This window comes from Hippocampus bargibanti, linkage group LG14, assembly GCF_051943395.1.
Source record: "Hippocampus bargibanti isolate YZ-2025 linkage group LG14, ASM5194339v1, whole genome shotgun sequence".
Classification (NCBI taxonomy): domain Eukaryota; kingdom Metazoa; phylum Chordata; class Actinopteri; order Syngnathiformes; family Syngnathidae; genus Hippocampus; species Hippocampus bargibanti.
This window is the reverse complement of record NC_142747.1, coordinates 20,598,230-21,085,067: the sequence shown is the minus strand read 5'-3', so window position 1 is coordinate 21,085,067 and position 486,838 is coordinate 20,598,230. Positions and strand designations below refer to the sequence as shown.

The 486,838-nt window shown below is 41.0% G+C and overlaps 33 protein-coding genes and 2 long non-coding RNA genes across 69 annotated transcripts; 13 read left to right on the top strand and 22 right to left on the bottom strand.

Moving 5' to 3' along the window:
• Positions 1–3,803: 3,803 nt before the first annotated feature.
• scg2a (secretogranin II a) lies at positions 3,804–7,855 on the top strand. Its single transcript, XM_089013665.1, has 2 exons — positions 3,804–3,955; positions 5,474–7,855. Exon 2 carries the CDS (start codon positions 5,483–5,485, stop codon positions 7,235–7,237), a length of 1,755 nt encoding a protein of 584 aa, XP_088869791.1. The 5' UTR covers positions 3,804–3,955; positions 5,474–5,482; the 3' UTR covers positions 7,238–7,855.
• A 601-nt stretch (positions 7,856–8,456) lies between these two features.
• dhrs12la (dehydrogenase/reductase 12-like a) lies at positions 8,457–15,651 on the top strand. The gene is made up of 10 exons (XM_089013320.1): positions 8,457–8,570; positions 10,180–10,313; positions 10,959–11,041; positions 11,120–11,215; positions 11,296–11,377; positions 11,454–11,515; positions 12,492–12,596; positions 13,427–13,517; positions 13,784–13,921; positions 14,499–15,651. Exons 1-10 carry the CDS (start codon positions 8,515–8,517, stop codon positions 14,612–14,614), a joined length of 963 nt encoding a protein of 320 aa, XP_088869446.1. The 5' UTR covers positions 8,457–8,514; the 3' UTR covers positions 14,615–15,651.
• A 671-nt stretch (positions 15,652–16,322) lies between these two features.
• Positions 16,323–25,305, bottom strand: wdfy1 (WD repeat and FYVE domain containing 1). Its single transcript, XM_089013319.1, has 12 exons — positions 25,094–25,305; positions 24,092–24,159; positions 23,579–23,652; positions 23,018–23,072; positions 22,311–22,461; positions 21,309–21,421; positions 20,798–20,924; positions 20,019–20,124; positions 19,707–19,808; positions 19,059–19,189; positions 18,819–18,927; positions 16,323–17,890 (listed from the first exon to the last, which is right to left on the bottom strand). Exons 1-12 carry the CDS (start codon positions 25,228–25,230, stop codon positions 17,831–17,833), a joined length of 1,233 nt encoding a protein of 410 aa, XP_088869445.1. The 5' UTR covers positions 25,231–25,305; the 3' UTR covers positions 16,323–17,830.
• A 752-nt stretch (positions 25,306–26,057) lies between these two features.
• serpine2 (serpin peptidase inhibitor, clade E (nexin, plasminogen activator inhibitor type 1), member 2) lies at positions 26,058–32,202 on the bottom strand. Of its 3 annotated transcripts, none has more exons than XM_089014149.1 (9): positions 31,960–32,202; positions 30,117–30,383; positions 29,805–30,032; positions 29,250–29,447; positions 28,599–28,797; positions 28,111–28,208; positions 27,363–27,449; positions 26,765–26,848; positions 26,058–26,522 (listed from the first exon to the last, which is right to left on the bottom strand). In XM_089014149.1, exons 2-9 carry the CDS (start codon positions 30,376–30,378, stop codon positions 26,485–26,487), a joined length of 1,194 nt encoding a protein of 397 aa, XP_088870275.1. In that variant the 5' UTR covers positions 30,379–30,383; positions 31,960–32,202; the 3' UTR covers positions 26,058–26,484. The 3 variants fall into 3 exon arrangements, with proteins under 3 accessions (XP_088870275.1, XP_088870276.1, XP_088870274.1); XM_089014150.1 differs by having other exon boundaries at positions 31,964–32,202; XM_089014148.1 differs by having other exon boundaries at positions 31,968–32,202.
• Positions 32,203–32,577: 375 nt separating this feature from the next.
• Positions 32,578–38,598, bottom strand: prss59 (serine protease 59, putative). Its single transcript, XM_089014147.1, has 9 exons — positions 38,387–38,598; positions 37,935–38,116; positions 36,568–36,800; positions 35,739–35,874; positions 35,052–35,166; positions 34,039–34,240; positions 33,585–33,675; positions 33,298–33,500; positions 32,578–33,070 (listed from the first exon to the last, which is right to left on the bottom strand). Exons 1-9 carry the CDS (start codon positions 38,573–38,575, stop codon positions 32,961–32,963), a joined length of 1,461 nt encoding a protein of 486 aa, XP_088870273.1. The 5' UTR covers positions 38,576–38,598; the 3' UTR covers positions 32,578–32,960.
• Positions 38,599–39,112: 514 nt separating this feature from the next.
• psmd2 (proteasome 26S subunit ubiquitin receptor, non-ATPase 2) lies at positions 39,113–49,700 on the top strand. Its single transcript, XM_089013089.1, has 21 exons — positions 39,113–39,280; positions 39,653–39,709; positions 39,804–39,968; positions 40,747–40,868; positions 41,769–41,993; positions 42,075–42,233; positions 43,188–43,332; positions 43,708–43,768; positions 43,902–44,048; positions 44,323–44,429; positions 44,520–44,647; positions 44,724–44,811; positions 45,392–45,554; positions 45,722–45,823; positions 45,904–46,052; positions 46,128–46,211; positions 47,059–47,227; positions 47,908–48,002; positions 48,107–48,233; positions 48,688–48,806; positions 49,170–49,700. The coding sequence occupies exons 1-21, from the start codon at positions 39,158–39,160 to the stop codon at positions 49,350–49,352; spliced, it is 2,718 nt and encodes a 905-aa protein (XP_088869215.1). The 5' UTR covers positions 39,113–39,157; the 3' UTR covers positions 49,353–49,700.
• Positions 49,701–50,192: 492 nt separating this feature from the next.
• LOC148888834 (eukaryotic translation initiation factor 4 gamma 1-like) lies at positions 50,193–68,553 on the top strand. The gene is made up of 25 exons (XM_089014332.1): positions 50,193–50,204; positions 52,436–52,633; positions 53,773–53,860; positions 54,802–55,746; positions 56,431–56,504; positions 56,578–56,743; positions 56,922–57,055; positions 57,679–57,804; positions 57,875–58,285; positions 59,020–59,166; positions 59,252–59,485; positions 60,049–60,153; positions 60,518–60,802; positions 61,665–61,773; positions 61,861–61,948; positions 62,385–62,623; positions 62,960–63,090; positions 63,582–63,754; positions 64,795–64,920; positions 64,995–65,076; positions 65,432–65,533; positions 65,617–65,751; positions 66,526–66,607; positions 67,577–67,717; positions 68,258–68,553. The coding sequence occupies exons 1-25, from the start codon at positions 50,193–50,195 to the stop codon at positions 68,434–68,436; spliced, it is 4,512 nt and encodes a 1,503-aa protein (XP_088870458.1). The 3' UTR covers positions 68,437–68,553.
• Positions 68,554–69,741: 1,188 nt separating this feature from the next.
• alp3 (alkaline phosphatase 3) lies at positions 69,742–76,750 on the top strand. Of its 3 annotated transcripts, none has more exons than XM_089013755.1 (11): positions 69,742–69,907; positions 70,214–70,330; positions 70,823–70,938; positions 71,568–71,793; positions 72,313–72,485; positions 72,548–72,688; positions 72,824–72,893; positions 73,524–73,658; positions 74,339–74,530; positions 75,584–75,700; positions 76,091–76,750. In XM_089013755.1, the coding sequence occupies exons 1-11, from the start codon at positions 69,772–69,774 to the stop codon at positions 76,360–76,362; spliced, it is 1,695 nt and encodes a 564-aa protein (XP_088869881.1). In that variant the 5' UTR covers positions 69,742–69,771; the 3' UTR covers positions 76,363–76,750. The 3 variants fall into 3 exon arrangements, with proteins under 3 accessions (XP_088869881.1, XP_088869882.1, XP_088869880.1); XM_089013756.1 differs by having other exon boundaries at positions 69,747–69,907; positions 71,568–71,742; positions 76,128–76,750; XM_089013754.1 differs by having other exon boundaries at positions 69,747–69,907; positions 76,128–76,750.
• Positions 76,751–76,899: 149 nt separating this feature from the next.
• Positions 76,900–85,870, top strand: fam131ab (family with sequence similarity 131 member Ab). Its single transcript, XM_089013757.1, has 5 exons — positions 76,900–78,257; positions 80,332–80,425; positions 80,890–81,072; positions 82,578–82,709; positions 83,412–85,870. Exons 2-5 carry the CDS (start codon positions 80,356–80,358, stop codon positions 83,906–83,908), a joined length of 882 nt encoding a protein of 293 aa, XP_088869883.1. The 5' UTR covers positions 76,900–78,257; positions 80,332–80,355; the 3' UTR covers positions 83,909–85,870.
• A 125-nt stretch (positions 85,871–85,995) lies between these two features.
• hspb12 (heat shock protein, alpha-crystallin-related, b12) lies at positions 85,996–88,232 on the top strand. The gene is made up of 3 exons (XM_089014187.1): positions 85,996–86,858; positions 87,048–87,175; positions 87,709–88,232. Exons 1-3 carry the CDS (start codon positions 86,504–86,506, stop codon positions 87,898–87,900), a joined length of 675 nt encoding a protein of 224 aa, XP_088870313.1. The 5' UTR covers positions 85,996–86,503; the 3' UTR covers positions 87,901–88,232.
• A 287-nt stretch (positions 88,233–88,519) lies between these two features.
• On the bottom strand, positions 88,520–124,820 carry LOC148888829 (chloride channel protein 2-like). Of its 3 annotated transcripts, XM_089014622.1 has the most exons (25): positions 124,347–124,819; positions 113,364–113,514; positions 109,460–109,591; positions 109,200–109,328; positions 108,598–108,731; positions 107,707–107,784; positions 105,812–105,890; positions 105,435–105,560; positions 105,119–105,203; positions 104,606–104,707; positions 103,974–104,058; positions 102,807–102,962; positions 101,996–102,065; positions 101,206–101,316; positions 100,796–101,009; positions 100,107–100,240; positions 99,602–99,792; positions 99,377–99,488; positions 98,701–98,774; positions 98,158–98,232; positions 96,182–96,214; positions 93,133–93,171; positions 91,541–91,645; positions 91,233–91,319; positions 88,520–91,038 (listed from the first exon to the last, which is right to left on the bottom strand). In XM_089014622.1, the coding sequence occupies exons 1-25, from the start codon at positions 124,395–124,397 to the stop codon at positions 90,844–90,846; spliced, it is 2,748 nt and encodes a 915-aa protein (XP_088870748.1). In that variant the 5' UTR covers positions 124,398–124,819; the 3' UTR covers positions 88,520–90,843. The 3 variants fall into 3 exon arrangements, with proteins under 3 accessions (XP_088870748.1, XP_088870749.1, XP_088870750.1); XM_089014623.1 differs by lacking the exon at positions 96,182–96,214 and having other exon boundaries at positions 124,347–124,820; XM_089014624.1 differs by lacking the exons at positions 96,182–96,214; positions 98,158–98,232 and having other exon boundaries at positions 124,347–124,815.
• LOC148888830 (uncharacterized) lies at positions 109,458–122,520 on the top strand. The gene is made up of 4 exons (XR_016117257.1): positions 109,458–109,597; positions 110,214–110,298; positions 119,409–119,522; positions 122,404–122,520. It is a non-coding gene; the product is annotated as an uncharacterized LOC148888830 (long non-coding RNA).
• LOC148888827 (uncharacterized) lies at positions 124,175–153,096 on the top strand. Of its 7 annotated transcripts, none has more exons than XR_016117253.1 (5): positions 124,175–124,398; positions 130,300–130,384; positions 132,116–132,397; positions 137,694–137,813; positions 141,838–141,948. It is a non-coding gene; the product is annotated as an uncharacterized LOC148888827 (long non-coding RNA). The 7 variants fall into 7 exon arrangements; XR_016117254.1 differs by lacking the exons at positions 137,694–137,813; positions 141,838–141,948 and adding exons at positions 142,645–142,697; positions 152,280–153,096 and having other exon boundaries at positions 124,179–124,398; XR_016117251.1 differs by lacking the exons at positions 137,694–137,813; positions 141,838–141,948 and adding exons at positions 142,645–142,697; positions 145,332–145,469 and having other exon boundaries at positions 124,180–124,398.
• chrd (chordin) lies at positions 129,658–147,523 on the bottom strand. The gene is made up of 21 exons (XM_089014621.1): positions 147,173–147,523; positions 145,551–145,654; positions 145,345–145,471; positions 142,658–142,810; positions 141,984–142,101; positions 141,797–141,887; positions 141,126–141,267; positions 140,512–140,643; positions 140,259–140,341; positions 139,097–139,244; positions 137,020–137,126; positions 136,519–136,798; positions 136,188–136,429; positions 135,995–136,108; positions 135,374–135,565; positions 135,205–135,298; positions 134,134–134,190; positions 133,411–133,514; positions 132,077–132,340; positions 131,353–131,446; positions 129,658–130,750 (listed from the first exon to the last, which is right to left on the bottom strand). The coding sequence occupies exons 1-21, from the start codon at positions 147,321–147,323 to the stop codon at positions 130,686–130,688; spliced, it is 2,862 nt and encodes a 953-aa protein (XP_088870747.1). The 5' UTR covers positions 147,324–147,523; the 3' UTR covers positions 129,658–130,685.
• Positions 153,097–160,987: 7,891 nt separating the features above from the next.
• LOC148888826 (solute carrier family 12 member 9) lies at positions 160,988–191,438 on the top strand. Of its 2 annotated transcripts, XR_016117195.1 has the most exons (14): positions 160,988–161,575; positions 163,731–163,865; positions 164,130–164,267; positions 164,853–165,170; positions 165,522–165,629; positions 165,801–165,912; positions 173,634–173,791; positions 174,399–174,481; positions 174,765–174,889; positions 180,169–180,361; positions 183,407–183,581; positions 184,832–184,978; positions 185,762–187,074; positions 190,757–191,438. XR_016117195.1 is itself a non-coding variant. In XM_089014139.1 (13 exons), the coding sequence occupies exons 1-13, from the start codon at positions 161,356–161,358 to the stop codon at positions 186,697–186,699; spliced, it is 2,850 nt and encodes a 949-aa protein (XP_088870265.1). In that variant the 5' UTR covers positions 160,988–161,355; the 3' UTR covers positions 186,700–188,162. The 2 variants fall into 2 exon arrangements, 1 of the variants encoding a protein (XP_088870265.1); XM_089014139.1 differs by lacking the exon at positions 190,757–191,438 and having other exon boundaries at positions 185,762–188,162.
• Positions 191,439–191,484: 46 nt separating this feature from the next.
• ecel1 (endothelin converting enzyme like 1) lies at positions 191,485–234,084 on the top strand. 7 transcript variants are annotated; one of them, XR_016117095.1, is made up of 22 exons: positions 191,485–191,551; positions 191,882–192,050; positions 194,148–194,262; positions 209,797–209,956; positions 213,657–214,825; positions 215,945–216,013; positions 217,677–217,787; positions 218,904–218,996; positions 220,958–221,082; positions 224,333–224,555; positions 225,107–225,205; positions 225,940–226,014; positions 226,492–226,595; positions 227,872–227,930; positions 228,615–228,666; positions 230,494–230,561; positions 230,667–230,791; positions 231,132–231,197; positions 231,732–231,827; positions 232,372–232,448; positions 233,198–233,348; positions 233,796–234,084. XR_016117095.1 is itself a non-coding variant. In XM_089013068.1 (22 exons), exons 6-22 carry the CDS (start codon positions 213,965–213,967, stop codon positions 233,295–233,297), a joined length of 2,403 nt encoding a protein of 800 aa, XP_088869194.1. In that variant the 5' UTR covers positions 191,485–191,551; positions 191,882–192,050; positions 194,148–194,262; positions 209,797–209,956; positions 213,657–213,817; positions 213,935–213,964; the 3' UTR covers positions 233,298–234,084. The 7 variants fall into 7 exon arrangements, 5 of the variants coding, with proteins under 5 accessions (XP_088869194.1, XP_088869192.1, XP_088869195.1 ...); XR_016117096.1 differs by having other exon boundaries at positions 233,793–234,084; XM_089013068.1 differs by having other exon boundaries at positions 213,657–213,817; positions 213,935–214,825; positions 233,198–234,084.
• A 9,279-nt stretch (positions 234,085–243,363) lies between these two features.
• On the bottom strand, positions 243,364–249,052 carry tekt1 (tektin 1). The gene is made up of 8 exons (XM_089013074.1): positions 249,002–249,052; positions 247,209–247,391; positions 246,964–247,129; positions 246,324–246,446; positions 246,086–246,232; positions 245,320–245,545; positions 244,215–244,411; positions 243,364–243,700 (listed from the first exon to the last, which is right to left on the bottom strand). The coding sequence occupies exons 2-8, from the start codon at positions 247,372–247,374 to the stop codon at positions 243,541–243,543; spliced, it is 1,185 nt and encodes a 394-aa protein (XP_088869200.1). The 5' UTR covers positions 247,375–247,391; positions 249,002–249,052; the 3' UTR covers positions 243,364–243,540.
• A 557-nt stretch (positions 249,053–249,609) lies between these two features.
• Positions 249,610–257,624, bottom strand: inpp5ka (inositol polyphosphate-5-phosphatase Ka). Of its 3 annotated transcripts, none has more exons than XM_089013072.1 (13): positions 257,531–257,624; positions 257,138–257,237; positions 255,901–256,005; positions 255,315–255,423; positions 254,707–254,823; positions 254,412–254,587; positions 253,768–253,879; positions 253,539–253,648; positions 252,634–252,856; positions 251,423–251,560; positions 250,591–250,674; positions 250,392–250,496; positions 249,610–250,001 (listed from the first exon to the last, which is right to left on the bottom strand). In XM_089013072.1, exons 2-13 carry the CDS (start codon positions 257,197–257,199, stop codon positions 249,906–249,908), a joined length of 1,437 nt encoding a protein of 478 aa, XP_088869198.1. In that variant the 5' UTR covers positions 257,200–257,237; positions 257,531–257,624; the 3' UTR covers positions 249,610–249,905. The 3 variants fall into 3 exon arrangements, with proteins under 3 accessions (XP_088869198.1, XP_088869199.1, XP_088869197.1); XM_089013071.1 differs by having other exon boundaries at positions 249,611–250,001; positions 252,634–252,859; XM_089013073.1 differs by lacking the exon at positions 257,531–257,624 and having other exon boundaries at positions 252,634–252,859; positions 255,315–255,416; positions 257,138–257,172.
• Positions 257,625–259,163: 1,539 nt separating this feature from the next.
• Positions 259,164–269,085, bottom strand: LOC148888822 (phosphatidylinositol transfer protein alpha isoform-like). 2 transcript variants are annotated; one of them, XM_089013078.1, is made up of 12 exons: positions 268,856–269,085; positions 267,269–267,299; positions 264,930–265,075; positions 264,358–264,449; positions 263,556–263,563; positions 263,148–263,222; positions 262,814–262,891; positions 262,603–262,680; positions 262,408–262,518; positions 261,916–262,038; positions 261,251–261,301; positions 259,164–261,153 (listed from the first exon to the last, which is right to left on the bottom strand). In XM_089013078.1, exons 1-11 carry the CDS (start codon positions 268,870–268,872, stop codon positions 261,257–261,259), a joined length of 804 nt encoding a protein of 267 aa, XP_088869204.1. In that variant the 5' UTR covers positions 268,873–269,085; the 3' UTR covers positions 259,164–261,153; positions 261,251–261,256. The 2 variants fall into 2 exon arrangements, with proteins under 2 accessions (XP_088869204.1, XP_088869201.1); XM_089013075.1 differs by lacking the exons at positions 263,556–263,563; positions 267,269–267,299; positions 268,856–269,085 and having other exon boundaries at positions 264,930–264,979.
• A 1,155-nt stretch (positions 269,086–270,240) lies between these two features.
• On the bottom strand, positions 270,241–297,609 carry LOC148888821 (large neutral amino acids transporter small subunit 4-like). 2 transcript variants are annotated; one of them, XM_089014444.1, is made up of 16 exons: positions 296,395–297,609; positions 295,347–295,627; positions 292,581–292,826; positions 289,848–290,067; positions 289,715–289,770; positions 289,552–289,628; positions 283,784–283,876; positions 282,458–282,591; positions 281,288–281,499; positions 280,192–280,335; positions 279,908–279,925; positions 278,906–279,032; positions 278,692–278,824; positions 277,607–277,680; positions 276,779–276,902; positions 270,241–275,195 (listed from the first exon to the last, which is right to left on the bottom strand). In XM_089014444.1, the coding sequence occupies exons 3-16, from the start codon at positions 292,738–292,740 to the stop codon at positions 275,034–275,036; spliced, it is 1,734 nt and encodes a 577-aa protein (XP_088870570.1). In that variant the 5' UTR covers positions 292,741–292,826; positions 295,347–295,627; positions 296,395–297,609; the 3' UTR covers positions 270,241–275,033. The 2 variants fall into 2 exon arrangements, with proteins under 2 accessions (XP_088870570.1, XP_088870571.1); XM_089014445.1 differs by lacking the exon at positions 279,908–279,925.
• A 138-nt stretch (positions 297,610–297,747) lies between these two features.
• On the bottom strand, positions 297,748–331,708 carry LOC148888820 (unconventional myosin-Ic-like). Its single transcript, XM_089014446.1, has 33 exons — positions 331,560–331,708; positions 331,329–331,482; positions 318,851–319,006; positions 318,522–318,637; positions 317,728–317,926; positions 317,288–317,368; positions 316,515–316,694; positions 316,343–316,441; positions 315,704–315,814; positions 315,445–315,516; positions 315,232–315,351; positions 314,530–314,603; positions 313,678–313,783; positions 312,677–312,757; positions 312,443–312,534; positions 311,052–311,146; positions 310,187–310,233; positions 310,039–310,119; positions 308,834–308,939; positions 307,863–307,980; positions 306,968–307,081; positions 306,797–306,873; positions 306,228–306,296; positions 304,365–304,449; positions 303,950–304,109; positions 302,957–303,040; positions 302,780–302,873; positions 301,947–302,002; positions 300,774–300,909; positions 300,630–300,700; positions 300,467–300,564; positions 299,297–299,396; positions 297,748–299,170 (listed from the first exon to the last, which is right to left on the bottom strand). Exons 2-33 carry the CDS (start codon positions 331,416–331,418, stop codon positions 299,144–299,146), a joined length of 3,195 nt encoding a protein of 1,064 aa, XP_088870572.1. The 5' UTR covers positions 331,419–331,482; positions 331,560–331,708; the 3' UTR covers positions 297,748–299,143.
• Positions 331,709–334,448: 2,740 nt separating this feature from the next.
• On the bottom strand, positions 334,449–341,615 carry ywhae1 (tyrosine 3-monooxygenase/tryptophan 5-monooxygenase activation protein, epsilon polypeptide 1). 3 transcript variants are annotated; one of them, XM_089012986.1, is made up of 6 exons: positions 341,379–341,615; positions 339,549–339,748; positions 338,842–338,948; positions 337,448–337,654; positions 336,746–336,882; positions 334,449–336,303 (listed from the first exon to the last, which is right to left on the bottom strand). In XM_089012986.1, the coding sequence occupies exons 1-6, from the start codon at positions 341,440–341,442 to the stop codon at positions 336,248–336,250; spliced, it is 771 nt and encodes a 256-aa protein (XP_088869112.1). In that variant the 5' UTR covers positions 341,443–341,615; the 3' UTR covers positions 334,449–336,247. The 3 variants fall into 3 exon arrangements, with proteins under 3 accessions (XP_088869112.1, XP_088869113.1, XP_088869114.1); XM_089012987.1 differs by having other exon boundaries at positions 336,752–336,882; XM_089012988.1 differs by lacking the exon at positions 341,379–341,615 and adding an exon at positions 340,460–340,600.
• Positions 341,616–342,253: 638 nt separating this feature from the next.
• On the bottom strand, positions 342,254–347,630 carry crk (CRK proto-oncogene, adaptor protein). The gene is made up of 3 exons (XM_089012985.1): positions 347,074–347,630; positions 345,739–346,337; positions 342,254–344,766 (listed from the first exon to the last, which is right to left on the bottom strand). The coding sequence occupies exons 1-3, from the start codon at positions 347,294–347,296 to the stop codon at positions 344,629–344,631; spliced, it is 960 nt and encodes a 319-aa protein (XP_088869111.1). The 5' UTR covers positions 347,297–347,630; the 3' UTR covers positions 342,254–344,628.
• Positions 347,631–349,483: 1,853 nt separating this feature from the next.
• lrrc75a (leucine rich repeat containing 75A) lies at positions 349,484–355,707 on the bottom strand. 4 transcript variants are annotated; one of them, XM_089014436.1, is made up of 7 exons: positions 355,401–355,707; positions 355,151–355,313; positions 354,593–354,967; positions 353,451–353,579; positions 353,259–353,371; positions 351,182–351,455; positions 349,484–350,931 (listed from the first exon to the last, which is right to left on the bottom strand). In XM_089014436.1, the coding sequence occupies exons 3-7, from the start codon at positions 354,830–354,832 to the stop codon at positions 350,371–350,373; spliced, it is 1,317 nt and encodes a 438-aa protein (XP_088870562.1). In that variant the 5' UTR covers positions 354,833–354,967; positions 355,151–355,313; positions 355,401–355,707; the 3' UTR covers positions 349,484–350,370. The 4 variants fall into 4 exon arrangements, with proteins under 4 accessions (XP_088870562.1, XP_088870563.1, XP_088870561.1 ...); XM_089014437.1 differs by having other exon boundaries at positions 355,151–355,272; XM_089014435.1 differs by having other exon boundaries at positions 355,151–355,537; positions 355,636–355,664.
• A 1,289-nt stretch (positions 355,708–356,996) lies between these two features.
• poldip2 (polymerase (DNA-directed), delta interacting protein 2) lies at positions 356,997–365,728 on the bottom strand. 2 transcript variants are annotated; one of them, XM_089013298.1, is made up of 11 exons: positions 365,526–365,728; positions 363,538–363,613; positions 362,672–362,769; positions 362,466–362,565; positions 361,265–361,340; positions 360,342–360,449; positions 359,936–360,072; positions 359,573–359,599; positions 359,266–359,391; positions 358,572–358,651; positions 356,997–358,468 (listed from the first exon to the last, which is right to left on the bottom strand). In XM_089013298.1, exons 1-11 carry the CDS (start codon positions 365,699–365,701, stop codon positions 358,354–358,356), a joined length of 1,119 nt encoding a protein of 372 aa, XP_088869424.1. In that variant the 5' UTR covers positions 365,702–365,728; the 3' UTR covers positions 356,997–358,353. The 2 variants fall into 2 exon arrangements, with proteins under 2 accessions (XP_088869424.1, XP_088869425.1); XM_089013299.1 differs by having other exon boundaries at positions 363,538–363,619; positions 365,526–365,725.
• A 634-nt stretch (positions 365,729–366,362) lies between these two features.
• On the top strand, positions 366,363–370,740 carry vma12 (vacuolar ATPase assembly factor VMA12). Its single transcript, XM_089013300.1, has 6 exons — positions 366,363–366,662; positions 367,464–367,537; positions 368,040–368,129; positions 368,487–368,529; positions 369,111–369,223; positions 370,215–370,740. The coding sequence occupies exons 1-6, from the start codon at positions 366,479–366,481 to the stop codon at positions 370,308–370,310; spliced, it is 600 nt and encodes a 199-aa protein (XP_088869426.1). The 5' UTR covers positions 366,363–366,478; the 3' UTR covers positions 370,311–370,740.
• A 1,973-nt stretch (positions 370,741–372,713) lies between these two features.
• On the bottom strand, positions 372,714–375,857 carry sebox (SEBOX homeobox). Its single transcript, XM_089013301.1, has 3 exons — positions 375,755–375,857; positions 374,727–374,932; positions 372,714–374,281 (listed from the first exon to the last, which is right to left on the bottom strand). Exons 1-3 carry the CDS (start codon positions 375,855–375,857, stop codon positions 373,670–373,672), a joined length of 921 nt encoding a protein of 306 aa, XP_088869427.1. The 3' UTR covers positions 372,714–373,669.
• A 398-nt stretch (positions 375,858–376,255) lies between these two features.
• Positions 376,256–387,675, bottom strand: smtnl2 (smoothelin like 2). Its single transcript, XM_089013297.1, has 10 exons — positions 387,530–387,675; positions 386,545–387,283; positions 382,510–382,591; positions 380,847–381,107; positions 380,347–380,415; positions 380,213–380,273; positions 379,797–379,946; positions 379,114–379,237; positions 377,755–377,906; positions 376,256–377,241 (listed from the first exon to the last, which is right to left on the bottom strand). Exons 2-10 carry the CDS (start codon positions 387,088–387,090, stop codon positions 377,115–377,117), a joined length of 1,572 nt encoding a protein of 523 aa, XP_088869423.1. The 5' UTR covers positions 387,091–387,283; positions 387,530–387,675; the 3' UTR covers positions 376,256–377,114.
• A 4,894-nt stretch (positions 387,676–392,569) lies between these two features.
• LOC148888812 (tapasin-related protein-like) lies at positions 392,570–397,543 on the bottom strand. Its single transcript, XM_089013459.1, has 8 exons — positions 397,317–397,543; positions 396,995–397,171; positions 396,626–396,907; positions 395,656–395,985; positions 394,497–394,844; positions 394,312–394,422; positions 394,205–394,224; positions 392,570–393,648 (listed from the first exon to the last, which is right to left on the bottom strand). The coding sequence occupies exons 1-8, from the start codon at positions 397,360–397,362 to the stop codon at positions 393,634–393,636; spliced, it is 1,329 nt and encodes a 442-aa protein (XP_088869585.1). The 5' UTR covers positions 397,363–397,543; the 3' UTR covers positions 392,570–393,633.
• A 159-nt stretch (positions 397,544–397,702) lies between these two features.
• Positions 397,703–404,159, top strand: gemin4 (gem (nuclear organelle) associated protein 4). Its single transcript, XM_089013458.1, has 6 exons — positions 397,703–397,866; positions 398,672–400,654; positions 401,229–401,373; positions 401,807–402,077; positions 402,770–403,393; positions 403,842–404,159. Exons 1-6 carry the CDS (start codon positions 397,857–397,859, stop codon positions 404,061–404,063), a joined length of 3,255 nt encoding a protein of 1,084 aa, XP_088869584.1. The 5' UTR covers positions 397,703–397,856; the 3' UTR covers positions 404,064–404,159.
• Positions 404,160–404,506: 347 nt separating this feature from the next.
• LOC148888810 (ceramide synthase-like) lies at positions 404,507–409,924 on the bottom strand. 4 transcript variants are annotated; one of them, XM_089013463.1, is made up of 5 exons: positions 409,666–409,921; positions 408,365–408,448; positions 407,352–407,577; positions 406,439–406,534; positions 404,507–406,369 (listed from the first exon to the last, which is right to left on the bottom strand). In XM_089013463.1, the coding sequence occupies exons 1-5, from the start codon at positions 409,785–409,787 to the stop codon at positions 406,112–406,114; spliced, it is 786 nt and encodes a 261-aa protein (XP_088869589.1). In that variant the 5' UTR covers positions 409,788–409,921; the 3' UTR covers positions 404,507–406,111. The 4 variants fall into 4 exon arrangements, with proteins under 4 accessions (XP_088869589.1, XP_088869590.1, XP_088869587.1 ...); XM_089013464.1 differs by having other exon boundaries at positions 407,352–407,568; positions 409,666–409,916; XM_089013461.1 differs by having other exon boundaries at positions 404,507–406,534; positions 409,666–409,924.
• Positions 409,925–411,056: 1,132 nt separating this feature from the next.
• Positions 411,057–419,548, bottom strand: LOC148888809 (TLC domain-containing protein 3A-like). Its single transcript, XM_089014116.1, has 5 exons — positions 416,078–419,548; positions 415,275–415,358; positions 413,547–413,766; positions 413,381–413,476; positions 411,057–412,374 (listed from the first exon to the last, which is right to left on the bottom strand). The coding sequence occupies exons 1-5, from the start codon at positions 416,197–416,199 to the stop codon at positions 412,111–412,113; spliced, it is 786 nt and encodes a 261-aa protein (XP_088870242.1). The 5' UTR covers positions 416,200–419,548; the 3' UTR covers positions 411,057–412,110.
• A 498-nt stretch (positions 419,549–420,046) lies between these two features.
• Positions 420,047–442,019, bottom strand: usp2a (ubiquitin specific peptidase 2a). Of its 3 annotated transcripts, none has more exons than XM_089013473.1 (13): positions 441,878–442,019; positions 433,445–434,264; positions 424,921–424,971; positions 424,241–424,364; positions 424,013–424,124; positions 423,516–423,626; positions 423,327–423,391; positions 423,143–423,246; positions 422,249–422,329; positions 422,091–422,169; positions 421,196–421,300; positions 420,380–420,500; positions 420,047–420,303 (listed from the first exon to the last, which is right to left on the bottom strand). In XM_089013473.1, the coding sequence occupies exons 2-13, from the start codon at positions 434,186–434,188 to the stop codon at positions 420,219–420,221; spliced, it is 1,782 nt and encodes a 593-aa protein (XP_088869599.1). In that variant the 5' UTR covers positions 434,189–434,264; positions 441,878–442,019; the 3' UTR covers positions 420,047–420,218. The 3 variants fall into 3 exon arrangements, with proteins under 3 accessions (XP_088869599.1, XP_088869600.1, XP_088869601.1); XM_089013474.1 differs by lacking the exon at positions 441,878–442,019 and adding an exon at positions 440,085–440,415; XM_089013475.1 differs by lacking the exons at positions 433,445–434,264; positions 441,878–442,019 and adding an exon at positions 431,048–431,492.
• A 187-nt stretch (positions 442,020–442,206) lies between these two features.
• On the bottom strand, positions 442,207–450,961 carry tbcela (tubulin folding cofactor E-like a). Its single transcript, XM_089013476.1, has 9 exons — positions 450,890–450,961; positions 449,308–449,487; positions 448,752–448,891; positions 447,440–447,621; positions 446,465–446,721; positions 446,252–446,378; positions 445,546–445,662; positions 443,971–444,082; positions 442,207–443,698 (listed from the first exon to the last, which is right to left on the bottom strand). The coding sequence occupies exons 2-9, from the start codon at positions 449,456–449,458 to the stop codon at positions 443,492–443,494; spliced, it is 1,293 nt and encodes a 430-aa protein (XP_088869602.1). The 5' UTR covers positions 449,459–449,487; positions 450,890–450,961; the 3' UTR covers positions 442,207–443,491.
• A 490-nt stretch (positions 450,962–451,451) lies between these two features.
• On the bottom strand, positions 451,452–472,676 carry LOC148888806 (alpha-2-macroglobulin-like). The gene is made up of 36 exons (XM_089013200.1): positions 472,557–472,676; positions 472,283–472,463; positions 471,342–471,498; positions 470,090–470,142; positions 469,704–469,724; positions 468,906–469,071; positions 468,739–468,823; positions 467,657–467,786; positions 466,960–467,077; positions 465,685–465,794; positions 465,440–465,607; positions 464,449–464,673; positions 463,430–463,493; positions 463,166–463,311; positions 462,930–463,079; positions 462,050–462,193; positions 461,875–461,965; positions 461,636–461,783; positions 460,767–460,992; positions 459,535–459,661; positions 459,311–459,432; positions 458,564–458,615; positions 458,088–458,171; positions 457,807–457,983; positions 457,317–457,392; positions 455,767–455,923; positions 455,605–455,679; positions 455,135–455,297; positions 454,857–455,044; positions 454,355–454,567; positions 453,791–453,915; positions 453,151–453,241; positions 452,997–453,065; positions 452,806–452,911; positions 451,783–451,824; positions 451,452–451,630 (listed from the first exon to the last, which is right to left on the bottom strand). The coding sequence occupies exons 1-36, from the start codon at positions 472,640–472,642 to the stop codon at positions 451,626–451,628; spliced, it is 4,341 nt and encodes a 1,446-aa protein (XP_088869326.1). The 5' UTR covers positions 472,643–472,676; the 3' UTR covers positions 451,452–451,625.
• Between the last annotated feature and the right edge of the window lie 14,162 nt (positions 472,677–486,838).

The window sequence follows — 486,838 nt, the reverse complement described above, 5'->3', positions numbered from 1 at the left end:
TGATCCTGCCAACTTCATTTCCCCAAACAAGCAAAGTGCCGTATTCTCCTCCCAAAGCGTCAGCAAATGAGTCATACGTCCTCACTAATCACTTCTTCCTGTCGCCAGGATGTCTTTTCATTAGAACAACAAAACAACAAGGAAATGAGTGCCGTCGTGCCGTCATAAAAGCCCAAATTCTTCGAATGTTGATTTGAAAAGAGGCCACGTGTTGAGTGGCCCATTTTAAAATCATTGTTCTTTTTCCGACATATTGGTCGGGATATGAGAGAAAATGAATACAGTGATACCTCGGTTTACGAACCCCTTGGCTTACGAACTTTTCAGTTTACCAACGCTACATTTATGAAAATTTTACCTTGGCATACAAACTGTTTTTCGGGATACACACGGAGTTGCCACAATGTGTCATGTGTCGTTTGCCAACAAGCCCGTTCTCCTAACAAGAAAATGGCAGCCGACTTGGTTTTGCCCTCTATTCCCCGCCCCCAGTTTTCGGTTAAAGCCACGTGATTGGTCAAGAACGCAGCAGTGAGGGGAGGTGCTTTAAACATTAAAGAGACAGGCAGACGACAGTGAGAGAGTTTCAACTTTGATAGTTCAAAGGCAGCGTGTAGACTGCAAGGTTAAAATATCCCATCAATCAAGCTCCGCAAATAACCCGCAAAAGCCATCTGTACACTTGATGCAAAAAGCTATCAACGAACCTAAACAGAACACAATAGATGAGGAACTAGATAAAATTATCGCATGGAAAGCACCGACAAGGGATCATTCCTCAAGATGGTGAAAGAAGAAGGCTACGTTCCTCATCAAGTGTTTCAGGCTGATGAAAGCGGACACTCCATTCCATCAACGACCATCACAAAGGTCAATAAAACCACTTTATTATATGGTACTGTTTATTTCCTTCATAATACTATAGCAGATTTGTTATACATAAAATAAGGTATAGTTTGTGTAGTTTTAAGGCTTAAAAATTTAGAAAATGATGTTTTATGGGGACCTGGGAACGGATTATTCTCATTTTAATGGTTTCCTATGGGAAATTAATGTTTGGGACACACACTTTTTGCCTTACGCACTCTGGGAACCAATTCAGTTCGTAAGCCAAGGTCTCCCTGTATTTTTTTTAGTTTGATGCAAGAGTGAGGCATGTACCCTTTTCTTTGTCCTCCTGGTCGGATTTTAAGTGGTGTGACGCTTGGCCAATTTCTTTTGACAAGAGCAAAAATGGATGCGCACACCTTTGAACACACAATAGCACACCCGCACAAAAGTAAAGAGCGTGACATCAACTGCTTCAGACCCATTCACAGCCTCACGCCACCCCTCGCCACCCCCGCCTTGATGGTTCTGCTTGCCAGGTCTCTGAAAACCTGCATTCAGGAGCCAAATTATGGGCTGTCAAACCTGGTGCTAATGAATGGGGAGCAGCTGGCCTGTTGCCAGGGGACAAAAAAAAAAAAAACGCACATCTTGGAGCAGCAAGGAAAGGAGAAATACAAAAAAAATAGAAAATGGGCTGCTTTTTCTGCTGGGAATTTGTGTCAACTAGTATCATAGAATAATCATCATCATCATCATCATCATCATCATCATCATAAATCATTTATAAGCACCTTTCCAAACTCTTAAGCTCACTTTACAGTCACAGGATATGTCTTTTTCTTACGTCAGCAACGGCAGCCACACGCGCCAGCGTTCACTCAACCCGGAAGTAACTCAAATAGATAGCAAGCTAGCTATCTAGCTAATAGATACAGTAATTATAATAATACATTTCATTAATAAGCACCTTTCAAAACTCAAGATCACGAAACAGTCACAGGATACAGTCACTAATAGATAGCTACCTAGCCAGCTAGATAGCTAGCTAGATAGCTAGCAAGCAAGCCAGCTAGACAGCTAAGAGATAGCTAATAGATAGCAAATAGTTAGGTAGCTAGCTAATAGATACAGTAATCAGATAATATATTTCATTTATAAGAACCTTTCAAAACTCAAGATTATTATTATTATTATATTATTATTATTATTATTATTATTATTATTGTTATTTTTATTATTGTTATTATTATTCTTGTTGTTATTATTATTATTCTTGTTATTATTATTATTATTATCTATTAGCTATCTGGCTGGCTAGCTATTTAGCTTTCTATCTATTTGAGTTACTTCCGAGTTTATTGTTTATTTATTGTTATATTTTGATGCATAATTGATATCCAACTGATATGATGGCGGTCATTAGCATCAAGTTGATCAGAAGTCTGAAAGCTTGCTCGCGCTTGTTGTTTATGCCCATTTGCAAGTAGAAATATCCTACGAAAAAAGGGGGCTCTTTTCATCTATTTTTGTCATCCGGCTCTTAAGAGTCTCAAGATAGAATCAACTTGCATAAAAAAAATGAGACGAGCAGGTCATCGGGGAGATAGACGGCGCTTACATCAAAAGCAAGATGGAGGCCAATTTATGAATGAACGAATGTGGAAGATTTGACCTCCTGCCGGAAATACAGCCCACAAATATGCCAGTGCTTACAAGTTAAGGGCTCTCTCTCTCTCTCTCTCTCTCTCTCTCCTTGTTTTTTTTCTCTTCTTTCATGCTCACATAAGCACAATAACACACACACACACACACACACACACACACACACACACACACGCAGACACACACACACACACTGCAGTCTGCAGCGCTCCATCAACCCCCCCCCCCCCCTCCAACCCATCTGATTCTTTGGTGGAGTCGGGACATGAGTCATCGCTGGACTGTCCCACATTATTGCAGCAGAGCTTAAAGGACAACCGACACCACTTTTTTGTTTCCTAACTGACATCAGAAAAACGTCTAAAATAGCCAAAACACGAAGGCTGATATTTTTAGTCAAATGCAAAACACCAATAAAAATGACTTCAAGTGTCCAAAAACTACTTCAAATTGAACCCGGAAGTGGCCAGTTTCAGAAGGTCCCGCCCCCATTTTCGTGACGTCACACCAAGACGTCTTGCCTTGCTCCAGAATCAAAACAATGGCTTCAAATTGGGAGAAGATGCTTTCTTCTTACTCATCCAGTTATGAATAGGATTCAAATAGTTCTGAAGAGGAAAGCATACATGTTTGCCATCGATTAAAGAAGCACTTCCGGGTCATTTTGAGTCATCAGGACTGCAATGTAGCATCCCAGAAAATGCACAAGATGGTGCCCAACCTCCATTGGAAATGGGCTGATTTGTCTGCTGGGAATTTGTGTCAACTAGTATCAAATAGTAGTCTTTGTGCAACACACAGACGGTAGACCGTCTAGAAGCCTTTAGAATGAAAATCTTGTGAGGACTGACCAAAAAGTCCTCACATGTCAAAAATGTCCTCACTATGTATGGTGTAAAAGTATAGTGGACCTCACGAAAATAGTCATACAAACGCACACAGTGTGTGTGCGTGCGTGTGTATAGGTTACTATGTGTGTGTGTGTGTGTGTGTGTGTGTGTGTGTGTGTGTGTGTGTGTGTGTGTGTGTGTGTGTGTGTGTTTATGCATATGTGGTGTAGGGCTATTTTTGTGAGGTCCACTATGCTTTTATACCATATGTAGTGAGGACATTTTTGACAAGTGAGGACATTTTAGTCAGTCCTCACACATTTTTCATTCTAAAGACCTCTAGAGGCAACTTGCGACTTCTTCTGTGTGTGTGTGTGTGTGTGTGTGTGTGTGTGTGTGTGTGTGTGTGTGTGTGTGCGTGAGACGATGCGTTGCGCCTCCAACCTTTCTCTGACGCAGGAGTCACGTGTCTCCTTGTATGAGGAGCTGTCCGCGGTGCTGAAAGCACACAAGTCGCCGAGGACAGCGACGCTCACAGCGCTCAACGACAACAACGCCTTCCACGCCAACTAAGAATTTCTTCTTCGGTCGTGACGTTGCTCACCTCACAGATTTCCTGTCTCACAAACAAAGTGAGTGTGTGTGTGTGTGTGTTTTTTTTTTTCATATTTTCCATTTTCAGGTATGTTTTTAGGGGGGGCGGGCACAGGTGGGGGTGGGGGTTAGCGGTTTGTCTACCTGATGCTCTGATGTCGTCTTTGTTGGCACGCGTGCATGGCTTGTTCAATCCTTTCTTTTAATCAAGAGTCCTTTTGGTCATTTTCTTTGCTTTTTCGGTGCTCGCCAGTTCACACCTGAACAGCTGTGAAAACTTTCGAGTTAGGAAAGCAGTAAAAATATGAAAATAAAATCCTGTATGACACAGGTTGTCGCGAAAAACGCCTCCATTGGTCATCTGTCTTAAGCTGAAAAAAGGATCATTTCCCACAAAGCCAGCATGACTTCTTGAAACGGCAACCATCGCGCGGCTAAGTGTTAGCGTCGATTGGCGTTTAAAAGGCTTTGGCGCATCAATGTGGCTTTTGCGGGAACATTAGTCTTAGCGGATCGCCTTGACAACGGGGCCGTGACTCACGGTGAGCATCAATTTAGCCACTAATGAGATTTGTAGAGGAGAGTCAAATGCCGCCGCAGCAGCCGCTGCAGGATGCGATCGTCGGATAAGAAGCAACAGGCTGGCGGCCATCGTCATCGTATTTACAAAAGGTAACTCTCAAGCAGCAAAAGATGAAGAAAAAAAAAATACAAATAAATCTGACAAATGTTCTCAGATATTCAATGGCAATTTTTCTGCTGGTGTTTCGCGAGGAACATTGACTGCCTGGTATAACGAAAACATCTGCATGCAGTAAGACCTCGGTTTACGAAATCTTTGGTTTACGAACTTTTCGGCTTACGAACGTTAAATTTATGACATTTTTACCTTGGCATACGAACTTTTTCGTACATGCCTCAATGAGTGATGTGTCGTTCGCGAACGAGCGTTCTTCCAACAACAAAATGGCAGCCGACTGTTCGCTATCAACCCAGCTATCAATCCAGCTAAACAGAACACAATTGATGAGGAACTAGGTAAAATTATCGCACCTACAAGGGGTCATTCCTCAAGATGGTGTAAGAAGAAGGCTATGTTCCTCATCAAGGGTTTAATTCTGAGGAAAGCGGCCATTCCATTCCATCAAACCATCAACGACCATCACAAAAGCTAAATAAAACGACTATTATACAGTACAGTTTATTTCTTTCATTATAATACCATAACACATTTATTATACATAAAATAAGGTATATTTTGTGTAGTTTTAAGGCTTAGAAAGTAGAAAATTATGTTTTATGGGGACCTGGGAACGGATTATTCCGATTTTAATGGTTTCCTATGGGAAATTAATTTTTGGGGTCATTTTGAAGTAATTTTGGGACACTAACTGATTTTTATCGGTGTTTTTCATTTGACTGAAAATATCATCCTGCGTGTTTTGGCTATTTTAGATGCTATAAAACGTTTTTCTGTTAGGAAACAAAAGACAAATGGTGTCGGTTGTCCTTTAAAGCTCAGTTCTGATTTGTGTTTCTTGGATTCTCTCTTGTAGGTTTTCACCATGCTGCCATTCCCCCGCAATACCACCAGAGGGAAACCTCCGCTCTTCTTTTTCGCTCAGCTTCTCTTTCTCACTCTGACTCTTGGCTCCGTTGTCGGGGCTTCCCTCCGCCAGCATCGACTGCGGGAGAGCGAAGCCGACACGCCGCCGTCGCCCAACGCTGACATGATCGAAGCCTTGGAGTACATCGAAAGCCTTCGCCAGAGAAGCGATTCGCGGCAGACGCCGCGACTCCTCGCGGGGGATTCCGCTCGCCACTCGGACGACGCTCCGAAGGTGCGCGCCGTGCTGAGACCGCCTCACGACACGGCGCAGGCTAAAAATGAGCAGGAAGACTACGCGGATGAGGAAAGAAGCGAAGACAAGAGCGAAGAGCTTCTCCAGGCTGTACTGAGTACTCTCCAGCAAACAGAAAAAGCCTCCGAGCCGGATTTTGGTCTTCCTGCCTCGACGGGCGGCATCTACCCCAAGGTTGCTAAGCAACAGGGCATTACGCCTCACAAGAAGATGCCAATCATGTTTGAGGACGACGAAGAAGGTGAAGGCGATGAAGAAGAGGACGAGGAGGATGATCTGGAGAGTCCCTACAAACGTACCAACGAGAACCTGGAGGAGAAGTACACTCCTCAAAATCTGGCTACCTTGCAATCGGTCTTTGACGAACTGGATAAGTTCACCGGCGAGACAAACAGGCAGAAACGACAGGATGAAGAGGACGACGCAGAGGACCAGGAAGATCTGCTCAAACTGAGAAACCTTGGCTACGACGACCAAGGTGAGGATCTTACAGACTGGGGTCCTCTAGAAGAGCAAAACCAGGAGGACGAAGACAAAGACTCGGCGGATCAGAACCTCGATTACGTCGACGATGGCGAGTCGGATGAAGACGAGAATGAAAGGTCCGCGGTTCGGAGGTCCAATGATCCAGACCAGGTGGACTACTACCTTTTGAAGGTCTTGGAGAGAACTGAAGAGGAAGAGCAGAAGCGAGCCATAGAAGAAGAGCAGAACGAAAGGGTGGAGAGGCGACTGGCTCAGTACAGAGATAACATCGACCCGCGGCTTATCTATCAGCTCATTCAAATCTCCCAGAAATACCAAATCCCGCCGGAGGATCTCTTGGAGATGCTCAAGACGGGAGAACGGCAAGAGAACGCAGTCCGGAAGACGCCTTCGAAGACCATCTACAAGATTCCGCGCAGTCAATTCTACAGTCGACGCCTTCCGGCTAGAAAGAGCGCACCCAAAAACCTGCAGAGGGAAGCCATCCTCAACATCCTGGGATTGGCTAACACGGACAACCGAGAGCAAACACCCGCCGGGAAGTCGTACAGAAGGCCAGCGGCGCCGCTTCGCCATCCGTCGGGGGACTCGGCTGGCGCGTATCCACGCTTCTTTGCCGGCAAGGCGAAGGCCTCTGACCGCGCGGCGGACGGCCAGCTAGCTACGTATCTGGCGGCCAAGATGCTAGCCCGCCATCCCGGTTATCGCTACGGGAAGGCCGGCCAAAAGGCGACCACGGGCTCGTTCCAGCAAGCCGTGCAGAATTATTGGGATCGAATGGACTCGGATGAAGAAGTGAATGAAAAGAGACGGTCTGGGGAAGGCGAGAGAAGCGAGAGAAGCGAGAGAAGCGAGAGAGGCGAGAGAGGCGGCGCTCAAAGCGTCGATGATGAAGAGGTGATGAAATTGATGGGATACTTTAACCCACAAACTGATGAGGACACTCAAGTCAAACACATCAATGCCGATTAAAACAAGTCAAAAAACACACAAAAAAATATATTTTTTTTACAGGTCCATCTCAAGAAACTGGAATATTGTAGTTATACATGTATAATACCACGCATGCAAAAAAAAAAATCATACAAATATAGATAAATTTGATGAAAAAAAAATACACATGCAAGCCTAATTTTCCATTTTTTGATACATTTTTCCATTTTTTTTCCTGATGTTTTGGCTTTTTGACTGTCATCTACACAAAAGAAAATCGATGATCACCAGGAAATATTTCATTGTCTTTTATGAATTAAGTTTTCCACAATGCTATCATTTCTTGAGATGTACCTGCATAAGCATGTAAATATTGTGCTGGTGGACAACAGAGACAAAAATAATCAATATTTTCAAATATTAAAACAGAAAAAAATGCAATCAACCGTAGTTCCTCTGCAGGTTTACTGAATGTCTTATTTATGAGCAGATATTGCCACACATATTTCAGTTCGTCGCTCAACAACATGTGACGCACCCACGCACACGCACACACCCATTGATTGGTGTTAGACCCCAGGATTCACTTGTATTTCTTGTTCTTTTTTTTTCTTAAAATATGTGACATATTTGAGGATTAATAAAGCATTGACTTAATTTTTTTTCCTTCCTGTGTCTTGTTCTTTTTTTCTTCTCATTGGCAACATATACATTTTTTAATCACCAAATAATTAAACAGCTATTTGAGAAAATATTGATTTATTTATTGAATAGCTAGCAAATAGATAGCTAATACCTAGCGAATAGATAGCTAATACCTAGCAAATAGATAGCTAATAGCTAGCTAGCTATTTTGCTCATACAGTAGCTAGCTAAATAGCTAGATAGCCAACTATCTATATACAGTATATATTAATTTCATCTGTGCTGTAAAAATACTATCATAATAATATAAAACAACTGGACTTATTATTACAACTATGTAAATCAACACGAGATTAAACCTTTGACATCAATTTGATGTGTTGTATTATTTTAAATATATTTTTAAAATGGAATTATTATTATTCTTAGTATTTCTATAATAATAATAATAATAATAATATTATTATTATTATTCAGTATTTATATTTATAATTATATTCATTATATTTATATATATATTCAGTATTATTATGCAGTGCCTTCGGCTACCACTAGTGGGCGGCAGGTATTGTGGACCCAGCAGGCACGTGGTGTTGTTGGTGGTGGTGCAGCACAAAAAGAGGAGCGAAGAGGAGAGAACGTCCTGATGCTTCCAGACCCAAAACGCCAACATGTCTCTGTACCGCAACTTGGCCTGGTTCCTCAAGGGGATCACAGAATTCACCAGGTAGGATTCATGTTCTCATCTTTTCTTTCTATTTTCCCTCAACAGCTTAGTTCATTGAATTTTGAGTCATCACGGACTGTTTGTGGTATTATTTTTGACTCTGCTTCGACATGGTTGGACAGTACAGTCAGAATGCCGGTGACTATTGCTGCTCTGACTACTTCATTTCTCTCAAGTAAGTTCAAGGTGTTTAAAGAACAACCGACGCCTCCGGACAAGTTGCGTCCATCATTTGTAAAATGGCTTCGACTGAGCGTATTTTATGAAGATTCCACCGCATAGAGCTACATTTTACGTTTTAAGACTCGCACTGAATATTCAGGAAGTCTTGTTTTCGAGTTCATGACGATTCCTGACGTGACGTCACGGAGGGAATGCCCCTGACCGAGAAAGAGACACACAATGCATTTTGGGTACTTTGTTTGGTCTGAAAACTTTGTGTTGATCCGTGTTGATGGCGAAATTAGAAGAAAAAACATAAATAAAGCGATGGTGAATCATTGTGTGTTGCACCAAGACTACTATTTGACACTAGTTGACACAAATTCCCAGCAGACAAATCATATAGATAGCTAGATGGCTATACAGCTATATAGCTAACAGGAAGTAAGTCAAATAGATATAAAGCTAGCTAGATAACTAACAGATAGCCAATAGATAGCTATCCAGCTATATAGCTAACGGATAACCACCCAGATAGCTAGCCAGCTAGATAGCTATAGCGTTATTGTTTGTTATTTTGCATCGACGACAATAACAAAATATGCTAATCCAACCGTTTTAAAAAAAGCGGTTTCCGTCGCCATTGCAGACAAGGATGTGATATTTTTGGGAGTTAGAGGTGGAGAAAAAAAGTGATGTTGACTTTGGTTGTCCAGGTTTAGATAAAAAAAAAAAAAATCATAAAAAAACATTTAAAGGATTGGGTGGGCAGGTCTGTGACACGGAAATATGCAAAAATGCCTTTGTCCCATTTCATGTCGCAAAAACGTGTCTGTCCATCCGATTGATGACAGCCTATCATTGCTGTCCAGTGATCCGAGTTTTTGTGAAAAGCTGCTTTTGTGATTGTTTCCCTTTGTTCTGTGTTGTTGCTTGTTTGTTGACAGAGCAACCCGCTCTGTCCCTGCGCTAATAGCTCACTGCATGACACCGCTGAACAGAGCTCGTATTTAGCTTCCATCTCACTTGGCCTTGCACGGCCTTCCTCAACAAAAGCTTCCTCAAAACAATGGCTACCATACACACACTTTCGTGCATACACACACTTTCATGCATACACACACTTTCGTGCATACACACACTTTCATGCATACACACACTTTCATGCATACACACACTTTCATGCATGCACACACACTTTCATGCACATACTGCACTCCGATCTTGTTGCCAGTCACACTGTACCTGTTGTCATATCCGCTGCCAGGCACAATCTATCACTTGTAAAATTGTGAGGAGTTTATTCATTTATTTTCATTATTTTGTATGTATTTATTTAATTAATTATTTCTAATTTCTAAATGTATTTCTAAATTCAGGATTTTGTGTCCTGATGTGTTTTTCGACTGCTCTTTCATGCAGAAATGTCCTTGTCGACTCTCCATAGGAATGCCTTCTTGTCAGCTGCCAAGCACTTTGTGGAGAAGGACCTGGAAGTGTCTTTGGCAGGACGCTCCTTCATGATCACCGGAGCTAACAGTGGCATCGGGAAAGCCACCGCCATGGCTATTGCCAGGCGAGGTACCAGGCATCAGCATTTCTTACATTATTACAAATTAAAAAAACATAAATAAATATGAAAAAAAAAATTCACATTTTCCCAATAAAGGGGGTGTCACCATTCTTTTCATATTATATTTTGAATACTGACCGAAAGAACTGAGCTGATAAAATAGCTAATAAAATAGTTATCATAAATAGACAAATACTAATTATTATTATGAAATAATAATTAGTTGTTTTTGGTAGTGGTATTATTTTAATTAATAATTATTATGATTATTAAATAATGAGAATTATTGTTGTTGGTAGGGTTATTATTATTGTTATGATATATACTGTATATTTTTTATAATTATAAATACATAAATACACAAATAATAATAATAACAATTATTATTATGATTATTATTATTATTATGCTGTAAATGACAAATTTCTTCCATTTAGGACAAATAGTTTTTTTAATCTCATCTTAATCTGTTAGACATGAATCATACAATAACATTATAGCCTTAAATAGCATCAAATCACAATTTTTCAAGCAACATCTATCGGAGCAATAAATATTGTCAAAGGAAATGACATCACTATTTTAAACACGACCTCATTGAATGTAATGTAACTTTTCATGTTTCTTAAGAGATGTTGTTGCGCAATCCACAGGTGGAACCATCCACATGGTGTGCAGGAACAAAGACAAGGCTGAAGAAGCCAGGGCTGAACTTGTCAAGGAGACAGGAAATAAAGTAACGTTTCTAAAAATATTGGATGAAAATAAATAAGGGCATAGAAAAGTTTCACATCCAATCTAAATATCCTCACAGGAGATCTATGTGCACATTCTGGATTTATCCGAGACCAAGAAGGTCTGGGAGTTTGCCGAGGCCTTCAAGAGAAAGTACAAGGCTCTAAATGTTCTGGTGAGAAACCATGTTTTTCACTTCCTCTTGAAATCATCATATCACGTGACTAGCAATTGATTGCGATGAACTATGTGTAGATTAATAACGCGGGATCCATCATGAGTCAGCGGGACGTGAACGCAGAAGGTCTGGAGAAGGGCTTTGCCACCAATGTCCTCGGTGAGTCGCATTGCAAACTTGGAAGGAACCTGAACCGTCAGTGCAGTGGAAAGCTTCATCTTTCCATCTCGTACAGGCATTTATATTCTCACCAAGAGTCTTATTCCCTTACTGGAGAAGAGTGCAGATCCCAGAGTGGTGAGTACAAGACAAGAAAATACATATTGATTTATATAGCACTTGAACAACAGCTGAAGCTGTAACTAAGCGCTTCACATGGGCAACTATCATGTACAGGAAAAAAGGCAGTAACCGAGATAGTAGAAAGAACCAGGGAGTGAAACCAAGATCAAGTCGGAATCATGCTGAGTCAAATGCCAAAGAGTATAAAGAATGCCAAGTGAGTTTTAAAGAGGCGGGTTTTACAAAACGGCAGCGAGGGGGCTTGCCGAACGTTGAGTGGCAGGTCATTCCAGAGAAATAGATCAGCAACAGAGAAGGTTTGATCCCCTCTGAGCCTCCGTTTAGTTTTTGGCACATCTAGTCATGTCTGGTCAGCAGACCTGAGGTGCCTGAGGTGTATCGGGGTGGATGAGTGAGGCCATGTCAAGATTTGAAAACAAATAAGATCTTGAAAAGAACTCTAAAATATATAGGGAGCCAGTGAACGGATACCAGAGTAGGAGTTCCAGTGTATGCTCCCTCTTACGAGTACCAGTTAAGAGCAGCAGCATTCTGGCCCAGTTGGATATGCTTCATGGAGGATTGCCTGACTCCAAAGTAAAGCGAATAACAGTCATTGAGCCAAGTGACAAGGGGATGAATTACTGCGTCAAGGTGCTCAGGAGAAAGGAGACGTTTGAGTTTAGCTAGCTGCCCAAGATGAAAGAAGCTGGATTTAGCAACATCACCAATTTGTCGGTCACGTTTAAAGTCATTGTCCAGTTTGAGACACATGCACAATGTGTGTATGCTAAAACGAGAGTCTGGAAAGGTCACCGTGGTCTACACTGTTCTCAAAAACAGCTTCATGTCTTCATTTATTTGGCTGTATCCAAATAATTGAGGAACAGACTTCCAAATTCAACACATTTCCAAGAACCTCCTTGAAGATCTCTGATCGGGTCATCTGTAAAGTTTACCTTTCATGATGGCTTCATTTTTCTTTGTGCAGGTCACCGTTTCATCCGGTGGGATGTTGGTGCAGAAACTCAGGATAGGGAACCTGCAGTCTGAGAGAGGGCGCTACGATGGTTCCATGGTCTACGCCCAACACAAGGTATGACCAGTATTGGAAGTCCTGTCAATTGATATTCAGAATACGTCTGTGTAAGCTCTCAGTCGTACAGGAGTGGTTCATCGATGAAAAGGTTTCTTCAAAGAGCAATACATTGGGGAGACTAAACAAATTCTCCGAAAAAGACTATCAACATCGCAGGGATAATACTAGTGGGCCTCAATCGGCAGTACATATGCACCTGAAAGCTAACAATCACTCATTTGATGACAATGAGGTTAAAATCTTAGATGAACATAGAACTTTGAAAGGGGAGTAAAAGAAGCAATTTTCATAAAACAGCTAAATCCTTCACTAAACCGATATGGTGGTGTGAGGTTCAATTTGGATCGTTCGTACAACAGCCTGCTTAGGATTAGTAATACTGATGAGGTGATACTGGTGGAAGTGGGGCAATCAGGCCAGTCGTTAGTCAGGAACAAAAGGAACAATCAGTGGAGCCGCAGGGAGTAGTCCTCTGCTCCCCCCAACCTGAGAGCAGGGACCTATCATAGCAGCGTTCGGCACCGCCACGTCTGGACAGTAGGGATACATATATAGGGCCGAAACTACCAGTAAGACTTTAGTTTGCTGAAAAAGCAACTTGGATAAGAAGCGAAACGTCCGACACCTTCAAAGAAGTACAGATGACGGCTGAAGAAACCTTTTCATCGATGATATTCAGAGTGTCAACTATTTCCGTGACCTCAATGAGTCTTGTGAGAGAAATAAAACAGCAATCCCAAGAATGCAGAGCAGTTGTAAAATCATGAAACTGGCGAACACGTGCTAGTTCTTAAAAACTGGTGTATACGTACACGGTATGCTTGTAGAGGCAGCAGGTGGTGATGACGGAGCAGCTTGCAAAGATCCATCCCAGCATCCATTTCTCTGTCATGCATCCCGGTTGGGTGGACACTCCAGGTACACGTTAACGTCTCTATCTTACAATGGAAAAAGTGTTCAAATGATTTCTTTTGATTTACGTCTGTGTAAGCTCTCAGTGGTACAGGAATGGGCCATCGATGAAAAGGTTTCTTCAGCCGTCATCTGCACTGCTTTTCATCTTTTGATTTAGTTGGATTGGATGGCACTTTATTAGTCTCGCAGTGGAGAAATGGACATTTCACAGTTGCAAAGTTATGGAAAGACAAACTTGACCTTCTTTACCTCCCCATGCACTGGATCAGCGGTGGCTAACGCTATGCCTGACTTCCATCGCTCGATGAAGAATAGCCTGCGGAGCCCAGAGCAGGGCGCCGACACTGTGGTGTGGTTGTCCGTGTCGGAGGCCGCCGCTACCAAACCTAGCGGACGCTTCTATCAGGGTAAATGGCAAAACTCTTTTTCATTTATGAGATTTTTTTGTTTTCAACAAGGTTGCTAATGGTCAAGCGTGAATCCTTCGACTGGAGTTTTACAAGTTAGCGTCTGTCACTTGGTTGTTTGTTACTTTGGACTGCCGACCAAAATTTGACTTCCGTGTAAGCTTCTGATAGGCCAGGGAGGAATAATCACTCGAAACATGACACATTTAATGAATGAACACAAAAGGAGAACAGTTTCAAAGAAGAGAAAGAAAGAGAGAGAGAAAGAGAGTGAGAGAGCGAGACAAGGGGGCGGGACCTTCTGAAACTGAAACTTTCTGAGGTCATTTTTTGCAGATTTTGGACACTTGAAGTCATTTTTATTGGTGTTTTTCGTTTGACACGAAAAATCAGCTTGTGTGTTTTGAGTATTTCAGATGCTATCAAACGTTTTTTCTGATGTCAGTTAGGAAATAAAAAAATGGTGTCGCTTGTCCTTTAAACGAACGCCAGCCACCGAACTATTGGAGACATATTGACAGTATATATATATATTTTTTTTAATGTTACTATCAAATGTTTTTGTGTGTTCCGACAGACCGTCGGATGGTGAGCACTCACCTGCCACTGGCCTGGACCCACAGTTGTCCCTTGGAGGAGCAGAAACTCATCTCGGCACTGGATGACTTGGCCAAGATGTTCCAAGCACATTAAGTCCTGAAAGATGGCGCTCACTCGACACTTACATCATAATCCTCATCATAATATTATTTGAAGATAGCCTTCGTCAGCCACATCACATCCAAGTTGCTTTTTAATGATGCAAGAAGTAATATGGTTTGATATTGTGTTGTTGAGTAACAGCTACCAAATGTCTGTGTAAGCTCTCAGTGGTACAGGAGTGGTCCATCGATGAAAAGGTTTCTTTAGCCGTCATCTGTACTTCTTCGTTTGAAGGTGTCGGACGTTTCGCTTCTTAGCCAAGATCCTTCTTCAGTGAACTAAAGTCTTGCTGGTAATTTCGGCCCTATATATATATCCCTAAAAGCTAGCAACCACTCATTTGACGACAATGAGGTTAAAATCTTAGCCAAAGAACATAGATGCTTTGAAAGGGGAGTCAAAGAAGCCATTTTTATCAAACAGATAAATCCTGGGGGTGGGGTGAGGTTCAATTTGGATCGTTCGTACAATAGCCTGCTTAGGCAACATCGGATTAGTAATGCTGATTAGGTGATACCAGAGCAAATAGGGCAATCGGGCCAGTTGTTAGTCAAGACAATAGAAGCAATCAGTGGAGCCGCAGGGAGTAGTCTTCTGCTCCCCCAAACCTGAGAGCAGGGACCAATCATAGTAGAGTCCGGCACTGCCATGTCTGGACAGTAGGGCCAAAACTGCCAGTAAGACTTTAGTTTGCTGACGAAGCTTCTTGGATAAGAAGCGAAACATCCGACACCTTCAAAGAAGTACAGATGACGGCTGAAAGAAACCTTTTCATCGATGAACGCTTGATGCTTTCAATAAGTAAACCTCCCCCACCGTGACTTTTCGCATGTGTCGTGATGTCACTAACAAACGTGCGTCTTGTTTGTCGTCTTGCTGTGTAGCGGTTTAAATTCAAGCTGGCGGTCAAGCGCTTGATTGTATTCATGAATAGTGTCTAGCTAGCATCAAAGCTATATACTGACGTGACTTACATTTGTAAAAGCCTTCTCAAATAAAAGGATAAAAATGGAGGAGTGGGGGAAAGACTGTTTTCTTCGGATTACAAGTCAAAGAACAAAGCACAGTGTCATTATTTAACCAATGGGAATGTAAAGATATAAAGTCAAATTACACTGGCCTGAATTCACTAGCATCGTAAAAATGGTAGGCAATGACAAGCATCTAATTGCTTAACTCATTGACTGCCAGACCATCTGCAATCCAGTGCCAGGGTTTTTGTCATTGTCACTGGAATTCCACGACCCACAGAATATTGACTTTTAGGACGTCATAAACATTCAATGCTGCGCGATAAACCTTAAACTCTCTTCCTTCATCAGGAAAAAAAAAGAGTAAATTCCTCAATGATATAAGTCTCGAGTTATCTGAGCTTGAAATGAGGGTGACTGTCCAAAAATACAATGCAATACATGCATATTGGTTTATTATATAGCGCTTTAACAACAGCTGAATGTGGAACAAAGCGCGAATGTGGAAAAAAAGGAAATGCTGCCCTCTTGTGGAAGGGGGAAAAACACATTGCTGGAGGTTTGACCAGCGCTTTATCCACACCCAAAACCCAAACAAATTTGAAAATGGCGCTCAACGTCATATTTTTAATTCCAGACTAAATTGGTGAATGGCAGTGAATTGCCTAATAATTCTGCACACAAGCGTGTAGATATATATATAGTCAGGATAAACAAACAAACAAGCATTTACACAGATAATAAATACTTTACTGCATATATAAATATACACTACATCCAAAAAAAGTGGAATGTGATCAGGAATATACGGTATTCACTACTTTAGAAGCAAAGAAGGCAAGCATCCAACATAAGCCCAAATCAGCCACTACTTAGAGCGACACAAATTCCAAACCATGAAATCCCTGCACAGTGAAATCCTTGATAACAAACATATGCTGCGCGAGGGGAGGGGGGGATTCAAAATCTGCAACACAATGCATTGTGGGTATTTTGTTTGGTCTGAAAACATCGTGTTGATGGCGAAATTAGCAGGAAAAAACATAAATAACGCAATGGTGAATGGTTGTGTGTTGCACCAAGACTACTATTCGATACTAGTTGACACAAATTCCCAGCAGACAAACCAGCCCATTTCCAACGGAGCTTGGGCGCCATCTTGTGGCTTTGATTAAAAAGTTATTTCTTTCAAATTACAAACACACATTATTCAGTTTATGGAAGAACATTCAGCAGAGTTTCAGCTATTTCTGTCCATTCTTTTGTCAATTTATGGCTTTCCCAAGATGTGTTCCAAATGTCCGCCATGTCCAATTTTGTGGCAAGCAAACCTGTGCTCGTCTGACAAAGTTATCAAAGCCATAAATTGACAAAAAATTGACATAAACAGCGGAAACTCTGGGGAATGCTCTTCCATCAAGTGAATAATGTTTGGTTTGTCATTTGAAATAAATAGATTTTTAATCAAAGCCACAATTGACATTTTCACGCATCTTTTTGGGTCACTCTGTACTTATAAGATCCGACAAATGACTAAATGGTGAGTACAATCAAATAAACCATTGATGCAAAACCTCCTGAGAGTGATTTAAGGCCTTCGGGTGAAAAAAAAAAAAAGGTTATAATTGCTAACTGGGATTAGAAAGTCACTATTTTCACTTGAAATATGAAGCAGGGTGTGTACAGGTGGCGTTTTTATACATATTACCAAGTAAGACAGTTAGTGGACTGCAAAAAAAAAAATATGCGATGGAAGCACGCGTGTCAGTTTTTACAGGTGTGGCAGGTCAGGAACGGACGACGATTACAGTACAAGGACAATAAATGAAATCCAAATAAACTGACCGTTGTCAACATTTGTCAAAAGAAACAAGAAATATTCAACGTAAACACTCTTCCCATAAGGGGGCCATGCACACACACACACACACACACACACACACACACACACACACACTTTGTGCTCTGTGTGGGGGGTGGTCAGGTGCACACACACATATTCACACTGAACTAAAGTCGTGAAATGGATCAATTATAAAACAAAACAAAAAAAAAAGCACATCAGAACTATACAACTGGCATTCACACACACACACACACACACACACACACACACACACACGCACACACACACGCACATGTGCACCTCCCACCAGAAGCTGCAGAGTCCAGGCTTAATGGCGATGATGCGCTGTACAGAGGGGTTTCCATGACACCGGAGGAGTGACTTGACCAATCAGCGTGGGGAGAAGCCTGTTGCTAAGCTACAGCCAACCACCTGCGTCATATCCCAGATCTGTTGAGGCAAACATCTGATGATGAGTTAAATAAAAAAAATAAATGAAATAAAACGACTCTTGAACTTATTCCCTGCCAGACACGTGCCACTGCGGTGCCAGGGTTTTTGTCATGTCACTCAATTTCCAGGATCCACAGAATATTGAGTTTTAGGACTATATAAACATTCGTTTCAGCGTTAAAAACCTTAGACTCTCCTCTTCTGTCATCATAAAAAAAAAAAAGAGTTTTTCTCCCAATTTAAATGAAATGTGATCATAGACAGTATATAAACTGTGCAACTTTAAAGGACAACCGACACCATTTTTTTTGTTTCCTAATGACATCAGAAAAACGTTTTTATAGCATCTAAAATACCCAAAAGAATGCAGGCTGATATTTTTCCTCAAATGCAAAACACTAATAAAAATGAGTTAAAGTGTCCCAAAACTGCCACAAAACGAGCTCAAGAAATGGCGAGATTCAGAAGGCACCGCCCCCTTGTTCGTGACATCACGCCAGGATACTCCTTCACAAACTGCCTTGCTCCAGAATCAAAACATTGGCTTCAGAGAGTTCAGATTGGGAGAAGATGCTTTCTTGTTACTCTTCCAGTTATGAATAGGATTCAAATAGTTCTGAAGAGGAAAGCATACATGTTTGCAATCGATGAAAGAAGTCCTTCCGTATCAATGCGAGCCGTCTGGACTGCAATGTAGCACCCAGAAAATGCACAAGATGGCGCACAAGCTCTGTTGGAAATGGGCTGATTTGTCCGCTGGGATTTTGTGTCAACTAGTATCAAATATAAAAGGTAAAATCTAGCTCTATGCGGTGGAATCTTTGTCAAATGCGCTCAGTAGAAGTCATTTGAAGTGATTTTACAAAGGATGGACGCAACTTGTCCAGAGGTGTCGGTTGTCCTTTAAAAAAACAACGTTTTCAACCTTAACAATGCGATCACTTCCACAGGTGACCATCAGGCCTCTGGATGGGTCCATGTCCACGTGAGCAATGTTGTGTTTCCCCTCATGGAAGGTGGCCAACGGTGTTTGACTGGAAAGCGCACAACAACAACAACAACAACAACAACAAAAAGCCGCTCAGTTCATCCGGTTGGTCGCGAGTTGTCAAAAAGCAACAAAAACGACAATGTTAGGCAAAAAAAGCGACAATATTTGACTCACTCTTCTTCTTTGATGGAGTCAAAACAGGTGTCACACACCCGCACTGGAAACTCAAAGCCCATCAGTGGGAATGTGGAGCGTTTGGAACTACATCGACCGCAAACAGCTTTGCCACATTTCCTGCAATGGTGCTGAAGACGCAGAAAAGACACACGTTCAAGTTCATATTCATGGCAGTGAAATCATCATACAAACAACAAATATAGTATACAGCGATACCTTGGCTTACAAACTTATTCGGTTCCCAGAAAGTGTGTATAAGGCAAAATAGTGTGTATTCCAAACATTAATGTCCCATAGGAAACCATGAAAATGAGAATAATCCGTTCCCAGGTCCCCATAAAACATCATTTTCTACTAAATAAGCCTTAAAACTACACAAAATATACATTGTTTTATGTATAAGAAATGTGCTATGGTGTTGTAATAAAAGAAATAAACTGTACCGAAGACTGGGGGCGGGGAATAGTCGATTGCCATTTCCAGCTCCTTGCGAACGACACATTACTCATTGTGGCGCTCCGAGTGTTTCCCGAAAAATAGTTCGGATGCCAATATTTAACGTTCGTAAGGCGAAAAGTTCGTTAGCCGAGGTACCACTGTATGTCTAATGAAATACTTTGCTGCTGGCAAAATATGAATGAATACCTGTCTGAGCCCCAAGGTTTTATTGTCCCACATCTGCTTGACATTCCAAAAGAAAGGCTGCTCACACTTTTGGCAGGAGTCACTTTCCAACCATTGAGGTGCCTGGAGGCATTTTTTTTTTTTTTTATAAACATATCAAAATCAATAAACATCAAAATCAAGGCTTTTAGGTGCGCCTTATACACCGGAAAATCACCAACACCTCCACAATGAATAAACTTCAGTCGCTTATCATAATTGACAATAAAGCTGACTTTGATAAGGCATTTTTGTTGTTGTTGTTGTTGTGACACATGTAATATGTCTTCCAACCTCTTCTCTGGCGGTGTCCATGTTCCACACTGCTATGCCGCCATCAGCTGAGCACGACACCAACTGCTTGGTCAACTGGAGGTAGCGCAGTGCCTGGACACGCTCACTGGGAGAAATGATAATAATCATAATACATTTTTTTGTTTTTTGTGCAGGTGAGCAGTGGCAGCCATTCTATTGTATAGGTCAAGATTTAACTCACTCACTGCCATTCCCAAATTTATTCGGCAATTGAAAATAGGACGTAGAGCGCCATTTCCGAATTAGTTCAGGTTTTGTTTTTCCTAGCTCAGGTGCCGATAAAGCGCTCGCCAGACCTCTGGTAATGTTTTCTTTTCATTCCACAGGGGGGCAGTATTTCCCCTTTTTTCCATGTTAGCACTTTGTTACACCTTCAGCTGTTATTAAAGTGTTATATAAACCAATATGTGTATACGTATTGCATTGTATTTTGGACATCTGCCCTCATTTCAAGCTCATATAACTCCAAACACATATCATTTAGGAATTAACTCTTTTTATCTGATGAAAGAAGAGAATCTAAGGTTTCTAACATTGCATTGAATGTTTATGTAGTCCTTAAACTGAATATTCTACGGATCCTGGAATTCGAGTGACAATGACAAAAACCCTGGCACATTTTTGCACATCGTCTGGCAGTGAATGAGTTAAAAATCAATTCAGGCCAAATAGCCATCGTTGAGACCTTACCCAGAAGACATTTCAAGCAACGGTTTAAAACATGTCAAGAGTAGAAAGGCAAGATTTTGTGGACTTACTGGTGTCCCTGCAACAGTAAGGTTCGTCCTTTGCGTCCCCCGATGTCCCACATGATGACACTGTGGTCCGAGGCACCTGAAAAGAGCAGTCTTTGGACCGGGTCCCACCACAAGGCTGCCACGCTGCCTGAAAAGATCAACAAGGCCATTGTCATTTTGGACACGTGGATCGAGAAAGATCTACAAAGCAGTCATTGGCTTCCATGAGACACTTAGTGTACTTTTTGCAAGACTAGTTTACAGACAGACAGACAGACAGACAGACAGACAGACAGACAGACAGACAGACAGACAGACAGACAGACAGACAGACAGACAGACAGACAGACAGATAGATAGATAGATAGATAGATAGATAGATAGATAGATAGATAGATAGATAGATAGATAGATAGATAGATAGATAGATAGATAGATAGATAGATAGATAGATAGATAGATAGATAGATAGATAGATAGAGCGATAGATGTGTGTGTGTGTGTTGTTCTTTTTTTGTTTAGAATGAAATACCTTCATGGCCCTTCAGTGTGGTGATAATGGAGTACGTCTGCCTCTCCAGCTTCAGCAGAGTAATCTGCCCCGAGTAATCGCCAACAAAGGCGTGCTGAGTCTCGTGATCGTATCTGAGCAGGGAGTTCAGGTTGCAAAACACTTCCAAGAAATTGGTCATGGAAGTAAATCAATAACAATCATAATAATACATTTCATTCATAAGCGCCTTTCAAATAGCTCAAAGTCACTTTACAGTCACAGGAGAAGTTTTTCTGTGGGTGAGCAGCAGAAGCCACATGCGCCAGCGTTCACTAGCTAATAGCCAGCTAGTTAGTTAGATAGCTAATAAATAGCAAATAGATGGCTAGCTAGGTAGTCCGCTAGATAGTTAGCTAGATAGCTCAAGTGAGCAACATGGTGTGAACATATGACTCTCCGGAAGTAACTCAAATAGATAGAAAGCTATCTAGCTAGCCAACAGCCTAGAGAGCCAGCCAGCGAGATAGTGAATAGATATCTAGCTAGCCAGATAGCTAATAGATAGCAAGCAGCTAGCAAAGAGTAATAACAATAATAATACATTAGCTATCTATTCGCTCGCTATTGGCTATCTATTCGCTAACTATTGGCTATCTATTCGCTAGCTATTCGCTAGCTAGCTTGCTATCTATTTGAGTTACTTCTGGGTTGCGTGAACGCTGGCGCGTGTGGCTGCCGCTTCTCACCTGCAGAAAATGTTATCCTGCTCCTGTAAAGTGACCTTGGGAGTTTTGAAAGGCGCTTAGAAATGAAATGTACTATTATTACATTAATAAGTTAGTAAATAAATAAATATGTAACAAGATAGTTAGATAGATGGAGATAGCTAGCGAGCTAGCTAGATATAGTTAGCTAGCTCAGTAGCTAAAGATAGCTAGCTATCTAGAGATAGAGAGCTAGATAGCCAGATAGATAGATAAATAGCTAAATAAATAAATAGCTAGCTAAATCAATCAATAAATGGTGCCAAATAAGGAATACTGTAGGCAGGAGGCCCATGTGGTGAAATAGTGTCTTCCCAGCATGCTTCCACTCTGGGTGCACATCCAGCTAACGCTCTTATCATGACCGGTGCTCACAACCCACTCGCTCTCCAGAGTAAACACCATATCTGAAACGCGGTTCTGGTGCGCTGCAAAAAAATCAAACATACATATGATCAACATACAAACACATCGTGTCAGATCAAGTCAAGCGGGATGAGTCATTGCTCGGTGATGCAAGAAAATTTCACATTTGATGATTCATTTTCAGGGTTGATTGCAAACAAGTATTGAATCCATTTCTTTTTGTCATGTGGTGTGGGGATAGGAGCACAATTTTTTTATATTTATTAGCTATTGGCTATCTATTCGCTAGCTAGCTTGCTATCTATTCGCTAGCTAGCTTTATACCTATTTGAGTTGCCTCCGGGTTGAGTGAGCGCTGGCGCGTGTTGCTGCGAGCTAACAGATCGTTAGCTAGATAGTCAGCTAAATAGCTAGCTAGATAGTCAGAAATCTAGCTAGCTTGCTAATAGCCAGCCAGCCAGTCTTTGCACATTTTCACCAATTATCCCCGGATGTGAAAAATCTGTTGTTTTTTTTTTTTGTGAATTAAATTGGAATTGATAATCATACCAAAGCGCTTCACAACATAGTCAACATCAAGCAAAATAATTGAAGTGGGTCTTGATTCAAACATCTCACCTGGATATGTTTTCACGTGGTTCATCTTGTTGAAATCTTCTGAAATGAGAAACTCCTTTGGGGCAAAAAATAAAATAAAAAAACAAGTTTCAAACCAAACATCCTCAAAGGCGTTTGGAGGAGATCCATTGAAATTAGCATCCGTTTATAATAATACGAATAATACTACATTTCATTTTAAGCGCCTTTCAAAGCTCTCAAGGACACTTTACAGTCACAGACAAGCAGAGGTATTATAATAAATAAAATACAATCACAAATAGAATACAATAAATAAAATACAATTCGAAATAGAAACAAGAGAAAGAGCTACACAGAAAATGTATTAATTTCAAGTTATTATTAATGATGAATTGTAAATTTTAAATAGGTGGCTTTTGAGGTGGGAAGAGAATCCATGTTACGAATGTTGACAGGAAGTGAGTTCCAGAGAGCAGCTGAAAGCTCTGTCCCCCATCTTGTTGAGACGGGCAGAGATGGTTTATGATGAAAAGAAACAGAGAACAACCACCTAAAACAGACTAAGACTGACACTGCAGTGAGAACATCTGTTCCACTCACCACAACTGCGCCGTTGTCCTGCCCGATGAAGATACGTCGACTGTCATGGTGGTACGACATACACGAGCAAGGAGCTAAAAAAAGGCAAAGAAAGCCATTGAAAGGACGCCATTATCACCCGTCATTTTGTCGTCAACTGTATCAATATTTATTGATTTATTTAGCTAGCTATCCAGCTATCTAGCGAGCTCGAGCTATCTATTTGCTATCTAGCTCCCTGGCCGACTATCTAGCTAGTTAGCTATTAGCTATTTCGCGATATAGCTGGCAGGCTAGCTAACTAGCAGAGTAGTTATTAGCTATCTGTTGGCAAGCTTGCCTTCCATCTATTTGAGTGACTTCCGGGTTGAACGCTGGCGAATGTGGCTGCTGCTAGCGATCTATTTGCTATCCATTTGCTGTTTAGCTTTCTGGTCGGCTGTCTAGCTAGCTAGCAATTAGCTATATAGTGATATAGCTGGATGGCCGGGTAGTTATTAGCTATCCATTGGCCGTCCATGTGGTCTTACTTACAGGATACTGTGTGGTAGATGCTTGGCCAGTACTGACCGCTATCTCTCTTTAGCCACACCCGGATGGTTCTGGAAATGAAATACAGAAAGAAATTACAGTTTACTCCCGGGTTGAGTGAACGCTGGCGCATGTGGCTGCCGCTGCTCACCCAGACAAACTTAGTAAGTTAGATAAAGTGTTTGGACGTTTAAAATAAGTAATTAAGTAGATAGCTAGCTAGCTAGCTAGCTAGGTAGATAGCTAGATAGATAGATAAAACATACAATCAAACTATGCTTTTATTTCTCAAAATATGGCATGATTATTTTACGTCTGATTTTCAAAAGTTTGACTGTTTTAGTGTCCCCACCCAAATGTGATGTTCATGTATGTTCACGGGACACAGCCCGTGGCTGTTTTATTTGTGGGCAGTGGCAAACATTTTTTTTTTCACGCATACGCAACTCAATCAGCTATTTTATTATTTATCGTTTTACTTATGGTTTTATTGTTTTGTGCTTTGTTTTTTTATTGTAAAGTGTCCTTGGGTGTTCTGAAAGGCGTTTGAAATTAAATTTACGTATTTTTATTACGATTACGCAGTTTGAATGGAAACACGAAGGAGACACACAAGCATCGATTCAAGGGATTAATTAGACTGGAACACAAGAAAAATAAAATCGGGTTTTATTGCTAATGTTGGCTGTTGAAAAAAACACTCAAAAGGCGAAAATTAATAATTAAAGCCATCCGTGACTAAAATGGTTTTCGAAAGCACACTCGCTTCGAGCAACTGTACAGTTTGACTGTGTTCATTTATTCAAAATAGTCGCTCAGCTCAACTCAAAAGCAAAAGAATAAACAACATCCCGACTAAAATCGGAGTATTCGCAGTTTTCTATGTGCGTTTCGGTTGCATGTAACTTTTTGGTGTGCAAAGTACCTCCAAAATATTGCAAATACGCAAGCGATTCCAGGCTAACGTGAGCGCTAGCTAGGCTCGACAAAAAAAAAAAAACTCACCTGTCTTCGCTAACGGTGATGACTCCATCTTCTTTCGGGATTAAAAGGGCAACAGTGACAACGTCTGCGTGTCCCTCGATTTTGTTCAAAAGAACCGGCCTGGCGCTTTGAGGCCTCGAATGGATCTCCGCAGCCATGGTTTGTTTGAACTAGCCAGCAACAAGCAATGTTTTCCTGATGCTAATTCTCCTCGCCCAGAACTGGAGGATCAGCTGACTGACACACACTGAGCCGCTGCGGCGATTACCGTAATACCGAAAAGGTGTGAGCCTAGCAAATAGTACAGCGTGACGAACGCTCTCGTACTCACCCGAAGTTAGTGATGAGGGGGTTATTTCGGGGTGACACCATGCACTATTTTACCTTTTAAAGGACAACCGACGCCCCAAAATGGTGTCGGTTGTGCTTTAAAGGTAAATTACCTGTCAACTTGTGCGTTTTTATACGGCGTGTAATTATATTCACGAACAAATTTAAACTGAACGGATGAGATCGAAGTCCGCCCGGCATTCAAAAGTATTCATGACAAGCTAATCGCACATGGCAGGCTCATTCTCATATGTAGAAGGGATTTATTAGTTACGAATGAGAAAACTTCAAAATACGAATAAAAAACAAGTCATACTTTAAGACCCTTGCCAGACTATTTGTCTTACTATTCTAGCAGAGTTACTTCCGGGTTGAGTGAACTAGCTATCGAGTTCGCTATCTATTTGCTAGCTAACTTTCTACCTATTTGAGTCTCTAGCTAACTATCTGCGAGTTATCTCTTGGGTAGCTAGCTAGCTAACTTTCTATCTTTTTGAGCTACTTCCGGGTTGAGTGAACGCTGGTGCACGTGGCTGCCGCTGCTCACCCACAGAAAAACTGATCCTGTGACTGTAAAGTGACCTTGAGAGTTTTGAAAGGCGCTTAAAAATCAAATGTATTATTATTTAAATTATTACAAGCCAGTGTGTTTGATGAGTTGGTGAATGGGTATTTATTGCTGCCAAAATGAAGTCTGAATTCCAACAGAAACGTTCTTTTGTGAAGGAAAACAATTTGATCGTACGACAGGCAACAACGCGCATTGACATCATTTACCAACTGGAGCGATAAGTATTGAAATGGACCAAATAAAACACAAATTAATACTCAACATTTTATGATACTCCAGAGTTAATAAAAATACACATAACAAATCCATAAAACAAATTAAATAGGTTAAAAAACACATAAAAGTTGCAGAAGAAAAAAAAAACCATCATGCATTTTTGTGAACGACTAACAAAGGCAAGTAGACATATCTACAGCTGAAATGTGTTCGTTTGTGTGCGGGCGAGAAAATTCCGATCATTCCACAATAATGATCGGAATTTGCGGGGGGGGGGGCACAGCGGACACTGGCTTCAAGGCTGGTTGATTTGACCCATAAAGAGGAGTGTACCTGGGGGAGATAAACCATATACATGAAATGTATTATTATTATCATCATTATTATCATCATCATTATCATCGTCATTATTATTATTATCATTGTTATCATCATTGTCATCCTTATTATTCTTCTTACTATTACTCTAAATATCCATGACTGGAAAAAATGAAAACGGTCGTAATCTGTATGATTGTCATACAATATTACTCCAGATATGACGATTCGGAAAAGAAGGAAAACCCAATGTGTACCTGTCGGGTTATGGCGAATGAGAAAGAGGAAAGGTCTGTCCACTGAAAGCCAAGGAGGAGACGACCGAGCCATCAAAATTGCAGCTGAAAGAAAGGGGGAAAAAAAGATGAAGAATTACCGTAATTTCCGGTGTGCAAGGTGTAACACAATATAAGACAAATGTCATGAGTGAATGATCAAGGAAGTCGCCATGATTTCAGAACATGAATTCATAGTAACTTTTATGACCATATTTTCCGGTGTATAAGGCGCAACAGAGCATAAGGCGGACCCCCAATGAATGGTGTCTTTTCAAACTTTTTTCCATATAGAAAGGCGCACCGGACAATCTTGTGAGTTTTGAAAGGCGCTTAGAAATAAAATAGATTATTATAATACATAATACATACAAAATATAATACATAATAGATAGCCAGCTACTAGCCGGCTATCTATTAGCTATATAGCTGGCTATCTGTTGGCTAGCTTTCTATCTATTTGAGTTACTTTCGGGTTTTGCGTTTTGAAGAAAATCAAGGCCTTTGGGTGCGCCTTATACACCGGAAAATATGGTAATATTCAATAGAGTATAATAATCAGTTTCAGCAAAACACGGACCGGTAGAAGCTGATGCTTTGGTTCCATCTTCATTCACCACAATTTTGGCTTTCTGGAGGGCTTTGGAGATGTAGACGGGCTCTGAACCTAAAAATGGCACACACAATTTTGATCAAGATAAATCTTGATGGAGATTGCTTTGTTATTAGATACATTTTCGAGTGAAGAGCATCACCAACGCTTATTGTACAGCGATACCTCGGTTTACGAACGCTTTAGCTCACAAACTTCTCGCCTCACGAATATTAAATTGGTGGGCATATAATCTTGGCTAACAAACTAGTTTTCGGCAGACAAACCAAACCGCACGGCACATAAAAAGGTCTATTTTGTGTACTTTCAAGGCTTATTTAGTAGAAAATTATGTTTTCTGGCAACGGATTATTCCCATTTTTAATGGTTTCTTATGGGAAATAAATGTTTGGCAGATAAACTTTTGGCCTTACACAAACTTTCTGGGAAGCAATTGTGTTCGTAAGCTGAGGTATCACTGTATGTGTTCATATTTTAAACCACTGGGTGGCGACAGTGCACTTAAACGTCATCTGTTAATGGAGAGTGGACTATTTGTTTTTTTTCACACTGAATCTCGAAACGGTTGACATTAGTCTGACAAACACACGGCAGGCAGTAAAACCGCCAACATTCCCTTCATATTTTCACGCTTTGCTCATGTCCAACTAAATCCACTTGTCCATAAAATACATCCTGTTCTATTTAGAAATGGATCGAGGCTACTTTGACTCACTCAGGTGCCTGAAGTCCGCTCTGCCTTGGTTGAACATGTCTGTAATACCCAACGCAGACAAGGGGGCCTTTAAATCCACCTCCAAATCCGCAGTAAACCTACAGATGTAAAATCCAAAACATTATTTCACATCTTAAATGAGTCTGTGTAAGCTCTCAGTCGTACAGGAATGGTCCATCGATGAAAAGGTTTCTTCAGCCGTCATCTGGACTACTTTGATGGTGTCGGACGCTTCGCTTCTTATCCAAGAAGCTTCGTCAGCAAACTAAAGTCTTACTGGTAGTTTCCGCATATATATATATATATATATATATATATATATATATATATATATATATATATATATATATACATATATATAGCTTGGATAAGAAGCGAAACATCTGACATCTTGAAAGAAGTACAGATGACGGCTGAAGAAACCTTTTTCATCCATCTTCAATGAGGCAAACCGGAAGTGTGGCAATGATGGATACGCCGCGTTTTACCTGGGAAGGAGAAGGTGCACCTTGCGCACATGCATGAGTTTTTCCCAACTGCGCACGGCGGCCGTGTCGATGTGTGGGATGATGTGGGAGAGCGGCACGTCGTCCTCGGCGGGGAGCACGATCAGCATGCTGGTCTTGTTGCCGTGATAGGGCAACTCGATCACCTTATACGTCACCCCCTGGGGAGTGGCGGCTTCGCCTGGTGAAGAAAATTCAAGGTACGCAATGCATGAAGTACCAGGAAAAAAAAAGATGTATATAAGCGGTTCATGAGACAAAATGTACACTGTAATATTTTGGTACTGTAGATGGAACAGAACATTTAATGTACTGATGTTACTAAAAGTACCATATTTTATAAAGTGCACCAAAAACGCGACCCTGCGCCTTGTACGTTTCTTGTTCCTCATCCAGTTATGAATATGATTCAAATAGTTCTGAAGAGGAAAGCATCAATGTTTGCAATCGATTCAAGAAGTCCTTTTGAGGCATCTGGACTCCAACGTAGCGTCCCAGAAAATGCCCAAGACTCCATGAGTGAATGGCTGACGAGGTCTCGGACTCAAGTCTGCAGTAGATTCAATCTAGTGTGATATTTTACGCACTACCAGAACTGTCATTTAGTTACAAAACAATGAAATCACAATGTACCAATGTTGAAGACAGACAGCTGGGACATCATCGGCACTTGAGATACTTTGCCATCGGCGCCGGTGAAGGGCCTCAACTTGGTGTTTTCAGGCCGGAAGCGATACTTCCACAAGCCTTTGAAGTAGATGGCGTTCATCACCACCAAACGAGACAGGGCAGAATCCAGCATATCTGCTTTGATCACGCTCGGGATGTGACCTGCGTGAAAGACAAAAAAAAAAAAAAAAATCAGCAGTATTACAAAGAGCGCCCGTGCGGAACTGTCGCGGCTCGGAATCGAAGCGGATTGACTATTTTAAGGCTTAATTGGTCGAAAATGATTTTTTACGGGGACCTGGAAACGGATTTTTCTTATTTTTAATGGTTTCCTATGGGAAATTAATGTTTGGAAGACATACTTTTCACCTTACACTCACTTTGTGGGAACCAATTAAGTCTGTAAGCTGAGGTATGACTGTATTTTGTTTTTCTACTTCTTCCTTTCCTCAATTTGCTGCTGCAAAATGTCAATATCTCCGCTGCGAGACTAATAAAGACCAATCCACCAAGACTGACCTTGAGTTTTGCTGTTGATCCAAGCATTGATCTTATTTGCGGCCTTTTGGGTGTCGGTGAAATCGACGCTCCTGCTCTCAGCCTGGAAGTTGGCTTTGTTGATGTCAATAAAGCTCTTTTGGATGGGGAAACCCTTTGGGTAGAACATGCCGTTGGCGATCAGAACGGCATCCGGGTTGGACTTGGCGGTCAAGCTCTTGTGTAGTTTCTTCAACATTCTGGAAGGTCCTGGAAGGCAAATCAAAGAAATGCAAAATGACTTCTTCGTTGTCACAACTTGACTGCGAACATCTTGCCGACTTGATTCCCAACCGTTTCTCTTGTATCGGAGAGCATTGAGGATTTGCCGGCGGCTTTCCCCGTGACCTCCTGGTAGCAACATGCTAAGGACAGAAGCCACTCCATGAGGTGAAAGGACCACATTGTCCAGAGGTTTTGAGCGGACCACTTGTTGAAAGACTTGAAGGCCAAAATCGGATCCCCGTTGGCCAGAAACCGCAACTTGGGAAACGACTCTTGGATGGTACGACAGAGTCACTAGTGCGTACAGAAGCAGCCCAACCAGGTTCTTCATTTTGACTTTCGGAAACACATCAAGTACAGTCAGAATCAGAATCATCTTTATTAGCCAAGTATGTAGAACACACAAGGAATTGATCTCCAGTAGAACACGGTGCACTAGTATCATCGTAAAAAAAAAAAGTTGCAAAGAGGCACTATACAGTTGTATTTGGGCTACTGTTTAGCTAGGTGTCAGAGATGTTCCATCGGACACTGTGGACAAAGGCTCGGACACAGAAAGATTGTCTTTTACTGCCGGCAAGGAACGTAGTCATTCATGACAGACGCCCAAATTCTGCAGCCCTCTGCCAAGCTATTTATTGAGAGTAAATGCAAATTTAAAGGACAACCGACACCATTTTTTTGTTTCCTAACTGACATCAGAAAAACGTTTTATATCATCGAAAATACCCAAAACACGCAGGATGATATTTTTAGTCAAATGAAAAACACCAACAAAAATGACTTAGTGTCCCAAAACTACTTCAAAATGACCTCGGAGATGTCCAGTTTCAGAAGGTCCCGCCCCCTTGTTCGTGACGTCACGACGTCTTGCCTTGCTCGAGAATCAAAACAATGGCTTCAAATTTGGAGAATAAGTTACGCATCCAGTTATGAATATGATTCAAATCGTTCTGAAGAGGAAAGCATAAATGTTTGCAATCGATTAAAGAAGTTCTTTCGTATCAATTCGAGCCGTCTGGACTTCAATGTAGCTCCCAGAAAATGCACAAGATGGCGCACAAGCTCCGTTGGAAATGGGCTGATTTGTCTGCTGAGAATTTGTGTCCACTTTTATGGTGTAACCGCAATTGGTAGTGTTGGTGCAACACACAACGATTCACCATCACATTATTTATGTCGTTTTCCTTCTAATTTCGCCATCAACACGAAGTTTTCAGAGCAAACAAAGTACCCAAAATGCATTGTGTGTCACTTTCTCTGTGAGGGGCGTTCCAAACGTGACGTCACGTCAGGCATCGTCATCAACTCGAATACAAGACTTCTTGAATATTCAGCGTGAGTCTTAAAATGTAAAATATAGCTAGATGCAGTGGAATCTTTGTAAAATACTGTTGAAATCTTCAGCGCTTTCGCGAAGCATTTGGGAGAATAAAGAGTCGAGATGGTCCTCTTGTTTAGATCATACAAGTCGGATATTTATTTGCCGCAGCACAGACGACAGCAGCCGCTGCGCTCATCGTCGTACGAGAAGTCCAACACATATAGATAGACTGACTCAGTATTACAGCGTTACATAAATTGAGGATACAATCTAAGTTTTTTAACAAATACACTCAGCAGAAGCCATTTGAAGTGATTTTACAAATTATGGACACAACTTGTCCGGGGTGTCGGTTGTCCTTTAATATCAGGTGTTAAAGCCACCAATTCCAACCACTTTTACACTGAAAATCGAAGCAAACATGCAACGAATCTCATCGATTCGACAGCACCGCTTCGCAGTTTTGAGTTTTATTTACGATGACAAATTTAACTCACATTGCTAAAACGCAATAAAAGTGAATCCTTCTTCATAGCGACGATAAACGGAGTTTAATCGAGTACCGTTTTGGAAAGTGACGGTACTTACTTACTTACTGTGACAACAGACGAATCGTCGTCTTGCTGCACTACAGGTGAAACTTTTGTCGCCAAAAATGTCGACGTCTCACGGTTGCCCCAAACAATTTTCTGCTTCACAAAAAGATGACGAGTGCATCTAAAATGACATATCACCAAGCGAACTGCAAAACGAAAGTGAGCAACGGTGTTGAAATTCAACGTATAAGGACTCAACTCCACCTCCGCACTGACTGGACACACCAAAGTGGAGGGTGTCATAAATACTGCACGTTAAAGCAGCAATTTCCGTTAATCTTTCAAAATAAATTACATCTTTCAAAGAAAAATCGTGCAAAGCTCTCCCCTGTAAAAACCATCGGCTTTTGGTGGACTATTAGAGGTGTACAGTATTTCATTTATTTTGCGAGTGTGTTATTTTTTTTTAACATGGCTCAAGGAAGTGACGGGCAATTGGCAGCAGTGGATTAAAAAAACGCAAATGACAAGTATGATTTTCTACGACAAATGTCATGTTTCCTGTGAAAACAATGTAAATAACTAAGATATGTCAATAAAACACCCTTTGTGGTGACAAAAAAAATGTTTTAATGGATTAGCGATACATTTGCGATCCCAGCTACACAATATCATGTCACCACAAAAAAAAAAAAAAAAAAAAAAAAAAAAAAAAAGGGTCTGGTCGGAAGTACAGGTGGTCGCAAGTACGGGTGGTCTAAGTGTGGGTCGTCGTAAGTCGAGTCGGTTGTAAGTTGGACGTTGCTTGTACATAACCTGGCATACTTGATAAGACCTAGAAATGAATGGTCAAGCAACACAAATATCATGGACAAGTGTTTGAAGCATAATACGTCCATATGACATCAAAAATAGCTTTAATCATCAGCTCAATGTTGTCGTACAGTTTCAATTATTAAATACGTGTATTTTTGTTTGCAAATATTGAATATATTTTCAAGCAGCGGTTAAAAAGTATGATTGGTGAACGGGCGCTTGGAAGATTGAAAGCATTTATTGCTTCAACCATTGTTGCAGATGTAAGAAGATTTGATCCCTGGCCAGGGTTAGCTGGAGGGGATCCTTGGAGGTGGACGGGTACATGTTAGCACAGTGGGCTGTTCCTGAAATACATATTTTTTCAAAAAGAAAACAAGAAAAAAAACACATATACACAATAAGAAATATGATAGTAGCAGGAAATAGCTATTTGCTATCGATTATCTAGTTGCTATCTGTTGTCCGTCTGTCTGGATGGCTATCTAGCTAGCTAGTTATTAGCTATTTGGCTGACTAGCTATTAGCTATCTGGCTGATTAGCTATTAGCCTATCTATTAGCTATCTACTCACCTTTGATGAAAACAGCCGGAAGGTCATCGGCCACGTCCCGAGTGATGCCAAGTGCATGCCAGGGGTCAATGGATCCATTGGGGAAAACGATTTTATCCGAGTGGATATCGTAGCTGCCGTAATACTCGTTGGTCTCAACCACGGAAGCCGCCAGTTGTTCAGGGGTGATATTGTACAAGTCCCCACACTGTTTCACGTGATACCTTGATGGAAATCGATTATGAAACATTGGAATCATAATCATAATAATGAAACGGAAGGGGGTTGAACATTTGACGTTGACTCACTCCAGAGGGAAGCCGTCAAAGGGCTGGTTCGGGGAATCGGTGCTTTGATAGAATCCAAATTCAGTGCAGGTTTGGTAGAGCCATTGCCTCCCTGGTGACACACAGTTATTATGATGATGATGATGATTATTATTATTATTATTATTACATCACTGCAAACTACATTGTTCCCAAGCGGTTCTAAAGGTGTACTTTATGTTTTCCTCAGTCAGCCATCTGCCTTTCGAGCTTTGGGAACGTTTCAGCATGACATCATTTGATCCGTGTCGTGACTTACTTCTCCGCAGCCGACAAAAACAAGCCAACTCACCAAAGACCCCAAAATAGAAAAAGTCACCAGAATTTGTTTATGCAGCAGTCAAAAAAAAAATGAAAGGATTCATTCTGGTTGTCCCAAAGCCGCATTTACAGCGGCGAAAAGCCTTTTTTTCCCCTGTGGACGAGTCATTCTCACCTCCGCCTGTGGCCGGCCCATCCCAGGATGTATTAGTCATGTCTCTCAGATTGTTGTTAAAGCTGACGTCCAGGCATTTCATTGAAAAGGTGTCCGTCATGAGGCGCGCCACGGCAGCGTATCGGGCATACGGCTCGCCGAGCGACGCGTCCGCCATGACGCCGCACAGCACCTTGATTGTGATGTTGGTGCCCACGACACCCTGGACAAAACAAAACAAACAGTCAAAGGTGAATACGTCTTTTGGCAGGAACTACGACCAGTAAGACTTTAGTTCGCTGAAGAAGCATCTTGGACAAGAAGCGAAACGTCCGACACCTTGAAAGAAGTCCAGATGACGGCTGAAGAAACCTTTTCATCGATGGACCACTCCTGTACGACTGAGAGCTTACACAGACCTTTACATCGATGTGTACTCAATGTTATATATACTGTATCCGCATGTACTCCTTTCAATGAGATTACCATTTCTAAATTTACTATCTACGTACAGTGACAAATTAGCATTAGCAAGTATGCGTAGACCAGTGGCGGGCCGTGCATGTCACTCCTAGGCCTTCAGTAGCTCCAAGTGTGGTGTGATATTACTACACGTCCACTAGAGGTTGCCATTGGCCAGGAAATAACTTGCGCCTTGAAGAAACTGAAGAAATATTGCGATACCTCGGATTACGAACCCCTTGGCTTACAAACTTTTTGGTTTACGAACGTTAATTTTAAATACAGTACAGTTTATTTCTTTCATTATAATACCATATCACATTTATTATACATCAAATAAGGTATATTTTGTATAGTTTTAAGGCTTAGAAAATTTGAAAGTTATGTTTTATGGGGATCTGGGAATGGATTATTCCCATTTTAATGGTTTCCTATGGGAAATTAATTTTTGGGATACACACTTTTCACCTTACACACTCTGTCTGGGAACCAATTAAGTTCGTAAGCCAAGGTATCACTGTATTTATATCGATACTATTGGCTTTAAACACGATGGGTCTCCGATTGCCTACCTCAAAGCCCCTGTTGTCTTCGTTATACTGGACTACATCCATAAAGTTACCAGCAAGTGTTTCCAGGAAGTAGGCAGAATCTGTCTTTGTTTTAATTTCTAGTTTGGAACACAAGCTGCGAGGGACGAAAAAAAAGGGAAGAAAAGTCAAAATCAGGACACGCTTAGAGTAACTACTAATATTTGTAGTTTCCCTACTAACAAATGCAGTCAATTAGACAGAAAAAAAATACAAGATAAGATAAATCTAACTAGCTAGCTGGCTACCTATCTAGCTAGCTTGCTAGCTAATTTGCTATCTATTCGCTATCTAACTAGCGAGCTAGCTATCTATTAGTTATCCACTAGCTAGCTAGCTAACTTTCTATCTATTTGAGTTATTCTGGGTTGAGTGAACGCTGGCGCATGTGGCTGCCGCTGCTCACCTGCTGAAAAACTGATCCTGTGACTGTAAAGTAACATTGACAGTTTTGAAAGGCGTTTAGAAATTAAATTTATTATTATTATTACTATTACTACTACTATTACTACGACTATCACTACTACTACTACTACTACTACTACTACTACTATTGCTATGTATCTCATGTTTGAGATAAAGCGATGCACACCAGTCAAACTGCATCATCTGAAAAATTCTATTAAGGAAACCATAAATAAAGTACTTCAAAGAGTATATGAAGTATACTTGAAGTCTTTGGTGATGTTGTCATAGTTTGCAGGGTCACCGAGTTTCTCTATGAGGTTATCCGAAGCCTTTTTTACCAGCAGAGGACAGTCAGTATTTTCTGAAGCCAGTGAGCGCCCCACAACCTCCAAGTACTCTGGTTCAAACATGGACACAAACAGAGGTGGGAATTAAAAAAAAAATACATTAAAGGACAACCGACGCCTCCGACTAAGTTGTGTCCATAATTTGTCAAATCGCTTCAAATGACTTCTACTGAGCGTATTTGACAAAGATTCCACCGCATATTGCGACATTTTACGTTTTAAGACTCGCGCTGAATATTCAGGAAGTCTTATATTCGAGTTGATGACGATTCCTGACGTGACGTCACGGAAGGAACGCCCCTGACCAAGAAAGCGACACACAATGCATTTTGGGTACTTTGTTTGGTCTGAAAACATCGTGTTGATGGCAAAATTAGAAGGAAAACACATACATAAATAACGCGATGGTGAATGGTTGTGTGTTGCACCAAGACTACTATTTGATACTAGTTGACACAAATTGCCAGCGGACAAATCAGCCCATTTCCAACGGAGCTTGGGCGCCATCTTCTGCATTTTCTGGGACGCTACATTGGAGTCCAGACGCCTCAAAATGATACGGAAGGACTTTTTTCACCGATTGCAAACTTTTATGCTTTCTTCTTCAGAATTATTTGAATCATCTTCATAACTGGATGAGTAACAAGAAAGTATCTTCTCCCAATCTGAACTCTCTGAAGCCATTATTTTGATTCAGAAAGCCAGAAAATAAACATTTTGATTGACATAATGTCGCATTCTACCTGGAAAATTGACCGTGGCGTGAAGTGGTGCACTAGTGGCCACAGAGGCATCCACTAGATGAGGATACTTGAGCCTGAACCACGTGGCTAAAGACCCCGGGTACGACCCCCCGAAGGCCACCCACTTGCGGTTGACCAGTCCTTGAGTCTCAGCCATCACGGTCCGAAAGTGGGCCAGGTCAGCCAAAGCCTGGCGGCTACTGAGGAAGCGCAAGTTCTCCGTGCTCAGGTCACTAAATAGAAAGAACAATCACTTTCTACATGCATCACAATGTAAGATTTTAAGGACAACCGACGCCTCAGCACAGGTTGCGTCCATAATTTGTAAAATGACTTCAAATGACTTCTACTGAGTGCATTTTACAAAGATTCCACCGCATATAGCTACATTTTACTTGCCGAGAAGATATCCTGTGAGTGTAAAGTGTCCTTGAGAGTTTTGAAAGGCGCTTATGAAATGAAATTTATTATTATTATTATTATTAAGACTCACGCTCAATATTCAGGAAGTCTTGTTTTCGAGTTGGTGACGGTTCCTGACGTGACGTCACGTCAGGAACGCCCCTACACAATGCATTTTGGGTACTTTGTTTGGTCTGAAAACATCGTGTCGATGGCGAAATTAGAACGAAAACACATAAATAACACGATAGTGAATCGTTGCGTGGTGCACCAAGACTACTATTTGATACTAGTTGACACAAATTCCCAGCAGACAAATCAACCCATTTCCAACAGAGCTTGGGCGACATCTTGTGCATTTTCGGGGCGCTACATTGGAGTCCAAAATTGATATGGAAGGACTTCTTGAATCGATTGCAAACATTTATGCTTTCCTCTTCAGAACTATTTGAATCATATTCATAACTGGATGAGTAACAAGAAAGCATCTTCTCCCAATTTGAAGCCATTGTTTGGATTCTAGAGCAAGACAAGACGTATTGGCCTGACGTCACGAACAAGGGGACGTGACCTTCTGAAACTCGCCATCTCCGAGGTCACTTTGAAGTAGTTTTGGGACACTTGAAGTCATTTTTATTGGTGTTTTGCATTTGACTAAAAATATCAGCCTGCGTGTTTTTGGCTATTTTAGATGCTATAAAACGTTTTTCTGATGTCAGTTAGGAAACAAAAAAATGCTGTCGGTTGTCCTTTCACTGAACAAGAAAGGCAAGCGATGTCTTAATTTGAGTCATGGGTGACATCTTGTGGCGTGTTAGCTACATTGGATCCGTATTGTAAACCTGCCTCGGGTTTGCAGTCCACATACGTATTATGCAGATTATTTTGTGGTTTTGAACTGTAATTATTATGCCTCTCAATTATTTTGGGAGAGCTTCACATTGATTTCCAATGAAAATACGTACTCTGTTGGGTGACTTTTTCCATAGAAGCGATGTTCTAACATGAAGCAAATGGCTCCCAGTTTCTTTGCATAAGTGAGCCAGGTACCATGTTGCATCCACGCTGGATTGGCTGGACCCTCTCCGCCGATCATAAGAAACACCGGACCACCCATCTTGTAGAAGGTATTATTGACAAAATACCTCTGACACGGAAAAGCAAGGCGCTTTGTTACAGTTTCAGCTGTTGTTAAAGCGCTATATCAATCAATATGTACAGTATTGTATTGTATTGTATTGTATTTTATGAGATAACAGTCTGTCTACTAAAATAAAACTAAACTTCCTACTTTGCATTTGCACACGTCAGAATTAATTATTCACAATCATTTACGACAACTGTACAATTTACAAATGGGTAATGAATAGAATTAAGCGTAAAAAGTGTAACATAATCCGAATACTGTCCTGTATACCTGCTTCCACACTCTGCCGTCAGCTCCATTGAAGTGATCGAGTTTTTGAATGAACCATTGATCGTCGGACACGGGTCCCTGCCAATCATAAAATCTACCAAAACCTTTAAGGCGTCCCTCTCCAACTACAAAGAGAGCAACCAGAAAAGAAAATGTAGCAATATTAAATCTAGCGGTCCGCAAAACCATGTTGACACGAGCAGGAAGGCTGTTCATGTGACTGACAATATGGGGTCATGTGATCTCTTCGACAACTTCCAAACGTTTTATGAACGTGGGAGGATACAAAATCTTTACATAAAAATACGAAATAGACATTTCATTTTATGAATGGTGGTGCTATGAAGTTTCTGTAGGATAAATCCTTAAGTCTGAGCAACGGCATAAAAACTGTATCTATTCAGTTTTAAATTGGAGCATTTTCAAACATTTTCGGACAAACGATGCAAATAAAACCAAAATAACTTGACATAACCGGTTAAACCAAACTTAAAGACTGTATCGAGAAATATTTTTTAAAATATTACTGTACTTTGAAGCATAAATGGTTGTATTTTCATGAACGGGATACTTCCGAGCTTAAGCGTTGGCGTCGAAAGCGAATTTTACGGTTGTACTTGAAATGCGCACGGCAAACTGTAGTATATCGCCCTACCAGAAGGGGCGGTAAAGAAAAAACGTCCTGCAATTTCTGTACGGAAAAGAAAAAACAACACTTCCGTTTTCCGGTTGCTCTTTCAATCGGCAGAACATTTTCGGAAATTTGCAAACATGGAGGAGTCCAAAAACAAAGACAAGAAGCAGGCTGAAAAATCCGATGGAAATGAGAAGAACAAGGAGAAAGACTCGCAACCTTCGGGAAAGGACAAAGAGAAAAAAGAGGAGCAAGAATTGGTGAATATTGCATAGTGATTGTTAAGCCGCCTTATTTTGCCTTGTCACTGCCACTTTGACAACATGGCCCAGCAGGCCTCAGTGACTGTCATTCTAAATGCACATGCATAAATAATACATATGTTGCTATTATTTGCCATGCTTTAAAGTTTGATCGTAACGTTTATCTTGGGCGCTATATCGTTGCGCAGACAAAGCCAGGATTTGTCTTCTGTCGCTGACACTTGCTAGCCGATAAGCTAATTTTAGCATATCATGCTAGCGGTAACCTTACACAGTGATGCAATTTCACGATATGTGTACCACTTATAATTTACAATACCAAAAACATATTTATTGACTTAATTAATGCTGTCTTTGTTTTTGTTTTAGTCAGAAGAAGATAAGCAGTTGCAAGAAGATTTGGAGATGATGGTGGAGCGACTGGGGGTAACTAGTTAATCATTTGAATACTCGAATATTATAAAAAAAAATTGAATAAGACTGGACTTGACCCGTATTTATTGTGTACTTTTCTTTGCAGGAGAAGAACACAGCACTGTACCGTCCAGCTTTGGAAGAACTACGGAGGCAGATTCGCTCTTCAACCACTTCCATGACATCAGTTCCCAAGCCTCTCAAATTTTTGCGGCCACATTACGGCAAGCTTAAAGAGATCTATGAAGTCATGGCTCCTGGAGAAAACAAGGTATGGTAAAAATGCCTTATTTTGTCATTTGTTGCATATAAAAACATGCATGAATGAATACTTTAAAGGACAAACGACGCCCCCGGACAAGTTGTATCCATAATTTGTAAAATCACGTGAGATTACTTCTACTGAGCGTATTTGACAAATATTCCACCGCATATTGCTATATTTTACCTTTTAAGACTCGTGCTGAATATTCAGGAAGTCTTGCGTTTGAGTTGGTGACGATTCCTGACGTGACATCACGTCCAATAAAGCGACACACAATGCATTTTGAGTACTTTGTTTGGTCTGAAAACTTCACGTTGATGGCGAAATTAGAAGGAAAACGCATAAATAACGCGATGGTGAATGTGTTGCACCAAGACTACTATTTGATAGTAGTTGACACAAATTCCCAGCAGACAAATCAGCCCATTTCCAACGGAGCTTGGGCGGCATCTTGTGCATTTTCTGGGAGCGTCCCAGATTGGCGTCGTGACGGCTCGAATTGATCCGGGAGGACTTCTTGAATCGATTGCAAACATTTATGCTTTCCCCTTCAGAGCTATTTGAATTATATTCATAACTGGATGAGTCACAAGAAAGCATTTTCTCCCAATCTGAAGTCATTGTTTTGATTCTGGAGCAAGGCGAGACGTCTATAAAACGTTTTTCTGATGTCAGTTAGGAAACAAAAAAAATGCTGTCAGTTGTCCTTTAAATGTTATGATTCAACAAATGTTTATGGGCCAATGGAATTGATTTTGAATTGCTCATACTATTATCTTTGCAGCGATTTTGTGCAGATGTAGTATCTGTCCTGGCCATGACGATGAGTGGGGAGAGGGAGTGTCTGAAGTATCGCCTGCTGGGCTCCCAGGAAGAGTTGGCTTCCTGGGGACACGAATATGTTCGGTAATTAGTTCTGAATAAAAAATAATATAGTCATTTTTCTAATTGGCTTTCTACGGAAGAGCATTAGGGCCAGGTTGAATGTCGGAGATGTTCGATCGGACACTGTGGACAAAGGCTGGAACCCAGAAAGATTGTCTTTACTGCCGGCAGGAAAAGTAGCCATACATGACAGACGCCTGAATTCTGCAGAACCCAGAAAGATTGTCTTTACTGCCGGCAGGAAAAGTAGCCATACATGACAGACGCCTGAATTCTGCAGAACCCAGAAAGATTGTCTTTACTGCCGGCAGGAAAAGTAGCCATACATGACAGACGCCTGAATTCTGCAGCCCTCTGCCAAGCTATTTATTGAGAGCACGTGCAAATGTATAATTCAATGTTAATAAATTTATAATACCACGCCCCTGGAACGTTCTGAGCGCGAACAGCTGTCAGCAATAAAACATTGTCTTTTCCATGAACTGATACATTTGTAACCTGGCTCATGAGCTCTTCCTGTGAAGGAATTTCAAGTCGTAAATAAGGAGTTTCCCAAGTCCTAAATTCTGTCCAAGGCCAGATCTCCTAGATCAGTGGTCCCCAACCTTTTTTTGCGCCACAGACCGGTTTAAAGTCAGACTATATATAGTATTTTCACAGACCGGCGGCCCAGGGGTTGGGGATCTCTGACCGAGATAGCTCTATAGCTAATAGCTAGCTAGATAGTTAGCCAGTAGATAGCTAATAGATAGCTAGCCACTTAGATAGCTTTTTAACGTTCAAATCTAGCAGATTTGTGTGACTTTTTTCTCAAAATAATACCCCATCTCAAACAATATATGTCTTTCAACCTGGCCCGAATGCTCTTCTTTAGCTTTCAAGTGAAGATAACATGCTGAAAAAAAGCGACAACGTTCACAGGCACCTGGCTGGCGAGGTGGCTAAAGAGTGGCAGGAGGTAGAGGAGAATGATAAAAGCCAGCAGGAGACGTTGCTGAAGCTGGTGCAGGAAATTGTACCTTACAACATGGCACACAACGCTGAACACGAAGCCTGTGACCTGTTGATGGAAATTGAGAGGCTGGACATGCTCGAGGACTACATTGATGAGAATGCTTACGGCAAGGTTTGCCTCTACCTCACAAGGTATCTTCATTTTGGATGTTTTTTTGTTTGTAATTAGGTCCTCCAAAAGTATTTGACACTTTGACTTCCACTGTTCCACAGTTGTGTGAGCTACGTTCCGGAACCTGAAAACTCCGCATTGCTACGCTGCGGCTTGAAGATCTTTCGAAAATTCAACCGCTATCCAGAGGCTCTTCGATTAGCCCTGATGCTCAATGACGTGGAGCTCGTCGAAAACATCTTCACTTCTTGCAAAGACATGTGAGGACGTTATACAGTGATACCTCGGCTTACCAACGCTTTAGCTAACGACTTTTCGCCTTACGAACGAGAATATCATCTTGGCATACGAACTACTTTTCGGGAAGCGCCACAATGAGTAATGTGTCGTATGCGAACGAGCCGGTTCTTGGAGCTCCTAAAATGGCAGCCGGCTTTTTTTCCCCCCTCTATTTCTCACCCCCAGTCTTCGGTTAAAGCCGCACGTGATTGGTCAAGATCCGTGGTAGAGGAGGGAGGGGACACAGAAACAGAAACACACACGTACGCACACACACACACAAAAGGGAGACGACAGAGCTTGAAACAAAAAAAGTGAAACAAAAAACAAAAGTGAAATGGACTGTGAAATTTGGACTTGTTTCAACTTTATTGATAGTTCAAAGGCAAAGTGTAGACTGCAAGGTTAAAATATCCCATCAATCAGGCTCCACAAATAACCCGCACAAGCCATCTGTACAATTTGAAGAGAAAAAACAAGCAAGCGAACCAGCTATTAATGAAGTTTCTAGTGTGTCCGCCTGCATCTGTTGCAATATCTCTAAGATGTACAACCCGGGCTCCAAAAAGACACTTTATGCAAAAAGCTATCCATTCCATCAAGCCACCAACGACCATCACTAAGGTCAATAAAACGATGTTATTATACAGTACAGTTAATTTCTTTAATTACAATACCATAGCACATTTATTATACGTAAAATAAGGTATATTGTGTCTAGTTTTAATGCTTATTTAGTTGAAAATTATGTTTTATGGGGACCTGTGAACGGATTATTCTCATTTTAATGGTTTCCTATGGGGAATGAATTTTTGGAATACACCCTTTTCGCCAAGGTATCGCCTTCTCTTAATATGAACACACATTACATTTGGTCATTGTTGGCAACAGATAAGTGTATTATTTTCACTAACGCCGCTGAATTTTCCCTGAAGAGTTATTCAGAAGCAGATGTCCTTCATGCTTGGTCGCCACGGCATGTTCTTGGAGCTTAATGAAGATGTCGAAGATTACGAGGACCTGACAGAGATCATGTCCAATGTGCAGCTCAACAGCAATTTTTTATCGTTGGCCAGGGAGGTAAGAAAAGAATGCAAAATGACATCATTTCCAAAGGGGACTGTTAAAGGACATCTGGACTCCAATGTAGCGCCCAGAAAATGCACAAGATGGCGCACAAGCTCCATTAGATATGGGCTGATTTGACAACTAGTATCAAATAGTAGTCTTGGTGCAACACACAATGATTCACCGTCGCGTTATTTATGTCGTTTTCCTTCTAATTTCGCCATCAACACGGTGTTTTCAAAATGCATTGTGTGTCGCTTTCTCGGTCAAGGAACATTCCCTCCCCCCGTGATGTCACTTCCGGCATCGTCATCAACTTGAAAACAATACTTCCTGAATATTCAGCGCTATATTATTTAATCAAAAATCTTATCCTGACCTCCACAGTTGGACATCATGGAACCCAAAGTCCCAGATGACATCTATAAAACACACCTGGAAAATAATAGTAAGTTTAAAAATAAACCTGCAAAGTCAGATATTGGATTTGTGAAGCTTGATTACTTTAACTGGATTTATCAAGTGTTTGTGTTTTTTTTGGTACTACACGTCAAATGAATGTTCTTTTTCCTGCGCTCGAGGGTTTGGAGGTAGCGGCTCCCAGGTGGACTCAGCCCGTATGAACCTGGCGTCTTCCTTTGTGAACGGCTTTGTTAACGCCGCCTTTGGACAGGATAAACTTTTAACAGATGACGGCAACAAATGGTTGTACAAGAACAAGGATCACGGTACTGAAAACTGACTTGTGTGTCTGTGTGTGTGTGTGTGTGTGTGTGTGTGTGTGTGTGTGTGTGTGTGTGTGTGTGTGTGTGTGTGTGTGTGTGTGTGACATGCTGGCTGGCCAAAATTGTAATACGCGTTACGGGGCGTAGAATTAAAAAAAAAGGGGGTCGAACGGTTGTGGTAGTATGTACGGGAGGGCGTAACTCGGATGTTACCTGTATTAATAACAACAACCTTTTTTTTTCTGATCATATCTGTGTGTGATTTGACATTTTCAAGGCATGTTGAGCGCTGCGGCGTCACTTGGGATGATCTTGCTGTGGGACGTGGATGGCGGCCTGACCCAAATTGATAAATACCTTTACTCATCGGAGGATTACATTAAGGTCGACTACATAACAAGTATTTGTATTAGTATTTTTCTGATCAATTCAAGATCAATTGTTCATCTTTTTTGTCATCATCTTCTTATATAGTCCGGTGCTCTCCTTGCATGCGGCATCGTCAACTCGGGCGTGAGGAACGAATGTGATCCGGCCTTGGCCCTGCTGTCAGACTACGTCCTCCACAACAGTAATACCATGAGGATAGGTGCCATTTTCGGGTCAGGATAAGTAACCAAAATAAACGGTTGCTGTAAACGTTCAATACATGCTAAATGTTAGCATTTTCCTTTACAGATTGGGTTTAGCCTATGCTGGCTCCAATCGAGAAGATGTCCTGTCATTGCTTCTGCCTGTCATGGGAGACTCCAAATCCAGCATGGAGGTGCGTTTTATCGGATGATTTTTTTTCTTCGCATCCGAGTTACAACCACCCATACTTACAACCGCCAGACCCTTTCTGTTTAATCTATGCTTGGCAACGCGACGCGCAAGCATCCGTCAACGCCTACTACAATTTTGGCCAGCCAGCATGTCACACACTCGCACAGCAATCTACTGCGTGACTACACTCAATACAGTAGTTATACAGTGCTCCTGTAGTACTGTACACTGCTTTTTTCCTTCGGCGTCCGCCTGAGGCCGAGCGTCTGTGTACCGTAAACAGTTTTGTATACATTACAGGTACAGTAATAAAAATCGATAATACGAAATATAAATTGATAAAAATGACACTAAAAGTGATCAAATTTATCAATGAACTGTAACAGTTTGGTATATAATAGTATTCGATAGAAAACGTTGCTTATAAACAACAGATTGACATGGTATACTATCCTGTCGCGTCAACGTCACGTCAGCCATTTTGAATGGCTTTCGACTTACGACCGTTTTGTGGGACCGGAACCCGGTCGTAACTCGGATGTTAGCTCCATTATCATTTATTGGTTTGATTTTCCTTTCAGGTGGTTGGTGTGACAGCATTGGCCTGCGGTATGATCGCTGTGGGGTCATGTAACGGTGACGTGACCTCCACCATCGTGCAGACCATCATGGAGAAGAACGAACAGGAGCTGAAAGACACATATGCTCGCTGGCTCCCTCTCGGGTTAGGACTCAACCACTTGGGTACGAATACGTCCACGATTTAACTTCGAAAACGTTACTTGCACGTTTAAAACTTTGATCGTGAAACCATTTTTTTTATGGTCTTGACAAATCTTAAGAGATGAGTACAAATCGAAGCAAAGTCTTCTCCATTTTGATTCTTCTTTCTTGTCGCGATTCCAACGTAGGAAAAGGAGAGGCCATCGAGACCACATTGGCAGCCCTCCAAGTTGTTCCTGAACCTTTCCGCAGTTTTGCCAACACGTTAGTGGATATCTGTGCTTATGCGGGTACGTTTTTTTATTGACCATTTTCCCCCTTCTATTTGCATATGCAAATAGCCCATTGAGAGAATGTTCTTGTGTTGTAGGTTCGGGCAATGTTTTGAAGGTGCAGCAACTCCTCCACATCTGCAGTGAGCACTATGAGGCCAAGGAGAAGGAAAAAGAAGAGGACAAGGAGAAAAAAGACAAAAAAGATAAAGATAAGAAAGAAACAGCTGACATGGGCTCTCACCAGGTAAATGGCGGAAATATTTTTTTTCCAAAGGTGATGGATGAGATACGTATATGATTAATTTCTTTTTGATCCTAGGGAGTGGCTGTTCTTGGTATTGCGCTCATTGCTATGGGGGAGGAGATCGGCTCTGAAATGGCCTTGAGGACATTTGGACATCTGGTGAGTACTTTGCATTTTTGACTTTTTGTTGCTTTCTCCAACAACGGAAAAGTCTTATTTACACCCAAAATGTATGCATCATTGTATTTTATTTGTTAGTGTATTATTAGTGTATTATATCTGTTTTTTCCTCTATGCTTGTCTGTCCGTGACTGTAAAGTGTCCTTGAGAGTTTTGAAAGGTGCTTGAAAATAAAATGTATTATTATTATTATTATTATTATTATTATTATTACTGTTATTATTATTAATTTATTTTATATTTTATTATTATTTTTGTTATTATTGTTGTTATTGTTAGTATTATTTTATTTATTATTATTATTATTATTATTATTATTATTATTATTAGCTATCTATTAGCTATCTAGCTGGCTAGCTATCTATTAGTTATCTATTAGCTAGCTAACTTTCTATCTTAATTGAATTATTCAGCTATCTAGCTAGCTATCTATTAGCTAGCAAGCTAACTTTCTATCTGAGTTATTCCGCGTTGAGTGAACGCTGGTTGCCGCTGCAAAACTTCATCTTGCGACTGTAAAGTGACCTTGAGAGTTTTGAAAGGCGCTTAGAAATGAAATGTATTATTATTGCTAATATAATTACATATTGGTTTATATAGCGCTTTGACAATAGCTGAAGCTGGAACAAAGCGCTAACATGGAAAGCATGGAAATGCTGCCCGCTTGTGGAAAGTAAAAAAAAAACAACAACCTAGCCAGAGGTATGGCCAGAGCTTTATCGGCACCCCAGCAAGAAAAACCAAAACCTGAACTACATTTAATGTAAGCGCTTTCAAAACTCCAAAAAGTTTTGAAAACGTTTCGTGCTATTTTTTTCCAAATCAGCTACGTTATGGTGAGCCCACTCTGAGGCGAGCGGTCCCTCTAGCCCTGGCTCTCATCTCGGTGTCCAACCCCCGTTTGAACATCTTGGACACCCTCAGCAAGTTTTCCCACGACGCTGACCCTGAGGTTTCGCACAACTCCATCTTCGCCATGGGCATGGTGGGCAGTGGTGAGTGGAGAGATACTACATATATACAGTACACATATATACAGTATACATATATGCACATACTACATATATACAGATGGACCCAACCATTACATTCACATTGGTTTAAAAATATTCCAAGTTAGTTTTTTTTTTACTCATTGATCAGATGATTGGATTGGATGTAACTTTATTCGTCTCGCAATGGAGAAATTGACATTTCACAGCAGCAAAGGTATGAAAGGAGGAGGAAAGAAAAGAAAGAAGTAGAAAAACAAAATACAGGAGCTGCTGGAAAGGCAGCCACTCTCGCGGCGCCATGTTGAAGTTTTTTTTTAATTAAATAAATAATATGACAACACAAAGACACAGTCATTCATTCTTCAGCACTTGCTGTACCCTCTTTGTGACATGAAGCAGTTCTAAATGAAAAAGGAGAGGATCAAAGCGTCCTTTTGACCAGTGGATCCGGACAATCATGGTGAAATGTGCACGTCTGCCCCAAGCTAAATGTTGAAAGCAAACACAAAGCTGTGGCATCCAAAAGAAACGGTGTTACATTGCCTGCCCCCACGTAAATCCGCTTCAATTCCAAGCCGTGACCTTTGCACATTTCTCCCAAATCAAAAACTGTGCTGGCATATTTGTGCTGCCGAAAAGGCAGAGTTTGTTTGTTTGTTTGTAACTGCCATCTTTTCCAGGAACAAATAATGCCCGCTTGGCTGCGATGCTCCGGCAGTTGGCACAGTATCACGCCAAAGACCCAAACAATCTTTTCATGGTTCGGCTTGCCCAGGTCTGTGTTTTTAACGCAACAAAGCAACATTTTGTGGGTGTTTTTTTTTTTTTCCATGACCCACAAAACAAATGGACTTTTTTTGCTATTTGCGCCTCCGACAGGGTCTTACACATTTGGGGAAAGGCACACTGACACTGTGTCCCTACCATAGCGACAGACAACTCATGAGTCAGGTCGCCGTGGCTGGGCTGCTCACAGCGCTCGTCTCTTTCCTCGATGTCAAAAACAGTGAGTTCACATTGACTTTTGCTCTTTGCTTTCACACACACACACACACACACACACACTTAAAGGACAAGCGACACCTTTTTTGTTGTTGTCAGTTGTCCTTTAAGTGACCTTGAGAGTTTTGAAAAGTTCTTAGAAGTGGAATGTATTATTATTATTATTAGCTAGCTAGCTAGCTATTTGTTATCCATTAGCTAGCTAACTTTCTATCTATTTGAATTATTCAGCTATCTAGCTAGCTATCTATTAGTTATTTATTAACTAGCAGGCTAACTTTCTATCTATTTTAGTTATTCCGGGTTGAGTGAACGCTGGTTGCCGCGGCGCACCCACCGCAAAACTTATCTTGTGACTGTAAAGTGACCTTGAGAGTTTTGAAAGGCGCTTAGAAATGAAATGTATTATTATTATTATATTGATCATCAAATTGGCCTTGAAATTGTGTGACTTGCAGTCATCCTGGGGAAGTCTCATTACATCCTTTACGGCCTGGTAGCAGCCATGCAGCCTCGTATGCTCGTCACCTTTGACGAGGAACTCCGACCGCTGCCTGTTTCTGTCCGAGTTGGTCAGGTAAGTTCTGGTACAGACAAATGTCAGGAGTGAACGGTCAACGAAGTCGCCATGATTTCATAACATGAACTTTTATGACAGAGTATAAGGCACACCCCTAATGAATGGAAGACAGGATAGTCTTACTGGTAGTATCGGCCCTATATATATGATGGCTGATGTACTTCATCGATCTACCGCAGCAAAATTGAAATTGGGGATGAAAAGATAAAAACCAAAATATTGCACGCATGCGTAATAGAACTGAAATGACGGCTTTTTTTGGGTGCGCCTTATACGGCGAAAATGAGCGTAATTTTTGTCCCACAATGGACACAAAGCAGGCAGGACACATGACGGACGTTTTGATGCCATCTCCTCTAGGCTGTGGATGTTGTGGGCCAAGCAGGCAAACCCAAGGCCATCACGGGGTTCCAGACCCACACAACACCGGTTCTGCTGGCGCACGGCGAGAGAGCCGAGTTGGCCACCGAGGAGTACTTGCCTGTCACGCCCATCCTGGAGGGATTTGTCATTCTGCGTAAAAACCCCAACTATGAAACTTAAGACTGTCTGTCGAGTATCTCCAGCTTGGTTGTGTTTCAAGGCTGATCCTCTTCCTCACTTGCTGGAAAGAACTAGGGTGCCATGCCAATGACTGGGAATTGGACTGCTTTGACGAGGGAGATGTTCACTTGGACCACAATATTTGGACCTGGCTTCCATTGAAACATCTTGACCATCCATCTTCTGTACATCTTGATTAGCCTTTTGAGAGCAACCAATGTTTTCTTCCCATTCTTTACATCCATCAAATAATTCAACTGTCCATTTCTTTTGACGCGCTTGTTTTTGTTACAGTACTCTATGTGCTTTGTTCGGAAGATAAAACGAGGATCCGCATTGTAACATGAACATTGGTACGTTGTTATTTGCGTCGACACATTTTCCAATCCTCATAAGGATCTTTGGGCTATTGCACATGTTTATGGGATGTAAGCAAGGTGCGCCCTAAACTGCCATTCACAAAAAAGAAAGCCGGAGTATGCAGAGAAAAACCGCACAAGGGGTGTAGATACAGTAAAGTCTCGTTATATTGATATCGGTTATATCGATAGTACTGCTTATTACGATATTTTTTCCGACTCCCGAGAATATCGATATAACGAGACTTTACTGTATATACATACACACACAGACAAGTTTAATAACCTGGCATTGAAGGGACACCTGAGGTCACAGGGAAGAGTAAAGCCGAGATCTGCTGGAAAAGGCACAACTAAAAAGTGAACAAAATCACTTTGTGTGGACACCATTTTGAAGAAAAAAAAGGATAGAAAAGCGCCCTCCTCCCCATTTTGCATTTGGCTCGAAAGAAGCTGGGCAGTCGCTGGTCTCACCGAGGGGATGACTACCAGGGTAGGTGTCATCCAGATTGATGCTCTCTTGCAACCTATCGTGTGTGCCTTTTGACTATATTTAGCCTGCGTAGCTCACGCTCAACAATGCCAACTCCGTAATGTGAGTTGGACTCTCTTACTTTCTTTCACCAGTGGAGAGGCAAGCGAGGCCTCGTCAGTCTGAACACTTTGTACACCCTGACTCGCTTTTTTGCCTTTTGACGAAGAACTGAACTGTTGAGGCCGTTGACAAGGCCAGCGAATATCAATGAAGAACAGGATGTATTGTTGACATTATTGACTGGCTGAACCAACAGAGGTACTTTGAACACACACACATCCACACATGAACACACACACCTTTATTAAAGCCCCCGTTTCAGGTAAAAAGAGTTAATTCTTAAATGATGTTGGTCTGAAGTTATATGAGCTTGAAATGGGGGCAGATGTCCAAAATACAATGCCATACAATATACATATTGGTTTTGTATGGCGCTTTAACAATAGCTGAAGCTTTAACAAAGCGCTAACATAGATAAAAGGGAAATGCTGCCCCTTGTGGAAAGGAAACACCGCCAGAGGTCTGGCCAGTGCTTTATGGGCACCCGAGTAAGAAAAAAAATTCCAGAGCTGTCGTGGCTCAATATGACTTGGCATATAAGGCGCACCGGCCGGCGTATAAGGCGCAGGGTCATCTTTTGAAGGAAATCAAAGCTTTTTGCTGGGCCTTTGACACTGGAAACTATGGCATTGAGACTTTGACCGGGTCCCCTTTGGCTGCTTATCACTGACTGTGCTGCCTGTGATTGGACTTTGACTTGGTTTCAGGGACACCCACGACAAAGAGCCATTTTGGAAATATTGTCTCACATTGTAAGTACGCTACAGTGAGCTATATTCCACCGTCCAAAAACGACTTCAAAATGAGCTCGGAGATGGCGAGTTTCAGAAGGTCCCGCCCCCTTGTTCGTGACGTCACGCCAGGACGTCTTGCCTTGCTGGAGAATCCAAACAATGGCTTCAAAGAGTTCAGATTGGGAGATTGTTGCTTTCTTGTGACTCATCCAGTTATGAAGATGATTCAAATAGTTCTGAAGAGGAAAGCATACATGTTTGCAATTGATTCAAGAAGTCCTTCTGTATCAATTCCAGCCGTCTGGACTCCAATGTCGGTTGTCCTTTAAAATCCTGGTCATTTTGGAATAGTTTTCCGAAGCAACTACTGCCTTCATCTATCTTGCAATGTGAAAGTGGCAAAAGCTGGAGAAGGGGGAGTGACTGTGGGATATGTCAGCAGCACATTTGCTCAGCTCCACGTGGCCGCCCTCGCCTCGCCTCCCTCCTCTCCTCATTTGTGTGACACTCCCTCTTCCTCTTCGGCCAGCTTCCTTTTGCTCTTGCGTTAATGTTTGCAGCTTGCGAGCAAAAAGAGGCTGATTTCGCAAGCCGCTAGCTCATTTGATGATGATATTTGCCTTCTTTTGAAATACGTCTATTCCCATGTCTTTTTTGTTTCATTCTGCTCTTTCCTTTGCTTCCCTTGTGGGCCCCTTAAACTGTCTCTGTGGGCGGGAGTTGCACATTCCAATGGCATAGCTTTAGAAGGCCACTGGCTGGACATCCTTTTTTTCCCTCTCTCTCTCTCTCCCACTCCTCCCTGATCTGTTCATCAAATGAGACAGGGAGAATAAGAGAGACAAAATATAAAAGACAGAGAAAAGGGAGCTAGAGAGAACATAAGAGAGAGGGGGAAAGTAAGAGAGAGAGAAAAACATATTAAGAGAGAGAAAATAGGAGAGCGAGTAAAGTTCCTGGCTGTGCAGTGATGGGAATTACGGCTCTTTTTTAGAGAGCCGGTACTTTTGGCTCGACTAACTTAAAAGATCTGGCTCTTTCGGCTCCCAAATCGCTCTTCGGTTTTAAAATCGAGCTCTATGCGGTGGAATCTTTGTCAAATACGCTCAGTAGATGTCATTTGAAGACATTTTAACAACTTGTCCGGAGGCGTCGGTTGTCTTTTAAGTTAATTTAGAACCAAAAATATACAATACAGATTTGTGTGACTTTATTTATATTCCTGTGTGCGTGTGTCTTCTTCCCCGGATTTTGACCAACCACGAGGTTGCGAAATCGGCTCCTTTAAGCGACTCCCTATTAAGAACCGGCTCCAGTCGTTCACTCCAAAAAGACGTCTCTAAGAGCCGTTTCTTTCGCGAACGTCACATTTGTACTCGTCGCTAGTCTACTTAGTGCAAAGCACGAGCCCAGCCCAACCCTCGTCAAACTGGGACAGTTGAGATTTTTTTTTTGCTAAACACCACACGCCTGCTTTTTTTCTGTGCTTCATGTCAAACGTGGAATTGGCAAGAGCAGCAGCAGCAGCAACGCCACTCCACGGATCAAAATACTCAGCACGGAATAGCGACCAATGGACACGGCACGGTAAAGGTCAGTCATGCCGAACAACCATTTTGTTTTTTCGTAGGTTTGTTTTGGGAGTCAACTTTTCAAAGTATTTGTTTCTGTATACTTAAGTTTGACATTTTAGTCCCGTGACTAAACGTCACTTTATTTCGGAGCATTCTGGCTCATACCAGTTTTCATGGCTGTCTTGCCATGCGTGGAGCGAGTGAGTGAGTGAGAGAGAGGCACAAGGGAGTGTTTGCAAAATGTTTATGTGGCACTTAAAGGACAACCGACACCATTTTTTTTTTTGTTTCCTAACTGACATCAGAAAAAAATGTTTGATAACATCTAAAATAGCCAAAACACGCCGGCTGATATTTTTAGTCAAATGCAAAACGCCAATGAAAATGACTTCAAGTGTCCCAAAACTGCCACAAAATGAGCTCGAAAACTGGTTAGATTCAGATAGTCCCGCCCTCTTGTTCGTGACGTCACGCCAGGATACTCCTTCACAAACTGCCTTGCTCCAGAATCAAAACAATGGCTTCAGATTGGGAGAAGATGCTTTCTTGTTACTCATCCAGTTATCAATATGATTCAAACAGTTTTGAAGAGGAAAGCATAAATGCTTGTGTGTAATGTTAATGTGTTATTAATGTGTAATAATAATAATGCATTTCATTTGTAAGCACCTTTCAAAACTCTCAAGGTCACTTTACAGTCACAGGATCAGTTTTTCTGTGGGTGAGCAGCGGCAGCCACACGCACCAGCATTCACTCAACCCAAAAGTAACTCAAACAGATAGAAAGCTAGCCAGTGAGCTAATAGATAGCTAATAGATAGCTAGATATCTAGATAGATAGCCAGCTACCTTTATAGCTAACCAGTGAGCCAGACAGCTAATAGCTAGCTAGATAGCAGCCAGACAGCCAACAGAAAGCTAATACATATGAAATAGCAAATCACTAGATAGCTAGGTAGCGAGCTAGGTAGCCAGCTAGATATCCAACTATATATCCAGCTAGATAGCTAAATAAAAAGAAGTGAATAGAGGAAAAAGCTATTAGCTAATAAATACGTAGAAAAAGAGGTCTGATTCAGAGCGTTGTACAGTTGGGTTTGGATGACGATGGATTGATTAATCTCGGCTCCAAAACTAGGAATTGTTATCTTTGTCCAGAATGCGATATCAGGACCAACCACAAGATTGATCCAGGCCAGCGGTGAGAACGGCCCAGCTGCTGTTGCTCCAGCAGATGTTCGAGCAGGTGAGTTCAGTGTGCAGACACTCAATCCGTGGAAACGCTAATCATCTCCTTTTTTCCCCACCTTCATATTTGCACTGTACAAAACTACGACTCATTCAGACGAAAAACTTTCTCCACCTTTGAACTCATTCACTGCAATTCCCAAATGTATTCTTAAGTAGGGTGCAGATAAAGCGCTAGTCAGACCTCTGGCGACGTTTTGTTTTTCCTTCCACAAGGGGGCAGCATTTGCCTTTTGTCCATGTTAGTGATTTTAACCTCATTGATTTTACCTCATTAAAATCTTAGCGAAAGAACACAGATGGTTTGAAATGGGAGTAAAAGAAGCCATTTTCATAAAACAGCTAAATCCTTCACTAAACTGATACGGTGGTGGGAGGTTCAATTTGGATCGTTCGTACAACAACCTGCTTAGGCAACATAGGATTAGTCATGCTGATGAGGTGATACCAGAGCAAATAGGGCAATTAGGTCAGTCGTTAAGTCAGGACAATAGGAACAATCAGCGGGGCCGCAGGGAGTAGTCCTCTGCTCCCCCCAACCCGAGAGCAGGGACCAATCATAGTAGAGTCCGGCACCGCCATGTCTGGACAGTAGGGATACATATATATATATATATATATATATATATATATATATATATATATATATATATATATATATATATATATATATATATATATATATATAGGGCCTAAACTACCAGTAAGACTTTAGTTTTCTGACGAAGCTTCTTGGATAAGAAGCGTAACATCCGACGCCTTCAAAGAAGTCCAGATGACGGCTAAAGAAACCTTTTCCTCGATTATTTTTGGTAGTTGGAGATTGTCCACTTCCCAAAGCTCATCAGCACCCAAAAATGGATCTATTGTCCATCAACTGAAAAAAACAACTATTTGATGTTGTTGATTCCAATTCTTTTGCTTTTGATGACCTTCCAGATGACCGAGGAAAACCTTTGCTGCCATCTTTGTCACCGCCTCCTGATGTTCTTCAGGATGACGTCCCCCCGGCAGAGCCAACCTTGTCTGACATGAACGAGGCGCCAACGCCACCATCTTTAAAATCACAAACCGCCGTCAACACGATTTCTATCCTCCCTCCTGCGTCCATTGTTGCCAATACAGACAAAATGTCCAGCGCCACGTCTCCCAGAGAACCAAATCCAGACCCTCCATCTCCACCTGAGGTGCCTGCCTACCCCGCACCCCTTCCCGATCCTACGTCCACCTCTGCAGTTCAGGAAAAAGCAGAAAGGACAACCACAAATCTGGATGGGGTGATTAGAAAGGAGGACAATGTCCATTCGTCGGATGCTTCGTCTTTTACGGACCATTGGAACACACCGTCATCCTCGTCAAATGGTCCGGCTGAAGATGTGCCAAAAAGTCCCTCACCGATGCGATCATCTAGTCACCAGGAGTCTCCTCTAGAGTCTCCCATTGCTCAGCCAGAGGAGCTTTGCCTTTCAAATCATGTCCCACTTCAACCCCACCAAGCACCGGAGACCTTTGCTGTTAGCGCAGAAGATGACAGCCCCATTGCCGAGCCTGATGTTTGTCTGCAGCCCGTCTTTAGAACCTCGAACGCTACCATCAAGTCAGTTTGGACGTCACTCGCTGAATCAACCGCAACGCCGGTTGCAGACTCCGTTTGTAGCATCAGTCCAGAGGTTCCCACTTCAAAAATTACCCAGGTGGCATCTCCCCTGTCCGACGCTGAAGAACCGGTTCCTCCTGTTTCCCAAAACCCCAGTGAGGCTACCATAAAGCCTCAATGTAGCCCAGGAGCAATAGCATCTCCACTGGTGGCGTCAGGCTCAAAGGATGAGAGCATCCAAGAATCTGTGACAAGTCCTCTGCAGACTGTCGAAACGATGTCGCGAGGTGCGTCGTTTCCCTACTATCGACAGCACAGGTGTCCAAGTTAAGGCCCGGGGGGCCGAATCTGGCCCGCCGCATCATTTTATTCGGTCCGCCAAAGTAAATCAAGCATGTTAAGTGTCATTTGTATTTGACAAATTCTATTCAATAAAGTCAGCAGAAACATCATCTGAACAAAAAGGTCCAAAGTAGCTAACTAAATCACGAGTAAAACATGACAAGGCGAAACAAACCTGACAGTGTGAAACAAACAATGACCAGACACTGAATTTTGGTCGCAAACCGAAAGGTGATAGATTCTTGCCAAATTCCGTACCAAAAATGTTAAAATTGTCGTATATAAACCACAATAACAGTCATTTTTTTTGACTTCAGATTTGAAAACTAGTTATTGGTATTAGATTTCTGAAGTACCGTATTTTCCGGTGTATAAGGCGCACCCCCAATGAATGGTGTCTTTTCCAACTTTTTCCATGTATAAGGCGCGCTGAACTAAAAGCTCCTAACTGACGTCGGTTGTCCTTTAAATGAATGGGGAAAAAACCCCAAATATAATCTAGGAATATGTAAAAGTTTTCCACATATCGGGCACAGGGTCATCTTTGGACGAAAATCAAGACTTTTGGGTGCGCCTTATACACTGGATATTTTTCATTTAGTTTCATGACTTTGTCCTTTGTTCTGTAGCGACGCCAAAGACAAAGAGGAAAATGAAGGCTAAAAATGAGAGCGTCGCCGATCTGTCGGATGCATTTGAAGAGGTGGCTTTCTATTCGACTCTTTCAAACACGACATTTCATTCAAGTCCGTGTCATTCAAAATATTTTCTTCCAGGAGAAAGTAGTTGTCCCACCAGAGTCCGAGGTTGTTCCGGGAACTTCAGCAGAAACCCAACCTCCTGCTCCGTCTCAAGCGTTGGAAGACAAGCTCGCGGATGAGAACATTCGACCAATCGCACCTAAGCAGACAACAACTGATAAGGAGTATCAGTACAAAGAAGGTTGTTATTATTATTAGCAGCTACCTACCTAGCTAGCTATTTGCTATATATTAGCTATCTGGCTGGCTAGCTATCTATTAGCAAGCTAACTTTCGATCTATTTGAATTATTTAAAGATAATTGGTAAATCATTGTACTAATTTTTTTTGGTAATGTTTTCCCAATGTGTTCTTTCCAGAAAAATGGAAGCCAATCAATCCGGAGGAGAAGAAAAAGTATGACCGTGCATTTCTTCTGGGATTTCAATTTATCTCAGTCAGCATGAATAAGCCAGAGGGTCTTCCCGCCATCAATGATGTGGTCCTAGACAAGGTATTTATATAACCACGTACACGAATAACACACAACATAGCTTATCGTCGCCATTTAATTTTTATGGGATAAAGAATAAAAAAAATAAAAAAACCCTGAGAACGCCATTCTCAATTTTTTTTCTTGTTTGGGTGTCGATAAAGCGCTGGCCAAAGAAAAGCCGAAAGAAAAAGAAGATTCATTTATGTTGTGTTTGCTGTGTATTTATTTATTTATTTATTTATTTATTTATTTATTTTGAGTGTGTTTATTTATTAGCGAGTGTGACTGCCGCTGCTCACCCACAGATAAAATGTCCTGTTACTGTGAAGTGTCCTTGAGAGTTTTGAAAGGTGCTTATAAATGAAATTTATTATTATTTAAGTATTTACATATTTAATTATTTAATTGTTTTATGATTTTATTATTTTACGCTTTTACGATTTTACTATATTATTATGTTATTATTTTACGATTGTATTATTTGACTATTTTACGATTTTACGATTTCACAATTTTGCGATTTTTCGACTTTACGATTTTATTATTTTACGATTTCACAATTTTTCGACTTTACGATTTTATTATTTTACGATTTCACAATTTTGCGATTTTACGATTTGATGTGACTCTTTTGTGTTCAGGCTAACAAGACGCCTTTGCGCCAAATTGAGCCCAGTCGGACACCTGCAATGACTTGTGGTCCTGATTTCACACCTTCCTTTGCTAACCTTGGCAGGCCAGGCTCAGGAGGAGGCAATCGAGGACCGGTAAATTGCATTCGTTTGTCATCATCGCAGATGACGTAGTGTTTCACTTTCTGTCTTCCTTTATTTAAAGCCTTCCGGTTTGGGTGTCGGTATCGGTGGTCCGCGCCGGTCTCAGCAGATGCAACGGAAAGAACCGAGGAAAATTATCACCAGCGTGTCACTGAATGAAGACGTCAAGCTAAACAAAGCAGAGAAGGCCTGGAAGCCTTCTCTGAAAAAGACAAGGCGTAGTAGCGCCGCAGAAGAAACCGTGGGAAATGATCCGGATCAAGTCAAGACGCAGGAGTTATTTAAAAAGGTGCGCAGTATCCTCAACAAACTGACGCCGCAAAAGTTTCAAGAGCTGATGAAACAAGTTTCCCAACTCACCATCGACACGGAAGAGAGGCTGAAAGGTGTCATCGACCTGACCTTTGAGAAGGCCATCTCCGAGCCGGACTTTTCCGTAGCCTATGCTAACATGTGCCGCTGCGTTATTGGGGTACGTATCAAAAGCGGACGGACTCTTATTCCAAGTGGCGGGCCGTGCATGTTGCATGTCACTTCTAGGCCTTCAGGCAAGCCAAATATGAGCATTTCACAATCACAATCATCTTTATTGCCAAGTATAGACTGTAACTAGCTATCTAGCTAGCTAGCTATTTGTCATCTATTAGCTGACTAACTAGCTAGCTAGCTATTTATTAGTTTAGTATTAGCTAGCTATCGATGAGAAGGTTTCTTCAGCCGTCATCTTACACAGACGTATTAGCTAGCTAGTTAGTTATCTATTAGCTAGCTAGCTAAATTGATCTATTTGAGTTATTACCAATTGAATGGGGTCACCGTTGCTGACTACTTAGCTAGCTATCTATTTCTTATCTATTTGCTATCTATTAGCTGTCTAATAGCTAGCTAGCTATTTATGAGTTTTGTGCGCCTTATAAAAAAAGACAGTGACATTAGCCTTTTTATCTGGGCATGCTAGCAACTCTTCAGCCATTTGCAACTGGACGGGTCAGGACACATATTAGCTATCTAGCTAGCAAGCTATCTATTGGGTATCTTGGCAGCTGGAGAGGTAGCTATTAGCAATATGGCTAGTTAGCTAGCTATTTGAGTCAGGAAACATATTAGCTATTTCGTTAGCCAGCTATCTATTAGCTGGCTATTATTATTATTATGATATAAATCTATCTATTGTATAAATGGCAATACATATTCTGAACTTCTCAGATCAAAGTTGAAGCCACAAATAAGCCGGGGGAAACCGTCAACTTCCGGAAGCTTCTGTTGATTCGATGCCAGAATGAATTTGAGAAGGATAAATATGAAAATGAGATCTTTGAAAAGAAGCAACGTGAGCTGGAGGCGGCAGAAGGGGTATTATTGTACACTTCAAAGTATTTGTATTTTTCACCTTACTATTCACTCTAAAAACATTTTTTTTTTGTACATCACATTTCAGGATGAGAAGCAACGATTAATGGAGGATCTGGAAGAGTCGAAAAACAAGGCGAGGAGACGCTCACTGGGAAATATTAAATTCATCGGTGAGCTTTTCAAGCTAAAGATGCTAACGGAAGTCATCATGCACGAGTGCATCGTCAAGCTACTGAAAAACCACGATGAGGAGTCTCTGGAGTGCCTGTGTCGACTTTTATCCACCATTGGAAAGGATCTCGACTTTGAAAAGTCCAAGGTGCACCACACACTTATAGCAGGGTCTGAAATAACGTCTGCCCGGATGCCCGGGGCCGTGCAACTTTTCGAAAAATTCCAAAATCAGAATAAATTATTCCCGAAATCTTCATTCGGTTTGGAAGTCTCTGAATTTCGCTTCGTTTGGCAATTTGCATACTCGGCACGGCAGCCAATCAGAAGCCTGTTTCGTGCTTCGGACTATACCGTGACTGTAAAGTGTACTTGAGAGTTTTGAAAGGCGCTAGTCTACGTGGTTTGTAGCAGTTTGCTTGTAGCTTTAGCTTTATTGAATAATACAAACGTTTGATTTGAAACAAATCTTTTTTTTTTTTCTTGAAGAAGCTGTCGACCACCCGGGTCGAGACGTTTTGAAAGTTGTACGCCCGACGTAAAAGTTGCACGCCCCGGGCCTCCGGGCAGACGTCATTTCAAACACTGGTTGCAGACACTGCTTCTAGTTGTAGCTTCTGCTTGCTAATTTGGAAAATGTAGCAAACAAAACGATAACACTGACCATTGTTTTTTTTTTTTTTGCGTGTTTTTTTATTTTTTATTTTTTAGCCTCCTATGGACCAGTACTTCAAAGAAATGGACAAAGTAATCAAGGAAAAGAAGACCAGTTCCAGAATTCGCTTTATGTTGCAAGATGTGGTTGACCTTCGACGGGTAAACGCTCATCCCTCCATTTTATGTTTGAGCAACTTTATTATACCCGCTCACAGCTCAACATCGGGCAGTGTTTAACTCATTCGCTCGTGGGTGAGCGCCGGCAGCCACATGCTAGCCAGCTAGCTAGCTAGTTAGACAGCTAATAGATGAGACAGAAAGCTAGCTAGTTCAGCAGAAGAGAATCAAATGGGTTTGGATCGGAGAACCATACACAGGTCTTGAGTATAGCTAGCTAGACAGAAAGCCTGATGAAGTAACTCTTTGTATGATTTTTGCGCAACTCATTTTGACGCTATTTCTTTCAATTTTTGGCCGTCTTAAGTTTTATTCTCCTTGAATTTTTCTCTGGCATCCACGTCAGAGTAATTGGGTTCCCAGACGAGGTGACCAAGGCCCAAAGACGATTGACCAGATCCATAAAGAAGCTGAGCTGGAGGAGCACAGAGAGCAGATGAAAGTCCAACACGCCCTCATCACCAAAAAAGAGTCTTTCGGCAGTCCAGGAAACCGGATGGGCGCAGGAGGATCGGCGAGTCGTGGTGGAAGTCACACTCCTGGTCGTGGCGTTTCGCCACAAGATGACGGCTGGAACACCGTTTCCATATCCAAGAACCGAACTTATGATGGCAAATTGAAATTCCCAAAGGTACTGCCGGCTCTTGGAAAATACACTGGCTTACGAACTTAATTGGTTCCCAGACAGAGTGTGTAAGGTGAAAAGTGTGTATTCCAAAGAAATATTTCCCATAGGAAACCATTAAAATGAGAATAATCCGTTCCCAGGTCCCCATAAAACACAATTTTCTACTAAATAAGCCTTAGAAATACACAAAATATACCTTATTTTATGTATAATAAATGTGCTATGGTATTATCATTAAATAAATAAACTGTACTGTATAACAAAGTCATTTTATTGACCTTTGTAATGGTCATTGATGGCTTGCCACCCTTGTGTTGCATGTCAATCTCAATTCAACCAATCCCATTCCTCCATTTCAAGTTTGCTGTTGTTTGACAGTTAAAACCAGCAGATGACACTCAAACAGATCATCATTTCACAGACCAAAACAAGGATTAAATGTAAGAATGCAGGTGTCTCTTATACCACATTTATTATACATAAAATAAGGTATATTTTGTGTCGTTTTAAGGCTTATTGAGTAAAAATGATGTTTTATGGTGACCTGGAAACAGATTATTCTCATTTTAATGGTTTCCTATGGGAAATTAATCTTTGGAATACACACATTTCACCTTACACACACTTTCCGGGAACCATTTAAGTTCGTATGCCAAGGTATCACTGTATCGCTAATAAAATTAGCATGATATCGAAACACACAATTGAAAAGGTCGAATTTCAAAAGTGAAAATGGCTTCCGCTACATCTAGCCACACTGTCTTATCCAATGTCCATTCACTCATTCTCTCATTTCCAGGTGGGATTTTGGTTTGAATCTGTTGAAACTGTTCATTTTTTATGTTTTTTATTCTTTTTTGTTCAGGCACCTGCTTTTGATCTGCACACTCAGTGTTTGGCTCCAGGAGGCAAAGGTGCTTTGAGCTGGGGGAAGGGCAGTAGCGGTGGTAGCGCCAACAAGCTAATGGATTCCGGTACGTCTTCCTGTTCTATATCTACACAACGTTTTGAGTATGAATCAAAGCATTTATGAGTGCGTTGTTCTTCCCTGGCTGCTGCAGAATTGGGCCGTCCAGCCGCCAACAGGTTCTCGGCTCTGCAACAGTCCTCGTCAGGCGTTTCAGAGTCAGACAGACGGCTTCCTCACAGGTGAGAACACTTGGAACTGTATTGAAAAAAATGCTCACATTGTCAGTACGGCGGATTGAATTGGATTAGATTAGCCTTTATTTAGAATCGGAAGAATCAGTAGCGCTTTCCTTCTTCACCAATGATTGAAAGAGTTGTCCATGTAGCTATCTAGCTGGCTAGCTATCGAGCTAGCTATCTAGCTAGTTATCTATTGGTTATATATTAGCACATTTATTATTCATAAAATAAGGTATATTTTGTGTAGCTTTAAGTCTTATTTAGTAGAAAATGATGTTTTATGGGAACCTTGGAACGGATTATTCTCATTTGAATGGTTTCCTATGGGAAATTAATTTTGGGGATACACACTTTTTGCCTTAAACACTCTGTCTGGGAACCAATTAAATCAAACCTCATTTCCCCCACATGTGCTTTGACTTTGTCCCCTATCCAGAAACGGCGCAAGTCGAGAGCGAGGCGAGCGTTCCGATCGTTCCGATCGGGGACATGACCGACGTGACGACCGTGAGCGAAACAGGCCACAAGTCGCCGCCCGACGCAGCTTCACTCGGGAAAACGAGGACCGAGAAAGAGAGCAACGTCGTTCGGCAGATCCAGTGCGCAAAGTCGCTAATAGGACAGATGACAAAAAAGATGGCGGCAGCAAAGAGAGAACTCGGAGTCAAGAGCGCGGTACCCAAGCAAAGTTTTTACCCTCTTCTTTCTACTCCCGTTTGTCACCAACACCATTTAATAATAATAATAATAATAATAATAATAATACAATACAAACAGCTACTTTGCTAGCTAGATAGCCAGCCTTTCAAAACTCTCAAGGTCACTCTATATAATAATACATTTTATGATACATTGCGTCCATTCGTGCAACTTTCGACCGATTTTTTTTTTTTTTCTGGCCTTTCCACCCGCCCGTCGTCTGCCTAACACGGAAGAAATGGCGTCGCTGCTGCATTTTGGTCAACCTGATCCTATCCTGGTCATGACATTTTACTGTTGTTTTGATAACAGTGAGGAGAGAAAAAGCTTCCAGTCCACTTCCACCTCTTCAAAGCGCCACCGAGCCTGCTTTGACTGTTGAAGAGTTGAGCAAAAAATCCAAAGCCATCATTGAAGAATACCTCCATATCCTTGACATCAAGGTAAGACCAAAAAACAACAACACCTTCTTTCCCCTTTTTTAAAATTTGCATTAGTCACTGCCAAAAAAGCACTTGTGACGGGTTGCCGCTTCACGACATCAAGTACACCGGAAATCAATATTTGTTCATGAGAATAATACATTTCATTTATATTTCTTCTTTGTCAAATTACTCATTATTTATGGTGTATAAGGCCCACCGAAGTATAAGGCGCACATCCCAATGAATGGTGTCTTTTCAAACGTTTTCCATATATAAGGCGCAATGCATTATAAGGCGCACCCCCAATGAATGGTGTATTTTCCATTTTTTTTTCGGCATATAAGGACCAACGTCACCTTTTGAAGAAAATCAAGGTGTTTGGGTGCTTGCATGATGAGTCGAAACGTCTATTTTGAATATAAGATTTTGATCAAATTTGTGAAATGTAAATTTCCGCATGCATTGATAACCAATCATGTTGTTTTTTTTTTCTTTCTGTGTCGCTACAGGAGGCCCTGCAATGCGTGAGCGAGTTGAACTGCCCTCGCCTCTTGTTTGTGTTTGTCCAATTGGGTCTGGAGTCGACGTTGGAGCAGAACGCCGTCACAAGGGACAACCTGGCTCGCCTGCTGCACCGCCTACTTCAGAGCGGCATCCTCCTTCCGGAGCAGTACTTGAAAGGGTCGGTAGCAACTCGCCTCACTTCAGCCATCGCCCCCCTTTATCCCCTCCCGCCATTCATGGACAAAGCCACGCCCTCTTATTAACCAACACAAAAATGGATTCACAAACGTGGCATTCAAAACACAGTAGAATTTTAAAAATGCATGCAAAATGCAAGTGCGTACTTGTGATTACGTACCGTATTTTGCGGTGTGTAAGGCGCATCCAAAAGCCATCATTTTCGCGCCTTATATGAATCAGATTCAGAAAGCTTTTAAAGGACAACCGACACCACTCTTTTGTTTCCATCAGAAAAGCGTTTTATAGCATCTAAAATAGCCAAAACACGCAGGCTGATGTTTTTAGTCTAACGCAAAACATCAATAAAAATGACTTCAAGTCTCCCAAAACTGCCACAAAATGAGCTCGGAAGATTTAGAAAGTCCCGCCCCCTTGTTCGTGACGTCACGCCACGATACTCCTTCACAAACTGCCTTGCGCCAGAATCAAAACAATGGCTTCAGAGACTTCAGATTGGGAGAAGATGCTTTCTTCTTAAATGTTTGGAATCGATGAAAGAAGTCCTTCCGTATCAATTCCAGCCATCTGGACTCCAATGTCGCGTCACGGAAAATGCACAAGATGGCGCCCAAGCTCCGTTGGAAATGGGCTGATGTGTCCGCTGGGAATTTGTGTCAACTAGTATTAAATAGTTCTCTTGGTGCGACACACAACGATTCACTATCGCGTTATGTATGTAGTTTTCCTTCCAATTTCGCCATCAACACGAAGTTTTCAGAGCAAACAAAGTACCCAAAATGCATTGTGTGTGGCTTTCTCGGTCAGGGGCGTTCCTGACGTGATGTCACGTCAGGAATCGTCACTAACTCGAAAACAAGACTTCCTGAATATTCAGTCTTAAAAGGTAAACTCTAGCTCTGTGCGGTGGAATCTTTGTAAAAAAATGTTCAGTAGAAGTGATTTGAAGCGATTTTACAAATGATGGACGCAACTTGTCCGGAGGTGTCGGTTGTCCTTGACGTGATCACGTTTCTGTAGGCTCCATGAAATCCTGGTGTTGGCTGAAGAACTGGCCGTGGATATCCCGCACATGTGGCTCTACCTGTCAGAACTGATCACTCCGATGCTCCGTGAAGGAGGAATCCCAATTGGACACCTGTTCAGGTTGCTCTCATGAAAGATTCCAAAAAACCAAATATGATTTGCGAATGCTATCTCTCTCTTTTGGATTTTTACAGGGAGATTTCAAAGCCTTTGATCCCTCTGGACAAAGCTGGAGAACTGCTTGTCCGTATCCTCACTTTACTCTGCAAAGAGATGGTGAGTTCAGCGCTTTGACGCGGCTAATCATGTACACTGTAGGCTTACAATTTTTGTGTGCAATTGCAACTATATCATCTGTATTTCAATTTTTTTTAACCTGACTTTTATCATTATTCAATAGTTTGATTTATTGTGACCTTTGTATCTGCACCTGGATTTTTACATCCTATTAGATGAGCCTTTATATGTCTCATATTGGACACATTGACATTTCACAGCAGCAAAAACAACATACAGGAGCTGCTGTAAAGGCAGTGTATTATTATTATTATTATTATTATTATTATTCTTATTATTGTGATGGAAATAATCTATTTTTTAATGATCCTTGTAAATGTGGACATCCCACAAGCAGAGCCATGACAAGGTGGGCACAATGTGGCGGGAGGCGGGACTCCAATGGAAAGACTTCCTCCCTGAGGACGTCGATGTCAACAAGTTTGTCACTGAAAAGGTCAGAGGTCACCATGGCTCTTACCTCCTCGACTGATATATTGAAAGATGGAGTCGTAACAAGGCACCATTTGTCTTTTGAAGAATGTGACATTCACCCTGGCTGAAGAACCTGACAAGAGAAAAGCCAAGAAGATGAGTTCTGCCGAGCTGAGTAAACAACTTGAAAGACTCATCCAGGACAAGGCTGACAGCAAAAGAATCATCCACTGGATTGAGGTGCGTATTTTATTGGACTTTTTAGTTTTTCTGTGGGTGAGCAGCGGCAGCCACACGCGCCAGCGTTCACTCAACCCAGAAGTAACTCACATAGATAGAAAGCTGGCTAATAGATAGCTAGATGGCAAATAGATGGCAAAAAGAGCTAGCCAGACAGCAAGCTAGATAGCAAATAGATGGCAAACGGATAGGTAGCTAGCTAGATAGCTAAATAGCAAATAAATAGATAGCTAGGTAGCTAGTCCCCGTACATAAACCACAATAACAGTCATTATTGACTTTTGATTTGATATAATAAAAATAATAATAATACGTTTTTTCTAAGTGCCTTTCAAAACTCTCAAGGTCACTTTACAGTCACAAAATCGGTTATTCTGCGGGTGAGCAGCGGCAGCCATACGCACCAGCGTTCACTTAGCTAACTAGCCAGCTAATAGATAGCAAAGAGCTGCTTCCATTTTCTGTTTTTGTCCTTTAGTTGTCTATTTTATCGTCATAAAAATGATTGTTAACTATGTTAGTCAGGATAAGTGATTCACAGATACAATTCATTGATGTTATCTAGTAATTAAGTATGATTATATATTTGTTAATGACTCTGAAATGTTATATAGCTTATTTTCCGGTGTATAAGGCACACCAAGACGGCTTGATTTTCTTCAAAAGGATGACACTGCGCCTTATATGTGAAGTCTGGCAACGACCGTCAGCGGCCGACAACAATGCTGCTAAAAATATTTAGCATGTTAGCACAGCCATGTTTCTGTCTTGCAGGCCAACCTGGATGAGCAGCAAGCCTCCTCCGACATGTTTGTCAGAGTATTGATGACTTGTATCTGCCAGTCGGCAATCATCTGTGAGTTGCTGACCTTAAGTTCCCTGTTCAAGATGATAAAAATGTAATCATAATCATCATCATAATAATAATTTTTATTTCATCATTTAACACCATCTCGTGGCCCTTCTAAGCGCCTTTCAAAACTCTCAAGGTCACTTTATAGTCACAGGATAAGTTTTTCTTCAAATAGATAGATAGTTTTCCATCTAGCTAGCTTTCTATCTATATAGTAAGCTTTTGTCTATCTCGCAAGCTTTTTGTCTATCTAGCAAACTTTCCGCCTAGCTGGCTTTCTACCTAGCTACGTAGCTAGCTATCTAGCTATACCCAAGATATGTGTATGGTTCTCCGATCCAAACCCATTTGATTCACTTCTGCTGAACTAGCTAGCTTTCTGTCTAACTAGCTTTCTATCTATCTATCTTTCTATCTAGCTAGCTTTATATCCAGCTAGCTTTCTGTCTAGCTAGCTAATTGATCATGTGAAGAGAAAAACAATAAATAAAGTGTCGTACTGTCTAAGAACAAATGCTTGGTCGTCAGGACTACAGAATCATTCAATGCAGTGCAAGAAACCTTAGACGCTCTCCTTGCATCAGAATAAAAAGAGTTAATTCCTAAGCTATATCGGTCTGGAGTTATATGAGCTTGAAATGAGGGTGGCTGTACAACAACAACACAATATTGGTTGATATATCGCTTTAACAACAGCTGAAGCTGGAACAAAGCGCTAGCATGGAAAAAAGGGGAATGCTGCCCCCTTGTGGAAGGTGAAAAATTACCAGAGGCCATGGCCAGCGCTTTATTGGCACCCAAACAAGCCAACCAAAACAAAAATTTCCCACATTCCAAAAATCATCCATGTTAGCTGTATGCATTGTCTGTAGTACAGGTCAAAAACGATTCTGTTCAGCAGCACTATATTTGAGCTGTAATCCACATGTTGCTGATTTTGCTTTTTATTGTACTTTTTTTATTGACCTGCAGGTGACAATCCCTACAAGGTGAATGACGAGATGATCAATCAGAGGGCCAAATTGCTGCAGAAATTCTTGAAGGATGAACAGAAAGAGTTGCAAGCTCTCTATGCCTTACAGGCTCTCATGGTGCACATGGAGCAGCCGGCCAGTGAGTGACTTGATGCTAACAATTACAAGCTAAATTTAGCTTTCTGCACTATCAGGCTATTTAAATGACAAAAGTGTATTTCAGCGCTAGGCCTTCAGTAGTGCTATGTCTGAATCACTCCACAGCTACGAGTGTGATTTACTACACGTCCACTGGAGGGTGCCGTCAGCCAGGAAATATCTTATCATTGGAAGAAACTTAAAGGACAACCGACATCACTTTTTTGTTTTTTAACTGACACCAGAAAAACGTTTTATAGCATCTAAAATACCCAAAACGCGCAGTATGATATTTTTCCACGTCGCCGGCCTGCTCGCGCGTTGCGGTGCCAGGTGTAGAATTACAATTTTAAAAATAGGGTCTGGAGGTCGTGGTCGTAAGTCGGATGTTACCTGTATGTGGTGCAACGCATTATCAGAATGCTTTTGGGCCTTCTCATGTGGAAAACATGAGAAGGCCCAAGGCTTCATGAGAACATGAGAAGGCCCAAGGCTTCATTTGTTTTTAAGCGACAAAAATATCTTCTCCTCCCACCATCAGATCTGCTGCGAATGTTCTTTGACGCACTTTACGATGAAGAAATCATCAAAGACGACGCGTTCTACAAATGGGAATCGTGTAAGGATCCCGCCGAGCAGCAGGGCAAAGGCGTGGCCCTCAAATCCGTCACCGGCTTCTTCACTTGGTTACGCCAGGCCGATGAATCGGACAACAGTTAGAAATGGCGGCACCTTTGGACTGATGGCATTTCAATCGGAGGACTTTGGGGACGATTCAGAGCAGATGAATCGGCAAAGTTTGAAAAAAACGCAATAAAGAAAATATTCAAGCTGGGAGACATTTTTGTATTATTGATTGAGGAATCAATCAATCAATCATGTCATTCCTTTTCTTTTTTGAGTGCAATTGAAATCCATGTGATAAGAATATAGAGTAGATTGTGAGAATGCTGTTTAGCCGAGGCTAACTTCAATATATATATTTTGGACTGCTTGCTTTGAAGTTTTGATTCCAGCAACACGATGCTGACAATATATAGATACATATAGCGGATTTTCCGCTAAATAAGGTGTACCCAAAAGCCTTCATTTTCTTTAAAAATATGACCTGCGACTTATACGCAGAAGTCATGCGTAACCCAGGCTCTACTGTATTAATAATAATAATAATAATACTAACACTACTACTACTACTACTACTACTAATAATAATCATCATATCATATTATAATATAATATTATAATAATATAATAATGGTTATATAATAATAGTAATATAATAATATAATAGTAATATAATAATGATCATAATAATCATAATAAGAATACATTCAATTTCTAAGCGCCATTCAAAACTGTCAAGGTCACTTTACAGTCACAGGATAAGTTTTTCTGTGGGTGAGCAGCGGCAGCCATAAGCGCCAGAATTCAAAAAGCTAGAAAGCTAGCTAATTGAACACAAGATAACTTTTTTTACTTAGCTACCTATTAGCTGTTTAGCTGGCTGGAAGCTGGCTAGCTGGTGGCTATTTATTCGCTATTTATTTGCAATCCATTAGCTAGATAGCTATTAGCTGACTGGCTGTTAGCTGGCTAATTGACCTTGAGAGTTTTGAAAGGCGTTTAGAAATCAAATTTATTATAATTATTAAAGCGCTATATAAGTCAATAAGTATTGTAGTTTGTACAGCCGCCCCCATTTCAATCTCATATAACTCCAGACCCATCTCATGTTGAAATTAACTTTTTTTTCTGATGAAAGAAGACAGTCTAAGGTTTTGAACGCCGCATTGAAAATGTATGTAATCCTAAAAGTCAATACTCTGTGGGTCCTGGAATTTGAGTGACAATGACAAAAACCCTGGCACTGGGGTAGACACTGGCAGTTAATGAGTTAATGACTGGCAGTGAATGAGTTCATCTTGCAATGAAAAGATAACCACTTGTTATCCCAAGACAACACGACGACTGGATTCTTGTGTCATAAATGATTAAAAGTCCCAAGGTTCATTTGTGACATGCTGTTAACAACGATATCACAAGTGATGCGACGCCATGAGCGTTAGTTGTACCTCGACGGACGGCCATCTTGGAGAGTCTTTGACGATCGATCTTTCAGTCATGAAGTCTTCAAAACTATCCGTGTTGCTTCTTTTCTTGCTTGTCGTCTTTGGGACAACTGGAGCCAATGGTAAGACTTCCTTCAAGTTACTCACGATAAAATCTTCACGCTTTCAGTGTAGCCGTCATTCAGGCGGATAATATTTTGATTATCTTAAATTGGTATATGTGTGTGTAATGTTAAGGCTTATTTAGTTGAAAATGATCTTTTATGGGGACCTGGGAACGGATTATTCTCATTTTTATGGTTTCCAATGGTAAATTAATGTTTGGAATACACACGTTTTGCCTTAAACACACTTTCTGGGAACCAATTAAGTTCGTAAGCCAAGGTTTGCGACCGAACGTAATCCGATCTACTCGTCTCTCTTTGCAGTCGAAGAGGAGAACCCAGAATTCTGGAGATCACAAGCAAAGAAGACGTTGCAAACCGCTTTGAACAGGAAGCACAACACCAACGTGGCCAAAAACATTCTGTTTTTCCTCGGAGATGGTAGGTGGCCAAAAGATATCAACCGTGACAGCTATGTTGCGCAAACCATTGTCAGAAGCCATTTTGGGTTATTGATCGAGGTTAGACAGAGTAGAAGTTATCATATTTAAAAGTTTCATGTTGTTATATGTCAGATGCGGACTGGAGTACACAATAAAAGCACAGAAAATCTGGCATCAATCAAGACACCGCCTGTTAACCTGCAGAATTTAGGACTTGGAAAACTCCTTTGTCAAAGAAGTAATTTAGGACTTGAAACTCCCTCACAGGAAGAGCTTATTAGCCAGGTTACAACTCTATCATTTCATGGAAAAGACAACCAATTAAAATATCGCTTAAAGCTGTTTGTGCTTAGAACGTCCAGGGGTGTGGTATTCTAAACAAGAAAACTAATGTATCACTTAAATTTGCATATACTCTCCGTAAATAGCTTGGCAGAATTTGGGCGTCTGTCTTGAATGGCGAAACCTGTCTCGAACATGTTGGCGTTAGGTATGGGAATCACAACCTACACGGCGGCTCGTATCCTCAAGGGACAACTACACAATCAAACAGGAGAGGAGACTGTGATGACCATGGACACCTTCCCTTACGTGGGCTTGGCTAAGGTAATAATCATCATCATAATCATCATCATACATTTCATTTATAAGCGCCTTTCAAAACTCGCAAGGTCACTTTACAGTCACAGGATAAGATTTTCTGCGGGTGAGCAGCGGCAGTCACACGCGCCAGCGTTCACTCAACCCGGAAGTAACTCAAATAGATAGAAAGCTAGCTAATATATACAGTAATAATAATAATACATTTCATTTAGAAGCAAAACTCTCAAGGTCACTTTACAGTCACAGGATGTAGTCGCTAATAGATAGCTACCTAGCCAGCTAGATAGCTAAACGATAGCTAGCTAGAAAGCTAGCAAACCAGATAGACAGCTAATAGATAGCAAATAAATAGTTAGGTAGCTAGCTAATAGTTACAGTAATAACAATAATACATTTCATTGGTAATATTTCAAAACCTCAAGGTCACTTTACAGTCACAGGATACAGTCGCTAATAGATAAACGACCTAGCCAGCTAGATAGCTAAACGATAGCTAGATAGATAGCTTTTGACCCCTGAAATGTGTCTTTCATTTGAACTCACCTGTTACATAAGGTAACACACACACACACAAAGACACTGACTGTCCGTCCGTCCCTTGGATTGAAGGTGCTCCTTGTCCTTTTGCGTAGACGTACAGCGTGGACTTCCAGATTGCAGATAGCGCCGCCACGGCCACGGCTTATCTGTGTGGGGTGAAAACCAACCTGAACACCATCGGCGTCAGCGCGGCAGCTCGAAATGGCGTTTGTAAGAGTCAGAAGGGCAATGAAGTCACCTCCATCTTGAAGTGGGCCAAAGATGCCGGTGAGGACGATTCATGCATAATTGAAGCCAAACCAAACGTTGGACTTTCAGGTGACTGGACAAGATAAAGACAGAAAAACACCTTGGTTCTTATCATGTTTCGATGCCGGACTTATCGCGTGTTTCAAACAGACTCACACACACACACATACACAAGTACACGTTTTTGCCACATGGTGGGGACGAGGTGTGTGATGCTTCTCAGGCTTACTCTTTACCTTTATTTATTTATTTATTTATTAGTTAATGTATTATTTATTACATTAAATTACATTGTGTTTAATTTTATTGTATTGGATTTTATTGTATTGTTTTTTTATTTTATTTTGTTTCATTTATTCATTTGCTTATTTATTTATTTATCCATATATTCATGAATGTATTTATTTATTTGCTTAATCATTGATTTATCCATCCATGACTTAATCTTAGTTTTACTCCCTGGTGCTTTCTGCTATCTTTGTGACTGCTTTATTTGCTGTATATTTATAGTTGTCCATGTTAAGCGGGCTTTGTTCCAGCTTCAGCTCTTTATAAATCAACATGTATTGTATTGTGTTGTATTTTTAGGCAAGTCCGTGGGCATTGTGACAAGCACACGGGTCCAGCACGCGACGCCAGCCACCAGCTACGCCCACAGCGCCAGCAGGAAGTGGTACAGCGACGCCGACATGCCTGCCGGCGCCAAGAGGGACGGATGCACTGACATTGCATCTCAGCTGCTGAATAACACCGATATCCAGGTGAGACTCTGGTTCCAAACGTTGTATTCGCTCACATGCTAAAATGCTAATAATGCTGGCAGGTGATCATCGGTGGTGGGAGAAAGTACATGACCCCCAGGGGTACCAAAGACCCCGAATACCCCATGGATTACTCATCCAGAGGGAAAAGACAAGACAAACGCAACCTCATCAGCGAATGGCTGAACCAGAAGAAGGGCAAGGTACTGAAACATCCATGTCACCGAAAACACATCTTGGATTTCAGTCAAAATATTGCACATTTTGATACTTTTGTCTTTGGAGTAAGTACAAGTATGTGTGCCTGTGCATGCTTCTGTATTGTTTTAATACCACAGGTAGCCCATTACGTATGGAATAAAAGAGACTTTGATGCTGTTGACCCAGAAACCACAGATTACCTGATGGGTAAATTTTGGTCTTTTCAATATTTTATATGATAGTCTCTTGACTTTTAATTCAATGTAATTTTTATTTTTATTGATTTGTATTTTATTTTATTTCATTTTTGTGTTTGTTATCTTATTATTTTATTCTTATTTTATTTTTATGTTTGTTTTTATTTGTATTTGTATTTTATTTTTTTATTTGTATTTGTATTTTATTTTTTTATTTGTATTTTTACCTGTATTTTTTTATTTGTATTTTTACGTGTGTTTTACATGTATTTTTATTTCTATTCACGTTTATTTTTAATTTTTAATTTTTAATTTTTAATTTTTAATTTTTAATTTTTAATTTAATTTAATTTTTGTAGAAATATTTAAGAAGATGATACTATATATCCATATTCTCATTATAAATCAACTTGTAATTTGAAGCAGACAGATCCCAAATGAAGAGTATAAAGACTGAAAGAAAGTCCAATAATAATAATAATAATCAGAACAAATCTAATGAAGGGACGCAAAGTTAAATGATTTTGCATTAATTGTTTTATTTCCTAAGACCTCTAGAAAAAATACATCTGTGAAATTCAGTTACAACGAGACACCATTGTCCGCATTGTCCTGCTGCTCTGCTTCTTTTCTCGCTCAGCTCTATTTGAACCTGGTGATCTGCGATACGAAACGCAGAGGGACCCCAGCATGGACCCATCCATCACGGAGACCACGGAAAAAGCCATCCGCATCCTTCGCAAAAACCCGCGAGGCTTCTTTCTTTTAGTGGAAGGTGAGCACAGGAAGTCCGTGCCCTCCGCAAAGTTTGACTAATGGCATCCCCAAGGAGGCACTTTGCTAAAAATAGCAAGTAGCGTACGTTTGCACCTGCCGGATCAATCCATCTATTGTTCTCATAATGGTCACGAGGGACATTGTTGTAATAATAATAAGAATAATAATACATTTAATTTCTAAGCGCCTTTCAAAACTCGTATGTTTTCCAAAACATCAACATGGCTTTGGACCATGGCAGGGTTTTTGTCATTGTCACTCGAATTCCACGACATGTTGAGTTTTAGGACTACATAAATATTCAATATGGCGTTAGAAACCTTAGTCACTCTTCTTTCATGAGAATAAAAGAGTTAATACCTAAGTTATATTGGTGTGGAGTTATCTGAGCTTGAAATCGGGGCAGATGTACAAAATACAATACATATTGGTTGATAGGGCGCTTTAACAACAGCTCAAGCTGGAACAAAGCGCTAACATGGAAAAAAAGGGAAACTGCTGCCCATATCCAGCGCTTTATCTGCACCCAAGCATGAAAAAATACAACTATTTTCAATTCCCCAATAAATTTGGGAATGGCGGTGAATGAGTTAAGGTAATTTTTTGGTGACATTTGACAATTCCGCGATCAAACCGTGCGAAGCATGAAGTTGACCTTTAACCCTGCCATTCCCTCAGGGGGCCGCATTGACCAGGCCCACCATGACGGCCGAGCGTACATGGCGCTTCACGAGACGGTCGCGTTCGACAATGCCATCGCCAAAGGCTTGGAACTCACCAGCGAGGAGGAAACCCTCACCATCGTAATGGCCGACCATTCACATCCATTTACCTTCAATGGATACCCGTTTCGAGGGCAAAGCATTCTGGGTAATTTTTCACCTTGGAAAGTACATGAGATGAAATGAGAAGGAGTCCTGAAGATGAATTACAGTGATACCTCATCTTACGAACGCTTTAGTTTACGCACTTTTCGCCGTACGAGCATTAAATTCATGAGAATAGAATCTTGGCATACAAACTGGTTTTCGGGAAACACACGGAGCGCCACAATGGCTGGCGGACTAGTTTTCGCCGGAAGAACACCAAACCACACGGTCGAACAGCGCCACGGTGGCTGGCGGATTAGTTTTCCACACTCGCTTTCTTTCAGTGAACTCGTTGCAGACGTGGTTTGTTATCGAGTGGATACTTTTGCTTTTTTGGAACCGGAAAAGTCCCCATCACAGGCTAGTGTTCAGCCGAAGAGGACACAAAAGAAAATTACGGTCGAGCAGAAGAAGGAGATCATCGAAAAACATAAACGAGGTGTGCGTTTGTGTGACTTAGCGTCCCAGTACCAGTATGCTAAGTCGACCGTTGCTATGTGTGGCTAAGGGTGTTTCTGTGTTGTCTAAGCAACGGTCTCAGGCAATAGAAGAGGTTGAAAAACTTCTCTTCATTTGGGTTAACGAAAAGCAGCTAGCATGGGACAGTGTGAGTGAGGCTACTATCGCCGAGAAAGCACAGCAACTTCACTCGGATATCATCAAGAGGCAACTATATTAACGACCATCACAAAGGTCAATAAAACCACTTTATTATACAGTACAGCTTATTTCTTTAATGACAATACAATAGCACATTTATTATACATAAAATAAGGAATATTTTGTGTAGTTTTAAGGCTTTTTTAGTAGAAAATTATGTTTTATGCGGACGTGGGAACAGATTATTCTCATTGTAATGGTTTCCTATGGGAAATAGATGTTTGGCAGACAAACTTTTGACCTCACACACACTTTCTGGGAACCAATTAAGTTCCTATGCTGAGGTATCACTGTATGTATTCTGTGTGGGTAGTAGAGAAAAACCATAAGCGAGAGGAGAGTAACACAAATGTAAGAAAAGTTATACAAGAGACGGCCATTTTGTATTTACCAGGCAAGTCTCCATTATGGGCCAAAGATATGTTGCCGTACACCACGCTGATGTATGGAAACGGACCTGGACACAAAATCATCAATGGCACACGGCCTGACATCCGCAACGTCGATACAAGTAAGACCCCTTCCTTGCCTCAATCAGACTCAGAATCATCGCGGGAAAAGGTGGTGGGCAGGGTGCGGAGGGTCCAATAAGATTTTTATTTTGCGCCGGTCTTGATTGTTACAGTGTGCAAGCTTAGAGCAGGGGCCGGTACAGGCACGGCCACCACTGTCCAATAGGGACATTGGGCCAGAGCTATCAGCACAAATTTAGTTAGCTGACAAAGCTTCTCGGATGAGGAGCGAAACATCCGACACCTTCAAAGAAGTACAGGTGACGGCTGAAGAAACCTTTTCATCAATGGACCATTGCCGCCGATGTTGAATTAGCATTTCCGTACCAACCACCGCTTTTATCCCTTGAAGCTAATCCCAACTGTATCCATTTTGTAATACTTTGAAGTTCTCCATCGCAATTCCGCTGGAATTTCTTTGGGCAGAAACGGAAGAATACGTCCAGTTTTCAGCAGTCCCGACAGACTCTGCGACTCACAGCGGCGAGGACGTGGCCGTGCTGGCCCGCGGACCCATGGCTCACCTCTTCCACGGCGTCCAAGAGCAAAATTACATCGCTCACGCCATGGCCTATGCCGCCTGCGTGGGCGAAGACCTGAGGCACTGTGGAGGGCAAACGACTCCGGCTTTGGGTCATACCACCTTCCCAAATGGGGATAACAGCGCCGGCGAAGCACGGAGCTCGCTCGGTTTGATCACGTGCCTACTGAGTGGAGCACTGCTGGCCCTGAATGTGCTGATGTAACGCTTCAAGTAGCGCATTTAATGGTCATCGGGGTAAAGTGGCTATTGTACTAATCAACACTTGGAATGTCTCCTGGATTGACTTTGCCAAACCAAATATAAGATATGTCACCAACTCCCACTGACGCCACCGCAGAACACTTTGCCCGCTAGAAAAATAAAGCACAGCCATCTGCTGGTCAACTATGGGATAGCAGTTCTAGACAAGTGTCTCGACAGCATTTACAATGTATGTATTTGTTGAAAAAATATGTTTTCTTTTTCCCACCCAGACCAATGTTTCAAATACAGAATACGTCCTCCCCGGATGCCCTTTCTTTCATATCAATCAAATTAAAGGGAGGTTGTTTCTTTGTTTTTCAATGACAATTCACTCACTTCCTAAATTAGATGGTCTGTAGTTATCTGAGCTCGAAATGGGGGGTGGCCATATAAAACCTACATAAACATTCAGTTCAGCGTAAGAAACCTTAGACTCTTTTTCATCAGAAAAAAAGAATTAATTCCTAAATTATATGAGTCTGGGGTTATATGAGCTTGAAATGGGGGTGGCTGTCCAAAAATTACATAACCATTCAATTCAGCCAAAGAAACCTTAGACTCTCTTCTTTCATCAGAAAAAAATGTTAATTCCTAAATTATATGAGTCTGGAGTTATATGATCTTGAAATGGGGGCGGCTGCATACAAACTACATACACATTCAATTCAGCGTAAGAAACCTTAGACTCTCTTCTTCTTCAGAAAAAAAAATAGTTAATTCCTAAATGATGTGGGTCTGGAGTTATATGAGCTTGAAATGGGGGGGGGGCTGTTTCAAACCTACATAAACATTCTATTCAGCGTAAGACATCTTAGACTCACGTCTTTCATCAGACAAAAATGTTAATTCCTAAATTATATGAGTCTGGAGTGATATGAACTTGAAATGGGGGCGGCTGTAAAAACCGGTTGACAGTGAGCAAAACGTCCTATTGTGAAGTCCATAGCCGCCCACTCAGAAGCAGCCCACTTCATTCTCCCCGCGTTTCTCTTCCTCTCTCTCTCTCTCGCTGTTGCTCGCTTAACGCCCACCACGACGCTAAAGATAGCCGCGCGGCGCTGCTCCTTCCACCGTGCCCATTATCTGCTAGCAAAGGACCAATCAAGGGGCTCCTTTGAGGCTTCTTTGACATCCATCGCCCCCAAACAGAATCATGAGGATGCTTCCAAAATGTGACATTTAAAGGACAACCGACACCTCGGACATCATTTGTAAAATGACTTCAAATCACTTCTACTGAGCGCATTTGGAGTTGACAATCGTCTCTTCGTCGTGGTTCTCTCCTCCTCTCCCTCCCTCCCTCCCTCCCTCCCTCGCCAACGAGGTTGGCTGACCTGTAAGGTGACGCCAGCCAATCACATCCCATTGCGCTTCTGACCACCGCGGCAAAACGCTACAAGGAGGCGGACGCCAGATGACAGCTAAACGCGTATAAATAAATGCAACTCGGCTTGGGCGATGCATGCGTGGGACTCGCCTCGCATCCAATCCCGGTGTGGACTAGGGACCCCCAGCGCCAGCGCCAGCCCCTCCAGCCCTTTCAAAATGGTTTTCTCGGCAGCGTGGGAGATCCACGACGTCCCTCCGCCGAGGCGCTGACAAGCAAGAGTCAAGCTAGACCGCCGACGCCAGACCAAGTGACGGGCGACCTCGGTGGCGTCCCGGCGGCCTGACGACGCCGCCGTCGCCGCCGCCGCCGCAAGGGAGCCAGCCAGCCAGCCAGCCAGCCAGCCAACCAGCGCGCGCGCGCGTGGCTCTCCTTCCACGAGGTACGCTTCCTCAACAGGCGTCCTATCGTCTCAAGCTGGTCGACATGCCAAAAAGGGGCAGCATCAGCCCGAAAACGCCGCTGAGCAAGAGTTGCTTTCATTTTGTCTTCTGTCAAACACGCACAGAAGCCTGACTGCCACCTATTATTATTCATATGATTATTAGTATTATTATTAGTGTTATTATTTTGCTGCAACATTTTGGGGTTAGGCGGCAGTGAACCAGGGGAGCTTTTAAGCCCTCACATTCTTAGTTTCAACTCCCGTTTGCTCCGCGGCATTTTTATTAGGATACATTTATTGTTGTATTTGTTTGTTTATTTATTTACTTAGTTATTTGTATATTCATCTTTTCATTTTTTATCCACATATTCATCGATTATTTATTTATTTATTCGTCCATCTATTTATTTATGTATTTACCTATTTATTTATTTCTGTATCAGGGCTGTCAAACTCCTTTGACATGGTGGGCCACATATGGCCTCGGTAGAGACTATATTTTGCTATAAATAAGCAAAATATCATGTCTTTTATTAGTTTTGGCGTAAAGAAGCACAAGAACCTTCAAAACATGATGGACAATCTTTGAATTGGAAAAATGGTGGACAATCTTTGAATTACACCTCATCAAAAATATGAATTCCATGTGGTCTGTGCATTTTTTTCCCACTTTTAAATAATCCTGCGGGCCTGATCAAACCTCGTTGGCGGCCGGTTCCTGCCCGCGGGCCGTATGTTTGACACCCGTCAGAGCTATAACTTCTTTCTTATTCTGTCTAATCTCTATCAACGCCCCTGCCTTATACAGTGGATGGAATGTGTGCCACCCGTTTCAATTATTCTCATGTTAGCATCATCGCCATATTGTTTGCATGTTAGCATGTTAGTTATGCCATATGTCTTTGTGTTATGTTATTTGTTTTATTAACTTTGTTACTTCGCCGTTGAGTGAACGCTGGCGCGTGTGGCTGCCACTGCTCACCCGCAGAAAAAAATATCCTGTCACTGTAAAGTGTCCTTGAGAATTTTGAAAGGCGCTTAGAAATCAAATGTATTATTCTTCCATGAAAGGCGAAACAATATTATTCAGTCATATTGACTTTATGGTTTGATGATGATGATGATGCGTACGCGAGCCAGAGTGAGACGGTGAAGCAGCAACAGCATCTCTTGTCTCCAGTTTCCACGACAACGGGATGTACAGAGAGGAAAAGGGAGCGTGCACGGGGGGGTTACGTGTACGTGTGATAGGGGAGAAAAAAAAACTCATTTACTTCTATTGAAAACCCGAGAAAATTATTACAAATCATCCGAACAATAATGTGGACATTGAAATTGAGAAATGTCGTAATGGCTGAAAAATATGTTTAAAAAAAGAAAATTAGGCAGGAAGTGAAGTGAGGTGAATGTACCGGAAGAAGCTCTTTACATATTTCCTAACAGAACATTTATTGACACAACCATACATTCCATATATTCCAAAATAAGGATTTTAAGCCGGGAAAAAAAATCTGCAGAAAATGCCCGAGATTTTCCAAATACACTACAGATATCAAAGTTTTCCAAATATAAGGCACACAACATTATAAGGCGCTACTGTAGAGGCTACGTCTTCTAAAGGGGGGAAATTGAGTCAGTCGGTGCCTGATGACAGTAGTTGCGTGACCTGTTGGGGCTATTACTTGACATATAAGGCGCAGGATCATCTTTTCAAGGCTTTTGGGTGCGCCTTATACACCAGAAAATACGCTCAGTTGGTTACGAGATGATCAAAATCAATGTTTTTTCTACAGCCATAGTCAATGAGTATTTTCACAAATCCGCGTTGCTTGATTTTAGTCATGATTATTTGAAATTTCACGACCATCATAGACATTTTTGTCTAGTTTTGCAATGACCCCCAAAAATCTCGGTATGATCGCTTGCCATCAAATTGGAAGAGACAAAAGAGCGAAAGTGTGTTTGATTCCCCGTCATGGCAGGCGGCAGTAAATTGCGGAACATTCACACTGAGTTGATTACTTGGAGTCACGCTGTTTTGTTTTTTTTTTTTTTTTTGCCATCCTTCCAGGTGAATTTTGATGACACCACTGAAATGTTACCAAAATCAAGGCGAGCTTTGACCATTCAAGAGATCGCAGCCTTGGCACGATCCTCCCTGCACGGTGAGTTTAGCGGACACAAACAAGCCACGCAGGCAAAACATACAATCTGTCTTGACGTCTGTGTAAGCTCTCAGTCGTACAGGAATGATCCATCGATGAAAAGGTGTCTTCAGCCGTCATGTGTACTTCTTTGAAGGTGTTGGACGTTCCAAGAAGCTTTGTCAGCAAACTAAAATCTTACTGGTAGTTTCGGCCCTATTTATATCCCTACTGTCCAGACGTGGCGGTGCCGGACTCTGCTATGATTGGTCCCTGCTCTCAGGTTGGGGGGAGCTGAGGACGAATCCCTGCGACTCCACTGATTGCTTCTATTGTCCTGACTGACGATGTGCCCTGGTATCACCGCATCAGCATAACTAAGCCTATGTTGCCTAAGCAGTCTATTGTACGAACGTTCTGTCTTGACCTCTCGCACAAACACCATTTTTCGCTTTCACCCCATAATCTTGAATATTTCCTCCCAGGTATTTCCCAGGTAGTGAAGGACCATGTGACAAAGCCTACAGCCATGGCGCAAGGCAGAGTCGCCCACCTCATCGAGTGGAAGGGATGGTGTAAACCACTGGATACGCCAACGGCCCTGGAATCCGACTTTAATTCTTATTCCGATCTCAGCGAGGGAGAGCAGGAAGCTCGATTTGCTGCAGGTAACATCTTGGTTGAGGTTACGCACGTACGTGGCTAGCTTTGCTTCCCCTTTTGAAATATGAAAACAGCTATGACAGAGGTTTTCAAACGGAGGTCTTGAGCAGCGCTACTACAATCGTACCCGAAGCGACAGTCTGTTTGACGTCAGCAGTAAGATTGAAATGACATCTTCTGTCGTTTGAAATTCCAACGGTGACCAAAATAATTCATCTCTGAATCTTCAAACGGAACCATAGCAGAATGATAGATGCTGTTCGACTCTCGAGTATACTGGAACTCCATGAGCATCAATCCACCATGCAAAGTTGCAGAGTGATTTCAATACCAAAATTTGCATATCTATCTCTCCATCTCTCTCTTTCCATTGAGCTATCTATCCAGCTATCCATCGAGCTAACTATCTATGTATGTATTTATGTACAGTATCTATCCATCCATCCACCCAACCAACCCACCCTACCGACCTCCCTCCCTACCTACCTCCCTCCCCACCTATCTATTGATCAATCGACTACATCGCGCGACTTGAAGATTTTCATTTATTCAAACCCACTGCTTTTACTTTGAAAACTGTATGAAAGTGTCCACCGTGAATCCTCAAGCAGACGGAGGCCCCTTGCACTTTCTCCGCATTGTTCCCTTCTTGATTTACAAGCGAAAGTGGGAGAGGGCTGCCGTGCCGATCTGCCGACGCAGCACACGTTTGTACGTTGACAGATTAGCTCCCTCGCTCTCTTTCTTCTGGGCACCGCCGTTCAGGCAGAGCAACAAACACACTCGGCCACGTACCGTACACGCCGTTACATAAATACGCAACGTGAAGGGGATTAACTGTCAAATTGTGTACACGTGTGTGTGCGTTTGTGTGTGTCCGTCCATGAAATTGTCAGTTCTTAGTCCACCTACAGCCAACACTCCTTCAATGGTGTTTTCCATTTCACACCAACATGCTCAGTGACATTTACAGAGTGTGTGCTGCCACCCACAGCGACATCATCATCAGGCGACAAGTGGACCGTTGACAAGAACAGACGACTCGCCAGCTTCTGGTTTTCAGGCTCATCTGCATGACTCACATTTTTAACAGCATCCAAACAATTGTTCAATCCACTCAATTTCAATTTTGGTTGCTGTAGATTGCAAATTTCCTCATGGTGGGACTTTAGCCATCCATCCGTCCATCCATCCATCCATCCATCCATCTTAGCTCTTGTGATTGTTGTGATTGACATTAGCCTATTTATCTGGGCACGCTAGCAACTCTTCAGCCATTTTCAACTGGACGAGTCAGGAAACATATTAGCTATCGAGCTAGCAAGCTATCTATTAGCTTCTCCGCGGTTGACATAACTACGTGCGATTGAAGATCACGTCACTTTGCTCCAGTCGGTCACAAAGAACCGTGTGACAAGAGATGCGGGTGTTTCCATGGCAACGATGCGTTGACTTGTGTGTGTGTGTGTGTGTGTGTGTCAGTGATTGACGTGCCGTTGTGTGTTTGCAGGTGTGGCAGAACAGTTTGCAATTGCAGAGGCTAAACTGAGGGCCTGGTCGTCCATTGATGGCGACGATTCCAACGATGACTCATACGATGAAGATTTTCTGCCCGCTAACGAGCCTGCGACACAGAGCACAGGTACACACACACACACACACACACACACACACACACACACACACACACACACACACACACACACACACACACACACACACACACGCACGCACACACAGTGAGTAAGAAGTGTGTGTATGCAAGTGAAATGAAAATACACACCAAAAATCATTTTGGGTGAATTTGTGCGTACCTCTCTGAAACTTTATCAGACCCTCTAGAAGCCTTAAAAATGAAATGTATTATTATTATTACAGTGATACCTCGGTTTACGAACCTCTTGGATTATGAACTTTTCGGTTTACGAAGGTTAAATTTATGACAATTTTACCTTGGCATACGAACTTTTTTCAGGATACACACAGAGCTGCCTCAATGAGTGAACAAGTCCGTTCTTCTCACAACAAAATGGCAGTCGACTGTTTTGGTCCTCTATTCCATAATACATACATAAAATAAGGTATAATTTATGTAGTTTTAAGTCTTAGAAAAGTAGACAATTATGTTTTATGGGGACCTGGGAACGGATTATTCTCATTTTAATGGTTTCCTATGGGAAATTTTTTTTGGGGGATACACACTTCGCCTTACACACTGTCTGGGAACCAATTAAGTTCGTAAGCCAAGGTATCACTGTATTATTATTGAAAAGCACCCCCCCCCCTGTGCACACTTCCCCCGCCATTTTTTGCTACTGCTTCCAGTGTGTTTGTTTGGTTCCAGATGTGCCCTGGTATCCTCCCTACTTAAAGGACTTGATCCACAGCCATCTTTGTCAACATCTGGGCGGGCCGTGTTGCGACGGAGGGGGCAGCGGCGAGCCGTCGCCCACCGACACGCTGGGCTCCAGCCTGTCCAGCGTGGACGAACAGCACCCGCTTCTCCGCGGCGGCGTCGCCAAGCTAGCCGCGAAAATCGTATCGGCGCTGCAGGGAGGAGAAGGCCTTCTGCTGGGCCGGCAGACCAGTAGGGACTGCGCTTTCCGAACCCTGGCAGGCGGGCAGGAGTCTCCGGTGTCCGACTCGGAGACGTTTCCGTCCCCGGGGGAGGACGCCGACGCCCCTCGCCAGGACTACCGGGCCACTTTGGGCCAGGCGGAGGCTAACGAGGAAGAATTTCCGCCGGGTTACGAGCTTGGCAGGAGGATGTCAGATGTGACGTCTTCGGGTGTGGTTTCGCTTGATGAGGACGAGGACGGAGACACGCTAGAGCAACAGTGACTCCTCCATTTTGTCCCTGGTACCTCCTTGATGTCATGGCGTCAAATTTTGACCCAAAAGTCATCGGATGTCAAAGTTGTCTTCTTTTCCAAGCGTCCAAACAATCTTTTTTTCCCTTTGCTTGTCAACTTGAGCCGTCGACTTGTTACAATAATAATAATAATAATAATACATTTAATTTCTAAGCGCCTTTCAAGGACACTTTACAGTCACAGGAGAAGTTTTTCTGTGGATGAGCAGCGGCAGCCACATTTGCCAGCGTTCACTCAACCCGGAAGTAACTCAAATAGATAGAAAACTAGCTAGCTAGCTAAGATAGCCAAAAGATAGCCAGCTCGATAGCTAGCCAGCCAACTAGAAAGATATACAGCTAGCCAGCTACATAGGTACCTAGCCACACAGCTAAACAGTGAGGTAGATGTATAGCTAACAGATAGCTAGGTAGCCAGCTAGTCAGGTAGATGTCAAATAGATCGGGGTGGGGCAGGGGCTGTAGGGGGCGATCCGTCGCAGAATATCCCGATTTATAATAATAATTAGCTATCTGTTAGCTAGCTAGCATTCTATCAAATAGCCCCCCCCCCAAATAAGATAAGCAAGTCCACAAGTCAATGGTTTTTTTCTTAGCATGTCTTTTGCAAGCGCTAACATTGATGGTTTGTCATCTCAGACGCTCTTTATAGCCCAGACCCCGCCTCCAAATTTCCCAGCCCCGCCCACTTTTCAATACACAAACAATAGCATCCTTTTTAGCATGGCTTGCTACGAATGCCAAATGACTTCCTGTCACTAACGTTTATGAGCATATGCTGGAATGTGTTTTTTTTATTGGCGACAGGATATTTGATGAATTGAAAAAAAACAAAGATTTATCCTAATGATTAGGACAGAAATGATTTTGATTGTACAACTTTTCTATCGATCGCTCATCAATTGTTCATATGAGCTGAAATGTTTTGAATGACAGCGGCTGGAATTCTGTCAATTTCTGCATGGAAGACGCAACAACTTTTGGGATCTCTTAACTCATTCACTGCCATTGCCCAATTTATTCGGGAATTGAAAATTGTGACGTGGAACCATTCCCCAATTTTAAAATATATAAAGGGCTGGTCAGACCTCTGTTTCTCCTTCCTTGTTTTGTAACACAACAACAAAGTCTAACTTTTCTAACGCTGAATTGAATGTTAATGTAGTTTTTGTATAACTGCCCCCCATTTCAAGCTCAGATAACTCCAGACCCGTATAATTTAGGAATTAACCCATTGTTTCTGATGCAAAAAGAGAGTCTGAGGTTTCTTACGCTACATTGAATGTTGATGTAGTCCTAAAAGTCCATATCCTGCAATTCGAGTGACAATGACAAAAACCCTGGCAATGGAGTGAACACATTTTTACGCGTCTGGCAGTGAATGAGTTAAAAATAACACACGCATGCGCGCATGCGACAACAAATACTGTACATGTCGAATGTTTCTGAAGTGACTGCCGGCTGGTGGAGTCAAATGGGCCGAAAAAAGACTTGAATATTTTTGTATCTGTCGTCTGGCTTTTATCTCTTGTGCCAGTGGATTCTACGGTTACATGCACGACGCTTTCATGTGGCTGGACATTATTTCTCCTTATCTTCGTTTGGACTGTGTAATGTCGTTTACTTGCTTTTTGAGAGTTTTTCGACTTTTACAGTTTTATGGTGCCGACTGTCGCAAGTTAACTCATTCACTGCCATTTGTTCGCTTTTAGTTTTTCTTGCGAAGGGGGAGGAGGGTGCGTTTCAAGCTTCGGTCAGACCTCTGGCAATGTTTTTTCTTTTCCACGAATACAACAAACACAAAAGACACAGACGGTCATTCACTTTTGCACACTCTTTGTTGTATGAAGCCATTGTGAAAGAGGATCTAAATGTCCTTTTCACCAACCGAACAGAAACGAAGGCAATGCAGGTACTTATGTGCTGATCAAAGGTCAACGATTTGATTTTCTGCTATTGTAAAGTAAGTACTGTAAAGTCCACCGTTTTTAATAATAATAATAATAATAATAATAATAATAATAATAATAATAATTACATTTAATTTATAAGCGCCTTTCAAAACTCTCAAGGTCACTTTACTGTCACAGGATAAGTTTTTCTGTAGGTGAGCAGCGGCAGCCACACGCGCCAGCATTCACTCAACCCAGAAGTTAATGGATAGAAAGCTGGTAGATAGCTAATAGATAGCCAACAGATAGATAGCTAGAAAGCTAGCCACCTAGATAGCTCTATAGCTAATAGCCAGATAGCTAGATAGTTAGTTAAGCTAATACACTGAATGTCACTATTAAATACAGATATATATTATATTAAATACAAATACAGCCGCCGCCCTACCTTTAAACCCCCCCCCCCCCCCCCTCTAACTCCCCTGTTTGATCGGGATTTTGGCTAACAGATGTTCTGACCCTTCCTTCCACCGGGCTATTTCTGGCCGCATGCCAAAGGTATCACCTCCAGCCCGCCCAAATCCTATCTGGGTTTCAATTGAAGGAGGTCCCGGTTCCTTATCAGCTAGTCCGTTCCATTCTTAACTCAAGTGGTCTGTCCGGTATCCATCTATGGGTAAAGGAAGAAGGCAAGAGAACCGGGCGGTGGCCCATGATGCGTTAGGGTCTTACACAGAAGACACCCCAGTGAGGGATCTGGTTTGTGGAGAGCATCATTGGGAAGAACCTGTGTTTGGCGCCATGGAATCATTGACTTCGTCCAGTCGTCGTTCCTCTTCGTCTTATCGCTCCTCAGCCCGCTATAGTTCCTCCAGTAGTTTTCGATCTGGGGACTCGCTGGATGCTCTTCTAGAACCTTTTCTAGACCCTGCAAATTCATCTGAGCTGTTTTGTGATGAGGACCAGGGGGGGCTCACTTGCCAGGCTTCGTTTGGCAGACAAGACCGATCTTCCTCTGGACCAAGTGGTAAGTCACCTGAAGCTCACACCTGTCGTAGAAAAAGTTCCAATCAGGCACATAGCAGGTCATAACCCCAAAATAAGCCTTAAAAGAACCCAAAAGAAATCAATATTCAGGCAATAGTTTGGACACTGCTGGTCTGTGCCCAATGTATGTATACTTTTGTGTACCTGCTGTCTTCTTAACGTGTTGCAGGTCCAGTGGGTGGAGGTGTGCAACGTGTAGGAGATAGCTACTACATGTCCGCCGACGTCAGCCAGTTTGAGCCGCATGATGTTGTGGTGATGGCTTACAACCATCATGTCGTCATTCACGCTCAAAAGGTGTGTGTTTGTATGACTAGTCTTGTGAGGACCACTAACATTTTATAGCATATGTAATGAGGACATTTTTGACAAGTGAGGACCTTCTGGCCGCTCCTCACAAGTTTTTCATTCCAAAGGCTTCTAGAAGGTCTACGCATCTGTTAAAGTTTCAGAAAGGTCCACACAAATTCACCCAAAATGATTATTGGTGTGTATTTTCATTTCACCTGGATACACACACTTTTTACTCACTGTGTGTGTTTATGTGTGTGTTTATGCGCGTGGTTAATGAGAGGAAAAAGTTCAGACCACAAAAAGTCAAACGATATTTTAACCAACTTCACTACAGGGGTGAGGACTTTGAATCTACCCATTCAGAAACCTCACACTTTCACTCATTTTTATTGGTGTGTTGCATTTGACTAAAAAAATCAGCTTGCGTGTTTTGGCTATGTTAGATGCTATAAAACGTTTTTCTGATGTTAATTAAGGAAACAAAAAAGTGGTGTCGGTTGTCCTTTAAATGAAGCCCTGCAATTTGCTTCTTGCAGGTGATGGATGACGGCAGCGTGAGTGACACGTTCACCCACAAGTCTGAATTCCCAAAGGACATGAATCCTCTTTCGGTCCGCGGGACCTTTCGCCACGACGGCGTTTTGACTGTGAGCGTCCGTCAGACCAACTGGACGGATGGCCGCCATCTTCGGGCAAATCCGACATATCGCAGTGAAGCTCATCTATGACCGCACACTGAAAAGTTTGGCTTCCATCGCAGCTTTTGTTGTTTTGGTCAGACGATCACAATCTTGGTGATTCTTCTTCATTTTTGCTTTTGATCCAATCGCTCATGATATACTCAGCACATGAAAAATATGCTAATGAATGCATTTGTCCATTTATTATACATCTTTGTAAAATCTTTCCATATTTGATTGCCTTGATTAAACAAACGTGCTTAGCAATGCTTTAGTCACTGCATCTTAATTTGTCCAAATAACAACAATAATAATGACAATAACAATAATCATAATCATCATCATCATCATCATCGTCATAATCCATTTCATTTCTAAGCACCTTTCAAAACTTTCAAGGTCACTTTACAGTCACAGGACAAGTTTTTCTGCAGGTGAGCAGCGGCAGCCACATGCTCCAGCGTTCACACAACCCGGAATAACTCAAGTAGATAGACAGCTAGCTTGAGTTACTTCCGGGTTGAGTGAATGCTGACGCGTGTGGCTGCCACTGCTCACCCAGAAAAAAAACATATCCTGTGACTGTGAAGTGACCTTGAGAGTTTTGAAAGGCGCTTATAAATTAAATGTATATTATTATTATTATTAAAAAACATTGACATAAGAATGACATGTTAAAATCTCATTTATTCATCCCTGATATAGAAAACAGTGATGCATTTTTCATGGTGAAAAATATGATCAAGTTGAGCCACCAAAGAACCCTAATCAGTGGATTCAAAATAGCCCGAAAAAATGTCCGGTTTTCAATGACGGTCCACTCAATTTGAGAAAGAACTCGACGATAGCACGATTAGCACACGTGAGAGTGTCAACTCGCAACCACGCGGCGTGAATAACCGCAAGATCTCGGGGAAGGTTTGCTGAAAGCAAACAAGTGGACAAAAGTCTTGGGATGGACGTCGGTAGAGTCATCGTGGGACTGCTTTACTTCCAAATACGTATACATTAATGTTCTGCACTTTGAGTTTTCTTGACAAAAATAAGCTTCTTTTTGCGTCATCAATCAAACGGGGTTAGTTGAGATGAACAACTGTTATTGCACAATTTGATTATCGACATATGAGAAAGAACAACAACAAAAAAAACACACAAAATAACCCAGAAAAACAATGATGACCCCAAACTGACGAATTCATGTTCTGCGCCATCACCGACCAAATTACCGTATTTTCTGGAATATAAGGCGCACCTTCAATGAATGACATACAGTGATACTGCAGCTCACGAGCTTAATTGGTTCCCAGAAAGTGTGTCTAAGGCGAAAAGTTCGTCTTCCGAACATTCATTTACCATAAGAAACCATTAAAATGAGAATAATCCGTTCCCAGGTCCCCATAAAACCAAATTTTCTACAAAACTAGTCTTAAAACCACACAAAATAGACCTTATTTTATGTATAATAAATATGCTATTGTATTCTAATGAAAGCTTTTGAAAAAAATCTTTTTTTAGGCAGGCCTTATATAGTGCAGAAAATACAGTAGTACCATAGTTGTTAAATGTTTAGCAGCAAGGATGGCAAAGCAACGTATCTTTGCTCGGGGAAATCCAAAACATAGCGTCTCATCCTGCGGAAATCAGCATGGCCGCCAAGAAGACAAGAAGCTCTGGCGTAACGCCGATGATGTATTTCCAACAGATCACATGAAATATTAAATACACTTGACGTCCTGTCAATCCATGGAAACAACGCGGGCTCAAATTTCGCCCTGTCAACTTTTACTGCCGATAACCCGAAGAATACTTTTCGCGGTCCTCATTGCCACCTTTCAAATGATGACTTCTTGATTTCATGTCCTTGCTAGCTTGGGTTCATTGATCTCATCCTACTATGATTGGTTCCTCAGGTCATGCGTGAGGCTTAGGATTCTTGTATTGTATAGCTATGTGGATTCTGGCAGCTAATACGGCGATCAAAAACGGGATTGGCTCGTTGAATCCTGAAAACTAGCGTCCAAGCGCCATCCATTAGCTTCCTATCCTTCCATTAGCGTCCTCTCAAGCTTCTCTGATTGGCCAGGGCTATATTTAGATGAGCAAAAAAACAGAGAGAGCGTCGCCGCGGCCATGTGTCTCTCGGCGGTTACTCACGTCATGAAGTGGCTACAGTCCATCGGGCTTGCGTTGTGCATCGTCTTCAAGTGGTGAAGACACAAAAGATTCACCTTTCCAGTGCGAAAAATAGTGCCGTTACAAAACAAAGAAAAGAGTGTCTGTGGAAGCTCTCAGTCGCACAGGAACGGTCCAGGTTTCTTCAGCCGTCATCTGTACTTCTTTGAAGGTGTCGGACGTTTTGCTTCGTATCCAAGAAGCTTCGTCAGCAAACTAAAGTCTTAATGGTACTTTCGGCCCTATATATATATATCCCTACTGTCCGGGCGTGGCGGTGCCGGACTCTGCTATGATTGGTCGGTCCACGCTCTCAGGTTGGGGTGAGCAGAGGACTAATCCCTGTGGCTCCACTGATTACTTCTATTGTCCTGACTGACGACTGGCCTGATTGCCCAATTTGCCCTAGTGTCACCTCATCAGCATAACTACAAAAAATAGTGCCTAGTCAAATCTCATCCACGAGACAATTGAAAAATCAAAATAACAAACAGGTGTGGGTCGTCTTACAGTACGCACAGTGAAAAACAAGGAACGGTTGACGACGATCTGGACAAAACGATTCAAGAAACATGAAGTACGCCAAAAGAATATCCCTTTTCAAAAGATTTTGCCACGTTGGGAACGGGATTTCGATGCGTTTTGCTGTGGCGCGGAGTGTCTGCAATGGAAATGGCAAGTCTTCTGGTGGGGCAAAAACTCGACGACAGGACAGTGAAGGACTGTGAAAAGAAGTATGTGGAGAACTCTTTCCGCTTTTGAAATCTGGCTCCCGAGCCCTGAGGAGTTTTGTCCATGGCGTTTCGAAACAGCGCGTCCTCACTGGGATTTTTCGTCTGACTCGGACGGCGTACGTTGGCCAGGTAACGACGTGCTCTTTTGGCGATCCCACAGATGGTGGAGCTCGGTGGCTTCGTTTTCACTGCTACTGGTAGCGCTGTCCCGGAAGCTGGCCAGGGGGGGGCGCACCTTCACGCCCTTCACCGTCACCGAGCCTTCGATTGCTTTGCGGAGCTGGACGGAGACAAAACAAGGTGATTGGGATACCCGTCCGTCATGGCAATTTTGAGGTACAAAGCCGGCAGTTAGTGACGGCAGGGCAGTGGTGGGCCGTCAAAGCCTGCAAGACCTTCTCTGCTGGCCTAAAAATATCTGAATCACAGACTAATGTCAATTAGATTTCGTCCAATGTGATCCGATGTTTTTACCTCTTTAAGGGAAACGACCCCAATGAGACGTCCAATGCTGGTGACGTAGGCGTGGTCAAGACCCAGCAGGGAGAAGATGGTGTGTGTCTGGAAGGAAGACGCAGCAGAGTTGAGAAACACTCTGAATAGACACAGGAGTTTGTATTTTCAGCACTGTATTTTCTGGTAGATAAGGCGCACCCAAACGCCTTCATTTCAGGCGCATTTTATAATCCGAAATGTCCCATTTTGCAGAAAATAGCTTTTTTTTTTGCTGTTGCGATTGGAGTTATTGCTGGGAAACCTCACAGCCGTCTTTCCAGTCTGACCTTATGAAGCGACGTGCGTTCCACGAGCTGGAAGGGGGCGGGGTCGATCTTGCAGTTGTTAAAATTGACCTGCTCGTCCAGTTGCATCTCTTCCCACTCTGCAATCTGAAAAATGCACACCACATCATTAAATAAATATACATAAAATCAATAAAATACATTAAATGAATAAAATAAATAAAATACATTAATTAAATTAATTACATACATTAAATACATTTAAATACATTAAATAGACAAATAAACAAATAAATAAACAAACCAAAAAAATAGATAAATAAAATAAATAAATAAATACATTAATTAAATTAATTCAATACATTAAATAAATTAAATAGACAAATAAATAAATAAATACATAAACAAACAAATACATAAATACACAAATAAATACAAAAATAAATAAATTAATAAATACATTAATTAAATACATTAAATGAATTAAATAGACAAATAATAAATAAATAAATAAATAAATAAATAAATAAATATAGCGATATTTTACGTTTTAATAAAAATAAATCTTCAGACAGTTCGGAAGTCTTGTTTTCGAGTTGATGACACTTTAACTATTTTTGCCCAGTTTCGAGCTCATTTTGTGGCAGATTTGGGACACTTTTCACTATTCTTATTGTTTTTTTTGCATTTGACTAGAAATATAAGCCCGCGTGTTTTGCATATTTTAGATGCTATAAAACGTGTTTCTGATGTCTGTTAGGAAACCAAAAATTGGTGTCGGTTGTCCTTTAAAGACACATTTTGATTCAAAGCTTGGAGTAAAAGCACTCTTGAAAAAAAGGCTGGGAGGAGATGTGTCGCGTTATGTGTGTCGTCAGTCGCCAAACACGCGGAAGGAAGGATGAGAAATGATTGGATGGCGACGTTGAAATACTCTGCTTCATACTTCATCTGATATCCATTTGCTATCTAATCAGTGGCCTGGGACGTGCACTCAAGTGGTCTCTAAATCGTATGCGCTGCCAGGGACGAGGAAAGGGGATGATGAATCAGCAGATGTGAGGAATGTGCAGGAGGAATTCAAAATGGGTGCCGATATGATGAGTGATGTGGATGGGGGAAAAAAATGACAATGTTTTCTGAACCGCCAGGGGAAGATTATTAACTCATTCACTGCCAGACCATCTGCAAAAACCTGTCCACTCCAGTGCCAGGGTTTTTGTCATTGTCACTCCAATTCCAGGACTCATAAAATATTGAGTTTTAGGACTACATAAACATTCAATGCAGCGTTAGAAACCGTAGACTCTCTTTTTTCATCAGAAAAAAAGAGTTCATTCCTAAATTATATGGGTCTGGAGTTATATGAGCTTGAAATGAGGGTAGCTGTCCAAAATAGAGTGCTAGTCGTACCCTGACATCCCCAAATTTATTCGGGAATTGAAAAGCATGACGTGGAGCGCCAGACCCGAATTTGTTCGGGTTTTGTTTTTTTTTTTCTTGCGAGGGGTGCCGATAAAGCGCTGGTCAGACCTCTGGCAATGTATTTTTCCTTCCACGAAGGGGCTATATAAATCAATATGTATTGTATTGTATTGAATTGTATTGAGCGGTAAGTGCACCAATCGGCTTACCTCTCTGATGGTCATATCATCTTCCACATCGTCGTCGTCCTGTGGATGTAAAATTCACACACACACACACACACACACACACACACACACAATTTCTGAATCTGCCCAGTTCAAGAGCTCATTTTGTGGCAGTGTGACGTCACGTCAGGAATCGTCATCAACTCGAAAACAAGACTTCCTGAATATTCAGCGTGAGTCTTAAAAGGTCAAATCTAGCTCAATGCAGTGGAGTCTTTGTAAATGCGCTCAGTAGAAGTCCTTTTTCAGTGATTTTACAAATTATGGACACAACGGAGGCATCGGTTGTCCCTTCAAGGAAGCGTATTGTCATTATGACATGTATGAATGAATGAACTCTCGCCAGCTAATATTTATGCTTTCACACCGCAGTGTTTCTCTCATTGACCCAATAGCGACACATGGCCGCCCATGCGTCACATCATGAGCCTTTGCGATGGACACGGATGGAATGAGTGACTAAAAAAAAAAAGCAACTACAGTGCATTTTAGGAGCGAGGGAGGACATGATGTGACCAGATGCGATTTTGTGAGCAGATGATCATTAGAATGATGGATTGTCACCACCTGCACAACCTCTGGCTGATATATTCCCATTCGACGTTGTTGACATGATGGAAAAGCAACCCAAAAACAACAACACGGAAAATGCATCGTGGGTTCAGTCACGTGGGCGTTTATTTGCCCGGGAATATAATGCGTGTGTTAAGGAAAAGGCAAAAGTAAGCGTAACCCCCGAGCGAGCCTGTTGCCAACCTGAGCTCATTTATCCTCATCGCTGCAGTGGACGACCGACCTGTTGGTAACCTTAGCAACTGCAGCCGTGGGGGGTTCGGAAAGAGGTGCTTCGTGCGAGCGGAGGGAAGTTGCGTCTGGAGTTGATGAAAGCAAGCACGGATACATTTCACAAGAGCGGAAGCTGTTGCAGCTCCAGATGGAGTTGAAATTCAGAAAGTCAGAAAGGATGACAGGATGGAGGAGTCCGACGTCGGCAGCTGTCACCATGCTAACACCAACTGTCATGCCATCGCAATACAAGAATACGTCAAGGCAATTTATCGATCCATTAATGTCCCAACCCTCATCTATGGTCACGAGCTACGGGTTGTGACCAAAAGAACGAGATTCCCGGATACAAACGGCCGAAACACAACTCAGTGATACCGTTTACGAACCACTTGGCTTACGAAGTTTTTGGTTTGCCAACGTTTACATTTATGAACATTTTACCTTGTCATACAAACTTTTTTTTTGTACACGGAGCTGCCTCAATGAGTGACGTGTCTTTCACAAACGAGCCCGTTCTTCTCACAACAAAATGGCAGCCGAAACAAAACGCAATTGATGAGGAACAAGATAAAATGATGGCAGAGAAAGCACCGACAAGGGATCATTGCTCAAGATGGTGAAAGAAGAAGGTTACGTTCCTCATCAAGTGTTTCATGCTGAGGAAAGCGGACACTCCATTCCATCAAGCCATCAACTACCATTGGTAGTTTTTAGATGCTATAAAACGTTTTTCTGATGTCAGTTAGGAAACAAAAAATGGTGTTGGTTGTCCTTTAAAGCTAAGTTATAAAAAAAGATGTATATTGCCTTGAGATTTGCTCCTAAAGACGGCATAAGAAATGAAAAAAAAAAACAGAAACAGCCGCAACCAAACAAACAGAAAAAAAACCCTTGAGCCCACAAGTCATCATCAATAACGCATAACAGCATTATGAAAACTCAAGAAGAGGGAGGGAAAAAAATAAGAAAACGGAGACTGAGAGGCTGGGCGTCATCATTTCTCTGAAACAGACTACTGACATTATTTACTCGCCATCAATATTTCACGAAGGAGGTGGGCTAGAAGGTGTCCAGGCTTTGAAAAGTCAGAAGACGGACCAAGAATGTGATGCGAGGACACGGGGCTGAAAAAAAATGCTAACTCCTCACACAGGAAGGCGAGACCTGAAATGTTGAACTTAAAAACAAAGACTACAGCGATACCTCGGTTTACGAACCCCTTGGCTTACGAACTTTTCGGTTTATGAACGTTACATTTATGAAAATTTGACCTTGGCATACCAACTATTTTTCGGGATACACACGGAGCTGCCACAATGAGTCATGTGTCGTTCGCAAACGAGCCCGTTCTTCTAACAACAAAATGGCAGCCGATTGTTTTTGTCCTCTATTCCCCATCCCCAGTCTTTGGTTGAAGCCATGTGATTGGTCAAGAACGCAGCAGTGAGGGGGGGTGGTTTAAACATTAAAGAGACAGGCAGACGACAGAGAGAGAGAGAGTGAGAAAAAAAACAACGAAAGGGAGACGACAGAGCTTGAAACAAAAGTGAAATGGTGAGAAAAGGGATAGAAAACAGTGAAATTTAGACTTGTTTCAACTTTGATAGTTTAAAAGCAGAGTGTAGACTGGAAGGTTAAAATATCCCATCTATCAGGCTCCACAACTAACCCGCACAAGCCACCTGTACACTTGATGCAAAAAGCTAAACAGAACACAATTGATGAGGAACAAGGTAAAATGATGGCAGAGAAAGCACCTACAAGGGATCATTCCTCAAGAGGGTGAAAGAAGAAGGCTACCCTCATCAAGTGTTTAATGCTGATGAAAGCGGCCACTCCATTCCTTCAAGCCATTAACGACCATCACAATGGTCAATTAAAATGACTTTATTGTACAGTTTATTTCTTTAATTAATTATAATACCATAGCACATTTATTATACATAAAATAAGGTCTATGTTGTGTAGTTTTAAGGCTTAGAAAGTCGAAAATTCTGTTTTATGGGGACCTGGGAACGGATTATTCTCATTTTAATGGTTTCCTATGGGAAATGAATTTTTGGGATACACACTTTTCACCTTATACACCAATTTTCGCCTTATACACCAATTAAGTTCGTAAGCCAAGGTATCACTGTAACAGCGTGCAGTCCGATATGCGTCGCCATGATGTCGGAAGTTGAGATTTGTTGAAAACGTGTTCACATTTTAAGGTTTGGAGGAAATTGTGAATTGGTCTCACCCCAAAGAATCCCCTTAGGCTCGGTGGTGGCTCCTGGTGGAGTGAACGGCATTACATATACAGCCATTGACTTTGCTGACATGATCATGTGATAATCAATCAAGAATTTCGTCCGTGGAAGCTCTCAGTCGTACAGGAGCGGCCCAGCGAGGAAAAGGTGGCCATCTGTACTTCTTTGAAGGTGTTGGACGTTTCGCACCTCATCCTAAGGGCTTCGTCAGCAAACTAATTTTGTGCTGGTAGCTCTGGCCCGATATCTCTAATAAATAGTGGTGGCCCTGTAGCGGACCTCTGCTCTGATAGGTCCTTGCTCTAAGATTGTGGGAGCAATGGCCCACTCCCTGAAGCCAATCTGATTACCTCTATTGGTTTATCCCTGGCTCTGATTTCACCTTCACAAACCCTTCACTAAATCACCATGTTTTAAGGTTTAATTTAGACCGTGCTTACAACGGACTTCTTGGGCCGGTACCACGTAGTCTTAGTCATGCTAATGACGTGAAAGCTTTGCCAGGGATAGAACAGTAGAGGTAATCAGATTGGCTAATGAGGTGAAACCAGAGCCAGGGATAGACAAAGAGAGGTAATAAGATTGGAGAGGTAACCAGATTGGCTAATAAGATGAAACCAGGGCCAGGGATAGAACAATAGAGGTCATCAGATTGGCGAATGAGGTGAAACCAGAGCCAGGGATAGAACAATAGAGGTAATCAGACTGGCTTCAGGGAGTGGGCCGCTGCTCCCCCAACCTTAGAGCAAGGACCTATCAGAGCAGAGGTCTGGTACGGCCACCTTTGTCCATTAGGGATATAGGACCAGGGTTACCAGCGCAACTCTAGTCCGTTGACGAAGCTGTTTGGATGAGGAGCGAAACGTCCGACACCTTCAAAGAAGTACAGATGACGGCTGAAGGAACCTTTTCCTCGATGAATCAAGATTGTTTTAAATTTATCACATATTATAGCAAAGCAGATGCTTATGGGATCTTTATTTTAATTTATTTGTTTTCAATTTACAATCAGACGCTTAAATCACCGATTGCCGTTCAATAAGGCAAACGTAGCAATTGATCCTTTGACAGCAGGCTATGTCCATTTTGCTCATGCGTTGTCCTTTTTCACTGTTGCGCAAACACGCCATTTGATGAAAAATATGATTGTCCAATTGTGATACAGGATGCTACATGCTACATGCTACATGCGCAGGAGAACTCAATTCGATTGACGATTGAATCCAATCTGACGATGGGTCACTCCAGAAAACCGCCAAGTCTGGGAGGTTGTCACTGATTGGACACCTCGGGTGACTCAAATGGATGAAAAGAAGAACAGCATGCTAGCTTTGAACAGTCTCAAACTTGTCAAACGTTAGCGCACCTGTTTTTCAGAATAAAGCCAAATGGAAGTTATTGGCGACATTTTGGAAGACGTCGATGTAGTTTTCTGTACAGCCGCCCCCATTTCAAGCTCAGATAACTCCAAACCCACATAACTTAGGAATTAACTCTGCATTGAATGTTGATGTAGTCCTAAAACTCAATATTTTGTGGGTGCTGGAATTTGAATGACAATGACAAAAACCCTGGCACTGGATTGGACACATTTTTTGCACATGGTCTGGCAGTGAATGTTTTTTTTCCCGATTCACTTCCAGGAAGTGATAAATATAAATATGACCATTGCAGTGGTCAAATGTTCTCCATAACCTCCCATGACCTTTGGACCAATAAAAGTTTTGTAAAATGATGGAAGCAAACAAGCGCTCGAAATGAGAGGTCAGCCAGCAAGCAAGCAAGCAGTTTGCAGGTTTCACAAGAAGAGACTGTTCAAAAAGTTGTTGACGCAATGACTTATGGGTCGGCCATTGCTGTGAGCAATTAGCCCTGGGAATGGAATGACTAGCATGATACATTGTGATTGGCTGATGGAATCTAGTAGCCGGCGGAAATCCTGCCATTTTGGGGCCTGATCTCTTACCACAACGGATATCCGGACTCGTTTTGACGGCCTCCTGCTGTCAGGAGACACGGGGCTCTCCGCATTGTTGTTTTTCTTCCACCAAACAACGACAAACAGACAACATAAAAAAAAAAACTCTTGACAGCTGAAAAAATAAAATCCTGTGATGGCGAAAGTGTTTTCTTGCAATTAGACTACAAAATACCAGTGTCTGAAAGTCATGAGAAAAAGCCGCCCGGCCATGAAGTTGCCTGCCCCATTTTTCACAACTTGAAACATGACGTTATTTCAAACACTGAAAATACCCTCAATTAGCTTCATTTCGCTCTCTTGGTTACAATACTCACTATAAAATTGACAAATCTTGTCTTGTACCGGCGTTGGATAAGAGATCAATGTGGTTGATTGGATTTTTTTGCGCCTGTGTGGGTGGTACTGTACCGTCGAGCGTGAAACCTGTATGTGAGAGTGCGAATCATGTGCGAATAGCAAGTCGTGGGCCACTGTGGGTGTGTGAGATGCTGTTTGGGTGCTTTCAAGGACTTCAAGGATTTGTCTCACCTCAATGAGTTCTGCATCTGGACTGGCACAAAACAAGTTCTTCAGACTGGAGTTGCTCGAATGATCCTGTGAGCCTAGGAGACAAAAATGGCCGTCACTCAATCAAATGAAGTCCAAAGCTCCGCAAATCTTAAAGGACAAGCGACGTCGAGACTCCAATGTAGCGCCCAGAAAATGCACAAGATGGCGCACAAGCTCCGTTGGAAATGGGCTGATTTCAGGAAAGGAAAGGAAGAAGTAGAAAAATAAAATACAAGAGCTGCTGTAAAGGCCAAAAGAAAACAACAACAAAAAAATAATATGACAACACAAAGACACAGTCATTCAATCTTAAACACTTTCTGCACCCTCTTTGTTGTATGAAGAAGTTTTAGATGAGAGAAAAGAGGATCGAAGTGTCCTTTTCACCAGTGGATCAGGGACATCATGGTGAAATGTGCTACATCTGCTACAGGCTAAATATTGAAAGCAAACACGAAGCCGTAGCATCCATTGACGAAAAGAGATTGTCTCATATCTCCTGTGCCCACGTAAATCCGCTTCAATTCCAAGCCGCGGCATACAGATACTGTACTAATAATACAAATCTTTGCACTCTGTGGCAAATTTTTACAATTTCTCATTTTTTAAAGATTGACCGTGATTGAGACATCAATAAAGTAAGAGTAGAACACACCAATGGGGATCTCCGTGGGTCGGTCCACCACGGACGGTCTCTTCAGAGCGGGTTTCAAGGGCTTCTGAGGAACTGGATGAGTCGGACTGAATGACGATTCTTCAGTGGAGATCTGAAAACGTACACTAAGTGAAATATTTGGACTACCGCATGCCTCCATCCAGACAAAGGTCTGCTAAGAAATCCTGAAACCAATGGAGGTGAAAGTTCACGGAAACATCTGACCTGGAAGCGGACCTCCTGACTCGCTCTCCGGTGGTCATCTTCCACGTCAGATGTGGAAACAACAGATAGGCGCTTCTTCTCTGCCGTTGCCCGCTCTCGGATGAATTCCAGCCGGCGAGGGCGCCCGAGCTGAAGGGATAGCAGCGACTGGAGCTGAGCACGCTCGATGGAGCCCAACAGAATCATGGATGCTGAGAGAAAAGTACAGCAGGGGGGAAAATAGCAAGACTTCTCCATATTATTTTCCATAATGGATTATTATTATATTATTTATTTATTATTTGCTAGCTAATTGCTTTCTATGAGCTATCTGGCTAGCTATTTGCTATTTAGCCAGCTATTCACTATCTAACTGACCGGCTATCTAGCTAGGTTTCTGTTGGCTATCTGTTAGCTAGCTAGCTAGCTAGCTTTCTATCTATTTGAGTTACTTCCGGGTTGAGTGAACGCCTCAGACACCACATAGTTTTTTTTCTTTGCAGGAGAAGTTTTGTGTGCGTCTCACCAGCTGATTCCACCAAGGCGAGAGTTTTCAGGTGACCCGTCAGCAAGACATTATGAAGGTCTCGGTAGCAGCAATTGAGCGTGATGTAGCGCACATCCCTCACCATGATGTCCTCCACCCGAATATTGTACTTCCTAACAAGAGAATTAGGAGGAACATTCGCCATCATGCTAGTTCCCAGTCAAGTAAATACAATGAAAAGAAAAATACAGACACTCCCCAACTTACGAACGAGATACATTCCCAACGGTCGTTCGTAAAGTGAATTTGTTCGTAAGTTGCTTCAGTGCGATATTTTGTATGGAATGTATGTTTAATTTCGTGATCAACAAATTTTTTTTCAGACGAAAAAAGTACCCAAAATTCATTGTGTGTGGCTTTCTCGGTCAGGGGCGTTCCCTCTGTGACGTCACGTCAGGCATCGTCATCAACTCGAAAAGGAGACTTGCTGAATATTCAGCGCGAGTCTTAAAACGTAAACTATGGCTTTAATATGCGGTGGAATCTTTGTAAAATACGCTCAGTAGAAGTCATTTGAAGTGATTTGACAAATTATGAAAAACCAAATCACTTATTTTGAAGTCTTTCTTTTGAAGACTTTACGATGATGCTTAGTGACACCTCGTTCGACTTCTCTGCAAAATGGTCCCGAAGAGAGCATCTTGAATTTCCCTTCACTAATGACTTACTCGTGGTGTCCCCATCCCAGCTCTGGGAGATAAGGCAACTTCTTGATCCGGATGATGGAATCGTAGAGGGAAGGCTGCAGGGATTGCGCCACGGCGTTGGCCAGGATCACCGCGATCATCACGGGCAGGATGTGGGAGATCTGACCAGTCAGCTCAAACACAATCACTGCAGTGGAAACTGTATGGGTGACCGCTCCCGATAATGCTGCTGCGCCTGGACATGAGCAACGAGGAACAAGAACTAGCATCGCTTGAGATGAAAATACAGCGATACCTCGGTTTACGAACTTTTCGCTTTAAGAACGTTAAACGATGAAAAATAACATCCTTTTCTCACCAGTGAGCAGAGGATAATTTCAAAAGAGGTGTAGCAGCATGTGACACAAGGAGGTTAGCATCTTCTTGCTTACCAACAACAGCATAACCTCCTGGTACGATGGGGTAGATGGTACCATCTGTGTTGATGCCATCTGGGAACCAAGCCGCCATGCTTTCTCCCACCAGACGACCAAATGCCGCTCCTAAATGACACCATTTTAATGAAGCCATTCATTATATCGCAGAAATGTTTTTTCTTTTGTATTTTCGGCGTCTGGCATTTTTGAAGAAGTATAAACTCAATAGGAGTTTATTCTTGATCAGAACAGATGGGGATTATATTGGTACTGTTTCGGCGTCTCATCAGTTGAAGGTGAACAATCACAAAAGGTTGAGAGAAGGCCTAGCTAGCTATCTATTAGCTAGATAGCTTTCTATTCGAGTTACTTCCGAGTTGAGTGAAGGACTGCCTCGCTATCGGTTAGCTATATATTGACTAGATAGATTTCTATCAAAGTTACTTAGCTATCTACTAGCTCTCTATTAGCTAGCTAGCTTTCTATCTGAGTTATTTCCGGTTTCAGTGAAGGCCTGTCTACCTATCGGTTAGCTATCTATTAGTTAGCTAGCTTTCTATCCGAGTTACTTAGCTATCTATTAGCTGTCTATTAGCTAGCTAGCTTTCTATCTGAGTTACTTGCGGGTTGAGTGAAGGCCTGGCTAGCTATCGGTTAGCTATCTATTAGCTAGCTAGCTTTCTATCCGAGTTACTTAGCTATCTATTAGCTGTCTGTTAGCTAGCTAGCTTTCTACTGACGGCAGTAAAAGACAATCTTAATGTGTTCAAGCCTTTGTCCGCATGACATTGATATAGTGCCTTACCTATTACAAATACCGGCATGAAGGCCCCGCAGGGTACTGGAATAGTTGTGGCCAGCGCAGACATCCAGAACTTTGAAAGACAATTTTTACACTTTAGAAAGGTCAATGTAAACTGTTAGAACTAGTTATATACACATCATAAAAACATCCCATGTTATTTCATTTCTACTCATTCTTATCAGTTAGTAAGTCCATGTATGTACGTAGTTTAGTTATTTCTATATGTGAGCATACATGTTAGCTTATGTACTTAGTATGCAAATTCAGTAGAATAAGATGCTACAGCGCAACGGAGTCAGGACCAATAGGCGCAGCAGCAAAATATTGTTTAACAACACAGTTCTTTAAACTATTAAAAACAGGTTTTATTTTTTTGTTTCATTCTGCAGTATGTACAGTTTTGCATTGTGAAAAAACGATTTTTTTTTACTACATTGTACTTTGCGTATTTCTGCTATCGCGGGCTATTTTTTGGAACGTATCTCCCGTGATAAACGAGGGTTCACTGGATTATGATGATGATGATGATGATTATTATTATTATTATTATTATTGTTATTATGAACAGTTAAAAAGTGCTTTTAAAAAGGTGTTTTAGATATTTGGAACAGATTAAAAAAAATACATTGATTATATTGGAAAGTGATGTTTTGGTTTTCGAACAAGTTGGGTTTCGACGGGTTTCTGGAGCGGATTATGGTCAAAAACCAAGGTACCGATGTATATATACAGTATATATTTCAATCACCCTAGTTTTCATTGAGTTTTAACACACACACACACATGAAAACCAATGTTGAGTGTCACTTACCTTCATGACAATGAAGATCACCAGCGTGACAAAGACATTGACCTGTGGATGTTGCCAGGCCAGCGAGTGTCCAATGTAGTCAAACTCTTCAGCAATGCCCTGTTTGGCCCAAGTGCGATTGTCAAGCAAGGTCACCAGCGATTCCTTCTGGGTGAGCTGCGGGCAACAGCAGATGGCGTTATGACCAACCGGATATGGGTTGTCATGGTCATCACATCAAGGATATGAGACATCTGTACTGAATATAGATGATGCAAGTACAGTGATACCTTGGCTTACGAACTTAATTGGTTCCCAGACAGAGTGTTAGGCGAAAAGTGTGTATCCCAAAAAATAATTTCCCATTGGAAACCATTAAAATGGGAATAATCCGTTCCCAGGTCCCCTTAAAACATCATTTTCTACTTTTCTAAACCTTAAAACTACATAAAATATACCTTATTTTATGTATAATAGGTGTGCGATGGTATTATAGTTAAAGAAATAAACTGTACAGTATAGTAGAGTCGTTTTATTTACCTTTGTGATGGTCGTTGATGGCTTGATGGAATGGAGTGGCCGGTTTCATAAGCATGAAACACTTGATGAGGAACGTAGCCTTCTTCTTTCACCATCTTGAGGTATGATCCCTTGTAGGTGCTTTCTCTGCCATAATTTTACCTAGTTCCTCATCAATTGTGTTCTGTTTAGCTGGGTTGATAGCTTTTTGCATCACGTTTGTGGAGCCTGATTGATGGGATATTTTAACCTTGCAATCTACACTTTGCTTTCGAACAGTTATCAAAGTTGAAACGAGTCTAAATTTCACTGTTTTCTATCCATTTTCTCACTCTCTCTGTCGTCTCTCTGTTGACTGCCTGTCTCTTTCATGCTTAAACCACCTCCCCTCGCTGCTGCGTTCTTGACCAATCACGTAGCTTTAACCGAAGACTGGGGGCGGGGAATAGAGGACAAAAATGAGTCGGCTGCCATTTTTCTTGTTAGGAAAACTGGCTCGTTCGCGAACAACATCACTCATTGTGGCGCTCCGTGTGTATCCCGAAAAATAGTTCGTATGCCAAGGTAAAATTGTCAGCAATTTAACGTTCTTAAAGCGAAAAGTTCGTAAGCCAAGGGGTTCGTAAAGCGAGGTATCACTGTAGCTAAAATGGAGGACCTTGTCAGTACCTTGCCAGCCATGAACTGTCCAAAGCCAGGCGGAAACGTTAACGTAGAAATGAGTAAAGTCACCAGCGCTGGATACAGAAGACGTCTGAGAAAAAGAGATTAGCCAGAGGCGGTAAAACACAATTCATTCAGCACAAGATCAAATGTCTATTTCATAAATCCATCGGATTAAAAATTAGCTAATAATAATAATAATAATCATCATCATCATCATCATCATCATCATCATCATCATCATTAATCTGTATGTATTGCATTGTATTTTGGACAGCCACCCTCATTTCAAGCTCAGATAACTCCAGACCCATTTAATTTAGCAATATATTTTTTCTGATTAAAGAAAAAATGCTAAGGTTTATTTACGCTGCAATGAATGTTTATGTAGTCCTAAAATTCAATAATCTGTGTATTTCCAGAGGTCTGGCCAGCGCTTTATTGGCACCCAAGCAAGAATTAACTTTTTTTTTCTGATGAAAAATAGAGAATCTAAGGTTTCTAACGGCGTATTGGATGTTGATGTAGTCCTATAACTGAATATTTTGTGGATCCTGGAATTTGAATGACAATGACAAAAACCCTGGCAGAAAGAAAGTGTCTTGTACTTTGACATGATCCTCGTGTGTGACGCTCACTTTTTCATGAGGAATCTGTTGATGGCTTTTTGATTGCGGATGAACTGGACAATCAGACGGTTCAGGTACACAAATAAAGCTCCACCAAAACCGCTGGCAATGCTGCAATGACAGATGGAAGATGCATGACAGATGATTGACAAGTGCTCTTATCATGAATAATACCTTTGGTGAGGGGGAAAACAAAATATTGAAAAAAAACTGCATTGCAACCAGTAAACACAGTGCAGGAAAAACAAAGTTACAGACTGTATTCAAGTTAAATTTACCCAAATAATGTTAGAAACAATCATAGCGAATCATAGCCCTCAAATTCAGCCCTTTCATAATCTCCTCGTGTGTATTTGTACGTCTGTATCGAGTGAAGGCATTGTCCATTGCGTCTTATAATGCGGTGCATCCAATGTATGACCAAAAAAAAAGACAAAGTAGGCCATTTGTAATCCGGTGCACTTTAAAAGTGGCTAAAATACGATATTGACATCTTGAATTTGGTGAGCCAGCCACACTCACCCAATGACAGCAAAAGCAGGCAACTCCTGGAGGTCAAATGGGAAGTCCAGCCGGAAGCGGGTTTTAAAAAGGGCTGTAATTGTCTCTGAAAATCAAAAAGAAAGACAGAAATCAATATAAATACAACATAAATACATATAGCTAACAGATAGCCAGCTGGATACATAGCTAATAGATAGCGCGCTGGCTAGCTGGATAGATAGCTAATAGACAGCCAGTCAGCCAGTAGATAGCTAATAACCATTATGCGGAATTACCCGTTGACAAAATATTTTCCGGCGTATAAAGCCTTGATTTTCCGTCATTTGCGTCTTACCTTCGTCTTTGTTCCAAACGGCAAGCACTCTGAAGATGAAGGCGCTGAAAGTAGCAGCAAAGAAACCTCTCCAATAGTTTCTCACCGCAAAGAATGTCGATGTGACTTCAATACTGAACAACACACCTGAACACAACGCAGACATGAGAGTATAGACATATATACAATAATACTTCAGCTCACAAACTTAATTGGTTCTCAGAAAGTGTGTGTAAGTCAAAACGTTTGTCTGCTAAACATGTATTTCCCATAAGAAACCATTAAAATGACAATAATCCGTTCCGGGGTCCGGGGTGTTTTCGAATTATGTTTAGCAATTTTTCCATTTCATCTTTATGGGTTTTTATGATCTACGACGTGATTGGCAAGCAACTCACCTCCGATTGGCGCTGCAAAACAACATCCGACTCCAACTGCGCAGGCTGCTGCGAGCATCTCAATGTTCCTTGACTCGTTCTGAATCATACGCATACATGACACAAATATGGAAAATATGATGCACAAGATGATAAATTCCTCATGATGCTTCGCAATGACCAATCATGAATCGCTGGGCGGTGCACAAAACACAAAAGAGCGACAAAAGACAAAAGTCTACGACTGGCCTGATTGCCCCATTTGCACCGGTATCACCTCATCAGCATAACTAAACCTATGTTGCCTAAGATGTCGGTTGTAGGAACAATCTAAATTGAACCTCACCCCACCATGGCGATTTAGTGAAGGATTTTGCTGTTTTATGAAAATAGCTTCTTTTACTCCCCTTTCAATCTATGTGAAAAATATACATTTTTAAAAAGTATATAGGAGAAAAAATATATATTTGAATGTACTAAAGGTGATAGGACGATTTGATGACAAAATAGGTGTAAAACTTTGCATGTTTTCTCCTCTCATTGTTTGATGTAACTTTCTGCAGCAAAGGCGTCAGAGGCCAGCATCTCATTTTTGTCATTATTCGAGTGCAAAACAATTGCTTAGAATCCAGCCAGCAAGGATCCGAAAGGCCATCCATCTGAAGTACCCAAAGCTAACAGGTCATTCATCAATGAATCAAAATGAAATGGAATTGTATTTTTTTTTTAATCCCACTGCAAAGATTTGTTTTCTTGCGAGATTGCCTTTCAGCGAGCAGAAATTCACCGTCTTTGCATTTGGAGGACACACCAGACAGCAGCGCCTTCAAATACTAGAGGTGAGTTGGTCAGAGAAACTTTCCCAATTTTCTCCCAGCTATATTCGCTAAGCTGAGCCGGGGGTAAAAAAAAAAACATTCAAACGTGATAACCTGTAACCTAAAAACATCAGAAACTGTCCACTGTTGTAACCAATGTCCCCAAAAGGACTAAATTTCAGTCCTATACATTCTTTTCATCATTTAGTTAGTCACTAACTAAATGATCCCAATTATATGGGTTAGAACAGGGGTCGGGAACCTATGGCTCGCGAGCCATATATGGCTCTTTTGATGCTCAAAGATAAAACTAAATAAATATTCTCGCTTTTTTGCCGTTCATTTCCCGTTGTGGCTGCAGTTGGCAGAAAGCGCAGGTTTGATTGGATGATACTGGCCGTCAGTTGAAACAGGTAAACGCCCCTATAAATCAGCCCGACGGTAAAAAAAAAAAAAAAAAAAAAAAAAAAAAAAAAAAAAAGACGAGTACGCTCCAGCTTGAATGCATCCGAGGATTCGCGATTCTAATTAGCAATGAAACAATACCATCGATGAAACAGTTGAATGTCAGTGATATTTTAACAAGCCCCATGTTAACGTTAGCATCGACATACTTCTGCGAGAAGTGGATTGCAGATAGCAAGTGTGGAAGTTTATGAGCCGTGTGCAGGCTAGCTAGCTAGCAGTAACTTCGCCTCTGGACCGACAAATTGAACTTCATTCCGATCGTTTTCCTGGATTTTTACCAAACACGAGGAACGGAAAACCATCCATGTTAACGGTGAGTACTATCACAAAGTTATTTTAAATAATACATTTTGTTGAAAAGTGGCCGCGCGTGCGCGCGTTTGCGTGCGCGCGAGTGTGTGTGTGTGTGTGTGTGTGTGCGCGCGCGCGCGCTCGCGTGTGTGTGGCTCTCACTGAAAAACATTTCTATATATTTTACTTTTATGGCTCTCTTAGTCAAAAAGGTTCCCGACCCCTGGGTTAGAACATTGAAGACTATGACAATAAAAAGTGCTCTAAAAATAATATCTTATAACTGCAATTGTGTAAAAATATATAAAGATATGAGCGAGTATAAAATTGACAAGATACCTCATAAATTCCTCCGAAAAGAGACATGAACTTGCTGAGGAGCGCTGCACACAAACTGGCAATGTGAACAAATGGACCCTGCAGACGAAAAAGAGCAGTGATTAAAAAAAAAGATAGCTTGATAGATAGCTAGAAGGATACCAAGATAGCTAGCTGGATAGATAGCTAGATAGCTAGCTAGCTGGATAGATTGCTGTCTGGATAGCTAGATAGATAGTGAGATAGATAGCTAGATATCGAGATAGCTAGCTAGATAGATTCGATAGTTAGCTAACAACGAGCTGATAGAGGTAGATTTGACAGCTAGCTAGATAAATTCCATAGCTATCTAACTGGCAAGATAGATAGCTCAATATCGAGATAGATAGCTAGCTTGTTAGCTAGATAGATTTGATAGTTAGCTAACTAGCTAGCGAGCATAAAAGTATTTATAAAACACTTTTCACCATTCCCAGTTGCTCAAAAATCTAAAATAATGTTGTTTTCGTCATGCATTTGTTGAGATGATAAACAACATCTGCCTCCCCATAATAGCAAAGTTCCCTTTGCCTCCCACTGGGCTTAAAAAGCCTCTCTCGTGTAAAGCTAACTTTTTCTTTGGACTGGAACCCGAGCATATTGGCCTGCGGTGCGCCACTTGTTCATCATTTGTAATTCATGCTACAGGGAGATTGGAAAGTAGGCTACATATCCAGGGTAATGCTGCACATCGCAAACAAAAAAGATGACAAAAGTTTGAAAAGTTGCAATTTGCCAACACGTGGAGGTGAATGAATTGTAACAAAAGCAGTGGAGAAACGTACATTTCACGGCAGCAAAGTTATGAAGAGGAAAGGAAAGGAAGAAGTAGAAAACTACTCTGCGTTTGACCACTGGATGTGTTGGTGTTACCTCCTTGCCCAACGGCATTCCGCTGCCCAGGGCGCAAGTTAGCCCGATGACTTTTGCCACAAAGGTTTTGAAAGTGAGGTACTCCTTCAGAACTACTCCTCGCAAGATGGTCTTCATTTCTGGAATACCTGAACCTGAAGTGCGGAGACAAGGTGGACAACACATAAGAGTAAGACCTCCTCTGGACTGTGAGGTCAACACATTAACTACTGGACTACCGGCCCGCCCTATTAGGAGATATAAAAATCAAGGAGAGTCCATATATTTCCCCAAAATACAGTGATACCTTGGCTTACAAACTTAATTGGTTCCCAGACAGAGTGTGTAAGGTATCCCAAAAAGTAATTTCCCACAGAAAACCATTAAAATGAGAATAATCCGTTCCCAGGTCAACATAAAACATAACTTTCTATTTTCTAAGCTTTAAAACTGCACAAAATATACGTTGTTTTATGTATAATAAATGTGCTATGGTATTATAATTAAAACATAACGATATAACTTGTATAATAACAAAAAGTGAAAAACAATTTTAAAAAACCATGCGGAACTGAAAACTGCGCTAGCATGTACATTTGTCGATTCTTGTCTTGTCATCTTACCAACAGCCTGTGGAGCGAGTATCTGAGTGAAGCCAGCTGAGAAGGTGATGAGGACGACAGGATACGTGACCCAGGCCAGATATTGCAGGAAAACATTGCTGTCCAGACCACCGTACATCCACTTCTGTGCTGTGGAAACACACCCGCAAATCTAACTAAGGCCACCGCTAAACGCCGTCGTCACGTATTGGAAAAGAAAAAGTATTCATTGTACTGCATCGGTAAAGCTTTTCACGGACGATCCGTTGAAGGCGTCTCACCCTGAAGGCAGATGGCAATGCAGAAGTCCACCACCCAGCTGACCAGCGCCATGAGGAGTCCCAGCAGGATGAGAAAGATCCAGTCCTCCCCGACCCGAGAGATGAAGAACTTCTGGCAGCGAACAGTGCAAACTAAAGGTAAGACAAGAACAGAGCAATACTTAGGCTTCAAGGACAACCGACACAATTTGATTGTTTTTGTATCAGGCTGATATTTTTAGTCACCAACAAAAATGAGTTGAAATGTCCCAAAAGTGCCACAAAATGAGCTCAAAACTGGGGAGATTCAGAAAGTCCCGCCCCCTTGTTCGTGACGTCACACTATGATAATCCTTCACAAACTGCCTTGCTCCAGAATCAAAACAATGGCTTCAGAGAGTTCACATTCGGAGAAGATGCTTTCTTGTTACTCATCCACTTATGAATATGATTCAAATAGTTCTGAAGAGGAAAGCATACATGTTTGCAATCCATTCAAGAAGTCCTTGCGTATCATTTTGAGGCGTCTGGACTCCAACGTAGCTCCCCGAAAATGCACAAGATGGCGCGCAAGCTCCGTTGGAAATGAACTGATTTGTCTGCTGGGAATTTGTGTCAACTAGTATCAAATAGTAGTCTTGATGCAACACACAACGATTCACCATCGCATTATTTATGTGTTTTTCTTCTAATTTCGCCATCAACACGGATCAACACCAAGTTTTCCGACCAAACAAAGTACCCAAAATGGATGGTGTGTCACTTTCTCGGTCAGGGGCGTTCCCTCCGTGACATCACGTCAGGCATCGTCATCAACTCGAAAACAAGACTTCCTGAATCTTCAGCGCAAGTCTTAAAAGGTAAAATATCGCTATATGCGGTGGAATCTTTGTAAAATACGCTCAGTAGAAGTCATTTGAAGCGATTTTACAAATTATGGACACAACTCGTCCAGAGGCGTCGGTTGTCCTTGAACTGAGCAACCTTGCGAGCAAATAATCCGACTGTTGAAACCTTCCTCTGTGGTCTATGTAAGAAACAAGATTGCAAGAATTTAGAGAAACCTCTGGATGTAAAATTAATAGATTAATACAATTGAAATTGAAAATTAAAAGATTAATAATGAGGGAGCAACCAGGCGGTTTTAATGGGGAGTTGGTAGTTGAAGGGACAATTCTGCGTTTACCAGAGATAATGTCCTGTGCTGGCGCTTCGAGAACATATGGATACCCTAACCCTGGAGGATAGACAAACCAAAGATCTTAGTTATCACAATCAGGTACAGTCTGTGAATTCTCTGATTGCATCAGCCTGACAGACGTCAGTCGTACAGGAGTGGTCCATCGATGAAAAGGTTTCTTCAGCCGTCATCTGGACTTCTTTCAAGGTGTCGGACGTTTCGCTTCTTATCCAAGAAACTTCGTCAGCAAACTAAAGTCTTACTGGTAGTTTAGGCCTTGTATATATCCCTACTGTCCAGACATGGCGGTGCCGGACACTGCTATGATTGGTCTGTCCATGTCTGGACAGTAGGGATATATATATATATATATATATATATATATATATATATATATATATATATATATATATATATATATATATATATATATATATATATATATATATATATATATATATATAGGGCCGAAACTACCAGTAAGACTTTAGTTTGCTGACGAAGTTTCTTGGATAAGACGCGAAATGTCCAACACCTTCAAAGAAGTACAGCTGACGGCTGAAGAAACCTTTTCATCCATCAGCCTGCCATGCATGTTTTTGGGAATGTGGAAGGAAACCGGAGTACCCGAAGAACACCCACGCAGGTCCACGGAGAACATGTAAACTCAAGTAGGCCAGAGTAGCATATCAGATAGCGTAAAAACGTCACTTTTGTCTAACTATCTGCAATAACAATGTTTTCATGGCTAGCTTTTCCTAAATCAATAGCGACTGATCATATAAACCAGGGTTACTGTCGCCAATAAACCGGTAATTGATGAGAGGCTTGGGTGTGTCATCGTAATGATCTCAGCAGGGTCATTGTTTTTTAATTATCGTACAAAAAACAGTTTTTTTTTCTCCTTTGTCTGGAGTAGAAGGAAGCAAGGCGGTAGATGAAGTCTCCAAAAGTGTTGTTTTTCAACATTTGTACCACAGGGAAGACATTTATAAGTTCTTGGGAAAGCGTCTCTACTCTACAGGTTTATTGGAAATAGTGTAAAATCTGCAATAATGTATACAAGAATGCTTGCTTAAATTACAACAAGGACATCCGAAGTCTTCTAAGTGGGAACATGATGTTTCAGCTTGCAACTGGTACAGCCAGTCATCCATTATTCCAGCGACTTCATCTGATCTTTGGGAAGTTGCTAGGGGACACACTGAACTCGTCGCCTACCTCATTTCATTTCAAAACATTCCCACATTTCAATAAGTAATAAGTAATGTCTTTGCTGAATGTGTGTTTGATCGCATCTGGACTGAACTGATTGCCAAATGGTGGAATGTTGGACCCTTATTGATCACTTTTCAGACTGAATTTATTTCTTTATTTATATAGATAGCAGTGTGTGTGCGATCTCGTTTCTGTATGGTTGTGGGGACACAAAACTGTTTACACAACCACGTCCTGGGAACCATTTGACGTATAGGGACCAAAAAAAAAAAAAAAACTGGTGTGTGTGTGTGTGTGCGCGCGTGTGTCTACCCACTGGGATGTCACTGTGCAGACTCCTCACATCTGAGGGATATTTTCTCATGATTGTGCAGATTTAGGTTATATGACAAGTGACATAGAAAGAGTGCTTGAGGGGCATTATTAACAAGGCCGAGTAAAGGGAAGAAAAAAACAAACAAAGAGGAAATGACGATTTAAGATGGAGCAACTGTTGGTCGTTAGGTGCCTGACTCATGGTCTCCATAGCAACATCCGGCGCCGGTCTGAGATTCGGATGACATCACACCTGATGTGAAAACACTTCTTGTGGATAAATGCATATATCCTGAGAATCAATTAAAAGGCAGCAGGGGGCAAAGGGGGGAGAAAAGGAAACCTGTCAAGATGATGTGTGTGTGTGTGTGTGTGTGTGTGTGTGTGTGTGTGTGTGTGTGTGTGTGTGTGTGTGTGTGTGTGTGTGTGTGTGTGTGTGTGTGTGTGTGTGTGTGTGTATCATAAGTTCCCGCATGCACTTCCGGTCAACTATATATATATAATAGCACATAAAAAAAAATAATTCAGAGGCAACGCCACCTCACCCACAATAACACTCAGGCATCATAGTGTAATGGCTCCCCCTGCTGGATAATATGGATTATAAATAAAAGGCATGTGTTTTCTTTATCCTTTTTTAAAACTTTTTTACTACGTCAAAATCAAGGCGGGGAGGGAAAAATCAGCTAGACATTACATTGAATATATAGAAAATCTCTCTCTCTCGCTTTCCCCCCTCACTCCCCCTTTTATTATTAACAACATAACAATTACTGACTTTTTTATTTTGAAAGCGTATCAAAACACTTGGTTTTGATATCATGAAACAAGACAACATTTAAAATTCGACCCTTTCCAGCTGAAATTAATCCAGTGCTTGAATTGTACCTTTTTGTTTGCAGTTGCCTATGTGTAGGTGAACAAAAAAATCTTACCAAATTAGCCCGCAGGCTATCATACGTTAGCACAACTGAGTTAGCGCAATAGTGTTTGCTTGTGTTAGGGACGGACTGTCCCTAAAAGCGCATTCATTCATGTTGACGTGTGCTCGTATTTCTTAATGAGAACCAGTAAGTTTGGGCTTGGGGGGTCATTCACTTTGTTGTGAATCCGCCACAAAAACATTTCCCACATGCCCCCTGCAGTGTCGCCATGTTGACATTATCAACATCAAGGTTTGCAAAGCCTTTAATCCCGAGTCCTCACACTTACTGCGACACTTGGCGCAGCGTCCTTTGTCATATTCCAGTAGGTCGAAGGTTCTGCTTCGCTCGACGACCGACGGCCTGTGCCCGCTTTCCCGCAGTCGAGCGGCTTCTTCCTTAGCGTACACCCCCAGTTCCTGGGTGTAGCGCCCATACATCTGGAAAAAGTCCGAAAAATGTCAATTAGACAATTAGAAAACAAAACATTGGCCTGCGCTTTATCGGCATCCAAGCATGAAAGAACAAAACCCGAACAAATTCGGGAATCACGCTCAAAGTCATATTTTCAATTGGCGAATAAATTCGTGAATGGCAGTGAATGAGTTAAAAAGACAAAAAAACAGCCCAAAAAATTCCAAATCCATTCTTCAGCAATGCAAGAAACAGGAAGTAGCAAGTTGAGCCTCGTGGAACCAAGACCACCCGTCCTTCCTTTATGAGGAAGAAGGGCACAGGTCAAAACAACAAAACCAAGGATGTCCAGACAGGTTAAAGGTCACAGAGTCTGATTTCATTTGTTGAGGTTTGATAAACAGACTTATTTCATGTGTAAACAGCACAAAGGACAACTGACATCATTTTTTTTTTTTTGTTTCCTAACTGACATCAGAAAAATGTTTTATAGCATCTAAAATAGCCAAAACTGATATTTTTAGTAAATGCAAAACACCAATAAAAATGACTTCAAGTGTCCCAAAAGTGCCACAAAATGAGCTCGGAACTGAGCAGATTGAGAAAGTTCCGCCCCCTTGTGTGACGTCACGCCAGAATACTCCTTCACAAACTGCCTTGCTCCAGAATCAAAACAATGGCTTCAGATTGGGAGAAGATGCTTTCTTGTTACTCATCCAGTTATCAATATAATTCAAATAGTTCTGAAGAGGAAAGCATGAATGTTTGCAATCGATTCAAGAAGTCCTTCCGTATCAGTTCCAGCCGTCTGGACTCTGTTGTAGCGCCCAGAAAATGCACAAGATGGCGTTACAAGCTCTGTCGTAAATGGGCTGATTTGTCCGCTGGGAATTTGTGTCAACTAGTATCAAATAGTAGTCTTGTGCAACACACAACGATTCACCATCGCGTTATGTCGTTTTCCTTGTAATTTCGCTGTCAATATGGTGTTTTCAGACGAAAATGCCAAAATGCATTGTGTGTGGCTTTCTCGGTCAGGAGCGTTCCTGACGTGACGTAACGTCAGGCATCGTCACCAACTCGAAAACAAGACTTCCTGAATGTTCAGCGCGAGTCTTAAAAGGTAAAATATAGCTTTAATATGCGGTGGAATCTTTGTCAAATACGCTCAGTAGAAGTCATTTGAAGTGATTTTACAAATCATGGACGCAACTTGTCCGGAGACGTCGGTTGTCCTTTAAGTAAGTTACATATCTGCGATGTATTGTTTTATTTTTAAATGGCCACAAAAGAAAGTGCAAGTGCAGCCCGTTAGTCTCTTTACAACGGCGTTTGCATTTTGTTCTTTTTCGCACCCTTGTATGTGCTTTCTCTGCGATAATTTTACCTAGTTCCTCATCAATTGTGTTTTGTCTAGCTGGGTTGATCTAGTGTACAGATGGCTTGTGCGGGTTATTAGTTGAGCCTGATACTATGGCTTACGAACTTAAGTGGTTCCCAGTGTGTAAGGCGAAAAGTGTGTATCCCAAAAATGAAGTTCCCATAGGAAACCATTAAAATGAGAATAATCCGTTCCCAGGTGCAGTCTACACTCTGCCTTTGAACTTGCAAAGATTTGACAAATTCTGGACCTAACAGTTTGTTAGTCTCTTTACGATGCCGTTTGCGTGTTGTTCTTTTTCGGGTAATATTTATCAAGTCATAGAAAAGTCTTCTCCAACCACATCTGAACTTCATCTGGCATCTCTGCCATGAGATCCCTCTCTCAGCAGGAGAGGAAAACAATCATATCAAAGCACAACAAATTGGATTATTGTGTAGACTCTGAAATCCTCAAGTGAGCCTGATCTCTCTTGGCTTTGTTGATCCAACATGAACATGATGTCCTCCACATTAACCGAACCGTTGCCCTTGAAGCAAGGAGAAGGGAAGGGAAACGTAGCTTTGTTCTTTCACCATCTTGAGGAATGATGCCTTGTAGGTGCTTTCTCTGCCATCATTTTACCTAGTTCCTCATCAATTGTGTTCTGTTTAGCTGGGTTGGTAGCTTTGTACATCAAGTGTATAGATGGCTTGTGCAGGTTATTTGTGCAGCCTGATACCTTGGCTTACGAACTTAAGTGGTTCCCAGACAGTGTGTTTAAGGCGAAACGTGTGTATCCCAAAAATTAATTTCCCATAGGAAACAATTAAAATGAGAATAATCCGTTCCCAGGTCCCCATAAAACATCATTTTCTAATTTTGTAAGCCTTAAAACTACACAAATTATACCATATTTTATGTATAATAAATGTGCTATGGTATTATAATTAATGAAATAAACTGTACTGTATAATAAAGTCGTTTTATTGACCTTTGTGTTGGTCGTTGATGGCTTGATGGAATGGAGTGGCCGCTTTCATCAGCATTAAACACTTGATGAGGAACAAACGTAGCCTTCTTCTTTCACCATCTTGAGGTATGATCCCTTGGAGGTGCTTTCTCTGCCATGATTTTACCTAGTTCCTCGTCAATTGTGTTCTGTTTAGCTGGGTTGATAGTTTTTTTGCATCAAGTGTACAGATGGCTTGTGCGGGTTATTTGTGCATCCTGATTCATATCGATTGGCTGGCTATCTAGCTAGTAATGTATTAGCTATCTAGCTAGCTGTCTAGCTATTAGCTGATTAGCTAGATAGCTAGCTAGCTATCTAACTTGTCTTGTGACTGTAAAGTGACCTTGAGAGTTTTGAAGGGCGCTTGTAAATGAAATGTATTATTATGATCATTATTATTATTATTATTATTAGCTATCTCTTAGCTAGCTAGCATTCTATCTTTTTCAGTTACTTCAGAGTTGAGTGAACGCTGGCGGGTATGGCTGCCGCTGCTCACCCACAGAAAAACTCGTCCTGTGACTATAAAGTGACCTTGTTTTGAGTTTTGAAAGTTTCTTATAAATAAAATGTATTATTATTCTTGTTAATAAAGCTGACTTTGACTTGAAGTAACTTAGGCCTACTTTGGAAACAAGTTGTGAAACCTACCCAGAAAAAAAAAAAAACAAAACATCAACTTATTTAACTGATCAAGATTGCATCATATTTTGGAAACAGATTGAAAACACAAAATCTGCTTGTTATTGAAGCTTGAAAAAGCGAGCAGCGGAGGGATGTAGCATCAATAAAGATTTTTCAATGCCCCCTTTGGGACACCCTGGGAGGCTCATCGGGGAAGTCTTATGTGCTTGTGCCAGACTGCCATGCCAACTTTCAAAGGCCTTACCCGGAAGAGCTGGACAAACGTTTCCAATAAAAGTAGACTGATGAATGACAAAAAAAGGAAGAAGCTTAAGAAGCCACGTGAGGCGCTTGAGCAAAGCAGCAGGAACAACAAATTCAGACGCACCCTGATGCAGTAATCGTCAATAATCGTCATAAGAATAAGAATAATACATTTCATTTCTAAGCGCCTTTCAAAACTCTCAAGGTCACTTTACAGTCACAGGATAAGTTTTTTTTTCTGTTGGTGAGCAGCGGCAGCCAAACGTGCCAGCATTCACTCAACACGGAATAACTCAAATAGATAGAAAGCGAGCTAGATAGCTATTGGGGTGTTTCTGTGTTGTCTAAGCAACAATCTCAGGCAATAAAAGAGGTTGAAAAACTGTTGATTTGGATTAATGAAAAGCAGCTAGCAGGGGACAGTGTGAGTGAGGGTATTATCAGCGAGAAGGCACGGCAACTTCACTCGGATATTATCAAGAGGCAACTACATCAACGACCATCAATCAAAAGACCTTATTATACGGTGCAGTTCATTTCTTTCAATACAATACAATAGCACGTTCATTATACATAGAAGAAGGTATGTTGTGTGTAGTTTTAAGGCTTATTTAGTCGAAAATTATATTTTATGATAACCTGGGAACTGATTATTCTCATTTTAATGACTTCCTATGGGAATTTTTTTAGGGATACACACTTTTCGCCTTACACACTCACGTCTGGGAACCAATTACGTTCGTAAGCCAAGGTCTCGCTGGATTTGTTTCTTGATGTCGATATTGGCGAGTGCTCCAGATCGATACCAGTACGACTACTCAGTAGCAGTGGCGGACCGTCAAGGCCTGCAAAGCCTTCTCTGCTACCCTAAAAATATGTGAATCGTGGACTGATGTAAATTGCGATGACAAAAATAAGTGAAACATAAATAATAAAACAAACGCAAAACAACACAATGCAGTCCCAGCGATCAAAGACGCGAGACGGACGGGGGAGAGACAATTTGCACACAATGACTTCCAGTGTGTCTCGCACGTGCTTGATCAGGATGTGGGACGGCAGCGCCATGGCACTGCCCTACACTGGCCCCAACACACTCTGGAGCCTGGGGACGCGCTATCTGGAAAACGCATCACTCACATCATATCAGACTGCAAAAACACAGCTGCGACAATAACAAGGCCAAAGATGGCGGATAAGAACTTGAAACGGGGGGGTGTCCAAAGCATTAAAAAACACCATTTAAAGGACAACTGACACCATTTTTTTGTTTCCTAACTGACATCAGAAAAACGTTTTAGAGCATCTAAAATACCCAAAAACATGCAGGCTGATATTTTTAGTCAAATGCAAAACACCAAGAAAAATGGATGAAAAGGTTTCTTCAGCGGTCATCTGGACTTCTTTGAAGGTGTCGGACGTTTCGCTTCTTATCCAAGAAGCAAACTAAAGTCTTACTGGTACTTTCGGCCCCATCTATATCCCTACTGTCCAGACGTGGCGGTGCCAGACTCTGCTGTGATTGGTTATGTTGGTTTTTATGGTTATGGTTATTAGTTATGCTGATGAGGTGATACCAGGGCAAATTGGGCAATCAGGCCAGTCGTCAGTCAGGACAATAGAAGCAATCAGTGGAGCCGCAGGGATTAGTCCTCTGCTACTCTCAACCTGAGAGCAGGGACCGATCATAGCAGACAAAGTTTTTCAGACCAAACAAAGTACCCAAAATGCAGTTTATGTCTTCGTAGAAGACGATTGCAAAAGTCAAACCAGGATTCAAAATGGCGGTCCGGTTTGAACACATCATCAGAGGAACCGCCCACCTCGCTGGCATCCGCCAGAAACTCCTTGCAGGACGTCAAATAATCACAATTGCCCCCATCGCCGCCACAGAAAATGCAATTTTAAATAGATGGGTAGTAAGGCCAACGTGACATAACGTCAGGCATCGTCACCAACTCGAAAACAAGACTTCCTGAATATTCTTAAAAGGTAAAATCTAGCTATATGCGGTGGAATCTGTAAAATACGCTCAGTCGAAGTCATTTGAAGTGATTTTACAAATTATGGACGCAACTTGTCCTTTAAGATTTGGCGCTATTTGCACTAATCTGCTTAAGTCTTCCTGTTGCTTGATTTTTTTTCAAAATCTATGAAGATGTACACACATAGCTGGGCAAGATCATATGATTCCAGGAGAAACAGCCTTGAGCAAATAAATAGTATCGCATGAGCTTGACTAATATGTGGCGATAAAAATAGAAAAAAAGCGGCTCTGATGACTGTCTTCTTTGTGTTTAAATTGATGGGATTTTTCACAAGTGTCAAAAAGTAGACACATTTTCCAGCACAAAGTCAGTTGAGGGGGAAAAAATGGCAGCGCTTAAAAATAGGTAGCGAGTCAGACTAAAAAAAACAACACACAAATATACACTATACTGTACATTGTAAACAATATACTCCATGTGAAATCGGGCGTGTTTGGATGAACAAAAACTATCATTTGTGCTTAACTGGCCTTTTCCCATCAAGTGATAGAACGCCTCATTGTCCTGCCTGTTTAGCAGGTGTGCAAAAAAAAGAAAAAATAAATGTGAGAAGCCTCTCATATATCCACAATCTCTCCTTTCTTCTCATCCACTGAGGAACTTTTTTAGGGTGGCGCTTCAAAATGTTTCTCTCGGAATAATGTCGGTCTTTGGATTCAGCCAATCCTCCATCAAGAGACTCCAGTTGATCCAAAATGCTGCTCTTCGACTCGACTGGCACTGGTAAGAGCCAGATTTTTTTTCTCTCCAAAGATTACAGATCACATCCGATTCACGACCAGCTCGATTTACGACCACCTGTACTTATGACGTCCAGACCCTATTTTTTTTTTTTTTTTTTTTTAATTCCATGCCCTGCACCGCAACGCGCTAGCAGGCCGGCAACGGGTACGACAATTTTGGCCAGCCGGCATGTCACACACTCGCACAGCATTCGACCGAGTGATGGCACCAGAGGGGGAGGAGTTTGCGTGTCATTTAGCCTCCGAGTCTCTACATTTTGAACGGATTTCAACTTACGACCATTTTGACTTACGACGGTTTGGTCGGAACGGAACTCGGTCGTAAGTCAGATGTTACCTTATTTGATTTATGTTCCCATATTTAACTCATTCACTCCTAGACAATGTGCAAAAATGTGCAAAATAAATACATATCATGAATCAATGAATAAATATTAAAAAAAGAGTAATGACAGACTAACATGAGTCAAAATTTCCAAAGGCAAGTCAACAATAAATGCCCTTGAGTCACTTGAAGAAAAATGACTCAGCACACGCGTGTGCGCACGTACGCACATACATGCACACACTCACTGTATTAATGATTAATTTTTCATTGTTCTTAGCTACATATTTTCATTTGAGTTGTTTAGTTTCACAGTGCAGAGATCAGGGCTTTTTTTTCTTCAAGTCTGAGTTTAAAATGATCATTAAAGGACAACCGACACCATTTTTTTGTTTCCTAACTGACATCAGAAAAACGTTTTATAACAACTAAAATACTATATTTATATAAACTATATAAATAAAGAAACGATAGATATATAAACTATAAAATAATATTTTTAGTCAAATGCAACACACCAATAAAAATGAATTAGTGTCCCAAAACGACTTCAAAATGACCCAGAAAATGGAGAGTTGCAGAAGGTCCCGCCCCCTTGTCCGTGGCGTCACGCCAGGACGTCTTGCCTTGCTCGAGAATCAAAACAATGGCTTCAAATTTGGAGAATAAGTTACGCATCCAGTTATGAATATGATTCAAATAGTTCTGAAGAGGAAAGCATAAATGTTTGCAATCGATGTTAAAAATCTGTGTCATCTTGAGGCGTCTCGACTCCAATCGTTGAAAATGGGCTGATTTGTCTGCTGGGAATTTGTATCAACTAGTATCAAATAGTAGTCTTGGTGCAACACACAACAATTGCCCTATTTGAACTGATATCACCTCATCAAAATCCTATGTTGCCTAAGCAGGCTATTGTACGAACGATCCAAATTGAACCTCACCCCACCATGTCGGTTGAGTGAAGGATTTATCTGTTTGATGAAAATGGCTTCTTTGACTCCCCTTTCAAAGCATCTGTTCTTTGGCTAAGATTTTAACCTCATTGTCGTCAAATGAGTGGTTGCTAGCTTTTAGGTGCATATGTACGACTATTTATTCGATTGTACCACATTGTCACAACCAACCGGCGAGTGAGAATGCTAACGGCGTAAGCAAGTGGTGTCCAAAGTCCAGCTGATGGGCTATTCGCTGTTATTTTTTTTGTTGTTGTTGTAGTTTTTAGTTCGCTATGAAAATAACTCTGGCGCACAATTAAACCATCCAATTATCCTAGTCTGCAGTGTCCATTTTAGTTTTTTGTAAACAAACAGGAAGTGGGACCGTTTAAGAATGTTGTTACAGTAATGAAGGTTATGATTTTCATCGACAAAACAATCGTCCACTACACATTTGTATTTTTTTTACGCGCTGTTGATATATTATATTAATGATTGACAAGGAAATACGATTCCCAGTCAAATATGATGTCAAAGTGCTTCAAGGCCAGAACGTTTTTTTTTTATCGCATGCTGAACAACATATACGTATCAACAACAAAACCAAGGACGACTGTTGATTTAACTATGACTTAGCTCGCTAGCTATCTAGCTGACTGGCTCACTATCTCGATTGCTATCTATTAGCTATATAGTTATCTAGCTGGCTAGCTATCTAGCTAGCTATCTATCTGCTATCTCGGTGGCTGGCTAGCTATCTCGCTAGCTATCTATTAGCTATCGATGACTGAACGCTGGCGCGTGTGGCTGTCGCTGCTCACCTGCAGAAAAAATATCCTGTGACTGTAAAGTGTCCTTGAGAGTTTTGAAAGGTGCTTATAAATCAAATGTATTATTATTATTATTATTATTATTATTAGCCAGCTAGCTTGCTTTCTATCCTTTCCATCTATTCTTTAACCGTCATTGTCGCTTTTTTTCCCCTCATAGTGTCCGATTTGTAAAATACCAATACGGGATTAGTTTCACACAAATCAAGGGTTGGCCAGTTCATTTCTACAGTCATACCTTGGTTTACGAACTTAATTGGTTCCCAGACAGAGTGTGTAAGGCGAAAAGTGTGTATCCCAAAAATAAACTCCCCATAGGAAACCATTAAAATGAGAATAATCCATTCCCAGGTCCCCATAAAACATAATTTTCTACTTTCTAATTTAGGCCAGTCATCAGTCAGGACAATAGAAGTAATCAGTGGAGCCGCAGGGATTGACCCGACATGCAATACAAAGTCAACTTTCAGTCATCAACAAAATCTCAATACCAAGGTCTCAGTAGGCAGCAATTCTCCCTGTCGAAGTACAGTGGATTCTTTGACTAAACTGCCCACCACAACACATCTACAACTGTCACTTTCATACAAAGAAACAATGTAACTACCACCCACAGGGAGCTGATGTCAGGCCAACAGAGCGCTATCAAGCCCATTTCGACTATCAGAAGCTATTCTGGCAGCAAAGTTATGATGATTATTTGCTATTAATGACATTTCTCGTGTGTCTGTTTGCATCTGTTGCTGCTGCAAAATCACAACTTCCAAGATGTGCAACCCAGAGCTCCTTGAGACACTTGGTGCAAAAAACTATCAACCCAGAGAAACACAACACAATTAATGAGGAACTGGGTAAAATGATCGCAGAGAAAGCACGGCAACTTCACTCGGATATCGTCAAGAGGCAACCTTTATTGATGATTTCAAGGCTAGCCACGGATGGTTCGACAACTTTAAGCGTCGTACAGGGATTCATAGTGTCGATCGTCATGGTGAGGCAGCCAGTTCTGGAGCAAAAAACTGTTCTGGGCGGAGCGTGAGACCCCAACCAGGAAGACGGAGTGAGCGTCCGAGTGCTGAATCAGCAGGTAGCACATTGCGTAATCGCTCTCACACATACACACGGATACACAGATTAAATGACACACACTGTGTGTGTGTGTGTGTTTTTTTTCAAGGGGCTTTCTTTCACCAATGGAAGTTGTTGGTGAAAAAAGGACAGAAAGAAAGAGTGGCCATCAAAGTATCACGATCACAGTGGTGTGTCTTTAGTTAGCTTCTGTTGCTGTCGCCGCCCGCCCCCCCCCAAAAAAAAACACAAAACAAGCTTGACGGAGATTTTGTCAGGAAGAAAAGCTCTCTCGGGGCATTGAAATGCAAGCGCACGCATGCACACAGTGGATTGAACTCAAACCACACACACACCAACCATCATTGTGAGGGACCAATCGCTTTCATTTAACAGCACATGGTGTTAAACATAAGGCCCGGGGGCCAAATCTGGCCTGCCAACTCATTTTATGTGCCTCCAGCGGCCCGCGGGTCAATTGAGTTTGAGACCCCTGCTTCATAGTCACAGACAAGCATAGGTACTATAATAAATAAAATACAATCACAAATAGAATACAATTATAAATAGGAACAAGAGATAAAGCTACACCCAAAAAATGCCATTTTAAATAGGTGGCTTTTGAGATGGCATTTGAAATGTAGCGTACAGGCAAATACTTATCAATACTGTAGCTGTGCAGTCAAATCCAGATGTTTTGCCTTTTTTTGCTTGCTACCTGCATGGTTACTCGAGTTGTGTTTATTATTATACTGAAGACTCGCGTGTCAAATGGAACTGTGGACACAATGGCCAGTGAGAAAGTTCTGCAGCACCATTTTTGTTGTTCTTTTAGCTTCATTTTGCATATTCATTTTCATCAGTAGCGACATGCATGTTGACGCCGGTACCGAACCGCATGCAAGTACTTCATTTTTATTTCGCTTCTTTAAAGGACAACCGACGTCTCCGGACAAGTTGTGTCCATAATTTGTCAAATGGCTTCAAATGACTTCTACTGAGCGTATTTGACAAAGATTCCACCGCATAGAGCGTTATTTTACGTTTTAAGACTCCCGCTGAGTATTCCGGAAGTCTTGTTTTTGAGTTGGTGACGAGTCCTCACTCTACGTCATTGAAGGAACGGGCTGATTAATTCCTTACAGGAGCTTTGTTGCCATTTTCTGCCTTTTTTGGTATGCCTTAAAATGACACGGAATAAATTATTTCATCGATTGCAAACATGTATGCTTTCCTCTTCAGAACTATTTGAATCATATTCATAACTGGGTGACCAGCAAGGCAAGACGTCTTAGGGTGACACCACGAACAAGGGGGCGGGACCTTCTGAAACTGGCCAATTCCTGGTTCATTTTTTTGCAGATTTTGGACACTTGAAGTCATTTTTATTTGACTAAAAATATCATACTGCGTGTTTTGGGTACTTTAGATGCTATAAAACGTTTTTATGATGTCAGTTAGGAAACAAAAAAGTGATGTCGGTTGTCCTTTAAATGAGCTTGAAAACATTTTAATATCGACGGTGACGTCACACGCTGGAGTGGAGGCGAAATTCGGCTTAAGTTGAAAATGTGCGCCGGAAGTGACATTCGCGTGCATGGCAGCCGGACGAGATCAGCGTGAAGGTGAAGGAAGTACCTTACCAGAGTTTGTTCATATTGCAGGGCTCTCTGGTCGTTGCCGTCCCCAGCCATGGTGAGTTGACCTCCGGGTAGCCTCGTGTGAAAGCTCGGCGTTTTTTGGAATGGCAGAAAAAAAGCGGGCGAATGGCGGTGCCGGCAGCGATTAGTGCATTGGAGCGGCTGTCGCTTGTTTTGAGGACTTTGAAAAAAGCGAACTCCAAGTCGGCGATTCCTCTTGATTACAAGCACGTTTCTTCATTTTATAGTCTCAAGTCCCGCGCCGGGGGAAGAGTCACTTGTGAGGCGGACTTTAACTCTTCGAGGTGGCTTTCTTTTTGACACTCCCACTTGCAGCCGAAGCCAAAATACCACAATTCATGCTGCTCGCTTCATTTCTTCTTTTTTGACGAAACAATATGAAAGTTCAATCAATGCGAGCCTGTGCTATGATTATTAATTTAGCATCATTACTAGTTGAAGAGGAATTTGCAACTTTGACACGATCTAGGGATGTGATAATTCATCACGCATTTTCTAATACCATATTAAAGGACAACTGACACCTCGGAGAAGTTGTGTCCATAATTTGTAAAATCACTTCATATGACTTCTACTGGGCGCATTTGACAAAGATTCCAGCGCACATAGCTAGATTTGTACTTTTAAGACTCGCGCTGAATATTCAGGAAGTCTGTTTTTCGAGCTGATGACGATTCCTGACGTGACGTCACGTCTGGAACGCCCCTAACCGAGAAATCGACACACAATGCATTTTGGGTACTTTGTTTGGTCTGAAAACTTCAAAAACACTTCTATCTATTTGAGTTAATTCCGGATTGATTGAACGCTGGCGTGTGTGGCTGCCACTGCTCACCCACAAAAAAACAAATCTTGTGACTGTAAAGAGACCTTGAGAGTTTTGAAAGGCGCTTATAAATCAAATGTATTATTATTTATTAACGGTTGCCCAAATTCATAAAGGCCTGCCGAGAGGAAAGGTTTCGAAGCGTGGCTTTCCATGAGCAAAATAATAATAAACCCCGAGAGACAACCAAGACCAAGACAATCGTTTCTGTCATGGTGCTGAAACCAACTTCATTCTAAAATCTCAAAGGCATGATTTGTTTGACCTCCGTGTCATCGCGAGTGACTGAATGAAGTGTTTGATGTTGTTTTTCCTCGCGATCAAAGAAAAGAAAGAAAGAAAAATATTATAGTAAGTATCCACTCATCGCAATCAACAGGAGTGTCAATGTGCAATTGAAAATATTGGAAATACTGTACACACAAAGTTATTTTCCACTTGGACAAAATGTCTTGTGTGGAGAAGGTTAATGATTGAACAACTCTGCTTTGTGTGAATGTAACACCCTTTGGATAGTATTTCATCCCCGTTATTGAGCTTTGCGCTTTTGAACGTTACACAAACGCTTGCTTTCTCCAAAGCAATCAAGGCAACGTAGTCGAAAATGAGCGTGGAGCATCGTGGAACATTTAGTGACTGTTTCTGCCTCAGAGCTCTACTTCACCTCTGACATTTTTCTGAAAAATTTACTCTGTTGGGTTTATATAGAATTTATATATATATATTTCCCAAAATCAACTATATATATATATATATATATATATATATATATATATATATATATATATATATATATATATATATATATATATAGGTTATTGTGAGTGAGGTGAAGCTGGGAGGCAACAATTTTTTCAAGGAGTATGGCGATGAATGGAAGATGGGCAATTGGACGTATGTTTTGTGTGTGTGTGTGTGTATGTGTGAAAATGTGTATATATATATATATATATATATATATACATATAGAAACAGCAGTGCAACGTTTGGAAAATATTTCTCAATTCTCGAACAAACACAAACATCCAATCTTGTAGCTCGAAATTTCAAAAAGCCATCTGAAAGCCATCTCTTTTATTTTTCTGTACCGCTTGTCCTCATTTGTGTCCTGGCTAAGCGGGAGCCCGTCTCGGCTGAGTGAGGAAGACGCAGGGTCAATTTGAAAAGTTTCCATGACTATTCATGATCAATCCGTTTATCTTCATGATGATCTCGGGGCTAAGTGGAGCCTATGAAAACTGTCTTGCGGCAATGGAAGGGGGACCCATTGAGCTGGTTGGCAGCCAATCATAGTTTTGACCACCCTTGAAAATCAAGCGTTGGCCTACTGAACATTAAAACGGGCTTGTGACTCGTTGTCTGTTAACTTTTTTCTGTATGGATCGTATTGTATTTTGGACAGCCGCCTTCATTTCACGCTCATAGAACTCCAGACCCATATAACTTAGGAATTAACCATTTTTTCCTGATGAAATAAGTGAGTCTAACGCGGTTTTGAATGTTTGTGCAGTCCTAAAACTCAATATTCCTTCAGCCTCGGAATTCAAGTGGCAATGACAAAAACCCTGGCACTGGAGTGGACACATTTTTGCACATCGTCTGGCAGTGAATGAGTTCAGTAACTTTGTAGTACTTGTCTTTCGAAATATGTACTTTTCATCACGGTCATAGGTTCAATGTGAACCAATTACAGTAATACCTTGGCTTACAAACTTAATTGGTTCCCGACTGAGTGTGTAAAGTAAAAAGTGTGTATGCCATTCTCAGGTCCCCATAAAACATAATTTGCTACTTTCTAATTTTCTAAGCCTGAAAACGACACAAAATATACCTTATTTTATGTATAATAAATGTGTTATGGTATTATAATGAAAGAAATAAACTGTACTGTATAATAAAGTCGTTTTATTGACCTTTGTGATGGTCGTTGATGGCTTGATGGAATGGAGCATTAAACACTTGATAAGGAACATAGCCTTCTTCTTTCCCCATCTTGAGGAATGATCCCTTGTAGGTGCTTTCTCTGCCATAATTTTACCTTGTTCCTCATCAATTGTGTTCTGTTTGGCTGGGTTGATAGCTTTTTACATCAAGTGTACGGATGGCTTGTGCGGGTTATTTGTGGAGCTTGATGGGATATTTTAACCTTGCAGTCTACACTCTGCCTTTGAACTATCAAAGTTGAAACGAGTCCAAATTTCACTGTTTTCTATCCATTTTCTCACTCTCTCCCTGTCGTCTGCCTGCCTCTTTAAGGTTTAACGCCCCCCCCCGACTGCTGCGTTGTTGACCAATCATGAGGCTTTAACCGAAGACTGGGGGCAGGGAATAGAGGGCAAAAACAAGTTGGCTGCCATTTTCTTGTTAGGAGAACGGGCTCGTTGGCGAACGACACATCACTCATTGTGGCACCTTCATGTGTATCCCGAAAAATAGTTTGTATGCCAAGGTAAAATTTTCATAAATGTAACGTCGTAAACCGAAAAGTTTGTAAGCCAAGGGGTTCGTAAAGCAAGGTATCACTGTAGTATTTGTCACCATCAGGTTCATACTCAAATAGCCACTTCCAGGTATGTTGACCTCGTGAACAACTTGAGTGTCAACCTTCTTCTATTCTGGCCCACCGCAAACACAATGTTTAGGAATAAACAAACTCTGAGACATGCGGGAGGGAGGAACCCAAAATCCTGTCCGGAAAAGACCTCTCATGTCATGGGCTTGACTTTACAGAGTCACACTCGGGTTGCAGGTGTGATTGTTGAAGGTTGGAAAAGGTGCCTGGTTTAGAATTAATTTGGTGACGGCCGTTTGTCAACACCAATTGTTCCTTACCGGCATATCCTTGACCCCGATGCCATCATGCCGGTTGCATGGGTGGCGTGTCGCGTGCTTTGTCTGTACTTAACGTCCTACCTTACTTTTTGTCTGTTGTGTCATACTGTTATCAAGTGGCCCAGGCCGTTCATCCGCAGTGGAGAAATTGACATTTCACAGCAGAAAAGTGATGGAAGGAAAGGAAGAAGTAGAAAAACAAACTCTAGGAGCTGCTGTAAAGGCAGCCACTCTTGCGGCGCCATTTTGAAGTCAAAAGAACCCAAAAAACAAATTCAATCTTAAGCACTTTCTGCACCTGCTTTGTTGTATGAAGCAGTTCTAGATGAAAGAGGAGAGGATCAACGCATCCTTTTCACCAGTGGATCGGGGGCATCACGGTGAAATGTGCACGTCTACTACAAGCCAAATGATGAAAGCAAACACCAAGCATTTGACTAAAAATATCATCCTGCGTGTTGTGGCTATTTTAGATGCTCTCAAACGTTTTTCTGATGTCAGTTAGGAAAAAAACAAAAAAATGGTGTCGGTTGTCCTTTAAACGTGGCATGTGACTGACTTTGGATCAATTCCATGAGACCATCCTGCCAGTAGGCAAAAATACAAAAACAATTGTGTCTCATCACTTTGGCACGAGGCCCAACCGTGTGAGGCATGACCCCAAAAAGCCTGGGAGGTTTTTTCCTAATATCATATTCAAATAAAATAGATCACCCAGTCATCAAATAAATGCTGTTTAATGCTGATTAAAAAACAAATCAATGAGAAGCGTGGCGCCCTAATTGGGACCCTTCCAGACCGCTCGCGGGTCCTCAACTACGAACTGTGAGGTCAGGAAGTAACGTTAAAAAGCCACTTTTTTTTTTTTTCAGCGTCTATGAAATTTCCTGCACACTCACCGTCCTGATCTCGGACGTTCAGGAGGGCCTTCCGAATGCAAAATCACGTCACCTGGTGTCCTCCATCTTCTGCAAATGTTGTCAGTTGAAGAAGAAACTTGTATCCGTTGTGCGTCATCACGTGCACGGATTTCAGTCTAATAACCGAATGCTGATATTGATGCTTCGCTTGGTGATCACAAAAGGGCGGGATCTAAATCTGATTGGTTGCTTGCAGTTGAATAATTGTCCAAGGGGGATTTTGTCTGAGTGAAAATGTCAAAAAAGACAAGCAAGTGAGCACACACACACATTTATTATTATGATGATGATTGTTATTATTATTATTATTATTATTGTCGTTCTTATTGTTGTTATGATGATTATTGTTATTGTTATTATTATGATCATTATTATGATTATCTATCTTTCTATATAGCTAGGTAGCTAGCTATATAGATAGCTGTCAAATCTGTGTCTATCAGCTAGCGAGTTAGTTAGCTCGCTATTGAATCTATCTATCAACAATTTGCTTTTAGCTAGCTATCTATCTATCTTTTATCTTTTAGCTAGCTATCTAGCTAGCTAGCTATCTAACATTTATCTTTTAGCTAGCTATCTAACTAGCTAACTAGCTTTTAGCTATCTGTTTTTGTCACACCATTATATGTGGCGATAGATAGACAGATATGATTTAGTTTTTTATGGCACATATTTCAGCACACAAAATGAAATCTTTGAGCACCAAAAACACCGCTTTAGAAGTTCCCATTATCTGTTTTATTTGTGCTCCACACCAATTCAATAAATACAAAAACAAACCAGCTTCATGTTCTTCATTTTAAAACAAAAACAAAAAAAACAAATCTGACAATATTCCAAAGAGTCAGTTGGCAAAACAGGAACAAGTGAAACAGAGCAAAAGTGATATCAAAAAGATGCTCAAGACAGGAAGTGAAACAAGAACCAAACAAAAGCATTTCGCAGCCTCTCAATTTGATCTCTCCAATAAAAAAATAGAAAAATATTGACATTTTTTTACTTGTGTGGAAATACACTCTAAAGGGACAATCATCTTTTTTTTGGGGTGGTGTGACCCACTAAAATGCCCCCAAAACAAACACTGTCTCTGTTTCACATTTATCCAAAAATTGAACTTGGCCTTGCTGCCCAGAATGGACAGCTGTTAAATGCATAAGATGGCGCCCAAGCTCCGTTGGAAATGGGCTGATTTGTCTCCTGGGAATTGGTGTCAACTAGTATCAAATAGTAGTCTTGGTGCAACACACAACAATTCACCATCACGTTATATATGTAGTTTTCCTTCTAATTTCGCCATCAACATGAAGTTTTTAGACCAAAGTACCCCAAATGCATTTTGTGTCGCTTTCTCCGTCAGGGGCGTTCCTGACGTGATGTCACCAAGGGAATGGTCATCAACTCGAAAACAGGACTTCCTGGATATTCAGTGCGAGTCTTAAAAGGTAAAATACAGCTATATGCCATCAAATCTTTGTAAAATACGTTCAGTAGAAGTCATTTGAAGCCATTTTACAAATCATGGACGCAAGTTGTCGGGTGGTGTCGGTTGTCCTTGAAGCTAGCAAAAATCTGCAAGACTCAAAGCAGAATGCTGCACGTTTGTCGCGTGTGTTCCTTTACAATCTTAAAGCTGACGACAAGGTGGGGAATGAGGGATGAAGGGGCTTTGATTGGCCCAGTGTGCAGTCCTGGGTTTGGATGAAGTGTGGGTAAAGTCGTCATTTGGCTTTTTTGCGGGTGAGGTCAGTGTCTCTGATTGGGCCGTTTGTCTCGAGCCTTCACGGCGACTTCATCTTGGCCTCTCAAATCTGCAGGAAACAAAATGGAGGGATCGATGTGGAAGGTTTCACTCAACCCGGAAGTAACTGAAATAGCTAGAAAGCTAGCTAGCTAATAGATACCTAGCTATCTTGCTAGCTAGAGATGGCATTTACTGAATTTAAAACCGTATTTACTAATTCTTAGCTAGCTAGTTAGTCAAGCCAGAAGTAACTGAAATAGCCAGAAAGCTATCTGCTAGCAAATAGATAGCTAACAGACAGCTAATCTATCTTGCTAGCTAGAAATGGCATTTACTGAATTTAAAACCGCATTTACTAATTCTTAGCTAGCTAGTTAATCAACCCGGAAGTAACTCAAATAGATCGAAAGCTAGCTAGCTAGCCAATGGATAGCCAACAGATACCCAGCTAGCCAGCCAGCTAATAGATAGCTACCTAGAAAGCTAGCTAGCCAGATACCTCAGCTTACCAACTTAATTGGTTCCCAGAAAGTGTGTGTAAGGCAAAAAGTTTGTCTTCCAAACATTTATTTGCCACAAGAAACCATTAAAATGAGAATAATCTGTTCCCAGGTCCCCATAAAACATAATTATAGCCAACTTTAGCAGCGTGAAGTGGGGGTTACGCACCGTTGCATTCAGGACAGCACGAGCCTTCTTTGCGGGTGATGTCGGAGCAGGTCAGCACTGGACATTGCTTGCGCTGACATTTGGTTACACCATGCTGAGGGAAGTACAGTACAGATTCATCTTTTGAAAGGTGCTTAAAATGTCATTTATTATTATTATTATTATTATTATTGTTGGTGGTGTTGGTGTTATTATTAGTATTATTATTATTATTATTATTATTATTATTATTGTGTATTAGTAGTATGTGATTGTGATTATTTATATATTAGTTTTTTTCATTTATTTATGTATGTATTTATTTATATATTTAATAATTTAGCCATTTATTTACTTAGCTATTTATGTATGTGATTCTGAATTTATTTATTTATTCGTTTGTTCATTTATTTATGTATGCATGTGTGCATGTATGAATTATTATTATTATTATTATTAAAAATAATGACTGTTATTGTGGTTTCCATGGGACCATTTGAAATTTCCATTCAGACTTTAGCAAGCATGATGGAATTTCACAAGCTTGATTTGCTTTCATGGGCCGAATAAAATGAGGTGCCGGGCCATATTTGGCCCCCGGGCCTTATCTTTGACACCGGCGCTTTAGTAGTATCAGGGGTGTCACCAGGGCTGTCTTTATGCCTCAAAATGGTTAATTTCATCATGTTAATAGTTCATTTGATCATGTTTGCCCATCACACGGCTTCATTTTGACACTACTTACATCACACCAACAATTGATGCACTTCATCTCTCCCACCAGGGGCACCCACGGATGCCAGTTGTCGCTGTTGTGGTAATAGTTTTTGCCAAATTTGCAATGTCTGGGCCCATCCGCTTGCATCATGTCGGTGTGTTCCAAGTGACCGGGTGGTTTTTCCTCTTCTGGACATTCTTTACAGCAGTCGGACGGATTTCGTCGCACGGGATGACTGCATGTCACCGCCGGACACGTCACCTTCTCGCAGTGCACTTCGCCTGTTGAGCCCTGTCGCAGGTGACCGCCATTAACAACAACAACAAAAAAAAAGATCCCAAAAATTTGGTAATGATACATTAAAGTACAAACGACACATGTTGCGTCCATAATTTGTAAAATGACTTCACATGACTTCGACTGAGCGCATTTTTGACAAAGAAGTCTTGTTTTCGAGTTGATGACGATGCCCTAAGTGACGTCACGAAGGGAACGCCCCTGACCGAGAAAGCGACACACCGCGTTGATGGCGAAATTAGAAGAAAAATGACATCAATAATGCGATGGTGAATCGTTGTGTATTGGACCAAGACTACTATCATGAAAGAATTAGGGAAAGAAAAAGAGAATTCACCATCAGTACAAAGAACCGGAGTTTCGAATGGAAGCACATCATTATTATCATTATTATTATTATTATTATTATTATTATTATTATTATTAGTAGTAGTAGGAAGAGAGATTATTATTATTATTATTATTATTATTATTATTGTTATTATTGTCATTATTATTATTGTTACTTGCAATAAAGATGATTCTGATTATTATTATTATTATTATTATTAGCAGTAGTAGTATTATTAGCATTATTATTAGTAGTAGTAGTATGATGATGATTATTATTATTTTTATTACTATTAGTAGTAGTAGTAGGAGGATTATTATTATTATTATTATTATTATTAATATTATTATTAGTAGTAGTATTAGTATTGGTATTATTATTATTATTAGTAGTATGATTATTATTATTAGTAGTAGTAGTCGTAGTAGGAGGAGGATTGTTATTATTATTATTATTATTATTATTGTTATTATTATTATTATTATTATTATTATCATTTTCCCCATTTTCAAACATTTTTGAAAAACGCTCCAGGGAGCCACTGGGGGGCGGTAAAGAGCCACACTTGGCTCTTGAGCTGCATTATTCCCCAAACCCCGTCCTTCCGTCTTCTACTTAGCATACACGAGACATTTCTTCCGAGCTGTTTCTTGACAGCTAACGCAAGTCAAATGAGCCATGAGGGGGGGGCTTGCAAAACTAAATCCAGATGTGAGAGGCGTTCCGTGTGTACCTTGCAAGTGCAGACGGCACATTTAATGTAACCAAAGGGAGGTACAAAAGGATGCCATGTGGTTCCTGGAGCATGCATCTTCTGGTCTCCCTCGAAATAACAACCTAAGAGAAACGTCTGTGTAAGCTCTCAGTGGTACAGGAGTGGTCCATCGATGAAAAGGTTTCTTCAGCCGTCATCTGTACTTCTTTCAAGGTGTTGGACGTTTCGCTTCTCATCCAAGAAGCTTCGTCAGCAAACTAAAGTCTTACCGGTAGTTTCGGCCCTATATATATATATATATCCCTACTGTCCAGACGTGGCGGCACCGGACTATGCTCTGATAGGTCCCTGCTCTCAGGTTGGGGGGAGCAGAGGACTACTCCCCGCGGCTCCACTGATTACTTGTATTGTCCTGACTGACGACTGGCCTGATTCTTTGACTCCCCTTTCAAAGCATCTATTTTCTTTGGCTAAGATTTTAACCTCATTGTCGTCAAATGAGTGGTTGCTAGCTTTTCGGTGCATATGTACTGCCGATTGAGGCCCATTAGTATTATCCCTTCAAAGAAGTACACGGCTGAAGAAACCTTTTCATCAACCTAATAGAAAGATATTCCATTGTTACTTTGACGGCAGCTGGCAGGGAAATAAACTCCAATGATTTGTAGTTTATCCTCGCAAACGGACGCACGATACAAACAAATTCCAGATGCCAGGAAGTACAAAAAAAAAACCACCCACCTTCAGGATTCTCTTCGACTTTTTCAAGAGCTTTGGTGTCCTTTGCATCCTTCCTCTCTGGATGGCAAAAAAATAATTTGGAATATGACAAATGATGACATACCAACAGCGGGATGCACATTACAGACGCTCTCCAATTTACGAACGAGATTCAGGAGGTCTTGTTTTCGAGTTGATGACGATGCCTGACATGACATAAGTAACCTGTATTGGTTTGTACTTATTTCATAAAATATATGCTCTATAGAGATATGTGCATGCACAACTGGAGATAATACTACATATGTTACTACAAAAATTGTCAAATGAACCACTGTTCATAACTCAAATGTTCGTAAGTAGGGGAGTGTCTGTACCAGTAAAGTTAATTATGCAACATTTGAAGGCAAATAGGTTAATTCATTCACTGCCATTCACAAATTTATTCGGGAATTGAAAATATGACGGACAGCCTTATTTTATTACATAAAATAAGGCATAGTTTGTGTAGTTTTAAGATTTATTTCGTAGAAAATTATGTTTTATGGGGACCTGGGAACGGATTATTCTCATTTTAATGGTTTCCTATGGGAAATGATTTTTTGGGATACACACTTTTCACCTTACACACTCTGTCTGGGAACCAATTGAGTTCATAAGCCAAGGTATCACTGTGTTGGTCAGTGTGCGTGGCCTTGCTAAAGACTTCTGTTTTTAGCGCTCTGTCTAGTCGAGTTTGTTGTCTTTAATGTCCTCGCGAGTCAATTTAATGTTGATGTCTACTTAGTTGAGGTGATCTGTGAAGGATTGAATTTCTTGTTTTTTAATTATGACAATAGTGTCGTCCACATATCTAAACCAGTGCCTAGGTTTTGTCCCCGGGAAGGATGTGAGGGCTTGTTTCTCCATCTCTTCCATGTACCGATTATCCACTACGGGTGAAACTGGTGAGCCCATTGAAAGAAGTACAGATGACGGCTAAAGAAAACTTTTCATCGATGGACCACTCCTGTACGACTGAGAGCTTCCACAGACAGTTAGCATGCCTTGATGATCTCATTCTGGTCTAACGTCAGGACACAAAGTTCTCACCATCGCAGATTGGGCAGCATTGATCATCAGGCTGAACAGTTTGCGAACATGTCAACAGTGGACAGATGACGGGATCGCAGATCACAGTTCGTTTCTACAGTCGGAGAAAAACGGGATTCCTACAGTTAGGATCACTCTTGAAAATAACGTCAGCTTTGTTTTGATTTACCTGGCAGCTACAAGAGAAACATTTATCATAGTTGGGAGTCCAGCGGGCTCCGTGAGCATGGTACTGGTTCTCAAAGGAGCAGGTATGAGGGTCTTTCTTCAGCATTTCGGGATCTTTGACAAAAAAGTCGTCAAACTCGGCCTCATCCACGTCCTCTTTCGTTCCAAATTCGCAGTTGTTGGGCGCGTGGACCTGGACAACATGACAAGATTGGAAAAAGAACATTTGAAAGAGACGATAGTCAGATGTTGGAACGTCACTGTTCACTCGATGAAAAGGTTTCTTCAGCCGTCATCTGTACTTCTTTGAAGGTGGCAGGGCAAATAGGGCAATAGGCCAGTTTTTGTCTTGGACCAGTTTGATATTCAAACAGATGGACTCATATTTTGTTTTAACTTTCCATCCATCCATCCATTTTATGATCCACGGATCGGGTCGAACTTGCGTTGGACGCTATCCCAGCTGTCGTTAGGCAGTAGGCATTCAAAACATACCCCAGGACAACTATTCATAGTCCACGTCAAGCTCTTTTGAAACGTATTATGACTGAAACAGATGCTAACTATATCAGACTAACCACGAGCTGGCCAACGTGTAACAAGGCGACGTTTCTTAACATACCCTTCCACGTATTTCTCCTCTTGGGTTCAGCTTGGTGCTGACCTGGATGAAGGCGGTTCCTTGATCCAAGTGTTGTAATAGTTCCGCACTGATGTCCTTTAACACTCCCTGAGCCTGGAAGAGACGAAGGACGGGTTGAAACAGACATGGACCGTGTGGGTCTATGGTCTTGACAGTAGTTCTAGCGATGTACCTGTGAGCCGTAGAACCCGGTCAGCAATCTCTTGTGGTTGACATTGCTGTCATCCAGCTCCCCGATCTCAGCGAGGCCGTGCAGGTGGGCGTTGACGGTGAGGTCGTCAGCCTTGCTGAGGCCGGCCACAACAATCTCATAATGAAGGTGACAAAATTTGTCTACCGATACCCAGGCGTGGCCGGAAGCGCCGGTTCGTATCGGGGGCGACACAAAATGGCCGGCAAGAGGGGTTGGCAACTCTAGAAGACCAAGTCGACAATCGAATGAGTTGTCAGGATGGTTTGGACAATGTAGAATTGCTCCGATCCTGTCGATCAATCGTCCTCACCATGCCTCGGAGCCTCTAGACCGCTATAGGGCAGTGCTTTGATCTGACCCCGTAGTTCGCCGTCTTGGTTTTGACCCGTCGCCACGTTAATGAAGAGTTCGTTCTGCAGCAACATGTGAATGCTTCGGGCTTCCAAGCGACTCCAGCTGCCCGTTGCCCTTCCGGTGACCTTATTGTACTCCGGCGTTAAGTCGTAAAGGACTGAGCGCTTGTTTCGCCGCCGCGGTTTCAATTCAATGGTGAGGCCGATCATGTCTCCGGTAAGACCTGCAACTTGAACCTGAGAATGGGGAACAGATAGGGAATTCAGACGGCAGATAGTAGTAGTACGAGACCTGTTGTGGCTCAGGATGACTTTGCGTATCAGGTGCACTGACCAATAGCCACCATCTTTTGAAGCAAATCAAGGCTTTTGACTACGCTTTATACACCGGGAAATACAGTACATGAAAAATGCATCAAATGAAAAGTCACATTTTCTAAATCCAAACAGATCCATACCTGATAATCCAATGTGCCATTATCATGAAGGTTAAAGATGGCGGAGCCCGTGCCTCCTGTCTTCCCAGGAGTTAGCGCATCCCCACTGGACAGCACGCTTTGGATAGCTGAACCACACACAAGTGACGTTCATCAAAATCTACATGCAACATCTCTAGGTGGTCTAGAGTGCTGCTGCTCGCTTCTTGACTGGTACTCATAAGAGGGAGCATACACTGTAACTCATACTCGGGCTTCCCTTCAAGGGCTCCCTATACATTTTAGAGTTCTTTTCAAGATTTCAAGATCGTACTATAGACTGCTTAGGCAACATAGGCTTAGTTATGCGGATGAGGGGATACCAGGGCAAATTGGGCAATCAAGCCAGTCGTCAGTTAGGACAATAGACGCAATTAGTCCTCTGCTCTGCCCAACCTCAGTGCAGTTTCGGGCCCTATATATATATATATATATATATATATATATATATAGGGCCCGAAACTACCAGTACGACTTTAGTTTTCTGACGAAGCTTCCTGGCTAAGAAGCAACACGTCCGACACCTTCAAAGAAGTACAGATAACGGCTGAAGAAACCTTTTTATCGTTTCAAGATTGTATTATTTTTTTCAAATCTTTAAATGGCCGAGCTCCTCCTGACCTCGCCGAGCTCATCCACCCCTACACACCTTACAGCCTCAAGTCTGCTGACCAGACATGAATAGATGTGCCAAAAACTAAACGGAGGCTCAGAGGGGATCGAACCTTCTCTGTTGCTGGTCCCACTCTCTGGAATGACCTGCCACTCAACATTTGGTAAGCCCCCTCGCTGCCGATTTGTAAAACCCGCCTCTTTAAAACTCACTTGTACTATTTGGCATTTGACTCAGCATGATTCAGACTTGATCTTAGTTTTACTTTCTGGTGCTTTCTACTATCGTTGTGACTGCTTTATTTCCTGTATATGATAGTTGTCCATGTTAAGCGCTTTGTTATTGTATTGTATTGTATTGTATTGTATTGTGTGACAAAATCGGACCTCACAGATCCATATGACCAAAGAATCTGCAGTCGCACTGTGTGGCGCCTTCACGAAAACACACCCAAGGTAAAGTTGCGGTATGAGGTCATCTTTGCCGAATGCAGTAGGCTTAAAAGGATTCGGGAGGAATTACAAGTAGAGGTGGGCGGGGGAGGGCAGAAGGGAGGATCGAAATGATGAAGAAAAGAGAGCGGAGGTGAGAGTCAAAAAGCTCGTGTATGGCGGGTTGAAATTCTTCACACGTGACATCATAGCGCCAACAGTAACAACCGGCGAGGACTGTCAGGTCCATCGGACTGTGACCTTAAAGGACAACCGACGCCTCGGACAAGTTGTGTCCATAATTTGTAAAATCACCAAGACGACTAGTTGACACTAGTTGACACAAATTCCCAGCAGACAAATCAGCCCATTTCCAACGGAGCTTGGGCGCCATTTTGTGCATTTTCTAGGACGCGACATTGGAGTCCTGACGGCTCAAATTGATACGGGAGGACTCCTTTAATCGATGGCAAACATTTATGCTTTCCTCTTCAGAACTATTGGAATCATCTTCATAACTGGATGAGTAACAAGAAAGCATCTTCTCGGAATCTGAAGCCATTGTCATGATTCTAGAGCAAGGCAAGACGTCCTGGCGTGACGTCACGAACAAGGGGGCGGGACCTTCTGAAACTCGCCATTTCCGGGCTCATTTTGAAGTCGTTTTGGGAAACTTTAACGCATTTTTATTGGTGTTTTGCATTAGACAAAAAATATCAGCCTGCGTGTTTTGGCTATTTTAGATGCTCTAAAACGTTTTTCTGATGTCAGAAAACCAAAAAACGGTGTCGGTTGGCCTTTAAGGCGTGTAAGCCAACTTTCGCCGTGTGCGTGTGAAAACTAACACGCAAGCACGGCGCCAACGTGAAAACTCCACAGATTCTTCCTGCGAAATGTGAGCGAGCGATGCTACGCAGAAAGGCAAAAGCGCACACTTGAGATGCGGGACAATGACGTGAGACATTTCCCAGAGCCGTGTCCAATCTCAACAAGGCACGCGTTGGCTTGTACTTACTGTCACAGGACTTTCTGCCGGTAATGAATCCTGAGATCTGCTGGGAACGGTGACCTTCCGTTGCCACGGCGATCTTGAGCTGCCCGCGAGAGAGCCAAAAGAGTTCGCGGCTATTCAGGTCTGTCAGCACCTCTGCGAAATCTGGATCCTGCGCACATTGTGGACCGGTCAAGCAGAAAGTCAAATTGTCCTTCCTGAATATCCAACCGCAACCATCAAACCCAGAAGGAACACATCAAATAGCAACCGGCTGTTTACATCCTCAAAGGACAACCGACACCATTTGTCTTTTGTTTGTTTCCTAACTGGCATCAGAAAAAATGTTTTAGAGCATCGAAAATAGCCAAAACGCGCACGATGATATTTTTAGTCAAATGCAAAACACCATTTAGTTAGTTAGCTGGGTAGCTAGTTAGTTAGCTAGTTGGTAGTTGGTTAGTTGGTTATATTGTTAGTTGGTTGATTGGTCAGTTAGTTAGTTGGTAGTTAGTTAACTTGTTCGTCGGATTGTTGGTTAGTCAGTTAGTTAGTTGGTTACTTGGTTGGTTAGTTAGTTGATTGAGTAGTTAGTTAGCTGGTTAGTTGGTCTGTTGTTTAGTTTGTTAGTTAGTTAGTTAGTTAGTTGACTATGTGGTTAGTTGGGTTAGTTAGTTAGCTTGATAGTCGGATCATTGGTTAGTTTTTAGTTGGTTAATTGGTTAGCGAGGCAGTTAGCGAGGCAATTAGTTCATTCGTTGGTTAGCTGGCTAGTTTGTTAATTAGTTAGCTAGTTAGTTATTTGGTTAGTTAGTCAGTTAATTAGTCAGTCAGTTATCTAGTTAGTTAGTTAGTTGGTTATTTGGTTAGTTAATTGGTTTTGTGGAGGGGATGAAAGATTCTAATGGCTTCCCCTGAGAGGAAAGTGTAACTATGTTGTTTTGGGATGCCTTAGCTACTCTGCTTGAGTCACAATGAGTCAGCTGGACTTCAAGGACGTGCAAAAGCCTTTTTGTTGACATGGAGAGTGGAGTATCCACATTGATTTTGTTTTACAGTTTACTGCGAACAGTGCAGAAATCTGAAAAAGATGATGACATGAAGTCGTTGGCAATGAAAGCGCTCTTGCAGTTTATTTTTTTTTTTTTTTGTGGGGTTTATTTGTCATAACTTGATAATTACTCACATGAGATGTGATATTGGCCTGGATCTCTCTCAGGACATGTTGCCGATAAAGCAGTTGCACTCGAATGGGAAGCACAAGGGGTTCTGTAGACCAAAATGAACACATAAATCAAGAAAGAAAGAAAGAAACATACATAAATAAATAAATAAATAGCTAAATAAATGTATTCAACAAAATATTCTGTTTTTTGCCACCGCCAACATAAACTCTCCAGTCAACACTTTATCATCATCATACTACATTTCATGTCTACCTTTGTCTTTGACAAGGCCTTGAAGAATGAGGATGAAGTGAAGGTTGTTCTCCGTGTCACTGAGAGTCAACATGGCGATGCCTCCCATGCCCGCGTTCTCTTCCTCTGATGTCAGCGTTGAGCTGAACGTCTCTGTCGGCGATGAATGACAAACACAAACCCACTATTTAGAGTCGCTTACGGACCTTCGGATACTTTAGAAACATTATTATTGAGTGCAGAATCATCAACACTGAAAAGCTGTCTTTTTTGCTAGCTAGCTAGCTTTCTATCTATTTTCGAGTGGAACGCTGGCGCGTGTGACTGCCGCTGCTCACCCACAGAAAAAGTGACCTGAAAGTGACCTTGAAAGTTTTGAAAGGCGCTTCTAAATGAAATGGATTATTATTATTATTATTATTATTATTATTATTATTATATTTAGGGGAAAAAAATCCGGGCTGATTTGGGCAAATTCCTGTGTGAGAGTCTATCCAATTTAATTAATAATAATCCATGTCATTTGTAAATGCCCTTCAAAACTCTCAAGGTCACTTTACAGTCACAGGATATTTTTTTCTGTGGGTGAGCAGCGGCAGCCACACGCATTGCGGCGCCATCCCAGTGAGGCTCACCTGCGAACAGAGCCCTGTGTTTGATGACCTTCCCTTCCACTTGCTCGGCTCTCCTGCTTGACGTGCTCATGCTGACGTGCAACTGCTCATTCTGCAGCTGCCGCAGAAACGGCTTGCCAACGTTTTTCCACACACCGCAGATCTGTGCCAAGCAAAACAAAACAAAAATGGAATAAATATGGAATTATTAATAATAATAATACATTTGATTTCTAAGCGCCTTTCATAACTGTCACGGTCACTTTACAGTCACAGGATCAGTTTTTCTCAGTTCTTTTTTTATGTATTTATTTATTTCTGTATTTATTTATTTTTTGTGTATTTATTTATTTAGTTTATTTCTTTATGTACTTATTTATTTTGTTTATTTATTTGTTATATCCTACATTCATTTCTCTATTTATGTATGTATTTCTGTATTTCTTTATTTAGTTTTTTATTTATTTTGGTTTTTATTTATTTATTTTATTTAGTTTTTTATTTAATTGTAATTTATTTATTTACTGTATGTATTTATTTAGCCATGTATTATTTAGCTATGTATGTATGTAATTGTGAATTTATTTATTTGTTTATTTATTTGTTATATCATTCATTCATTTCTGTGTTTATTTATTTATTTGTTCATTCATTCATTCATTGCGAATCATGATGATGTCCTTTTTTCTGACCATGTCTGAGTGTCCCTTGGGGACTTTGTACTGAAAAGCAGCAGCGGCGCCGTCTGAACTCAGGAAGCGGATTTGAGTGGGACGAGCCATTCTGGAAGAACAATTGAAGGATGATGTCAGTGCAATGGCGGCCATGTTTGACTTCAACCTTCTTCTTGCGCTCGTTCAACGCAAGCAACGGTTTTACTTTTGGTACGTGATGGAGAAAGCCAGGCTGGATCGGGTCAACGACAAGCGAGCTCGGCCAACGGCGCTGGAGCTCGGCAGCCACGATTCGCTCACTCCTGTCAACAGCGCGACAAATTCTGCACGGAAAGTGAGTCATTTAGTCGACAACTTCATTTTTCTTCCCTTGAAATGAATGATGTCAGTTTTTCAAGGACAACCGACACCATTTTTTTTCTTTCCTAACTGACATCAGACAAACGCTTTATAGCATCCAAAACACGCAGGCTGATATTTTAAATCAAATGCAAAACACCAATCAAAGTGTCCCAAAACTGCTACAAAATGAGCTGGGGAGATTCAGAAAGTCCCGCCCCCTTGTTTGTGACGTCACGCCAATTTCAGACCAAACAAAGTACCCAAAATGCATTGTGGGTGGCTTTCTCGGTCAGGGGCGTTCCCTCCGTGACGTCACTTAGGGCATCGTCATCAATTCAAAAACAAGACTTCATGAATATTCAGCGGCAGTCTTAAAATGTAAAATAGAGCTTTAATATGCGCTGGAATCTTATTAAAATATGCTCAGTAGAAGTGATTTCACAAATGATGGACACAACTTGTCCGGAGGTGTCGCTTGTCCTTTAAGTGTTTTTTGTGTGTGTGTTTTTTTTTTTTTTTTTTAGGTGGTCAACTCACCAGTGCGGCTCTCTTCCGGGCCCATGTCCTCCGAACTCAGGTAGGATCTATCGTTATAAGATTTGTGCAGGTCGTCCTCCTTCCCTTTTCCCTCTTCATGGAAAAACTCAAAGCTGTCCGGAATGGGATTGCTTCGTTTCTTGTCTTCCTCACCTGCACGTACAATAATCATCATCATCATCATCATCATCATCATCATAATAATTTGATGGACTCTCACAAGGGAATTTGCCAAAATCAGTCCTGATTTTTCTCCCCTAAATATAATAATAATTCTATCTTCCATCTTGGATGAGAAGCAAAAGGTCCGACACCTTCAAATTTGTACAGATGACGGCTGAAAGAAAGCTTTCATCGATACATTCTGGAATGGTGCTCTGTCATATTTTCAATTCCTGAATGGCACTTGATGTTATTTCTCTTGTGGGAATGCGAACGTTCTCTTTTGTCCAAAGAACGTTCGCAAAGCACATCCTGGCTACACGTCGTTGGCCAAAGTCTGGCGGACAGATGTGACAATGGTGTCAGCTGTTTGCCTTTGTTCCTGCATTAGCGCTTGACGATGAAATATGTGAACGTAAACAGCCAAAGAGGAAAGCGTGGCGAGTGAGAAAGAAGAAAAGCAAGATGGCTTCAAACACAAATCAAGACAGCAGAAACCATTTGAGTAAAAAAAAAAAAAACTAACTAATAAATACATCAATAAATCATTGTTGAGTTCACGCACTTTGGCAAAAAGGATGGAAAAGGGCAACATTCAATCCTGGTGCTAATGTGCTAATTCCGTAGCAATATTTGGGCATCAAATGGGAGTTGAGAACTTTGTGAAAGATTCCGACACTCCATTAAAAAGTCTTTTACGGCTTACAGACAACATGGTTGCTCTCTTGTTCAATTCTTACTTGGTTCACTTTTGAGATCCTAATGCAAGATTACGTTGGACGGGCTGCCAAAATATGTCAGACATTTTCAATTAAATGATAGAGAACAAATGAATGGATGACAGATGGATGGATGAATGGACAGATGGACACGTGGATGAATGGATGGACGGAGGGATGGATGACAGATGAACATATGAATGGATAGATAAACAAATGGACGGACGGATGGAGTGATGGATGGAAGAATGAATGGAGGGATGGATGAATGAATGGAGGTATGGATGGATGACAGATGGATGAATGAATGGAGGGACGGATGGACAAATGGATGGATGGTGATTTTTTTTTTTTTGCTAGGGAAAATATATGACAAAATAAATTCTTGCACCCACGTGATCAAATACCAAATGATTGACACTTAGAGAACCTATAGTTCATTTTCTGCGATATAAACATACATTTGTTATTATTATTATTATTATTATTATTATTTTATTTAGTAACTGGACGGCCGCACTGCTTTCCCTCTTTGGTGTCTTATTTGCATACACACTTGTCAAAGGCCCACGAGGCACACACGCTTGGCTTCTGGGTCGTGTCACCCTCAAGTTCCTCCCTTCCAACCGACTAATACTCAATATTCAGGTGCACCCGCTACACATACACACACAAGCGCACTCACACACACACACATAAACACACGTAGTGAGTAAAAAGTGTGTGTATCCAAGTGAAATGAAAATACACACATAAAAATCATTGGTGAATTTGTGAGGACCTTTCTGAAACTTTAACAGATGGATATATCGACCCTCTCGAAGCCTTTAGAATGAAAAACTTGTGAGGAGCGACCAAAAGGTCCTCACGTGTCAAAAATGTCCTCATTCACGTATGGTATCAAATGTTAGCGGTCCTCACAAGACGAGTCATACAAACAACACACACACACACACAATGTTTCCATCACTTGCACAAACACACAAGGTCCCTTTGTGCCAAAGCTAAGACAAATACGCTCAACCTTTTTGGTACAACATAACCATAATACACATGCCGTCTTGACCCTATCCTGAGTTTGACAGGAGACACGCACCCATGCACGCATACGCACACACACACACACACACACACACACACACACACACACACACACACACACACACACACACAGCTCTGCGTTGCAAACCCCACCCCCAATGTAGGCTGCAAAGCTCTACCTTTTTCCTTTCCATTCCATTACCAAACATAAAAAAACCACATTGTAGTTATGGTTTCTTAATAATAATAATAATAATACTATAATAATTTTATAATAATAATAATGTTATATATATATATATACATATATACGTATATACATATATATATGTATGTGTATATATATATATATATATATATATATATCAAATTATTATTATGAGTATTATTATTATTAGTAGTAGTATTATAATAAAAATGATAATAATAATTATTTATATTTTATATTATTAGTATAATAATAAAAATAATAATTATTATACTAATACTACTCATAATACTAATATAAAATATAAATTATTATTATTATCATTATTACACTAATAATAATAATCATAATAACAATAATAGTAATAATAATATAATAATAATAATAATAATAATTATTATTATTATTATTATAGTAATAGTACTCATAATACTCATAATACTAACAATATAAAATATAAATTATTATTAATATTATACTAATAACAATAATCCTAATCATAATAATACTAATAATAATAATACTTTTTTTTTTAAATTGACAGCCACACGGATTACCTTTTGGACAGGTTTTGCAGCAGTGTCCCGGCAACAAGACGGGATGGTCACAATCTGGATCGGGACAGTCCTGCTTTATGTTCTTGCAGTTGACTTTGCCAAATACTTTTCCGCGACGACTCTTTTGCTGCATGACATCAAATTATTATTATGATGATGATTACAAAACGGAGTGATGACGGAAATAAAAATCATTGAAAACTTACAGGGTCACAGTGGCACTGAACACAATGCATGACGCCAAAAGGGTCCCCCAAATCTGGGTGCCATGAGTCCTCCAGAGAATAGAACCGACCCCCAAATGAGCATCCTGTAAACAAAATATTTAAAGGACAACTGACACCATTTTTTTGTTTCCAAACGGACATCAGAAAAACGTTTTATAGCATCTAAAATAGCCAAAACACGCAGGCTGATATTTTAGTCAAATGCAAAAACACCAATCAAAATGACTTAGTGTCCCAAAACTGCCACAAAATGAGCTCGAAACTGGTGAGATTCAGACGGTCCCGCCCCCTTGTTCGTGACGTCACACCAAGATACTCCTTCACAAACTGCCTTGCTCCAGAATCAAAACAATGGCTTCAGAGAGTTCAGATTCAGAAAAAGGTCCTTTCTTGTTACTCAGTTATTAATATGATTCAAATAGTTGTGAAGAGGAAAGCATAAATGTTTGCAATCGATTAAAGAAGTCCTCCTGTATCAATTCAATTGATTATGAGTTTCCATTGACGATCAATTATACACATCGAGGTGCTCTGTTGACGACCTCATAAAAAGTAGGCATGTGACCAAATTTTTCATGAATAATTCATCACACCTTTTCTAATAGCATATTAAAGTGCATTTAAATAGCTTTCAGGTGATGGATAGATTATGACAAATAATGCGAAATATGAGGGGATTTTCTGAGTGTAATGACACCGTTAAAACAATGAAAATCTGTGAGTGAGTTCTTTATTACACTTTAAACGATCATAACTTTCTTAATTTCTGGCAGATCCCAACGAGTAAGTTACCATTGGAAAGCTTTTAAAATTCTAAACAAAAACAGAAAATATAAGAAAACATTCAAAATATTAATGAGCAAATACCAACGATCGAATACAAGCAGATTTTCGTCAGAAATCCAAAATGGTTGTCACTGAATATTAGCAAAGAAAATTGCCAACTCTAGAAATATATATGCCAATGCGTCTTTTTGCTTGACACTTAGCAGTTATGGAGGAAAATATGTATTGTACCACTTCTATAAGTTATAAAATTACAACTTACTCACCTTTATAAACTAGTGTTAGCAAAAAGAGCGTAAAGTTCAATAACATTGTTTTCTCGTTGTATTGGGATATTTCAAGAACCAGCATGGAAATAAAATTGCGAGCTCTAAAAATATATATGCCAATGCTTCTTTTTGCTTGAAACTTGGCAGTTATGGAGGAAAATATATATTCTACCACATTGTATGAGTTATAAAAACACAACTTACTCACCTTTATAAACTGTAGTGTTAGCATAAAGAGCGTAAAGTTCAATATCATTTTTTCTCGTTTCTCGTTGCCGTATTGGGACATTTCAAGAACCAGCATGGAAGGAAACGTGTGGAATACGTCATTATAAACTGCATAGCGTGCAAAATCCCACGAAAAACCGTGACGTACTTCACAAAAATGCAATGATATACGACTGCGAGTACAGAGTGGATGTCTTGACGTTCCGCAGAAAACGCACTTCGATCTCCACAAACTATTTTTAGTCCCAAAATAATTATCTCGCGGTGGTGATAATTCATGTCTTGACCGAAAAAGCTGTCGCGGAGCTGTTTACCGACCTGACAATCCTTTCGAAGGCAGCGGTTCTCTCTCGGACTGGATGGGCAGCGAGTGAGACTTGAGGCGTGAGGCGCTTTCCACGCACGCACAAACGCAGGCGAGCAGGCACAACGCCGCGCGGAGCGCACGTGGAATCGGCATCGCCGTCATCCGTTTGCTTGTTTCTGCCGGTGGAGAATCTTCACCGCCCCCCAGCCCACCCACAAAAAAAGTGATACTAATTTCAATGTCCGCAATCGCAGATCCGAAATCGTCTTAATGGCCCAGCGTCGTTCTTCTTTTGAGCAACAAGTGACAAGTTGGGTGCAGTGCAGACCGCAACAATCCTCCTCCGAGGCGCAGTCTTGCTCACTTTTATAGCTTTGCTGACAGTTAGAAGGAGTTGGAGGGGGGGGGGGGGTAATAGGTGGGATGGATGATGGGGGTGGCTCAAAGCTGGATTACCAATTGGAGACCCTCATCACACCCTCTTCCCACCACCACCGCCACTAGGGGCCCCTAGAAGACTAAAACTTCTACCTTGAATGGCCTATTTTGGTCATTTGGTCCTCCATCCATCCAACCAGCCATCCATCTATCATTTATCTAGCTTTCTCGATAGCTAGTCAAATCTATATCTATCAGCTAGCGAGTTAGTTAGCTCGCTATCTATCTATCTATCTATCTATCTATCTATCTATCTATCTATCTATCTATCTATCTATCTATCTATCTATCTATCTATCTATCTATCTATCTATCTATCTATCTATCTATCTATCTATCTATCTATCTATCCTTTAATCAATGGCAAACATTAATGCTTTCCTCTTCCGAACTATTTGAATCATATTCATAACTGGATGAGTAACAAGAAAGGATCTTCTCCCAATCTGAACTCGCTGAAGTTTTGATTCTGGAGCAAGGCAGTTTGTGAAGGAGTATCCATGCGTGACGTCACGAACGAGGGGGCGGGACTTTTTGAATCCCCCCACTTTTGAGCTCATTTTATTGGTGTTTTTGCATTGGACTAAAAATCTCATCCTGCGTGTTTTGGGTATTTTAGATGCTATCAAACGTTTTTCTGATGTCAGTTAGGAAACAAAAAAATGGTGTCGGTTGTCCTTTAAAGTCGAATGACTCAACGAATACATCAATGAAACAATGCAATAGAATTGGTAGAGGATGAAATATAGCTTGTAGAGGATTGTGGAAAATGCATGAGTGTTTTTTATTATTTTTTTTAGTTGGCTGAGCCTCTCAGACCTTAAGTGACTTAACAGAAACAAATGAAAATATTTGGAAGAGCTCGAGACAACGCCATTCGATGTGGATTGGCTTTTTCTTCTTTGTTTTGTTTCTTTTGGCTATCCCGCTGAGTTCAAAACTGGACGCTTGCACTTAAAATCACAACCACCGTGCATGATGTCATTCAATCGAATGAGCCAGCGTACATGCCAAAAACTATTTCAAGTAGAATTTATCTTCAGGGCATTTTCAGACACGGGGAAAAATACATTGGCATCAAAACCCCAAATGCGTATTTCAAATAAATTACTGTATATACGACATGTATGGTACATACACACACAAAAAGCAGCGTGAGGCATCACATCAACGCACATTAAATAGGGATGTGACAACATTTTTCATTAATAATTCTTCATACATTTTCGAATACCATATTAAAGTGCATTTAAATAGCTTTCAAATGATGTATAGATTATTGTTCTATGACAAATAATCAGGAAATAATTGTAATTTTCGAAATATGAGGGGATTTTCTGCGTGTAATGACAGTTAAAACAATGAAAATCTGTGAGCGAGTTCTTTATTACACTTTAAACTATCATAACTTTCTTAATTTCTGGCAGATCCCAACGAGTAAGTTACCATTGGAAAGCTTTTGAAATTCTAAACAATAACAGACAACACCAGAAAATATTGAAAATAAAAATGAGCAAATATCAACGATCGAATGCAGGCAGATTTTCGTCAGAAATCCAAAATGGCTGTCACTGAATACTAGCAAAGAAAATTGCGAGCTCTAGAAATATATATGCTAATGCTTCTTTCTGCTTGAAACTTGGCAGTTATGGAGAAAAATATATATTGCACCACTTCTATGAGTTGTAAAAATACAACTTACTCGCCTTTATAAACAGTTGTGTTGGCAAAAAGAGCGTAAATTTCAATAAATTCCCCCCCCCCCCCCCCCCCATTTCTCGTTGTCATATTGGGAAATTTGAAGAACCAACATGGAGGGAAACGTGTAATATGGAAGCATAAACTGCATCGCTTGGAAAATCCCACGAAAAAGATTACGTACTCCCCACGAATGCAATGATATACGACTGCGAGTACAGAATACGCTCGTTTCACTGGACAGAAACAATCGCGGTGGAATATAACTCACTGTAACGTACAAACTACATTCAACTAAAATCAATAAACGGCTTGTCTGTGAGAAGTGAGTGCATTAACCATAAGACTTTAACACCCCCACCCCCTTCCATCCCCTCCCACCGTGCACATTATGGACTGTGGGAAATATTTCCACAAGTAACACTTTCTTCGGGTGTCAACGTGTCACGTCCAATCGGTTTTGGGTTTTACCCCCCCTCCCAAGGTGTTATTTAAATACATATGTCACAGAACGTCTCCTGTGGGAGCCACTTCCCACGAGGTGTGGGGATTCACGCCGCAAGCCCACCGCCCCCCTCATCTCTAACAATGAGAGTCGATGATGGCCTGTTAGCACTTCATCATCGAGTACTAAGTGAAGCTTTTTACCTTGCAGTCGGTCATTCATTAGGGTCAATGGCGTTCCGAATTGTCCATTGGAGAGTTGACCAAAAAACAACAAAAAAATCGCTGGGACAATTTTGTGTATTGGACTGAATCCAGTCCATGTTTTCAAAGTAGTTTAACATGTGGAGGGAAGGAACTTTAAACCCTTCAAGTTAACTCGTTCTCGTTTCGTAGAAAACTACGATATACTGTACTGCAATGCAGTGTTTTGCAACCTTTTTTTGAACCAGGGCACGTTTTTTTTTTTTACATCAGATTTGTTTTGCGTTACACCGCTAACTATCTCGCAGGAACGAGGCAATCAGTGACGTGTTGCCACACGGACGAATATTAAATTACCCTCCCAGTCTTTCAGCACGGACGCCGGACAATGACATAATATTGGGAGAAAATGAGTCAGAAATATTTGTAAAATGTAACATTTTTAAAAAGGGGCATTGGATAGTTTCTCACGGCACAGTGGTTGAAAATCACTGTTGTAATGTGTTATTTTTTGTTGAAAAAACAACAACAACCAAAATGGCAAACTCTGAAGTACATTACATATTTTTCTCGGCAACAGTAGTGCTATCAAAATAACACGTGATTTAGTCATATACGTATCTAACCATATTTATGAATTTGGGGTTGTGTTCAGCAAGGAGTTATCGATCTGTCTGTCTGGCTAGCTAGCTACCTAATTAGCTAGGAGGCTAGCTAGCTACTGTATTTATCTATTTATCGATCTACCAATCTATTGATTGATCTATCGATCGATCTATCAATCGATCTTGATAGATCGATCGATCTATTGACCCACCCATCTATCTAATCCATCTGTCTTCCAGTCTGTGTATTTCTTTCCTAATGAATGATTCATTCCTTCTTCGCAACATTGAGCACCAACAAGAGATTTCCACTCGGAAATGCGTGCGTGTCCATTGAAAGCCCGTTATTTGACGCGCGTGCGTGAGGAAGCTGGCGGTGGTCACACATCCTCCGTAATGGTGCGTCGTGGTTCCATGGGATGGATACACACTCTCAATCACGGCGCTGTGTATTTGCCACCGTCTGACAGGCGCTCGCAGAGCCATTAATACGAATTGTTTAACGATATCACCGCACGACCACCACCGCCGCCATTGACAAGTCACTCCCCCCCCCCCCCACAAAACTTCTCTGCCTGACAACGCAGCGCCCACTTGGGACCGCATGCTGTTTGGTGCTCGGTTTGGGAGGCGTGAATATTAAAGGCAGGGAGTCCTAATCGCCTAGCAGATGTGCGAACACCCCCCCCAAGCCCCCCATCGCACCACTTGCCCCCCTAGCCACTGCGCTCAAGCTAGCCTCCACTCGCAAAATACTAGTCACATCGATTGATAACACTGTCCATGGGTCGTTCGCGAACGAGCCGGTTCTTATAGTCGGATCTCTGAAGTGAACGAAGAGAGTCGCCTCCTAACAAGGAGCCGGAAATCGGAGCCGACTCGCCCCCTCTGATTTTCAGCCATTTTTAATTTTAGATGACAAAGGATTCATAAAATATACTTATGATCTCAACCCAAACTATGCTAATTCCAAGCAGGAAATAGCCCAATTGTTGGGCTATAAAAGGCTTCTGATTCTAATTTTGATTCTGAAAACACTTTCTCACTTTCTCAAAGAATCATCGCAATCATATAATATATGACAAAGAACGTGCTGGAGTCCAAGAATGATTCAAAAAAGTAACCACAAGGAAAGTGAAAGTTAGTGGATGCTTTCTGTGCACACATATAAATAAAAATATTGACATAGTGTATTTCTTACACGAGTAATTCGTTTTTTTTTTACATAATTTTACATGATTTTTGGTAGTGAATTAATTTAAGCAAAAAAAAAAAAAAAAAAAGAAAAAAAGAGAAAAGCCATTCGGGAGCCAAAAGAGCCGTTTCTATTTAGTGAGACGAGCCAAAAGAACCAGCTCTCTGAAAGGAGATGGACTTCCCATCACTACTGTGCATTACGGTAGTCTACCGCCGGCGAGCGGCGTAGGCTAGCTACAAAATAAAAGCGATTTTAATAAGTGCATGCACTGCTGAGGTTTAAATTTAAATAAACAAATATAAAATAAGCGGTTTGTTTGTATTATCGGTAATCCAGGAAATAAATAGAAGTCTCAAACAGTGCCAAGAAGCGTTCTCTTAGTTTTTACACGCTTTCATTTTGAAGGTGGCATTTTGAATGACTTTACGACTCAGGTTTGGATCAAATCGCCTCATTATGTCGACTCACCCGGTTAATTGTTTTTAAAATTCGAGATGAAAGCCATTAAAATCAATGCTTTCCCCACAACAGGAGCGGCAGATGTCAATTTTAACCACATCATTGATGTGGCAGGGAACAAAATGACGCAGCACAAGAACAAGAGACTCACGTCGTCTTGCAGCCACTGTTATGCATGCATGACGTCAATAATGATGTTAATAAGAAAGCGCACCGATCACTTGTCAAGCTAATTTTTGCACTCTTTCTTCGGCGGAAAGAAGCCAAAGGACTTTTCCTCTCAATATGCACAATGAAGACGTCATGCAGACTCCATGTTTATTCATATAGATGCCATCGATTTTAGAGACAGTCTCAAATATGACGTCAGAAAAAATGAACGTTTGTATATTTGAAAACGTGGCTAACCTCCTATCACTGTTTTTGTTCTAATTGTGTTCAAATATAGTTTTAAACTGTGATTATTTGTTTGGAAATTGGGGTAAATGTATATATATATATTTCAGATACAGTGATACCTTGGCTCACGAACTTAATTGGTTCCCAGACTGTGTAAGGCAAAAAATGTGTATCCCAAAAATGAATTTCCCATAGGAAACCATTAAAATGAGAATAATCCGTTCCCAGGTCCCCATAAAACAATTTTCTACTAAATAAATATTAAAACTACACAAAATAGACCTTATTGTATGTATAATAAATGTTCTATGGTATTATAATGAAAGAAATAAACTGTACTGTATAATAAAGTGGTTGTATTGACCTTTGTGATGGTCGTCGATGGCTTGATGGAATGGAGTGGCCGCTTTCATCAGCATTAAACACTTGATGAGGAACCTAGCCTTCTTCTTTCACCATCTTGAGCAACGATCCCTTGTAGGTGCTTTCTCTGCCATAATTTTACCTTGTTCCTCATTAATTGTGTTCTATTTAGCTTGGTTGATAGCTTTTTGCATCAAGTGTACAGATGGCTTGTGCTGGTTGTTTGTGGAGCCTGATTGAGGGGATATTTTAACCTTGCAGTCTACACTCTGCCTTTAAACTATCAAAGTTGAAACTCTCTCACTGTCGTCTGCCTGTCTCTTTAATATTTAAACCACCCCCCCTCACTGCTGCGTTCTTGACCAATCACGTGGCTTTAACCGAAGACTGGGGGCGGGGAATAGAGGACAAAAACAGTCGGCTGCCATTTTGTTGTTAGAAGAACGGGCTCGTTCACGAACGACACGTCACTCGTTGAACGAAAAAAGTTCGTATGCCAAGGTAAAACTTTCATAAATGTAACGTTCGTAAACCGAAAAGTTTGTAAGCCAAGGGGTTTGTAAACCGAGGTATCACTGTATATAGCAATCTTATTGATTAAAAACTAACGAAAATAAAATGTATACTAATTTACCAAATAAAAGGCATAATAAACTTATACCGGCCCCAACATTAAGTATGGCCGCCTTAAAACACATGCACAGTGCGTCAGGTTGGTCTCATTTGCGTTCACCCGAGTGAAATTGCTTCCACACACACTTTGAGGCACATTTCCGAAATTCACTTCACCAAAATTGGTCACCGCACACGCACACGCACATTTTAGTAAACTAAGCATGAAACGTCAACACGGAGTCATTCTGATGAATGGCACTCGAGGCGACAGTCTAATAAGAGCCATTTTGACTCAGCGGCCATTATCCAGTCAAGTGGTGTGTGTGTGTGTGTGAGAATGTGTGTGTACAAAATTGACGATTGGCCAAAATCAACTCTTATTATTATTTTTCAGCACCGTTTGATTCAAACCAAACGTTTGTTCATCATCTTGTAACGCTGACATTGAATTTGAATTGGAAACAAAAAACACAGACGCTATCACTTCTGGGCTGAGTGAACGCTGGCGTGTGTGGCTGCCACTGCTCACCCACAGAAAAAGTGATCCTGTGACTGTAAAGTGACCTTGAGAGTTTTGAAAGGCGCTTCGAAATGAAATGCATTATTATTATTATTATTATTATTATTATTATTATTATTATTATTATTATTATTATTATAAGACACTTATAATATAATCTTATACTCCCTGGGGCTTTTTACTATCTTTGTCACTGCTTTATTTTTCCTGTATATGATTGCTGTCCATGTCAAGTGCTTTGTTACAGCCTCAAGCGTTGTTAAAACGCTATCAAAATCAATATGTATTGTATTGCATTGCATTTCATTGCATTCCATGTATTGTATTGTATTGTAAAAATGTACTTTTCTAGGAAGGTTAAACACCTAAAAGGACGATTTTGATACAAGAACAACCCCAACTGTCTTTTTGTGTGTTTTGGAGTCCTGATGGCTCGAATTGATACGGAAGGACTTCTTGAATGGATTGCAAACATGTATGCTTTCCTCTTCAGAACTATTTGAATCATATTCATCACTGGATGAGTAACAACAAAGCATCTTTTCCGAATCTGAAGCCATTGTTTTGATTTTGTAGCAAGGCAAGACGTCCTGGCCTGACTTCACGAACTGGGGGCGGGACCTTTTGAAACTGGCCACTTCCGGTTTCACATTGAAGTACTTTTTAGACACTTGAAGTCATTCTTATTGGTGTTTTGAATTTGACTAAAAATATCATCCTGTGTGTTTTGGCTATTTTAGATGCTATAAAAGGTTTTTTTTTATGTCAGTTAGGAAACAAACAAAAAAATGGTGTCGGTGTCCTTTAAATGCCTTTTTCCTTTCAGGGAGTCTTGCCTTAAAAACTGCTGGGAAATCCTCCCTCAGATCATTTCTTTTGACCGACACCTGCTGTCTTGACTTCATGCATGCTGTTTTTTCTTTCACCCTTCGCCCCCCTTCACTGTTCGCTTGTGTTCCGCGCTCCCTTTTGAAGTTTACAGGAGTCCTGCGGCTTCCAAAGGGGTCAAGAAAGGCCAAGCTACTGTCTGATCGAATGGCAGAGCGTGGGATAAACGTGTGCTACCACCTGTCCTTTGCTACTCCGAGTTGACGCCGCCGGCGTCACTGTACTTCCACCTTTCTTTCTCACCCCTGGATTGCTTACACGAGATTTCTGTCTGTTTACATACCGGCAATGTAGAAACGGCGTGGCGAAATCACACACTTGTGGTAGTAGAAGTGTTTGAAATAACGTCTGCCCGGAGGCCCGGGGCGTACAACTTTGACGTCGCAAAAGCTACAAGCCGAGTGGACTCTTCTTTCTAAACGCTTTTTAAAACTTTCAAGTACACTTTACAGTCACGGTATAGTCCCAAGCACGAAACAGGGCTATACCGTGACTGTAAAGTCTACTTGAAAGGTGCTTAGAAAGAGCAGTCCACGTAGCTTTTAGCAGACAACGCAACGCAAACATTGCATTGTGCACCATGACGACAAACGACAACTGGAACAAAATCTTTGTGGTAGGTACTTCCTTAATAAAAAAAAAAAATCCTTTATACTTCGCAACAATGTTTTTTTTTTTTTTTGTTTTTTGCAATCAGTCGTCTTATTGTGTTTCAAGTTGTGAAAAATGGGAAAAGCAAAAGGCAACTTTTCAGAGTTGTCTGCCCTGGTGTCCGCTAACTTTTTGTCATGAGTTTCCGACACTGGGTAGTAGACCTCAGTCCCTAATTGTACAGCGATGCGTTGCGAGTGGAAGGACCTCTACTATCTGACAACCGTCTCAAAAAGACAAATTAGGACATTAAAATCCCACTCTTTGATGACGCTTCACATACATTAAGGAGTCTTTCGAGAGCAGGTCCAGAGGAGTTGGGGGGGGGGGTATTTGATTGAGGGAAAGAACTGAGTCCTGTGGAGAGAGTCAATTATAGCTCTGGGGGTCACACAGAGAATGGAAGGAGGCATCCGAAAGTCCTTCAAGATGGAACATTTGCCTTTCAAATAGCGCCCGTAGATCAAACCTTCTGAGGATTTGTTGGTCTGTCAGTGGGGGTCTTCATTGTAGCTTTGGATTGCCTTCTTCTGACTCCGTTTCCTGTCCTGTGTGTCCTACAGAGTTATCTGGAGCAAGATGATTCAGAATCAGTCTACAAAGCAAAGTTTGATCCTGACGACTCCTCAAACGTCTGTCTAACTTCTCGTATTGACTGATGGACCTGATTGAATCCACAGGACCCTTTATAGTCCCTGTGAGTCCTTGCTGTGGAAATCATTGAGAAGAAGGGAGGAAGCCAACGGTAATCGTAGCCAACCCTGACCGAGGTCCAGAGTTGACAACTCTCCTGAAAGATTAAAACAGGTAAGCAGAGTGACGAGGTATTACAGGGTTATGGTAGCTCAGAGCAGCACCTTCAAAGTTAACAAACAGCCCGATGGTTTTGAGTTGAGGTGAGCTAGTCTTGGCCCATCATCAACGGTAACAAAAAAATGACAAGCCCTGTCTTTCAAGCAATCGGCATTCTTGACCATTGACTGGCTTCCTATACATTTGAAAGTTCTATTTGATATTCGCTGACACAAGTTCCCAGCAGACAAATCAACCCATTTCCAACGGAGCTTTGTCGCCATCTTCTGCATTTTCCGGGACGCTACATTGGAGTCCAGACGGCTCGAATTGATACGGAAGGACTTCTTTAATCAATGGCAAACATTTATGCTTTCCTCTTCAGAACTATTTGAATCATATTCATAACTGGATGAGTCACAAGAAAGCATCTTCTCCCAATCTGAAGCCATTGTTTTGATTCTCCAGTAAGGCAAGATGTCCTGGCGTGACGTCACGAACAAGGGGGCGGGACCTTCTGAAAGCCGCCATTTCCGACATCATTTTGAAGTCGTTTTGGACTACTTCAAAACACTACTTTGGAACACTGTAAGTTATTTTTATCGGTGTTTTGCATTTGACTAAAAATATCATCCTGCGTGTTTTGGCTATTTTAGATGCTACAAAACGTTTTTCTGATGTCAGTTAGGAAACAAAAAAGTGGTGTCGGTTGTCCTTCAAATGGCCTTGCTCATCCTGCCATCTCCGAGCTCAATCCACCTCTATTTTGAAAGAGATGTTTTGTCACTTTATAATACTGTCTATCAACTCGGCGTGTGGCCTCGTTCGCACCACCATTTGGTTTATGACAACACCCCTGGTGACCACCACCCTGTTATTAACTGCTCCCATCCACTTTGTCGTTTGCCTTTTGTGCCGAAAATGAGTTTTACACACACACACACACACACACACACACACACACACACACACACACACACACACACACACACACACACACACACACACACACACACACACACACACACACACACACACACACACACACTCTCAACCCGGATCACCATTAGACCAATTTGCCAAGTAAAATCTGCTGTTCGGTCAACAAGCATCATACACTGCACTGGTTCCACAACGGTTGGAAGAAGTTGCTTGCTATGCATCGATGTTTGAGCAATCTGCATATGCTAACGCTAATTACAAAATGAATGTCAGTGGTCTGCCGCCAGTTATTAATGACCGCCCCTTTGTTCAGTAAATATAACCAGACTGTGTGAAAATAAGACACAAAGTCATGAACTTTGTAGCAAAACGGGGTCGTATTATGGAGGCTCAAAAAGCTCATCCTGCCAGTCGCTAAAGTACCCCAAGGATAACAACAACAGGATAGCTGATGCCCCCCAGTGTCCGGCTGTGGATTTCATCGCTAGGCTTTCAGTCATGTTGTGTTTTTATTTTTCTACTTCTTTCTTTCCTTTCCTCTTCCTTTCATAACTTTTCTGCCATGTTACTTCCGGGTAGTGTAAACACTGGCGCGAATGGCTGCCACTGCTCTCCCGCACAAAAAAAAAAAAAAATCCAGCAAAAGGCTAGCTATTCGCTAGCTATTGGCTATCTAATCGCTAGCTAGTGACTATCTATTTGCTAGCTATTGGCTATCTATTTGCTAGCTATTGACTATCTATTCGCTAGCTAATATCGTATTGATGTATTCCACACGTTTCCCTTCATGCTGGTTCTTGAAATTTCCAAATACAACAACGAGAAACGGAGGGGAAATGGATGGCAGTTTACGCTGTTTTTGCTAACACTACAGTTTTTAAAGGTGAATAAGTTGTATTTTTATAACTCACAGAAGTGGTAGAATATATATTTTTCTCCATAACTGCCAAGTTTCAAGCAAAAAGAAGCATTAGCATCTATATTTCCAGAGCTGGCAATTTTCTTTCCTAGTATTCAGTGACAGCAATTTTTGGATTTTTGACGAAAATCTGCCTGCAGTCGATCGTTGATATTTGATCATTTATATTTTGAATCTTTATTTGTGTTTTCTGTTCTTGTTTAGAATTTCACAAGCTTTCCAATGGTACCTTACTGGTTAAAATCTGCCAAGAATTAAGAAAGTTATGATAATTTAAACTGTAATAAAGAACCTCGGTAACAGATTTTCATATTTTAACTGTAATTACAAGCAGAAAATCCCTCATATTTCCAAAATTAAAAATTCCAGTATTTCCTTATTATTTGTTGTAGAACAATAATCTATACATCATTTGAAAGCTATTTAAATGCACTTTAATATGGCATTAGAAAATATCTGATGAATTATTATTGATTTTTTGGCCACATCCTTACATAATGTCGTGGTGACAATGGAACATGTTGACCGTTCACATTCACATCCAGATCAGGTTTGAAGTCGTGTGCCTGAGCAAAAAAAACAGAGTGCTCCGTTGCCTTCTCGTGTTGTGTAGTTCTACACTGTCCTCAGCTGGTGATATCTTGAAACTGCAAGCAGAGTCACTTGGATTTCATAGCAACAGTTTCCAAACAGCAAAAAATAACCCGTGTTTTGGATGTTTTAGATGCTATAAAACGTTTTTCTGATGTTAGTTAGGAAACAAACAAAAAAATGGTGTCGGTTGTCCTTTAAAGATGACCTCGTTTTTTCTTATGTCAACAGTGAACAGTCAACGGGATTTTTTTTTGGCTCACATCTGATATTTGTCATCTGAGTTTTTCCTTGAAATGAAGAAGTTAAAAAAAAAAAACGTTTAAAAACAAAACAACATTTCTATTGACTGCGTGAAAGCGTGACTGTCTTTATCCAATTATGCTCTTCAGAAGACAAGGCCTCAGGCTTCCGTGAACAACTCCTCATCCTTTTGTGATGAAGACGTCCACCTCGATGCAGATGCTGTGTTGTTGAGAGATATAAGTAAAAACAAAAAAAGGACAAAAAACACTCTTCTTTAAAAGACCAAAAGCACAGCGACAGCAGCCCGGCAGGAAATAAGACAAAATCCCCACGTTGTGCTAAAGACGCTGTGTCCCAAATGACTGTTGTGGCTACATTATGTACAATGATAAAAAAAAAAAGTGACATAATAGCCCAGCTTTTGAAAAGGCACTTACTGCTCGGTGTTGCTGCGGAAACAGCCCTTACCATCCAGAAGCACAGCCGGCAAGATTATGTGTTGTAAAATTGACAACCTAAAAATATAACCTAAATGTATGAAATGATTGCATTTCTCCCATAATGCCACGTTATTGACTTCCATCTGTGCATGTAAAAAAAAGGCCAACCGACACCATTTTTTGTTTCCTAACTGACGTCAGAAAAACGTTTTATAGCATATAAAATACCCATAACACGCAGTCTGATATTTTTAGTTAAATGCAAAACACAAATAAAAATGAATTAAAGTGTCCCAAAACTACTTCAAAATGACCCCGGAAGTGGCCAGTTTCAGAAGGTCCCGCCCCTTGTTCGTGACGTCACACCAAGACGTGTTGCCATGCTCTAGAATCAAAACAATGGCTTCAGATTCGGAGAAGGTGCTTTCTTCTTACTCATCCAGTTATAAATATGATTCAAATAGTTTTGAAGAGGAAAGCATAAATGTTTGCAATCGATTAAATAAATCCAGTCCTTCCGGATTATTTTGAGGCGTCACGACTTCAATGTAGCTTCAATGAACTTCAATGAACAAGATGGCGCCCAAACTCCTTTGGGAATGGGCTGATTTGTCTGCTGGGAATTTGTGTCAACTAGTATCAAATAGTAGTCTTGGTGCATCACACAACGATTCACCATTACGTTATTAATGTGTTTTCCTTCTAATTTCGCCATCAACACGAAGTTTTCAGACTAAACAAAGTATCCAAAATGCATTGTGTGTCGCTTTCTCGGTCAGGGGCGTTCCAGTTGTGACGTCACCTCTGGAATCGTCACCAACTCGAAAACAAGACTTCCTGAATATTCAGCGCGAGTCTTAAAACGTAAAATGTAGCTATATGCGGTGGAATCTTTGTCAAATACGCTCAGTAGAAGTCATTTCAAGTGATTTTACAAATTATGGAAACAACAACGGTCGGTTGTCCTTTAAATAGTATCACATTGACTCCTAAAAATGGTGGACCATAGGGCATCTGCCCTCAAAACCAGATGGCCAGTCCTACTGAGCCGATATGTTCTGAATTCAGGAAAATATGTGTGGTTATTGGAGGTGTGCATTTATTCAAAACAATAATGTTTGTGTTTCAATTGCAAGGTTTCTTTGCGAAATACAAAGACTTGTTGTCAGATTGGAATATACGATTTTATTGTAATCACTTGGCTGGAAACGTATTCGTCAAACTTGATGGATATAACACAAGAATACCAGAAATTGTATTTTCTTTACTTTGCTGTAATTTATTTCACTTGTCATTCACTCTAATTGAATGTATGTTAAGTATACAACAAAACAAGAGTTCATTTTTCCCTGCAATAGTCACGATCACGTGAAATGTTTATCTCGTGTTGTTAATCTTTTTAATTTGAAGAGCAAGACCGGAAGTGCATGTTACTAATACTATAGTCTCAGGTTAATTCATCACATGATAACCCACAAGCCGATTTGCAGACAAGTGGACCAACATGCGATTCTAGAATGGATGCCTACTCAACTTTTAAAACTTTTTGGAACATTCTTTCAGCATTGCAAACCATTACATTTTTCGCCTCTTTCAAACATCTATTTCCGGCGTGGCAATGTTGTTAGTTAGCCACGAAACAGGTTTTCGAGTCTCCGGCTGGGACATGTCACACTGATTAACTTTCATAATTGCAACTTTATAGACGTGCTTTTTCATCCAAATCAATAATCAGGATAATCACAAGAAAAAAAAAAGACTTGAAGCGAGTCGAGTTTCAAGATGTCAGAACGGACCCCACTCCTTCACTACCGGCTCTCCACCAGCGTCAATGAATCCGAGCTGCGGGCACCGACGCCCGGCCAGGTGCGGGAGGAGCACCCGGCGGTCCCCCGGCACCGGTTCTCTCATTCGAGTCAACCGAAAAAACTGTCCACTTTCTTCGGTGTGGTCATTCCAACTTTGCTGTCAATGTTCAGCGTGGTCGTGTTTCTGAGAATCGGTGAGTTTTGATGCGAGTGTCAATCAAGTCATATTTATGATTTAAAGGACAACCGACATTACGTTTTTGTGACACCAGAAAAACACTTTATAGCATCTAAAATACCCAAAACACGCAGTATGATATTTTTAGTCAAATGCAAAACACCAATAAAAATGACTTCAAGTGTCCAAAATCTGCAAAAAAAGTGAACCCGGAAGTAGCCAGTTTCAGAAGGTCCCGCCCCCTTGTTCGTGGCGTCATCCCAAGACGTCTTGCCTTGCTGGAGAATCAAAACAATGGCTTCAGAATCGGAGAAGATGCTTTCTTGTTACTCATCCAGTTATGAATATTAATCAGCTGATTAATTCCTTACACTGAGCTTTGTCGCCATCTTCTGCCTCTTTTTGGTGCTACAAAAAGTTTTCAGACCAAACAAAGTACAGCAAAATGCATTGACGTGATAGAAGGACTGCTACATTGTGTCCTTTTTTCGGTCGGGGGCGTTCCTTCAGTGACGTAACGTACGGACTCGTCACCAACTCCAAAACAAAACTTCCTGAATATTCAGCGTGAGTCTTAAAAGGTAAAATATAGCTATATACGGGGGAATCTTTGTAAAATATGCTCAGTAGAAGTCATTTGAAGCCATTTTACAAATTATGGACACAACTTGTCCGGAGACGTCGGTTGTCCTTTAAAAAGGCTCGCTGCACCGCAAACGTCGTTTATTTCCTATCTTGGCTGGTTTTTTTTTGTATTTCATTTAAAAATGTTTTAGTCAGACACCCAAAACTTTCTTGAGGTTATTAGTTTATCATTTTTTTAACATAAAGGTGTAAAGAATTGGTAATATGACGTCAAGCGGCATTCCCGAATTTATTCGGGTTTTGTTTTGTTTTCTCCTTTTCTTTTTCTTCCAGCCACCCCTCAAATCTGCTGTCGAGTGCTTGCACGCACACCCGCGCAAACCCGCGCACGCTTACACAGTCGCATTTGTGTTGGACGCACGACTTAAGGCTATTCCCTCATGCTAACATGCTCATGGACTCAACGTCAGTGAACAATGGTTTCATTGTTGGACTGCGAGAGAATACAATGTTTCCATTTTGAAGATTAGGCTTGTTTGGCTCCATCTACTGTGTGTGTCTATTCATTCTAGCTTGCTAGCTAATTGATAGCTAATAGCTAGCCAGATAGACAGCTAATCAGCCAGATCGCAAATAGAGAGCCAGCCAGATAGCTGGCTAGCTATATATTAGCTATGTAGCTGGCCAGCCATTAGCCATCAAGATAACTATCTATTAGCAATCTGGCTAGCTCTTTGCCTAGCTCGCTATCTAGCTATCTATCTATTAGCTATCTAGCTAGCTAGCTATTAGCTATCTATTTTATAATCTGGAGTACCTTATATTTAGAAAACATGTATATTTATACATTATGTCTTTTTCAGTCATTGAACATGCGCCTTATAGTTCTTATACATATGGAAAAGGGTTAAAAAGACACCATTCGTTGGGGGTGCGCCTTATACTCTTGTGCGCCTTATATGTCGGAAAATACAGTGTTATTGTGATTATTACTATTGTTATTAAACCTGTTTTTGTCTTTTCCCTTGACTTTATTCTTATTTCTTTTTTAGCAATCCCGCTATCTATCTATCCTGCTTGCTATCTAGCTGGCTACCTAGCTATTCTATAGCTATTTGCTATTCATCAGCTATCTATTCGCTATCTGTTAGCTATCTGTCTTACTATCTGGCTAAATATCTATTAGTTGGCTGGCTAGCTATTTAGCTTGCTAGCTATTCGCTACATGGCTGCCTGGCTATCTTTCTAGATAGCTAGCTAGCTAGGCATTAGCTATCGATTTGACTCTATTATCTATTAGCTGGCTAGCTGTGTGGCTATTTGGCTAGCTGACTGGCTGGATTGCTGGCTACCCATTAGCTGTCTATTAGCTGGCTAGCTGCGTGGCTATTTAGCTGACTGGCTATGTATTAGCTAACTATTTTCTAGCGAACTGTGTGACTATTTGGCTGGCTGGCTGGCTGGATGGATAGCTGGGTATTAGCTAGTTAGCTAGCTTTCCATCTATTTGAGTTATTTTCGGGTTGAGTGTACCCGCAACATACTTCAACATACTGTAATGGCCATTTCCTCCCCCCCCCATGTAGGTTTTTTAGTGGGCCAGTCCGGACTGTACCAAGGCATCGGCATGTTTATTGTGGCCTACTTCATCATCTGCATGACTGTGCTGTCCATATGCGCCATTTCTACCAATGGCGCGCTAGATGCCGGAGGGGCTTATTGTATCCTTTTGCGCTCAATTATACAATATACAGGTGACCGCCCTCATTGCGTGTCCATTTTTATTGATGTCAAACTGTTAAGCAATGTCCTTTTATGTAGCGGGTTTAAAGGACAACCGACACCCTGGACAAGTTGCCTCCATAATTTGTAAAATTACTTCAAATGACTTCTACTGAGTGAAAAGTACAATGTTGCTTTTAGCGCTGTCAAGAAGCAACATATTTAAAAATGGATTTTGCCATTTTCCTTCAAAATTCCTTCAGACATGATCAGCAGGGCTCTGGGCCCAGAATTTGGTGGCAGTATCGGGATTATGTTCTTCTTGGCTAACGTGTGTGCCAGTGCGCTTTATGTGTTGGGTTTAGTTGAAGCCATTGTTGCCACCTTCGGAGTCCCAGAGGGTAAGTTTCTACATCGTCAAATTCTGTTCATTCAAAAAAAAAAAAAAATGTCACAAGATATGTTTTTCTGTGGGTGAGCAGCGGCAGCCACAAGCGGCAGCTTTCATTCAACCCAGAAGTAACTCAAATAGATAGAAAGATAGCTAATAGATATCTAATCGAGAGCTAGCACGATAGCTATATAGCTAATAGATCGCCAGCTAGATAGCTAATAGCTAATAGCTAGCTAGCTAGATAGACAGCTATATAAATTGGGATTTATTCTATTGTATTGTTTTGTATTGATGAATATCGTGGCCAAAAATTGAGAAAAACAATCTGTATCCGTTTCTCACACAACGTCCGTTTCGACACACAACTCAAAGTGACATAATAAACCAGAAAATCAACCAAAAAACAACAAAACAAGCAAGTCAGACCTCTGGCAATGTTTTTTTTTTAATGTAATGGTATGCTATGTAAATACAATGTATTATTATCATTATTATAATTATTATTAGCTATCTATTAGCTAGCCGTCTAGCTTTCTAGCTCATTGATTCATGCTTACCTCTTGTTGTTTTTTTTTTCATCATCTTTCCGTAGATGGCGCCCTCGCCGCAACGTCCTACCAAGTTCTGCTGTCAGGCTACTGGTGGTCTCTTCTTTACGCCACGGCCATCGCTTTGCTCTGTTTACTGGTGTGCATGGTGGGCGCTCACATCTACGCCAAAGCTACCTTCCTCATCTTCGTGGTGGTCATGATGGTGCTGGCCACCATCTTCGTCAGCTTTTTTGCTGTCCGTCCTCGCACCATCGTGCTGCCCAGTTTCCACGACTCCAACCCGATGGCAAATGCTACGGGCGCCACCACGGCTAACTTTACTGGCTTCAAGTTGGAAACCCTTCTCGGGAACCTGCGGGGTAAGGCACACCATGAGTCAATTCATCATCATCATCATCATCATCATAATAATAATAATACATTTCATTTCTGCGCGACTTTCAAAACTCTCAAGGTCACTTTACAGGAACTGGATACGTTTTTCCTGTGGGTGAGCAGCGGCAGCCACACGCGTCAGCGTTCACTCAACCTGGAATAACTCAAATAAATAAAAAAAACTAGCTAGATAGCTAATAGATAGTCACCCAGCCAGCCATCTAGCCACTAGATAGCGAATAGATAGTCATCTAACTAGCTATCTAAGTAATAGATAGGCAGCGAAATGTAATGTATTATTATTAATTTCAATGACATTTTCTCTCTTCCCACAGCTGACTACACCGTGGATTACACGACTGGAAAGCTGATGAGCTTTGCCACTGTGTTCGCTGTGATGTTTAATGGTTGCACTGGCATCATGGCGGGCTCCAATATGTCAGGTATTATGACAACTACTTGTTACTATTTCTAAAAAATGTCCACTACAGGAAAGTCAAAATAGGATGAGTGAAATCCTGAACGGAAAAAAATGAAGACATTTTGAATATTCAATAAAAATACAAATACAACATGTCTGTGATAAACATACTGAAAGCCACTTGACCCCTAAGGTGACCTCAAGAATCCGGGCTACTCCATTCCACGCGGTACCATAACTGCTGTCATTTTCACCTTCGTCATCTACAACCTGCTCAGCGTTCTTGTAGCCTGCTCCTGTGATCGGTCAGTAACACTTCCTTATGACTTTCCACACAATTTCAAAAGAAAGGATTTTAGGATTACATGTAAAGCGCTGGTCAGACCTTTGGCAATGTTTTTTTCCCCTTCCACGAAGGGGCAGCATCTGCCCCCATTTCAGGGTCATATAACTCCAGACCCATATAATTTAGGAATTAACTCTTTTTGTTCTGATGAAAGATGAGAGTCCAAGATTTCTTACACCGCATTGAACATTTATGTCATCCAAAAGCCGATTTTCGGAAAATATATCATCCCAGTATGAAAAGTTTGATTGACCACTTCTTTCTAAACTCACAACCTCCTTTTACACAAAGTACTTTAAGTGACAGCAAGTCTTGTGTAAGGCTTATTTTATGATATTTATTGTGTCTTAGGTTGGCCAGATTGTTAATCATTTGCCAGTTGGTATTACTTAACAAGACAACAATACCTATCAAAAAAAATATAAAAAATACAACCTGTCAACGTGCAATGTTAAATGCCACCAGATGAAATTATGGGAGCATCTAATTTGTTTGTTCTGGTGCGCCCAAAAAAACCCAAAAAAAACCCAAAAAACTATTTGGAACTCTGTCGATGAAAAGGTTTGAAAAGGGGGGAGCAGAGGACTAATCCCTGCGGCTCCACTGATTGCTTCTATTGTCCTGACTGATGACTGGCCTGATTGACCAATTTGCCCTGGTATCCGGCACCGCCATGTCTGGACAGTAGGTATATATATATATATATATATATATATATATATACAGATGACGGCTGAAGAAACCTTTTCATCGATGGACCATTCCTGTACGACTGAGCCATAAACGAACTGATCATAAAGTCCATCTCTGTTAATATGTACGTGTGCTAATTTCACAGAAGCACGATTGCCCAGAGGGAATTTCCTTCTACCTTCTACTGTTTATCTAGTGTCTACGTGTCACATATCTGTCGAATGAAGTGGTACTGCAGAAACCCTTGTGTCATTTTTTTCTTTACTGAACAGATGGCGACATTTTCATTGAGCAAAGTTCACTTTTTTTATGTTGCGACGACTTACCGTGTGATCGTTTCACGTGTGCATTGAATGGCATTTCACGCACACAATGGTTTGTTGTGCGTAGTCCAAAACAAAGTCATGGGTTCATATTTGACACTTATCTTTGGAAGAATTCACTCATTGTCCTCTGACACAAGAATATCTTATAGCAGGAAGGATTTGTCAGAGGTAAATCCAAGCCACATTTTACAACCGGTGAAAATTTGTCTGCTTCATTGTCGCCATTCCGACAGTTGACGTAGGAAATCAGGCGATGCTTAAAGGACAACCGACGCCTCACATCACACTCACAATCTCGATAATCACGATCACAATCACCATAATCATAATCCCAATCAAGATAATCACGATCATCACGATCACGATAATCACAATCACGATAATCACGATGAACACGATCGCAATCACGATAATCACGATAATCACGATCCCAATCCCGATAATGATCACAATCACGATAATCACAATAACGATCACAATCATGATAAACACGATCACAATCACGATAATCACGATCATAATCACGATAATCACTATAATCACTATCCAAATAATCACGATAATAATAATAATAATAATAATAATAATAATAATAATACATTTCATTTTAAGCACCTTTCAAAGCTCTCAAGGACACTTTACAGTCACAGACAAGCATAGGTACTATAATCAATAAAATACAATCACAAATAGAATACAATCAATAAAATATAATTATAAATAGAAAGAAGAGAAAGAGCTAGACAGAAAATGCTATTGAAAATAGGCCATTTCTGAATTCTCGGTCTGTTACAATAGAAATGAATACAATCCCATCAATAGAAGAACTGCGGGGACGTCACTGCAATTGCACGAGGTGTCCAATTGGTGGCAGTCTTGCTTTCTTGCATGCAACCATCTGCTCTGCTTCACTCAGCGGGAACATTTTAGCCACAAATGCCCAAAAGTCTCACTTCTAAATTGCGTTTCTGCATCAAATCCTTTGCAAAGTCAATTGTGAAGTCAAGTGAATATGACGGCTCTTTGATAATCACTATCGGAGATGATTGTTGTGCATAACAATGATACACTAGCTCGCCAGTATTTGTGGGTAGGGACAATATCAAAGCTTCATACTGTCGCAGCTTTAAAGATTAAAAATGGCAGCACTCACCGCCACCACCGATAAAGACGCTCAATCTGCTTGCGCCGTATTATTATCTCAACCTTCTATTAATCTTTAAACTCCACGAATAGAAGTTGTGTGTTTTTTTTTGACTGGGAAAAGTTTAGACAACTTTAGACTTTGTCCCTTCAAGCATCCATTTTGTAATTGTAGCCTGTTTATCGTGACAATCGTGATTGTGATCGTGATTATCGTGATTGTGATTATCATGATTGTAATCGTTATTATCGCGATTGGGATCGTGATTATTGCAATTGTGATCGTGATTATTGTGATTATCGTGATTGTGATCATATTTATTGTGAGTATCGAGATCATGATTGTGATTATCGTGATTGTAATTATCATGATTATCTTGATTGTGATCGTAATTATCATGATTATCTTGATTTTGATCGTGATTATTGTGATTATCGTGATCATAGGGTAAATTAATCTGAACTACATATCAGTCCTTTGATGCTTTCTTGTGACTCATCCACTTATGAATATGATTGAAATAGTTCTGAAGAGGAAAGCGTCAATGTTTGCCATCAATTAAAGAAGTCCCTCCGTATCAATTTGAGGCGTGTGGACTCCAACGCAGCACCCATAAAATGCACAAGATGGCGCACAAGCTCCGTTGGAAATGGGCTGATTTGTCCCCTCGGAATTTGTGTCAACTCACACCTTCTTTATGCGTGTTACCGCAATTGGCTACGACACACAATGATTGACCTTCGCATTATTTATGTAGTTTTCCTTCTAATTTCGCCATCAACACAGTTAGTTGTCAAATCTAAAGTCAAGAATAATGGCTGTTATTGTGGTTTACTTCCAAAAATATGAAATTTTAGCTAGGATTTGAGCAAGCATCATAGAATTTCACAAGTTTGATTTGCTTTCGCGGGCCGAAAAAAATGATATAGCGGGCCGGATTTGGCCCTCGGGCCTTGACTTGCACACCTACGATCTAATCACTTTACTATCCCCTCATCGACATCAATACTTGTAGTCAATGTAGTTCATCGGGAACAAAATGAAGCTAATTTACGACGCTGTCCAGTTGGTTGCCAGGTCACTGAAATCGAATGTTCTCATATGTAGTCATTTTTGGAGATAATCACAAGTGATATGCCAGAATGGTGAAAGCGACAGTGATGGCGGCCATGGAGACTTAACCAATATGAGATATAGAAAATCTATTAACCTCCTGCGACCGGCTAGCCAGCCATGACAGATTGCTATGTCCCCTTTTATGAAGTGCGCAAATGTGTGTGTGTCCGTCCACAGGAGTGCCCAAGCAATAAAAGCAAAAGACAAAGTTGCATCTGTTATAATTTTGTTGTTGTTGTATATGTATTATTAACTTCCACTATTAGTCGTAATTACTGTGATACATTGGCTTACAAACTTAATTGGTTCCCAGACAGAGTGTAAGGCGAAAAGTGTGTATCCCAAAAAATAATTTCCCATAGGAAACCATTAAAATGAGAATAATCCGTTCCCAGCTCCCCATAAAACATACTTTTCTGATTAAGATGATGAAACCCCATACATTGCGGGTGCGCCTTATACACCGGACAACATGGTAGCTAGTTCGAACATTGTCGGCATATTTTAGTATCGTAGGCCTTCAACAAACCACTGAGTCAAGTACATGAAAACAAAAAGCGCTTGCCCTGAAATGAAACCCCTTCCTGGTGGGATTTAGTGTTTGTATTTAACCCTACTTTGGCATGACCTTGTAAGTACTAAAAGCGTAGAGCTGAGGTACACCGGGAGGAGGAAAAAAAAGATAAAATAGTAGCAGAGCATAAAAGAGACGCAAGGGGAGGATTGTAGAAGGCAGAGAGAGAGAGAGACGGAGGCAAAGTGAAAGATAAATGCTCTCAAGGGAGTTGACTGTGGTTAAAGATTATTAAATGGAATCAATAACTAACAAGGCCTCCGCGCGGGTATACACGCACACACACACACACACACTTACGCACACTGGGAAGCGCACACGTTTTTATATTCAACCCATGTTGTGGTTTAAAGGACAACCGACATCATTTTTTTGGTTTCCTAACTGACATCAGAAAAAACGTTTTAGAGCATCCGAAATAACCAAAAGACACAGACTGATATTTTTTATTCAGCCTGCGTGTTTTTGGGTATTTTAGATGCTAAAAAAACGTTTTTAGGATGTCAGTTAGGAAACAAAAAAAATAGTGTCGGTTGTCCTTTAATACGTTTGAGATTTTGATCATACGTTCACGACAAAGATCATTCAAAGTGTGGATAATACAATGCAAGCCACGCTCAATCTTGTGCAATCCCGGTGGTCTCGGCTCCTACGGGCAAGACCATCCATCCATCCATCAGAAAAAGGAACGTAACGATTGAGAAACCCGGAGTTTAATGAACATGGAGATGAAGGCTTGACATTCTTCTAGCGAAGCTCACTCAAAGGCTCATTATGTGAACAATTGTGTCTGCACAGAATGAAAAGGATGCTCCTGTAAATCAATAGCGCTTTTTTTCTGCAAAATGTCTCTCTTTTTTTTTTTAAATCCATGAGCGCAGTATTATTCTAGTAAGAGTCAATAAGGACAGCCCCGCATGTCACTTTAAAACACAAAAACAACCTTTTTTTAAATAGTCAACACATTTTATTTGTAATGTGTAATTTCTATTATTTCTATTTTTCTATTACAATTGGAAAACTTTTTTTTCATTTGTTGAAGGTGCGCCTTATACAAATATGGAAACGGTTTGAAAATACACCATTCATTGGGGGTGCGCCTTATACTCCAGCGCGCCTTATATTTGGAAAACTATTATAGATTGATATCTTATATTTGGAAAACTTCTTTCATTCTAGCTAGTTTGCTTGCTATGTAGCTCGCTATCTATCTAGCTAGCTAGTTATCTATTAGCTTGCTATCGATTTGCTGTCTATTAGCTATCTAGCTGGCTATCTGGTTGGCTATCGACCTGGCTATCTAGCAGGCTATCGAGCTGGCTATCTGTTTTCTGTCTATTAGCTATCTGGCTAACTAGCTTGCTATATAGCTCGCAATCTATCTATCTAGCTTTTATTTATTTTTTATATATTTGATAATCGCACATATTTATATTCGCTAGCGATTGGTTAGCTATTCGCTAGCTATTGGATAGCTATTCGCTGGCTATTGGCTATCTATTCGCTAGATATTCACTAGATAATATCTATTCACTAGCTATTAGCTATCTTTTCGCTAGCTAGCTAGCTATCTATTTGAGTTACTTCGGGGTAGAGTGAACGCTGGCGCGTGTGGCTGCCGCTACTCACCCACAGAAAAAACTTAAGCTGCGACTGTAAAGTGTCCCTGAGAGTATTGAAAGGTGCTTAGAAATGAAATGCATTATTATGATGATATTTTTATTTGTATTTTTTATATTTGCCTTTTAGAGCCCTTGAATAAAAATAGCATCTTCAATTCTTCGAGTAGAGTGAAGAAGACCAAATAAGAGCCATGATGGTGGCAAGTCTTAAAATCAGTGGAGCTTCAAGTTGACGTGATGAGCGTCTTAATTAACGCAGCAAGCAGGCAAGAAAGAATCAGCTCGGGATGGAACGGACAACTGCTTTGTTCGGGAAAATTCTGAAAGCATCGCCAGAAAACGATAATTTCGGGGAGAAAAAAAAACATGCTTATGAGCAGGAGATCATGTTGGAAGGAAATGGCGGATGGATTGATGAAAAGGTTTCTTCAGCCGTCATCTGTACTTCTTTCAAGGTGTTGGACGTTTCGCTTCGCATCCAAGAAGCTTCGTCAACAAACTGAAGTCTTACTGGTAGTTTGGGCCCGACGTGGCGGTGCCAGACTCTGCTATGATGGGTCCCTGCCCTCAGGTTGGGGGGAGCAGAGGACTACTCCCTGCAGCTACACTGATTACTTCTATTGTCCTGACTGACGACTGGCCTGATTGCCCAATTTGCCCTGGTATCCGGCCGCTACGACTGGACAGTAGGGATATATATAGGGCCGAAACTACCAGTAAGACTTTAGTTTGCTGACGAAGCTTCTTGGATAAGAAGCGAAACGTCCGACACTTTCAAAGAAGTACAGACGACGGCTGAAGAAACCTTTTCATCGATGGACCATTCCTGTACGACTGAGAGCTTACACAGACGTCCTGACTGATTACTTCTATTGTCTGCTCGAGTATGGGGTCTACGACTGACCTGATGGACCCATTTGCTGTGGTATCACCTCATCAGCATAACTAAGCCTATGTTGCCTAAGAAGTCGGTTGTAGGAACCAAATTGAACCTCACCCCACCATGGCGATTTAGTGAAGGGTTTTGCTGTTTTATGAAAATAGCTCCTTTTATTTCCCTTTCAAACCATGTATTTTCTTTCGCTAAGGTGGATGGATTGTGTTTGGCACTGTGGCAATTTGTGGGTGGAACAAATGACCCACCATGAGAAAAATTTTTATGAATATCGGAATACAGGTACGTACGTGTGTGTATGTGTGTGTGTGTGTGTGTGTGTGTGCGTGTGTGTGTGTTTGCACTTGTCGCCATGCATGTTTTTGAAACCCCACAAGAGATTGAAAGGGATCAGGAGAGAGTGCAGAAGCGCTTCACCCTGTAATTCGGCTCTCCGACTGCGTTGGATTGGAAGGAGCTAGTGGGGAGCTAGCGGTAATCATGCTGCACCCTGCTGCTTTTTTTTCATCTGTGATCTCACTGCCTCCATGTTGGCAGCGGCATTTTGTGTGTTTATACGCACAAACGCAAGTCGCACTCACGCAATCTGACTCACAGTCGTTCGAGGAGCTCGTCATTAGCCACCGGAGCAGAACAAACAGCATTTTTCTCTCTGTAGATTTTCATTCCAAAAAAAAAAAAAAAAAAAACTCGGACAAGAACGGAAAGAGGATTAGGGCCACTGAAGAAAACAAAATATGGTTGGCAAGATTCGGACTTTATTCTCTGAATTCTGACTCGAAAGTCAGAATTCTTACTTTAAAGTCAGAATTCAGAGAATAAAGTCACTTTATTCCCCTCTCCCGGCAAATTGGCATTTTTGTGTTTGTTTTGTTTGTTTAAGTCATCATAAGTGCCTGGGTCTTTGCAATTTTTTTTTTTGATGATGATACTAGTGCAGCGTGTTCGACCGGAAACAAATTCTTTGTGTGTTCTATCTACTTGGCAATAAAGATGATTCTGATTCTGATTTCAGCTGTGCTGTATGTCATGCATATTAGCATATTTGACAATAAAGTTGACTTTGACTCATTCTCAGACTTTAGTCAGAATTATGACTAATTCAAAATTGTGAGAATTTAAAGTCAGAATTATGAGAATAAAGTTAGAATTGTCAGAATAAAGTCAGAATTGTGAGAATAACGTCACAATTCTGACCTATTCTCATATATTTGAAAAAGAAATATTCAAATATGCGAAATGTGCAATTGAGGTTTTTCTGTGACATACTTCTATGATTGACAGCGATTTGTTTTTTTTTTTCCTGCCAGGGTTCTGCTTCAAAAAGATTACAGTTTTCTGAGAGACATCAACGTTTGGAACCCCTTTGTCACTATCGGAGTTTACTCCTCCACCCTTTCAGCAGCCATGAGCAATCTCATCGGAGCCTCACGCATTCTCTACGCGTTGGCTAGAGATGACTTATTCGGTGCGTAGCATATTTCACTTTTCTCCATGGTTGAAAATAGAGTGTAGTACTCGACAAAATATACTTTCCTATAAGGTGTTTTTTTTGACATAGAACTTGTGAAAGCTATATTGAAATAAATTGTATTGTATTGTATTGTATTCCCTTTAGCCTGGTTCCATTGAGTGGATGCAGATCGCACCTGCAGCCATTCTAGTCTACGTAATATGTATAATGTGCTGTGCCCTTGATAGAGAATAAGAAGTTATATCATATTTTCATGCTGTTGTATGCTTAGTCAACATGTGTGACTCGAATACACAATTGAAGCACAGACAACTTGGGGTCAATTTGCATATACTCTCAATAAATACTTTGGCAGAGGGCTACAGAATTCAGGCGTCTGTCATGAATGGCTGCGTCTCCTGCCGGCAGTAAAAGACAATCTTTCTGGGTTTGAGTCTTTGTCCACAGTGTCCGATCGAACATCTCTGACAGTCCTATATATGAACCCGCTTTTAAACTAAGCTATTCATTGAAAGAGCGCCTTATATCCCAAAGCGCCTTTTATTGTGAAAAACGAGTCAATGGAGAAACTCTTAACATTATTTTGCTTTTCTTTCTGTAGGTAAAGTGTTGTCTCCCGCTAAGATGACATCCAACAGTGGCAACCCTTGGGTCTCGGTGCTTATTTCCTGGTTCCTTGTCCAAGTAAGTTAACGACAATTATCTTAGCAAATAGCTTAGCATAGCATTATCTTATAACCCAAAAAATAAACATAATAAGTCACATGAACTAGTGGACTTGCAGTCAATCACACCCCACTTTTTTCAGTCTGGATTAATTCAGACATAGCGCTACTGAAGGCCTAGCTATGAAAATGTTGGGCCTTCAGTTATCAAATGCAATTTTTTTTATATGACTTCACGGAATTTCAATTCATCCTTTTAATTTAATTTTTTCCCCTTCCTCCTTTCCCCTAATTTTTTATAGTTGGTGCTGTTTTCTGGAAAGCTAAACACCATTGCCAGTATTGTGACCATTTTCTTTCTGCTGGTTTACGCCGCCGTGGACTTGGCATGCCTCGCCCTGGAATGGGCCTCTGCACCCAATTTCAGGTTAAACAACCATCCACACATTCACAACAGCTCCACACTTATAATGCACCACTTTCAAGTGATACCTCGCCTTACGAACACTTTACCTCACTTTTGGCTAACAAACTAGTTTTTGGCGGAAGAACACCAATCCACACGGTCGAACCGCACTACCCGTAGCTGGCGGACTAGTTTTTGTCACCCACTCTCTTTGGGTGCAGACGTGGTTTGTTATCGAGTGGGGTACATTTGCTATTATGGGACTGAAAACGACCCCACCACAGGCTAGTGTTAAGCCGAAGCTGACACAAAAGAAAATGGCGGTCGAGCAGAAGAAGGAGATCATCAAAAAACACCAACAAGGTGTGCGTTTGTGTGACTTAGCGTCCCAGTACCAGTATGCTAAGTCCACTATTGCTACATGTGGCTAAGGGTGTTTCTGTGTTGTCTAAGCAATGGTCTCGGGCAATAGAAGAAGTTGAATTGGATTAATGAAAAGCAGCTAGCCTGGGACAGTGTGAGTGAGGGTATTATCAGTGAGAAAGCACGGCAACTTCACACGGATATCATCCAGAGGCAACTACGTCAACGACTTTATCATACAGTACAGTTTATTTCTTTAATTACAATACAATAGCACATTTATTATACATAAAATAAGGTCTATTTTGAACAATATAGGCGTCATGAACAAGGGGGCGGGACCTTCTGAAACTCGGCATCTCCGAGGTCATTTTGAAGTAGTTTTGGGACACTTGAACTCATTTTTCTTGGTGTTTTGCATTTGGCTAAACATATCAGCCTGCGTGGTTTGGCTATTTTCGATGCTATCAAACGTTTTTCTGATGTCAGTTAGGGAACAAACAAAAAAGTGGTGTCGGTTGTCCTTTAAGTTGGTAAGCTGAGGTATGACCGTATGCCGTCGTACCTTCACAACAGGTCACATTTGGATGATAAAGACAATGCATAAAACTCCTCAAGATATATTATTCGGTTGGACATTTTCCCTTCCCCGTTGTAATCAAGCTGCCTTCCGCTTTCTCTTTTGTCGCCGGCCGCCATTGTTTATGTATGAAAGGGGGGTTGCTTGTATTCCAGCTGGATGCTACTATGGCAACAGTGTACTAATTAAAAGACATAAACCTGGTCCCCGCTTATGGCCCCCATATTGGAGAGAGACCGGCCATAAAAAGTGTTTGTGTCTAAAAGGTGCGGCGTGCCAATTGGTTGTTCAAGCGGACGCAAAGAGATTTCAATGTAGAATGTTTGTGTTTGTATTTGTATTCCTCGGACGCCAGCAATGATTGTGATTTATAAAATGTCTTCCTGAAGCTGTAGTTCACACGTGAGGATAGGACTTTGTTGGGGTGTCTTTAGCACAATGATTACATTGTGACACTGCTGGCATTTGGTATTTGAATCACTTTTTTTATGAGGCATTTCATATTTCCGCTTGCCCGTTATTACACATGCGCAAATGCAGTCACAGGGACTGCATAGCTGTCAACCTATTTTGTTGATTTTTCCACCTTTTTAAATGCGTACGGTATACCAAAAAGTTTGGATTGGATTTGCCTTTATTAGACTTGCAGTGGAGAAATTTCACAGCAGAGTTGACATCATGACCGTAATGACTATACACAAGTCGCATCAGATTTTAAAGGACAACCGACACCATTTTTTGACATCAGAAAAACGTTTGATAGCATCTAAAATACCCAAAACATGCAGGCTGATATTTTTAGTTGGCTTTCAAACTTAATTGGTTCCCAGAAAGTGTGTGTAAGGTGAAAAGTGTCTATCCCAAACATTAATTTCCCATAGGAAACCATTAAAATGAGAATAATCCGTTCCCAGGTCCCCATAAAACATCATTTTCTACTAAATAAGTAGTCCTTGTGTATCATTTTAGGGCGTCTGGACTCCAATGTAGCGCCCAGAAAATGCACAAGATGGCACCCAAGCTCCGTTGGAAATGGGCTGATTTGTCTGCTGAGAATTTGTGTCAACTACTATCAAATAGTAGTCTTGGTGCAGCACACGATTCATCATGGCGTTGTTTGTGTTTTCCTTCTAATTTCACCATCAACACGAAGGATGAACACGAAGTTTTCAGACCTAACAAAGTACCCAAAATGCATTGTGTGTCGCTTTCTCGGTCAGGAGCGTTCCTGACGTGATGTCACGGGGAGCTAGCATCCCCACACGTGATAAAGCGCCGCGTCTGTTAGCCACAGTTTTTTTTGTATCTCCTATTTATTCTGCTTCTTTCTTTGTGCCCAGTTTCTCTCTTTCTTTCACGTCTCTTTCTAGGTGACAAGAATTAAAAGCCATTTAGTCACATCTTTCCCCGAGAGAGCCACTCTGTAATTAGCATAACTAATTTAGCGGAAATATTTTCCTTTTCCCTTAAATTTGGCATTGTTGAAGGGTAGGCTTGAACTGATGATGTAGCGGAAGAAAAAGCAACTTGTTAAATGTGTGTCTGTGTGCAAGTGTGTTTTTGCCGAGGGAGCGTAAAGCCATGCAATTCAGAAAATGACTTTGTGTGAAGTCATGCTGGAGGGTTTTTTTGTTTCTTTTTTTTTTTTTTGGTTCCTGATCGTCGATGTGTGAGTTAAGCTGCCTGAGACTCGTATGGCGTGTGTGTGTTTGTATGGCTAGTCTTGTGAGGACCACTAACATTTTTTTCCATACGTAGTGAGGACATTTTTGACAAGTGAGGACCTTTTGGCCGGTCCTCACAAGTGTTTCATTCTAAAGGCTTCTAGAGGGTCTATATAAGCATCTGTTAAAGTTTCAGAGAGGTCCTCACAAATGCACCCAAAATGATTTTTGGTGTGGATACACACACACCTTTTACTCACTGTGTGTGTGTTTATGTGCGTATGTGTGCGTGTGTTGTCTTGTTCCTCATCCAGTTATGAATATGATTCAAGTAGTTCTGAAGAGGAAAGCATAAATGTTTGCAATCGATTAAAGGAGTCCTTCCGTATCAATTCCAGCCGTCTGGACTCCAATGTAGCGTCACGGAAAATGCACAAGATGGCTCCGTTGGAAATTTGCTGATTTGTCTGCTGGGAATTTGTGTCAACTAGTTGTCTTGGTGCAACACACAACGATTCACCATCGCGTTATATATGTGTTTGCCTTCTCATTTCACCATCAACACGAAGTTTTCAGACCAGGGGCGTTCCCTCCGTGACGTCACGTCAGGATTCGTCATCAATTCAAAAACAAGACTTCCTGAATATTCAGCGCGAGTTTTAAAAGGTAAAATATAGCTTTAATATGCGGTGGAATATTTGTCAAATATGCTGAGTAGAAGTCATTTTACAAATTATGGACACAACTTGTCCGGAGGTGTCGGTTGTCCTTTAAATGTTGCTGAAGGTCATTCAGTACCTTGTTTTTGCTGCCCTCACTTCTCATACGCTAATATTCTTTGCGTGTGTGCTTTTCCATACCTATGACGTCGATTTTTGGCAAATGTCCAAGTCTAAACCGCCCGTTTCAATTTTCAAATTGGCTCGGCCTGTCTTAGGATACTTTTGTGCGTGTCAGCAAAGTGACGTCAGCTGCTGGACAACCCGAGACAGGTCAGAGAGAGGTGATTGCATAGAGACGCCATTGTTGCTCATAATGATACAGAAAGACGACAAGTTGTGTCCATCATTTGTAAAATGACTTCTACTGAGTGTATTTTACAAAGATTCCACCACATAGAGCAAGATTTTACATTTCAGGACTCGCACTGAATATTCAGGAAGTCTTGCTTTTGAGTTGGTGACGATTCCTGACGTGATGTCACGGAGCGAACGCCCCTGACCGAGAAAGCCACACACAATGCATTTTGGGTACTTTGTTTGGTCTGAAAACCTCATGTTGATGCCGAAATTAGAAGGAAAACGCATAAATAACACGATAGTGAATCTTTGTGTGTTGCACCAACATTATTATTTGATACTAGTTGACACAAATTCCCAGCAGAAAAATCAGCCCATTTCCAAGGGAGCTTGGGCGCCATCTTGTGCATTTTCAGGGCGCTACAATGGAGTCCTGACGGCTCGAATTGATACGGAAGGACTTCTTTAATCGATTGCAAACATTTATGCTTTCCTCTTCAGAACTATTTGAATCATCTTCATAACTGGATGGGTAACAAGAAAACATACTCCCAATCTGAACTCTCTGACGCCGTTGTTTTGATTCTGGAGCGAGGCAAGACGTTCCGGCGTGACATTACAAACAAGGAGGCGGGACCTTCTGAAACTCTGCATCTCCGAGGTCATTTTGAAGTCGTTTTGGGACACTTGAAGTCATTTTTGTTGATGTTTTGCATTTGACTAAAAAATATCAGCCTGCGTGTTTTGGCTATTTTAGATGCTATAAAACCTTTTTATGATGTCAGTTAGGAAACAAAAAAAACATGGTACTATCATTCTATAAGCATACCAGTATCCTAACTTCCACCAGTGACTCTGCCCTCTGTATCCCCTGCCCCCAACCACTTCTATCCTTGTCCACAGCTTTGTCACCTCCTGTCTAAACTACCACAACACAGTAAGAGCTTCAAATAGGTCCAGAACTCCACTGCACGTCATAACATAGAAATCAATCAACGTCACAGGCTCACGGTCAAACTCCAAATTCAATCAGAACTTTATATTCTCCAAGCACTCACAAAATGGCACTCCAGACTTTACCTGCTTTACGTGAGGCAGAGTGTAGACTGCAAGGTTAAAATATGCCATCAATCAGGCTCCACAAATAACTCGCACAAGCCATCTGTACACTTGATGCAAAAAGCTATCAACCCAGCTAAACAGAACACAATTGATGAGGAACTAGATAAAATGATCGCAGAGAAAGCACCTCCAAGGGATCATTCCACAAGATGGTGAAGAAAAAAGGCTACGTTCCTCATCAAGTGTTTCATGCTGATGAAAGTGGCCACTCCATTCCATCAAGCCATCAATGACCATCACAAAGGTCAATAAAACGACTTTATTATACAGTACAGTTTATTTCTTTGATTATAATACCATAGCACATTTATTATACATAAAATAAGGTATATGTTGTGTAGTTTAAGGCTTAGAAAATTATCTGGGAAGGGATTATTCTCATTTTAATGGTTTCTTATGGGAAATACATTTTTGGGATACACACTGTTTGCCTTACATACAGTGTCTGGGAACCAATTAAGTTCGTAAGCCAAGGTATCACTGTATTTGGAAAATGCTAGCCTCATCCTGATTCAATCAAGCCACATTCTTTTCCTTTTGTTTCCTTTCCAGGCCGACTTTTCGTTATTTCACCTGGCATACGTGCGCGCTGGGCATCGTGGGCTGCGCCGTCATGATGTTTCTCATCAACGCCATCTACGCCTCGGCCAGTATCGCCTTTATGCTGCTGCTGCTTCTGCTCATTCACTACCTCAGTCCAACCTCCAGCTGGGGCTACATCAGCCAGGCTCTCATTTTCCATCAGGTTTGAAACACACACACACACACACACACACACACACACACACACACACACACACACACACAGCGTTGCCTCGTCATTATTACAGCAACTAACCCCCCCCCCCCCCCCCCAAATGTGTTCTTGCCAAGCAATCTCTTGAAAATGTTTATAGGGCCAGATAAACACAGACGATTGCCTCTCCAAGCCAAGTCTATGCATCAGACAATAACACATATCAAACGCTGTCCGTCCAAAATTCATACTCATTCATTGTTATGCAACCATCTATCATTTTTATATTACACACATACACGCTGCATATTATTTTTTTACCTACACCCCCTCAAGCCCTTGGTTTACGAACTTAATTGGTTCCCATAAAGTGTGTGTAAGGTGAAAAGTGTGTATTCCAAACATTAATTTTACATTGGAAACCATTAAAATGAGAATAATCCGTTCCCAGGTCCCCATAAAACATCATTTTCGACTAAATAAGCCTCAAAGGACAACCGACGCCATTTTTTTGTTTCCTAACTGACATCATAAAAACTTTTTATAGCATCTAAAATACCCAAAACACGCAGGCTGATATTTTTAGTCAAATGCAAAACACCAATAAAAATGACTCAAAGCGTCCAAAAACGACTTCAAAATGAAACCGGAAATGGGCCAATTTCAGAAGGTCCCGCCCCCGTGTTCGTGACATCACGCCAAGGCGTCTTGCCTTTCTCGAGAATCAAAACAATGGCTTCAGATTGGGAGAAGATGCTTTCTTCTTACTCATCCAGTTATGAATAGGATTGAAATAGTTCTGAAGAGGAAAGCATACATGTTTGCAATTGATTAAAGGAGTCCTCCCATATCAATTTGAGCTAAAAACAGTTGGTTGCCATTTCCAGCTCCTTGTTAGGAAATCTAAGATTATATTCTCGCGAATTCGACGTTCGTAAAGCCAAAAGTTTGTTGGCTAAAGCGTTCGTAATCCGAGGTATCACAGTACCGATTGTGCATAACTTGATATACTACAATTGGTTAGCGTCCTCTATCGTTGCTCACTTTGTTGCGCTCAAGGTGAGGCGGCAGCGTTTGCCAGTAAGGCCGGTTGCCAAGGCGATTGGAGGTGGTCGGGTTGGCCAGCAGTTTGTCAAGAGGCAGAATATTATTACAAGCACTCAACTTATTGCACTATTCCTTCCTTTCTCCCCCTCCCCCCTGTTTTCTTCGCTTCACACATATGCCTTCTCCCCCTTTTTTCACTCGCCCCGAGCATTTTAACGTTTTAAATGATTGCAAGCCACTAAAGGCGACTTTGGCAGCGCGCCAAAGTCAACAAGCTGCCATTTTACTTAGTGCATCTTTTTTAATACTTTAACTTTACATGCTTGTTCTTTCCATTTCCACACAGAAACGACATTTTGAATGAGGAAAAAGTATTGGAATAAAAAAGTTTGTTACATTTTCAAAACGTCAGTGTAAGCTCTCAGTCATACAGGAGACCTTCACAGATCACCTCAACTCGGTAGACATCAACATTAAATTGACTCGCGAGGACATTAAAGAGAACCAAACTAGCCTTTTTGGATTGTAAAGTCATTATAAAAGTGGACAGAACGCTAAAAACCGAAGTCTTTAGGAAGGCCAATACTTTTCGATTCTAACCACCCTTTACAACACAAACTAGGAGTTATCAGAACCTTCCAGCATGGGGTCAAAGGTAAAAAAAAAGGAGTCAAAACATATCAAGAGAGCACTCACAAACTGCGGGTACCCTCAGTGGTCTTTTAACAAATGTCAAAAGGAAAGAATAGGGAATGAAACCAAAACATTCTGAAGATACAAAAAGGAGAGGAGTAGCAGTACCTTACATTGCAGGAGTTTTTGAAAAACTAAAAAGAGTCCTTTGGCAACACAAAATTGCCATTGTGGGCTGAGGTTTCAATTTGGATCGTTCATACAACATACTTCTTAGGCAACATAGGCTTAGTTATGCCGATGAGGCGATACCAAATCAAATGGGGCAATCGGGGCAGTCGTCAGTCAGGACAATAGAAGCAATCAGTGGAGCCGCAGGGATTTGTCCTCTGCTCCCCCCCTACCTGAGAGCAGGGACCAATCATAGCAGAGTCCGGCACCGCCGCGTTTGGACAGTAGGGATATATATAGGGCCCAAACTACCAGCAAAAGATTTTAGTTCACTGCCGAAGCATCTTGGATGAGAAGCGAAACGTCCGACACCTTCAAAGAAGTACAGATGACGGCTGAAGAAACCTTTTCATCGATGGACCACTCCTGTGACGCAGTTACAACAATGAAAAACAGTCCAGGTTGAAGCCAGATAGCATTGCAGCAAAAAAAAAATGGAGGCAGAAGCACTCACAACAAAAACACAGCAGAAGATAACAAGATGCTGACAACAGTGTCAAGGAAAGACTTTGCGACCAAAAATAAAATGGCGCGTTGACGCTGATGGTATCAAGAAAAAGAAATAGACGGAGACGGAATCTAAGCATGGAGAAGGGATGAGTGATTGAGGAAAAGGACGTGATGGATGAGAGTGAAGGGACAGAAATGATGATAGCCTGATGGATGAGAAGACGGAAGAAAATGGGAGGCTAAAGAAGATAGATGGTGAGATGAGCGGAGGCGGCGTCTATGCACCTCCGAGAAGATGGCAAGTTGGTGCCAACGTGGCAACGTGGAATGGCCAAGATTGTCATGAAACTTCAAATGGGCAGACAAGCAAGCGTTGGGCAATAATCCTGAACGACGCATTATTCAGTCGCTTGGAGATAGAGCCACAATCTCTTTTTCACTCTCTTTATTGATAAATGGATGGATGGAAGGATGGATGGATGGATGACTGATGGATGGATGAATGGGTGGATTTTTATGGATGGAAGGATGGATGGAATGGGTGCATGGAAGGATAAATGGATGGATGGATGGATGGATGGATGGATGTATAGAAGGACGGGCGGATGGATGAATAGATGGACAGATGAATAGATAAATGGATAGACAGATATTTGTTTGTAATGTAACTTTGCTTTTCCTTGTTACTTGTAGGTCCGCAAGTATTTGCTAATGCTGGATGTAAGGAAGGATCACGTCAAGTTTTGGAGGCCTCAAGTTCTGCTGATGGTCTCCAACCCTCGAAGCAGCGTCGGCCTCATTACCTTCATCAACGACATTAAAAAAAGTGGCCTGTACGTGCTGGGCCACGTTCAACTTGGAGATCTCAGTAAGAACGCTGACATTTGGCGATCATCTCCAAATTCCCAGAATTCAATTCCTAAACATGCTCCTCCCCTTTCATGGAGGAATCTGCATTTTCTGTTATGCGGACTTGGCCACAATTTAGACTCCATTAACTCACATTGGCAAATTTATTCAGGAATTGAAGATATGACGTAACGCGCCATTGCCAAATTTGTTCGGGTGTCATTTTTTTTCTTGCTGGAGTGTCGATAAAGTGCTGGCCAGACCTCTGGCAATGTTTTTTTTCTTTTCTACAAGGGGGCAGCATTTGCCTTTTTTCCATATTAGTGCTTTGTTACAGCTTCAACTGTTGTTAAAGCGCTATATCAACCAATATGGATGTATTGCGTTGTATTCTGGACAGCCGCCCTCATTTCTAGCTCATATAACTCCAGACCCATATAACTTTGGAATCAACTCTCTTTTTTTTCTATTGAAAGACGAGAGTCGAAAGTTTCTTACACTGCGTTGAATATTGTAGTCCTAAAACTCAATTTCGTGGGTCCTGGAACTTGAGTGACAATGATGTTGGTTCCACTGCGCTCCGTGAAATGTATTATTATTATTATTATTAGCATTCTTGCTAGCTGGCTAAATGTTAGCTATCTATCCAGCTAGCTAGCTATCTATTAGCTAGCTGGCTGGCTATCTGTTATCTATCTTTCCAGCTAGCTAGCTATTTAGCTATCTATTAGCTTGCTGGCTGGTTTTACGGCTATCTATTGGCTAGCTAGCTAGGTGGCTATCTAGCGTTCTATTTGAGTTAATTCCGGGTTAAGTGAAGGCCTCGCTAGCTATCTGTTAGCTATCTATTAGCAAGCTAGCTTTCTATCCGAGTTACTTAGCTATCAAATTTGCTGTCTATTAGCGCGCAAAAAAAAGGTAAACGCCCCCTTTTAAATAAGCCCGATGAGTAACAAAAAAAGACGAGTATCGTACACTTCAGGTTGAAATGAGCGAAGGATTCGGCTTTGTGGAGAGAAAAGGTTGTGCCTCGGTGATAATTTGCAATGAAACAATACCATGGATCAGTGACACCCCCACGCTAACGTTAGCATCCATAAACTTCTGTGAGAGACAGCAGAAAGCAAGCGCGCAAGCTAATGAGCAGTGTGCAGGCTAGCGAGCACTAACTTGGCCTATGAACCCGGCAAGTTGACTTTCATTCCGATCGTTTGGCAGGATTTTTACCAGTCATGAGGACTAAAGTATATGTTTGTCTTCATCTCACAGGCACATTGCCCTCTGACCCTCTCCAATCCCAGTATGCCTCTTGGTTGTCCCTAGTGGACCATCTCAACATCAAGGCCTTCGTCAACCTGACGCTGGCCGATTCGGTGCGTCATGGAATCCAACACCTTCTGTTCATCTCTGGATTAGGTGAGTGTCACACACATTCATAAATTTGGCAATGCCGATGAGACAAATGGCTTCACTTCTTGACATAATGATCTTGTCAATCAGATTTTTCAATCAGTCAATCATTCCAAAGCCCTTATTTTTTTCCCCCAAAGGGACAATTTAAAAGACACGAAGAGCAGCTTCATTAAAAAAAAAGGGGAGGACAAAACAACCACGTAAAACTGTCCACAAAGATACATGACGAGTATTCCTACCAAAGATGGGGACACTGTATTAAAAATAAATATTTTAAACTGCAAATTAAAATAATCTCTATCCAATCCATGAAACTCAGAATAGAGACCCCAGTTTGAAGTACGAATGGGAATGAAAGTCATCAACAAAAATTTAACACAGACACTGATACCTTTGCTTACGAACTTAATTGGTTCCCAGATAGAGTGTATAAGGCGAAAAGTGTGTATCCCAAACATTAATTTCCCATAGGAAACCATGAAAATGAGAATAATCCGTTCCCAGGTCCCCATAAAAAAATATTTTCTACTAAAAAAACCTTAAAACTACACACAATATACCTTATTTCATGTATAATAAATGTGATATGGTATTGTAATTCAAGAAATAAACTGTACTGGATAATAAAGTCATTGTATTTACCTTTGTGATGGTCGTCGATGGCTTTATGGGATGGATAGCTTTTTGGAGTGGACATTGTCTGGCAGCGAATGAGTTAAAAACATCTGTGAATTAAATCATTTCATCCCTCTATGGATTTATTTGATTTCCATCTCTGCGTTCCAGGTGGGATGCGTCCCAACACTCTTGTCCTGGGTTTTTACGACGACAGCCTCCCAAAGGACGCTCTGTCCACAAATCACGCCGCAGAAGCGACGTGCCTCCCTCATGATCACGAACGGCGCCAAAATCCCTTCCATTTTGCTTCTCTTCGGTCCACTGAGCGGTCTGGAGATCATGTTCTCCACGACGGCAAGGTTTTGGGTCCCCAGGAGTACGTCGCTATCATCGCAGACGCCATGAAGATGCAAAAAAACGTGGTTCTGGCCCGTCACTTTAACAGTTTTGAGCGAGCGCAGGCTCTGTCAACCACCTCTTCTTCTCCAGGGAAGAGTTTGATCTTCGTAGACGTCTGGCCGGTCAACCTTCTGCGTCCGGATAGCACGAGCTACGTGGATACCTGCTCTCTGTTCTTGCTACAGCTAGCTTGCATTCTCAACATGGTCCGAGCCTGGCGCAAAGCTACGCTACGTCTCTTCCTTTGCGTGGAGGACGGACGTAGCGTGAGAAGCTTGGAGCAGAAGCTCAGAGAGTTGCTGAAAGAATTACGAATTAAAGCTCAAATCTACCCCGTGGCTTGGGATCGGCAGGTAGCGCTACACTGGCAGCGCCAGGGCCAATCGGGCGAGGGGAAATTATCGCAGGCCACGGACGTAAACCAAGACGAGAAGAATCTGGAAGGAGATGATGACGATGAAGACCTTACAAACACCTTACGAAGCAACACAGCGCGTTTGGCCGATGACTACCTGTCAGCTGTCAATCACCTGATCCGAAACCAAACCCAGCCAGCACCTGCTGTGCGCTTCCTGTATTTGCCCCGCCCACCGGCCGACATCCGTCTCTACGATTCTTACTTGCGCCAGCTGGAGTTGCTGACTCGAGACTTTGGTCCCACTTTGCTTATTCACGGAATGACGCCTGTCATCACCACTGATATCTGAACACTTCCTGTCACATGACATAAGGCGGGACATCCGTGCCTTGTGTAGCCTTATTGCTAGCCTAGATTTGACTTGTCACTCAAAAGGATAAACGACCCTTAAAATCCGAGCAACAATATGGAACAAACCTTATTTTAGGTTTGGTTTTGACTTTCTGAAGATACAAAAAGGAGAGGAGGAGCAGTACCTTACACTGATGAAAAGGTTTCTTCAGCCGTCATCTGTACTTCTTTGAAGGTGTCGGACGTTTTCCTTCTTATCCAAGAAGCTTCGTCAGCAAACTAAAGTCTTACTAGTAGTTTTCGGCCTGTAAATCCGCTTCAATTCCAAGCCGCGGCAGTTCAACATACGCATCGACAATCTTGGGATCTTAAGGTGTGTACTCGGATATAGTTTTCATTGCTGTTTTTCCTGGAGATAAAAAGTACTGATGATTCGAAGGGTGGAACATAGACAAGATATTAATAAGGAAGTCAAAAGTAAACAATGAATATATCTCCTGAATATCAAGTCTGGCCCACCAGCATGAAAGCTAGATGGCAATATGGACTCTCAACAAGATGGCCAGCCCACCCTCCTCTCTCGTATCATTTCATTCCACACGTGTGAGAGCTTTCCACTGGCCAATCCAGTCAAGAGTTGAATTTCAAGTATCCTCTGGCTTCCCTTGTGGCCTCTTTTTTATTTCCATTTTCAGACATGAGGTAGAGATGGGAACTTTCTTACCGTGATCATCCCATTTGCCTTGGGATCAAAAAAGTGACCAGCATGTTAACGATCTCACATGTGGAATGTAGTTTCAACTTGGACACGAAGTCTTGAGTGCTCATTTTCACTGTCGCTACACTCGAGAGAGATGATTTTCATTTGATCGGAATAGGAAGCTTTTTTTTAAAGGACAACCGACACCTCCGGACAAGTTGCGTCCATAATTTGTCAAATCACTTCAAATGACTTCGACTGAGCGTATTTGACAAAGATTCCAGCGCATAGAGCTAGATTTTACGAGGAATATTCAGGAAGTCTTGTTTCCGAATTGATGACGATGCCTGACGTGACGTCACGGAGGGAACGCCCCTGACCGAGAAAGCCACACACGATGCATTTTGGGTACTTTTTTTTCATCTGAAAACTTCGTGTTGATTGTGAAATTAGAAGGAAAACGACATAAATAACGCCATGGACTACTATTTGATACTAGTTGACACAAATTCCCAGCGGACAAATCAGCCCATTTTCCACATAGCTTGTGCGCCATCTTGTGAATTTTCTGGGCGCTACATTGGAGTCCAAAGGGCTCGAATTGATACGGAAGGACTTCTTTGTCATCATGTCCCTGTCTTGTTAATAAAACGTGTATGTGTGTGTGTATCTGCGTGTGCACCCTGTCCCCGCTGTGTCGCTAAAACGTGTTTGTGTGTGCACTTCATGTCCCCGTCTTGTGAATAAAACGTGTCGCTGTGTGTGTGTGTGTGACAGCGGCAAAGGGAGACAAGACGAAGACTTAGTGTGTTTTTGCCTGTAGGCAAACCATTTTTTTTTTCGCCCTGTCACGTCCGCCGTCCTGATCAGAGGAAACGCGTCACTCCCCCCATGTATCATAGCCCTTAAAACGCCTGCCGCGCAAAGGATTCACATGCTCACTTATCACTTGACTTTTTAATTTCATCTTCACATCCACTTAATTTTACACGACGTGCACTTTTCCTGAGTCATCTGGTGGATTTGGTTTTTCCCAAATCCACCAGAGAGGGACGGAAGTCAATCTGGTCACGCTGACACAACACATTCTATTCCCAGTTAAGAATTTTGGAAGCCAAACAGACCCTTGGCGATAGCTTTTAGCCGTAACGCCGTTAAATTATGCAGAAATGGTGTCAGTTGGCAAAACGGTGATGACATATTTAAAGGATAACCGACGCCTGCGGACAAGTTGTGTCTGTAATTTGTAAATTTGCTTTGAATGACTTCTACTGAGCGTATTTTACAAAGATTCCACCGCATATCGCTACATTTTACCTTGTAAGACTCTTGTTTTCCAGTTGATGACAATTCCTGACGTGACGTCACAGAAGGAACGCCCCTGACCGAGAAAGCGACACACAATGCATTTTGGGTACTTTGTTTGCTCTGAAAACTTCGTGTTGATGGCGAAATTGGAAGGAAAACACATAAATAAGGCGCTGGTGAATCGTTGTGTGTTGCACCAAAACTACTATTTGATACTAGTTGACACAAATTCCCAGCAGACAAATCAGCTCATTTCCAACGGAGCTTGGGTGCCATCTTGTGCATTTTCTGGGAGCTACAACAGAGTCCAGATGCCTCAAAATGAGACGGAAGGACTCCTTTCATCAAATGCAAACATTTATGCTTTCCTCTTCAGAACTATTTGAATTATATTGATAACTGGATGAGTAACAAGAAAGCATCTTCTCCCAATCTGAAGCCATTGTTTTGATTCTAGAGCAAGGCAAGACGTCCTGGCGTGATGTCACGAACAAGGGGGCGGGACCTTCTGAAACTCGCCATCTCCGAGGTCACTTTGAAGTAGTTTTGGGACACTTTCCGTCCTTTTTATTGGTGTTTTGCATTTGACTAAAAATGTCAGCCTGCATGTTTTTGGGTATTTTAGAAGATGCTATCAAACGTTTTTCTGATGTCAGTTAGGAACGAAAGAAAATGGTGTCGGTTGTCCTTTAAAACTACACTAAGGCGAAAAGTTCGTAAGATAAAGCGTTAGGTATCACTGTATATGAATTAAGGCTTGGTATTGGGGAAAAGGAGAAAAAAAAAAGATTGAAGCGCACGAGAATATGGCTTTTGTTGAGTGATGACGGCAGTTTGAATGACATTTGTAAGGAAGCGACATTTCCCAACGGATGACAATCAAATCACAGCAACAAGGAGCATCACGCCAGCTTGGACGTTTATGAGCATACTGTAACTTTTAATGTTCTTCATAGAGCTTTTAAAGCTGCCGGATTTCTCCGCCACCATCAACGTTTAACTTTGACATACTGCTCAGATTGAAACGTTTTTGAGCATGTTTGAATAGGAATGCTTTGAGCTTTCAAGACGCATCTGGAAAAGTGGCTTTTTTTTTTTTTTTTTTTTTGCTACTCTAACTTTACAATATGCACATTTTTATAATGATATCCTTAATACAGTGATACATTGGCTTACAAACGTAATTGGTTCCCAGAGTGTGTAAGGCAAAAGGTGTGTATCCCAAAAAATAATTTCCCATAGAAAACCATTAAAATGATGATAATCCGTTCTCCCAGGTCCCATAAAACATAATTTTCTACTAAATTAGCCTTAAAACTATACAAAATATACCTTATTTTTTTGTATAATAAATGTGCTATTTTATTGTAATGAAATAAATAAACTGTACTGTCTAATAAATCATTTTATTGGTGTTTAGCATTTGACTACAAATATCAGCCTGCGTATTTTCGATGCTATAAAAGTTTTTCCTGATGGCAGTTAGGAAACAAAAAAATGGTGTCACTTGTCCTTTAATGCACTGCTAAGCATGTTGCCACTGGTCATCAAATCAACATGATGGCTGCATTTTGTCCATTTCCTCTGAGTGGCCGAGTGGTGCATTTTACACAGTCAACTAATTACCGCCGTATAAACACACAAAAACAAAGACTCGTTACAATTTGCCTGGATAATTTCGCACTTGTCCATTTTCGTGCCTGAACTGCGTGTGGACAAGCAATTTGTCTGTACAAAGCGATGGTCGGACCTCTCTTTCCAAAAAAAAGAGAGAAGAGGGTGCAGGAAAAAGGTAGAGTTGGTGCAATTTAATCTTCCTGACTGAATATATGTGATTACATCTGGGACAGGGTGGGGGGCGGCGTTGTGGGGGGTAGCAGTAGGTGACAGCCAGTGAAATAAGAGGTGGGATGATAATGATTTGCAGTCGGACTGAAGCGGAGCGGGAATGAGATCCGCTGTTGTTCTTCATTTGGGTCAGCGCTCTGATTGCTGCATATCAAATCAGACCCAGAACGAGAGCTTGTTTTTTTGTTTTTCTTTATAGGGTTGAAGCGGGCTTATAAGGAACATTATCCACAGGAGTGGTCCATCGATGAAAAGGTTTCTTCAGCCGTCATCTGTATTTCTTTGAAGGTGTCGCTTCTTATCCAAGAAGCTTCGTCAGCAAACTAAAGTCTGACTGGTAGTTTCGGCCCTATATATATTTATATCCCTACTGTCCAGGCGTGCTATGATTGATCCCTGCTCTCAGGTTGGGGGAGCAGAGGACTACTCCCTGCGGCTCCACTGATTACTTCTATTGTCCTGACTAACGACTGGCCTGATTGCCCTATTTGCTCTGGTATCACCTCATCAACATAACTAAGCCTATGTTGCCTAAGCAGGCTGTTGTACGAACGATCCAAATTGAGCCTCACCCCACCATGTCGGTTTAGTGAAGGATTTTGCTGTTTCATGAAAATAGCCTTTCAAAGCATCTATTTTCTTTGGCTAAGATTTTAACCTCATAGTCGTCAAATGAGTAGTTGCTAGCTTTTAGGTGCAAATGTACTGCCGATTGAGGCCCACTAGTATCCCTGCGATGTTGATAGTCTTTTTTTTTGAGAATTTGTTTAGTCTCCCCAATGTATTGCTCTTTACAATTTTCATTCTTACAATGTATTGAATAAACGACATGACTTTGTTTTTCATTTGCCAGCCTATCCTTTTGATATATAGGGCCGAAACTACCAGTAAGACTTTAGTTTGCTGACGAAGCTTCTTGGATAAGAAGCGAAACGTCCGACACCTTCAAAGAAGCACAGATGATGGCTGAAGAAACCTTTTTCATCAATGTAAGGTACAGCTACTCCTCTTCTTTTTGTATCTTCAGATTTTTTTGCTTTCATTCTCTATTCTTTCCTTTTGACATGTTTTTGTTTTTCATTTGGCAGCCTATCTTTTGGATGCACTAATTTTTGCCTTAAAGTGTTCATCGGTTTGAAATAAGTTGGAATTTTGTGTTGCCAAAGACTCTTTGTAGTTTTTTCAGAAACTCCTGCAATGTAAGGTACTGCTACTCCTCTCCTTTTTGTATCTTCGGAATTTTTGCTTTCATTCCCGATTCTTTCCTTTTGACATTTGTTAAAAGACCACTGATTTTTGAATTTTTTGGATGAAATTGACCTAGGTGACCGTGTGATCTGCGACGAGGAGTTTTAAGGAGAGAAGGAAATAAAAGACGACATCCTCATTCCAAGTAAACATCTGCCCAAGTTGCGCACGCAAATCCTGACAGCGAGCTGGTTGAGCTTTGCGTGCAAACAAATGGATTTCCACTCGCACACAAACACTCTCAGGTGAGCTTTGAAACGTTGGGATTGAATCGGGCGAAGCAAGCCACGCTTCGGGAGAAGAAAAGTTCAAGTGGAAATGGGATTTTCTATTTTAATTAGGCAAGACGCTGGCGTGATACAAGACCCGACGAGCTTTTTTTTCCCCTTTCCTGGACGTTCTTTTGTGCATTTGCTGAAGCATCACCCCGAAACTATAAAGCCAAGAATATAGAACGCAAATTGTGGAAGGAGGAATACAGTTAAGGAAAAAGTAAAATGATATTTTCACCCCAGGGTTGAGGACTTTGAATGTAGCCATTCTGAAACCTCACTCCTGCTATTATCTCAGTTTCAAGTCCACTTTTTATTGTTTTTTTAAAAGAAGTTGAATTGGGAAATGGGTTGACATTTAGTGTTCAAATGTAACACTAGTTCGTCTCTAAACTTATTAGCAACAGTGGTCCTCACTCCTCTGGAGTTATCCGGACCTCACAAAACCATTGAAACAGGAATGTGTGTGTGCCAAATTTTTCACACGGTGAGTCCCCACAATGTTGAAAAAACGTGTGTGTGTGTGTGTGTGTGCGCGTACGTGTGTGTGCGTGTGTGGAAAAAGTGTGTGCACGCACGCCAAATGTGTGTGTGTGTTGCGTTTGTTTGTGCGCGTGCATATGTGTGTGTGCCGAATCTTTCACACAGCAAGTCCCCACTATATCACAAACGTGTGTGTGTGTGTGTGTGTGTGTGTGTGTGTGTGTGTGTGTTAACGTATAAATGAGAGGCAGCCACAGTTGAAGTACGACAACGGGAGGTTGAAGAGAAAAACAAAAGAAAAGCAAAAGAAAACAAGAGGCGTACAAAAAGCTGAAGCTCCCTTCAGATTGAATTTGTTGAGGCGTGGCACTGACACACATCACAAACAGCGATGGCTGCGCGTGGAGCCACTCTGAGTCTTTCCGACCATTGCACAAAGTGGAAAAAGATGGAATTTCCCTTACAGATATCGCAGCCTGGTGTGCGTGTGCATGTGCATATGTGTGTGTGTGATAAGCATATTTGTGTGTACATCAGCATTCGTGCAGTCCTGTGAGTGCGATTAGATAGTATTTACTCTGTGCTGCAATGTGTGATTAAGTGTGCTTTCAAGCAATGCTTTCACGCTACACTGCGTCGCTCACTGCAAGAACAAAACTCACATGGGTGAAGAAAAAAATATATATATATATATATATATATATATATATATATATATATATACAGTGATGAAAATGTTTCTTCAGCCGTCATCTGTACTTCTTTGAAGGTTTCGGACGTTTCGCTTCTTATCCAAGAACTTTTGTCAGCAAACTAAAGTCTTACTGGTAGTTTCGGCCCTATATAGTTATTTCCCACTGTCCATAGGCTTAGTTATGCTGATGAGGTTATACCAGGGCAAATTGGGCAATCAGGCCAGTCGCCAGTCAGGCAGTCGTCAGTCTCCTCTGCTCCCCCCCAACCTGAGAGCAGGGACCAATCATAGCAGAGTCCGGCACCGCCACGTCTGGACAGTAGGGATATATATAGGGCCGATACTACCGGTAAGACTTTAGTTTGCTGACGAAGCTTCTTGGATAAGAAGCGACACCTTCAAAGAAATACAGATGACGGCTGAAGAAACCTTTTCATCGATGGACGATTCCTGTACGACTGAGAGCTTACACAGACGTAGTTCGGAAGCTTTAGCTTATTAAATGTATGTTTCGACGGAGGAACCAAAGCACACGGTCGAAAAGCGCCACTAGTTTTCCACACCCAATTTGAGTGCAGACATGGTTTGTTATGCGTATTCGATCCATTTTCTGTACCCGCAGTCTGTGCAAGTCCATGTGAACAGATGCTTATTTTTATTTGTGACACATTTAATGTTTATGGAGCACAAAAACAAGCACCAAGTATGTGGCAATGCCTCCATTGTAACGTTTTGTTGGCGCTGATGCAACAAAATGCAGCTTATGAAAACATAAAACACATTCCTATAAAATACTGACAATCGTTTACGATTAAATGCGGGATGAGGATAAAATGTTGTCGCCAATCTTTGTGACGCGGTGGCCGACTTCATCGTCTTGTTTTCGCCGCCAGGAAGGAAGAACCGCTTCATGACTTCATGAAACCCCACAAGAAGAACCTCCCAGAAAGACGGACTGGCTAACCTTTGTTGATTCCATCTTGCAATAGCGGCTGTGTCTCGCCAAAGGTAAAAATAATACATTTCATTTATAAGCACCTTTCAAAACCCTCAAGGATACTTTACAGTCACATTCTTTTTTTTTTTTTTTTTTTTTTGTGCGGGTGAGCAGCGGCAGCCATTCGCGCCAGCGTTCACTCTACCCGGAAGTAAGACAGCAGCAAAGTTATGAAAGGAAGTGGAATGATTGGTTGAATAAACAACATTAATAAATGAATAAATACAGTAAATACATGAATGAAAAACAAGCATAAATGAAAAGGTTCCTTCAGCCGTCATCTGTACTTCTTTGAAGGTGTCGGATGTTTCGCTTCTTATCCAAGATGCTTCGTCAGTGAACTAAAGATAGCTAGCTAGGTACATACATAGCTAATAGATAGCAACACGAGCATGCATTCACTCAACCCGGAATGACTCAAATAGATCGAAAGTTAGCTTGCTAACTAATAGCTAATAGATAGCAAATAGTTTTCAATTAGATCGCTAGCTAGCGAGAAATGATAAAATGTGATTAAGCAGGGACTGTCTGACTATACAGCAGAATGCCTTTTTTTGTTTTTAAAAGAACTCTGACATATGAAAATATGACATATCACGATAGCTAGCTAGCTAGCTAGCTAGATTTTTAAGGCATTATTTTATCTGTCTTAATGTTTTTCATGACACAAAAAGACTCGTGAAGAAATTTATAAGTGGGAATGATTAATTTGATACAAAAAAAAATCATGGAGTCATAACTGGGTCACAGCAATTAGTCCAAGAAATGGCCGTCATCCTTTTATGCTCATTTTATTCAGCAAATTTGAGAGATTTTTTTATTTTATTTTATTGTGGAACAACTATTGCATCATCCATCCTTGGCTTTGCTTTATTTTTCTTTTTTCTTTTTGTGCCTCATCAATCAGGTCCAATTCATTCATTGTCCTCTGGGTCGCTCCCCGCTGGCTTTTTGTGTTTTTTTTTTTTTTTTTTCATCGGGGGAAAGGATATGAGTTGCAGTGATTTCTTGATTGCTCCAGTGGCTGTGAGAGGCCTATAAATCTATCATCAAATGTCTTATTAAACACGCACACACACACACACACACACACACACACACACACACACACACACACACACACACACACACACACACACACACACACACACACACACACACACACACTGGATAAGCATTTAAGTTGGCCTTTCAGAGGTAACCGCTAACACCCACAAGCAGAGGGGAAGGCTTAAAGGACAACCGACACCATTTTTTTGTTTCCTAACTGACCTCAGAAAAACGTTTTATAATGTAGCGTCCCAGAGAATGCAGAAGATGGCGCCCAAGCTCCGTTGGAAATGGTCTGATGTGTAATAATAGTTTCATTTATTATAATAATAATAATAATAATAAATTTCATTTCGAAGTGCCTTTCAAAACTCTCAAGGTCACTATACAGCATACGCTTTTCTGCGGGTGAGCAGCGGCAGCTACACGTGCCAGCGTTCGCTCAACCTGGAAGTAACTCAAATACATAGAACGCTAGCTAGATAGCTAATAGATAATAGATGGCTAGCCTGCTAGCTAGATAGTGAATAGCTAGCTAGCTAACCAGTCAGATAGCTAGCCAGCCAGATAGCTAATAGATAGCCATTAGCTAGCAAATAAAGATACAAAATATAATAAATATATTTTTAATATTTTAATTTTATATAATAAAAATAAAATAAAAAAATGAATAAAACAGTGTCTAAAATAACGGCCGCGTTTCAATGCTCTGATCTTACCATGAAATGGCCATCCTTTTTCCTTCATTTCTAAACACTAGCTAACTAGCTTTAGTTGTTCAAAATGGAGGTTCGAATAGTAATCACTGAATTTACAAAAAATTATGTGTGCGCTCATTTTTCTTCATATTTCTCCACACGAGCTGTCCTGTGCTGATATCATGCAACTTTTCCATGATGCGAACACAAAATGATGAGCAAAAACAAATGAAATAGTCTTCATCCTTGTGGTTATTTTATCAAATTCGTTTTTTTTTTTCTGGTGATGTCCGCCTTGGCTGTGAGGGAAGATACAAAAAAAAAGAAGAAGGGCCATATGCTTTTCCTGATAAGCGCAAGTTCTTCTCTCAGGAATAAGCCATCACAAATCAGTCATGTGTCTTTCACACCCCCAAACGCAGGCTTTTGCATTGACCAATACAACTTTTGCACTGAAAGTAGCCAAAACAAATATGCTCCAACAACCGTCATGGCGGAGATAAACTGCACACCTCCACGCCAGAGAAATCACACTAAAACAGCAAAAGTGAGGGTCGATAAAGAATATACAGTCATACCTTGGCTTACGAACTTAATTGGTTCCCAGACAGGGTGTGTAAGGCAAACAGTGTGTATCCCAAAAATTAATTTCCCATCGGAAACCATTGAAATGAGAATGATCCGTTCCCAGGTCGCCATAAAACATAATTTTCTACTTTTCTAAGCCTTAAAACCACACAGAATATACCTTATTGTATGTATAATAAATGTGCTATAGTATTATGATTAAAGAAATAAACTGTACTGTACAATAAAGTCATTTTATTTACCTTTGTGATGGTCGTTGATGGAATGGAGAGGCCGCTTTCATCAGCATTAAACACTTGATGAGGAACGTAACCTTCTTCTTCCACCATCTTGACGAATCATTCCTTGTAAGCTTTGGCAGCTCTATCATCAGAACTGGCTGCCTCACCATGACGAATGACACGATGAATCCCCGTACGATGCTTAAAGTTTTCGAACCATCCGTGCCTAGCCTTGAAATCATCAATGCATGACGAACTTCCAGGTCTCCTCTTGACGATATCCGAGTGAAGTTGCCGTGCTTTCTCTGCGATAATTTTACCTAGTTCCTCATCAATTGTGTTTTGTTTAGCTGGCTTGATAGTTTTTTTGCATCAAGTGTACAGATGGCTTGTGCGGGTTGTTTGCGGAGCCTGATTGATTGGCTATTTTAACCTTGCAGTCTACACTCTGCCTTTGAACTATCAAAGTTGAAACTCTCTCACCTGTCTAAACCGCATCCCCTCACTGCTGCGTTCTTGACCAATCACGTGGCTTTAACCGAAGCCTAAGGGCGGGGAATACACATTCCCCGCCCAAAACAGTCGGCTCCCATTTTGTTGTTAGAAGAACGGGCTCGTTCGCGAACGACAAATCACCCATTGAGGTAGCTCCGTGTACGAAAAAAGTTCGTATGCCAAGGCAAAATGTATGTTGATAAATGTAACGTTCGTAAACCGAAAAGTACGTCAACCAAGGAGTTGGTAAACCGAGGTATCACTCACTGTATATTTTCTCCATCGCCTGCTCGTTGGTCAAAAACTTCAGTTGATGCTGCGAAAACGTTTGACAGACGTAATGTGAATAGCAGACATGCTAATATGAAGGGAATTAGATGTTGATCTGCTCTTATCAAGGCAAGTCTGCTAGCAACGGTGTTAAACAGATGGAAATCATATTCCAGACGTGCACGTAGACGTACACGTACTGCCCATATGTCAAAGCTATTAAGACACATACAACCGTGAGAAACCTTTTTTGTTAGGCCAGTTCAGAGACTTTGGCTTTGGTAGCCTAAAGCGCTAACCGTAAAAAAAAAAAAATGCACTTTGCCAAACGAACCGAAATTCAGACATTTCCAAACCGAATGATTTCTAAATCGAAATAATGTATTCTGATTTCCAAATCTTCCTTCAAACGTTTGATTTATTAAATAAAGCAAACGTTTGATTGGAAACAAAAGACTTTATCAACATGGCAGCGATAATACTAGTGGGGCTCAATCGGCAGTACATATGCACCTAAAAAGCTAGCAACCAATCATTTGACGACAATGAGGTTAAAATCTTAGCCAAAGAAAATAGATGCTTTGAAAGGGGAGTCAAAGAAGCCAGCAATATGAAATGTAAAAATGGAGAAATGGACAAACACAAAGACCAAAAAACAAACAAACAAACAAAACAACAACCCGAGGCGGAAAAAAGAGATTGCACGTTCCCCAAAAAAAGAATGGAGGCGCTCACAGTGTGTGGCCCTTCCTCCCTGGAGGAAGCTCAGTCACTGAAGGCTCAGCCATTTATCCTGTCCCATTACTGCCGACACTACTGTGAAATTGTCCAATAAATCAGTGTCTTTGAGCGGCACAGCTCCCCCTACTGACCGAGCCACCTGTCGTACGCCATGTCAATTTCCACTCTGGCTCGCCCGATCCGATTTCGAGCGACCTCCAGAGCAAAGAAGCAACTTACTTTGGCGTTGAGCTGACATGACGTCGCCTGATGATTTGGCGTAATGGGAAATAGCCGCTGACGGTGTTACGTCACGTGTACACTGTGAAGCAAAACTAAAATAGACAGTGAGACCTCATCTCACGAATATATTTGGTAGCCAGAAAGTGTGTATGTCAGGCATAAAGTTCGTTTTCCAAACATTTTTTTCCCATAAGAAACCATTAAAATGAAAATAATCCGTTCCAAGGCTCACATAATTTTCGACGAAATAAGCCTTGAAACTACACAAAATATACCTTATTTTATGTATAATAAATGTGCTATAGTATTGTAAATAAAGAAATAAACTGTACCCAGAAAGTGCGTAAGGTGAAAAATGTGTATTCCAAACATTAATTTCCCATTAGAAACCATTCAAATGAGAATAATCTGTTCCCGGTTCTTCATAAAACATAATTTTCTATGAAATAAAGCTTAAAACTACACAAAATATACCTTATTTAATGTACAATAAATGTGCTATTGGATTGCAAATAATACTTACATCTGTACATAGTACACCTGTACTTTTAAGGATATATATAGGGCCGAAACTACCAGTAAAACTTTAGTTTTCTGCCAAAGCTTCTTGGATAAGAAGCGAAACAACTTCAAAAAAGTACAGATGATGGCTGAAGAAACCTTTTCATCGATGTACTTACATGATAAAGTCGTTTTGTTGACCTTTGTGATGGTCGTTGATGGACTTGCCTCTTGATGATATCCGAGTAAAGTTGCCGTGCTTTCTCGGCAATAATACCCTCACCCACACTGTCCCCTGCTAGCTGCTTTTCATTAATCCAAATCAACAGAAGTTTTTCAACCTCAAGACCCAGTTCTATTTTTCATTTCACACTCTCTTACCGGCTTTAATTGTACAAGCACTAACGTCCATAAACCAACAGAAATGAGACATTTTAATGAACAGATCCATTTGTAACCTGGCAAATGAGGTCTTCCTGCAAAGGGGTTTACCAGGTCCTAAATTCCTCCCAAGGGCCAGATCTCCTACCTAAGTTGGAAAATGTCCACAAAGATGGACTCGGATTTGACACAAGAAAAGTTGAATTGCGGCAACTTTGTTTGCCGTCAACTCCTCGGAAGTCTTGAACAAATGCTAACTTCCCTTTTCTGTCCTTCAGACTTTTTCCCTTGCGATCTTTTGGTATTCCACAAACCTTTTAATGGCTGTTTGGTCCAAATCAGTCACACTTGCGCACGCCGACACACTTCTCCCCAGTCTTCCCATCCCTAATATACTTTCTTCTCTTCCTCTCTTTTTCTTCACACTACATTCTTTCCACATAATTCCTTCCTACTTTTTTTTTTCCTCGGTGTCCAGAAACTGGTTGCTTCACCATCTCGCGTGGTGTCCTGAGTAACAAGCTACTATTTCCTTTCTTATCCATCCTTCACCTCTATTTACTCTTTGAATCCATCCAATCGGATGCTTCTTGTAATCCCCCTTTGGCTTCTTCACCGACTCTTCTACCGCTGACTTTCAACCCCTCCCGACGTCCTCTTATTCATTTTCCTTCCATTGCTTCTCTGTTTCTTCTGGTCTCCACCGTAACCCGAATGCTGTCATCCACCCCCACATTTCCACCTTCCCTGTCTGGAAATCACCCCCGTTGTCCCTTTGCCAAATGAGATTTGGAGGCCAGGATCGGTGTTCTTCCCACTCAGACTGAAGTCAGTGACTGTAACCTGGCTAATGAGCTCTTCCTGTGCAGGATGTTCAAGTTGTAAATAAGTGCGGTGATAAAGGAGTATCCCAAGTCCTAAATTGTGTGCAATCCGCTATTTTATTATTTATCATTTTACTTATGGTTTTATTGTTGTGTGCTTTGTTTTTATTGTAAAGTGTCCTTGGGTCTTTTGGAAGGCGCTTGAACCACAATAACAGTCATTATTTTTTACTTTAAATTACTCCTGTGACGAAGGAGTTTTCCAAGTCCTAAATTCTCTCCAAGGCCAGATTTTCCAGGTTTGGTTATACAGTAAAGTCTCGTTATATCGATATCGGATATATCGATAGTCCCGGTTATATCGATATTTTTTCGGACTCCCTTGAATATCGATATAACGAGACTTTACTGTATTTCCAGGTTATGAATAATGTCAGTACAAAACCACCAGCAGGTGGCGTTTATTTTTTTTCTCAAGACAATAATATTTAAAGCCTGTAAAGTCAGCAATTGCAGGAGCCATGATCTTAGATTTTTTTACCATCCTAAATTTTGAACACATAAATGATGAAATACTGTACGCACACACACACACACACACACACACACACACACACACACACACACGCGCACACGCACACGCACACACACACCTCAACTCAGGGTAGTGATAAAGAGCTACTTAAGGGCTTCTGAGATTTCCTTCTCGAGCAATTGTTTACGGGCTGCGAGCACACACACCAGTTGTGCCGGCCCCCTTTGTGTATTCTTAGCAAACAAAGCCAAGCGTGGAGTAAACAGAGCCCTGCAAAGAGATACACCCGCCTTGCTGATTTTTATGTACTCAACGCGTGTTCTGCTACATGTGTTCGCTTTAACAAGAGGAATTTGGAACATGGTTTGATCGCCATGTTTTTACGCCCGAATGCCGTGATGAACAGCACTAACAACTGTAAAACAACAGAACATAGACATTTAATGGGTTGTCCGTTTCATGAACTGATACATTTGTGACCTCTGCCTGTCAAGGAGTTTACCAAGTCCTAAGTTAGTCCAAGGCCAGATCTCCAACATGAAGATGACAGTTTAACAGGCTGTGTCTTTTCACCTCAGATTGACCCCAGATTTTCTGTGCTTCCATTGTGGGCCTTGTGACAGACGTGCAACCTCTGTAGCCCTCTGCCAAGCTATTTTTTTGAGAGTATATGCAAAGTGAAGTGAAACATTAGTAAAAAACATTTTTCTTGATTTCAATACCATGTCCCATGGAACAAGCACCAACAACAATAAACCAACAGAAATTAGACATTTTAATAGGTTGTCTTTCCATGAATTGATGGATTTGTAACCTGGCTAATGAGCACTTCCTGTGAAAGAGTTGACCAAGTCCTAAATCTAGATTTCCTACTGTCATGAACATGACAGTTTAACAGGCTGCGTCTGTTAACTTCAGATTGACCCCAGATTTTCTGTGCTTCCATTGTGGGCCTTGTGTTCGGCGGCCAATTCACCTTGAAACTGCAACTGTGAACCACTTCCCCCTCGGTTGCGTTTGATATCACTTTGTCTGTTTCTGTGACACGGTATTTTGTTCGCTCCTGTGAGAAAAATACCAAGTACATTAGAGTGTAATAAGGCCATCTAGTGTCTCACAGCTACGAGGAAAATGAACGGCTTGTGCAGGGTGGCCTTTCAAGTCATTACTCAAAAGGAGACATTGAGAAAGTGAAAGAAATGTATGTGGTGCATTAGGGTGGTATACTTTCAGCGTCACATCATGTGGACAGTGTATTACCGAACAAAAACGTACACAACATGCATTATGTGAGCTGATAAGAGCTAAAAAACAGACGCAATTAGCTAAATTTGGCTATCAGTGGCAGGAAATAATTGAGTGCATATGTATCAGGCATTTGTCATTGGATTGGATCGGATTAGCCTTTAATAGTCTCGCAGTGGAGAAATTTACATTCGACAGCAGCAAGTTATGGAAGGAAGAGGAAAGGAAAGGAAGAAGTAGAAAAATGAAATACAGGAGCTGCTGTGAAGGCAGCCACTCTCGCAAAAAGAACAAAAATAAAAGAAATAAAATGACAACACAAAGATACATTCATTCAATCTAAGGCAATTTCTGCACCCTCTTTGTTGCATGAAGCAGTTCTAGATGAAACAGAATCAAAATGTCCTTTTCGCCAGTGGATCAGGAACGTCATGGTGGAATGCGCACGTCTGCTACACGCTAAATGTTGAACTTAAAAACGAAGCTCTAGCGTCCATTGATGTCAAGAGATTGTCTCAAATCTTCTGTCCCACGTCAATCCGCTTCAATTCCAAGCCGCGACAGTTCCGCATACTGCACCACCTTTCCGCTGAAGAAAACGGGGCTGTGAAAATACTGCCCAGGTTAGACGCAAAAAAAGCACAATGGCCCCAGAGCTAGTCTATTACATTGCGAAAAAAATGTATATACAGGTAACATCCGACTTACGACCACCCGTACTTACGACCACGACCTCCAGACCCTATTTTTACAATTGTAATTCTACGCCTGGCACCGCAACGCGCTAGCAGGCCGGCAACGCGGAACTCGGTCGTAAGTCGGATGTTACCTGTATATATATAGTTTTTTTTAATTTTTTATATCAATGACGGTTGTGGTGAATGAAATATTTTTGGGTATTGATTGTGGGGCACTGTGGCGATACATAATGTCATGAAAATGAAATATTCATGCACTTGCCTTTGGCCCACCTACCTTTTATGAAAACACACCTTAATGCCTCTCCTCCCACCACCATGAATCCCCGAATGATTTGAAATGATTTACGGCGGGCTCCACCCTCCACACTCACAGCCACCGCTGGAACAACTCTCCGATATTAAAATGCCACCCCCCCCCCCATCTCCTTCCTCGCAGTAGCCTTAAGTGGCCTGGTGAGCCAGCCTAAACCACCCATAAAGCTCTTTTAGTACGGGTTGGCTTTCCAACTCGCTTAAAGGACAACCGAAGCCTCCGGACAAGTTGTGTCCATAATTTGTAAAATCACTTCAAATGACTTCTACTGAGCGTATTTGACAAAGATTCCACCGCATATTGCTATATTGTACCTTTTAAGACTCACGCTCAATATTCAGGAAGTCTTTTTTTCGAGTTGGTGACGGTTCCTGACGTGACGTCACGTCAGGAACGCCCCTGACTGAGAAAGTGTCACACAATGCATTTTGGGTACTTTGTTTGGTCTGAAAACTTCGTGTTGATGGCGAAATTAGAAGGAAAACACATAAATAACGCCATGGTGAGTCGTGTATTGCACCAAGACTACTATTTGACACTAGTTGACACAAATTCCCAGCGGACAAATCAGCCCATTTCCAACAGAGCTTGGGCGCCATCTTGTGCATTTTCTGGGCGCTACATTGAAGTCCATACCCCTCAAAATGGTGTTTTGCATTTGATGAAAAATACGTCTGTGTAAGCTCTCAGTGGTACAGGAGTGGTCCATCGATGAAAAGGTTTCTTCAGCCGTCATCGTCTCCGTCACCAACACCTTCTTTGACGTTTCGCTTCTTATCCAAGAAGCTTCGTCAGCAAACTAAAGTCTTACTGGTAGTTTCGGCCCTATATCTATATATCCCTACTGTCCAGACATGGCGGTGCCGGACACTGCTATGATAGGTCCCTGCTTTCAGGTTGGGGGGAGCAGATGACTACTCCCTGCGGCTCCACTGATTGTTCCTATTGTCCTGACTGCCCATAGGACTAATAATGCTGATGAGGTTATACCGGAGGTAGTGGGGCAATCAGGCCAGTCGTCCGACACCTTCAAAGAAATGCAGATGACGGCTGAAGAAACCTTTTCATTGTTTGACTAAAAATATCAGCCTGCGTGTTTTTAGATGCTATCAAACGTTTTTCTGAAATAATTGTGTCGGTTGTCCTTTAACTGTCTGATAGTCCATCGTGCTTTTCTTTTTTAGCATCGTCCCGACTGACTCCGCCCATTTAATGATACAGATATATTTGTGTCCTTTGCTGGCAAATGCACATTAAGATGTAGGTCGCGATGAGGCTAAGTGCTTTAGCGCACACACACACACACACACACACACACACACACACACACACACACACACACACACACACACACACACACACACACACACACACACACACACAAATGGGGACAGTGGCAGAGATGTAAGTGATGGTGGCTAGCGACCAAAGGATCCATATAGATGACATCACCCTCAGAAATAAAAAAGAAAGTGGCCTTAGCAAGCGAGCAGCTCGGAATGTCAATGTAAAAGGACGCCACGACGCACGACTGAATTTCCATCTTGACCAAGTCATCCCCCCTTTTGGCCGCCATTCGGCAACGTCATAACTCTTTGAATTCCGTGGCTTTCATCATTGGCTCTTGACATTTGTCCTTTTTCTTACCCTTTTCTCAAACGCTGTCGCACTGAACGGCCCACGTCAATCTTTTAACTCATTCACGACACAATCTTGAGTTTTATCATCATAATCATAATAATAATACATTTCATTTCTAAGCGCCTTTCAAAACTCTCAAGGTCACTTTACAGTCACAGGATCAGTTTTTCTGTGGGTGAGCAGCGGCAGTCACACATGCGCCACCGTCCACTCAACCCGGAATAACTCAAAAACATAAAATGCTAGCTACCAAGCTAGCCAATAGATAGCTAGACAACTAATAGATAGCTATCTAGCTAGCTAGATAACGGATGTTTCCTGACTCAAATAGATGGGTAGCTAGCTATATAGCTAACAGATAGCATATGAGGAACGTAGCCTTCTTGTTTCACCATCTTGAGGAATGATTCCTTGTGGGTGCTTTCTCTGCCATAATTTTACCTTGTTCCTCATCAATTGTGTTCTGTTTAGCTGGGTTGAAAACAAAACAAAATGGTGACCTCCATTGTGAAAGAACCGAGGATGCCAATCACTCCTAAAATGAAATTCAAAGTGGATTTAGCCGATGCCAGAAAAAAGTCCGAGTGCACCTTCGAGTTGCGTTTTTTTTTTTGTAGATTACCAAAGTTGCGAGGTGTGTTTGTTCTCCCTTCTCCATCCTCCTTCATCTGGCCAACGTCCCCCTGGCGTGGCCGCTCGGCTCCTTCCATCCATCCATCTTGTTCCTTCCAAGCGTATCTGCTCGCCTCCACGCGTCTTTCCCTCTGCGGCTCTTTGAGCGACAACTCTTTGAGGGCTCCGCTGATGTAAATACTGTCATGGGGGTTTGTGACACCAAAGACCAAAGACGTTAAAAGATGGCCGTGGAGGCTGGAAATGAATGAACGTTATAATTAGTTTTATGGAAGAAAAACAAACTCCTTGGTCTGTGAGCATAACAGGAAATAGAAATTCCACTGAGATGTTTTTTTCCACCTTTTGTTGTACTTAAAATCACTCATTTGTTATTGTGAAAGTTTAATTGCATGTGTGCGAGAATGCACGGCAGAATGCGTTAGCTGTTTTGTGTGTGTGTGTGTGTGTGTGTGTGTGTGTGTGTGTGTGTGTGTGTGTGTGTACACACAAGCATAAACAATATTCAAACATCCTCAGAGGAGACTTTTCGGTAGTAGCAGTTAATTAAGCAATTATTGATCATAGCATCTCATAGTCATGCCGGTCGGTGTGTTGTAAAGAGGATTTTCAATTTCTCATCAGTTTAAGATTTTCCAAGAACAGGATAGAAATACCGTGATACCTTGGCTTACAAACTGAATTGCTTCCCAGACACAGTGTGTAAGGCAAAAAGTGTGTTTCCCAAAAATTTATTTCTCATAAAACATAATTTTCTAAGCCTTAAAAGTACACAAAATATAACCTATTTTATGTATAATAAATGTGCTATGGTATTATAATGAAAGAAATAAGCTGTACTGTCTAATAAAGTGGTTTCATTGACCTTTGTTGATGGTTTGATGGAATGGAGTGGTCGCTTTCATTAGCATTCAACACTTGAGGACAAACATTTTTGTCATAACATATGTAGTATTCTCTCCAGTTGTACATTTCTTTATAGAGCATATATTTTATTAAATGTTTATTTTTCGGTACAAACCAATACAGGTTACTTAGAAAAGCCTTAAACATACATCTTAAACATACTTGTATCCACCTTAAACACATAATCCATACAAAATATAATCACTGAAGCAACTTACAAACACATTCACATTACGAACGCCTGTTTGGATTGTATCTCGTTCGTAAGTTGGGGAGCCACTGACCCATAGTTTCCGCTGTATAAGGCGCATCTGTGTATAGTGCGCAGGGTCATCTATTATACAGCGGAAAATCCGGTCATTCAAATGTTGAATTGATCATGTAATGTTTCCACTTTGTGGTAGCAGTTCACGGAAGGCAGTTTTAGTTCTCTGATGAGAATCGTCAAAGTAAAGATGTTGACTTTCCCCTGATAGCAACTCCATCCGACACCTTTAGGCGATAAAGGAGAATTTGACAACGCGCAGGATGTATTTTGGGGTAAACACAGAGACCCTAAGGACCTGCTCCGGGTCCTTTTTCAACAGCTCCAAGAATCCTGTTTGCACTGCGCACGTAATAAGAATAACAAATGGCGAGTAAACCAAGCGATGACATGAGGAAATTGAGCCGCCATTCGCGAGACAAGGACGTTAAAACTCAAGCACTCTGAATCAAATGACATTTTACAGAAAACTTCCCATTTGTCAAAATACGTACTACTATTTAAATAAATGAGACAATAGAGTGTGCGAGTACGCTGTTGTGAGATTTTGACACCTTGTAAATGCTATTGGTTAAGCGAGCGTGTAGATAAATAAGGATGTGCACTAAACTGGAGACAGCGAGTAAATGGAAATTCTGCCAGTTTTTGGGATGACGCACTTTTTGAAGCAGGAAAGGAAAAATGCAATTGGAGATGCTCAAATTGTTGGGTTAAATCTTGTTCTTTTCTTCTGGTTCAGTTCTTCATTTGTGTAGTCTAAATATTCAATCAACAGGAAGCAAGGCGATATACAAAAAAGAATATTTATTTCTCAGGCAGCTAAAGAATGGTGGCACCAGACGGGGGGGACTTTTGAATGGATTTCGACTTACGACCGTTTGGTCGGAACAGAACTCAGTCATTAAGTCGGTCGGATGTTACGTGTACTTCTTTTCAAACACAAAAAGTTGACTTGTTAAAAACAACAGAAGAAAAGTGTACTTGGATCATTAACGTTACCCCGATGTGAGAGGTAATGGTGGAAGAATGCCAACGGATCTTCCCATTAGTCTTTATGAGCAGGAGAGGGAAAATGTGGACGGGCGAGATCGAGGGCAAGGGTCAGGCTCACGCGGTGAGCAAAACAAAAGACCCCCAAAAAATGCATGCTGTCCAGCTTCCCTGAGACAAGCTATCTCCATCCATCATACGTCCACCTACTGGCGCATATCAGCTGCAGGCGAATTCATCCCTTTCGATTTCAACCACTCGTGTCCAAGCTGCTCTAACATCATGCTGACACACGCTTAGCGGCGACAGCATTCGCCACACCTGCACACATCCAGTCAATCTAAAAAGTACAAATAGATTGTTTCTTCCGCCAATGTGAAAGGATCCATTTGTTATCCTGAGATGTGTTGCCAAAGACAACGATATCAGATAGATAGTTTGATAGAAAGATAGCTTGATAGCTAGACAGAAAGATAGCTAGCTAGCTTTATAGAAAGATGGCTTGATAGCTAGATAGAAAGATGGCTAGCTAGCTAGTTAGAAAGATAGCTAGATAGCTAGATAGAAAGTTAGCTAGCTAGCTAAATAGAAAGGTAACTAACTAGATAGGTAGATACAGTAGCTAGCTCGGTAGATAAAGTAGCGAGCTAGATAGGTTGAAAGTTAACTACCTGGCTAGATAGATGTAGCTAGCTCGGTAGAGACAGCAGCTAGCTCGGTAGACACAGCTGCTAGCTCGGTAGATATAGTAGCTAGCTCGGTAGATACATATGGACATAGATATGTATATGAATATATTTTGATATACAGATTCAATACACTATATACATATATAAATTGATAAAAAAAATCAATAAATAAAATAATAAATACATTGATGCTCATGATCGGCGTCCCTGACTGAACGGGTTCTTTCCCTCGCTTCTGGACTCCTGAGGGGCACTGGTTATAATTCTGAAAGTGTTTTGGGGGGGGGGGGGGGATAAAATTGTGCCGAGTGTTCTGCTTCTGTGCAGGTGGACACCTGAATCCAAATGAAATGCTTCACTAGGCCGGATTATAGGCCAATGTGCCTCGTTGCTCTCACTGTTACCTGGTAGCAAGTTGACTTCTGGGGAAAAGGGGACAAAATGGCTCCAAGATCAAGGGAAATTGTCTTAGGGTGCAATCGAACAACCCTTGTAAAGACCGAGGTCATTCAAAAAATATATACAGTGATATATGGTTTATGGTTTACGAACTTTTCAGTTTACGAACGTTAAATTTATGAAAATTTTACCTTGGCATACAAACTATTTTTCGGGATACACACGGAGCGCTACACTGAGTGATGTGTCGTTCGCGAACGAGCCCGTTCTACTTACAAGAAAATGGCAGCCCACTTGTTTTTGTCCTCTATTCCCCGCCCCCAGTCTTCGGTTAAAGCCACGTGTTTAAAAATTGAAAGAGACAGGCAGACGACAGAGAGAAACTGAGAAAATGGATAGAAAACAGTGACATTTGGACATGTTTCAACTTTGATAGATCAAAAGCAGAGTGTAGACTGCAAGGTTAAAATATCCCATCAATCAGGCTACACAAATAACCCGCACAAGCCATCTGTACACTTGATGCAAAAATCTATCAACAAACCTAAACAGAACACAATAGATGAGGAACAATGTAAAATGATGGCAGAGAAAGCACCTCCAAGGGATCATTCCTCAAGATGGTGAAAGAAGAAGGCTACGTTCCTCATCAAGTTTTTAATGCTGATGAAAGTGGCCACTCCATTCCATCAAGCCATTAACGACCATCACAAAGGTCAATAAAATGACTTTATTATACAGTACAGTTTATTTCTTTAATTATAATACCAAAGGACATTTATTATACATAAAATAAGGTATATTTTGTGCAGTTTTAAGGCTTATTTAGTAGAAAATGATGATTTATGGTGACCTGCGATCGGATTATTCTCATTTCAATGGTTTCCTATGGGAAATTAATTTTTGGGATACACACTTTTCGCCTTACACACTCTGTCTGGGAACCAATTAAGTTTGTAAGCCAATGTATGACTGTATAAGGCAAACCGCTCTATAAGGCGGGGTTACACACTACTTTTTTTACAGGAGGGAAATGGAGTCAATGGCTGCACATAAGGCGCACCTGCGTATGAGGTGCACTGTCATCTTTTGAAGCAAATAAAGGCTTTTGGGTTCGCCTTATACAACGGAAAATATGGTACCTCAAATCTCTGTTTCTCTCTCTCTCTCTCCTCACATCCTTCCTCCTTTGTCCCTCCCTCTCCCCCCTCTCCCACTCTCTCCCCCTTCATACTAGTTGAGAGGCTTTGGTCTGCAGCAGCGCCAGTCAGCGGCGCACACCGCGGCGCACACCGCTAATCCCCGGAAGAAAACGGGATCGACGAACATCGGAACGGATCTCAATCAGACACTTTTCGGTTCCTTGCCATCAGCGCTATTGATTGGCTCTCCCACAGGTGAGATTGCGGCGTACTCTTGCGCGTCACAGTTGAGGAAGGGCTATCGTGCATGCTGACAGGTGGTCTTGAAATTTGAACTTGGGATATTATAGAGCAATTAGAAATTGCCACTTGGGACACAAACGGTTGGAGTTAAGCTTCGTTGAACGCTGCACATTCCTGCTTTTGAGTGGACAAGTAGACACTTGAATGTTGTTGTTATTGTTGGTCAGGTATAGTGATACCTTGGCTTACGAACTTAATTGGTTCCCAGACAGAGTGTGTAAGGCGAAAAGTGTGTATCCCAAAAAATAATTTCTCATAGGAAACCATTAAAATGAGTATAATCCGTACCCAGGTCCCCATAAAATATAATTGTATAATTTTCTAGGCCTTAAAACTACACAAAATATACCTTATTCTATATATAATGTGCTATGGCATTATAATTAAAGAAATAAACTGTACAGTATAATAAAGTGGTTTTATTGACGTTTTTGATGGTCGTTGATGGCTTGATGGAATGGAGTGGCCGCGTTCATCAGCATTAAACACTTGATGAGGAACGTAGCCCTTCATTTTTTTTAAAATATGTTTTATCCATGCTTGATGCTTTAAAAGACACTTAGTCTATACACAGTGTACAAAAGTTGATTTGCTGTAGCCACCAATTTTACTGGAAATATTTTGAAACAGTCAATGGCAAACAGCAGTGACTCATTATACAAATAATGTCATCCCTCATATTACACAGACATGAATCATATCTCAGTCAAAATACGGGTACACTAAAAATCTACACACACCTTTGCAGCCTTTTCTAATGAAGGCAGTTTTGGTGTGCAGCATCTTGTGTTATGCAAATGACCATTGCTGTCCTTCACTGCATGGAGTGCAAAATGGACACGAAAAAAATTGGCGCAGCTCTTTTGGGCCCTCAATAAAAATGTTAATCAGTCAAAAAAAAAATAACTTCAAGTGCTTAAAGTAGACTTGTCAATTTGCATGTGGATCTGCGTGTGTGTGTGTTTGTATGACTAGTATTGTGAGGACTACTAACATTTTATACCATACGTAGTGAGGACATTTTTGACAAGTGAGGACCTCACAAGTTTTTTCATTCTTCTAGAGGGTCTATATATGCATCTGTTAAAGTTTCAGAGAGGTCCTCACAAATTCACCCAAAATAATTTTTGGGGGTGTATTTTCATTTCACTTGGATACACACTCTTTTTACTCACTATGTGTGTTTATATGTGTGTACGTGGTTAATGAGAGGAAAAAGTTCATACCATAAAAAGTAAAACGATATTTTAACCAAATTCACTACAGGGGTGTTTGTGTGCCATTCAGAAACGTTTCAAGTCCACTTTTTATTTTTTTGTTTTTAAAGAAGTTGAAGTGGGAAATGGGCTGACATTTGGTCTTCAAATGGAACATTAGTTCTTCTCTAAACGTGTGTGTGGAGTGTGCGTTGTGTGTGTGTGTGTGTGTGTGTGTGTGTGTGTGTGTGTGTGTGTGTGTGTGTGTGTGTGTGTGTGTGTGTGTGTGTGTGTGTGTGTGTGTGTGCGCGTGCTTATGCTTGAGCATAAGTTCCCCTCAGATATCAGTGGCTGTCATGTTCAGTAAATAGCCATTCATCACACAAAGCATTCACTGATGGAAGCCACAAGATCCAATCCATTATCCATACCCTGGTTTTGTGTGTGTGTGTGTGTGTGTGTGTGTTTGTGTGTTTGTGTTTTGTCATAATTTATTGTCGCGTTTAAGGAATGTTGGCGCAAGGGAGTGTACATGCGTTTCAAAAGCAGAGGAGAGTCGTTGCAATCATACATTTCAATCATGTCATCCAAGAGCTTGTGTATTAGAATAAGTGGAGGGAATATGTGCTCATCCATTAAGTACAGGAAACCAATGGTGGGCCGTGCATGTCACCCTTAGGCCTTCAGTAGTGCTATGTCTGAATCAAACCGCTGAGACTGTCAAAAACGAAAAAGTGTTGTGATTTACGACACGTCCTGTACTGTAATAGAAGGTACAGTTAGCAGTGTCTGAAACTCATGACAAAAAGTTAGCGGACACCCGGGCAGACAACTCTGAAAAGTTGCCTACTCGGCCATAAAGTTGCCTGCCCCGTTTTTCATTGTTGTTGAAAAGTATAAAGGTATGGTAAATATCGTATCGTATGGTAAATACGAACGTTCATTTGGCAATTTGCATACTCAGCACGGCAGCCAATCAGAAGCCTATTTCGTGCTTCGGACTATGCCGTGACTGTAAAGTGTACTTGAGAGTTTTGAAAGGCGCTTAGAAAGAGGAGTCCACGTGGCTTGTAGCGGTTTGCTTGTAGCTTTTGCTTTATTGAATAAAACTAACGTTTGATTTGAAAAAACTCTATTTTTTTTCTTGAAGAAGTTGTCGGCCACTGAGCCGAGACGTTTTGAAAGTTGCACGCCCGACGTAAACGTTGCAAACGTGAACTGCAAACGTTCCGGGCAGACGTTATTTCAAACACTGCAGTTAGCCAGGAAATAACTTGAAATAGTGTCATAAAACTGTTCGAGTTTTACCATCAACATGTGGGTTCATGATATGGGATCAAAAGCGCGCTAACGGTACTGTGTGCTAGCTCTGGTCAGTATGCGCTTATCACTAGTGCCTAGTGATCAGCGCAGTTTTCGCAATCATAGCTTGCAAGAACAGGGGTACCAAAAACTGGTACCCCTTTTGGGTTGCCAACTCGAAATCCGATTGGTTAAAGCAACAGTTTGATCAACATTTGATGCGACAGGGCCTGCAGAACTGATTGTGAAGGCGTCGAGGTTAATTTCTGACTCTGGTAACAGATGATGACTGAAATGAGAAATTAAAAAAAAACACATCTGGAAGCAGTGCAACAGGAATGAAATGAAGCTGAAAGACAAATTGGAATTATTTCATAATAATTCATGGACAAAATGTAATTAACATCAATCTGATATTTTTAGGCCCGCAGAGAAGGCTTTGCAGGCCTTGACGGTCCACCACTGTATGAAACTGATACAATGATACGGATTGTTCTCCTCACAGACTGAGAACGTGTACCAAAGTAGAGGTTTTGATAGATGAAAATTTGAATGGACGCTGACACGTCCCTGAAACACTTCATGGTTGAATTTCCACAATTCTTCCCCCAATTTTCTGCCATTCTGGATGCCCAATTCGCCGTGAAGTACACGGCACTTTGTCCCATGATTATCACGATCAGTATCAGTGTCTCTGGCTGAAGGAGATTCTCATTTCTGTCTTGAGGGGTGGGAGTATCTGTCTCGCCAGTGGTGTGAGGAGTGAGAGATGGGCCAAGACGATTGATATTGCGTCGCTAGAAGTATGCAGACCGGGTTAAGTTATTTATATGGAATTGGAAAGATAGCTTTGCTCAAGGTGGATTTAGTATCAACGAGGAGAATTTCAGATGACGGCTGAAGAAACCTTCTCATCGATCTCATTATAAAAGTTTCTGCTTTTGTTTCCTCTCTTCTGAGCACTAAAACTGATCTTATCTCCTGTTTTTTTCCATCCAAAGCGGGTGAGTCATCATAACTTCCCTTCGACAAAAGCGATTAACTCAACAAGTTTTAAGAAAAGTAGGGGAGAATATGTGTGAAAACTGTGCCAAAAGTTTTCCATTCCGGGACTGTTCAATATTTCTGTCACGCCTCATTTTTACTTTCATCAGCAGGTGACCTGAAAGCGCTTGGCGAGGAGAAGAACAAATGGAAAAGGAGCCAGGAGAAAGAGGATGAGCGAGACAGAGAGCAAGACCCGGGAGATTCCTCGGGCAGAATGGAAGTCGTCCTTCTGCCGCTTTGACGATTTGAAAGGAACAAAGGCGACAAAGTCCGCATCCTCCGTGTTTAGCCCTGTGTGGCCTCTTACTAGTTATCTCCGTCAGGAGTCGCGGTCTTAATCTGAAACACCAAATAAATCCCCTTTTAATCCCTTCCTCCCTCGTAGCTTTCCGCTAATTGGCAAAGCCCAATTGTCATGGAGAAGACGTACTCACTCACGGCGCACTACGACGAATTCCAGGAAGTGAAATACGGCGGACGCTACAGCAGCGACATCCTTAGTAACGGCATGACCCTCCACTTGGGCGGCAGTCTGGACCGTCACATGACGCGAGGGCGGGGTGGCACCTGGTCAAATGCTCGTAACAAAGACGCCGGCGGCGCTAGCAATGGCGTCGGCGGGTTCCCGCGATGGAGCCGGAGGGAGATTTGCCTCCTTTCGGCTTTGGTCTTCGCGGCGGGCATGTGTGTGATTATGGGAAGCATGCTAACGTTGAAATATATTTCGCTGGAGGCCCAGCAGGACCCGCAGTGCAGGCAGGACTGCCAGCGGAGACGCGTACTCTTACGGGCAGCGCGTTTCGTCCAGGCTAACGTAGACCCTACCATCCAACCCTGCCAGGATTTTTACTCCTTTGCCTGCGGCGGTTGGTTGAGGCGTCACGCCATCCCAGAGGACAAGCTCAGTTACGGAATCATTACGGCCATCGGGGAACACAATGAAGAAAAACTCCAGCGTATCCTCCTGGAGCCCGTTCGGAGGCGTGAACCTGACTCTGCGGAGCGTAAAGTCAAGGAGTTTTACAGATCTTGCGTCAACATCCAGGAGATCGACCAATTGGGGTCCGGCCCCATGATGGAGGTGATTGACAGCTGCGGAGGGTGGGATCAGGCCGGGGTCCCTCCGGGGGCTGCCGGCTGGGAGAAAGAGGGTGTCCTTCAAAGACCAGATTTCAACGAACTGCTTTATAGGACGCAGGGCGTGTACAGCACTGCTGTCTTCTTCTCGCTCACCGTCAACGTGGATGACAAAAACTCGTCTCAGAATGCAATCCGGGTGAGGAACGTGTCCACGCGGACCCGCATTTGTGTGTTTGAAGAGTAATTCAGGGTCAACAACAAAAAACGGGCTTCAACTCTAATTAGGCCCCGTTTCTTAGTGTTTTGCCCGAATGAAATGGAACTTTGGTTATAACTAGTTTGTTACATTGAAAATATCGCATCGGAACACTTGAGTCAATTTTTATTTCAAATTGTCCTTTTCCATTGTGGCCTTTTTGACTTTATCAGCACAGTAACTTGTTCTGTCAATCAAAGTTAGTGAGATTGGACGTCTGAGTGTGGTCGCCAGCGTTACTATTTGTTAGCATCAATGCTGGACGGTTACGTGCAATTGTGCTGCAGGCCTCAGAAGGCCTTCCAATGACGATCCAAACAATTTTCAGCCTCCCTGAGTCCATCTGAAGCTAAATCCTCTCCTGCAGACATGCCGTCCGTCTCATGGCCCTCAAGTGACTCAGCCTTCGTGATAAGCTAAGTCGCAACGCTTGAATTGATAGCGCGAGTGCTGCCGCTCATTTCCATGGAAAGGAACATCCAATCACTTAACTGGCTGCAAGTCATGTGATTTGATTGACGGACCAAGTCGTTGTATGGCGTAATGAAAAAGGCCATTGAAGAGAACGACATTAGTAAATGAAAATGGACTTGTCATGAATAAATCAATCAAGAAATTGATCAAATCTTGGAAAATCCATCAATCCACCCATCCTTTCATTTTCTCATATATATATATACCGTGATTGTAAAGTGTCCTTGAGAGTTTTGAAAGGTGCTTAGAAATGAAATTTATTATTATTATTATAAAATTGGTGAAAATAAAACATATTACAGTTTGTTTTTTATAGTACATATTTTACAAATTACCTGCTCTGTTATTACGTATTTATCCATTTATGCTGTAAAATAGTTAAAAAGTGCTTTAAAAAATTGTTTTCTAGACTTGGAACGGATAAAAAAAAATGACATTGATTATCATGGAAAGTGCTGTTTTGGTTTTTGAAAATTTGGTTTTCGGAAATTATGATTAAAAAAAAACAAGTATCCATTGGAAGATGATATATTAGCTTGTCATATTAGCTTGTAATATTGTTTTGTGTGTTTGCAATACATGTAGATCGATCAAGAGGGACTCACGCTGCCTGAGAGAAGTCTTTACTTGAGTCAAGATGAGGACAGCGTCAAGGTTTTATTGATTAGGACCCTGCGCCATTTACTTCCGCCACTTTTCCTTCCATGTCTTGCTTCCCATTGGCAGTGTTTGAAATAACGTCTGCCCGGAGGCCCGGGGCGTACAACTTTTACGTCGGGCGTGCAACTTTCAAAACGTCTCGGCCTGGGTAGCTGACAACTTCGTCAAGAAATAAAATAAAAGATATATATACATATTTTTTCAATTCAAACGTTTGTTTTAGTCAATAAAGCAAAAGCTATGGAAGATGATATATTAGCTTGTCATATTAGCTTGTAATATTGTTTTGTGTGTTTGCAATACATGTAGATCGATCAAGAGGGACTCACGCTGCCTGAGAGAAGTCTTTACTTGAGTCAAGATGAGGACAGCGTCAAGGTTTTATTGATTAGGACCCTGCGCCATTTACTTCCGCCACTTTTCCTTCCATGTCTTGCTTCCCATTGGCAGTGTTTGAAATAACGTCTGCCCGGAGGCCCGGGGCGTACAACTTTTACGTCAGGCGTGCAACTTTCAAAACAAGCAAACCGCTACAAGCCATGTGGACTCCTCTTTCTAAGCGCCTTTCAAAACTCTCAAGTACACTTTACCGTCACGGCGCTTAGAAATGAAATGTATTATATATTTATATAACATGATAATCACAAAGTTGCCATCTTGCTTTTTATTTATCTAGCTGTCCAGCTGTATATCTATCTATCTAGCTATCTGGCTTTCTAGCTAGCTAGCTACCTAGCTATCTATCTAGCTGACTATCTATTAGCGGTGAGTCCATGTGGTTTCTAGCAGACAACGCAACGCAAACATTGCATTGAGCACCATGACGACAAACTGGAGCAAAATCTTCAGTAAGGGATATTTACCATAGATTTTAGTAATAAATAAATAAATATATAGCCTATAGCATATAGCATAAATTAAGCAAATTTGCTAGGTACTTCCTTAATTTCAAAAAAATCCTTTATACTTGGGGGGAAAAAAGTTTTTTTTTGCGATTAGTCGTCTCATTGTGTTTCAAGTTGTGAAAAATGGGGCCGGCAACTTTATGGCTGGACAGACAACTTTTCAGAGTTGTCTGCCCGGGTCTTCGTTAACTTTTTGTCATGAGTTTCAGACACTGCTAACAATACCTTCTAGTACAGTACAGGACATGTCATAAATCACCCCACTGTTTTTTTAACAGTCTCAGCTGCGGATTGATTCAGACATAGCACTACTGAAGGCCTAAGGGTGACATGCACGGCCTGCCATTGGTTTCATGTACTTCAAGGCAACTTTATGGTCGCGCAGGCAACTTTTCTGATTTTGTCTACCCTGGTGTCCGCTAACTTTTTGTCATGTGTTTCAGACACTGCCATTGGACATCGTCCTATTTTCCAGCGCCATTTACGCTTATTTTTTTTTTTGCCTTCCTTGACCTTTGACCTATTTGTCTTTTCTTCCCTGATTTTTTTCACCCCCATTTGTTCTATTCACTTGATTGGCTCATCTGCATGAATCCCTCCTGCTTTTGTCCCCCTCCGGTGTCCCACTGTGCTTTTGTCATCAGTTGCACCTCTGGCCGCATGTCAAGCCAGCACCAGCTGTTATTGATTACCCCTCGATGCCCCCCTCCCTTCTCTTCTCGATCAATACTGAAGTCATTGTGCCTTTTCAGATCTTGGCGGCATACAAGGCCCTGATGGAGCGCTTGCTAAGCATGCTGGGAGCTCACAACGCCACACAAAAGTCCAAGGAGATTATACAACTGGAGACTCGTCTCGCCAATGTGAGCTGACTTTGTGTCATAATAATCATAATAATAATAATAATAATAATAATAATAATACATTTCATTTCTAAGCGCCTTTCAAAAGTCTCAAGGACACTTTACAGTCACTGGATAAAGTTTTTCTGTGGGTGAGCAGCGGCAGCCACGCGCGCCAGCGTTCACTCAGCCCGGAAGCAACTCAAGTAGATAGAAAGTTAGCTAGATAATAGCTAGCTAGATAGCTAGCTATCTATATAGCTAATAGATAATAATTTATTTTGCTGAATGAGCAAACGTTTACTGAGAATCTCAATGATGTACCACATGATCGTACTAAATTAGTCACATTTATCAAACCATATTTTTTTAGGAATAAACATGATGTTATCGATGAAAATGTTTCTTCAGCCGTCATCTGGACTTCTTTGGATGTTTCGGATGTTTCGCCTCTTATCTAAGAAGCTTCGTCAGCAAACTAAAGTCTTACTGGTAGTTTCGGTGTATATATATATATATATATATATATATATATATATATATATATATATATATATATATATATATATATATATATATATATATATATATATATATATGTCCAGACATCACGGTGGCGAACTCTGCTCTGATAGGTCCCTGCTCTCAGATTAGGAGGAGCAGAGGACTACTCCCTGCGGCTCCACTGATTGTTCCTATTGTCCTGATTAACGACTGGCCTGATTGCCCTATTTACTCTGGTATCACCTCATCAGCATTACTAATCCGATATTGCCTAAGAAGGCTGTTGTACGAACGATCCAAACCTGATTAGGCAACATAGGATTAGTAATGCTGATGAGGTGATACCAGAGCAAATAGGGCAATCAGGCCAGTCGTCAGGGATATATCTATATATATAGGGCCGAAACTACCAGTAAGACTTTATTTCGCTGACGAAGCTTCTTGGATAAGAAGCGAAACGTCCGACACCTTCAAACAAAGAAGTACAGATGACGGCTGAAGAAACCTTTTCATCGATGGACCACTCCTGTACGACTGAGAGCTTACACAGAAACATTATGTTATCAAAGCACTCCTAGTGTAGTCAAAGCATATGTTTGCGCGTGCGCAACGTTCACTAAAATCTCTTTCCAGATCACCATGTCAGAATATGATGACCAAAGAAAGGACGTCAGCACGATGTATAACCGCATTACACTCAGGCAGCTGCAGCGAACTGCTCCTGGTGTGAGTACTGTACACACACACACACACACACACACACACACACACACACACACACACACACACACACACACACACACACACACACACACACACACACACACACACACACACAAAACCCAAGCGAATCACAAAAAATGTCCGCCCTGCAGGACTTAAGATTGAGCTTTGAATGCAAGAAGGAGGAAAGAATATAAGCGGACATTGACGGGTGTTAGACATGATGGCAGGAGGAGGAGGAAAGGTAAATTGGATTTCCAGCGAGGAGAAGGAGGATGATGATGAGGAGGAGGAGGCACTACCCCCACCCGAAGCAGTGAGCACGCTGACAGAAGATCCTCAAGATGTTCTGTGGTTAGAAAGGACAGACACATGCGGGGGAAATTAAAGATAAAAAAAAAATTCTACCCTAACTAAAGAGATTACTACCAGACGATGTGCAAAAAAATGTGTCCACTCCAGTGCCAGGGTTTTTGTCATTGTCACTCAAATTGCAGGACCTACAAAATATTGACTTTTAGGACTACATAAACATTCAATGCGGCGTAAGAAATCTTAGACTCTCTTCTTTCATCCGAAAAAAAAGTTTTTCCTAAATGATATGGGTCTGGAGTTATATGAGTTTGAAATAAGGGTAATGTAGCGCCCAGAAAATGCACAAGATGGCGCCCAAGCTCCGTTGGAAATGGGCTGATTTGTCTCAACTAGTATCAAATAGTAGTCTTGGTGCAACACACAACCATTCACCATCAGGTTATTTATGTGTTTTCCTTCTAATTTCTCCATCAACACGAAGTTTTCCGACCAAACAAAGTACCCAAAATGCAATTGGATCTGGGGGGGGGGGGGCGGGGTTGATTAATTTAGAATGCAAATTTTGTTGACATGATGCGAAATTAAGAGGATTTACTCACTGATTCGTCAAAACGAATTAGCGCAAGGCAGCTGCTCTGAAGCGCTTGATCTTTTCTTTTTGTTTTGGTTTGGTCTTTGCTTGAAACTCTTTCCACCCAGAAGCGACTCTCAAACCAGAGTCAGTCATTTGTCAAACAAGCTAACACCGTCTCATTCATTTCATCAAATCTTCCAATCAAAATGTCATTTTTAGTTGATTTAAAACTACAGTCATACCTCAGTTTACGAACACTTTAATTTACGAACTTTTTGCCTTACGAACATTAAATTTGCCAGAATATAATCTTGGCATACGAACTCGTTTTCATCGGACGAACCAAACCACACAGCGCCACGGTAGCTGGCGGGCTAGTTTTTGTCACTCCCCCTTTCAGTGCAGATGTGGTTTACTATCGAGTGGAGTACTTTTACTATAATAATAATAATAATAATTAAAAAAATATAATAAAAATAATAGCCAGCTAGCCAATCGATAGCCAGCAGCCAGCCAGCCAGCTAGCTAATAGATAGCTACCTAGATAGCTCGTACCACGCTCAGTCGACCATTGATACCATCCATTGACAACTACCATAACAAAGATAAATAAAATGACTTTATTATACAGTACAGTTTATTTATTTAATTACAGTACCACATTTATTATACATAAGGTCTAATTTGTGTAGTTTTAGGGCTTATTTAGTGGAAAAGTATGTTTTATGTGGACCTGGGAACGGATTATTCTCATTTTTAATGGTTTCTTATAGGAAATAAATATTTGGCAAACGAACTTTTGCCTTACACGCATTTTCTGGGAACTACTTGTGTTCGTAAGTTGAGGTATCACTGTATTAAGTCATTGGTGTTACTCCCTGGTGCTTTCTGCTATCTTTGTGACTGCTTTATTTTTCCTGTATATCCATGTTAAGCGCTTTTTTACCGCCTCAGCTATTGTTAAAGTGCTATATAAATCAATATGTATTATATTAAAAGTATTACATTGATCAAAGTCAATCAAATAATTCAATTGTGATAGAAATAAAATTTTATGCTCATCTTTCAATCGCAGCTTCACTGGAAACGATTACTGGATAAAATCTTCCAGGACAACTTTTCAGAAGACAAGGAGATCGTGGTGCTCGCCACGGATTACATCCAAAAAGTGTCCGACATCATTAAGACCACATCAAAAAGGTAACGACTGAGTGGAGAAACAAAAAGAAACTTTTGATTCTCCTTTCATCATAAAAAAGAGAGGTAATTCCTAAGTTATATGGGTCTGGAATTATATGAGTTTGAAATGAGGGTGGATGTCCAAAATACAATGCAATACATACATATTGGTTTATATAGCTCTTTATATCTTTATGCATCTTTCCCTACATTACATCACAAAAGGTTGAGTGAAGGCCGAGCTAGCTATCTGTTCGCTATCTATTAGCTAGCTAGCTTTCGACTCGAGTTACTTAGCTATCAGCTGTTTATTAGCTAGTTAGCTTTCTATCTGAGTTACTTCCGGGTTCAGTGAAGATCTAGCTAGCTAGCTAGCTTTCTACCCGAGTTACTTAGCTATCTATTAGCTATCTATTAGCTATCTAGCTTTCTAGCTGAGTTACTTCCGGGTTGAGTGAAGGCCTAGCTAGATATCTGTTTGCTATCTATTAGCTAGCTAGCTTTCTAGCCGAGTTACTTCCGGGTTGAGTGAACACTGGCCCATGTGGCTGCCGCTGCTCACCCACAAAAAAAAACTTATCCTGTGACGGTAAAGTGATAAGTTATAAATGAAATGTATTATTATTATTATTATTAGTATTATTATTATAATAAAAACAACTGGAGCTGGAACAAAGCGCGAACATGGAAAGAGGGGAAATGCTGCCCCCTTGTGGATAAGAAAAAAAAAACTTTGCCAGAGGCCACGGCCAGCGCTTTATCTGCACCCAAGCACGAATAAACAAAACCCGAAGAAATTGGGGAATGGCGCTCTGTCCTCTTTTCAATTCCCGAATCAATTGGTTGAATGGCAGTGAATGAGTTAAGCACGTCGATGCGCAGCCGTTCCAGTTTGAATTACCTTCTAGTTCAACATCAGCTGATTATTAATTATTGATCGAGCCACACTGTTCCCACACTCGCACACACGCAGACATTGTTTTTTCCCCCTTTTTTGCTGTTGACAAGCGCCGGGCCTGCACCACGTCAACGTGTCCGTTGGAGCCACTGACAGTTTGCCAATAGTCACGACGCTCCACATAACAAACAGCTCGAGCTGCAGCGCATGACTGACTTGACTTGACTGCTGGCTTTATTACTTCTTTGTCACCAATGGGAAAACAATGGCTTGATGTCATACATGTCATACACTACACCCACATACAGAGATGCATGTAGCAGCCACGGACAGTAAACTCCAGCTCCAGTATGGCCTACGGCGTATCCCATGAAACAAACATAATAACATAAAAAGCGACTCATTTTGTGATATTTGCTGCACAGTATTATCTTCCTCGATATTTATATATATATATATATATTTATATTTATATATCGACCCTCATTCCTTCATTTTCCCTCACAGTTTAACCCTTTCGATACCATCATCTATAGCTTTCTATCTGTGTATTTAATAGTGACATTCAGTGTATTAGGTAACTAACTATCTCTAGCTAGCTAGCTATTAGCTATCGAGCTATCAAGGCGGCTAGCTATCTAGCTATCTGTTGATGATCTATTAGCTGCTAAGAAGACGAAGTTTTCGCCTTACACACACTTTCTGGGAACCAATTAAGTTCATAAGCTGAGGTATCTGGCGAGCTAGCTATCTAGGTAGCTATCGATTAGCTAGCTGGCTGGCCGGCTAGCCGGGTATCTGTTGGCTATCGATTGGCTAGCTAGCTAGATGTCGATCTATTTGAGTTACTTCCGGGTTGAGTGAACGTTGGCGCGTGTAGCTGCCGATGCTCACCCACAGAGGAAGTTCTTGTTCTTGTTCTTGTTCTTCTTATTATTATTATAATAACAACTAGACTTGGTCCGACACAGATAGCAACGTACACATATAACGAGTTAACATCAATGAGACGATATAATATGGTGTAGCACTGAGCCATGAAATAGCAAAGGCATTAAAAATGGCCCACATTTGGCATTCCAACTTGAGTCCCTCCCGCCCTTGAGAGTGACGACGAACAGAAGGAGCAGACGGAGGCAGGAGACAACGGTGAGTGGGGGGACAAATGGGGGGGGTGAGCAATTCTGCTGTTGTCATTATGCTTTCTCCTTCATTGGAGGTTTGCTCATCTGGCTAATGGGATCGGCTGCAGTCACCGGGAGTGGGCCGAGGAGAGCGAAAGGGACGACATGAACGTTGGTGGAGGGGAACAGATGGCTTGAGTTTGGGTTTGAGACTTGTGCAAAAACGTGCCAGGGTTTTTGTCATTGTCACTCAAATTACAGGACCCGTGTAATATTCAAGAACAAACTGACGCCTCCGGGCAAGTTGCGTCCATAATTTGTAAAATGACTTCAAATGACTTTTACTGAGCGTATCTCACAAAGATTCCACCGCATAGAGCGAGATTTGACCTTTTAAGGCTCACGATGAATATACAGGAAGTCTTCTTTTTGAGTTGGTGACGATTCCTTACGTGACGTCACGTCAGAAACGCCCCTGAAGAAGAATGAGAAGAAGGGGGAGAAGAAGGAGGAGGAGAAGAAGAACAAGAATAGTTGTATTAAGTTCATCCTGTCTGTCATACTTGATATCTAATTTTAAATAATAATTAATAATAATAATAATAATAATAATAATAACACATTTCATTTCTAAGCGCCTTTCAAAACTCTCAAGGTCACTTTACAGTTACGGGATCAGTGTTTTTCTGTGGGTGAGCAGTGGCAGCCACACGCGCCAGCGTTCACTCAACCCCAAAGTAACTGAAATAGATAGAAATCTAGCTAGCTAGCTAAGGGAGTTATTTAGCTTCCGAGTCTCTAGTCAACATTTTGAATGGATTTTGACTTGCGACTATTTTGACTTACTGTACAACGGAAAATATGGTAGTTGAATGGTTTTCTCATGTTTCTGTCAGATCACACTCTGCACTGTTGTATTGTATTGTATTGTATTGTATTGCAAATGTATGAACACTTTTAGCCTGAAATGCCGTGCTATTGTAAGTTTGGAGTATAGGAGGCTCTCAATCCCATCCATTACCCTTCAGGGTCATTAGCTTTGTTAATGGGAGGACAGTGTCTTTTCGTCTCCTAACGAGGCTCATTAAAATCCATTCAGCTAATGAGCGCTCATTCCTTCACTAATTAAGGCCCAATGCTTGATGTGTACATTCTGCTTTTTACTCCATTACGGACAACGTCCAACTAAGGACGCAGGTCACAAAAAAAGGTGATCTGTTTCCTGTTTCCTGTTTCCTGTTTCCTGTAGGGTTCTTCACAACTACATGCTGTGGCGCATCGTGGCGGCGCTGAGTGAACATCTGTCGACGGCCTTCCGAAGCACCATCCATGAGTTTTCCCGGGAGATTGACGGCACCGAGCAGCAGCTGGAGCTGGGCAGACTCTGCCTCACCCAGGCCAACAAACACTTTGGCATGGCCCTGGGTGCACTCTTTGTCCAGCAGCATTTCTCCTCACAGAGTAAGGCAAAGGTACGAACGTACGAAAGTGACTTCATATGAACAAGGAATGGATACTCGTTGTGGCATGTGTTTTTTTTTTTTTTTTTTTTTTTTGGTTGGTAAGATGCAAAATGTCCTTTTCACCAGTGGATCAGGGACGTCATGGCAAAAACTGTGCATGTCTGCTACAAGCTAAATGTTGAAAGCAAACATGAAGCTGTAGCACCCATTGACAAACTGAGCTTGTCTTACATCTAACCATGTAAATCCGCTTCAATTCCCAGCAGCGACCGTTGTGAATAAATTGTATTGAGTTTTGATTTATATTGTACACAAAAGGAACATTTGTTTCCCCTTTTTCTCCCAGTGGAGACCTCCGTTCTCCTGAGTCACATCCTCCCTCTTCTTGATGAACCTTTTATCAGGTCTTTCCATCATCACAAAGAAACCCAAGTTGACTGTTTGGGCATCTGCTAAATGCATTATGTTCCCGTCCTACGCCTAAACCTGAACAGGAAAGAAACTAAGTGCAAAAAAAACGGTTTTCAAAGAACTTGTAATGTAATGTGATCACCCTCCAGGTGCAGGAATTGGTGGAGGATATCAAGCATTCCTTGGACCTGCGACTGCAGGAGCTCGACTGGATGGATGAAGCCACAAAGGACGCCGCCAGAGCAAAGGTCTGTGTAAGCTCTCAGTCGTACAGGAGTGGTCCATCGATGAAAAGGTTTCTTCAGCCGTCATCCGTACTTCTTTCAAGGTGTCGGACGTTTCGCTTCTTATACAAGAAGCTTCTTCAGCAAACTAAAGTCTTACTGGTAGTTTCGGCCCTATATATATATCCCTACTGTCCCTATCATAGCAGAGTCCGGCACCGCCATGTCTGGACAGTTGGGATATATATATAGGGCCGAAACTACCAGCAAATTTTTAGTTTGCTGATAAAGCCTTTTGGATAAGAAGCGAAACGTCCGACACCTTGAAAGAAGTACAGATGACGGCTGAAGAAACCTTTTCATCGACGCCAGAGCAAAGGTTTCAAACGTCATTTTCTCCATCTCACGCTATGCAAGATGGCGTCGGATTTGGATTTGTTTAGTTTTCCACTTCTCTTTCATTGTCGGCTTTGACTGATTGCTAGGTGCAACACTGATAGAATACCACGTCAAGGACTTGACTTTGAGCATACGGGATCTCTCAGCGCTGCTGGTTTCGGGTCTGAGAAGTTGTAATCCTTTTCTAAGGTCTTTCCCATTATAAAGAGCTTCCCTTGTAATCCTATTTTACTTGCTTTGCTTGATTAGTTGACGCCAGTGCCCGACTCCACATGCAAATGTAAGATGAGGGCAAATGGATTTGTTTTTCTACTTTCCTTCCGTCCCTCATAATCCTCTCCGACGGCTCTTTTTCTCAGCTGAAGTACATGATGGTCATGACGGGATATCCAGACTTCCTAGTCAAACCTGAGCTCATAGATCGGGAATATGGGGTGAGTCATGAATTTTCGTTTTCTCAGCTTTGCTTTGCGCACTTGAAAAAAGATTTTTCTTCAGGAGTTCCCATCCGGAGAAACTTTGTCTGTGTAAGGTCTCAGTCGTACAGGAGTGATCCATCGATGAGAAGGTTTCTTCAACCGTCATCTGTACTTCTTTCAAGGTGTCGGACGTTTCGCTTCCTATCCAAGAGGCTTCGTCAGCGAACGAAAATTTTTGCTGGTAGTTTTGGCCCTATATATATATCCCTACTATCCAGATGTGGCGGTGCTAGACTCTGCTATGATAGGTCCCTGCGCTCAGGTTGGGGGGAGCAGAGGACTATTCCATGAGGCTACACTGATTAATTCCATTGTTCCGACTGATTACTTCTATTGTCCTGCCTGACTATGGGGTCTACGACTGGCCTGATTCCCCCATTTGCATTGGTATCACCTCATCAGCATAACTAAGCCTATGTTTTTTTCTTCCAGTTTGATGTGGATGAAAAAACCTATTTCAAGAACATCCTCAACACCATCAAATTCAACATTAAAATGTCGATCAAGAAGATTCACGAAGAAGTTGACAAGACAGTGTGAGTTTCCACCTTTCGAAAATGGTTTTATTGTTCTATTTGCTATCTAACTGGCTACCTGGCTGGCTGTCTATCTGATATCCTTTTGCTATCTATTAGCTAGCTACCTTGCTGGCTATTTGCTATCCAGTTGCTATTTAATTGCTATCTAGCTAGATACCTAGCTGGCTATCTATTTGCTATCTAATTGCTATCTAGCCAGCTGCCTAGCTCACTCTCTATTTGCTATCCATTTGCTATCTATTTTCTATCTATTAGCTAGCTACCTGGCTGGCTATCTATTTACGAACCATTTGCTATATATATGCTGTCTAGCTAGCTACCTAGCTGGCTATCCATTTGCTAACTATTTGCCATCTATTAGCTAGCTACCTGGCTGGCTATCTATTTGCTATCCAATTTTTATCTATTAGCTGTCTGGCTAGCCAGCTATATGGCTATCTAGCTAGCTATCTAGCTGGCTATCTATTACTACATAGCTATCTAACTGTCTAAATGAAATTATTATGATTATTATCTATTAGCTATAGAACTAGCTAGCTAGCTATTGGTTAGCAAACTTTCTATCTATTATTATTATTTTGATGCTTACAAAGCCTACACAGAGCCACCAGTCTTTTTTTCTTGAACAAGGGCATCGCTCACTTTCAGAGTTAGTCATTTGTTGGCAATCGATTGGTCTGGCTTCAAGTGGATTAGCGTCGAGGAACCGTCCTTGTTTTCAAGTGCAGAGAGCGGCGACTGTTGGATTGCAGCCACAGAACGCTTCTCACCGTGGCCCTTTTTTCCAGAGAATATTTTGCCATGATTGTTACAGTGATATCTCAGTTTACCAACTTAATTGTGTGTGTGTTAGGCCAAAAGTTAGTCTGCCAAACATTTATTTCCCATAAGAAACCATTAAAATGAGAATAATCCGTTCTCAGCTCGCCATAAAACAACACAAAATATACCTTATTTTAAGGTAACGTATTGTAATTAAAGAAATATACTGTACTATATAATATATTTTTTTAACTTGCAGTTGAATTCATTAACTGTACATTAACTGTAATTGGTTCACAGAAAGTGTGTGTAAGGCGAAAAGTGTGTCTTCCAAACATTAATTTCCCATAGGAAACCATAAAAATGAGAATAATCCGTTCCTAGGTCCCCATAAATCATAATTTGCTACTATGCTCGCGAATTTAATGTTTGAAAAGTTTGTGAGCTAAAGCATTCGTATTCCTTCTGTAGATGTGTGTGTCGCTAACTTGGTTTTGGTTGGTCTCCACAGATGGATTCTCCCTCCCCAGGCGCTAAATGCCTACTACCTTCCTAACAAGAACCAAATAGGTGAGTGATTTACCTCACATACTTTGTTAATCGTGTTTATTTATTAATGGAAATGCGCCCACGGATTTATTCGAGAAAAAATATGACGTAGAGCGGTATTCCCAAATGTGTTCGAGTTTTGTTTTTTCATGCTTGCGTGCCAATAAAGCGCTGGCCGTGGCCTCTGGCAATGTTTTTTTCTTTTCCACAAGGGGCAGCATTTCCCTTGTGCATTTCCATGTTAGCGCTTTGTTCCAGCTTCAGCTGTTGTTAAAGCGCTATATAAACCAATATGTATGAATTATATTGTATTTTGAACAACCACCCTCATTTCAAGCTCAGATAACTCCAGACCCATATAACTTAGGAATTAACTATTTTTTTCTGATGAAAGAAGGAAGTCTAAGGTTTCTTACACTAATTTGAATGTTTATGTCGTTTTTGTACTGTCGCCCCCATTTCAAGCTCAGATAACTCCAGATCCACATAACTTAGGAATTAACTTTTTTTTCTGAGAAGAGAAGTAGATCTAAGCTTTCTTACGCAGCATTGAATGTTTACGTCGTCCTAAAACTCAATATTCTGTGGGTCCTGGAGTTGTAGTGAAAATGACAAAAACCCTGGCACTGGCAAGGACACCTTTTTTGCACACGATCTGGCAGTGAATGAGTTAATCATGTTGTGTGTGTGTATATTGTTTTTCAGTTTTCCCCGCAGGCATCCTTCAACCCACTTTGTACAATCCCGAATTCCCACAGTAAGTGTCTCTGTCCTCCTGTGTGTCCTTCATCCCACAGGTATGACAACAGTGCCTCAAAAATTAAGGTGGTGACATCTCCATTATTCTTCCCAAAAGACGCCCCCCCCCCCCCCACCTACCTCCCATTCCCCTGATTTGATCCATTTAATGAGTGACAAAGAGCTCAATTAGCGAACAATGGCTCTCGGAATGGAACGGGTTTTTATTGCTCGTTCCCCTTTCCGAGTTGAAGTGAATTGCACAGAAATTGACAGATGAGAGGATTCCTCTTTGTCTCCTCTGTCTTTGCTCATCTTTGCGTCAACGCCAGTATTTTATTTGTCTGTGTAAGCTCTCAGTGGTACAGAAGTGGTCCATCGATGAAAAGGTTTCTTCATCCGTCATCTGTACTTCTTTCAAGGTGTCGGACGTTTCGCTTCTTATCCAAAAGGCTTCGTCAGCGAACTAAAGTCTTACTGGTAGTTTCGGCCCTTATATTTCCCTACTGCCCTCACTACGTATGGTATAAAATGTTAGTGGTCCTCACAAGACTAGGCATACAAACAACACACACCCACACACGAAACGGAAACTCAGATAACTCCAGACCCATATAACTTTGGAATTAACTCTTTTTTATGATGAAAATGTAAGGTTTCTAACACTGTATTGAATGTTGATGTAGTCCTAAAACTCAAATTCTGTGGTTCCTGGAATTGGAGTGACAATGACAAAAACCTTGGCACTGTAGAGGACACATTTTTTGCGCATGGTCTGGCAGTGAACGAGTTCGAAAAAATGGTTTTGTGAAACTTTTTCTTAGCTTTGACATATGGTCGTATGCTTGTTTCTAAGTTGCCTCCATGTTACGTTTTCATGTAGTTCAAGCGCAGAGGAAGAAGAAAAAAAACCCTATTTGGAGCTTAATAGAGCAATAAAGCATTACAAAGCAAAGCGACGGAGCAGAGACGGCAGCTAAAATGTCATTAACTTCTTCAATTAGAACAATGACATCCTCGTCAAGCTACAACTTCATTTGCAAACCCTTCTGGCGTGCATTCAAGTCAGCGAGATTTAGTTTATTATTATATTGTATTTTTCTTTACTGGGTGTGCTTTTGAAAAGCGATGCAAATTAATGTTGGATACGATAGAACAAATTAACTCATTCATCACCAGACGTGAAAAAAAAAAAATCTGTCAAGCACCTTTCACTCTGAAGCTCACTTTACAGTCACAGGTTAAGTTTTTTTGATGGTTAGCAGCAGCAGCCAGACGCGCCAGCGTTCACTCAACCCGGAAGTAACTCAAATAGAGAGAAAGCACCTACAAGGGGGTGAAAGAAGAAGGTTACGTTCCTCATCAAGTGTTTAATGCTGATGAGACCGGCCACTCCAATCCATCAAGCCATCAACGGCCATCACAAAGGTCAATAAAACTACTTTATTATACAGTACAGTTTATTTATTTAATTATAATACTATAGCACATTTATTATACATAAGATAAGGTATATTTTGTGTAGTTTTAAGGCTTAGAAAAGTAGAAAATGATGTTTTATGGTGGACCTGGGAACGGATTATCCTCATTTTAATGGTTTTCTATGGGAAATTAATTTTTGGGATACACACTTTTGGCCTTACACACGCTGTCTGGGAACCAATTAAGTTCGCAAGCCAAGGTATGACTGTATAAGCAATAACATCATCACAAAGATCGTAGAAAGCACCAGGGAGTCACATCCAACAACTATTGATCACTGAAAAGTATTACAATCAATGCCATTGTCTAAATTGTTTATCGGATGGAGGCAAAAATACTTTAGTGTTTCTTTACCGCCCGCCAGGTCTTTGAACTATGGGGGAATAGGAGCGATCATTGGCCATGAACTCACTCATGGATACGACGACTGGGGTAAGAATATTTTTCTCAACGCGCAGTATTCAAGAAAGGAGGTGCGACGGAAGCCAAATGTATGATTCTCACATGCCTATTCAACATCCATCCCCATAACCGCAGGTGGACAGTATGATCGCCATGGCAACCTGCAACAGTGGTGGACTGAGGAGAGCTACAGGAAGTTCCAGAAGAAGGCTGAATGTATCGTGAAGCTCTACGATAATTTCACAGTTTACAATCAGAGGGTGAGTGATACATCGGTTTACAAACCCTCTTTGCTTACGAACGTTTCGGTTTACGAATGTTACATGTGTGAAAATATTACCTTGGCATATGAACTTTTGTTCGGGATACACACGGAGCTGCCACAATGAGTGATGTGTCGTTCGCCAACGAGCCCGTTCTTCAAACAACAAAATGGCAGCCGACTGTTTCTGTCCTCTATTCCCTGCCCCCAGTCTTCGGTTAAAGCTACGTGATTGGTCAACAACGCAGCAGTGAGGGGGGAGGGGGTTACAGGTGAAGAGAGAGTGAAGCCGTTCTCCGAAAAGAAAATGGCTGCCGACTTTCTTTCTCTGTTTGTAGGTTAACGGCCGTCTGACACTTGGAGAGAACATAGCAGATATGGGAGGACTCAAGCTGTCATACTATGTGAGCGACCACACTCATTCTGATGAAATCGTCATACAAATGCATCAACGTTGACTGAGCAGATGCAATTTATGCTACATTTATATGAAATGAATGAATGAAAAAATGCAGAGGAATAGTTGATTCACCAGATCATAAAATCTGTTCCTGATCTCAACCAAACCTTCAGGTTTTGGTGGGCTTCAGACAATTTTTACATTTCAAATTGGGGCTATAACACAATTTTGTACTGTGATTAACAGCGGTCATGTGATTAAAATGGCTGCCGCTACTCACCCGCACAAAAAAAAAATCATGTGACTGTATTATTATTATTAGCTAGATAGCTAACTTTCTATCTATTTGAGTTACTTCTGGGTTGAGTGAAGGCTGGCGCATGTGGCTGCCACTGCTCACCCACAGAAAAAGTTATCCTGTGACTGTTAAGTGACCGTGAGAGTTTTGAAATCAAATGTATTATTATTATTAATATTAATTTCCTGATACGTATATCGAAACATCTGCATTATTTTGATTGACATTTCCTCTCTCCAGGCATATCAAAAGTGGGTGAGGGAACACGGCCCAGAGAGGCCCCTCCCGGGCCTGAAATACACACATGAGCAACTGTTCTTCATTGCCTTTGCGCAGGTACAAATACTTTTCTTATTTTCATCTTTCATATTTTTATCTTTGTTTGTTTCAAAGGTACACATGAACCGTATACTCGCAGTTGAACTCATATTCATTGTACAGTGTGATGCCTCAGCTTACGAATTTAATTGGTTCCCAGAAAGTGTGTTTAAGACAAAGTTTGCCTGCCGAACATTTATTTCCAATCAGAAACCATTAAAAATGGAATAATCCGTTCCCAGGTCCCCATAAAACATCATTTTCTACTAAATAAGCCTTAAAACTACACAAAATAGAACCTTATTTTAGGTATAATAAATGTGCTATTGTATTGCAATTAAAGAAATAAACTGTACTATATAACAAAGTTGTTTTATTGACCTGAAAGAAAGTGGGTGTGGAAAACTAATCCGCCAGCCACCGTGGCGCTGCGTGGTTTGCTTTGTCCGCCTCAAAACTATATGCTGGCAAATGCAATGTTCGTGAGGCAAAAAGTTTGTGAGCTAAAGCGTTCGTAAGCCGAGGTATCACTGTCTTTCATTTGCCTCTTTCTTGATTTCAGAACTGGTGTATGAAAAGAAGATCGCAGTCGACCTATTTGCAGTTGTTAACGGATAAACACGCACCGGAACACTACAGGTAAATTACATACACCAAATACCCGCAAACAAATTCTTTGAAAGACATAAATATCTTGCATATGAGCATATTGTATAGTGATACTTTAGCTTACGAACTTAATTGGTTCCCAGACAGAGTGTGGCAAAAAGTGTGTATCCCAAAAATTAATTTCCCATAGGAAACCATTAAAATAAGAATAATCCGTTCCCAGGTCCCCATAAAACATCATTTTCTAGTAAATAAGCCTTAAAGCTACTCAAAATATACGTTATTTAGGTATAATAAATGTGCTATGGTATTGTAATTCAAGAAATAAACTATACTGTATAATAAAGTCGTTTTATTTATCTTTGTGATGGTCGTTGATGGCTTGATGGAATGGAGTGGCCGGTTTCCTGAGCATTAAATACTTGATGAGGAACGTAACCTTCTTCTTGTACCATCTTGAGGAATGATCCCTTGTAGGTGCTTTCTCTGCCATAATTTTACCTTGTTCCTCATCAATTGTGTTCTGTTTTAGCTGGATTGGTAGCCTTTTCGCATCAAGTGTACAGATTGCTTGTGTGGGTTATTTGTGGAGCCTGATTGATGGGATATTTTAACCTTGCTGTCTACACTCTGCCTTTGAACTAAAATGTTCATAAATTTAACGTTTGTAAACTGAAAAGTTTGTAAGCCAAGGGGTTCGTAAACCGAGGTATGACTGTATATCTTTTCCCAATGTACTAATCTAGTTTTCTTTTTTTTTTTTTTTTGGTACTATTTAGAGTGATCGGCAGCGTTTCCCAGTTCAATGAGTTTTCCCGCGTTTTCCATTGTGGGAAGGGAACTCCCATGAACCCTGTGGATAAATGTTCTGTCTGGTGACCTCACCGGAAATGATCATCACAAGCAGATGTCATACATGTACATGATCATGTAAGTCAATCATTTCACACTCATTAGAGCAAACGCAGTGAATGGGGATCATCACGCAATCCATAATTTGAAAAGAAGCATAATTTTCAGTCAGCCACATATCACAAATATATACAGTAAAGTCTCGTTATATCGATATTCTCGGGAGTCAGGAAAAATATCGATTAAAAAATCATCTATTTTTGTATTTGTTTGTGCTTGTGTTTGTGTAATGGCCAAACTCGAGCACGGCAGCCAATCAGAAGCCTGTTTCGTGCTTCGGACTATACCGTGACTGTAAAGTGTACTTGAGAGTTTTGAAAGACGCTTAGAAAGAGGAATCTACATGGCTTGTCGTGGTTTGCTTGTAGATTTTGCTTTATTGAATTAAACAAACGTTTGATTTGAAATGTTTGCTTTTGTTTGTTTGTTTGTTTGTTTGTTTGTTTGTTTGTTTGTTTTAAGAAGAAGTTGTCGTCCATCGAGACGTTTTGAAAGTTGTACGCCCGACGTAAAAGTTGTACGCCCCGGGCCTCCGGGCAGACGTAATTTCAAACACTGTTTATAGCATGTATGGTATCATTTGAATGGTGCTCCGGCCATTTTAATGGTCTACCGAGGCCATATGTGGCCCAACATGTGAAATAAGTTTGACACCCCTTGCTGTACAGTGTACGTGGATCATTCATGACCGACTGTGTAGCGACAATATTACTTCACATGTGATTGCGATGGCTTTTCCTATCCATGGTTGCTGTTCGGTGTTTGAATTAAAAACAAAATTCAAACAAATACTTGTACCGGGTGTGTGTTTGTGTGGCTTTATGGTCATTATCAGTGTGTTAACAGCGTTTGTGTGCTCCCAAGCTAATGGTGGGACTTCGCTATCGGGCCGACTGGATTTACCGAGTGAATCTCTTTGTGACTGGGCCTACCGTATATTTATTCATACAGTGACACCTTGGCTTACAAACTTAATTGCTTCCCGGACAGAGTGTGTAAGGTGAAAAGTGTGTATTCCAAACATTAATTTTCCATAGGAAACCATTAAAATGAGAATAATCCGTTCCCAGGTCCCCGTAAAAACGTAATTTTCTACTAAATAAGTTTAATGTTTCTGTCAATAATTCCACGTTCAAAAAAAACAACAAGAACAAAAAAACCCTGATGTTCAGTTTTTATTAGCAGAGAACTTTGCAGTTGAGAGCAGATGTATCACACTCATTGATTTTTCCGTGTGATCCAACTGCAACTGTTAACTTTTATTTTGAAAAAAATAACTGGTAGCAAATGTGACAGATTTGTGACTTTATGGTTTAAATGTGGCAACGTGATGAACGTTTTGTTGTCATTTTTCGACGTCAGATTATGGAAGGGGAACGAGCTTGTCCAAATTTTGAAATCTTGCAAAAATCTGTCCTTTAATTATTTGGAGAGAGCTTCTGTTGAATAAATCCAAAATGTCTGGTGCTTTTAATCACCAAGTCCAATCTAACACAAAAACCAAGAAATGCAGTAAACTTCCACTTGATTGGTTATTGATTGATTTAGTAAATTTACTGTGGGTGCAGTTTTTCATCCATGCATACATTCTCTGTGCCATTTATTCTTATTCTGGGGCAGCAAGGGTGCTTGATTCCGATCCCTGGAAACTGATGTCAAATGACCATGTATAGTATGTATAGTAAGGCGTTTTTAGCCGAAAAAACGACCATGTATAGTAAGCCGTTTTTAGCCGAAAAAACGACCATGTATAGTAAGGCGTTTTTAGCCGAAAAAAACGACCATGTATAGTAAGGCGTTTTTAGCCGAAAAAAACCACCATGTATAGTAAGGCGTTTTTAGCCGAAAAAAACGACCATGTATAGTAAGGCGTTTTTAGCCGAAAAAAACGACCATGTATAGTAAGGCGTTTTTTGCCGAAAAAAGACCATGTATAGTAAGGCGTTTTTAGCTGAAAAAAGACCATGTATAGTAAGGCGTTTTTAGCCGAAAAAACGACCATGTATAGTAAGGCGTTTTTAGCCGAAAAAAACGACCATGTATAGTAAGGCGTTTTTATCCGAAAAAAACGACCATGTATAGTAAGCCGTTTTTAGCCGAAAAAAACGACCATGTATAGTAAGGCGTTTTTAGCCGAAAAAAACGACCATGTATAGTAAGGCGTTTTTAGCCGAAAAAACGACCATGTATAGTAAGCCGTTTTTAGCCGAAAAAACGACCATGTATAGTAAGGCGTTTTTAGCCGAAAAAAACGACCATGTATAGTAAGGCGTTTTTAGCCGAAAAAAACGACCATGTATAGTAAGGCGTTTTTAGCCGAAAAAAACGACCATGTATAGTAAGGCGTTTTTAGCCGAAAAAAACGACCATGTATAGTAAGGCGGTTTTTAGCCGAAAAAAGACCATGTATAGTAAGGCGTTTTTGGCCGAAAAAAACGACCATGTATAGTAAGGCGGTTTTAGCCAAAAAAACGACCATGTATAGTAAGGCGTTTTTAGCCGAAAAAACGACCATGTATAGTAAAGCATTTTTGGCCGAAAAAAACGACCATGTATAGTTAGGCGTTTTTAGTCCAAATAAACGACCATGTATAGTAAGGCGTTTTTTAGCCGAAAAAAACGACCATGTATAGTAAGGCGTTTTTAGCCGAAAAAAACGACCATGTATAGTAAGGCGTTTTTAGCCGAAAAAAACGACCATGTATAGTAAGGCATTTTTAGCCGAAAAAAACGACCATGTATAGTAAGGCATTTTTAGCCAAAAAAAACGACCATGTATAGTAAGGCATTTTTAGCCGAAAAAAACGACCATGTATAGTAAGGCGTTTTTAGCCGAAAAAAACGACCATGTATAGTAAGGCGTTTTTAGTCCAAATAAAACGACCATGTATAGTAAGGCGTTTTTTATCCGAAAAAAGACCATGTATAGTAAGGCGTTTTTAGCCGAAAAAAACGACCATGTATAGTAAGGCGTTTTTAGTCCAAATAAACGACCATGTATAGTAAGGCGTTTTTTAGCCGAAAAACACATCCATGTATAGTAAGGCGTTTTTGCCCGAAAAAAACGACCATGTATAGTAAGGCGTTTTTCGCCCGAAAAAGACGACCATGTATAGTAAGGCGTTTTTAGCCGAAAAAAACGACCATGTATAGTAAGGCGTTTTTAGCCGAAAAAAACGACCATGTATAGTAAGGCGTTTTTAGCCGAAAAAACGACCATGTATAGTAAGGCGTTTTTGGCCGAAAAAAACGACCATGTATAGTAAGGCGTTTTTAGTCCAAATAAACGACCATGTATAGTAAGGCGTTTTTAGCCGAAAAAAACCACCATGTATAGTAAGGCGTTTTTAGCCGAAAAAAACGACCATGTATAGTAAGGCGTTTTTGGCCGAAAAAAACGACCATGTATAGCAAGGCGTTTTTAGCCGAAAAAACGACCATGTATAGTAAGGCATTTTTGGCCGAAAAAAACGACCATGTATAGCAAGGCGTTTTTAGGCGAAAAAAACGACCATGTATAGCAAGGCGTTTTTAGCCGAAAAAACGACCATGTATAGTAAGGCGTTTTTAGTCCAAATAAACGACCATGTATAGTAAGGCGTTTTTTAGCCGAAAAAAGACCATGTATAGTAAGGCGTTTTTAGTCCAAATAAACGACCATGTATAGTAAGGCGTTTTTTAGCCGAAAAAAGACCATGTATAGTAAGGCGTTTTTAGTCCAAATAAACGACCATGTTAGTAAGGCATTTTTAGCCAAAAAAACGACAATGTATAGTAAGGCGTTTTTAGTCCAAATAAACGACCTTGTATATACTAAGGTGTTCTCAAGGCTTGTGAATGGGTCTGTAGCTCAGTGGTAGAGTGTATGCTTTGCATGTATGAGGTACTGGGTTCAATCCCCACCTTCTCTATTATTGTGTGTGGGACTATCCAAGGCTTTTTTTTATTCTTGTTGAAAAACGACCATGTATAGTAAGGCGTTTTTAGTCCAAATAAACGACCATGTTAGTAAGGCATTTTTAGCCAAAAAACGACCATGTATAGTTAGCCGTTTTAGTCCAAATAAACGACCATGTATAGTAAGGTGTTTTTAGCCCAAAAAACGACCATGTATAGCAAGGCGTTTTTAGCCGAAAAAACGACCATGTATAGTAAGGCGTTTTTAGCCGAAAAAAATGACCATGTATAGTATGGCGTTTTTATCCGAAAAAACGACCATGTATAGTAAGGCATTTTTGGCCGAAAAAAACGACCATGTATAGTAAGGCATTTTTAGCCCCAAAAACGACCATGTTAAGCAAGGCGTTTTTAGCCAAAAAAATGACCATGTATAGTAAGGCGTTTTTAGCCGAAAAAACGACCATGTATAGTAAGGCGTTTTTAGCCGAAAAAAACGACCATGTATAGCAAGGCGTTTTTAGCCGAAAAAACGACCATGTATAGTAAGGCATTTTTGGCCGAAAAAAACGACCATGTATAGCAAGGCGTTTTTAGCCGAAAAAAACGACCATGTATAGCAAGGCGTTTTTAGCCGAAAAAACGACCATGTATAGTAAGGCGTTTTTAGCCGAAAAAAACGACCATGTATAGTAAGGCGTTTTTATTCGAAAAAACGACCATGTATAGTAAGGCATTTTTGGCCGAAAAAAACGACCATGTATAGTAAGGCATTTTTAGCCCAAAAAACGACCATGTATAGCAAGGCGTTTTTAGCCGAAAAAACGACCATGTATAGTAAGGCGTTTTTAGCCGAAAAAAACGACCATGTATAGCAAGGCGTTTTTAGCCGAAAAAAACGACCATGTATAGTAAGGCGTTTTTGGCCGAAAAAAACGACCATGTATAGTAAGGCGTTTTTAGTCCAAATAAACGACCATGTATAGTAAGGCGTTTTTAGCCGAAAAAAACCACCATGTATAGTAAGGCGTTTTTAGCCGAAAAAACGACCATGTATAGTAAGGCGTTTTTGGCCGAAAAAAACGACCATGTATAGCAAGGCGTTTTTAGCCGAAAAAACGACCATGTATAGTAAGGCATTTTTGGCCGAAAAAAACGACCATGTATAGTAAGGCGTTTTTATTCGAAAAAACGACCATGTATAGTAAGGCATTTTTGGCCGAAAAAAACCACCATGTATAGTAAGGCGTTTTTAGCCGAAAAAACGACCATGTATAGTAAGGCGTTTTTGGCCGAAAAAAACGACCATGTATAGCAAGGCGTTTTTAGCCGAAAAAACGACCATGTATAGTAAGGCATTTTTGGCCGAAAAAAACGACCATGTATAGCAAGGCGTTTTTAGCCGAAAAAAACGACCATGTATAGCAAGGCGTTTTTGGCCGAAAAAAACCACCATGTATAGTAAGGCGTTTTTAGTCCAAATAAACGACCATGTATAGTAAGGCGTTTTTAGCCGAAAAAAACCACCATGTATAGTAAGGCGTTTTTAGCCGAAAAAAACGACCATGTATAGTAAGGCGTTTTTGGCCGAAAAAAACGACCATGTATAGCAAGGCGTTTTTAGCCGAAAAAACGACCATGTATAGTAAGGCATTTTTGGCCGAAAAAAACGACCATGTATAGCAAGGCGTTTTTAGCCGAAAAAAACGACCATGTATAGCAAGGCGTTTTTAGCCGAAAAAACGACCATGTATAGTAAGGCGTTTTTAGTCCAAATAAACGACCATGTATAGTAAGGCGTTTTTAGCCGAAAAAAACCACCATGTATAGTAAGGCGTTTTTAGCCGAAAAAACGACCATGTATAGTAAGGCGTTTTTGGACGAAAAAACGACCATGTATAGTAAGGCGTTTTTAGTCCAAATAAACGACCTTGTATATACTAAGGTGTTTTCAAGGCTTGTGAATGGGTCTGTAGCTCAGTGGTAGAGTGTATGCTTTGCATGTATGAGGTCCTGGGTTCAATCCCCACCTTCTCTATTTTTGTGTGTGGGACTATCCAAGGCTTTTTCTATTCTTGTTGAAAAACGACCATGTATAGCAAGGCGTTTTTAGCCGAAAAAAACGACCATGTATAGTAAGGCGTTTTTAGCAGAAAAAAACGACCATGTATAGTAAGGCGTTTTTAGCCGAAAAAAACGACCATGTATAGTAAGGCGTTTTTAGCCGAAAAAAACGACCATGTATAGTAAGGCGTTTTTATCCGAAAAAACGACCATGTATAGTAAGGCGTTTTTATCCGAAAAAACGACCATGTATAGTAAGGCGTTTTTATCCGAAAAAAACGACCATGTATAGTAAGGCATTTTTGGCCGAAAAAAACGACCATGTATAGTAAGGCGTTTTTGGCCGAAAAAACGACCATGTATAGTAAGGCATTTTTAGCCGAAAAAAACGACCATGTATAGTAAGGCGTTTTTAGTCCAAATAAACGACCATGTATAGTAAGGCATTTTTAGCCGAAAAAACGACCATGTATAGTAAGGCGTTTTTAGGCGCAAAAAAACGACCATGTATAGTAAGGCGTTTTTATCCGAAAAAAACCACCATGTATAGTAAGGCGTTTTTAGGCAGAAAAAAACGACCATGTATAGTAAGGCGTTTTTAGCCGAAAAAAAACGAGCATGTATAGTAAGGCATTTTTAGCCGAAAAAACGACCATGTATAGTAAGGCGTTTTTAGCAGAAAAAAACGACCATGTATAGTAAGGCGTTTTTAGCCGAAAAAAACGACCATGTATAGTAAGGCGTTTTTAGCCGAAAAAAACGACCATGTATAGTAAGGCGTTTTTAGCCGAAAAAAACGACCATGTATAGTAAGGCGTTTTTATCCGAAAAAAACGACCATGTATAGTAAGGCGTTTTTATCCGAAAAAACGACCATGTATAGTAAGGCATTTTTGGCCGAAAAAAACGACCATGTATAGTAAGGCGTTTTTAGCAGAAAAAAACGACCATGTATAGTAAGGCGTTTTTAGCCGAAAAAAACGACCATGTATAGTAAGGCGTTTTTAGCCGAAAAAAACGACCATGTATAGTAAGGCGTTTTTATCCGAAAAAAACGACCATGTATAGTAAGGCGTTTTTATCCGAAAAAACGACCATGTATAGTAAGGCGTTTTTATCCGAAAAAACGACCATGTATAGTAAGGCATTTTTGGCCGAAAAAAAACGACCATGTATAGTAAGGCGTTTTTGGCCGAAAAAAACGACCATGTATAGTAAGGCATTTTTAGCCGAAAAAACGACCATGTATAGTAAGGCGTTTTTAGTCCAAATAAACGACCATGTATAGTAAGGCATTTTTAGCCGAAAAAAACGACCATGTATAGTAAGGCGTTTTTAGGCGCAAAAAAACGACCATGTATAGTAAGGCGTTTTTATCCGAAAAAAACCACCATGTATAGTAAGGCGTTTTTAGGCAGAAAAAAACGACCATGTATAGTAAGGCGTTTTTAGCCGAAAAAAAACGAGCATGTATAGTAAGGCATTTTTAGCCGAAAAAACGACCATGTATAGTAAGGCGTTTTTAGCCGAAAAAAACGACCATGTATAGTAAGGCGTTTTTAGCCGAAAAAAACGACCATGTATAGTAAGGCGTTTTTCGCCGGAAAAAAACGACCATGTATAGTAAGGCATTTTTAGCCGAAAAAACGACCATGGATAGTAGTTTTTAGCCGGGAAAAAAACGACCATGTATAGTAAGGCATTTTTAGCCGAAAAAAACGACCATGTATAGTAAGGCGTTTTTATGCGCAAAAAAACGACCATGTATAGTTAGGCGTTTTTAGTCCAAATAAATGACCATGTATAGTTAGGCGTTTTTAGCCAAAAAAACGACCATGTATAGTAAGGCGTTTTTAGCCGAAAAAAAACGACCATGTATAGTAAGGCATTTTTAGCCGAAAAAACGACCATGTATAGTAAGGCGTTTTTAGGCGCAAAAAAACGACCATGTATAGTAAGGCGTTTTTAACCGAAAAAAACGACCATGTATCGTAAGGCGTTTTTAGGCCAAAAAAAAACCGACCATGTATAGTAAGGCATTTTTAGCCGAAAAAATGACCATGTATAGTAAGGCGTTTTTAGCCGGAAAAAAATGACCATGTATAGTAAGGCGTTTTTAGGCGAAAAAAAACGACCATGTATAGTTAGGCGTTTTTAGTCCAAATAAATGACCATGTATAGTAAGGCATTTTTAGCCGAAAAAACGACCATGTATAGTAAGGCGTTTTTAGGCGGAAAAAAACGACCATGTATAGTAAGGCGTTTTTAGCCGAAAAAAAACGACCGTGTATAGTAAGGCATTTTTAGCCGAAAAAACGACCATGTATAGTAAGGCGTTTTTAGCCGAAAAAAACGACCATGTAAGTAAGGCGTTTTTAGCCGAAAAAAACGACCATGTATAGTAAGGCGTTTTTCGCCGGAAAAAAACGACCATGTATAGTAAGGCGTTTTTAGCCGAAAAAAACGACCATGTATAGTAAGGCATTTTTAGCCGAAAAAACGACCATGTATAGTAAGGCGTTTTTAGCCAAAAAAACGACCATGTATAGTAAGGCGTTTTTAGGCGAAAAAAAAAAAACGACCATGTATAGTAAGGCATTTTTAGCCGAAAAAATGACCATGTATAGTAAGGCGTTTTTAGCCGGAAAAAAACGACCATGTGTAGTAAGGCGTTTTTAGCCGAAAACAACGACCATGTATAGTAAGGCGTTTTTAGGTGGAAAAAAACGACCATGTATAGTAAGGCGTTTTTAGGCGGAAAAAAACGGCTATGTATAGTAAGGTGTTTTTAGCCGAAAAAAAACGACCATGTATATAAGGCGTTTTTAGCCGAAAAAACGACCATGTATATAAGTAAGGCGTTTTTTGCCTAAAAAAACGACCATGTATAGTAAGACGTTTTGTGCCCAAAAAATGACCATGTATAGTAAGGCGTTTTTAGCCGAAAAAAACGACCATGTATAGTAAGGCGTTTTTAGGCGGAAAAAAACGGCTATGTATAGTAAGGTGTTTTTAGCCGAAAAAAAACGACCATGTATATAAGGCGTTTTTAGCCGAAAAAACGACCATGTATAGTAAGGCGTTTTTAGACGAAAAAAAACGACCATGTATAGTAAGGCATTTTTAGCCGAAAAAACGACCATGTATAGTAAGGCGTTTTTAGGCGCAAAAAAACGACCATGTATAGTAAGGCGTTTTTGGCCGAAAAAAACATCCATGTATAGTAAGGCATTTTTGGCCGAAAAAAACGACGATGTATAGTAAGGCGTTTTTAGATGAAAAAACGTCCATGTATAGTAAGGCGTTTTTAGCCGAAAAAAACTACCATGTATAGTAAGGCATTTTTAGCCGAAAATAACGACCATTTATAGTAAGTCGTTTTTAGACGAAAAAACGTCCATGTATAGTAAGGAATATTTAGCCGAAAAAAATGACCATGTATAGTAAGGCATTTTTAGACGAAAAAATGACCATGTATAGTAAGGCATTTTTAGCCGAAAATAGCGTCGTGTGTAGTAAGGCATTTTTGTCCAAAAAAAACGTCCATGTATAGTAAGGCGGTTTTAGCCCAAAAAAGACGACGATGTATAGTAAGGTTTTTTTTAGCCCAGAAAACGACCATGTATCGTCAGGCTTTTTTAGCCGGGAATAAAGACCATGGACAGTAAGGCGTTTTTAGCTGAAAAAACGTCCATGACCAAAATATAGTTTTGATACTACCACACTGTACAAAGCTAACAATGACAAACTCCCACTTTATTGTGAGGCAACGTCACTCGAAAAAACAATTACGACTCAAATTGTCATCCGTTTAAATCGAAATTGTTTCATTGCTGGAAATACATGTACCGTTCGTCGCTTTTGTTGGACAACGGCGCTCTCTGGTGGTGGTAGCGAAAACAACCGAGTCAACTCGTTTCATGGCTGGAAATACCGCATACCTGTCAACCTCCACAACTACATGCCCTGAAAAACTGTCGTATTTTCCCTTCCAAAATACAAAATAATCGTACACCATATTTGTTTTTTTCAAACGTGTTTATTTATGTACATGTTATATTGTACATGTGTTTCGTGATATCATTCTGTACATATTCATAATAAATGATGAAATTACCTGATGACTGATGCAATGGGAAATGCCTACGCGGCCGACGCTTACGCGCAGTAGCATCAAATCGCTAGCTTCGTTTGCAACGAGAAAAAAAAAACGATACCGAGATAGAGGCTCGCGATATAGAACTTTGGACTAGAAGTTGTGTATGACGATGGGCTTCCTGAGTTGGCTGCAGATGACCTCATCGACGTAAAGGAGTCCGGCCTTGATCTCAATGTTGAGTTTGAGCTCCAGTTGGCAACGGACCAGACCTCGTTGCTGCTCTTCGGACTGTTCCACCGTTTCATGCAACCTGACGACGGATGAAATTAGGAAGGAGTTACAAATAAAGCGATCGGGGAACATCGTGGTAATACAGGGCTAGCATATTTAAAGGACAACCGACACCATTTTTTTGTTTCATAACTGACATCAGAAAAACATTTGATAGCATCTAAAATGGCCAAAACACGCAGGCTGAATGAGTTCAAGTGTCAAAACTGCCAGAAAATGAGCTCGGAACTATCATGTATCGAAAGCATCATGATTTTATTTAGTGAAAAAAAAAAATAGCGACATTTAAAAAAAATCTATTGTTTGGTTATTATGTTTTTTAATGATTATTAATTCTAGCTATATGGGTAGCTAGCTGGCTATCTATTAGCTATATAGCTAGACATAGCTATAACATATAACATAGCTAGCTAGCTATTTGAGTCAGGAAACATATTAGCGATGTATTCGCTAGCTGATGGCTGGGAGTATATCCAAGGGTGACATGCACGGCCCGCCGTGGCATTTAAGTGATGTGGTGTGATGACACGTACTTGGTGATTTGCGAGGCGAGCTGTCCGACCTCGGTGAGAAGCTGCGATTGCGCTGGATCATGGCATTGCTCCTTTGGAGGTCTGTGCTGACGCAAGTCCAACCTTGCCCGAGCCAAACTCAGGAAATGTTCATTCTCGGTGACCGCCACCAGGAGATCGGCTCGGTTTTTCTGCTGACTGGAAAACTCCGATAGAACCTAGCACCCCAACAACAGGGCGGTCAAAACGAAATATTGGTTGGAAGGATTTGTTTTACAGTCATAATAAGAGTAATACATTTGATTTCAAAGCGCCTTTCAAAACTCTCAAGGTCACAGGATAAGTTTTTCTGTGGTGAGTAGCGACAGCCACAGGCGCCAGCGTTCACTCAATCCGGAAGTAACTCAAATATGTAGATAGAAAGCTAGATAGCTAGCTAATAGCTAGACAGATAGCTATTCAGCTAATCGATTACTAGCTAAATACCCAGCTCTAATAGCTAGAGCTCGAAAGCTAGCTAGATTGCTAATAGATAGCTAGTGAGATATTTAATAATAATAATAATAATAATAATAATAATAATAATAATAATAATAATTTTATTTTAAGCGCCTTTCAAAGCTCTCAAGGACACTTTACAGTCACGGCATAGGTACTATAATAAATAGAATACAATCACAAATAGAATAAAATCAAATAAAATACAGTTAGAAATAGAAACAAGAAGAGAGCTACACATAAAATGCTAACAGATAGCTATCCATATAGCCAGCTAATTTTATTTTATCTATTTTTTTTTGTATGTTATTGTTATGTCATAATCATTTGTCCATACAAAGGAAACAAGTAACTAATATGTGGCCTGCCCAAATAGAATTTTCACACGCTTGGTTTTGAGAATCTATTTGCTGTCTATTAGCTAGCTGGCTAGATAGCTATTAGAGCTGGATATTTAGCTAGCAATCGATTAGCTGGATAGCTATCTGTCTAGCTAGCTAGCTTTCTATCTATTTGAGTTATTCCGGGTTGAGTGAAAGCTGGTACGTGTGGCTACCGCTGCTCACCCACAGAAAAAAACTTATCCTGTGACTGTAAAGTGACCTTAAACGAAAACATGAAACCTTGCCTTGGTGAGTTGGTCCTCCATTCGGCTTTTGACGGTCTTGAGCTGCTTGATATTGAATTGAAAGGCTGCTGATGTCACCTGGAATTGCTTTTTCATATCAGAGGCAGTTTGGGCCAGCAGAGATTCCACTAGGGCCTTCAGGGACACTGAGTTTTTCTTCTGCTGCTCCGCCTTCGCGATGTTGAAATCGGAGTGGTTACCCCACTGTATCGGTGTCACCGATGAACTGAAAGAGGAAGACATTCGATTTCAACTTGTCAAGGGAATTTAGATGTACAGGTAACGTCCGACTTACGACCAGTTCGACTTACGACCAGCTCGACTTACGACCACCCGTACTTATGACCACGACTTCCAGACCCTATTTTTAAAATTTTAATTCTATGCCTGGCACCGCAACGTGTTAGCAGGCCGGCAACGCGTACGACAATTTTGGCCAGCCAGCTAGCATCTCACGCTCGCACAGCAATCGACCGCGTGATGGCACGAGAGAGGGGGAGTTAGCAAGTCATTTAGCCTCCGAGTCTCTATTCAACATTTTGAATGGATTTCAACTTACGACCATTTTAACTTATGACCGTTTGGTCGGAACGGAACTCCGTCGTAAGTCGGATGTTACCTGTACACATATATAATATCAGCCTGCGTGTTTTGGCTATTTTAGATGCTATAAAACGTTTTTCTGATGTCAGTTAGGAAACACAAAAATGGTGTCGCTTGTCCTTTAATGCCGCTAACCCCCCAAAAAAACAAGATGGCCGATCACCTGGAAGTAACTGCCTTGCCATTTAAAGTTTGCTCCGTTTTGTTGAGGGAATGTGGGGTCATTGAAGCGCAGGACGAATCTAAGTTTTGCGCCTCGTATTTCTCCTTGAGATCCTGTTCAAGTTGGAATTTCGCCGATTGATTTAGTCTGGAGGGGGGAGCATAAAAAAATAGATGGTATCATTTCCTGAATAAAAAAATGGACTGACAGCTATGTTATCATCCAACTCCTGCCTTACCGGATTTGTTCAGTGATCTGCTTGACGACGCGCTCCATGAGAGCCATGACTCCTTTGGTCAGCTCAGCTTCCCTGAACAACTCCATGAATACTTCATCGTTCACCTTCTCGGGGGGCTTGTTTCTGCATTCCACAGTTCAAAAAAGAGCTAGAAGTACTTGCTATACTTCATATCATTCACTTTTGACATGTACTAGCACTATTTGTATCCATTTGCTATCTAGCACATGTAGCTGGCTATTTATTAGCTATATGGCTATCAAGCTAGCTATGAAGCTGGCTATTTATTAGCTATATGGCTGTCTAGCTAGTTAGCTAACTGTCCAGCAGGCTATCTATTAGCTATATGTTAGCTAGCTGGCTATTATTATTATTATTATTATTTTTTTTATTATTATTATTCAGCAGTGAGTGACCATGGACTGTACTGTGTGTGTGTACTAGTTTTATCTGCTCATTCATCGAACCCTTCTTCCAATGACTGTACCTACTAAGTGCAGACTAGACTGAGGGGTGGACCTCTGTGGCGGAGGATCCACCAAACCCCTGAGACCGCCTCACCGAATCCCTCGGGTTCGATCCAACCCAGGTTAAGAACCACTGGTGTACACAGACGTGATGTGATGTGGGTTAGATTCACCTTTCTTCTATACAGAGAAGAGTGACTTGGAGAGGTTCCTTGCAGGACTCTGCGGCTTTGGTCACTCTGTTCTGTAGTGCGATAAGTTGCTCTGTCTCCAAAATGTTTTCCTCCAACTTCAGCTCCAGTTCCTTCTTGACAAAGTCAATGTCCTGGACGCGTTGATCTGTACAGCAGCAATCAGTGCCTCATAAAGCAAGCGTAACAGTTTGTCCGTGTGACTCCTGTGACTGTGAAGTGCTTACCAAGCCTCTCGGTGTCATCATCCTCCAGGCGCTTGCAAGATTTGCTACAATCCTCGATCAATCTGGTGCATTCTCCTCGGAAGAGCTTGGAGTGGTTCCGTATGACATTAATATTCTCCAAAGTTGATCCATCGATCAGGTGGATATTCTTTCCTCGGGTAGACATCTTGAAAGAGCGTGTCACTAATTATATCAATAACAACAAATCAGTGTTAGTCAGTGTCCGGTTGGTCACTTGCCGGAATGAAGTGAGCAATTGATTCCTTCTTGTAATTTAGCGCATATTCACAATAGTCTTGGAAAATTGAAATGGTATTGATCCTGGTTAATAGTTTCAGCTAACAATAACATTCCTATTTCAATATTGCGTGAATTTGCTATCTATTTGCTGTCTATTAGCTGTCGAGCTGGCTATCTAGCTATTTGACTGCTATCTAGTTGGCTATCTAGCTGGCTACCTAGCTAGCTATCTAGTATGACATGCTTTTATGGGTCGAATAAAACGATGTGGCGGGTCTTGACTGTAACATAAGTGCCTTATACAGATTCAGAAACATTTTCTAGGTACGCTACAGTTCGCTAAATTCCACCGCCATTGTTTCTGTGCAGTGAACCGAGCGCACTCTGTACTCGCAGTCGTATATCATTGCATTTTTGTGAAGTACTTAACGGTTTTTGGTGGGATTTTCCAAGCTATGCTAAGCTATGCTTTCCAAGCTAAGTTTCCCTCCATGCTGGTTCTTGAAATTTCCCAATACGACAACGAGAAACGGGTGGAAAAAATGGATTGAAGTTTACGCACTTTTTGCTAACATTACAGTTTATAAAGGTGAATAAGTTGTATTTTTATAACTCATACAAGTGGTAGAAGATATATTTTTCTCCATAACAACCAAGTTTCAATAAAAAAAAAAAGCATTAGCGTATATATTTTTAGAGTTCGCAATTTTCTTTCCTAGTATTCGGTGACAGCCATTTTGGATTTCTGACGAAAATCTGCCTACATTCGATCGTTGATATTTGCTCATTTATGTTTTGAATCTTTTCTTGGGTTTTCTGCTCTTGTTTATAATTTCAAAATCTTTCCAATGGTACCTTACTCGTTAAGATCTGCCCAAAAATAAGAAAGCTATGACTATACAGTTCCATTTTGGCTCGTTAAGATCTGCCCAAAAATAAGAAAGCTATGATCGTTTAAACTGTAATAAGAACTCGGTCACAGATTTTCATTGTTTTAACTGTGTAATTACAGACAGAAAATCCAATCATAGTTCGAAAATTAAAAATTCCATTATTTCCTTATTATTTGTCATAGAACAATAATCTATACTTCATTTGAAAGCTATTTAAATGAAATGAAAAATTTAGTATGGTATTGGAAAAAGTGTGATGAATTATTATTGACATTTTTTGTCACATCGCTACATTTTCGTCGTCTTTCTCGCTTGCTGATCACTCGATAATGGTGTGTTGCAGTGCCCCATGTAAACCAGACATGACTAAGATACTCGAGGACTTTATCATGAATATATTTGCAAATACGCCCATTTATATTCTTTCTTCTCACACTTGTGGCTACGAAGACATAAAAAAATAATGCGTTAATGGCGATTTACTTGAAACGCTGGACACATTTTGTCCGATTTACAAGGTTACCTCAACCTCAACGCAACTTTTGTTTTCGGCTAAAAGCTAAGCTTCGCTGTTTGTTTGCTCGATTTTTAAGACTAACTGCGAGTTTTAAAAATGTTATTGTTACATATAATAGAACATAATTTAGTTATAATTCATACCTTGGCCCCTCTTGGTTGCAGGGAAAGAAATTACGCGTACGCCTTCGCCGAAGCCGCTGAAATGAATGTGGTTACTATGGCAACCGATAACAAACGTCAAAAGACATTTGTAATAAGACTTTTCAATCTTTCTTTTTTAATTTACATTATATTTATAAGCGCCTTTATAGCAAGGAGACTTTACAGTCAAATGATAAGAATTTTCTCTGCGGGTGAGCAGTGGCAGCCAATGATGCATGCACAACAAAATAGTCGATATCCAATAAGAGAAAACACAAAAGATGGTGACATTGGTATTATTATTATATTATTATGATTATTAACTGTATTTTCAAAGATTGAAATGTTTGGTCTTTGTTGGATAGCACATTATTAATAATAATACATATTTCAATGCGAGAGATACAACAAAACACAAGTTTGGCTGTCTGGGTTTGAGCAAGCAATAAAATGCATTCATATTTTTTTAACTATATAAAAAATGTCTTAATTACAGTGTAAGACCATGAAAAACACCATTTTGGTCAAATAGTCATCTGAGTGATACATGATAAAAGGTACGAAATAAGACATATTTGACCTTTTTCGAACCAACTTATATTATTCTTAAAAAAACATATGTGCAATATCCTTTTTTTAACCAGCAGTTGAATTCATCTTAACCTATTTACGCCAAGCATTAACGTATTTGTATAAACAGTTGTATATACATTTATAAATAGGATAGTCCGGTGTGCCTTATATGTGGAAAAAGTATGAAAATACAGCATTCATTGGGGGTGCGCCTTATACACTGGAAAATGCGTTACTTTTTTTAAAAAAAAAAAAAGCTTATTTGATACAAAATGTATTGAAAGTATCTTCAAAGTGTATTTGTTGGGATGTGGTCAACCAGATTGATGAGTCAGTCGTGAATGTTCTCAGCTGCAACGATTCGATCGAGAATATTGATCTTGTCGTGCAGTAAGCCCTCCTCCATGGCCACTTTGGATTGATGGACCTGCGAAAGAAAGAGAGAGAGAGAGAGAGAGAGAGAGAGAAACTTATTATAACGGGAACCCTGCCGCACACCAAATATACATTCACTCAACCCGGAAGTACCTCAAATAGAAAGAAAGCTAGCTAACTAGCCAATAGACAGCTAATGGCTAGATAGATAGATAGCAAGCCAGCTAGATAGCCAATCAATAGATAGCAGGCCAGGGAGCTAGATAGCAAATATATATAGCAAATAGCTAGCTAGCATCAAAAAAGGAACTTCAGCTCTTGTCTTTTGCGAAGTCCGTACAAGCGTCACTGGAAGAAGGCTGAACCTCCGTGCGAAAGATCTTGCGCTACTTTGAAACACACAAACTATACATAATAGGCATGTCGGTGGCATCGCACTCACCCTGAACGGTTCACTGATTCCAATCATACATTGCAGTGTATTACAGTAGTACGCCAGCAGGCACTCTCCTCCTCGCACTGGAATCTCCTCTTTACTCACATACACCTAAAAAAACAACAGCCCGCGCCCCCCAACAATGACCACATGCAACTATTTGTATCAAAATGGCCATTTAATTCCATTCGCTGGTATTTCCCACCTTGATGACGTCTTCATGGATGAACACTTGATCATCTTTAACCCAAGCGTATGTGATGTAATCCGACACGCTGGTAAACCCAACCTGCATTTCACCATTGCAAAATCAAGATGCGGTTCAAGTGAAAGACGGTACAGTGATAACCCAGTTTACCAACTTAATTGGTTCCCAGAAAGTGTGTGTAAGACGAAAAGTGTGTATTACAAACATTAAATTTCCATAAGAAACCATTAAAATTAGAATAATCCGTTCCAAGGTCCCCATAAAACATAATTGTCTCCTCTAAATAAGCCTTAGAACAAAATATACCTTATATTATATATAATAAATGTGCTATTGTATTGTCATTAAAGAAATAAACTGTACCGTATAATAAAGTCATTTTATTGACCTCTGTGATGGTCTTTGATTGTTTGATCGAATGGAATGGCAAAAGGTGGGAGGGAGAGTCACATTCCATAAGGACTGCAGGAAGGAGGGTAGCATATCTTTCAGAGGCTTATTCCCAGGGAACACTAGCCTGTGGTGGGGTCTTTTTCTGTCCCATAATAGCAAAAGTACTCTATTCGATAACAAACCACGCCTGCACTCAAAGAAAGTGGGTGTGGAAAACTAGCCTGGCAGCTACAATGGCGCTGTTCGGCCGTGTGGTTTGGTGTTCTTCCGCTGAAAACTAGTCCGCCAGCCATTGTGGCGCTCCGTGTGTTTCCCGAAAACTAGTTTGTACGCTAAGATTATATTCTCGCAAATTTAATGTTCGTAAGGTGAAAAGTTGGTTAGCTAAAGCGTTAGTAAGCCGAGGTATCACTGTATAATCGTTTGAAAAGCTAACCTTATACAATCCAATCCAGTCCCACGTACTGGAAGGGAACGGCTGCAGGACTCTGTAAAGCAACGTGGCGTCCATGTCGGAGCTCCATTCACCTTCGGCCTGCAGGTGCACCAGTGGAGTCGTGTACATCTTCTTCAGCTGAAGGAGCAACGTGAAAAGGCGATACTTAGTGGCATAGCAGCACTGTTTTTGATTGGGAGGAATGTCGGTGACATTTGACTATCGTCGCTGGACAGCTCTGGGGCCATTGTGCTTTTTTGCAGCTGTTAGTGGGCAGCATTTTCACGGTCCCGCTTTGTTCAGTGAGAAGGCCAGTAAAAATGGACCTGTCGCAGCTTGGAATTGAAGCGGATTTAAGTGGGACGAACGCAAGTTAAATATCCAGAACACAGTTGATTCGATCCTGTAGATGCTCCACCCAATTTTAGGACTTCGGTGAATATAAGCTAACGACTAGCAAAACCGCAATCTCATATCTCCCTCCGTGCACTGTTATATTAAAGGACAACAGACACCATTTTTTTGTTTCCTAACTGACATCAGAAAAACGTTTTATAGCATCTAAAATACCCAAAACACGCAGGCTGATATTTCTAGTCAAATGCAAAACACCAATAAAAATGAGTTAAAGTGTCCCAAAACTGCCACAAAATGAGCTCGGAACTGGGCAGTCTCAGAAGGTCCCACCCCCTTGTTTGTGACGTCACGCCAGGACGTCTTGCCTTGCTCTAGAATCAAAACAATGGCTTCAGATTGGGAGAAGATGCTTTCTTGTTATTCGTCCAGTTATGAATATGATTCAAATAGTTCTGAAGCGGAAAGCATAAATGTTTGCAATCGATTAAAGAAGTCCTTCCGTATCAAGTCGAGCCGTCAATGACAGCAATGTAGCGTACCAGCCCAAGCTCCGTTGGAAATGGGCTGATTTGTCTGCTAGGAATTTGTGTCAACTACTATGAAATAGTAGTGTCGCTTTCTCGGTCAGGGGCGTTCCCTCTGTGACGTCACATCAGGTATCGTCACCAACTCGAAAACGAGACTTCCTGAATATTCAGCGCGAGTCTTAAAAGGTAAAATATAGCTATGTGCGGTGGAATCTTTGTCAAATACGCTCAGTAGAAGTCATTTTACAAATTATGGACGCAACTTGTCTGGAGGTGTCGGTTGTCCTTTAAAGTTCGGTGGATTGACAGCATTGTAAGGGAAGTTACCTTCAGTGTAAAAATACCCATGACAGGTTTGTGGTCACTTGCGTTGTACTCCATGTCGCTAGTGTACAAATCTTGTCTGATATCCAACGGGTATTCTTCAGCTTCCAATGGCGCTTTGACGTTGTGTCCATCTGGTGCGTCGCCGTGTTTATCTTGGATTGAAGCCGCCACAGATCGGAGCCGCCACAGAATCCGGTCCGTCCAAGCGGGTTTGCGCTTCTTACTGCTGATACGTAGCGGACAAAGAAACAGAGTACAGAAAACAAGACCTGGTGATGAAGATACTCTTCATTTCTACTAGAACATTCCACTTTTAAGATGAATGAAAGACCCACAACGGAATCATGTTAATGCTGTCAAGGAAGAAAAGTTCTGTCGCTCATTCACACATAAGAAGGTTTTATTTTGGCGGGTCCTGTGAGTTACTACTACTACTACGCACTCTGGTGTGTAACTGGCAACATATTGTTTTACTGGAAGACCACTAAACTGTCCTGCCTGTTGCTAAACATTGTTGGCATGCTGTAGATAAATAGTGTCAAAGTCAAGGCCCAGGGGCCAAATCTGGTCCGCCACCTCATTTTATTCGGCCCGCAAAAGCAAATCTAGCATGCTTAAAGGACAACCGACACCATTTTTTGGTTTCCTAACTGACATCAGAAAAACGTTTGATAGCATCTAAAATAGCCAAAACACGCAGGCTGATATTTTGAGTCAAATGCAAAACACCAATAAAAATGACTTCAAGTGTCCCAAAATGACTTCAAAATGACCCCGTAAATGGCAAGTAGAGCCTGCGAAGGTGACAAAGAGGAGCAGATCATATCGCCACATTAGTATTGTAGGATTACAAATGCAGGACATATTTTTAATTTTATGATTAAAAATGACTTTTTGTCTTCTACCTGCTGTCGTACGTGTCGGTGTTGACGTCAAACTTGTACGTGGGCTGAAAGTCCAGGGGCCCTTCCTCAAATTCTTGCAGAAATTTCTCTTTTGCCTTCATCGCGATCAGCTGAAAGGATCAATCATACAAAACATTCCGTCACGTACCAAAAACTCAGATTTAGGCTCAACTAACAAAGTAAGCGTTAGTTAGTCGGGTGGAAATTTGCATAAATTGATTTATCCAACCTGGTCTTTGTTCCACAGCAACTTGTAGTTTTGATTGCTGATGCACGTTTGAACAAAGTCCAATCCGTGATCCTGGATTCGAAAGTTGAGATCGCCCAACCAGAAGACGAGCCTTGAAGGTAAAAGGCAGCGGAATAAGAGACAAAAAGAACATTTCAGGGCACACAAGAAGAAATGCTCAAATCAAATCAATCTTGTGTTCTTCCATCACGGTTTGGTTCGGTGCCAAAAAAAATCATTGGCACACTGCAAGAATCAAAACAAGGGTGCGGAAAATCTTACTGGACCCTCCGCACCCTGCCCACCACCTTTTCCAGTGATGTTTTATAGGGAATAGCTTGATAACATGGACAGGGAAAAGGGGGGAAAATCCATGTATTCCAATGTAATCCAATGTATTTTAAAGTCAGGCACAAGTATAAGCAAAAAGCCTGCAAAGCCTTCTCTGCAGGCCTAAAAATATCTGAATCATGGACTGATGTTAAAATGGCACCATTTGAAATTTGGGTTCAGACTTTAGCAAGTACGATGGAATTTCCCAAGTTTGATTTAGCTTTCGCGGGCCGAATAAAATGTGGTAGCGGGCCAGGTTTGGCCCTCGGGCCTTGACTTGGACACCGGTAGTTTTTCGGAGGTTTACTCACCTGTGATCCAGAATTTTGCCAGCCTTTTCGCAGTTGAAATTCTGTGTGTTCAAAATGTGCTCAAATTCCACCACTCGCTCGTTAGCGCGTTGCATATGTGCAAGCAGGTGGCAATTGAGGAAACACATCATGTGACCATAGAGAGAAAGACGAATGGACACGCCTCCTTTGTTACCCTTGGGACACACACACACACAACAAAACGCTGAAGGAACCTTCTCATCCACTTCTAGCTTAGGATGTTTTTTTATTGTCATTTTTTGCATTTATATTTACAACGCTGATAACACTTTACCCAATATCCGAAGATGCCGGTGCGCGTGTATGTGGTCTGGACGTCACGAATGAACGGGAGATGCTCCAGTTTGGAGAAAAGCAGCAACAGCAGGCCTTGCATTCTGATCGAGGACACCTAAAATAATAAAAAATAATAATAAGTTTCATTTCTAAGTGTCTTTCAAAACTCTCAAGGTCACTTTACAGTCAGACGATAAGTTTTTCTGTGGGTAAGCAGCGGCAGCCACACGTGCCAGCGTCCACTCAACCCCGAAGTAACTTAAATAGATAGAAAGCTAGCTTACTAGCTAATGGATCACAAATAAATAGCTAATAGATCGCCAGATAGCCAACAGCTAGCCAGCTAGCTTGGTAGCTAATGGATCGCAAATAAATAGCCAATATATAGCCAGATAGTCCAGAGCTAGCCAGCTAGACAGCTTTCAGCCAGTCAGCTAATAGCTAGCTTGTTAGCTAATGGATAGCAAATAAATAGTGAATACATAGCCGGATAGCCAACAGCTAGCCAGCTTACAGCCAGCCAGCGAGACAGCTTGAATATAAACATCCAGTCGCTGTAGCACAGAAGTCCACAAAAACTATGAGTACAGCGTTTTTTTTGTGTACCTTCACGTATTGTCTTGGTGCCAAGGCGGTGATCAGCACAGAAGTCCAAGGGTCACCCGCTACAACATCTGACATGAATCGCAAGGGGCCGGAGAACACCTCCTGCAGGCTTACATCAACATGAATCATTGTGCGCATCCTCACACTCACAATCAAAAGCATCTTTAGTGTATCAGCAATTTGGGAATGGCAGTAAATTACTTAGAAAAATACGTAAACTGCATTTATACTTGACATATTTCAGACAGAGACTTCAGCAGTACATCGATGTATATTTCTTATTTGGGTGTCCGATCAAGCGCTGGCCATGGCCTCCGGCCATGTTTCTTCCCTCCCACAAGGGGGCAGCATGTCCCTTTTTTCCAAGTTAGTGCTCTGTTCCTGCTTCAGGTGTTGTGAAAGCACTATATAAACCAATATCTATGTATTGCATTGTATTTTGGACAGCCACCCTCATTTCAAGCTCATATAACTCCAGACCCATATCATTTAGGAATTAACATTTTTTTGCTCCAATTTAAAGTGGACATTTAGTGCCTCGTGTAGAAACTGATGGAATCCATTTCCATTCACGATGCCATCTTACCCAATGACGTAGAGGTCTGCATCCACTGGAGAATGGAAATGGAGAAGTGAGCTCAGGTCATCTGGGGGGTCAGCTGTCGCTACATTCCATGTCACAATGTGCAGCCTGAGGGGGGAAAAAGATTACTTCAAAGGAAGTGTGTCAATTTCAGCGTGGCAAGGAAAGAAAAGAATTCAGTGAACAATCGATAAAAATGACGACTCTAGCAGACTGCTCCTAACACATACTCACCAGTAAATATTAGCTATCTGTTAGCTATCTGGCTAGCTAGCTGGCTATCTAAGCGAATAGCTAGCTATCTTAGTTTTTTTTTATATATATTTTTAATTTTTATTATTATTATTATTATTATATATATATATATTATTATTATTATTATTATAAATGCAGTCTAGTGATGCTTTTCCATCAAAATACTAAGTTACCTAAAATCATGGAGTCATGGATTGTTAATTCTAATGGGATGCATCCATTGCCTAATCCGAATGACACTTTGACATCTCTGAGACGAATAACCGTAAGCATTGATTAGCTTGGCGATAATATTGGTGTGGATGTGAGCAGTGTCAGCTGTTTTCTTGGAAGAGCGCCACCAGAAAAATTCTGAAAGCAAGCATTGTGCACTATTTTGTATTTTGTCAACAGCATTCAGACATTTTTGTGCCTTTTGTAGAGTCAAATAAGCAAACAAAGGGCCACTGGTTCATGTGCCTTAAAAGCCTCCATTGTTTGCCCGTTTAATCTCATTCGTGACTCCTTCAGATTTAGAAGTGTTTGTCAACATTTAAAGTTCAACTCCCATTCAGTGTTTGAAATAACGTCTGCCCAGATTATTTTCAAATCGAACGTGTGTTTTATTCAATAAAGCAAAAGCTACAAGCAAACCGCTACAAGCCACGTGGACTCCTCTTTCTAAGCGCCTTTCAAAACTCTCAAGTACACTTTACAGTCACGGTATAGTCCGTGTATCGAGTGTATAGAGTATAGAGTAGCGTATAGTTCGTTTAGCAATTTGCATACTTAGCACGGCAGCCAATGAGAAGCCTGTTTCGTGCTTGGGACTATACCGTGACTGTAAAGTGTACTTGAGAGTTTTGAAAGGTGTACAGGTGACGGCTGAAGAAACCTTTTCATCGATGGATGAAACCATCCTGTACCACTGAGAGCTTACACAGACGAGGGATCACTGTACATCTTACTTCTAGCACAAATGAAAATAGGAAGAGTTTTTTTTTACCTAAATTTGTCTCTTTCGTCGTCTCCTCTTGGCAAACCCCGATTCCACTCCATCGATGTCATATCTGAAAGTTACCTTTTGAAGCTCAGCATTACAGCAACTGGAAAAGAAAAACATAAAACAGCACCACACAATTCAAATAGGTTCGATGTAGAATTTATACAATAGGCAATATTGCATATGATTTACGGATAATAAACGAATACGATGATAATGATTTAATGTTAAAGATGTAAACATAGCGTTCGGAAAAAAAACAGAGAAGGCTACATGCATCAAACGGTTTCACCGCATTTCAGTTCACGATCAAAAGCAACGAGAGCAAGCTTTGGGAAGATAATTCAGGTCATTTTAACATTCGATGATGACAAAAAAACAATCTTAACATAATACCTGAGGATGTCTTGAAGCGTTTGTTTTCATAGTAAGCCATCAAGTACGTATTGACAGTACAAGCACTTCTACTCGAGTTCAATGGGACCTCCCCTATTGCGGAAGAAGTTTCATTACCTTCAAAATAAAAGTATGTGAGTAGTGAAACTTCGGCGGCCAATTTCTTTGTTTTTACGATGCACGTGATCTGGCGGTGAGCACGACAGCTTTACAGTGCAAAGGTTGTGAGTTCGAATCCTGTTTCTGCCTCCCTTTGTGGAGTTTGCATGTTCTCGTGGGTTTTCTCCGGGTGCTCCGATTATCTCCCACAATTCAAAAACATGCACGGCAGGGCTGATTGAAAGACTCTAAATGTCTACTGCGGTCAAGCCAGCCTCCACTACGCGAAATTGAAGTGAAGAGAGCCGCCACATCGGTTGACAACACTGTGCATTACGGTAGTCTGCCGCCAGCGAGCGGAGTAGGCCGCCTTCGAAATAAAAGCGTATATAATAAGTGCATGCACTGCAGTGGTTTGGATTGAAATAAACAAATGTAAAATAAGCGGTTTCTGGGCTGCCGAGTAACGATGAAGTTCACTCAAGATGAATAACAACTCTCATAACAGTGCCAACAAGCGTTCTCAAGTGGTTACGAGAATACATTAGTTGAGACGCTTTCATTTTGAAAGTGGCCAAGGAAGATCGCCAGCGACAGATTACCGTAATGCAGTCTTGAAAATATCAATGGTGGCCCACTGAAAGGACAACCGACACCATTTTTTTTTTGTTTCCTAACTGTCAGAAAAACGTTTTATAGCATCTAAAATACCAAAAACATGCAGGCTGATATGTTTATTCAAATGCAAAACACAAATAAAAATGACTTCAAGTGTCCCAAAACTACTTCGGAAATGGCGTTTCAGAAGGTCCCGCCCCCTTTTCGTGACGTCTCGTCACGACGTCCTGCCTTGTTCTAGAAACAAAACAATGGCTTCAGATTGGGAGAAGATGCTTTCTTGTTACTCATCCAGTTATGAAGATGATTCAAATAGTTCTGGAGAGGAAAGCATAAATGTTTGCCATCGATTCAAGAAGTCCTTCCGTCTCATTTTGAGGCGTCAGGACTCCAATGCAGCGTCCCAGAAAATGCACAAGATGGCGCACAATCTCCGTTGGAAATGGGCTTATTTGTCGGCTGGGAGTTTGTGTCAACTAGTATCAAATAGTAGTTTTGGTGCAACACACAACGATTCACCATGGCGTTATTTATGCGTTTTCCTTCTAATTTCGCCATCAACACGGATCAATATGATGTTTTCAGACCAAACATGGAGGCGTCGGTTGTGCATCAGCAGCAAGAGATATTTACGATAAATTAAGCAAGGGAGCATTTGTGGTAGGTACATCCTTAATTCAAAAAAAATCCTTAATACTTTGCAACTTTTTTTTTTTTTTTTTGCGATTAGTCGTCTTATTGTGTTTTAAATTGTGAAAAATGGGGCAGGCAACTTTATGGCCGGGCAGGCAACTTTTCAGAGTTGTCTGCCGTGGTGTCCGCTAACTGTTTCTCATGAGTTTCAGACACTGCCATATGCAAGATGCGTTCCTTGAAATGTCCATGTAAGGTTCAATCACCGACAGGAGCCATCAAGTAAACCTAATCCACAAAAAAATATATTTTCTTTGTACAAAATATCATGTGGTCATTTTCCCGACAAGTTTTTCTTGAGCAAGTGAAGCGAAAGAAGATGAAAAGGAATGACAAGTGTGTGTACATTTGACAGACAGTGATACCTTGGCTTACGAACTAAATTGGTTCCCAGACAGAGTGTGTAAGGCGAAAAGTGTGTATCCCAAAAATTAATTTCCCATAGGAAACCATTAAAATGAGAATAATCCGTTCCCAGGTCCCCATAAAACATACTTTTCTAGTAAATAAGCCTTAAAAGTACACAAAATAGACCTTATTTTATGTATAATAAATGTGCTATGGTATTATAATTAAATAAACTGTATTGTATCATAACGTTGTTTTATTTAACTTTGTGATGGTTGTTGATGGCTTGATGGAACGGAGTGGCCGCTTTCATCAGCATTAAACACTTGATGAGGAACATAACCTTCTTCCACCATCTTGAGGAATGATCCCATTGTCTGCAATAATTTTACCTAGTTCCTCATCAATTGTGTTCAATTTAGCTGGGTTGATAGCTTTTTGCATCAAGTGTACAGATGGCTTGTGCGGGTTATTTGTGGAGCCTGATTGATGGGATATTTTAACCTTCCAGTCTACACTCTGCTTTTGAACTACAACAGTTGAAACGAGTCGAAATTGCACTGTTTTCTATCCATTTTGTCACTCTCTCTCTGTCGTCTGCCTGTCTCTTTAATGTTTAACCACCCCCCCCCCCTCACTGCTGCATTCTTGACCAATCATGTGGCTTTAACTGAAGACTGGGGGCGGCGAATAGAGGACAAAAACAGTCGGCCACCATTTCCTTGTTCGGAGAACGGGCTCGTTTGCAAACGACACATCACTCATTGTGACAGCTATGTGTGTATCCAGAAAAATAGTTTGTATGCCAAGGTAAAATTTTCTAAATGTAACGTTCGTAAACCAGAAAGTTGGTAAGCCAAGGGGTTTCGTAAACCGAGGTATCACTGTACATACACTGGGAGACACCCAAAAATGGATTACATGAAATCTGATACCATTTTATCCAACGGACAAGAATATGTTATGAAATCTTTACAAACTCGAGTGATTATGACATTAGCACCTGCAATAAAACTAAAATAAAATAAAAGTTCCAGTGTACAAAACATCAGTTAGCTCACCAAGCCATGACATCAACATTTTCCTCCACCTCTAAAATGATCCTAAGAAAATGGAAATACAGTATTTAATATCAAGGAGTTTTAAAAGAACCTATAAACTGGGGGTGCTGATACAGCGCTGGCCATGGCTTCTGGCAATGTTTGTTTTCTTTTCCACAAGGGGGCAGCATTTCCCTTTTTTTCCATGTTTGCGCTTTGTTCCAGCTTCAGCTGTTGTTAAAGCACGATGTAAACCCATATGTATGTAGTATTACATTGTATTCTTCTGCCCCCATTTCAAGCTCAGATAACCCCAGACCCGTATAATTTAGGAATTAACTGTTTTTCTCATGAAAGAAGATAGTCTAAAGTTTCTAACGCTGTACAGAATGTTTATGTAGTCCTAAAACTCAATCGTCTGTGGGTCCTGGAATTCAAGTGACAGTGACAAAAACCGAAAAGTCAATATTCTGTGGGTACTAGAATTCAAATGGCAATAACCCTGGCACTGCAGTGGAGACATTTTTGCACATCGTCTGGCAATGAATGAGTTAGAAGAGGAAAAAAAAAGTTCGCCAACTTTTGGAGACGATACAACAATAAAATAGGAAGGTATCAATCGATCGGAATTCAGACATGACTAATCGCTGACAGGATAACTGCTGTATGTTGCTTTATGGCGGTAAAGTAATCTAGTAGCCCCCCCCCCCAACAAAAAAACAGCTTTAGAATGTATGATAATCTGCTTCTATAAAGGAAGTGTAGCCTTCTCGGATCAGAAAGTGGAGTGAGTGCTTGATCCAACGTTTTCATGAAGATCGGCATCTGAAAAGCACATATTTGATTAGTAGTAGTCCATACATTTCAATGTGAAATATATGGATGTTTTTCGTAGACAACCCGGATGTAGAAAATGGCTTACCGCCTTTCATTCATCAATGGACATGCCTTGAGGTTCACCATTTAGCCTCATCTGTGGAAGAGGCAGATTGTCATCATGCATCAAAAAACTCAAACACTTTTCGAGGAGGTTCCAGAGGACAAAACATGCCTTCATTCCTCCCACATTCCAAAAACGTGCATGGCAGGCTTTCTATCTATTTGAGTTATTAGCTAGCTAGCTTTATATCGATTTGAGTTATTATACAGCTAGCTAGCGGTCTATCTATTTGAGTTATTAGCTAGCTAGCTTTATATCGATTTGCGTTATTAGCCTGCTCGCTAGCTTTTTGTCGATTTGAGTTATTAGCTAGCTAGCTTTATATCGATCTGAGTTATTATACAGCTAGCTAGCGGTCTATCTATTTGAGTTATTCTCTACCTTGCTAGCTTTTTTCCTATTTGAGTTCTTTCCGGGTTGAGCGAACACTGGCGCGTGTGGCTGCCGCTGCTCGCTCACTGAAAAACTTGTCCTGTGACTGTAAAGTGATCTTGAGAGTTTTGAAAGTCACTTAGAAATCAAATGTATTATTATTATTATTCGTGTTCTCCTCAAGTTTAGTTAGCCAAAGAGCTTTACGATGGCTAGCTAAATTGCTAATGCTTTCGATGCTAACATGACCAGTCAGTAAACAAGTGTTCAGTCACCTCATCCAACTCTTTTTTGGTCTCTTCCTCCATTTTACGGATGTCATCCATGGAAAGATCAATCCATTTGTCAATTGAGCAGAAGAGCTGTCTGTGAAAGTGGGTGAAAATGCGTCTCTCCGCCTGCACAAAAAAAGTACAGCGATACCTCAGTTTACGAACGCTTTGGCTCACAAACTTTTCGAACATTAAATTTGCGAGAATATAATCTTGGGATACCAACTAGTTTTTGGCAGACGAACAAAACCACACAGCACCACGGTGGCTGGTGAACTAGTTTTCCACACCCACTTTGAGTGCAGACGTGGTTTGCTATCAAGTGGAGTACTTTTGCTATTATGGGACCGAAAAAGACCCCGCCACAGGCTAGTGTTACGCCAAAGAGGACACAAAAAAATGACGGTTGAGCACCGAAAAACACAAATGAGGTGTGCGTTTGTTTTACTTATGGCTTTTAATAACAATAATACTTTCCATACAGGGTTGACAAACCTTTAGAATGAGGTTTTCCACCATTGACTGCAGACCTCTCCACTGAAAGTCGATGGACACGAGTTTGTAGGCGCACATATGTGGACAGTTGGGGTCGTTGAGAATATCTTTCTGCAATCACCAAAAATTATGATTGACACATTTAAAAGTGTTTTTTTTTTTTTTTTTTTTGGGGGGGGGGGTAAAAATGTCCACCTTCCATTCGGGTCCCAGAGGCCCCCTTCCAGTTTTTGTCGACTTAAATATCGCAGGATCTTGATCTTCTTTGTACTCCTGAACAGAGTATTGATGCACACGTGTCATGGCATATGATATGCAGGATATGCCAAGCAAAGCAATAAATACATCATTTTCGCTCCACATGAAATCTGTGTCGCCCCAAGTTGATTTTTTTTTCCTTTCTTACCTTGTCACCGATGGATTTTCGGTCAGCGATGTCGATGTGTATAACCTGATTGTCATCCCATTTCTCCAGTCCGTGTACCTGTGATGTGGCATTTCAAATTAAACCATACTGTGGCTGTTGTTTTGCATAATACATGGACATACAAATACATTCACATATTGTATTATAGGGGTGTCAAAACTTTTGCAAAAGGGCTCAGATTTAGTGCGTTAAAAATGTACGGGGCGAGTAACCCTGGCGGATTTTCTTTACATGTGTCGCCATTTTAGAAAATTGGGGAGGGCTCAATCAATCAATGACTCAAATACTAATTGGCTGCTCCTGATAAACTTACATTGTTGCTTTCTCCCATGTCCGGCTTGTGCCAAGTCTCAACCTTAATTTCAAATTTGGACTTCATGTATGTGTTCTGGAAATAAAAGACATATAGCATAATATCAGTCATATTCCAACGCACTCTATGAATTTGTACAGTTTAACCCAAGCGTCCCGAGATCGGCTAGTAGCGTTATGACATTTGGTTTTGTCCACAAACAGCACTGGTTTTGATTCGGAAGGAATTTGGGTGCCGTTTGACGCTCATCGTTGGACACATCGACTTTACTTCCATCCCTTTGCTGCTGTGAAATGTCAATTTCTACACTGCAAGACTAAGAAAGGCTAATCCAATCCAATCTGTCGCCATGTTCTCATCAAAATGTCTTTCATTCAAAGAACAAACCCGAATGAAGCCATTACTTACCGTGAGAACTTTATCAGGGTTGTCCACCAGAGAGAGATAAAATGCAGAGTAGAGACTTGAAGTTAATACATGTACAGTGATACCTCAGTTTATGAAACCCTTGGCTTACGAACTTTTAGGTTACAAACATTAAATTTATGAAGATTTTACCTTGGCATACAAACTATTTTTCGGGATACACACGGAGCTGCCACAATGAGTCACGTGTCGTAGAAAATGTCATAGAAAACAGTGACATTTCGACTCGTTTCAACTTTGATGGTTCAAAGGCAGAGTGCAGACTGCAAGGTTAAAATATCCCATCAATCAGGCTCCACAAACAACCCGCACAAGCCATCTGTACACTTGATGCACAAAGCCAAACAGAACACAATTGATGAGGAACAAGGTAAAATGATGGCAGAGAAAGCACCTACAAGGGATCATTCCTCAAGATGGTAAAAGAAGAAGGTTACGTTCCTCATCAAGTGTGTAATGCTGATGAAACCGGCCTCTCCATTCCATCAAGCCATCAACGACCATCACAAAGGTCAATAAAACCACTATTATACAATGCAGTTTATTTCTTTAATTATAATACCACAGCATATTTATGATACATAAAATAAGGTATATTTTGTGGAGTTTTAAGGCTCAGAAAATTAGAAAGTAGAAAATTGTTTTATGGGAACGGATTATTCTCATTTTAATGGTTTCCTATGGGAGATTAATTTTTGGGATAGACACTTTTTGCCTTACACATGCTGTCTGGGAACCAATTGAGTTCGTAAGTCAAGGTATCACTGTATTTGTTGGCACTCACTGGTTCTGCAGTAAGGATATGCATTCCAGGCCCTCTCGTGGACCTCAAGAGATCCCTTTGGAGCAAGCCGTCGCATGATGGATGGCACTTTACTGTCCAGAAAAAAATAGGATGATAATGAGTCCGTACGTACTACATATTCTACGGGGGTGACTGCTGACAGTAGTTGCAAGACCTGTTGTAAGCCCCTTTCAAAACTCTCAAGGTCACGTTACAGTCACAGGGTATGTTTTTTTTTTGTGGGTGAGCAGCGGCAGCCACACGCGCCAGCGTTCACTCAACCAGGAAGTAACTTGGCTCGAAAACTAGCTAACAGCGAGGCCTTCACTCAAACCGCAAGTAACTCAGATAGAAAGCTAGCTAGCTAATAGACAGCTAATTCGATAACTAAGAAACTCGGATAGAAAGCTAGCTAGCTAATAGATAGCGAACATTTTTTTTTTTGGATGAAAAGTATAAGGCGCAGGGTCATCTTTGGAAGAAAATCATAGCTTTTGGGGTGGGCCTTATACATGGATACTTGCAACTTGCCTGAGGGCAATAAATGTTCGGGTAGTGGCGTGCAACGTAACCTTTTGAGGTGGTAGATCTTGTGGGTAAATTGTCCCTTCTCCCCATTTTCTTCATAGGGCTCATTGACCACCACTTCCACACCTTCTCCTCCACCGGTCTCGTTCTTGCTAGCTTCTGCTACCGTATACAATTGCCCCACTTGATACTGCAAGAGAAGAGATTATCATTGACACTATGGAAGTCACATTTTCTTTTCAACGTTTGACTTCATATTCAATTTATACAGAGGTGTAACTTGTACATCATGGTTGTCCGAATCCTTGTCTCGTCAAAATTACGACTTCAATATGATTCAAATAGTTCCGAAGAGGAAAGCATAAATGTTTGCAATCGATTAAAGGAGTCCTCCCATATCAATTTGAGACGTCAATGACACCAATGTAGCGTCCCAGAAAATGCAGAAGATGGCGCCCAAGCTCCGTTGGAAATGGGCTGATTTGTCTGCTGTGAATTAGTGTCAACTAGTATCAAATAGTAGTCTTGGTGCAACACACAACAAATTCACCATCGCATTATTTGTGTTTTCCTTCTAATTTCGCCATCAACACGAAGTTTTCAGACCAAAAAAGTACACAAAATGCATTGTGTATCACTTTCTCGGTCAGGGGCGTTCCTGACGTCACGTCACATCAGGCATCATCATCAACTTAAAAACAAGACTTTACAGTCACAGGATGAGTTTTTCTGTGGGTGAGCAGCAGCAGCCACACGCGCCAGCGTTCACTCAACCCGCAATAATTCAAAAAGATAGAAAGCTAGCTAGCTTGCTAATAGAATGCTAGATAGCTAGATAATAGATACCTAGCTAACTAGATAGCTAATATGTTTCCTGACTCAAATAGCTAGCTAGTTATATTGCTAATAGCTAGCTCTCTAGCTAGCCAGATAGCCAATAGACAGAAAGCTAGCTAGCTAGCTAATAGACTGATATCTCATTTTGCCATCAAATTCAGGCCCGGTCTACTTATTCCTCGAAAAAGCAACGCCTTGAGCTATTTGGGAAAGGTGACTGGCTCCCGTTGATGATCAATCGTCGTCATTCCCCGCAAATAAAGAGGAGTTGTCTAAGCAAAAACATCGGAATGTCACGAAACGCGTGCAACCAGAATGTTTCCTTTACTCCATCAAAGACGTAATCCAAGCCTTTGTGAAATTTCGGTGCGACTGGTTTTTTTTCGGCAATTACCGAACAGGTTGATCTTGATAGGCTTGCTTGGTCTCAACATGTTGACCCAGTATGCTCTTCTTCGGTTACACTGATACCTTGGATTACGCACTTAATTGGTTCCCAGACACAGTGTCCAAGGCCAAAAGTGTGTATCCCAAAAATTGATCTCCCATAGGAAACCATTAAAATGAGAATAATCAGTTCCCAGGTCCCCAAAAAACATCATTTACTACTTTGTAATTTTCTAAGCCTTAAAACTACACACAATATTCCTTATTTTATGTAGAATAAATGTGGTATGGTGTTATAATTAAAGAAATAAACTGTACGGTATAATAAAGTGGTTTTATTGACCTTTGTGATGGTCGTTGATGGCTTGATGGAATGGAGTGGCCGCTTTCATCAGCATGAAGCACTCGATGAGGAACGTAGCCGTCTTCTTTCACCATCTCGAGGAATGATCCCTTGTAGGTGCTTTCTCTGCCATCATTTTACCTTGTTCCTCATCAATTGTGGTATGTTTAGCTGGGTTGATAGCTTTTTGCATGAAGTGTACAGATGGCTTGTGCGGGTTATTTGTGGAGCCTGATTGATAGGATATTTTAACCTTGCAGTCTAGACTCTACTTTTGAACTTTGACTCAGCGCCAGTCTTAAAACGTGAAATATAGCGATATGCGGTGGAATCTTTGTAAAATACACTCAATAGAAGTCATTTCAAGTGATTTTACAAATTATGGACACAACTTGTCTGGAGGTGTCGGTTGTCCTTAAAGGCCCACTTGCATTGATGAATTGTCTTCATCAAAATCTTTGAAAAAAATACAAATGAAAAATCCAAACAATGAAAAAGACATCAACTATTGTTCCAAACACTAACGTTGACTGTGATTTACATTCGACCTTGAAAAACTCTGCGACCAATCGTCAACGAGAAAAACATACAGGACAACACCCCATCACTTTGCACACCGTATGACTCATTTACGGAAAGAAAAAAAGGTTGGGACATTTTTTTTTACATCCTGAAATACTTCTTTGGGTGTTGAGTCCAGAAATATTGTTACTTTTATTACTCATATTTTTACAAACTATTTTTGCATCATAATTGACTGCAACAACATCAAACTAGGTCATCTTTGATCTATTAAGTATGTGAGAAAATAGTTACCTCATCCACTGACACAGGCAGGACGATTCGGCTAGAAGGAAGAAAAACAAAGCACAAACATCAGACATAATAATAATAATAATAATTATTATTATTATTATTATCCATTTCATTTCTAAGCACCTTTCAAAACTCTCAAGGTCACTTTACAGTCACGGGATGTGTTTTTCTGTGGGTGAGCAGCGGCAGCTATACGCGCCAGCGTTCACTCAACCCGGAAGTAACTCAGATAGATAGAAGCTAGCTAGCTAATAGATAGCCAAGACATACCTAGCTAGATAGCTAGTCAGTTAGATAGTGAATAGCTAGCCAGATAGCTAATAGATAGCAAATAGCTAGCAAATTCTAAAATATAGATATAGATTAGTGGCTGTCCTGAATGTTTATGTAGTCCTAAAACTCAATATTCTGCGGGTCCTGGAATTCAAGTGACATTGACAAAAACCCTGGCAATGGAGTGGACACATTTTTGGCACATCGTCTGGCAGTGAATTAGTTAATTTGGTCCATTTTTTCCTTGAAAAGTCTATCTTGAAAATGGCTTTAACAGTAAATCTGTAACCAAATCCATTTCTTTTCGGCTCGCTACCGGTAAACTGTGCTAGCTCTGGCCAGTATGCACTTATCACTCGCGATTCGTGATACTATGATTGGCTAGTGACTAGCCAATTTGGAATTATTTAATAAGAATTCATGGACAAAATATAATTCACATCAGTCCGTGATTCTGATATTTTTAGGCCAGCAGAGAAGGCTGAGCAGGCCCTGACGGCCAGCCACTGCCTAAGTGTAATAATTGAACGTGTCTGCCCTTTGGACTGCTGTCAGGTGACAGCTAACTGGACGCCAAGTCAACCAACAATGATTTTATCATGCAACTATGCAATTTACGCGACACAAAGCAAAAGCACCCCAGTATAATAATAATAATAATAATATAATAATAATACATGTCATTTCTAAGCGCCTTTCAAAACTGTCAAGGTCTCAAGGCGAAGGTACATCCAGCAAAGCTAAATCAAGCAAAGCTACATGGGGCAAGCTACACGGGGCGAGCTACAACCAGATAGCGACATCCAGCGAGCTGCATCGAGCTAAATCTAAAAAAATAAGGTACATTTGGTCGTAAATTGCTTCAGTGCGATATTTTTTATGGAAATTAGGTTTTAATTAAACACTGAATGCAGAAGTATTTACTGGATACTAAGCCTGTTCATAACGCAAAGTGTGTTTTGTGTGATTGTCTAAATTTGAGTCGATGGAATCAAAAATTAGCTTAGTAGTGAAGTTTTCTACTTCCGGTTTCGATTGCGTCGCTGTGTCACGTGGTCGAGGAACCGGCGGAAGTGTTCGGCTCTTCAACTTTGGCTCACTTGCTAACAACCATTTCATTTTAAAAGAGACCTTTTTCATTTTTTTAATTATCTTTTTTAAATTGGACTTGTTAAACGTATTGGAAAAATCCACAATATAAGCAAGCAAATGACTACATTTTGCGAAACGAGGAAAAAACAAATTTGGCGAACCCGAACTATTTCACATTAGACGTTTCCTGACAGATAAAATGACAACATAAAAATGACTCACAATTCTCGAATCAACATGTCGACGGCGTCTTTATCCGAACCAAAAGATGTCCTCTACTGTTAAAGCACCGAGCAACTTGTTCAAAGTGTGACGATTCACCGTCTGAACTTCCCCTGACACTGCTTTCTTTCGGGCAGGTTTGCAAAAAAAAAGAAATGACACGAAAGGGAGGAGCAGGAAAACACTTGCCACTCAGTTTCAGGTAACGACGTCGCCGTGTGCATTCACGTGTCCCGGCCGGAAAGAAAAAAAAGTCAAGATCTCTTGATGACACACACACACGCGCGCGCGCGCACACACACACACACACACACACACACACACACACACACACACACACACACACACACACACAGACTTACAAACGCACACAATTACACACACACACACGCGCGCGCACACACACAGACACACGCGCACTCGTGTTTTAGAGGTAGGAACTGAATTGGTGGTGTGTAACGTGAAAAGTGTGTATCCCAAAAATTAATTTCCCATAGGAAACCATTAAAATGAGAATAATATGTTCCCAGGTCCCCATAAAACCTTTTTTTGCCAAATAAGCCTTAAAACTACTCAAAATATACCTTGTTTCATGTACAATAAATGCGCGATGGTATTATCATTAAAGAAATAAACTGTACTGTATAATAAAGTCGTTTTATTCACCTTTGTGATGGTCATTGATGGGCTTGATACAATGGAGTGGTTGGTTTCATCAGCATGAAACACTTGATGAGGAACGTAGCCTTCTTCTTTCACCATCTTGAGGAATGATCCCATGTAGGTGCTTTCTCTGCCATAATTTTACCTTGTTCCTCATCAACTGTGTTCTGTTTAGCTGGGATGATAGCTTTTTGCATCAAGTGTACAGATGGCTTGTGCGGGTTATTTGTGGAGCCTGATTGATGGGATATTTTAACCTTGCAGTCTACACTCTGCCTTTGAACTAACAAGTCCAAAATTAACTGTTTTGTATCCATTTTCTCACTCTCTGTTGTCTGCCTGTCTCATTAATGTTTAAACCAGTGCTGCGTTCTTGACCAATCACGTGGCTTTAACCGACAACTCGGGGCGGGGAATAGAGGACCAAAACAAGCCGGCTGCCATTTTCTTGTTAGGAGATCGGGCTCATTCGCAAACGACACCTCACTCATTGTGTATCCCGAAAAATAGTTTGTATGCCAAGGTAAAATGTTCATAAATTCAATGTTCGTAAACCAAAAAGTTTGTAAGCCAAGGGGTTCGTAAACCGAGGTATCACTGTGCTAATCAGGTTTAGCGGGATTATGGGCGGACATTTTGGTGAAGTCCAATCGTAATCATCAAATATTTCAACAATGGCAGACCGAATGAGCGTTTCTACCATTTGAATAACGCACATTCCATACAAATGACGCTTTTTATTCTTTTCCATCAAGTTAAAACGTGATTTCAAATGACAATGTCTGGATGGGATAGAAGAATAACATAAAATATACAATGTAAAAAAGAGAATCAAAACCTCCAAATCACTAAGAAGTTCAAATGAAAAGAAAATCATTCGTTAAAATGTTCATGTCGGGGGGAATTAAAAAAAAAAGGATTACCGTATTTCCCGCTGTATAAGGCGCACCCAAAAGCCTTCATTTTCTTCAAAAGATGACAGTGCGCCTTATAAGTGTAGTAATATCGAGCCACTCCAGTGCACCTTATACAGGTAACATCCGACTTACGACCAGCTCGACTTACGACAACCCGTACTTACAACCATGACCTCCAGACTTTATTTTTTTAAATTTAAATTCTACGCTTTGCTCCGCAACGCGTAGGACACTTTTGGCCAGCCAGCCAGCCAGCATCTCACTCGCACAGCAATCGACCATGTGATGGCACCAGAGGGGGGGGGGGTTTGCATGTCATTTAGCCTCCGAGTCTCTATTCAACATTTTGAATGGATTTCAACTTACGACCATTTCGACTCACGGCCGTTTGCTCGGAACGGAACTTGGTCGTAAGTCGGATGTTACTGGTAATGATGGACAATATGAAATTTGAACCGATATTGATTCATTTAGCTTATTCCATTCAAAATTTTGAATGTATTTCGACTTACGACCCCCTGGTCGGAACGGGACTCGTTTTCAACTTACGACCATTTCGACTTACGACCGTTTGGTCGGAACGGAACTCGGGGGTAAGTCGGACGTTACCTGTGTATGGAAAAGGTTTGACAATACACCATTCATTGGGGGTGCGCCTTATACACCGGTGAGCCTTATACACCGGAAAATACGCAAATATTGATCATCACAGACATGACATGAAGCACCTGAAGGGAATCTATATGGCACCTTGATTGACAATCAGCGTACAGTTTATCAATACATCAAATCCGTCAGTCAGACTGGAAACAACCAACTCAAGCAGTCATTCTTTCAGTTCCCTTTGGAAAAGCAAAAAAAGGGTGTAACCCGTGGAATATCGCGCCACATGAATAGGTATGCGACAGTTAACTTGAGACACACCGGTCGCACCGCATTTTTTTTGTGCACGGTACAAAAGCTTGTTTGTGGATCAAAAGCTGAGCAGACTATGAAACAGAATAAGACACGTGAACCAATTCAGCTAGCTAGCTGAATAGATAGCTAACAGATAGCATCATTGTGGATGGCGATGGCGCCTTATTTGTTATTTTGGACTTCTCTACCCGATTTATCCAGATTCCAGAATAATTTCCATTGTCTCATTCTCGTTAAACGTCACACCCGTGCAAAACCAGCATAGAATTCATACATATTTCCATGTCGAATATCATATTTTTCAGTCATTTTCCATCCATTTATGAAATGTGAAAGTCTTCCAACACGCCGCGATGGACATTTTTGAGCTGAGAGACAAGTCTCGTCTTGTGTCCTGCATATGAACAATATGTAACAAGCATGCTATGAAACCTCTAGTCTTGATGGGCGTTAACATAAAAAAAAGGACCGTAATTTCTGGAATATAAGGCGCACTTTCACAAAAAAACCTTTTCCATACATAAGGTGCACCGCATTATAAGGGGCACTTCAATGAAATACATTTTTTAAACGTTGTCCATACATCAACAATATTTTCTTTTAGTTGCGCCTTATAGTGCAGAAACTACAGTATATCTTTCTGTTGCCATATTTTTTTCATTCGACATTCTTTGGCGACATGCACCAACAAAAAGTATTTGGAAATACACAACAAAGGTCCGTTCAGGAGGTTTGAGGGGGGGGGGGGGGCGTCTAAAGTGCAGCGAGATAGATAGATCGCGAGCTAGCTAGATCGATTTAATGATTGCTAGATAGCTGGATGGAGGGATGAATAGATGGGGTTTGGATGGACGGATGGATCAATGGATGGATGGAGAGATAGATAGAGTAGATAGATAGATAGATAGATAGATAGATAGATAGATAGATAGATAGATCGTGAGCTGGCTAGATTACTAGCTAGCTAGATATATCACTAGCAAGCTGGATAGATGCTAGAAAGCGAGATAGATCGCTAGCTAGCTAGATAGTTCGCTAGCTAGCTAGATCGCTAGCTAGCAAAATTGCTAGGGAGATTGCTAGCTAGCAATCTAGATTACTAGCTAGATTGATTGATTGATAGATAGCTGGATGGCTCAACGGCTGGACGGAGAGATTACTGGAGCTAGGTTGGTTGGATGGATAGTTGCATGGATGAACATAAAAGATGGAAGGCAGAGAGTTGCACTTCCATCATTTGCACTTAACAACGAGGCACTCTTATGAAGCGCCCCTGTGAGTTGACGCCAGGCTGAACACAATCGCTTTGTTTCGCCAATCGAAAATATTTGTCACTATTCTCAACCAATACGTCAATTCTGACGTTTTTGCACAGAGGATGAAGGGGAATGCATTGTTATGGCCTTTAAAGGACACCCGACACCATTTTTTTGTGTCCTAACTGACATCAGAAAAACGTTTGATAGCATCTAAAATAGCCAAATGATGATATTTTTAGTCAAATGCAAAACACCTTCAAGTGTCCTAAAACTGCCACAAAATGAGCTTGAAACAAGATTCATAAAGTCCTGTCCCCTAAAGGATACTCCTTCACAAACTGCCTTGCTCCAGAATCAAAACAATGGCTTCAGAGAGTTCAGATTCGGGAAAAATATGCTTTCTTGTTTACTCATCCAGTCATGAATATGATTCAAATAGTTCTGAAGAGGAAAGCATCAATGTTTGGAATCCTCCCGTATCAATTCTAGCCGTCTGGACTCCAATGTAGCGCCCAGAAAATGCACAAGATGGCGCCCAAGCTCCGTAGGAAATGGGCTGATTTGTCCGCTGGGAATTTGTGTCAACTAGTATCAAATAGTAGTCTTGGTGCGACACACAACGATTCACCGTCGCGTTATTTATGTAGTTTAGTTTATCGTCATCAACTCGAAAACAGGATTTCCTGGTTCTTCAACGCGAGTCTTAAAACGTAAAATATTGCAATATGCCAAATACGCTCAGTAGAAATCATTTGAAGTGATTTTACAAATTATGGACACAACGTGTCGGTTGTCCTTTAAGGATTTCTGGTAGCAGTAAGCGCTCTACCTAAAAAGTTACCAAAATAAAATCCAAATTCTAAATGTATGTTGACCGACAGTGCGCTTGCCTGGCATCTCACAGAGGAACTTATTGCTACTTCCAGCTAAGCTACGCCAACAAATGACGTAGTGGTACTTAGCATTCACGCCGTGCCGCTAACCCTGTAGCATCCATTTTCACTTTTACATTCTCTTAACTCATTCAATGCCATTCATAAATGTATTCGGGAATTGAAAATAAATTTGTTTGGGGTTCTTTTTTGTGCTTGGGTGTCGATAAAGCGCTGGCCAGACCTCTGGTGATGTTTTTTTTTTCCTTCCATAAGGGGCAGCATTTCTGAACACATTGTCGCTAACAGGCAGCAAAATCATTTTCATACATAGCGTGACGTCATATATTCCCACCCATGGATTGGCTACCAATTTTGCTCTCTTTTTTTGTCTAATGCCCTCGAGGTGATTAGCAAGAAAAGATTACAGGTAACATCCGACTCGACTTACAACCATCCATACTTACGACCACAAACACCAGACCCCTACCGATTTTTAAATGAACTGTCAACATTTCGGTATATAATACTATTCAAAAGAAACCGTTGCTTGAAAACAACAGATTGACATCGTGTGTATGTATGTAAATGTCATGTCTGCCATTTTGAATGGATTTCTACTTACGACCGTTTGACTTATGACCGTTTTGTCGGAACGGAACCCGGTCGTAACTTGGATGTTACCGGTATATGTACAGTATATGGGTAACATCCGACTTACGACCGGATCAACTTACGACCACGACCTCCCCAGACCCTATTTTTAACATTTTAATTCTACGCCCGGCATCACAACGCGCTAGCACGCCGGCAACGTGTACAACAATTTTGGCTAGCCAGCTAGCATCTCACTCTCGCACAGCAATTGACCGTGTGATGGAACCAGAGGGGAGGAGTTTGCCAGTCATTTAGCCTCCGAGTATCTATTCAACATTTTGAATGGATTTCAACTTACGACCATTTCGACTTCGGTCGGAAAGGAACTCGGTCATAAGTCGGATGTTACTGGTAATGATGCACGATATGTAATTTGAACCGATATTGATATTGAGTAATTAAAACTTTGTGTATACTTCGACTTACAACCATTTCAACTTACGACCGTTTGGTCAGAACGGGACTCTGTCGTATATCGGATGTTACCTGTACTTGATCCATGACATCACTTGACACAGCGATCGCACGAAAAAAACAAACAAACAAACAAACAAACAAACAAACAAACAAACAAACAAACAAACTCCGCAGTCTCTCAAACCAAAGTCCACATCCTGGTTCTGGATTTGCGTGGCGGCTTAAAAAGTCTCATTTCATCTTCTGTTCCAAATCTTTTTCCATTTGAGTGCGCTGTTCTATTTAGCATCTCATTTCATGGAAGAACAGCAAAAATATCGATGATAATAATAACGGTGTAGCATCAGCGCTTGTGCAGGAAATACAGTCGGAGTTCTCATAAGAGTCATGTGACCTCTTGGATTCCGGTCTTCGTCTCTTTTTTCCTCCGTGTAGTTCGTCAAGTTTCTGGACGTCATGGTGTTTTATCAGGTTTTTAAACAAAGGCTTCGATCTTGTTGCCGTTTTCCATCTTGACGAAGATCTTGGGGTCGTCGTCGCGCTCGTCCCTGAGACGCCGGAGGTGTCGGCTGTGGTAGAGCAGGTAGACGGGAAGGCAAAATCCCAGCATGCTCAGCGATAAAAGACCCACGTTCACCTGGAGATGCGGAAAGTGGCCATTGTTACACCGTTTGAGGAGTCAAAAGAAACCGTCCGCCATTTTGTATTTGAATACATACATACGAAAGAAGTCCAAGATGGCGGCCGACTAGGTAGCCGTCAGCAAGTGCTCTCACGAGTCTTGCTTTTTTCTTGTTGTTTTTATTCTTTTTTTGTCACTTTGAGTCATTGTGTGTCATGTGGAACGGATACGGATTGTTTTTCAGCAATTTTTGGCCACGACATTCATCAAGGAGGAACGGTTACGCCTTTTCGGCAGCAGAAATATGCCAGCATTGTTTTTGATTGGGAGAAATGTCAGTGCCTTTTATAATAATAATAATAATAATAATAATAATAATAATAATAATAATAATAATAATAATAATAATAATAATTGACTAATGACTAATGAATAATGAATAACGAATAGATAAATAGATAAACAGATAACACAATTGATAATTGATAAATGATAAATAAATAAATAATAAATAATACATAATAATTAATAATAATTAATAATAATAATTAATAATAATAATAATACATGTCACCCCTAAAGTGCCTTTCACAACTCTCAAGGTTACTTTACAGTCACAGGATACGTTTTTTGTGGGTGAGCAGCGGCCGCCACACGCGCCAGCGTTCACTCAAACCCGGAATAACTCAAATAAATAGAAAGCTAACTCGTTAGCTAATAGCTAGCTAGCCAGATCGCTAATAGACAGCAAATAGATAGCTAGCTGGGTACCCAGCTAGATAGCCAGCTAGATTACCAGGTAAATAGCTAATAGGCAGGAAACAGATAGCTAGCTAGGTAGCCAGATAGGTAGCCAGCTAGATAGCTAGCTAAATAGCCAGCTAGCCAGCCAGATAGCTAATAGACAGCAAATAGATTGCAAGTAGATTGCTAACTAGGTAGCCAGCAAGGTAGCCAGCTAGATAGCCAACTAGATAGCTACATAGCCAGCTCGACAGCTAATATAAAGCAAATCGATAGCAAATTCACGCAATATCCATGGAATATAGTTCAACTTTTTTTGACTGTCATGGCCGGACAGCTCTGGGGCAATTGTGATTTTTGTTGCGCCTGTCATGGGCAGCATTTTCACAGCCTCGTTTGGTTCAGCGGAAAGGTCAGTCGCGGCTTGGAAGTGAAGCGGATTTACGTGGGACAGGAGATGTGAGACAATCTCTTTTCGTCAATGGATGCTACCGCTTTGTGTTTGTTTTCAACATTTAGCTTGTAGCAGACGTCCACATTTCACCATGACGTCCCGGATCCATTGGTGAAAAGGACGCCTTGATCCTCTCCTCTTTCATGTAGAACTGCTTCATGCAACAAAGAGGGTGCGGAAAGTGCTTACGATTGACTGTGTGTGTCTTTGTGTTGTGTCACATTATTTGTTATTGTTGTTGTTGTTGTTTTGACTTTAAGATGGCGCCGCAAAAGTGGCTGCCTTTACAGCAGCTCCTGTAGTTTGTTTTTCGACACTTTTCTGCTGTGAAATGTCAATTTCTCCACTGCAAGACTAATAAAGGTGAATCCAATCCAATTTTGTTCCGAGGCTTGCTTACCCACAAAGGGTCTCCCTCCAGGGGTCCCACCATGGCCATGAATAGAGGCTGCTGGAGCAAAGCGAACAGAGCGCTGATCAAAGACTGCATGCCTGTCAGGCTGCCAAACTGAGACGACGGGTACCTGGACGAGAAGAACATTATTATTATTAATATTATTAATATTACTTTTAATTTTTATTTGTTATTTATTTATTTTTATTTTTCTATTGCTTTTACTATTATTATTATCATTATTAATTATTTATTTATTTTTATTTCATTATTATTATTAATTTATTAAAGAACATTATTATAATAATTATTATTGCTATTATTACAACAATAATAATAATAATAATAATAATAATAATAATAATAATAATAATAATTTCATTTATAAGCGCCTTTCGTATAATTGTTAAACAGTGAATGGGATCAAATGTTTCACCCAGAAGACCAAAGTTGATCATGAACAAATATACGCTTTCAATTTCTGTTTGATTTGCTTTCGCGGGCCGAATAAAATGATGTAGCGAACCAGCTTTGGCCCCCGGGCCTTGGCTTGGACACCATGTTCTTAGATATCACCTGTATTTTTTGTGTTGTGTCACATTATTAGTTATTTAGTTTTTGTTGTTGTTTTTGACTTCAAGATGGCGCCGCGAAAGCGGCTGCCTTTACAGCAGCTCCTGTATTTTGTTTTTTTTCTACTTCTTCCTGTTCTTTTCTCTTCCTTTCATCACTTTGCTGCTGCGATATACCAATTTCTCCACATTGCGCGACTAATAAAGGCTAATCTAATCCAATCCAATATGCATCACAACAATGACGGTATCACACACTTACACAGCAGCGTAGAGGCCGCCAACCGCAGAGTGGATGAAGCCTCGTACGATTGTATGCAGGATGAACGACAAAATCTGAGGAGAATAAAAAAATCTGTCACTAAACAGTGCATACCTGTCAATCTGGGATAATAGCTGCCCTTATAAATGCCCGTATAAAAGTTGTAGTATGTCGTATATGTGCAGCGTGTTCTACCGGAAACAAATTCCTTGTGTGTTCTACATACTTGGCAATAAAGATGATTCTGATTTTATATTATTTGAAAAAAAGCGCAAGCACAGGTGGAAACGCAGACAGCTAGCTTACCGCGCATGCTCACATTATGCTCCAACCGTACGCAGCGGTAAAAAAATATAGGTAACATCCGACTTACGACCGAGTTCCGTTCCGACCAAACGGTCGTAAGTCAAAATGGTCGTAAGTCGAAATCCATTCAAAGCGTTGAATAGAAACTCTTTTTCATGTGATCGCTGTGTCAAGTGATGTCATGGATCAAGTACAGGTAACATCTGATTTACCCCTGAGTTCCGTTCCGACCAAACGGGCGAAATGGGCGTAAGTCGAGATGGTCGTAAGTCGAAATACATTCAAAATTTTGAATAGAATGAGCTAAATGAAGCAATAACAATATTGGTTCGAATTACTCATGTACAAAAATACACTATATCAAATATTTTGATTTGTTTCATGTGCTATTTGCTTATCTATGTATTTATTTGTTTATTCGGTTATTTGTGTGTTTATATTTTTTATTTTCTAGGTTGAGTAAACGCTGGCACGAATGGCTGCCGCTGCTCACCCGTAGAAAAAAAAATGTTTTATCCCGCGAATGTAGAGTGTCCTTGAGAGTTTTGAAAGGCGCTTGGAAATAGAATGTATGATTATAAAAGGTCACCGCTCTCAAAGGAATATTATTCAATATGTATTCATGCCACTAGATGGCGCCAAATCACCATGAAAGATTCTCTCGAGCTTTGGATTTCAACACAATATACACGGACACAGACGGTCACATCTGGGCAAGATGGAGGACAAAAAAAGGAAGTAGATTTTCGACGTTCACTCTCCTGTTTGCGTGTGTCTACCTGAAGTGGGAGGCTGGGAATGATGCAGGTGACACCAAAGCACACCAGGAGTAAATTAGTGAAGATGAAGGCTCGGGTGGAGTTGATTATCTTCTGAATCTTTTTGTCCGGCCGACGAGGCTGTCCAGGTTCCCTGTGGGGAAGGATTTTGCAACGTTTTGATATCATGTTTCTTATTGGTGACAAGGAGGTTACATTTTCGATGATATCTCACCTGGCCGTGTATTTGTCATTTTCATCCTCGCAGTCTTTCAGTCTCCAGTCCATGACGTAGCCAATTACGGGGGAAGTAGCCAGACACAATAGCTGCAGGACGCCAAAGATGGACGTGTATGTGCTTACTGGAAGACAAACAACGATGACACTCAAGTTATAAATATCTGGCTATCTATTAACTATTTATTTGCTATCTGTTAGCTAGCTAGCAAGCTAGCTATTAGCTGTCTAGGTGAGTGGCTGTAAACTGGCTAGCTGGCTATCTATTAACTATTTGCTATCTATGAGCTAGCTAGATAGCTATTAGCTGTCTAGCTGACTGGCTGTAAACTGTCTAGCTGGCTAGCTGTTGGCTATCTGGCTATCTATTAACTATTTAATGGCTATCTATTAACTATTTGTTTGCTATCTATTATCTAGCTAGATAGCTATTAGCTGTCTAGCTGACTGGCTGTAAACTGGCTCGCTGGCTATCTATTAACAATTTATTTGCAATCTATTATCTAGCTAGCTAATAGCTATCTAGCTGTAAACTGTCTAGCTGGGTAGCTGTTGTCTATTAGCTATTTATTTGCTATCCATTAGCTAGCTAGCTAGCTTTCTATCTATTTGAGTTTGCTTGGGGTTGAGTGAACACTGGCGCGTGTGGCTGCCGTTGCTCACCCACAGAAAAACTTATCCTTAGAAATGAAATGTATTGTTCTTCTTATTATTATTATTATTATTATTATTATTATTATTATTATTATTATTATTATTATTGTTGTTGTTGTTGTTATTATTATTATAAAGGAAGCTGAAAGATAATTTGCAATTATTTAATAAGAATTCAAAGACAAAGTATAATTCACATTAGTCAGTGATTCAGATTTTAGGCCAGCGGAGAAGGCCTTGCAGGCCCTGACGGCCCACCACTGTGAAAAGCACTGGTGTTAGTATGATGATGATGATGATGATTATTATTATGATGATGATTATTTGGGCATCTGGAGTTTCTTACCCACTTGCATCCGTTCCACTGCAACAGCAACAGGAAGGCAGCATGACAAGAAAACAAAAAAAAAAAGAAAAGCGCAAGAGACGGAAGAAACAAGGAGGCGTGTTAACCAGAAGCAACAGATTAGCTTAGCCTAGCGACAGAGAAGATTTGGAGACGCTAGCATGCCAGCATCGACTTGATCAAGAGGTTAAAGGCAAGCATCCAATGCAAGAAATGAGTAGTTAAGACGCTAAAAGGAAGCACATCAAGCCGTGTGAAAAGAAGAGAACGGCTCGCACACCCACCCGTGCTGAGCTCTCCTTCCGTCAAAGACTCCAAAATGGTGTTCATGGCGCCCATGTAGAAGATAAGGCGAAGTTGGGTGACGCACATGGTGATGAGGCTGAGGAGGAAGATGGGGCTCAACACGCTCCTCATGAATGTTTGGGCTGCACAGGAAATGGAGGAAGATCCAGAGAGAAAGATCACATCTCAAGTCCTTTATCAACTAACATCAAATAAGACAATAGCTGACTATTGTGCACAAAGTCGCCCTTAAAGGAACAACCGACACCATTTTTTTCTTTCCTAACTGACATCAGAAAAACGTTTGATAGCATCTCAAATAGCCAAAACACGCAGGATGATATTTTTAGTCAAATAAAAATAACTTTAAGTGTCCAAAAACTGCCACAAAGTGAGCTTCGAACTGATGAGATTCATAAAGTCCCGCCCCCTTGTTTGTGACATCACGCCAGGATACTCCTTCACAAACTGCCTCGCTCCAGAATCAAAACAATGGCTTCAGATTGGGAGAAGGTACTTTCTTGTTCCTCATCCAGTTATGAATAGGATTCAAATAGTTCTGAAGAGGAAAGCATACATGTTTGCAATCAATTAAAGACGTCCTTCCGTGTCATTTTGAGACGTCAGGACTCCAATGTAGCGTCCCAGAAAATGCACAAGATGGCGGCCAAGCTCCGTTGGAAATGGGCTGATTTGTCCGCTGGGAATTTGTGTCAACTAGTATCAAATAGTAGTCTTAGTGCAACACACGATTCACCATCGCATTATTTATGTCATTTTCCTTCTAATTTCGCCATCAGCGCGGTGTTTTCAGATGAAAGAAAAAGTACCCAAAATGCATTGTGTGTTCGTATGCCAAGGTAAAGTTCGTATGCCAAGGTAAAATGTTCCTAAATGTAACGTTTGTAAACCGAAACGTTGGTAAGCCAAGCGAGTTCGTAAACCGATGTATCACTGTATGTCAAATATGGCGCGGGTCATGTAGCAATATGCGCTAACCGTAATAGCCTTGCGCAAGTGCTATAATGAATAATGTGCTAACAAAGTGGCGCCAGTGTCTGTCAATGGCGACAACCTGCCCGATTGTGGATTTACCTTCTTCTTGGGACTTGCAGGTCACCTGCAGGTCAACGGCGGACAAGCACATCTTGCTAGCGTCTTGGGAGGCGATGTTTTTGGAAGGCTGATGTTGCTGCGTAGCCGAGTTGCTAACGCTCAGGCGGCGCCCCACGGTGGTCACCTGCCGGTAAAACTGCTTTCCGGTGATCTTGTGGTCAAATCCCAGCCAGCTGAATTTGATCTTCACTCTGTCAACAGGGGACAAGAGAAGGATGTTAACTCATTCACTGCAAATTCCGGAATTGAAACTATGTTTTATCTCCCATGTCCAGCAGACCCAATTTTGAGTTTAGATAAGTCCAGACACATATAACTTAGGAATTAACGTTTTTTTTTTGTCTTTTCAAATAAAAGAAGAGAGGTGAAGTTTTCTAACGCTGCTTTGAATGTTTATGTAGTCCTAAAAGTCAATATTCTACGGGTCCTGGAATTCAAGTGACAATGACAAAAACCCTGGCACTGGAGTGGAAACATTTTATAGTAATAATAATAATAATAATAATAATAATAATAATAATAATAATAATAATAATAATAATAATAATAATAATATATTTCATTTCTAAGTGCCTTTAAAAACTCTCAAAGTCACTTTACAGTCACAGCATCAGTTTTTCTGCAGGTGAGCAGCGGCAGCCACACGCGCCAGCGTTCACTCAACCCGGAAGTAACTCAAACAGATAGAAAGTTAGCTAGCTAGCTAATAGATAACTCATAGATAGTTAGCTAGATAGTTGAATAACTCAAATAGATAGAAAGCTAGCTAGCTAATAGATGGTTAGCCAGATAGCTAACTAGATAGCCAGCTAGCTAATAGATAGCAAATAGAAAGCAAATAGCATATGAGCAAAATTGATCAGAAAGGCAGTTTAAGAAAAATAAATAAAACGCGCCTGCATTCACTCAACCCGGAAGTAACTCAAATAGATAGACAGCTATGGGTAAAAGTGGGATTGATGAAATGTGCAGATATGTTGGATGTACGGGCTTGGCTCTGCCGTGCACTGTCGATTGTTGACAAATTGGTCTGGCATGATTCTGCTCAGAGCGATTTGGATGTGAGCAGACGCTGGACGCCACCATTCCTCTCATAAAATGTCTCTCACATATCAACCTTTGAGTGTGTGTGTGTGTCAAGTTTCGTACGTGAAGTCCATGTCCTCCGGGCCAGGGAAAGGTTCCAGAGGCCAGTTGACGAAGCAGTTGAGGAAGACCAGGCAAGCGCAACCGGCCCAAACTAGCAAGATGGAGATAAAGGTGGCGCCCAGGTCGTAGAGTACCTAAAAAGAGGGACAAGGACGGACATTGGGGTGTGAGTGATTAACCCTTTCAGGGACAGAGGGGTCGGTTGTCAGGTTGTCAGGTTATCAGGTTACAGGGGAATCTTTAAAAAAAAACACACACACACAATCAAGAACTATTTTATGGTATACGGTGATACCTTGGCTTACAAACTTAATTGGTTCCCAGACAGTGTGTGTAAGGCAAAAAGTGTGTATCCCAAAAATTAATTTCCCATAGGAAACTGTTAAAATGATAATGATCCGTTCCCAGGTCCCCATAAAACATAATTTTCTAATTTTCTAAGCCTTAAAACTACACAAAATATATCTTATTTTATGTATAATAAATGTGCTATGATATTATAATTAAAGAAATAAAATGTACTGTATAATAAAGTGGCTTTATTGACCTTTGTGATGGTTGTTAATGGCTTGAAAGAATGGAGTGGCCGCTTTCATCAGCATTTAAACACTTGATGAGGAACGTAACTTTCTTCTTTCACCATCTTGAGGAATGATCCCTTGTACGTGCTTTCTCTGCCATAATTTTATCTAGTTCCTCATCAATGGTGTTCTGTTTAGCTGGGTTGATAGCTTTTTGCATCAAGTGTACAGATGGCTTGTGCGGGTTGTTTGTGGAGCCTGATTGATGGGATATTTTAACCTTGCAGTCTACACTCTGCCTTTGAACTATCAAAGTTGAAACTCTCGCTGTCGTCTGCCTGTCTCTTTAATGTTTAAACCACCTTGCCTCACTGCTGCCTTCTTGACCAATCACGTGGCTTTAACCGAAGACCGGGGGCGGGGAATAGAGGACCAAAACAAGTCGGCTGCCATTTTGTTGTTAGAAGAACGGGCTCGTTCGCGAACGACACGTCACTCTATTGCGTAATGCCAGCCTCTACTGTCGTGCTTCATAATATGATGGATCTTATATTTGGAAGACTTTTATATATTGATTTGATATATTATATATGGAAAACGTTTTTCGTTCATTGAAGGTGCGCCTTATAGTCTGGTGTGCCTTACATATGGAAAAAGTGTGAAAATACACCATTCACTGGGGGTGCGCCTTACAGACCGGAAAATACAGTACACTGAAGAAAAATGGGGTATAAGCATAAAATGGAGTACATTCAACACATTATTATTTTTTTCAATGTATTTTGGGTGCGACAACAATAGTTACCTTAATGCCCGGGAAAGTAACAGCAGAGGAGGCGTACGATCCGATCATCAGCGCGATGAAAGTCGATCTGAGGTCGCCAAACATGTTGGGAAGCTGACAAATAAGAGGGAACAACAGAGCATAGCATTAAATAGAAGACGTGGGGTTGTGGGGTGCATTGAATATTTGTGTAGTCCTAAAACTCAATATTCTGTGTCCTGGAATTTCAGTAACAATGACAAAAACCCTGGCACTGGAGTTGATACAAAACTAAAGAACCAATAATATCACAACACAATACAGTCATTCCCAAAGGCTAAACTACTGGTGTCAATGTCCCAGAAGAAAGGAGAGGGGGACATTGTTGGGACACCGGTGTCCAATTCAAGGCCCGGGGGCCAAATCTGGCCCGCCGCATCAATTTATTCGGCCCACCAAAGCAAACTTGTGAAAATTCCATCCTCATCCATCGAGCTAGCTAGGTAGCAATTGAGCTAGCGAGTGAGCTGCAACAAATAACCCGCACAAGCCATCTGTACAATTTGAACGTGAATGGCTGCCGCTGCTCACCTGTACAAAAAAATATGTGACGGTAAAGTGTCCTTGAGAGTTTTGAAAGGCGCTTATAAATGAAATGTATTATTATTATTATTATTATTATTATTATTATTATTATTGATAGTTTTTTTTTGCACACGGCTGGCAGTGAATGAGTTAAATGTGAGCGCGTCCCTCTGAAATCATCTGGTCGTGTTTTTCAGAAGACGTTCTCCGGCCTTGCATGGCTGCTCTTTCGGCACACGCTGTTCTTCACGAAAATATGCGTGACTGTAAACAGCCTTCTTCAATCGAGCAATAACAAAGACGTCCAACGGTTGCGACACATTCCCGCCGTAGCATCCAAGGCGGGGCGACAGGCGGGGTGACAGGCAGGGCGACAGGCAGGGCGACAGGCAGGGCGACAGGCAGCTACAAGTCCAGAATCTACGAGTGTCATCAGATAAAACGTACAACTACATTATTTTGTCTTCACTTTTAAAACTAAGTGCGCCTTATAGCCATCTGGCTAGCTAGCTATGTAGCTGTCTATTTATTAGCTATGTGCTATCTAGCTAGTTCGCTAACTGTCTAGCTGGCTATCTATTAGCTATCTGTTAGCTAGGTATCTAGCTTTCTATCTATTTGAGTTACTTCTGGGTTGAGTGGATGCTGGCGCAAGTGGCTGCCGCTGCTCACCCAGGTAAAAACCGATCCTGCAACTGTAAAGTGACCTTGAGAGTTTTGAAAGGCGCTTAGAAATGAAATGTATTATTATAATTAAGTATTTTTTTTGGTGGAGAGACCCGAATGGCAACAAACCTCTGAGGACATCGCTCCACACATTACTTTGACAATACGTTTCTCCAGTGGCGGGTTGTGTAGGCCTTCAGTAGTGCTATGTCTGAATCAATTATTAGCGAGTGTAGTGTAATTCACTACAGTCCACTAGAAGGTGTTGTTGGCTAGAAAATAACGTGACTTGAACAAACTTGAGTCATGAAACGGTTCAAATTTGTGTGGAGTCATAATCACCTCATAAGAAAAATGCAATATTATTTGCTATTTTTTGCTCGCTTCGAAGCAGTCCAATCTTCTTAATGGTGTCCATCTATTCTTGAAAAGTCCGTCTTCTCCTTCTTCAGCCATTTTGGGTTGACACAACCACTAAATAAAAATATTTGCTCGTGCAGCTTGCTGCAGATACAGTATGCTAGCTCTGGCCAGTATGCGATTATCACTCACGGCTAGTGATACTACGATTGGCTAGTGACTAGCCAATCATGTGACTGGCTAACCATAGCTTGCGAAAATATTGCCAGCACATTTGAACAAGCCTTGGGTTGCCAACTCAAACTCTGATTGGTGAAAGCAACAATTTCATCGACATTGATTTTTATGCGACAGGGCCTGCAGCACTAATTGTGAAGGCGTCCAGGTCGATTTCGGACCCTGGTAACAAATGATGGCTGAAATGTGATTGGTTAAAAGGACAAAATATAATAAAATAAAACATAATTGACATTAGTCTGTGATTCAGATATTTTAGGCCAGCAGCGAAGGCCTTGCAGGCCCTGACGGTTGACAGGAATAAATTAATAGAGAAATAAATAGTATTGGTGTCGGGATGGTTATTTTGTTTCCGAATACCTGTGTGGTGAGGTGAGCTGTTTTACGACAGCCCATGTCCATCTGCTACCGCCGCTACCGCCGCTAACCAAACGCAACCATCGAACCGTGATCCTATCTGCGCGTGACCTTTTGGGGGGAACTAATATAGACCTTCCATGGCTTGACCAAACACCGAGTCCTTCAATGTGTACACTTCCACTCTCTGCTTGGATACGCTGACCACAGAGCTAACAAAAGAGTTATTCAGGGAAGGTGGGAGGGGGGGGGGCTACTTATCGACGCCGTCGCCATTTGGATACGACGTTGACATTTTGCGACGTATTTGTCCTGAAAATGATCTGCTGACCAGGTGTCGATCTATTCGCTTGGTGTGTTTCCTCGCCAGTTCTCGAGACGGTCGCAGTACAGACGCGCCCCAACTTACGGACGAGATGTGTTCGTAAGTTGAATTTGTTCGTAAGTTGCTTCAATGCAATATTTGGTATGGAATGTATGTTGAAGGCTTTAGAAGTAGGTTTCTACTGGACCCTCCGCACCCTGGCCACTGCCTTTTCCAGCTACCTTCACTCAACCCAGAGGTAACTCAGATAGAAAGCTAGCTAGCTAATAGACAGCTAACTCGATAGCTAAGTAATTCGGAGAGAAAGTTAGCTACCTAATAGATAGCAAACAGATAGCTGGCTAGGCCTTCACTCAACCCAGAAGTAACTCGGATAGAAAGCTAGCTAGCTCCACAAACTCAGTTACGATAGGAGATACGATTTTGGAAACAGCGGTTTTGGTTTCATTTCTTTTATGTCGCGTAAATGAGATGTGGTGGCAAAATGTGCTTTGTCATACATCACAAGAAGTATCGTCGAAGCTGGTCTGGACACACAAACAAACCTTCTTCTTCTTCTTCTTTTTTTTGTGTGGCTTCACTCGTGATTTGTCTTTGCACGATTAATTAAACGACTGCCGGTAGCAAAAAGACTTCCTGGTAAAAAAATTAACTTATGTCGAACTGTCCAGGCATGGCGGTAGGGAGATATATATATATATATATATATATATATATATATATATATATATATATATATATATATATATATATATATATATATATATATATATATATATAGGGCCGATACTACCGGTAAGACTTTAGTTAGCTGAAGAAACATCTTGGATAAGAAACAAAATGTCCGACACCTTGAAAGAAGTCCAGATGACGGCTGAAGAAACCTTTTCATCGATGGACCACTCCTGTACGACTGAGAGCTTACACAGACGTATCGCTTAAAAGATGTTGAAATCAATTCGCACCTCCGCACTGCGTTTAAATCGTACAAAATGGTGGTGTAAAAGTGGCAAAAAGGCTTTGCACGTTTGCCGACATCAGCACGTTTCGCAACCTCGCTCAAGAGTGACCGTGTGCTGACGTCCGGTTGACCAAAAATGCAGGAGGTTGTCTCAAAAAATTAAAAAAGGAAATGAGGAGCAAGACCTTTCCATGAGAGAATCGAAAAAAGGAAGAAGGATTGCTGCGGCAAGTGGAAATTCTAGCGCTTGCCAATGCGTTATTGAGAACCAGCTCGGACCGGTCGGGACTTGACGCAGAGCATCCGTCTGCTTTGCTCCCGTCGTAAAGTGCAGCCAAGTGTGTTGGAAGTATCAGCAAACAACAGCTGACGCGGCGCCGCGGCCGATTGGCTTCCACCCCGACATCACTTTCGGGGCGCTATTTGCCGACGGTTCTGCGCGCATACCAAAGTCGCACTGGTCCACCGAAAGTGCAGTGTCTGAAATAGCGTCTGCCCGGATGCCCGGGGCGGGCAACTTTTTCCTTCGGGCGTACAACCTACAAAACGTTTCCGATCTGGGTGGCCGACAACTTCTTCAAGAAAAATAAAAAAACAGGAATAAACGATAGATTTTTTTTTTTTTTCCAAATCAAACGTTTGCTTTATTAAAGGACAACCGACACTATTTTTTTTGTTTGTTTCCTAACTGACATCAGAAAAACGTTTTATAGCATCTATGACATTTGTGTCAACTAGTATCAAATAGTAGTCTTGGTGCAACACATAACGATTCACCATGGTGTTATTTATGCGTTTTCCTTCTAATTTCGCCATCAACACAAAACACAAAGTTTTCAGACAAAAAAAGGACCCAAATTGTATTCTCGGTCAGGGGTGTTCCCTCCGTGACGTCACGTCAGGAATCGTCGTCAACTTGAAAACGAGACTTCCTGAATAAATTCAGCGCGAGTCTTAAAAGGTAAAATCTAGCATCTTTGTCAAATACGCTCACTAGAAGTCATTTGAAGTGATTTGACAAATTATGGACACAACTTGTCCGGATGCGTCGGTTGTCCTTTAAATAAAGCAAACGTTGGAACGTAGATTTCGAAATCAGAATACATAATTCCCATTTCAAAATCATTCGGTTTGGAAATTTCCTAATAATAATAATAATCCATTTCATTTATAAGCGCCTTTCAAAACTCTCAAGGAGTGATGGACATTTAGCAATATGGTGGACTGTTACTGTTACTGTTAGCAGATGAAATAGTCATGAGCTGTCTTTTTCTGGCCACCAGCGCGTGCAAAGGGAGCAGCGGTGAATAATAGATGACGTGCTTCTTTCTCTCGACTCGGGCTCTCACGTGGCCTCTCTTGTGATGCAGCACTTTTATCTCACCGATGGATACAAGCCGACCGCCCGCGTTGGCTTTTCTGAGCCACTTCAAATCCTTCCATGTGATTCTTTATCCACAAGACAAGTCAGAGTGAATGTGGAAGCGACACAGCGCGCAGTCATTAGGCTTGTTGCGACATTACACCAAAATAACATCTGGATTTGCCCAAATAAAAAAAAAAACAAACATTCAATTCATAATCAAGCATGTGTATTTAAAAATAATGGGGGGGGGGGTAACATACAGTGGTACCTTGCCTTACGAACGTAATTGGTTCCCAGACAGCGTGTGTAAGGTGAAAAGTGTGTATCCCAAAATTAATTTCCCATAGGAAACCATTAAAATGAGAATAATCCGTTCCCAGGTCCCCATAAAACATCATTTTCTACTAAATAAGCCGTAGATCTACACAAAATATACCTTACTTTATGTATAATAAATGTGCTATGGTATTATTATTAAAGAAATAAACTGTACAGTATAATAAAGTCGTTTTATTGACCTTTGTGATGGTCGTTGATGGCTTGATGGAATGGAGTGTCCGGTTTCATCAGCATTAAACATTTGATGAGGAACGTAGCCTTCTTCTTTCACCATCTTGAGGAATGATCCCTTGTAGGTGCTTTCTCTGCCATCATTTTACCTTGTTCCTCATCTATTGTGTTCTGTTTAGGTTCGTTGATAGATTTTTGCATCAAGTGTAGGGATGGCTTGTGCGGGTTATTTGTGTAGCCTGATTGATGGGATATTTTAACCTTGCAGTCTACACTCTGCTTTTGAACTATCAAAGTTGAAACCTAAAGTCCTAAAACTCAATATTCTGCGGGTCCTGAAAGTTGAGTGACAATGACAAAAACCCTGGCTCTGGAATGGACACGTTTTTTTTTGCACATGGTCTGCTATTGAAGGAGTTAAGAAATCATAACAATGCTCTTACCGTCAGAGAAGTGAAAGTCATACACATGCCACCGAATCCATTCATGGCCAAGGCAAAGAAGATCAAGATGGACAGATCTAGAGGACAAAGTAGATGAAGGCGCAAGTGTCAAAGGTCAAATATGACGGACGAGGGTTGACATCAGGGCTTGGACTGTACGTACTGTTGGGATCGCTAGCTCCATAAGCGATGAGGAGGCAGGAGAAGGCAAAGCATCCACTGGAAAAAACAAAGTCACCCCGTGTCAAAACACATAAAATAGACGCATCCCGACAAGGCGACGTCTCGGTTCTCACCTGCCCAGAAGTCGCAGTTTCCGCGGGCCGTATTTGTCCATGACGATGCCCATAGGTAGAGTGATGGCGGACAGCAGGAAGGAACCCACGGTGAAGGCCAGGTTCAGCATCTCATCCTGGTCCTTGCAGATCTGCCAGCCGTTCATCTCCAGGTACTCCTCGCCGTCGGATAACTCCACGTCCGACGTGTTGGAGAGGCTGAAGTTGGAGTTGTTGCTCTCTGGATGAAATGATCAGAAATGGAGGAGATGTTGTAGAGGTCATTTTTGGAAAGTAAAAAATAATAGTCATTATAATAAATACAATAGATGATTTGAAAGGGGAGTAAAAGAAGCCATTTTCGTAAAACAGCTAAATCCTTCACTAGGGTGAGGTTCAATTTGGATCGTTCGTACAACATTAGTAATACTGATGAGGTGATACCGGAGGAAGTGGGGCAAACAGGCCAGTCGTTAGTAGGACTATAGGAACAATCAGTGGAGCTGTAGGGAGTAGTCCTCTGCTCCCCCCAACCTGAGAGCAGGGACCAATCATAGCACAGTCCGGCACCGCCATGTCTGGACAGTAGGGATATATATATATATAGGGCCTAAACTACCAGTAAGACTTTAGTTTGCTGATGAAGTTTCTTGGATTATTATGATGATGATGATGATTATTATTATTATTATTAATTTCTATCAGCTAGTTAGTTAGCTTTCTATATATTTGAGTTACTTCCTGGTTGAGTGAACGCTGGCGCGTGTGGCTGCCGCTGCTCACCCACAGAAAAACTGATCCAGTGACTGTAAAGTGACCTTGAGAATTTTGTGTTATATAAAAAAAATCACGCTAGTCGGTTTGTCTTCACATAGACAATCACGATTCATTGAATTATTCTTGAAATCAGTGGTGGGCTGTGGATTTTATCACTAGGCCTTCAGTAGTGCTATGTCTGAATCCAATGTATGTCTGAATCAAATATAAATATATAAATATAAACCAGCGGAGAAGGCTTTGCAGGTCTTGACGGTCTGCCACTGATTTGAATACTTTGGATTTCTTTCAAGTGATCAACATACAATATTGATTATTCATTCTGATAGGACCTTTGTTCCCCTTTTGACCTTTCCCCCCGTTGCCTTAAATGAACCGTTTTGCCTTTGACAAAATAATGAGGTCAGGAAGAAGCAGCGCTGTTTATCTCTCCTTGGCACTCTAGTCATTGTCATTTTTGAGATCAACCTCTCTTTCGCTGTCCTCCTTCCATTTTGGCTAAAAGCTAGCTACCTTATACACGTTCCCCAAAGTCCCAGAGAGACACAAAGGGAAGTGAGAGTCACTTGTGTATCACGTTGCCATCGAAACTGTTTGTGCCTTGCCAGGTCTACCTGCACATTTCATTCAGTCACATTTGCACAACACGCATACCTGTCAACCCGCGTGAAAGTAGAAAAACAAAATACGTGGGCTGCTGGAAAGGCAGCCACTCGCACGGCGCCGTCTTGAAGTCAAAAGAACAAAAAAAAAAAACTAAATAAATAATATGACAACACAAAGACACAGAGAGTCATTCTTAAGCACTCTCTGTACCCTCTTTGTTACATGAAGCATTTCTAGATTGGATTGGATTGGATATGCCTTTATTAGTCTCACAGTGGAGAAATTTACATTTCACAGCAGCAAAGTGATGAAAGGAATGATGAAGATGAAGAGAGATTTGAATCCTATTCATAACTGGATGTGTAACAAGAAAGCATCTTCTCCCAATCTGAAGCCATTGTTTTGATTCTTCAGCAAGGCAAGACGTCTTGGCGTGACGTCACGAACAAGGGGGCGGGACTTTCTGAAAATGCCCAATTCGCAGCTCCATTTTTTTTGGGCAGATTTTGGACACATTAAGTCATTTTGATTGGTGTTTTGCATTTGACTAAAAATATCATACTGTGTGTTTTGGGTATTTTAGATGCTATCAAACGTTTTTCTGATGTCAGTTAAGAAACAAAAAAGTGACGACTTCCTCCACTCGCACTCCAAAGTGTGTGTAACCAAGTCAACCCCCGCCCCCGCTTCCCCCCAGTCCCTCATGGTGTTAAAAGTACAAACTGCTGAGTCCTTGTGTTTTGTTTTCCTTGACAGTTTGAGTGCAAGCAGACTGAGGTCAACGGGTTTTGTTGTTTCGACGTCAGGCCTCCCAAGCTCTGTTGATGCAGTCCAGTAGGGCAGATGAACAAAAATAGAGCGCACGTGTTGACTGTTGATTCCGCTACTGGCAAGAAGGAGAAGGAGAGCGGGAAGGAGGGAAGGCCAGCGCTTGACCATTTTGGGAGCTTGTTGATTCGGGATGTGTTGTTAACCAACTGTTTGTTAAAGGACAACCGACACCTCCGGACAAGTTGCGTCCATAATTTGTAAAAATGACTTCTATTGCGCGTATTTTACAAAGATTCCACCGCATATAGCTATATGTTACGTTTTGAGACACTGGCTACCCAGCTTGCTACATAGCTAGCTATCTGGCTTGCTATCTGGCTAGCTACCTAGCTTGCTACCTAACTGGCTATCTATTTTCTATCTATTTGCTTTCGATTAGCTATCTATCTGACTAGCTGGCTACCCAGCTTGCAAAAAACAAAACTGTCTCACACACATCTCCCGTGAATCCGCTTCAATTCCAAACCACGACCAATTGAGAATTTTTTGTTTGTGATATGAAAACAATCCATAAAGTTGAGTACTGTAAATGAATCTTACCAGGTGCTTTGCACAGGTAGGAATAGAAGCCTTCTGATTTGAGCATGATGAGCAGGGATCCCCAACCCAGAAGCACAGCAGAGAAAAGCAAATTCTCGATGACCGCCGTCACCGCCATCCACCAGCGGCGGCTGAAAGCCGTGGCCAAGGTTGGAGCCATCTCGACGGAGACGTGGAGGGCGCTGGGGGGAACGGGGGAATGCCTCACTCGTGACACTGGAAAGATGGAAGGTAGGCTACAGGCACCTGGATGAGGAGGGGAAAAAAAGGAAAAGGGAAATTAAAATTACCGTATTTTCTGAAATATAGCACGCACCTAAAAGCTTTGAGATTTTTTTTCTCCAAAAGATACCTCATAATCCGGTGCGCCTTATGTATGGAAAACTAGCTATCTGGTTATGGAGCTATCTAACTAGCTAGCTATATAGCTGGCTATCTATTAGCTAGCTAGATAGCTTTCTAACTATTTGAGTTATTCTGGGTTGAGTGACAGTAAAGTGACCTTGAGAGTTTTGAATGTAATGTGGTGAGCCTTATGTATGGAAAAGGTTTTAACATATGTCATTCGTTAAAGATGTGCCTTTAAATTGGGGTAAAAATATTCATTGAATATTGTATAACAATGATGGTGCACACACAGCTTGTAGTGGATATTATAATAATAATAATAATAATAATAATAATAATAATACACTACATTTTAAGCGCCTTTCAAAGCTCTCAAGGACACTTTACATCAAAAACAAGCATATTTTACCTTCAAAAAACTTCAAAAGAGTCATTTTTAAAAGGTTGTTGGACAGTATCGTATATTTGGAGAAAATGGCAGTGACTCATCCGGGTGCTTTTGTTCCTTCCTAAAGCCGCGACTCAAAAAAAAAACAGCTGAGCGCAGTGGGCGGGCCAACCGTTGAAAATCGCCCCGCCCTTGAGACATCTGATTGGTGCGTGGGGAAAATAGATCTTCGACTATTGGCTACTTATGACATCGGAAACGGAGCAGCTGCACGTGAGGATGCTGCATTCAGAGTACAAATCGTTCTGAGAGTCACCATTCCCAGAAGTGCTTTTAACTTATGCATAAAAACAAAGATCATCGATATTACTCAATATCTCAAACAACCCAGTGTAATTGGCTTAAAAAAAAACTGTTAATTTTCAAGTTGAGTGACAACTGACATTTGATTGATTCGTCGCCATCAGAAATCATCATTTCAAACCGGAAGCTATTTCAACTCGGGCCTGTTTTGTGGCATTTTAGAGACTCGATTGGTGAATTTGGAAAAAGCCATATTGTTGTGAACGCAGCACCAGCTCTATCCGGTTCGAACCAGCACGGCGCGAGATTGTTTTTCAAAGGGGCTTGAAAATGGATATCACGTCCTCATTTGAATGGCATGTACACAACACAAACACGTGAACAAACACAAAGCGGGTGGACGTCGTGTGCGTCTAAACGAGATGAAAATGACAAAAATAACGCGCCATTTTAAACCATATCAAATGTGTACATACAATAGTATACAATAGTCGACGGACACATTTGTACACCTACAACACATTCCCTATTTTGTTGTTTGTTTTTGTTTTGTATACACGTAACTTTATTAGTCAGCACATAGGTAGCACCGCCCTCTGTGCCAAACATGTTTTTAAGATGTGTTGAAACAAATCGAATCAAGTCAACACCTCGTCATCGTCATCATCACAAGGACGATAAAAAAAAGAAGTCAGAACGCCAAAAACTGGTCTCAACTGGACTGCCCATCAACCACAACACACACGTGCACGCACGCGCACCCACAAACAGACAATCGCACAATATTTGCGTCTTCAAGCGCCCAGTTAAAATACTGTCTTGGGTATCTGTTGATCCAGCATATCAATGTTCCGGTAACAAAATAAAAGTCCGTTTTTCCGTTTAATTACAGCTATAGAACACTGTCATCATCATCATCATCATCATCATCACAAGGACGATAAAAAAGACAAAGTCAGAACGCCAAAACTGGTCTCAACTGGACTGCCCATCAACCAGAAACACGCGCGCGCACGCACACAAACACTCGCACAATACTTGCTTGTCAAGTGCCCAGTTAAAATATTGTCTTGGGTATCTGTTGATCCAGCATATCAATGTTCCGGTTAGAAAATAAAAGTCAGTTTCTCCGTTTAATTACAACTAAATACTCGATAGTATATCAAATTAAATATCGTTTATATTGACGTGTTAAACAAAAAATGACACACACACACACATAAGCATATCGGATGACGCTAGTACATATCACGATAAGTTTCCATTTTTGCAACCTTTATCTTTTATTTTGGTACAAATATTACTATTATACGGAACTGAACGATGTCATCTTTTGTATTGCGATCTCCGGTACACGACGAAGTAACGCTGAGATGTTTGGAACAATTGTAAAGAAAAAGTAGTTGTTGTCGAACGACAAAGGTGGTCAACGTGAATAAACCGGATTCTTATTCTACGTTTTATGATTTAACATGTTCGACTGTGAGAAAATAATGACGATGTAAATGGCGAACAAAACTCAATCATCATGTAAATAATAGCGTCCATCGCCACATAACAAACAATACGAAGCTCGATGTCATGTAAAATATCCGTCAGGTTTTTAGATCATAATTGAGAGGAAATGGAGGAGAAAATAGCAAAACTCCGTTTCAGCCTCTTTTCGCGACAGAAGCAGTGAGCGTGAGTCAGAGCATCCTCGGCTCGGCTCAGCGACGGCGGCCCACCTGAGTGACAAAAGACCCCGCAGCGTTCAGTCCAATCCGCCTTTTGACGTCCAAACGTCCGTCAAGGCTTTCGACGTCAAAGTTGTCTCGTAGCGCGTTCGCGTTGCTTCTTTTCGTGAGTTTCTTTCTCCATTCCATGATCGTTGTCGACATTATATAGCGGGCTGCAGCGTCAATGCACAAACAACGTCGCCTTCTCATTGGTGGAAGCTGGTGCCAAGGGGCGGGGGGCGAATTTCAGCCAATCAGAGAGCGCCGTTGCTGAACGTGCTGGCGCGTTGCTAGAATAAGACGTTTTAGTCAACACCACTTGAGAGCTTATAAAAGCGTTTTTAAACAATTATTCCAGCATACAAACCGCACGTTATTATAACCAAATCATTTTAAGTTTTTTGAGGGTTGAGGGGACATTAGAGACGAGTAACATTACATGTTTCGATTATTGGATGTTCGAAATGACGTTACAGTATTCGTATTAGGAGTTACCTAGCGTTACATTTACAGAATAAAAATATTGTTTTAAAGTATTTTAATAATAATCATTTTAAAGTAATATATATGTCAAAATAAATGATAAATAATCATTTTAATACTTTTATTTTTATAATCAAGCCAGCCTAAAATGGTTAAAAATCAGAGAAACAGATATTGCACTCGTTTCGTTATTTTCACCAAAACTGGAATTATGACGCCATTAAAACGTGAAATAATAAAACAAAGTTACACTCTTCAAAGCAGCCTTTCCGCCAAATACCAAATCAAATGAATATCGATCTGATTATAAATATAAAATCGATATACGAGCACTTCTACAAGACATACACGTGCACACTGACACGCACGTAAACATAGCACTCGAACGAACCTGGCTATCAATGACAGAAATCGCTTCGTTTTCTCCAAAACATTGGTTGTGACGTCATTAAACGCAATTCGAAGCAGTCATTTTTAGGTTAACTGGATTTAAACGCATTTTTTTAATCACATCGGGAATGTAAAATAGACACACGAGCACTTGCACGTGCACGCGTGGTATAAACGGACTCACGTTTGACTCGAAATGTCACACCAAAGTTGAACTTCTAAGAAGGATGTGAACGGCGATGACTTTGGCCAGTCTGGAGAAACTCGCGTGGGGCGACACCTAGCGGTTATTTTCATTGTAGCACTTCAAAAAATGGGATCGGGAAGCAGGTGGGCGGGCTTTCCTGGTCTTTTTCTGCTGAATTCTGGAAAAGAAGATCGTTAACGATCGAACTAACTGTCGCTGAAAGATTAACGGACTCAATATTTCATCTTCCGATAAAAGAAAAAAATATATATTTCTAATTGAAATAGTAGAAATATTGAAAGCCGCATTTTATTTTGACATCTGTCATTTCACGTGTTGTAAATATAATGGCTGTAATAAAATCACAAGACTGTGTTAGAAATGGAGAGGTAGAGCTAGAATTCTTTGTGGGGAGACAACGAGAGACGTCATTTGAGTGGAACGTGGAATACTTCGGCCATGATTTACACTCAATTTTACGCAAGAGGATTAGGGACACTGAAGAAGAAAAAAAAAAAATTGGCAAGATTCAGTTTTTTTTTCTCACAATTTTGACTTTAAAGTGAAAATTCTGACTTTCTTCTCAGAATATTGACTTTATGCTCAGAATTCTGACATTAAAGTGAGAATTTTGCCTGTTTGTCCGACTTTATTTTCAGAATTCTGACTTTATGCTCAGTATTCTGACTGCAAAGTGAGATTTCTTATTTTATTCTCAGAATTCTGACTTTAAAGTGAGAATGCTCACTTAAAAGTCAGAAGTCTCACTTTAAAATGATGATTAAAATGAATACTTTGAGTTCACGAAAGCGGGATATTTTTTGGCATGTGGTATTTATTCAACGCGTCTTTAGTATCGTATGCTTCATAGTGTGCTGTCATCAATATACATTGGTTTGGATCATACAGAAAATAATACACAAAAATGTGTACAGTGATACCTTGGCTTACGAACTTAATTGCTTCCCAGACAGAATGTGTCAGGCGAAAAGTGTGTATCCCAAAAATTAATTTCCCATAGGAAACCATTAAAATGAGAATAATCCGTTCCCAAATCCCCATAAAACAGATTTTTCTCCTTTCTAGCCATAATTTTCTCCTTTCTAGCCTTAAAACTACACAATATTTTTTTTAGTATTTAAAAAAACATTAGGATTTGGTATCAATAAAGCTATTACAAGTGACTTTTTGTCAAGCAATGAAACAACAATTAAATATTACTCTGTCAGACTTAACAAACCGGGTGGCATGAATCTCTTTATCTCGCTAAACTACAAGGCACATTCAACATTTGTCCGTGTTTTGTCTCCCAAAATGTTTAATATCCTTAAATTTACCTTGGACGTCCCATTTATGTATTAATATTTATTATTATTAGCATTTATAGCGGAACATAAACTGTACAAGTGTCTCACTTTGCAAATCAAATAAAATCAGATCCAAACAAAAAATGATACAATGGATCATGGTTCTTTGGCTTTTCAGGGAAGCAGCAACCTTGGCATATTTGGAGTGATAATAAGAATCATAATAATCATAATAATCCTTGGGGAAACATTTTGAGGACTTTCTCAAACTGAGCAGAAAGTCTAAATCTTCTCACAAGTAATCCGATTTTGGCAGGTTTTCACATTTTATGTTTATTGCTTTACATTATGTTAATAGTTTTGTGAAGCTAATTCCTAAGTGATATGGATCTAGAGTTATCGGAGCTTGAAATGGGGGGCGGCTGTACAAAATACGATAAAATACATATGGATTTATATAGCGCTTTTAACAACAGCTAATGCTGTAACAACAGCGCTAACGTGGACATAAAGGCAAATGCTGCCCCCTGGTGGAAGGGACAAACATTGCCAGAGGTTTGACCAGTGCTTTATCAGCACCACCCTAAAAAAAAAAAATAACACATTCGGGAACGGCGCTCCATAATGGCGTCTTAAAACCTAAAATATAATGAGTTCAGATTCGGTTGTCTTTTATCGTGAACTGATGTGAATTATATTGGATTCAGACATAGCACTACTGAAGGCCTAGTGATAAAATCCACAGCCCGCCACTGATTTAAAGGACAACCGACGACTCCTTTGCGTCCATAATTTGTAAAATCACTTTAACTCATTTTTATTGGTGTTTTGCATTTGACTAAAATTATCATACTGCGTGCTTTGGCTATTTTAGATGCTCTAAAACGTTTTTCTGATGTCAGGAAACAAAAAAAAATGGTGTCGGTTGTCCTTTAAAGCTTTAACATGTCTGATTCGACTTGATCGTCTTCCCTTTAACCATTTGTCCACATGCCATCAGATTCTTGAATTAATTTAAAAAAAGCACAGATAAGAGAGAAATTAAAGCAGGAAAAAAATACATCAAAATACATAAAAGATTAAGCTCTCGATTTCTCCGCAATGACCAACTTCTAGCGATCATTGTTTCTTTGATCACGTCCCCCCCGAAAAAAATAACAATAAAAATCACAAATAAGCACAAATAAGAATATCAATTCTCCCTTAGTGATAAAAATTACAATATTCCAACCCCCAAAATACAACATATAAAACATAAATATATCGATTAGTATGGCTGGATCATCACAGGTGAATGCCACCATCATATCGCGATAAGCTGGCACCTGATTGGCTAAAGCTAGAGCTAGGCTTGAGGTCAAAGAGTGCATCACGTGTGTGTGTGTGTGTGTGTGGGGGGGGGGGGGGGGGTGTAGTAAGGCAACAGAGAATCTGCATCATCATCTGGAGTTCAGTCTTGGAGCCGTCTGAAAGACAAAAGTCACATGATGGGCACAAATCAGAATTTTATATATATATATATATATATATATATATATATATATATATATATATATATATATATATTTTTTTTTTTTTAAAGAGAAACTCACCACAGATAGGTGTCCATTCTTGGCCTTTGCCACCAATAGCTCTGACCCAGGTATGAAGTCAATGAAGCCTTCTTTACCTTGACTCACAGTGAATGTTATACTGGAGAGGAAGCACAATGATCATTTTAGTGAACATTCCATTGGTTAAGAATAAATCTGAAGACAATATCTACTGCGAAATATAATTTGTCACCTCTGGACAGGAGATATATATATATATATATATATATATATATATATATATATATATATATATATATATATATATATATATATATATATATATATATATATATATATATATATACAGTCAAGTCTCGTTATATCGATATTCTCGGGAGTCTGAAAAAATATCGATATAACCGGGACTATCGATATATCCGATATTGATATAACGAGACTTTACTGTATTTACTGTTTCTCCAAATCACGTTATTTCCTGGTCAATGGCACCCTCTAGTGGACGTGGAGTAACTTCACATCCCACTCGCAGCTCATTGAGTCAAACGTAGCACTACTGAATAATAATAATAATAATAATAATAATAATAATAATAATAATAATAATAATAATAATAATACATTTCATTTATAAGCGCCTTTCAAAACTCTCATGGTCACTTTAAAGTCACAGGATATGTTTTTTTTCTGTGGGTGAGCAGTGGTAGCCACACGCGCCAGCGTTCACTCAACCTGGAAGTAACTCAAATAGATAGAAAGCTAGCTAGCTAATACATAGCTAATATATAACTAATAGATAGCTAGCTAGATAGCCAGCCAGCTAATAGATAGCCAGGCAGATAGCTAGCTTGGTAGATAGCTGATAGATAGACAGCCAGCTAGCTAGATAGATAGCTAATAGACAGAAAAATAGATAGCTATCTCGGTAGCCAGCTAGATAGCCAGCTAGGATAGCTATAAAGCTAGCATACACATGATGTCATGAGAACCATTCAACTACAGGTAAGATCTGATTTATGACCGACTCGACTTACGACCACCGGCACTTACTAACCAATCATAGTTTGCGAAAACGCTGACGACGTTGCGAGCACCTTCGAGAAGGCCTTGGGTGGGTTAAAGGAACGGTACTACTGAAGGCCTAGGAGTGACGTACACGGACGGCCCCGCCGCTGCTGCCCAATGCAAATAGTTGCGCAAATTCCGTACCTGCCCTGGTTGATGTTGACGCTGTTGACTTTGTCAGCACATATGGCCATCTTGGTCAAGGTCTCAATCACGTGCTCACTTTGGAGAACAACATCTCCCTGTGGAATTTAAACCCAAATAGGAATATGTCATGTTTAGCCCAGCGCTAGCTCGCGCACGCTACCTTCTGTTTGTTGTCGTCACTGGGCACGTGCAGAACAAACAGGCCATCGCTGAGGGAGCTGACGGAGATCCCTACGCAGGAAAGTTTCAATGTGAACAAGCGGCCGGCCAAAGATAACCGATCATTTGACAGCTGACCTCTGACCTTTCAGTGCGTCGTAATCAATGCGTTGCTTGATTTTGGCATCTTCCACAATAATAGCACAGTTGGTGGTCAGGAGGAGCTGGCGTGGACGGGCCTTGTAGCCTTTCCTGTCGTATTTGGTGACGGGAACGGCGTACTGGAGAGAGGAGGGGCGGACTTCAAGGACAACCGACACCATTTTTTGGTTTACGAACTGATATCAGAAAAATGTTTTAGAGCATCAAAAATAGCCAAAACACGCAGGCTGATATTTTTAGTCAAATGCAAAACGCCAACAAAAATGACTTCAAGTGTCCCAAAACTACTTCAAAATGACGGCGGAGATGCCGAGTTTCAGAAGGTCCCGCCCCCTTGTCCGTGATGTCACGCCAGGATACTCCTTCACAAACTGCCTTGCTCCAGAATCAAAACAATGGCTTCAGAGAGTTCAGATTCGGAAAAAGATGCTTTCTTGTTCCTCAACCAGTTATGAATATGATTCAAATAGTTCTGAAGAGGAAAGCATACATGTTTGCAATCGATTAAAGGAGTCCTCCCATATCAATTCCAGCCGTCAATGACAGCAATGTAGCGTCCCAGAAAATGCACAAGATGGCGCCCAAGCTGCATTGGAAATGGGCTGATTTGTCTGCTGGGAATTTGTGTCAGCTTAATAATAATAACAATAATAATACATTTCATTTGTAAGCGCCTTTCAAAACTCTGAAGATCCCTTTACAATCACAGGATCAGTTTTTCTGCGGGTGAGCAGCGGCAACCACATGCTACACCTACTATGCGTGTTATCGCAATTGGCTGCGACACACGATTGATTCACCATTGCGTTATTTATGTTTTTTCCTTCTAATTTCGCCATCAACACGGTGTTTTCTGATGAAAAAAAATACCCAAAATGCATTGTGTGTGGCATTCTCGGTCAGGGGCGTTCCGGATGTGACATCACGTCAGGAATCGTCACCAACTCGAAAACAAGACCTCCTGAATATTCAGCGTGAGTCTTGAAAGGTAAAATATAGCTTTAATATGCGCTGGAATCTTTGTCAAATACGCTCAGTAGAAGTCATTTGAAGTCATTTTACAAATTATGGACGCAACTTGTCCGGTGGTGTCGGTTGTCCTTAAAAAAAATGAAGTCACTCGCGAGGTGACTGGACTTGGACTTGGACTACTAACCTTCAACTTTTCATTTCCAAAACTCTGCAGGACCTTGGGGTTTATGTTCTCACCATCTGAGCAGAATTGACGAGTCAGCACTTGACGCGCGTAATACATTTGAAACTTAATAATAATAATAATAATACATTTGATTTCTATGCGCCTTTCAAAAAACTCTCAAGGTCACTTTACAGTCACAGGATAAGTTTTTCTGTGGGTGAGCGGCGGCAGCCACACGTGCCAGGGTTCACTCAACCCCGAAGTAACTCAAATAGGTAGAAAGCTAGATGGATATCAAATAAATAGATAATAGATAGCCAGATAGCCAACAGCTAGACACCTTACAGCCAGCCAGCTAGACAGCTAATAGCAAGCCAGCTAGCTAATGGATAGCTCATAAATAGCTAATAGATAGCCAGATAGCCAACAGCTAGCCATTTTAATGCCAGCCAGCTAGATAGCTAACAGCTAGCTAGTTAGCTAATAGATAGCTAATAAATAGCTAATAGATAGCCAGATAGCCAACAGCTAGCCGGCCAACAGTCAGCCAGACAGCTAATAGCTAGCGAGTTAGATAGCGAATAGCTAGCCACTCAAATAGCCAAAAATATATGTGCAGAGAGCGCACGCACATATGTGCCTGTGCGAGTTATTTGTGGAGTTTGATTGATTGGATATTTTAACCTTGCAGTCTACACTCTGCCTTTGAACTATCAAAGTTGAAACGAGTCCAAATCTCACTTTTTTCTATCCATTTTCTCACCTTTTGGCCACCGGGGGGCGTTATCAAAAATACACAATAGATGTAATGATGATGATAATAATAATAATAATAATTACATGACACCTACCCAATCGAGTACTGACAAATAACTTGGGTACGCTTTGTGGGTAGTTGTCTTTCTTGTCCTTAAAGATGTCACTAGCGATTAGCTTCTGCTCCATCTAGCCATGCAGGAATGGAAAAATAAATGGGTGGATGAAATATTGGCGAACACGGAGTGGACAGCTGACTCAATAAGCAGCACCTGGTGTTTCCATTCCGGGCTGATCTTCTTGCAGTAGATCCACACCATGTTCTGCATGCAGAGTTTGCGCAAATGTTCCGAAGCCTAAAAAGACACATAGTGGTGTCAAAGGTCAAAAAAAAAAAAAAAAAAAAAAACTTGCAACATTTAACCCATTCGCTGCCATTCCCGATATTTATTCGGGAATTGAAAAGTGTGATGTGCAGCGCCATTCCCGAATTTGTTGGGTTTTTTTTTTTCTTGCTTGGGTGCTGATAAAGCGCTAGTCAGACCGCTGGCAATGTTAAATCCCTTCCACGAGGGGGCAGCATTTGCTTTTTGTCCATGTAAACACTGTGTTACAGCCACAGCTGTTATTAAATCAATATGTACGTCTTATATTGTATTTTGTACAGCCACCCCCATTTCAAGATCAGATAACTCCAGACCCATGTAACTGAGGAATTAACTCTTTTTTTTTTGTTTATGAAAGAAGAGTGATAGAGATTAGACAGAATAAGAAGTTATCATATTTAAAAGTTTCATGCTGTTATATGCTTAGTCAACACTTGTGACTTAATACACAATTGAAGCACAGAGAAGCTGGGGTCAATCTGAGGTCAACAGACACAGCAAGTTAAACTGTCATCTTCATCTAGGAGATCTGGCCTGGCACAGAATTTAGGACTTGGGATACTTGGGATTTACCACCGAAGCAATTTAGGACTTGAAACTCCTTCACAGGAAGAGCTCATTAGCCAGGTTACAAATTTATCAGCTCATGGAAAAGACGATGTTTTATTGCTTCCAGCTGTTGGTGCTCAGAACGTCCAGAGGCGTGATATTATAATCAAGAAAACTATGTTTTACTAATGTATCACTTTAATTTGCATGTACTCTCAATAAATAGCTTGAATTCAGACGTATGTCATGGATGACTACGTTTCCTGCCGGCAGTAAAAGACAATCTTTCTGGTTCTGAGAGTCTATATAGGTTTGTGATGCAATTCCTACCTCTTTAAGAGCTGCTGGTGGCGTTGGCCATCTTTTATCCAGAACGTTCTTTGGCAGGTTCCTGCGCAAGTTCATGAGGAAGGAGTAGCGCACGTAATCCAGGAAGTACTCGTTCTCCGGACAGCGTTCCTTGTGGTGGTAAATGAAGCCTTTGACGAATCTGTGTGGGATGAAACAAAATGGCAATACAGTTACGGTTCCCATTTGATTTGAGCATCGGCACGGCTAACGCTAGCTCAAAACTCACATTTTAAAGTGGCATTTCAGAAACGAATAAGGACTAAGCTATAACAGCTCGTAAGTCGAAAAACTGCAAGTTGGGGAAGTCGGTTGTACAGTAAGTGAAGGTGGCGCTGTACAAATATTTGCTTTGGCTTGAGGAAGTACTTTCTAGTGTGTGTGTGTGTGTGTGTACCTGCGAATGGTGTCAGCAGCTTGCCGTCTGCGTTTGGCCCTGCGCCGGGCTAAGATACCCCTCCACCACGCCTGGATGGCAATAGCTGATAAAACGCCATTTTTTTGAACAGGGGTTCAATCAATAATTCATGTGCAAATTCCATCAAGTGTCGATGGACTCTTCCTTACCTGAAGTTCGAAGTTTCTGGTACTTGGACCTCTGGCTGTAGCCCCTCCATCCTGCCTGCAACATGATTGCTGTGGGAAGGAAGATGGCAAAAAAAGAGGACAGATTCCTTTTGAGATGGAGTACCGTATTTTCTGGTGTATGAGGTGCAGTGGAGTTTAAGGCACAGCCCCAATCAGTGGTTTATTGTCAATTTTTTTCCCCCATATATAAGGTGCAACGGACTATAAGGCGCGCCTTCAATGAATGAAAAAACAATTAAAAATATAATATATATCTCTATATATCTACATCTAAATGTATATCTATATCTCTATCAATACATCTACATCTATATTTCTATATATCTATATTTTTATATACAGTATATCTATATATCTATATCATCTCTATCTATAGCCCTATCTCTATATCTATATCCCGAAATATATGTATATATTTATATAGAGTATATGTATATGCATATATCTCTCTATATGTATATTTCTATCTATCTCTATCTCTACATGTCTATATATCTACTGTAAATATTTATATATCTATCTATATATCTCTATATGTATATGCAGTGTATAGGAAAATCTTTCAAGACCATCAATATTGCGCTTACCAAGACTATGTTTCCTGGTCTCCAGAGCCTCTTCCGTGGCAAATAAGGTCTTGGGGAAACGGATGAAAATTTTGGATCTGCAACATGGCAAAGTATATTCATATTCATAATGAGACCAATCTGAGCATTTTGTTTTTCCTCGTCTGCAAACGCTGCGTCTTTAATAATGACCTGCCCAGCTTGTAGTCTTCAGGTTTGTATCCCAAATGCTTGACCAACATGGCAACTCCGTCAGAGAGTTTGCCCTTCCAGTTTGGCCAAGTCTCTGGGCACAGGGACTTGTATCTAAAATCAACAGCACAAATTATGCAATGTCAAATTGTTATACTGTATATGTACATACCAGTGATACCACAACAGAGAAGCTTTCATTTAACAGACAGGATGATTTCTAAGTCAATATGTGTGAATTCCCCCGACCCCTGCCCGTCTCAGCATGATGTGGGGACAGAGCTTTCAGCTGCTCCGCCCCCGAACTCACTTCCTCGCAACATTGGTAACATCGATTCTCTTCCCACCTTCAAATCCCATCTCAAAAGCCACCTATTTATAATTGCATTTTCTAGTTAGCTAGTTAGCATTAGCTAGTTAGCTAACTGTCTAGCTGGTTATCTATTAGCTAGCTAGCTTTTGTATCTATTTGAGTTGCTTCCGGGTTGAGTGTATGCTGGCGCGTGTGGCTGCCGCTGCTCACCCGCAGAAAAACCGATCCTGTGACTGTAAAGTGACCTTGAGAGTTTTGAAAGGCGCTTACAAATTAAATGTATTATTATTATTATTATTATTATTATTAGCTATTAGCTATCTATTAGCGGTCTAGCTGGCTGGCGAGCTATCTAGCTCGCTATCTTTTAGCTATCTATTATTAGTCTGGCTGGTTGGCTAGCTATCTAGCTAGCTATCTATTAGCTATCTATTAGTGGTCTGGTTGGCTGGCTAGCTATCTGTAAAGTGACCTTGAGAGTTTTGAAAGGCGCTTAGAAATGAAATGGATTCTTCTTCTTCTTATTATTATTATTATTATTATTATTATTATTATAAAGGGAAAAAAACAACATTCCAAGTGTCGATGGACTCTTCCTTACCTGAAGTTCGAAGTTTCTGGTACTTGGACCTCTGGCTGTAGCCCCTCCATCCTGCCTGCAACATGATTGCTGTGGGAAGGAAGATGGCAAAAAAAGAGGACAGATTCCTTTTGAGATGGAGTACCGTATTTTCGGGTGTATGAGGTGCAGTGGAGTTTAAGGCACAGCCCCAATCAATGGTTTATTGTCATTTTTTTTTTCCCCATATATAAGGTGCAACGGACTATAAGGCGCGCCTTCAATGAATGAAAAAACAATTAAAAATATAATATATATATCTATATCTACATCTAAATGTATATCTATATCTCTATCAATACATCTATATCTATATTTCTATATATCTATATCTATCTATATTTTTATATACAGTATATCTATATCATCTCTATCTATATCCCGAAATATATGTATATATTTATATAGAGTATATCTATATGCATATATCTCTCTATATGTATATTTCTGTCTATATATCTACTGTAAATATCTATATATCTATCTATATATCTCTATATGTATATGCAGTGTATAGAAAAATCTTTCAAGACCATCAATATTGCGCTTACCAAGACTATGTTTCCTGGTCTCCAGAGCCTCTTCCGTGGCAAATAAGGTCTTGGGGAAACGGATGAAAATTTTGGATCTGCAACATGGCAAAGTATATTCATATTCATAATGAGACCAATCTGAGCATTTTGTTTTTCCTCGTCTGCAAACGCTGCGTCTTTAATAATGACCTGCCCAGCTTGTAGTCTTCAGGTTTGTATCCCAAATGCTTGACCAACATGGCAACTCCGTCAGAGAGTTTGCCCTTCCAGTTTGGCCAAGTCTCTGGGCACAGGGACTTGTATCTAAAATCAACAGCACAAATTATGCAATGTCAAATTGTTATACTGTATATGTACATACCAGTGATACCACAACAGAGAAGCTTTCATTTAACAGACAGGATGATTTCTAAGTCAATATGTGTGAATTCCCCCGACCCCTGCCCGTCTCAGCATGATGTGGGGACAGAGCTTTCAGCTGCTCCGCCCCCGAACTCACTTCCTCGCAACATTGGTAACATCGATTCTCTTCCCACCTTCAAATCCCATCTCAAAAGCCACCTATTTATAATTGCATTTTCTAGTTAGCTAGTTAGCATTAGCTAGTTAGCTAACTGTCTAGCTGGTTATCTATTAGCTAGCTAGCTTTTGTATCTATTTGAGTTGCTTCCGGGTTGAGTGTATGCTGGCGCGTGTGGCTGCCGCTGCTCACCCGCAGAAAAACCGATCCTGTGACTGTAAAGTGACCTTGAGAGTTTTGAAAGGCGCTTACAAATTAAATGTATTATTATTATTATTATTATTATTATTATTATTAGCTATTAGCTATCTATTAGCGGTCTAGCTGGCTGGCGAGCTATCTAGCTCGCTATCTTTTAGCTATCTATTATTGGTCTGGCTGGTTGGCTAGCTATCTAGATAGCTATCTACTAGCTATCTATTAGTGGTCTGGTTGGCTGGCTAGCTATCTGTAAAGTGACCTTGAGAGTTTTGAAAGGCGCTTAGAAATGAAATGGATTCTTCTTCTTCTTATTATTATTATTATTATTATTATTATTATAAAAGGGAAAAAAACAACATTCACCTTTGCAGGAAGACCTCATAGCGTCGTCTATAAGCAAAGCCGGCTCGCCTCACCCTTAGATTTTCCATTAATCCCAGATATTTGACCTGATGACGGATCAAAACATCGTCAAAGCGACCTGAGAACAAGAAGAGGGGGGAGGGGGGGGGGTTGAGTTAGGTCACAAGAGCCTGAGAAAAATGCAAAACCCGCCGGAAAAGAATGAACAATCAAAAATCAGCAGGAGGAGTAACAAAGGGAAACTGTCGAGTAACAAAAGGACAAGTGTAAAGGGCTAACAAAAGATATCACAGTATACTAACGACCATATGGGGAGTTGACTGCGCGGCCGGTGACATAGTCAACAACACAGTGTTGTGCTTTGGAATGACCATCAAAAGGATTAAAAATAAAAATACAACAACAACAACTACAGCAACAAAAACAACAACAACAAAACTACAACCAAAAAGCTACAACCAAAAACAAAAGTCAAAAACAAACTAAAAAATACGACACAATACGATATGACAAGATACGACACGACACGATACGGCATGATATGGCACAATACTACACTATAAGCCACAATACGACACTATAAGCCATGATACGTCACGAAACGGCCCAATACGACACAATACGATAAAACATGACACGATATGATACTCTAAGCCACGATACGGCACGATACGACATGACACGATATGACACGATACTACACTATAAGCCACAATACGACAAGGCACGATACAGCACAACACCACACTATAAGCCACAATACAACCACATACGACAAGATACGTCACGATACGGTAAGATACGACAAGAAACGGCATGACACGCCACGACACGCCAAGATACAACAAGATATGACACGATATGACACAGTCCGACACGACATGATAAAATAAGATACGATAAATGAGCTTGTTGACCCCCAAAATGTCCCATGAAAATCAAAAAATGAACTAAAAGATCCCATTTCCTACTTGCTTGCTTGGAGTCATTGGGCTTGATGCAGCGAACATACGACGGTTCCTTGGACATGAGGATCTCCATGAGTTTGGCCAGACTGGCCTTGAACTGGGTCGCTGCCTGGAAAGGCAAAGGAAAACAAACAACGGATCAGGACGGCAGATCCAATCCAGTGTGAAATGTGACCAGAGATGAAAATGGATGCTGGATGAGGAGGAGGGATGACAATTGGTGACGGACAAGGGGAGATGCTTCCGTGACGGAACACTGTTCAAGAAGCTGTGTGGGTGTAAAGCCATTCCACAGTGAGTGGGAGCCAGCAAACTGCCCACTCAATACCGAGGGAAACCTTTGTGCTTGTTTTGCGCTGGTGTGAAAAAGTATGACAATGAGTTTTGTAATAATAATGCATTTCAGCCAGAGACCGTGACACCGGCGCTGCAAGAAGGAGAGGTACCGCCACTCGTTCTTCCCGACTGCTGTCAGGCTTCTTAATAATCACATGTGAATTAAAAAAACAAAATAAAAACAAACCTGACGCTTGTACAGCCACCTTATGTTGACTCGATACAGTTTCATATATTAAATATGCTTTTTTTATACGTGCACTATGTACAGTTCTTGATGAAACATTTTTTGCACAGTTCTTGTAGTAGACGTGTACATTCCACCATGATGTCCCTGATCCACTGCTTTCATCTAGAACTGCTTCATGTCACAAAGAGGGTACAAAAAGTGCTGAAGAATGAATGACTTCCTGTGTTTTTGTGTTGTCATATTATTTGTTGTTATTATTATTATTATTATTATTATTATTATTATTATTATTATTATTATTATTATTATCACTTATTCCTTTCCTTTTCCTTCCATCACTTTGGAGTAGCTGGAAAAGGTTATTATTATTATTATTATTATTATTATTATTATTATTATTTATTATCAAATAGATAGAAAACTAGTTAGCTAGCTAATAGCCAGCCAACTAGATAACAAGCTAGCTAGCTAATAGATAGCTAATAGATAGCTAGCTAGATAACAAGCTCAACCCGGAAGTAACTCAAATAAATCGAAAGCTAGCTAGCTTGCTAGCTAATAGCCAGCTACAATATTTGGCTATTTGGCCTTCATTTTCATGTTTTTTTTTGTTTGTTTTGTTTTGGTAGAGGGAAACTTCATAGGAAATTTCTGACAAATTAGCATGGATGTGATTTCTCACCGTGTCTGGACGTTTCTTGTCACTCAGCTCGTCCCTGTCGAAGCACTGGTTGAGGATCTTGTTCTCCGACATGCACATCACCTTCAAACGCAAATGCAATTAGAATTCACCAAATCAGACGCAAAGCAGTGAATTAAAATAGTCTCACCTCTTTCAAGTTCCTGAAGAGCAAATCGTTGTTCTTGTCCAGAAAACCTAAAGACAGAATTCAAACTATGATTGACTAGTCACATGATATGCTAGTCACTCGCCAATCATAGTGTCACTAGCCGCTAGGTGATAAGAGCATACTGGCCAGAGCTAGCACACTTCATGTGTAGTGAGCTGCATAAGCAAATATATTTTTGTGTTGATTTAATAGTGGTTTTGTCAACCCACAATGGCTAAAGGAGGAGAAAAAAATGGATTTGGTTGCAGATTTACTGTTCAAGCCATTTTCAAGACGGACTTTTCAAGAAAAAAATGGACAGCTCTGAAGCTCGCAAAAATAGCAAATAATATTGCAATTTTATGAGGTTATCATAAATCCACACGTTCATAGTAAGGTAGCCAGCTAATAGATAGCAAATGGAGAGCAAATAGCTAGCTAGCTAGACAGTATTTACTAAGTTTCTCCAAATTACAAGTTATTTTCTGGCCAACGACACCCTCTAGTGGACGTCTAGTAATATCACACCCACACTCGCAGCAGCGGATTGATTCAGACGTAGCACTACTGAAGGCCTAGGAGTGACATGCACGGCCTGCCACTGCTCACCTATTTAAATCGCATTTTCAGTGTAGATTAATATTTATAATTTTCAGCTGTGGTTTTATTGCTCTTGTCTTTGTGACTGTAAAATGTCCTTGAGAGTTCTGAAAGGAGCTTATAAATATATTACTATTACTATTATTATTATTATTATTATTATTATTATTATTATTATTATTATTATTGTTATTATTATTATTATTATTATTATTATGAAAATGGTGTTGGTTGTCCTTTAAATGTTTGTGAACTTTGCACGTACCATTAACATTGTAGTTGACTTCGCCGGCGTAATGCAGCAGTCGGAATTCATCACGACCCATTATCTTCCGCGTCTTGCCATCAGCGAGTTTATGCCTGCGAGGGAAATACATACATAGGTCCATCAACGTACATTCAACAAAATAAATGCCTTAAAGAACAACCGACACCATTTTTTTGTTTCCTAACTGACATTAGAAAAATGTTATTATAGCATCTAAAATACCCAAAACACGCAGGCTGGTATTTTTAGTCAAACGCAAAACACCAATAAAAATGAACTTAAAATGTGCTAAAACTGCAAAAAAATGAGCTGCAAATGGGGGATTTTCAGAAAGTCCCGCCCCCTTGTTGGTGACGTCACGCCAGGCTACTTCTTCACAAACTGCCTTGCTCCAGAATCAAAACAATGGCTTCAGAGAGTTCAGATTGGGAGAAGATGCTTTCTTGTGACTCATCCAGTGATGAATATGATTCAAATAGTTCTGAGCATAAATGTTTGCAATCGATTAAAGAAGTCCTCCCATGTCAATTCGAGCCGTCAGGACTCCAATGTAGCGTCCCAGAAAATGCACAAGATGGCGCCCAAGCTCTGTTGGAACTGGGCTGATTTGTCTGCTGGGAATTTCTGTCAACTAGTAACCAATAGTAGTTTTGGTGCAACACACAACGATTCACCAGCGCGTTATTTATGTGTTCTAATTTCGCCATCAACACGAAGCTTTCAGACCAAACAAAGTACCCAAAATGCATTGTGTGTCGCTTTCTCGGTCAGGGGCCTTCCTGACGTGATGTCATCAACTCGAAAACAAGACTTCCTGAATATTCAGCGCCAGTCTTAAAAGGTAAAATGGAATCTTTGTAAAATACACTCAGTAGAAGTGATTTGAAGTGATTTTATAAATTATGGACACAACTTGTCCAGAGGTGTCGGTTGTCGTTTAACTGCCGGCAGGGGACGAAGCCAATCATGACCGACGGCCAACTTCTGCAGCCCTCTGCAAGCTATTTATTGAGAGTACAGGTAACATCCGACTTACGACCGAACTCCGTTTCGACCCCAGGTCGTAAGTCGAAATGATGGTAAGTCGAAATGGTCCTAAGTCGAAATACATTCAAAATTTTTAATAGAATAAGCTAAATGACGCTCAAACTTTCAGCAGTTTCCGGCGGATCGCGGAAAAGCCCGAACTACTCTCGACGACGACTTTGGAAGGCACCGAAATAAATGCAAGGTGAGCATCTATTAGCGACTGTATCTATCAGCTAGTGAGCTAGCATTCTATCTATTTGAGTTACTTCCGGGTTGAGTGAACGCTGGGGCATGTGACTGTAGTGAAGCGTAAATATGGAAAAAGCGCGGAGAGTCCAGATTGTAGGAGTAGAACTGACGTGACAAAATGTGGATGACCTCCCACGGTGTTCTCCAGCTTCTCTAGGAAGGTGAAGTCGCTCGCATCTCCCGGTCTTAGACATTCTTCATCCTGGAGTGGGATCGGGAAAGCAAAAAAAAAGGGATCAAAAAGCAATCCCATAAAAGTGAAAGGGAAATAATTACCCTTGAATCTTGATCAAAAACAAAACATAACCTTGAAAGAGGTCATGAAGCAGCTGTGAATTCCTCACCAGAATGGATATGATGCCTTTAAATTTCTCCTCCACCAGGTCACAGATGATTTTGTTGTTAAAGTACTGCACCGGTTCCCACTAAAAACAAGAAAATACATTGTTGAGAGATTATTGTAAAAAATAAATGTCGTTCATCCAACGTAAATGCAGGCAGAGAAAGCAACTTATGCCAGGTCAGGTGACAATTACAGTGGGACCTCAGTTTACGAACACCTTGCCTTACTAACTTTTCGGTTTACGAACGTTATATTTATGAAAATGTAACCTTGGCATACGCACTACTTCTCGGGATACACGCGGAGGAAGAACACCAAACCACAAGACCGAACTGCGTCACAGCCGGCCTACCTTTCCAAACCCCCTTTCTCTGAGTGCACACGTCGTTCGTCTTCAAGGATTTATCACAGATACTTTTGCTGTTATGGGACCGAAAAAGACCCCACCATAGGCTCGTGTTCAGCCGAAGAAGACACAAAACAAAATTACAGTCGAGGAGAAGAAGGAGATCATTGAGAAACACAAACGAGGTGTGCATTTTTCTGACTTAACGGCCCAGTAGCAATATGCTAAGTCCACCATTGCTACCATCCTTCGCAACAAAGAAGCTATTAAAGGTGTTTCCGTGCTGTCAAAGCAACGGTCTCGGGCAATAGAAGAGGTTGAAAAACGTCTGTTAATTTGGATTAACGAAAAGCAGCTAGCCGGCGACAGCGTGAATAAAGCAATTATATCCGAGAAAGCACGGCAAATCCACTCTGATATCGTCATGCGGCAACCTGGAAGTGTGCCGATTTATGGATGATTTTAAAGCTAGCAACGGATGGTTCGAGAACTTTAAGTGCCGTACCGGGATTCACTGCGTTACTCGTCATGGTGAGTTCGGACAGTAAAGCTGCCGAAGCCTACAAGGGATCATTCCTCGATTTGAATGACGAAATGTGTGTGTGTGTGTGTGTGTGTGTGTGTGTGTGCGCTTTTATGAGTAAAATGGGACTGACCGTGATGCCCTCGGCTTCGTATTCCTCCTGCTCTGACTTGAGGGTAAGCTCGATGAAAAGCTGCTGTAATTTTTCATTACAGTAGTTGATGCAGAATTGCTCAAAGCTGCAAACACAACAGCGCCATCAACTCAAAGGGTGAAAGGTCATTTCATTATTATTATTTTTTTTTAAGCAGTGAAAGTATGCACATTCAACTACGTCTGTTAATGTCCAGAACTGGTATTTGATATAGTGTGACGTATATAGGTTACAGTGGTGATGAACGTCATTCACAGTAGGTTAAAAGTTATCATTTAAAGGACAACCGACACCATTTTTTTGTTTGCTGACATCAGAAAGACGTTTTATAGCATCTAAAATACCCAAAACACACAGATATTTTTAGTCAAATGCAAAACACCTATAAAAATGACTTAGTGTCCCAAAACTGCCACAAAATGAGCTCAAAACTGGGGAGATTCAGAAGGTCCCGCCCCCTTGTTCGTGACGTCACACCAGGATACTCCTTCACAAACTGCCTTGCTCCAGAATCAAAACAATAGCTTCAGAGAGTTCAGATTGGGAGAAGATGCTTTCTTGTTACTCATCCAGTTATGAATATGATTCAAATAGTTCTGAAGAGGAAAGCATACATGTTTGCAATCGTTTCAAGAAGTCCTTCCGTTTCATTTTGAGGCGTCTGGACAGAAATGTAGCTCCCCGAAAATGCACAAGATGGCGCCCAAGCTGCATTGGGCTGATTTGTCTGCTGAGAACTTGTGTCAACTAGTATCAAATAGTAGTCTTGTGCTCCGTATCATTGGCTATTAACGTTGTCTTTTTGAGACAGGTGCTATTTTTTGTTATTACCTGTTGTGCTGGAAGACTTCAAAGCCATAAATGTCCAGTAGCCCGATGACAGAATAGTGCTTATAAGAGTCATCCTGTGAAAAACACAACGGGCAAGTTGATTCCAAGAGCATATTTCGCATCCAAGACAATTTCAAGTGCTTGAAACAAAACGTTAAAAAACATGACAGGGACTGTTAGACATCCCTCCCCTCCCCCCCCCCAAAAAAATACTAACCGAATGTAAAATAAACAGCTCCAGACACACATACACATACACACACACACACACACACACACACACACACACACACACACACACACACACACACACACACACACACACACACACACACACACACACACACACATATATATATATATATATATATATATATATATATATGTGTGTGTGTGTGTGTGTGTATGGACATATACGTATATAAACGTATATACGAATATACACATATATACACATATATACACGTATATTTACGTGCATATATATGTAATGTATATACAGTATGCTTAGAAATGACATTATTATTCTATATTTTTTTATACTAATGCTTTTGTGTTGGCTTTCAAATAATGTCCACAAGGTGGCGCTGTGGTCATATAAAAAAATTAAAAAATAAATAACAATAAAAAAATGAAATAAATCGGCAGTGCTCAGTCAAGCGACAATAGCGCGAGTGCAATTTCAGGGTGTTTTGTGCTCACCGTGTAAGCCAGTGATGTGTTGATTTTATTGACGAGCCAAGTGAAAGTGCGTCCATACACTGCTTTGGACAAAGCATCCCGAGCTGAGGAGGCTTGTTCTAGGTTGAGAGGGCTGATCAGCTGTTGAGGGAAAAAAAGGTATATGCATATATATGTATTTACACAAAAAAAGGACATTAGAAATGTCTACGCTGAGTGTGCATCTAATCCTACCTCCTCTCCCTTGGCGCTAATCTTCTTGTGCGTGAGTGCCTCCGTCAGCACGGCCCCGTTGACCCCTAACAACTGCAGAGATGAAGAACAACATGAGCAGGTGCAACAGCGAGTCACTCACATTGAATGTCTTTATTCAATGTATCTGGAAGAAAATCAAGTGCGCCTTATACATTGGAAAATATTGGCTCAGATAAAACGCATTTCGATCTCTTTCTCCGAGTGTCAACAAAGTGGCCTCCGGCAACGTTTGACTTACCCTGGCCAAGTATTTGATTTGCGTGTCGGAAGCGATGCAGGCAATGCCGTCCTCGCCGCCATACTGAACATTCCCCAAGTGAAGAACGCTGGCGATGATGTTCAATAACTCCTGCACGGATCATTATATATATATATATATATTATAATTGGGTAGTTTCAAAATAAAATAAATTGAAGATATGTCATGTGGAATTGTACTCCGCCTGAAAAGAAGGAAGTACAACCGCCCCGCCCCTCGAGATTGGAATGTAAACAGATTTATGTTTCCCGCAGTGGAAGACATACTTTATCTTCTTCAACGTTTTTGTTTTTAAGGGGTGACTTTTGGGTCTGGAAACAAGCCCAGAAGCATCAACCTGTCATCGGAACTTTCACGCTGAGTACAAGTTCGCACGCCGTACCAAAAAAAAAAAAATAACAATAATAATAAAAAGTCATATAATTTCTGCGTGACATATTTGAGAGAACACTCAGTAACCAAAGCAGTCGAGTAGATTTCTAAAGCAACTTGACATTACAAATTACAATAGTTGAAGAAATACATACAAATCAGAATCAGAATACCTTTATTCTGATTCTGATTCTGAAAGGCCTGAATAATAAGAATAAGAAGTGTGCGTGCATGCATGTTGGTGACCTCCACTTCGTCCTGGTTGAAGCCAACGACGCTCAAGGCCTTCCTCACCACCTTCCAATCGCTGCGGTCATTGATGGAGCTCACTTTCGGACAGTTACCCTAAGAGCAAACGCACAAACACAATTACAAACAAACACACACACACACACACACAATGACACCGATGACTTACTTTGACCAGATAGTGGTAGTGCTGAGGATTCCTCTCCAATCCGAGTCGTCGAAGCAGATCTTCCTCAGCGCCTTCGATCAGCTGATAGAAAATGTGAAAGTTCCTCTCGCCGTGGTTCTGGTGGACCACGCGCGACTTCTCCAGCAGGTAATTAATGATGTGACCTCCCACCGGGGCACCCTGGCGACCAGACAAAGGCCAGCGACGCGATTGCCACATGCGGGTCAGGGTTAATAATATTATTATTAATATATAGCTAGCTTGATAGATAGCTAGCTAGCCAGCCACTCAGTTAGATAGCTAATACACAAAAAATAGCTAGCTAGCTAGATAGCCAGCTAGTTAGTTAGATCACTAAGAGACAGCAAATAGCTAGCAAGCTAGATAGCCAGCTAGTTAGGTAGCTAATAGACAGAAAATAGCTAGCTAGCTAGATAGCCAGTGAGTTAATTAGATAGCTAATAGATAGCAAATAGCTAGCAAGCTAGATAGCCAGCGAGTTAGGTTGCTAATAGACAGAAAATAGCTTGCTAGACTATCTATTTGCCATCTAGTAGCTATCTATTAGCTGTCTAGCTGGCTCGCTGGCTATCGTTGAGCTATCTAGCTAGCTATCGTTTAGCTATATAGCTGGCTAGGTAGCTATCTATTAGCGACTGTATCCTGTGACTGTAAAGTGACCTTGAGAGTTTTGAAAGGTGCTTCTAAATAAAATGTATTATTATTATTACTGTATCTACTAGCTAGCTAGCTAGCCAGGACGTCCTTCTCACCTTGAAGTCGAACTGGATATCCATGTATTTGCCAAAGCGACTGGAATTGTCATTTCGCAACGTCTTGGCGTTGCCGAAGGCCTGCAGGAAGTGATAACATGCATCAAGAAGGTGTATGTTGACACAAATTCCCAGCAGAGAAATCAGCCCATTTCCAACGGCGCTTGGGCGCCATCTTGTGCATTTTCTGGTACGCTACATCGGAGTCCAGACGGCTCGAATTGATACGGAAGGACTTCTTTAATCGATGGCAAACATGTATGCTTTCCTCTTCAGAACTATTTCAATCATATTCATAACCGGATGAGTAACAAGAAAGGATCTTCTCAGAATCTGCATCCTGCGTGTTTTGGCTATTTTAGATGCTATAAAAGTTTTTTCTGATGTCAGTTAGGAAACAAAAAAAATGGTGTCGGTTGTCCTTTAAAGCAAAAACAAACCTCGAGCACCGGGTTGGACTGCAGGAGGCGGTCTTTGACGCTCTGCACCTGCTCGCTGGCTGGACAGGTGACGGCGTAATACTGCAGGATCTTTTTGGACGCTTCCGTCTTCCCAGCGCCGCTTTCGCCAGAGATTAAAATGCACTGATCTTTCCGCTCCGTCCTCATAGAACGGTACGAGTTATCGGCCACTGCGTAGCTAGACAAGCGAAAAGGGAGAAATGTCCGTGAAAAATAAAAATCTAACAAAAAATGGCGGCAACTACAGTCATACCTTGGCTTACGAACTTAATTGGTTCCCAAACAGAGTGTGTAAGGCAAAAAGTGTGTATCCCAAAAAATAATTTCCCATAGGAAACCATTAAAATGAGAATATTCCGTTCCCAGGTCCCCATAAAACATAATTTTATAATTTTCTAAGCCTTAAAACTACACAAAATACACCTCATTTTATGTATAACAAATGTGCTATGGTATTATAATTAAAGAAATAAACTGTACTGTATCATAAAGTCGTTTTATTTACCTTTGTGAGGGGACATATTTTTACACACATCTGGCAGTGATTGAGTTAAAAATCAGGACCAATAACATTTTCTTGAGCCACAAAGTGCCTGTAAGATCAAAATATCGAATTGATATTGGCGCGAAATTGAGGAATACAATAGGAATTGAGGAATACTATTTTTTGATAAGTCTTGGATAAATATGACAGTACAGTTCAAGCGCTATATCAATCAATATGTATTGTATTGTATTGTTTGTATTGGTTTGTATTTGTATTGTATTCTTACATGTGTGGTGAGACCTCATAGAAGTTAACCCCGCGGTATCGCTCCATGTGGTTCTTGGTGTAAATCTCCAGGTCTTTATACGGGTTCACCGACACGAGCACAGAGCCAATGTAAGTCTGAAAGACAAATGCACAGTCACCATTTTGTTTCGATACAGGACTTGATTGAGGAGGTTCATCAATAATAAAAATAAAAAAAACAATAATATTAAATATATATATATAATAATAATTTCATTTATCAGTGCCTTTCAAAACTCTGAAGGTCACTTTACAGTCTAACTTTTTTGAAGAAGTGATCAGTTCTCCCCTTCAGTGCTTTCTACTTACGTAGATGAGATTCTCTTTGAAGCGTTTGCGAAGGTTCTCGATGAAAGCCGCCTCGCTGGTGAAGTTCTCCAGCAGGACAAAGTCCTGCACACCCACCCGGTCTCTTGCCGTCAGGGCCGACTCCATCATAGCCCGCACCCCGTCGATTCCCACCACCTGGTAGAGGACGGACAACGGATTAGCACACTATCCAATAGCTAGTAGGATACCGTTGCTGGCTACCTAGATAGCTAGCTATTTATTTGCTATCTCTTAGCTGTCTAACTAGCTAGCTATCTACTATCTATTTGCTATCTCTTAGCCGTCTAACTAGCTAGCTAGCTATTAGCTAGCTAGCTAACTTGATCTATTTGATTTATTCCTGGTTGAATGGGGTCACCGTTGCTGGCTAGCCAATCATCACTTATGGTACGGAAATTCCACGAGAGGAGGGATAATAATAATACCAAAAATAATAATAATAATAACAATAATTAGTATTTATAATAATGATTTCTAAGCGCCTTTCAAAACTCCCAAGGTCACTTTACAGTCACAGGATCAGTTTTTTTTCTGAGCAGCAGCAGCCACACACGCCAGCGTTCACTCAACCCGGAATAACTCAAATAGATAGAAAGTTAGCTAGCTAGCTAATAGATAACTAATAGCTAGCTAGCTAGTTCGATAGCTAATATATAGCAAATAGATAACTAGCCAACCCACTTGCAGCATTTTTAGTTAAGAACTAAAAATGGAGTCCAAATCAATGTAGAGAGAAAGAACTCACATGTTGAAGATGATCAGGACGTCTTTCCGAGAGGCCATATTTTAAAATGGAAGCTTGTGTTTGACTCATAATTTGACTAAAGCGATTCAGATCCATCTTTAGCTTGTAGCTAGCGCCGCCAAAGTGAACAAGACGTGTGGGCGCACATTAGAGGGACGCCAGGTGTTGTTTGTGCTAAGCAGACGGCGTCCCGAAGGAAGCGGCAGATTAAAAAAAAAAAGGAAATGGTTACCAGAGGAGGGACCTTTTTAATTAGAAGCGTTTAGGTTGGGACTCAAACTCCGGCCCTCGAGGGCCGCGATCCTACATGTTTTCCAAGTCTCCCTGTTGCAACACACCTGTTGTAACAGCCTCAGGTGCGTTGCAACAGGGAGACTTGGAAAACATGTAGGATCGCGCCCTCGAGGACCGGAGTTTGACACCCCTGCTTTAGAAGATGAATAAAAGAACGTATACATAAATGTATCTTCAGAAGCTGCTTGATTTGTCATATTTTTTAGATGTTTCATAGGTTTGAAATCCCATTGAATTATTTTTTGATAATATTAAATGACAAATATGAAAACAAAGGACATGTTCGCTATAATAATAATAAGAAGATGAAGATGAAGAAGATGAAGAAGAAAAATAGCTCAATAATTAAATTAAAATTAAAATTAAACAATAAATAAATAAAAATAAATAAAAGTAAAAGTAAAAGTAAAAGTAAAAGCAAAAGTACAAAAAAGTAATAATAATAAATAATAATAATAATAATAATAATAATAAATTTGATTTCTAAGCGCCTTTCAAACCTCTCAAGGTCATTCTACAGTCAGACTTTTTTATCTGCGGGTGAGCGGCGGCAGCCGCACACACCAGCGTTCACTCAACCATGGAAACACTCAAATAAATAGAAAGCTAAAAAATAGCTAATAGCTAGCTCCAAACTGGTTTCACAGCACTTGGTCTGATGTCATCTTCAGTCTTGCATGAGTGCAAGTCATGTTCGAGGCTCAGAGGTGGACTAACTGCTTGTTTGTCTCTCCGTGGGATCCCTTTGCGCTCTGACGACCTTTTGTTTTTCAACCTTTCTGCAGCTGTGTGCGTGAGAAAGATGGAAAGAGAGAAAGAGAGAGAGAGAGAGACACAGTGAGACAGAGAGAAAGAGAGACAGCTAGCTAATAGATAACTAATAGATAGCCAGCTAGATAGCTAATAGATAACTCAGATAATTAGTTAGATAGTTGAATAACTCAAATAGGTAGAAAGTTAGCTAGCTAGCTAATAGCTAGCTAAGATAGCTAATAGATAACTCATAGTCAGCTAGATAATTGAATAACTCAAATAGGGAGAAATTTAGCTAGCTATCCAGCCAGATAGCTAATAGATAGTAAATAGCTAGTTGGCTAGGTAGCCAGCTAGCCAGCCAGCTCGTTTGCTATCTCAAGTGAGCAAGATGATGTCAACAAAGCGGGAACCGAACTCCACACCAAAGGTGATTTGTATGACCAACTCGAGCGTTTGCGGGAAATGTGCGGGTGTGTCTTACAATGTGCTTGCTGTTTTTTTGTTTTTTTGCTGACTTTGCAGAGGAGCTTTGTTTTTTTTTATAGCAGTGAAAACAAGTTTGTATTCCCACCTCGGGGCAAAAAGTGAGTATGCGGCTACGTTTGCCTCTGTTGTTTACACACAACTGACACGGTTATCAAAGCACGGCGTGACATTGAACCAAACCATTTTAGCCGTTAGCGGGGCGCTATGATTCATAATTAATCATGTTTATTTATAGGAAAAGACAACGTGGATATTTGATTTATTTATTAGCTATCCAGCTATTTAGCTGGCTATCTTGCTAGCTAGCTATTTGCTACTGTATCTATCTCCCTGTACAGCTATCTATCTAGCTATCTATTAGCTATATAGCTATCTGGCTGGCTGGCTAGCTATCTAGCTGCCTAGCTATTAGCTATCTATTGGCTAGCGAGCTAGCTTTCTATGCATTTGAGTTACTTCCGGGTTGAGTGAAAGCTGGCGCGTGTGGCTGTCGCTGCTCACCCACAGAGAAACGTATCCTTTGACTGCAAAGTGACCTTGAGAGTTTTTGAAAGGGGCTTATCAATGAAATGTATTCTGATTATTATGATTATTATTATTATGGTTTGACCTTCACACTATATATAGCTAATAGATAGGTAGCTAGATAGCTGTACAGGGAGATAGATACAGTAGCAAATAGCTAGCTAGCAAGATAGCCAGCTAAATAGCTGGATAAATAAAACAAATATCAATGTTGTCTTTTCCTATAAATAAATATAATTAATTATGAATCATAGCGCCCCGCTAACGGCTAAAATGGCTTGGTTCAATGTCACGCCGTGCTTTCGAGCTATATAGCTAGCTCGAAAAACAGTTATTCACAGTGAATCACAACAAACTTGCCATTTGTTTTTTTTACCGTATTTTCCGATGTATAAGGCGCACCCCCAATCAATGGTGTATTTTCAAACTTGGATGAGTAACAAGAAAGCTTCTTCTCTGAATCTGAAGCCATTTTTTAGATTCTAGAGCAAGGCAAGACGTCCTGGCGTGACGTCACGAACAAGGGGGCGGGACCTTCTGAAACTCGCCATTTCCGGTTTCATTTGGAAGTCGTTTTGGGACACTTGAAGTCATTTTTATTGTGTGTTTTGCATTTGAGTAAAAATATCAGCCTGCGTCTTTTGGCTATTTTAGATGCTCTAAAACGTTCTTCTGATGTCAGTTAGGAAAGAAAAAAAATGGTGTCGGTTGTCCTTTAAACATACATTCCAGACAAAATATAGCAATTTGAAGCAACTTACAAACAAATTCACCTTACGACCATTCGGAATATATCTCGTTCATAAGTTGGGGAGTGTCTGTACGAGCCAATTTCACACACGGATATCCACGTCACAAAAAATGGAAAAGAACGCAAAGCCTGGATCACCTCCAGCACACAAAGCTTACCAAAGGTCTGTACTTGATTGTTCCTGCTCGAGAGGGAACGCTGTGAACTTAACGCTGTGCGTTATCTGCCGTGCAGCTGGAAGTTTCAGCAAGGCGTCACGGCCGCTCTTCCACGCCACGTTTGTTTTTAGAAGTGCTCCCCTTCGTGGTGAGAAACAGCTGCCATGGCTTCTCCCCTTACTGCTTCAGATAGACTCCGTCTTGCTTATTCGGCCATTTTCCTTTCCCTCCCTCCTCTTCCCAAAGGAAATCGTCCCTGTGTTGGGTGACACCTAACGCCATTCCACTCCCTTTTGCCCTCAGTTTGCGCAATCGTTCCCCCACCCGAGTCAACCTCAGCTCTCTCTCTCTCTCTCTCTCTCTCTCTCTCTCAACTTGGCCATCATACGGCAAGATGGAACGTTTTCCCATCTGGCCCTTAAAGGACAATCGACGTCACTTTTTTGTTTCTTAACTGACATCAGAAAAACGTTTTACAGCATCTAAAATAGCCAAAACACGCAGTATGATATTTCTAGTCCAATGCAAAACACCAATAAAAATGACTTCAAGTGTCCCAAAACTGCCACAAATGAAACCGGAAGTGGCCAGTTTCAGAAGGTCCCGCCCCCTTGTTCGTGATGTCACGCCAACACGTCTTGCCTTGCTGGAGAATCAAAACAATGGCTTCAGATTCGAAGAAGATGCTTTCTTGTTACACGTCCAGTTATGAATATGATTCAAATAGTTCCGAAGAGGAAAGTATACATGTTTGCAATCCATTAAAGAATTTATTTCGTGCCATTTTGAGGCAACATTGGGGGGAACTGTCTCACCCAAAAAAAGAAGCACAAAATGGCGACCTCCTGTGGCCACCTCCGTTTCCACAGGCTGATAAATTCCTTCCGTGGAGCTTGGTCGCCCTCTTCTGGCGGCTTTTTGGTGGCAACACGAGGTCGATAAAAAATAACCCAACATTTTCAGACCAAACAAGTACAGCAAAATACATTGACGTGATGGAAGGACTGCTACAATGTGTCTTTTTTCGGTCAGGGGCGTTCCTGTAGTGACGTCACGTCAGGTATCGTCACCAACTCAAAAACAAGACTTCCAGAATATTCAGCGCGAGTCTTAAAAGGTCAAATATAGCTTAAAAATGCAGTGGAATCTTTGTAAAATACGCTCAGTAGAAGTCATTTGAAGCCATTTTACAAATTATGGACAAAACTTGTCCGGAGGTGTCGGTTGTCCTTTAAAGGACAAGCGACACCGTTTTTTTTTTGTTTCCTAACTGACTTAATTTAATGTGTAGTGTAATTTGTCATATCAATGTCATCAAATACTGACAATTACATTTGTAATTATAGTTTCCATTTAATTTGTAATTTAATGTGTATTTCATATTGTGATTTAATGTTTAATTTAATTTTAGATGTCCTTTTACATTTCATTTTAAATTTTACTTTAAATTTTATTTTACATTTTTTATTACATTTGTAATTTATAATAATAATAAGATATAATATAATAATATTAATAATAATATAATAATAAGAATAACGTCACGAACAAGGGGGCGGGACTTTCTGAATCTCCCCTCGTTCCAAGCTCATTTTGAAGTAGTTTTGGGACACTTAACTCATTTTTATTGGTGTTTTTCATTTGACTAAAAATATCATCCTGCGTGTTTTGGCTATTTTAGATGCTATCAAACGTTTTTTTTTTTTTCTGATGTCAGTTAGGAAAGAAACAAATGGTGTCGGTTGTCCTTTAACTGGACGCAATCTTTTCAAATTAGACCAGAGTGGAATCACGAAGACGAACAAGACCTTTGGTATTTGGTCACGCAGGAAGTGGCTACGCCGTTGGGTCCCAGACGGACATGACATCATGGCTTCTTGTGCAACAAGGCCCTTCTGCCTCACGAATTTGGAACCCTCAACCTACTCTAGAAGCAAAAATGGGGAAAAAAAAACCCTCAAATCCCACATGTGCCCTTGACTGTGGGAAAATGGCAAGTGGGGATTTTCTGTGCTCTCACACAAAAGTTTGTTCCCAGTCATCTTGAAAAATGTCAACATTGACTTTCCGTTTGCTACCGACCATACGGTGAAGAAGGTCACATTTGGGAATGCTTCACAAAGTGCACACATAGAAATGCACCCAAAAAGCTGGCTCATTTGACCACAATGAGGTTGAAATTTTAGTCAAAGAAAATAGATGCTTTGAAAGGGGAAGCTATTTTCATCAAACAGCAAAACCCTTCACTAAATCATCATGGTGGGGTGAGGTTCAATTTGGATCTATCTATTCGCTATCTGGCTGACTATCTATTAGTTATCTGTTAGCTAGCTAGCTAACTTTCTACCTATTTGCGTTATTCAACTATCTAGCGAACTATCTATGAGTTATCTATTAGCTATTAGCTAGCTACCTAGCTAACTTTCTACCTATTTGAGTTAGTCAACTATCTAGCTAACTATCTATGAGTTATCTATTCACTATCTGGCTGACTATTAGTTATCTATTAGCTAGCTAGCTAGCTAACTTTCTACCTATTTGAGTTATTCAACTATCTAGCTAACTATCTATGATTTATCTAATAGCTAGCTAGCTAACTTTCCAACTATTTGAGTTACTTCTGGGTTGAGTGAACACTGGCGGGCGTGGCTGCCGCTGCTCACCGACAAAAAAAAAAAAATTTCCTGTGACTGTAAAGTGACCTTGAGAGTTTTGAAAGGCGCTTATAAATGAAATGTATTATTATAAATTATTACATAAGCAGAAGGCCCAAGTTTGTTTGTTTTTTCATTAGCATGTAGCTAATGCTAGATGATGATTTGATTGCGTAAAAAGGCATTATCCCCTGGAAATGTTTGTTGGTATAACAATCACCTTCCTTGCATTGGATTAATAAAGTCCAAAAATGTGGGGAGGACCCATGGGGGAGGAGTTGGGGGTGTCCCCCCTCGCCTACGTAAAACTGTCAAACGTGAGATATGCGAGAAGCCAGCAAGACGAGACTGCGGCAAAAACTGCGTCGGCGTCTAAAGTGCACCCATCAACTATTTTGACATCCAACTCTGCGGATACTTCCAACAAACCAAACACACTCAAGCTAAGCTAAATGTGGATGTTAGCCAGACGCTCACTTTCAGTCCATGAGCATCTCCAGCTGTCAGCATTCCTCGCTCACTGTCTCCCCCACCTTCATTGTCAGACATTATCTCTTTCACAGCTAAATGTCCTCCATACGATGTGATATTTGTAGAGACAGTGAGACCTCGGTTTACGAACCCCTTGGCTTACGAACTTTTCGGTTTGCGAACGTTACATTTATGAACATTTTATCTTGGCATACGAACTATTTTCATACACGGAGCTGCCTCAATGAGTGATGTGACGTTCGCGAACTAGCCCAAAATGGCAGAATTGATGAGGAACTAGTTAAAATTATGGCAGAGAAAGCACCTACAAGGGATCATTCCTCAAGATGGTGAAAGAAGAAGGCTACGTTCCTCGTCAAGTGTTTCATGCTGATGAAAGCGGCCACTCCATTCCATCAAGCCATCAACGACCATCACAAAGGTCAATAAAAACACTTTATTATACAGTAGGTCTATTTTGTGTAGTTTTAAGGCTTAGAAAATAGATAATTATGTTTTCTGAGGACCTGGGAACGGATTATTCTCATTTTAATGGTTTCCTATGGGAAATTAATTTTTGGGATACACATTTTTCACCTTACACACTCTATCTGGGAACCAATTAAGTTCATAAACCAAGATATCACTGTATATATATATATATATATATATATATATATATATATATATATATATATATATATATATATATATATATATATATATATATGTTACAATGTTGTAACTCTGGCGCGTGTGGCTGCCGCTGCTCACCCGCAGAAAAACTTATCCTGAGACTATAAAGCGACCTTGAGCGTCACTTTATACACACACACACACACAAATCAGGCTTAACTAGTCAATGGGCAGGTAGCAACTTGTTGAGAGAGATCTAAAAACATGGAACATGTTGCTACTCGATAACAAATCTTCTTCTTCCTGTGCAACCAAATCCATTTCTCTGCCCTCGTCTTTATTTTTTCATCATCTGTCTTGTTCCTTTGCTCTGTCCGTCTCCTTACATGTTGTTTCTTCGCTATTCTTGAAAAGTACGACATTCAATCATCCATCCAGACGCCCCAAAAATAGAAACAGCAAACGTTTTTTAAAGGGCAACACAAATAGAATCCATGAACTATTTTACTGCCAAGCGATGTGCAAAAAAATGTGTCCACTCCAATGCCAGGGTTATTGTCATTTTCACTCCCAATTGCAGGATCTGCAGAATATTGAGTTTTATGACTACATAAACATTCAACGCAGCGTAAAAAAAAAATCTGAGAATCTTTTCTTTCATCTGAAAAAAAATAGTAAATTCCTAAGTTATATGGGTCTGGAGTTATCTCAACTTGAAATGGGGGTGGAGGTTAAAAAAAAAAAAGGCAGATGCTGCCCCCTTGTGCCAGAGGTCTGAACAGTGCTTTATCGAGCGCAAGCTAGATAGACACCAACAGTGACCCCATTCAACCAGGAATAACTCAAATAGATCAAATTAGCTAGCTAGCTAACAGATGACTAATAGCTAGCAAATAGATACTCTTTTTTCTGATGAAAGAAGAGAGTCTAAGGTTTGTAACGCTGCGTTGAATGTTTAAATAGTCCTAAATTTTATTCATCAAATGTACTCCCGTTCATTTCAATTTTAAAGGACAACCGACACCATTTTTTCGTTTCGTAACTGACATCAGAAAAACGTTTTATAGCATCTAAAATACCCACAAATTGCAGGCTGATATGTTTAGTCAAATGCAAAACACTAATAAAAATGACTTCAAGTCCCCAAAAACTACTTCAAATTGAAGCCCGAAGTTCAGAAGGTCCCGCCCCCTTGTTCGTGACGTCACGCCAGGACGTCTTGCCTTGCTCAAGAATCAAAACAACGGCTTCAGATTCAGAGAAGTTTTGGTGCAACACACAATGATTCACCATCGCATTATTTATGTGTTTTCCTTCTAATCTCGCCATCAACACGATGTTTTCAGAGCAAACAAAGTACCCAAAATGCATTGTGTGTCGCTTTCTCGGTCAGGGGCGTTCCCTCCGTGACGTCACGTCAGGATTGGTCACCAACTCGAAAACAAGACTTCCTGAATAAATTCAGCGCGAGTCTTCGAACGTAAAATCTAGCTATATGCGCTGGAATCTTATTAAAATACGCTGAGTAGAAGTCATTTGAAGCGATTTGACAAATTATGGACACAACTTGTCTGGAGGTGTCGGTTGTACTTTAAACAGACATATTTCTTTCAATTTGATTGGTCGTATAATGTAACACTGCTTGATCTTCTTAGCTTCTCTCCTGCCAAATTCAAGGACACACCTGTTCAAAGTTTTCCCACTATCAAAGGCCCCTGAAAGGACTCAGTTAAAGGTTAACAAAAAGGTACGCAGTGAGTTCTTATAGCCTTCATAAGGACATTATCCTGTGATTGTAAAGTGACCTTGAGAGTTTTGAAAGGTGCTTCTAAATGACATTTATTATTATTATTATTATTATATTATTAAAAAAAACATATACAAGTGCGTAATTCGACTTTATTATACAGTATAGTTCATTTCTTTAAGTATAATACCATAGCAAATTTATTATACATAAAATAAGGTATATTTTGTGTTTTAAGGCTTAGAAAGTAGAAAAATTATCTTTTACGGGCACCTGGGAACAGATTATTCTCATTTGAATGGTTTCCTATGGGAAATGAATTTTTGGGATACACACTTTTGGCCTTACACACTCTGTCTGGGAACCAATTAAGTTCGTAAGCCAAGGTATCGCTGTATACTTTTACACCTAAGAAGTACAGTTGACGGCTGAAGAAACCTTTTCGTCGATGGACCACTCCTGTACGACTGAGAGTTTACGCAGACGTACCAGTGTATACTTTTCTTGTCATGGGTTCATGCCGAATTAAAACGGTTCCATTTCTTTAGATTTATATACAAATGCGTAATTCGACTTTGAATGCGCTGATCACGAACTTTGTACGGAGTTCAAATGCTGTAACACCGACGGCGTTCGACACAACGTTTCCACCCTTTGGCCGATCAATCGACAGCCGACACACGCCAACAAGACGACACAAAATGCCAAAATCACGCCAAATAACTTCGTCAAAGTCACCAAAGCGAAGTGGCAACCCGCGAAGCAGGAAACGTCGATCCAAGTTCACGTTGAACGCAACTTTAAACTCGCTCGTTGGAAGAATGTGTTCCGCCACGCGTGGGTCGTGGGTCGGACGTACCTTAAACAAGTCGCCGTGTGTCGTCAAAACCAAGTCGAGTTCTTGTCGGCTTCCTCGAATCACTATCGCTGACAAAGTGGATCCGAGTTCGGCGTGACGGGGTGGCTTCGCTTCGGTGCCTGGTGTGCGTCAGTGCCGCCGGCGGCTTCCTCCGTCCGGACCCTCCCACTGCTCCCACACCCATGGCCATTCCCACCCAACCACCAACCACCAAACCACCAACCCTCCGTTCCACGCGAGGGACTCCGCGACAGCGCCATATTCAATTCTGATAAGTTCTGCTATGATGAAAGCAAAACATGGCGATTAGGTCAGAACTTCCCCTAAAAAGACTCCATGGGAGTGGTGGGGAAAGTAGTCCCGTCCTTCCCCTTCAACGAAGGGCTACAAATCCAAAACCAAACCAGGAAATTCGGATAGAACTCATCACGTCGACTGAAGCGTGAAAGATGCGTTTATTTTGAGCAAAGTCGGCGTCGTGTCGTCATTGCTTCAATAATAATATTAATAAATGTAATTTCTAAGCACCTTTCAAAACTCTCAAGGTCACTTTACAGTCACAGGATCAGTTTTTCTGTGGGTCGGTAGCGGCAGCCACACGCGCCAGCGTTCACTCAACCCGGAAGTCACTTAAATTGATGGAAAGCTAGCGAGCGAGCTAATAGATAACTAATAGATAGCTAGCTAGCTAGTTAGACAGCTAATAGATAGCAAATAGCTAGCCAGGTAGCCAGCAACGGTGACGACCCCATTCAACCTGGAATAACTCAACTAGAACAAGTTAGCTAGCTAATATCTAACTCATAGATACCTAGCTACCTAGCTAGTAATAATAATAATCAATTTCATTTATAAGCACCTTTCAAAACTCTCAAGGTCACTTTAGTCACAGGATCTGTTTTTCTGTGGGTGAGTAGCGGCCGCCACACGCGCCAGCGTTCACTCAACCCGGAAGTAACTTAAATTGATGGAAAGCTAGCTAGCCAGCTAATAGTTAGCTAATAGCCAATAGATAGATTGTTAGAAGAACGGGCTAGTTCGCCAACGACATATCACTCATTGTGGCAGGTCAGTGTACGAAAAAGCTTTGTATGCCAAGGTAAAATGTGCATAAATGTAACGTTTGTAAAGCGAAAAGTTCGTAAGCCAAGGGGTTCATAAACCGAGGTAACACTGTATGGTGTTAAACTTCATGACATTATTATTTTTTCCAACAATGTGATTGTGATTCCAGCTCAAGTTCAGCATTCAAAATGTAAGCCGATGATGTCACCGCTGTGAAGGTGACCTCAATTGATCAGATGTCAATCAATACACTGCTGGATTGTAATACACTGACATCGCCAGAGGGGGGAGTGATTGATCAGGCATGAAATCACTGAAGAGGAAAAAGGGTGGGGGTGTTTGAGGCAATCGAGTGAAATGTCTTTGTCGTTTCCTCCCATCCGAGTTCTAGCACATTCCACAGCTCGCCAATTGTCTCACATGAACACGCTTCATGAAGCACGCATTCCTACAGTGTACATACATTGAAAAAGAATCCTTCCACAGGGGGGGAGTGATATGAAAAATGCCCTCCCCTCATTCTTTGGATACTGTAAATAGATGGGAGGCATCAGCTGTGCTTTTTTTTTTCCCCCAGCGCTGTCCTCCCAAGTACAATACAATGCAATGCAATGCAATACGTAGCAAATGTGCTAAGGTAATACCATATTTTTACCTGTGTTAACTCCAAAATGTATCTTCTACTACTTCTATTACTTCTACTACTACACTTCCGGGTTGAGTGAACGCTGAAATTTAATCTAATCTAATCTAATTATTTCTGTTATGATTATTATCATTATTATCATCATCAGCACCATCATCATTATCATTATCATTTTTATCATCATCATTATCATTTTTATCATCATCATGATCATTATCATTATTATCATCATTATCATCGGCATTATCATTGTCCTTATCATTATCATTATTATAATTATTATCATTATCATCGTCATTATCATTGTCATTATCATCATCATTATTATAATTATCATCATTATCATCATTACTATCATTATTATAATCATTATTATTATCATCATTATTATCATCATTATCATTGTCATTATCATAGTATCATCATTACTATCATCAATATCATTATTATAATCATTATTATCATCATTGTCGTTATCATCCTCATGATTATCATCATTATCATTATCAGTATCATCATCAGTATGATTATGATTATGATGATGATAAAAAGTGATCTGCCCAAAAAGTCTTTTGCCAGGAACTCGTCGGCCGTCACGTTCATTTTCCATTGAAGGAAGCGAAAGAACGACAGCAAAACTCACGCCGGCTGCCAACTGACTGACCTTGCATTTGTGGCACAAGCTTTCTCCGTTTTTCCCGGGAGAAAGAATAATTTCCCCCGTGGGGATGAGCTGGATCCTGAGTTCCATCATGGCTGGCGCCTCGTTTTGACTTCTATGTTACCGATGCGATCAAAGCGACATTGTTGGGGGACGCCTGAAAAAAAAAACAGAATTAAAATATCTTAATTCAAGACCAATTGGAGTAGAAATGACGACAAAATGGCGCCTTACCTTGCGAACAGCATAAAGTGGGCCTTCAGTTGGCCTGCACGCGGACGATGTGAGCACTTGGGCTTGAGGGAGCAATCGGGAGGATGTGCTTGGCGCTCGCTTAGCTTTGACGACGATGTCAGGAAGAAAAGTTGCCGCAGTCAAAAGAAGACGTTGCAGGAATTCAGCGTGAGAGGTGGCAGGAAAAAATAGCAGGCCACAATAGGGGTGGGTGGTTCATCCCATTTCCTCTTGGCTGCTTTCGGCTAATTCATGGGTGTGCTTAATGTGCGTACACACAACCACAACCACACACAATCACACAAACACTAAAAAAAATATACACACACAGTCAAACACACACACACTGTCACACACACAATCACACAAATACATATACACACAATCACAAACACATATACAGTACCTATACATAAATACACACACACACACACACACAATGACACATGCACACACAATCACAATTACACAATCACAATCTCTCTCTCTCACACACACAATCACACAAATACATATACAGTACCGATACATATATACAAACACAATCACATGCACACACAAAAATCACACATGCACACACAAAATCACACAAATATGTATACATATACACACAATCTCACATGCACACACAAAAATCACACGTGCACACACAAAATCAGTCATATACAAAATCATTCACGCACACACAAAATCGCGCGCTCTTTGCATGTGTGTCAAATAAAGGAGCGGCACTGATAGCGGTGTACTTCCTGAGCCTGACAATAAATCTTTGCCGTCAGTGATCTGAGCGAGCGTCTCCTTTCAGGGGCGGAGTCGTCCGTTGACAGGAAATGTATAAATAAAAAAAAATGTATGATTATTATAATGTAGACAAATGGTGGCTTTGAAATAAACAGCAGGCAACTTGAACTTCCCGAGTGGTCTGCAGGACACGTCCACCCACAATCCAAAAGCCTCATTGATATCTATTACCTTTCTGGCCGGCTAGCTAGCTATATATTATCTCTCTGGCTAGCTAGCTATCTATTAGTTATCCATTTGCTATCTGGCGAGCTAACTATCTAGCCGGCTATCTATTAGCTAGCTAACTTTCTATCTATTTGAGTTATTTCGGGTTGAGCGAACGCTGGCGCATGTGGCTGCCGCTGCTCACCCACAGAAAAACTTATCCTGTGACTGTAAAATGACCTTGAGAGTTTTGAAAGGAGACCCTGCGAAGTTTCCAGTGCGCCACGTCTATTTCCACATGTCGAAATGCGTTACACAACTGCAAACGGCATGACGCGAGAGGAAATAACACTTGGACACATCCTTCGACCTCTGACCCTGACTGGAGGCATTCCCGACAGCTTGGCATCAACAGGAAACTTGTGGCCTTGACACACACACACACACACGCTTACCTTGAAGCAATTGTGTGTCAGTGCCCATGTCTATTTTTAATATTTATTTTCATTGTTGGACAAATAAAGGTTTTCGGATTCTGATAATAATCTAGCTATAGCACACTAGCTATCTTTTAGTTATTTAGCTATCTAGGTGTTGGCTATCTAGCTTTCTATCTGTGTATTTTAGTGACATTCAGTGTATTAGCTAACTAGCTATATAGCTATCTAGGTGGCTAGCTATCTATTAGCTGTGTACTAGCTGGCTAGCTAGCTTTCTATTTACTTCCAGGGTGAGTGAACGCTGGCGCATGTGGCTGCCGCTGCTTACCCACAGAAAAACTTATCCTGTAAAGTGACCTTGAGAGTTTTGAAAGCTGCTTATAAATTACATGTATTATTATTATTTGGTAGGCAGGTCAAAGGTCGCTGATGATCCGCAGTAATGTTTTTTTGTAATCAGATGTCCACCTACGCGTCGCGCTCTCGAGGCAGAGAAAATCTCACCAATGTCACCCAAAAATAACCGTGGCTATTTTTATGAGGCGTATCAGCGGCACAGGAAGTTGAAAATATTTCACTGACGTTTTGGTTTTTTTTTCTTTGTGACACTTGACAAGCTTTTGTGAATTTCCACAGGAAGTCAACGAAGGCCTGCGGGGACGTCGATTAGATCACGTCGAGCCTTCAACAAAGCAAAAAATTGGAATCAAGGTTTTGGTTGCTTATTAATGTTGTGGTTTGATAAAAGACGAACTCACCGTCCAGCTCGCATACGAGTCCAGTTGTGGTGATGAGGTGAACCTTGCTGCCCTCTTCAGGATTCATGTGGATCGTCTCGCCTCTCCAAAAAGGGGGTGTGCGCACTTACGCAATCACATTGATTTGCTTTCATGATTTGTGCACATTAGAGATCACGTTAACTCATCCGTTGCTATTCCATTCTATTAGCTATTGATCTGTCTACCTAGCTAGCTATCTATTAGCTGTATAGCTATCGAGCTATCTATCTAGTTATCTATCAGCGAGCTAGCTTTCTATCTATTTGAGTTACTTCCGGATTGAGTGAATACTGGCACGTGTATTTTCCTTCTAATTTCGCCATCAACACGAAGTTTTCAGACAAAACAAAGTACCCAAAATGCATTGTGTCGCTTTCTCGGTCAGGGGCGTTCCCGACGTGATGTCACGTGAGGACTCGTCACCAACTCAAAAACAAGACTTCCGGAATATTCATCACGAGCCTTAAAACGTAAAATATAGCTATATACCGTGGAATGTGTGTAAAATGCACTCAGTAGAAGTGATTTTACAAATTATGGACGCAACTTGTCCAGAGGTGTCGGTTGTCCTTTAATGTCACCCACTTGAAAATTCACTGACGCCTTTAAAAACTGGACAGAATTGTTTCTTGTCTTTTGAATTTTGACTGTTTAATGTTAATTCCATGCTGTGTTTCAGTAAGAACAAAACAAGCTTCCCTGTCTGTGGCTGCAGTCAGATATCCAGCGGTACGAATTAGCTCCGAGTTACACATGATGCAGCAAAAAAAAAGAAGCAAAAGATCCTGCGTGGAAACACGCTCTCAAAACAAAAAAAGATTTAGTACAAAGTTGGGGGGGGCGGGAAGCTGCAGAAAAGAATACCAGCTAGCGCACGCTAACAACCGTCTTTTTAGGCTCTTTGTAAAAAAAGCAGGGCCGAAGTGATAGTGATACCTTGGCTTACGAATTTAATTGGTTCCCAGAGTGTGTAAGGCAAAATGTGTGTATCCCAAAAATTAATTTCCCATGGGAATTCATTAAAATGAGAATAATCCGTTCCCAGGTCCCCATAAAACAATTTTCTAAGTCTTAAAACTACACAAAATATACCTTATTTTATGTATAATAAATGTGCTATTGTATTATAATTAAAGAAACACACTGTACTGTGTAATAAAGTCGTGTTATTGACCTTTGTGATGGTCGTTGATGGCTTGATGGAATGGAGTGGCCGGTTTTATCAGCATTAAACACTTGATGAGGAACGTAACCTTCTTTCTTTTACCATCTTGAGGAATGATCCCTTGGAGGTGCTTTCGCTGCCATAATTTTACCTTGTTCCTCATCAATTGTGTTCGGTTTAGCTGGGTTGATAGCTTTCTGCATCAAGTGTATGGATGGCTTGTGCTGGTTATTTGTGGAGCCAGATTGATGGGATATTTTAACCTTGCAGTCTACACTCTGCCTTTGAACTATCAATAAAGCTGAAACGAGTCAATTTTTTTTAGTTATTTGTCTGCCTCTAATGTTTAAACCACCTCCCCTCACTGCTGCGTTTTTGACCAATCACGTGGCTTTAACCGAAGACTGGGGGAGGGGAATAGAGGAAAAAAACAGTCTGCTGCCATTTTCTTGTTAGGAGAACGGGCTCGTTTGCGAATGACACATGACTCATTGTGGCGCTCCGTGTGTATCCCGAAAAATAGTTTGTATGCCAAGGTAAAATGTTCACAAATTTAACGAAAAGTTCATTAATCCAAGGGGTTCGTAAACCGAGGTATCACTGTAGTTCTCTTTTTTCCCCCATACGCTTGAAGTGAAAATGCAACGTTCAGGTGTAATGTGCACTTGTTACAGTATCGAGCACAAAGTCGAGTCCAAAGAAACCGACATCAAACAGAAGAAGAAAAAAAGACTGCCATGTAAGAGCACTTCTTTGCCCCCCAACGTGGATATCGCAAAAGTTGCCAACGTCCTCCGAATACAAACATAAAAAAGACACTTGCAAGCCCTCCAAAGGTGCCCATTAAAAGGTTAACATTGATTCACTAAAACAAAACAAAAAAAAGATAAAATACCTCCCATTAACTAATAGTCAACATTTTCAGTAATAAAAGTTAATTTCTGTAATTACATTAAGAAAGATTCTCAATACATCCAGCAACTGATAACAAATATTGAGGAAAAGAAAGAAGAAAACGTGTACCAGGGATAAAATCAAATCGAATAAAACCCAAGGGGGGTGGGGGTGGGGGGGGGATTTGCGTCTCTAAAATTAGATTTCCAGACTGAATAAAGTTGTAGTAGTGTAAAAACAAACAAACCTGCGGCGGCCATGTTGGGTCCAGGGAGGAGCAGAGGCTGAAATAGGAAGGGGAAAAGGGGGCGGGGCCAGAGGCTGAAAAAAAAGAGTAGGAAGGGGAAAGGAGACGGGGTCAGAGGTCAAAGGAGTGCGTGTTGCTTGAGTTTTGAAGGGGGTGGGGGAGCAGGGGTCAGGGGGTCACAAGTTGTTGGCTGAGAGTGGTCAAAGTCTCCCCGTCTAAGTCTGTGCTTCGTCCTCCACATCCTGCAGCGCTTCTGTGGGCTGTTCTTCTCCTTCAAAATAAAACGCCAGTCGTGTCAGTGAAAATGGAGGGCATCGGCCATAATAATAAAATAATATAATCATAATAAAATAAGAATATAATAAAATAATGAAATACTACTAATAATAAAAATAATAATTTAAAACAGATTCGTATCTTACAGAAAGTGTATTGTCGGTTTTCAAATACCTGACATGCTTCGGCATCTACCAAATAATAAAAATAATAATAAAATAACGATAAAATAATAATACATTTCATTTATAATAATAATAGTCATAATAATCATACCTTTCATTTTTATGCGTATATCATGTATATATATATTTAATCCCAAGAGGTAAGAATGGAGCAATGTGTTTGGCATTTGGGTGTCGCATGGACAACTTGATGATCATTTCTTCAATCAAAATGGAAAGAATGCCAAAATGGCCCCACAAGATGCGTTTCACCTTCACCCTGCATATCCGAAGTCCATAATGTCAGGTTGTCGCGGAGCAACTGCATGATAAGTGTGGAGTCTTTGTAGCTTTCTTCACTCAGCGTGTCCAGTTCTGCAATCGCGTCATCAAACGCGGCTTTTGCCAACCTACAGCAAAAAAAAAAAAAAAAAAAATACATAATAGTTACCGTATTATGCGCACCCCAAAAGCCTTGATTTTCTTCACAGGATATATGACGTTTTGGTTCGAACTTTAGCAAGCATGATGACATTTCACAAGTTAGATTCTTTCGCGGACCGAAAAAAATGATGTGGCGGGCCAGATCTGGCCCCCGGGCTTTGACTTTGACACCAGTTGTACGGGATGAGCCACATAGCTGAATAGAAAGGAGCTAGCTCGCTGGAACGCTACCTCAATCGCTAGCTAACAAGCACGATGGAATTTACCAAGTTTGATTTGGTTTCGTGGGCCGAAAAAAAATTATGTGACGGGCCAGATCTGGCCCCCGGGCCTTAACTTTGACAACTTGCCATGGGTGAGAACATGAAAGCGAATCTCTTTTGTCCCTGGTTTTTAAGGATGATTTGTCCAAATTTGTCCCTGATTTGTCCCAGTTTTTTAAGATGACAACATGAAAGCGAATGTCTTTTGTCCCTGGTTTCCTCATCACAAAACTCCGTATTCAAAACGCGGAAGAGCCGAAAGAAGAACCTGCAAGCGCGATCCGGCGAGTTGAGGATCTCGTAGTAGAAGACGGAGAAGTTGAGCGCCAGACCGAGGCGAATGGGGTGAGTTGACGGCAGCTCGCTGGTGGCCAGATCCGTTGCGTCTTTGTAGGCCACCAGGCTTTTCTCCGCCGCTTCTTTTCTGCCGTTGCCTGTGGCGAACTCCGCCAGGTACCTGTGGTAGTCGCCCTTCCTGAAATTGGACCAAAACAAAAACTACATGTGGTGATTGATGTCGTCAATATGGCCGTCCTTTTTACCATATCGTACAGTTGATGTTATAAATACAGCAATACATTGGCTTATGAACTTAATTGCTTCCCAGAGTGTGTGTGTAAAGCAAAAAGTGTGTATTCCAAATATTAATTTCCCATAGGAAAACATTAAAATGAGAATAATCTGTTCGCGGGTCCCCATAAAACATTATTTTCTAATTTTTAAGCCTTAAAACCACACAAAATATACCTTATTTTTTGGATAATAAATGTGCAATGGTATTATAATTAAAGAAATAAACTGTACTGCATAATAAAGTCGTTTTATTTACCTTTGTGATGGTTTGCACTCCCCAACGCTTGATTCTTTTTGAACAGTTAAAGGACAACCGACACCACTTTTGTTTCCTAACTGACATCAGAAAAATGGTTTATAGCATCTAAAATACCCAAAACACGCAGGATGATATTTTTAGTCAAATGCAAAACACCAATAAAAATGACTTCAAGTCTCCAAAAACTACTTCAAATTGAACCCCGAAGTTCAGAAGGTCCCGCCCCCTTGTTCGTGACGTCACGTCAAGACGTCTTGCCTTGCTCGAGAATCAAAACAATGGCTTCAGATTGGGAGAAGATGCTTTCTTGTTACTCATCCAGTGATGAATATGATTCAAACAGTTCTGAAGAAGAAAGCATAAAAGTTTGCAATCGATTCAAGAAGTCCTCCCGTATCAATTCGAGCTGTCAGGACTTCAATGTAGCGTCCCCGAAAATGCACAAGATGGGGCCCAAGCTCTGTTGGAAATGGGTTGATTTGTCTGCTGGGAATTTGTGTCAACTAGTATCAAATAGTAGTCTTGGTGCAACACACAACGATTCACCATGGCGTTATTGATGTGTTTTCCTTCTAATTTTTCAGAGCAAACAAAGTACCGCAAAATGCATTGTGGGGCGTTCCCTCCGTGACATCACGTCAGGAATCGTCACCAAGTCAAAAACAAGACTTCCTGAATATTCAGCGCGAGTCTTAAAACGTAAAACACAGCGATATGCCGTGAAATCTCTGTAAAATGCGCTCAGTAGAAGTCATTTGAAGCCATTTTACAAATTATGGACACAACTTTGTCCGGAGGCGGTCGGTTGTCATTTAAGAGCGCGCACGCACATTTTGTTGTAGAAGACTTTGGACTCTCCGGCAACAGCAGAAGGGAGGAGGTGCTTTTCCAGTGCTTCCAAAATGTCACCGCAGATTGAATTCAGCTCATCTTCAACCTGCCACAAACACACACACACGCACACACACACACAAACACCAGACAAATGCTACAGTCAACTTTTTACCTGTGCCGACCATAAACTTTCAATGGTATGTTTATTTGTTTTGGTTCTAATTTTATTATTCTCAAAATGTACCGGAAATGTCTAATTCGGGGTGCTCACACTTTTTTAGCACTTTTGAAATGACTAAGTCAAAATGATCGAGCCATTATATTTCTTAACAAATCTATTGAGGATTCTTGCAATTTATGTCGATGTCCAATCGCAGATGTTGCACAACACAATTCTGTATATTTTTGGCCATTATGTGAGGTAACTCTGATAATGATTTTTTCTGACTAATCTGCGTTAGCTGGATATCTATTAGCTATCTATCTATTAGCTAGCTAGCTTTCTATCCATTTGAGTTACTTCCAGGTTGAGCGAACGTTGGCGCGTGTGGCTGCCACAGCTCACCCACTAAAAAAAAAAACTTGACTGTAAAGTGACCTTGAGAGTTTTGAAATGCGCTTAAAAATGAAATGTATTATTATTATTATTATATAAACCAATGTGGATTTATGGAATATGTATTTGCATTGTATTTTGTTTTACCGTTTTCCTGTAATCCCGGACCAGCTTCAATTTCTGTTCTTCGCCTTCGCTTTCGTCTCGCTGTTCAATGCTGCTGATTATCCTCCAGGAAGCTCTGCGAGCGCCGATCACATTCTTGTAAGCCACCGATAGTAGATTTCTCTCCTCCACGGTGAGCTCCAAATCCATGCCCGCCACATTCTTCATAAACGACACCATCTCTGTGGACCAGAATCATTTCAATGATTAAGAATCCCTTGTGCATCGCATCGCGTCTCAAAACTCATTTATCACTGGAGTAATTTACGACTTGAAACTCCTTCACAGGAAGAGCTCACTAAACCAGGTTACAAGTTTATCACTTCATGAAAAAGACAATGTTTTATTGCTTACAGCTGTTGGTGCGTGGTGTTCTCATCAAGAAAACTATGTTTTATTAATGTATCACTTAAAGGACAACCAACACCATTTTTATGTTTCCTAACTGACATCAGAAAAACGTTTCATAGCAACTAAAATAGCCAAACCACGCACGCTGATATTTTTAGTCAAATGCAAAATACCAATAAAAATAAGTTAAAGTGTCCCAAAACTACTTCAAAATGACCCCAGAAATGGTGAGTTTCAGAAGGTCCCGCCCCCTTGTTTGTGACGTCACGCCAGGACGTCTTTCCATTGGAAAGCTTTTGAATTCTAAACAGGAACAGAAACCGCAAGAAAAGATTCAAAATATAAATGAGCAAATATCAACAATCGAATGCAGGCACATTTTCATCAGAAATACAAAATGGCTGACACTGAATACTAGGAAAGAAAATTGCGAGCTCTAGAAATATATATGCCAATGCTTCTTTTTGCTTGAAACTTGGGAGTTATGGAGAAAAATATATATTCTACCACTTCTATGAGTTATAAAAATACAATTTACTCACCTTTATAAACCGTAGTGTAAGCAAAAAGACGGTAAACTTCAATTCATTTTTCCCCCGTTTCTCGTTGTCGTATTCGGTAATTTCAAGAACCAGCATGGATTAGATTGGATTGGATTTGCCTTGACAAATAAAAAGACTAACCAGAGAAGACTAACCAGAGACCAGTTGAAGAACAATGGCATGAAGCTAACCACATTCCATCAAGGTCTCCGTGTCATCAGTCATCAATTGCTCGCTCGCAAAGCTCCAAAATCCCGCGAGTGAGTCATGGTACATTCATTCAACGTTACTAAGCAACCGAGAACTGCCGCACAAGGCGGGGTGTCTAAAAACAGCCCCTGCGAGACCACTAATGGCATGACGGTCTCAACGAGAAGTGCATAAGATCGAAAAAGGGAGGAAGAAGGGAGTCGTTTTCGTCCATCGAGCTCGACCGGTTCTGTCGTCAGCCCCATCCAGTCAACAGTTGTCCTCCCACTCGTTAGACGAACTTGCTTTGAAAACTAAAAGCCCCCTTCGCGGGAGCGATAAAGAAGTTTCACAAAGCCACCGGTATCGTTTATAAAAAGATAAGTTGGATTCTGAGGCGCGATGGGGCAATGGAGGTATAACTCCTGACAGCTCACGCTCGACTCATCCGCCATTTTGTTGTAGCATCTTCGCTAACGCTAGCCACTGGATGCTAATTATCAAATGTAGCCTTTTAAGTTTGACAGCTGCGATCGATTGCTTTAGACTACAGTAGGCCCGAGGATAATGTTCTAATCACAGCGGCGTGCCTGTCCCCAAGTAGCATAACGACACGTAAAATTAGCAAGCCCCCCCCAAACAAAGCTTCACTCTGTTAGCATTAGTTAACTAGCAGCGGGGCGGGGAAGTACGCCAGCGGTGAGCATGTCCCACTCCCAAGTGTGCTTACCGTCATATCGCTCGGCCTGTTCAGCGAGTTTTGCCTGGTACACGTATTCTTCGCGCTCGGCCATTGTGAATAGAAGCGCTCGTGAGGATCAGTCACAAAAATGACAAATGGGTTTTCCGGGATGGGGGGAGCACGATAATGTGTCTGGCTTGGTTGGTTTTATCAGCGGTTCGTAGAAAGCTAGTGGGTCGATTCGAAACGGCGTTCCGCCCAACCGGCAGCAGAGAATGGGCTAAAAATGGCGGCCAGTCTCATCCGGGTAATCACACACGCGCACCCGATTCGTCAGCTCTGTGACGTAGTTTACGCAGGCTTTGACTTTAAACTGGAGATAATGTGTAATTGTGATACGTGTCTTCCCACAAATATATTTTCAGAAATATGCTAAGCGGGAAATCACGCGAGTTTATCTCCAAGTGGATTTCATGTAATTGCAGAGGGGACCCTCCCCCAACCCCGATCATCCCCTTGGTGGCGATACTTCTCTTGGAGAGCCCCATTAATCTTTGATTATTTTTCTGGCGGGACTTCCGTTTCGTTTTAAATTTGTTGACCTTTATTTTAAGTAGGTAAAAAAAACTCCCTAAGAATTACAATTTCTGTTGTAAGAGTGACTAATAGGCACTCCCCTACATTGTTTGTATTCCCCTATATATATTTTAATGTGTATCAATCTTACATCACGAAATTCCCTATGTTATCATATCCACTTCAAAAACAAGGCCCAGGGGCCAAATCTGGCCCACCACGTCATTTTATTCGGCCCGCGAAAGCAAACATTCAGTGAGTTGTTCGCATACCACTAAAGGATCCCACGTACTACTAGTGTATTAGTAGCATACTGCCATTCACAGCTTGAGCAAAAACAAGAAGGATTTGTCTGTCATGAATGTGACTTTATTTATCATCATTTTAATGAACACATCACATGCTACAGAAAAAAAAAATCATTACAATTGTCTGAAAGGAATATAGTGTTCGAACCAAATGACACAATCGCTATCAACAATTCCCGCTGGCTTTTTGCCACCCCTCACTTTGCATGAAAGGAACACTGGCTTTTTTTTGGTATGATTACCGGTATTTAAAATATTGGATTTTTTAAAATTCATTTCAGTAACTAAGCAACTGCTGCCTGCAGTTACCCAGACTACATGTTGGAAATCAGCTAGAAAAATCAGTTTTGATCATCTTAAAAAATGTTTTCCATGTCACAATCGTTTATTATTATTATTAATTAATTGTTTGAAATTAGGTCATGGAATGGTCATATTTTTTTTATTTGTATTTTTTTTTTGGGGGGGGTGTGAATGAATAAGTGTCTCATTACAAACTTAGCGTGAAAGCAATCTAAAGTAACCTGTGTGAATATTTCATGTTTTCTGTGGGTGACTAGCGGCAGCCACATGCGCCAGCGTTCACTCAACCCGGAAGTAACTCAAAAAGATAGAAAGCTAGCTAGCTAGCTAATAGAATGCTAGATAGCTAATATGTTTACTGGCTCAATTAGCTAGCTAGCCAGCCATCTAGCCAATAGATAACCAACTAGATAGCTAATAGCTAGCTAGCTAGTAATAATAATCCATTTCATTTATAAGTGCCTTTCAAAACTATCAAGGTCACTTTACAGTCACAGGATCAGTTTTTCTGTGGGTGAGTAGTGGCAGCCACACGCGCCAGCGTTCATTCACCCGGAAGTAACTCAAAAAGATAGAAAGCTAGCTAGATAGCTAATATAATAAGCACTAGAAAAATAGCCTCAGAAGGAAAAACAATTCTAAAGAATACAATAAGGAAATTGGTGCAAGATGGCAAAAATTATATTAATAATTGTCCATTAGGATTTCGACTTACGACCATTTCAACTTACGACCGCTTGGTCGGGACGGAACTCGGTCGTAAATCGGATGTTACCTGTATATATTCTTGCTTGTAAATTCCATTCAATCTCAGTTATCTAGCTAGCTACAAAGCTATCTGTTGGCTATCCATTAGCTATTTTTAAGCTATCTATTAGCTGTCCGGGCTGGCTGGCTATCTGGTTAATACTGTCACTTTAATAGGCATTCGAAAATCAAAGTCAGTGCAAGCGCAGGCGTAAGCCTGGGCTGAAAAAAAAAAATCTATTTTTATATTAATTAATAGTTGTTCACCTTCATGAACATTCAGCCAAGTAGTGAAGTTGTGTGGAGAGTGATGTCCTGAGGAGCGAGAGCTGATCAAATGTGACAAAATCCACGGACAAGCCTTCCCAAACCGTCTTTCATTTTGTACCGAGGAGAGTGTCTGTCAAAGATACAGTGATACCTTGGCTTACGAACTTAATTGGTTCCCAGACACAGTGTGTAAGGCGAAAAGTGTGGATCCCAAAAATTTATTTCCCATAGGAAACCATTAAAATGAGAATAATCCGTTCCCAGGTCCCCGTAAAACATAATTTTCTACTTTCTAAGCCTTAAAACTACACAACATAGACCTTATTTTATGTGTAATAAATGTATAATAAAGTGGTTTTATTGACCTTTGTGATGGTTGTTGATGGTTCGTTGGAATGGAGTCAGCATGAAACACTCGAGGAACGTAACCTTTCACCATTTTGAGGAATGATCCCTTGTCTGTGCTTTCTCTGCCATAATTTTGCCTAGTTCCTCATCAATTGTGTTCTGTTTAGCTCGGTTGATAACTTTTGGCATCAAGTGTAGAGATGGCTTGTGCGGGTTGTTTGTGGAGCCTGATTGATGGGATATTTTAACCTTGAAGTCTACGCTCTGCCTTTGAACTATCAAAGTTGAAACAAGTCTAAATTTCACTGTTTTCTATCCATTTTCTCACTAGCTCTCTGTCATCTGCCTGTCTCTTTAATGTTTAACTCCCCCCACTGCTGCGTTCTTGACCAATCACATGGCTTAAACCGAAGACTGAGGGCAGGGTATAGAGGACAAAAACAGTCGGCAGCCATTTTCTTGTTCGGAAACGGGCTCGTTCGCGAAAGACACGTCACTCATTGTGGCAGCTCCGTGTGTATCCCGAAAAATAGTTTGTATACCAAGGTAAAATCTTCATAAATTTAACGTTCGTAAACCGAAAAGTTCGTAAGCCAAGCCAAACCTAGCTATCACTGTACGCGGTTAGGCCGGGAGTTGTGACAAACTTTACTTACTGCAGATAGGATAGACTGTGAGGTGGTGACCAGGATCCGCAAGGAGGCAATGGGGGTTCTGAACGCTAATGTCCCGTTTTGCACCCACTCTCAGCTGAGTTCATCCTCCGCGTTGTGTTGGTCCAACAGTTTGACGTGCGTGAAGGGAAAATGGCCGCGTTTACCTTTACATTCACCTTCCCACTGGCCGTTCACGTTGATTTTAGTCACTTTCACCATGTCGCCCACCTGCGGAGGAAAGACCAATTGCGAGCATTAGCAAAATAAGGAAAAACCAAGTGAACGATGAGCAAACTGACTGCATTTCTAAAACTGTATAAAACATCAACTGTAAAGTGTACTTGAGAGCTTTGAAAGGCACTTAAAATATAATGTATTATTATTATTATTAAAAATAGTGTCTGTGAGACCCACGTTTGAAGCTAACACCAAGAGAAGGAAACGTGAGCTAATAATTGACAATCCCTCCCGCGCTGAGTCACTTATCGGAAAAAGCACAAAAGGCGAACTTGCCCAAGGTGAAGTCGAGAGAATTGAACAAAAGAGGGAGCGGTACCATTAGCTTGCACAATGGGAACCGTTCTGGGTAACTTCTCTTTGGAAAATGCATTCAAACGGTTCTGAAATAATAATAATAAATTTCAAGCGCCCTTCAAAACTCTCAAGGTCACTTTACAGTCACAGGATCAGTTTTTCTGTGGGTGAGCAGCGGCAGACACACGCGCCAGCGTTCACTCAACCTGGAAGTAATTCGAATAGATAGCAAGCTAGCTAGCGAATAGATAGCTAATAGCGAGCAAATAGATAGCTAATAATAATAGTAACATTTCAAATGAATAAGTACAGCGGCCCTTGAGGACCGACATCGGACACCCCTGGCTTAGCGGATCGTTGCTAAAGCTGTCTACGATCACCAGTTTGCGTTCGTACTGCGTATATATAGCTGGCTATCTATCCAGCTGGCTGGCTATCTATTAGCTAGCTGGCTATCTGTTGGCTATCTAATAGCGAGCTATCTAGCTAGCTTAGAAACTTAGAAAGTAGAAAATGATGTTTTATGGCGACCTGGGAACGGATTATTCTTATTTTAATGGTTTCCTATGGGCAATTATTTTTTGGGATCCACACTTTGTACACTCTATCTGGGAACCAATTAAGTTCGTAAGGCAACGTATCACTGTAATTGCACATTTACATTACCTCCAAAGCCAAGGCAGTCTTGTCATATGCATTGGGCACCCTCTTCTGTATAACCCTGGCAAAGACGGGTCCATTCTGCAGATTGGGGAGGGGGGTCGGTTGTGCGTACTGGCTGGGATCGCCCATGAGCGGCGCTCCGGGCTGGGCTGTCGATCCATCAGAGTTCCCGAACATCCCAAGTCCTCCCGGCGGGCAACCGGCGGGTACAGCGGAAACAAGCGCTGAATTGGGAGACGGCGGACGGTACTTCTCCACGTACGGCACCGGGATCATCCCTGCTCGGCCTTCACAATTCACAGCATTCCACCATTGCTCTTCAGGCTTTTCCAGAACGCGCAGGATGTCCCCCTTGCGGAATGGGAGATCCTCGTCGTCGTTGCCGGGGAAATCAAAAAGCGCTCGGACGTATTCGTCCTCCAGGCGAGGTGGAGCGGCGCCGCCTGGGACCAGTTTGTTGAGAAACGACGCGTGTTTGGACTTGTTGATGGGTTCGATGAGGGTCGTCGTGTCCAAGTAGTGGATTTTGTAGAACTCCAGCAAAGCAGCGAGCGCGTCAAATTCCTGATCGCCAATTCGAAACCTTGGATGTGACAAACATGCTGGAATAGGAACGTGGTACGCTTTTTAATGAGAGAAAGTCAATGAGAAAATACCATACAGTCAGTCAAATGGAAGTCTGCGATAGGCTCATTAGTCAGCAGATTATCATAATAATCATACATACATTAAAAGACAACCGACACCATTTTTTTGTTTCCTAACTGACACAGAAAAACATTTTATAGCATGTAAAATACCCAAAAATGCACAAGATGGCGCCCAAGCTCCGTTGGAAATGGGCTGATTTGTCTGCTAGGAATTTGTGTCAACTAGTATCAAATAGTAGTCTTGGTGCAACGATTCACCATCGCGTGAAGAAGGTTACGTTCCTCATCAAGTGTTTAATGCTGAGGAAACCGGCCACTCCATTCCATCAAGCCATCAACCGACCATCACAAAGGTCAATAAAACGACTTTATTTTACAGTACAGTTGATTTCTTTAATTATAATACCATAGCAAATTTATTATAAATAAAATAAGGTATATTTTGTGTAGTTTTAAGGCTTAGAAAATTAGAAAGTTATGTTTTATGGGGACCTGGGAACGGATTATTCTCATGTTAATGCTTTCGTATGGGAAATTAATTTTTGGGATACACACTTTTCACCTTACACACTGTCTGAGAACCAATTAAATTCCCTGTAATACATATGTCTACACACACGGTTTGCAAGTCACGCAGGCGGTGCTTTCTTCATGAAAAAAAAACAAAGATTCCCGCATCTGATCTTACCTGAACCGGATTGTCGATTGTTGCTGCTGATGCTGTTGATGATATAATGCGACACTTTGGAATTCTCCGACACCGAAAGCACGTAGTCGCCTGGACTGGTGATGGAGTCTCGAACCAGGAACATCCCGTGCCTCTGCCCCTGCAACAGCGACACAGCCTCTTGCCTGCTCAGGCGACCCCAGAACCAACTGCCGCGGTCCTCCGCGTCAAAATTGCCGGCCATGATCGGCACTCCGAAGCCCAGGCTTCGTCGGGGCCTTCGTTGCTCTCCCTCCCAAAATCCGCACGGCAAGCCTTCAACTCATACAAAACTTTAGCGCCTCGAGCACGTTTAGTAAACAGACGACAATCCGCAGATGGCCGTTTGCGCATCAATTCACTGCCACAAAACCTCTGCTGCTGATAACTAAAATATTATGGGGTGTCTTAAAAGATTATAGATTTGTTCAACTGTTGGGGGTAGCACAAGGTAAAAGGTCAGAATTCCATATAGACTACAAGGGACGATAACAACTAAGTTCAACAACTGAAATGGCGGATAAGGGGAAAACAAAAAAAGGGACCCTCTTACCGGATGTGACGTCGCGATTCGTGCCGCATCAGTGGCTAGTGATGGGAATTCCGGGTCTTTTCAAAGAGCGGGTTCTTTTGGCTCGGCTCACTAATATGAGATTATTTTCTTAGTGTTTCTTAGGTGTTCAATTACCTGATATGTTTCGGCGTAACATGACCCATTGTGGGACGAATAAAGGTTTTCTGATTCAGAATCTGTTGTATATTAGATATCAAATAGACCGGAAGAACTTAATACAACTATAGATCCGGCTCTTTTGGCTCCCATATGGCTCCTCAGGTTGTTTGTTTTTGTTTTGCTGTTGCTTAAATTAACGACCAAAATCATGTGAAATTATGTGAAAAACGAATTACTCATATAAAAAAATACACTATCAAATATTTTTTATTGATATGGCTTTATTTATATGTGCACGTTAGTGATGGAAATTCCGGCTCTTTTCTTTTGGCTCGCCTCACTAAAAAGATCCGTCTCATTTTGCTCCCGAATGGCTCCTCAGTTTTTTTTCTTAAATTATTTAATGACCAAAAATCATGTAAAATTATGTGAAAAAAAAGAATTCCTCATGTAAAAAATACACTACAGTATATCATGGCTTGATTTATATGTGCATAGAGAGCATTCACTAACTTTCACTTTCCCTGTGATGATCAGCTGTCACCAATTTGTTTTTCATATTAATAATGCTATCATACCAACTAGTAAAAAATATCATAATTGAATAATAATAACAGCATAACATTTGTACACCTGTCTACCCTAACCCCCCCCCCCCCCCCTTCTCCTCACTGGGGCGGTGTGTCTGTAATTCTCCCCTCCCTCCTCTACCACGGATATCGACCAATCACGTGTGGTTTTAACCAAAGACTGGGGGCGGGGAATAAAGGACAAAAAAAGGCGGCTTCCGTTACCGGCTACTTGTTGGGAGATACGGCTCTAAGAACCGGCTCGTTCGTGAACGACACATCACTACAACTAGCAAGCTCACATTGAATAAAATACAGTGATACCTTGGCTTACGAACTTAATTGGTACCCAGACACAGTGTGTAAGACAAACAGTGTTTATCCCGAAAATTAATTTCCCATAGGAGACCATTAAAATGAGAATAATCCGTTCCCAGGGCCTATAAATCATATTTTTGTGATTTCTAAGCCTTAAAACTACACAAAATATACCTGTATCATAAATGTGCTAAGGTATTATAAAGAAATAAACTGTACAGTATAACAAAGTGGTTTTATTGACCCTTGTGATGGTCGTTGATGGCTTGATGGAATGGAGTGGCCGGTTTCATCAGCATGAAACACTCGATGAGGAACGTAGCCTTCTTCTTTCACCATCTCGAGGAATTCCCTTGTAGGTGCTTTCTCTGCGATAATTTTACCTAGTTCCTCATCAACTGTGTTCTGTTTAGCTGGGTTGATAGCTTTTTGCATCAAGTGTACAGATGGCTTGTGCGGGTTATTTGTGGAGCCTGATTGATGGGATATTTTAACCTTGCAGTCTCCACTCTGCTTTTGAACTATCAAAGTTGAAACGAACCCAAATGTCACTCACTGCTGCGTTCTTGACCAATCACGTGGCTTTAACCGAAGACTAGGGGCGGGGAAAGGAGGACAAAAAAAAGTTGGCTGCCATTTTGTTTTTCATCATTCATCCGTGTGTATCGTGAAATATAGTTCGTATGCCAAGGTAAAATTTTCATAAATGTAACGTTCGTAAGCCAAAAAGTTCATAAACCAAGGGGTTTGTAAACCGAGGTATGACTAATTGAAATCTTCAAATTGCCCATAGATGTTAATGCAATGTGCCTTGTGAATGACTGACAAGACATTTTGTGTTTTCCTCTCATAGTACGGATTTATTGTGAAGATCCATTCAGTAATAATTTAATATATGTATCATAATACAGAGCATCCTTTCCACAAGCTGTGGAATGCAGCACAAAAATCAAAGCTTAGTCCGAGTAGTGTGAAAAAAAGTGCTGTATCGTGTGGATGATCCAAATGGAAGTCATACATAATCATACATTTCATTTCTAAGCGCCTTTCAAAACTCTCAAGGTCACTTTACAGTCACAGGATAAGTGTTTTTCTGTGTGTGAGCAGCGACAGCCACACGCGCCAGCGTTCACTCAACCCAGAATAACTGAAATAGATAGAAAGCCAGCTATCAAGCCAACTATCTATGAATTAGCTATTAGCTAGCTAGCTAATAGATGACTAATAGATAGCTAGCTGGATAGCTAGTTAGACAGCTAATAGATAGCAAATATATAGCTAGCTATGTAGCCAGCAACGGTGACCCCGTTCAACCGGGAATAACTCAAATAGTTCAAGTTAGCTAGCTGGCTAATAGATGACTAATAGCTAGCTAGCTGGATAGCTAGTTAGACAGCTAATAGATAGCAAATATATAGCTAGCTATGTAGCCAGCAACGGTGACCCCGTTCAACCGGGAATAACTCAAATAGATCAAGTTAGCTATCTAGCTAATCGATGACTATTAACATCCGCTACTTACGATAGTAGTCTCCCGCATACACGAGCATGAGGTCTGGCACAGCCACCTCTGTCCATTCGGGTTACCAGCACAACTTTAGTTGGCTGACGAAGCTCTTCGGATGAGGAGCGAAACCTTCAGAGAAGTACAGATGACGGTGGAAGAAACCTTTTCCTCCTCGATGGACCTACTTCAGAGACGCTCGAACGGAGCAGCCATCAGGTCAAATCTTCCGACGGGTCCAAATCCTCCTCTGCTCCGATTGGCTGGGCGGCCGCCGAGGAGTGCCGCGATTGGCTGGAACAAGACAACGGCGAGGAGCGACTCTGCGTGTCGTCCTCATCCTGCGCCATCAGCGCTAATCGGCCCGCCGTCTCTTTCCTGTCCCGCGTCGTCGTCACCCTCCTGACTTTCCTCTGCTCCTCAACGGTCCACATGCTTTCTTCTTCATCGTCCTTGCCTCGCACCTCCCGATCAAAGTCCAACAGCTCCTCCATCATCTCCTCAATCTCCAGCTCAGCGTTGAGTTCTTCGTCCACCACCTCGGAGCGCAGGTCTCCCATGCTTTCGGTCCGGTCCGTCTCGTCGTCTTCGCCGATGATTTTGCGCCTTTCGGGGGGCTCGCTGGCTTGACTCTCGCCGAACTCCAAGATGGTGGGCAGGTTGCCTTGTTTTGGACAGCGCTTCCTCAGGCTGACCAGGAAAGGTTGAGGCAGGGAGAAGATGTCCACGTTGTTTCCCAGGTCGATCCATGTCACACTTGGGAAGCTATTCGGATCCTAGAAAGGAAAGGGAAACGGCGACTGAGTGCCGAATTAGGACCGAGCCACTTGTAAAATAAGTAGGGGGGGGCTTTGTACAGCGATACCGTGGCTTACGAACTTAATTGCTTCCCAGACAGAGTGTCTAAGGCCAAAAGTGTGTAGCCCAAAAAATAATTTCCCATAGGAAACCAAATAAAATGACAAAATGACAAATTAATATCACGTTAACGCTTGAAAAAGAAACAAAAGGAAAAAAAAACCAAACCTTCAAGGCATCCGTTAGCTCCTTCAGAATGGTCCTGGTCAGACGGTTTCCGTTCACGGCCAACGTCTCCAGGTGAGGCAAGGCGGCCAGAGTGGGCAGCAGCAGGAGAAAGGCCTCATCGGTCAAGTCGGTGAAGCCGAGCTCCAAGCTGACCACGGCCGAAGCGTGACGCTGGAGATGCGCGCAGAGACGCTCCGTGTCGTTAGCTACCAGAGGAATGCCGGACAGATCCAGCGCACCGCCGGATGGAGGCGTGGACAGCACCGCCTTCAAACTACAAAACGCACACATACAGAACAGATAGCAAATAGATAGATAGCTAACTAGCCATATAGCTAATAAATAGCCAGCTACGTAGCTAGACAGAGAGCTAATAGATACCAAATGGATACCAAATAGATAGCCAGCTCAGTAGCTAGCTAATAGATAGCAAATAGATGGGAAAAAAGATAGCAAATAGCTAGCTATGGAGGTAGCTAGCAAGATAGCAAATACATAGCAAATGGATAGCAAATAATAGCGAGCTAACTAGGTAGATAGCCATATAGCTTAATCAATAGCCCGCTACATAGCTCGCCAGATAGCTAATAGATAGCAAATAGATAGCCAGCTAGATCGCTAGCTAATAGATAGCATATAGATAGCAAATGGATGGCAAATAGATAGCCATATAGCTAATAAATAGCCAGCTACATAGCTAGCCAGATAGCTAATTGATAGCAAATAGATAGCAAATGGATAGCCAGCTAGGTAGCTAGCTAATAGACAGCAAATGGATAGCAAATAGCTAGCTAGCAAGGTAGCTGGCAAGATAGCAAATAGATAGGCAGCTAGGTAGCTAGCTATAAAACAACAGATCCATCCATCCGCCATCGATGACTCGACGCAATCTGATGCTCTTTTTTTGTCAAATCGACATCGCTCGTTACATTTGTCGACCGTATTGATTTCAAAACGCACGTATTTGCTCATTCGACGTCGCGTTGCCATGACAACGGCGACACTTTTCATATGAAAGCGTTTTGTAATGGCGGCATGTTTTTGCCTCACGCTCGCTTACACCTGCGACGCCTGCGGAATTAATTAAAAGCTGCTTCACAGGGCAGAATAATTTGACATCATCTTTGCGCCCTTTAAAAAAAAAAAAAACAACAACAACATCTACTAATATGATGGCTGTCATCACTGCTATTTGCTCACACTCGGATGAATGTGTGAGGAAGAAAAATACAGCTTACAAACTTCATTGGTTCCCACACAGTGTGTGTAAGGTGAAAAGTTAGTCTTCCAAACATATATTTCCCACAAGAAACCATTCAAATGAGAATAATCCGTTCCCAGGTCCCCATAAAACATAATTGTCTATTAAATAAGCCTTAAAACTACACACAATAGACCTTATTTGATGTATAATAAATGGTATCATAATAAAAGAAATAAACTGTACTATATAATAAAGTTGTTTTAATATTATTTTTGTTATTATTTTTATTTTATTATATTTTCTTTTCATATATTATATATTTTATACAGCTGCGTGTTTGGTTTCAACATTTAGCTTGTAATAGACTTGCACATTCCACCATGACGTCCCCGATCCACTGCTGAAAAGGACGCTGTTATTGGATTGGATTGGATATGCCTTTATTAGTCTCACAGTGGAGAAATTTACATTTACATTATCCTCTCCTCTTTCATCTACAACTGCTTCGTGTCACAAAGAGGGTACAGAAAGTGCTGAAGAATGAATGACTTATTAGTTACCTATTCACTAGCTAGCTAGCTTTCTATCTATTTGAGTTACATCCGGGTTGAGTGAACGCCGGCGAACGTGGCTGCCGCTGCCCACCCACATAAAAATTGATCCTGTGACTGTAAAGTGACCTTGAGAGTTTTGAAAGGCGCTTAAAAATGAAATGTATTATTATTATTATTATGTCTGAATCAATTCACAGCTGTTAATGTGATGTGATATGACACCACGTCCACCAGAGGGTGCCGTTATCCAGGAAATAACTTGGAAAAATGATGAGAACGGCAAATTGTCCTGAAAATAATCGGTACTTGAAGTACTCACCATGCTTGGGGTTTGCGTTTGAGCAGTCCTTGTCTCCTCCACTGAGAGTGAGGGCTGAGGTGATAGGTCAGCTGACGACAAACCTTCTCCATGGCCCCCAGAGAGTCGCCCTCCTATCGGATGTCCAGAGGCACAACTGAACGAATGAAGTCGGGGGTGGAGGGGGGGGGGGGGTCATCTGCCGCAACTTACCGTCTTTGGGCAGTGGACGTATCGCGCAAGGCTGATGATCAGGTCATGCGTGATGGGGTCCACAAGGTTCCGAAAACTAGCGTAGCGGTATAAGACATCGTCCAGAGATGTTGATTCCATACCCAGGTCCTAAAAACACATACACGCCACACCGACATGAAAAATCACAAAGTTGCCATCTTGCTTTTTATTTATCTAGCTTTCCAGTCTAACAGTTGTCCTTTAACTGTGTAATTACAGGCAGAAAATCCCCTCGTATTTCCAAAATTAAAAAAAAAAAATCCAGTATTTGCTTATTATTTGTCATACAACAATAATCTATACATCATTTGAAAGTGATTTAAAGGACGACCGACATCAGAAAAACGTTTTATAGCATCTAAAATACCCAAAACACGCAGTATGATAAAAAATGCAAAATCTGCAAAAAAATGAACCCGGAAGTGGCGATTTTCAGAAAGTCCCGCCCCCAGTTCATGACGTCACGCCAAGATGTCTTGCATTGCTGGAGAATCAAAATAATGGCTTCAGATTGGGAGAAGATGCTTTCTTGTTACACATCCAGTTATGAATATGATTCAAATAGTTCTGAAGAGGAAAGCATACATTTTTGCAATTGATTAAATAATTTATTCTGTGCCATTTTGAGGCAACATTGAGGGGAAATGTCTCACCCAAAAAGAGGCAGAAAATGGCGACAAAGCCGTGTAAGGAATTAATCAGCCCGTTTCCACCGGCTGATAAATTCCTTCCACGGAGTTTGGACGCCCTCTTCTGGCGGCTTTTTGGTGCAACACGAGGTTTTCAGACCAAACAAGTACAGCAAAATACATTGACGTGATGGAAGGACTGCTACAATGTGTCCTTTTTTTCGGTCAGGGGCGTTCCTTCAGTGATGTCACGTCCGGACTCGTCACCAACTCACAAACAAGACTTCCGGAATATTCAGCGCGAGTGTTAAAAGGTAAAATATAGCTATATGCGCTGGAATCTTTGTAAAATACGCTCAGTAGAAGTCATTTGAAGTGATTTTTACAAATTATAGACGCAATTTATCTGAAGCCGTCGGTTGTCCTTTAAATATGCTATTAGAAAATGAGTGGTGAATTATTATTGCCATTTTTGTCACATCCCTCCATTACCTGCCGTAACGTCCTGAGCATCTCCGTGGCCTGGTCGTGTTTGCCCTGCTTGGCCATCAACATCATCTCCTGGATCATTCCGATTCTCCGCTGGTAAGGCGGCGGCGGGTTGGCCCCGCGGCTCAGCCTGTCGCCCGACCTCAGCATCAGGGACGCAAACAGGTCCCCCCGCTCCTTGGCGGGGGTCCGCTTCCAGCCGGCTCCTCCGGCATCGCGGCCCTTGGTCTGTTTGCCCCCCATGGCGCAGATGCGCTGTGATCAAAACAAGCCCGATCCCGGCGGGTAGTCGTTCATGCCGAGGGAGCCATCCGAGCGCCTGCTGATGATCACATTGTTACAGTCCGGACACTTGAAGGGAGCCCGCCGGGATTTAATCTGGATGACAAAGGCACTGGATTAGAAAACAAGAAGAAAGCAGAAGCAGGGCAGGGGATGGGAGGGGAGGGAAAGACTTCATGCAGATCAAGTGGGGAAGAGGTCGGAGGATGCTGCCTGCCAGCACGGCCACTCAAAACGTAGTCTGTCGCCTGTCCCAAACACAACTTCGCCTTGATTTACCTCCGGGAACGACGTGTTGTTGTTGCTTCTGCTGCCGTGTTTTCATTTCAGTCACCCTAACAAGCGATGCGGTGGTGCAGGGAAGCAGTCAGGGCATAGCGGCAATGTTTCCGTCCGCGGTTCTAAAAAGACGATTTGGTCACCAGTGTTCCACTTCCGGAGTCTGTCGTAGAGTCGCCCGCCGTAGAACGTTGTATCAGCGTGACAACAACCGAGCTGAGCGTCTGTTCAAGGATAAGCAGAAGAGTACCTGCCCGCCTTCTCGCTTTTGCTTGGTTTGGGACTGAATTATGGATGATAACCACTGGGCTCGTAGTGAGTGACAGAAGCACGCCCCCAACCGCCTCCAGCCAGAAGGCAGAAAGCAGCGACAAGTTTCCAACGACTCTTCACAACAAAATGGCGATATCTGGACTCCAAACAATCTTGACTCAATATTGCATACGCTGTCGTGTGGTTGACGAATAAAATCAAAGTGAGTCCACCTGTTTGGTTAACGTGTCTAACTTTTATTTGACTTGCCAATTCGTGTCCGTTTCGCCTCAGTCACTCTTTCGTCTTCGACGCCCAGCTGACGTCATCACCCAGCGACTCTAGTCTGATTGTAAACGACGACACCGCAGACGCGGTTCAAAACGGTCACAAAGACTGCCAGGCGATGACTCGTATAATTGACATTATCTTTCAGAAACAACGTACGCAAAATTGACGCTTCGTCACAATCACGACGTGTTTCTCCGCCGGAGGGCGATGTCTTCTTTCTTTCTATCATGTGATTCTTCAGGATTAATCCCTCGTTTCTCGCGGTTAATTGGGACCGAGACCACCCGTGGTAGGTGAATATCCGCGAAGTAGATCCACGTGATAAGACAGAATAAAGGTGCTTGACAGGGTCAGGGAAACTCTTGTGTTGTGTTAAAAGCAAACAAAACTATTTGTAGAACGCATGAATGAAGAAGCACATAAATTAGGTATTTTCCAAAACATATTTATTTGGCCTTAATTACATTCTTATTTACAGTATTAAAACAGTAGGGAGGTCCAATTAAATATCAAAACAATTATGGAAGAGCACCAAGAGTCAATTTTGGCGAATTGTTCCAATTCTCCTTCAGCCTCAAACGGTTCGCCTGAATGTGAGACATCATTTGCAGTCGACAATAAGCAGACATGTCATGTGAATTTCTTTTTACAGGGGTTAACATACAGTGATACCTCGGTTTACGAACCCCTTGGCTTAGGAACTTTTCCGTTTACAACCGTTAAATTTATGAAAAGTTTACCTTGGTATACAAACTATTTTTCAGGATACACGGAGCGCCGCAATGAGTGATGTGTCGTTTGCGAACGAGCCCCTTCTCCTAACAAGAAAACTGCAGCCGACGCATTTTTGTCCTCTATTTCCCGCCCCCCATTCTTCGGTTAAAGCCACGTGATTGGTCAAGAACGCAGCAGTGAGGGAGTGGGATGGGGTAAACATTAGAGACAGGGAGACGACAGAGAGAGAGAGAGTGAGAAAATGGGTAGAAAACAGTGAAATTTGGACTTGTTTCAACTTTGATAGTTTAAAGGCAGAGTATAGACTGCAAGGTTAAAATATCCCATCAATCAGGCTCCACAAACAACTCGCACAAGCCATCTGTATGCTTGATGCAACAAGTTATCCAACCCAGGTAAACAGAACACAATTGATGAGGAACAAGGTCAAATGATGGCAGAGAAAGCACCTCCAAGGGATCATTCCTCAAGATGGTGAAAGAAGAAGGCTACGTTCCTCATCAAGTCTTTAAATGCTGATGAAAGCAGCCACTCCATTCCTTCAAGCCATTAACAACCATCACAAAGGTCAATTAAAAAGACTTTATTGTACAGTTTATTTCTTTATAATACCATAACACATTTATTACACATAAAATAAGGTATGTTTTGTGTAGTTTTAAGTCTTAGAAAAGTAGACAATTATGTTTTATGGGGACCGGGGAACGGATTATTTTATTGGTTTCCTATGGGAAATTAATTTTTGGGACACACACTTTTCGCCTTACACACTCCGTTTGGGAACCAATTAAGTTCCTAAGCCAAGGTCCCACTGTATATATATATTTATATAGGGCCAAAACTACCAGCAAAAAATGTTAGTTCTCTGACGAAGCCTCTTGGATGAGAAGCGAAACGTCCGACACCTTCAAAAAAGTACAGATGACGGCTGAAGAAACCTCATCAATAACCTTGCCATTCATAATTCATATTTTGTATCCACTCAAACAGCAGAACGGGATATGTGTGCAATTGGAAGATCTAGGAAACGCTAGCAAGTCCCCTTCCTTAACTCGCACCGTTTTTTTTTCAATACTGAAGGCAGACGTTAGAGTTAGATAGCTAATAGACAGCAAATAGATAGCTAGCTAGATAGCCAGCTAGTTAGTTAGCTATCTGACTGATTGGCTGGTTATCTAGCTAGCTAGCTATTTATTCGCTAGCTGTCTTAACTAGCTATTAGCTAGCTAGCTTCCGGGTTGAGTGAACGTTGCCGCGTGTGGCTGCCACTGCTCACCCACAGAAAAAAAATATAATCATAATACATTTGATTTATAAGCGCCTTTCAAAACTCTCAAGGACACTTTCCAGTCCCAGGATAAGTTTTTTGGGGGTGAGCAGCTGTAGCCACACGCGCCAGGGGCTTTGTGAATATTTTAAACCATTTAAAACACATTTCTATTATTTTCATGTATTTACATTCATTTATTTTTCTGATATACTTAATATTTTTTTTACACGTTTGTAATTTCTGTCAAAATATTTCACTTTTTGTCTGAAATGCGGTATTTTTTATTGTTGGAGTTCAGGATGGGTCGGGATGTAGTCATTTTTTTGGGGTCCCAAAACTTTATTATACCGTACCTGTCTATTTTTATAATGTGCTATTTGCATATTTTTCCATCAAGTATTTTGTTATGATTATAAATGTATCTAATCAACAATTTAGTCTCATATATATGATAATGTATTGATCATCCTTTCAATCTATTAGCTAGCGAGCTAGCTATTGGAGTCAGGAAACAATTAGCTATCAAGCTAGCTAGCTAAAATGTCTCCTGTGACCTTGAGAGTTTTTGAAAGGCGCTGAGAAATGAAATTTATTATGATGATTATTATTATTATTATTATTGGGTGCGGGTTTCAGGGGGGGGGGTGACTTGCAGTTAGAATGTGTAGCCTGCCGGGGGCGCTTTATCATCTTTGTTGCTCTCTAAGGAGAAAGGAGGAATGCGAACATCAAAATGGGAGCCATCAGTCCTCTCGATGCGAAATGTTCCCCTGAACATTCAAAAAACAAAAAAAAGGAAAGCCAGGGTGTTAATCACACTGAAAATTGTGAAATGAAAAGAAAAGTACAGAAAGGTAGAGAAGAAAACCTCACCACATGTGACCGCTAGGGGCTTGGAGAGAGACATGGCTGCTGTATTGAAATGCTGGCTGCTCTTTGGACAACACCGGCTCCTTTTATCGCACCAAAACAAGCCCAGAATGACACACACACACACACACACCAAAAATATTGTAAGCAGCCATTTGAAACACAAATAAAATAATAATAATAATAATACATTTGATTTATAAGCGCCTTTCAAAACTCTCAAGGTCACTTTACAGTCACAGGAGTCCAGCGTTCACTCAACCCGGAACAACTCAGATAGAAAGCTAGCTAGATAGCTAATAGATAGCTAATCTTGTTATCTAGCTGGCTATCTAGCTATTGTATCTATTAGCTATCTATTCACATCTATTCATTAGGTATTAGTGACTTTTTTGCTAGCTAATAGTTATCTATTCGCTAGCTAATAGCTATCTACTCGCTAGCTATTAGCTATCTATTCGCTAGCTAATAGCTATCTATTCACTCGCTAGCTTGCTTTCTATTTGAATTACTTCCGGGTCGAGTGAACGCTGGCGCGTGTGGCTGCCGCTGCTCACCCACAGAAAAACTTATCCTGTGACTGTAAAGTGACCTTGAGAGTTTTGAAATGCGCTTTGAAATGAAATGTAATATAATAAATAATATCATAATACCACTTGTCAATCAAGAGTGTGTGAGTGAGTTGAGTGGCACTGACCCTGCCGACCACGCCGCGACCTCGCACCGTCTCCAGCGTTCCGGACAGGCTGAAAATCCTCCAATGTCTTTCTCTCAGCTGAACCACCTCATTGCCCATATTCTCCAAACGGATGCAGTATCGCCACTTGACAGGAGGACAAGGAATTATGGAACAATGGATGACATTAACTCATTCATTGCCAAACATGCAAAAATGTGTCCACTGCAGGGCCAGGGTTTTTGTCATTTTCACTCAAATTGCAGTACTGGCGGAATATTGAGTTTTAGGACCACATAAACATTCAATTCATTGTTCCACTACTCACCCAGTATACGTGAGAATTCTGACCTTCCTAAATAGAGACAGAGAGAATCACAGTTAATCATAATAATAATAATAATCTAGCTAACTACCTCACTGGCTATCTAGCTAACTACCTAACTGGCTAGCTACCTAGCTGGCTATCCTGGTGGCTACCTAGTTGGGTATCTTGCTGGCTACCTAGCTGGCTACCTACAGTAGTTAGTATCTATTATGGTAGATTTGCTATCTATTAGCTATCTGGCCTGCTGGCTCACTATTTCGCTGGCTACCTAGCAGGCTATCTAGGTAGCTATCTAGCTGGCTACCGACAGTAGCTAGCAATGTATTTACTATACGTATTTGAGTGTAAGGTGCGTTTATTTACCCGCATGCCCATGTAGAAAGGAATGACGGTGACCCGGATGTTCTCCGTGGTCTCCCTGTGGACGTCCGAGAGTTCCAACCAAGGGTGATTCTTTTCCTGCCAGGCTTTCAGGGTGTCCCTGGCAACGAACGGAGGAGCTACCGTGGAGCAGAGAAGGACAAGATAAGTAAGGAAGAGAAGTCCAAGATGGCGCCCCGAGAGTGGCTGCCTTTACAGCAGCTCCCGTATTTCATTTTTCTACTTCTTCTTTTCCTTTCCTCTTCCTGTCATCACTTTTCTGCTGTGAAATGTACATTTTTCTACTGCGAGGCTAATAAAGGGCTAATCCAATCCAACCCAAGAACGGTAACAAAGTGACATTCTTGTCAAACGGAGGGTGACAACAGACTGGTCGGCGAATGCTTACATTTGGCAGGGTTGTGCATGAGGAAGCGTTCAAACAGCTCATGTTGGATGGGGATCTGCTCAGCGGAGTTGTACGGCAGGATGTCTTCGTGGCTCACGTAGTCCAGGCCTGATGAAAAAGGAGAGACTAATTTAAAATATGCGACGGTGGATGACTGCAACTTGAAAAGTGACGGCTACTTAGATGGCTTCGGGAAGATTTTATTTGTATTCTTTTTTGTACTTTTCTTATTTTTGTTTTTGTCTTATTTTTTATTTTATTTGTATCTTTTTATTTTGTATTTATTTTTTTTATTTACATTTTTTAATTTAAATGGTTTCATTAAAATGTGTTAAATAAAATTTGTTAATTAAAATGTGTTAATTAAAATGGCTAAAATGGTTAATTAAAATGGGTTAATTATTTTTTTTTATTTGAAATTCTTTCTAATTTAATTGTTATTAATTTAAATTGTTATTACTTTAAATTGTTATTACTTAATTAGGTAATCTTTATTTTGACCTTTATTTTTAGCTTTATGGCCATGTGACTTTAGTTTGGGCGTGGTGTTTGTGTAATTTTTTTATTTGTTCTTTATTTAAATAGTTTTTATTGTTTTTATTTATTTGTTATTTTCTATTGTCTATTTTTCATTTGGCATTTTTTCATTTATTATTTTGTATTTTTAGCTTTATGGCTGTGGGAGTTTAGAGTGGGTGTGGCTATCTAGGACAACATAAACATTCAACATTTATTTATTTATTACACGCAGTTGTGGATGTGTATAGTATTATAGTCTTATTATGCTTGTCTGTGACTGTAAAGTGTCCTTGAGAGCTTTGAAAGGCGCTTAAAATAAAATGAATTATTATTATTATTATTTATTCATATGCGGTAGCGCTCAGAAGTGAGATGGCTGAAAGACGGATCAGGCGCACGCATACCTGGGATGGCGTAAAGCGCTCTGCTGTCATCGTGGTTGGCCAGAAACGTCACCGCCTCCGTTTGTGATCTTTGAGACTGTCAAATGCATTTAGAACATTTAGAAAGAAAAAAGTTTCAATCGGGAAATTGGTCAATTTCACTTTTTTCAAAAGGCAAAGTACACCTGAAATTCACAGCCTTTTAAAATGATAACCTAAGTCAAATTATTTTTTGTTTTTTGCCTTTAAACACCTCCCATGCTGAAATTGTCTACATCCTCCATTAAAAAAACAACAACATTCCATTCTAGACTTGAAAGGAAATTATTACGGCATAAAAAATGATCAGAATGTGTTTTTTTCTTATTTTAACTCATTCACTGCCTGACGATGTGCAAAACATGTGTCCACTCCAGTGCCAGGGTTTTTATCATTTTCACTCAAATTGCAGAACCCACAGAATATTCTGTGGGTTATATCCGGTGTTCTACCGGAAACAAATTCCTTGTGTGTCCTACATACTTGGCAATAAAGATGATTCTGATTCTGATTCTGATATTGACTTTTAGGAGGACATAAACATTCAATACAGCGTTAGAAACCTTATAGACTCTTTGAAGTCTGGAGTTATCTGAGCTGGAAATGGGGGCAGCTGTCCAAACTACAATGCCATGTTTAGGACGACAAATATCCCATCCTTAAGGCTCCACAAATAACCCGCACAAGCCATCTGTATACTTGATGCAAAAAAACTATCAACCCAGCTAAACAGAACACAATTGATGAGGAACAAGGTAAAATGATGGCAGAGAAAGCACCTACAAGGGATCGTTCCTCAAGATGATGAAAGAAGAAGGCTACGTTCCTCATCAAGTGTTTTATGCTGATGAAAGCGGCCACTCCATTCCATGAAGCCATTAACGACCATCACAAAGGTCAATAAAACCACTTTATAATACAGTACAGTTTATTTCTTTAATTATAATACCATAGCATATTTAATATACATTAAATGAGGTATATTTTGTGTTTTTTTTAAGGCTTAGAGAGTAGACAATTAGGTTTTATGGGGACCTGGGAACGGATTATTCTCATTTTAATGGATTCCTATGGGAAATTATTTTTTGGGATACAAACTTTTCGCCTTACACACTGTCTGGGAACCAATTAAGTTCGTAAGCCAAGGTACCACTGTAGAACGGTGCTAAATACACAAACTTACAATGTGAGGGCAATCTCGAGTATCAATCAAAACTTGGTAGTAAGTGTGAGTCTTCCCCTTCACTTCTTTGGAGCCGTGGGCACCGGGGGGCTCCGACTTGCTGGGGAGGGGATAAAAAAATTCCAAAGATATGAACGTTGGGCCTGCATAGGATCAAAATAGCGGCGAAAAATGCAGCGACTCTGGAAAGAGGGAGGGGCTTTTACCTCTCAGACATGGGCGGCGTGATATCTCGATCGTACAGTCTGGCGTGCCACGGAAACAAGACGATACCTCGATAGCCAAAGACGCTGTGGAGAAAGAGCTGAGAAAAGGAAATGAGATCAAACGGCTACATGCTAACGTGTTGAAAATGGATTGACAGTGATACCTCAGCTTAGGAACGCTTTAGCTTCCCAATTGTTCGCTTTACGGACATTAAATTCGCGAGAATTATAATCTTGGCATACAAACTACTTTTCGGGAAACACATAGAGCGCCACAGTGGCGGGCTGACTCGTTTTCCATACACACTTTTTTTTTCTCTTTGATTGCAGACGTGGTTTGTTATCAAGTGGAGTACTTTTGCTATTATGGGACCGAAAAAGACCCTACCTAGATAGCTATACAATCAATAGATAGCTAGCTAGTTAGCTAGCTAGCGAGATAGCTAATAGATAGCAAATAAATAAACAGAGGCAAATAAATCAAGTAATGCATGTTTATTTCTTTAATTACAATACAATAGCAAATTCATTACACATATAAGGTACATTTTGTGTCGTTTTAAGGCTTATTTAGTGGAAAATTATGTTTTATGTGGACCTGGGAACGGATTTTTTTCATTTTTACTGGTTTCTTATGGTAAATACATGTTTGGCAGACGAACATTTGGCCTTACACACACTTTCTGGGAACCAATTAAGTTTGTAAGCTGAAGGTATCACTGTACTTGAAAGATTGGAAGGTCACAAGGTTAAATGAAATGGTGAAAACTCAAAACAGATCATGACGAAGCGAGAATGTGTTGGCCGTCATCCGACCTGCGACCTTTCCAAAAGTCTGGCAGTCCAACACGAATGTTTTTATTTACCTGCCCCGTCTCGTATTTGCCGTGCTGCTTCAGAGCTTCAAACACTCCCACCGTCTCCAAAATCTTCCCCTCGGGCCTGTTCCTGCCAAAGAGAGGCAACGTCAATATCATCTGCTTGGAGTTGACAACAAACACATTTTTAGCCTTCGTAAAGAACATTTTGTGCTGTGAGAATTTATTTCATAATAATAATAATAATAATAATAATAATAATAAGAAGAAGAAGAAGAACAAGAAGAAGAAAAGAAGAAAAAGAAGTTAATATTACTATTATTATTTTAATTATTATTATTATTATTATATTCCTATTATTATTATTATTACTATTATTATTATTATTACTACTCCTATTATTGCTATTATTACTATTATTACTATTATTACTATTATTACCATCATCATCATCATTATTATTATTATTATTATTATTATTATTATTATTATTATTATTATTATTATTATTATGACAGTCCAGTGGCAGTATTTGAACACTCTTGTGATGTTCTTAAGCAAAATAATAATAATAAATAAAGAAAATCAACAATAATAGTGCTATTGTGACATAGTTGCCGCTCGCCCCACGCCGAAACTAAAAAACAACGTTGCCACGCCAACAATCTGTTTTGTGTCCATGGCCGTTCTTTTCTGTTATTTTGCTGTTCATCACATTCCACTAACATGTAGATTTTTATGTGTTTATCATCAAAAAAAGATCCTTTTTATAGAAATAATCTACATATTCGTAATCTCAATGGTAACTTTTGACAAGATTGAGGTTTGAACACCTTTCACTTGTCAGACGTGATCAATTCCGTTAGATTTGCAATGCATAAACATGCAGATTTTTACTTATGGTGGTACGGGGACGACAGCTGGTCACAAACATGTCTGCTAATGCTAATCTTTACAACGGAGATCGAGTGGGGGATTAATTTGTTGTCGCGCTGTCTATTGGTTTCATATTAGTTTCAGATATATCCTCGGATAATACAGATGTATTTAAAAAAAATTGGGTCTGGAGGTCGTGGTCGTAAGTATGGGTGGTCGTAAGTCCAGCCGGTCGGCTGGCTATTAGCTATCTACCCTGCTAGCTATCTGGCTGGCTATCTATTAGTTAGCTGGTTAGCTTTCTATCTATTTGAGTTATTCCGGGTTGAGTGAATGCTGGCACAGAAAAACTAATCCTGTGACTGTAAAGTGAAAGAGTTTTGAAAGGCGCTTAGAAATGAAATGTATTATTATTATTCTTATTATTATTATTATTATTATTATCGCGAATTTAATGTTCGTAAGCCTAAAAGTTGGTTAGCCAAAGCGTTCGTAAGCCGAGGTATCACTGTATTTATTTAATTAGTGACATTCAGTGTGTATTAGCTAACTTTCTATTAGCGATTTTCCAGGTGCTACGTTGCAGTCCAGAAAGCTCGAATTGATACGGAAGGACTTCTTTAATCGATTGCAAACATTTATGCTTTCCTCTTCAGAACTATTTGAAGCATATTCATAACTGGATGAATAACAAGAAAGCATCTTCTCCGAATCTGAACTCTCTGAAGCCATTGTTTTGATTCTGGAGCAAGGTAGTGTGTGACCAATAGTGACGTCACGAACAAGGGGGCGGGACTTTCTGAATCTGCCCAGTTCCGAGCTAATTTTGTGGCAGTTTTGGGACACTTGAAATCATTTATATATATATATACATATTTTTTTTGAGGAAAACAGTCGTCAAAGTGCCATGAACGACAAGGCAATGCCCAGAAATCCGCTCGACAAATGCCATTGAACGCAACACGTGACAGCTACGCCACCGCTTTTAAGCACACGGGAGACACATGCTGAAATGTATAATTGTGTTTAAAACGAGTGCGCCGCGTACAAATGTTGGCGCGTGACCTTTTTTTTTCCCATCTTCAGGAAGGAACTCGCGGCTAGCTTGGTCTTTAGCTTGTTAGCTGTGACAGGATGAGGACATTGGCGATGTGTCTTACCGTGACGACATGAACCTCTTCTGTTGAACGACATTGTACATTCCGCAGGTTCGGCATTCTCGCGGTGATCTATTTAATTCGAATTTACTGTCAACCACGCTTAATAATCTATGCGCGTGTTTATTGTATTTACTGAAAGTACTCAGCAGACCTCTACGTAACGCACAGGCCGCCATCTTTGTTGGTGGTGGCACGCTTCGACGCACGGACGACGCACTTACTTACGTACGTGCAAGGGTACCGATGCTGCCTTCAGGGACAAAGAAAATAGTACGAACCGAAGAATATCATTATTACGAACGTCCTCTGAAGATGGAGGACACTGATTCACTGTTGCGAGGGAAAAGCCGAGAGGAAAAGAAGACGAACGTCCTTTACACTGATTGTTTTGTCAGTCTGCTGTAAACGACTCACATCTGTGGTTAGCTTACTTACTTGTTCAGATGACTTTTGATCATTATTTTTTTAGGAATACTTCTGATTTGTTTGCATCTTTTGAATATAATTTATTTTAATTTCTGACAATGCGACATATCCCAAATCAAGTCAAAGTAATGCCAACAGAAACGGCTTGCTTTGTATTTTATTTCATTTGACGACGTGTTGTGGGCTGCTTTTTGAAAATACAGGGGAACCCAAAGGCCTCAAAAACAATCACGTGGAATAACACGTGGAGCAAATGAAATTAATTCGAAACAATATACGAACGTTAATTTCTTCCCATATAATGTAACGAAACATTATAATCTGGCGTTTTTTTTTCTTCTCTTTGAATGTCATTTAAAATTCAGTTTACACAAGTGATCATGTGATTCATACGTCAGGTGGTCACGGGGGTAAAAACATGGCCGACTGCGAGGAATTGGATTGATCTCATGAACTACTTTCTAACATATTATTTTTTGGGGACATTCTCTTGATAATTAACTATATTGGTACCGTTACATGAAATTATGGCTTCGGCGTTCGTGGTCGGGGATCAGTTCAGAAACAAGGTGACAGAACTGTTGGAAGTGACTGACTCGCCTCTTCCGGAAGAGCTGAAAACGCAACTGGGGGCGCTCGTTGAAAAGAAAGGACAAATAACTTTAACCTTTCGCACAGCGAGACAACTAAAGAAGTACCTTCAGGATGAAGGTACGGAAATGGGATGTCTAAGCAAGCATATTGCTATTTAACTCAACAAGAATATTCGCGCGTTTTACAAGAAATGAAGCTAAAAATCTGCACCCAGATTTACATATATTAGCGATGTGACAAAAATGTGCAATAATAATTCATCACACATTTTCTAATATCATATTAAAGTGCGTTTAAATAGCGTTGAAATGATGTATAGATTATTGTTCTATGACAAATAATAAGGAAATAAAGGAATTTTTAATTTTCGAACTATGAGTGGATTTTCTGCCTGTAATTACACAGTTAAAACAATGAAAATCTGTGACCGAATTCTTTATTACAGTTTAATCGATCATAACTTTCTTAATTTTTGGCAGATCGTAACGAGTAAGGTACCATTGGCAAGTTTTTGAAATTCTAAACAAGAAAAGATTCGAAATATAAATGAGCAAATATCAGCGATCGACTGCAAGCAGATTTTCGTCAGAAATCCAAAATGGCCGTCACTAAATCCTAGGAAAGAAAATTGCGAGCTCTAGAAATGTATATGCTAATGCTTCTTTTTGTTTGAAACTTGGCAGTTATAGAGAAAAATATATATTCTACCACTTTTATGAGTTAGGAAAATACAACATACTCACCTTTATAAAGTGTAGTGTTGGCAAAAAGAGCGTACACTTCAATCAATTTTTTACCCTGTTTCTCGTTGTCGTCAAGGGAAATTTCAAGAACCAACATGGAGGGAAACGTGTAATATGTCATCATAAACTGCATAGATTTAATAAGATTGTGGATTTAATATTGTTTATTTTCTAGGACATCCTTTCTATTTGCATGATTTGTTGGAGGATAGTTCACTGGACCTGCCGGAGTTTGTGAAACCCCCGAGGGTAAGTCTCTACAGTATACAGCTAACACCCGACTTACGATCAACTCGATTTACGACCACCCGTACTTACAACCACGACCTCCAGACCCTATTTTAAAAATTTTAATTCTACGCATAGCACCGCAACGCGTTAGCAGGCCGGCAACGTGTACGACAATTTTGGCCAGCCAGCCAGCATCTCACTCGCACAGCAATCGACTGTGTGATGGCACCAGAGGGGGGGAGTTTGCGAGTTATTTAGCCTCCGAGTCTCCATTCAACATTTTGAATGGATTTCGACTTGCGACCATTTTGACTTACGACCGTTTGGTCGCAACGGAACTCGGTCGTAAATCGGACGTTACCTGTGTGTGTGTGTGTGTGTGTGTGTGTGTGTGTGTGTGTGTGTGTGTGTGTGTGTGTGTGTGTGTGTGTGTGTGTGTGTGTGTGTGTGTGTGTGTGTGTGTGCAAAATGAGCTAGTGGAATATGGAAAATGGATGTGATGACTTTTCTGTAATGGCAGAACCCTGAACTGGTCGCCCGTTTGGAAATCATTAAAGCCAGACTAGCAAACGAGGAATACAACAAGATGACACGAAATGTAAACAATCAGGTAAATATTTTTTTTCATCAAATATTGGTAAGCAATTGATATTTTCCCACCCATTTTGTTTCCTGGTCGCGTTTTGCTTACAAGTATTTCATATTAGTATTAAAAAGTATCATTGGAATGAGTTGAGATATTGAAATAATGTTTAGTCCCATAGTCATGTGGTTAAATGATATTTTGAAGGCAACTACGATCATTTGTTATTGTTGACATTACTATAAAATTGTTTTGTTTTGTTTACAAAAAAAAAAAAGACAATCATCACAATGTGGTTGAAACACGCTGTGTTATAGTCTTAACTCCATCATTTTTTCCCCCTTAGAATTCTTACAGATTGATTTTATTTCTACTCTTTTCCAGGAAATGAACCGTACTGGAACACTGGCAGATTTGGGACAGCAAGGTTAATTTGTTGAACGGTTTCCATATCACTCCAAAGGGGACGCATGATGTCAAAATTCTATCTCTGTGACTCCTTTATTTTCCTGTATATGTTGGTTGTCCATGTGAAGCGCTTTGTTCAAGCTACAGCTATTGTTAAAGTGCTATATTGTAAATTAAATGTTTTATTATTATTATTATTATTATCTATTTGCTATCTGGCTAGCTAGCTAGTTATGTAGCAGGGTATTTATTAGCTATATGGATAGATAGATAGATAGATAGATAGATAGATAGATAGATAGATAGATAGATAGATAGATAGATAGATAGATAGATAGATAGATAGATAGATAGATAGATAGATAGATAGATAGATAGATAGATAGATAGATAGATAGATAGATAGATAGTGTAAATTAAAAAAAGGAACTGCACACATTCTGCATCAGGTAGCTGTGCTATTTATAGAAAATATACAATTTAAATACTGTACAGATATAAGCATGTATGCAACTGCAATTCGAATACAGATTAAAGCTTATATGCAAAACATCAAAGAAAATTATTTACACTGTCTATGTTTTTTGTGTGTTTCTGAAGTACGATCAGCCAAAGCGGTGGCCGTCACTCTTTTCAACTTCCTGGTGACCATCGTTGCTACGTTTGCCTGCTCCTACATGGGCAGTCAATATCTATTCACTGAAACAACAGCGGTAAGATACATATTTCATAGGACTGAAGTACAGTGATACCTTGGCTTACAAACTTAATTGATTCCCAGACAGAGTGTGTCAGGCGAAAAGTGTGTATCCCAAAAATCAATTTCCCGTAGGAAACCATTAAAATGAGAATAATCTGTCCCCAGGTCCCCATAAAAAAATATTTTTCTACTTTTTAAGACTTACAACTAAACAAAATATACCTTATTTTATGTATAATAAATGTGCTATGGTATTATAATTAAATAAATAAACTCTACTGTATAATAAAGTCGTTTTATTGACCTTTGTGATGGTCATTGATGGCTTGATGGATGGAGTGGTCGGTTTCATCAGCATTAAACACTTGAGGAACGTAGCCTTCTTCTTTCACCATCTTGAGGAATGATCCCTTGTAGGTGCTTTCTCTGCCATAATTTTACCTTGTTCCTCATCAATTGTGTTCTGTTTAGCTGGGTTGATAGCTTTTTGCATCAAGTGTACAGATGGCTTGTGCGAGTTATTTGTGGAGCCTGATTGATGGGAATTTTAACCTTGCAGTCTAAACTGTCTTTGAACTATCAAAGTTGAAACAAGTCCACATTTCAGTGTTTCCTATCCATTTCTCACTCTCTCTCTCTCTCTCTCTCTCTCTCACTGTCGTCTGCCTGTCGCTTTAATATTTAAAACACCTCCCCTCATTGCTGCGTTCTTGACCAATCACGTGGCTTTAACCGAAGACTGGGGGCGGGGAATAGAGGACAAATATGAGTCGGCTGCCATTTTCTTGTTCGGAGAACGGGCTTGTTTGCGAACGACACATCACTTATTGTGGCCCGTCGTGTGTATCCCGAAAAATAGTTCGTATGGCAAGGTACCATTTTCATAAATTTAACGTTCGTAAACCGAGAAGTTCGTAACCCAAGGGGTTCGTAAACCAAGGTATCACTATATTGAAAAATATGTTTATTTTTATCGTGTTTTTTTTTCTTTTCTTTTTTTCTAGCGAGTAATATCTGCTATGATTGCAACATCTGTGGTGGGGCTAGCGGAGCTGTATGTTCTGGTCCGGACTATGGAAGGGGAACTCGGGGAACCTTAGCGCAAGGAGTAAAGGAACGAATCCAACGGGCGGGAAAGAAAAAAAATATATAATTTCATCTACACATACTGTGTTAGCATTATTGGACTAACAGAGCCTTCAACATATGAACGTTTCACTTTCTTGCAAAGTGGGATGGAATAGTTTTTTTTTTTATTCGGTGGATGGGGGGGTTGTGAATGGTTTATCAGATCAGAAAACCTTTATTCGTCCCACAATGAGGAAATTTGCAAAATAATAAGTTTAATAAGTGCAGAATCAGTTCTTAAGGTCGTTTTTGGGCATTTTTTTTACATATCTTGAAATACAGTAAACAGCCTCTTATTTCCCATGTAAAGGGGTCAAGTCCTGCGGCGAAGAGGAAAAAAAAAGCATTTCATCAAATTTCCTGACTAAAAAAAATGTTAATAAATGAATGAAGTAGTTCCCATGAATTCTCATTTAACTCATTCACTGCCAGACGATGTGCAAAAAGTGTCCATTCCAGTGCCAGGGTTTTTGTCATTGTCATTCAAATTCCAGGACCCACAGGATAGTGAGTTTTAGGACTACGTAAACATACAATGCAGCGTAAGAAACCTTAAGACTCTCTTATTCCATCAGAAAAAAACAAGTTAATTCCTAAGTTATATGGGTCTGGAGTTATGGGAGCTTGAAATGTAATCTCTCTCAAGTCAAATGTCACCAAAACACATCCAAAAAGATTAGCGTCCACCATCGCTTATTAAAAAAAAAAAAAAAAAACAATTCAAACAAGACTGAGCTGATCAGTCATTTCTGATCCCTTCTTGAGATATAAATTCATATTTTTGTTGCCTTAGTTTTCTATTCTTTTTTTTCTATGCGGCCTCTTGTTTGGTCATATCGCATAAATGGGAGGATTAAAAGATGTAACTACATCTGGAGGGGAGGAAAAAAAAGTATTTTCCTGAATTCTGAGATTTGACACCCGGATTAAAGGTTTATTGAAAGATTATTTGGTATTAAAGATGATTGTGATATGCAGAGATCACTATCCAACGCACGACTGTCTTGTCCATCCGTCATGTTTGGCGGATGTATTAAACTTCTCATGTAATATTTCAAAACTTAAATCCACGTAAAATTGCAGGACCTGTAAGCTGATAGACCCCAAAGCTTTAGCTTTAATTTTCATTCGTTTATTCCGCCGGTCTACTGTACGTAACCCCCCCCGATAAGATTTACAGAGTAGCGATTTTAAAAAAACAACTATTTCCTTTCACAAGGCAGCATTTTAATCAGGATGTTTTTCAAAATAAATCTCAGAAAGCCACAGTAGACATTAACCCGGCCGGCATAGTTTACCTTAGTCGTAGCGCTTGTCCGCTGTGAGGAGATGAGCTTCAATTTATAGCCTGTAAGCTAGCAAGCTAACGAGCGTGGTCATCTGCAGCTGGGTTATATGAAAAATGAAGAATAAGAATACAAATTAAAAAACTTTAAAGGACAACCGACACCATTTTTTTTGGTTTCCTAAATGACATCACAAAAACGTTTTATAGCATCGAAAATAGCCAAAACACGCAGGCGCATATTTTAGCTAGTTAATATCTAGCTATCTAGACAGCTAGCTAACTAACTAGCTGGCTATCTAGCTAGCTACTATTTGCTGTCCATTAGCTATCTAACTAACTAGCTGGCTAATACACAGCAAATAGATTGTATTTGCTGTCTATTAGCTATCTAACTCTAACTTCTGCCTTCAGTATTGCTTTCTCGGTCAGGGGTGTTCCCTCCGTGACGTCATGTAAGGCATCGTCATCAACTTGAAAACAAGACTTCCTGAATATTCAGCGCGAGTCTTAAAACATAAAGTATGGCTATATGCGCTGGAATCTTGGAATCTGTCAAATGCGCTCAGTAGACGTCATTTGAAGTAATGTTACAAATTACGGACGCAACTTGTCCGAAGGTGTCGGTTGTCCTTTAAATTGTCTCACAATAGAGATATTTCCAATTTACAGCAGCAAAGAAAAAAAGTAGATGTCCAACCTTTCTTAATGATGTCCATTTTTTCTTGAAAAGTCCGTCTTGAAAATGGCTTTAACAGTAAATCAGCAACCAAATCCATTTCTTCTCCCCCTTCAGTGATCGTGAGTTGACAAAACCGCTTTGAAATCAACCAAAAACGTATTTTCTAATGCATCTCGCGACAGATACATTGTGCTTGCTAACTCTGGATAGTATGCTATTGTCACCAGCGGCAAGTGAAACTATGATTGACTGGTATCTAGCCAATCATAGTTTGCAAACGCTCTGACGTCAGGCCTGCGCGCCACCAACTCGAAATTGATTGGTTAAAGCAGACGCTACCGGGCTACACAACTGATTGTGAAGGAATCCAGGTAGATTTTTGACCCTGGTAACAAATGATTGCTGAAATCCGATTGGTTCAATATTTAAATACGAAAACACACGCCGGGAAGCAGGGCAACAGTACAAAAGTCACGAAAAGAACATGAAAGACAATTTGGAATTATTTAATACGAATTTATGGACAAAATATACATCACAACATGGGGTTTGATTCACTTCTGTTTCTTGGAAAAATGTGTTGGAGCAATTTGAAAGTCACCCAAAGCCACTCATGGAATTTTGTTGAATTTTGCAGGATGACGTATTTACAGTTGAATTTTACAGCATTTCATGCCCACTTTAAAGTCCATCGAGTAACTTGACATTTGCAGGCCTATTCTTGTACAAATGAAACAAAAAGACATAAAAAAAGACAATTGGAATGTTTGTTCACACAGGGGCAGAGAAACAACACGAGACATCAAGTGAGAGGTTATTTTAGTGAAGTTTGTCGATAAAAATGTTTCTTCAGCCGTCATCTGTACTACTTTGGTGTCGGCATTTTGCTCCTCATCCAAAGAGCTTCGTCAGCGAACTAAAGTTGTGCTGGTCGCTCCGGCCCTATACATGGACAGAGGTGGCGGTAGCAGACCTCAGCTCTGATAGGTCCCTGCTCTAAGCAGCAGACTACTCCCTGAAGCTAATCGGATGACAGTGATACCTCGGTTTATGAACCCCTTGGTTTACGAACATTTATTATACATAACAATGTATGTTTTGTGTAGTTTTAAGGCTTAGAAAATTAGAAAATTATGTTTCATGAGGACCTAGGAACGGATTATTCTTATTTTAATGGTTTCCTATGGGAAATATTTTTTTGGGATACACACCTTTCGCCTTACATACTGTCTGGGAACCAATTAAGTTCGTAAACCAAGGTATCACTGTACTTCTTTTGTTCTGTCTGATTACTTGTCATGTTCTCAAATGGAATTTGTGTATTTTGACACATCCGAGGGAAATAAATTGAGCAGTTGACATGATCAGAACTCCAGGAAGTTGGTCACAATCGCAGCATTGTAGATGAGGTCTGAAATGTAACCCATGGAGGTCTGCGGTCCCATTGGTGTGTGATGATGATGTCCTTGGCTCTGATTGACCTCCCAGTACGCTGGCTGAGAGTGAGAGAACGGAACCACTTGGTCGATAGAAACGTGGTCGCCGTATAGAGTCTGATGACCACCAGACTTAACCAGACCCTGAGTCTTAAAGTTCCTGAAGGACTGGTTGGACGCAGAAAGTTGTCGCTGCCTGGTGATGGGATGTGAAAACGGACCAGAAAGGAAAGTCGGGAGGGTGGATGCCAGTTGCGAGTCCGAGCGCCTCGGAGAACCGAGGGCGGGCTGTTGCGATGACGTCGTCGAATGGTTGTTGTTGTTGTACAGTTGAATCCAGTCAGTGTAGAATTGTGGGATGTCTTCACAGGTTGGATTTTGTTCCGGTCTCAGTATGTCGGCCATGCTCGGACAAGGAAAAGCGGAAGTCAAAAGTCCAGAGTTTGGTTCTGTGAACCTCCGACTTGCCACAAAGTGTTTGGTGGACTTGGGCAGTCTCCCGGTCTTGATACTCCGGGCTCTTCGGTTTTGAAACCACACCTGTGCAACAGTTTGATTTTCAGTCTCAATGGCATAGATCACCGGTGTCAAAGATAAGGCCCGCGGGCCACCATATTATTTTATTCGGCCCGTGAAAGCAAATTGAACTTGTGAAATTCCATCATGCTTGCTAAAATCCCAACTAAAATTTCAAATTCTCCAATGAAACCACAATAACAGTCATGATTTTAGACATCAAATTTGAAAACGAGTTATTCATCAATGCTGCTGTGGTCCCATTGTGGGACGATTAAAGGACAACGGACACCATTTTTTTGGGGGACCTGGGAACGGATTATTCTCATTTTAATGATTTCCTATGGGAAATTATTTTTTGGGATACACACCTTTCACCTTAGACACTCTGTCTGGGAACCAATTAAGTTTGTCAGCCAAGCTATCGCTGTATTGGCTAAATCACTGCACTATTTCAAAAGACACTCACCTGAATCTTACTCTCGGGCAGGTGCGTGTGAACGGCCAGTCTTTCCCTGAGGGTGATGTCCGGGTAGGGAGTGACGGCAAAGGCTTGCTCCAGCTCAGACAGCTGAGCACGACTAAAAATAGTCCGCTTCCTTTTTCTCGGACCTTCACTCACAAAAGCACTTTGGTGCTGCTCCGCGGACGATGGGGCACTCGCATTGTTCGCACCTTACAGCGGAAATGGGAAATGAAAAATCATCAATGAGTTCTTTCGGATAATTGTCCAAGTATTGTCAGATTGACTTTATTGACATGATCATTTTTTTATGATATATTTTCAGTGTCTGAAAGTCATGACAAAAAGTTAGTGGACACCAGGGCAGATAACTCTGAAAATCGATGAAAAGGTTTCTTCAGCCGTCATCTGTACTTCTTTGAAGGTGTCGGATGTTTCGCTTCTTATCCAAGAAGCTTCGTCAGAAAACTAAAGTCTTACTGGTAGTTTTGGCCCTATATATATATATATTATATCCCTACTGTCCAGACGTGGCGGTGCCGGACTCTGACTGGCCTGATTGCCCAATTTGCCCTGGTCCAGGGCAAATTGGGCAAACTTTAGTTTGCTGACGAAGCTTCTTGGATGAGAAGCGAAACGTCCGACACCTTGAAAGAAGTACAGATGACGGCTGAAGAAACCTTTTCATCGATGGACCACTCCTGTACGACTGAGAGCTTACACAGACGTATAAGTCTGAAAAGTTGCCTGCCCCATTGCCTGTCCCATTTTGTGTTTGTCCATACACTCTGTCATTTCCCACAATGCAATGCTCGCATTGCGTCGTCTGCTACAAGCTACGTGAACTCCTCTTTCCACGATGCTTTTAATAATGTACTTTCAATTTCTAAGCGCCTTACAAAACTCTCAAGTACACTTTACAGTCACGGGATAATGTACGTTTATCTTTTGTAGCGTCCTCACACACAGATGGATGATCAAATTAATCATACATATCCAAACAATTGCTTTCCAAACGCGTTTTTCTGGCTTACCTTTCCCGCGTTCCAGTTCCCCAAATACCCCTGTCAAAGCCGCGGCATCGGTCTGTTGATCGGGCTTGACGAATGAGAAATCGGCGTCCAAGAACAAAGCCATTTTCACAGTTGATGCGTATGTGATTTGACAGAGACGACAGGGGCGGGTTGGGGGGGAAACCACCTCTTATAACCCACGCAGACCACACCCCTCAATACGCAGGAAAATCCAGGTATTAAAAACAACACTGACTTTAATCTCAAATGACGGAGAATCAAATCAGGCTGTTTTTTTTGCAAGACTTCAATCAAATATACCATCATTCAGTACGATACAGTACAGTGATACCTCGGTTTTCGACCATAATCCGTTTCAGAAACCTGTTCAAAAACCGAAACAGCACTTTCCATTCAAAGCAATGTAAAAAAATCTTAATCCGTTCAAAGTCTAGAAAACAACTTTTTAACTATTTCATCGCATAAACCAGATAAAAACTTAATAATAGAGCAGGTCATGTGTAAAATTCTACAAACTTTTATTTTCACCAATTTTTAACATCAACATTAAAGGACAACCGACGTCACTTTTTTGGTTCTTAACTGACATCAGAAAAATGCTTTATAGCATCTAAAATACCCAAAACAGGCAGGCTGATAATTTTATTCAAATGCCAAACACCAATAAAAATGACTTAATGTGTCCAAAATCTGCAAGCAAAAAATTGAGCTGCGAATTGGGCATTTTCAGAAAGTCCCGCCCCCAGTTCGTGACGTCACGCAAAGACGTCTTGCATTGCTGGAGAATCCAAACAAAGGCTTCAGATTCGGAGAAGATGCTTTCTTGTTACACAACCAGTTATGAATACGATTCAAATAGTTCTGAGGAGGAAAGCATACAGTTTGCAATCGATTAAAGAATTTATTTTGTGCCAATTTGAGGCAACATTGGGCACAAAAAAAGAGGCACAAAATGGCGACCTCCTGTGGCCACCTCCGTTTCCACAGGCTGATAAATTCCTTATATGGAGCTTGGGCACCCTCTTCTGGCGGCTTTTAGGTGCAACACAAGGTTGTCAGACCAAACAAGTACAGCAAAATACATTGACGTGATGGAAGGACTGCTACAATGTGTCTTTTTTCGGTCAGGGGCGTTCCTGTAGTGACGTCACGTACGGACCCGTCACCAACTCAAAAACAAGACTTCCTGAATATTCAGCGCGAGTCTTAAAAGGTCAAATATAGCTACATGCGGTGGAATCTTTGTAAAATACGCTGAGTAGAAGTCATTTGAAGCCATTTTACAAATTATGGACACAACTTGTCCAGATTTTTTTTTTTCATTTATAAGGGCCTTTCAAAACTCTCAACTCATTTTATCTCACTCAAATTTGCGCAGGTGGTTGTAGAGGGACTGCACGTAGGTGAAGACGCACATGGGATCGGGTTTCCGACCCATGATCATCATGTCGTCCACTTCGATGAGCCGGTCGCAGCCGGCCTTCAGTCTGAAGATAAAAGGTAGAGAGAAAAAAAAATGGAGTCATTTTTTTTGCGGACAACATTGTGATTACGATTTCCACTCGAGGGCCGTTATGAATTTGGTTGACGTGGGATAATTTGATATTTTGCTTCAGACTTTAGCAAGCAACGTGGAATCTTACAAGTTGGATTTGCTTTCGTGGGCCGAATAAAATGATGTGACGGGCCACATTTGGCCCCTGGGGCCTTGACTTGGACACCAGTGTCATACACCAACCTCACCTTGATTTAATGATCGAATACATTAGGCGTCATGGTTGTTTTCTTTTAGATTTACATGAAAATAAACCATTTATACATCAAAAGAAACCATGTCAAAATTACCATATTTTCTGGTGTATAAGGTGCACCGGAGTATACGGTGCACCCAAAATGAACGGTATAATTTAAAACATTTTCCATATATAAGGCGCACCGGACTATAAGGCGAACGGCAGTGAATGAGTGAGAAAATATGGTGGTTTTGTGTTGCCACTCACTCTGCGGTCCCAAAAGCCAGTTGGAAGTTCTGCTTGCGATTGGTCGGTGATAAGGATTCGTAGTCAAACTCGCTGGGAAAGAAGGAGTGGACCAGAGCGCAGAAAGCCATGCCGTCACTCCAACTGGATGAGAAGTTCTGGATTTCGATGTTCTGTAGAACAAGGCGGGGGAGATAAAGGAAGCATGGTAAGGATGTGGCAAGCACATGGCCCAAAAAAATGGCCTTTACAGCAGCACTTGTATTTTGTTTTTTTTTTTCTACTTCTTCCTTTCCATTCATCACTTTGCTGCTGTGAAATGTCAATTTCTCCACTGCGCGACTCATCAAGGCTAATCCAATCCAATCGTGTCCCTTCCGAGATAGCTCCTTAGCTAATAGCTAGCTAGCTAGATAGTTCGTTAGCTAATACATATATAGAAAGCTAGCTAGCCAGCTAGTAGATACCTAGTAGATAGCCAACAGATAGATAGCTATATAGCGCGGACGTTAAGTGGTCGGCGACGTGTCTCAAGCGCACATGACGTCTTTGCTGGAGTGAAATGGAACATGTCGGATCATCAGACGAACGATCGAGTTTTTCCTCCGAGCGAGTCGGGCCTACGTCGAATTTAACGATAACGAAAGCCACATGGAGCTGCTGGCACGGGTTGCAATGTGTTCAAACACTTTGTCGTGACCTACAAAAAAATGTTTCCAACTCTGTTCCCACAGAAACACTCATTTATAAAAATAAACAAAGCGCATTCGCTTGCATACTGCGCAGATGAAATTAGCACGTTAGCGCCACGTTTATTGGGTTGTTGAACATTTAAAGGACAACCGACACCTCCGGACAAGTTGCATCCATAATTTGTAAAATGGCTTCAAATGACTTCTACTGAGCGCATTTGAAAAAGATTCCACCGCATAGAGCGAGATTATACTTTTTAAGACTCGCGCTGAATATCGTAATTAATGTAATTAATATTGGATGTAAAAATCCACACAAAACAGTCACATAATAGGTAACATCAGCAGCTATCTAGCTAGCTATCTGCCTATCTACTAGCTACTCAAATAAATAGAAAGCTATCTGGCTAGCTAATAGATAGTTAATAGCTAGCCAGCTAGATTATTTACGATTATTAATTATTATTATTATTATTATTATTATTGAGTGGACATTACCTGGTAGCCTGGTACCTGGTTATTATGATTATAATTATAATTATGATTATGATTATGATGATGATTATGATTATTATGATTATTATTATTATTATTATTATTATTATTATGATTATTATTATTATTATTATTATGATTATTATTATTATGATGATTATTATGATGATGATGATGATTGAGTGAACATTACCTGGTAGCCGAGGGTTTTGGAGCGACACCACTCAAGAAGGATCTGTTTGATGCTGCTGGCGCTGGAAACTCCAAAACTTTGGGAGCGCTTCAGTTTGGCTTTGGACTCCATCAATTTGGGCCGACTGCACGCATAATAAAGCAACCACTGTGAGTAAATCGACAATCGTTTTCAACACCTTCACTAGCAGATTTTCCGCACTAGATGGCGCACCTAAAAGCCTTTATTTTCTTATATGTAGTTGGAAAACTTTTACATGTATATATATACAGTGATACCTCGGTTTACGAACCCCTTGGCTTACGAACTTTTCAGTTTACGAACTTTAATTTATGAAAATTTTACCTTGGCATAAAAACTATTTTTCGGGATATACACGGAGCGCCACAATGAGTGGTCAATAAAACCACTTTATTATACAGTACAGTTTATTTCTTTAATTATATTACCATAGCACATTTATTATACATAAAATAAGGTATATTTTGTGTAGTTTTAAGGATTAGAAAGTAGAAAATTATGTTTTATGGGGACCTGGGAACGGATTATTCTCATTTTAATGGTTTCCTATAGGAAATTACTTTTTGGGATACACACTTTTCACCTTAAGCACTCTGTCTAGGAACCGATTAAGTTCGTAAGCCAAGGAAGGTATCATTGTCTATTGAAAGCAGAATCTTTACCTGTTACCGACGTCTGCGTCCAAGCTCTCAAAGACCGAGCGGCGAGCCTGAGCTCCAATATTTCTGGGTAACGTTTGTGACCTGGTCAGTTCTCGCCTCTTTTCTCCTCCGTGGCCAAAAGATCGCTCGTTGCTTTCATGGTGGTCAACTCTGCAGGTGGCGCACAGTCTTACAAACTTAGCGGCAAATTTTTGAGATGACTTCCAGGTTCATTTTTTTGCAGATTCTGGACACTTGAAGTCATTTTTATTGGTGTTTTGCATTGGACTAGAAATATCATACTGCGTGTTTTGGGTATTTTACATGCTCTAAAATGTTTTTCTGATGTCAGTTAGGAAACAAAAAAATGGTGTCGGTTGTCCTTTTAAGGTTGACTTCCCCTTTCAAATTCAAACATGACTCAAATTGTTTCTCACCTGTCATGTTGAGGTAAATCTGCATAAGTCACCATTTTAGCGGAGGGCGAAAGCGTCTTTTCTGCAAAGACAATCACAACCGTCAATCGTAACCGCGGTCTCAGCGTGAGGGTCTATTCGGCTTGGAACCTCACCTTGAAGGCGCGACGTTCCCGGAGCTCTGACGGCGTTCTGACTGGCGTTCCACGTCTTTATGCATGACGCTAAAAGAAAATCAACGTTTAGTCTGGAATTTCACAAAGGCGATTTGAAAGACAGTGATACCTTGGCTTACGAACTTAATTGGTTCCCAGACAGTGTGTAAGGCGAAAAGTGTGTATCCCAAAAATTAATTTCCCATAGGAAACCATTAAAATGAGAATAATCCGTTCCCAGGTCCCCATAAAACATAATTTTCTACTAAATAAGCCTTACAACTACACAATCTATACCTTATTTTCTGTATAATAAATGTGCTATGGTATTGTAATGAAAGAAATAAAGTGGTTCGTTCGTGAATGACATCACTCATCGCGTTATTCTCACGAATTTAACGTTCGTAAGGCGAACCGTTCGTTAGCTAAAGCGTTCGCAAACGTTCGTTAGCTAAAGCCGAGGTATCACTGTACTTGGGTCATGTTTGTGGCAGATTCACCTGGTTGAACGTGAGATTCTGCGCTCGATTGATGCTGGATGGGGTTGGTAGTTGATTGATTGGGAGGGAAGGTTTCTGAGACTGGAAGGAAAGTTGAGGAAGCGCAACTACTGGGAGACTCGGGGCGGCAAGTCTTGACTTCTGCTGTTTTGGTGGTGGCCGTGATGGGGTAGTGGGCCATCCGCACGGCCACTGGCGCCGCATGTTCGTATGGGAAACCTCTGGGTGGAGACATTTTTCCATGTAGCAGCAAGGAATGCTCTGATTGGAGGAAATTATAAGAAACAAGAAGGAAAGAGATTAAGGCAACGCGACTGAATATTAACGATATGGCAGGTGGCTCGAGTGGATGGAGGGCTAGCTAGCTAGCTAGCTAGCTAATAGAACGCTAGATAGCAAATAGATAGCTAGCTAACGAGATGGCTGATATGTTTCCTGACTCAAATAGCTGGCTGGCTATATTGCTGATAGCTAGCTGGATAGCTAATACTGGAAGGTCCAAAACTCCAACAGCTAAGTATTCAGGTTTTCTTGACTAAATGTCAACTGATAAAGTTAATTTATCGATGCAATCTTCAAGTCAAGTAAGGAAAGTAGCTATCTATCTATCTATCTATCTGTTAGCTTAGCTGGCTATCTGTTAGCTATGTGGCTACCTAGCTAGCTAATTGAGTCGGGAAACATTGGCTATATGGCTAGCTATTGGCTATTAGCTATCTATTAGCTGGATAGCTAGGTTTCTATCTTTTTGAGTTATTCCGGGTTGAGCTAACGCTCGCGCGTGTGGCTGCCGCTGCTCACCCACGGAAAAACTTAATCCTGTGACTGCAAAGTGACCTTGAGAGTTTTGAAAGGCGCTTAGAAACGAAATGGATTGTTAGTATTATTATTATTAAACTGTTTGAAAATTTCCTATCCAAAGTCCTGTGGAACTGCTGCGGCTTGGAATTGAAGCGGATTTACAGTACATGGGACAGGAGATGTGAGACAATCTCTTTTTGTCAATGGATGCTACAGCTTCGTGTTTGCTTGATCAATGGCTATGGGATCGAAATTAGAAGGAAAACATAAATAACGCGACGGCCAATCGCACCAAGACTACTAATTGATACTAGTAGACACAAATTCCCAGCAGACTTTCCGGGGTCATTTTGAAGTAGTTTTGGGACACTTTAAGTCATTTTTTTTGCATTTGACTAAAAATGTCAGCTTGCGCGTTTTGGGTGTTTTAGGTGCGATAAAACGTTTTTCTGATGTCAGTTAGGAAACAAAAAAATGGTGTCGGTTGTCCTTTAAAGTCCACTCACGTTTTTATGTTAGTTTGTTTGAAGCTCTCTCTCTATCAAACACAGGAAAGAAGTCGCAGAGCATTGACAGTGATGACATCACCGTGAAATCGTCTGGAATTAATGTGCCAGACTTGACAAATCTCTCCCAGAACCACAAAAAACATTACTCAACATTTTTTTTATTTTATAACAGGCCGGCACTCAACATCAGCCATTAAAGCAAGCGAGCCTTAGGATTAAAATGTCCTTTTTTTCCCCCCCTCGTCTTTTCTTTTAAAAGTCGTTCAAGTTAATGGACTTGACGTCAGTTTTGTGCTGGAGCTTCGACTTTGAGAACACGTTGTACTGGCGTGATGAGAAACACTCGCGGGTACCTGTTGATGTAGTGTGTCCGTTCTCCAGGGACGCGTTTGTCGAGGTCTGGTCAACCTCGATTGCTTCTTCTCGCTCCACACTCTGGAACGCACATACGGGAGGGATCATGATAAAAATGTCAACGCAGAGAGATGCAAATTTCAAAATAAAATATGTTGAATAAATATAGTTTTACCCACCCCCAATAAAAAAAAATAAAAAATACAGTGATACCTCAGCTTACGAACTTAATTGGTCCCCAAAAAGTGTGTGTAAGGTGAAAACTTTGGCTACCAAACATTTATTTCCCATAAGAAACCATTAAAATGAGAATAATCCGTTCCCAGGTCCCCATAAAACATCATTTTCTACTAAATAGGCCTTAAAGGACAACCGACACCATTTTTTTGTTCCTAACTGACATCAGAAAAATGTTTTATCGCATCTAAAATACCCAAAACATGCAAGCTGATATTTTTAGTCAAATGCAAAACACCAATAAAAATGTTTCCCAAAACTACTTCAAAATGACCTCGGAGATGCCGAGTTTCAGAAGGTCCCGCCCTCTTGTTCGTGGCGTCACACCAGGACGTCTTCAATCAATCAAAACATTGGCTTCAGATTGGGAGAAGATGCTTTCATGTTACTCATCAAGTTATGAATGTGATTCAAATAGTTCTGAAGAGGAAAGCATAAATGTTTGCAATCGATTAAAGGAGTCCTTCCGTCTCATTTTGAGGTGTCTGGACTCCAATATCGCGCCCAGAAAATGCACAAGATGGCGCCCAAGCTCTGTTGGAAATGGGCTGATTTGTCTGCTGGGAATTTGTATCAAATCGTAGTCTTGGTGCAACACACAATGATTCACCATCGCGTTCTTTATGTGTTTTTGCCATCAACACGGATCAACACAAAGTTTTCAGACCCAAAAAAGTACCCAAAATGTATTGTGTGTAGCAAACAAATGGTCCTCTGTTGAATTTTCCACTGCAGTTGTGGCTACAAGTACACGTTATCTCCAACATATGGCAACAATAGAGCGTAAGTCCCCCTATCTCGGCTATCTTGGCAGCCCACCTTCCTCCTTGCAGCCTTCACTCTGTGAATCTCAGTTCCCGGCAGTGATGCAGTCAGCATGAGGCGGAGTTTGACATGAGAGGTCAGGAAACTATGACAAATGCGGACCCTCACGGATACGGGAAAAGACCTGCGGTAGCATTAGCAACCTCATGGAGTTGAACCGTGATTTAGCCTGAAGTTGAACCCTGATTCAGCCTGATGGAGTCAATCCAATCAAAACATATCTTTGAACAACTGTCCGATAGTCGATGGTATAAACTTGTGGAAAAGTTAAAACTGGGTTAGCTTAGCTTATCCATTTTTCTGATCCACTCATGCAAACTTCGCACAGGAAAGCCAGAATCGAACCCTACACCTCAGCACAGTGAGTGAAAAGCATTAACTCATTCACTGCCAGACATGTGCAAAAGTTTTTGTCCTTATCACTTGAATTCCAGGACAAACAGAATACAGTAAAACCTCGGTTTACGAACCTCTTGGTTTACAAACGTTTTGGTTTACGAATGTTAAACTTATGAAAATTTTACCTTGACATACGAACTTTTGTTGTACACGGAGCTGCCTCAATGAGTGATGTGTCGTTCGCGAATGAGCCCGTTCTTCTAACAAGAAAATAGCAGCCGACTGTTTTTTTCCTCTAATTCAAGCCATCAACGACCATAACAAAGGTAAATAAAGTGACTTTATTATACAGTACTGTTTATTTCTTTAATGATAATACTGTAGCACATTTATTATACATAAAATAAGGTATATTTTGTGTAATTTTAAGGCTTTGGAAATTTGAAAATGATGTTTTATGGGGACCTGGGAACGGATTATTCTCATTTTAATGGTTTCCTATGGGAAATGAATTTTCGGGATACATACTTTTCGCCTTACACACTGTCTGGCAACCAATTAAGTTCGTAAGCCCAGGTATCACTGTCTATTGATTTTGTCTAGCACGAGTGGTGCCAGTGGACATTCAAGGTGTCCCACCGGCAGCTTAGTTATTAACTTGTTTCCACCGCTATCATGACGGGAACACAGCCTATTGTCTGGAAGTCATTAAGAGAGCCAAGGGTAGCCAGGGAGTAGCCACATACCTCTGTTACCCCCCCCCCTTGTATACACACACACACATCCACACTTTTCTCAGCTGTCTTTCAATTTGATGCTAACTTTTCACAAGTCTATTCTGGAGTAGACGCTCAAAATTAGCTGTACAGTACGTGCGTGTTCCTGTTCTGTCTTATACATTGGTGTATGCTGTACTACATTAGCTCATCAGGGACTTACATGCAAGTACTGAAAGGGACAATCTCAGAGAAGAGGGGGAGGGGAGACCTCTGTAACAGAATCAATGAGTTTTGGCCCAGGTCAGCTGTCAGTCATATGGCCAGTCTCGACATGGCGATAAGTGTGTATCCCAAATATTAATTTCCCATAGGAAACCATTAAAATGAGAATAATCCGTTCCCAGGTCCCCATAAAACATCATTTTCTACTAAATAAGCCTTAAAACTACACAAAATATACCCCATTTTATCTATAATAAATGTGCTACGGCATTATAATTAAAGAAATAAACTGTAGTATATAATAAAGTCATTTTATTGGCCTTTGTGATGGTCCAGAATTCTTCATCACCAGAACGTCATCCTTTCATCACATCACCCCCGTCCTCTAAGAGCTCCACTGGCTCCCGGGAAAAAATAGAATCAACTTTCAAATTCTTCTTGAAACATTTAAAGCTATCCATAACCTTGCCCCCCCCCCTATCTGACCTTCTTCAAATTTCTATTCCCTCTCAGATCCTCTTCCTCCCTCCGCCGGATGGATAATAGCTGCCCCCAAGCTTCTCTTCTCAAGATGTCATCAGCTCTTATCTAACACACGATGCAAGTCTTGTACTGACCCATAAATCAATAGCATTGATAGTCTATGATTGAGACGTGGAGAGTCTCCTTTGACCTGTGTAGGCCAATCTTGAGTTTTCATCGGTCAGTTGACATACCGCAAAATATCAGCCTGCGTGTTTTGGGTATTTTAGATGCTAAAAAACGTTTTTCTGATGTCAGTTAGTAAACAAAAAAATTGGTGTCGGTTGTCCTTTAATTCATGTGAGTGAGGGGGGGATAAGAGCCTGTTTTTGGAAACTGTCAGCGCTCGAAGGCCTACAGACCTGTCTGAACAGTCAAGTGAATTGCGTGTACGTCATCCACGTCAGCTTCTTCCGGACAGGAAGTTCAAGAGTGGCAATTGTGAGTTAAAAAAAAAACCTTCCACCAATCAAACGGAGCATTTCAACGACATTCGCCAAACCAGATTCCCGGTGCCACTTTTGAGTGACAGCTGGGGGGGGGGGGGATCACCTGCAGAGTCACGGAAACAAAGGTGCGTTTGTTTTTGGTTGGCTTTGGTCGTGTGATTTCACAGCAGATAACATTCCTCCATGTCGCCACCAAAAGGCTACATTGAGAAGAAATAACATGAATGACATTTATTTATGCACCTTGTATCACCTGGCCGTCAGGGCCTGCTACGCCTTCTCTGCTGGCCTAAAAAAATATCTTAATCACAGACTTGATGTTAATTATATGTTGTCCATAAATTCTGATTAAATAATTCCATATTGTGTTTCAGCTTCCTTTTAGAGCTTAACGAGTAAGGTACCAGATAAATAGATAAAAGCTTTCCAAATATAAGGCGCACCACATTATAAGGCGTCGCGCCTAATTCGAGGCTGGGGGTACGCACTACTTCTATGGGGGGGAAAATTGAGTCGTCAGTGGCTGCTGACAGTAGTTGCGAGACCTGTTGTGGCTCAATATGACTTCACACCTGCATATAAGGCGCATAGTCATTGGAAGAAATTGAAGGCTTTTGGATGCGTCTTATACACCGGAAAATACAGTACTTGGTGGTGACCAGAACGTGTGGACAGTTTTCCAGATAAAACTGGTCGAAATACAAACGGGACGGTCACTTACGTTGGTTTTGCTGGAGACCGCAAACGTGGCTCGACTGGAGAAGCGACCAGGGGACGGACTGCTACTCGAAAGAGGACCTGTCACCACGGCGGAAACTCGTGAAGCGACCGGGGGACTGCCGGAGCCGGGCGACAATGAAGGGTCGGTGGTCGCAGCGTCGATGTGACCGTTGACAGTCGCAGAGGGAGACCCAGTCTGCCCGTGAGTCCCTTCCAGACTCTCCCGAAGATTCTCTTGGATGTCACCGCAGTGGTTCTTGCCGCAAGGACCGCTCATTCCACTGAGGAGTTCCACCTGTCGGCTTAGCGCTTGCAGCTGAGTCCGGAGCCCTCGGTTCTCCTGCTGGAGCTGAGTCACAGCTCGCTCAAGAGTCCCGCTCAGGCTGACCGCGTCTTCCAGACGATGTTCCAGGTCTAGTTTAAAGGCACTGACATCCAGGCGGATCTCCCCGATGGCCTCCCTCAGAGTGGACTCGTGACGGGTCAAGGCCTCGCACACCGTCTCCCCATCTGGACTGGAGGCGGCGGGACGACACAAGTCTCCCATCTCGTCCGAGGTTGTTGTTTCCAAAGCGTTAGCGGCGGCAACTTTCAGTGCTACCGTCTAGCTTCGTTTTTCGGAAAGGCACTGACGGACACAAGGTGCAAGATGAGGGCAAAGACCCAAAGTCTGATCTGGTTAATGTCTCCCTCAGCGCTCTTCTCTGCAGGACTCTGCTTTCCAGGTGCCGATCTGTCCTCTGTAAGAATCCCAGACAGAAACAAGAAGAAAAACCTGATCTGTGTTGCAAACACTTCCTGGCGATTGACACGCGGTTCGCATTAGGGTTCCTTCCATTCAGAGGTTCCCATCACCACCGTTTTTTTAGCAAGGCAATTCCTAAACAACGCAACATGTGGTTCCTTACAGAGTCACATCAAGTCTTGGTGCGTTTCATAAAATACTGCCATGAGGTCATCCAGACCAACAGCTGCAGTCAACTTACCTCAGCCTCATTCTGTGTTACACATCACAGCTGTGTGGTATTGCCAGTGTGTGTCTGTGTGAGTGTGTGTGTGTGTGGGTGTGTGGGTGCACGGCCGGCTCTGGTTTGTTTAAACGCTCGGGCTGAGCTCTGCTTTTGTCTGGAGGAGGGAGAAGAAGGGGTGGGAAAAAGGAGGAGAAGGAGGAGGAGGAGGATGGAGGGTCATAAATGTAAGGGAGTGGGCGAAAGAGGTGTGTGTGTGTGTGTGTGTGTGTGTGTGTGTGTGTGTGTGTGTGTGTGTGTGTGTGTGTGTGTGTTTTATCACTTCTATGTAAACTATTGGAAATACGTTCCTCCTCTCTGCGCCTCTGTTGTCTTCTAATTGTCAAATTCTCCCTCCTGACATCTTCTTTCTTTGATTCTCTTTTATGAGGAAATACTGTTACACCTGCTGTGCTTTTGTTGGGCTTTAAAAAAACAGACAATAAAAAAGGAGTCATGGTTCTATAAGAGGGAAACTTGTCGTGGGCTCTTTACCGACGATATCTGTCGAAAACAAACAAACAGTATCTAATAGTTTCCGGTGTATAAGGCGCAACCCCAAATAATGGTGTCATTTCAATTTTTTTCCCATATATAAGGTGCACCAGGCGAGAAGACGCTCCTTTAATGAATGACAAAAGTTTTCCAAATATAAGGCGCACCAGATGATAAGGCGCACCTTAAATGAACGAAAAAGGTTATCCAAATATAATGCATAAATATATACGTATAAGGTTTCCAAATATAAGGTGCACCCTCAATGAATGGTGTATTTTCAAAATTTTCCATATATAAGGCACAGCGGAATATAAGGCGCACCTTCAATGAATGACAAACGTTTTCTCTCACTTCTTTTTATTTATCGAGCTATCCAGCTAGCCGTCTATCTAGCTGGCTACCTAGCTAGCAAGCTATTTGCTATCTCACAAAACAGTCAAATAATAGGTGACATCTGCAGCTATCTAGTTGGCTAGCTTTTAGCTATCTGTCTAGCTAGCTAGCTATTAGCTCTCTATTATTGATACCTGACGATTATGTTGTGGCAACTGTCTAGCTTTTAGCTATCTGGCTAGCTAGCTAGCTATTAGCTATCTATTATTGATAGCTGACGCTTATGTTGTGTCTGTTAGCTACTCAAATAAATAGAAAGCTAGCCGGCTAGCTAGTGTATGGTTAGTGGCTGGCTGGTCAGATGGCTGATGGAAAGCTAGCTAGCTAGCTTTCTATCAATTTGAGTAATTCTGGGTTGAGTGAACGCTGGCGCGTGTGTCTGCCGCTGCTCACCCACAGAAAAAGTGACCTTGAGAGTTTTGAAAGGCGCTTAGAAATGAAATGTATTATTATTAATAAAAAATGCCCGCATTCATTCCCCCTCTGTGAATTGAAAGCACCGTCCGTCCCTGTCAATGTAATGGGGTCAAAAGGTCAGCGTAAACTTCTCCCCCCCCCCTCCCTCTCGCTTGCTTGCACGTCTGTTTTGTGTCCGCCATTCTGCCATCATTATCGCTCCATCCACTCGCCCCGACGGCGTTTTTGTTCAGATAAACAGCGCACGTGTACTCAAGTGAGGAAAAAGCTTTCGCTGCCTTGACTTTAAATCACCGAGAGTGCATCGTGCCGTTGGGTTATACGACGTCTATGTTTAGCTTAACGTACACGACTGCGTGTTTCTGTTTAATGACCCGTTCTTTTCCATTTCAGTGACATTTGATGTCAAAATGAGATAGATGGCCGCTCAACCCCCCCCCCCCAACCTAACCCCACCCAAGCCCTCCTTGTAACTGGACCCCAACAGAGCAAACATTCCACACACCAGATAGCCTTTATATGTGTGTAGTAAAATGAGTGCGTATGTCGAAAAGAGTAAGAAAGCTTTGGGATGAAGAAACAGTCTGGCAAGCGGATTTACTGGAATAAATCAGCTTGATTTCACACACACACACCCCCCCGCCACACACACACACACACACATTCCTGTTTCAATGGTTTTGTGAGGTCCAGATAAGGAGTGAGGACCACCGTTGCTGATAAGTTTAGAGAAGAACGAGTGTTCAGTTTGAACACTAAATGTCAGCCCATTTCCCACTTCAACTTCTTTAAAAACAAAGAAACAAAAAGTGGACTTGAAAGTGAAATAACAGCAGGAGTGCGGTTTCTCGAATGGCTACATTCAAAGTCCTCACTTCTGTGGTGAATTTGATTAAAATATCTTTTTACTTCTGTGGTATGGACTCTTTCCTCTCATTAACCACACACACATAAACACACACAGTGAGTACAAAGTGTGTGTATCCAAGTGAATTGAAAATACACACCAAAAAATAATTTTGGGTGAATTTGTGAGGACCTCTCTGAAACTTTAACAGATGCATATATAGACTGTCTAGATGGCTTGTACAAGTAACCTGTATTGGTTTGTACTGAAATATAAACATTGAATTAAATATATGCTCATGTACAACTGGAGGCAATACTACATAGGTTGATAAAAAATGTTTGTATGTACCGTTGTTCGTAACTCAAATGTTCATAAGTAGGGGAGCGTTTGTATACACTGTATCCTGTGTTCGACAAACAAAAAGTCTTTTTTTTTTTTCAGACGAGTGAATCATTGTCAAAACAATCCAAAATTCAACTGGGATGGCGAGAGGCATTTTTGACAACATCTTGGGATTTGATTTCATCCCCCGCTGATTCATTCGTAGTACCTGCTGACTCTTTGTTACTGGAAAGAAGGTTTTCTCCCGGTGGGCCTGCAGTAGTCCTAGTCTCAAGCGCCTCAAGGGATAGAAGCAGTTTCATTTTACAAATCAACTCCAAACTCATTTTGATAGCTCAGTGAGTCACGATCCAGTCTCAGCGTGAGTCACAAACGTGCTTTGTGAGAGTATCGCATCAATGTTGACATAACCTTAACGTACTGTATTTGAAACGGGACGACAACAACAACAAAAAAACTCATGAAAAGTATCTATTTTTCAATGAATCCATATGAACGTTGTTTCTTTTGGAGATACGTTTCATATCGTGTACTTTGCAATTCACATGAGAGAGTCTCACTCGCCGCTAGTCATAAGGGCATACTGGCCAGAGCTAGCACACTGTATCATAGCGAACGGCATCAGAAAATATTTTGCGTTGATTTAATCGCGGTTTTGTCAACACAGAATGGCTGAAGGAGGAGAAGAAATAGATTTGGTGGCAGATTTACCGCTAAAGGACACCCGACACCTCCGGACAAGTTGCGTCCATCATTTGTCAAATTGATTGAGATGACTTCTACTGAGCGTATTTTGCAAAGATTCCACCGCATATAGCTATATTTCACGTTTTAAGACTCGCGCTGTATATTCAGGAAGTCTTGTATTCGAGTTGGTGACGATTCCTTACGTGACGTCACGAAGGGAATGCCCCTGATCGAGAAAGCGACACACAATGCATTTTGGGTACTTTTTTTCTGTCTGAAAACACCGTGTTGATGGCGAAATTAGAAGGAAAACTACATAAATAATGTGATGGCGAATCGTTGTGTGTCGCGCCGATTGCGGTAACACGCATAAAGACGTCTTGGTGTGACGTCACGAACAAGGGGGCGGGACCTTCTGAAACTGGCCATTTCCGGTTTCATTTTGAAGTCGTTTTGGGAAACTTGAAGTCATTTTTCTTGGTGTTTTGCATTTGACTAAAAATATTAGCCTGCGTGTTTTGGCTATTTTAGATGCATTAAAACCTTTTTCTGATGTCGGTTGTCCTTTAAAACGTCGTCAACAGAGATCCCGCTGACCTTATTTTCATCGCTTAAATCGGACATGATTCACACTGTCAAACACTATTTAGATTATTTGGCTGGTCTCCACGTGGAATGTTTGTCCTTGTGATAAGTGTGTATCCGAACGCGTTTGCGTGAGTTTAAAGGCATCTCAGAAAGAGTGGGTTTAATCACCATGACGTACGTTGTTCCCCGCGGGACATACCGTACCGCTTTTTAATGTTTACGGTCTGTAAGGAGCACTCACAAGTGTGTGTTTTCATTTGCCGCACTCTAAAAGCAGTTGAGGTATTTCGTCAACTCTCACCTCTTCTGTGCGCACCAGCATTTTTTTTTTCATCACTAATAGTGAGAACAGCAGCTTGGATGGTTTTGAAGACATTTTTTTTAGTGTTGTACAAGATGGTTCCTCCTACATTTTTCTATAGATTTACAACATCATCGAGATAGGCAGCTGCAAAACCGGAACCGTCTTGGAGAATATTGGTCATTAGTTTAAAGGACAACCGACACCATTTTTTTGTTTCCTAACTGACATCAGAAAACGTTTTATAGCATCGAAAATAGCCAAAACACGCAGGATGATATTTTTAGTCAAATGAAAAACACTAAAATAAAAATGACTTAAAGTGTCCCAAAAATTGCCACAAAATGAGCTCGGAAACTGGGAAGATTCATAAAGTCCCGCCTCTTAAAGGATACTCCTTCACAAACTGCCTTGCTCCAGAATCAAAACAATGGCTTCAGAGTTCAGATTCGGAAACGATGCTTTCTTGTTACTCATCCAGTTATGAATATGATTCAAATAGTTCTGAATATGATTCAAATTCAAATGTAAGAAAAATAATAATAAGAATAATAGTGAAATACGTAATAATACTAGTGAAATAATAATAGCGAAATAATAATACGTAGTGAAATAAGAAGATGAATAAGAATAAGAAAGAAAAAAAAAATAATAATACTAGTGAAATAATAATAATAATAAGAAGCAGAAAAATAAGAATAAGAATAATAGTGAAATAATAATAATAATAATGAAGTAATAGTGAAATAATAAGTGAAATAAGATGAATGAGAATAAGAAGAATAAGTAAAAATAAGAAGAACAATAAGAATAATAGTGAAATAATAATAATAATAATAATAGTGAAATAATAATAATAGTGAAATAATAATAATAATAACAATGCATTTCATTTATAAGCGTCTTTACTCACAAGCGGTCAGGAAGATGAACGAATAATAACTTGAGGGGAAACTAATAATAATAATAATAGATTTCATTTATGAGTGCCTTTCAAAACTTTCAAGGTCACTTCACAGTCACAGGGAATAATTACAGTCTGATCGTCAACATCAAAAGCCTCGAAAGGTTGTACATTTTGAAATTCAAGCAACGTGTTTAAATTATTTCATCCTCAATTTTTTTGTGTGTTCAATGGAATATGGTGCAGGGGCACCCCCTAGTGGTTGGGCATAAAAATCAATTTCAGTTGTGCTCAAGGTTTTAATAATAAGAATCCATTTCATTTCGAAGCACCTTTCAAAACTCTCAAGGTCACTTTACAGTCACAGGATACGGTTTTTTTTTCTGCGGGTGAGCAATAAAAACCAAACTTTCCAGTTGTGTTTGTTTTCAAACATAGCCTTGGCTGCATTTTCTATTTCACATTTATACAAAATACAATACAGTACATATTGATTTAGATTGCGATTTAACAACAGCTGATTTATGTGCAGTACATTTGAATTACATCCATATGAAATCACATTTTAAAATCTTCCTATTTTAGGTGCAGTCTTAATTTTCAAATTGCATACAATTATTAAATAACAATATAAATTAAAAAAAATACACGCTGTTTTTGCAATAAAACGTTTTTCTGATGTCAGTTAGGAAACAAAAAAATGGTGTCGGTTGTCCTTTATATGCGGGGGGAAAAATGCTCTACCTGCTTCTGCGTGTTGTTCTTCTCACGATTTGCAAGGTAGTGGTGGAGGTGATGGACCCCAAAAAACGCAGGCGGGAGGGACAATTGACAAATTCTATTAACTAAAGTCGGCAGGAACCAAAATCTCAAACAACAAAGTCATCAGAACTAAAAGGTCCAAAGTAGCAAACAAAACCAGGAGTATAACAGGACGAGATGAAACAAACCTGACAGGGTCAAACACTGAACGGTCATGCCGGAAGTCCTTTGAACTGCCACTCATTAAAACGACCAACACCCGTGCAGCTACCGGCGGGGCCCTCCCGGGCCATCCGTTGGCCGCAAACCCAAACGTGACACTTCTCTGTCATGAGGTACAATCAGTATGGCCTTTTCTGCACAGAACATGAGACAGAAATGTAGTCTTGACATTAAAAAAATTGCTGTTATTGTACGCTCAGAAGTATAGAGTGATACCTCGGTTTACGAACACCTTGGCTTATGAACTTTTCGGTTTACGAACGTTAATGAAAATATGAACATTTAACCTTGGCATATGAACTATTTTTCGGGATACACACGGAGCGCCACAATGTGATGTCGTTTGTGAACGAGCCGAGTTTGTGAACAAGAAAATGGCAGCCGATTTGTTTTTGTTTTCTCTATTCCCCACCATCAATGACCATCACAAAGGTCAATAAAACCACTTTATTATACAGTACAGTTTATTTCTTTATTTCTTTAGCACATTTATTATACATAAAATAAGGTCTATTTTGTGTAGTTTTAAGGCTTAGAAAATTATAAAATTATGTTTTATGGGGACCTGGGAACGGATTATTCTCATTTTAATGGTTTCCTATGGGAAATTTAATTTTTGGGATACACACTGTCAGGGAACCAATTAAGTTCGTAAGGCAAGGTATCACTGTCTTCAGAAACGAGTCTTACCTGCAATGAGTATTTTTGAGCTGCGAAGAAATAAAACCGTTACTGCATTTAATGCCTTTCGGGCCAATTTTGGTGACTTGAAACTGGACAAGATGATTGACACTCACCTTGGTGGAGGTAACTTCGCATCAAATAGACAGACAGCAGTAGGACCAAAACGCTGCAAACGGCGACCAAAACGCTGCAAACGGCGAGCACGAAGAACCAGCCGGTCGGTTCTGAAGGACAAAATAGAGTCATGATGATGTTCTTCAAAGTCGATGATGATGATGATTCTTCAAATGCGACTCACCTTCAACGGTAAGAACGAAACGTTTCTCAATGGGCATTCGCAGAGACGGATGGGACACTGTGCAAATAAACTGATGTCCTGAGCGCGCCAGGGACGCTTGGAGGTAGAAGAAACCCGACAGCGAGTAGGTCTTGTCCATGTTGTTTTTGTGACTGGAGAGCAGGACATTGTCCAGCGCTTTCGGGAGAGAAGAGCCGACCCTCCGGCCCGAAGATGCTACGTCCTGCTCGTACCAAGCAATGTGCACATCCAGCGGGTAGTAGTTTTCTGCCTTGCAAACTACCTTCTTCATCTCACCAGCTTGCAATGTCAGCGTTGGACCGACACTGAGGGACACCTGGGGGGACTCTATGGTATTTGCAATGGAGTGTTGATCAAAGTTTTGCAGGGACTAGAGTTACAGCACCTTGACACCGACAAGCTAACTAGCCGATAGCTAGCCTGCTCCAAAAACAAATCCAACTCCAGGTAGCATCCGAGTTACAACCAACGCGCAAGCAGCCGGCAACGCGTACTACAATTTTGGCCAGCCAGCATGTCACACACTCGCACAGCAATCTACTGCGTGACCACACTCAATACAGTGCAGATACCATCCCGGCGAAATCTCCTGTAGTACTCTACACTGCTTTTTTCCTTTGGCGTCCGCCTGAGTCCGAGTGTGTGTGTCGGTCGACCTCCTCAGGCCATTAGCAGGGAGAAGGATTTTTCAACAGAGCGAATGCATGAGAAGCCGTGCGTATTTGGGTCAGCAGAACGTAAGTATAACATTTATAAATGAACTGTACAGTAAACAGTTTTGTATACATTACAGGTATACAGTAATAAAAATTGAGAATATGAAATATAAAATGATAAAAATGATACAAAAATTATCAAATTTATAAATGAACTGTAAACAGTTTGGTATATAATAGTATTCAATAGAAAACGTTGCTTAAAAACAACAGATTGACATTGTATACTATCCTGTCGTGTAAGCATCACGTCGGCCATTTTGAATGGATTTCGACTTACGACCGTTTGACTTGCGACCGTTTGACTTACGATCGTTTTGTCGGACCGGAACCCAGTCGTAACTCGAATGTGAGCCGTATTTGAATATTCCAACCCGCCACACAATGTGAATGTAGCCATTTTGCGTTTGATGGTTCCTCACCTTGAATTTGTAGACTTATTTCAAGGCTGCAAGACAGTGGAAACACTGAGGCGGCGCATGCGTATGTGCCAGCGTGTTTGACTTCAGTAAAGGGGAGGGTGTAAGAAAGGTCACCACCCGCGAGGGTCCTCAGGTCAACTCCCCTCCCCTCACTTTCCCCAGAGAGGCTGTTGTGACTGAAGAGTTTGCGTCGCTCGCCCTGGTACTGCTGGTACCACTGCACGCTCAGATTTGGTCGCTTGTGATCAATAGCAAACTGGCAGTGGAGCTTTTTCTGGAAACCAAGGCCGATTGTCACGCTTGGAGTTTGTGTTTTCAAGATCATTATCGCTGTAATCACAGATGTGAAATGTCAGTAGGTTAAGAACACAGCCTCTTATCAGTGTCTGAAACTCATGACAAAAAGTCAGCGGGCACCAGGGCAGACATCTCTGAAAAGTTGCCTGCCCCATTGTTCACAACTTGAAACACAATAGATGAAAAGGTTTCCTCAGCCGTCATCTGTACTTCTTTGAAGGTGTCGGACGTTTCACTTCTTATCCAAGATGCTTCTACCAGTCTTACTGGTAGTATCGGCCCTATTTATATATCCCTACTGTCCCTACTGTGTATATATCCGGCACCGCCATGTCTGGACAGTAGGGATATATATGTATATAGGGCTGATACTACCAGTAAGACTTTAGTTGGCTGAAGCAAATGAATATTCGCTTGCTGAATATTTTGCTTCAGTTGTCGTTCGTTGTCATGGCGCACAATGCAATGTTTGCGTTGCGTCGTCTGCTAAAAGCCACGTGAACTGCTCTTTCTAAGCGCCTTTCAAAACTTTCAAGTACACTTTACAGTCACGGTATAGTCCGAAGCACGAAACAGGCTTCTGATTGACTGCCGTGCCGAGTATGCAAATTGCCAAATGAATGTGGAATGATCATCTGTAACATCCCAATTGGGTGTCAACTTGGACTGATACCTGTTGTAATGAGGGTCTGTCTGTCCTCAACAGCAGGCCAATTGCTGATATCCGGGTGTCCGGGTCCAGAAGGATGGGGGTCACATGGATATCTGAGGACTCCAGAGACAGCGAACAAGCCCTCCGTGTGTGTCAGGGTGACGGTGAACCAACAGTTGTACTTGTAAGATGTCTGTCTCGGCCAGTTCACATCTACATAATTGGTGTTGGATCTATGAATGCCACAATTCAAAAGATCCGCTTCCACGTCCTTCACATAGTTCCGGAGGTCTAATTTGGACACTTAAGAGAGAGAGAGAGCACAATAACTGAGTCAAGTGTTGCCTTTCAGTTTGGATGATCGACACGCCAAAAAGATTCATTACTCACCAATGATAAAGAAAGTGACGGCGTGAGGGTTCACGGGACTGTCTCCAACTTCACCAAATTGCAGGATGCTCGATCTTTTCAGGAGCTGAACGTCACGCTTACCTTCTTTATTGACTTGCACAATGAAGTCATTGAAAACGCAGGGAAGCCATGTCAAAAGATGAGCACGCTGGATGCCTGACAAAAAGAAAAGAAGCAGTTTTTCATGAAAAACGGATTCATAGAGTGATGGCGACAGAGCTTCGTGTAGTAGTTTGGGTCTCCCACTTTGTCTTATAAAGACAATTCACAGCACGAAAACTAAAAATGTTGACTGACTTACCCACACATAGAAATAAGAATAAGGTTAATAACTTTCGCAAATGCATGATCTTGAGGTAAAACGTGTCCGACGAGCTTATCGAGCACCAAGCATCGGTCCACTTTCATTTTCATTTTCAAGGGAAAAAAGCGCGATGCAAAAATAATATATTTTAGTTAAAAGAACATCAGGGCGGAGTTTTAAACGAACATTTGGCTTGGTTATTGTGTCGTATTCGAAACTATTTTATTTTAAACAACACGTTTAAAATGAAAACATACGACTGACGCAGTACCTTGGGTGTAGTACTTGAACCAGTCATAAGGTGGTGCTGTAGGCGTTTCTTTCGTAGCACATGGAATCACTTCCTGTCAGGGTTTTGTTGACCACAGCGAGCGGAAGCTTCTTTTTCGTCGCATGTTTTAAAATGTTGACGTTTTGGCGTCTTGTTTGTCAATAGGTACAGGCGCGGTTTATTTGCTAACAAATACTTTGAACTACAATTGTGTTTTCACGCATTTTTACTGCAAATCAAAGCCGTTTTCAACATCCTACAAGATCATGGATAAAGGTAAAAATAGCATGTTTTTAAAGACCGGCATGGGTAGAAGTAATGATTCACTTGCGTAACTTTTTTCTCCATTATTCCATTTTCCAAAGCGCTTTGTCCTAACTTTTTGGTAAAAAAAAAAAACATTAAATTGTATTCAATACAGTCAAATATTGCTCACGTGCAAAAATAAGCAGAAATTTCGAAAATGAAGAAAACAGATACTTTGCCTGTCCTGTCTCCTGGATACTGGGCTGATTGGATTGATTGGATTAGCCTTTATTATTTTCACAGTGGAGATAATTTACATTTCACGGCAGCAAAGTGATGAGGAAAGGAAAGAAGTCGTTGCTTGTTTTGATTGTAGAGCAAGGCAAGACGTCCTGGCGTGATGTCACGAACAAGGGGGCGGGACCTTCTGAAATTCGCCATTTCCGGGGTCAATTTGAAGTACAGTAAAGTCTCGTTATATCGATATCGGTTATATCGATAGTACCGCTTATTACGATACTATGTCTATGAACGCAAGGAGAAAATTACATGCGCGCAGGGTCGGATACATCGATAGTCTCGTTATATCGATATTTTTCGGACTCCTGAGGATATCGATATAACGAGACTTTACTGTACTGTTTTGGGACACTTGAAGTCATTTTTATTGGTGGTGTGCATTTGACTAAAAATATCATCCTGCGTGTTTTGGGTATTTTGGATGCTAGAAAACGTTTTTCTGATGTCCGTTAGGAAAAAAAAAAATGGTGTCGGTTGTCCTTTCAGGAGTTTGATTGAAATAAGACTGCCCAAATTTCTTCCCCTCCCACTTCAGACTGGGCCATTCTTCAGGGATCTTTCCTCCTGGCTGACAAGTTATGTCTGCCCTCGTCTTTGAGCTCGCTCCAAAAATGTGAGTGGCACAAGGTGGGCAATCCAGTCCTGGCCGCCATGAAAGAAATCTGTCACCAGGAGGATGTTGGCGCTCTTTCCAAAGACAAGGACGCCTCCTCCTGGTGGAAACGGTTAGTTTGTGCGCTGTGGTTGAAGTTGTTGAGCAATGAGCATGGGGAAGACATCGAGGAGGCATGGAAGGAGAGCCCCGTTTTCCATCTCCAGAACTCCCTACCAGAAGTCAACTACACGGTCCTGATCGAGCTGCTCAAATCCTTGTCCGCCGCAGATACATTCGCTTATTTTCTACTCCATCTTCCTGAGCCTCAGATGTGTTCCCAACTGGAAAAGTTGTCGGACCATCTGAAGAGCAACCCCGCGGATCACGACGATGTCCACTTCTTTCTTGAGTTGTGGTGGCATCTGTGGAAAGGAGAGCGGTTTTCAGAGGCGCAGGATAGTCTTGCCGTGTTGTTTGCTAACCGGGTTGCTTATCTCACATCTCAGTCTGCTAGTTCGACTCATCACGCTGCTAAACGTCCGAAACTCGAACCACAGACGTTCCCAGACAACCGGGAGGTCCTCGATATTCTCCTGAACACGCTCACAGATCTGAAAGACTCCATATCCACACCGGAGCACTGCTATCAGGCGCTCTCCAACTGTCTCGATGCCCTTTTCACGACTTTCCTCACGAAGAAATCGGTCATCCTTCCGATCCAAGACAAAATGGTCTTCCTGTCCGAAGCCGTGAGCGTCATAGAGAAGAACGGTGGCAAGCTGAGTTCGGAATTGATAGAACAAGTTCAGCGAGATCTCAAAGCCTCTCACGCGCCGACGCAGTTTCGCTTGAGGCGATTGAGTTTTGACCACGTCTTCAAACGTGTGTCGGAGCTCATTCAGTTGTGGCAAAAGCGCAACTTGCTCAACGTCTGTAGCAACTCTCCAGTCAGTTACGCCACGTTCAAGCTACAGCAAAGCGTACGCAGGATGCTATCGACGCTTAAAGAAGCCGACGTGAGAGGCGAGGAAGAAGCTGACAAGAGTCAAGTTTGCGGTTTTTTGGCTTCCATGGCTTTCCCCGTGATCCAGTGTTCCCCTGACGTTGGTCTGAGAGTCGCCATGACAATCATCGGTCACCGCTTGGACGACTTTGGCCAAGTCACTGTGTTGTACGCCGGTGAAGAGAGTTGGGTGACCGATGACCAACAATGGCTGGACTTCCTGGAAAAGCACCAGACGGCCTTCCACCGGTGCGACGCGGTGATCCGACTGGCCTCCACGCTCACCGGGCGACTCCTCAGCAAGAACGTCGACGTGAGCCGAAGCAGGAAGCTACTCAAAATTCTTACGACCGTCTTCACCGCGTTGTCCTTGGACGACAAGAACCGGGTATTGCTCGCCGTTCTGAAATCATCTAACGAGGGTTTCTTCGGATACCCGGGCGGCTCGGTTCTGAGGGCCAGTTTTGAACAGGAGCTCAACATGGCTTTCAACTGCATTATCCAAGGAGGGGGCGGAGCCTCAGCGGCGGAGGGCAACCTGAGCATGGCCGCGTCTCTCGTCGCCAGGGTGGCCTTCCAGAACCCTCGGGCGACTTTAAGATCCTGCTGCCATTCCGCCGTTTTCAATAAAGGAGCTTTTTCTCTCATGAGTCGCATCTTAGGACAGTTGCCCGGACTCCGAGGTTGGACGGAAAGCCAAGGGGAAGGCGGGGTCAGAAGGAATCGGACACGCCTACTCTGCAGGTGCCTACAGGAAGTCGTTAGCGCCAGGGTGCTCTCGGACAATGAAAAGGAGCAGTTTCTTCAGTTTACGGTTCTGTTGATGGTGCCGGCGGCGACGACTGAAGGCGGAAGAGAGAGCCTTCTGTCGCCTCTGGAGCTTGTCAATACCTTCGTCCTGCCTCATCTGGCACCTTCTGGTGAGTTTTCGTCTCTCCATCGATAATAATAATACATTTGATTTTTAAGCGCCTTTCAAAACTCTCAAGGTCACTTTACAGTCACAAGTGAGCAGCGGCAGCGTTCACTCAACACCGAAGTAACTTAAATAGATAGCAACCTAGCTAGCTAGCGAATATATAGCTAATAGCTAGCGAATAGGTAGCCATTAGCCAGCGAATAGATAGCCATTGGCCAGCGACTATATAGCTATTAGTACTTGAGGCGTGAAACAAAATAGCAGACCAAACAATGAACACCCCTAAAGATCATGTAAACAAAACAAACACCATAATAATAATAATAATCATTTCATTTCTAAGCGCCTTTCAAAACTCCACTAAACAGCTTTGCGCGAGTGGCGAAGGAAAACCATAAAATGGCCGCCAGCCGATTACTGACGCAGACAAAATGGCCGTTTGCTACCATGAGAAATGGAATGAAAGCAAAATATACAGAGCAAGTCCAAAGCCAGAGTTCCAAGCCTGAACCTTTGGAAGCAAACGTGGACTGCCTGGATGAAAAAAACTGACCCCCTTGTTGTCTTCTGTCCAGGCAACGAGTCGGTTGACCTCAAGCTATGCCTTCAACTTCTTCATGCCGCCTTGTGTGCCGAGAACCAGGAAGTGGACTGGGTCCTGGAATGCTCCCCCTTTCCTTTGCTTTTTGTCTTGGCTCAGATGCACGACCAGGCCCTCAGGTTGGAGTTTATTATTGTCTTTTTTTGTATTGTATTCCGAAATTGAAGCCCCGCCGTAGTAGCATAATGTAAAGCTTGCTAGCTATTAGCTACGTCCTTGAGAGTTTTGAAAGTTGCTTATAAATACAATGTATTCATATTAGTAGTAGTAGTAGCTATCTATTAGCTAGCTAGCTTTCTATCTATTTGAGTTACTATTTGAGTGAACGCTGGTGTATGTGGCTGCCGCTGCTCACCCACAGAAAAACTGATCCTGTGACTGTAAAGTGACCTTAAGAGATTTGAAAGGCGCTCCTAAATGAAATGGATTATTATTATTATTTGTCTTTACTACTGTCAAAGTATATAAAAATATTTGAGTCGCTGACTGACCTGAAGTGTCCAGTGACCCCGATCCCCGGACCCTCAGCGTTTGTTTTGTCTTGCCCAAAAGGTGTTGGGAGGAACCACCCGAGGGCGGCGTTCCCCGTTGGTCCATGGAAAGCAAGGAGCTTCTGACCTCCGCGCTGATCACCCTGGCACAGGTTGTGGGTGCCCAGGTGGAAGCTGCCCCAAGTCACTGGTCCAGAGCTCTCTTCTGGCTACGCGACAAGTTGAAGGCCCTCGACTGGACCGTTTACTTCCATCTGAAACCCGTGTGGGGTCAACACTTCAAAAATGAAGTTCCTTCATCTCTCTTGGCAGTTTGTGAACTTCCGGAGCAGGTGCCAGTTTGGTTGGAGAGGCTCAAGTTGCTTGGATGGTGTATTTTCAAACTTTTTCTCGATATAAAGGCACACCGGACCACAGTGATACGTCGGTTCACGAAACCCTTGCGTTACGAACATTTCTTTTTTATGAACGTTAAATTTATGAAAATGTTACCTTAGCATACAAACTATTTTTCGGGATACACACGGAGCGCCACAATGTGTCGTTCTCAAGAGAGTGATAAAATGGATAGAAAACAGTGACATTTGGACTAGTTCAAAGGCAGAGTGTAGACTGCAAGGTTAAAATATCCCAATGAGTGATGTGTCGTTGGCAAACGAATCTGTTCTTCAACAACAAAATGGCAGCCGACTGTGCAGTCTGTTACCAGACTGCTATGGTTGGTCCCTGCTCTCAAGTTGGGGGGAGCAGAGGACTACTCACTGCGGCTACACTAATTACTTCTATTGTCCTGACTGATTACTTCTATGGGGTCTGAGTATGGGGTCTACGACTGACCTGATTGCCCCATTTGCTCTGGTATCACCTCATCAGCATAACTAAGCCTATGTTGCCTAAGAAGTCTGTTGTAGGAACGATCCAAATTGAACCTCACCTCACCATGGCGATTTAGTGAAGGGTTTTTGCTGTTTTATGAAAATAGCTTCTTTTACCATCTATTTTCTGTCTCTTTGGTGTCTTTTAGGAGTGGACGGGCGTGAACCTCCCGCAATACGGCGAGGGGACTGGCCTCTTGGCCTGGATGGAGTGCTGCGCCTTGTCCGACTCCCTTGGCTCCACCATGATGTCCCATCTGGCTCTGGACCAGCGCCAGTCGGAGCACGTCAGCATGTTCAGCAAAGGCCTCCTGGTGGCGCTAACGCAAACGCTGCCTTGGTGCTCCGTCCCCCAATGGAGCCGATTGCTGGGCACCTTAAAATGGCTGATCACCTCCGGTCGCCTCCGTGTGCCTTTTTCGCTGGAGTACGTCGACTTCTTGCCTCTTCTGGACTTGAGGAAGTTTTCCTACCAACTTTGCTTGTCGGTCCTCCTGCTCCGAGTCCTGCAGCTGCTCTGCGGCTCCAGTTGTCGCCATTGGTTGACAGGAGACGGCTGGGCTCACGTTGCCAGATTGTACGCCCACGCCGTCAGGGAGTTGCTGAACTCGCTGAGGGATAAATCGACCCCAACGACAGAAAAAGCCTCGAAAATGTCCCAAGATGGCTTGCGAGATTTCAAGGAGGTCACGCAGACGACGGTGGAAGAACTTCCCAGTCAGGAGGTTCTTTTCGTTCTCAGTCAGATCTTCTGTCACGTTCAACACGTCCAGGTAAGAAGCATTCTTGTCGGCCATCTTCTAATTTACCTACCAGTACGTTCAAATATTATTCAACTGCTTTTAATAATAATAAGAAGAAGAAGAACATGAAGAACTAGAACAAGAACAAGAACATGAAGAAGAGGAAGAACAAGAAGAATAGATAGCGAGTAGCTATCTAGATAGCTAGTAGCTAGCCAGCCAGCTAGATAGCTCTATAGCTAATAGCTAGCTAGCTAGATTAGTGACATGTATTGGGTGTCAAGTGTGTTGAACACAGCTTCTCCATTTTGTTTATAGCGTTTTGCATTTGGTTGCATGTTGGTCGGTCTAAAGAAACCTTTTCCTCGATGGACCACTCCCGCATGACTGATGAGCCTACACAGACGTTCACACTGATTGGTTTAAATTTTTTGACTGATGATATGGATTGATTGCTCTTCTTTTTGTGTCCCATAAGGTGATGATGCCGTGTGGCCAGAGTGAACCTCTGTTCCTGGCCAGCCTGGAGCTCCTCAGTTCTTACCAGGCCATCCTGGGCGCTTACCCAGAAAGCAGCAGCCCACTGGAACACCAAAACAACCAGCACTTCTTCAACACCATCACTGACAACCTGGACAACCAGGAGATGAAGTCCGTTCTGCAGCAGAAGATCGCTCAGCTCACGTTAGCTCCTGCGTGATGCCCTTCCCTTGAAGGGCTCTCACGTTTTGCCACGCCTTGGACAAATGTTTTCTTACGGGTTTTGAGTTTGGGTGAAATAAATAATAATAATACATTTGATTTCTAATTTTTTTGTGGGTGAGCAGCGGCAGCCACACGCACCACTCAACCCGGAAGTCAAATAGAAAGCAAGAATTGAAAAGCAGGCTAAAATGTTAGCATTTTAGCCTGCGGAAATGAACATCAAAAACAAAAATTAAAATAAAAACAGGCTAGCATGCTTTGGCCACATACTGACTTGATAAATGAGCATGGAATTTCACACGTTTGATTGGTTTTCTCGGGCCGAATAAAATGATGCGGCGGGCCAGATTTGGGCCGCGGGCCTTGACTCTGACACAAGTGAGCTAGAATGAGCTTAAAAAATGGACAAAATTCACACATGAAGGCAATCATCTTTTTATTCACGTACAATATTTCCTCAGCCAAAGCACCCATTCTACATGAACAAAATCTCATGACACACCACCCAAAAAAAAAAAAAAAAAAACAATTTGATATAGAAAAACACTTGTGTAGGTATTCTGTGGGTTACACATAAAGGTCTCCCAGATCCAACAAATCCTACACATGACCATAAAATATGGTAGAAAACGTTCGGTTTGACATCTGTCATTTAAAGGACAACCGACACAATTTTTTTTTGTTTCCTAACTGATATCAGAAAACTGTTTGATAGCATCTAAAATAGCTAAATGATATTTTTAGTCAAATGCAAAACACCAATAAAAATGACAAAGTGTCAAGACGTCTTTATGCGTGTTACAGCAATTGGCTGCGACACACAACGATTCATTCATTGTTCTAAAATCAAAACAATGGCTTCAGATTACGAGAAGATGCTTTCTTGTTACTCATCCAGTTATGAAGATGATTCAAATAGTTCTGAAGAGGAAAGCATACATGTTTGCCATTGATTAAAGGAGTCCTCCCATATCATTTCGAGCTGTCAATCACAGCAATGTAGCACCCATAAAATGCAGAAGATGGCACCCAAGCTCCGTTGGAAATGGGCTGATTTGTCTGCTGGGAATTTGTGTCAACTAGTATCAAATAGTAGCCTTGGTGCAACACACAACGATTCGCCATGGCGTTATTTATGTAGTTTTCCTTCTAATTTCGCCATCAACACGAAGTTTCAGACCAAACAAAGTACCCAAAATGCATTGTGTGTCGCTTTCTTGGTCAGGGGCGTTCCCTCTGTGACGTCACGTCAGGTATTGTCATCAACTCGAAAACAAGACTTCCTAAATATTCAGCGCAAGTCTTAAAAGGTAAAATATAGCTATATGCGCTGGAATCTTCCTAAAATACGCTCAGTAGAAGTCATTCGAAGCCATTTTACAAATGATGGACACAACTTGTCCGGAGAAGTCGGTTGTCCTTTAAACCCATCAAATAATCAAGCTGCTCTTGAAATTCTGTCATGGTGGACAAATCAGTCAATTATCCCATTTCAGTCTCACGTTGGCATTGTTGGATGAATTTCCAGTAATGTTTGAATAGTCACAAAAGTCACGCTGAAATGTCACTCTGGAATTCCCACTATAGTATACAGTGATACCTTGGCTTACGAACTTAATTGGTTCCCAGACACAGTGTGCAAGGCGAAAAGTGTTTATCCAAAAATTAATTTCCCATAGGAAACCATTAAAATGACAATAATCCGTTCCCAGGTCCCAATATAAAACACAATTTTCTACTTGATAATTTTCTAAGCCTCAAAAATACACAAAATATACCTTATTTTATGTATAATAAATGTGCTATGATATTATAATTAGGGGTAAATGGGGCATAAGGGGAATAGAGGACAAAAATGAGTCGGCTGCCATTTTCTTGTTAGATGAACAGGCTCATTCGAACGACACATTGTGGCGCTCCGTGTGTACCCCAAAAAATAGTTTGTATGCCAAGGTAAAATTTGCATAAATTTAACGTTTGTAAATCGAAAAGTTCGTAAGCCGAGGTGTCACTGTAATTCCATTTTAGCGAAGGTCGTTTGTGTTAATCTTTCTTCTGTCGGAACAATCGTTGCGCTTTCTTCAACTGAAGGTAAAACCAGTAAACTTGAGGTAAAAGGATAGCCAGATTGCCCACATTACAGTGCCAGGGCAAGTGCGAGGGCACTCTGTGCAGCGGAATATCGAAATCCTGTCCGTATTTCCAGTACATGTACGGGAAAATCAAAATCCGGCACAGGACGAAGGTGATCAGGACTAAGACGCTGTTGAATTTGTGCAGGTTGGAGTTCTCGAGGCCAACCTGAACGCCAGATGGCAAGTTAGCAAAACGCCCGATTGAGAGACTCAACGGGATCGGCGAGTCGAGTACCTGGACGATGATCTTGGAAATGGCGACAAAAGCCACGCTCAGTTCGGTGATGAATAAACAGCCCACGAAAAAATCACCCAGTCCCCTCCTGTAGAACTGAAATCATCATCATCAATTTCATTTCGAAGCACCTTTCAAAACTCTCAAGGTCACCTTACAGTCACAGGATCGGTTTGACTGCGGGTGAGCAGCGGCAGCCACATGCGCCAGCGTTCACTCAACCCACACGTAATTCAAATAGATAGAAAGCTAACTAGCTAGCTAATAGCTAAGTAGCTAGCCAGCTAGATAGCTAATAGCTAGCTAGAACAGTTAGATAACTCAAATAGATAGAAAGCTAGTTAGCTAGCGAACAGATAGTTAATATATAGCAAATAGTTAGCAAATGGATAGCGATCAAGGTAGCTAGCTAGATAGCTAATAGATAGCCAGCTAGACAGTTAGATAAGTAGCTAGATAGCTGGTGCGTGTGGCTGCCGCTGCTCGCCCACAGCAAAACTTCTTCCGTGACTGTAAAGTGACCTTGAGAGTTTTGAAAGGCGCTTATAAATGAAATGTATTCTTATTATTATTATGAAAAGTGAGCCAAATTGGAAAATGGACGGGGCACGCTTGAACTATATTGCCAAAGTATACTAAAGTGATTGAAATAAACTAAAGTACTCCTGTCTCCCATAACTCCTCCCCCTTCTCCTCACAGCTACGTGTGTCTGTAATTCTCCCCTCCCTCCTCTACCACAGATATCGACCAATCACGTGCGGCTTTAACCGAAGACCGGGGAATAGAGGACGGCTCCCATTTCCGGCTCTCTTGGTTGACTTCAGAGATCCGGCTCTGAGGACCGGCTCGTTCGCGAATGACACTATCACTCGTCAATGGCCCAGATGCATCCCTGCCTGAAATAACGCTTACCATGCCAACGGGTAGGAGGATACCAAGCACTCCCAGGTGATGAAGCACCGTCAACCAATAGCGGGAGAGGAAAGCCTTCAGGGTCATGAGAGAGTGCTTGTCGTACAGGTTGTTCCCTTTCAGCCTCTGAGTATGGTAGTGGCTCATGTAGGTGGCATAGAGGTCGATGGCCGAATACGGATATCCAAAGGCCAGAAATTCGCTGAGCGCCCAATGACTGCGGACGCTCACAACAATTGACAAGAGTGACCGTCCACTTCGCAAAATCCAGGAGAGAATCGCATACGTTAAAATGACCGTATTTTCCAGTGTATAAGGTGCGCCTTATACGCAGGTGAGCCTTATACGTGAAGTCAAATATTTCATTTGTAGGTTGTTTTTCTTGCCTTAAACTGCTGTTGTTATCAATTTTGCTCATATGCTACCTCGCTATTTGCTTTCTATTAGCTATTTGGCTAACTGGGTGGCTATCTTGCTAGCTATCCATTAGCTGTCTGTCTATCTGGCTAGCTGTCTGGCAGCTAGCTTTCTATCTATTTGAGTTACTTCCGGATTGAGTGAACGCTGGCGCGTGTGTGGCTGCCGCTGGCCACCCGCAGAAAAACATCTAACAGTGACTGTAAAGTGATCTTGAGAGTTTTGCCTTACATGTGAATAAACTTTTAAAATACACAATTTGTAGGGGGTGCGTCTTATACACCGGTGCGCCTTATATTCAGATTTTTTTTTTACTCTCTTTTATATTTAGAAAACTTTTTTTTTTCATTCATTGAAGCTGCGCCTTTTAGTCCGGTGCGCCTTATATGTGGAAAAACTTTTGAAAATAGACCATTCATTGGGGGGGGGGGGGGGTGCCTTAGACTCCACTCTGCGGGGAATGAGTTAACATTTGGGTGCGCCTTATACACCGGAAAATACAGTAATTTATTTATTTCTGTTCTTCCTATTAAAAATAAAATATAGAATATTGACATAAATTGACCTAGTTGGGTGATTGATCCCTTGAAATGTACCTGTCAGTCATGATGCGCTTGCATGACGTGGCGGTGATCACTCCAGTGGCAGTCGCCAAGGAAGCGTGGATAGCATCAAGGAGCCTGAAAAAAACAAAATAAAAAATAAAAATTAAATGAATGAAAATCTGCCTGTTAACCATTTCAACGTGGGCGGGCCGCGCATGTCACTCCTAGGCCTTCAGTAGTCCTACTTCTGAATCAATCCACAGCTGCGACTGTGGTGTGATTTACTACATGTCCACTAGAGGGTGCCATTGGCCAGGAAATAATTTTAAATTTAAGAAATACTGTCATTTAGCTTATTTTTTTTACTATGAATGTGTGGATTCATGACAACCTCATAAAAATAGTAAGGGTCAACAAGTAGGGATGTGACAACATTTTTCAATCATAATTCAGCACACATTTTCTAATAGCATATTAAAATGCATTTAAATAGCTATAAAATGATGTATTTACTATTGTTCTATGACAAATAAGGAAATAATGGAATTCTTATTTTTCGAAATATGAGGGTATTTTCTGCCCTGACAGTTAAAACAATGAAAATCTCTGACAGAGTTCTTTATTACAGTTTACACGATCATAACTTTCTTAATTTCTGGCAGATCCCAACGAGTAAGGTACCATTGGAAAGCTTTTGAAATTCTAAACAAGAGCAAGAAAAGATTCAAACTATAAATGTGCAAATATCAACGGTCGAATGCAAGCAGATTTTCGTCAGAAATCCAAAATGGCTGTCACTGAATAAATACTAGGAAAGAACATTGCGAGCTCTAGAAATATATATGCTAATGCTTCTTTTTGCTTGAAACTTGGCAGTTACGGAGAAAAATATATATTGTACCACTTCTATGAGTTATAAAAATACAACTTACTCAGCTTTATAACCTGTAGTGTTAGCAAAAAGAGCGTAAACTTCAATCCATTTTCCCCCCCGTTTCTCGTTGTCGTATTCGGTAATTTCAAGAACCAGGATGAAGGGTAACGTGCGTAATAAGTCATCATAAACTGCACATCTTGGAAAATCCCACGAAAAATGATTACGTACGACACAAAAATGCTTCACTGGCAAAAATGGCTCACTGGACAGAAACAATCGCGGTGGAATATAGCGAACTGTAGCGTACCTACAACAATAGTTGAGCACCATGTGCAATGCGGCTACCTCGAGTGAACCTTGTCCGTCCCGACTAACACGAGCCAAATGTTGACTTTGCGTTGCCACGTTCGCGTGGAAAAAAAAACCAACCGGCTCACGAGTGAAAGTGATCCAAATCAAGTTATTAGCGACTGACCTTTCGCTGACAATCAAGACATCGGCGTCGCTCCAACGCGTGAACTTCCACCTGAATACTTTTCTGAAGCCGACGTACAATCCAGCAAACGTCACCACCCCGCAAGCTAAAGTTTTAAGCATGATAAGCGCCTGGCTCGACTTTACAACACCAACAAAAGCGATTTTAGATGAGCAAAATAGCAAAAGATTCGCTGGTTTGGTTGTTCACGACTGAAATTGGGGGGCGTAACTTGCGAACGGAAAGGAAATAGAGGACGGCAATGTGCGTCGATGCGTGTTTTCAAAATAAAAGCGTTTACGAAATAATATTACTTCAAAATAAATGTCATGTTTGGGAGATCAGTGTTGAACCTGACAACTAATACATTTGAACCGTATTTTCTAGGTTTTTTTTTTAAATCCTTTCAAATAATGTTACAACTTTTATACAGGAAACAAAATTGTGAAGCGCTCTTACAAGGATCATTTTGGCTCAAATCCAGTTCGTCTCAACTGCTGCGCGGTAAGCTAGCTGTCTGCATTTCCGGCAGTGTTAGCACTTTTTTTTTTATCATTTGAAATAATATACGGTGTACCACAACTTTTATACGGGCAGCTATTGGCCAGGTTGACAGGTATCAATTGCTAAACTTAAATCTGGAAATAATAATAATAATCATAATAATTACATGATCAGAATCAGAATCAGAATCATCTTTATTGCCAAGTATGTAGGACACACAAGGAATTTGTTTCCGGTAGAATGATGGTACATAAGGCGCATTTCAGAACAATCCTGAAAGGAATGATGGAATCTGAAATATATATTTTTGCTTGTAAATTTCATTCAATCTCAGTTATCTAGCTAGCTACCTAGCTATCTATTTGCTATCTATTAGCTGGCTGGCTGGCTGGCTATCTGGCTAGCTGTCGAATGGCTATCTAATAGCTATCTATTAGCTGTCTATCTAGCTGGCTATCTATTAGCTATCTAAGCTATCTAATTTAAACACAACTTTAATTTAATACAACTATTAGCTATCTAGCTAGCTAGCTAGCTTTCTATCTATTTTAGTGACTTCCGGGTTGAGTGAAGGCTGGCGTGTATGGCTGCCGCTGCTCAACCACAGAAATACTTATCCTGTGACTGTAAAATGACCTTGAGAGTTTTGAAAGGCGCTTAGAAATTAAATGTATTATTATTATTATTATTATTATATTTTAAGCACCTTTCAAAGCTCTCAAGGACTCTTTACAGTCACAGACAAGCATAGGTACTATAATGAATAAAATACATTTATAAATAGAAACAAGAGAAAGAGCTACACAGAAAATGCAATGTGCTTTAAATCGGAGATGCTAACTTTTAAATTCGACATTGTGACTACTAATCAGTAAACTTTACTGAGACAGTGAAGCGTATATATTTATTTATGTTTTGACACAGAATCATGAAGTCTTTTTTTTTAATGAAACAAATGAAAGAAACATTTTTTTTTCAGAAAAGTGCACTCTGCTGGCTGTAACAGAAAGGCAGTGGAACAGTGCTTAAAAAGGTGTACAGTAATGTAAACTTGTTCATTTCGGAGGTGGAAACTGTTTTTTTTTTTTTTTAGAATAGCTGCACTTACACCCTCTTTCGGGTCTCAAACAACACTACGTTAAAGGACAACCGACACCATTTTTTTTGTTTCCTAGCTGACATCAGAAATACATTTTATAGCATCTAAAACTACCCAAAATATTTTTAGTCAAATGCAAAACACCAATAAAAATGACTTAAAAAGTGTCCCAAAACTGCCTCAAAAAGAGCTCAAAACTGGGGAGATTCAGAAAGCCCCGCCCCCTTGTTCGTGACGTCATGCCAGGATACTAATTCATAAACTGCCTTGCTCCAGAATCAAAACAACGGCTTCAGAGAGTTCAGATTCGGGAAAGATCCTTTCTTGTGACGCATCCAATAATGAATATGATTCAAATAGTTCTGAAGAGGAAAGCATACATGTTTGAAATCGTTTAAAGAAGTCCTTCCGTATTATTTTGAGGTGTCTGGACTCCAAAGTAGCATCCCAGAAAATGCACAAGATGGCACCCAAGCTCCATTGGAAATGGGTTGATTTGTCTGCTGGGAATTTGTGTCAACTAGTATCAAATAGTAGTCTTGGTGCAACACACAACGATTCACCGTCGCGTTATGTATGGGTTTTCCTTCCAATTTCACCATCAACACGAAGTTTTCAGACCAAACAAAGTACCCAAAATGCATTGTGTGTCGCTTTCTCGGTCAGGGGTGTTCCTTCAGTGACGTAGGGTGAGGAGTCGTCACCAACTCGAAAATAAGACTTCCTACGTCTTAAAATGTAAGGTATAGCTTTAATATGCGGTGGAATCTTTGTCAAATGCGCTCAGTAGAAGTCATTTTACAAATTATGGACGCAACTTGTCCGGAGGTGTCGGTTGTCCTTTAATTCAATTTTTGATATTTATGATAAAGTCTCTTAGCTTTCTTTAGCAGGAGGTAAAACCAGTAGATCTGCGGTATGAGGATGCTCAGGTTGCCCGCGTTGCAGTGCCAAGGCAAATGGAAGGCCACTTTGTGCAGTGGAAGTTGAACTTGCCGCCCGTACATCCAATACATGAAGGGAAAGATCAAGATCCGACATATGAAGAAGGTCAAGAGGACAAACACGCCATTGATGGCGTGCACCCTGCTGTTGTCCAAGCCCAGCTAGATAGAGAGAGGAAGAATCAGACACATACAAACAAACAAAAATGCAGTCACGCCACCTAAAAATATCGTCGTCACTGGATAAAAATAATTTGCCGTTCCTTTAGTATACTGGAATATATTTGGAATTAACTCATTCACTGCCAGATGATGTGTAAAAAATGTGTCCACTGTAGCGCCAGGGTTGTTGTCATTTTTACTCAAATTGCAGGACCCGCAGAATATTCTGTTTTAGGACTATGTAAACATTCAATGCAGCGTAAGAAACCTTAGACTCTCTTCTTTCATTAGAAAAAAAGAGTTAATTCCTAAGTGATATGGGTCTGGAGTTATATGAGCTTGAAATGGGGCTGTACAAAATACAATACATTTTGATTTACATGTATATAGCGCTTTAATAATAATAATAATAATAATAATAATAATAATAATAATAATAATACATTTCATTTCTAAGCGCCTTTCAAAGGTCTCAAGGTCACTTTACAGTCACAGGATATTTTTTCTGAGGGTGAGCAGCGGCAGCCACACGCGCCAGCCTTCACTCAACCCGGAAGTAAGTCAAATAGATTTCACAACGATTCACCATTGCGTTGTTTATGTCTTCTAATTTCGCCATCAACATGGATCAACACAATGTTTTCAGACCAAACAAAGTACCCAAAATGCATTGTGTGTGGCTTTTCTCGGTCAGGGGCGTTCCTGATGTGACGTCACGTCAGGAATCGTCACCGACTCAAAAAAAAGACTTGTTGAATATTCAGCGCGGGTCTTAAAAGGTAAAATAACGCTAGCTAGCTAGCTATATGCGGTGGAATCTTTGTCAAATGCGCTCAGTAGAAGTCATTTGACAAATTCTGGACACAAGGAGGCGTCGGTTGTCCTTTAAAGTCGTAATCACGTCCACTTTCTTTGGATTGCCATGAACCACTTTGCTCTTTTGCTGTTGCAGTGGAATCACATTTTATCGTCACATAAACCCCAACGTTGACTTTGTGCTAAATACCTGGATGAGGATCTTTCCGAAACACAGAAAAGGTGTGCTGAATTCTGTGATAAAAAAGCACCCGATGAAAAAATCGCCTAATCCTCTTCGGAGAAACTGAAAGGCACATATAAGTAACATGAATTTTCAAAAATGACACGAAGACACCAGGATTTGCGTTTCTTACCAAAGCGATGGGCAGGAAAACTAGAACCAGGACCAAGTGATGGAGGACAAGCAACCAGTCCTTGCAGAAGAAAGCCTTGATTGTCCGCTCAGAGTGGCGCTTGTACAGGCTGCTCGCAGTTCTGAGCCTCTGAATGTGGAAGTGGCTCAGGTACATGGCCACCAGGTCAGTGGTCATATAGGACGAGCCAAACAATACAAACTCATTGACCAACCAGTGACTGTGAAAGGTGAGAAGAAGAAAAGAATTTTGTTACAAAACACAAAAGTGCAAAGTACAGCACTGACACCTCGGTTTACGAACCCCTTGGCTTACAAACGTTACATTTATGAACATTTTACCTTGGCATACAAACTATTTTTCGGGATACACACGGAGCTGCCACAATGAGCGATGTGTCGTTCGCGAACGAGCCCGTTCATCTAACAAGAAAATGGCAGCCCACTCATTTTTGTCCACTATTGCCCGCCCACAGCCTTCGGTTAAAGCCACGTGATTGGTCAAGAACGCAGCAGTGAGGGGGAGGTGGTTTAAACATTAAAGAGACAGGCAGACGACAGAGAGAGAGTAAGAAAATGGATAGAAAACAGTGACGTTTGGACTCGTTTCAATTTTGATAGTTCAAAGGCAGAGTGTAGACTGAAAGGTTAAAATATTCCATCAACCAGGCTCCACAAATAACCCGCACAAGCCATCTGTACACTTGATGCAAAAAGCTATCAACCCAGTTAAACAGAACACAATTGATGAGGAACAAGGTAAAATGATGGCAGAGAAAGCACCTACAAGGGATCATTGCTCAAGATGGTGAAAGAAGGCTACGTTCCTCATCAAGTGTTTCATGCTGACTCCTTTCCAACGAACCATCAACGACCATCACAAAGGTCAATAAAACCACTTTATTATATAGTACAGTTTATTTCTTTAATTATAATACCAGAGCACATATATTATGCATACGATACGGTATATTTTGTGTCGTTTTAAGGCTTAGAAAATTAGAAAATTGTGTTTTATGGGGACCTGGGAACGGATTATTCTCATTTTAATGGTTTTCTATCGGAAATTAATTTTCAGAATACACACTTTTCACCTTACACACTCTATCTGGGAACCAATTAAGTTCATAAGCCAAGGTATCACTGTATACCGGTGCTCTCTACTATCTTTGTGACTGCTTTATTTCCTGTATATGTTAATAATAATACATTTCATTTATAAGCGCCTTTCAAAATTCCTAACATCACTTTACAGTCACAGGATCAGCTTTTCTGTGAGCAGCGGCAGCCACACAGTTCCATCTTTATGAAATGAACATTTATGTTAGAAAGACGGTGAGCGAAAAGTCACTAAAGCTTTTGTTCCCTTCAAAATACAACCACGCTAGTTGTTTATGAAGAACCAGAGAAGCAGGTTCAACCAGTAGAGTACTCGTTTAACTTGAATACAAATACAAGAGAAGCGTGTTTTTATTTTTACTTTTTTTTCCATCTTATTGAGCTGGTTATGAAATTTGCTATAAAATCAACTTGAATGGAACGGCCATTTTGTCAACTTGAATGAATTAGCCACTTAACACGATCTTTATTTCGACAACCAATTTATTCTAATATATTGACAACAAATACTACAAACCTCTCTTGCATTATTGAAAAAAAAAAAACACGTGCCATTGTATTCATCAGAACTTGTATTTTAACCTTGCAACTATACACACTCATCTCTTACCTATCAGTCATAACATTCTTGCAAGATGACACGACTGTGATTCCAGTTGCAGTCGAAATGCTAGCATGGATGGCAGAAACAAGCCTGGAACAAACAAATAAAAAGAAAAATACATCTTTGACGAAAGATGATTGACGAATAGAGGAGGGGGGGGGGCGGTCCTTTGCCCTCGACATGCGACATGTTGGGGTTACGAACAACGCTGAGGTATTTTCTGGGACGCTACGTTGCAGTCCAGATGCCTCAAAATGGCACGGAATAAATTCTTTAATCAATTGCAAACATGTATGCTTTCCTCTTCAGAACTATTTGAATCATATTCATAACTCGATGTGTAACAAAGAAAGCATATTCTCCGAATCTGAAGCCATTGTTTTGATTCTCCAGCAATGCAAGACGTCTTGGCGTGACGTCACGAACTGGGGGCGGGACTTTCTGAAAATGCCCAAGTCGCAGCTCAATTTTTTTTGGCAGATTTTGGACACTTGAAGTCATTTTTATTGGTGTTTTGCATTTGACTAAAAATATCATACTGCGTGTTTTGGGTATTTTAGATGCTATCAAACGTTTTTCTGATGTCAGTTAGGAAACAAAAAAGTGACGTCTGTTGTCCTTTAATTGGGGTACGATGTGAAAGTATTCTATTACAAACTGCAAACTGGCGAGCAATTGTTACTTTATTTTGATATGATCATATCTAAAATCAGGAAATCGATTTCAGACCATTAGTGCTTCAACGGAAACGCGAGGAAACTTGAAGCGGCACCTGTTTCAAAGAAGTTAAACTACAAACAATAACGAACCTTTCGCTCACGGTCACGACGTCTGCGTCGTCCCAGTGTGGGAACATAAACTTGAGTATTTTTCCAAGCCCGTAGAAGAGGCCAGGAAAGACCACGGCACCACTAACTAAGGAAGTTAACATGATGCGTTCGCCATTCGCGTCGTCCTGACAGTTGAATCGCGCTCAGCACAGGGAAGAGGTGACGCCGTCACGAGAGCCCGCCTCCAGCAGGTAAACGGTTGTGGATTTACGTCGCCAGTCCGCCATATTGGATGTGGCGATCGACCCGGAAAATACAGTACTGTCTTGTATTTTGCCTATCATGAGTGACAAATGTGATACCACTGTCTTAAATTAGATATTCGAAAGAGTCCACCCATCCATCCTAACTTCCGCTTCATCCGCTTAAAGGACAACCGACACCATTTTTTTTGTTTCCTGACATTAGAAAAACGTTTTATAGCATCTAAAATATCCAAAACACGCAGGATGATATTTTTAGGCGAATGCAAATCAATCAATTCGAGCTGTCTGGACTCCAATGTAGCTCCCCAGAAAATGCACAAGATGGCGCCCAAGATATGTTGGAAATGGGCTGATTTGTCTGCTGGGAATTTGTGTCAACTAGTATCAAATTGTGGTCTTGGTGCAACACACAACAATTCACCATCGCGTTATTTGTGTTTTCCTTCTAATTTCGCCATCAACACAAAGTTTTCAGACCAAACAAAGTACCCAAAATGCATTGCGTGTCGCTTTCTCGGTCAGGGGCGTTCCTTCAGTGACGTCATGTACGGACTCGTCACCAACTCGAAAACAAATTACAAATTAGCGTCGGTTGTCCTTTAAAGCGTCACAGGGGTTGCTGGAGCCAATCCCAGCCGTCTTTGAGCAATCATTGAGGTGAACAGGTTGCCAATCAATCAAAATGAAATGCGCTTGACACTGTGTCCCAACTAGATGAGAGGTTGTCACCAAAATAAAAGCGATGCAGATCATCTAAAAGACAAATTGATGGCGAAAAGCAATAGTTTAGTGGAATTTTATTCATATATATAATCCATGTACCATATTTACTCTTTTTTTTTGACTGCCACCGTTAAAAAGTGTCTCATTACAATATCCTTTAAGCATAAATATTTTTTTTCTCCTATTTCTTGAAACCTGGTAACTAAAACCAAATGACAACAGTTATGGGTCACCTTTCAGCACCATTGAATTGTACATTCTCTATATTGCATCATCATCATATAAAAATATACAGATGTGTTTTTTTTTCTTCATCTTCATGAAACATTCTTGTTGTTCGATGGCATGAAATGGGAGAAGACCTCATATGGACTGATGAGGACTTAAGCATTATTTTTATCATATCATCACAATCATAGCATAATTAGCTTTGCGATGTTCGCATACCTCCCGGGGGTCTAATTCGGCTCGCGAACTGCAGTTCGTACTCAATTTTTGATTAATATCGGTAATCGCTATTGAAAATTCATAACTAGAGTCCTCGTCAAATCATGAGTTCGCTAATTAATTAAGAGCCTAAGACGTGCTCCCAGCATCATCGTTTTAGCGCCTTGGAATCATAGCATAACTGTCATAGCGCTAGGGCTAAAACGATGATGCAATGAGCTCAGAATGGATTTGATTGACTTAGTCACGATGAAAGTTGTCTTACCGTCATAAAAGTTGTTGGGCGGCAAATTTGAATGCTCCAATCATGGAGACTGAGTTGTTCGACGTATAGCTTTGACGTCTTTGAGTTTTCCAGATTCCGATCAGAACGTCGATTTCAATCACAGTCCAGCGATTATCCAAAGCTTTACAATGAAAATTCTACGCACTACAGTCTGAACAATTGTGGTATGAATAGACGCTCGATTGCGACCGTTGACAGTAATTAAGTCTTGGTAAGTTGTGGTAGTTGGAGTTAGCTAGTTAGTCTACTATGATCCTGAATGGAACCTTCCATCATAGCATAATTGTCTTAAGTGCCTTGGTAAGACAACTATGCTATAAGCCTGAAGATCGTGCCTTTCAAGGAAGCTGGAAATATTGTTGTCTTAGGCAATCAATTTGCCCCTAATTAGTCATTAGTGGCGGGTATCGAGTTCGACGTTCATTTCATTGGAACACTTAAGCCGCATCATATACAAAACTACATCACAATCGATCAATTATTCCTTAAATAGAAGTATAAACTGGCTCAGCTAATTATGCTACGATAGTGACGATATGAATGAATCCATGTCAAATGCTACCTTCCTTCCTTCCTTCCTTCATTCATTCATGACTCTTTAAAAACACTGATAGCAAGCATTTTGGGAGGCGCAGCTCAATTAAAAATGTAAAACTATATCTTGCTCACAGTGCCACGGGCATCACAGCCATTTCTTGAGCAAAAAAGTGACGCTGACAAAAAAAGGAGTGTTTGGGGTGCATTGAAAAGTGACCGATGGGCTGCAAGCGTCTTTTGTCATCTTCATCGTAGTCACAAAGTGAGGAAGGTTGAGCTCAAATTCAAAATGGCTGTCACGATAATGCGCTAAAATGATTTCGCAATCTCAAAAAAAAAAAAAAAAAACAAAAATGACAACGAAAACAAATTCTCAAAAAGCAGAAAGTAGTCAAAAAAAACAAAACTGCAAGTCGATGAAAAGGTTTCTACAGCCGTACTTCTTTGAAGGCGTTGGACCTTTCGCTTATCCAAGAGGATTCGTCAGCTAACTAAAATTTGATGGTAGTTTTGACTCTATATATATATATATATATACACACACGCACGTTATAACATATATTATATTATATATCACTACTGTCGTGTCCATACGTGGCGATTCCATAGTCTAATTTGATAGGACCCTGCTAAGACAGCAAAACCCTTCACTAAATCACCATGGTGGGGGGGTTTAATTTGGATCAATGAAAAGGTTTCTTCAGCCATCATCTGTACTTGGATTTGCCTTTATTAGCCTCGCAGTAAAAATTAATTTGGATTGTTCTTACAACAGACTTCTTAGGCAACATAGGCTTAGTTATGCTGATGAGGTGATACCAAAGCAAATGGGGCAATCAGGCCAGTCGTAGACCCCATAATCAGGCAGGGCAATAGAAGTAATCAGTGTAGCCTCAGGGAGTAGTCCTCTGCTCCCCCCAACCTGAGAGCAGGGACCTATCATAGCAGAGGTCTGGTACCGCCACCTCTGGACATTAGGCCTAGCAGCAAAATTTTAGTTAGCTGACAAAGCCTCTTGGATAAGAAGCGAAACATCCGACACCTTCAAAGAAGTACAGATGACGACGGCTGAAGAAACATTTTCATCGATGAATTCCTGAGTGTCCATCCAGCACAACTTTCAAGATTTAATACATGACCTACTTGTTATTTGAAAACTCATGGAGGATTGCATAAAAAGAATCCAAATTAAACCTCACCCCACCATGGTGATTTAGTGAAGGGTTTTGCCGTTTTAGCAGGGACCTATCATGGGAGCGCCATGTCTGGACAGTAGGGATATATATATATATATATATATATATATATATATATATATATATATATATATATATATATATATAAAAAGACCAAAATAACCAGCAAAAGATTTTAGTTTGCTGACAAAGCCTTTTGGATAAGAAGCGAAACGTCCAACACCTTCAAATTTGTACAGATGACTGCTTAACTTACACGGACGTAAAACTGAATAAAGTCATCTGAATGGAATCGAGGCAACCAAGAAAACCAGAAGGCGCAGTCAGGACTTGAGTTGGCGGTGCATAGAAGAGACATAGGAGATGTGGATGTGGATCGATTCCATGGGGAAGTCAATGGGATTATTGCCCTGGATTTGTCTAACACGCATGTACACACGTGTACACACACACGGCTCTACCCTGGATGAAAAACGTCAAGTGTGTATAGACAAAAAGGGCAAAAACAGGGCTGTTGATTCAGTTTCCGCATGTGTGTGTGTGTGTGTGTGTGTGTGTGTGTGTGTGTGTGTGAGAGGCCTCTTCCTGCCACCATCTTTGCTTGAGACTTCGAAGCTTCGTCCATCTTTGTGGACCTTGTTTCCTTCCTTCCTTTTTGGGGTACAAGGTCCTCCAAAGCTTGTTTTCCATCCCGCCGTCTTGTTTTGCTGCAGCTTGTCCAGGTTTCACATGCGCGAGGAGGAAGCCAATTCGTAGAACAAGACGTAGCCGTCGCTGCTACGCACTTGGCTGGAGGACATTGGCGTTACTCTGCGGAGGTGACAAAAAGGGACGCCATTTTTTTTTTTTTTTTTGCTGTGCGGACACATGGACAATCAAATCGCACCTGGAGTCATTGAAGGTGTACCACTCCCCAGATGTAGGGTTGCGACAGTAGGCTGTGTAGTGACCCCCCATGGTGGTGCCTGAGTGGTTGGAAACTGCATACAGGTTGTACACCGCGTTGACTGCCACACAACAGAAAACATCATCAAAAGGCTTTTTTCTGCATCAACGTTCCAAATCAAGAAAGATCAAAGTACATTTCAAGGACAACCGACACCTCCATAGTTTATAAAATCACTTCAAATGACTTCTACTGAGCCAATTTGACAAAGATTGCACCGCATGAAGCTCCATTTTACGTTTTAAGACGTGTGCTTAAATTCAGGAAGTCTTGTTTTTGAGTTGATGACGATACCCGAAGTGACGTCACGGAGGGAACGCCCCTGACCGAGAAAGCGACACACAATGCATTTTGGGTACTTTTTTTCATCTGAAAACACCGTGTTGATGGCGAAATTAGAAGGAAAACGACATAAATAATGCGATGGTGAATCGTGTGTTGCACCAAGACTACTATTTGATACTAGTTGACACAAATTCCCAGCGGACAAATCAGCCCATTTCCAACGGAGCTTGGGCGCCATCTTGTGCATTTTCTGGGACGCTACCGGTTAGAGTGAACGCTGGAGCGAATGGCTGCCGCTGCTGACCCGCACAAAAAAAATCCAGTGACTGTAAAGTGTCCTTGAGAGTTTTGAAAGGCGCTTGGAAATTAAATGTATTATTATTATTACATCGGAGTCCAGACGGCTCAAATTGATTCGGAAGGACTTCTTTAATCGATGGCAAACATTTATGCTTTCCTCTTCTTACTTACTGCTGTTTTCGGAGGCAAATTCTCGCAAGTCAAGATCCTTCAAGGGGAAGTTGACAAACGTGGACAGTTTGCTGGTTCTTCTGGCTTCCGAGAAGCGCTTGAGGTCTGTACAAGGACGACGAGTCAAGGAGCAGTTTTTTTCTCTCGCTTCATTTGAACAGCACTTTGGGACGACAAGTACACAGATGCAAACATATCTTGGAACTCAGGGGCATCAACGTCATTTTTGGGACCACGGGCCTTGACTTTGAATCCCTTATATTGTAAGGGATTAGCTAGCTAGCTGAATAGAATGAGAGCTGGCTAGTTCGATTTCGAGCTCCATTGCTAGCTAGCTAGCTCAAATGCCAGCTAGCTATCTAGCTCAAATGCCAGCAAACTATCTAGCTCAAATACCAGCTAGCTAGCTAACTTGATTGCTAGGTAGCTCGATAGCAAAGCATGGAATTTCACAAATTAGATTAGTTTTGGATGGCCAAATAAAATGATGTGGCGGGACAGATTTAGCTCACGGGCCTTGACTTTGACACCTAATCCCTTATATTGTACGGGATTAGCTAGCTAGCTGAATAGAATGAAAGCTAGGTAGCTAGGTACCTAGCTCGATTGCTAGCTTGCAATTGGATTTGCTTTCGCGGACCAATAAAAATGATGTGGTGGGCCAGATTTGGCCCCCGGGCCTTGACTTTGACACCTATGTTGTTGATATTGATCTTAATTCTGATCATGTTATCAGGTGCTTATCAACCTGTGATCAAACAAAAAGTGCTAGCGTCGATGCTAGTCAGTACACTTTTACAGTTGCCCCTGCTGGAATTACAATCCAAAGAAATGATGTTTGAATTGTGTACAGATTGAAGTGTAACAAAAAGTGTTTTTCTATCAGAAAAGATACGCAAAACTAAGATCTTGGGGAACTTCTGGACTGTGAACTTCTTGGTGCATCTTCGTCGAGCTTTGCACTTGTAGCACGTCTGTCGAGAAAAATTTCAGTACAAGTGTCAAGGCCATTGATTATCAATGTGGAAGTAGTTGGTGTGTACTGAAACGTACTGGCTTCTCGTCTCCATCCAGGACATCTTCTTTGGTGAAGAGCCGCATGCAGTCCATGAGGCTCACCTCACCGTAGCCCTTCTGTGCGGAAACATCGACATCAACATCAACATAGTTTTCAAAATGACTTGAAACCTTGAATGGTGGATTTTGGGAGGGTTGATAAAGTCAACCGGATGACCAGTATCTTGTAAGGTTCATTTTAGTGAGCTATTCCATGACATTGATGCAGTGGTGGACCGTTAGGACCTGCAAGGCCTTCTCTGCTGGCCTAAAAATATCTGAATCAGACTAATGTGAATCACATTTCAGCCATCATTTGTTGACATTTCAGCCATTATTTGTTATCAGGGTCAGAAATCAACCTGGACGCCTTCACAATCAGTTCTGCAGGCCCTGCAGGCTAAAAATATGAAGATGAAAGTTGAACGAATTCGAGTTGGCAACCCAAGGTCTGCTGGAAAGCGCTGAAAATGTCCGTTTTCACAAACTACGATTGACTCCACACATGATTGGCTAGTAACAAGCCAATCATAGTATCACTAGCCACTAGTGATTAGTGCATACTGGCCAGAGCTAGCACACTGTATTGGTAGCGTTCTACGTAAGCAAACAACATGGCTGAAGGAGAAAAAAAAGACATGGATTTGGTTGCAGATTTACTGTTAAAGTCATTTTCAAGATGGACTTTTCAAGAAAAGATGGACATCATTAAGAGAGGTTAGGTAGCTTTGAAGCTAGCAAAAATAGCAAATAATATTGCCATTTCATGAGCTGATCATAAATCTATATGTTCATAATAAAAATGTGAACAGTTTCATGACAATCCACTAGTTATTTCCTGTCCAATGGCACCCTCTAGTGGACGCGTACTAGTATCACAAGTGTTCAAACCTTGGCAATGGGAAGGGACAGATCCCAGAAAGGGTCAAAGACAGTTGAGCAGAAACCACAATGGCTGCAGGTCAGGGAGCTCTTGAGCTGCCCGACAAACAAGTCTGAAAGACAAAATATTTCACACGTCACGTCGAGACGGCGCTGCTGAGATTATTTTTTTTGTGCTCTTCAAGTAGCTCACCGACGATTTTACTGTCTTCCCTCTCCAGGTATTTCGTCCACATTTTCTTCCCTTTCTCCTCGTCTCTGATAATCAACATCATGTTAATGTCACACTGTACGCCAAAGAGACAAGTTGCATGATATTTTGACCCCACAACTAATGACCGTATTTGACGGTGTACGTATAAGGTGCAATTTAAAGGCTTACGGCAAGTGATCAAAATCTTCTACGGTGCCTCTTGGCCTGACCGTGACTCTGTTGACTTCGTTGTGGAGTCCGTCGAGGAGGAAGCGAAGGAACTCTTGAGCGTCCTGTTGGCTGGAGAAGACACCAAATAATGAACTGCTATGAACTTTAAGAAAAATTAGCCTGCGGAAAAAAATACAGTGAGACCTTGGCTTATAAACTTAATTGGTTCCCAGACAGAGTGTGCAAGGCGAAAAGTGTGTATCCCAAAAAATAAATTCTTATAGGAAACCATTAAAATGAGAATAATCCGTTCCCAGGTCCCCATAAAACATCATTTTCTACTTTTCTAAGCCTTAAAACTGCACAAAATATACCTTAGGTTATGTATAATATATGTGCTATGGTATTATAATTAAAGAAATAAACTGTACTGTATAATAAAGCGGTTTTATTTACCTTTGTGATGGTCATTGAAGAAACTATGAGTAAGAAAAGAAAAAAAAAACGAGCCTTACTTGTATCCCACAAATCTTGGAGCGTATCTCTGGATCTGCGTTTTGAATTCCGATGGACTGACAGCTTCGCTGCTGCTTGATGACCACATGGTTTGTATCAGCTTGGCAAACTCTACAACCAACAGACACATACATAAAATGGATTCCACGTTTTTTTTAAATGACATATGGAGAGATTCCGGAGGTTCATTGAATCCGCGCCGCGGGGGTGGGGGCTCAGTCACTTACCTTCCATGAGGGCTGTGTTAGTGCGGCTGTTGTTGTTAAGGTCTCTACGGTGCGAGTTGTGCAGGCAGTAGTCTCGCAAGCTGTGCGTGTTGCTCAGACACTGCAGGATACTATTCATGAAACACTAGAAACAAACCAAAAAAAGCATTTTTCTTTAACATGTTCATTCTTCATTCACTGCCAGACGATGTGCAAAAATGAGTCCAGTCCAGTGCCAGGGTTTTTGTCATTTTCACTCCAATTGCAGTACACACACAATATTGATTTTTTAGGACTACATAAACATTCAACGCAGCGTTAGAACGCTTCCACTCTCTTCCTTCATCAAAAAAAAGTTAATTCCTAAGTGATATGGATGTGGAGTTATCTGAGCTTGAAATGGGGGCAGCTGTACAGAATATAGTACATACATATTGGTTTGTATAGCGCTTTAACAACAGCTGAAGCTACAACAAAGCGCTAACATAGACAACAGGCAAACGCTGCCCCTTTGTGGAAATGCCAGAGGTAAGATCAGCGCTTTATCGGCACCCACAGCAAGAAAAAACAAATTCAGGAATGGCGAAAGGTTTCTGAAGGAAGCGTAGCAGTAGTTCCTGTCGCGTATATGATGCTGCTGGAGTCACGCGATGTCACGATGTGCATTTTGGCAAAAGCGTATCGCGTATACGTGTACTCACAGTGTTTCCCAGATTTTTCAGTCCCACCAGTCCCTGCGCGCTCTTTGAGTTCTGCAAGACAAATACAACAGAGGTGAGATCAAACCTTGAAGGCAGATAACGTGAGTTTTGCTAAGTTTATCCTTTCGTTTGTGTAAGCTCTCAGTCGTACAGGAGTGGTCCATCGATGAAAAGGTTTCTTCAGCTGTCATCTGTACTTCTTTCAAGGTGTCGGACGTTTCGCTTCTTATCCATTACATTTTATGATTACATTTCATTTATAAGCGCCTTTGATGACATGAAGCAGTTCTAGATGAAAGACTTTGAACAACATTACCTGTTTTTGAACACCATTGCTAAACTTCTATCTATACGAGTTCCTTCCGGGTTGAGTGAACGCTGGCGCTTTTGGCTGCCGCTGCTCACCCACAGGAAAAGTGACCTTGAGAGTTTTGAAAGGCGCTTATGAATGAAATGTATTATCATTATCATTATTATTATTATTATTATTATTATTATCCAGTTGCCTCAATTCATTTTTACACTTGACACGATTTAGGCTTTTTTTTTTCCTTCCCCTCGAATAAAATGGACACATCAGCTGACATCATTGTCTTACGATGCTTTCACATCCTTGACAAATGCAGAATTGTCCGAATTGCAGAGACTTGGTCACCTGATGCCGTTCAATCCCATTACATAAGTGCAATGGTTATATAATTGAATGGCTAGAAGAACTAACACATAGTAGGGGGGGGGGGGTGAGGAATGTGCCCTGTTCTAAACGTGCAGAGCTGGAACCGAAACGCTGCATTCTTATTTGTCACGCGATAGGACAACCGACACCATTTTTTTGTTTCCTAACTGACATCAGAAAAACGTTTTATAGCATCTAAGATACCCAAAAGACGCAGGCTGATATTTTTAGTCAAATGCAAAACACCAATAAAAATGAGTAAAAGTGTCCCAAAACTACTTCAAAATAACCCCGGAAATGGAGAGTTTCAGAAGGTCCCGCCCCCTTGTTCGTGACGTCACGCCAATACGTCTTTGCCTTGCTGGAGAATCAAAACAATGGCTTCACATTCGGAGAAGATGCTTTCTTGTTACGCATCCAGTTATGAAGATGTGTGTATGTAGCAACACTGTACTTTTTTTTTAATAGAATGCAGTGATAGATGACATAACAGCTGAGAGTAGATTTTGTGTGTGTGTGTGTGTGTGTGTGTGTGTGTGTGTGTGTGTGTGTGTGTGTGTGTGTGTGTGTGTGTGTGTGTGTGTGTGTGTGTGTGTGTGTGTGTGTGAGACTTCTGAATGGGAATGGCTAGCTCGTGCTCTGATCACAGCCACTAGCAGGAGCGTCCTGACTGCTAATTCTGTTATGCAAATACTGCAGTCATTCTCGGACGTAAGCATGCGTGTGCGTGTTTGTATGTGTGTGTGTGCGTGTGTGTGCGTGCTAAGGATTAAACCCACACATACACACACGCGTACGGTTGTGTCAGCGAGTAGTGTTCTTAGCAACATGCTAAAACAAAAACCTTGAATTGTACCCCCGTCATGCAAATACAAACATTTTGTATTATCATATGACCACTCAGATGGTTAACATTTACAGCTTGCGTGCTTCTTTATATGTTTGCATACTGGCCAGAGCTAGCACACTGTATCGGTAGCAAGCGACATAAGGAAATATATTGTTGTCGATTTAATAGCGGTTTTGTCAACTCACAATGGCTGAAGGAGGAGAAGAAATGGATTTGGTTGCAGATTTACTGTTAAAGCTATTTTCAAGACGGACTTTTCAAGAACAGGTGGACATCATTAATCTTGGGAAGCTCAGAAGCTAACAAAAATAGCAAATAATATTGCCATTTTGTGGGGTTATCATGAACCCAAATGTTCATAGTAAAAATTCAAAGTTTAATGACAGTATGTCTGGACAGTAGGGATATATATAAGGCCGAAACTACCGGTAAGACTTTAGTTTGCTGATGAAGCATCTAATGACCAATGGAGCGACTGGTATTGGTTCGCAGCCGACAGGGTCGGGGACCACCCACTGCATGGAACGAAAGAGAAGTGCTAAGCCGTCACAAGAGCAATCACATGACCTCAAATTCCAGGAGTTCCATGCGAGCAGTACGACGTATACACTAAAACAGTAGCCTGTGGGGAAACCGACCGTGGTATAAATGCTTCATTCATAAATGCCAATGAAGCACCCCGGGCGACTGCTTTGGATACTGACCATACAATGTGGCTTACGAGCTTTTCTGTTTACGAACGTTACATTTATGAACATTTTACCTTGGCATACAAACTATTTTTCGGGCTACACACGAAGCGTCACAATAAGTGATGTGTCGTTGGCGAACGAGCCCGTTCTCCAAAAAAGAAAATGGCACTTTTTTGTGTTCCTTCCCTCCCCTCACATACTTTGGTCAAGTTAACCTTTTTTAATCAACAAATCGCTTTGCTGCTCGAGCCAGCAATTTCTGTTGAGATCAAAGATACCTCAAAGGAATCCGGATAGACAAAACACGACTGTTGATGGCAACTGCGACAGGAAAGGCAATTTCAAGGCTGTTAAAGCAACGTTCTGAAATTTCATTAGAAAATCATCAAATGACTGAGTAAATTCCAATCACGTACAGCGATACCTTGGCTTACGAACTTAATTGGTTCCCAGACAGAGTGTGTAAGGTGAAAAGTGTGTATCCCAAAAATTAATCTCCCATAGGAAACCATTAAAATGAGAATAATCTGTTCCCAGGTCCCCATAAAACATCATTTTCTACTTTCTAATTTTCCAAGCCTTACTTAAAACTACACAAAATATACCTTATTTTATGTATAATAAATGTGCCATGGTATTATAATTAAAGAAATAAACTGTACCGTATAATAAAGTCATTTTATTGACCTTTGTGATGGTCATTGATGGCTTGATGGAATGGAGTGGCCACTTTCATCAGCATTAAACACTTGATGAGGAACGTAACCTTCTTCTATCACCACCTTGAGGAATGATCCCTTGGAGGTGCTTTCTCTGCGATAATTTTACCTAGTTCCTCATCAATTGTGTTCAGTTTAGCTGGGTTGATAGCTTTTTGCATCAAGTGTACAGATGGCTTGTGCGGGTTATTTGTGGAGCCTGATTGATGGGATATTTTAACCTTGCAGTCTACACTCTGCCTTTGAACTATCATAAGTTGAAATGAGTCCAAATTTCAATGTTTTCTAGCCATTATTATCCACTATGCAGACCGTGAGTTTTGAAAGCCGCTTATGAATGAAATGTATTATTATGATTTTTTTATAGTGCTAATTTATTTAAATAATCGTGTTAATACAATATTCCTTCGATCATTTTTGTAGCATCCACTGAAAAAGTGTGAGGAGAAAACCAATTGGTGGTTTGTTGCATCATGAAGCGACCTCTCGCAGAACGCCTGCGTCCACCTGGCGCCTTTGTGACCACCAAGAACAGATTGGCCGGCAAACCAGCATGAGACAAAGCAACGGAACAGCCTGTTCTTACTTGCCGGAGGGGGGGGGGGGGCATTGTCAACAATATCACTCTGTCCCTGTCACGCTGCTCACAGTATGTTGCTATGCTAAGCCCCCCCCCCATGCGTAACAGTAACACTTCATCTGATTTGACGCGCGTGTATGTGGGTAGGTGCACGTATGAATGAGTGACAAGATGAATGGTCGCAAGAACACTTCCCAGCAAGTGTCCTTTTCTTGCCCTCGAGAAAAAAAATGCCAGAGGGCATCACATTCAAAGACAAATAATAATAATAATAATCCATTTCATTTATAAGCGCCTTTCAAAACTCTCAAACAGAATCAGAAAACCTTTATTCGTCCCACAACGGGGAAATTTGCAAGGTCACTTTGCAGCCACAGGATTAGTGTTTCTGTGGGTGAGCAGCGGCAGCCACACGCGCCAGCGTTCACTCACCCCGGATGTAACTCAAATAGAAAAAAAAGCTAGCTAGGTAATAGATAGCTAATAGCTAGCTTGCTAGAAAGCTAGCTAGCCAATAGATATACAGATAGATAGCTCGCTAGCCAGCCAGAAAGAAGCTAGATAGTCAGCTATATAGCTAGCGAGCCAGCTATATAGCTATAGGAATTTGTCTCGGGTAGAACACGCTGCGCGAGTAATTATATTTATTTTTAATGTGTTAAAAATGAAGTAAAACATAAACAGCGAAAATACAGATTTATGAATGAACATCAAACACAATGTCGGACGATGTCATTGTCTCCAGTGCTGTGTCCCAGGGGGCTCGCTGCACATGTTCAGGGACAAACATACACAGTACATTGCACATGTCTCAGATAGACAACCTCTCACACACACACACACACACAAACACAAGATAGGGACAACAGAGCACGTTCCACTGCCACGCTGGTTGTGGACAAGGGGAGGGAGGAATGGAGGACATGAAGGCGGCGAGAGGAGGGTGGAGGGGAGCAGGTGGATGGTGACAACAAAACATCAAGCGTGCCAACCAAAGGGAAATTAGCGTCTGTGGCTCCAGAGTCCACGCTAATATGATTTCACATGACATAACGAGCAAGCGGCACGTGACACTTTGAACACAACACTGCGGCGAGGTCATCGCATGATTGCCATTTGACTGTGCTCACTGTTATGATGATTATTTTGACAAGTCATATACAGTGATACCTCGGTTTACGAACCCCTTGGCTTACAAACTTTTCGGTTTATGAACGCTAAATTTATGACAATTTTACCTTGGCATACGAACTTTTTCGTACACGGAGCTGCCTCAATGAGTGATGTGTCGTTCGCGAATGAGCCTGTTCTTCCAACAACAAAATGGCAGCCGACTGTTTTTGTCCTCTATTCCCCGCCCCCAGTCTTTGGTTAAAGCCATATGATTGGTCAAGAACGCAGCAGTGATGGGAGGTGGTTTAAATATTAAAGAGACAGGCAGACAACAGTGAGTTTCAATTTTGATAGTTCAAAGGCAGAGTGTAGACTGCAAGGTTAAAATATCCCATCAATCAGGCTCCACAAACAACCCGCACAAGCCATCTGTACACTTGATGCAAAAAGCTAAACCCAAAACACAATTGGTGAGGAACTAGATAAAATTATCACAAAGAAAGCACCTACAAGGGATCGTTCCCCAAGATGGTGCGGCCACTCCATTCCATCAAGCCATCAACGACCATCACAAAGGTCAATAAAATGACTTTATTATATAGTACAATTTATTTCTTTAATTATAATACCATATGATATTTATCCTACATAAAACAAGGTATATTTTGTGTAGTTTTAAGGCTTAGAAAATAAGAAAGTAAAAAATAGTCATAATAATTTCACTACCGTATTTTTGGGTGTATAAGGCACACCGGAATACAAGGCCCACCCCCAATGAATATTTTCAAACTTTGTTGCATATATAAGGCAACCCGGACTATTAGGCGCACCTTCAATCAATGAAAATGGGTTTCCAAATATGATATATAAATAGATGAGCATTTGCCAAATATAAAGCACTTTATAAGGCACAACAGTAGAGGCTGGGGTTACACACTACTTCTTAACAATATACCAAGATCATGAAGGAATCGCTGTTTTGATTGGATTTCTTTCTCTGTATGGCCAGCCAATGCACAGCAACCAAAGAGCCTCACAGATAAGAGCAGTACTGCACTGTATTGTCTGAGAGTAGCAGTTGTAGTTAGTGGATTCAACTGCTGAGGCTTAAACGTGATTACATAAGCCACTAGTGACGGGCTGCTGCTGCTACCAGTGCAGGCCTCCCGTTGCCTCCTGGCACCGAGCGTACAGCAAAGCTTATGTGAGCGGCTTACCTCTGCGAATGACTCCCCTTTTAACGTTTACCTGACACCATTTTTGGCAGAAAATACACAACGCGCAAGCAATCTCGACAACGTGACTTTGATGAATTAACAAGGATGTCATGACCGAACCTCGCCGATAACAACCAGACGCAAGTAAATCGACGAGTGCGATTTATGAACCTCATCGTGTCGGCTTTGAACGAGATAAACCAGTTCATTTACGAAATATTAAGGCTATTTACATGGACGAAACGGTCGCGCGACGTCACAATAGTATCTTCTCCCTTACCTTGGCTTGGTTAATGAGGAGACCCACGAAGGCTGAGACCAATACCGAGCCCGACACGCTGCTTTTTCTTCGCATCTCTTGCTTAAGAAAAGGGAAAGCGGGTGCCGGGGGTTCTTCGGGAACGGTCACCGTGTACGTGTGCCTCATGCTCGGCATGCTGAGGGAAGAATGGAGCCGGCTCACCGACGCGAGAGAGCGAATGCCGGTTTCTCTTAGAACGCTATCCTGTAGGCGACCTGCCGTGTTCTGTCGCCGTTGTCGTGGGTGACACGCTTCTCTGTCATTCGTTATGTCCTCTGGACAATAGCAACGCAAGGAGCGGGACAAGGAGAAGGCTAATAGAAATAAATAGACTATAGCAAGGCGGCGGTGGCCTGTCGTATCACGGAAACGGACCACTATCTATGAAGATGAAATTCATTCCGTTTGACAGCACGCACGCTCGATCCACCCCCTTTAAACGTCCTCGAAAATGGGACTGCCTCCCAAAATACGTCAGCGCCCGCCTTCAGCCAAGCCGTTGACGTCAGAGAGCGCTTTGCAGAACGCTGGTGTAAAGACCACAGCGGGAGAGGGGATGGGGGCTCATTAGGCTGTGGTCCAAGAAGACCACGAGGATCTAGAAAATCTAGAATGATCATGGCAGCCACCTACACTTAATCAACCCTGTGCACCATGACGCATTAGCGACAGAATCAGAAATCTGTATTTTGGTAGCTGAGGCAGTATTATTTAATTGCTCTTTTCCTCCAAGTTGGTCAAGTTGTTTTTTAAATCAAAGAATCCACAGCCATTGTTTCATGAAATACAATGCACACTTAATCCAGATCCTTGCTGAACACATGCATCAACCAAGCGGGAAGAAAACCTGGATGGATGGATGGATGGATGGATGGATGGATGGATAGATAGAATCAATGAATAAATTGTAAATTACAATGACTGAGAAACACTGTCACCAAGTGGCGTTTATAGGTACTGCAGTAATATGTGCAATTAATTCTTCATTCAATGTTTTGCTACTTTTGTCAAAGACAAAAAGACACCTTTTCGACACTTTTTAAGCCTGTTGCAATAGTATTTTGGATTCCCTATTTTTACTCGCATTCTTTTAAATGATGATGAGCCACATTTGCTGTAAGGGTGACGATGAATTTGAACTGAATGTGGGTTCTTGAAAAATTACAGATGCCACATAATATATTTTAGATAATAAAAATACAAAACAGCAAAACATGCAGAGTACAACATGCACACAATTCCGTGACCATAAGCTTTTCAATTAAGCACGGTAGGAGAGGAAAGCAGTGACCTGACGTCAATTTCTCAAAAGAATCGGTCGGGCAAAGATATGTCCTCTCTTCTATTCTTCACATTTTTATAAATTTGTTACAGTAATACCTTGGCTTACGAACTTAATTGGTTCCCAGAGTGTGTGAGGCAAAAAGTGTGTATCCCAAAAATTGATTTCCCATAGGGAACCATTAAAATGAGAATAATCCGTACCCAGGTCCCCATAAAACATCATTTTCTACTTTCTAAGCCTTAAAACTACACAAAATATACCTTATTTTATGTATAATAAATGTGATATGGTATTATAATTAAAGAAATAAACAGTACTGTATAATAAAGTCGCTTTATTTACCTTTATGATGGTCGACGGCTTGATGGAATGGCGTGGCCGCTTTCATTAGCATTAAACAGGAACGTAGCCACCTTTCACCATCTTGAGGAAGGATCCCTTGTAGGTGCTTTCTCTGTGATCATTTTACCTTGTTCCTCATCAATTGTGTTCTGTTTAGCTGTGTTGATAGCTTTTTGCATCAAGTGTACAGATGGCTTGTGCTGGTTGTTTGTGGAGCCTGATTGATGGGATATTTTAACCTTGCAGTCTACACTCTGCCTTTGAACTATCAAAGTTGAAACTCTCACTGCCGTCTGCGTGTCTCTTTAATGTTTAACCCCCCTCTCTGCTGCGTTCTTGACCAATCATGTGGATTTAACCGAAGACTGGGGGCTGGGAATAGAGGACAAAAACAGCCGGCTGCCATTTTGTTGTTAGAAGAATGGGCTCGATCGCGAACGACACATCACTCATTGAGGCAGCTCCCTGTACAAAAAAAGTTTGCATGCCAAGGTAAAATTGTCATAAATGTAACGTTCGTAAATCGAAAAGTTCGTAAGCCCAGGGCTTCGTAAACCGAGGTATCACCGTACTTAGCTTTAATTGATTTTGTCATGCAATCATGGGATCCGTATGCAGGGTGTATATATATATATAGTATACGGCACCGCATAGCTGCGTTATACATCTTGAGGCACTATACAGCACTGTACGTGTATTAACAACGGCTCATTTCACTTCAGTGTGTGCAAGAAAGAGGCTGGTCTTACCGTGGAGTCCCTGGAGGGCGGATAGACTCCACTCGTGCTTGCCTCCCTGGCCGAGGAATTGTGTGATCTGTTGCCGCCGCTACCGGAACTCCACGAAGAGGCTTCCTGAGTGGTACTCCGCGGCACGCCTGAGGAGTTAGCGCCATACGTATTAGCCACCTCGCTGGTCCGAGTGCGACAGCTCCTCGAGGCGCTGGAGGAGGAAGACGGGCTGGAGGAGGACGAGGAGGAGGCGTCATTGAGGCCCAGAGCCGCCAAGTCCCTGGTTAAGTCACTCTGGGATGTCGATTTTCGTCGATTAGACGACATTCTGGAGGCCACCGGTGAACAGGAGAGGTAGCTGGACTGCGCTGACGGGGACGAGTAAGAAGTGTACGTTGCGTAGGCTGACCCCCCACTGAGTCCAGAACCTGCATAGCTCTTGACAGGGGTTCGACTGAGGCTTTCACTACGGCGGTTGCTGCTACTTCCGAGGATGTCCGTCCGTGGTATGACCCGGCCCCGGTCCGGGTCCAGGGAAGTGCTATAGTTGCGGCTTCGGAGCGCCGAGCTGCTTTGATAGCTGAGAGAGCTGTAACCTGAGGAAGAGGTAGAGGTAGAGGAGGCCGGGGACTTGTAAGAGGACAACCTGCTCCGCTCACTGTAGGAGCTAAGACTTGGGGTTAAGGGGGAACTGTAGGAGCTGTAGTGGCTGCTGTAGGATGAGCCAGCGTAGCGCTTGGCACTGGACGAGACGTGGGACATGCTGCTGCCGGCGCCGCTGATGCTGCTGCTGGGTTCTCAGCCACGGGGAAAGAGGGCCTGCGGAAGACGGCATCGACTGCATGTGGAGACCGGCAAAGAGACAAAAGGGAGTCTTAGTTCATCGATTCCGCTTCAATCCAAGATGCAACATTCGAGTTACGAACAGCGGTACATACGAACATATGTAGTCTTCTCTCCAGTTGTACATATCTTTATAGTTTATTTTTCAGTACAAACCAACATAGGTTACTTATATAAGCCTTAAACATATGAATATAAACCTTAAATATACATTCCATACAAAATATAGCACTGAAGCAACTTACGAACAAATTCACCTTACGAACGACTGTTTGGAACATGTCGTTCGTAAGTTGGAGTGTCTGTAGAAACGCCACAGAAAAAAAGGACCTATTTTAGCTTATCAATCACATAGATGTTAAGTTTCAGAAATCATAAATCGCGAGATTTTCATACTGGCGACTCTGGTGCGTGTTGAAATAATATGAGCGTTACAAATGCGTAAATTAGAAGTAAATAAAATACACAAATGCTTTCATTGTTTATTTATACATTTATTTCGTATATATATATTTTACATTTTCTTTTGTTTCACCTTACAAATGAACTGTCTGTATTGTGTCAATAGTTGCTTTATAAAGTAAGTATTGCGGTACAAAATCGGGAGTCTCCCGTCCTAATCGTGAGACTTAACGTATGCAATCATGTTAAAACCGTTGAAAACGTTGAATTGAATTGCCAAGTGGATACTTACATACATTGTTGTCACTTTTATTCCAAACAATCTCAATATTTCACTTCAGCCGTGCCATTCTTACACATTTACGTACAAATGAGTTAGGGGAGCCCGAAGCACGTCACTGTTGTTCACCCCCAAACACCCCCTATAATGGCGTCACTTTGAAACGTTTTACTGACTTCAATCTATCCGATTTCCACCGAACAAACTAGCGTCTTCATACGACGACAACATGACCAAAGTCCTCTCATTTTTTTGACAGGGGGGCTAGTGTCATTTTCGTGTTGAACTGCACTTGGTGACGGTTTCGTGTTGACCGCCACCATTTAATGTCATCGTTTGTTTATGTGCTCTTAATCGCTCCAAATACACTTTCTCAATCGAAACAAATATTTTCAGATGTAGTCATTAAGAGCGAGAATACACGTAATTTGTACTTCGTGCAGATTAAAACTGTAAATTGGAGTAAAAGGGTCGCGTGTGGTGACGCGTGAAGACAATTTTTGAGCTGGATGGAGACGAATGTGCCAGACGCAAAGAAACGAAAGACAACGTTCAAACCATCATGAACGCGTTGACTTGATCAAAAAATAACAATAATAAAAATAATGACACTTTTTTTGCTGCACTAAACACGAGAATCGGTAATATCAGACCACCTAATTTGATTTATCGGTCTTTATTTTTACGGTTCGTGTAAATATGTTAAAATCGAGTTACGTGGTGTATGCCATTTCGATTCCAAATATATGATTAAAACACACATAATGAAAATTCTGATTGTATTGAGTCAGGCTGTTATTTTCTTGGACCAAACTTTGCCCAAATCAAATTTTAGATCGAATAATATTAACAACGAAACGAGTTCGGCGCTGTTTGTCTGAATGTTTGAAAAAACACTATATTTAGCCTGTATTTACTTGAACCTATTACCGTATGTATGTCTCATAAAATCTACCGTTATACTCAGAAACTGTTATAAAGAAACGTTTTGAGATTGATTTGAGTTGGTTCGATCGTCATGTGGGAGGGGCTGTGCAGCAAACGAGTGTGTTTTATTTAGCACGATAAGGACCGAGATTAATTTTGTCACCATTAAAAATTGGTATAGGACAATTATTTGGATAATTAACAAGTCAGTTGTCAGTTGGAGGGTAGCAACTGCCATCCTGACAAAATCCCTTGCCGCTTCACCCTACTCAACTTGCCTATCCATCCATCACCGGACGTATACAGTAATCCCTCGTTTATCACTGATAATGCGGACCGGGACCACCCGCGATAGACAAAAAAAAAACCGCGATGTAGCAAAACCTACACGAATTGGTAAATGTACACGTGTATGAGTACAAATAAATATTTATAAGGCCAAATTTCATGCAAACACAGGAGATGATATGCATAAAGGAGCAGAGTAAATGTTTGTAGTACAGTCACATCTCAAAAGCCACCTATTTAAAAGAGCATTTTCTGTGTAGCTCTCTGTTGTTTGTATTTCTAATTGTATTTTATTTATTGCATTCTATTTGTGATTGTATTTTATTTATTATAGTACCTATGCTTGTCTGTGACTGTAAAGGCGCTTAAAATGGAATGTATTATTATTATTATTATTAAATATAACATAAATGTATGATTAGAGGGAATCCATCGTTGTTTTAAGGTCAGTCCAGCCACTATTCTGACCCAAAGTAGGCCCTTGCGTGCAGCAGCATTTAAATAAATAAAGTGTCTGGAGTTGCTCCACCGTTTCGAATTCAGTGTATGAGGCTCCTATTTCTTCTATATTTGCCTCAACGCGTCTTAGTCCGGAATACTGTCTCATTTCTTGCAATTTATTCGGCCCGCCAAAGCGAATCAAACTTGTGAAATTCCATGCTCATCCATCGAGTTAGCTAGGAAGCAATTGAGCTAGCGAGTGAGCTCCAACAAATAACCCGCACAAGCCATCTGTACAATTTGAACAGAAAAGACAAGCAAGGGAAGCAGCTATTCATGAAGTTTCTAGTGCGTCTGCCTGCATCTGTTGCTGTTGCAATCTCACAACTTCTAAGATGTACAACCCAGAGCTCCTTGAGACACGTTATGCTAAAAGCTATCAACCCAGAGAAACAGAACACAATTGATGAGGAACTAGGTAAAATTATCGCCGAGAAAGCACGACAACTTCACTCGGATATCATCAAATGTATGTATATGTATGTATGATTATGTATGTGTAAGTGTATGTATGTGTGCGTGTACGTATGTGTATGTGTGTGTGTACGTATGTGTATGTATGTATGTATGTATGTATGTATGTATTTATGTATGACGTATGATGATGTATGTTGTGAATTTCTCCACTGTGAGACTAATAAAGGCATATCCAATCCAATCCAATCCAATCCAATCCAATCCAATCCAATGACTCTTGAGAGTTTTGAAAGGCACTTATAAATGAAATGTAATATTATTATGATATTGCCTAGTCTCTGAGAACACTTGTGGTACTTCATCCCAGAGCAAATTCCGATCGTGCTGAAGTCTTCCTCTCAACTCCGCGTTCTTTCTTTGGCTTTCACTTCATCAATAATTCAGAAATGAACGAGGCGAGCAGGTGGCATTTTGGTGAGAAGCCAACATTTACTGCTGGCCAAAAACACAAATGCAGAGCAGGCTGCGCATGCATGCTATTGTGTCGATCACTGCTTGAAAGGTTCCCTAACAACAAGTACTTGGAAACAGTCAAAGACTTTGCTATGCGTTAGTGGAGTGGCCCAGTTTTCGGACAAGATTTTGCAGAGGAGAATATTCTTTGGTTGCCAACATCACAACCCTTTTTCCAAAAAGGCTTTCCGCTTAATGAAGACAAAAATCAAGACACAACAACAAGCAGTTATTTAAAGGACAACCGACGTCACTTTTTTGTTTTTTAACTGACATCAGAAAAACGTTTTATAGCATCTAAAATATTTCTATATCTATAAAATGTTTAGTCAAATGCAAAACACCAATAAAAATGACTTGAAGTGTGCTGAAACTGCAAAAAAAAAAATGAAACCGGAAGTGACCAGTTTCAGAAGGTCCCGCTCCCTTGATCGTGACGTCACGTCAAGACGTCTTGCCTTGCTGGAGAATCAAAACAATGGCTTCAGATTCGGAGAAGATGCTTTCTTCTTACTCATCCAGTTATGAAGATGATTCAAATAGTTCTGAAGAGGAAAGCATACATGTTTGCCAATCTATTAAAGAATTTACTCCGTGCCATTTTGAGGTGTCTGGGGGCGGGAAATGTAGCACCAAAAAGAGGCAGAAAATGGCGACAAAGCTCCGTGTAAGGAATTAATCAGCCCGTTTCCACAGGCTGACTAATTCCTCACACGGAGCTTTGTCGCCCTCTTCTGCCTCTTTTTGGTGCTACACGAAGATTTCAGACCAAACTAAGTACAACAAAATGCATTGACCCGATGGAAGGATTGCTACAATGCGTCCTTTTAACGCTTTTTACGCTATAAAACGTTTTTCTGATCTGTCAGCAAGGATACAAAAAATGGTGTCGGTTGTCCTTTAAATTATAATGCTTTATTATTATTTTTCCAGCAAAACAAATAGTCTTTAAAAGGGACAGAAGCTTGACTCTGAGTTTATATATTGTATTTTGCAGTGTATTGTATTGTGTTCCTTTTTATTTTGCTTTTTTAAAAAGTATTTATTTATTATTCATGTTATTATTAGTATAATTATTGTTATTATTATGATTATTATTATTTATTTATTTAATTTTGCTTTTCTACTTCATTCTTTCCTATCCTATTTTTTTCCCTCGTATTTGACTCAATATGACTTCACTTATAAGGCGCAGCGGCGTATAAGTCATAAGGTCATCTTTGGAAGAAAATCTCAGCTTTTGAGTGCGCCTTATACACCAGAAAATCCGGTATAGAAGATAAATGATATAGTAATCGTGATGCAAAAAACAAAACCATCTGTGAGCTGTGCAGGGTTTGCCTCTGACGCCTTTCTATATATATATTCCAAAATGTAAGCAGATAGGACGTTGTTGTGTTGCTGAGGTCACTCGGACGCACGCCTCTCTTTGCTTGCAAACTACTTCACATTCATTTTGGCTTTGCTTTTTGACAACTCGATCTCAAGAGCCACAGGTGGACCTGATGCGGCGATTTCACTCAAACAAAGTGGCTGCCTTTACAGCAGCTCCCGTATTTTGTTTTTCGACTTCCTTCTTTCCTTTCCTCTTACTTTCATCACTTTGCAGCGGTGACATGTCAATTTCTCCACTGCGAGATGAATAAAGGCTAATCCAATAAAAAGAAAAGAAAAGAAAATTAATCATAATCATAAAATTAAAAATAATTGGATTGGATTTTCATTCATTAGTCTCGCAGTGGAGAAATTTACATTTCATACATTTACATTACATTTTTTATTATTATTATTATTATTAATAATAATAGTAATAATAATTGGATTAGATTCAATTTGCATTTATTAGTCTTGCAGTGGAGAAATTTACATTTCATCCATTTACATTACATTTATTAATAATAATAATAACAAGAATAATAATAATAATAATAATAATAATAATAATAATAATAGGATTGGATTTGCATTTATTAGTCTCACAGTGGAGAAATTCACATTTCATACAGTTACATTATATTTAATAATAATAATGATAATAATAATAATACATTTCATTTATTAGCGCCTTTCAAATCTCTCAAGGTCACTTTACAGTCACGGGAAAAGTTTTTCTGTGGCGTTCACTAAACCCAGAGGTAACTCAAATAGATAGAAAGCTAGCTCACAAGCTGATAGATAGCGAAAATCTAGCTGGCTAGCTAGCCAGCTCGATGTATTTACACTCAACTCATATAATCAAATCATGCAACAAAAAAATACATAAATTATGCAGCTCAGGTTATGATAACGGATCGGTCCCCATCTGGGAAAACGTAACTAGACATGGTATGAGCTGCCCCCCTTAGTTAGCGGTCTCTTGTCGGGTAGAACCAAAAAAATGGAACTTTCTGATCATAGTCAAAATCAATTATGACCATTCTTCGTCCGTTCGAAAATGGAAGTAAAAGCGGGCAAGCAAAAGATGAAGTTACAGTACGAGGTGCTCACCTTTGTTCTCAACGATCGTACGTGGCCTGCTGCTTGGGAGACTTGCGGCCCCAGAATGCCAAAGGATTGCATGAGCACAGCCGTCCAGAATGCCACAGATCAAGTTACACAGCCGGTAAATATAGCGGCAGACACCTATGACCTCGGCGAGGGGGGCAACCGACTCTCGGAAACATTCCAATTTGCTTTGAAAGAACCCGCTTTACGCCTTGTTTCCGTCAACAAACAACTCCAAATTCACGAATAACTCGTTTTCAATTTTCAAGTCGCAAATAATTCCTGTTATTGTGGTCGACGTACGATCATTTGAAATTTGGATTCGGACTTTTGGTAAGCGTCATGAAATTTCACAAGTTTGTTTTGCTTTGGCGGGCCGAATAAAATGATGGTAGTGGGCCAGATTTGGCTCCCTGGGCCATGACTTTGACACCAGTGATCTACAGCATGATCAGTGTCAGGTGTGCTGCCACCCATTCATATTGGTGAAACAGTATCGTTTGACGTCACATCAATCTATGTGACTTCTTTCTACGACCGCATCACGCGTGGATATGGAGAACACTTTCGGAAACTTTGACTGTTATCATCGAGTAGTATTTTAAGTAAGCCACATGTGAAATAGGTACGCTACAGTGAGCTATAATCCACCACGATTGTTTCTGTCCAGTGAACCGAGCGCACTCTGTACTCGCAGTCGTATATCATTGCATTTTTGTGAAGTACATAGAGGTTTTTGGTGGGATTTTCCAAGCTATGCAGCTTATGATGACATATTACACACGTTTCCCTCCATGCTGGTTCTTGAAATTTCCCAATTCGACAATGAGAAACAGGGGGAAAATGGATAGACGTTTGCGCTCTTTTTCTAACACTATAGTATATAAAGGTGAGTAAGTTGTATTTTTATAACGCGTAGAAGTGGTAGAATATGTATTTCTCTCCGAAACTGCCAAGTTTCAAGCAAAAAGAAGCATTAGCATATATATTTCGAGAGCTCGCAATTTTCTTTCCTAGTATTTAGTGACAGCCATTTTTGATTTTTGACGAAAATCTGCCTGCATTCGATCGTTGATATTTGCTCATGTATATTTTAAATCTTTTCTTGTGTTTTCTGTTCTTGCTTAGAATTTCAAAAGTTTTCCAATGGTACCTTACTCGTTAAGATCTGCCGAAAATTAAGAAAGTTATGATAGTTTAAACGTAATAAAGAACTCGGTGACAGATTTTCATTGTTTTAACTGTAATTACAGGCAGAAAATCCCCTCAGATTTCAAAAATTAAAAATTCCATTATTTCCTTATTATTTGTCATAGAACAATAATCTATACATCATTTGAAAGCCATGTAAATGAAGTTTAAGATGATATGAGATAATGTGTGATGAATTATGACTGAAAAATGTCACATCGCTACTCTTTCGGAAACTACGACTGTTATCATCGAGTAGTATATTAAGTAAGCCACACATGAAATACGATCAAGATTTTTCATATCTAATCTTGATTAAACTTTATCGGAAGCAAACACAAAATATTTTTGAGCGTATAAAAAGCATTGGTAAACAAAAACAAAGTGATATTGGACAGCTAGCGCCGCATCGATCATTGGTAGAACTTTTGGACTTCTGGCGATTCCCCTTTTCGTATTTCACGCCAAACGATTACACGTGACGTCAGAGACGATACAAATTCATTTCAAACTCAAACGACAACGTTTCCACGATTTGTTTTTTACCGATCGCTTTTGGACGCCAGTTCCTTGGCGGTGTGTGATAGCAACCGTATCTTACTCACCCAGCAGTAGGAGATGCAACCGAAGCAGTTTAAACGCCTCCCCAAAGAAAAGTGCCTTGCTCACCGGGTCGTGACGCTTTCTTCCCGGTTATATAAGTTGCAGTTGGACGTAAAAAGCCGCAGTCGTGGACGTTTTCTCAACCCTCTGCTGGAATTCAGTTCGTTTGTTCGATGCAGTCTTGAGTTTGAGTCAGCGAGTAACGGTGCGTTGTCTTTAAATGTTACGTCACTCCGGCAGCTCAGCTCGATTTTGATTGGTTAACATTTCCGAGGGAACGTCACGAGTTACGGCGTTGGACGGCATCTGACGACGTCGTCATGACAATGAACGTAAACATCACACTTTTGGGCATCCGACGGTAAAAACTTGGGCAAAACAAACATGCGGATCGAATCTCTAAGGATGGACGACACTGATTTGCCGTGGCGACCCCTTTGAAGGGAAAAGCCGAAAGGAAAAGAAGAAGATTTCTTTCGGAAGAAAAAAAAGCTACGTTCAAGGGTCCCGGGGAAAGCGGAGTATTATCCGTAAACGTTTTGGTGTTGATTTATTGATGATTCCTTCGAATGAATACACGACGTGAGTTGCAGATGAGCCGGTTTTGCTACGACGTGAAAGAGGGTGAAAATCTTACGGAGTGAAATGTTTGAATACAAGTTGTTGCGAAATAAAATGCTGAGGTATAAATTGACATTGAAATTAAGGACAACCGACATCATTTTTTTGTTTCTTAACTGACATCAGAAAAACATTTTATAGCATCTAAAATACCCAAAACATGCAGGCTGATATTTGTAGTCAAATTAAAAACACAAATAAAAATGAGTTAAAGTGTCCCAAAACTACTTTAACCCCAGAAATTGCCCGTTTCAGAAGGTCCCACCCCCTTGTTTGTGACGTCCCGCCACGACGTCTTGCCTGATTTGTCTGCTAGGAATGTGTGTCAACTAGTATCCAATAGTAGTCTTGGTGCAACACTCAACGATTCACCATTGCGTTATTTATGTAGTTTTCCTTCTAATTTTGCCATCAACACGAAGTTTTCAGTTGAAAAAAAAGGACCCAAAATTGTGTGTGGCTTTCTCGGTCAGGGGCGTTCCCTCCGTGACGTCACGTCATGAATCGTCATCAACTTGAAAAGAAGACTTCCTGAATATTCAGCGCGAGTCTTCAAAGGTAAAATATAGCGATATGCGGTGGAATCTACGCTCAGTAGAAGTCATTTGAAGTGATCTTACAAATTATGGACGCAACTTGTTCGGAGGTGTCGGTTGTCCTTTAAAGGCAAGGCGAAGACATCCTGGCGTGACATCACGAACAAAGGGGCGGGACCTTCTGAAAGTCGGCATCTGCGAGGTCATTTTGAAGTAGTTTTGGGACACTTGAACTCATTTTGATTGTTGTTTTGCATTTGACTCAAAATATCAGCCCGCGTGTTTTAGATGCTATAAAATGTTTTTCTGATGTCAGTTAGGAAACAAAAAAATGGTGTCGCTTGTCCTTTAAGCTTTCCTCAATTCGCCAGTCGTGGATGTCCTCAACTTTTCCAATGCCGCTTGAAGCCATGGCTAAATTCTTCCAAAAGACTTTTTGAGTCCGGAAAGCAAAGGCCTTCACTTGGTCTTGGGAACGACAAGTATCTCATCGCCATCTTGGATATTGTAAGAGTGAAGAGCTCGCGTGTTGTACTTGAGCTCATCGGGGCCGAAAGCGCTGCTCTTGTCGATATAATAAAGCCTCATGCCGCTAGCGGCTAGCTGCACCACCGACGTCAGCTGCTTCTTCAGCTCGGCCACCGTCTGGTCTAAACGGATGTTGAGCTGGAGGAAAAAAAAAAAAAAAAACACATTGTTGCGTTCATTTTGGATGTTCAACTTTAACTGTACAGTAATCCCACACGCGCCAGCGTTCACTCAACCCGGAAGTAACTCAAATAGATAGAAAGCTAGCTAGCTAGCTAACTAATAGATAGCCAATAGCCAGCGAGCTAGCTAGCTAGCCAGCCAGCGGGCTAGATAGCTATATAGCTAGCCAGATAGCTAATGACAATTTTTTTTCTCCATCGAAACAAATCAAGTTGCAAGCGACAGACCTGTTGCACTTTTTCTTCGCAGTGAACTTCAACTTGAGCATGGCAACGCGGTCGGAGATCGATCTCAGCCAGAGGTTCCAACTTCCCGTACTTGTTTACCAGACAATGATATCTTCAACAACAACAACAAAGACACATCATCAACGGCCATTTTGGGTTTCGATGAGGTTTTGAGGATTCAGTCCACTTTAATAATACTACTACTAATAATAATAATACATTTCATTTATAAGCGCCTTACTCTCAAGCCAGCTAGGTAGCTAGACAACAGTGATAGCTCGGGTTACGAATCCCTTGGTTTACGAACTTTTCGGTTTATGAACGTTACATTTATGAAAATTTGACCTTGGCATAAGAACTTTTTTCGTACACGTAGAAAACTGACATTTGGACTTGTTTCAACTTTGATAGTTCAAAGACAGAGTGTAGACTGCAAGGTTAAAATATGCCATCAATCAGGCTCCACAAATAACCCGCACAAGCCATCTGTACACTTGATGCAAAAAGCTATCAACCTAGCTAAACAAAACACAATTGATGAGGAACAAGGTAAAATCATGGCAGAGAAAGCACCTACAAGGGATCATTCCTCAAAATGGTGAAGAAAGAAGGCTACGTTCCTCATCAAGTGTTTCATGCTGATGAAACCGGCCACTCGATTCTATCAAGCCATCAACGGCCATCACAAAGGGCAATAAAACCACTTTATTATACAGTACAGTTTATTTCTTGAATATAATACCAGAACATATTTATTATACATAAAATACGGTATATTTTGTGTCGTTTTAAGGCTTAGAAAATTAGAAAATTATGTTTTATGGGGACCTCGGAATGGATTATTCTCATTTTAATGGTTTCCAATGGGAAATTAATTTTTGCGATACACACTGTTCGCCTTACACGCTCCGTCTGGGAACCAATTAAGTTCGTAAGCCAATGTATCACTGTAGATAGCAAATGTATCGCAAATAGACAGCTAGCTTGATAGCAAATGGATAGCTAGCTAGATAGCATTTTTTCTAGCATAGTTATATCCTCTTTGGCCCTTTTTGAGCCCATCAAATCCACGACGGCGTTTGAATCACTCTTACATGAAGATGACAGTTTAACAGGCTATGTCTGTTCACCTCAGATTGACCCCAGATTTTCTGTGCTTCCATTGTGGGCCTTTTAAGCATGAAACGTTCATATATGATAACTTCTATTCTGTCTATTCTCTATCACTCAGTTTATTATATATGTTTTTTTTTAATGGAAGCATATCTACTTTGCTGTTTGTTGTTGTTTTTTTTTACTCACCAGTTTAAGGCAAACATTCAACTCCACTGAAATACTCTCTTCTCGCAATAAAGATGCTGTCCATGCTTTCTACCTCTCTGTCATTCTGAGCTTTCAGATAGTTAGCTAACGGTCTAGCTGGCTATCTATTAGCTAGCTTTCTATCTTTTTGAATTACTTCTGGGTTGAGTGAACGCCAGCGCATGTGGCTGCCGCTGCTCACCCGCAAAAAAAAAACGGATCCTGTGACTGTAAAGTGACCTTGATGGCAGAACGGTGAGGAAGTGCGCCAACCTGTGAGGCAGCTCCTCCTCCGGAGAGTAAAAGTAGTAACGGATAAAGAACCTCTCAGCATCTTCGCGCTCACTTTCAGTGACAACGCTTCCGTTCAGAAGCGAGATCGAGGGAAGCCTAAAAAGACAATCGAGGAGAAGCCATCGGATAGTCATACGCGTTAAAGGACAACCCACACCATTTTTTTGTTTCCTAACTGACATCAGAAAAAGGTTTTATAGCCTCTAAAATAGCCAAAATACGCAGGTTGATATTTTTAGTCAAATGCAAAACAACAATAAATATGACTTCAAATGTCCCAAAATTGGGCGGGATTCAGAAGGTCCCGCCCCCTTGTTCGTGATGACAGCTAGATAGCTTGCGAGCCAGCTCGATAGCTAATATTACTGCTGGTGAAGAATGTATTGATTTTTTTTCCCCATTTGTCGATCGACTATTGACTAATTCCACATGTTGCGCAGTTTTGCAATATCCTTTTTTTTCCAACATGGCTGACCGAAATATGCACGCAACATCTTGAACAAAAATGCTAATTATGCGCCACGATCGCTCGCTCTTATCCAAGAATATTCAGTTTGCCAAGCTGACTGATCATCATGGATATGTACAGGAAGTGTCTCCAACATGCGGTGTTAAAAGAATAAAAGCATCTCCCGAAAAAAAAAAAAAAAGAAAAAGAAAGGTATTTGTTTTGAATCAAACTCACTGCGCTATCATCAGGCTACGTCGCTCCTCATTTGTGTACGTCTGCAGTAAAGGGATTCCTTGTAGTCGTACTTCTTCCAGTTTCGGAAAGAAGTTCAGCTTCTCAATGTCTTCCCATCGATTAAGACCTGGTCACGTTGAAAGGACGGTCGCGGCTTGGGTGTCAGCGAATGATTCTGACGGCCTCATTTTGATCACGCAAAGCGCCACCAACCTGAGTTATGGAGGTTGATGCTGCGAAGGTTTGGGAAGAGCCCTTGCAGGACCTCTTTGCCGTCCTGGATGGAGGCCAAATGGTTGTTGGCCATGACCAGAGTGTCCAGGCCGGGGAACATGGAGCCAAACTTGCGGACTTCGGCCCAGTCGTGCAGGCTGTTGTCGGTGATGTGCAGCAGGCGCAGATTGGGGCAGGCCGCGCTAGAAGCTCGCACGCCGCTGTACTCGTTAAGGCACACGAACAACTCCTCCAGCCTGCAAGATTACTTTCGTTACTCTGGGAGGGACTTCCTGGGGCTGCTGAAGGTGTAATAATAATAATAATAATAATAATAATAATAATAATATCTTGCACATTGTTTCAGTTGTTCCTAGCTAGCTAGCTAGCAAATAGATAGTGAATAGCTAGAGAATAGATCGCTATCAGCTAGCGAATAGATAGCTATTAACTTGCGAATAGATATAATAATAATAATAATAATAATAATAATAATAAAGTTCATTTATAAGCACCTTTCAAAACTCTCAAGGACACTTTACAGTCACAGGATATTTTTTCTGTGGGTGAGCAGCGTCATCCTCACGCGCCAGAGTTCACTCAACCCGGAAGTAACTCAAATAGATAGAAAGCTAGCTAGATAGCTAATTGGTAGCCACTAGATAGCTAATATATAGCCAGCTAGATAGCTAGCCAGCCAGCTCGACAGCTAATATATAGCTATTAGATAGCCAGTAGATAGCGAGCCAAATAGCCAGCTAGGTAGCTAATAGATAGCTAGATAGATAGCCAGATGGCCATCCAGCCAGCGAACAGATAGCAAGTAGATAGCTCGGTAGCTAGCTAGATAACTTGAAGTGAGTTCATGACCCAAACGTGAGTACAACTCGCGGTGCTTTTGTATCTTTAGCAAGTTGTGGCTCATGTTTGTGTGCTCGTTAGCGACATTAGCCCGCTAGCATCAGGTGACCTTACTCTGGAATCTGACGGGCGAGCAGCATGACCGTGTCCCAGGAAACTTGGGTGTTGTTGAGGACGAGACGTCGGACCCGAGAAAACGCGAGGGCGCAGCGGGGCTCCAGCGTGGTCCCTCCCAGCGGGTTGGAGCTCAGATTCAGGAAATCCAGATTGGGAATGTTGGACACGATTTTACCGATCTGAAAAAAAAAAAAAAAAAAAAAATAATAATAATAGGTTGATTAGGCATCAAGCGACTTGCATCACCCCTTCTGATCGTTTGCGGGTTACAGTGATACGTTGGCTTACCAACTTAATTGCTTCCCAGACAGAGTGTGTAAGGCGAAAAGTGTGTATCCCAAAAATTAATTTCCCATAGGAAACCATTAAAATGAGAATAATTCGTTCCTGGGTCCCCATAAAACATAATTTTCTCCTAAATAAGACTGAGAACTACACAAAATATACCTTATTTTATGTATAATAAATGTGTTATGTTATTATAATTAAAGAAAGAAATTGTACTGTATAATAAAGTGGTTTTATGGACCTTGGTGATGGTCGTTGATGGCTTGATGGAATGGAGTGGCCGGTTTCGTCAGCATTAAACACTTGATGAGGAATGTAGCCGCCTTCTTTCGCCATCTTGAGGTATGATCCCTTGAAGGTGCTTTCTCTGCCATAATTTTACCTTGTTCCTCATCAATTGTGTTCTGATTAGCTGGGTTGATAGCTTTTTGCATCAAGTGTACAGATGGCTTGTGCGGGTTATTTGTGGAGCCTGATTGATGGAATATTTTAACCTTGCAGTCCACACTTTGCCTTTGAACTATCAAAGTCCAAATTTCACTGTTTTCTATCCATGTTCCCACTCTCTCTCTCTGTTGTCTGCCTATCTCTTTAATGTTTAAACCCCATCCCGCTTCACTGCTGCGTTCTTGACCAATCACGTGGCTTTGACTGAAGACGGGGCGGGGAATAGAGGACAAAAAAAAAGTCGGCTGCCATTTTCTTTTTTGGAGAACGGCCTCACTCTCTCTTTGTCTGTAAACACCCCCCTCGCTGCTACGTTCTTGACCAATCACGTGGCTTTAACCGACGACTGGGGGTGGGGAATAGAGGACAAAAACAAGCCGGCTGCCATTTTTTTTTGCCATTGTGGCAGCTCCGTGTGTATCCCGAAAAATAGTTTGTATGCCAAGATAAAATTTTCATCAATTTAACGTTGGTAAAGCGAAAAGTTCGTAAGCCAAGGGGTTCGCAAACCGAGGTGTCACTGTATGTGCAAATAAGGAAAGTGAGAATAAATGAACAAACCCAGAGACAGCACCTCATGCCAGTCCTGCAGCTTGTTATGGGAGAGGTCCAGCTCCATGACGTGCGCACAAAAAGCCGCAATTTCACTCTGGTCACCTGCCTTGCTGATTCCGCATCCGTTCAAAACCAGGACGCTGGGCAAGTTCAGGCGCTCTGCGAGAAAAAAAAAAAACAAATTCATTAAATTTGTGAGCATTAAAAAATAATGATTACATGTACTTTTAATTGACTTAACTCATTGACTGCCAGACGATGTGCAAAAATGTGTCCACGCCAGTGCCAGGGTTTTTGTCATTGTCACTCCAATTCCAGGACCAACAGAATATTATAGTTTTAGGACTACATAAACATTCCACGCAGCGTAAGAAACCTTAGATTATCTTCTTTTAATTGAAAAAAAAAAGACTTAATTCCTAAGTTATATGGGTCTGGAGTTATATGAGCTTGAAATGGGGGCAGAAGAACACACTTCGATAGAATAGATACATCCAGGTCGATAGAGGTATCTCTGTATTTTTTTTTCGGCTAGCAGAGGCAAACATGATTGTATCCAAATTGATGGGGCTGACCTTTCATGGGGGAGCCTTGAGGACAAGCGTTGGGCACTACCACCAGCACCCCCACGCCGAGCCCCCGACGACACGGAAAGTTCTCCGGGCTGTACTTTTCATTGATCACCTCCACAAAGCTTCGGCCGACCTGGCACGCTGGTGACTCCATGGCTCTGTCCTTTGGTCCAGTTTTTGTCCCTGTTTTGAGGTAGATTAGAGCGATGACACAACAGATACAGACGGACGCTCCCCTACTTACAAACACTAAAGTTACGAACAACGGTACATTTTTTTTGTTGTAACATATGTAGTATTCTCTACAGTTGTACATGTAATAGAGCATATATTTTATTAAATGTTTATTTTTCAGTACAAACCAAAACAGGTTACTTTTATAAGTCTTAAAGGACAACCAACACCACCCCCAGACATGTTGTGTCCATAATTTGTAAAATCACTTCAAATGACTTCTACTGAGCGTATTTGACAAAAATTCCACTGCATATAGCGAGATTTTACGTTTTAAGACTCACACTGAATATTCAGGAAGTCTTGTTTTTGAGTTGATGACGTGACGTGACAGAGGGAACGCCCCTGACCGAGAAAGCGACACACAATGCATTTTGGGTACTTTGTTTCGTCTGAAAACTTTGTGTTGATGGCGAAATTAGAAGGAAAACTACATAAATAACACGATGGTGAATCGTTGCGTGTTGCATCAAGACTACGATTTGATACTAGTTGACACAAATTCCCAGCAGACAAATCAGCCCATTTCCAACGGAGCTTGGGTGCCATCTTGTGCATTTTCTGACACCACAAACAAGGGGGCGGGACCTTCTGAAACTGGCCACCTCCGGTTTCAATTTAAAGTAGTTCATAGACACTTTAAGTCATTTTTATTGGTGTTTTAATCAATCATAGTTAATCAATATGTAAAGGTGTAGGGTTTGATTCCTAGCCTTTCTGCGTGTAGTTTGTATGTACCCCTCGTGTTCATCGGTTGTTCCGATGTACAGTACTCCAAATTTTCCCAAGTGGTGAACGTGAGCGTGGATGCTAGTTTGTGCATGTCTGCCCTGTGATTGGATGCCAGCCAGCCACCCTTGTGAGGATAAACTGATTCGAAAAATGGATGGAGGATGGCAGCCAGGGATGCACCTGATTGATTCACTTAGATGGGAAGATCAGACAACAACAACAAAAAAGTTGTCATTTCAGGAACGTCAAAGCAAATGTCTTCATTACTGTTATGGCCGAAATAAGTCACATGACTTTGACGATATTTCAATGCTATAACAGTCACTAAACGGGATGCAGGGCAGAATTTGGCATCGATTGACACGAAGCTCGCTTTTTAAAACAGATTCCATCTTCTTCTCAGCATCACAGTTGCGAAAGTAGGACGACACGTTGAACCAATAGTTGAAAACGTGTTTAAAAGGTGAATTTACGGTCAAATATTAATTTTGACCCCCCACCCCATCAACAGCTGCTCAGTCCGACATCGAAACGTGTAGGAACAACACTAGCAATAATTTGCTAATGACACCGAGGTCATCATGTTTTAATCGATCGGTGACAAGAGTCACTTACAAACCTTTAACAAGCACTTTCAACGTCCCTTGATGAAAACATCTCAGCTGTCGTTTGCTCTTCCCAGTATCCCGGACATGACGTCATGTGTTGTCTTTCACGCTTTGGTTTTAAGATTCGAGGAAAAAAGTCGTGTGTGCCCGATTAAATAACTAACTAACTATTTATTAATAATTGATAAATATCTGAAAGTTATTTTATCTTTTAGTCGCATAAATGATGGAGTCTTAAAAAGATTCTAGCATCTGTCAATTTCCACATGACGACAGATACGTTGGGTGTGGAATGGGGGGGAAGGTTAATGGTTTCATTTGTAGATATTTCGACCCCATAACTGTAAATTAATATGTAAACTCCCAAAATTCAAATGTTAATTAATACAATGTCTTTTGTTCAATCACCTATCTGTGGCGTATTAACCACAAAGTTGTTTGTAGGTTGTCTGGATGCAGACTTCCGGTACCTTGTATTGCCATTCATTTACGCATTAGTGATGTGTCGTTCGCGAACGAGCAGAATTGCACTATGTCAATTTAGATGTAAAAAACACAAACAATGAAGAAAACTGATGTCAAATTGACAGATTTATTTCAAACAGGAAGACACTATAATTTTCATTGATTTTAAGCAAAGTGTCGTTTTTTTATTTTAATCAAGCAGATATGGAGTTAGAAAATGTGTACCAAAAATGCAAGCTTATTTAGTAGTGAATAAGTGATGAATTCAACACCGGCTGTGCTTCAAGCTGCAAATAAAAGAAAACAGCAAATCAGATGGTCACCATTTTGTTTGCACGCTCACTTTGATCGTCTGCAAGGATACTGAATCAATTTGAGAGATATTCATGAATAAGTTGAAATGAATTAATAAAAAAAAAAATATATATATATCTGTTACCTGTCTTACAAACAAAGTTGTAATTGGTCTCAGACTGGTCACCTAAAAATAAAAAAAAGAGGGAAAACGTTTTTAAAAAAGAGCATCCATTTAAAGGACAACCGACATCACTTTTTTGTTTCCTGACATCAGAAAAACGTTTTATAACAAAACATGCAGTATGATATTTTTAGTCAAATGCAAAACAGCAATAAAAATGACTTCAAGTGTCCAAAATCTGCAAAAAAAATTGAGCATTTTCAGAAAGTCTCGCCCCCAGTTCGTGACATCACGTCAATATGTCTTGCATTGCTGGAGAATGAAAACAATGGCTTCAGATTCGGAGAATATGCTTTCTTGTTACTCATCCAGTTATGAATATGATTCAAATAGTTCTGAAGAGGAAAGCATACATGTTTGCCAATCTATTAAAGAATTTACTCCGTGCCATGTTGAGGCAAAATTGTATCACCAAAAAAGAGGCAGAAAATGGCGACCAAGCTCCATGTGAGGAATTAATCAGCCAGTTTCCACAGGCTGATAAATTCCTTATATGGAGCTTTGTCGCCCTCTTCTGCCTTTTTTGGTGCAACATGAGGTTTTCAGACCAAACAAGCATTGACGTGATGGAAAGACTGCTACAATGTGTCCTTTTTTTGGTCACGGGCGTTCCTAAGGCGAAAAGTGTGTATCCCAAAAACTAATTTCCCATAGGAAACCATCAAAATAAGAATAATCCGTTCCCAGGTCCCAGTAAAACATAATTTTCTACTTTCTAGATCACTGTATATTATTATTATTATTATTATTATTATTATTATTATTATTATTATTATTATTATTATTATTATTATTATTATTATTATTAGTCTTAGTATTATTTAGTATTAGTATTATTTCATATTAGTATGAGAATTAGTATTATTTCGTATTAGTATTATTTCTTATTATTATTATTATTATTATTATTATTATTAACAGTCGGTCAGGGCACACATTCAATTTTTTTTGTTGACAAAACCAAGTAGTGAATGTGCGATTTACTTGTCTGGTAATAGTCGTAGATCTTGACCACGGCTGGTTTGAGGCCCTGAACTGGGATTTCCTGTATCAGCTCCAAATCGTGGAAAATGGGGATATCTTTTGGCAGCTGTTCGGAGCGAGAGAGAGAACGGCAAGATGAAATCTCAAAATAATTTCAAAATCATCATTAATGCCTGCCACTTATGACTCACAGACTCCAAATACACCAACACACGATCGGCCTTCTGTTCAACGCGATCAACCAGAAGAGCCTCTTTGAGCTGTGAGGTGGAAGAGGAAGATGGATGGCCATGTGATTGACACGCGAGTACGACTTCGTTTTGCGCTAACTTGCTAAGAACTTACTTTCTGGAATGACATTTGGTCTACTTGAAAGCCAGACAGCAAATTTATTTCCAGGATCACCATGTTGGTACTACTTTCCTCCCCACTGAATCTGTGGTGTTAAAAAAAAGATAGTTCAAAGTGACAGGAAAGGTGAATTGGACTCCTTTAACACAAATGTATCTTAAATTTGGATTACGGGTGTCAAAGGCAAGGCCCGGGGACGAAATCTGGCCCGCGACATCATTTTATTCGGCCCACGAAAGCAACAGTCCCAAGCAAAATTTCAAATTGTCTCACGTCAACCACAAACGTCATTATCTCGATTAGCTATCTGGCTAGCTAGCTATTAGCTATCTATTATTGATAGCTGATGTTGATTATGTTGTGGATCATTTTTCATTCATCTATTAGCTAGCTTTCTATCAGAGTTACTTCCGGGTTGAGTGAAGGCCTTGCTAGCGAGCTAGCTTTCTATCTGAGTTACTTAGCTATCTATTAGCCGTCTATTAGCTAACTACCTCTCTATCAGAGTTACTTCCGGGTTGAGTGAAGACCTTGCTAGTTATCTGCACATCGTCTGCCAGTGAATGGGTTAATTTGTTATGCGCTCCAGATGTAATATTTGGAAGGAATTGATAAAAAAAATTGGTTTTCTTACTGAGATTTCAGCCTCAAATTGAGTTTGGATCTGCCAGATGTTCTGCTGCAGTTGGCCACAGCCTGCACACTGACACTCAGGGTAGACGCCTCAGTGGGTGTAGGGATGTTGTACAGAAGAGTCATCTGAGATACAAGAAACAACACAAAAAAAGCTCACTAAAATACTTATAAAAAAATAAATGCTGCTTAGGCCTTCTCTGCTGGCCTAAAAATATCTGAATCATAGACGGCTGTCTCGCTGACTCACTGTTGGCTATCTATTAGCTATTTATTTGCTATCCATTAGTTAGCTTTCTATCTATTTGAGTTACTTTGGGGTTGAGTGAACGCTGGCGCGTGTGGCTGCCGCTTCTCACCCATAAAAAAACTTTATCCTGTGACTGTAAAGTGACATTGAGATTTTTGAAAGGCGCTTATAAATGAAATGTATTGTTATTATTATTATTATTATTTGGTATTGAAGCCATCATTTGTTACCAGGGTCAGAAATCAACCTGGACGCCTTCACAATCGATTCTGCAGGCCCTGTCGCATCAACTAAGTATCAATGAAAGTGACTGACCTGCACTGAAGCACACGCCGACCCCTTGGCCTCCACGATGTACTTCCCCGTGACATCCTTGAGCACCTCTTCCTGGTAGAGTAGTTTGTTATTCTGGTTGATGTCAAATGTCGTTTGGCCACTGGGAGATGAGACGCTCACTGAGCTGGAACCCGCGGGACTGAATACCAGAGTAGAGTAAAGAGACAAAGCCTGAAGGGCCAGCACTGTGTCCTGGAACAAATTCATAAAAAGCAGAAAAATTGTCACGTCGAGTTGGACAGTGGCATGATTTTTCACAACATTGAGGTAACTCACTGACAACAACAACAACAACAACAACTGATAGAGAATAGACATCATTCATGCTGTTGTATGCTTAGTTGGCTGAACACAAGGTCCACAATGGAAGCACAGAAACATCTGGGGTCAATATGAGATGAACGGACAAAGTGGTAATAACGCCGTTCACGCATTGCTTTCGAGGTAACCAAAATGTCGTCAAGGATCTCAAGGACCTTACCTGAGTGGAAGCGTAGCCTCCATATGAGTTCTGCTGGCTTGTTAGCCATCTGACAATGCTGGAGGCGTAACCCAAGTCTTCGACGGTGGGAGAGCTCCCAAGTTTGGCGAGGAGCACGTAAGAAGCGATCTCCACGGACAGAGATTGCGACGTCTCCGTTGACTTCTGCTTCCAGGAAATCAAACCATCTGGGAAGACGATCAATACATTGAAAAATGTGGATTGACAGGGGAAAATGGCGTCTTGATTTGCTCATTTTAAAAGGACAAATTGACAACCTTTTTGTATTTTGATGCTGTCCAAATGCTTCAGAAGTCCAGAGCGGGTCTCCTCATCTCCAGCTAAAGTAAAGACGTAAGCAAGCAGCGCTGTTGTGTAGGTGTTGCTATGGTCGTTGACAAACCCCTTCAAGCAAGACAGGCTCTGGGTCACTGTGGCGTCCTGTAACAGATTGGAGTACAGAGGGTGGGGGAGGGGATTATAAAACTGCATTAGGTAGATTATAAATATGAGGCATGAGAATCAAGAGCGACTGATTGATTCAGAGTTAGCACTACTGAAGGCCTAGGAGTGACATGCACTGCCCACCACGTCATCTGGCAAGGGTCGAAATACAGAAGTAGAAGGTCACCAATGAATGATCCAGAGCATTTTACTACTCGTAATAATTTCGTTGGGTGTGAGGAGAGGGTGACAGTTTCAAATTCTTTGCAAGGTGTATTTTGGCCAAATGTTGAAATGGACTCACATTAGCAGATTTTCCCATCTCCAAAAAGGCAGCAGTGATGTAAGCGCTGAGAGTCACTTCGTCAGAAACGCCACCCTGCAACAGAGGCAATATCACTTCATGTACAACATCCAGGGATGAAATATTGCAGGGGGGGAGGGGGGGGGAGCAAAAAACAAATACCTTCATTCTGTTATTGAAAAGCTTTCCCGAAATTTGGAAACAACCATTTTCTTTTTGCTTGCTTTGCAGCCAAGACTCCGACTCTTCAATATTGGCAGGGTCAATATAAATAAAAGACTTGGCTTTGGCAAACGATCTCACCACAAAAGCCGTCAACCTGAAAGGGATGGCAAGGCAAAGAAAAAAAAAATTAAAGGACAACCGACGTCTCCGGACAAGTTGTGTCCAGCATTTTTAAAATGGCTTCAAATGACTTCGACTAAGCGTATTTTAATAAGATTCCACCGCATATAGCTATATTTTACGTTTTAAGATTCGCGCTGAATATTCCGGAAGTCTTGTTTTTGAGTTGGTGACGAGTCCGTACGTGACGTCACTGAAGGAACGCCCATGACCGAAAAAAAAGGACACATTGTAGCGGTCCTTCCATCACGTCAATGCATTTTGCTGTACTTTGTTTGGTCTGAAAACTTGGTGTAGCACCAAAAAGAGCCAGAAGAGGGCGACAAAGCTCCGTGTAAGGAATTTATCAGCCAGTGATTAATTCCTTACACGGAGCTTTGTCGCCATTTTACCAAAAAGAGCCAGAAGAGGGCGACAAAGCTCCGTGTAAGGAATTTATCAGCCAGTGATTAATTCCTTACACGGAGCTTTGTCGCCATTTTCTGCCTCTTTTTGGTGCTACATTTCCCGCCCCCAGATACCTCAAAATGGCACGGAGTAAATTCTTTAATCGATTGCAAACATGTATGCTTTCCTCTTCAGAACTATTTGAATCATATTCATAACTGGATGAGTAACAAGAAAGCCTCTTCTACCAATCTGAAGCCATTGTTTTGATTCTCCAGCAAGGTAAGACGTCTTGGGGTGACGAACAAGGGGGAGGGACCCTTTGAAACTGGCCACTTCCAGGTTCATTTTTTTTTGTTGCAGTTTCAGCACACTTGAAGTCATTTTTATTGGTGTTTTGCATTTGAATAAAAATATCATACTGCGTGTTTTGGGTATTTTAGATGCTATAAAAGTTTTTCTGACGTCAGTTAGGAAACAAAAAAGTGATGTTCAGATTCTGATATCGTAAAGTCTCGTTATATCGATAGCGGTTATATTGATAGTACTGCTTATTACGATACTACGTATTTTCATTTCCCGGCAAATTTCGAGTCTTTCATGCATAATTAGTTCTGGTTAGTACGATACCTGGTTATTACAATAATCCGCTTACTACGGTGCCCTTTTCATTTCCCGCCGGCCATTTTGCTCTGCTTATATCGATACAAAAGCAGCTTAAAGGATAACCAATATCACTTTTTTGTTTCCTAATAAAGAACTCGGTGACAGATTTTCATTGTTTTAACTGTGTAATTACGGGCAGGAAATCCCCTCATATGTCCAAAATTAAAAATTCCATTATTTCCTTATTATTTGTCATACAACAATCATCTATACATCATTTGAAAGCTATTTAAATGCACTTTAATATGCTATGAGAAAATGTGTGATACATTATTATTGAAAATTGTTGTCACATCACCGGTTTATGTTCTCACCAAGTATTCTCAACGCCGGTCCCAAAAGTGCTGTAGCCACCACTGGTATGCTGATAGTTAAGTTGTCTCTGATAGCCTGGGAAAGAAATACATGCTTAAAAATAGCCCTTAGGACACCGGTGTCAAAGCAAAGGCCCGAGGGCCAAACCTGGCCCGTCACATCATTTTATTCGGCCCGCCAAAGCCAATAAAATTTGTGAAATTACACGATTCTTGTTAAAGTCTGAACTCAAATTTCGAATTGTCCCATGTAAACCACCATAATAAAAATATTATTGTTATTATTAGATTAGATTTGCCTTTATTAGTCTCGCAGTAGAGAAATTTACATTTCACAGCATTATTATTATTATTATTATTAGCTATCTGGCTAGCTAGTTACCTATGTAGCTGGCTAATTATTAGCTATTTGGCTATCTAGCTAACTCCAATCGCCAGTGAACAACATGATCAACAAAACAGTAACTCATTAAACCGACGTGTGACTTACCATTCGTCAGGAAATTGATGGTCTTTTCTTCGATGGCTGGAGTTAGCTGCTGTGTGTCTTTAAGGTACTGCGCGATATAAATATTTGGGGCAAACAGTGCCATGTTCTGCTCTCCGCAACCATGGGGCATCTGCAACAGGTCATCAATGTTCTTCAAAGCCCGGCCCAAAATGTCACCTGTGTTGATTTAAAATGAAAAACACAAAAATTTGTCATTAATATTACATGATTTGATAAATACTTTTTAATTGTTTCGTTAAAAACAAACAAAAAAAGGTTACCCAGGACGGATACTAGACCACGTGCTGATCCATCAATGGCATTCTCTGGGAGCTTCAATTCAATTTCCTCCTTCTGACTGTTTCCTGTTGTGCAAAAAGGTATGCATTTATGCTTTCCTCTTCAGAACTATTTGAATCATCTTCATAACTGGATGAGTAACAAGAAAGCATCTTCTCCGAATCGGAAGCCATTGTTTTGATACTAGAGCAAGGTAAGACGTCCTGGCGTGATGTCACGAACAAGGGGGCGGGACCTTCTGAAACATGCCATTTTCAGGGTCATTTTGAAGTAGTTTTGGGACACTTTAACTCATTTTTTTGGTGTTTTGCATTTGACTAAAAATATCAGCTTTTGGCTATTTTAGAAGTTGCCATCAAACGTTTTTCCGATGTCAGTTAGGAAACAAAAACTGGTGTCAGATGTCCTTTAAGAACAAGATCATATTCACATTGAAGACAAAATTCTGTAAACCAACCTTTAGGACAGAGCAGAAGGTTGTGGGTTTTTGTCACTTCCGTTCCCTCAGCCTAAATGGAAAACCACAAACAAGTTTTAGAGAATTTGAAGCTCGGAAGAAAGTTTTAAATACAGTCATACCTCAGCTTACGAACGCTTTTGCTCGCAAACATTAAATTCGCAAGCATCTAGTCTTAGCTAACAAACTAGTTTTTCGGCGAACGAACCAAACCACACAGCGCCACGGTGGCTGGCGGACTAGAGTCCATCGCCCCGTTTGAGTGCAGATGTGGTTTGTTATCGAGTGGAGTACTTTTGCTATGATGGGACTGAAAAAGACCCCACCAAACTTCTGTTGATTTGGATTAACGAAAAGCAGCTAGCGGGGGACAGTGTGAGTGAGAGTATTATCGCCGAGAAAGCTTCACTCTGATATCAAGAGGCAACTACATCAACGACAGTCACAAAGGTCAATAAATCGACTTTATTATACAATACTGGTTATTTCTTTCATTACAATACAATATCACATTTATTATACATAAAATAAGGTATATTTTGCGTAGTTTTAAGGCTTATTTAGTAGAAAATGATGTTTTATGGGTACCAGGGAACGGATTATTCTAATTTTGAATGGTTTCTTATGGGAAATAAATGTTTGGGATACATACTTTTCGCCTTACACACACTTTCTGGGAAGCAATTAAGTTCGTAAACCAAGGTATCACTGTATCGAATCGGAAAAGACAAATAAAATGGGACCAACCTTAACAATGAGAGGTCGTGTGACCGTGTCTTTACGACCTCTTTCTGGCACGCTCACAATTTCATTGTCGCAAGAAGCATGAGATGGAATTGCTTCAGCCGTCACAGTCACATTGACAGACCCTAAAAATGAAATAAATTAAATCAAATAAATAAAGGATATAAAAATATGTCTGCACACTCAAAATCAGAGTTTGCCTAAAATCTTGCGTATCACACCCGTACCTAATGTAGAGGGAGTCAAGGTCCATCTGAGGGTTTTGCGCTCATTGCCACATAGGCAGCCGTTATACTCGTCACCTGAAAGTGGGCTGAGGGTATAATCTTCAGAGGGGGTTGGCGTCACACTGACCTATCATCGCAAACACAAAAAAAGTCAAAGTCAGCTTTATTGTCAAATATGCTAATATGAATGACATGAAAGGCACTTATAATGACTTGAACAAACATAATAAACACGAAAACGCCAATTTGCCGGGAGAGGACAGCTGTAAATATCAAACATATACGTACTGGATTCATTAACTCATTCACTGCCATTCACAAATGTATTCGGGAATTAAAAATATGCCATGGAGCGCCATTCCTGAATTTGTTTGGGTTTTTGTTTTTTTATGCTTGGGTGCTGATAATGCGCTGGACTCTGGCGATGTTTTTGCTTTTCCACAAGTGGGTAGCATTTCCCTTTTTTCCATGTTATTAGCTTAATATGATTTCACATATAAGGCGCACCTGTGTATAAGGCGGACCGCCCCAATGAATGGTGCATTTTCAAACTTTTTCCATATATAAGGCGCACCAGACTATAAGGCGCACCTTCAATGAGTGAAAACATGGTTTCCACATATAATATAAATCTATATAAGTTTCCAAATGTAAGGCACACCACATTATAAGGCGCTACAGTAGAAACTGGAGGTTACGCACTGGGTGAAAATTGAGTCAGTAGTTGCGTATAAGGCGCAGGGTTATTTTATTTTATTTATTTTATTTTATTTTATTTTGGCAATAAAGATGATTCTGATTCTGATTCTGATTTTAGGTACGCCTTATACACGGGAAAATACAGTACATGATTCGGATTTGTGTTTTTAGACATTTTGATCTTCTCGTGTGCCGTATTTTCCCATGTATAAGGTGCACCGGAGTATAAGACGTACTCCCAATGAAGGCTTATAAGGCGCAGGGGCAACTTTTGGAGAAAATCAAGGCTTTTGGGTGCGCCTTATACACCGGAAAATACGGTAACTAGTTCTCAAAATTGAAATCAACTATAATGACTTATTGTGGTTTACATGGGACAATTCGAAATTCGGGTTCAGATCATGGGCCGAATAAAATGAAGTGGCGGGCCAGATTTGGCCCCCCGGGCCTTGTCTTGAACACCCGTGTTCTCGGATTAAAAAGAAATGGACTCATATCTCAATTTCCAATGAGAACAAATAGCTCTTGGTTACCATGATGCACTTGGAGAGGAAGTTGAAGACTGTAGCTTTCAGCTCAAAGTTTTCCCCGCGTTTGATGGAGTAGGGCAGAGTGAGCTCAAGGAAGAAAGGCTGGAAGACTGTTAAGTTCTGACGAGGAGCCAAGCCAAAACCCTGAGGGGACAAGCAGAACGTCTCCGTCTCCCACGTGGTGATGGTGTCCGGGGCAGTCAGCGCCACATCCTTCATGCCGGAATTCCTGAGAGAGGAGACAAAAAAAAAAACAATTCATTGTGATGAAGTCCAAAAGTGGTGACAGGTAAACAAAATAAACATCATTCGCTCTACCAAATAATAAATAATAAATACTGCACTCGATAACAAACCACATCTGCACTCAAAGGAAGTGGGTGTGGAAAACTAGTCCGCCAGCCACAGTGGCGCTCTGTGTGGTTTGGTTCATCCGCTGAAAACTAGTTTGTTAGCTAAGATTATATTCTCGCAAATGTAATGTTCGCTCACAAGGCGAAAAGTTCGTGAGCTGAAGCATTTGTTAGCAGAGGTATCACTGTATATGTTTGTATCTATCTGAAACTCGCAATTTACGGGGTCATTTTGAAGTAGTTTTGACACACACTAACTCATTTTTTATTGGAGTTTTGACGAAAAATATCCGCCTGCATGTTTTGGCTATTTTAGATGCTATAAAACGTTTTTCTGATGTCAGTTAGAAAACAAAAAAAATGGCGTCGGTTGTCCTTAAAATTTGTCTGACATGAAACCTGTCAGTGATGAAAAAAAAAAAAAAGTGAGTGAAATCTATAAAAAGCATCTTATTTGATCATGAAAAGTATGAAACATGTCGCCGGTTAGTTAAACGATCATTTGTGACGCAGACTTACCCGACTTCCACCAGGTCCCACAACCAAGTCTCAGGAAAGAAATTGCGGATTGTGTGAACCGGGGCCATAGCACCCATACCACCTGCGGCAGAGCCAACGGCAGAAGGAACCGCCATCGCATCGACGGTTTCATATCTTAGCGCAATTCCTAGAAAAATCCAATGATTCCTTGTTAAAACGTCGTTTTTTTTTTTTTTTTTTTTTTTGCATGAAAAATCCAGTGCGCCACTCTCACTCACCGTAAGGACGATTATGGTATTCTCTTCCTAAATAATGAAGGCAAGTGGGCACTCTGATATTCAAATTTGTTGCCATCTTCAGTCCGTTATTCTATGACAAAGGGATGGAAAAAAAATACAGCTAAAAAAACACAAGGATGCTAATTTGCTATGTGCAGAATTGTGCTAAAATTACCTGGAAAACTGTTAAAGGATCATCAATATCGCGGCCGGGATACGGCATCATCGACCTTTTGGGTCTGACTTGTAAACATTCCACTGGATCCTCAACTTTGTATGGAATATAAGTTGATTTGATGACAGGTAACAATCCGAATATCTGGCGGAAAGACAAAAAAATAATTCAGAATAATACATTTACAGGTAATTTATAAGCACCTTTCAAAACTCTCAAGGTCACTTTACAGTCACAGGATGTTTTTTTTTCCTGTGGTTGAGCAGCGGCAGCCACGCGTGCCAGCGTTCACTCAACCCGGAATACGTGTATATATAATAAATAGATAAAAAGCTAGCTAGCGAGCCGATATAGAGTCAGCTAGCAAGCCAATATATAGTCAGCTAGCAAGCCGATATGTAGTCAGCTAGCTAGCCAATATGTAGTCAGCTATCTGGCCGATATGTAGTCAGCTATCTGGCCGATATATAGTCAGCTAGCGAGCCGATATATAGTCTGCTAGCGAGCCCATATATAGTCAGCTAGCGGGCCAATATATAGTCAGCAGGCTAATTTCTAGCTTTCTAATAGCTATCTAGATAGCAAGCTAGCTTTCAAATAGCTATCTATTGAGCTTTCTAATAGCTATCTATCAAGCTAGCTATTAGCTAGAAAGCTGGCTTTCTAATAGCCATCTATCAAGCTAGCTATTAGCTAGCAATCTAGCTTTCTAATAGCCATCTATATAGCTAGCTATTAGCTAGCAAGCTACCTTTCTAATAGCTATCTATCTACCTAGCTATTAGCTAGCAAGCTACCTTTCTATCTATTTGAGTTACTTCCGGGTTTTTATTATTATTATTATTATTATTATTATTATTATTAAGACAAGTGAAGTTACCTTTTCGGCATTTAAGGTCTTTCCAGGTTCTTTGATGAGGACACTCTGGTCAACAATGCTAAGCCCGCATAGAGAATTTGGCTGTGTTGTCAACTGCAAGGTGGTTTCTTCACCCGGGACGGCTGAATCTGGACAAAACTCCACAGAGATCTGACGCACGGCAAACAAACAAAAAAAAAAAAAACACACCCGCTCAGCATCTGGACATTGTCGGCGCTTCAATTGACATCACTTACTTTGTTGCCAAAGCATTTTTGCGTCGTGTAGTGGGCACTGTGGGCAATCACTGTGGCGCTTGGAAGCACAGCGTATGCGACCACCTGCACCTCTGGGGCCATTTCGGCCGTCACTTTCAACTGGAAAGTCACCTCTCCCTCATTCACTAAAAAGTAAAAAGAAAAAGCAGATTAGATTAGGAGAGAAATTAAACATTTTTTAGAAAAGGCAACAAAAATGGAGCAAGAGTACATTCAAACTAATTGTGCGTAAACAAAGCGCACCTGATTTATCCGCAATGGCGATTTGTTTGGCTCTTTGCAAAACAATGGCTCCTCTGGCAAGGACCTGGATTATTTCAGAGGACAAGAACGTGTGACAGAAATGCAGTTGTAGTGACAAAAACAGGCGGAAAGACAAAAAAGAATGTCAACCACAATGATAGAAATACAGTGATACCTTGGTTTACGAACTTAATTGGTTCCCAGACAGAGTGTGTAAGGCGAAAAGTGTGTATCCCAAAAATTAATTTCCCAATGCAAACCATTAAAAGGGACCTTATTTTATGTACAATAAATTTGCTGTGGTATTATAATTAAAGAAATAAACTGTACTGTATAATAAAGTGGTTTTATTTAACTTTGTGATGGTCGTTGATGGCTTGATGGAATGGAGTGGCCAGTTTGTTGTGTTGTGGCAAGTTTTAAATTGGACCAGATACAGTGATAACTCATTTTACGAACTTTATTGGTTCCCAGAAAGTGTGTAAGGCGAAAAGTGTGTATCCCAAAAATTAATTTCCCAATGCAAACCATTAAAATGAGAATAATCCGTTCCCAGGTCCCCATAAAATATAATGTTCTACTAAATAAGCCTTAAAACTACACAACATATACCTCATTTTATGCATAGTAAATGGCCGATTGTAATTAAAGAAATAAACTGTACTGTATAATTTAATCCACTGAGTGAAGAATTTAGTGGAAAATGAAAAAAAAAATATGGGGGGGGGGGTCGAAACATGCGCTAGTAGCAAAATTTATCCTATGATTGGCAATCTATTAGCTATTTAGTAGCTATCCATTAGCTATCTGCTATCTCTTAGCTATTTATTCGCTATACAATAGCTAGCTAGCCTTCTATCTATTTGAGTTACATTCGGGTTGAGTAAACGCTGGCGCGTGTGGCTGCCGCTGCTCACCCACAAAAAAACTTATTCTATGACTGTAAAGTGACCTGAAGAGTTTTGAAAGGTGCATATAAATGACATGTATTATTATTATAAAAAAAAAATTCCACTCACCAGATAAATCAGATCGGCCGACCCCATAGACTCTCCGACGATAGCGTATTGAATGGTGACGTCTTCATCTTTGTCGCAAGGAATCGCTTTGTCCTTCTTGTTGACCAGCAGGTAGCTGACCGTCTTTGTCTCAAGAGAAGGTTTCTGGACTGGAGAAATGGTGTGCTCCCCATTCTCGTAGTACGGGGTTCTATAACCATATTCCAGGTTTGGTGTGGCGCTAACCTAATTTGGATCAAACGGAACAGATTGGTTGAAGGATGACGATGTCATCATGGCATTGGGCCTGTGGTTCGTTTCTATGAGGACTAAAGTAGCCTTCGATTCGGCACGGCTGTGGTCCGATTTAGCAGCAAAAGAAGCAAAGTCCTAAATCGAGTGGGTTTACACCCCACCTTGAATGATTGGCAGACACAACTCGGGTTGAGCATCGGGAAGGACTGTCACGCTTGAAACTTGAGTCGACTGATTGAAGAACATTTTTTTCCAATCAAGTGTATTGAACATTTGCTAGAATGATTTATTATAGAATTCGAGAAGAAGAAAAGTAGCAATATACTAGATTCATGAATATTCAGGTATCATTTGTTTCCAGGGTCAGAAATCGACCTGGACACCTTCAAAATCAGTTCTGCAGGCCCTGGAGCAAAAACCAAATCAATGGCGATCACATTTTATTGCTTACAGCTAGTCGCGCTTAGAAGGCCCAGGGGCTTGGTATTCTAATCAAGAAAACTATGTTTTACTAATGTATCACTTAAATTTGCATTTACTCTCAATAAATAGCTTGGCAGAGGGCTGCAGAATTCAGGCGTCTGTCATGAATGGCTGCGTCTCCTGCCGGCAGTAAAGACAATCTTTCTGGGTTCGAGTCTTTGTCCACAGTGCCCGATCCAACATCTCTGACAACATTATCCACCCGAAAATACGGTACAGAGTGCTAAAAACTTCTTTTCTGACACCGGCAATTCCACTGAATCTCGTGACTTACGTAGAGGTGAATGTCGTTGTGATGGTCGACGGTGCTTAGTGAGAAGGTGGCAAAGCCTTGAAGGTCCGTGGTGAGGTTCTGTCGGAGTTGTGCCGACCACCGGTTACCCTCCAGCAGATACAGGTCCCTGCCAGCAATGGGCGTCTTGTTGAAGTGAACTGCTTTCACCTTGACGAAAGGATAAATGAGTCGATGATGATGGTCATCAGCATAAGGTTCGATTCCTCATGGTGTTTCGCACTTACTTTGCCTTGCACGACTGCCGCAGTCTGGTAAATCTTGGGAATCTCCTCAAAGGACAGTTTCCCGATGACATAGGAAATTTGTATTCTTTTGTTGTTCACATGTGTAATACCTGCCCAATGTTACACAAGAATTTATTCCGGCGACAATAACCATCATTATTTCGGCCTTTGATAGAAATGGACAATCCAAAGACTGTATTTTCCGGTATATAAGGCACACCTCCAATGAATGGTAGATTATCAAACCCTTTTCCATATATAAGGCACAGCTTCAATGAATGAAAAACATTTTTTCAAAGATATCAATCAGTGGTGGATCGTCAAGGCCTGCAAAGCCTTCTCTGCTAGCCTAAAAATATATGAATCACAGACTGATGTTAATTATATTTTCTCCATGAATTCTTATTCAATAATTCCAACTTGTCTTTCCGCATCCTTTCATTACTTTTTCCCCTGTCGCACTGCAGACGACGTGTTATAGTATTTATGCATTTAACCAATCACATTTCAGCCATTATTTGTTACCAAGGTCAGAAATCGACCTGGACGCCTTCACAATCAGTTCTGCAGGCCCAGTCGGCAACCCAAAAGTGGCACCAGTACCTTTCTGAAGGTGCTGGACAACGTCAAGAGTTTTCGCAAACGATGATTAACTAGTCACGAGCCAATCGTAGTATCACGAGCCACTGGTGATAAGCGCATACTGGAAAGAGCTAGCACACTTTATCAGTAGCGAGCGGCATAAATATATAAATATATTGTGTTGATTTAATAGCAGATTTGTCAACCTCCAGTGGCTGAAGGACAAGAAATGCATTTTGGTTGCAGATTTACTGTCAATGATTTTTCAAGACGGACTTTTTAAAAAAAGTTGGAGATCATTAAAGGTCGATCACTTATTTCCTGGCTCATGGTAGCCTCCAGTGGACTTGTAAATCACACCACCCTTTTTTTCAGTCTGGGTTGATTCAGACTGTCTGAATTGTGTTACGTCTGAGACATAGCACGACAGAAGGCCTAGCGATGCAATCCACGGCCTGCCGCTGATAATATATAAAAGTTTTCCAAATATAAGGCACACCATGACTTCTACAAGGGAAGGGGGTGGAGCCAGTGGCTGTTGACAGTGATTGTGAGACCTGGTATGGCTCAGTATGAATTTACATATTTGGCACAACTCGTATAAGGCGCAGGGTCATCTTTTGAAGAAAATCAAGGCTTTCGGGTGCGCCTTATACATCGGAAAATACCGATATTTAAAAGGGAAATACTTACCCGTCCCCTCTTCTTTCATTTCAGCGTTGACTTTGAGTACATCTTGTACTGCCTTCTGATCAATTTTGGTGAATGTGGATAACTTTGGTAGAAAGGTGGCACAGCCATTCTTATTTGTCTAGTGAGGAGAATACAAACTGTTATCATTCAGGGTTATTTCTTAATTTAGTCATGGTCAGCCACATTTAAAGGACAACCGACACTGCTGGGAATTGGTGTCAACTAGTATCAAATAGTAGTCTTGGTGCAACACACAACGATTCACCATTGCGTTATTTATGTGTTTTGCTTCTAATTTCACCATGAACACGAAGTTTTCAGACCAAATAAAGTACCCAAAATGCATTGTGTGTCGCTTTCTCGGTCAGGGGCGGTCCTGACGTGACGTCACGCCAGGAATCGTCATCAACTCGAAAACAAGACTTCCTGAATATACAGCGCCAGTCTTAAAAGGTAAAATATAGCTATGTGCGGTGGAATCTTTGTAAAATACGCTCATTAGAAGTCATTTGAAGTGATTTTACAAATTACGGACACAATTCGTTGGTGGCGTCGGTCGTCCTTTAGAATTATGCGTTTTTAAAAATTTCCCTCAAATCTTCGTCACTTTGTGAAACACTCTTACCAAATCTAAATGTACACATTTTTGCATCCAAAGTGCCGCTTACATTTTTTTTTTTGTTGTTGCAAAGTTTACCTGTTTTGACTCCTCGTAGCAAGGGGGAGTCACAAGAGATTCTTCGGTGTCAGAGTTGTGAAGATACGAGTAAAGTGGGCGACACACCTTAAGTGTGGCAGTGCCAGGCACAGGCTGTCCATAGGTGTACCTAGTCATTAAAATGAATAATAATATTAATAATAATAATAATAATAATAGAGTGATACCTTGGCTTACGAACTTAATTGTTTCCCAGACACAGTGTGTAAGGCGAAAAGTGTGTATCCCAAAAATTAATTTCCCATAGGAAACCATTAAAATGAGAATAATCTGTTCTCAGGTCCTCATAAAACACAATTGTCTAATTCTATAAGCCTTAAAACTACAAAAAAAATACCTTATTGTATGTATAATAAATGTGATATATTATAATTAAAGACATGAACTGTACTATATAATAAAGTCATTTTATTTACCTTTGTGATGGTTGTTGATGGCTTGATGGAATGCAGTGGCCGGTTTCCTCAGTATGAAAGACTTAATGAGGAACGTAGCCTTCTTCTTTCACCATCTTGAGGAATGATCCCTTCGAGGTGCTTTCTCTGCCATAATTTTACCTTGTTCCTCATCAATTGTGTTCCGTTTATCTGGGTTGGTAGCTTTTTGCATCAAGTGTACAGATGGCTTGTGCGAGTTGTTTGTGGAGCCTGATTGATGGGATATTTTAACCTTTCAGTCTACACTCTGCCTTTGAAGTATCAAAGTTGAAACGAGTCCAAATGTCAATCTTTTCTATCCATTTTGTCACTCTCTCTCTTTCTCTCGTCTGCCTGTCTCTTTAATGTTTAAACCACCTCCCCTCACTGCTGCGTTCTTGACCAATCACGTGGCTTTAACCGAAGACTGGGGGTGGGGAATAGAGGACCCAAACAAGCCGGCTGCCATTTTGTTGTTAGAAGGACAGGCTCATTCGCCAACGACACGTCACTCATTGAGGCAGCTCTGTATGTATCCCGAAAAATAGTTTGTATGCCAAGGTAAAATGTTCATAAATTTAACTTTCGTAAACTGAAAAATTCGTACGCCAAGGGGTTGGTAAACCGAGGTATCACTGTACTCACTTTGAGCAGACTTCAATGGCGACGTCATCTTCCACAATAACCACTTCATCCGGTCCGTTTATTTTCGTATCGAATTTTGGCAAAACTGCAAGAGTTGATTTGATCAGTCCACGTTCAACCAAAGACAAAAGGGAAAAAAACTTTTTTCTTCTTTTTTTTTTACATACCGTATTTCTCTACTTTGAAATTGTGGTATATTTTCTCTCCGTCAACTGACGCACTGAGTTCATAGGAACCTTCTCGAGCCTCGGAGTTCAATGAGTAGGACAGCTGCAGTATGGCCTTGCTGGAAGTTTGGTTCAACCACTGCCCGATCCGGGTGTTGCTGGGATTCTAGTTAGATATTTCAAAGAATAAGAAAAAAAAACAAAGTCCAAAAAAAGGACCCACAGAATATTGAGTTTTAGGACTACATAAACATTCAATGAACCACAAGAACCCTTACACTCTCTTCTTTCAACAGAAAAAAAAAACGGTTAATTCCTAAGTTACATGAGTCTGGAGTTATCCGAGCTTGACATGGAGGCAGCTGTCCAAAATATAACACAATACATACAGATTGGTTTATATAATAATAATAATCCATTTAATCTCTAAGCAACCCGAAAGTAACTCAAACAGATAGAAATTTAGCTCACAAGCTAATAGATAGCTAATAGCTAGATAGATAGCTAGCCAGCTAGATAGCAAATAGAGAGCCGGCAAGCCAGCTCGATAGCTAATCGCTAGACACATAGCCTGCCAACCAGATAGCCAGCTAGGTAGCCATCTAGCTAGCTCGATAGCTAGCCAATTAGATAGCAAATAGAGAGCCAGCTAGCTAGCTCAATCGCTAATGGCTAGCCAGCTAGATAGCAAATAGAGAGCTAGATAGCAAGGTCGATAGCTAATAGCTAGATAGATAGCCAACTCGATAGCAAATAGAGAGCTAGTAGTTAGCTCTCTATTTGGGATAGAATGCTTACCTGAATTTCAATGATGTCATACTGCAAAAAAACAAAAACATTGGATCATGTTAAATGTTTGTATCAAACTATAGCTAAGACAAAAAAATGCACATGCAATGACATAATGGGTTAAAAAAAGTGGACTGAATTATGCCATGTATTCATCTTATTTCAGCATTTCAGTATTGACACTAAACGCATGGCAGTTTTATTCTATTGGATTTCTTACAGTAGTTAAAAAAAATAGAGTTACGACCTATTCACACATCGGGTTTACATCAACCGAATTTTAAACTGTTATTCGAAGTCCAGCGATGCAAAGTCCAGGCCCAATTCATACAATGTAACATTTGCTATGACACAAGCGGAGGGGGGGGGGGGGGGGGTGGTTTCCAAACACTCACCATTTGAACAGCAGGTCTGAACTTTGTGTCCAGCGAAACGACCCTGAAGTGCACTGAGAGGAGCATAGAGAGATATGAACGTTAAACAAAAAAAAATCATCACATTAAAAAAAAAAAAAAACAGCAGTCAGTGGCAAAATAACCTCCAGCATTTTAAAGGACAACCGACATCACTTTTTTGACATCAGAAAAACGCTTGATAGCATCTAAAATAGCCAAAACACGCAGTATGATATTTTTCATCAAATGCAAAACACCAATCAAAATGACCTAAAGTGTCCGAAATCTGCAAAAAAAAAAATGAACGCGGTAGCCTGGCACTGGAGCGGACACATTTTTGGACATTGTCTAGCAGTGAATGAGATAACAAGGATTGAGTCACTGCAAGCAATTAAAAATTCTCGGAAAATTAATTTCCCCCAAAGTGTCCAATTAAAGAACAGGAAGACAAAGGGAAAAATATATATTTGACCAAATTAAAACTTGATGACCTCAATGGATTTTTTTGTACTGTCGATATGCGATGACCCAACATTTGTTGTTGGATGTTCAATGGGCCATTTTAAAATTGTCTGACAATGGATTTGACGTCATCTACTCAGCCAAGGTTATGCTATGACGCACCAATGAAATTGGGACTTTTTTTTTCTTTTTAAAGAACATTTTCATTTCGTCACTGTGGACAAAAGCTCGAACCCAGAAAGACTGTTTTTTACTGCCGGAAGGAGACGTAGCCATTCATGACAGACGCCTGAATTCTGCAGCCCTCTGCCAAGCTATTTATTGAGAGTATATGCAAATTAAAGTGATACATTAGTAAAACATAGTTTTCTTGATTACAATACCACACCTCTTGAGTTCTAAGCACAAACAGCTGTAAGCAATAAAACATTGTCTTTTCCACGAACTGATAAATTTGTAACCTGGCTCATGAGCTCTTCCTGTGAAGGAGTTTCAAGTCATAAATTGCTTCGGTGATAAAGGAGTTTTCCCGAGTCCTAAGTTCTGTCAAAAGCCAGATCTCCTAAATGAAGATGACAATTGAACTTGCTGTGTCTGTTGACCTCAGATTTCAGAGTTGACCTCCAAGTTGTCTCTGCTTCAATTGTGTATTCGAGTCACACTAAGCATATAACAGCATGACACTTTTAAATATGATAACTTGATATGATAAGGTTCTCATTTTAAAAAGTGTGTGTGTGTGTGTGTGTGTGTGTGTGTGTGTGTGTGTGTGTGTGTGTGGGGTGGTTACCAGTTTGTCCCGGGAGGTAGATGGGTTTATCAGTCTGAATAAAAGTCATCGGTCTGTACACTCTGATCATGACCTTCCTGACCTCTCTCGAGTTAAACGTTGCACCTTTGACCTCCACAACCATTTGTCGCACCTCATTGTCTTCGGAAACGGGAACCTGGAGGCCAATCAGAGAAAAGACATTTTACACTACAATACAATTCATATTGATTAATATAGCGCTTTAACAACAGCTGAAACTGGAACAAAGCGCTTAACATGGTTAGCCATCATATAGAGGAAATAAAGCAGTCACAAAGATAGTAGAAAGCACCAGGGATTGAAACCAAGATGAAGTCGGAATCATACATGTTTTACAAACATTTAATCTTGTAAAAAAAAAAAAATGAAGCGATTCCGTCTGAAGAATATCTGATCAATAAATATTCATGACAATCAATGACACAGCAAACAACAATTTTTAGTTTTTATGTAATTTGAGAGCAAAAAAAAAAAGAATGTGTTTATATAATGGGGTGGATGTCAGGATGTCAAATCTAATTGCCCAAAAAGTGACATTTGTTTTCCACAAATTGGAAATTAAGTGTTTAAAAAAATACATTAAAAATAATGAATAACTAGTTTTCAAATCTCAAGTCAAAAATAATGACTGTTATTGTGGTTTACATACGACATTTTTACATTTTGGTTCAGAATTTAGCAAGCATGATAGAATTTCATCATTTTAACTCCCTTTCTTGGGCCGAATAAAAATGATGTGGCGGGCCAGATTTAGCTCCGGCGCCTTGACTTTGACACCCGTGATTTCAATGAATTCTAAGCGTTGGATGATAGTTTAGCGTCATTTTGAATGTGGCCAGAAGGTCGATTGAATACATTACAAACAAAATATTAGTATATGAAATACATCTGCAGAATAATCTTTTTTTTTTTGAACTGACCTTGAACTTGTGGCACTTGTGAAAGTCTTTGCTGGATGTTTCTTTGAAAAGGGTAATGTTCTCCTTTTCACAATTCAAAAAAACCGTCATGGTAAGAGTCTCATTGGGATGCAAGAGACTGGCACAGAATTTGGTTTCAGCTCCACTTTCTAGTAGTGCAGGAATTCCAACCAGGTAACCTCTACAGTCACACACACACACACACACACACAAAATTACAATCTCATTTGATATAAAATAAAAATAGATATTTCAACAGGATTTAGAAACTTACGGTCCTGAATCCGCCCAAGCCATGAGCATCCAGCTGAAGAAGAGACACCACGTCCAGGTCCATGCTTGATTCCGAACACCACCCATGATTGACGAGGAAGTTCCTCAACGTCTGCATCTGCTAAATAGCCACAGATGACACCCGCCCCCTCATGACACACGAGCCAAATGTAACCACCCCCTCCACCCACACAAAAGAAAGATGGCTGGGTTGGGTAGGTGGTTGCGGGAAACGAAGGGGGGGTTGGCGCGCAGGATTTTAAAAGTGGAAAAAAAAGGCACAAATGACATGGAATTCATATTTTTAATCAGGTGGAATTCAAAACTCTCTCCCAGCCCTGCCCCCACTGCCCCTTCCCACTGCCACACTCACCGAACTCTGAGTACACGCTGTAGTATCATCCTGAACTCTATTTTTTGTTCTTTTTCTGTTTTTTTTTCTGCAAAACCTCACTTCAACCCTTATTTTTAGTTGTTTGTTTTTACATACGTCACTACCTCTTTTTACATACGACACTACCTCACTTTACATTCAGAAATGACATATATTGTCTGTTGTCAATTGTATGTCTTTTTTAGCCATGTTATAAGTGCCTCGCGCGCTGGGTCCGAGAGGACATTCATTTCATCTATGTTGTATGTCATGCATATTAGCACATTTGACAATAAAGCTGACTTTGACTTCAAGGATTGTCCACTAAAGGACAGAGTGGTGCTGTTTCGATCAACGTAGAAGAGAACTTGGTGACAGAATTTTCAGCTTTTCGCTCGCCTTTCAGCGTATTTTACAAAGATTCCACCGCATATAGCTATATATTTTACGTTTTAAGACTGAATATTCAGGAAGTCTTGTTTTTGAGTTGGTGACGATTCTTGACGTCACGTCACGGAAGGAACGCCCCTGACCGAGAAAGGACACACAATGTATTTTGCGGTACTTTGTTTGGTCTGAAAACTGCATCCTTTTTTCTAAGCCAAGATTGATAAAAAAAACTTTCTGGCAATGTCCTAAAACTTTACTGGAGTGACAATAGAAGGCATAGTTTGTCCTTGGAAATCAACCAAAAATAACAAGTAATTATGCTGATGGGGCAAACCTGCTGTAATTTCAAAACAATGGCACAACAAACAAGTGTGACCGAGAGCTTAGGTGTGACGTGCAGGTCGCTTGTGCCATGTACTCGGAAGACACTAAATACTACTAAATACGCAGTAGCAAATAGGCAGTGGCGGGCCGGGCATGTCACTCCTAGGCCTTCAGTGGTGCTACGTATGAATTAGTGATGTGAATTCCGGCTCTTTTCAGAGAGCCGGTTCTTTTGGCTCGGCTCACTAAAATGATCCGGCTCTTTTGGCTCCCAAATGGCTCCTCAGCTTGTTTTTTTTTTTTTTTTTGTTGCTTAAATTAACTACCAAAAAAATCGTGTAAAATTATGTGAAAAACGAATTACTCGTGTAAAAAATACACAATAGCAAATATTTGTATTTATATGTGCACAGAGAGCATCCACAAACTTTCACGTTCCCTGTGGTTACTCTGGTCTGATGATCAGCTGTCACTACTTTACTTTTCATATTAATAATGCTATCAGACCAACTAGTAAAAATATAAGTGAATAATAATAACAGCAAAATGTAACAACATTAGTCCACAGTTGATCTAATGACCAAGGAAATTGGGAGTTTCAGAAGGTCCCGCCCCCTTGTTCGTGACGTCACGCCACGATACTCCTTCACAAACTGCCTTGCTCCAGAATCAAAACAATGGCTTCAGATTGGTAGAAGATGCTTTCTTGTTACTCATCCAGTTATGAATATGATTCAAATAGTTCTGAAGAGGAAAGCATAAATGTTTGCCATCGATTAAAGAAGTCCTTCCGTATCAATTCGAGCCGTCAGGACTCCAATGTAGCGTCCCAGAAAATGCACAAGATGGCGCTCAAGCTCCATTGGAAATGGGCTGATTTGTCCACTGGGAATTTGTCAACTAGTATCAAATAGTAGTCTTGGTGCAACTCACGATTCACCATGGCGTTATTTATGTGTTTTCCTTCTAATTTCGCCATCAACACAAAGTTGTCAGACCAAAAAAAGTACCCAAAATGCATTGTGTTTCGCTTTCTCGGTCAGGGGTGTTCCTTCCGTGACGTCACGTCATGAATCGTCATTAACTCGAAAACAAGACTTCCTGAATATTCAGCGCGAGTCTTAAAAGGTAAAATCTAGCTCTATGCGCTGGAATCTTTGTACAATACGCTCAGTAGAAGTCATTTGAAGTGATTTTTACAAATTATGGACACATATTGTCCGGAGGTGTCGGTTGTCCTTTAAGAGCCTAACTTGACCTGGAATTGAGATATCCCTGAACAAGACAACCCCGAGTAGTCAAGCAAGGACTTTTGACATCACACTGCGAACAAACATGACGCCTTGAAAAACAGATATAAACAATGACAAACCGTACGAGCTTGATATCCCGGTATTGCGATGACGCACAATCTGCTCGCAAACCATGACAATTTCATTATCTTTGACAAGTGTATGAACTTTTGTTTTTTTTAACGTGTACTTTGATGTCACAACATGTTGATTAGCAGGCACCAACCTTCATATTTTATCATAACAATAATACATTTTATTTTTAAGCGCCTTTCAAAACTCTTAAGGTCACTTTACAGTCACAGGATAAGTTTTTATGTGGGTGAGCAGCGGCAGCCACACGCGCCAGCGTTCACTCAACCCGGAAGTTAATAGATAGAAAGCTAACTAGCCAGCTTGTAGATAGCTAATAGATAGCCAACAGAGAGATAGCTAAATAGCTAGCCACCTAGATAGCTCTATAGCTAATAGTTGCTAGCTATCATTTAGTTATATAGCTATCTAAGTGGCTAGCTATCTATTGGCTATCTACTAGCAGGCTAGCTAGCTTTCTATCTGTATTTAATAGTGACATTCAGTGTATTAGCCGACTAAGTATCTAGCTAGCTAGCTAGCTATTTTCTAACAAACTATAAATATACTAGTGACAATGTCTTTTTCAGCATCATGCACACATCCAAACTATTTATTTTTTTTGCTGAACTGATAGTGATGTATAAACACTTTTTTTTTCTTCTTTTTCTTACACTGTTAAGCAAAGAACAAGTGCCGCAATGTTGCCCTTTACTCCAAAAGGGATGTTTGATTTGGCGGGGCAAATTGCTCAACTGCAGTCTTACTGGTGTAAAAAGCAAAAAAAAAAAAAAAGACAACTAAAAACGTTTTTACTAATCTTTTTTTTTAATGGATAGTTGTCAAACACAGTTTTGTTCAAAAGTATTGTCGGGACGAGTAGCTATTGTGGTATTCTGTAAAACAAAATGGATTTATACATTGTAAATAGCATCTACATCAAATACATTATACCTTATGTAGAGTAAATCGCTATCTAGCTAGCGATTATTAGCTAGCTAGCTTTCGATCTATTTGAATGAGCTGGCTGTCTAACTGGCTACCTGGCTAGCTATTTAGCTATTTACTATCTATTAGCTGTCTGGGTGGCTAACTATCTATCTAGCTATCTATTAGTTATCTATTAGCTAGCTAGCTAGCTAACTTTCTACCTATTTGAGTTAATCAACTAGCTAGCTAACTATCTATGAGTTATCTATTAGCTAGATAGCTAGCAAACTATGAGTTATCTATTAGCTAGATAGCCTTCTTCCTATTTGAGTTCATCAACTACCTAGGTAACTATCTATCCGGGCCGTGACTTTGAAAACTGTGATGTAAGGGATTAGCCAGCAAGCTGAATCAAACGAGAGCTAGCTCGCTCACTCACTAGTTAGCTAGCTCAATTGATAAGCATGGAATTTCACAAGTTTGATTGGCTTTCGCGGGCCGAATAAAATGATGTTGGCGGGCCAGATTTGGCCCCCGGGCCGTGACTTTGACACCTGTGATGTAAGGGATTAGCCAGCTAGCTGAATCAAACGAGAGCTAGCTAGCTCACTAACTAGTGAGTGAGCTAGCTAGCTCAATTGATAAGCATGGAATTTCACAAATTTGATTTGCTTTTGCGGTCCGAATAAAATAATGTTAGCGGGCCAGATTCAGCCCGTGCGTCTTGACTTTGACACCAACTGTGCTAGGGCTAGCAGCTAACAGCTTATCACGGAGGTTATGTCACCAGCCCACGCCATAGTTAGTCATTTGGGGCCTCAAGGCAAATAATCCAACCTCCCCCTCTTTGTACTTCAGTTCAACTTCGACAAAAAAAAAGGTTGAATTCAGCGAGGTCAAAAGTTTAAACTATAAACGAAACATTTGAGAATGTCAATTCCTGAACTAGATTGTTATTAATATCTTCAACAATATTCTAACAACTAAAAATACTGTCATTCACGAGATCATGTATCGACATTTAATATAGTTGAACACATTACTTGCTTTTATACACACGCCCTCATGATGTAATGTGACATGTGCTGTGTAACACTGCAGGAATCGCCAGTTCAAATTAAAGGGGGAGATAAAATGGCCAAAAATTAACCCAAAAAAATAAATACATAACTACAACGAATTCACTTTGAGAGGGGAAACGTTTCATACCGGAATAACTAAGAGCAGCTCTTGAGACACAAAAGCATTGTCCTGTCATTTGAAGAAAGTGCTTCTCATTTTAAATATTTGTTTCTAAAAAGAAAACGGCATATGGACATTTAGCTTTCATTAAAAAGTGACGATAACTGTAATGAAAGCGATTTCATTTTAGCACACATGGTGCTGCAATATATCATGTGGCCACGAGATGGAGACATGTGACAAGAATTTCGTTGTGCTTTTTTTCAACAATAACAATAACAATAACAATAATAATAATAATAATACAAAAGTAATAATAAAAATAAACGTTTACAAAAATAAAAATAAAAGTAAAAAATAACAATAAAAGTTTAAAAAATATTAACAAATAATAATAATAATAATAATAATAATAATAATAATGATGGAAAAAATATGATACAATAAAAATAATGACAAAATAAAAATAATGATAAAACAGATAATGATAATAAAAATAATAAAAAAAATACTAATCCTAACAACTAATACTAATACTACTAATACTAAAAATACAAATATTCATACGAATAATAATACTAATGCTGAATTTCATTTAAAGTGCCTTTCAAAACACTCACATGTTGTGTCGGACTAAATCAAGGACACTTGACAGTCACAGGATAATAATACAACTTAAAAAAAATACATACGCATACACATAAAGAACACATTTAATTAAAAGAAATACATTAAATAGGATACGTTTGAAACAAGATCACCCGCATTCTGCCGTTGCTTTTACACATTGAATTGACGATGAGTGACACTTATTGATTAAAACTAAAATAAATGCAGCTCACGTTCAAAAACTACAACTTATCACCCCAAGAAAAAGCCGAACAAGCTACTCATAGTTTGCAAGCAATAATTACAACCTTAAAAAACGAAAATTGGCAATTCGTAAATTTCATGATTGACTTATTTTCAACTGATAATTAAATACAACAATGATTACTGACACTCGTTCCAAATTTGCAACATCACTAATAACAAGCTTCGTATTCGAAGTTAAGGAGTTTAAAAAAAGTGTATTTCGTGTCTGTGTGCGTGTGTTTGTGAGTTTTCTCACCAGTAAGCGGAAGCTCCGAAAGCGGAAGCGTGACTGTGGCCCAAAAAACGAAGAGGAGCCAAGTTCTTCGTAGCGCCTTTGAGGCGATTGCTTGCGTTCCAGGTGTGGTGCGACAACTTTGATTGCAACTGCTGTGGATTCCTCTCAAAAAAGATCGGTCGCCATTGGCACTTCTCCAAGTCAAGTTGCTCACACTAAAAAAAAGTGTCAAACTCGTCGTCCTGCAGCTCGTCCATTTCTCTCTCTGGGCCAAAACACCTGTTTCACATTTGCTAGATGATAGACAGATAATAATAATAAATAATAATAATACAATGCATCTACAAGCGCCCCTTAAAACCCTCAAGGACATAGCTAATAGATAGCCCTATAGCTAATAGCTAGATAGCTAATAGATAGATAGCCAGCTAGCTAGATAGTGAATTTCATCTGTGCTGTATGTCATGTTAGCATATTTGACAATAAAGCTGACTTTGACTTTGAATAGGTAGCCAGCTAGCTAGATAGCTAGCTAGCCAGCCAAATAGCTAGTTAACCAGCCAGAGCTAATAGATAGCAAATAGCTAGCAAATGATAATAATACTAATAATAATCCATTTCATTTATACGTTGTATTTTGGTGAAAAAAAAGTTCAGTTTGGCCGACTTGCATTTTTTTATATATTCCAGAATCTAAGACTTTTTTTTAACTTTAATACAAGTTAAAAAAAAAACATTTTGTGTGTGTGTGCATGCGCGTATCAATACACATTTGCGTAGAATCTACATGGAAACATTCTACGCCTTCCACATCCTGTCACGTGACCTTGTACGCAGTGTAAGCTATATAGCTATCTAGCTAGTGATCAATCTATTAGCTATCTATGAACGATCTATTATATACAGTATATAACTAGCTAGCTATCTCGATGGCTATCTATTAACTAGCTAACTAGCTTTATTTCTATTTGAGTTATTTCCAGGCTGAGTGAACGCTGGCACGTGCGGCTGCCGCTGCTCACCCACAGAAAAAGGGATCCTGTGAATGTAAAGTGACCTTGAGCGCTTATAAATGAAATGAAATGTATTATTATTATTATTAAGCGGGGAAATGATTTCCTTCCTGGTTGGTTGCCCCCCCCCCCCCCCTCCCCCACCACACAGACCCCTCCTCTCTGCTCCACAGTGTCAACAAAGTGTTCCAGAGGAATGTTGGACTCCCTGACCTCCATTGCAGTTCACTCGGTTCAGCCTGGTCGTGCTGTGCTCCGACATTAGAAGTAAGCAAGCAAGCAAGCAGTAGCCCCCCTTCCCAAATCCGCCCCTCTCGCGCTTCCCCTTCTGGAGCACCTTCATGCACTCTCCCTCTCTTCTTCCTCCTTGTACCACTTTCTCATTTTTTAAAATTTTTATTTGTATTTTTATTCCGATTTCATCTTGCGAGTCAGAGTCAGAGTCAGAGTCATTGTGATCCCCCCGCCCGCCCACCTCTCAGCTGTCTTACTTGAACAAAATGTGGGCAATGGATGCCTCTTAAAGGACAACGGAAAACGACACCATTTTGTTTTTGTTTCCTAACTGACATCAGAAATGATTCCGACATAGCACTACTGAAGGCCTAGCGATGAAATCCATGGCAGTGTGTTGACTCTCACAGGTCCACCGAAAGTGTTCTGCAGTTCCTCGAAACAGGACGCAGGAAGAGGTTGTAATAACTCAGAGTCGCAGAATGTGAGGGAGGGGGGGGGGGGGGGTGGTGGTCACAAATGGAATCTGATCAAAAGACTCAAGATGGCCACACACGGCAGACTCGTTCCACTTACCGTCTGCCCGGTTGCCGTGCTTAAATTGGACTACGGTTCACCGGGTTTGCCGTCTGACTGAGATTATAAATAAATGAAGTCAGCCATTGTAGGTCGTTGCTGAACATTAGCTTAGCGTAAAAAAAAATGATGCCTGGGGTTTGTGTGTGTTGTTTGTTTGTGTTGTAATACATGCTAGTGTCCTCAAGGCTACATGACGACTGCCACATCGCGGATAGCAGATCAGACGATTATCTTTATAAACAGGCATCAGCTCAGCCTGCCTAAAAAGGGCGACAAACGGATCTAACATAATAATAATAATAATAATAATAATAATAATACATTTAATTTCTAAGCGCCTTTCAAAACTCTCAAGGTCACTTTACAGTCACATGATAAGATTTTTCTGTGGGTGAGTAGCGGCAGCCACACGCGCCAGCGTTCACTGAACCCTGAAGTAACTCAAATAGATAGCCAACAGCTAGCGAATAGATAGCTAATAGCAAGAGGCAAATAGCTAGCCATTAGCCAGCTAACAGATAGCCATTAGCCAGCAAATAGATAGATTTTTATAACCAGGCATCAGGTCAGCCTGCCTACCAAGGGCGACAGAAGGATAATAACACATTTCATTTCTAAGCGCCTTTCAAAACTCTCAAGGTCACTTTACAGTCACAGTATAAGATTTTTCTGTGGGTGAGTAGCGGCAGGCACACACGCCAGCGTTTACTTAAAGGACAGGAAGGTCCTTTAATAGTACCACCTGTATACTCTTGGGCAATTTTACTGCATTGATTGATTTTTTTTTTTTTGCACAGTGTTACTTCACACAGCGACAGGCAGCAAAATGGTAGAGCAAGCTAAAAACGTTCTGCTAAAATCGAGCTTTTTGCTAATTTTGTCATTTGAATTTTATTTGTCAAACATGGCTGCCCAAAATGGAGACAACTGGAACAGCGAGAATGCGACGTTGAGGGAAGTGGAATGAGTTAGAGAAAGGAAGCAGATGGCTGGAAATATAGCCTGCTAAATTATTCAGCTAGGCTGCAGTCTGGAGATAGATGGGTGGCTAGGAGGATAGCTGGAAGGGAATGCTGACAGGAAAATGGCTCCAAACACACACCGAGTGCCTTTTCAGATGAAGAAAAGCTAGCTTTCTAGCCGAGTTACTTATCTATTAGCTGGCTATTAGCTAGCTTCCTATATGAGTTACTTCCGGGTTGAGTGAAGGCCTAGCTAGCTATCTGTTAGCTGTCTATTAGCTAGCTTTCTATCCGAGTTACTTCCGGGTTGAGTGAAGGCCTAGCTAGCAAGCTATTAGCTAGCTAGCTTTCTATCAGAGTTACTTATCTATCCATTCGCTGTCTATTAGCTAGCTAGCTTTCTATCTGAGTTACTTCCGGGTTGAGTGAAGACCTTGCGAGAAATCCAAGTTACTTCCGGGTTTAGTGAAGGCCTAGCTAGCTAGCTTTCTATCCGACTTACTTATCTATCTATTTGCTGTATATTAGCTAGCTAGCTTTCAATCTGAGTTACTTCCGGGTTGAGTGAAGACCTTGCTAGCTATCTGTTAGCTGTCTATTAGCTAGCCTTCTATCCGAGTTACTTCCGGGTTTAGTGAAGACCTTACTAGCTATTTGTTAGCTGTCTATTAGCTAGCTTTCTATCCGAGTGACTTATCTATCTATTCGCTAGCTACCTTTCTATCCGAGTTACTTCCAGGTTGAGCGAAGACCTTCTAGCTATCTATTAGCTAGCTTTCTATCTATTTGACTTCCTTCCAGGTTGAGTGAACGCTCAACCCACACAATAACTGATCCTTTGGCTGTAAAGTGACCTTAAGAGTTTTGAAAGGCGCTGATAAATGAAATGTATTCTTATTGTTATTATTATTATATTTGCATGTGCAATCAACGGAGCATTTTGCGTTGGCACGCATGTGCTTTGTTTCCACCATAGTTCATATGCGCCACCGGTAAATATTTAGTCTGCATTTCCACACACACACACACACACACACACACACACACACACACACACACACACACACACACACACACACACACACACACACACACACACACACACACACACACACACACACACACACACACCCCTATTTGCTTTGTACATCACGGTGTCTCACATGAATATCCGGAACTATTCATAGACTCATATACACACCCACGCATGCTAGCACACACTCCAAAATGGAGGGCTCCGGGGAAATGGAGCAATGAGCGAGCGACGTGCCTTCGCCAGGCAAGGTCTGTCTGGTGCCATGGAAACCGGTGCAGATTAGCCCCATCCTCTCTGGGCGAGCGAGGAAATGTGAGGTGGACACGCGTTCATTCACGTACCGCCACTCTGGTCAATGCACGTTTTTTTTTTTTTGTTACGTTGTGTAATATACGGGGTTAAACACTTTCATACGCGTATGGTTTTGCCAGATGGACATTTACACACCGTATTTCGATGATTGTGCTTGTGATTTGTTATTTTTTTTTTGGGACTGAAATGCAGTGGCAGGCTATGGATTTCATCGCTAGGCCTTCAGTAGTGCTATGCCATTTTTTTCTTGAAAAGTCCGTCTTGAAAATGACTTTAATAGTGAATGTGCAAGCAAATCCATGCATTTCTTCTCCTCTTTCAGGGATTTTTTGGGTAAAAAAAACTGCATCGCACCAATAATAATAATACATTTCATACATTACAGTATATTTGCTTATGCAGCTCGCTACAGATGCAGTGTGCTAGCTCATGACAATAATAATAATACATTTCATATGGATCGTTCGTACAATAGACTGCTTAGGCAACATATGATTAGTCATGGTGATGAGGTGATACCATGGCAAATTGGGCAATCAGGCCAGTCGTTAGTCAGGCCAATAGAAGCGATCAGTGGAGCCGCAGGGATTCGTCCTCTGCTCCCCCCAACCTGATAGTAGGGACCAAATATAGCAGAGTCCGGCACCGCCACGTCTGGACAGTAGGGCCGAAACTACCAGTAAGACTTTAGTTTGCTGACGAAGCTTCTTGGATAAGAAGTGAAACGTCCGACACCTTCAAATTTGTACAGATGACGGCTGAAGAAACCTTTTCATCGATGGACCACTCCTGTACGACTGAGAGCTTACACGGACAATTGTCCTCTTGATTTTGTCTCAAAACAATTTAGGAGGATGCTTATTTGTGGCTACCAAATGTTGAATTCCATTTCGATCAATCCGGACAGTATTTATTTTGCATTTGTTGTTTGTTTTTGCCTCTGGCCGCTGTCACCTTTGACCCCCCCCCCCCCTTCTCTTTCTGAAAGAATCATCCAAACCATCCAAGCCCTCCAGCCAATGGAAGAACGCTAGGCACCATGCCAGCAAGCCTGGGCGCCAGTTTGGTAGACCATCAGTGGCATTAAAGAGATGCTATCCACCCCAGTGCATCGGTCTAGCTTCGAGCGCTAATCCCATGACATTGCTAAGAATAAGAAAATTATAATATAAATAAAAAAAAAACGTATTGTAGGAATATTCAAGCTGCCGCTGCATAAATGAGGTTTTGGAGCAAAAAATGTCATTTTGTGCAGGTGCAGAGCGGCCGGCGGTCATGGCGATCGGCTTTTTAGCCTCCGTACCAGCTGTGCCCGATCCACATGGGCACACAGAAAGCTATTCAGGCCAAGCGGGGTCAGATGAGGAGAGCAAAACGCTGAATGGGGGAGGGGTGGCGAGAAACTGAAAATGGCGGCAGCCAGAGGAAGAGAGAGAAAATGGCGCAGGGAGGAGAAAAAGAGTACATACGTACATCTATATATATATATATATATATATATAATAAAAAATATACAAAATATAACATAAAATACTAAATAATAATACATATTTATTATGTTTTTATACTCTTATTATTAGTATTATTTATTAGTAAATGATATGTACTGTATAATTTAATAAAGAATAATAATAATAATAATAAGAAGAAGAATAAATAATATATAATATAATAAATCATACATCAGAAAGCCTTTCATATGCCTTAAATAGAAAATATAAAAAACAATTAACAATACATAATTATATAGATCATTTAATAATACACCACAAAGGCTTGAATATGCTTTCTGATGTATTAATAAAAAAAGAATGAAAAAAAAACACACTTTTTTTTTTACTACATGTATTTGTCTATTTTTTAAACTAGTTTACTGGCATAAAAAAAAATCAAGTTCAGCCAAAACATGTTGTCTTTACTACAAAAGTTGTCTTTGTTTTAGAAACCTACCAAAATATGCATTTCAAATGTAATATGTGTTTATATATATATACAGTAAAGTCTCGTTATATCGATATCGGATATATCGATAGTCCCGGTTATATCGATACTATTTCTATGCACGCACGGAGAAAATTACATGCAAACAGGGTCGGATATATCGATAGTCCCGGTTATATCGATATTTTTTCGGACTCCCTTGAATATCGATATAACGAGACTTTACTGTATATATATATATATATATATATATATATATATATATATATATATATATATATATATATATATATATATATATATATATATATATATATATTTTTTTTTTTACTGTATATATATATACAGTAAAGTCTCGTTATATCGATATCGGATATATCGATAGTCCCGGTTATATCGATATTTTTTCGGACTCCCTTGAATATCGATATAACGAGACTTTACTGTATCTTATAATAAATAAAAGGCCATAAATATGAGTCCCAAACAATTGGTGGAGGTGGACCTCTCACGTCTGAGACCCCTTGACCGTCTACTACTATCTACTATCTACTATCTACTCTACCTGTTCCACCTTTGTGGTTCCTTTCTCATCGTCGGCTATTCTGCTCACGCACGGCTACGGCAGACCTCCTCCAATCGCCGGCGTTAATCCACACCTCAGACCCCCCCCCCCCCCAAAAAATAACACCCTCTTTGCTCTCCCACAATGCACCTCAGCCCCCAAAACTTTCCCAAGACACATTTGGCTTCTCTTGATCGCTGACCTCTCGGGCACACCCCCACCCCCCCCCCCCCCGTCCACCTCCCACCGCCCCCTTTTCAGCCCACTTTCCTTTCAGCTGGTCTCCCCGTGGCTCTTCATGGGCCGCTTTCCTTTGCTCCGCTTCATTCTTTTCTCAAAGTCTCTAAATGTCCCTTTTTCTCCGTCTCCATTCATCCACGGCTGTCAGAAAAAAGTATCTGCTAATCTTTCCTATTTCAAATCAAATGGTGGCGTCCAACGGACCAACCAGGGGTGCAAGACCTCCAAGGAGGCACATCCCGTTTATGGAGTGCCATTAAGTTGGGGATTTTTGTGATTTTTTTCTTTTCTTTGGGCGATGCCCACCCGCAGCCATCCAAAAAAGGGCGGTCCAACAGCTTAGAATTCAACCTGATGGTCCAGAAGCCAAACAATCCCAAAAATTCATTTCCCATAGGAAAGCATTAAAATGAGAATAATCTGTTCCCAGGTCCCCATAAAACATAATTTTCTAACTTTCTAAGCCTTAAAACTACACAAAATATACCTTATTTTATGTAGAATAAGTGTGCTATGGTATTATCATTAAAGAAATAAACTGTACTGTATAATAAAGTCATTTTATTGACCTTTGTGATGGTCGTTGATGGCTTGATGGAATGGAGTGGCCGCTTTTATCAGCATTAAACACTTGATGAGGAACAAACGTAGCCTTCTTCTTTCACCATTTTGAGGAATGATCCCTTGGAGGTGCTTTCTCTGCCATAATTTTACCTTGTTCCTCATCAATTGTGTTCTGTTTAGCTGGGTTGATAGCTTTTTGCATCAAGTGCGCAGATGGCTTGTGCGGGTTGTTTGTGGAGCCTGATTGATGGGATATTTTAACCTTGCAGTCTACACTCTGCCTTTGAACTATCAAAGTTGAAACGAGTCCAAACGTCACTGTTTTCTATCCATTTTGTCACTCTCTCTCTGCTGTCTGCCTGTCTCTTTAATGTTTAAACCACACCCCCCTCACTGCTGCGTTCTTGACCAATCACGTGGCTTTAACCGAAGACTGGGGGCGGGGAATAGAGGACCAAAACAGTTTTGTTGTGAGAAGAACGGGCTCGTTGGTGAACGACACATCACTCATTGAGGCGTGTATCATGAAAAATAGTTTGTATGCCAAGGTAAAATTTTCATATATTAAATGTTCGTAAATCGAAAAGTCCGTAAGCGAATGGGTTCGTAAGCCGAGCTATCACTGTATGTGAAGAAGGGCGTCTGATTTAAAATCGGAGACAATAAGGAGAAGAATGGAAAAAGGGCAACGCGATAACAGAGCACTTGTCTTGCTCTCCTCCGTAGCTCATTCCAGGCTACAGTTGGTTGGACGTCATCTCTCTCTCCCGATTTCTACAACTAACCCTCCCCCCCTCCCCCGTCATCCCTCCCCCCAACACACCAAAGCCCGAGGGGAGCCAATGGAGATTAGATGTAACCTCCATAAACCAAAGCACATCATGTTTCTGCGACTCCATCTCGCTCAAACGCTGTCGGGATTGATGTCGGTCAGCCCGAAGGAGAACGAAGAGAAAGAAAATAAACGAGAGAAAGCAAGCGAGAAAGAAATTGTGTTTACAGAAGGGAGCCCAGGATTTATTTTTTCCAAGGGTGCTAATCTGACAATGGCAAGGTGAAGAGAGAGGAAAAAAAAAAAATGAGCCTAGTTCCTCCACCTTCTTCCTTTCTTTCTTTCTTTCTTTCTTGACCTCATTCCCTCACTCATTTGATATGGAAGAAAGAGCGGGCCTCTTGCTGTAACT

What these genes read in the sequence shown, in the direction of transcription:
- scg2a (XM_089013665.1), top strand. Translation starts at nt 5,483, where the DNA reads ATGCTGCCATTCCCCCGCAATACCACCAGAGGGAAACCTCCGCTCTTC.
- dhrs12la (XM_089013320.1), top strand. Translation starts at nt 8,515, where the DNA reads ATGTCTCTGTACCGCAACTTGGCCTGGTTCCTCAAGGGGATCACAGAA. An exon ending in CGGTTGGGTGGACACTCCAG is followed by an intron (nt 13,518 to 13,783) that starts GTACACGTTAAC and finishes GCACTGGATCAG; the next exon opens with CGGTGGCTAACGCTATGCCT. An exon ending in TAGCGGACGCTTCTATCAGG is followed by an intron (nt 13,922 to 14,498) that starts GTAAATGGCAAA and finishes GTGTTCCGACAG; the next exon opens with ACCGTCGGATGGTGAGCACT.
- wdfy1 (XM_089013319.1), bottom strand. Translation starts at nt 25,230, where the DNA reads ATGGCTGCGGAGATCCATTCGAGGCCTCAAAGCGCCAGGCCGGTTCTT. An exon ending in ACATGGGCCTCCTGCCTACA is followed by an intron (nt 21,422 to 22,310) that starts GTATTCCTTATT and finishes CTCCCTGCTCAG; the next exon opens with ATACGATCACGAGACTCAGC. An exon ending in GAAGTGATCGCATTGTTAAG is followed by an intron (nt 17,891 to 18,818) that starts GTTGAAAACGTT and finishes TTGCCTCAACAG; the next exon opens with ATCTGGGATATGACGCAGGT.
- serpine2 (XM_089014149.1), bottom strand. Translation starts at nt 30,378, where the DNA reads ATGAAGAACCTGGTTGGGCTGCTTCTGTACGCACTAGTGACTCTGTCG. An exon ending in GATCAACAGCAAAACTCAAG is followed by an intron (nt 29,448 to 29,804) that starts GTCAGTCTTGGT and finishes TCTTTCACGCAG; the next exon opens with GTCACATCCCGAGCGTGATC. An exon ending in CAAAGCATCAGCTTCTACCG is followed by an intron (nt 26,849 to 27,362) that starts GTCCGTGTTTTG and finishes CCTTTCTTTCAG; the next exon opens with CTGCAATTTTGATGGCTCGG.
- prss59 (XM_089014147.1), bottom strand. Translation starts at nt 38,575, where the DNA reads ATGGTTTTGCGGACCGCTAGATTTAATATTGCTACATTTTCTTTTCTG. An exon ending in CGCCACGGTCAATTTTCCAG is followed by an intron (nt 35,875 to 36,567) that starts GTAGAATGCGAC and finishes TGTTTGAACCAG; the next exon opens with AGTACTTGGAGGTTGTGGGG. An exon ending in TTTGACGGCTTCCCTCTGGA is followed by an intron (nt 33,501 to 33,584) that starts GTGAGTCAACGT and finishes ATTTCCATCAAG; the next exon opens with GTATCACGTGAAACAGTGTG.
- psmd2 (XM_089013089.1), top strand. Translation starts at nt 39,158, where the DNA reads ATGGAGGAGTCCAAAAACAAAGACAAGAAGCAGGCTGAAAAATCCGAT. An exon ending in TGGGGACACGAATATGTTCG is followed by an intron (nt 40,869 to 41,768) that starts GTAATTAGTTCT and finishes CAACGTTCACAG; the next exon opens with GCACCTGGCTGGCGAGGTGG. An exon ending in CTGACATGGGCTCTCACCAG is followed by an intron (nt 46,053 to 46,127) that starts GTAAATGGCGGA and finishes TTTTGATCCTAG; the next exon opens with GGAGTGGCTGTTCTTGGTAT.
- LOC148888834 (XM_089014332.1), top strand. An exon ending in TGTCGAAACGATGTCGCGAG is followed by an intron (nt 55,747 to 56,430) that starts GTGCGTCGTTTC and finishes TTTGTTCTGTAG; the next exon opens with CGACGCCAAAGACAAAGAGG. An exon ending in ATGATGTGGTCCTAGACAAG is followed by an intron (nt 57,056 to 57,678) that starts GTATTTATATAA and finishes TTTTGTGTTCAG; the next exon opens with GCTAACAAGACGCCTTTGCG.
- alp3 (XM_089013754.1), top strand. Translation starts at nt 69,772, where the DNA reads ATGAGCGTTAGTTGTACCTCGACGGACGGCCATCTTGGAGAGTCTTTG. An exon ending in ACCAAACGTTGGACTTTCAG is followed by an intron (nt 71,794 to 72,312) that starts GTGACTGGACAA and finishes TTGTATTTTTAG; the next exon opens with GCAAGTCCGTGGGCATTGTG. An exon ending in TGAATAACACCGATATCCAG is followed by an intron (nt 72,486 to 72,547) that starts GTGAGACTCTGG and finishes TAATGCTGGCAG; the next exon opens with GTGATCATCGGTGGTGGGAG.
- fam131ab (XM_089013757.1), top strand. Translation starts at nt 80,356, where the DNA reads ATGTTACCAAAATCAAGGCGAGCTTTGACCATTCAAGAGATCGCAGCC. An exon ending in GGCACGATCCTCCCTGCACG is followed by an intron (nt 80,426 to 80,889) that starts GTGAGTTTAGCG and finishes ATTTCCTCCCAG; the next exon opens with GTATTTCCCAGGTAGTGAAG. An exon ending in GCCTGCGACACAGAGCACAG is followed by an intron (nt 82,710 to 83,411) that starts GTACACACACAC and finishes GTTTGGTTCCAG; the next exon opens with ATGTGCCCTGGTATCCTCCC.
- hspb12 (XM_089014187.1), top strand. Translation starts at nt 86,504, where the DNA reads ATGGGTAAAGGAAGAAGGCAAGAGAACCGGGCGGTGGCCCATGATGCG. An exon ending in ATCTTCCTCTGGACCAAGTG is followed by an intron (nt 86,859 to 87,047) that starts GTAAGTCACCTG and finishes AACGTGTTGCAG; the next exon opens with GTCCAGTGGGTGGAGGTGTG. An exon ending in TCGTCATTCACGCTCAAAAG is followed by an intron (nt 87,176 to 87,708) that starts GTGTGTGTTTGT and finishes TGCTTCTTGCAG; the next exon opens with GTGATGGATGACGGCAGCGT.
- LOC148888829 (XM_089014622.1), bottom strand. Translation starts at nt 124,397, where the DNA reads ATGGCTGGGGACGGCAACGACCAGAGAGCCCTGCAATATGAACAAACT. An exon ending in TTTTCGGAGGAATTTATGAG is followed by an intron (nt 105,891 to 107,706) that starts GTATCTTGTCAA and finishes CGTATGATTCAG; the next exon opens with AACGAGTCAAGGAACATTGA. An exon ending in CTGGGATGGGGACACCACGA is followed by an intron (nt 100,241 to 100,795) that starts GTAAGTCATTAG and finishes TTCTCTTGTTAG; the next exon opens with GAAGTACAATATTCGGGTGG.
- chrd (XM_089014621.1), bottom strand. Translation starts at nt 147,323, where the DNA reads ATGACGGCGATGCCGATTCCACGTGCGCTCCGCGCGGCGTTGTGCCTG. An exon ending in TTCTCCATCACGTACCAAAA is followed by an intron (nt 141,888 to 141,983) that starts GTAAAACCGTTG and finishes TTGTTCTTCCAG; the next exon opens with AATGGCTCGTCCCACTCAAA. An exon ending in CGGCAGAAAGTCCTGTGACA is followed by an intron (nt 137,127 to 139,096) that starts GTAAGTACAAGC and finishes TGTGTGGTTCAG; the next exon opens with CTATCCAAAGCGTGCTGTCC.
- LOC148888826 (XM_089014139.1), top strand. Translation starts at nt 161,356, where the DNA reads ATGTCAGAACGGACCCCACTCCTTCACTACCGGCTCTCCACCAGCGTC. An exon ending in CCTTCTCGGGAACCTGCGGG is followed by an intron (nt 165,171 to 165,521) that starts GTAAGGCACACC and finishes CTCTTCCCACAG; the next exon opens with CTGACTACACCGTGGATTAC. An exon ending in AGGCTCTCATTTTCCATCAG is followed by an intron (nt 180,362 to 183,406) that starts GTTTGAAACACA and finishes TGTTACTTGTAG; the next exon opens with GTCCGCAAGTATTTGCTAAT.
- ecel1 (XM_089013066.1), top strand. Translation starts at nt 213,965, where the DNA reads ATGGAGAAGACGTACTCACTCACGGCGCACTACGACGAATTCCAGGAA. An exon ending in TCATAGATCGGGAATATGGG is followed by an intron (nt 226,015 to 226,491) that starts GTGAGTCATGAA and finishes TTTTTCTTCCAG; the next exon opens with TTTGATGTGGATGAAAAAAC. An exon ending in TCATGGATACGACGACTGGG is followed by an intron (nt 230,562 to 230,666) that starts GTAAGAATATTT and finishes CCATAACCGCAG; the next exon opens with GTGGACAGTATGATCGCCAT.
- tekt1 (XM_089013074.1), bottom strand. Translation starts at nt 247,374, where the DNA reads ATGTCTACCCGAGGAAAGAATATCCACCTGATCGATGGATCAACTTTG. An exon ending in CAGATCACTGAACAAATCCG is followed by an intron (nt 246,233 to 246,323) that starts GTAAGGCAGGAG and finishes TCCCCCCTCCAG; the next exon opens with ACTAAATCAATCGGCGAAAT. An exon ending in GGCAAGGCAGTTACTTCCAG is followed by an intron (nt 245,546 to 246,085) that starts GTGATCGGCCAT and finishes TTCCTCTTTCAG; the next exon opens with TTCATCGGTGACACCGATAC.
- inpp5ka (XM_089013071.1), bottom strand. Translation starts at nt 257,199, where the DNA reads ATGACATCGATGGAGTGGAATCGGGGTTTGCCAAGAGGAGACGACGAA. An exon ending in GACGAAAGAGACAAATTTAG is followed by an intron (nt 256,006 to 257,137) that starts GTAAAAAAAAAC and finishes TTCCCCCCTCAG; the next exon opens with GCTGCACATTGTGACATGGA. An exon ending in TCCATGAAGACGTCATCAAG is followed by an intron (nt 250,497 to 250,590) that starts GTGGGAAATACC and finishes TTGTTTTTTTAG; the next exon opens with GTGTATGTGAGTAAAGAGGA.
- LOC148888822 (XM_089013078.1), bottom strand. An exon ending in TGCCTGTGTCAGTGGATGAG is followed by an intron (nt 265,076 to 267,268) that starts GTAACTATTTTC and finishes CTTCTCTTGCAG; the next exon opens with TATCAAGTGGGGCAATTGTA. An exon ending in CTCTGGGACCCGAATGGAAG is followed by an intron (nt 262,519 to 262,602) that starts GTGGACATTTTT and finishes TGGTGATTGCAG; the next exon opens with AAAGATATTCTCAACGACCC.
- LOC148888821 (XM_089014444.1), bottom strand. Translation starts at nt 292,740, where the DNA reads ATGGCTCCAACCTTGGCCACGGCTTTCAGCCGCCGCTGGTGGATGGCG. An exon ending in AAACTGCGACTTCTGGGCAG is followed by an intron (nt 289,771 to 289,847) that starts GTGAGAACCGAG and finishes TGTTTTTTCCAG; the next exon opens with TGGATGCTTTGCCTTCTCCT. An exon ending in GGCGGCCTCTACGCTGCTGT is followed by an intron (nt 276,903 to 277,606) that starts GTAAGTGTGTGA and finishes CTTCTCGTCCAG; the next exon opens with GTACCCGTCGTCTCAGTTTG.
- LOC148888820 (XM_089014446.1), bottom strand. Translation starts at nt 331,418, where the DNA reads ATGATGGAACTCAGGATCCAGCTCATCCCCACGGGGGAAATTATTCTT. An exon ending in AAATCAAATACTTGGCCAGG is followed by an intron (nt 315,517 to 315,703) that starts GTAAGTCAAACG and finishes TCATCTCTGCAG; the next exon opens with TTGTTAGGGGTCAACGGGGC. An exon ending in TTGGAAATGAAAAGTTGAAG is followed by an intron (nt 300,910 to 301,946) that starts GTTAGTAGTCCA and finishes TCCTCTCTCCAG; the next exon opens with TACGCCGTTCCCGTCACCAA.
- ywhae1 (XM_089012986.1), bottom strand. Translation starts at nt 341,442, where the DNA reads ATGGCCGAGCGCGAAGAATACGTGTACCAGGCAAAACTCGCTGAACAG. An exon ending in TCCGGGATTACAGGAAAACG is followed by an intron (nt 338,949 to 339,548) that starts GTAAAACAAAAT and finishes TGTTTGTGGCAG; the next exon opens with GTTGAAGATGAGCTGAATTC. An exon ending in TTCGGATATGCAGGGTGAAG is followed by an intron (nt 336,304 to 336,745) that starts GTGAAACGCATC and finishes TTTATTTTGAAG; the next exon opens with GAGAAGAACAGCCCACAGAA.
- crk (XM_089012985.1), bottom strand. Translation starts at nt 347,296, where the DNA reads ATGGCCGGCAATTTTGACGCGGAGGACCGCGGCAGTTGGTTCTGGGGT. An exon ending in CAATCGACAATCCGGTTCAG is followed by an intron (nt 346,338 to 347,073) that starts GTAAGATCAGAT and finishes TTCCTATTCCAG; the next exon opens with CATGTTTGTCACATCCAAGG. An exon ending in AGACTGCCTTGGCTTTGGAG is followed by an intron (nt 344,767 to 345,738) that starts GTAATGTAAATG and finishes TTTCCTCCGCAG; the next exon opens with GTGGGCGACATGGTGAAAGT.
- lrrc75a (XM_089014434.1), bottom strand. Translation starts at nt 354,832, where the DNA reads ATGGGGGGCAAACAGACCAAGGGCCGCGATGCCGGAGGAGCCGGCTGG. An exon ending in ACGTCCACTGCCCAAAGACG is followed by an intron (nt 353,372 to 353,450) that starts GTAAGTTGCGGC and finishes GACATCCGATAG; the next exon opens with GAGGGCGACTCTCTGGGGGC. An exon ending in AAACGCAAACCCCAAGCATG is followed by an intron (nt 351,456 to 353,258) that starts GTGAGTACTTCA and finishes TGCGTTTTGTAG; the next exon opens with TTTGAAGGCGGTGCTGTCCA.
- poldip2 (XM_089013299.1), bottom strand. Translation starts at nt 365,701, where the DNA reads ATGGCGGCCTGTGCGTTACGTAGAGGTCTGCTGAGTACTTTCAGTAAA. An exon ending in CATGCACAACCCTGCCAAAT is followed by an intron (nt 360,073 to 360,341) that starts GTAAGCATTCGC and finishes GCTCCACGGTAG; the next exon opens with CTCCTCCGTTCGTTGCCAGG. An exon ending in AGAATTCTCACGTATACTGG is followed by an intron (nt 359,392 to 359,572) that starts GTGAGTAGTGGA and finishes CCTCCTGTCAAG; the next exon opens with TGGCGATACTGCATCCGTTT.
- vma12 (XM_089013300.1), top strand. Translation starts at nt 366,479, where the DNA reads ATGGCTTCGGCGTTCGTGGTCGGGGATCAGTTCAGAAACAAGGTGACA. An exon ending in AGTTTGTGAAACCCCCGAGG is followed by an intron (nt 367,538 to 368,039) that starts GTAAGTCTCTAC and finishes CTGTAATGGCAG; the next exon opens with AACCCTGAACTGGTCGCCCG. An exon ending in CACGAAATGTAAACAATCAG is followed by an intron (nt 368,130 to 368,486) that starts GTAAATATTTTT and finishes ACTCTTTTCCAG; the next exon opens with GAAATGAACCGTACTGGAAC.
- sebox (XM_089013301.1), bottom strand. Translation starts at nt 375,857, where the DNA reads ATGGCTTTGTTCTTGGACGCCGATTTCTCATTCGTCAAGCCCGATCAA. An exon ending in GGAACTGGAACGCGGGAAAG is followed by an intron (nt 374,933 to 375,754) that starts GTAAGCCAGAAA and finishes TTCCGCTGTAAG; the next exon opens with GTGCGAACAATGCGAGTGCC. An exon ending in TGCCCGAGAGTAAGATTCAG is followed by an intron (nt 374,282 to 374,726) that starts GTGAGTGTCTTT and finishes ACTGTTGCACAG; the next exon opens with GTGTGGTTTCAAAACCGAAG.
- smtnl2 (XM_089013297.1), bottom strand. Translation starts at nt 387,090, where the DNA reads ATGGGAGACTTGTGTCGTCCCGCCGCCTCCAGTCCAGATGGGGAGACG. An exon ending in GACGCAGACGTCGGTAACAG is followed by an intron (nt 379,238 to 379,796) that starts GTAAAGATTCTG and finishes TTATGCGTGCAG; the next exon opens with TCGGCCCAAATTGATGGAGT. An exon ending in CTGGCTTTTGGGACCGCAGA is followed by an intron (nt 377,242 to 377,754) that starts GTGAGTGGCAAC and finishes TTTTATCTTCAG; the next exon opens with ACTGAAGGCCGGCTGCGACC.
- LOC148888812 (XM_089013459.1), bottom strand. Translation starts at nt 397,362, where the DNA reads ATGCATTTGCGAAAGTTATTAACCTTATTCTTATTTCTATGTGTGG. An exon ending in ATTCTTATTTCTATGTGTGG is followed by an intron (nt 397,172 to 397,316) that starts GTAAGTCAGTCA and finishes TCTTTTTGTCAG; the next exon opens with GCATCCAGCGTGCTCATCTT. An exon ending in CGTCACTTTCTTTATCATTG is followed by an intron (nt 396,908 to 396,994) that starts GTGAGTAATGAA and finishes CTCTCTCTTAAG; the next exon opens with TGTCCAAATTAGACCTCCGG.
- gemin4 (XM_089013458.1), top strand. An exon ending in TTTGTGAACTTCCGGAGCAG is followed by an intron (nt 402,078 to 402,769) that starts GTGCCAGTTTGG and finishes GGTGTCTTTTAG; the next exon opens with GAGTGGACGGGCGTGAACCT. An exon ending in GTCACGTTCAACACGTCCAG is followed by an intron (nt 403,394 to 403,841) that starts GTAAGAAGCATT and finishes GTGTCCCATAAG; the next exon opens with GTGATGATGCCGTGTGGCCA.
- LOC148888810 (XM_089013461.1), bottom strand. Translation starts at nt 409,787, where the DNA reads ATGCTTAAAACTTTAGCTTGCGGGGTGGTGACGTTTGCTGGATTGTAC. An exon ending in GTCTTGATTGTCAGCGAAAG is followed by an intron (nt 408,449 to 409,665) that starts GTCAGTCGCTAA and finishes TGTTTTTTTCAG; the next exon opens with GCTCCTTGATGCTATCCACG. An exon ending in TCCTCCTACCCGTTGGCATG is followed by an intron (nt 406,535 to 407,351) that starts GTAAGCGTTATT and finishes TGATGATTTCAG; the next exon opens with TTCTACAGGAGGGGACTGGG.
- LOC148888809 (XM_089014116.1), bottom strand. Translation starts at nt 416,199, where the DNA reads ATGTTAACTTCCTTAGTTAGTGGTGCCGTGGTCTTTCCTGGCCTCTTC. An exon ending in TTTTCCTGCCCATCGCTTTG is followed by an intron (nt 413,477 to 413,546) that starts GTAAGAAACGCA and finishes TGTGCCTTTCAG; the next exon opens with TTTCTCCGAAGAGGATTAGG. An exon ending in TCGGAAAGATCCTCATCCAG is followed by an intron (nt 412,375 to 413,380) that starts GTATTTAGCACA and finishes CTCTCTATCTAG; the next exon opens with CTGGGCTTGGACAACAGCAG.
- usp2a (XM_089013473.1), bottom strand. Translation starts at nt 434,188, where the DNA reads ATGTCCCACGTCTCGTCCAGTGCCAAGCGCTACGCTGGCTCATCCTAC. An exon ending in CCAAGATTTGTGGGATACAA is followed by an intron (nt 423,627 to 424,012) that starts GTAAGGCTCGTT and finishes TGTCTTCTCCAG; the next exon opens with CCAACAGGACGCTCAAGAGT. An exon ending in TGTCCCTTCCCATTGCCAAG is followed by an intron (nt 422,330 to 423,142) that starts GTTTGAACACTT and finishes GTTTCCGCACAG; the next exon opens with AAGGGCTACGGTGAGGTGAG.
- tbcela (XM_089013476.1), bottom strand. Translation starts at nt 449,458, where the DNA reads ATGGAGTCACCAGCGTGCCAGGTCGGCCGAAGCTTTGTGGAGGTGATC. An exon ending in TCAAGGCTCCCCCATGAAAG is followed by an intron (nt 448,892 to 449,307) that starts GTCAGCCCCATC and finishes TTTTTCTCGCAG; the next exon opens with AGCGCCTGAACTTGCCCAGC. An exon ending in CTCGCCCGTCAGATTCCAGA is followed by an intron (nt 446,722 to 447,439) that starts GTAAGGTCACCT and finishes GTAATCTTGCAG; the next exon opens with GCTGGAGGAGTTGTTCGTGT.
- LOC148888806 (XM_089013200.1), bottom strand. Translation starts at nt 472,642, where the DNA reads ATGGGTGGTGTTCGGAATCAAGCATGGACCTGGACGTGGTGTCTCTTC. An exon ending in CGCCATTGCGGATAAATCAG is followed by an intron (nt 463,312 to 463,429) that starts GTGCGCTTTGTT and finishes TTTACTTTTTAG; the next exon opens with TGAATGAGGGAGAGGTGACT. An exon ending in TGGGACCTGGTGGAAGTCGG is followed by an intron (nt 460,993 to 461,635) that starts GTAAGTCTGCGT and finishes CTCCTCTCTCAG; the next exon opens with GAATTCCGGCATGAAGGATG.